The following is a 422,432-nucleotide window of genomic DNA, read 5'->3' on the forward strand; positions in this document are numbered from 1 at the left end:
AACCAATCAATAAACTCTTATTGCCATTTTTTTTTAACAAAAATATGTAGAAGAATACATATTGGCCTAAACTGAGGAAAAAAATGTTTTTTTTATATATTTTTTAGGGATATTTATTATAGCAAAAAGTAAAAATTATTGGATTTTTGTTTATAGCGCAAAAAATAAAAACCGCAGAGGTGATCAAATACCACCAAAAGAAAGCTCTATTTGTGGGAAAAAAAGGACACCAATTTTGTTGCACGACCACGCAATTGTCAGTTAAAGCGACGCAGTGCCGAATCGCAAAAAGGGGCCTGGTCCTTTAGCTGCAAAATTGTCTGGGGCTTAAGTGGTTAAAATGTCCTGCAAATTGGGTGCGGTGTAATTTGTTACAAGCAATGTTCCTCTTTAACCACTCCGCTACTACTGAATTGTGAAATACCAGTGGAGTGGTGGACATCTATTTCTGATGCACCATTTATAAATGTCCCTCCAGACAATTGTGGTCAGTAATGTCTGCGAATTGAGCTGTCAGCTGGCATCTTTATGTACAGCCACTGTGTGCAGAGCCGATCTGAGCGGCTCTGCACCTTACTCTGAATGTTCATAGAGAGATTGGTGTGCATAGAGCAGTGCACATGATCACAACTAATGTCCACTCTTCATTCCAAACAAATGGAAGTGAGGGGGCAAAGGAGAGGCTAGATCATGGAGAGTGTTACAAGGAAGCACAAGAACACAGAAACAATTTCATGAAAAATTAATTACAGGGACATTAAGTAGTAGATGTGCATGCATCATTTCTGGAGAATAAGATAGTGTCACTTTAAGGGAACCTGTTGAATTTCCCTGCTTGGGCAATTCACCTTGTAAATCTAACTGCCTTCAAACTAATGATTCTTCAGAGTGCTCTGTAAATATATATGCTTACTTCTGCTGTACATTAATAGAGAAGTAAAGGTTTTTTTTTTTCTTTCCCTAATCAGACTTACCTCAGTGGATGCAGCCTCTGTCCGATGCTGCATCTGTCCCCCGCTGCACTGAGAACCAAGCGATCGAACATCACTAATGTTGCGGTTCTCTCAGCTCCCTGAGCAGAGTGCCGCTGCCTGTCAGTCAGCAGCTCTCCTCTCTGCTCCCGCTGAGCTCATTGGAGCGCTGAGCTGTAGAGGGGCAGGGAGCGGTCTCAGGCTCTCAGCGGCTCACTGAGAGGCTGAACTGGGTGTCAGTCCAGGCACCTGGTGGGTCCAGACATTGTCACGATGTGGTGCCTGGACTGAACTTGGTGACGTCAGCAGAGAGCGGACTTCAGACCACTCTCTGCTGAAAACAGGTCACAGGAGAAAACAAATTGCACTCCTGTGACCCATAGGAGAAGCTTGGCCAAACGAGCTCAGGCTGGACTTCTCCTTTAAAGCTTATCTGAATGAAGAGGAGAGAGCGGAGTAGAATGGAGGATACTGCCAGCTCTGGATTATTAGGGGATGAACAGCTACTGGAAGAGGTTTTTAAATCTGATTAAATAATAGTTCCCCTGTCAATGGCTGTTCAGAGACATCACACAGACATCATCTGGGCAACTGTCTCCTTGCCTCTATGAACATATTCTTAATTTAAGAGCTAAATTTTTTAAGACATTTTGGCACCATTTTATCAGTGCTTTCTTGGCGTTTTTTTATTTTTTTATTTTTTACCAGTGATGTACCTTTAGAACACTGGAGTTCTTAGTTTGTCTCCCACTGAGGACCTTAAAGCAGTTGTAAACCAATAAACATTTTTTTTCTTTCTGCCAGGCAAGAAAATGTCATAATGTGCTAGTATGAATCGCATACTAGCACATTATGTTAAACGTACCTTAAAACAAAGCTCTTCCAGCACCGAGATGTCAGAGCTGCAGGCGCTCCCATCTTCACCTGTTTTGCGTCCTGGTTTTCAGGTTCCAGCTCTGTGACCGGCCGGAGTCGCTATGGCATCACTCCCATGCACGCGCGCGGGAGCCGCTGTTTATGGGACAGGGCTCTGAAGGAATGGCCCGGGTGGCCAATCCTTCAGAGCGCATGTGCTAGTGCTGTCACTGGCTGCATGTACAGTAAATATCTCCTAAACGGTGCATGTTTAGGAGATATTTACACTATCCATAGGTAGGCCTTATTATACGCTTACCTATAGGTGTAAGTCAGAGATGGATGTTTACTTCCACTTTAAGTAAAAGGTTTGCTTGTTTGCTGTTTTGCTTTCCACTGGATGCCATGTTATTTCCTACACTACAGTCTAGAAACATAATGGCAAATCGAGTATCTATAATTGACAAAGGGACACATTACAATGTGACTGTACAATTTTCTTTAAATTTACTATTACCATAAAATGCGAGGACCTACCTAATTAGGTTCAATTTAATAAGCTTTTAATTAAGTAGGACCATACCTTTTTATAGTTTTTGGTAAAACTTAAAGGATATTGTAATCAGATTGTCAAATGTATGGTCAGCTAAGCTCCACAGAGACAAGAACTGATGTATATGATTCTGCAAAGTGGCATAAAATATATCAGCACATTGAATAAATGAATAAAAAAAAAAACTCTTAAAAGAACCACTGACAATTATGTTCAGGCCATATATACAAAGATTTGTAACATATTGGCGGAGAAATGACCACCAGATAATTTATGTACAATTGAATGGATTGCTCAAACTCTGAAATCAACATATCAGGATGATAGTGTTCCACAGTGTTGCCAACCCACCAGATTGAAATTTACCGACATGACACCCAACATTTACTGCCAGAGCCAAGTTTTTACTGACTGATTTCCAAAAGTCACAAAATTACAGTTTTAACTGCAAATTTCAGGCTACAAGCAAGTACAATGTGCAATTAGCAATGTGACTTAAAGCGGGGTTCCACCCTAAAGTGGAACTTCCGCTCATCGGAACCCCCCCCTCCGTTGTCACATTTGACACTTTTCAGGGGGGAGGGGGGTGCAGATACCTATCTAAGACAGGTATTTGCACCCACTTCCAGGCATAGACTCCCACAGGAGTCTATGCTGTTTCCTGTCCCGCTGCACTGTCTGCTGGGACACACACGGGTCCCAGAGACAGCGCGGACCATTCCCATTGTGCTGCGCGACTCGCGCATGCGCAGTAAGGAACCAGGAAGTGAAGCCGCAACGCTTCACTTGCTGATTACCTCACCGAGAATGGTGGCAATACCACATATTGATTCTTATACATTCTAATTTCTTGCCCTCCTCTCTCTAGTACGGATTGACCAATCCCGTGTTTGCTGCAACTAGTGTTCCATTATTTATTATTTTCCAGGTAGCGCAGGAAAATTCTCTTTATTTAAGAAATTAGAATGTGTGGCACACACACATGAAATTGACTCTCTGAAAGTGACACTGAGAGCAGTGTGCAGCACCTCACCGATAGCGACACGTCCCCTTCTGAGTCACAGTGACAAGCTCTCTCCATGCCAGGTAATCCCTTCAGCCCACTCCATTGAAAACAGCACTGACAATGCTGCTCTCTGGCCACTCCACTTGGCTCCATTGCACCATGACACGACACACTCATCACCACCTCCGGCAGACGACTCATGATCATACTGTAGCAGGCACTCAGATGGTCTAGACCGGCTCCAGACCGGAGCTGAGTGTCACAGCTGTATTTTTTACTGGTAACCTTATCACTGGCATTTACTGGCAGGAGAAAAGTGCTCTGTTTTTTTACTGACGGTTGGCAACACTAGTATTCCAATCAATTTCAATCAAATATCCATAGAAAACAATTAATACTGTTAACCATCTGCTGTCATATGTTTGAATGGAAGTGGAGCGGAAGTTCTTGCGCAGTTCTTGCGCAGTTAACACTATATTTTTGGCTATTCGGAATGATAGATCATTAGTCATAACTAAACTTTTAAGCTACCTGTATATATTGATGAAATGATTCGTGGAATTTATGGCTACTCACTTGGATAAACTTTTTATTTTGATAACTGTGCAGAATAATTGATCTGGTTATTTGCTGCATTTAGCAATTAACATTTCTTTACTCAATTCTGTTATGTCATTGAAACTGATGTCATTGGTTAATTAGCTCTGCATGTGTATGAGCACTATAGGAGTTCACCTAATCATAAAGCCTTTACTAATGATTGCAAATTTGAAACTTACAATTATTAGGTCCACTACTACCACTACTACTACTACTTCCCTGGCACTTGCATACCAGCTAATTTTGCCATATTATGACATTAAAGGGTTCTTTCATTTTTATCAGTAAAGCTGCACAGCCTCTCAACATTCTTATTTGCCAGCCTTGGACCTCCTCTGATGAAATGTTTCATATTTTTAAAAACAGCTGCATGTTTAGTGAAGCGCTTAGAAGTGTTCAGCCTATTGTAATATGAAGCAGAACCAGCTCTAGGAGAGAATGGCAATTGTGCAACAGTCCAGGGCTAATCAGAGGCCAATTTTTTGGAGGTCATATTCCCAGAGTTAAATCTCTGAAATCTGTGACCGTATGTGGAAATTATGCACTCTCGGAAAATATCTTTATGGTAAAAAGAATATAAACAAGACCGATTTACACATTCTAAGATATATTTATGTGCTACTTATTAGAAAAGCAAAAAAACTTTTTTCAGCATGTTGGTATGGAGATTTTTCACTTTGCAAAGTGTGTGTTCTCTTTGTTTAGTTAATAAAATAAATTACTGTTCACTTCAATCATCCAATTATGCGTAAGTAAAATACTGTTTGTTATTTCTTTTATAATTTAGCTTGCACACCATTGGCTAGTTAGAGTGAGCATAGCTTCACTTTATTCACTAAGCTAATATTCTATACTCCTTTATTATTATTATTATACAATATTTATATAGCGCCAACAGTTTGTGCAGCGCTTTACAACATGAGGGCTGATAGTACAGTTACAATATAATTCAATACAGGAGGAATCAGAGGGCCCCGCTCATTAGAGCTTACAATCTAGAAGGGAGGGTCAAGTGAAACAAAAGGTAATAACTGTGGGGGGATGAGCTGATGGAGAAATTAGACATACAATTTTTAGGTGTGGGTAGGATAGGCTTCTCTGGAGAGAAGGGTTTTCAGGGATCGTCTAAAAGCTAATAGAGTAGGAGATAATTGGACAGATTGGGGTAACAAGTTCTTCCATAGGATTGGAGAGGCTCTGGAAAAGTCTTAAAAATAAAAAAACAACAAAAGCGCTGAAGTCCAGAAAATCAGTGAAGGCAATAAGCTGATGGCAAGATGGATATAAAAGCCAAAACAGTTCTACAAGAATCCTTCAATAAAGTATTTTTATGAAAAGGAACCATTGAGATCCTAATAATAGAGGTTAAATCAGTAGGGTGTAACATAGGTTTAGCCGTGCTGCTCCATCAACCAACAGGAATACTGACAGCTGAAAAGACAAGAGTAAAAGAGAGAGCTCACCGACCCTTGTGTGATATGTTTATTTAAAAAAGATATAGACAAATTAATGTAGTAAACTCACATTGTGTTGATAAAAACAAGCGCATCGATAGAGGCTGTGGATTTGAAGCGAAATGACAGCCTCTGTCTGAATACTCCACGAGCAGCCGCCGACAAACTGCACGAGAGCCGCCCACTCTCAGCAAGGATCCTGGAAAGCAGAGACTCCACACAAGGACACGTGCACGTAATTCTCACAAGCCAGGTGACAAATGACGCTTGATGGTTGCTATAGCCATGCGTTTCACAGGGCATGGCCTCCTTCTTCAGGTCTACAATGTGGTCTCATAGGAGCACTTCTATGAGACCACATTGTAGACCTGAAAAAGGATCTGAGAAGACATTGTAGACCCAAAGAAGAGCTGAGTCCAGAGATCCAGCTTGGATTTCTGGACTCAGGAGAGCAACCACAGCCTCTATGGATGCACTTGTTTTTATAAACACAATGTGAGTGTACTATATTAATTTGTCTATATCTTTTTTAATAAAAGGTGTCACACTAGGGCTGGTGCCCTCTCTCTTTTACTCTTGTCTGGAAAAGTCCTGGAGGTGAGGATGGGAGGAGGTGATGAGGGAGCTAGAGGGCAGGAGGTTTTCAGAGGAACAAAGAGAACAATTAGGTTGTTATTTTGAGACTAGGCTAGTGATGTAGCTGTGGGGTAAATTGTGGATGGCTTTGTAGGTAGTTGTCAGTATTTTGAATTGAATTTGTTGGGTGAGCAGAAGCCAGTGGAGGGATTGACAGAGAGGTGTAGTAAATACTGAGTGGTTGGTAAGGTGAATGAGTCTGGCAGTAGCATTCATGATGGATTGAAGGAGTAAATGAAGACATGACTAGAAGACCAAGGTTTCCAATATACCTGTTGAGTTTACCTACAATGTATACTGCAAGAGTCACTCAGTATGTAAAGTAGCAACAGTACAACTCCTTTAAATAGGTTATATTTACATGCTTGTAAAGATAGCATTCTAAGTGTATGTTTATCGGTGTGTTAAAGTGCACGCTTTTGTTAACAACTTTCTGCTTTCATTTCTGATGCCGGTAACAATCACATGACACTTTTTATAGGAGGTATGGTAATTAGAGGCTATGATCAGCGGCCTTACATTGCATAGAAGTCATTTCACACACCTCAGCTATGGCTCTGCAGGTTTAGCAACTCCTCCCTGTACAATCCAGTCCTCCCCACCCCCTCCCCTCTGGCCTTGCTTGTTCCTAAGTCAGAAACAAATTCTCAGCCAGTCTACTAATCCAGTGTCTCTCCTCCCCACCCATACACACAATCTGCTGTGGTGTTTTTCATGTTTGCGAGGAGTCAGGATAAACCTGCGAGAAGCTTAATTGTCGAGTCTCTTACTGACAATCTCCCAGCATCTCCCAGCATTATGTCGTAAGACCGTCTTCCTTTTTTTCCAGAGGGCTTACCTGGCCGTCTCACCTCTCCGTAGGAGTGGATGAGAACAGCCTACCGGCCTTCTGTGCCTGTCGCAGTCCTGTGGATTGGAAAACTTTACTTGCTGTAGCTGACTGCATAATTCACCATCGTCGTCTTCAACGTCTGCTTATCCCAGGCTCATTTCCACAGGTATAGGATGTTTTGTTTCTTGTGATGGTGTCTAATGCAATTTTCAGCTACTGATTCTGGTGTGCTCTCGTCGCTGCTAATGACTGTGCTGACAAATAGAGTCTCTTAAGGGTTCTTTTAGCTTTTGTACAAGATGAGATTAAAACTAGAAAGCCTTCCTACTCGGGGAGTTATAAAAAATACACCAAAAATGTTATCAGCTTGTGAAGCCCTCTGGTACCACTACTAGTGATGAAAGCAATCATTTGCGTAGTACAGATGCTGGGTGAAAAGGTGAATTTGATCAGCGTTTTTTTCATTTGACTTTTTATATTTCTTCAGTCAGTCAGTCTCTGTGTATAATGTGTTTTTTTTTATTGTTTGACTTTCATGATACCGTATCAGATAAGCTAGGGGAAATAAATATTATCACTCGACTATTAAATAATATTGAATAAAAGTTTTACGCAAGTACATTTTTGACCTCTAATGACAAGTGTTTCACTGACTTGTATCTGACATCCAACAAAACGTTAAAGTGTAACTATAGTAGTTATTGAAAGAACAATGTATCAAATATTTATTGTTATTACTATACAGGATGTATATTGCGTTAACAGTTTGCACAGATCTTTATAAAATAAAGGGAAACAGTACAGTTGCAATACAATTCAAGTTAAGAGGATTAGGAGGTCCCTGCTCCTGAGAGCTTACAATCTAAAAATCTGCCAGTGCTGTATGTATAAGTTATTAAAGCGGAGCTCCGGCTTTTTTTTTTTTTTTTTTTTTATCTCCCCACATAATAGTTGCAGCTTATGCAATCTAAATCGACCTATGAAAATGTTTTCTTTTTTTTCTTTTTTTTTTGTACTCACTGTACCCTCCAGATCCAATGAGCTTCCATTCTTAGTCCCAAATAGCAAGCAATTGTGCTGCAAGTTTGAAATTACTTGCTAAGCTATTGCTAGACTTGCCAGGCTTCATAAGTTTGTTGCACAATTGCAGCAAGTCAGTATTGCATAACTCCAGATCAACTTTCTTTGTAAACATTCTGCAATTCTGCTGCAAGTTCTGGTTCAGTTATGTTGTGCAACAGTCATCCCACCACAGGGGTCACTGTGGCTGAATTTTTATGCTGTAGACTTACAGGGCTCTTGCTGTAGACTCACCACTGCAACTTTGTTCTTGCTAGAAACTTGTCACGCAAATGAGCTCCAAATTGGAAAAGTGTCAACTAGAACTTGTGCTTCAACTGCTCTGCAAGTGTACAACTTGTCAGTGAAAATGTGCTGCAAGTTAACAGACTTACAATTCAACACTGCCACAAATTTGTGACAAGTTATCCTTACTATTTGGGGTGTGGGTATCTGAAGCTTGCTCTGAAGTTTCTTCAGGGAAGCGTCGCAGCTGGCTACCCAGCGTGCACCTCCCGATCTTGCACCTGCTCAGTGTAAACAAAATGCAGCATACTCGTCTATTGCAGGTTGCCCATTGACTCCAGGGATTGACAAAATATATTCCAGGAGCCAATGATATGACATACCTCATGGCGACGAGGTACTGCAGAAGTCTATCTTTTTAGTGACCCAAAAAAGGTAAACTGCTTTAGAAAAAAATAAACATTCTGAACATTTAAGGCACTGTGATCAGCAATGTCAGGGGTAAAACTTCAAATACAGGGTGGAACTCCCCTTTAATGTATCTCAAGAAATATTAGGATGTTCTAAAATGTTATCTCAGTCCTCTGGAGTATGTATATTGTGCAAAGCCAAAGTACTCTCTTTAAAAAATCTTTCTGCCAGTAATGCCGCGTACACACGATCGGAAATTCGGCCAGCAAAAGACCAATGAGAGTTTTCATCAGAAAATGCGACCGTGTGTATGCTCCATCGGAATTTTGCTGGCCGAATTTCCGCCAGGAAAAGTTTGAGAGCATGGTCTAAATTTTTCAGACGGAAAAAAATTTCTATGGGAAATTCCGATCGTCTGTAGCAATTCCGACGCGCAAAATTCCTACGCATGCTCGGAAACAATTCGACACATGCTCAGAAGCATTGAACTTAATTTTCTCGGCTTGTCATAGTGTTGTATGTCACCGCGTTCTTGACAGTTGAAAGTTCAGCAAATTTTTGTGTGACCGTGTGTATGCAAGCCAAGCTTGAGCGGAATTCTGCCGTAAAAACCATCCAAAATTTTTCCAACTGAAAATTCGCTTGTGTGTTTAAGTGGCATTAGTCTGGTCCCAGCAACCTTTTCTGCCCTACCCTTCAAGGATAGCAGGTCATCTAATGTCATCAAGTCTATAATAGAGCCCAAATCCCTGCAAGGACTCTGGGGGACAGTCTACTGCCAGAGTAAGGGAGAAGAGAGGGCCATTTGGCTGGGTAGTGGAGAATCAGGTAAGTAAAATTGCTTTTGGCCTAGACCGAAACAAGCATTTTACCCTTGCAGCCTTGAAGCACTTGGAGGAGGGGGGGGGGGGGAGAAGCACTACATTGAAGAATTTTTCCTCTTAAAAGTGGGTTGAACTCCACTTTAATGATAACTTATTAACTTATGCTCTGAATTAGTGTTAACAGAAATTACGGAACCTACAGTATTTTAGTTGCTATTTTATGTTGATTGTGACTTTAGTGTATATTCCAGCAAGATTCATGTAAACCTCTCAGTTTTTTTCTACATTGTCAATGTAATTAAATATGTATGCACAACTGGAAATTGCAAGCACTGGGGAGGGACAGGTTACCTTGAGCTTCACCAAGCAGTGTCAGGGAATGTTTGAATTAGCATTTAAGAGTTTCACAGGTTTTGGTGATCCCAGCACTGCCACAGATATGTGATCGGCACAGGGCCAATCAGCACTGTCCAGACAGAAGTTCAGGGGTCCAGCAGCCTCATAGGACAGTCAGAGTAGAATTAAAACTCCTCCTACAAGCTTTAACCAGACACTCGAAGTCATAAGGCTGCTATATATTGCGGATGAGAAAGGGTATTTAACAGTTTATATTTACTAATATAACTTAATTTCCATGTTCTGTTTACTGTGTGAGACCTGTGTAAAAAATAAGACAACAGTAAAGTTAGTTATATTGTGAAAGATAATGTTATGCTGAGTAAATTGATACCCAACATGTCACGCTTCAAAATTGTGCCCGCTCGTGGAATGGCAACAAACTTTTACCCTTAAAAATCTCCATAGGCGACGTTTAAAAAAAATTCTATAGGTTGCATGTTTTGAGTTACAGAGGAGGTCTAGGGCTAGAATTATTGCTTTCACTCTACCGATCATGACGATACCTCACATGTGTGGTTTGAACACAGTTTTCATATGCGGCGCTACTCACGTATGCGTTCGCTTCTGCACGCAAGCTCTTCGGGATAGGGCGCATTTAAAAAAAATTATTTTCTTATTTATTTTTTATTTTTACAGTTTTTTTTACATTTTTATTATTTTGTCGCTTTTATTCCTATTAAAAGGAATGTAAACATCCTTTGTAATAGAAAAAAAAGCATGACAGGACCTCTTAAATATGAGATCTGGGGTCAAAAAGACCTCAGATCTCATATTTACACTAAAATGCAATAATAAAAAAAAATGTCATTTAAAAATATTATTTAAAAAATGGCCCTTTAAGAGCTGTGGGCAGAGGGACGTTTTGACGTTACTTCCGCCCTGCATTGTTATGGAGACGGATGGGGGCCATCTTCCCCTCACTCGTCTCCATACCTAACAGGAGACAGGATGTGATCGAGTCCGCTTCTGCTGACAGCTCCCATAAGCGGAGGGTACCGGGGCATGATGGGAGGGGGGCCACTCCCACCACCAATAAAAGTGATGTCACGCGAACTAGCCGCAGAGACCACTTTTATCTTGTAGCATACTTCCCGCTGAAGAAGAGGATTCTGGGGTTATGGCAGCTAGCTGCGGCTATAACAACGATATCCTCCTTCAAAAAGCCGATGTAAAACTGTGGTGGGCGGTCCGTAAGTGGTTAAAGTCGAACTTCAGTAATTTTTTTTATCTTTCCATCTATTAAATCCTCTGCCATTTTTTTCTGCCAGTAAATACCTTATCTGGTTCCCGACCAGCGCACGCTGATGTACGTCAGCAGAATGGCACGGCTGGGCAAATTGGCATACCTGTACGTCCCTTTAAATTTGCCACCGTGCCATTGCGTGCGCCGCCCGGGACCTCAGTGAGTCGGGTCGCGGGTCCCGCGGACTCAATCGCCGTGGGGATACCCACGATCGTCTCACTGGGAGGAAGAACAGGGAGATGCTAATGTAAACAAGCATCTCCCCGTTCTGCCTAGTGACAGTGTCACTGATCTCTGCTCCCTGTGATCGGGAGCGCACAGTTATCACGCCCCCCACAGTTATAAACACGCCCCAGGACACACTTAACCCTTACCCTGCCCCCTAGTCATTTACACAGGAATCGGTGCATTTGCAAAAAAGACATCAATTTTGTTTAGGTGCCACATCGCACGACCGCTCAATAGTCGGTGCAGTGCCGAATCGCAAAAAAGTGCTCTGGTCAGGAAGGGGGTAAAATCTTCCGGGGCTGAAGTGGTTATACAGCCAACTTTCTGTTTCTTGTCTGGTAAAAAGCCTAGGCTTATGACATCATGCACAGCTCTCTCTCTAACTGTCATGAGCGTTTGCCAGGAAGGGAGGGGGAAGAGTCATAAGAGGGCCAATGAGAGCTGCAGAGCTGGAGGTGTGCCTCTGTGTGTCTGAACAGGCAGCAGCTTCAGCTGCCCACAGTTAAAATGGTTGCAGCCAGAGATTTCTTCAGCATATTTGGGAAGTACAGAATCACAGTATATATAAAATAATAAGTGGTTGAAGGGAATCTTCAGAATGGCAAAGATGTTTTTATTACAAATTATGTATGCAGACTGCAGTTCTTCTTTAAGGAATGTTTTCCTTCAGTTCGTCTGGAGAGCCTGGTTAAGGTCTGTCAGACACTTACTGTAACAATTTTTAGGACATTTAAAATGAACACATTTATAGATCCAATGGCAGCAATTTGTATTCAGCGGAAGGGGGTGGGGCCTCATTAAAATCTATCATTTATTTGAAATGATGGGTTAACTTGCCCATTAAAAATTACTTTCTTTTTACAGAACACCTACCTATTAATATGGAGGTCAGAACAGGGAGATGTGTTCTTTAGTTTAGCAGGGGAGAACTCAGGCAGGGTTGACAACATACCTCCCAACTTTTTGAGATGGGAACGAGGGACACCTATTAGAAAAAGAATGTAGTCATAGGACACACCCACTGCCACGCCCCCTTAAAGGAGAATTCTATAAACAAAAATAATTAGTTAAACCCGCTAATGCTTTTTTTTAACCACTACTATTCCTTTATATTGGCTTTGGAAATTTACAAATGCAGCAGTTTAGAAATTGGATGAAAGGTTTAGCACTGGGAAGCACTTTTTGAAAGATAAAAAGTGCATTTTATATACAACTATATAGATCAGATCAAAATGAGGGACAAATGAGAAGGAAAGAGGGACAGAGGGACATTGTTCCAAATGGGGGACAGTCCCTCGAAATCAGGGACAGTTTGGAGCTATGTTAACACTACTTGGGATTTCAGTGCGACAAAAGCAGCTTTGTCAGCCAACTACAGAAAGTTAGGAGCCCACTGGATTTCTGTAAGGATCTGTATGTATTTTTCTGTACTTGTAGTGTTTTTAGGGATCAAGCGCACTGGGCCTAAAAACACCTCTTTTACAAGTATTTAGCTGGCTTGTAAAAGCACCTTTTGTGTTAGCCTATATTCTTATGCACATAAATGTGTTTACAGGCATATTAGGCATACAGGTATATTAAAAGAGGATCTTCTAAATGGATGAATAGCTAAATCGATAAATATGTGGAGTATGTTTGTAGGAATTTATGTACTGTATATTAGTGAAGTGACTCGTATAGTTTATACGAGATCATCATATAATCTTGCACATAAATTAGTATGGATCATGAGTCAGAGCAAATTTTTAATCTCAGCCTCCCATCGGACCTTGATGTGTAAAGTGAATCATGGTCTCACTACATCTCTTCATAACTATTTACGCCTATCATATAGAACTTATAGTTATGATTATGGAGGCTCAATAACAGCATGCATATTCAGTACATAATTAGTGACCTACCTACCTAAATAATTATAAATATTATCATTATTAGTAACAAGGAACTAAGATTGTATTGGTGTAGATCAGGGATATGCAATTAGCGGACCTCCAGCTGTTGCAGAACTACAAATCCCATGAGGCATAGCAAGACTCTGACAGCCACAAGCATGACACCCAGAGGCAGAGGCATGATGGGACTTGTAGTTTTGCAACAGCTGGAGGTCCGCTAATTGCATATTCCTGGTGTAGATAATATATATAAGAAGGCCAGTATGGTGGCCTGAAATTATGGGAGGAGTGAGGGGGGTAGTTAAGCAGCCCACTCACCTGTGGTCTTTGTCAGTTCCTATGCACGATTCGTTACTTCACTAGGCCCACTCTTCCCAACTTACTCGATGTTCGCGAGTTACGTGTCTGAACTTCCAGAGGCTTTCGGTTCCCCGTTTGTAATTTTTTGTAGATTGGGTCTTGCTCCACTTTCGCAGGTAGGATTCGTATATGATTTCTTCATTTCAGGGTATCATTGTTTAGGCACCCTGTATCATCGAGGCCCTACAACGGAACTTAGTCCCAGTGCGCAGTCTTATGTGCAAACCACAAACTCATGGCTCAGTCTGTCAAGCACAAACCCCAAGCCATTTCATTTGTACATTCTAACTCTTCGTTGTCACATGCTATGAAGTCGGCCCTTTTTCACTTAAACATTTCAGTTATTTTAGTTTGCATACCCCCCCAGGCTGTTCTGAGTCAAGTCGCATCAGCGACTCACCGATCCGCATCCACTTATTTGCAGTCATTCCATCTCATTCCATGCTCCACAGCCTGGTTCACTGTCAGGCGCAATCGGGGCACACCGATTCGGATTTCTGTCATGGCAAATCATTTCATGTCATGACATTTCGCATACCCTTCACTCCAATTCGAATCCAGTTGCATCTGTGACACACCGATTCATGTTGGCTCGTTTTAGTAATTTTGTTTCTTCCCATTCCAAGTTCATAGTCCGGTTCGCTGTCAGTGGCAATGGCGGCACACCGATTCGTAGCACTGTCATGGCAATCATCCCGTTCATACCACATACCCTACACTACGATTCTAATCCAGTTGTGTCAGCAACGTAATGATTTCTGTCAACTTGTGTTAGTAATTTCACCTCATATTAATTCCATGCTCTCATTTCATCCCACGCTCCAAAGTTCGGTTCGCTGTCAGCCGCAATTTCGGGAAACGCGATTTGTGCCTCTGTCATGGCAATAATTTTGGTCATTACATTTCATATACCCCACACACTGATCCGGATCCAGTCACTTAGCAGCACTCCGATTCATGACGGCTTCATTCGGTCATTTCATTTAGTCTCCACTTCATCCCATATTCCACAGTTAGGTTCATTGTCAGTCACAATTACGGCACCCTGAATTCATGTCACTGTCACTTCAATCACATATTGTCTGTCATGTTCTCCTTAAATACAGCACTCGCTTCGTGTCGCTTCATTTGTGCATTTTTCGTTTCTTTTTATTCCATCTCATATTCTCTACAGTTCGGTTCGATGTTGGTCGCTTCATTGACACAAGAATTCACTTTAGATCGATGTATGTTATGTCTCACCATTGACGGCACCCCACAGTACGGCTCACCCAACGGTCCAGTTCGAATCCAGTCGCAACCACAGCAAATCGACCAACAGCTTTCAGGCCAACTGCTCTCAAAGTCCTTTTTTTCTTCAAATTCCATTCATGGTCCCAATTCGTTCCATTTAACCATTATTCACCTTCTCAATAAAGTTTTCCCTTACAGTCATCACAAGCGCATCTCAAAGCTGCACAAATTGGCCACTCATTCATCTCTTAATGGCATATAATTGAGCCACTCACCCTTGTCCATCTGTCATTTATCCTCTAGGTCAGTTGATTTCAGGTAGTTCCATCATGCATCAGGTTGGACGTTATTCCCCCAGGTAAAAAACCCCCCAAAAAACTGGACTTCTATGTCACCCCCACTATAGGATCCGGTCAACTGAGTATTCAACCTAAAACCAGGACTTCACAACTAGGGCACAAATCAGCTAGAGCCATGTCACAGGCCGACAGCGATGACCTCACACCTGCCCCTCTGTCATCCTCTCCAGTTTCAGAGAGCAGCAGCGTGCAGTCCCTCAGGGGATGGACCATCCCCAAGTTAACTGCGGAACTAAAGCTCAGGGTAGTGCCCTACCCCGCTCCAGTCAGGGAAGTCTAAAGCCTCAAACACACTATCAGATTATCTGCTGAGTTTTTCCTTCAGATTTTCCAAAACCATGTAGTAGAAGGGCCTGCCTGATTGCATACACATTGAAACTCCTAAGGTTTGTCCTCATATTATATGGTTTTGGTAAATCTGAAGGAAAAACTCAGCAGATAATCTGATGTGCGTATGGAGCTTCACTCTTCAGGCTCCTCTTCCCTTTCGCCAGTGACAGCCATACCCAGCACCCAGCACCCAGCAGGCGTCTCTTTAGTCCATATCCTCAGCCATTTCTCAGCTTCACGCCATAGTATCATCATTGTTTACTGCAGTCACTGACGTCCAAGCCAGAATGACAGTCTAGGAAGGATGCCCAGCCATCCCGACCCAATCGCGGTCCCGGTCCCGGCTCCCTCTCCGGCAGGTACATCAGGGAGGAGTTCCACTATCTTCCTCATGCACCTGGTCCCAGCCAGCATCAGGAAGGACATTTTGGATGGCAAGGACATCAACCTAACTCCCCTCCTTATTTCTGTCCACGACCTGGCAGAGAATAAATCATACGCCTGGGGGACGTCTCAGTGGTCCTTAAGGCCAAAGACCCCAGGCTCAGCTGCAAACTAACTATTACAGAGTTTGCGTTGACCTTTGGGATGTTAAGAGATGTCTTGTGCTCAGCCAGCCCCAGCAGGAGGGAAGAGCTGGACTTATATTTTGTCAGGGCTGGCTTAGCCCTTCCTTCTCTGGGCTGGCCGCTCAGCTGTTGGCTAATTGCCAGCTCTCTTCTCTCTCCACAGTTACTAGCTTTTCCTGATGATGCTCGTCTGACCTGCCTATTTAAAGCCTTCCAGCTCACTTCACCTCTGCCTTCGCCTTGGTCACATCACTAGAAACCATCTCCTGTGGTTTGTTTAAAGACTGGCTTGCTGACATTCCTTCTGGCTCCTTATCCTGCTTGCGGTTGCTCTACTTGGATCCCTGACTTCTGGCCTGGCTGACTAGCCGATCTGGTTTCTGGACTCTGGCTATGCTTGACTACGCTTTTTCTATTTACCTTTTTATTTTTTTTAATAAACAAGTGTGATTTAATTGTACTTCTGTCTCAGTCTGATTCATGGTTTCTGACATATTTCCACGTGGTGGTGGACCTGGGCTATAAATACGGGGGGTTTCTCATTTTATGATTAGCACAGTTTATTTTCGGCCAAAGTGACAGCCAGGCTCTCACAGTTCCAAGCAAATTTAATTTTAGGTCATGCAACTACTGCCAATGCCGGTTGCTCTAGATCTGTGCCATATGCCATATGGCACATCCTAAAACCAGTCAGATCAAGCAGTATAAAACGTCCTGACTAGGCCGAGTAGATGTCCTATAGATGGGGTTTTACCTCACCTCACACCCCACTCCCTCACTGCCCGTCTTCCTTATCCAAGAATTTACAGCAAGATTCCATACCGTCCTCATCACACTACCCCACACGACTCATGAGTGCAGGAATCTCCGGTCAACGGCCATCGACAAACAAGCCATAGACCATCTGTTACAGGCTGAACTTGACCGAGGCTTTAATATTGGCCCCTTCTCAGAGCCCCCTTTCACCATCTAGAGAGTTAGCCCTATTGGGCTTGCCAAGGGCAAGCTCTCGAATAAACTTTGTTGGGTGTACAACCCATCTGCACCTCATTCTTCCCACATCCCAAGTTTGAATTCCTTAATTCCTTCAGTGGAATTCTCCCTGAAATATACCTCAGTCTACATGGCGATTTAGGCCATTATCAATATAGGCACAGGCGTCTGGGTCTCTAAAGCTGACATATCAGATGCATTTAAGCTTCTGCCCATCAAGCCATCCCTGTGGTGTTGGCACGGCATTAAATGGAAAGAGTCATATTACTTTGCCACTAAACTGACCTTCGGCTCCAAAAGCAGCCCGTGGTTCTTTGACACCTTCGCACAGTCCCTCACTTGGATTCTGTTGCACCAAGCCCAGTTCCAGATGGTCATTCATTATCTGGATGACTTTCTACTAATCGAACATACACAACCAGGCTGCGGTCGATATCATTAACAAGGGAAGGTCAAAGTCGCTCCCCATTATGTCCTTCCTATGCAGGCTGGTACAATTATCCCTGCAGCATCAATTCTATGTTCACTGCACATACATTCCGGGGAAGTGCAAAAGTTTCAGCAGACGCACTGTCCCGTTTTAACTTCATTTAATTTTTTCAGCAGAAACCCAGAGCCGACTGTGTACAGTATATTTGTGTGTATGTGTGCGTGTGTATATATATATATATATATATATATATATATATATATATATATATATATATATATATATATATATATTATACAGTACTGTGCAAAAGGCGGTTGTGAAAAAGTGCTGTAATTTAAGAATGCTTTCAGAAATAGAAGTGTTTAAAGTTTTATCAATTAACAAAATGGAACAGAAGGGAAATCCAAATCAAATCAATATTTGGTATGGCTACTATTTGCCTTCAAAACGGCATCAATTCTTCTAGATACATTTGCATGCAGTTTTTGAAGGAACTTGGTGGGTAGGTTGCTCCCAACATCTTGGAGAACTAACCACAGATCTTCTGTGGCTGTAGTCTGCCACAAATCCTTCTATCTCTTCATATAATCCCAGACAAATTCGAAGATGTTAGGATCAGGGCTCTGAGGGTACCAAGCCATCACTTCCAGGTCTTATTTACACTGAAAATAGTTGGCTGTATGCTTAGGGTCATTGTTCTGCTGCAGAATACATTTGGGGCCAATCACAAACCTCCTTGATGGTATGGCATAATGGATAAGTATTTACCTGTATTTCTTAGCATTGAGTTTTGCCAACTGCATTTGTTTCTGCACATGTACATCTGTTCCAGCTATCATAACCACCTCTTTCACTTCAACAATGCAGCAGCTCCTCTGCTCCACAAACATCCCATTTGTTGCCTGTGCCCCCATCACCTGCAAACTACATTCAGCTCCACCTAACAAACGTTCCTATTCTGGAATAACGCTTGGATACAAGTCACCTTACGATCATTAAAGCCTGGATAAAACAATTTGGAAGCTTTATAATATGTTTATATTTGTATTTTAAACACTTCCCTAAAACGAACCTCTCGGACAATGAATAGTGGTTTACATACTGAACAAAGTCTTTGTTATACTGTTGATTAGTATAAAGAATAAGCCTATTATAAGAGGCACAGCTAAAAAAAGGAACACTTTTTATAACTCTGGCTGTGGTAATTATGTGACAAAAGGATTTTCAGCACTAAAATAGAGGAAACTTATTATGTTAGAGGTTTTTGGATGAAAGTCAATATGTATTTGTTATGACACCAAAATTAGTGGAAAAGGACAAGAGCTTTATTGAGTTAAAAAAAAATATCTCTGGGCCAACAATAAACAAATTATTTTGGCAAAATATTCCGTCTTGTAGATATACCATACAACATGCTGACTATAGTTTGACATGTATGAAGCTCTGTGTTTCGCTCAGGTAGAAGTCATGTGCCCATTAACAGGAGAATAAGGATTTTTTTTTCTTAGAACCCAAAAACTGTTGCTATGGTTGCAAGAAAAAAAAATGTCCATTATAAATAACATACAGTAGATGGTTGTAGATCTAAAAATTAAAAGTGTTTTAATATCATTAAATTAGCTAGCGTGTGGCTATTATACAATATATAATTTTCATGTGCTAAGAGGAATATGAAAGGTGCAATTTCTGACTTCTATATGAAAATGCTGGTAGTCATGTAAATCTTGTGACATCATTTGATCAGCAAGACAGCTAAACAATTAGAAATTATTGCTAGAAAATGTCAGCAATGGCAACTTCTGCATTTATCTTAGCATAGATTTAATTTAAAGAAGTCTAATTTCTTTTTTTATTACAGTTTTCTGTTTCCAAGGGGACAAATGGCATATAGTGCATTGTCCTATCTTCCTACATGCTGTGAAAGGCTAGCTATGTGGTTGGACAGGACACCCTCCTGCCTCCAAAGCCTTCCCACGGTGCAGCCAGCAGGATATGGCTGCTTTAATTGCTGGTGCTTAAAGCAGGGAATGCACATTTCGAAATTTGGACAGTTTAGCAGGAATCAGCCAAATTTCAATATGAGTGTATTCCTTTCTGTTCAACAAAGAGACGTTCTGTAAACTGGCTTCTGTCAAACAGTCCTGCTGGAAAAACAACATTCGATCAGCGCCTGCAGCCCATTGCTGATCAGTGTATTATGACTGGGGGGTGGGGAGTCCCCATTCTCAATATACAATAGTGCAGCAGGGGAAATTCCTTCACTCCACAACACATGGTGGCTGCAGGAATCTGAGTTTTTTTTCTCCAACCCACTGGTTGAATGAAAAAAAAAGAAAAAAACTACCCGTGTATACCCAACTTATCTTTGGTTCCAAGCACTTGCAAACAAAGTATGAAACAAAGTACCACATGTACGCTGTAATGAAACAATAAATTAGACTTTTTTCAAGCTGGCCATACATGGATCCATTGATCTACTGTGGCACAACTAGCCTTTCTCAAAATTAGATTGCTGCCGGCGGCTATATCATTGTGCTCTGCCAGCATGCACCCCCCCCCCCCCCCCCCGATTGGCAGAACACAATAGCACTGTGGGATGCATTCACCCCCCATGACTGTGTTGATAGGGTAATTGAGCAATTTTCCTTCCTTCAACCTGTGATGGAAGGAAATAAACTTGAGCAATCTATGGGCTGCCTAAGGGTGTATTGTATTGTATTCAGCTCATTATGTACCGTAAACAGATATTCTGCTTGGCCCATTGGCTACGGCTGGTTCAATCATATTAGTGTTCCATCTAACAGCAACTAGTCAAACAACAATCACATTAATAGAGACCAAGACAATATTAAAGTGGAGGGCCACCCTAAAATAAAAACGTTGCATTAATATTCTTAAAAAAATAAAAAATAAAAATTAGAATTTTTTTTTTTGTTTAACTTACCTGAAATATGACTTGGCAGTCTTCCTAATCTGCCTCTTCCTATTCTGCGATGCTTCTTCCTCTTCGGCAAGTGGCCCCGTTGCCTTCTGGGACATGTGTGTGTCCCAGAAAACAACGGGGCCATTCACAAAGCGCCGCGCGACTCGCGCATGCGCAGTAGGAAACAGGCAGTGAAGCCGCAAGGTTCCTCTGCCTGTTCCCTTTCTTAAGATGGAGCCGCCGGCAGCCGAAACGATGGACGGATCAGCCTCGGGGGGGGCGAGATCGCGAGCTCGCTGGACAGGTAAGTGTCCTTATTAAAAGTCAGCAGCTACAGTGTTTGTAGCTGCTGACTTTAAAAAAAAAAAATATTGCGGCCGGAACACCCCTTTAATGTGAAAAGCATTCTACTTATGATTATGATTAACAATATGATTATGTGCCTAACAGACCAATTTTTTTTATGTACCAACACAGAGATAACTTATCATTTATACTGCCTTAATTGTCAAGCTTGGGATTTTTTTTAAATAATGTGCAAAACCTTGCTTTGTCTGCAGTGCTTCTGACCATATATCGTACCACCTAAGATGTTTAGGAGTCTATATGAAAAATAAACTAAAAATCTAAAAGGGGAAAAAAAATAATACATGAGTCAGTGACCAGCTATTAAAAGCATACTAACGCATGACATTGTCTGGACAAATAGACAATTAACGTGCAAGCAGCGGTGGGGAAGACATTGACTGACAACGTTTATCAGAGACAAGCCTAGCATCTAGTATCCTATTTTGGGTCTTGCCCCTGCCTCTACATATTGATCTTCAAGATTATAATGTTCCTCTTAAGAGCTGACCATCATGTCCAGTAGTTTTCCAAGGCTTGCGAAGTCATTGGGTCTGAAATGATTTGAGTTACATCAGGTAAGAAGCTAATGACAGCTCTCAATATTGCTAATTGCTGCTTTCTCATAAAAGTAATCATATCAAATTTAAATGTATTCAAAACAGTGATGAGATCATTGGTGACAGAGACAGCAGTTATAAATAATCATCTCAGTTCTTGATTTATGTTAAAGTGTAACCCCGCTTTCGTGGGGGAATAAAAATGTCAAATTAAGAAAAAATGAAAATAGCGTATACAATTGCAACACAAGTCATATAGAATTGAATGTTATTAAAAATGACCTTTCCTTTTCAATCTGCAGCCACTGTAATTTTGGCATAATGCAATGCAATATAGCTACCTGGAGGTGTTCTGTACACAGAATGTGTACAGAACAGCCAAACAAATGTAATTTGCTGCTTGTGTGATTGGCTCACTGATTTTCCCAGAGGTCTGCACTAAGATACAAGTGATATTTCAGGCATCCCCTGCAACAAAAACGTCACTTTTGGTGAGATATTCCCAATAGGAACATGTCTAAAGGGATGCAGGCCCAGCAGCTTTCATCATTAGTGTCCTGCAGGTGCCACAGCTGATTGATAATTATGAAACCACTCCCATTAGACTCACTTTCCTACATGGACACAGAGAAATGCACAATGATTTCTTCAGAATAACAAAAGGTAGAAATCTGCAACAAAATTTGTTAAAATCCTTGCAATGTACATAGATCTACCAGGGAGGAATATTTTTTATCAACAAAAGTGGAGTTATACTTTAATCATTGTCCAAAGAGGCTGAATAAGTTCTTGTTCTTATTTTGCATTATTGAGGCCAATGCTACTGCCAGAGAAAAACTGAAGTTTGATACATAACCAGGGCTGGATTTATACTTCCTGGCCACTCTCTTACCTCAAGTGACTCTCTGGTCTTGGTTCTTGGCTAACAAGATCAAAACTACAAAAGGCATGCCATGGCTGGGGGTTGAGAGCTTGGAGTAGACAGTTTATTCACTCAGTATACCTAGAACTAAGCTCAAAAAGAGTAGGAAAACCATTAGACCCCTTTCACACTGGAGCGTTCTGCAGGTGCTATAGCAGTAAAAATAATCCCTGCAAACTGCCCCAAAACAGCTGCTCCATTCACTTCAGTTTGAAAGCCCGAGGGCTTTCACACTGGAGCGGTGCACTGGCAGGGCGTCAGAAAAAGTCCTGCCAACAGCTTCTTTGGAGCGGTGAACTCATCACTCCTCCACCACTGCTCCCCATTGAAATCAATGGGGCAGCGCTGCGATACCGCTAGCTCCAGCGAAGTTTTGCGGCGGATTTAAGTCCCTTTTGCCCGCTAGCAGGGGGTTAAGACCACCCGGCTAGCGGCCGAACAGCGCAAAACTAAAAATAGTGCCTCTTTAATGCCCGGGGCGGCTCGGTATGAAAGAGGTCTTAGGGTCTAAGTGTGTTGGACCCAGGATGGGTGAATTGGTAACAGAAGAAAGGTGCACAAACTGGTAGGTATAACACCGCAGGTCCATTATGTTGGTATGCAGAAGATGAGACTCTGCTCAAACCGACCTGAAGTTATCACGGTGTAAGGCCACAGTGCTAGCTGAGGCCACACACCGTAATAACATTGGGTCGGTTTGGGTGGCATCTCATCTTTGGCATGTTTACACTTCTGGTTGGTGCATTTAGACGCTCGTTCCCATTTTCTGAGCACCGGGAGGGAGATCCTGAAGCCTCTAGCTTTGAGCAGGGTTGCAAGCTTCTCATATCCATTGTGCTGGTAGGCATTATAGGAATCCAGAACCTGTGTGCCACTCCTGTCAGCCCTTTTGGAATACTGTTACTGGCCGTCAGCAACAAAATGCATGGGTTGCTGAGTGCCATCCCTGGATGCCCTATGACCTTAGGTCTGTGCTTTGCAGAAATACAGATCTACTCATCACAATATACTAGAACAGTGATGGTGAAGCTTGGTACCCCAGATGTTTTGGAACTACATTTCCCATGATGCTCAAATATACTGCCGAGTGCATGAGCATCATGGGAAATGTAGTTCCATAACATCTGGGATGCCAAGGTTCACCATCACTGTACTAGAAGGTAGGAAAAACTGGAGGAAAGGAAAAATGCCTGTGTTGTGCACAGAAGCCGATTAAGTATAAAAGTGTCTGTTCTTGTCTCTGATTCACTGCTGTGGGTTACACAGACCCTCTCTGTTGATTCAATTTTTTTTACTTATAACAATCAATGTTCCTATACTGTATGTCCACATTTTGTCTTTTTTCATTTATCTGACTGAACGTTAGAGAACTGATACAAATATTGTTTTCCATTATTAAATTTTAATAAAGCTTCTTACAAGAGCATCGGGCAGTATTAACCTGATTTATAGTGACCTTGCACTAATTACAATAATTGTTATTAATACATTCTAATGTACCTAAAATTAGAAGTGGAAATGTGCTAGCTATTGACTGAACTGTCTAAATGCTGATTAAATTAAAATAAAACCAAGCAATGCAGTGATGATTACTGGATTCTTCCATTCAGTATTATAAGCCTGCTCATTACCTTGATAGCCTCATCCCATAGCATGTACAGTATATTTATTATAGCTTCTTAACCACTTCAGTACCGGGCCTATTCTGGCACTTCTCTCCTACATGTAAAAGTCATCATTTTTTTGCTAGAAAATTACTCAGCACCCCCAAACAATATATATATATATATATATATATATATATATATATATATATATATATATATATATATATATATTTTTTTTTAGCAGACACCCTAGGGAATAAAATGGCGGTCATTGCAACAAATTATTTATTTTTTACATTTTACATTTTTTTTTACACTTATTTTTTATATTAAATAGTTTTTGATCGCTTTTTTTCCTATTACAGGGAATGTAAACATCCCTTGTAATGGGAATCTATCGTGACAAGTCCTCTTTATGGAGAGATGCGAGGTCAATAAGATCCCACATCTCTCCTCCAGGCTGTAAAGCATAAGATCGGAAAAACAATTTCTCCGATCTCATGCTGACAGCCGCGATCGTGCTTTGTTTACAATGCGGGGTCTGGATGTGACGCCATAACGTCGCGCCTGGGCTTCCGGCGGTCATAGAGATGACTGGAAATCTCTATGCTCATCATTCAAGCAGAACTACCGCTATGATCATTCTTATCGTGCACAGAATCGCCGGCCGGAAAGATTGATATCTGAATGATGCCTGTAGCTATAGGTATCATTCAGATATCACCGCACAAACTAGAGGATGTCATTTTACTATGGCCGGATAGGGAAGTGTGTGTGTATGTGTTTTTTATATGTATATTAGGGCTGGGAAAATAAAAGATTAATTCCTTGATTAATCATTCATTTTTTTGATCGATCAAAATTCTTTTGATCGGTACTCACCTCTCCGCCGGCTTCCGGATCTTCAGGGAGTTCCGTCAGAGATCCAGTGACATCACGGACATCGATGTCACCGGACTCCTCCCCCCTTTCCCAAGTGCTCTGTCTGCTAATGAAGGGAAGGGGGGAGGAGTCCGGTGACGTCATCAGACAGCCTGGACAGTGATGGTAAATATGGATTTGGTTAACTGGGATCATTCAGTGAGCTAAGTGTAGGCAAATTTGATAACCTCTGTTTTTAACATTGTTGTAAAAAAAAAAACAACAAAATGTAAACACTCTGGTATGTCTGCCTGACTGGCTAAAGTGATGCCTACTTGCCTACGATAAAGTGACTGACAGTCAATATACTAGATAAGTTTTAGAATTAAAGTTAAACTAACTTTCTACGTTTTTCTTAAAGTTTAATAAAAAAAATTACTTACGTCAGTGCTACAGTTTGAATTTAAAACGTATTTGTGTGAACTGTGAAGTTAAGTCATGGATTGTGGAAACTAGTGTCGGGTGATTGTATATAGTGTATACCACATTTACCACTGACTAATGCAGAGTTGCAATGCAAGGAGATTAGCTAAAAGTAGTTGGATCTGTATGTGCGTTATAATTAATTGAAATTAGTCGATTTAATTGATTTAAAAAAAAAACGATTACTCAAACATGAAAATTTTAATCAGTAGCAGCCCTAATATATATATATATATATATATATATATATATATATATATATATATATATATATATATATATATACACATATACACATACACACGTCTTACAGTCCCAAGGGAGAGCGGCTCTCCAACAGGGCACTCGAGAAGAGGAAAGGCCAGGAGCGCCAATGAGGGACCCAAGAAGAGGAGGATCGGGGCCACACTGTGCAAAACCAACTGTACAGAGGAGGTAAGTATAACATGTGTTTTTTTGTTTTGTTTTTTTTGTTTTTTTTAAACGGAACCTTTAGATATCCTTTAACCAGTTCAGCCCCGGAAGATTTTACCCCCTTCCTTACCAGAGCACTTTTTGCGATTCGGCACTGCAACGCTTTAACTGACAATTGCACAGTCGTGCGACGTTGCACCCAAACAAAATTGACGGAATTTTTTTCCCACAAATAGAGCTTTCTTTTGGTGGTATTTGATCACCTCTCTGGTGTTTATTTTTTTTGAGCTATAAACAAAAGAAGAGCAACAATTTTGAAAAAAAAACACATTATTTTTTACTTTTTGCTATAATAAATATCCAATTTTTTTTAAAAAAAGGAATTTTTTTCCTCAGTTTAGGCCGATACGTGTTCTTCTACATATTTTTGGTAAAAAAAAACGCAATAAGCATATATTAATTGGTTTGCGCAAAAGTTATAGCGTCTACAAAATAGGGGATAGATTTATGTCAGTTTTTTTTTTTTACTAGTAATGGCGGCGATCTGCGATTTTTTCGTGACTGCGACATTGTAATTGAAATATCAGACACTTTTGACACATTTTTGGGACCATTCACATTTACACAGCGATCGGTGCTATAAAATTGCACTGATTACTGTGTAAATGTGACTGGCAGGGAAGGGGTTAACACTAGGGGGCGCTGCAGGGGTTAATTATGTTACCTGGGAGTGATTCTAACTGTGGGGGGAGGGGAATTGCAAGGGGAGGAGACGGATCAGTGTTCCTCTCTACTGGGAACACACCATCGATCTCCTCTCCTTTGACAGGATGTGGATCTGTGTGTTTACACACACAGATCCACGCTCCTGCTGTGTTCCCAGGCAATTGCGGGTGTCCGGCGGACATCACAGCCACCAGGCACAAGCATCGGGTCCCGAGCGATGCCACCAGGAATGGGAGGACGTCATATGATGCCCCACCCAGGATGGGAGATCCCTTCTGCGGGCGTCATATTACTATGGGCGGGTAGGGAAGTGGTTAAGAGAGGATTAGCAAGTGTGCTTACGCAAACAGTCAATAAGACAATGAGAGAAAATGTTTTGCACCTGCAGTATTCTGACTGCTGTAAGACAGTTCTAAATTGCTACAACAGTCCTCATTTTATCCCACTAGCCAGTGATTGATAAAAAAAAAACATTGGCTGGCAAGGTTGGGGCCCTTGAAGGAAGTACAATAATTCCCAGCAAACAAAGATACAAAGATCAATTTGTGCAATGTTAGTCTCTTATCAGACTCTGGGCTTTTCTGGGTCTCTGGACAAGTGCTCTGGTTTAAGTTCTCAGACAGGGATAGGAGTTGCTGTGATGTTTTCCTTTAAATCCTGCTGAGATGGTCCCTCTTTGCCTTCTTTACAAATAGTGGGGGTGCTCTGTAGTACAGCTTGATCATAAAAGGCATTCCGATCACACCTGACACCTTCACAGGGTCATAGTTTCCATCTCTGAGGCAAGGTCAGGTGTAATGAGCAGCCTCTCCCAATTGTAGTCAGCTGTAAGTTAGGTTTCCATTCAAGCAGCAGCAACCCAGTCTTTTCTAAAGTTCCTGCTATCTACTGTCCTTCCCTTTCCTCTCAGCGACCTGCCCGTAACCTCTTGGGACACATCACAGATCCCAGGAGGCTGTGGAACCATTCACACAGTGTAGCATGGCTCGCGCATGAGCAGTGAGATGCTGGCTGTGAAGCCACAAGGAGTCACAGCTGGTTTCCCATACTAAAAATGTCGGGTGAGGATGGCGCTGGATCCCTGGACAGGTAAGTGTCAGTTTAACCCTTTTCACACTGCAGAAGGAAGAAGTTTCACAGCAGTTAGACATGTAAGCTTTTTTTGGTAATTTTAAATTTTGCATTGCTCAGTAAAAGCTGAATGTTGAATAGTTTGTGCTACATTGCTGATTTATTTTAAATACCAACACTATTAGGAATATTAGGAATACACCTAGTTCTTTGGGAAGAGCTAGATGTATGGGGTATTGCTAACAATTTTCATAATTGGAAAAAAAAAAAAACAGCACCTTGGCACAGTCCTTTCAACATTCATATTTTATTGGGCCTTGTTAAATTAGAACGGTCTTAGGCATTTCAGATATTATATCCTTATTAGATGCCGTGCTTAAAAGGTGGATACTGTGTAGCTGATGATGGTGAATCATATTGTATGGAAAGTTCAGTCCCAAATTCTTCTAATTGGAACTTTCTACTTGTTTTCCTGTTCCATCTCTTTTCTATGGACCAGTGATTATCAGAGATATTTCATGTGGAGTAGTCACAAAAGACAGCAATGTTGTTAAGTATGAGGTTGAAATAAGCTTTACTTATTCAGAGGAATGTTCCTTTTGATAGTGACATGGCTGTTATCTCACCTCTTCCAACAACTTTGTCTATTGACTGCACAATTCATGATGCATATAATGTCAGCACAAGCTGGTTTTTATTTATTTATTTATTTTTAAACTTTTTTTCTATCATTCTAGTTTAAAACCTCAGTATTTATTTCCATAATACAGTTATGCCTTTTACACACGGTCACACATTCCAACATCAAAATCCTTTGGATTTTTTCCCGATGGATTTTGTGCCAAGCTTGTCTTGCATACACACGGCCGGACAAAGTTGTCAGAAAATGCGATCGTTCGGAACGAGGTGACGTTCGTTTGTGTACGACGGGACTACGTAGAGGCTAGTAGCCAATAGCTTTGGTCTAGTAATTTAATTTGAGCATGCGTGACACTTTGTCCATCGGAATTCTCTACAAACGATCGGAAAAAGTCAGATCGGATTTTGTTGGAAAATTTTAGATCCAGCTCTCAAACTTTTTCCGTCAGGATTTCCGATGGAAAAAGTCCGATAGAGCCCACACACGATCGGATTGGACCTTTTCTGTTGGAAAATCCGACCATGTGTACAGGGCATTAGGCTGCATATACAGTAATACATAGGCTCTGTTTTTTTAATTGCTAAGTGCTGTGGCAAGGGCTAAAATTCCCTAGGCTGGTAGCACCTCTGGAGGCCTGGATTACCACTTTCACACATAACGCAGTAACTTCGATCTTCAGCTGTCTATCAGACCCCCTGCACGGTACTTCAATCAACAGTGCCGCTTAGGAAGCATGTTAATTGGAATGCTTTAAAAAATTCATGTGTCCCTTGTTACCTCCTTTCTCTTCTTGGTCTGAGGTGTAGACTTTTATTAAAATAATGGTCTGTTTGACTAGCAAATTGTTTTACTGCACTAAACTTTTCATCCAACCTCTAAATGATTGGCTTTTTTACGTTGGAAAGCCAGCTAGAGTTGCCACCTCATCCCTTTAAAACCGAACACATATGCAATTACACGGGTTCTGTGGCTGATTACGGTGGTAATAAAACTCATTTAGTGCTTTATCTGCATTAAATTATCCTCAGAACCTGTGTAATTCATATAAGTTCAGTTTTAAAGGGAAGAGATGGCAACCCTAAAGCCAGCATAAGGGAATAGTAGGACAAAAATGTGAGGGTTTAACCAATCCTTTATCAATATAATGTATTAATTCTTCATGAGTAACTTGGGGAGTAACAGGGAGTGTTGAACCAAGTGAATGCTCAAGTCACGCATCAGGCAGTTTTCCTGCCCAAGCGTTCCTCGCTTGAATGCTCAAGTGATTTTTTCTGCCTTTAAACGCTCCTGCCTCTAAATGCCTATGAGTGCAAGAACACACAGGATAACACATAGAGGCATTTAGAGGCAGAAAAAAAAAAGTCAAACGCCTCTAATAGCTGTACTTTAAACTCCAAGTATGCACGAGACCTTGTGAGAAATAATTGTTAAGAAAATCGGTATCCCAAAGACTCAACCTGCAAGCCTGCTTTTAACCAGGGGAATTTTCTGAATGCAATGGGCCTGTGTGCAAGAATTAATGTTAGGCCTGAATGTGTGCATTAAGGGAGAGCCATGCCACACTGCAGCCACCATCACATGTACATTTTTTTTAACAACCTCCATACCAAAAAAACTATTCAAACCAAATGTTGGGTGTGACCAGATGTTGCTGATAGTGGGAGGATCTCAGAGGAAAATAGTTACATAAAATCTGTGTCTTATGCCCTGTACACACGAGCGGAATTTCCTTCGGAATTTCCGACGGAATTCTGCTCAAGCTTGGCTTGCATACACACAGTCACACACAAGTTCTCTGAACTTTCAGCCATCAAGAACGCAGTGACATACAACGCTACGACGAGAAAATTAAGTTCAATGCTTCAGAGAATGCATCTAATTGTTTCCGAGCATGCGTAGAAATTTTGCACGTCGGAATTTGTACAGACGATCAGAATTTTCGATTGGAACTTTTTCCGACCGAAAAACTGAGAACCTGCTCTCAATCTTTTGCTGGTGGGAATTCCGCCAGCAAAAGTCCGATGGAGCATACACATGGTCGGAATTTCCGACCAAAAGCTTACATTGGACTTTTGCTGGCGGAATTTCTGATCGTGTGTACGGGGCATAAGAGGCACATACAGCACTCAGCAAAATCATTAAAATAAATAAATTAAGCCTTTCCATTAAATGTGCTTTTCTGCCTACCTTACAGTAGAACTTCATAAAATAGTCAGCGGCTACTGAGCAACCAGGCAGCAAGGCAATGACAAGTTAGCAACCTTTACCCTTCTTACATTACAGTATCCCTTTATATCAGAGTCTCCCCAGATCAAAGTCCCCATCCTCCAATACATCAGAGTCTCCCCTTACAGTGGAGTCCTGCCTTACATGGGAGTCTCCCCCACCCAAGACAAAGTCCCCTCCTCCCTTACATCAGAGTCCACCCTTTCATTTGGAGTTGCCCCTTACATAAGTGTCCTCTTCTATACAGAACATGGACCCTGTAAGCAGAAGAAGGAGAAAAACAAATGGAGAATGGGATCAATAAGAGCAGGGAGACAGTAAATGCAGGTTGTCTGCTTTTAATACCAATAGGGTAATTATTATTATTATCAAAGTGTACTGGACGCATGCCAGATCATTAGAATTATAATAATAGTTTTGTTTGAATAGAAAAACAAACAATAGGAAGTGCTGATATTTCCTGGAGAAACAGCTATAAAGCACCCTCCTTGTAGGAATTTGTTCACGTGGTCCCTTCTAAAGAGAAGGATCACAGTCTGGAGTATCAATTACTTAAGGAAAGTTAGGTATTCAGCCTTTCTTTTACTCTTGTGTATATCTCTGTAATATTGTTATATACCTTCTGTTAACATTTGAGTATCTGCATTCATTTAATGAAAACATGTAAATTAGTTTGTCATCAGTAACCCGTGTTGGTATAAATATTGTCACTACGGATTTCATTAAAACTAAAAAGCAGGTTCTCAGGTCAGAATAAAATAGCCCTCCTTCTGTCACTTCAGTTTGAAGATGAGCTTCAAGTTCAGGTTGAATATTCGTTTGACCCAGAATAAAGTAATTCACCGCTCCAGAAAACATCTGTCTAATGCAGTTCGCTGCTTTAGTGACCAATTACCAATCATGCACTTCCTGACCTTTGAACTGTGGTTGAGTGGCTTAAATTGGTCTATAATAAGGGTTCTTTTATGTGTCAGGATTCTCAGAAGCCTTTTATCAGTGTGTGTGAACATTTGAAGTAGAAGAACAGTTTAATTTTTATCATTTTTATGTCTGCTTTTTGGCAGTGGGTATGCTATACAGACAGAGAACATAGAGGAGGTCATGGAGTGGCTAACCAAGCCTTCCTCATTGTCCACCTCCCAGGTGAAGAACAGTGCCTTTTGCAGGCCATACACGGTCGAATTTCAAACAAATTTTCTTTTCAAAATCAGAAAATTAGTTTTTTTTGTGATCCGATGATGCCACCATTGATTTTCGAAATTCGGCCGACCAAGCCTTCAATTTCATCTCATGTTGCTACAGTCTCTCCGTAAATTTTCTTTTATCTCCGTACATTTTCTTTTCTTATTACGTTTCTCGCACGATTCTCCCATCATTGATTAGAAAATCGTTCGTATTTCTAAAAATTTCCAACATGTCCGATTCCTCCAATTTTATTTCCGAACGAAAATTGGCTGTTGCTGCAGCCCACTAATGGTGCGAAATTTATACGAAAATTCTTAGATACGATTTTCGAAAGAAAATTCTTTCGAAATTCGAACCGTGTATGGCCGGCATTTCCCCCGGGGCCTGAAAATGTGCCCTCTTCCTCCTTCTCCAATCCCTCTGTTGCCCTACAAATTGGCATGGATGTGTCATCACAATATTTTAGTACAGCATGAGTAACAATGATGTAGGAACTTTGTTAGAAATTCTTGTTATCTGATGTTGAGGAGGAAGAGAGCACCAGGAGCATAAAGCGAGGGGACAAAAAGCAGGGAGCAGCAATTGCCATTAATGTTCCTGCATTTGCAGCTTACTGCCAAGTGGGCTTGAACGATGAGGATGGTGGGCATGATGGGATAGCAGACTGTACCTGGGTAACAGAGATTGTAGATAAAAACGATAATAAAAACTATGGTCACTAAGGCTCCATGCACACTGTGCTTAAAAAATGTTTGTTCTCTTGGGAATAAAAGATGCGCATATAGAGCATTTTTTGTAAAAAATTTGATCGAGTTTAGGAGAGTTTTACGTTTTTTCTGCCAGTAAGCTCCAATCAGAAACGCAAACCAGAAGAATTTTTTCCTACCTCTAAACGTTGAGCTCAAAATATGCCTGTAATTGTCCTAATGTGTATGGACACATAGGATAACATTGAGCTGCTTCTACAAGCCTAACACACATATTTATAAAGCTGAAAATGTGATATTTACTGCAGGGGAATCGATTTACTTTAATTTAAAACACATTCACCAGGAAGATTCACTTGCTGTAAATGTTTGGTGAATGACACATTCAATCTATATAAATACACCCTATGAAATAAGACCTAAGTTATCTTGACATAGTGATTATACTGTCTACCAAGCGGTGTCTGAACCTATCTTCTGTAAGTTCATTTATGCTCAAATTATTCTAACCCATACCAATACATTGGGTTAATTTACCACTAAATAGTCTTGTGTCTATTCCTGTTACTAGTCAAGTTAAAAGTATCCACACTTCTATTCCTAAAAGTGCTTGCAGTAACATTCACTTAAGCCATAGATGCTGTTAAAGTCAAGGTGCAAAACAGAGATCCCAAATTACTAAGCAGCTCCTTTAGGAGGTAGTGCTACATTCTTTTAACAGCCCAAGCTGTCCTGACAAAGTAGCAGTTAGAGTTGAGACAAAACATTTACCACTAACCGGGGTGCTTACAGATGTATTTCTTTATGTAAAACCTTTCGCCCAAAAGGAAAAGAAAATGTTGATGTAATTGTGTAACAACTTGCTGACCAATGCAAAGTACAGCCATGGCCAAAAGTTTTGAGAATGACACAAATATTCATTTTCACAAAATTTTTATGATGGCAATTTGCATATACTCTAGAATGTTATGAAGAGTGATCAGATGAATTGCAATTAATTGCAAAGTCCCTCTTTACCATGACATAGAACGTAATCCTATAAAAAAACATTTGTGAATAAGGCTTCAGTGCACCCAAGAAAGTCTAACAAGTGCCAGGAGCGTCTCCCAGAGGTGATTCAGCTGTGGGATCGGGGAACCAACAGTGCAGAACTTGCTCGGGAATGGCAGCAGGCAGGTGTGAGGGCATTTGCACCCACAGGGAGGTAAAGAGTTTTGGAGGATGGCCTGGTGTCAAGTAAGGCAGGAAAGATGGCACTTCTCTCCAGGGAAAATATCAGGGACAGACTGTTATTCTGCAAAAGGTACAGGGATTGGACTGCTCAGGACTGGGGTAAAGTCATTTTCTCTAATGAATCCCCTTTCCTATTGTTTGGGGCATCCGATAAACCTTGTCCGTAGAAGAAAAGGTGAGTCCTATTCATGACAACTGTAAAGCATCCTGAGACCATTCATGTGTGGGGTTTCTTCTAAGCCAATGGAGTGGGCTCACTCACAAGTTGAGACACACAAGTTGGCTGTGTTCTTTTGCCTAAGAACACAGCCATGAATAAAGAATGGTACAAAAACATTCTCCGAGAGCAACTTCTCCCAACCATCCAAGAATAGTTTGGTGAGGAAAAATGCCCTTTCCAGCATGATGGAGCACCTTGCCATAAGACAAAAGTCATAACTAAATGGTTTGGGGAACAAAACATGGAAATTTTGGTCCATGACTAGGAAACTCCAAAGACCTTATTCCATTGACAACTTGTGGTCTATCCTCAAGAGCACAACAACAAAAAAACCCCCCACAGATTCTGACAAAACCCAAGCATTGATTATACAAGAATGGGCTGCCATCAGTCAGGATGTTGTCCAGAAGTTGATTGACAGCATGCCAGGGTGAATTGCAGAGGTCTTGAGAAGGAAGGGTCCACACTGCAAATATTGGCTCTTTGCATAAACTTTGTGTCATTGTCTATAAAAGCCCTTGACACTTATAAATTGCTTGTAATTATACTTCAGTATACAATTGTAACATCTGACAAAAACATCTAAAAACACTGAGACAGCAGACTTTGTGAAAATGTATATTTGTGACATTCTCAAAACTTTTGGACATGGCTGTACATATAAATATATTTATATATACATCCTGTCAGCAAGTGGTATTACAAGATCATGGCTGCAGCCAAGGTCATGTTTAGGGATTCCAAGTAATATTTTGGCAAAAATGCATATTTTAACATTGCCTTGGACAGCAAATTTGGATTTATATACTCTGATGCTTGCAGTGCTTCAGCCTCCTGCTTTGACTATGAAAGCAACAACCAGCCTGTGTTCCTATGTTTATCTTTTTTTATGATATTATATATTCACTTAGGCCGCGTACACACGGGCGGATTGTCTGCCCAACTAAGTTCGTCAGACAATCCGACAGACAGTCCGTCCAACTTTTGAATGAACGGACTTGACCACACACGATGAACAGACAGTCCGCTGAAAGCTTGCGCAATGACGTGTACAGCACGTACGACGGGACTAGAAATACGACGTCCAATACACTGCAATGCAACCTTCGGCGTGTAAATCCTTTCTGAGCATGCGCCATACTTAGTCCGTCCAACTTGCCTACACACGAGCGGACTGTCCGCTGAAACCAAGTTTGAACGGACAAAATTACGGAAATTCCGAAAGACTTAGTCCGCCAGACTGTCCGCTGAAAAAGTCCGCTGAAGCCCACACACGAGCGGATTGTCCGCTGAAACACGTTTCAGCGGACTAAGTTGGACGGACAATCCTCTCGTGTGTACGCGGCCTTAGTAATGACTTGCTATCGGTATCAGTTGCAGCACATCCTTTACTATATTCAATTCAATTAAAACAAAAAGAGGACACATGGTACTTTCCAGGTGCTACTTAAGAATACAACTTTTATAAATCACTGTTTGATAAAGCATAGCCTCTATTGATATAAGCATTTTGATTTAAAATCAAAAACCAGAAAATGTAGATTTTCACACAAGTTGTTTTTCTAACTTAAATGTATGTATGTGTATAGTAACACTTCTATTTTTCAATATCGCTTCTACAAAGAAGTACCCAATAATACCCCAAAGATGAAACACACACTTATTTTGTGTATTAGAATGGACAATAATCATGATGGCTAGTCCACTCCATGGGGTTGGGATACAATTCCTCAACGTGTTTCTCAGGCTTTCCAGGACAGTTGTGGAGCTGTCAAGCTCCAAGATGTGGAGCTTGATTACACCAAATGTATATATTAAAATTAGAGTTATACACAGATGACATTTATATCATAATCCTTGAATACATTACAAAAGTTGTAAACTTACATATACCAACTCACACTACAAGATGGATAAAACAGGGGAAATATGTCCACTTGCTGTCCCACTGATGGAAGAAAGGATACTGGGATAGACCCATGGATGGACAGTCTAAAAATAAAGATATTACAGTTCAGTTGAGCCCATTTGATTAGCCTGAAAGCCCTCTCATACTATATATAAAAAAATGCCAAGAATTACAGGTTTACATTTTACTACCTGTATAAGGGTGTAACCAACCTATGTAGGTCATAAATCAGCTGTTAAATAGGAATAGGCCCTTACAATAAAAAATAAAAATTACAATGGAGACACCTTTTAGAATTGTTTAGTAATGGCAAGCTACAAACAGATACTTATAGATAATTGCATGCTTTTACTTTTTTGTATACCGTATTTTTCTTTTCTGTCCCATTATTCTCACTGTGGCCATTTTTACTAAGGGCAGATTAACCCATTTCCATTTACTTCCTGGGACATGTGACAGGATGCAGCTGTAAGAAAAAACAGTAAAAGCAAAAAATGTTTAACTAATGAATGTAATATGATTTCATATCAGAATGCAGAGCTGTATGCTAATGTGTTTCTTAGTGAAAAAGGGGAAAGGTCCACTTTACAACCGAGTGGAAGGTGGCTGAAAATACACACATCTTGTGTTATAAAACTCAGTTTTATTGTGGGCCGCATCAGCATTATGGTTGCCCCTAAAGAGGCTGGTTGTATCTGTAAGACTAGGTGTTCAGAGCACCCCGCTTTCCCTTACATCAGATGTCAAGATCCCCCCCACTCCCCACCTTCTCTTACATCACAGTGCACCCCCCTTATCTTGTGATGCTGCCAGGAAGAAGCTAGGGGCAGAGACAGGAAGCAGAAAGTGCAGGGGCTGGAGGAGAACCAGAAAAGGGAGGGCTGGAGCCTGCAGAATGCTGAGGCCAGCGAAGGCTACACAGAATCTGTAGGAGTTCTGTCCTCCTCACAGCTGCCAATTGCTGGGATGGGGAAGGGGATGAGAGGAGAGATGAGCGCCTCTCTGTGGCTGCCAAAAGAAGCGCAAGATCTGGCAGAGAATTCTGTCCTCTCTGCTGTTGACTGCTGAGACAAGGTGGTGCAGAGACGTGGGGGTTGCTGCTGCTGCGGGAGAAGTGCGAGGGCCACATGAAATGACTGGAAGGCCAGATTCGGTCCACGGCCCTGTGTTTGACACATGTGCTTTAGACTATAAAGACATGGATCTTCTATCTCATTTGATGTATTGACATATAAGCAAGACACATCCTTGTGGAACACAGGCCTTGGTCTTGTAATGGCATATTGTTCCCTAAAAAAATTCAGCTATTCAACATGTCCTGTTATAGTCCACTTAAAGCAGAACTTTACCCATAACAGTTTGATAACAATTAATGTTCTTGAGCAAAAGAATATGCATTCCACATTAATAATAATGCTACCAAAATTAGTTTGTGCTGTAAATTGTCTCCAGCATTGCTCCTGTTTCTTCTTGCTGAAGGTGCCATTTTGTTGAAGCAGAGCAGTCACCTCCTTATTATAAACTCTCTTTTCTAAAATATGCACATTTCCAGCCATGATTGTATATCTTGGCTCAGTGTTAGAGAGGAAGGCAGACAGAAGCTTTACATTGCTGAAGTTAAAAGGCTGCTAATGAGGGAGAAAGGCAAGAATAGCAGGAAGATAAGATAAGACACTATCCTTGTAAGTTAACTCTTTTGTGTTTCCCTGGCAGCAGAGTTTGCCCTGTCACCTCTCATGCTTTTCTCTTCTCTCTCCGTAATCTGTGTTCTCTCCACAGTCTGTGTCATTCCTGTTGCATTCTCACCCCTTCAACAACAGTTTATCTTAAAGCTTTCAGCTCATCTGCCTCGAGTGACTCACTGATTTTAGGCACAGTGCCAAGAATAGAGAGCAACTGAGCATGTGCAGAAGAGTGAAACAATGTATTACTGGATTTTAAACAGTAGAGACACTTATTTTTAATGTTTTACATAGATATACCTGCAAAAGGGGCCAGTTTGAAGTGATCTATAAGGACTTCATTTTCTTACTGAAGTTCCACTTAAAGGTTACCTACAGATATATAGTAGAAATGTCACATTTGGTGTGCACGTGTCACCAGAGCATGCGCAATGAGACTGCATATGTTGTCTGCTGCATCCAGAAGATGGAACGCAATCTACATGCCCCACCCCTGCTCTCAAGAATCCAAAACCTTTGGAGCCACTCACCAACCATCACCCACCTAATTGAGTGTGGTAGGGTGGAAGTTGTAGAGTGGGAAAGTAATCCCCCCAATGAGTCTATGTTGCACCCCTTATCCATAAGCCAGGGAAGAACAGCTATGGAAAACACACCTAGAATACTTAAAAATGAAATGGTTTAAATACAGTTTTATATATATATATATATATAATTTGCTTTTGAAGGTCTTGTTTTGGAAGAACAAAAACTCTAACTACTGATTATTCAGCATTTGGTTTAGGATTCTGTAGTTGCCTATTTTATTAGGAGAAGGCTGAGAATTAAAGTATTCTAAAAGGCTTTTTTTAATATATACTCTGACACATGGGTATTAATCAACTTTATCTAAAACTTCCTCTACATACTATACTCTCCCTTGTTAAATGGAAATGGGCTCCATTTTTCTATCAAGTAATTTTTTGTGGCCACAGAGGACAGGGCCCTGTTGTATAATTAATATCTGCTATTGTCTGTTTAAATATTGGACATATCCATTCCCACTGAGAATGGTGAGCATGCAACAAGACTAGAATACTTATTTGTGCATTAAAATAAAGTTCAAGTTCATCTCAAGATCAAGATCTTAAGTCCTAGAGAACAATGTTTTATGTAACTCCAGTCTTTGCAGCCCTGATCCTCGGGACTACTAATAGCTTGCCTTTAAGGGTCTTCATTCCCACTAACACTGGGGGCCTAATTTGCTAAAATGTGATCTGAACCAGTGTTCTCTTACATTATCTGGTCACCAGCAAGAAAAATAGTGAAAAATAAATCCTCTTCTTCACATGATTCCTACACAGGTTTGGTTTCACCTCACTTGACAATGTAATAAATAGTGTACTGAAAAGTACATTAAATATATTTTTAAACACAACTAGTAAAAATAACAGATTTAAGCTGGTCATACACTAGCATAATTTTGTTTGAAAATGTTTGTTTATGGTTGTACCCATTCGATTTTCTAATTGTTAGTGGGGCCAAACTGATGATCGTTTTCAGCTGAAGTGGCAAAATGTTTTTTTCTTGAATTAATTTTTAACACTGTATGTGTTTTTTTTTGTTTGGGGAATTCCATTCATTCCAAAATCAAATATTAAAGCAGAGTTCCACCTATATTTTTACTTTCAATAAATTTTTATTGAGTATACATAGAAGCAAACAGAATACCAAGAACATTGCCAAGATTAACAGACAGTGGTACAATGTTATCCACAAACATTTGCTGTCCCAGAGACCAAAAGTAGTAGTCAAGGAAAACAGAGGACCAAGAGAAAAAAATAACAAGTAATGATATCCCCCCCCCCCCCTCTCTCAATTGTGGGCTGCTGGGTCTAGGCATCTAATAAACAGTAGTTCCACCTATATTTTAATCTTGATCTGAGTCCCTTGCTGCAAGTATAACAACATTTGGCATGACTTTTCTTATTACTTACTGTGTGTGCCTTGTTGCTAGGGTGTCCCTTGTAATCTGCCTCTTCTCGGCCACGGTGCTGTGCGCCATACGCCTTTTTCATCATTCCCAGGAGTCAGTGGGCATTGCCACAGGATTGCATTGCGTTAGGCAAGATCAGGAGGTGCATGCAATCCTAGTGGGCTTCACATGCCCACAGTGAAGATGGAAGTGCTCAGCAATGTAGAAAACATACGTGAGTGAATAAAATAAAAAGAAATTGAACAATGATTTTATTAGTCCCATTCATTAAAGTATTTAATGCAGTGCAGCAGAACAGGTGAACAAAAAAGAAAAAAATCTAAGTGGAACTCCACTTTAAAAGCAAACAAAATTTTGAAGCACTTTTGAATAACATTTGTCAAGTATCTGTTGACATTATTGAATGTACTGACAGGCTCTTTTGTATGAACAATTATTTGAAAGTCTACCAGTGTATGGCCAGTATTAGATTGATTTTGGTCTCATGAAACAAATTCAAGCTGGCAGAGGGAAGGGCAGCACTAGCCAATCAAGCTTCGCTACATGAGCATGTACGGACAAAGAAAAATGCTGACTGGAGGATGGAGAGAGAAGACCTTATGAGTCTGCTGCTGCACATTCCCTGTTTAATCACAGGCTGGGGGCAGGGAGTTGATCTAATTGTCTTAATTTAGGTGTTTGTATAGCCCAAGCTTTTCATTTTAGCTTTGGAAAAGGTGGGGAAGGGTTAGACTTTCTGTGAAGTTTTTATCATTATGTGTGACCTAGTGGGGAGATTCACCTCTCTATTTGTACTGAGGACCATTGCCGTTGAAACAGAAAATTATGCTATTTTTGTCAGCCAATAGAATGATTTCCCAAGCTTGGAGGAAACCATTTGTTCCCTTCCAGGGGGTAAGAGATCGCATGACCGCATTGATGCTTAATGAAGAGATGTCTAGCATCAGCAACAACACACATGCAAAGTTCCTGAGAGTTTGGTAACCATGGCTGTCTTATTCCTTTCCTACTCTCCCTCCAGCCAGCTTGGGTCGCCTATGACAGATGGCCTGAATGTTCCCGGGCTCTGGCCTCTTCCCCCTCTCTAGGCCTCTAAACCAGGCCCCTTTCCTTACTAGCTTTTCTCACCCTCTCCCTGGTCCCCTACCTATCAGGTGCGCCTTTTTGATGAGCCTCACACATACTCTGCTGTAGGGAACCTCCCCAGGATCCCTTGGCCCTCTTGGCATTATGAAAAGGCCTATCTCCTGTTGTTACATCAGTTCTCTTTTTCACACTGCTGCACTTTGTCTATTTTTATATGCTAACTTTTGTTAGCACTGTCAATGCTAGCACCTGCATGGACGGAACAATAGCATGTTAACTACTTTTTAACCTGAATAAATATTATTAAAACAGAAACAAAAAATGATGTAGAATCCGAAATTTTAAGATTGACCCAAGAACAAGCAGTGAGAGTAAATTTTCCACTGGAGACATATGTTCTGTGAACTTCCTGTTGCGCCTCTGGGACACGTGAATCAATATCTCCCTAATGGTACACAAATAGTAAAAGATAACCTGAGAAAGCTTTTAACCCCTCCCCCCCCATTCTATTTATTAAAAAATATATAATTTTTTTTTGATATATACATACACTTTAACTGCAGAAGAGAAAATGGTTATACAAACTAAAGATAGGGATGATGCTTAAGTCAGGCCATACATGGTTCGAATTTTGGCTGGCTGAGCAGGAACCGGCCGAGATTCGAACCATGTTTGGGTGAGGCTGAATGTGCCAATTTGATTGATCAATCAACTTGGGTATAACCAACATGTCAGGTTTTACCTGTGATTACCACTAGTGACTGCTATAGCCACTAGCAATAATCACAGTTTTCTCCTGAAAAGGATGGCTTCCCCCTGCCCTCCTGCCAGGAGAAGACAATGGCTCAGCAGGAGGGATTCCCGCATCAACACTATCTGTGTTGCTGAGGGAATTGAGCACATTTGTTGCAGGAAAGAAATTTGCTCCGTGTATGGCCGGCTTGTGTCTCAGAGCATTAAATTCCAATAATCAAAGTATCAGAATGAAAAACAATTGTTTCAAAAAATATTTTTTAGACGCTTAGAAATGTAGTCCCAGGGTTCTAGCGCACTCCACTTGAGAGGAAATGAACAACCAATGCTAAAACTAAAATAACAGCATTATCTGGCTATATTGGGGCAAATAAATCATGTCTTTTACGATATTTCAGATACTTCTATGAGTTACACTAATGTAAGTATCAAATAGAGTAATTGTATTTTAATTACAAGTGCACATTGATTGTGTGCTCTTTTGAGATATCCTTGTTGGTTCTTCTCTTGATAGTTTTTGACCTCACTGTTTGATTACTTTAAGGGATGGATAAATATGTTTATCATAGATACAGACAAAAATATGTGCTTCTCAAAATTAATTATAGTTATTATTGAGTTAATCAATGTGCTTTGATATGATAGTATAGATGAGTCCTTCTTTTTTATGAGTCCTTCTTTTACGAAACGGGTCAAAAAGAAAACTGCTCTCTACGGGTTGTCGAACATTTACCTTTTATAAAAATATTTGTTTTTAAACAATACAGTGGCTATAAAGTTGAAGGTGGCAGATATATTGAGAAAGATTCTTGTTAACATATTCAAAATGCATTTAAAGATAATGTTAATACGTGTGCATTTCTTAAATCAAATTTAACATTATTAATAAAAATAACTATATATATAAGAATAATACATATTTTAGTACCTCAATATCCTGTTTTGAAACAATTGTTTCTCTTTTTGATGCATCAGAAAAAGTCAGATTGCCAGACTAGCTATGCTGTCTGGCAGGACTGTTTTCCTATTAGGACTGGATGGACAGAAATGTAAATTCTTTGGCTGGTAATGCAATTTCCACAGATTTATTTTAATGGTGTTTTTAGCAGTTTTCCTGACGATTAGCATTAGGTAAACTAGCCCAAAACCAATTTAAATTTAGTCACCAAACCACATTTTCAAATACAGATCTATATTATCTATGGATTTTACATGTAGAGTGAATTTTCATAAATTATGTCATGCAGCTGTATTGGTACCACTGAGAAAAAATATATATTGGATCAGTGAAAATGGCACACCTTACCCCTTTAACAGCTAAAATAATATTGCTTAAATCTTCTCTTATATAACTTACAGTATTACTGTTTACATTCCTCCTGCATTTTTACATCAAGTTGGTTGCTAAAAGAAAATTGTTAGTGCATTGCCATAAATCACTGAAAGTATACTAAATTAAATTTTGCTTTCAAGTTACCTTATCGTAATCGTCTTTTCCTTAGCTAGAACAGAGAAGGAAACAGGTGAAAATTGAACTATATAATTATGTTTTAAAGGTGCTGTGATTCATTCTGTACTCAGTGAACCTGGGTATAAGATTTATATGGAATTCTGGTTTATTTATTGTTCTTTCTTCTTTTTGTCACAGCTATATACCACTCTATTGATTTTTAGTTTTATTTTGCTTTGTTTTTTGTATGCCAGATATCATGTTTGAAAAACTGGCTGTTAATGTCAGTTGGGCAACAGAGTTTCATTGTGAATATGAGATTAAAATGTATTTCCTCCTCTGTACTAGAAGAAGATACACAGAACCCTGGGATTGGTCCCAGTGTTCTGTTCTGTGCTGGTACCAATCCCATTTAATTTGTTCATAAACGACCTTGAAGATGGGGTAAACAGCTCAGTCTCTGTATTTGTGGATGACACTAAGCTAAGCAGGGCAATAACTTCTCCGCAGGATGCGGAAACCTTGTAAGAAGATCTGAACAAATTAATGGGGTGGGCAACTACATGGCAAATGAGGTTTAATGTAGAAAAATTCAAAATAATGCATTTGGATGGCAAAAATATGAATGCAATCTACTCACTAGGGGGTGAACCTCTGGGGGAATCTAGAATGGAAAAGGTCTGGGGGTCCCAGTAGATGATAGGCTCAGCAATGGCTAACAAAGCAAATAGATTATTGACATGCATTAAAAAAGGGGATTAACTCGAGAGATAAAATAATTCTCCCATTATACAAGACTTTGGTCCTGCCTTACCTGGAGTATGCTGTCCAGTTCTGGGCACCGGTCCTCAGGAAGGATGTGCTGGAAACGGAGCAAGTACAAAGAAGGACAACAAAGCTAATAAAGGGTCTGGAGAATATTAGTTATGAAGAAAGGTTGCTAGCACTGAATTTATTCTCTCTGGAGAAGAGACAACTGAAAGTGGATATGATTTCAATTTACAAATACCATACTGGTGACCCCACAATAGGGAAAAAACTTTTTTGTGTAATTTAAAGCATATTCCTAGAAACTTTCATTGGTATATTTAGCAGACCAAAACAGATCAATTAAGAGTTCATTGTAAGGGGTTTGTAATACACTTTAACTATCAGTGTTATACTACATTAAACCTCTAGTCTAGCCCCTAAATTATTAAATGTGACATAAATGACAAGTATAACAGAAAATGGTGGGTTCATCCATCAGTCTTTGTGTATTCATTTGTGTGGTCTGTGCAACTAGGGGTGTGGTAAAGGGTTTGTCCTTTGTAAACATTCATTGTCACAGATGCAGAAAAGTGTCCTTTTTTCTCTCTGCAGAAAACTGGCAGATATGTCTTTGTGTCCTATACTCCAGGCTTTCTTAACAAAAGTTCTGCAGAACCTTAAGGTTCCTCCAGATATTGCTTAGGGTTAGATGAGCAATGAGCTATTTCTGTCTCTCAGATAAGTAATCATTAACACCAATGATTTTTTTTAGGTATCTGTAAGGAGGTCATTCTTCTAAATGGCTTCAAGTGAAAGGAGCATTGTTCCCAATGATAATCACTCCAATATATCTTGAGCTGTAGAAGTAGTAAGTATTAGCAGGAGTTCCCCAAGACTGTACAGTTATTTTGACAGTTCCTTCCTGTTAAAAACGTTGAGAAAGGCTGCCCTAGACAAAGATCCCATGGTGCCTGTCTACTAGTAGCAATGTGGATGCTTAACGTCATTGGAGACAATTGTGTTCTCTTTTTTTTATTTTTTTATATGAGATTGAAGGTATAATGTAAAATGCATTGTAAATAAGTGAAAATTGGAACACACCAGGGAACTAAGAAAATGTACATGAAGGTTGTACAATCTTATATACCGACAAATCTCAGTTTTGGTGGAGAGCACATTGATCAACACTGAAGGGTGAGTTTGTTCCATTCCCTTAGACATGTTAGGCTAAATGAACAGGGATCAATGAAAATGCTTGGTATAGAAGGTAAAGTTACAAGTTACAAAAACACTTAAAGCAAAAACATTATTCAGACTAAGCTGATCTTTTCTTACGTATATATCTAACATTTAGAAAGCATATAGTCTCTCTTTTAGTATTACATTTTGAGTTTAGTTATAGATAAAAGTGATATTTGAATTATATACATGTGACACTCCTATGTTGTAGACATCATTGACATCATTCCCCAGCTGTAGATTACTTTCAAATGGGCTTTGGTCATATAGCTTTTACGTTCAAGTCTTCTTGGCATGCCCTCTTCCTGCTCTCCTTGTCGTTCACTTTCCTTTTTGTCTCACGACATGGACAAGGCTGTGTTGTGTGAGAGCTTGCCATTGTGACTTTAGGATTTTAGTTTACAGAATAGCGCTTTTGGCTGGTATGCACAGTCAGACAAACAAGCACTTCTGGTGGTAGATGATACTCAGCTGCTTTCTGTGCTCTAACATCTAGTTGGCATACTATACCTGATCCAGCTGTCTGAGGCCTGATCAGATGTGGTGATAACTTGCCAATTCAGCAGAAAACAGCACCTTGTTATTCAGCCATGCTTGCCTTGTAGCTGCAGCCTGCTGCTTCTCTAATCAGTTTATAACATTCCTATTACACACACATTTCAACATCTATCAATCATCTCCTGTTCCAAAATATGTGCATGGCTTTAAAAAGGTTTTGTGATTTATTAGCAGACCTGGAGAAATTTGATTGGGTGCTGCTGTCTATATTTTCATTAATATCTAACCTGTTGTAGCCAGATTTCAGATTTTGTAAAAAAATAAAAAATAAAAGATTCATGTAAAAAATTTCCACTGACTTTAATTGAGCAAGACGTGACAGTTCAGATGCTCATATTAATGTACATTTGAACTGCAGGCATTGCAGATGAAATGCAACCTTTTCTTACAGAATTCTGCTGTAACGTTAACCAAATTGCCTGTAATTAAAGCTAACTCCATGGAAAGCAAAAATACTTCCTTGCAGTGGGTCTGCCCCCACATGTGTAAGCGCTATATGCTTATTTAGATCTAGGATAGATCTAGGATAAATAAAAAGTATTACTTAATCTGATCCTTCTCCCCCATATACCCCCTCCAGGCTGTAAGACTCTTCCTCACAGTCTCTTCTTCCCAATGCTCTAGGTAGGAGTTGCAGGTCCTCTAACATCATCAAGTCCAATGCAGAGTCTATAGCACTGCAATGGACATTAGGATGCCAAGGGGCAGTTCACCACTTGAGTGTACGGGAGAAAAGGCTTTTTTAGCCTTCTAGATTTAAACAATGATTTAAACCTTTTAGTACAGGGACAGATCCATTGCAAGGGAGCATATTTTCTTTCCCTGGAAATGGGCCTTAGGTGCTTCCAGCCATAAAGCTGCACTGATACTCAGTGCTGGGACAAGGTCATCCAGTGCCCAGGGCAAAGATGGAAAACTGCCCCCCCCCCCCATGGAAACAGCTTCTCTGTCTTCCCCTATCTGATTATGTGATATGTCACATCACAAGGAGAGACAAGAAGAGGGGCAGTCTGTCTTCCACTCTGAGACTGAGGTCTGACTGAGGTGCGCAGCTCATACTTCAAGTTGTACAGGCAGGTAAGGAAAACACATAGTATGCCTTTTCTGCATTCAAAATCCTGACTGTTTGCCAATTTTTCACCTAAAGTTTTGCTTTAATTTTGCAAACAGAGGCAAGTTAATATAAATAAATAAAAAACTTTAAAAAGACTGTGCTCCTTCTTTTAAAACTATTCCTAGCTGCTATATAAAAAGGACACATGAAGAGAAGGAGAGTACACAGCTGCCCTAGTATAATACAGTTTTATTGATTAAAATCATAGGTAAAAAGTTTTTCTCTCACAAATAGAGATATATTCTTACATAGACACCAACAAGTAGCCTCCTCTCCTGGACTGTATGGCTGGATGGGCTCCAGGACCCAATGAGAGTTGTGGGATGTTTTTCCAATCCTAGCTGCAGCGTCCTGCTATACAGTACAAGGAGCTGCGCATGTGCCCGGACCAGCCGGTACTGCATGACGTTACTCACGGCCCAGAAAGGGGGTGGTGGGAGTGAATCGTCTCCTCAGATGGGTGGGAGATTGCTATGACTACATGTTTCGGAGGCTCGGCCTCCTTCTTCAGGTAATGGCCTACCTGTCTCTACCCTAACTATTATATGGAACCCTAAGCCCCTCCCTGGGACAATTGATGTCATGAACCAGGCCGGGAGTATGGAGTTCAAAAATGGGAGGTATAGTGGTGGAGGGCAGGTGATTAGCAAATGGCCCTGGGTTAAATTATTAATCAATTGATTATACATTAGTTTACAATTTGTAAGAATGATCACATACTCTACCAAAAAGTTTAAAATGTGAAATATAAAATCACGTTTCCATAATTAGTGGGTTAATTAGTTGATATAGGTACCCCAAAGGAAATTAACTATTAATTAATAATCAATTTAATGAATTATTATTAAATCAGGGTACCTATCTCTAGTTCCTCGTTAAGCCCCTCAGGTGTCATACTATTAAATATCCAGAAGGACTCCCATTTTCACAAAAGGGTAAATCTTTCACCTTCTGGAATTGTCATAGATATAAACTCTATGCCAAAAAGTTCTAAGGCCCCTGTACTGCCCCCATGTTTATAATGGCGTGGAACGCTGTGTTGCTCAGTTTTTTTCTCTATAAATCTACAATGCTCGCCAAAGCGTGTACGTATGGCTCATAACTGTCCTACCTACATTGAGAAGACCACAAGGGCACCTCAACCCCTATATGACGAATTGGGTGCTACACCAAATGAACTGTTTGATATGGAAAATACGTCCATCTCTAAGTTCATATCCCATGGCCAAAAATCCTTTAGTAACAGAGATGGACGTTTTTTTCCATATCAAACAGTTCATTTGCTGTAGCACCCAATTTGTCATGTACGGGTTGAGTGCCCTTGTGGGTTTCTCTTTGTAGGTAGGACAGTACAAGCAAGGTGGATGCAGGAATCCTTCCTACTGTGTTGTATTCTGAACAACTGCTGAACCAGTTGATTTTTAATTTGGCACATCTGAAGATGGTAGGTGGTGGTAAAAGAGTCATACAAATATGAAATAATAAACATGCACTGTGTGAAAGTTAACATAAAAACACTTTCAGGTAAGCAATACAATAACTCAGAATGTGTACCCAGTGATACCGCAATATGGTTTTTCTTTAACAGTGTGCATTGCAAAATAATTTCCCATGTGCGTATGCTAAACACATTTATTGTGGATATAGCAAAGAGGGAAAACAGAATTGCAAGATGAATTTGGTTTGATATGTGTCATTTTTCTTGTCTGTTGCAACCCTGAGGTTTGCTTGCAGTGTAATAATTTGAATACATTATTTATATTATTTATAATAAATAATTCAGGACATACAACACTCATCTACTACATATCCACTGGCAAGTGGCATAAATGATAAATTGCTACACCAATGCAGAAGTTTCAGTGTGTTAACCTGTTATTTATGGTATCTTAGTTAAGGAATTCAGATTCAGCGTAGTAGTATGAAGTATTTACTTGCACTCAGAGAGCATGCAAAGTCACCCGAAGCCATCAGTCATATTTGAACTCTGCAGATGTACGTGTTCTAAAGAGCAGTTATTTATGGGCCCCAAGTGTTATGTAAAATCACATTCAACCCTGGCTCTGCATTTAGCTCACTGCTGTGAAAAACACAGAACTGAACCAAAGTTTATCTAAAGCTCAAACTTTTTCATTGTATTTTGGATAGGGTAGTCCTTTCTCAATCGTTTTACCCTGGAAGAACCCTTCAACAAAAATTTTAGATCCCAAGAAACCCCTGAAATAAGATATACAGGGCAGCATTAAGAGTCCATTCACACCAGTGGGTACTTGTTCTCTGTATATCATTAAACGCTCTGCCATACATCTGTATAATGTGCGCCCACTGGTGTACACTGTGCAATGTGTGTTGATAGAACGCATCATGCTGTATACCTTTTTTTTCTATTTTTAACTGTACTGACATGTAACAAAATTACATTTTATTCACCTATATGCACTGCTGCATTTTGCAATGTAGATTGTTGCAACAATGCGCTTTGTAAAAATGAAGCATGTCCTACTTTTTTTGTGCACAGTAATGCAGAGCATTGTTGTGAACTGTAACAATAGGACATAAGCAAATTGTCTATATTTTGGGACTAGGTTGGGCAAGGTTGCCCAGCACAGCCCAATGCATATGGTGTAAAATGGACCTTGGTGATATTGCACTGTGGTTCTAGGTTGCCTATGGTAAGCAAAAAAGAATTTGCATGTAGAGTTGTTCAGCCAGTCAAACACAGACAAGCTGAAAGTGTCAGAAAAACAGACACACAAAAATGCAGCATATACTGTACATATAAATAGGATTTGCGATAGTGTGACAGGTCCACATTATGTGTGTTGGTACATGAAAACCTAACCTGAGAAGTCTCTTGCACAGAAGCCTCGGCTTTAGGTGTAACCTGGCCTAAAGATTGGGGGTTAGCCAGAGGGCTTCATAAAAATAGATGAGCAGCAAGACATTTTCTTATTAGTGACGGGACAACTGTTTCTCATGCGACTTGACCCTCAGCAGCTCATATACAGAGATTGCTCCCTCCCATTTCTTATTAAAGACTAGGCAGAGATTTCCCACTGAGTAATTACCTAAAAAACATCAGCAGTTCTTCCTTCCCACACAGCTGGCACTGCATAAAATTCTCCTCTCATCCTTCACTTGGAAGATGACGTCAGCAGCTGGAACTTAAAAATATGCTGCCCGCTGCCCGGTGATACTATGCAATAAAGTCAAGTCAGGCACTGAAGCCACCAATGAGTTCCAGGGGACCGTTATAGACACAACGAGAAGTGAAAGGAAATCTCCCCAAACAATAAAACATTTTTTAACCTGAGTTTCATAGTTTGGAGATGCCTTCAACCACTCAGAATACATACAATTTCTAAAGATATAACAAAACAGAGGCAGAATTAGGATAAATACAGTTAATTATGTAACATTTTTTATTTTAGTCACCAGAAAGTTAAGGCTCCATGCACGCTGGCTTAAAAAATGTTGCTTCTACAGTAATTTTGTGTTCTACCTGTAAAAGCAACGCAATGTTGTTCTATGTGTCCATGCACGTTAGGACGTTTACAGGCATATTTTGATCTCAACGTTTAGAGGCAAGAAAAAAACTCATTCTGGTTTCTGATTGTAGCTCACTGGCAGAAAAAACGTAAAACTCTCCTAAACTCGTCTAGACTTTGTACAAAAAAATTCTCTATATGTAAACGTTTTTTACTCCCTGTATGCATGGAGCATAATAACGTGCAGTTGTGTACAGTCTTTAGAAATCTAAGCTCTTGGAAAGTCCATTAGATCAAAAAATGCCCATTCAGGTGTTACAGGTACAGTTCCTTGAAAAAGTATTGGTACCCCTTGAAATTTTCCACATTTTGTCATGTTACAACCAAGATTGTAAATGTATTTTATTAGGATTTTATGTGATAGACCAACACAAAGTGGCACATAATTGTGAAGTGGAAGGAAAATGATAAATGGTTTTCATTTTTTTTTACAAATAAATATGTGAAAAAAGTGGCATGCATTTATATTCAGCCCCTTTACTCTGATACCCCTAATTAAAATCTAGTGGAACCAATTGCTTTTAGAAGTCAAATAATTAGTAAATAGAGTCCACCTGTGTGTATTAAATCTCAGTATAAATACAGCTGTTCTGTGAAGCCCTCAGAGGTTTGTTGAGCACCTTAGTGAATAAACAGCACCGCGAAGGCCATGGAACACACCAGACAGGTCAGGAATAAAGTTGTGGAGAAGTCTAAAGCAGGATTAGGTTATAAAAAAATCTCCAAAGCTTTGAACATCTCATTGAGCACTGTTCAATCTATCATGTGAAAATGGAAAGAGTATGACACAACTGCAAACCTACCAAGACATGGCCGTCCACCTAAACTGACAGGTCAAACAAGGAGAGCATTAAATAGAGAAGCAGCCAAGAAGCCCATGGTAACTCTGGAGGAGCTGCAGAGATCCACAGCTCAGGTAGGAGAATCTGTCCACAGGACAACTATTAGTCGTGCACTCCACAAATCTGGCCTTTATGAAAGAGTGGCAAGAAGAAAGACATTGCTGAAAGAAAGCCATAAGAAGTCAGTTTGCAGTTTGCTAAAAGCCATGTGGCAGACACAGCAAACATGTGGAAGAAGGTACTCTGGGCAGATGAGACCAAAATGAAACTTTTTGGCCTAAAAGCAAAAGGCTATGTGTGACAGAAAACTAACACTGGACATAGCTGTGAACACACCATCCCCACCATGAAACATAGTGGTGGCAACATCATGTTGTGGGGGTACCTTTCTTTAGTAGGGACAGGGAAGTTGGTTAGAGTTGATGGGAAGTTGGATGGAGCCAAATACAGGACAATTTTAGAATAAAACCTGTTAGAGTCTGCAAAAGACTTGAGACTGGGCAGTAGGTTCACATTCCAGTAGGACAACGACCCTAAACATACAGCCAGCGTTACAATGGAATCAATTAGATCAAAGCATATTCATATGCTGGAATGGCCCGGTCAAATTCCAGACCTAAATCCAATTTTGGATCTGTGGCAAAATTTGAAAACTGCTGTTCACAGAGGCTCTCCATCCAATCTGACAGAGCTTGAGCTATTTTGCAAAGAATGGGCAAAAATGTCACTCTCTAGATGTGCAAAGCTGGTAGAGACATCCCCAAAAAGACTTGCAGCTGTAATTGTAGCTACAATGTATTGACCCAGGGGGGTTGAATACAAATATACAGTATGCCACACTTTTCAGCTATTTATTTATTTATCATTTTCCTTCCACTTCACAATTATGTGCCACTTTGTGTTGGTCTATCACATAAAATTCCAATAAAATACATGGTTGTAACAAGACAAAATGTGGAAAATTTCAAGGGGTATGAATACTTTCTCAAGGCACCGTAAATAGTTTATTTAGGTGCAAGGTAGCACAGCTCATCATTCAAATGTTTAGATCAGTGCTTTTTAATCCCCTTTATCACAGTGCTGATAATGTTCAACGCAGACACCCCTGTTCCTAACCCAAGACAAGGTGAGTAAGCCTCAGATGAGTTTAGTTAAGGGAAAACATTAGATTACTGGTTTAGGTCAAAGGTTGGATCATTGTTGGTTTAGAGTCAGAAAATAGCTGAGGAAGTAGATAAAGTTCATGTTAGGGTCAGGAGTTAGTGGGTTTGGTTTAAAGGGTCAGTCTGTTCAAAACTGATATTTCAGATTTTGGTAGATGCAGGAGAGTTAAAACACCTGACAGTGTTGTATCTCACACCGGCGTTTCGGGTGCATTTTCTGTGTTTGAGTTCCTGAGTCTGCACACCTTGTGCAGCCATTAGGAGGGGTTCATATGTTACATGTTACCTGTTACATTGTAATTTATTTTATATTATGCGGAATGTAACAAGATATGCTTGAAGATAAAACATCAAAAAAGTTGAGAATTATGGCAGGGCTATCCAAGACATATAGGTAAAAACAACCCATTAACCTTAACTGATAGCTAAAATAATATTTTTGTTGGGGTAGACAAGCCCTTTAGCTGTTAGAAATAAGGTTAGGATTAGTGTTATGGACATGTTAAGGGTTAAAACAGAACTACACTGCATCTGAGCACAACAAGCCAAAAACGTTATTTCATTTATTTTTAATATTCAAAGCAAACTCACCCATCCATCCATATATCCATGTTTTATTTTGCTGAGAAATCACTTTAAAAAAAAACACACCCTAGCATTTCTAGCTGGTCAGATGATTTATATAGACTTTACTTCCTGAAATCCATCTGCACTTAGCTCAGGCATGAAGGCAGAAGGGTGTGCTTAGCTGAGAAAACCCCTCATCCCCTCCTGAAGATTCCTGGGATGTATGACATAATTTGCCTAGGTTTGGAAACCAGAAAGTAAATGAAGAAATGTGAAAAAGGTTTATGGCTCAGTTAACACCTATGCAGTTGTTGGTGCTTTTTGCAGAAACGCACTACAGTTCATTTAACATGGTTTACCATGGGACACATTCACATCTATGTTTTTTTCAGCCGCTACATTTTTGGAAAAGGTCAGAGAATTTTATAAACGCAAGTGTTGCTTTTTTAGTTCCGTAGACTTCAATGGAGAAGCTGCAGAAAAGCATGTAGTCCGTATGTTTTCCTGCCGCAATTTTGCAGTGATTTGCTTTTTTAATCTGCCCAACAACAAATTTGCCAAAAAATGCAAATTGCTGCAAAATCACAGAAAAATTGCTGTAAAATCACATGTGCAAAAATGCACAGCAAAATGCACTGCGGAACACACCAATTGCAAACTGCATGTGAATCGAGCCTAAAACAAGTAAATACAATATACTTTTCTATCTATTTACTAATGCTACCAGCATAAGGATTAACCACTTCCCGTCCAAGGGCGTCATATGACATCCTGGACTTTCAGTTGAAATATCTGAATGATGCCAGCAGCTACAGGCATCATTCAGATATTCTTGTTTTCAGCCGGCTATTCTGTGCACCATAAGAATGAACATAGCGGCAGTTCCACTGCTTGATCATTCTTACAGAAGACAGGAGGGGACACCCCCCCTCTCGCCACCATCCGGTGCTTCTCCGGGTCTCCCGTGCCATCGGGGACCCAGAGAAAGATGATCACCAGTCATCTCTATGACCGTCGGAGGCGCTTAAGACGTCACGCCTGGGTCTCCGGAAGTAAACAAAGCCATGATCGTGGCTGTCGGCATGAGATTGGTGAATTTTCTTTCTTGATCTTCTTATTGACCCCACATCTGTTCATAAAGCGGACCTGTCACGAATGATTCCTATTACAAGGGATGTTTACATTCCTTGTAATAGGAATAAAAGTGATTAAAAAAAAATGTTGTAAAAAAATAAAGTAAAATAATAAAAAAAACGTTAAAACTCCCCTGCCCCCCCCCCCCCCTTTTGCTTTTAATTCACCTGTTTGCTTTTAATTCACCTGTTCTTTCCCTTCTCATTGTTCTTTTCTGTCTCACTGCTTTGACCTCGCATCATTATCTTGTGTAATCTTTTTGTATTAGAAGAGAATCAACATTGTAAACATCAGTCTCCATGTATGCTATTTAGCATTTAGCAAACCTCTAATCAATAGGGGTTATTTACCAAAGTAAAATCCACTTTGCACTACAAGTGCTCTTGGAAGTAAAGTCACTGTAGATCCGAGGGGGACATGCAAGGAAAATAAAAAACAGCATTTTAGCTTGCACATGATCGGATGATAAAATCAGCAGAGCTTCCACTCTTTTCAGATCTACCCCTTAGATTTACAGCGACTGCACTTTCAAGTGCACTTTCAGTGCAAAGTGGATTTGCCTTTTGTAAATAACCCCCTATGTCTTCACTGACACTAGAGGCCAAACAGCACAGATGAGACTGCTACGTGGAAGATCCATCACAAGACTTTTTATTTATCTTGTCTCTACTAATCACACAAGCTCCTTGCTCTTATTTAGTGAAATAAAGATGCGCAATAGAATTGGTAATGGTCAAAATTTGATGAGGCCTCAGAGTGCCCTCAAAAGTTGACTTCCAACTCCAACTCTATATAGGCTAAACATACCTTCAGCTTGAGGTGAAAATCTCAGTTGCAGCAATACAGTGGGTTTATATATGTTAAAATAATACATTATTTAACAGAAACTCAGTAGCATCAGCTGATGTAATCTATATTTGTGTACTTAATCTCAAATGTAAATATAGAACCAAAAATGTGCAGTCATTGCAGAGAATTTCTACTGCAATCAATGTGTCACACGTACAGTACGCAGGCTCTTAGAAAGCTTTTCCCCAACCTCAGGTCCATATGAAGGTACCTGGCTGGCCAGCCAGTCAGCCATACTAATAAAAAAGGATATAGCCTGGCATGGGCTGGTGGTTTTGACCATGTTTACATCCTAGATATGGTATAAGCATGGTATAAACATGAACTTAACTTTTAAACTCAACCTAATCCATAATGCTAACCCTAAATGGGGTCCCAAAAAGGCAGAAGGCAAACACTATTTACCTGTATTGTCGCTGGTCCCCCTGCAGCTGACCTTTCTCCTATTACTGACCTACCATGCCTTGTTCTGTTTTGTGTCTCTGTGTGGAGGTGACCATCTTGGTAGAGGCAGGGCATAGCTTCCTCAAGTCAGAGTTTACAACAAGAAGACCAGTGAGATATTACCAAATATCCCTTAAAACCTCCTAAGACTAGCAATCAGAGGCAACAGCGTCTTAGATTTCACACTGCAGATATACATCTATGAGACTGTAGACACAGCTGTGCTTAGGCACACTCACATACCAGGAAGCGCAATGTTATTTTCCAGGAGGCATTCCAACCACAAAGTAGATTTTTCAGGGTACTGCTTATTCACAATGAATATTTCTAAATGTGCCCTATATTGTAGAAAATTGTCATTTTAATTTAAGTCTACTTTAAGGTGGAACTAAAGGGAGGAATACTCTCCTTTGCTGAAAAGTGGTTGTATAGTCAATTTTGGGACTTTTACCTACAGGAAAGCCTATAATAAGGCTTACCTGTAGGTAAAAAAATATCTCCTAAACCTGTATGGTTTAGGAGATATTCCCCTCGCAATGCGCCGCTGACTGCAGTCAGCGGCGCATGCGCACAGGGAATTCTCAGCTGAAAGTCCGGCAGACGCCAGACCCTGTCGGGAAGAAATCTCCCGCGCGCATGCGCGGGAGTGACGATATCGCGGCTCCGGCCACTCACAGCGCCAGAGCCGCGATACCCAGAAGAAACGCAGAGGGAACATGTCAGCTCCCTCGGGATGGATCGGGCCAGATGTCGGGGCCTCATTCTAAGGTAAGTATTTCATAATGAGCTCGTATGCGGTGCATACTAGCTCATTATGCCTTTTTCCTTTGCAGGTGAGTAAAAGAAAAAAAAACGTCAGCGTGTATACAACCGCTTTAATGGTCCCTGTTGCGCTTCACCAGCTGTGAAGCTGCAAGGCTTCACTGCCAGTTTACCTTACAAGGAATGTCGGCAGGCAGTACCCAGGAGCCTATTGAAAAATCTGCTGAGGTGCCGAGATCGCGGGATACTTAACCAGGTAAGTGTCCTATTATTAATAGTCAGCAGCTACAGTATTTGTAGCTGCTGACTTTTAATTTTTTGGTGGTGGGGGGCTGGAGCTCCGCTTTAACCACTTGCCGCCCGCCCTATAACAAAAGCATGCCGGCAAAGTGGTTTCAAAATCCTGACCGGACGTCATATGTCGTGATCAGGATTTTGAGCCGCTGCGTGCCCCCGGGGGCGTGCATCGCGCCGATCGTTGTTGCGGGGTGTCAGTCTGACACCCCGCAACTACGATCTCAGTAAAGAGTCTCCGACGGAGACTCTTTACCATGTGATCAGCCGTGTCCAATCATGGCTGATCACAGTGTAAATAGGAAGAGCCGGTGATCGGCTTTTCCTCACTCGCGTCTGTCAGACGTGAGTAGAGGAGAGCCGATCGGCTGCTCCTCTGACAGGGGGGTCTATGCTGATCGATTATCAGCGCAGCCCCCCCGAGGATGCCCACACTGGACCACCAGGGATGCCACCAGACCACCAGAGATTCCCAGCACAAGGTATACCACCCTAGACCACCACGGATGCCACTCAGTGCCCACAATGGATGCCAATCAGTGCCTACAATGGATGCCAATCAGTGCCCACAATGGGCATCACTGATTGGCATGCATTATTGTTTGGCATTGATTGGCATCCATTAGTACAGTATAAAACAATACAATGCCGCCTATCAGTGCCCATCCGTGCCACCTATCAGTGCCCATCCGTGCCCATCTGTGCCGCCTCTCCATGCCCATCTGTGCCGTCTATCCATGCCCATCTGTACCGCCTATCCATGCCCATCCATGCCAGCTATCAGTGCCAATTTGTGCTACCTATCAGTGCCCATCTGTGTCACCCATCACTGCCGCCTATCAGTGCCCATCAGTGCCGCCTATAAGTGCCACATATCAGTGTACATCAATGCCACCTCATCAGTGCCACTTCATTGGTGCCACCTCATCCGTGCCCACCAGTGCCGCCTTATCAGTGCCCATCAGTGTAGCCCCATCAGTGCCCATCAGTGAAGGAGAAAACTTACTTATTTACAAAGTTTTGAAACTGAAACAAAAAAAATCATATTTTTTTCAAAATTTTCTGTATTTTTTTATTTGTTTAGCAAAAAATAAAAACCGTAGAGGTGATCGAATACCACCAAAAGAAAGCTCTATTTGTGGGAAGAAAATTATAAAAATGTCATTTGGGTACAGTGTAGCATGACCGCGCAATTGTCATTCAAAGTGCGACAGCGCTGAAAGCTGAAAATTGGTCTGGGCAGGAAGGTGTTTAAGTGCCCGGTATTGAAGTGGTTAAGCTCCATAGGAAATGTATAATTTTTATTATTTACACAAGCACATGAAAATGAATACAACTAAAGATTTAGCACTTTTTATCTGTATCTTAAAAAAAACGGTACTAAATATGCAACAAACAGTATGTCACAATAGACAGCAGAGCTTCAGACTTGCTTCTTAGTGGCCACTTGTCCTATTATTTTCTTTCAGCTTTCCAAACCTTTAAAATGAAAGCATCACTTGTCACAGCAAACCTTACCATAATGTTCTATATTTAACTGCCGAGTAGTTCAGAAGAAACGTTCTTGCAACACAGGAAGAACCACTGCAGATCTGGTAATTTTCTTCCCTTATTTTCTTGCTATATATATATGACTACCACCTAATACATTCGTGAAAATCATATTAAATATTAGCTTCCTTTCAATCTTTTTAAATGGGCTGCCTCTTGGATCTTGCTTTCTGTGGCACTTTCACATACATAGATGCTTCATGAGGATGTCAGCTCTGTGCTCTAGCCATGAGAAGAGAAACACTGTGTTTTAGATGATGTCTGACGATATGGTGAGTGTCTGCTTATTTTCTTTTTCTTTTATTATTTGCAATGACTCTTTAGCCATAGCAGTGCGCTTCCTGACATCTGACTATACCTAGTCACTTCTGTTCTCTGTCCTCATAGCTGAATATCTCCTGTGTGCGCTCAGCTGCGGCACTGATGCCTCTGATTGCTAGTCTCATGAGATTTTGAGTGAGATTTGCTGAGGTTACTACTATGATGCTCATTGTTCTCCTTGCTGACTAGGAAGTTGTGCCTAGGGGCCTGCAGTGCAAGAAACTAGTTGTTATGGCTTATTTTGTTTTGTGTATTAGTGCTTCATCTACCTCTCTTGCTGTTTTTTCATCATTACCCACCAGTCATCAGATGGGCACCTCTGAAATAAGGGTTGAATGTCCTGTTCCTCTTCTGCGATTCTGCTTTATCCTGGTTCTCCCCCTACCTATCTCAGCATACTTTCAGTGTCACTTACAGCTCCATCTCCTCCACTCCCCTTCCTCTTTCTGTTGGGGTACCCCAAGGCTCTGTCCTTGGGCCCCTCCTATTCTCACTCTATAACTCTTCCATGGGCCAGCTGATAACCTCCCATGGCTTCCAATACCACCTCTATGCCGATGACACCCAGATCTATCTTTCCACTCCTCAACTCACCCCCTCGATCTCCTCACGGATCTCAAACTTACCGAATGACATCTCGATATGGATGTCACACCACATCCTCAAATTCAATCTTTCTAAAAGTGAACTTTCCTCCTTCACGGTCCCCCACTGTGACTTCACCATTAATATCAACAATATAACCATTGGTCCCTCTACACATGCCAGGGTCCAGGGTGTAATCCTTGACTCTAACCTCTCCTTCAGCCCCCATATTCAATCACTGACTAAATCCTGCCGCCTTAACCTCCGCAACATCTCCAGAATTCGACCCTTCCTGACTTATGACACCACAAAGCAACTTATTCACTCCTTGATTATTTCCCACCTTGACTACTGCAACTCTCTCCTTAATGGCCTACCCTTAAGCAGGCTATCCCCCTTCAGTCTATTATGAATTCTGCTGCTAGACTAATACATCTCACTCACCGATCCACGACTGCTGCTCCTCTCTGCCAATCCCTTCACTGGCAAACTTACCCCGCCGTGTAAAATTCTAAATGCTAACCATAACATACAAGGCCATTCACAACATTGCCCCCATCTACATCACCAACCTCATCTGCAGATATCGCCCAAATCATCCCCTCCGCTCCTCCCAGGACCTCCTTCTCTCTACCTCCCTTGTTACCTTCTCCCATGCTTGCCTTCAAGACTTCTCCAGAGCTTCTCCCATCCTCTGGAACTCCCTGCCCCAATATATCTGATCAGCCCCTACCCTGTCCACCTTTAGGAGATCCATGAAAACTCATTTATTCAGGGAAGCCTATCCCACACCCACCTAACTGTGCCCGAGCCATCCCCAGCAAATCATTCTCTGCAGCTATTATTTTGTACCACCCCCTCCCTTTAGAATGTAAGTTCTATGAGCAGGGCCCTCCCATACCTTTTGTATTGAACTGTACTGTAATTGTGTTGTCCCCCCTATACATTGTAAAGCGCTGCGTAAACTGTTGGTGCTATATAAATCGATAATGATAATAATAATGACAGCTGCCTCTACACAGGGACATTGAGTGGAAGAAGATATGGCAAGTCAGTAATAGGCAAAAATCAGTTGCAGAGGGATGACATATAATATTGGTGGCCACCAGTCCTTTGCTCTCTGTTTGTCTTTTTATATACACAGGTTCCACAGTTCAAGTGTTTAAATCTTTTTATAAAACTATGGTTTTATGGAAAATGATACTAGTAATGCAAAACTTTTTCACCTGTCTATATTATCTAAAGCATGAGCTGGGCAGTACTGTATGCATACTAAATCAAATTCTATCAGATATAGGAAGCAATTGGCCATCTATCTAGTTTTAATTAATATTAAATTAATAATGCATTGTATTATAATGACACTTATGCCGCATACACGCGACCCGACTTTTACAGCAGACTAGGTCCGACGGTCTTCCCGACGGACTTTCGGTGGAGTTCCGACAGACTTTCCCGAAAGAACGGACTTGGCCATATGCGAACGGACTAAGTGCATTCGAAAGTCTGTATCGTTTTGAACATGATGACGTAAGAAGGGACTAAAAAAGGAAGTTCAATAGCCAGTAGCCAATAGCTTCCCTTGCGTCATATTTGGTCTGTCGGACCAGCATACAGACGAACGATTTTCCCGATAGGAATTGAGTCCGTCGGAACGGTTTTGAAACATGTTCTATTTCTAGGTCTGTCTGATTTTTTTTAAACGAAAAACAATCAGATTAGCCCACACACGATTGGATTGTCCGATGGACTAATTCCATCGGACCTAGTCTGTCGGAAAGTCTGGTCATGTGCACGCAGCATTAGGGGTTGATTTATGCTGTCCAATCAGCTTCTAACTTTAGCTTGTTCAATTAAGATTTGACAATAAAACCTGGAAGCTGATTGGTTTCTATGCAGAGCTGCACCAGATTTTGCACTCTCCAGTTTTAGTAAATAAATCCTGATATGTCCAGTTGTACCCAAGTTCTGTACCATTTCATTGCCCTGCAGTCATGGCAAAATAAGTTATTACGTACAGTATTTTTTCTGGTGTTTAAACTGATTGCAAAGACTCCTTTATTTTTTCTATAAAAATAACAAGTATGTTATACTTACTTGCTCTGTGCAGTGGTTTTGTACAGGGCAGCTTGGATCCTTCTCTTCTTGGGTCCCCTGCCATCGCTTCTGGCTCCTCCCTCCTGTTGAGTGCCCTCACAGCAAGCAGCTTGCTATGAGGGCAGCCAAGCTGAGCCGCAGCTCCATGTATCCATTCAGACACGGAGCCGTGGTTTGGCCCCACCCCCTCTCTTTCCTCACTGGCTAACTGACTTTGACAACAGCGGGAGCCAATGGCGCCAATGCTGTGTCTCAGCCAATCAGGAGGGAGAGTTCCAAATCTCTAGTGCAACATCACTGGATCAAGAGGGGGCTCAGGGAAGTATTAGGGGGGCTGCTGCATACATAAGTCTATTTATCTTAATGCATAGAGTGCATTAAATCGCATGTTAACCCCCCCCCCCCCCCCCCCAAAAAGTGAATTTTCCATACCAAGTACGGTAACCTTGTATCGCAGTATCCAGGGAAAGTTACTTACCTTGTCTCCAGAATCCTGCGATGTCTCCCCGCTGTGTGCGGCGACTGTGTCTTCTGCCCCAATGCTCTTTATGCCGGTCTCCATTCCCTGCGAGCGGCAAAACGCACGGGGATGGAGCCCAGCGGGAAATTCAAAAAGTGCAATCTTACAGATTACATTATTGTATCAAATAACTTCACCTCCCTTTTGTCCCTAGTGCTTTGTCCAGTGCCTTGCATGTAGTTTTATATTATATATACTGTTCTTTCTGCCTGTAAACCTGAGAATGCCCATAGAAACCAAAAAGTGTCCCTTTTACTTCAAAAGCGGTTTTAGACCAGCTAGAAAACAGTGATAGTAAATTACAACACTTGCAGAATTGAGCGATAGTGACTAGTGGGGAAATTCGTCATCAGACACTGAAAGTGACGACAGCGACAATTCTGCAAATGAGCACATTTCAGTGTTTTTGAGTTGATTACATTATTGAATACATTTTATTATTATTATATTATTGTTATTTTTGATAATTATTTATAGTTATTTATTATAATTTATGATTTTGTGTTTTAAGCTTTATCATACCCGGGATGTCTACTATACTCTTGTTTGGACAGATTTAAGTGAGTTATTCCTAAGAATTACAGGCCTACAATATAAAACACCAAATTTCCTTGCTATTTCAGCATCATAAATCAAACATAATTATACCGCCAGTGAGGTTAAAGCATGTTATATGACCTAGTGCTTGTGCTGTGTCATTTGGACCCCTGTAACGCCTAAAAAACCTGGCTGATTCTGCCAATTTCTCCTATGCCCTCTGTAAACTGACCACGGTAATCATGGCTACTGAGCCCTGACACTGTGGTCAGTTTACGTGCCTCCGTCATCCGCAGCGCTGCTGTCTCTCCTCTCTGCTCCTATGTCCTCTTCCCCCTCCCTCCCTGCCTGTCGGCTCCTGTGTCAGGGCTTTGTGCAGTACGAAAGACAAAGGAAACGCCAAAATTCTCCGAAAATGAACAGCTGTTCATGAGCTGTACACGGCACCTGCACAACTAACACTACATTGTGCCACACGCTCCAGCATGCTCCTGATGCCCGTGCAAATCTGCAAGGGGCAGGTGTAGGGGCAGATGTATACAGAAGAGGCCGCATGATGGCCAGAGCGCAGTTTTACAATGATGGGCAGAGCTGATAAGGATGGGTAGTTCAATGTTGATGGGCGGGGTACAGTCATAAAACAAGCAATTTCAATACGTTACTTCAGTTTCCTTCCGCCCGTACACCCGTCCCTTGTAGAGTTGCACGAGCATCGGGAGCATGCAGGAGTGTGTGGCAAAATGTAGTGTTAATTGCGCAGGCGCCGTGTACAGCTCACAAACAGCTGTTCATGTTCGGAAACTTTTCGCGTCTCCTTTGTCCTCCATACTGTGCAGTACAGAGCAGACATTGTCCGACGGGGGACCTTTGTTGGCAGAACATTGGCTCTCTCCGGCTCTCTCCTTCTCTCCTCCTCCCTTCCTCCTCCCCTCTAGACTGACATCAGCAGGGGAATCTCGGCCCCTCCCGCTGCATCTATCAGACGGGGAGAGGAGAGATGCAGTGCATCAGGTGACTGCTGATCAGCGCTCACAAATAAGGTATATACAGCTTCTTTTTTTATACAGTACGCACACAGGGGGACATATCCTTAGAAGACCGAACAGATTATATAAAGTAAGACTTTATAGTGGGTTAACAAACCCTTTAAGATAAAAAAAACCTTCTGCTTTTACAACTACTTTAAGTCTAAACACACCAGGGCTCTGTCTCTGCTCAAACATTACCCTACTGCTTTAAAGACATCTGTTGCAACACTGCATTTGTGTACTGTGCATTAGAATAAAGTCTTGCTTGCTGACATCTTTTATCCATTTTTCTTTTGTTTTTCATGCATGCATATATATGTATTGAATACTTGAAAGCTCTTCACTGAAGAATAGCAATGATTTTCTCACAAAGCATCCTTTACACTGTATACAAATCACTCACTTATGTTGGAAAGAAAAATCCTTGTAGTGCTAGATACTTGGTGATGATTCATAGCTAAAGGTTGCAGGTGTTTGGTTTTTCTTACTGAGTTACTGTTCTTTACTTATCTAAAATCAGCTGTGATTTAATAAAGACCGGGACCAACATTAACTTCCAGAACAAACTTTTTCAACCTTGAAATCATTTTTAAGTCTCAGGGAACGGTTGCTAAAAATGATTATACCCTCAGCTCATGGTACATTAGTGTGATCAATAAGTTGTGGATAGGTTTAACCGCTTGCCAGCTGCCTCACACCCATATACGTCGGCAGAAAGGCTCGTAAAAGCAGAATCACGTACCTATACGTTGCCCTTTAAGAGGCTGCCAGCGCGGCAATCTCTGTGAGTCGGGGCGCCGGATACCCGCGATCGCCTCATGGGGAGGAAGAATGGGGAGATGCTAATGTAAACAAGCATCTCCCCGTTCTGCCTAGTGACACTGTCACTGATCTCTGCTACCTGTCATCAGGAGCAGAGATCAGTGATGTGTCATATGTAGCCACACACCCCCACAGTTAGAAACACGCCCCAGGACACACTTAACCCCTACACTGCCCCCTAGGGGTTAACCCCTTCACTGCCAGTGTCATTTACACAGGAATCAGTGCATTTGTATAGCACTGAATGCTGTATAAATGACAATGGTCCTAAAAATGTGTTAAAAATGTCCGATGTGCCCTCCATAATGTTGCAGTCACAATAAAAATCGCTGATCGCCGCCATTACCAGTAAAAAAAAATGAATTAATAAAATGAATAAAAATGCCATAAAACTATCCTCTATTTTGTAAACGCTATAACTTTTGCGTAAACTAATCAATAAATGCTTATTGCGAAACATTTTTTACCAAGAATATTTTTTAGACAAGAAGTGATGAGACAAAAACATCAGCAAAAAAAAAAAACAGTTTTATTTTACCATAGTGGAGACCCTTGATGACTTTTATTTTTTGACCTGGTGTCATTGGATAAAGGTAAGGGAAAGCAGTTACAGACAACATTAAACATTTTAAAGACGTTTTAATTCTTTGCTTTTCGAGTAAAAGAAATGAGGGTTTTAACAAGCCAAATAATACATTATGCATCTTTAGATGTTTTGTTGTGATCTGTCAAAATGAAAACGATAAAGTATTTCCAGAGTAATGGTTACCACAGGGAAAAACGTTACTTGAGAATACCATATCTTTGCTAGTGAATTATCTCCAAGGATACCGATTTGTGAGAGTACCAGAGGGACCACATTAGATGAGACAAGACTGTTTACCAGTTCAGATATACTTGTCACTGGTAGATGCAGGTGACGTGCGACCTGTGTCTTTGTTCCTGTAGACAGATTGGTTTCTTCATGTCCCAGAGGTGGAAACACCTGATTGACTTGTTGATTCGCAGGACTACGCCTATTTTAAGCCTACTAAACAGCACATATATTAAAGATATATGGAAAACGATGTGTGGTACATTGTGCAATGTTTAACCTGCACACTACATTAACGTGTAATGTTGAATTTATGTAATTGGGGGGCAGAAAGGAGAATAGGATGTTTTTGCATATTTATGTAAAATATTCATTAGGATTAGAATGTCAAGTGATTATGCAATGATGATAGTGCTGAATCTAGTTAGGCTGGAAGAAAAACGGATAGATGTTTCCTTTGTGAGAAAGGAACACGCACACAATATTGCAATAGATGATGAAACCTGGCTGTCTTGACAATTTTATTTCACGTTGTCCAAGTAGCTGAGATGCTGAGATAAGTTCTTCTTACTAAAATAGCTGCCAAGAGAATAATTATTTCATTTATAGCACTATTGTGCTGTCATAAGACAATTCCGTTTCTGAAAGCGTCAGCATAACCCATAAAGATGCATAGGGTATTGAATATCATTCACGAAACATATATATATTGACAGTATAAAATGACTATAATGGGAAAAATTCAAATACAATAGTTTTAGTCATGTACTATATAGGTAGTTAACAATATGTGCAAAATGTTCATACTGAAACAGAAATAAAGGGGAAAACTTCCCTTTATTTCAAAACGTCCTTACTTTGGAGAAATCACTCCTTACTTTTTGTTATGTCTTGAGACTGGATATAAAGAACAACCTCCCCAAAGGGACAGGGATTGCAAAATGATAAAAGAAAAATACTTGACAGGCTTTTACCCATTATATGGGGATGCTAGAAGTATAGCGGCATAAACAGCTTGAAGAAATGGTTCTAAAGCCTTCAATTTTTTTTTTTTTTTTTACTTAATGCATTTTACTGCCTTAAGTTGAAAAACCTTTTGTGGCCAAGAACCCCCCTCAGCCCCCCCCCCCCCCCCATATACTTACCTGAACCTGATTTAGATCCAGCACTGTGTACAAGAGCAGCAGCTCTCTCTGTGTTCTCCCTCCTCACAGGGCAGATTGGTAGCAGAGGGAGCCATTGGCTCCTGCTGCTGTCAATCAAATCCTGTGACAAAGGAGTGGGGAGTGGACAAAGCCCTGCTGTTTGTATCTATGGATGCAGCCGGTGGGGCTCGGGAACGAACCCCAACGAGTACCCCAAGCAGTTTGTTAGGGGGGTTACTTGGAAGGCAGCAGGATCCAGGACCCCGGAAGAGGAGGATTGGGGCTACTCTGTGAAAAACGATTGCAGGTAAGTATAACATGTTTGCTATTAAAAATAAAATAAAAAATTAAGGTTTAAAATCACTTTCATTATGCTACCCATAATATGCATGGCTTCACCCACACAGATACATCATCCATCCTTAAATATCTGTGAATGGAACACTATAAGTCCCATATGCCACCATTGTTGAGGGACTAATCGATATAAATGAAAAACAAGTGCAGAGACTTGTAGTCCAATGTTTACATCATTCATAATTGTAGGTCCATATCTCTGGTCTGATCTGGACCTAGGGGAAGAGTCTGCAGGAACCTGTGTATTGCACTCCACGGCCCACTGGTCGTGATTGCAATTCTCTGCAGGCTGCAAATCCAAAAAAATATATATATATATTTTTTTTTTACCAATGTGGATGCATTTATATATTTTTTTCCAAGAGATGGACTATGCCTTTAAGCATCTGTTAGAACTGTGAATGGCAGAAACACAGCAAGAAGATGGATTTTTGCCATCAATTGCATGTAATGCGATTAGTGAATTGCTATTTAATAACAAGATTTGGAAATTTTCTTTAGTCTGATAAAAAAAACAAGATTTTCTGCTATACTTGTGTCTGAAGAATATGCCAGCTCGCACACATTTTTACAATTAATATTTACAAATTCAGCAATAGTTCCTAAGCAAATGACTGTTCTCTATTTAAGCATGCATATTAGGAATAAACCATTGCAGCTCAGATATACTGAATATTATTCAATGCCTCTGGCAGGCATAACCACTGATATACTAATATAATTTTACTACTTTGCTTATTAATAAAGGCAATACTTGTCAGCCTAAAAAAAACCTGTTTGATGAACATAAGCTCACATCTTTTCTGCATGTTGGTTCATGAGCTGTTGGCGTTGCATGTTTTGTTGATAGGAGTGTGCTTACATATGTTAGATAAGTACAGTATTTATTTGTACTGCGGTACAAAGTCCTTGCAGAAATACTGTACTTGTTCATCAGACATTTAAGTTGAAAGATATTGAAGACTAACTTATAGATTAACTGAACACAGGTATCATACCTCCTATTCTGCCCTCACTATGTGAATTACTTTACAAATGCATTGAAGCTAAACTCTAGGCAGATTTAAAAGTATACCATTTAATCCAGTTATATAGTCATTACAAAAATTTATAGCAAAGTAGTATATTCTGTATATTCACGAAAAAAAAAAAATCAATATTACAGTGGTATTCATACTGAGAGAGAGAAATACAGCACTGTCAGCCAATTCTAGACGAATGTACGGAGCACAGGAAGCATGTTAAGGTGCAGAGAGAGTAGAGTGATGACCTCATCAGTTTGGTGATGTTCATTGCCGGACACACTGTATTGCTTAAACCCCAACTCTGTGTGCCTCTTCAACCCCCATCTCCCCTTGTGGTCCCTCTTAATGTATATTATACTTTTTATTGACATGCCTTCCTTTTCTAAAGTCTTTAGACCAATTACACGGTGCCACAAGGTCCTTTTCCTCTTAACCTCTTCTTCAGGCTGGACATTCCTAAGGCCGCGTACACACGGGCGGAGTGTTCGCCCAACTTTGTCCGCTGAACAGTGTTTGGGCGGACAGTCCGCTCGTGTGTGGGCTTTCAGCGGACAGTTTCAGCGGACAGTTTGACGAACAAGGTTTTTCGGAAATTCCGTAAAACTGTCCGCTGAAACCTTGTTTGAGCGAACAGTCCGCCCGTGTGTAGGCTTGTTCGTCAAACTAAGTTCCGCGCATGCTCAGAAAGGATTTACACGCCGAAAGTTATAATGTAGTGTATAGGACGTCGTATTTTTCGTCCCGTCGTACGTGCCGTTCACGTCATCGCGCACGGTTTCAGCAAACTGTTCGTTCGTCGTGTGTGGGCATGTCCGTCCATGCTAATTTTGAGCGGACTGTTTGCCGAAACTGTTGGACGGACAAAGTTGGGCGAACAGTCCGCGCATGTGTACGCGGCCTTAGGGATACAGAGAACAGAATGGAGGTAATGACATCAGCACCCCCTCTTAGCACCAGTACACTGTGAATAAAGGGAGATGTAGTGATGCCCCCTCAAGGGAACAAAGCATTTGCACCCTACATTTACAGTATAGTCTTCAGTCTTCTGGGTTAAGTGACAATGGGCTTCATTCAACTTGAGGACATCACATGGTCAACTGCTGGGAAGCACCTAGGGGGCATTTATATTAATTTATATTTATTATTATTATTATTATATTATTATACACGATTTATATAGCGCCAACGGTTTACGCAGCGCTTTACAATGTATAAGGGGGACAACACAATTACAGTACAATACAAAAGGTACAGGAGGGCCCTGCTCGTAGAGCTTACATTCTAAAGGAGGGGGTGGTGGTACAAAAGGTAATAGCTGCAGAGAATGATTTGATGGGGGTGGTATATATATATATATATATGTATATATGTATATATATATATATATATATATATGTATGTGTATATATATATATATATATATATATATATATATATATATATATATATCCAGAGAGTTGAGCTTTAAATGCTGTTGGAAAAATAAATGAAGGTCGGGTACCTGGTTTTGCTTTTTGGTAGTGATGCCTGGATCAGAAGATTGGCTGAACAAAATTATGCATTTTTGGCAGGTATTGTGATTTGTGTTTCAACTGTGTATTTAACTGTATGCATGGAGTACCAGTTTAATTCTTAGTGGATAATGTTGTTATAAAAAAGTTGTGTTTTATTCTAGCTGTACATGAAAAAAAGTTATAATGAGGATTGAATTACCCAGTAGAATTCCTGTAAGAATATTTTAACAACATACAAAGATCAGCGATGTTCTGTAATCTGGTCAACATCAAACATCAGCTTTCGTCTTATATTAATGTGTTGAGAATTGCCAATGTGACTGGTTGAATCAAGAACGTTTATGTGCTTAGATTATGTATTAAAAAAAAGCTATATTTTATTCTGAAATCCTTTTTTGCAATACAGTGGTGTGAAAAAGTGTTTGCCCCCTTCCTCATTTCCTGTTCCTTTGCATGTTTGTCACACTTAAGTGTTTCGGAACATCAAACCAATTTAAACAATAGTCAAGGACAACACAAGTAAACACAAAATGCAATTTGTAAATGAAGGTGTTTATTATTAAAGGTCAAAAAAAATCCAAACCATCATGGCCCTGTGTGAAAAAGTGATTGCCCCCCTTGTTAAAACATACTATAACTGTGGTTGTCCACACCTGAGTTCAATTTCTCTAGCCACACCCAGGCCTGATTATTGCCACACCTGTTCACGATCAAGGCATCACTTAAATAGGAGCTGCTTGACACAGTAAGGTCCACCAGAAGATCCTTAAAAGCTACACATCATGCCGAGACCCAAAGAAATTCAGGAACAATTGAGAAAGAAAGTAATTGAGATCTATCAGTCTGGAAAGGGTTATAAAGCCATTTCCAAAGCTTTGGGAATCCAGCGAACCACAGTGAGAGCCATTATCCACAAATGGCGAAGACATGGAACAGTGGTGAACCTTCACAGGAGTGGCCGGCCGCCCAAAATTACCCCAAGAGCGCAGCGACGACTCATGCAAGAGGTCACAAAAGACCCCACAACAACGTCCAAGGAACTGCAGGCCTCACTTGCCTCAGTTAAGGTCAGCGTTCATGCCTCCACCATCAGGAAAAGACTGGGCAAAAATGGCCTGCATGGCAGAGTTCCAAGGAGAAAACCACTGCTGAGCAAAAAGAACATCAAAGCTCATCTCAATTTCTCCACAACACATCTTGATGATCCCCAAGACTTTTGGGACAACATTCTGTGGACCGATAAGACAAAAGTGGAACTCTTTGGAAGGTGTGTGTCCAAGTATATCTGGCGTAGAAGGAACACTGCATTTCAGAAAAAGAACATTATACCAACAGTAAAATACGGTGGTGGTAGTGTGATGGTCTGGGGCTGTTTTGCTGCTTCAGGACCTGGAAGACTTGCCGTGATAAAAGGAACTATGAATTCTGCTGTCTACCAAGAGATCCTGAAGGAGAATGTCCGACCATCTGTTCGTGTACTCAAGCTGAAACGAACTTGGGTTCTGCAGCAGGACAATGATCCTAAACACACCAGCAAGTCCACCACCGAATGGCTGAAGAAAAACAAAATGAAGACTTTGGAGTGGCCTAGCCAAAGTCCTGACCTGAATCCTATTGAGATGTTGTGGTATGACCTTAAAAAGGCCGTTCATGCTCGAAAACCCTCTAATGTAACTGAATTAGGACAATTCTGCAAAGATGAGTGGGCCAAAATTCCTCCAGGACGCTGTAAAAGCCTCATTGCACGTTATCGCAAACGCTTGGTTGCAGTTGTTGCTGCTAAGGGTGGCCCAACCAGTTATTAGGTTTAGGGGGCAATCACTTTTTCACACAGGGCCATGATGGTTTGGATTTTTTTTCACCTTTAATAATAAACACCTTCATTTACAAATTGCATTTTGTGTTTACTTGTGTTGTCCTTGACTATTGTTTAAATTGGTTTGATGTTCCGAAACACTTAAGTGTGACAAACATGCAAAGGAACAGGAAATGAGGAAGGGGGCAAACACTTTTTCACACCACTGTACTTCTTGGCCTTGTTAATTTGCAGACAATAGTACCAATTATTAATTAGTCATGCTACAATAACCTTCAGAATGTTGAGTGAAAAACAGAATCAGCCCAGGCAGAAATAGAACATTAGCCTCTTAATATTCCCGGATAACTGAAACCTCAGTGACCAGACCATATTTCTTGCTGCAAGTTTACTTAGCAATCCTTTGCTCTAACAGTGTTCCATACCAAAATTATTTAAAGAGACATGGTAACTGGGGGGAAGGGAGACAAAGTGCGGGTGATATGATGTGCAGGTGCCTAGAAACCCTTGCACATACCTGCAGGAGCCTCCCAAACTTTACTTGCTGACCAATGAATGCGCAGGAAGGAGGCATGTTACTTGTTTACATTCATTCCCTATATGTCTTTTTAAAATGTCTGATGTAAGGATAAAACCAAAACTCTATGCGCCCTTGCACACCTACACAGGTGTGCTAGTATGCATCCCCTGCATGCACATGGAACAGTCTATATCTAGTCTAGTGTTACTTGATGTTTATCTTTTTTGTAACATACCATTTAAAATATCTTCTAAAATATATTTTTTCCAATTTATCTTGAATTATTACAATGTTAAAAACTGCAGTACCTTATAAAGTGCACACAAAATATATATAAAATAAATATAATAAAATAATATTAAAATGAAATAGATTAGATAGTGTAAGTAAAACAAAGTGCTACAGTGCAACATATTGATTGGGCCCCCCCTCCCCCATGCAATTTCGCTCTCCACCTGCCTGCACACCATGGACTGGGGTGGTGAGGGGAACCATCGATAGACAGAAAACTCCTAGGGATCCTAGAACTCCTGGGATCAGTGGTAGTGCTGGGGAGGGGGGTGATCAATGGCAATGCTGATTTTTTTACCGACTACCAATATGAAGGGGAGTTTCAACACTGGCCACCGATATAATAGGGGTTTACACCAATGTAAGGAGGGGGACCTTCACACTGGCCACTAGAAAAAAAAGTGTTTTCGACTACTAAACCTTTCATCTAATTTCTAAATTGCTGCATTTGTAAATTCAAAAAGCCAATATAAAGGAATAGTAATGGTAAAAAAAGCACTTGTGAGTTTCACAAATCTTGTTTTTTTGTACAATTCCCTTTAAAGAGGGCATGGCAGGGGGTGTGTCCTATGCCTGCATACTTTTGCTGACAGGTGTCCCTCATCCCATCACAAAAAATTGGGTGGTATGCATTCACAGTAACCAACAATGTAAGGAGGGATTTACACTGACCACTAATGTAAGGGGGACCTTCACACTGGTCACTAGTGTGAATGAAATGATTGTACACCAAGCACCAATGTAATCAGAATATTTACACTGACCACCAAAGTAATTGAGACATTTAGTCTGCATTCACATTTGTGTGTGTCGGGAACACATGCAAAATCACTTTCCTGACACCACGGAAACATGCTGCCCTTTAGCAGATATACAGCAGTGCCATTAATAGTTAATGACAGCCTTACGCATCTGCTGACATGCTGTGCAACCGTGTGACCTTGAAAAAGTGTTAGGGACTTTCTACCTGCATTTCTAGCGCACAGATCAGACCATTGATATAATTGGGCTGCCCTACACACGATCTAAATCTTTGTCTACCCTGTCAGTACAACTTTGTATCCTAAAACCCCTGCTAACTTCTGCACCCCAAACCTCCCCCATCCTCTCCACTCCATCCCTCCACCCCTTTAAAGCGGAGGGCCACCCTAAAAAAAAAAATTACATCAAAAGGTTTGTTATACATGAACAGGGATAATAAACATGGTGTGATCCTTCTTTTTGCATAAAGTGAAATCATGCATACTCACATATATTGTGCACATAGTGGATGGTACACAATATCAAGGCATGAAACAGATAAGCTCTCTTTGAAACTTGTGTGCATGTAAGCATGTGCTTAAATTGTAAGGATAGGATCTGATTACTTAAAGCAGTTCTTCAGCCATTTGAAAAGAAATTAATAGTCAGCAGCTACAAATTCAATAACTACTCATATTTAATAATAGGACACCTGCCTGGGGTCCAGCGCCATGCTTAGCCAAACCTCTTCTTTGCTGATCTTCAGATCCCCGGCGCTAGCATGTTTACTATGGGCAGCTTGCTGTGATTCCTTGTGGATTCACAGATGGCTGCCTATGCACAAGCCACGCTGCACTTTGTTAATGGTCCCACAGCCTTCTGGGACCAGTGTCCCAGAAGATTGCAGGTGGGTGGGGGGAGGGGGGGGAATCTCTGTTGGATCGCCACAATGATTCGACCAGAGGTGGAAGTGAGTACCTTTCAAAACCAGGTACCCACTCCCCCAAAAAAGTGCCAAAAATGAAAGAGGAGGGTTATAAAGTGGAACTTTCTCTTTAGCATGAAGTTCTTCTTGAAGCGCACATGTAGAGCAGGAAGGATTCTGTCTAGATAAGATCATCAGTAGGAATGAACCAAAGGAATTTGGGTTTAGTGAAAAGTACTAAAATTTGGGTGCCAAATCCAAACTCAATGGAAGTCAATGGGAGCTGAAATTTAAGTCCATTAAACATTTTTTTGGTGAGCAGCACCTGTCTAATAATGTACTTGTAATGAAGTGCATCCCAGGTCCCGCTAGCTGCTGGTTAATATAACAATCCTTTCCTCTGTGATGCTGTATACTCCTTACAACGATGATATTTCTTCTCTTTTGTCCCCACACATTTTGCCATTCACATAATTCCTAGTAATTTTCCAGAATGCACGGTGTTCTATGAATGTAGGAGAGTGGTCCTGTAATTCATCCTCGCTTTGCAACCTGGAAAAATAATACTAGACGTTTTGTGAATGACCAAGTGGATAGAAATCAAGCCCTTCACAGTTGCAGTCTCTCATGATCATCCATGCAGCACCGAAAGAACACAGCCGTGGGGAGTATGTGGCGTTACTTAGTGGAGGATTATTACACTAACCAGCGGCCAGCAGGATCTGGGATACACTTCATTAAAGTCAGATTATTAGAATGGTGCTGTATGCATTTTTACTAGGCTACAGCTTTAACTACTTTTGTACCGTTGTACATTTTAAAGCAGCAAAGTGGTCCCATTTATAAATGATACTGAAGAAAGCAACATCAGGCGGCAGTACCCACTAATGCCTGTGTATATTAAACCACTACCTACCTTCTTCTGCAACATCTGTGCATTAACCCGTTCATCTCAACTTACCCTGTATGTAACCTGTACAATTACCTCTTCATCTTCATTTTCTCTCTGTGCATGACCTGTATGTGCTGTATCTAGGAAACCATTACCAAGCTCCATGTTTTAATCCCCTCAAATGAGATCTACTTTCCAAAAAGGGCCCCTTTTGGGTGTTTTCACACTGCTGGCAATTTTAACAGAAAGGAAGGGAAACTTTTTTTTTCTTTCAAAATTGTTGGTCTTTTTCACTTATATAATAAAAAAATACAGTGGTTATTACATATAACACAAAACATCTAAAAAAAAGTATTCATTTGGGTACATTGTTGCACGATTGAATAGTTGTCAGTCAAGGTATCACAGAACTGAAGGAAAAATATAGGAGCCAATAGGTTCCAAATCTGTGCAAAGCAATGACCAAATAACAAATAAACTACAATTAAGGGCTGCGTGTTGTAAAGTGTAAAAAAACACCTAAAACGTGAAAAGATACAAAGAAACTGCACTCTTATATCATAAATGACATATCATATATCGCCATAGTGAATAAACAAATACATCTTTATTTGAATGTAGCACTACCCCGAAGGAGCTGCTGGTTAGATTTAGACTTACCGTTATCTTCTGTTCTCCTCGTTTCACGTCTAGGGGTGTCCCGTGGTAAATGGCCCAGTAACTCGAGAGACTGACAACAGATCCACTTGAATGAATTTTATTTGCAAAACATAGCTAATGAACAGTCTCTTAAATTGGGATCAGAGGGTTGGAAAGTAAGTTCAGGTACTCTTAGTGTCAAAGTAACAATGTTGAAGAACTTGCTTACTTTGACTGCATCCAGAAAATAGCCATTCGCAACTGAATGTTCACTCAGGTTGGACAGTCCTGCTCTCACAAGGCCTAGCAGCCAACAAGCTTACTCAGGAACAAGTCTCTGCCACAGACATTGTTGTAGAACGTACAAGATAATGTCTCTGCCACAGACGTTGTTGTAGAACACGTAGGGAAACTAAACTTGAAGAACACTCGTAAGATACCTGGATCTTTCAGCCAACTTGGTGATATCCACGAGACCGGATTCTCTTGGGTACTTCAGCCCTTCCAGGCTCTTACTAAGAAACCAACTCATATGTGGTCTTCTTCTGAAGAGTCCTCCCCTGGAATGCTTGAAGTCACTGGGTCTCTCCCAAACCGGAGACGGCACCCTACCACCTCAGAATCCTCCTTTAGTTTCCTTGCCTTGGGCTAGCCAGCCCGAGACATCAAGATCGGGTGAATTCGCACCCCAGATCATAGCCTTCTTGGGGGCTGGTCAGGAGGACCAGGGTCATGAAGTCAGTACATCATTCTGGACCGGAACCCCGAACCACGTGATGTCCCCATCTTAAATACCCTCTCCCAGAAAGCACAGCGAGAGCACCACTCCCACTGAGAGAGAGTAACTTAAGCACCTAACCAGACCCTAGTTCCATGCCTGCCAGAAGAGACAGTGCCCCCTGTGGCCAGGCTGAACATCTCACAGTCCAGTTAGACTGATACTGAAGTCTAAATTTGACAATTGTACCCAAACCAAACTGCTGTTCAGGCATAACTTTAACTTTGAAAAACGCTTAGTGCGTGCTCTTCAGGAGCTGCCGGTACATGAATTATAAAAAAATACATAAAATTGTGAAGTACATGTATAAATCCCACACGTGAATAATGTCCTCATTGAGTATAGGAAAGGTTCCTCCCCACCCGCATGCAGACACACCATGCACTCACCAGACTTAATTGACCCCTATTACACTGGAGTCAAATTAGGCATATGGGAAAATCCAAGATGTCATACATGAGGTCACAGGAATGAATACAAACCACTGCTGTAATCCTTTAAATATATATATATATAAATAGCGTATTCAAAACTCCAGTTTTTCCATATAGAGAGGGAGAGGAAAGAACGTGGTGCAGTAATTCAAATAATTTATTTAAAAATAAGATTGTATTGCACTTACATCAAAGAAGACAAGGTTCAGCATATGTTATATAGGAATCGCCAGTTAGCGTTCTACCTGCATTCTAGCTGACCGAAAATAACGTATCTCAAACACGACCTAACGTTGTCTCGTCAGCCTACATCTGACATCTTCAGGGGTATATGCTGATCCTTGTCTTCTTTGATGTAATTGCAATACAACCTTATTTTTAAATAAATTATTTGAATTACTGCACCATGAGAGGTTTTTTTTCCTCTCCCTCTATATATAGCAGAACTCGAGCTTTGAATATGCTATCTATATAAATGATCCATTATTGAATGGATGACAGCAGCGATTTGGATTCATTCCTATGACCTCATTATGACATTTTGGATTGTCCATTATGTCTAATTTGACTCCCTGTGTTGGGGGTCAATTAAATCTGGTGAGTGTATTATGTGTCTGCATGCGGTTGAGGAGGAACCTTTTCTGTACTCAGGAAATTATTCACGTGTGGGATTTATACATGGACTTCACAATTTTTATGTATTTTTTATAATTCAAATTATTTATTTGTTTATTCACTATGGTGATTTATGATATGTAGTTTATGATATAAGAGCTTGGTTTTTTTGTTTCTTATCAAAGAATTGAACACTGAAAAGTGGCCTGGTAATGAAGGGGTATTGCAGTCTGGTACTCAAGTAGTTTAAATATATCTAACTCCCCAAATTATTTTGTAGTTTTGAATAAGTAGGAAAGGATGAAAACTTGTAGGGTTCATATTGCCTTCCTGTGACCTCGCTAGAAAGTGATGTAAAATCTAAAATGTTAAGTTGCCACCGCAACAGGACCTTGGGAAAAGTTCCCATAGGGACATGTGTTACTGAGAACTAATTTCCCTCACCTTGGAGAGATTTCCTTTCACTTCCTATTATTGCTACAAGGCAGGAAGTCAAGTGAAATCTCCCCAATGGAACATAGATGGCAAAACACCTGATGTGGGTTTTAACTATTTCCTGTTTTATACAAAATGAGAAAAAACATTTTTGGATGTAGATATACTTTAAACTTACATTTAATTTAGACTTACCTTGTCTTTTCACGATGATTCCTACTCTGGTTGTTGGAATAGTGTCTTATCCCTTCCTGAGGTCTGAATGGAGCAGGGACAATCACTGCAGTTTTCATCAGATGGCTGAACTCACCAAAACAATCAGCGTTAGTGAAAATCTTTGTTTTGTGAAACAATTTCATACAATATGGTGTGGAAGATAATGACATTTGGAAGAAAAAAAGAATTTCCTTGATCACCTCAAGTTTATGTATATCAGGAAGGAGAACAGGAACTCACAATAAGGAGGAAATTGCATCATACAAGGGGAGGATTCACAGAAAGTAATTGCAATAAATACACTGACTAGCAGCATAACAATAACTAAATAAAAAAGTACAAAAATCAATTGCATTGCCACGGTAGGTGAATAAGCTCTAATACTTACCTTATACCTAAATCTGACAGGCTCCCTCCATCTGTGCAACTGGTTCTCTGCAGTCTCTTCTCTAAGGGTGACCTGGTTTCACTTACCTCATCACATACACTTTATCACCAAAAGTATTGGGACACCTGCCTCTACACGCACATGAACTTTAATGGCATCCCAGTCTTAGTCTGTAGGGTTCAATATTGCGTTGGCCCATCCTTTGCAGCTATAACAGCTTAAACTATTCTGGTAAGGCTGTCCACATGGTTTAGGAGTGTGTCTATGGGAATGTTTCACCATTCTTTTAGAAGCGCATTTATGAGGTCAGGCACTGATGTGGACAAGAAGGCCTGGCTCGCAGTCTCCTCTCTAATTCCTCCCGAAGGAGTTCTATCGGGTTGAAATCAGGACACTGCTGGCCAGTCAAGTTCCTCCTTTATGGACCTTGCTTTGTGCACTGGTCCAAATCATTTGGTGGAGGGGGGATTATGGCGTTGGGCTGTTTTTCAGGGGTTGGGTTTGGCCCCTTAGTTTCAGTGAAGGGATCAGCATACCAAGACATTTTCATGCTCACAACTTTGTGGGGAAAGTTTTGGGATGGTCCCTTCCTGTTACGACATGAGTGCACATCAGTGCACAAAGCAAGGTACATAAAGACATGGATGAGCGAGTTTGGGGTGGAGGAACTTGACTGGCCTGCACAGAGACCTGACCTTTACCCGATAGATCACCTTTGGGATGAATTAGAATAGAGACAGGCCTTCTCATCCACATCAGGCATCCCAATATTTTTGGTAATATAGTGTATGATGCAGGACTAATAGCCCTGCATTGTATGTGACAATGCCAAGGAGTTAATAAGCATTTTATGTTGAAAGGTTTCCATTTGGCAATTTTACATTCTTTTTAAAGCACCATTCTGAGATAAAAAAATAAAAAAAAACATTCTCATTGGTAGTAATAAGTAAAAAAAAAAACACCCCTCCTCATTGGTAGTTTCTTTAAATTTTTATCTAAGCCCTTGTACACACAGTCGGATATTCCGACAACAAAATCCATCGGATTTTGTCTGAAACTTGTGTTGCATGCACACGGTCAGACAAATTTGTTGGAAAATCCGATCTTTCAGAACGTGATGACGTTATTTTCGTTACGAAGGGACTACGTTCAGGCTAGTAGCCAATAGCTTTGGTCTAGGAATTTGATCTGAGCATGCGTGGCACTTTGTCCGATCGGAATTCTCTACACACAATCGGACAAAGTCCGATCAGATCATGTTGTCGGAAAGTTTTATAGCCCAGCTCTAAAACTTTGTCCGTCGGATATTCCGATGGAAACAGTCCGATGGAGCCCACACACAGTCGGATTATCCGACAACACGGTCCGATCGGACATTTTACGTTGGAATGTCCGACCGTGTGTACAAGGGCTAAGAGTGGGGGTTTAAAAGAAAATGTCAAATGAAAAACCCATTGACATACAGACAGATATGGTGCAAACACTGGGTCTTTATTAAACTAGCATTTCTGTATTATTTTCATGGCTGTAATGAATATTTCTGAGAATAAGCTAAGTGAAAACTGTAAAATACCATTTTACAGAACTGTATTCAAACAGACTGAAAACAAAAGAGAAGAATAGAAATAACACAACATTTGTGGTCAGATAACTATTTTCCTGCTATGTTTGTCATGACAGTGCATCTATATAGTAGGGTGTGTGTGCCTTGAGCATGGGAGTTGTACAGGGTGAGACTTCTAAGTCAGCACAATACACACAAAGGTGACTATTTCAATATCTGTTTTCATATGGCAACAATGTCACCGCTTTAAAGTTAACCTCTTAGAAGGTATAAAAACAACATTAAACGCAGCTGCATTTTCAATAAAAAAAATAAAAAATACTGATAGTAAGTAACTGAACTTGTTATTGTATTTATATCATCATCCTACTAATACCCAATAATACCCAATAACTAATACTTTGTAAATGCAATCAGAGCTCTAACTCACAGGAACTGTTGCACACATGGGCTGTTAGTAGTGAAAACTGCATGTGATTTTTTTTATGCAAATCTTTGTAATTCACATTTAGGAACTGGCTATTATTGGTCAATGAGATGAGGAAGTCTGGGATAGACTCAGTTCTCAGCTTTGAGGCACCATGCTGATCTGAGATCCAAAGGGAGATCTGAAGGATAGTTTAAAGGGTGGACCTGATATGAGGTATGATGGGTATTTTAAAGGTGGGATTGATCTGGGGTCTAATGGGGAGTTTAAATAGGGGCATTACCCCCCCCCCCACTGACCAATGACACCAGAGTCGCATTTCCTCCCACTAGCATCAAGGATTTTTTCCCTCCCAATGACCAATAACGCCAGGCATGTTTCTCCCATTGGCCAATGATGCTGGGAATTTTTCTCGCATTGATCAAACGACTATGAAGCAGTTTTCTCCTACTGAGCACTGATGCCAGGCATTTTTCTACCACTGACCAACAGTGGGGGATTTTATTTTTTTGCCATGTTTTCTGATCTTTTTTCTATGCCAAACAACCCAAAATGACTTAATTATTGCTCAACAACTAGCACTATAATTGTATTTACCTTCATAGCAGCTTAGGAATGCTGCCCACCATTATCTTATAAATCACGCAATGGCACTCATGCTTAACTAGGTTTTTCCAACTTTATCAAAAACTACAACAGCAATGAGTTAGTAAAAATGTAAAGTAAGAAACCCAACCTAGGGATACGGCTGACTGGAGATAATGTGAGAAGCAACTCAACATAGAAGGAGTCAGCCTAGCAGTACAAGCTGATTTAAATTGTAACTATACTTTAAAATAAGAAATTCCTTACTTCCCCACTTCCCAGGCTAGTTGTAGTTCTTTGTACTTATGTTGAATCAGTGAAAGAGCTGGTCCAGGATCTGTGGCCCCTGTGGGATAGTCCTCTTCTCAGCAAGTGGGGCCTCACAATACTATACATGCACAGCCTATGTTTAGTGGGGCCTAACAGAAAAGCTGGCCATCTGTAGGCTTTTGAGGAATGAATCACTGCTTTGGCATTTTTGAGTTGTGTTCATAGTAGTGTTTGAGTTATTGAGCTCTGTAAACAACAGGCCTCTGACTGAAACCTCAAAATACAATAATATGTCATACTTATTTGACTCCAAAAAATATTCACACGTGTTGCACAGTTGAAAGGTTTTGTACGAGTAAACGTCCATATCACAGTTATGAGCCAATACAGAAGGACAGAGCAATAGTACTTCAAGCTGATTCAAGCAACTCCCTGTTTACTTCTCCCATCCATCACACATATCAAAGAGCAGCAATACACTTTCGGAACTCCAAAGCTCCCCCTTCTCCCTAATCTGTGTAATGCAACAACAAATGTTGCATTTAACTGTACCTACCATTTAGGAAATCAAATGACCTCCTTTTGAGAGTACAAGGTTACTGTGTCTAGATATTAAATGTCTCAACCATAGACCCAGCACAAGTGTGAGAAAAGTCAGAACTCTTGATTTGCATACTTTTTTGGGTCAGTGACACAGAAAGTTCTGAAGCTACTGGACTGACATTATGATCAGGTAACTCATTTTTAGGAGGGGTCTGCAGTGAAAGCCTATGGCTCCTTTCACACTACCGATCCGTTCAGATCCGCCTGTCAGTTTTTCAGGCGGACCTGAACGGATGCTCCATAGAGGTCTATGGAGCGTCGGATGTCAGCGGTGACATGTCCGCTGACATCCGACCCGCTCCGATCCGAAAAAGTGTGACGGAGGGAAAAGCTATTTTTCCATCCGTCATCGGATCGGAACGGGTGACGACGGACCTGGCGGTCCGTCGTCACCCGATCTCCCATAGGGGAGAGCGGCGCTGTGACAGGTCCCTCCCTGCGCAGTGTGCAGAGACGGACCTGTCCTCTTCCTGCTCAGCGGGGATTGCTCCGGCGATCCCCGCTGAGCAAGCAGATATCCACGGGGCGGATCAGCACTGATCCGCCCCGTGTGAAAGGACCCTTAACATTTTCACAGTGCAGGTTTCCCTTCAGGAAGACAAGTATCTTCATCGGTGTGCGCAGCCTATTGCATTAGGGTGTGCACCACAAAGCTCAAGCACACATGCCTTTCTCTGCAGCCTCAGCTACCCGGGGTAGCAAATTATTGGAAAGTGCTCTGTGCTGTGTGGATTCCCATTCATTCACAAACTGAAACATGGTAAACCCAGTTTACAATTCTTCAGTTATAAATGGACACAGTTTGCGAGTGTGTTCACTGTGTTCATTTAGAAAAGGAAGGGGACGGTGAATTACATATTTACTAGCCCCTTTCCCTGCTCTCCATCCTGAAACCTCCCCCACAGCAACCAGGGGGAGAGGAGAGGAGGAAAGCCAGCAGCACTGCAGGGCGAGCAACGAGAAGTAGAGGGAATCGGCGCCCCACATAGTGATTAGCATGCGCCCAGGCACACCTGGCACACCCCATGCACACGCCTATGAGTATCCTTATGTAGCAGCCAAAAACTAAAAATGAGAAGTGTTGTTCATTTGATAATCACTGGGCAAGTCTCCTTAGAAATCAGGCTCCTGGCATACATGGACAAAATATATGTTTTTCACTGACGTTGACACAGTCTAATAATACTGTGTTGTAGTACAAACATCAGATCATCTAAAATTGTTCTATAATCAGCCACTAATTGCATTACACTTCATTTTTCATAATCCAATTTGCAATTTAATTTGTTCAGTGGCCCTTTAAATGATCTTCCAAGACATTGTTATGTTACTCAGACACCCCCTACCTCCAGGCTAGTCACTATTTTCTGTATTTAGCTTGTATAATTTGACACTGTTTTGACTGTGGCTCATAGAGAAGTGTTGTTTGTATGTTAATAAAATAAAATATCCTCTAACTGTACTGTATATACTTGTCTTCTGTAAACCATTTCACACATTTTACAATACCATATAAATTTACAAATGATTTAAAGACAAGCATACCAAATGTAGAACAAACCCGTTCTCCCATGATGACCTATTAAATTAGAAGCTTACCCTGCAATGCACTTGTTGACTGACTGAAGTGACAGTGCCTCAGAAAAGACAGCATGTGGTCATGTGCTCTCATGCGCTTATTTTCTGCCATCTGTTTATGAGCGGAGCTCAGCTTGGCTTCAGCCCCCATTGAAGGATTTGCTGTGTTCAGCTAGCAGAGGTTAAAATAAATTTTACTTGATTATTGTAAGAGGTATTTCAGCAAAAGTGTAGACAATAAAGCATGTGCCCGTTTTCTGTACGAGTATCCTACACTATAATTTTAGACCGTGTAATGACATTTTTAAACACTTATGCCACGTACACACGACCAGACTTTTCGACAGACTAGGTCTGACGGAATGAATCCGTCGGATATTATGATCGTGTATGGGCTCCTAGAAATTAAACATGTTTGTAATCTTTCCGATGGACTTAAGTCCGGTCAAAAAATCCATTCGTCTGTATGCTAGTCTGATGGACGAAAACCGACGCTAGGGCAGCTATTGGCTACTGGCTATGAACTTCCTTATTCTAGTCCGGTCATACGTCATCACGGTCGAATCCGTCGGACTTTGGTGTGCTTGTGTGTGTGCAAGTCCGTTCTTTCTGAAAGTCTGTCGAAACTCTGCCGAAAGTCCGTCGGACCTAGTCCATCGAAAAGTCTGGTCGTGTGTACGCGGCATTAGAGCCACTAGCATACAGGATATATATCATCAGTATTAATAAAAAATAACAGTTCACTAATTCAGCATTTACAGACCTCAAGGTTATCTATTTTTGGTGGAAAAGACCTATTTTTATTTTTTAACCAAGATATGGGCAAGATTTAAGGAAATGGATGTATTCTCCAAAAATACAAAGTCTGTGTACACTTGACAATCACAACTATATGGGATTTTAGCGCCCTCCTAGTTAGACGCTAGGATTAGTGTATCATAGTTTTGGTTGCTCTGCTTAACAGAGAGACAGCTAAGTAAAGTTAATTGCTGTCAGTTTAACAGAGAGTGGAGATCTGCTAGGGTAGTTTGCTCAGTGTGCTATGGTGCTACCCTTGCTGTCTTGAAATTTCACACTGTCCTAGCAGCTATGGGAAGTGCTGGATAGTAGGTGGAAACCATGCAGATGGGAGCATGAATATTCATACAGCCCTCGCCTATTACAAGGGGAGGTACCCCTAGGCATGCTGGGTGCCTGTATTTATATTCTAGAAGCACATGGGCTCTAGGGTCTTTCCTAGCAGAGGATTGTAGCAGGCTAGGGGAGAGGCGCTGGCTCTGCTGGCACTTGCTGTTATGTGGCCTCAGGTAGGCGACCTGAGAGCCTGAAGTCTGTGTGGCTGACCCTGGTCCTACCATAGCTGACAGAGGGTACAGTGCATCTGGTCTGGTATCACAGAGAGAGAAGGCTGCTGGTGGTGCTTCTGGAGCCTTGTACAGACACCTTAATGAACCTTAGACAGTTAACCCCCCCTTGTGCTTTAAGTCAGCTGAGGGACCACACAAAGAGAACAGTGGCTAAGAGACATTGCTCAGTCAGTACTGCAATCAGATTGCTGCTGTTGTGAAGAAGTCTTTATCTGCCTTCTCCAAGGACTTCAGAAAAGTTTCATTGGGAAAGGAAGTTAGAGTCCTCGATGGGAATAGTTCAACTTGGAAGTATCCCACTATAACCCTTCCCTATCCAAGTTCTCCAATAAAACAACAAAAACAAAATCCCTAGACCAGTTATTGGAGTAATGAGTGGAAGCGAGTGTGCACCTGGCTGTGGGAAATACTTTGTGCCTGGCTGCAGGACTAGAAGTGGGGAAGACCTGAACAAACATACCAGCGACTCCTGCAGCAGTAGCACTACAGGAAGGATAAACATCCCATTCCAAAACCATGGAAATTAATATGGAATTGCCTCCCACACCCTTTGTGGCTATAACAGCCTCTAATCTTCCGAAAAAGCTTTCCACAAGATTTTGGAATGTGTCCGTGGAAATCCATTTCTATTGAGCCAAAGAGAACATTTGTTTAGGCACTGATTTTGTACAAAAAAACTTGGTCTGTAATTGGCATTTCATATCATCCCTAATATAATTGATGCCCGGGCTTTGGGCTTTGCACAGAAGCAAAGTTATGCTGGAAATGTAAAGGGCCTTCCACAAACTGTTGCCACAAAGTTGGAAGCCTCAATCAGCATACGGGCCATTCACAGATCTCTTTGTAATTTCTGATTAAATGCAAAGCACTTTCTGATTGAACAAGGTGGTGAGGTCCATACCTGAAATTCTTTTTTCTGAACATTCCCTACCCTCTTAGTGTTTGTGTTGCATTAAAATTTACAGTAATCCTAAAACTGTTTTGTTAGTTTTGAAGAGTGTGGAAAGCTTAGAACTCCTGCTATCTTGGGCTCTTTTAGAGAGATTTTTACCTTACTTCCCGTCCTGCTATACTTTGACCAGACAGAAAGTGATGGGAAATCTGCAGTAGGAACGCAGACAGAAACAAGAATCTGACACTTGTTCTTTCACTACTCTATTGTCAGTATTGTTGTTAGAAAGCGTCCCTCGATCTTTGTCTAGACATACCTTTTAACAGCACTGAAAAAACTGAGCTCATTGTTGACCATATATTTAATATATACTAACGGACTGCCTGCCGCAGTTTTACACTGGCTGTTTGAAGGAGGATATCGTTGTTATGGCAACAGCTAGCTGCCATAACCCTGGTATCCCCTTCTTCAGCGGCGGTTCTCTACAAGATAAAAGTGGTCTCTGTGGCGGATTCGCCACGAGATCAATTTTATCGGTGGTGGGAGAAAGGCCCCCCTCCCACCGCGATCTGGTGCCCTCCGCCGCTTGCCATCAGGGCAGAGGCGGAGGTAATCCCGTCCTGTCGTTAGCTGTGCATGGAGACGAGTGAGGGTAAGATGGCCCCTACCCGTCTCCATACAATTTCTGGGCAGAAGCGACGTCAAAACATGACTTCCGCCCACCGCTCTTAAAAGGACATTTTTTTTAATAATTTTTTTAAATGACAACTTTAAAAAAAAAAAAATGTTATTGCATTTTAGTCTAAATATGAGATCTGAGGTCTTTGACCCCAGATCTCATATTTAAGAGGTCCTGTCATGCTTTTTTCTATTACAATGGATGTTTCCATTCCTTGTAATAGGAATAAAAGTGACAGTTAAAAAAAAAAAAAAAGTGTAAAAATAAAAGATAAAATAAATAATATATATATATTTTTTAAAAGCGCCCCGTCCCGACGACATATGAAAATGGTGTTCAAACCACACATGTGAGTTATCACCACGATCGGTAGAGCTAGAGCAATAATTCTCAGTAACTTAAAACTTGCAACCTGTAGAATTTTTTAAAACGTCGCCTATGGAGATTTTTAAAGGGTACGTTTGTCGCCAATCCACGAGCGGCCGCAATTTTGAAGCGTGACATATTGAGTTTCATTTTACTCAGCGTAACATTATCTTTCATAATATAAAAAAATTGGGCAAACTTTACTGTTGTCTTTTTTTGTAATTCAAAAAAAGTGTATTTTTTCCAAAAAAAGTGTGCTTGTAAGACTGCGCAAATACGGTGTGACAGAAAGTATTGCAACGGCCGTCATTTTATTCTCTAGGGTGTTAGAACCTAAAATTACTTAGAAAATATTATACATTTTTCTCCTAAGTCCATGGATGCCCATTACTGTTGGGAAGCCTCTGCATAAAGTTTTATATATATATATATATATATATATATATATACAGAGGCTGATGCTAACCTCTGCTGGTCAGATATGCATTCTATAGCTAGCAGGGGGAGGGGATCAATAAAAATAATTGGCTGCTGGAATAAAATTGTAGATTTGTACTAAGGTATTCCGGAGGTTAGGCATGCTCCGTAAAATGTACCCATACCTTAGCTTTTTACATTTCTCAGTATGTTTTAAAGAGAGTCTTCTTGTCAACAATTATTTTATTCCATGGTCATGGTCATAGCCAGAAAATAGTAGGACCGGTCAGAACATTACAAAATGTTGTTTGCAAAAATCAGATTTTTTTACTACATATAAATACTGACTGTTGGAATGTTAATGCATTTCAAAAACAAGAGTGAAATTCCATAAGAAGGCAAAGTCTACTTGAATTAAATAAACATACAATTTTGTCAAAAACAGTATTAATAGTGTTACCACAGAAAACTACAATTAAAAGGTATATAAGAGCTCTTTCACACTGTGTCCCGCCTAGGGCGTGAGTGGTAAAGCGGCGCTGTCGTTAACGGCAGCACTTCAAGAAGAAGTAACCCTCCCTATGTCACGGTCCTTGTTATGTGGCTGGTCCCTTCTGCTGTAAGGGGATAGTTGGTATATTAATGTTATATATAGTTTGAGCTTTAATGGATGAGCTATTGGTATGCTAATGGTTTAAATATAGTTCAAGCTTTGATGGCTGAACTAGTGATATGTTGGCGTAATTTTAGTAATATGGTTATAAATAAAATATTATTGGTATAATGGTATTTGTTATGCCGATAATAAAGGGCCTGTGGCCATTTTTATCTATGTGTACAGTTCATTTGTATTTATTTATTATTAAAGTTTAATATGAGTTTTCAGCCTCTGGTTCCATGTAACTGTCACATTGGTTGTGCTCTGAGTCAAATGGTAAAACCATCCAATGGCTGGTGTCATAACTGATCAAATGTACAGCACCATGGCAGTTGAAGATTAAACAGAGGCCAAGATGGGTTTACTTCCACTTTAAGGTGAAGTTATCTGATAGCACTGTATCCCATCGTACATACATCACTGTATGCCATCATGAAAGTACATTGTACTTTTTACTTTCCTTTGGAATATAATAAAAAATGAAAAATGGTCTTTTTGTGCCTGAAGACACAGCCTATAGTAGCTGAAGTTAATGTAAAATTCTCTAATATATTTAGTACTCAATGGTTTTTACAATTTTTATGCAGAGAAATACAAAAAAATAATAGGGGACTGCTAGGAGAAATCTAATACTGATTCTGATTCTGCAAATTACAATCCAATTTGTACAATGCCTCCGAACTTCAAACTGAAACAAAACAGCACCCTGTAACATGAGGCTTCATTGCTGCCAAGATGCACTGTAGAGAGCTTGATGCAGTATACCATACAACACACTAAAAACATTAAAGAGACCTTGACACAAACTTAAAAAAAACTGCACATAAGGGTAAAGAAAAATCATGTATTTTTCATGCTTTCTGGGTTCTTCCTTTTCCATAAATTCATGTTTTATTCACTTGCAATGTGCCTTTAAACTTGCTAGAAAATCTTATTAGTCAATTCTCTAGCACATGTATCTACCAGGGGAGGAGTGAAGAGGAATACTGTAAAGTGTCACTTGAGTGACAGCTCTGATTATGCTGGAGCTGCTGACATTTAAGATGGTGGCTCCCAGAAGCAGTCTCAGGGCTTTAGGATGTTTAAACAAGAGAGGCATTTATATGCATAAAATATGTAAAAATTAGTAATCTTAGAGCATCTATGCTGACAAACAGCAAACCCTTGGCCTTGGCCTCTGCCCAACACTCTGTCCTCACAGAATTTGACTGAAAGCCTAAGCTCTTGTACACACGGTCAGAGATTCCGACAACCAAATCCGTCGGATTTTGTCCGTCGGATTTTGTCCGAAACTGTTGTATACACACGGTCCGACAAAGTTGTCGGAAAATCCGACGTGGTGACGTTATTTCGTTACGACAGGACTACGTTCACGCTAGTAGCCAATAGCTTTGGTGTAGGAATTTGATCTGAGCATGCATGGCACTTTGTCCGATCGAAATTCTCTACACATGATCGGAGTATGTCCGATCGGAGCATTTTGTCGGAAAATTTTACCGACATGTTGGAAAACTTGGTCTGTCGGATTTTCCCATGGAAAGAGTCCGATGTAGACCACACACAGTCGGAATATCCGACAAAACGGTCCAATCAGACACATTCCGTCGGAATCTCCAACCGCGTGTACAAGGGCTATGACTCCCATCGCTCTTAAAGTTTCTTGTGAGACCAGGAAGAGCAAGCAGTGCTGCTGCAGATGGCACAGTTCTGGATTGTGGGAGGACTCAAGTAAGTGAGTTGGGGGGGGGGGCACAATAAGTGGTAGGATTTTTTTAACCTTAATGCATTAAGGTAAAGACATTTAGACTTTGGAACCACGTTAAGTCTGGAAGTATAACAAAAGTGCTTGGATTTGATTGGTTAAATAAGGTTTATGTTGCAGTTGCATGAAATTCAATGGTCTACCAAGGGTGAAACACATTAGAGGGAGGAAGTCAGGCAGGTGGATGATGTAACTTAAATTTTTTAATAAATTTATATATGGAGAATTGGGAGTGGTAAAATGCCAAACTTCTCAGAAAAAAGAATATAAGTTATTACTTGTTACATTGTAGGTCTGCGTGTGTAAGTGTTCATGTGTATTGGGATACACATCTTGGTGGCATTGATCAAGTGTATTACCAGGGATTTACGGTACGAGAGAACCAGTACAGTGGAGTGGTGAAGAAAGAACTGGGCTGGGGTATGCTCCAGGGAAAATGTAGAGCTTTGCGCTGTTAAATCATTAAATTATGTCCAGAATTGTTGCAAAAGTGGACATGACCACCAAATATGCAGTAGGGTACTAGGTTCACTGGAGCATCTCCAGCATTTATTGGGTATGTTTGGATCATATTTCATAGTTCCGGGGTATGGTACCTACGTGTCAAGGGCTTATGTTCAGTAAGGGAATGAGTAAGGGAACGAGTTGTTGGTTGTGTAAGCTTCTAGCATCTTTAGAGAATTGATGTGCCAATATTGCGGGATTGGGCCAGGCATCTGCTAGGACTTGTGCAGACATACCGGTTAAAAAGGCTGGGTTAAACCTAATGGGTGTAAGGGGTCCAGAGTTGGAAGATAGATACTTTTTTTTTGTTGACCTCTCTGAAGCTACTAAGAGCTGGGTTAATGAGTGGATGCCCTTTCAGGGCTGGGGGGATATGGTGCGGTAGGAGCCACGAAACTGATTTAATTGGCAGGGAGGAAAAGGAGTTTTCAAGGTTTACCCAGTCCTTACATTTCTGATGTATCAACCAGTTTACGATTCTGTCTAGATCTCAGGCCCAGTAATAGTTTTTAAGATCTGGAAGGCTGATTCCACCTTCCAATTTGGGTTTTGTTAGTTGGGCATATTGTATTGTGCTTCCATAGGAATTTTATACAGCATTGTTTATAGGATTGGAAAAAGGCATGGGGGAGTTTTATAGGGATTGTTTGTAATATGTATAGAATGCAGGAAATGATGTTCATCTTCAAAATAGCTTCTCTAGTAACTTCAATAAATATCTGTGTTAACATACTTCACGATTTGGGTCACCCTTTCCTCTCTACTCTATGTTCACGGATCTGGGAGGCTGTCCACTGTCACTGAGGCATATAGAGATAACCTATCATATATCAAGCTACCAAGGCACATTAGGATATCGAGTCCATTGACACTTCCCAGCGGTATGGTAAGGAGCGACTGTACACCTGAGGTGTTTATACACCAAAGAGGAGTCACATCACTTATGCACTGAAAGACTGTTTTTGCACTGATTATCACTTGGCGCACAGCACTTTATTGCACTTTATTTTCCCATTTCCTTTGGATATATATGTGAACTGTTGGACTTTACCTTTTATATTGTGTCAACATTAGTGCCTTTATTTATTTCATGCAACTTGAAGTATATGCGATTATGTAGCAATTGTATGCGTTTTCATGCAATTTTGCACACGCAGTGTCACTTTATATAGCACTTTATTTAATTTAGCACTTTAATTATGGTAGTGTGTCACTTTTCATTAGAGCGCAACACCACATATTGATTTTTATATGTAGTTGGATACTGACGTGACATCTTTTCCTCCTTTCGGAATTACTGTAATATGCGCTTCCAGTAGCCTGCGGAAATGGAGTTAAAAGTTTTAAGAAATGTGGCAGTTAGCGTATCTATGAATGTTTTAAAGTATGTCGCTTTGAAGCTGTCAGGTACAGGGCTTTTACCCATTTTTAGTTGTTTAACTGCTTTTTGAAGTTCATCTATTGTGATGGGCTGTTAAAAGACTGCTCTTTAATCAACAACCCACTCAATGGATAATCAATATTTACCCATAGTGAACTACAATAAAAATTGAAATTATAAAGTGCTGCCAGTATATATAATTACACCCAGAATATGGGGATCAAACAACCCCTATGTATATTTATATGTTAAGAATCCCCAAAAAACTTTTAGTACTGGGAACAAATAATCATTCAAATAAATAAATAGTGAATATGCAGTGAAATGCCCACTAATTAATAAATGGGATCAGTCCTACAAGAAAGAGTGTCCACTCCTGTGCCTTTAACCACTTGCCGACCGCTGTCGGCATATACACGTCAACAGAATGGCACGGCTGGGCAAAGTAACGTACCCGTACCGTGACCGTGCCCGCGGGACCCGCAGACTCGATCGCCGCTGGGATACCCGCGATCATGTCACAGAGCTCAAGAACGGGAACATGTAAACAGCATCTCCCCGTTCTGCCTAATGACAGGACACTGATCATCTGCTCCCTGTCATCGGGAGCAGCGATCAGTGTCACATCACACACAGACCATCTCCCAGACAGTTAGAAGCACTCCCCTAGGACACACTTAACCCCTCTCCGCCCCCTAGTGATTAACCCCTTCACTGCCAGTGAAATTTTTACAGTAATCAATGCAATTTTATAGCATTGATCGCTGTATTAATGTCAATGGTCCCAAAAATGTGTCAAAGTTGTCCGATCTGTCCACCATAATGTTGCAGTCATTATAAAAATCGCTGATCACCACCATTACTAGTAAAAAAAATATTAAAGATGCCATAAAGCTATCACCTATTTTGTAGACGCTATAACTTTTGCACAAACCAATCAATAAACACTTATTGCAATTTATTTTTATTTTTTACCAAAAATATGTAGAAGACTATGTATCGGCCTAAACTGACAGAAATATTTTTTAGATATATTTTTGGGGGATATTTATTATAGCAAAAAATAAAAAATAATGTGTTTTTTTCAAAATTGTCACTCCTTTTTCGTTTATAGCACAAAAAATAAAAACTGCAGGGGTGATAAAATACCACGAAAAGAACGCTCTGTTTGTGGGAAAAAAAGGACGTCAATTGTCAGTTAAAGCAACGCAGTCCCGAATCGCAAAAAGTGCTCTAGTTAGGAAGGGTGTAAATCATTCTGGGGCTGAAGTGGTTAAACTTGCTTGCTGCTCCACTCCCATTCACTGTTTTAAATGATGATTGATTCACATGGAAAAAAAAATTAAAATGCATCATTGCGCAATGATACAAGTTGCATAAGTCAATAAGATGTATTAAATCCTCTTACATTTACCGTATATACTCGAGTATAAGCCGAGATTTTCAGCCTCTTTTTTGAGGCTGAAAGTGCCCCCCTCGGCTTATACTCGAGTCATCGCTGTCTGCCCGCTCGATCAGCGTGTCGAGCAGACAGACAGCGGCCATTCTGATTCAAAAGCCGCGCCTCCGGCTCCCCCTTCGCCTGTGATAGGCGGAACACTGAATTTCCCAGCAGCCTGTGTTCCGCCTATCACGGACTTCGTATCATCCTCGTACTACGGACGAGGATGATACGACGTCTGTGATAGGCGGAACACAGGCTGCTGGGAAATTCAGTGTTCCGCCTATCACAGGCGAAGGCGGCGGCGCAGCTTTTGAATTTTACAATGGCCGCCGACGAACGAAGAGGGCACGGGACGGAGGCAAGGCACAGGACGGCACGGCACGGGACGGGACGGGACGGGACCGGAGGCAAGGCACGGCGGCGAGGCACGGCGGCGAGGCACGGCGGCGAGGCACGGAGGCAAGGAGGCTCGGCACGGGACGGAGGCTCGGGACAAAGGCTCAGGACACAGGTAGGCTGGACACACACACACACACACACACACACACACACACACACACACACACACACACACACACGGATACACACACACACACAGGGATGGATGGATGGATGGAGACACACACACACAGGGATGGACGGACACACAGGGATGGACGGACACACAGGGATGGACGGACACACAGGGATGGACGGACACACACACAGGGATGGACAGGCATGTCTTACCCTCGGCTTATACACGAGTCAATAAGTTTGCCAGTTTTTTTGGGGGTAAATTGGGGGCCTCGGCTTATATTCGGGTCGGCCTATACTCGAGTATATACGGTATGTAGTATCTAAGCACTTTTGTTAAAATGGTCAGAAATGTTGACACCGCTCTCCACACAGCATCTGCTGTGCTGACAGTCACATTAGATGCCGTCACTGGCTCCATATATATACATCAGCTCTGTTAGTTTTATCTATTAGTTGCGCCGCATATGAGTTCAGTTGCCACTAGTTTATGGTCTTCTCTTGTAGCAGAGAGCTTATCTAGGGGTTATCTGATGTGGCTGTGGCAATTCTGTTTAGTCTATACATGTATGTCTTTAGTTATCGGGGGTATGATCCCACATGGGTGGGAGCAGTAAATAACATATCGTTTGCGAGTGTCCCTGGGGTAGTTTGTTTGTTCACTTCTCCTGTAGTGGAGGAGGTGTATTCTCAGGCGTACATCTAAAATAATGAGTAGGGGTGTAGACCCCCATCCTATATTGGTTTGTTTTGGATATAGGAGGCTTTGTGACCTACATAATTTAGAAATGGAGACATCACTAGAATTTGTAGCCCCCATGTGGAATCGTGTTTCACAGCATTATTAACATGACTATAGAGTTATGAGTTATAGTTATGAGCTTATTCTGGTATGACGATAGGTAGGCTAGTCAGAGCCTTCCTGGCGAGGCCATCTATGTACTGGAGAGGCCGCCGGCTTTTACATCTGGCACTACTGGTATTTGTTGGTCTGAGTGGTCTTGGCGAGTGGGATCTGCGTGGCCTGATGTGAAAGTCGTCTCGGACTGGAATGGCATCCATAGAAGTGGTTTGTTGTGGATGGGGAATGCAGAAGGCATTATACCAGTCCGGTACATCTATTTGTGGCAAATTCAATGTTTCGCAGAAAGCATTTAAGTCCTCTGGAATTCTCAGGTTAATCGTGCTGCCTTGTGATGATGCTGAAAGTCAGAAGGGGAATTTCCACCTATATTGTATCCCCTTGGTGCAAAGTAGATCAAGAAGAGGTCAGAGGTTGTGTGTATTCTGGAGGGTGATGGGCGAAAGATCATGGAATATTTTGATGTGTGTGCCCTGATACAGCAGAGTGCGGCAGTCCCTTGTCCTTCTAAGAATCTCTTCTATATTTTTAAATTTTCCAGGCAATATATCACATCTCTAGGTCAGTATCTTTGCCCCTGGATTTCAGTGCTCTATGCTGGTGCTCATATTCAATGGGGGATTCGGGGGGTCTGCCAAGGAGATCATTGAATGTGGCTATTGTGGCCTGGACTAGGTGGTTGTGTTCCACAGTTTCAGAGAGGCCTCTTACCTGCAGGATCTGATGGCAACCACGGTTGTCCAGGTCTTCCATATGTCTTTGTAGTTCCCTGAGCTGGACATCATATGTGTGGAAGGATGAATGGAGCTGCTGGATCTCGTGTCATGGTGGGATGCTGTTTCCTCAAGGCCATCCATCTGCATGGCTACGAAAAGGATGCCTCTCCTGAGGTCTTTAATGGCAGCTGCCAGGGTGGCTTTTATGTCTTCCGCTACTAGGCGCAGGTCCTGTAGGTTAAGTGGCTGGGTGACAGGGGGTCATTATTCCCGAGCTGTGTGAGGCTTCTGTCTGAGGGGCTAAGGCTCGAGGAACGTGCGGTAGTTGCAGAGGCCTAAACTGAAGCCGGGTCTGGAAGATTTCCGGGAAGTTGCGGTCCAGTTGTGTGTCAGGGTTTCTAGGCAAGCGAGAGCGGGATTGCAGTGGGCTCCGATCCGATTTCCCCATGGTTGCAGTTTTTGGCTCTGTTAGGTGTGTAGCTCTACCTCTCTGTCCCGGAGCAGGAGGATTATGTGGCCATCACAGTCTGGCTCCAAACCATGCTCCCATGTGTGCAAAATGTAACTGCTCTGCTGATGGTAAGGGTTCATTGTCAGCACGTCACCATTTAGGGATGGCTTAAGTGTCTGATTGCTTGACTTGGTCCAAGGGCAAACCCTGCGTTTCCACCATAAAGTCTGAGCAGCCATCCTGTTTTGATGCTTTACTTTTGTCTACTGCATAATGTGTTACACAATGATGCCTAATTTGGCAATCTGTGCCATCATTTTACGGGCCCCAAAACCACGCTGCCAGTTTTACAATAAAAACAATACAAACACTAAATTAAAACTGATATTTTCAGGCCCAGATTTAAAATGGCCTTTAGTTTATTGTATACAGCTTCCACTACCTGATATTCCAGTTTTTTCACTTATGTTAGTACAGTTATCTTTTACTTTCTGTCTAGAATTTTATTTCCCTTCCAGTGAACAAAATATAATAAAGTACAAAATACAGCTTAGAGATTTTAGCTCGAAAAAAAAGCGTGGCTTTCCTTTTTCAAGCTTCATATATATTTTTTCATTGTAATTGTACCAATGTTAATTATTGCAAGAACTGACTTGGCTAAGCATCCCAAAAGACATGATCATACTTCTAAGCTATAGTTAGGCCGCGTACACACGGGCGGACTGTTCGCTCAACTTTGTCCGCTGAACAGTGTTTCAGCGGACAGTCCGCTCGTGTGTGGGGCTTCAGCGGACAGTTTCAGCGGACAGTTTGACGAACAAAGTTTTTCGGAAATTCCGAAAAACTGTCCGCTGAAACTTGGTTTGAGCGGACAGTCCGCCCGTGTGTAGGCCACTTTCGAAATGAGCAAACTGTTCCCGCTCGGAGGAAAGTCTGCTCATTTCGAGCGCGTCTCCAGGTAGGCGGGGCCCGCGAAGGAGACGTCGCGGGCCCCGCCGCCTGGTATGGACTTAAAGGGGAACCCCAACGCCGAAAAAAATCGGCGTGGGGGTCCCCCCAAAGTCCACAACAGACCCTTGTCCGAGCACGCTACCCGGCCGGCCAGGAAAGGGGGGCGAGCGAGCGCGCCCCCCCTCCCGAGCCGTACCAGGCCGCGTGCCCTCAACATGGGGGGTGCCTTGGGGAAGGGGGGGCCGCGCGGCCCCCCCACCCCAAAGCACCTTGTCCCCATGTTGATGAGGACAAGGGCCTCTTCCCGACAACCCTGGCCGTTGGTTGTCGGGGTCTGCGGGCGGGGGGCTTATCGGAATCTGGGAGCCCCCTTTAATAAGGGGGCCCCCGGATACCGGCCCCCCACCCTATGTGAATGAGTATGGGGTATAATGTACCCCTACCCATTCACCTGTAAAATAAAAGTACCCAAAAAAAAACACAACACACGAGATAAAATATTTTATTGCACAGCTCCGGGGGTCTTCCGTCTTCGGGGGTCTTCTCGCCGGACTCCTCCGCTATCTTCTTGTAGCTCTTTTGCTAGCGGAGGAGTCCGGCTTTCTTCCTCCCCGCCGCCGGCCTCTTCTCCCGACTTCGGGGGTCTTGTCCCCCTCTTCGGTTCTTCTGCCGGGCCACCGCGCCTTCTTATAGCTCTTTTGCAGGCGGTGGCCCGGTCTTCTGTCGCCGCTGTCGCCTTCCGGTCGCCTTCCGTTCTTCTTCTTCTTCTTCTTCTTCTCCAGGAGATGTTGACACGTCGCTCTCTCCGGCCGGAATGCCAGAGCCGCGCTGTGCGGCCACTTATATAGTGACAATGGGGCGGTGTCACATGGTATATGTCACATGGGTTGGTCACATGGTGACCCCGCCCCCTTACGATGTCATAGTCCCCATGTGACATCAACCCATGTGACCAACCCATGTGACATATACGATTTTTTTCGGCGTTGGGGTTCCCCTTTAAGTACCTTCCAGGCGGCGGAGCCCGCAACGTCTCCGTCGCGGGCCCCGCCTACCTGCACACGCGCTCGAAATGAGCGGACTGTTGCCTCGTGTGTGGGCGAGTCCGTTCATTTCAAAAGTTGCGCGGGCTTAGTACGACGAACAAAGTTTGCCGTATTTGTCCGCTCAAAAAGTGCCGTGTGTGGGCGTGTTCGTTCATTCAAAAGTTTGAGCGGACTGTTTGACGAACTTAGTTTCGGCAGACAGTCCCCGGTCTTCTGTCGCCGCTGTCGCCTTCCGGTCGCCTTCCGGTCGCCTTCCGTTCTTCTTCTTCTTCTTCTTCTTCTCCAGGAGATGTTGACACGTCGCTCTCTCCGGCCGGAATGCCAGAGCCGCGCTGTGCGGCCACTTATATAGTGACAATGGGGCGGTGTCACATGGTATATGTCACATGGGTTGGTCACATGGTGACCCCGCCCCCTTACGATGTCATAGTCCCCATGTGACATCAACCCATGTGACCAACCCATGTGACATATACGATTTTTTTCGGCGTTGGGGTTCCCCTTTAAGTACATTCCAGGCGGCGGAGCCCGCAACGTCTCCGTCGCGGGCCCCGCCTACCTGCACACGCGCTCGAAATGAGCGGACTGTTGCCTCGTGTGTGGGCGAGTCCGTTCATTTCAAAAGTTGCGCGGACTTAGTACGACGAACAAAGTTTGCCGTATTTGTCCGCTCAAAAAGTGCCGTGTGTGGGCGTGTTCGTTCATTCAAAAGTTTGAGCGGACTGTTTGACGAACTTAGTTTCGGCAGACAGTCCCCGCGTGTGTACGCGGCCTTAGAACAACTAGAGCATATGAAGCTTATAATGTATTTCCCTCTTTAAAAAATAGCTATTACATGCTAGATATAGTTACTGGCAAGACTAGAAAACAGAAATGTTCATGTTACGTGTAGCAGTGTGAGGAGCATCTACTGCAAAGCAATGATGCTTAGTGCTGAATGCTATCTAAACACATTGTTTCCTATATAATATTTGTTTGGCATGAAAATTAAAGGATAACTAAATAAATATTTTTCTTTATTAGGCATTTATTTTATTTTATATGAAGATGTAGCTTTTAGTAGCCAGCCACATTCAATTGGACTTGTTTTGTAATGGTGAAGAAGTTTCAGCACTCATGTGTGTTGAAACTTCTAAAACATTCTGAATGCCTGCTATACCATGTACTTGTATGAGAAAATGTCCTGTTCTCTCTGTATTGCTTCCTTTATGTGAAATTCCTGGTTTTCCTGGCAACCCCCCCCCCCCCCCCCCATGTCTTTCTATTAAAAACTGACCACACTAAGCAGGAGAGCACATGGTGGCCAGTTCTCTAGTTATGCTGGGAGATCAGCCTGCTCTCCAATGATCAGACTTGTCCTGACACAACCCTTCTGCACAGCCATTCACTGGCCAGCTCAGTGTGACTGCTGCTTCTCCTCCCTCAGCTCCTATACAGCTGAGAACAGAGGGAATGTGATCATTTATAAAAAAAGGGAAAAAAGGTATTTATAATGTTTTTTTTATATCTATACTAATTGTATAGATATTCATTTTGTGAAAGTGTTAGTAAGTCAACATCCAAAGTTCATCACTATGTAGCAAACAGTGATTTTCAGGATTATAGGTTGAATTTATTTTTCGTTAAGGAGTCCTGTAGTCTATCTTCATGAAACGCAGTAATTCCCACATTATAAGAGTACAGGGACATGATGTAGTAGCAAAGTACTAGAGGGACTCATTGAAGTGGGGTTTAACATCAAAGCCACTTAAAACCACTGGTGTTAGAAAATGGGAAGGGGGGGCGGCATTTTAAGAGGTATTTAGCAAGTGACAATCCGCAATGTGTGGCAGGTGACATGATAAGTGACAATCCGTAAAGGTGTGGCATGTGACGTGGCAAGTGACAATCCGTAAAGGTGTGGCATGTGACTTGGCAAGCGGCAATCCACATCTTGTGGCAGGTGACATGGAAAGTGACAATCCACAACATGTGGCAGGGGACAATCTGCATCTGTTGGCAGGCAAGTGACAATCCGCTAAGTGTGTCAGGCGACGGTGGCAAGTGACACGCTCAGGGCTCCCACTGATTCTGATTCTGCATTATGGTGAGTTGAACCATTTAATTTTATATTACAGTGTATTAATAGAAATAATGCTCTTCAATCATCATGACATCATAACAACCATGGTGCCGGGATGATTAAAGCACCAACACCAGCCATTTCCCCGATAAATTGCCTGCAAAAAAATGTATTTTATGGCAGTGCCCCTTCCGTGACTAGGCTCTGGATCCGCCCATGCCTAATACTAGGCAGATGTAAAAGGAAATACTGATAAAAAAAGGAAGAAAAAATGTGTCTTGTTTGACGCCACTTATAATGTTTTTAGTTCAGGTTAGAAAAGGAAAGCTAAGTGGATGCTAAGAGAGCTTATGTATGTTGTTTATTATGGCTTATATGCATTAGCTCTGATTGTCGTTCAAAAAGAAAAAAAAACTGATATCTTTCAGGGACAGATCTATTCTTATTGAATAGCCCTCATTTTAAATCTAAAAATCTGATACTGAAGAAGTGACATGTTTCCCGTGCATCCTAGTAATAACATGGTTGTATTTATTTGTGAAAACAGAGATCAATTTTTTCCCATTTTTGAAGGACACATTTAGCTCTAAACTGAATGGATAAAACCAAATATGAAGCACTCTATATGGATGGCTGCTTTTATTTCTTCTATCTTAGAGTAGCCAACAGATTCCCACTGGCATTATTTTTTATATTAAATAATGAAATATGATTTAGAATGTTTTTAAATAATTCACACTAATTTTGCTCCTGAATAACTCTTTGAAGGATGACACTTTGCACATTAGGATTGCTTGCCTTTGTTGGAATTAAACATGTGTGTTATAGAAGATAAGGGCTAAAATCAGACTAGTATAAATTACAGATATAAAACAATAGTACAGCTTCATTGAAAATGGCTTTAATCTGTAGCTCAGAAATGCAGTATTGGAGTACATTATGAGAAGTGAGAAAAGTTGTGCATTCATACACCGTTATTTGGAAGTGATTACAATAAAAACAATACTGTGATGGAAAGTGTCAGACCCAGGCTGCCTTCACCAACTTGTAACAAACGGCTGGTCAAATTCACACCACGTTGTCACTGATACACAACAATGGCACAATACAACAGCCTTACCCTGCTGTTCTGCCATATAGTGTCCGGCCATCATATAGGCTCCTCGCCATACTGCGCATGCGCAGTACGGAGCAGACGAAGCTTCAGAAAATCTCCGAAGCTGAACGGCGCCTGCGCCTTGAGTGAAGGTGGTAGCCCCACCATCCAAGCTGACATAGGGTTGTGAATATTAGAGGGCCCCTCGCAGGCGAGCTTCGCTGGCCACGCTTCGGGCTCGGCCTCGCTGCGCTCGGCTCTTTTATATTCTTACTCTATGTCCACTTGGATAGTGGGGATAGAACCTGGACTCACGGCGCAGGCGCCGTTCATCCTCGGCAATTTTCGGAATCTGTGTTGCTGTGTACTGCGCATGCGCAGTACGCAGCGGACACTATCGGATGGGGGACCTTATATGATAGGAACCCTGCACAAAGATTTTCCAGCTCACGGAACCACAATCTAAGTGCCACCCGACCAAAAGCAGTCATCACTGGGTTTTAACTACACATTTACCTCTTTATTCTGCAACCATATATTTTGCTTTGATCATGCATGTTTAAACTATACTGTATGTATTTTTCTTTTTTTTTTTTCCTTTCTTGAATTGCTGCATTAGGAAATTAGTGAAGTTGTCCTTGAGGCTAAAACCCAAATGTATTTTTTCTAAATGCTGCTCAAAGCCTGCTGGATCAACCCACTGTTTTATCAGGAAGAGAAGTGCCCTATCTATGTAGTTAGTCCCTTTTAGGTTTAGCTTTTATCTCTGTCCCCATCCCTTTAATCCTTACAGGATAATATCATCTTGAGACTCCAAAGACGAATAATGTGTTTGCCTTGTCAATGGCTTCTTGTATATGTGGGCGTTTCAAGTTTGTCCCCTAGGTGCAGCATGCAGGCACTTGAGACAGTCCAGCCTTACAGGTTTCCATAAATCTGGGAAATCTTTATTATGCAAAGCTTGACTTGCCAAGAAAATCAGAGAATGCATTAGGGTAAAAAAAACCTTCAGTCTTTACAACCACTTAAGAGCTCCAATGGAAATTTCTGAGGTTTATGGATACACCTATCTGGACGTATTCTTGTACCAAAAAAATGGTGCATATTTTTTTTACAAAAAGAAAATAACACGGTTGAAAAAAATGTAAATATAAAATGCAAAGAGACAAATAATAACAAATTCACAATATAAAGAAAACACTAAAATGCTAACACTAGTAGAGTCCTGCAATGTTGAAAAATTACTCCACCCTGGTGGACCCTCCGGTTGCTGGTAGTGAAATAAATCCCCAGTACTTCCAAGTAAGGTGGAGCATCTGACACAATTCCCTTCATTGCATGTGACATGTTGGAAGTGGAAAGTATCCTCTTCAAAGAAAAGCATAGGTTCACTTTAATGGCTCATTTACACTTGCTTCGGCTTCAAAACGCATTAACGGCTAGTTTACACTTGCTTCAAAAAAAGCTTCGGACAGGCTTTGTTAAAGCTCTCTGAAGTCAAGTCAAGGCTCCAGGTACTAAATAAAATGTTAAGCTTACAATCCTGTTTACACCTTGCTTTTGCTTTGCTTTGCTTCGGCTTTCCTTATATTATATTCCTTTCCGTATATAAATTTATACCCCATGTAGCTTTAGTGGTGCTTCAAAGCCTCCATAAAAGTCTATGGCAAAGCTCACTTGAAGCCTCACCAAAGCCCTACCGAAACTCCACGGAAGACTCATCGAAGCCCCACGAAACCTCACCAAATCCCCATCAAAGCTCCATCGAAGCTCCATCCCATCAAATCCTCATCAAAGCCCCAATGAAGCCTCATCGAAGCACCAAGCAAAAGCAAGGTGTAAACAGAACTGTAAGCTAACCATTTTATTTAGTGAAAGGAGCTTTGACTAGCGTTCAGAGAGCTTTAAAAAAAGCCTGTCTGAAGTCTTGTTTTGAAGCAAGTGTAAACTAGCCCTAAACATCATCAATACTGCTATATATACTTTTTTTTTAAGTTTGGACATCCAAGGCATTAAACATTGAAACTAAAATATAGAATAATAATATTTAAACATCTATTCTTAGGTTAGTGGATGTGAATAGGTTTAAAAATGAACAATCAAATCTTCCTTACAGCTTTTTTATTGCAGTTAGGTAACATGACTTGTAATGCATTGTAGTGCACGGTCAGTTGTAATGAATACAGTTATTTCCACCACGGCTGTGTACTGTAGTTACAAAGGCTGTTTAAAAATTTAACAGTTACTGTCATGTAATCCTGTATTTTCCTATTGTATTAATTCTCTGTTGCTATGAAACATGTTTCGTTGATTCAAATGTTCATGATAAAGGCCTTTCATTCATACAATGACACATCATCATCATCATCATTATTATTATTAGAGTTCTATTTACAGTATGGTGTCTGTATTTTGTATATGACTTGTCTGCAGTTTCTGTTTGATTCTTCGCAGTGCCATTACTCGATCATGAACTCAGATTTTGAAACATCCAGTATAAAGTATGAGAAGGAGAGGGCCATACATACCGCAAAACATTAGAATAAAAGCTCTTATAACTTCAGTGGCTGAAGAAAGAGACTGGTTTGTTTCTAAAGTATCCTGTGCAATCATTTGGGCCAAATACAGTAGTCATTGTTCTTAAAGATCTTCCATTGTCTCTACTTGTTTGTATATTTTGGTGACTATATTCTTTTAATCTCACAGTACTGATGCTAATAATCCCTATCAGTCACAGCACTAGAAGATCCTTATCACATATATGCAGTTTTGGCTGATGCACACAATTGGCATGTCTGTGATGACCACCTTTAGATCTGAGTGGATACCCTTGTCAGTTTCTTATCAGAGAAAGAGGCAATTGTAAGGGTTGATTTTCCTGGCATACAGCAAGCAGAGCATGTATATGTAATGGGTAACTAGGAAAATGGAAATAGCTTTGCCTGTTATATACAAATCTCCATATCATTGTAACTCCACAACTATAGTGAGCTGCAAAATACTTGTAAAACCAATGAAACATCCAACAGGAAGAGAATAAAACCCCATAATAATGGTATTTTAGGCAAATACACGTGGGATTTCATTTATAGAAACAAGCTAGTGGTTGAAGCATTCAGCTAGGATTTGCCCAAAAGAAAAATGTCTAACCCAGCCTTTCTCAAGCTTTTCACCACAGGGGAACCCTTGAAATAACTTTCCAGTCCCAGGGAACCCCTTTTAAAAATGACTTTAACTACAACTCATGGTATGTTAGTGAGATGGTCAGTAGGAATAGTGGTCCATATGCTTATGGTCACTGGTAAGAATTAGCCCTATACAGATAGCTATAAAGATCAATTGTGTCAGTGGGAACTTCTCTGGATGCAGAAATTGCTCATTGCTTAAAGCGGGGTTCCACCCTAAAGTGGAACTTCCGCTGATCGGAACCCTCCCCCCCTCCGGTGTCACAATTGGCACCTTACAGGGGGGAGGGGGGTGGAGATACCTGTCAAAGACAGGTATTTACACCCACTTCCGGACATAGACTCCGTGGGAGTCTATGTCATTTCCTGTCCTGCCGCGCTGTCTGCTGGGACACACACGGGTCCCAGTGACAGCGCGGACAATTCCTATTGCGCTGCGCGACTCGCGCATGCGCAGTAGGGAACCGGGAAGTGAAGCCGATTCGCTTCACTTCCTGATTCCCTCACCTAGAATGGTGACGGCAGCAGCCGAGAGCCAAGAGATCGATCGGCCTCGGCTGCCGGCATCGCTGGAACCCGGGACAGGTGAGTGTCCATTTATTAAAAGTCAGCAGCTGTAGTATTTATAGCTGCTGGCTTTTAATATTTTTTTTTTAGGTGGAATCCCTCTTTAAGGAACCCCTAGCAACTTCTGGAGGAAACCTAGGGATCCATGTAATCCTGGTTGAGAAACCTTGATCTAACCTATGAACAGACACCACAAGCCGAGATAGGCCTTTCCTATGTTCCTCCTTCATCTTAAAGGCTTTTTTAAACTATGTGCGGTGCCTGGCATTTTTTCTACACTGGACAAAAGTGTGATGTGTGGAGTGTTACAATCTGGAAAAATGCAGACATGCTGGCTAATAATTCCTGATAGAGGTTCTAATAATTTCCCACATTATCCAAAACAAGGACGTTTTGGGTGGACATAAGCTTTGAGGTGTTTTTACTGGACATTAGGTTGCAAAGTGGCAGAATAGAGCATAGTTTCCAAATTTAAGAGAGGTTAACCCCTGATGAAACCTGAATGAGAGGGGTACACAGAGTGCTTTTTTTTTGGGAAACAAAAGGCAATAGCAATGGCTGTGTTGTTTTACAGGGCTTTGCTTTTAAATGTTGAAATTGCTGATGGGTCTACTATATATACAATGAAGGGTTTAGTGTGACTTCAAAGATGTGTTTTTGTGTTATGGTGACCTATAGGTAGTGCCAGGTGGAGAAACACTTCCCTGGACACTTTTCCACATATTTAAAATGAATGTAGAGCATTGTGCTATAGTATAGTTACTGTTTCTGTACTGCTCAGTTAAAATATTATGCATACTAATAGTGCTAGTATTAGTAGCGCTAATCTAGAGGAAATCAAATGAATGAACATAGTAAGAGGATTTAATGTTGAATTAAAGAAACATTTTTTTTCATTTTGGATAATGTAATGGGGGGTTATAACCCATGACAGTTTTTTGCCATCTGTATCCAATTGGGGAGATTTTCCTTCACTTCCTGCTAGTCAAAAGAGGAAGTGAGACGAAATCCCTCCCAAATGAGGGAATCCCTGGTTCTCACCTGAACTAGTGTCGCCATTGGAAGATTCCGCTCTTTTCTTGTTCTGGTGGCAACCCAAAATTTGCTATTTTCTTTCACTCTTCCTTCCAGAGATAATGTTAAGCAGGACAAATAGGGATGGTGAATTTCCCCAACGGGGGCATAGATAGAAATCCAAATCTCCCTTGCCATGTGTTCTGGCCCCTCTCCATGCTATCCAACAAAAAAAAACATTTTTGTTTTTAGATATACTTTAAAGATGGGAAAGAACAAACCAGCACCATGATGTGATATGGTGATATGGTAACAACTAAAAGGGAACTTAAACTGAGTCCTGAGTGGTACTGACCTGAGTCAGTAAACAATATACTGTAAAGACCTCAGGCAACAGTTCATGACCACACGTCCCCTACATGTGGCCCAGACAGGGACTGTGCTTGCAGCCACTTTCTCATCAGGTGGAGAAGGTGGTGGCATCTCCACTTGGAAGGACCAGCTGCTGACCTGATGTGCTTGCACCATCAAACTAACACCTAGGCATGCCAAGATATCCTGCTTGACACTTTCATAATCCAGAGTATCCATGGACTCCAAATCGTAATAAGACTTCTGTGATTCACTGGTTAGTAATGGAGCGACTAGTCCTAATCATTGTGTTTTAGGCTAGTTTTCCCTCTTAGCGGTTCTTTCAAATGTAACCAGGACACTTCTGTGCAAGAGTCTGCACTACCTCTGTTAACACCTTTATGTTAGTTTCCACAACACTTGACAACTTTTCAGTATTTTTAGTATATAATTTTGCTTTTGTACAGCTTTGATCTGATGTTGATTCTACTGAATGAGCACCTGTGTTTGTTCCTGCAGAGCACTGACTTGCTGTTGATTCTGTTTGAACAGAATCTGCACAACAGCGAATCTGCACAACAGCAAACTTGCTGTTGTGCACCTCCTGCATGTTCAGTCACTCCAAGAAACTGGTCCTTTTAATAACAGTTTCTTGCTAAAGGTGTCCACATGCTCCACCATATGAAAGCTGCGCATAGGTAGCAGGTATTATGCAGGTATAAGGACCCTTTCAGGCACAAATACCAGTCCAGTGATACAGTGACAAACAGTGGTGTGTTTATTTGTGCTATACAAAATCCTAGCAGTGTCCCGGCGCTAAGTACAAAATCAAAATAAAGAATCTGGCTGTCCAAGCCTGTAGTTGTCAGCCTCCACATACAGTTTTCAAGCTCTCAGAAATCTGTCATCTCTCAGGCCCCTTTCACACTAGCAGAACGATTGGGTCCGCCTGTAATTTTTTTAGGTGGACCCGATCTGACATCTAGTCTCCTCTATGGAGCAGCGGGTGTAAATGGACATGTGTCTGTTTACACGTGCCGACCTCCAATCCACTAAAAATAGACAGATGGTGATCCATTCCCGATCCATTTGGTGGATTGGATCAGTTGACAGTCGGGTGTAAATGGACAGGCGGTCTGTATCCAACCATCCATAGAGGAGAACGGGCTGTGTCTGTGTCCGCTCTGCATCCACTGTGTCTGCGTCTGTCTCTGCTTTGCATAAGAGTGGACACAGACCAGCCATCCGTCTGCTCAGTGGGGATCAGCAGACAGATTCCCCACTGTGCGGGCGGACTCCAACGTAGCCAGCCCCATGTGGAAGGGGCCTTACAGACAAGATCTGTAAGTTTCCCCAGGCTCTTGTGCACTGACTGTGTGCCCCAGGTGAGTCTAAATTACAAAGGGAGAGGTGCAAACCCTGAAATGGATAGAGGAACAGAGGTCTCTAAAAGTGTATGAGAGGAGGCTCGGAGATGTGTAAATTCCAAATAGGAGTTTTCTTTATGAGACCGTGTGCCACGATACATGTATGCAGAAACCTAAAAAGAGACACGCAATATAAAAATATATGTGCTGGATGCAAGAAGTAATGACCCACCATATGCCCTACAAAACCAAACCCCAAAAACCCACTAATAACACATTTGACCAGTGGTGGCTGGTGTTTTTTTTTTTTGGGGGGGGTGGCAAACAGCCCCCCCTCGTGCTGTCGGTGGAGCAGCCCTACCCCCCTCACGGCACTAACACACACTCCCCCACCCTGGGAGCGGGCGGTGAGAGCGTGGCAGGCCCGGGGAAAGCTGCTCCTGTGTCCTCTTTTGGAGCAGCTTCCGTGGTGTCTCCTCTCTCCTCCTACTGGCGCTAGGCGTCCAATAGGATCACCAGACTTTTTGACCAATCAGGAAACCCTAATTGGCCGGGAGGAGGATCAGTGTTGCAACAGCAAATGTTCAATCACTGTTGCAACACACCTGGGTGGGCTCCAGACGCAATGCTCTGCGTCCTCAGTCCACCCTATTTTGAAGCCTATTAGAGCCTATGGCTCCAATCAATGCTTCAAAAAACAAAAACCCTGGGCTCAGTAATTCTTATGCCTGGTGACCCGAAAGGGGCTGAACACATGAATAGAAGCGGCCGCGGCGGCAGTGGATAGATTCATGCTATGCATGAATCTTTCCATTATGCATATAGGGGGTGGCGAGGGCAGGGGGGGGGGGGGCGCCCCTTCATATGACCAATAGACAATGAAAATATGGAAAACTTGCTAAACATTTGGGAATAAAAGAGGTGATATGCCCCAAATCAGTACAGAATAACAAGATGTGACATAGACACTGTTGATTGAAAGCAAAGTACTAGAGTCATATGCTCTGGCAGCTCTAGTCTACAGGAAATCAAATCTATGGACATGTGAGAGGATTAGCAGCAAGAAATGGCAACTCGGTGTTACAAGAAATTCATTACAAGGTTTGCCAGGAGAGAATATGCAATTTCATTCTCATCTATGTTCTAATTAGTTAGCTAAATGAAAAAAAAGGTCTGATAATAAAACTTATTATGAAGAACAGATGAGGCTGCAAGGATTCAGATGACGCATATTACGTATGTTTATGGGTTCAGTGCCACAAAGTCCTAAATTTAACCTGCTAATATCAAGTGTTTTAATGCAATTATTATCAACTGTGTTTTGTAAACTGAGAAGTTTTAATTAAGAAATCAAGAGTTACACTTTATGGCTATGAAATTCATTTAAGAATTAAGTTACTGCGAGATATCGCTGTCATAAAAGAAAACTATATAGAGCGCCTCTAATTTAGAATAACACATGCTGAGCTATTTAGCCTCTCTAGAAAGACGAGGATTTTTGTAGTGTTTACAATTGTTTTTTTTTGTTTTGTTAGGCTAGAGCAGGTCCTGCTGATTAACTATTCTCTCCTACTTCTATATTCCTTAAAGAAGTACTTCACTCTCTATGTCAACATTGACTATTTTTAATCCTTATGCTGCTACCATTAGTAAATGGATAGGAAAGCAGTGTATATCATATTGGCTTGTTTTATTTTATTTTTTTACATTTCTTCAGTTACTTACTGGTTTCAGGGTTTAGGCAAATGATGTCATACATCCCAGGAGTCGTCAGGGGGGGCGGAGGCTCACTCAGCTAAGCACACCCTCTCCTGGCTGCATGCCCGAGCTAAAGGAAGGTGGATTCCAGGAAGTAAATGTACATGAATCATCTGCCTTTCCTCAAGATGGCCACAGCCAGAATTGCTAGGGGGTGTTTTTCAAAGTGATTTCTTAACAACGTAAAAAATAAAGCATGGAGACATGGATGGATAGCCATGTTTGCTTTGAATAATAAAAAAGAATTAAAATGCATTTTTAAAGCAAAGTTTGTTGAAATCCCTGCAATGTACAAGGATCACCCAGAGTGGCATGTTTTTTCTCAACAAAAGTGGAGTTACGCTTTAACCACTTGCTTACTGGGCACTTAAACCCCCCTCCTGCCCAGACCAATTTTCGGCTTTCGGCGCTGTAGCATTTTGAATGACAATTGCGCGGTCATGCAACAGTGTATCCAAATGAAATGTTTATCATTTTTTTCCCACAAATAGAGCTTTCTTTTGATGGTATGTAATCACAGCTGGGTTTTTATTTTTTTGCTAAACAAACAAAAAAAATGTTGAAAAAAAAAATCATGTTTAATAGTTTGTTATAAAATTTTGCAAACAGGTAATTTTTCTGCTATATTTATATGTGCTGATGAGGCTGCACTGGTGGGCACTGATAGGCTGCACTGGTGGGCACTGATAGGCTGCACTGATGGGCACTAATAGGCACAGTTAAGGTGGCACTGATAGGCACAGATAAGGTGGCACTGATGGGGACAGATAAGTCGGTACTGATGGGCACAGATAAGGCGTCACTGATGGCCACTGATAAGATGGCACGGATGGGTGGCATGGATGGGCACTGATAGGTACCACTGATAGATGGCACTGATGAGCACTACCAGATGGCACTGATAGGTGGCACTGATAGGTGGCACTGATGGGCACTGATAGGTGGCACTGATGGGCACTGGTAGGTGACACTGATGGGCACTGATAGATGGCACTGATGTGCAGCAGCACTGTCCAGGCACTGATTGTGGCCACTGATAGGTGGTACTGTGGGCACTGACAGATGGTACTGTGGGCACTGACAGGTGGCAATGTGGGCACTGACAGGTGGCGCTGGTGGGCACTGGTAGGGGGCACAGGTGGGCACTGAGGAGCTGGGGAACATCGCAGTGATTGGGACTGATGTCCAGCTCACTGCCGCCGGTGATCACCTTTTTTTTTCTCCTTGCGCTGTCAGCGCAAGGAGAACAAATAGCCGATTACCGGCTGAGTTGACATCACGTGATCAGCTGTCATTGGCTGACAGCTGATCACATGGTAAGGGGTCAGGATCGACTCCTTACTCCGATCTGTGATCCAGCTAGTCTCATAGACTCGCTGATCACAGAGCGCGCCGCATGCACCCTTAGCCCTTGTACACACAACCAAATCCGTCGGAGTAATTCCAACGGATTAATTCCGGAAGAGGTCCGGAAGTGATGTTGCATACACACGGTCGGACTAAGTTGTCAGAAAATCCGATTGTACATAACGTGATGACGTTATTTCGTTACGACGGGACTACGTTCAGGCTGGTAGCCAATAGCTTTGGTCTAGGAATTTGATCTGAGCATGCATGGCACTTTGTCCGTCGGAGTAGGCTACACATGATCGGAGTATGTCCGATAGGAGCATTTTGTCATAAAATTTTACCGGCAAGTTGGAAAAATTGGTCCGTCGGATATTCCAACGGACACAGTCCGATGCAGACCACACACAGTCGGAATATCCGACAAAACGGTCCGATAGGAAACATTCAGACGGAATCTCCGACCGTGTGTACAAGGGCTTAAGGGGGCACACAGGCCACTCGTGCACGGGACGACATCAATAGACGTCGTTCCAGTAATGCGGGACCCCTTCACTGCCAGTGTCATTTACACAGGAATCAGTGCATTTGTATAGCACTGATTGCTGTATAAATGACAATGGTCCCACAAATGTCTCAAAAATGTCCGATGTATCTGCCATAATGTTGCAGTCTCAATAAAAATCGCTGATCGCTGCCATTGCTAGTAAAAAAAAAAAATATTAATAAAAATACCATAAAACTATCCCCTGTTTGGAAATGCTATAAATTTTGCGCAAACCAATCAATAATCGCTTATTGCGATTTTTTTTACCAAACATATGTAGAAGAATACGTATCAGCCTAAACTGAGGAAAAACATTTTTTTTAAATATATTTTTGGGTGATATTTATTATAGCAAAAAGTAAAAAATAATGCGTTTTCTCAAAATTATCGCTCTTTTTTTGTTTATAGCGCAAAAAATAAAAACCACAGAGGTGACCAAAAGAAAGCTCTATTTGTGGGAAAAAAAGAATGTCAATTTTGTTTGGGACCCACGTTGCACGACCGCGGAATTGTGAGTTAAAGCGACGCAGTGCCAAATCGCAAAAAGTGGTCTGGTCTTAAGCCAGCAAAATGGTCTGGAGCTTAAGTGGTTAACCACTTCCATACAGGGCATTTTGACCCCCTTCCTGCCCGGCCAATTTTCAGCTTTCAGCGCTGTCACATTTTGAATGAGAATTGTGTGGTCATGTGATGTTGTACCCAAATAAATTTTGATCATTTTTCCCCCCCACAAATAGAGCTTTCTTTTGGTGGTCTTTGATCACCTCTGCGGTTTTTATTTTTTGCACTATAAACAAAAAAAGAGCAACAATTTTGAAAAAAACAACACAATATTTATTACTTTTTGCTATAATAAATATCCCATTTTTTTTAAAAACGTTTTTTTTCCTCAGTTTAGGCCAATAAGTATTCTTCTACATATTTTTGGTAAAAAAAAATTGCAATAAGCATATATTGATTAGATTGCACAAAATTTATAGCGTCTACAAAATAGGCAATAGAATTATCACATTTTTATTATTATTATTATTTTTTTTACTAGTAATGGTGGCGATCTGCGATTTTTATTGTGACTGCGATATTGCGGCAGACATATCAGACACTTTTGACACTATTTCGGGACCAGTGACATTTATACAGCGATCTGCGCTATAAAATCCATTGATTACTGTATAATTGTCACTGGCAGGGAAGGTGTTAACACAAGGGGGTGATCAAAGGGTTAACTGTGTGTCCTAGGAGTGATTCTAACTGTAGGGGGAGGGGACTCACAAGGGGAGGAGAGCAATCAGTGTTCCTCTGTAATGGGAACACAGGGATCAGTCTCCTCACCTGACAGGACGTGGATCTGTGCGTTTACACACACAGATCCACGGTCCTGCTCGGTTAACTGGAAATCGCGGGTGCCCGGTGGACATCATGGCCGCCGGGCACGCGCATCGGGTCCTGGCGTGCGCATGCTCTCCATAATTCAGGGAATCCCAGGACGTTATATGACGCTCGCCCAGAGGGACGAAGGGTTCCTGCGGGCGTCATATGACAATAGAGCGGTGGGAACTAGTTAAGACAACAATGTAATGTGTGTATCATTTTTATTTTTTATTTTTTTTGTACAAACAAGGCTGTCTAATGGCAGTATTGGCTTGCAAAAAATATTTACATTTTTTTTTCATCTATAGCAAAAGGTGTAACAAAACCTTTTTTGACTAGTGTTAATTTAAACACAGCTGGTGTTATTGTAGATAACAAGTTACATTTATCGGAAAGTAAGGGTTGACGTGGACATTTTATAGATAGGCAACTCCTATCCTTATATTGATTAGTGATTCCAAATTAATAACTACTGCAGTAGGAAACAAACACAAAAGGATATACTCCATATCTTTCCAAATAACTGTTCTGCTTTATTATGCCACAATTGAAGGTTTTTTATACACATGATTACGTAGGTATCACATTAATATTACAATTGTACTTGTATGGTAACAAGGGGCCTAACATAGGCAGGCTAATTCTAATCAGGACTCGAAAGAATGTAAATATGTAATGAAAACATTATTAGTGCCATGTGCACAGCAAGGGCAGTGTGCAATACATACAAAATAGAATACAATTATATACAGAACTTACACATTTCCATTACAGGTTCTTTTTCAGTATTTTTTCCTTTGTTTAGTAACAACGAAAAATTCTATGATTATTAAATACCATCAAAAGAAGGCTGCATCTGTCTAAAAACATGATATAGAATTAAATTGGTTACAGTATTGCATGACCCAGTAATTGTCAGTCATACTATCACAGCCCTGAAAACTGAAAAATGGCATGGTAATGAAAGGTTATTACAAACTGTTACTCAAGTGGTTATGCTTCAAAATAAGCCAGAAATAAGCTAGTTCAAGCAGATGGATCAGTCTGTAATCAATGTGTGAAAATGTGTGCACTTCTCACCTTCCGAGCCAACATATTTACAACTCCTTATCAGATATTAGGTTTACATTTTTAAAGCTAACATGCCAGGAGTTCAATGAGAATTAAAATATACTATCACATGGCTAAGGCAGGCCATACATGGGTCGAATTTCGATAGAAATTTCTTTCGAAAATCTATCTAAGAATTTTCGTTCGTATTTCACATCATTAGTAGGCTGCAGCAACAGTTTTTGTGCAGCAATCAAATTTGAGTAATCGAACATGTTGGATTTTTTTTTAAAACAAACGGTTTTCTAATCAATGATGGGAGAATTATGCGAGAAATGTAATCGAAAAAAGAATGTGCATGTGCAAGAAAAGAAAATTCCCGGAAAGAAATGAAAATTCCCAGCCACGAAAATTCTTTTCTGTAGCAACATGAGGTGAAATTGAAGGCTTGGTTGGCCGAATTTCGAAATTCATGATGACACCATTGGATCACAAAACGCACAAATTTTCTGATTTTCAAAAGAAAATTCTTTTGGAAATTGGACCATGTATGGCCAGCCTAAGGCTAGGTTCTCACTGTAGCAGGACCTGTGTGCCACGTTTGTACCTGCAGGAAGCTCAGGGGGAAAATTCCCTGACCCTTTTATAAAAATGTGTTGTATCGCCTCCCCACCGATTTATTTAACCCTATAAACCCTGAAGTACTAAGCCACAACTGTGTTAAATGGGTTTCAGAGGGAGGTAAAAAACATTATGGCCGCAGCTTATGTATTTCCCCCCTCCATTGCCTTTGCAGCATAAGAAAGAGTGGTTGGGAGATGGTAAGCCTTCCCAAACACCAATGTAAATGAGGCCTTACTGCTTTGGTAATTGAGCCTATTGACTGGCCCTGGAGCCCCATACTCATCATATAAGCTACAATGGCCAAAAAGATGCCCTTGGTATCTACTACAGTTAAGGATGTAGAAAATCTTCACACGCTCACGTAGATTTTCTATATGGATTTAAATTGCTCTTTGACTCTCAGTGTCAATACTGAGGCAAACATATTATCTAGAACTGGTTTTGTCTAAGGCCGGCCATATGAGATTCTAATCTCAGCTGGTTCCCGATTTGAACCGTTAATGGGCAGGTGGAATGTACCAAGCTGATAGCAGCTGCTTTAGCCTGTAGTGATAATCACTGTCTTCTCCCGGCAGGGACGGCTTCCCCTGCTCGCCCCCCCCCCCCCCCCCCTCCGCCAGGAGAAGACAATTGCTAATGCTAATTGCAGGAAAGAAATTTGCACCGTGTATGGCTGGTCTAAATTAAATACCCCTAATCTGAACTAATTTCTGGAGAAAGGTTTATTAAACGTGTTATCTGCAAGGTGAATAATGTGACAGCATATGGAACTAATGTAGCCAATGGTGTGGTGGCCGTACTAGTCCATGGCACATGAGAAATGTGCTGATTTCTCCAGCACCCATAATTAGTGCCAAACTCAGCTTTAAATAACACAGCTTTGAATTTGAAATAATAGTCACACGGAAGGTAAAAAGGCCAATAGATTTAAGACATCCTGAAAGCATTTCTCTCAACATATGGCTAAGGCTGGGTTCACACCTATGCAAATTAGATGCCCTGCATCCAATTCGCATAGCAGGAGAATGTGACTGGCTCTCTATGGAGAACTGCACAGAAATGCGATCAACAGCTGGTTCCAGTGTGAACCCAGCCTAAGGCCGCGTACACACGCACGGACTGTTTGCCCAACCTTGTTCGTCAAACAGTTTCGGCAAACAGTCCGCTCAAAATTTGCATGAGCGGACTTGCCCACACACGAGCGGACTGTTTGACGAACAAGGTTGGGCAAACAGTTCGCTCAACTTTTGAAATGAACGGACTCGCCCACGTAAGGAGGAGGCAAATCCGCCCATTTCGAGCGCGTGTACAGGTAGGCGGGGCCCGCGAAGGAGACGTCGCGGGCTCCGCCGCCTGGAATGGGCTTAAAGGGGAAACCCAACGCCGAAAAAAATCGGCGTGGGGGTTCCCCCCAAGTCCAGACCAGACCCTTGTCCGAGCACGCTACCCGGCCGGCCAGGAAAGGGGGGCGAGCGAGCGCGCCCCCCCTCCTGAGCCGTACCAGGCCGCGTGCCCTCAACATGGGGGGTGCCTTGGGGAAGGGGGGGCCGCGCGGCCCCCCCACCCCAAAGCACCTTGTCCCCATGTTGATGAGGACAAGGGCCTCTTCCCGACAACCCTGGCCGTTGGTTGTCGGAGTCTGCGGGCGGGGGGCTTATCGGAATCCGGGAGCTCCCTTTAAGAAGGGGGCCCCCGGATACCGGCCCCCCACCCTATGTGAATGAGTATGGGGTACAATGTACCCCTACCCATTCACCTGTGAAATAAAGTACAAAAAAAAACACAACACATGGAAAAAGTATTTTATTGCACAGCTCCGGGGGTCTTCCGTCTTCGGGGGTCTTCTCGCCGGACTCCTCCGCTATGTGTGTGTAGCTCTTTTACTAGCGGAGGAGTCCGGCTTTCTTCCTCCCCGCCGCCGGCCTCTTCTCCCGACTTCGGGGGTCTTGTCCCCCTCTTCGGTTCTTCTGCCGGGCCACCGCGCCTGGTCTGGTGGCCCGGTCTTCTGTCGCCGTCTTCCGTTCTTCTGTCGCCGCCTTCGGTTCTTCTGCCGGGCCACCGCGCCTTCTTGTAGCTCTTTTACAGGCGGTGGCCCGGTCTTCTGTCGCCGCCGCTGTCGTCATCGTCGCCGCCGCCGCCGCCTTCCGTTCTTGTTCTTCTTCTTGTTGTTCTTCTTCTTCTCCTGGAGATGTTGACTCGACGAGCTCTCCGGCCGGAATGCCAGGGACACGCTCCGCTGCCACTTATATAGTGACAATGGGGCGGTGTCACATGGTATATGTCACATGGGTTGGTCACATGGGTTGATGTCACATGGGGACTATGACATCGTAAGGGGGCGGGGTCACCATGTGACCAACCCATGTGACATATACCATGTGACACCGCCCCATTGTCACTATATAAGTGACCGCACAGCGCGGCTCTGGCATTCCGGCCGGAGAGATCGTCGAGTCAACATCTCCAGGAGAAGAACAAGAAGAAGAACAAGAAGAAGAACAAGAACGGAAGGCGGCGGCGGCGGCGGCGGCGACGACGACAGCGGCGACAGAAGACCGGGCCACCGCCTGTAAAAGAGCTACAAGAAGGCGCGGTGGCCCGGCAGAAGAACCGAAGGCGGCGACAGAAGAACGGAAGACGGCGACAGAAGACCGGGCCACCGGACCAGGCGCGGTGGCCCGGCAGAAGAACCGAAGAGGGGGACAAGACCCCCGAAGTCGGTAGAAGAGGCCGGCGGCGGGGAGGAAGAAAGCCGGACTCCTCCGCTAGTAAAAGAGCTACACACACATAGCGGAGGAGTCCGGCGAGAAGACCCCCGAAGACGGAAGACCCCCGGAGCTGTGCAATAAAATATTTTTTCCCTGTGTTGTGTTTTTTTTTGTACTTTATTTCACAGGTGAATGGGTAGGGGTACATTGTACCCCATACTCATTCACATAGGGTGGGGGGCCGGTATCCGGGGGCCCCCTTCTTAAAGGGGGCTCCCGGATTCCGATAAGCCCCCCGCCCGCAGACCCCGACAACCAACGGCCAGGGTTGTCGGGAAGAGGCCCTTGTCCTCATCAACATGGGGACAAGGTGCTTTGGGGTGGGGGGGCCGCGCGGCCCCCCCTTCCCCAAGGCACCCCCCATGTTGAGGGCACGCGGCCTGGTACGGCTCAGGAGGGGGGGGCGCGCTCGCTCGCCCCCCTTTCCTGGCCGGCCGGGTAGCGTGCTCGGACAAGGGTCTGGTGTGGACTTTGGGGGAACCCCCACGCCGATTTTTTTCGGCGTTGGGGTTCCCCTTTAAGCCCATTCCAGGCGGCGGAGCCCGCGAAGTATCCTTCGCGGGCCCCGCCTACCTGTACACGCGCTCGAAATGGGCGGATTTGCCTCCTCCTTACGTGGGCGAGTCCGTTCATTTCAAAAGTTGAGCGAACTGTTTGCCCAACCTTGTTCGTCAAACAATCCGCTCGTGTGTGGGCAAGTCCGCTCATGCAAATTTTGAGCGGACTGTTTGCCGAAACTGTTTGACGAACAAGGTTGGGCAAACAGTCCGCGCGTGTGTACGCGGCCTAAATGAGAAGTAATATAGTTGAACACAATAGGTTTTTTCCATCGCACTTTAAATTATTAAATATTATCAGCTCACAATGGTAATAAAGCAGATAAAAAATAGCTGGCATATGTTAAATACAACTGTATATAGATACCTGTATTACCACATCAGAGTATTCAGAATACTCAATCAGAATATTCAATGACTGCTAACCTGGTGTAAAGGGTTATTGCTTTGTGAGATGCTACAATTCCTTTTCATCTACATATAAAACTACCTTTTCAAATGCAGCTTTTAAAATGTAAAGTGAATCCGTCACATATAAAGCAAGATCACAGTGTGCAAATCAGCTTAAGCTAGACATCAATTTAATTTTTTTTACACTCGTGATGCAGTTGCTTGACTGCCATGCAGATCAAATGAAAGCATATCTAAACTCAACAACATTAAATGTATAAAATTGCAGCTTCTGGTAAGAGAAACCAGTATTTTCTGTACTTGCAAGAAATATACTCAGCCTGAATAAAGAAAACAAATGCAGCCACTTCATTTAAGGACTGGTAAGCTGCAACATATTTGGGTTTAGTTACATTTCACTTTCACTACTTTTGGATGTGGAGATTAGGAGCTCTGACTCTCATGTTACTGTCCAAGGATGTTGAAACCAAAGAAAACAGAAAACAGCCAACTAGCATTTCCACAATCTGGCCAGCAATGTGAATATCCACATTTTAGTACCAGTTTAATTTAATAAATATCTTCTATTACAGCAACTAAGTACACATTTTCCCTAGTCATATGACTCAGTTCAATCATGCAAATAACAGTATACAGAATCTAGTAGCCAGAGACCAATTGGAAATATTTTCTTTCTGATCTGAAATGTTGATCGGCATAATGGAATATTGAATATGAATTCAATTCTATATAACAGATTTTCCTTACATTATTTTGAGCGGTTTCCTCCTCTTCCCTGATGACATCATCATGGGATCTCTGTGCTTTTGAATGCAATGCAATGACCGATAAACTAAAAAACTCAATTGAAAAACAAACTAAAATCTTTGGGGGGGGGGGGGTAAAAATAAAAAATAAAATAATCTGGTTGCATAAGTGTGCACGCCCCCCTTATAACTGGGGATGTGGCTGTGTTCAGAATTAAGCAATCACATTCCAACTCATGTTAAATAGGAATCAGTACAAATCTGCTATCATTTAAAGTGCCCCTAATTAACCCCAAATAAAGTTCAGCTGTTCTAGTAGGTCTTTCCTGACTTTTTTTCTTAGTCACATCCTACAACAAATGCCATGGTCTGCAGAGAGCTTGCAAAGCATCAGAGGGATCTCATTGTTAAAAGGTATCAGTCAGGAGAAGGGTACAAAAGAAGGTATTAGATATAACATGGAACACAGTGAAGATAGTCCTCGTCAAGTGGGGAAAATATGGCACAACAGTGACATTACCAAGAACTGGACGTCCCTCCAAAATTAATGAAAAGACCAGAAGAAAACTGGTCAGGAAGGCTGGCAAGAGGCCTACAGCAACATTAAAGAAGCTGCAGGAATATCTGGCAAATACTGGCTGTTTGGTACATGTGACAAAAATGTCTGAGCAATGGTGTAGAGTGGTAAGATGGAAGCCTTTTCTTATGAAGAAAAACATCCAAGCCTGGCTAAATTTAAAACATATGAAGTCTCCCAAAAGCATGTGGGGAAATGTGTTTTGGTGAGATGAAACCAAGGTTGAACTTTTTGGCCGTAATTCCAAAAGATATGTTTGCAAAAACAACACTGCACATCACCAAAAGAACATCGTACCCACTATGAAGCATGGTGGAGGCAGCGTCATGCTTTGGGGCTGTTTTTCTTCAGCCAGAACAGGGGCCTTAGTCAAGGTAGAGGGAATTATGAAGAGTTTCAAATACCAGTCAATATTGGCACAGAACCTTCAGGCTTCTGCTAGAAAGCTGAACATGAAGAGGAAACTTCATCTTTCAGCATGAAAATGACCCAAAGCATACGTCCAAATCAACAAAGGAATGGCTTCACCTGAAATGCCCAGTACCTGAATCTGATTGAAAATCTGTTGGGTTGATATGAAGAAGGTTGTACACAGGAGATACCACCACAATCTGACAGATTTGGAGTGTTTTTGCAAAGAAGAGTGAGCAAATATTGTCAAGTCAAGTTGCGCCATGCTAATAGACTGAGTGTTGTAATAAAATAAAAAGGTGATTCAACAAAGTATTAGTGTAAGGGTGTGCACACTTATGCAACCATATTATTTTATTTTTTTATTTTTACTCCCCTCCACCCAAAAAAAATGTTGTACAGTTTATAGGTCACATTAAAGGTGGAAAAAGTTCTGAAATGATTTATCTTTATCTAATTTTTTTACATCACAGAAACCTGACATTTTAACAGGGGTGTGTAGACTTTTTATATGCACTGTATTTTTCACGAGATCCACCATAAAATTAAAATGGGAGAACCCACATAGTATAAATCCATATAAAACGTTTAATGTAATGCAAAGTGCATAAAACTACTCACATGTGAGTCGTTTATGATGAGACTATAATTTACAGGCTGATTTGACTCTGTAATAGGGTCTCTGTAATAGGGTCTATCTGTTCCGGTAAGAGTCTATTTCTTATATTCAACACAATATTTATAACACCACAGCGATGATTTGGCATTCATTTGGAATTGTCACTATTTTTTGAACATATGCAAATTGGACTTTATGACTTTTTTTGGATTTCACATTAATGCAGTGATTATTTTGTTTGCACATTATCACAGTTAGTGCGGCAAGTTATTTCTTTCTTTTGCTAAACAGTTTATTTCAAATCAGTGCAATAATTTTCAAAAAAACAAAAAATTATGTGACACGTGGCGCTCAATGGGTGAATATTTAACCTCACCCTAACTAAAAATAAAAACAGAATAACAGTAGCATTCACATGTATACCCGTAAATACATATAATCAGTGCTAAACATGCAAAAATATATATAAATAAATAACCCAAAAATTATATATATAACCCAAAGTATCCCAGTGCAATTAAATCACATAAATATTACAAGTACTCAAAATTAATTGAAGTACATAAGAAATCGTGAATCAAAGCAAATATAAATATAAATAAAAATAAAAATATATATATCGATCCGAATAAATAAATCCAATTGGTGAATTCCACGTGAAAAGTGATAATCAGTGTCCGCCAAAATTAATTTGCTCCTTCACCACACCAGCTGTAATCGTGAAGACCCTCCGTTGTGGGTGCACTCACCGGCTCATAAGCACGTGTTTGGCAAGAAAAGCTTTATATCCTCTAAATAGATGCCCTCTGTATACCACCAGACTTGCGAAGCTCATGTGTCTTGATCCCTTCTCATCAAGTCATATATGCATATACCTTGCGAAAGAATGACAGTGGAAGCCTCCAATAGTGTAATACAGTTAAGCACTTTAATTCAAATAAACCAAAATTCAATGCACTCACATGAAAAAATAAATGATCAAGCCACACTATAAATCTACTCCATACTTGAACACTTGAGGTATCTCAATATCCTGGGGCATTGGTGGTCACGGCGGACCTTTAACTAGAAAAACAAATTGCTTCCTTCTCACCCCTCCTCACACTCGGTCTCGCACAGCTGATTAGAAGCCAGTGTGGGTGTTTCCAGCAATCTCCTTTGTTTTCCTCCGTCCAGCACCTCCGCACGTCACCCAGAGCTCAAGTTAATCAACAACTACATTCACCAGATAGCCACACCCCGACATGTTTCGTCATCCAATAGACTTATTCATGGGTTTTCAGTGGGGACAATTGAGCGATCCCCGCTGAGCGAGCGGATCATCACGGATCATCATTACTGATCCGTCCCGTGTGAAAGGGGCCTTTGACTTCTGTGGACACTTTCATAAACTTTTTAGGAGCTTATAATCACATATTATTGGAACACATATATTTGTGATACTTTTGGGTGGAGTGCCTGATATTTCAAAATTATAGAATGTGGATCTCCCTGTGTAGTTATCGGAGCTTCATGATAGCCAAATGCTGCTGGTTGCGCAGGGAGAGTTGCAATATCCAAGTGTGGTCTGCGGGTCCTAGCTGTCAGCTTCTCTGAAATTCTTCTTTAATATAATGGTTAAATGTGTTTTTTTAATGCAAGCAGTATAAGTACGTGACTCATCTAAATTTAGTAAGTTGTGCTGCAGTGCTCTTGTGATAACAAGGGTTTTGGGGAGGTGAGAAGAAAATAGATTGACAGAAAGACAAGTTTATCAGACTGCTGCTTCTCCTTTCACTGTCCAGTCACAGACAGAGGGAGGAGCAAAACATGTAAGTGTTACTTAACTTCAGCCAAAGATCCAGCCAGGCGTCTGCTCTGCCAAACAGTGCTTTAGCTGTGTGGTAGAGCTGTTCAGGGCTGGGACAAGGGGTGGGCAGGAGGGGAGGCTGCCCCTGGTGCAATGGTTTATTGCAGGGGTAGGGGGCACCCTGACCCTAACCCTAAGGGAAAGGGGGGCGCAGTTTGGCATCTTTGCCCTGGGCGCTGGATGACCTTGTCCCGGCACTGGAGCTGTTTAAATCTCCATCAACAAGCTAAACAGCTCCAATATACATACAGTATCTATTTTGTCTGTGTATTTATCTGATTGCCTAGAGTTAAGCTTTTTATTTAATACCATGCACAGTGTACTCTCTATTGCGCATAAAATATGCTTGGCAGCTTGATGATATTTATAAGGCATCTAGGTGACCTGTGTATGTGCAGACATGTGCATGTCATACAGATGTACAATACTTGCAACATTGAAGATCATCTGAGAGTATTTATTAAAACCGTTTTATGGGTAATGTGTAGCAAAGGGGTGTTGGCTCTAGCTGCCTATAAAGATGGTTTAAATTGAAAACCAAACTGCTGACATGTAGTGTTTACATTTTCTTTAACATCTCACATAATTGGCCCCATAGGGTTTGTAAAAAAACAGCTTTTCTTATATTTTCTCTAATTTGTCTTCCATAGGAAATTATCTGTTTTCTACTACTCTGCTTGATCTTCACTGAAGCTAGCTACAGAATGGATCTTATCTATAGAGTGTTTGGTGAGTACCACATCACAGGCAAAAATGGAAGACTGCTTAAAGAAAAATACTGTCATCATTTAACGCTGAAGTTTAGCCATAAAAACATTCTCTATGGCTTTAGTGAACTAATTCTAATTAAGTATGTCCCATGTTGTGTAAGCAGCTGGATCCTGTAGAAATCTTCAATGCAGGGATGCCCTGTCCTCTTCCTGTCTCTGAACTTCTGGCCCTGTGGGGATTAAAGGAGAAGTCCAGCCTGAGTTTGTTAGACTGGGCTTCTTCTATGGGTCATAGGGATGCAATTAGTTTTGCACTCCTGTGACCCATTTTCAGCAGAGAGCGGTCTGAAGTTCGCTCTCTGCTGACGTCACCAAGATCAGTCCAGGCACTGCATTATCCCGACTCTGGAAGTCTGGATCCACCAGGTGCCTGGACTGATGCCTGTCTCAGCCTCTCAGCAAGCCACTGAGATGGCCGCTCCTTGCTCCTCCACAGCTCAGTGCCCCAGTTAGCTTGGAGGAGCAAAGCAAGAGAGCTGCTGATTGACAGTCAGCAGCTCTCCGCTCAGGGATCTGTGAGAACTGAGCCATAGACAGTGTTTGGTGGCTCAGTTCTCAGTGAAGAGGCACCGGAGGACAGATGCAGCATCGGTCTGATGCTGCATCTACTTCGGTAAGTATTAGAGCACTTTCACACCACACCGCCCATAGCGTCAGCGGTAAAACGCTGCTATTTTTACAGCGTTATTAGAGTGTTTTTACAGCGTTTTTACAGCGTTTTTGGGGCGCTAGCGTTAAAATTACTGCAACGCTGTGGGTGTTTTTACAGCGTTTTACAAGCGTTTTACAAGCGTTTTACAAGCGTTGGGCGTCAAAGAGCCACCTCACCTCCCTACATCACTTCCTGTTTACTTCCTGGGATCTTGTGAGGTGACAGAGGATACAGAAAGAAGATGGAGTTCATGGAGCTGTTCTTGATGTTTGTGCTACTGTATTGGGAAAATATCCACCAACAGAGGCAGCAACGTCGGTATTGGGTTCATCCCATCCTACAAACACACAGCTCTATCGGGCAATTTGTGTTGCTATATGAGCACCTAAGAGTGCACCCAGACAAATTCCGAAACTATACTCGAATGAGCATTGGAACGTAAGTATCTATATCCTAATCCCGCTCCCACTGCTCCCAAATCTCCAACCGTAATCCCACTCCCACTGGTCCCAAATCCCAAATCTAGAACCATAATCCCGCTCCCACTGGTCCCAAAACCCAAATCTAGAACCATAATCCCACTCCCACTGGTCCCAAAACCCAAATCTAGAACCATAATCCCACTCCCACTGGTCCCAGAACCCTAATCTCCAACCCTAATCCCACTCCCACTGGTCCCAAATCCCTGGTCTCTTTCAACCTCCATCTTCTCTTAGCTCCTATCCACCTCTACAAACAGGATTTCCTGATTTACCAGCATCCTACGCTTCAGTGAGATCATGTTACCTCCCCACAGCTAGTCCTGTTGCTGTGGATGCTATCTTTTTGTTTGCATGTTTATCTTTTGTTTGTGAGATCATGTAAAAACAAGCAGTTTATATAAAGTAAATGCAGTGTCTTGTTTTACTTCAAATCTACATTTTTCTACGATTTCTTTGGCACTTTGATGGCTTGGAAATCATTGTGACCTTTCCACAATTTCAGTCCTGTTGTTGTAGATGCTCTCTTTCTACTTGCATGTTTACTTTTTTTGAGATCATGTGACTTTTTCTACAGCTCAGGGCGGATTATAGGCGTTTTTAGGGCGTTTTTACAGCGCTTTCAATTCATTCCAATGGAGAGGAGCGTTTTTGAAGCGCTTTTTTTAACGCCCAAAAGCTGCTCCAAAGATGCTGCTTGCAGGACTTTTCTCAACGCTCAGCCAGCGCAACGCCTTGGTGTGAAAGGGTCCATTGAGATGCATGGAGAGCGTTTTATGAGCGTTTTAATAGCGTTATTTTTAACGCTAAAACGCTGCAAAAACGCCCTGGTGTGAAAGGGGTCTTAATCTGCAAAAAACAGGATTCTCATACTTCTCCTTTAATATCTTTGGGTCTTCTGTGAAGCTGCTTTGAAAAAGTTCCCAATGAGGACCCACCCCCTCCTCTTTCATTGTTTTCACTGTCTATAACACAATCTTTAAATGGGAGAAAGAAATCTGTGACTCCTCAGACTCTCCCACATTTGCCGACCATGTTACAGGCAGTGAAAGCAATTAAAGAATCTTCTGCAATGGTGGAAGAAGGGTTGGGTCCTTGTTGGGAACATTTTAACAGCAGCATCAAAGACGACCTGGAGCTATTATTCCCCGCAGCGCTAGAGGCAGGAAGAGGATGAGGCATCCCTGCACAGAAGATTTCTCCAGTATCTAGCTGTCTGCACAACGCAGGACATCCATAATTACAGATAAGTTGCCTCACTAAACCTCCTTTTATGTTTTTTTTTTGTGGGGGGGGGGGGGGGGGGTTAGCTGCACTTCAGCTCTAAAGCCAAAGCTTTAGCCACCTTCAGCTTCATATTTGTTACATGTTCTCATTCACATAGCATAATTTTAAAAAACACAGCTTACCTTTTTAGATGATCTATTCTGGATCCTTCAGTGATATAAATCCTTTTTAGTTGTCTGTTTTTGAGGAGACTGGGCAGCAGTGTGTGATCTAAAAAGCATTCCTCCTACCAAAGACCTTACATGTCGGAGGATGAATGCCTTGTACATTGGTGGTAAGTGGGATTATTCTTGTTACTTAAATTCATGGTCAGTGAGGCCGCGTACACACGCGGGGACTGTTCGCTCAACTTTGTCCGCTGAACAGTGTTTCGGCGGACAGTCCGCTCGTGTGTGGGCTTCAGCGGACAGTTTCAGCGGACAGTCTGCTGAACAAAGTTTTTCGGAAATTCCGAAAAACTGTCCGCTGAAACTTTGTTTCAGCGAACAGTCCCCTCGTGTGTAGGCTTGTTCGTCAAACTAAGTTCCGCGCATGCTCAGAAAGGATTTACACGCCGAAGTTTGCATTGCAGTGTATAGGACGTCGTTTTCTAGTCCCGTCGTACATGCCGTTCACGTCATCGCGCACGGTTTCAGCGGACTGTTCGTTCGTCGTGTGTGGCCAAGTCCGTCCATGCTAATTTTGAGCGGACTGTCCGCTGAAACTGTTTGACGGACAAAGTTGAGCGAACAGTCCCCGCGTGTGTACGCGGCCTGAGACTGACATTGGCTGACAATGATAAGAATAAATAAAACCAAAGGGTTCAAAGTTTCATCCAACCACACTGTAGATCCCACCATAGTGCCATATAAGTAAAACACTAAGGTAATGTCTCTGCTAAAAATGGAATGATAAAAGAATCACTCAGTGACAAGTGATAAGGAAACAAAATAAAAACAAAAGTCAATTGACTGAACATGTCCTTGTGACGGTGATTAATCAATAAAGATTGATAATGCATTGACAGCAGATTCAATATTGTTTATCCACCACACCATGTGCAAACGTTGATTTCACTCCCCTCTGGGTATCCACTCACCAAATGAAGTTGCTGTACACTCTCATGTTTGGAAAATAAGAATCAACCCATGTAGGGTTAAATCATCCATCGATCTCCCATCCATGTGATTGATCCCATGGAAAGATCCATATATAAACAAAGTAATAGTGCAGTAACGTTTGATCAAAAATGTATTAAAAAAAGATTTCAAACATTGCACTTACACAGGTTAAATTTAAATTATGCATGTGATACATTCACTACAGCAGTGTGAGACTGGTAAAGCATGGTCTCAATGAACTCAGCGTGTAGTAGTATCTCACCCACACCAGAATCATCACCGCTGGAATATCACTTCCGGTATAGAGTCTGATATCACTAATGGTTGCTGTAGAGCTACCTCCTGACATGTTTCGTCATCATGATTTGCTCAAGAATGCCCATAATACCGGTTGTCAACAAAAAATACATTTGTCCCACCGACCATAAATATAGGGGCATTTTTTCTGCTGTACGCCAGTGTTAGGGGAATTTTTACTCACACTGACCACCAATGTAAGAGATATTCTTTTTCCGATTGACCATTGATGGCCAGCAAAAAAAAAAAGAAAATAAAAGTTGGTTGCCAATGGGTGCCGTTGTCATACTATAGTTCCTGTAAAAGGAAATAACCCACTAAAAAGACCCACTTGTTTCTATAGCATAACTCCCTCCCTCGCAGTTCAGCAGCTTCCCAATTTTTTTATATAGATAGGTTCCTTTTAAAGGAAACCAGTACTGAGAGAAATATGAAGACTCTGATTAATGAAAATGCTCCCTGGTTATCATGCTTCTGTACTTTCTGAGTCATCAGCATAGAGCTAGTGTGCTTAGGTGTGACTTTACTGATTTGCTTGACTCATATGCTTCTACATGATAGTGTCAAGGAAAATATATAAAGCCAAAGACAGTGAAACGAGCCATAGACAGCTACATTTTTTGTCCAATTCCTGCTAAATCAGCGAAATTCAAGCCTAGCTCAAGAAAAACTCATTTAAAAATTTACTGAGCCAGGTAAAAAAATGAGTGGCCCTACAGTAACAGCATCCTATCATATATAGTCACTGTTCAGGTACTGATACAAGTGCTGCAACTGCCTTAATATAATGGAGATTCCTCTATCCATGTTTAGTGTGGTTTGGGGAATCAGTTGATTTATTTTGTTCAGTCCACTGGCCATACAACAGTAACTTTTTCTCCAAACAAAATGTATTTTTGGAAAAGTCTGTTTGATTTTCCAGTAGTTAATTGGTTGAAATTGCGATTGCTTCTGACCATAATGATAAGGAAAATCTAAGGAGAACGGAAACATTTTCTCAAACAAACTAAATTCTAACTGTGAAAGTTGTTCTCATTCAGACAAAATTGTACTTTTGACAATGTATATGTGCATCCGGAAATTGAGCATAGAATTAAAAAAACATCGCATGGCAATTGAATACATTTTTTCAATGTTTTCATACCCAACCCATAATGGTGCTATCAACAGTTTTTCTGCATTCTTGTACATACGTTTAAATGAACTTCTACTGGTGTAATTCCAGCTTTAGGCATACAGTATTTCCAAACATAAATCTACAGAGCTGTTTTCTCTCAGTACAGGATTTTTATTGGGTATTTCCACTTTTGTAGCCAACGCCTACTTTATATTTAATGCATGTTACTATTCATATAGCATACTCTTGCCGAATGCCTAACTGTAAATGTACCTCAATATTTTACAGTTAAATACCAGGGTTATGGCTGCAGCTAGATGCCATAACCCCCCCCCCCCCCGTATCTTTTTTTTTTTTCTCAGGCGTTTGACTTTATGATAAAAGAAATGTCAGCAGCGGATTTGCCACGGGATCACTTTTATAGGGAGATGGAGATGTGCTCCCCTATCGCTGCTTAAACTGTACATTCTGAGCTTGTTGGAGCCGTCGGTAAGCCCAAAACCAATCCAATGGCTAGGCAGGAAGTTGAGTGAAGGCAAGATAGACATCTGATCATCGGTGGCTAGTGCTTAATTTTCTTGGGGGTATGGACCGTGGCCTCCCCCAGCCAACCAGCCAACATCCCCAGCCAGCCAACCTTTCCCCCTGCGTCTCCTCCCGAGTCTCGGCGGTCGCTTCTCCTCCTGGCCAATCAGGACTTAGGACTCGCGGCCATTCGGGTCTTAGGACTCTTGGCCAATCGGTCTCAGGACCAGCTTCCTGATTGGCTGAAAGGAGAAACAGTAAGGCATTAGTGAATAATAATTTGCTAATGTCACACAACTGGGTGGGCTCGGGGAGCAGTTCTCAGCACCCCGAGCCCACCCTTTTTGAAGCCAATTAGAGCCTCAGGCTCTATTCATGTGCTTCTGGAAAAGAAAAAAGAAAAACCCATTGGAATACCTGATTCTGGCATCCTGCATGTAGATTAGGGGCCGGGCGCATGGATTAGCTGGGTGGTGCCCCTGAACACTGCATGAGCGGCTGCCACTGCATCTGACATCACTTCCTGTTCTCGTGCACCATGTCATTTTTTTTTTGCTTTTAAAAGCAAATGAGAGATTTGACATCTTTTTGACCTCAAATCTCTCAATAAAGAGAACCTGACATGCTTATTTCTATTACAAGGGATGTTTACATTCCTTGTAATAGGTATAAAAGTGATCAAAAAATAAATTGAAAATTAAAGGGACAGTGTAAAAGAAAAAAGAAGTAAAAATATATATATAAATAAATAAATTTAAAGGGCCCCATCCCTGCAAGTTTAAGAAGCGAATGCATATGTAAGTTGCACCTGCATATGTAAACAGTGTTCAAACCACACATGTGGCGTATCTCTGTGATCGTTAGAGAGAGAGCAATAATTCTAGTGCTAGATCTCCTCTGCTAAATAGGTAAACTGTAAAACAGCGTTGCCTATGTCAATTTTTAGGTACTGACATTTGTTGTCATTCCAGGAGCGTGCATAATTTAAAGCAAGGCATGTTAGATATCTATTTACATCATCTTTCACAATTTACAAAAAAATTTGCCTAACTTTACAGTTTTTTCGTTTTAATTCATAAAGTGTATTTTATTTTTAAATTGAGTTTGAAAGACCGCTGCGCAAATACAGTATGACATAAAATATTGTAATGGCGGCCATTTTATCCTCTAGGGTCTCTGCAAAAAAAAAAAAGTTTGGGGGGTTCTAAGTAAATTTCTAGCAAAAAAATCTGATTTTTTTACTTGTAAACCACAAATGTCAGAAAAAGGCCTGGTCAGCAAGTGGTTAAAAAAAAGATTTAAAAGTTACAGCTTTTTTTGCCAGGAAACTCCAGAACTGAAAAACCCTGCTAGTTCTCTTTGTTTATGAGAGACTTGAGAAGCAGTTTTTGCCATAATTAAGCCTGTCTGTACTGTGTCGGCTTCATTGTTAGTTGTAAACTGATTTAAAAACACGGTCTGTTCTAACAAAGAGTTAAATATTTAGAAGCTTGCCTTCTTCATTGTATGTTAATGAAAGGGAGCTGAGCCTGTCATAAGCCTTTCTATGGGACAGATCACACTGAACTTGTTTAGAAATGGTTGTAGTCAGCCATGGCACCATCTCCCAGAAACATCTAAAAGGTAAGACATTTCAAAAAATATTTATGCTGTATGAATGATAACACATAAAAAAATATAGTGAAGTTTCTCAAATTTGACTGCAAAAGTGGAACTATGCTTTAAAATATCATTAAACCCAGACTATAAAAAAACTATCATTGCATGCTATATAACAGTGCACTAAAGCAGGGGTCTCAAACTGGTGTCTCTCCATCTGTTGCGAAACTACCAGTCCCAAGATGTAGTGCAAGGCTGACAGTTACAAGCATGACCCCCACACGCAGAGGCATGATGGGACTTATAGTTTCGCAACAGCTGGAGGGCCGCCACTTTGGGACCCCTGCACTAAAGCATTCAATATGTGTAGAGTGAAATATACCTGGTTGACCCTTAGCTGCCCCTCCCATCTTCTCTGTGTCCCCACTGCAGGCTGAGATTGTGTAGACCAGCTGGTGTCCTCTTTGGAGCATGCTCATATTTCAGTTCCCTTCTAAGCCCTTCATGTCCTCCTTTTTCTTATCTGTGTAGCCTACTTAACTATAGAGTCACACATGTGGGCATGTGCGCAATAATAAATGGCACGTCCTTCATGTCCTCCTATTGCTTAACACAAGGGGAGGGGGTATAATATGCTAAATGATTACATTCACTAAGAAAATCACAATAAACTTTGTTTTTTTATATAAATTAGCATTAAATATATCAAATGTAATTGCTAATACATGTAAAGTAAAAAAAGGGCCTTGTATGCAGAACAAAATACAAAAGCTAGTATCAGCCATCTTTGTCTCTGCCGACACTATATTACTAAACAAAAAAAACACACTTGATGGTCAGTGACGTTTTATACTGTAATTTCATTTGAATTGCTGTTCTGAATTTTTTTCCCCAGTCATGTGATTGGTACAGCACCAATCAGGGCTGTGCAAACTCATACTACAGTAATAGAAGGCCCTTCTAAAGATCTTTCCTTGCAGATGCCAAATATTCGGGAAAGATTATGTGGTCACAGAATAGCACTGTATCAATAAGGTACTTAGAGGATTAAAAAGAACCCCCCCCCCCTAAAAAAGCAAAATACAGTGGCATGATATACATAATTTATGTGAATTAATTATGCAATTAAAGGGGTTGTAAAGAGAATTTTTTTTTATTTTAAATAACAAACATGTTATACTTACCTCCACTGTGCAGCTCGTTTTGCACAGAGTGGCCCCGAACCTGTTCTTCTGGGGTCCCTCGGCAGCTATCTCTGCTTCCCGCCGCAAGTACTTCTCACTTTCATGCGAGCTCCCTCGCACGGTGAGAAGCACTTGCGGGCGCGCTCCCGTGATACAGCCGGTGGCTATAGCCGCTCGCTGTATCACTCGGCCCACCCCCCCTGGCGCACCGCGTCATTGTATGTGATTGACAGCAGGGCGAGCCAATGGCTGCGCTGCTTTCAATCCATCCACTCCAGCCAATCAACGGCTGGGCTGAGCAGCGAAGAGGATGACAGAGGGGAGCGCGAGACTTTTGAGGGGTCAGGTAAGTAAAACAGGGGGGCTAGGGGGGCCGGCACTGTCAGATGTTTTTTCACCTTAAAGCGGGAGTCCGCCGGGAGTCCGCCGGGACTCCGCGTTTTTTTTTTTTTTAAAAGCCAGCAGCTACAAATACTGCAGCTGCTGACTTTTAAAATAGTGGCACTTACCTGTCCAGCGCGCCCGCGATGTCGGCACCCGAAGCCGATCTCTCGATCGTCTCTCGGGTGCTGCCGCCGCCATCTTGGGTATGGGAATCAGGAAGTGGAGCCTTTCGGCTTAATTTCCCGGTTCCCTACTGCGCATGTGCGAGTCGCGCTGCGCAATAAGGATGGATCCGCTGCCTCTGGGATCTGTGTTTCCCAGCAGGCAGCGGGGGACTTTCGGAAAGGGGCGTAATCTACGCCCCTTTCCGCAGAGAGCTATCCCGGAAGTGGGTGCAGACACCTGTACTGTACAGGTACCTGCACCCCCCTCCCCCCTGAAAGGTGCCAATTATGGCGCCGGAGGGGGGGAGGGTTCCGATGAGCGGAAGGTCCACTTTAGGGTTTACTTTTACAACCCTTTTAACACTTCAATGTATAGTATCGCTTTAATGATTATAGAGATAATCTTATCTAACCTTATAGAGAGTCTATTGTTTTCAATTAGGTTAGACCTGACTCATACTTGCACAGAAAAGGAGGGGCAGTGAAGCACATTCATCATGCATTCTTTAGAGACCTTTAAATAAACCTGAAACATTTTCTAAGTGAATACTTGCTTACCGATTTATCTTTGTTTGTTTTTCGATCTTTCTATAAACTACAATCTAGAAAAAAATATGACTTGGCTTGCTGCAAAATTCCACTCTCTTTTGGTTTGGCTAGTAAAGAAGCATTCCTGGTGTTAAAGTGGAACTCAACCCTCCTATCCTTTACAGTCAAGGAAGCTGCCATCTTATCCTCTATTTAATCTGCAGTTACCATAATACCACGCATATTATCAGTTATGACACCAGCCATTTGATGGCCTGACATTTCGATTGAGAGCTCAAGCAACTGTGAAACAGTTAAATGAATAGGTTTCATTTCAATTTAAGAGCTGTGTGTTGTTAAATTGAATCCACGTTTCTCTTGATAATAATGCTGTACTCCTAGACAACAATGCTGGAACTCTCATTGTTGCTCTTTATGCTGTGATAATTAATAAAAATTGTATTTTCACGTTATGGCATCCTTCAGTTTCTGAGCGCAGGTGTTCTTATATTTGCACACACACACAGCTGTAGCCTTCAGTGTGAAGAATGGCAGTCTATTGAGGTGAAATGAAAGTTCGGGAACATCAAGTTCCACACTTTTATTTGACAATCAATAAGAAATTAAACAAGTTTTCAGAACATTCAACAAAGTTCAGATCTTATGATGATTTTGAGCTCTCATAGTAAATGGTTAATATTATACAGCCAAATATCTACACTGAAACAAAAGCATTCTTATTTTATCTCTACAAAGTTTACTAGTTTAGTTATCCATTTGTCGGCACAAAGACCTGATCATTAAAAGAGAAGTGCGGGGTTTGAAAAAAATAAAATAAACAGTGATACTCATCTAGGTGGATACAGCATGAATCCGATGCGGCCACTGTACTCCCGCCACCTCTACACTAAGAACTGAGCAATCGAAGACCACTGATCGCTCTGTTCTGGGGTCCACTCTGAGCACAGAGCGACGACTGTCAGTCACTGCTCAGTCCTCTGCCCTTCCAGTGCTCACTGGGGAGGAGGTGGGAGCGGCTGGATCAGGCTCTCAGTAGGGTGCTGAGAGGCCAAGCCAGCTACCGGTCAGGCATCTCAGTGGATCTCAACATTAATGTCAGGATCCCTGCAGAGCCTAGACCAGCTAAAGGTCACAGTTACAGAGGATTAAAAGGGGACAATTTTTCATGCGTTTTTGCTGCACTTGAAATGTGTGGTTTAGCGTGGCAAAAGTGCACCACTCTGAACAGGTGCTTAGTGTTTAGGAAAAAAAATATTGATCTTTTTAACTTAGAAGTAAGGTGTTTTAATATCCTACAATCTGCACATTTTCTAACAATAAATTCACTTAGGAATCTTTTTTTTTTCCAAAATGTCTTGCTGTTCTAATTAACAATTTAGAAATTTCATTAGTTGTCCATTTTTAAAGGATAAGGCATTACAATTATTTCTGTGAAGTTCCCTCTTGGACTCAGTTTTCTTCTTCAAGGCCCCAAGAAAGCTTATAAAAAGAAATTTGCTAGGCAATAATGTATTATCCATAACATTTAAATCATTTTAAAGCAATTTTTTTCTTCATCTTTGTTAAAGCCAATTGACTGTTCGGTATTTTTAAGTAGGGATTGGATAATTGAAGTCTGTATTCTCCTCTGAAGCCCTTAATGGCTCCTTTCATGTTTTAATTTTTGTGAGAGCAGGGAGGCGTGTGGAGATTTCTATATTACATGGGTGGTTTGAAACGTTCTAAAGACTTTAAACACAATCTTGATTTGGATTCACTCTGTGCATTCGTTCTTTTTATGTGCTGGTTTATATTGAGCATTATAGTTATCACAGTTTAGAATTTTTGGTGTATTTTGAATTGTTGTTCACAAATAGTATTTTCCTAAAGTGCATTTCCACTTTTGCAGCCAAATTTGGATATTATCTACTTTATATTTGTTACATGTTTCCATTAACATAGCATAACCTATTAAAAAATAATTTACAAATTGTTGGTTACCTTTTTAAGGCTTCATTTAAATGTGCAGTTGGGGGGGGGATAAAAACTTAAATAGTTGAGCTGCCAACCACCCCCCTTAATTTGAAATAGGCATGAAGGTGTTTACAATCTCCAGTAAAAGTTGGGAAGCTGTGTAAAATCTACAAAAAAAAAACAGAATACATATGATTTGCAAATCCAGTTGCAATAGAAAACATCAAATGTTTAAACTGTGAAAATGTGCCACCTGAAAAAAAAAAAAAATTTAAAGTCAGCAGCTACAAATATTGCAGCTGCTGACTTTTAATAAATGGACACTCACCTGTTCCAGGGTCCAGCGATGTCGGCAGCAGATGACGAGTAATCGCTCGTCTCTCAGCTGCCCCCGCTGCCATCCTCTATCAGGGAAATGGGAAGTGAAGCGTTGCAGCTTCACTGCCCAGTTCCCTACTGTGCATGCGCGAGTCGCGCTGCGCGTCTTCACTGGTCCCCGTTGTGTCCTGGGAACTGTGTGTTTCCCAGAACACAACGAGGGGCAGCTCATCTGCAGCTAGCTATTCCCAGAAGTGGGTGCAGATACCTGGATTATACAGGTATCTGCACCCCACTCCCCTCTGAAAGGTACCAGTTGTGGCCCCCGGAGGGGAGTAGGGTTTCGATCAGCGGAACTTCCACTTGAGGGTGGAGGTCCACTTTAACCTCTTTGCGCCTAAAGGCAAAATAAATGTAAATGCAGAATTTTTCCCAACTTTGACATGCATTAGTAAAACTGTTCATTACTTTGTGTAGCCAAGTGGATTATTCATTGTTTCTTTCAGGACAAATTGGACTTTCATTTGGTGGTAAATGTACTAGGATATCTCCTGATTTTTTTTTGTTTATTATCAAAGGAAATCTGACCCAAAATAGTAAAAACAAATCATCTTTCAAATTTAGCTGCATATTTATTTCTATAATCATAATTTACCAACAAAGAACAACCCACAATACATTCTCTTGCTCCTGATGATTGCAGCGATGCCACATATGTGTATGTTGGTTGTTGTTTGTACCCATTGTGCAACCCAGAAACAATGGTGCGCTTTTTGCTTTTTCTTTTTTTTTTATCCTGCCTAAAACACTGACACTGATACTAATTAAAACTTTGTTTTAAATTCTACCCAAAATATGCTGCATGTGACCTTTGACCTTGACCTTTGACCCTGAGCTTGACCCTAATACTAACCCTGGCAATCCTTGATCTTGTTTTTTTTTTTTTTCAATCAAGTTTTTATTGGGAATAACATTTTTGGAACATAAAATCTAAAGATAAACTAACAAGCAGTTATACAGTGTTACAATTAGTATGTTGTACAAAGAAAATCTCAAGAATATTCTTACAGTAAGGTTGCATTGTTCATCAAACAGCTAGTGCTGTGCTAGTGTTGTACGGAGGCAAAAAAAACAAAAGAAAATAAGGTTAACGTATGTCGATCATCAGACTATGGGCAACTAAAAATAGCACCACTTTACCGCTGATGGCCAGGGCGGCTCGGTGTGAAAGGGGTCTTAGTGTGTTTGTCTGTGCCTCTGGGCTGAGTTGGTCTAATGGGAGTGTTTTCATAATTATCTATCAGCTGTGGCAGCTGAAGAGCACTAATGAGGAAAGCTGCTGTGTCTGCATCCCTTTAGACGTGTTCCTATTGGAAATATCTCTCCAAAAATGACATTTTTGTTGCAGGGGATGCCTGAAATCTGACTTGTAGCTTAGGCAGACTTCTTGGAAAATTGGTGAGCCAATCACACAAGCAGGAAATTATATTTCTTGGGAGTGGTCATTACAGAACAACTTCATGTAGCCATTTTGCAATGCATTTATAGAAAATGTTTTTATATCTTTATATATATATATATATATATATATATATATATATATATATATATATATATATATATATATATATATATATATATATATTGTAACTATTATTTTTTCTTTATTTGCTATTTTTTTCCCCCACGAAAGTGGAGATACCCTGTAACCACTTCCGGACTAGCCACCGTAGTTTTACTGCAGCAGGTTGGCTGGGCTGGGCAAATTGACGTTACCTCATGTCCCTTTCCTCTTTGGCGCACCTGCAGTGTATGCCCGGAGCCGAGGCGAGTGCCCGGTGGGCATGATGACTGCTGGGCACCCACAATCGCTCATGACAGAGGGAAAATGCCATAAATTTATACCCTTTTTTGTAGACGCTATAACTTTTGCATAAACCAATCAATATACGCTTATTGCGTTTTTTTTTTTATTACTAAAAATATGCAGAAGAATACATATCAGCCTAAACTGAGGAAAACATATTTTTTTTAAATGTGGGATATTTATTATAGCAAAAAGTAAAAGATATTGTTTTTTTCAAAATTGTCACTCTTCTTTTATTTATAGAGCAAAAAATAAAAACCGCAAAGGTGATCAAATACCACCAAAAAAGCTCTATTTGTGGGAAAAAAGGGATGCAAATTTTGTTTGAGTACAGTGTCGAACGACCACGCAATTGTCAGTTAAATAGACGCAGTGCCGTATCGCAAAAAATGGCCTGGTCATTGAGCAGCCAAATCTAGGCTGAAGTGGTTAAAGTGGTTGTAAACCTCAGAAAAAAAATTCCAAAAAAACAAACAAAAACCTTGCTTACCTTGGAACTAGGGATGAGCCGAACACCCCCCGGTTCGGTTCGCACCAGAACTTTCGAACGGACCCCACGTTCGTTACGAACGTTAGAACCCCATTGTAGTCTATGGGACTCGAACGTTCGAAATGAAAAGTGCTAATTTTAATGGCTAATATGCAAGATACTGTCCTAAAAAGGGTTTGGGGACCTGGCTCCTGCCCCAGGGGACATGGGTCAATGCCTAAAATGTTTTTAAAAATGGCCGTTTTGGCGGGAGCACTGATTTTAATGACAATTAAAGTGGAAAAAAAAGTGAAATATTCCTTTAAATATGGTGCCTGGGGGGTGTCTGTAGTATGCCTGTGAAGTGCCACGTGTTTCCCGTGTTTAGAACAGTCCCTGCACAAAATGACATTAAACGGAAATAACACCATTTAAAACTGCTTGCGGTTTTAATGTTATATCTGGTTCCTGCAATATGGTTGAAAATCATTCAGAAAAATGGCATGGGTAGCCCTCCCTGCCCATTACCAGCCTATTTGGGTCTTGTACGCATATTAAGGGGAACCCTGTACCCATATTAAAAAAAGGAAATGCGTGTGGCCCCCAGGCCCTATATACTCAGAACAGCAGTATACAGGCGGTGCAAACAAGACAGGGACTGTGTAGGTTTGTTGTGTTAAGTTGAATCTGTTTGTAATTTTCAACTGGTACATTTTTAAAGTGTAGCTCCAGTCAAAAAAACTATTTTTAAGCTTTTTGGAAAACATAGGGAAGGGCTATCACCCCTGTATAATTTGTTTTGTCGTCCATCTTTTTTCATCTCACTTGCTGTTGTCTCCTTGCGTTTGCAAGTAGGAGATGTTTGTAAGTTGGATGTTTGAAAGTAGGGGCCTGCCCTATATGCTCTGCAGAAATGGCTGAACAAGGTGTTGGTTTTGCCACAACATTGTAAGCCCTCAAAGTGACTCTTGGTGGGCGCTGGAGCGCCCTGCTGTGAACGATTATATCAAGAATTGTAATTACATGCCATTGTTGAACAGTGGTAGAAAAATTGACCTTTGGTGGTTGTGGTGCTGGTGCCACACCACTATAAGTCCTCACCGTTACTCTGGGTGGGCACAGGAAGGGGCCCTCCTGTGAAATATTATATCAAGAATTGTAATTACATGTCCCTGTTAAACAGGGGCAGAAAAATTTGGCCTTAGGCACTGCTGCTGGTGCCACCACACTGCAACCTCTTCCATATACTCTAGTTTTTTTGCTGGAATTAGCCCTGCTGCAAAGCATTGCATCAAAAATTGTACTTAAATGCCCCTGTTAAACAGGGGCAGAAAAATTGGGCCTTAGGCACTGGTGCTGGTGCCACCACACTGCAACCTCTGCCATATACTCTAGTTTTATTGCTGGAATTAGCCCTGCTGCAAAGCATTGCATCAAAAATTGTACTTAAACGCCCCTGTTAAACAGGGGCAGAAAAATTGGGCCTTAGGCACTGGTGCTGGTGCCACCACACTGCAACCTCTGCCATATACTCTAGTTTTATTGCAGGAATTAGCCCTGCTGCAAAGCATTGCATCAAAAATTGTACTTAAACGCCCCTGTTAAACAGGGGCAGAAAAATTGGGCCTTAGGCACTGGTGCTGGTGCCACCACACTGCAACCTCTGCCATATACTCTAGTTTTATTGCAGGAATTAGCCCTGCTGCAAAGCATTGCATCAAAAATTGTACTTAAACGCCCCTGTTAAACAGGGGCAGAAAAATTGGGCTGATGGCATCAACCAGAACCAGAAATGTTCTTCCAACATATCAGCGGAGGAGGAAGAGGATAGACAATCAACATAACAGGACAGTCACTCAGCATCAGCATAGGCAGTCTTGAAGGGATGTGGTATTTGAAAAAAAATTATTCGGTTACATCAGCTTCAGGTGCTTGGTAGCTGTGGGTGATCCAAGACTGATTCATCTTGATGAAGGTCAGTCGATCAACTGATTCGGTGGACAGGCGCACCCTGTGATCGGTAACAAAGCCACCAGCAGCACTGAAGGTGCGTTCCGAAAGAACGCTGGATGCAGGACAGGCCAGTAGCTCAATTGCATACTGTGCAAGCTCTGGCCAGTGATCCATCCTCAAGACCCAGTAAGCCAGAGGATTTTCGGTGGGAAAGGTGTCCAAGTCTGACCTTGCCCCTAGGTATTCCTGCACCATGTAAACCAGACGCTGGCGATGGGTGCTGGAACCGATCATACCTTGGGGCTGCGGACTAAAAAATTGTCTGAAAGCATCAGTCAGGCGGCCACCTTCTCCACCGCTCCTTCTGACCGATGCCTCAGCAACACGTTGTCCAGGACCAGGAGTTTGTAACCTCCCAGTCTCTGGGAACGCGTTGCACAGACCTTTCTGCAAGGCCTCCCGGAGATGTCTCATCCTCTGCTCCCTCTGCGATGGCAAGATAAGGTCGGCAACCTTACCCTTGTACCGTGGATCAAGGAGAGTGGCCAGCCAGTAATGGTCCCTCTCCTTGATCCGAAGAATACGAGGATCCTTCCGCAGGCTTTGCAGGATCAGGGAGGCCATGCAGCGTAGGTTAGCTGAGGCATTCGGTCCGGAGTCCTCTGGGTCACTAAGGGCAACATGATCCACAGCTACCTCCTCCCAGCCACGTACAAGTCCACATGTTTCTTGGGACTGTAAATCATCCCTACAAGACTGCTGCTGCTGCTGCTGATGCTGAGTGCCAGCCTCCACCTCCATGCTGACACAATCATCCTCCTCCTCCTCTTCCTCCTCCTCATCCTCTTCCTGTGTGATGGGTGGCACAGCAGGAACACTGTCTGGATAAAGGGGGCCTTGAGAGGCAATGAAGTCCTCCTCTTCCTGCCTCTGTTCTGCCTCAAGTGCCCTGTCCATTATTCCACGCAGCGTATGCTCCAAGAGGTGGACAAGAGGTACAGTGTCACTGATGCATGCACTGTCACTGCTCACCATCCTTGTGGCCTCCTCAAACGGTGATAGGACAGTGCATGCATCCCTGATCATGCCCCACTGGCGTGGTGATAAAAAACAGAGCTCCCCTGACCCTGTCCTGGTGCCGTAGTCGCACAGGTACTCATTGATGGCCCTCTGCTGCGTGTGCAGCCGCTGCAGCATGGCCAATGTTGAGTTCCATCTGGTGGGCATGTCACATATAAGGCGGTTCTTGGGCAGGTTCAACTCCTTTTGGAGCTCAGCCAGCCGAGCACAGGCATTAAATGATCGGCGGAAATGCACACAGACTTTCCTGGCCTGCTTCAGGACATCCTGTGAGCTGGGGTACCTGCCCAAGAACCGCTGCACCACCAGGTTAAGGACGTGAGCTACACAGGGCACATGGGTCAGTTGTCCCTGTCGGAGGGCGGAGAGGAGGTTGGTGCCATTGTCGCAAACCACCATTCCTGGCTTAAGCTGGCGTGGCGTCAACCACCTCTCGGCCTGCCCCTGCAGAGCTGACAAAACATCCGCCCCAGTGTGGCTCCTGTCCCCCAAACAAACCAGCGCAAGCACGGCATGGCATCGTTTTGCCTGCGTACTTGCGTAGCCCCTGGAACGCCTACGGAGCACTGGAAGAGGCCATGGAGGAAGAAGAAGAGGAGGGGGTGGAGGAGAGAGGTGTGTCACAACCAATAGTAGCATTTTGGAGGCGTGGTGGCGGAACAACCTCCAACACTACTGCACCTTGTCCTGCATCCTTCCCAGCAGCCAGAAGAGTGACCCAATGGGCCGTGAAAGACAGGTAACGTCCCTGTCCATGCCTGCTGGACCATGAGTCAGCGGTAATATGCACCTTACCGCTGACCGCCCTGTCCAGCGAGGCACGGACATTGCCTTCCACATGCCGGTAGAGAGCCGGAACCGCCTTCCGTGAGAAAAAGTGGCGTTTGGGGACCTGCCACTGAGGAACCGCACATTGTACAAACTCACGGAAGGGGGCCGAGTCTACCAAGGCAGCAGTTGAAGTGCTAGCAATTTAGCCAAGCTAGCATTCAACCGCTGGGCATGTGGATGGCTGGGAGTAAACTTCTTCCGCCGGTCCAGCAGCTGGGGCAGGGACATTTGCCTGCTATAATCGGACGTGGGTGTACCGCTAGCAGAGTTCCCAGAAGCACTTGGCTGTGACACACCTAATTCTACACCTTCATTCCTCTCAGAGCAGGTTTCAGAGAGGACTGAAGGTCTAGTGGGGTTGGAGATGCCAGCTGATGAGGAGCAAGGAGAGGTCCGCTTTGTTCTTTGGTGTGGGTCTTTGAGGTACGCTTGCCAACGAGCTGCATGGCAGGTCAACATATGTCTGGTCAAGCATGTGGTGCCCAAGCGGCTGATGTTTTTGCCACGTGAGACACGCTTGAGACATATGTTGCAAATAGCAGCGGTGCGATCTGATGCACTCGTCTCAAAAAAGGCCCACACCAAAGAACTTTTAGAATAACGCGCAGAGGCAGCGCTCTGCACAGGCGGAGCTCTGCGGTGTGATTCAGTCGGTGTGCTGCCCCTAAGCTGGCCCCCGGAGGGCATCCTGCCTCATTGGACATGTGCCTCCTCCTCCTCCTCCTCCTCCTCCTCCTCCCTCCTTCCAGGCACCCACGTGGAGTCAGTGCCCTCATCATCCCCTCCCTCTTCATCGCTGTAGCAAACCTGGCAGTATGCTGCAGCTTGTGGAACATGACTGCCAGATTGCTGTCCTTCTTGAGCATCCCCTCTCTCTGCGCTCATGCTACTGCCTTCCTCTAGCTGAGTGTCATCATCAGAGCCCACAAAACACTGGGCATCCTCCTGGAGCATGTACCCAACACTGTGCTCAAAGAGTTCAGGAGACTCCTCAGGAGGACAAGGTGGGTCTAGGGAAGGAGTCACTGATGATGACATTGAGAGGAGGGAAGACGATGCGTTGGCAGCTGCTTTGCTACTACCCTGAGACTGGGTGAGAGAGGATGAGGAGGATGAAGAGGGCTTGGTCATCCACTCTACCAAGTCGTTGGCATGTTGCGGTTCAACATGTCCAGCTGCCGAAAAGAAGGACAAGCATGTCCCATGGCCACGTGCTAATGACATTGCACCGCGTCCACGACCAGCACTATTGTCTCTAGACACAGAGCCTGCTTGCCCTCTTTTATCGGCTCGCGCCTGTCTGCCTCTCCTTGCTGGCCTTCCAGACATGGTAATGGCCTGAAGGGAGTTGGGTAAAACAGCAGTTGGGTAGTTTATATTGTGCTGGAGGCACACAACACCCACTAACTCCTGCAGATGCCTTTTTTATAGAACACCAGAGATAAAGGGGTATATACAGATGTATACTGTGCTGTGCTGGAGGCACACACAACTTCCAATAACTCCTACAGATGGCAAGTGGGCTCAAATAGAGAACAGCTATGTAGGTGGATATAGCGGTATGTACTGGGTACAGAGCACGCAGACAGCACGCACTATCTCCTAACACTACTGACTGCAAGCTCTATTATTAAAGATAGATCACTAGCTATATAGGTGAGGTAAATATAGCGGTGTATACTGCGGTCAGGGCACGCAGACAATAACCAGAGAACACCAGAGATAAAGGGGTATATACAGATGTATACTGTGCTGTGCTGGAGGCACACACAACTTCCAATAACTCCTGCAGATGGCAAGTGGGCTCAAATAGAGAACAGCTATGTAGGTGGATATAGCGGTATGTACTGGGTACAGAGCACGCAGACAGCACGCACTATCTCCTAACACTACTGACTGCAAGCTCTATTATTAAAGATAGATCACTAGCTATATAGGTGAGGTGAATATAGGGGTGTATACTGCGGTCAGGGCATGCAGACAATAACCAGAGAACACCAGAGATAAAGGGGTATATACAGATGTATACTGTGCTGTGCTGGAGGCACACACAACTTCCAATAACTCCTGCAGATGGCAAGTGGGCTCAAATAGAGAACAGCTATGTAGGTGGATATAGCGGTATGTACTGGGTACAGAGCATGCAGACAGCACTCACTATCTCCTAACACTACTGACTGCAGGCTCTATTATTAAAGATAGATCACTAGCTATATAGGTGAGGTGAATATAGTGGTGTATACTGCGGTCAGGGCACGCAGACAATAACCACTACACAACAGCAAGATAGAAAATCGGCCGAAAACGATCGGTGTGTACTGTGTTGAAGGTACACAGAACACCCACTGCTTCAGACGCCAACACACTACACGAGGCCGCCGCAATGGCGGCCTTATATAGTGTGGGGCGTGCACTACACAGCCTGAGCTATGATTGGCCACAGGCATCCTGCCTGTGGCCAATCATGGCTCTCCTCGCTGCTGGCGCTGCCATTGGCCAAGCATGCGGGGTCACAGTGCATGCTTGGCCAATCATGAGCCAGCAATGCACTGCGCCATCGCAGTGCATTGTGGGCCGTGAGCGCCACGCGAATTTGACGCGAACGGACCAAAGTGTTCGGATTTCGCCGAACGGACGAACAGCCAATGTTCGAGTCGAACGTACGTTCGACTCGAACACGAAGCTCATCCCTACTTGGAACGATGCCCTGCAGTGCCACCAGCATGCCACTCTCACAACCAACATCTTTCCCAGGGTTACTTAGGGGTTTGCGGGCTTCGGCGCATGCACTGGCTGAACAAAAATAAAACCCATGTATGGCCAGCTTAGGACTATCCAGAAATTCTTAGAATCAGCCTTGACACTTTCATACTTACAATTAGGGCTATACAGTGAAATCCGGTGCATGTCCAGTGATTAGCTGTGGCTAGGAATTGATGTTCCTCCATGGATGCAGTCGGTCTGCAGCTACGGACAACTGCCTTCGCTGTCATCCTAGGCTGAGAAGCTGCAACTGTTCACAAACACCTGTCATTTTGGCCACAGGAAGCCTCTTGATTCTTGCTACTGGAATTGGCCCTGAATTCCTAATCACAAGTGTGAGTGGGTCTCCACAGTACACCTATATCCAGACTATGCCACCACCACAAGCCACGCTTGTAATATGAAATTAGAAAATAAATTTTTCTACAATGCGTATAGATACAAAGATGAATGAGGGCTTTAAAGTGCCTTTGCTGCTTGTACAGAATATGAATATACCTTAGTATGCATATTTTGGGCACTGGTTATTTTTAACATAGCAACATAGTCAGATTAAAAATACATACAGTATTTCACATTTTTGTAAATATTTTATTATATCTTTTCATGTGACAACACTGAAGAAATGACTTTGCTACACTGTAAAGTGAGTGTACAGCTTGTATAACAGTGTAAATTTGCTGTCCCCTCAAAATAACTCAACACACAGCCATTAATGTTTAAACCGTTGGCAACAAAAGTGAGTACACCACTAAGTAAAAATGTCCAAATTGGGACCAATTACCCATTTTCCCTCCCCGGTGTCATGTGACTTGTTAGTGTTACAAGGTCTCAGGTGTGAATGGGGATAAGGTGTGTTAAATTTGGTGTTGTCACTCTCATTCTCTCTTATTGGTCACACCAAGTTCAAAATGGTATCTCATGACAAAATACTCTCTGAGGATCTGAAAAAAAGAATTGTTGCTAGATATAAGATGGCCTAGGCTATAAGAAGATTGTCAAGACCCTGAAACTGAGCTCGACCAAAGAAGTTAAGTACACGTGCTGAGCATCATATCCGCAGGTTGTCTTTGGGAAATAGACATATGAGTGCTGCCAGCATTTCTGCAGAGGTTGAAGGGGTGGGGGGGGGGGTCAGCCTGCCAGTGCTCAGACCATACGCCGAACACTGAATCAAATTGGTCTGCATGGCTGTCATGCCAGAAGGAAGCCTCTTCTAAAGATGATGCACAAGAAAACCCGCAAACAGTTTGCTGAATACAAACAGACTAAGGACATGGATTACTGGAACCTTGTCCTGTGCTCTGAGAAGATAAACGTATTTGGTGCAGATGGTGTCAAATGTGTGTGACGGCAATCAGGTGAGGAGTACAAAGACAAGTGTGTGTTGCCTACAGTCATGCATGGTGGTGGGAGTGTCATGGTCTGGGGCTGCATGATTGCTGCCGGCACTGGGGGGGGGGGGGGCTACAGTTCATTGAGGGAACCATGAATGCTAACATATACAGTGACATACTGAAGCATAAAATGCCCCCCACCCTTCGGAGACTGGGCCACAGGGCAGTATTCCAACATAATAATGACCCAAAACACACCTCCAAGATGACCACTGCCTTGCTTAAGGAGCAGAGGGTAAAGGTGATGGACTAGCCAAGCATGTCTCCAGACCTAAACCCTATTGAGCATATGTGGGGCATCCTCAAACGGAAGGTGGAGGAGTGCAAAGTATCTCACATCCACCAGCTCCGTGATGTCGTCATGGAAGAGTGGAAGAGGATTCCAGTGGCAACCTGTGAATCTCTGGTGAACTCCATGCCCATGGGGGCTAAGGCAGTGCTGGAAAATGGTGGCCAAACAAAATATTAACACTTTGGGCCCAATTTGGACATATTCACTTAGGAGTGTACTTACTTTTGATGCAGGCGGTTTAGACATTTATGGGTGTGTTTTGGGTTATTTTGAGGGAACAGCAAATTTACACTGTTATACAAGCTGTACACTCACTACTTTACATTGTAGCAAAGTGTCATTTCTTCAGTGTTGTCACATGAAAAGATATAATAAAATATTTATAAAAATGTGAGGTGTGTACTCACTTTTGTGAGGTTCTGTACGTCCATCGAGTTCAGTCAATAGAAAAAGAAAAAGAAATACCCAGAAAGTCTCAATATATAGAACCCTGCTGTACATACAGTACCCTCAGTTGATCCTGAGGAAGTCAGTACGCACACAATTTCACTTACGAAGCATGGTCTAAATTTGCTCCAACAGGGGAAAATAGTAGATACCCTATGGTAATTCCCTGGATCTGCAATATCTGGTGTTATTACTTATAAATTTTAATAGCCAGATATATTCTGTGCATTCAGGTATGCATCCACCTTTTATTAAACAATGAACTGAGCTGGCTAGAACTAGTTCCTAAATGAAGCTATGTCACATAGTCACATATCTTACTGTGAAAAAGCCTTCATGTGAACTTCTTTTTCCACCAGGGCAAAAAGTGTCCCATTCACCATTGCACCGACCTTACAGTGAATTACTTTGCATAAAATTCACTATATGAACTGTTTATTTAAGTGGTGATCATGTCCCTTTTTAAATGCCTCAAGGGAGAATAAATTTAGTTCAGCTAATCTTTCCCTGTAGCTAAAGTCTTCCATGCCAGTGTGGTTGCCTCTCTGAACTCTTTAGTTCTGGAATCCCCAGTATCCTTTTTGTGTGTATTCCAGATGAGGTTTTACTAATGTTTTGTACAGGGACAAGATTGTTTGTCTCCCTCTGGAGTTTATACCTTTTTTAATCCAAGAAATGCAAAAAAAATAAATAAATTTTGCTTGCTTTAAAACCTGCAATTTGGCAATGCATGTTATTACAAAGTCTATGATCTACACCCAGATCCTTCTCGACCATTGACTCCCCCATTTGTACTCCTCCTAGAATGTATGATATTTTCACGTGTTTTAGCCCCCAAGTGCATAACTTTACATTTGTCAACAATAAACCTTATTGGATCTATTAGACCAGACAGAAAACCTATATACAGTTGTGCTCATAAGTTTACATACCCTGGCAGAATTTATGATTTCTTGGCCATTTTTCAGAGAATATGAATGATAACACAAAAACATTTCTTTCACTCATGGTTAGTGTCTGGCTGAAGCCATTTATTATCAGTAAACTGTGCTTACTCTTTTTAAATTATAGAGACAACAGAAACTACCCAAATGACCCTGATGGAAAGTTTACATACACTGGAATGTTTGGCCTTGGTACAGACACAGAAGGTGGCACACACAGGTTAAAATGGCAATTAAAGATTCATTTCCCATTTCTTAATAAGTGATTGAACAGTACTGACTGGAATCTTCAAGGCTTTGGATATCTTTTTATATCCATTTCCATCTTTGTAAAGTTTCATTACTTTGTTACGCAGGTCTTTTGATTGTTCTTTACTACCTCTTCATGACTCAGTGTCTAGCCTGCTTAGTGGATCCACGTGAGAGCTAACAAACTCATTGATTATTTATGCACAGACACTAATTGTGATTTTAAAAGCCACAAATGTGGGAAATTAACCTTTAATTGCCATTTTAACCTGTGTGTACCACCCTCTGTGTCTGTACCAAGGCCAAACACTCCAGGGTATGTAAACTTTTGATCAGGGTCATTTGGTTAGTTTCTGTTTTCATTATGATTTAAAAAGAGTAAACACAGTTGATTGATAATACATGGCTTCAGCCAAACACTAACCATGAGTGAAAGAAATGTTTTTGTGTTATCATTCATATTCTCAGAAAAATGGCCAAACAATCATACATTCTGCCAGGGTATGCAAACTTATGAGCACAATTGTATATGGGTTTTCTGTCTGGTCAAATGACATATTAGATCCTTAGGGGACAGTCCTTGCTGCACTGAACAGTACTCACATAATGCTATCTGAGCAATGTTCAGTGCAGCAGCACTAACACTGTCTCAAAAAAGGAGGGAGGGGGGCCCATGACAACCTGAGCTTGAAGAAAGTTAGCTAAATTATGTTGTTAATTATTCAACCTGGAAAATGAGGACATCTAGTGGTGGAAATTAATTACGGTGGGGGCAGCTCCAGACTTAAGATGTGTATTGCAGCAGAAGTATCTTTTTTATTTTATCTTATAATGGGCTATCCTTTGGTTGGAGACCTGTTTTAGATTGGCAAATGCTGCCCTAGGGCTTAAACCAAATGAAGGGACTGGAGGATGGACTTGCCTGGGCTACAAGATTGAACACTGTATTCTGCTAATGGTGGTTCAGTGTCCAAGTGTGATGGAAGGAGTAATTGTTGGGAATTGTTGCCATATCTCCTAATTTTCTGAGAACATCCTGCATCAATTCAGCTGTGCACTCACAGCAGAAATTCTGCCTCTGAAAGGCTCTGCAAATATGAAGTCTAGTTTACATATTTATTTCGTTTTGATTGACACAATTGTAATCATTAATCATAATGCATAATTCAACTTAATTTTCTAAGGTTTCAAAATTAATACATAAACTAATCATTTCTTCAATTATCCATATTCATTAAAGTGATTTTGCATTTATTTGTTCACTTGATTAAGTGCCTTGATTAATAGTATTTCAGGTGTAGATATGTTAGGCTGTAACATTTAAAATAATGATTAATTTCTTCCTGTCACTATATTATTTGAGCCAGATATTATAATTCTGACAAAGCCAACAAAATAATTTGCATTATTTGCTTGAACGTCTAGGCGTGACTTGATGTATTGCTTTGCATTCACAAATTCCCCTCCTGCCACCTTAGAATAACTTCCTAAATCCGTAGAATCAATGTATAATTGCTACGGTGCTATAAAGGTAAGCTGTGGAGTTCCCAATATGAATTTAAACTACAACTAAAGGCTCCTGCATGACAGTCTAAACCAGTAACACATCTAATTACTATGGGATGCACAAGTCTCAAAAAGTAAACAAAAAACTTTCTTAACCTTCCATGACCGAGCACAATCCTCCTTTATTTGTGTCTCCAGTGCATGTCTCTCAGGCACCGCAGCTCACAGTGGGAGAGTTTTTAGAATGTGGGCAGTGCCGCCAATCTAGAAAGCAATCGGTGGGAAAGACTAGGTGTAGCCAAGTGCTAACTGACAAGCTACAGGCTTGTAATTCTACAATGACAATGCTGATAGCCACTTTCTCTACAGCATTTTTTCATACAACTGTAGTGTAAGCAGGCACAGAGAATGGCAACAAGGGATGAGCCGAACACCCCCCCCCCCCCCCGGTTCGGTTTACAGCAGAACATGCGAACAGGCAAAAAAATGTGTCTGAACAACGATAAAGTCTATAGGTCAAAAGTGCTAATTTTAAAGGCTTATATGCATGCTATTGCCATAAAAAGTGTTTGGGGATCCGGGTCCTGCCCCAGGGGACATGTAGCAATGCGAAAAAATGTTTTAATAATGGCAGTTTTTTCGGGAGCAATGATTTTAATAATGCTTATAGTGAAACAAAAATGAAATAGTCTTTTAAATATCATGCCTGGAGGGTCTCCTTAGTCTGCCTGTAAAGTAGCGCATCTTTCCCATGTTTATAATAGTACCAGTACCACAGCAAAATGACATTACTAAAGTAAAACATGTAATTAAGGCCTGGTTCACACATGTACGATGTGAATTGAAGCTCAGGTTTCCCTGCGAAGAGAAAAATCAGTTATTCAACGCTTCACGTCAGTTTTTGATCAGGATCAGGTCAGGTTTATATCAGGATAAGGTCAGTATTTTATCCTGTTCACAACGAAATGCATTTGCGAATCAAATGCGTTCCCATATAAGTTAATGTGTTTGCAATTCGCAACGCAATGCCCAGAAAACTATTTTTCTGCAATGCGGAGTGCGAATGCAACGCACATATGTGAACCAGGCTCATTCAAATGAACGTGTTTTAAAATGTCATGCGAATTGGGTGCGGTTTAAGCCAATTAATCCAATTCGCATAGGTGTGAACCGGGCCTTAAACTGCTCGTGGCTGTAATGTATTGTCCGATCCCGGCAATATAGATAAAAATGGCGTGGGTTCCCCCCTCCCAGTCCATTACCAGGCCTTTTGGGTCTGGTATGAATATTAAGGGGAACCCATGCCAAGAATACCAAAATAAAATAGCGTGGGTGTCCCCCCCAAAATCCATACCAGACCCTTGAGGTTTGTTAGGGATATTAAGGGGAACCCTGCACCAAAATGTAAAATAAATGGTGTGGGGGGCCCCCAGGCACTATGTACTCTGAACAGCAGTATATATACTATACAGCCTGCCCTATATAATCTTCAGAAAAATTAAGCCTTAGGTGTTGGTGGTGCCAGAACACGGTAACCCCTCGCAGTTACTCTTGTTGGGCACAGGAATGGGCCCTGCTGTGAAATATTATATCAAACATTGTAATTACATGGCCCTGTTAAACAGGGGCAGAAAAATTGGGCCTTTGGTTTTGCAGGTGCCAGAACACTGTAATCCGTCACAGTTACTCTTGTTGGGTGCAGGAATGGGCCCTGCTGTTAAATATTATATCAAAAATTGTGATTAAATGATGCTGTTAAACAGGGGCAGAAAAATTGGGGCTTGGGTGGCGGTGTCACAACACTGTAACCCCTCACAGATACTCTTGTTAGGCGCAGGAATGGGCTCTGCTGTGAAATATTATATCAAAAATTTTAGTTACATGCCCCTGTTAAACAGAAAAATTGGGCCTTGGGTGGTGGTGCCCTAAACCAAAAATATTGTTGGAAACTAGCATCATCAAGATTGAGGAGGACTAGAATAGTCAGCATAGGCAGCCTTCAAGGGATCCCAGAGCCATAGCAAGTTCAATCAATTACATCAGCATCAGGTGCTTGATAGCTGCTGATCCAAGACTGATTCATTTTTTATGAATGTGAGCCTATCAACCGAGTCTGTGGACAGGCGCACTCTTTGATCTGTTACAAACCCTCCAGCAGCACTGAATGTGCGTTCAGAAAGCACTCTGGATGCAGGAGTAGACTGTAGCTCGATTGCATATTTAGCAAGTTCTGGCCAGTGGTCCACCCTCAAGACCCAGTAACCCAGTGGATGCTCTGTTGGAAAGATCTCCAAGTCTGCTCTTGCCCCTAGATATTCCTGTGCCATATAATGCAGACACTGCCGATGGTTGCTTGAACTGATCAGACCTTGGTGCTGAGGACTGAAAAATAATTTAAAGGCATCAGTCAGCCGGCCACCTTCCCCAGCGCTTCCTCTGACTGAATGAAGCCTCATCAACACGTTGTCCAGCACCAGAAAATGGTAACCTCCCAGGGTCTGGAAATGTGTTACACAAACCTTTCTTCAAGGCCTCCTGAAGATGTTTCATCCTCTGCTCCCTCTGCGAAGGCAGGATGAGCTCTGAAACTTTACCCTTGTAACGTGGATGAAGAAGGATTGCCAGCCAGTAATGATCCCTCTCCATGATACCAAGTAACCTGGGGGCCTTTCACAGGCTTTGCACAATCAGGGAGGCCATGCAGCGTAAGTTTACAGAGGCATTCAATTCTGAGTCCTCTGGGTCACTAAGGATCACATTATCCGTAACTATCTCTGGGGACTGAAAACCATCCCTTGAAGACTGCTGCTGAGTGTTATCCTCTACATCCATGCTGACACAATCCTCCTCCTCCACCTCTTCTTCCTGTGTGTTTGGTGGGCCCGCAGGAATGCTATATGGATGAAGGGGGCCTTGAGAGGAAATTAAGTCCTCCTCTTCCTCCCGCTGTACTGCCTCAAGTGCCCTGTCCATGATTCTACAAAGTGTGTGCTCCAGCCGGAAGACTAGAGGGACAGTGTCACTGATGCATGCATTGTCGCTGCTCAACATCCTTGTGGCCTTCCCAAATGGTGACAGGACAGTGCATGCATCCTTGATCAGTAGCCACTGGCATGACGAAAAGAAGTCCACCTTTTTCTATGATGTAGGTCTTACAATGTTGTTGCCAACAGATTGCATGGCAGGTTGTCATATGTCTGGTCAACCATGTGGTGCCCAAGTGGCTGCTGTCCTGGCCACGCTTGATCCACATAGGTTGCAAACAGCAACGGTGCGATCACATGCTCACGTTACTCCATTCCTCAACTTGTGAACCAACATCGGAGCCTTCAAATTGCTGCGCATCCTCCAGCAGCATATAACCGATACCGTGGTTGAATAATTCTGGGGACTCCTCCGCACATGATGGTGGGGCTATGGAAGGAGTAACTGTGGACAAGGAGCCGGTGAAATAGGTCATTTTGACAGCTGTGTTGGAAGGCAAACTACTCTGAGCCTGGGTGACGGAGGATGAGGACGGCTTTGTTATCCACTCCACCTACTCTTCTGCATGTTGTGGCTCAATAACACGGCCAGCAGCAGAACAAAAGGACAAGCGTGCCCCACGGCCACCTGAAGAGGATGCACCTTGCACATGACCACCACTGTTGACTGTAGTAACAGAGGCTGCTGGCCCTCTTTTAGTGGCCTGTGAGTGTCTGCCTCTCCTTGGTGGCCTTCCGGATATTATGTATTTTTTTGTTTTGCAACACCACACTACACTGTATTATATACTCTGTACACCGCCTGAAGTTTTAGTTTCATAGTAGAAACTATACACCACCGAATGCACAGTATATATAGGCTACACTGAATATATACTAATATATATATATATATATATATATATATATATATATATATATATATCAATACACCACCTGAAGTGTATTAGAAACAGTACACCATCGAATGCACTTAAGATATAGGCTACACTGAATGCAAAGTGTGTGTGTGTATATATATATATATATATATATATATATATATATATATATATATATATATACATACACATATCAAATACACAGCCACTAACTGAATAATCTGCCTGGTTATTCTAGCTTAAACTATCTCTCTGTCCATGCCAATAACACTACACATGGCTGCTATGTAAGCAGCCTTATATAGTGTGGATCTTGCCGTGCATTATGGGGCGTTCCAGGGCACTTGAATTTTCCGTGAACGCCCCATATGTTCAGTTAGTTTTAGAACAAACAACCGATGTTCGAGTTGAACTTGCGCTTGACTTAAAACGTGGGCTCATCTCTAATGGCAACCGTGCTCTGAATTCAGGAACAGTGCAGCATCGTTGCCACACCATTACAGGAGGTTGCATTAGGTGGACTTCACTGGCAGGCTCAACAGTTGTTTGTGGGACTCTACAAGGGACTAAGAGAACTGTAAATGTTTAAAATTAACATATTTAACTGTTGCAGTATACATTTGTTGATGGGAGGCCATAGTTCTATTGTAATTTCTCAAGACTAGTTTAAATAAATCAGCCCCCTATTAGAGTGCATAAAAATGGCTACTGAGGGGGTGCAGGTGTTGGGCAGTAGAAGATACACTGGGAACAAAAAGAGCAAGTAGCACTTTAAATACCCCTCCAAAGTACACACAAGTACAAAAGTATATATAAAAATACTAAATATTAGTTATTATGACAATAAAAGTGTATTAAAAAATATGAAAAATGAGCTTGCATATTGATTCTACCACATAAAGCCACCATGGAGTTACATGGTAAATGATCAAGATATGGCTATATCTGTGTATATGCGTTTTGTGGAAGTACTGCTTCTTCTGGACCACCTAGCTCTCGAGGGACCACAGAGATTGTTTCTAAAGGTAGAAGAGCATATCAGTGTGATTCATAAAATAATGTGATTATATTTATTCACAAAAAATCATCATGAAAACTTCACTGAAAAGACAGAACGTACACACAAATACAAATGTATACATATAAATACAAAATATTTTATTAGTTATTTGAATATAAAAGTGTATTAAAGTATATTAAAACATACAACATATGAAAAAATTTCATATTGATTCTACCATACATACCCACCATGGAGTTGCATGGTATATGATCAAGATGATCACTTACAGCTGTAACTCTTCCTTGCAGAGAGATAAGGTTATGCCTCCCATTTTATTTTTCGCTCATTTTGACTCTGGACACTACATGGTATTGTTTGTCTTTGATGATCTTCTAGACAGCAGGTACATTTTCCAGCTGTATTTAATTAGCTCAGCAACCTAGGCTGACATATATTTTCCTTTTTGAACCCTTTAAATCCCTTGTACCAGGTGTCTTAAGCTATCTTGTTAAATTTGACATTGCCCAGTTTTTTAGCATATGAATTGTATGCATTTTTTCATTTTATTTTTAGTATACTCCCTGTAGTGCCCTCTCTGGGGCTGGTCACTCTCCCACGGGATGGTAAGACTCGGCCACATATGTGCGTTTGCCCTCGCACTTTCACAAACAGGTCAAGATAACCTCTGAAAAGGTATAAATATATATATATATATATATATATATATATATATATATATATATATACAGTGGTGTGAAAAAGTGTTTGCCCCCTTCCTCATTTCCTGTTCCTTTGCATGTTTGTCACACTTAAGTGTTTCGGAACATCAAACCAATTTAAACAATAGTCAAGGACAACACAAGTAAACACAAAATGCAATTTGTAAATGAAGGTGTTTATTATTAAAGGTGAAAAAAAATCCAAACCATCATGGCCCTGTGTGAAAAAGTGATTGCCCCCTAAACCTAATAACTGGTTGGGCCACCCTTAGCAGCAACAACTGCAACCAAGCGTTTGCGATAACGTGCAATGAGGCTTTTACAGCGTCCTGGAGGAATTTTGGCCCACTCATCTTTGCAGAATTGTCCTAATTCAGTTACATTAGAGGGTTTTCGAGCATGAACGGCCTTTTTAAGGTCATACCACAACATCTCAATAGGATTCAGGTCAGTACTTTGGCTAGGCCACTCCAAAGTCTTCATTTTGTTTTTCTTCAGCCATTCGGTGGTGGACTTGCTGGTGTGTTTAGGATCATTGTCCTGCTGCAGAACCCAAGTTCGTTTCAGCTTGAGTACACGAACAGATGGTCGGACATTCTCCTTCAGGATCTCTTGGTAGACAGCAGAATTCATAGTTCCTTTTATCACGGCAAGTCTTCCAGGTCCTGAAGCAGCAAAACAGCCCCAGACCATCACACTACCACCACCATATTTTACTGTTGGTATAATGTTCTTTTTATGAAATGCAGTGTTCCTTCTACGCCAGATATACTTGGACACACACCTTCCAAAGAGTTCCACTTTTCTCTCATCGGTCCACAGAATGTTGTCCCAAAAGTCTTGGGGATCATCAAGATGTGTTGTGGAGAAATTGAGACGAGCTTTGATGTTCTTTTTGCTCAGCAGTGGTTTTCTCCTTGGAACTCTGCCATGCAGGCCATTTTTGCCCAGCCTTTTCCTGATGGTGGAGGCATGAACGCTGACCTTAACTGAGGCAAGTGAGGCCTGCAGTTCCTTGGACGTTGTTGTGGGGTCTTTTGTGACCTCTTGGATGAGTCGTCGCTGCGCTCTTGGGGTAATTTTGGGCGGCCGGCCACTCCTGGGAAGGTTCACCACTGTTCCATGTCTTCACCATTTGTGGATAATGGCTCTCACTGTGGTTCGCTGGATTCCCAAAGCTTTGGAAATGGCTTTATAACCCTTTCCAGACTGATAGATCTCAATTACTTTATTTCTCAATTGTTCCTAAATTTCTTTGGGTCTCGGCATGATGTGTAGCTTTTAAGGATCTTCTGGTGGACCTTACTGTGTCAAGCAGCTCCTATTTAAGTGATGCCTTGATTGTGAACAGGTGTGGCAATAATCAGGCCTGGGTGTGGCTAGAGAAATTGAACTCAGGTGTGGACAACCACAGTTATAGTATGTTTTAACAAGGGGGGCAATCACTTTTTCACACAGGGCCATGATGGTTTGGATTTTTTTTCACCTTTAATAATAAACACCTTCATTTACAAATTGCATTTTGTGTTTACTTGTGTTGTCCTTGACTATTGTTTAAATTGGTTTGATGTTCCGAAACACTTAAGTGTGACAAACATGCAAAGGAACAGGAAATGAGGAAGGGGGCAAACACTTTTTCACACCACTGTATATATATATATATATATATATATATATATATATATATATGTGTGTGTGTGTAAACATGTGTGTGCTTTTTCTTCTCTTCTCTTTCCTTCTGAATCTCGATCTCTGAGGGATAGTATTGTTGTATTGATATATAAAGTATTCCGTTTTATCTTTTCAGTGAGGTTTTCATAATGATTTTTTGTGAATAAATATGATTACATTATGTTATGAATCACACTGATATGCTCTTCTACCTCTAGAAACAATCTCGATCATTTACCATGCAACTCCATGGTGGCTATATTTGGTTGAATCAATATGCAAGCTCATTTTTCATATGTATTTTCATACACATTTATTTTCAAATAACTAATAAAATATTTTGTATTTTTATATATACCTTTGTACTTGTGTGTACTTTGGAGGGGTATTTAAAGTCCTACTTGCTCTTTTTATTCCCAATATATTTGAAACAAGGATGATACCTTCCAACTGTACACGACATTGATCTATACCTTCCCCTACACACATTCAATTATTCTTTGCTGGCAGTAGAAGATACAACTGCTCCGGGGCCGTAGAGTATGTGGTCTCAGCCATGACTAATACTTCAACTTAATTACAAGTTGTCTTGCTCACAAAACCCATTCTGTACAGTATAAAGCAGCATGTGTTATAGCTACTTTTTTAGCTGTTTCCTTCTTCACTAGACTAAAAATATAGAGAAGGAGAAAGTTTACCTTAATCACTTTAGTACCAGCCTGTAATACCCTTTAATTGCCAGGCCTTTTTTCAGTTTTCAGTGCTGAAATAGTTTGCCTGACAAACTATGCCTAAATTAATTTTATATCATTTTTTTTTTTTTTTTTTGAGAAATAGAGCTTTCTTTTGGTGGTATTTAATATGCATTGAGTATTTTTTATTTTATTTTACTACATGAAGGAAAAATGTAATAAAATTAAATAATAAAAAAAAAAAGTTTCCTTAATTTTTTTCATGAATTGTGGCAAATTCCAGGACAGTGTGAAAACCCCCAAAATGATTCCTTAATGGAAATGAAGAAACTTGCTGGTGTTGAAGTGGAAACCTGGAGCTAGGTAATAGTGCATGAAATGTACAGGTCATACACAAAAGGGAGGAGAGGGTGAAAGGGTTAATATACAGACCAAATACAGTGAGGGGATGGAGTTGAAGGGGTTAATGTTCAAATATGCAGGATAAGGGAGGTGAAGGGTTTAATATATAGGTCACTGCAGAGTCATGAATCTGAGATATACAGGAGGGGGTAAAAGGGTTAAAAAAAATCTACAATCTCAAATATCTGCTGTAGTCGCTTATCTGGAACTGTTGAATGAATGAGTAGTTTATTCACAAGTTCCTCCTTTTTCCCTTTCCTCCATTGTAAGAGGAAAGGGCGGGCTCACCATTGTAAACACTACAGTATTTACATTCGTGATCACAACTTAAGGACTATATGAAATGATTAATTTTTTTTAAGTTCAGCCAGTTGTTTGAATGAAAAAAAAAATGAGTCGATTCACCCATCCACACATTCAATGTGCATTCTCCATCCACACATTCAATGTGCATTCTCCATCCACACATTCCCACTGTGCTATTGTATTCTGATGGCAGGGAGCCTTCCCTGCCATCAGAATGCAATGATCAGTGTTGCCGGCTATAGCCGGTGGCGGCACTGATCATTCGGCACAAACCCAACAGGCTGGTTGTACACAATGGATAGATAGATTTCAGTACTACCAGCTCCTCCATACATGGATCGTAATTTGTCCATTCCCTGCTGGACTGGCTGATATTTGATCCATGTATGGCCGGCTTTAATGCACTCCAGAATCTTGTGAGTTTCATCTATGAACTGCTCCCATGGTCTCATTCTGAGCTTATCCAATGCGACACACACCATATCCTTATTTCAGTTCACATAGACTCTATTGCTGCTTAAATCCTTTGTATGTAAGAGCCCTGTCACACTGAGCTGTCGCAGGCATCTGCAGTAAAACACGGCTATTTTTAGTGGTGCTTTACCGTAGTTTTTGTGTCGCTATTCGGCCGCTAGCGGGGTGAAAAAGGGACAAAACAGCCTGCAAAGCACTGCTACAGCGGCGCTTTGCCGGCTGTTCAATGGCGCTGCCCATTGATTTCATTGGGCAGGGGCGCTTTAGGAGCGGTGAGTTCCCCGCTCCTAATGCGCTTCAAAGAAGCTGCTAGCAGGACTTTTTCTGATGCCCTGCCAGCACACCGCTCCAATCTGAAAGCACACTGAATAGAGCCGCTGTTTCAAGACGCTTTGCAGACACTATTTTTAGCGCTATAGCGCCTGCAAAGCACCTCAGTGTGAAAGGGGTCTAAAAGAAAGGATGGAAGCCTTCAGCTCCAAAAAAACTTTTTTTATTTTAGGATAGGATTGGAATAAGGGTTGAAGACCCCCTTATGTCCATACCAGATTCAATTAGAGAGAGAGAAGATTATGATTTTTCTCAAAAAAAGCAGTAATCAACCTCACAGAGTTAAGATTTAGCCCTCTTTTTCTCTCTAAATAATAAATCATGTATGTTGTTAGGCCTGTTATAGGCTTTCTCAAGTGTAGTCTTAGCCCTTGTACACACGGTCGGATATTCCCATGGACAATTACTGATAGGACCGTGTTGTCGGATAATCTGACCGCGTGTGGGCTCCATCGGACTGTTTCCGTTGGAGTATCCGACGGACCAAGTTTTCCAGCTGGGCTATAAAATTTTCTGACAACATGATCCGATCGCACTTTGTCCGATTGTGTGTAGAGAATTCCGATCGGACAAAGTGCCAGGCATGCTCAGATCAAATTCCTAGACCAAAGCTATTGGCTACTAGCCTGAACGTAGTCCGATCGTAACGAAATTACGTCATCACGTTCTGAACGATCAGATTTTCCGACAACTTTGTCTGTTGGACAAAATCCGTTGGACAAAATCCAACGGATTTGGTTGTCAGAATGTCCGACCGTGTGTACAAGGGCTTAGAGCATCCTCTCTGTAATAATTAATAGATTGTAAACTCTTATGAGCAGGACCTTCTTAACCCTCTTGTATTTTATTGTATTGTAACTGTACTGTCTCCCTTTATATTGTAAAGCACTGTGCAAACTGTTGCCACTATATAAATGCTGTATACAGTACCTTGAAAAAGTATTCATACCCCTTGACATTTCCACATTTTGTCATGTTACAACCAAAAACGTAAATGCTTTTTATTGGGATTTATGTGATAAACCAACAAAAAAGTGGCACATAATTGTGAAGTGGAAGGAAAATGATAAATGGTTTTAATTTTTTTTTTACAAATAAATATGTGAAAAGTGTGGCGTGCCTTTGTATTCAGCCCCCTTTACTCTGATACCCCTAACTAAAATCTAGTGCAACCAATTAACTTCAGAAGTTGCCTAATTAGTAAATAGAGTCCACCTGTGTGTAATTTAATCTCAGTATAAATGCAGCTGTCCTGTGAAGCCCTCAGAGGGTTGTTAGAGAACCTTAGTGAACAAAAAGAAGGCCAAAGAAGAAGGCCAAAGAACACACCAGACAGGTCAGGAATAATGTTGTGGAGAAGTTTAAAGCAGGGTTCAGTTATAAAAAATATCTCAAGCTTTGAACATCTCTGAACAGCGCTGTTCAATCCATCATCTGAAAATAGAAAGCGTATGGTACAACTGCAAACCTACCAAGACATGGCCGTCCACCTAAACTGACAGGTTGGGCAAGTAGAACATTAATCAGAGAAGCAGCCAAGAGGCCCATGGTAACTCTGGAGGAGCTGCAGAGATCCACAGTTCAGGTGGAAGGATCTGTCCATGGGACAACTATGATGCTGCGTACACACAATCGGAATTTTGGATGGAAAAAGCTCTGATGGTTTTCCAGACGGAATTACGATGGGATTTCGCTCAAGCTGTCTTGCGTACACACGGTCACACCAAATTCCGACCGGCAAGAGCATGGTGACGTACAACACATACGACGGGACTAGAAGAAGGAAGTTCAATAGCCAGTAGCCAATAGCTTCCGTCTTGTAGTTGAATCTGAGCATGGGTGAGTTTATGCACGTCGGAATTGCATACACACGAACGGATTTTCGGATAGGAACTTTTTCTGACCGAACAATTGAGAACATGCTCTCAATCTTTTGTTGGCCGAAATTCAGCCAGCAAAAGTCAGATGGAACATACACACGATCACATTTTCCGACCAAAAGCTCTCATCTGTCTTTTGCTGTCCGAATTTCTGATCGTGTGTACGCGGCATTAGTCGTGCACTCCACAAATCTGGCCTTTATGCAAATTTGCAGTTTGTGAGAATCCATGTGAGAATCCATGTGTGGAACACAGAAAATATGTGGAAAAAGGTGCTCTGGTCAGATGAGATCAAAATTGAACTTTTTGGCCTAAAAGCAAAATGCTACGTGTGGTGGAAAACAGCACAACACCATGAACACATCATCCCCACTGTGAAACATGGTGGTGGCAGCATCATATTATGGAGATGCTTTTCTTCAGCAGGGACAGGGAAGCTGGTCAGAGTTAATGGAAAGATGGATGGAACCAAATACAGGGCAATTTTAGAAGAAAACCTGTTATGCCGCGGACTTAGTTCGGCGGACAATCCGCCGATATTTCCAGCGGAGGTCTACCGGACTTTTCAAATGAACGGACTTGCCCACACATGGAGTAAAGTCCGTTCATTTTGAACGTGACTCCAGGTAGACGGGACTAGCGAAGGAAGTCAATGTCGCTGCCTCCATCGCGGAGATTGACACCTTGCTAGCCCCATCGCCTGGTATGGATTGAAAGGGGAACACCTACGGTAGAAAAAAACACATGGGTCCCCCCAAAGTCCATACCAGACCCTTATCCGAGCACACAGCCTGGCCGGTCAGGAAAGGGGGTGGGGACAAGCGCACGCCCCCTCACCCCAAAGTCTTCTTTCTTCTTCCTTCTTTCTTCTTTCTTCCCTTTAAATCCATACCAGGCGACGGGGCTAGCAAGGTGTCAATCTCGCCGATAGAGGTGGTAACATTCCTTCGCTAATCCCATCTATCTGGAGTCACGATAAAAATTAACGGACTTTACTCTGTGTGTGTGCAAGTCCGGACTAGCACAAAGACGGGTCGGCGGACAATTTTGAGTCAAGACTTCTTTCTAAGTCCGCCGGACTTTTGGGAAGAAAAAGTCTGCCGGAGCCCACATACGGGCAAATTGTAGTCAGCCGGATAGTCTGATCGTGTGTACGCGATTTTATGTTATCTTCAGACCTAAAATGATTTTTTAAACGTGTGCAAAAATTGCAAAAATGGGGGGGGGGGGGGCAGCAAAAAGGTTAATTTGTTAGCCAAATAGTCCATCTAAATGTACTAATCCATATAACACGAGCATCTCCAGACAGAGCTACTGTCCAAGGAGGACCCTTTGCTCTTCCATAGAGGAGCCATCCTACGACAGGAAGTGTGTTACTGGCCAGATCACCAGGTGAAATAAAAGACAAAATGCCTAAAAAAAAGGACAATACATTGAAAGATTGGTAAGCTGTAATATATTCAATTTTTGTTTTCAGGTTTTTATACTAATTTAACACAAGAGAGAACCCCATAACTCATACCTCCCAAATTTTTGAGATGGGAACAGGGGACACCAATTAGCAAAAGTAAGTAGGTATAGGACCCACACCCTACCACGCCCCCTTAACCGGTTCCCGACCAGCGCACGCCAATGTACGTCGGCAGAATGGCACGGGCAGGCATATTGGCGTACAGGTACGTCCAATCTTCAATTCCGCCCTGCCATCGCGAGCGTACCACCGCCGGCGTGCTCGCGTGCCGGTCGGGACCCCGGTGAGTCCGGTCGCGGGTCCCGCAGACTCGATCGCTGCGGGCATACCCGCGATCGTCTCACGGGACGGCTGAATGGAGAAATGCCGTTGTAAACAGCATTTCTCCATTCTGCCTAGCAACTAGTGACGCTGATCTCTGCTCCATGTGATTGGAGCAGAGATCAGTGTTCACAAAATGAAAGCCCAGCCCCCCACAGTTAGTAACACACCCCTAGGAACACTTAACCCCTACACTGCCACCCACTGGTTAACCCCTTCACAACCAGTGTCATTTAAACAGGAATCACTGCATTTATATAGCAGTGATTGCTGTATAAATGACAATGGTCCCAAAAATGTGTCAAAAATGTCCGATGTGTCCGCCATAATGTCGCAGTCACAATAAAAATCACTGATCGCCGCCATTACTAGTAAAAAAAAATAATAAAAAAATATTAATAAAAATGCCATAAAACTATCCCTATTTTGTAAACGCTATAACTTTTGCGCAAACCAATTAATAATCGCTTATTGCGATTTTTTTTACCAAAAATATGTAGAAGAATATATATCGGCCTAAACTGAGGGAAAAAAATGTTTTTTTTAAATATATTTTTGGGGAATATTTATTGTAACAAAAAGTAAAAAATGCGTTTTTTTCAAAATCGTCGCTCTATTTTTGTTTATAGCGCAAAAAATAAAAACCGCAGGGGTGATCAAATACCACCAAAAGAAAGCTCTATTTATGGGGAAAAAAAGGACATCAATTTTGTTTGTGAGCCACGTTGCACGACCGTGCAATTGTCAGTTAAAGCGACGCAGTGCCGAATCGCAAAAAGTGGTCTGGTCTTTGACCAGCAAAATGGTCCTGTCTGTAAGTGGTTAAAGGAGAATTTTAAGAAAAAAATGTTGCGTTAAACCCACAAGTGCTTTTTTTTACCGATAATATTACTTTATACTGGCTTTGGAAATTTACACATGCAGCAATTTAGAAATTGGATGGAAGGTTTAGCACTGGGAAATACTGGGAGATAAAATGTGCATTTTTATATAGAACAGTGATGGCGAACCTTGGCACCCCTGATGTTTTGGAACTACATTTCCCATGATGCTCATGCACTCTGCAGTGTAGTTGAGCATCATGGGAAATGTAGTTCCAAAACATCTGGAGTGCCAAGGTTCGCTATCACTGATATAGAACTACATAGATCAGACCAAAATGAGGCACAAATGAGGAGGAAAGAGGGACTTTGTTCCTAATCAGGGACAGACCCTCGAAATCAGGGACAGTTGGCTTTTTTAGTTTATTCCAATTATTTGAATAGCGCTTATTTAAAAAGCATATCAAGGTATTTTTGGGGGTTTTGAGCAGCATTATGAACACTAAACAACTATCATTCTGATTTATAACAGAGGCTCTGTGTGTTCTGTACACAGTTTTTATTTCTTTCGTTGGACTACACACTGAGGAATAAAAAAAAAAAGTTCATATATTTGATGGTTTACAAAATATAACATTGTCGGGGTATGTATTTTTTTTACCTAGTTCCTCGGTAAACTATGCTGTGCTGGAGATAGCCAGGAATCACGCTCTGTATATCATATTGGTGTAAAATGTTTCCTGAGATAATTCAGCAAAGCACTGATCTTATCAGATAATTGTTTCCGCTTTTCTATGATTTGTAATGATGGTATCACAATCAAAGCCTTTTATAAAAATAAACAAAGATCAAGATGAACAAAATGAGTTATCTTTCTGTAAGCCACTTCATTATTATTTGTGCTTTTGCCATTTTCTAAGACTCACTCCTTTGTAAAACCTTGAAGGTCTTCAAGGTCACATTGTAATTCTTATACATGAACATTTTGATAAAGGGTAAGTGCCCTATGCCCTTCATCCCAGCTGACCTACTTGCAGACCTCCTTGTATTATTACTGCATTTGAGAGGTTGTATATTTGTCTTTTGCAAATCGATTTTATTATATTTTGAGAGGCTGTATATTCAACTGTGAAAATAACAGACTAACATTTAAACCTAACACAAAAGTTCAGGCACTAATCTGCAGTAGGGATGAGCTTCGTGTTCAAGTCGAACATACGTTCGACTCGAACATCGGCTGTTCGCCCGTTCGGCGAATTCCGAATGTTATGGACCGTTCGCGCCAAATTCGTGTGGCGCTCACGGCCCACAATGCACTGCATCATCGCAGTGCATTGCTGGCTCATGATTGGCCAAGCATGCACTGTGACCCCGCATGCTTGGCCAATCACAGCGCCAGCAGCGAGGAGAGACATGATTGGCCACAGGCAGGATGCCTGTGGCCAATCATAGCTCAGGCTGTGTAGTACACGCCCAACACTATATAAGGCCGCCAGCGCGGCGGCCTAGTGTAGTGTGTTGGTGTCTGAAGCAGTTAGTGGGTGTACTGTGTACCTTCAACACAGTACACACCGATCGTTATCGGCCGATTTTCGATCTTGCTCTTCTGTAGTGGTTGTTGTCTGTGTGCCCTGACCGCAGTATACACCGCTATATTCACCTCACCTATATAGCTAGTGATCTATCTTTTATAATAGAGCTTGCAGTCAGTAGTGTTAGGAGCTTGTGCGTGCTGTCTGCGTGCTCTGTACCCAGTACATACCGCTATATCCACCTACATAGCTCTTCTCTATTTGAGCCCACTTGCCATCTGCAGGAGTTATTGGAAGTTGTGTGTGCCTCCAGCACAGCACAGTATACATCTTTATATACCCCTTTAACTCTGGTGTTCTATAATAAAGGCATCTGCAGGAGTTAGTGGGTTTTTTGTGCCTCCAGCACAATATACACCTGTATCTACCCTTTATTGCTGTTCTCTAATAGAGCAATCTGCAGGGCCTAGTGGGTGTTGTGTGACTCAATTACAGTATACCCCTTTATCTCTGGTGTTCTATAATAAAGGCATCTGCAGGAGTTAGTGGGTGTTGTGTGACTCCAGCACAATATACACCTGTATCTACCGTTTATTGCTGTTCTCTAATAGAGCCATCTGCAGGGCTTAGTGGGTGTTGTGTGACTCCATTACACTGCTGTTTTACCCAACTCCCTTCAGGCCATTACCATGTCTGGAAGGCCAGCAAGGAGAGGCAGACAGGCGCGAGCCGATAAAAGAGGGCAAGCAGGCTCTGTTTCTAGAGACAACAGTGCTGGTCGTGGACGCGGTGCATTGTCATCAGCACGTGGCCATGGGACACGCTTGTCCTTCTTTTCGGCAGCTGGACATGTTGAACCGCAACATGCCAACGACTTGGTAGAGTGGATGACCAAGCCCTCTTCATCCTCCTCATCCTCTCTCACCCAGTCTCAGGGTACTAGCAAAGCAGCTGCCAACGCATCGTCTTCCCTTATCTCAATGTCATCATCAGTGACTCCTTCCCTAGACCCACCACGTCCTCCTGAGGAGTCTCCTGAACTCTTTGAGCACAGTGTTGGGTACATGCTCCAGGAGGATGCCCAGTGTTTTGTAGGCTCTGATGATGACACTCAGCTAGAGGAAGGCAGTAGCGTGAGCGCAGAGAGAGGGGATGCTCAAGGACAGCAATCTGGCAGTCATGTTCCACAAGCTGCAGCATACTGCCAGGTTTGCTACAGCGATGAAGAGGGAGGGGATGATGAGGGCACTGACTCCACGTGGGTGCCTGGTAGGAGAGAGGAGGAGGAGGAGGAGGAGGAGGCACATGTCCAACGAGGAAGGATGCCCTCCGGGGGCCAGCTTAGGGGCAGCACACCGACTGAATCACACCGCAGAGCTCCGCCTGTGCAGGGCGCTGCCTCTGCGCGTTATTCTAAAAGTTCTTTGGTGTAGGCCTTTTTTGAGACGAGTGCATCAGATCGCACCGCTGCTATTTGCAACATATGTCTCAAGGGTATCTCGCGTGGCCAAAACATCAGCTGCTTGGGCACCACATGCTTGACCAGACATATGTTGACCTGCCATGCAGCTCGTTGGCAAGCGTACCTCAAAGACCCACACCAAAGAACAAAGCGGACCTCTCCTTGCTCCTCATCAGCTGGCATCTCCAACCCCACTAGACCTTCAGTCCTCTCTGAAACCTGCTCTGAGAGGAATGAAGGTGTACAATTAGGTGTGTCACAGCCAAGTGCTTCCGGGCACTCTGCTAGCAGTACACCCACGTCCGATTATAGCAGGCAAATGTCCCTGCACCAGCTGCTGGACCGGCGAAAGAAGTTCACTCCCAGCCATCCACATGCCCAGCGGTTGAATGCTAGCTTGGCTAAATTGCTAGCACTTCAACTGCTGCCTTTTCAGTTGGTAGACTCGGCCCCCTTCCGTGAGTTTGTACAATGTGCGGTTCCTCAGTGGCAGGTCCCCAAACGCCACTTTTTCTCACGGAAGGCGATTCCGGCTCTCTACCGGCATGTGGAAGGCAATGTCCTTGCCTCGCTGGACAGGGCGGTCAGCGGTAAGGTGCATTTTACCGCTGACTCATGGTCCAGCAGGCATGGACAGGGATGTTACCTGTCTTTCACGGCCCATTGGGTCACTCTTCTGGCAGCTGGGAAGGATGCAGGACAAGGTGCAGTAGTGTTGGAGGTTGTTCCGCCACCACGCCTCCAAAATGCTACTATTGGTTGTGACACACCTCTCTCCTCCACCCCCTCCTCTTCTTCTTCCTCCATGGCCTCTTCCAGTGCTCTGTACTCAGAACCAGCGGTGCTCCGTAGGCGTTCCAGGGGCTACGCAAGTACACAGGCAAAACGATGCCATGCCGTGCTTGCGCTGGTTTGTTTGGGGGACAGGAGCCACACTGGGGCAGATGTTTTGTCAGCTCTGCAGGGGCAGGCCGAGAGGTGGTTGATGCCACGCCAGCTTAAGCAAGGAATGGTGGTTTGTGACAATGGCACCAACCTCCTCTCCGCCCTCCGACAGGGACAACTGACCCATGTGCCCTGTGTAGCTCACATCCTTAACATGGTGGTGCAGCGGTTCTTGGGCAGGTACCCCGGCTTACAGGATGTCCTGAAGCAGGCCAGGAAAGTCTGTGTGCATTTCCGCCGATCATTTAATGCCTGTGCTCGGCTGGCTGAGCTCCAAAAGGAGTTAAACCTGCCCAAGAACCGCCTTATATGTGACATGCCCACCAGGTGGAACTCAACGTTGGCCATGCTGCAGCGGCTGCACACGCAGCAGAGGGCCATCAATGAGTACCTGTGCGACTACGGCACCAGCACAGGGTCAGGGGAGCTCGGTTTTTTCTCACCACGCCAGTGGGACATGATCAGGGATGCATGCACTGTCCTGTCATCATTTGAGGAGGCCACAAGGATGGTGAGCAGTGACAGTGCATGCATCAGTGACACTGTACCTCTTGTCCACCTCTTGGAGCATACGCTGCGTGGAAAAATGGACAGGGCACTTGAGGCAGAACAGAGGCAGGAAGAGGAGGACTTCCTTGCCTCTCAAGGCCCCCTTTATCCAGACAGTGTTCCTGCTGTGCCACCCATCACACAGGAAGAGGATGAGGAGGAGGAAGAGGAGGAGGAGGATGATTGTGTCAGCATGGAGGTGGAGGCTGGCACTCAGCATCAGCAGCAGCAGTCTTGTAGGGATGATTTACAGTCCCAAGAAACACGTGGACTTGTACGTGGCTGGGAGGAGGTAGCTGCGGATCATGTTGCCCTTAGTGACCCAGAGGACTCCGGACCGAATGCCTCAGCTAACCTACGCTGCATGGCCTCCCTGATCCTGCAAAGCCTGCGGAAGGATCCTCGTATTCTTCGGATCAAGGAGAGGGACCATTACTGGCTGGCCACTCTCCTTGATCCACGGTACAAGGGTAAGGTTGCCGACCTTATCTTGCCATCGCAGAGGGAGCAGAGGATGAGACATCTCCGAGAGGCCTTGCAAAAAGGTCTGTGCAACGCGTTCCCAGAGACTGGGAGGTTACAAACTCCTGGTCCTGGACAACGTGTTGCTGAGGCATCGGTCAGAAGGAGCGGTGGAGAAGGTGGCCGTCTGACTGAGTGTTTCAGACAATTTTTTAGTCCGCAGCCCCAAGGTATGATCGGTTCCAGCAACCATCGCCAGCGTCTGATTTACATGGTGCAGGAATACCTAGGGGCAAGGTCAGACTTGGACACCTTTCCCACCGAAAATCCTCTGGCTTACTGGGTCTTGAGGATGGATCACTGGCCAGAGCTTGCACAGTATGCAATTGAGCTACTGGCCTGTCCTGTATCCAGCGTTCTTTCGGAACGCACCTTCAGTGCTGCTGGTGGCTTTGTTACCGATCACAGGGTGCGCCTGTCCACCGAATCAGTTGATTGACTGACCTTCATCAAGATGAATCAGTCTTGGATCACCCACAGCTACCAAGCACCTGAAGCTGATGTAACCGAATAATTTTTTTTTTTAAATATCACATCCCTTCAAGACTGCCTATGCTGAGTGACTGTCCTGTTATGTTGATTGTCTATCCTTTTCCTCCTCCGCTGATATGTTGGAAGAACATTTTTGGTTCTGGGTGATGCCACCAGCCCAATTTTTCTGCCCCTGTTTAACAGGGGCATTTAATTACAATTTTTGATGCAATGCTTTGCAGCAGGGCTAATTCCTGCAATAAAACTAGAGTATATGGAAGAGGTTTCAGTGTGGTGGCACCAGCACCAGTGCCTAAGGCCCATTTTTTCTGCCCCTGTTTAACAGGGGCGTTTAATTATAATTTTTGATGCAATGCTTTGCAGCAGGGCTAATTCCTGCAATAAAAGTAGAGTATATGGAAGAGGTTGCAGTGTGGTGGCACCAGCACCAATGCCTAAGGCCCAATTTTTCTGCCCCTGTTTAACAGGGACTAGTAATTACAATTCTTGATATAATATTTCACAGGAGGGCCCGTTCCTGTGCCCACCCAGAGTAACTGTGAGGACTTTTAGTGTTGTGGCACCAGCAGCACAACCACCAAAGGTCAATTTTTCTACCACTGTTCAACAATGGCATGTAATTACAATTATTGATATAATCGTTCACAGCAGGGCGCTCCAGCGCCCACCAAGAGTCACTTTGAGGGCTTACAATGTTGTAGCAAAACCAACACCTTGTTCCGCCATTTCTGCAGAGCATATAGGGCAGGCCCCTACTTTCAAACATCCAACTTACAAACATCTCCTACTTGCAAATGGAAGGAGACAACAGCAAGTGAGATGAAAAAAGATGGACGACAAAACTAATTATACAGGGGTGATAACCCTTCCCTATGTTTTCCAAAAAGCTTAAAAATAGTTTTTTTGACTGGAGCTACACTTTAAAAATGTACCAGTTGAAAATTACAAACAGATTCAACTTAACACAACAAACCTACACAGTCCCTGTCTTGTTTGCACCGCCTGTATACTGCTGTTCTGAGTATATAGGGCCTGGGGGCCACACGCATTTCCTTTTTTTATTATGGGTACAGGGTTCCCCTTAATATTTGTACAAGACCCAAATAGGCTGGTAATGGGCAGGGAGGGCTACCCATGCCATTTTTCTCAATGATTTTCAACCATATTGCAGGAACCAGATATAACATTAAAACCGCAAGCAGTTTTAAATGGAGTTATTTCCGTTTAATGTCATTTTGTGCAGGGACTGTTCTAAACACGGGAAACACGTGGCACTTCACAGGCATACTACAGACACCCCCCAGGCACCATATTTAAAGGAACATTTCACTTTTTTTTTCACTTTAATCGTCATTAAAATTAGTGCTCCCGCCAAAACGGCCATTTTTAAAAACATTTTAGGCATTGACCCATGTCCCCTGGGGCAGGAACCAGGTCCCCAAACCCTTTTTAGGACAGTATCTTGCATATTAGCCGTTAAAATTAGCACTTTTAATTTCGAACGTTCGAGTCCCATAGACTTCAATGGGGTTCTAACGTTCGTACGAATTTGGGGTCCGTTCGAAAGTTCTGGTGCGAACCGAACCGGGGGGTGTTCGGCTCATCCCTAATCTGCACCATCACAATTTATTTTTCACAGTGACCATTTGACAAAGAAAACGCCCAAAAATGACATTTTTGCCACATACCTAATTCAGAATTTTAGAGAAAGTTTTCACATTTCTATTTTCCTACTGTCTATGATTATTAATTAATTTAAAAGCCCAATTAAAGCCTAACACCTTTTAACCACTTGCCTACTGGGCACTTTCACCCCCTTCTCGCCCAGGCCAATTTTGAGCTATCAGTACTTTCACACTTTGAATGACAACATTTTTCTAAAAAAAAAATTGAGACAGATAGAACTTTCGTTTTTATCTTTTGCTAAACAAACAAAAAAGGACAGAATATTTTGAAAAAAAAGCTGTAATAAATTTAGCAAATAAGAAACTTTTCTTCTTCACAGATGTGCACTGCTGAGGCTGAATTGATATGAACTTCTGAGGCTGCACTGATAGACACTGATGAGGCTACACTGATAGACACTGATGAGGCTACACTGATAGACACTGATGAGGCTGCACTGATGAACACTGATGAGGCTGCACTAATAGACACTTATGAGGCTACACTGATAGACACTGATGAGGCTGCACCGATAAACTCTGATGAGGCTGCACTGATAGACACTGATGAGGCTGCACTGAAGGGCATTGATGATGCAGCACTGATGGGCACAGATAGGCGGCACTGATATGCTGCACTGATGGACACTAAGAAGCTGCACTGATGGTAACTGATTGGCACTGATGGGGCTGCACTGATGATTAGGGCACTGATGATCAGTGCCCTGATTATCAGTGTAAACGTGTGCTGTCACGGGATTGCTGGTTATTGGCTTTCCTTTCCTCAAACAGTGACAGCACTGAGGAAAGGAAATGCCAATAACCGGCATTTGTTTACATGTTATCAGATGATCGCATGGTAAAGTGAATATCGGGGTTCGGGGAGGACATCTATAGATGCCCTCCCAGATGCCCTCCCAGTACTGGACAACTGTTTTTCGGCTACAGCGCGGTTGGCAAGTGGTTAAAATAATATATACAGTAAATAACAATTACTACAGTATGTAACAATACCTTAGCAGGAGTGGACAAACTAATATGGTAGTCAGGTCACGTCATTATTGCTCAAACATTAGAAATACAGAAATGAGTATCAAATTAAAACCAAATAGAAGAGTCCAAGATAATTTAATTGGTAAAAAAGTCATATAAAACAGCTGACCCATTTCAGGAGCAATACAACTGCCCCTTTATCAGGGCTCAACACAAGAAAAGACTTGGATGGACAACTTGGAGTGACAACTTGACAGCAGTTTCTGAGCAGCAATGGGCCATATGCTGTCAAGTTATTTCTCTACGTGGCGAGTTCAGTACGTATTTCTAATATAGATCTTTGAAGTCACTGTTTTCTCTACATACAAGTCTATGCAAGTTTTATCCTGCGTTGAGCCCTGATTAAAGTGGTTATGTTTCCCGCTTGGTGATTTTTACCTTCCCGTAAGCCTATAATAAGACTTACCTGAAGGCAAAAAAGAATGCAGGTTTAGGAGATATTGACCCTGCATGCAGCCGTTGACATCAGCAGCATATGCTCTCTGCAGGTCCGGCGTATCCTGCCGGAACAAAGGGCTCCCACATGCATGTGCTTGAGTGACATCATTGCGGCTCCAAATGGGAGTGGTGTTGCCTCTGAAATGCATTAGCTGTTTTTATGAGACTTTCTTTATCAACAATTTTGGGACTTTTTTATCTGGGTTTTGTCTTGTGCTCTATTCTGTATTTCTACGATCTGTTGATTGCCCATGGAGGGAAGCTTTGCTGTGTGTGAGCTGCCTCACCAGAGCTATTGAACTTGTTTGAAGTTGCCTTGTTCTTATTACACTCGCAAATCTAAATGTCCCCAGCTCCTCTGTGAGTATGTTGTTCTGAGGTCTTTTACCAGGTATTAGTGATGTTGAATCCAAAATGTTGTGTTACCACTGGAACAGGAATGGATCAAATTATTATAACTTCCTATCCCTACCCACACAACCAAAACATTTTGGCTTTAGCTATATACTCACCCAAGCTCTACTGCTATATAGTATAGTTGGTGTGTAGAGTAGTCGGTGCTCTGGCTAATTAAGCACACAAAAGATCCATAGAAAGTACAGGCCGGCAACTCTACAGCTTCTCCATAGAAAATATTTATTTGAGCATTACAGCAATAACATCATCCATCAAATGGACGCGTTTCGACCTTAGGCATTCATCAAAAGCATACACATGTTACTTTAAAAACAAGTATATATATGGGAAGCTGCCCTTGTGAGGTATGAAGGGCATAAATCACTTAATTAAAAATATCAGCCCATTAATTGGTTACAGTTGGAGATGACCAGACCTGGGCCAAACAAACATAATGTAGCACTAACCCCGAAGGAGCTGCCGGTTATTTTTGGGCTTACCATTACCTTCCGCTTCTTCTTGTTGCACGTTTAGGGGATGTCCTGTGGTAGGTGACCCAGTAACTTGAAACTGACAATAGATCCAGTTGAATGGATTTTATTTGCAAACTTCAACCATTGAACAGTCTTTTAACTTGGGATCAGAGGGTTGGAAAGGAGGGTTCAGGTACTCTCAATGTCAAAGTCAAAAACATTAAAGAACTTGCATACTTTGACTGCATCCAGAGAATAGCCATTCGCAGCTGGATGAACACTCAGGTTGGACAGTCCCTCTCTCACAAGGCCTAGCAGCCAACCAGGTGTTTACTCAGGAACAAAGTCTTTGTCACAGACGTTGTTGCAGAACATGTAGGGAAACTAAGATGTAGAACACTTGTAGGATACCTGGATCTTTCAACCAGTGTGGCGATGTTCACAAGACTGGATTCTCTCGGTTACTTCAGCCCTTCCAGGCTCTTGTTAAGAAAACCAAACTCACACATGGTAATCTTCTAAAGAGCCCTCCCCTGGAATGCTTGAAGTTCAGTGGGTCTCTCCCGAACCAGAGACGGCACCCAACCACATCAGAATCCTCCTTTAGTTTCCCTGCCTTAGGATAGCCAGCCCTAAGGCATTAATAGCCTTTCTGGGGGCTGGTCCGGAGGACCAGGACCATGTACGCAACACTTCATACTGGACCAGAACCCCCGAAACTTATGCCTTCCGCATCTTAAATACCCTCTCCCAGAGGGCACAGCAAGAGGGCCACTCCCACTGACCTGACTCCGAGAGAGAGTAAATTAAATGCCCAACCAGACCATAGTTCCACGCCTGCCACCAGAGACAACGCCCCCCTGTGGCCAGGCTGAACATCTCACAGCCCAGTCAGACTGACACAGAAGTCTAATTTAGGCAAATAGACCCAAACCAAACTGTAGTTTGGGTAAAGTTTTAACTTTGTAAAACACATAGTGCGCACTCTTCAGGAGCCCGCCGCTACAATAACAAAAATGATTACTGTCTTCTTCATCTTGCTTACTGCTTGAATGTCACATGCATTGTATGTCATCACTCCAGACATTAATACAGGACACTGTCAGGGTTCAGTAATGATGATTGCTGTTTTAAGCAGTTTATTTTTTAGGAATATTCTTGATCTGTTGTATTGCTTCTCCAGAATTCTCAAGGCAATACTCACTCATATTCTCTCCAATTGCCGGAATCCCTTATAAAACATTTATTATTATCATTTTTATAAAACAAAATTTGATATACATTCTTTACAAGGACAATGGTTTTAGGCTACTACATGTGGGTACATTAAACTATGCTTAGTGATAATAGAAAATGACAGTGATGTGCAGTAAAAGAAAGAGTGTCACATTTTTGTTGGCTGCTAGAGACAGGCCTATATATGTGAGAAAAGCAACTGTTCCATTATTTAGCTGTTCACCCTGATACTGCAGAGCAATATTCTAAGATAGTTCTACATTCCAAAGAATATTTTATTTTTTAGGAACTGAATATAGCTACAGGCAAAACTTAAATTTATATATATGTATTTTGATAGAATGGTGAGGAGTTAGAACCCTTGTTAGGTCTTTATTGTTGTCTGTGTCAGCTTCACCAATGTCACTAGGAATTGAGGTTAGAGGGAATTGCCACTGGAACAGGAGTAGAAGGTAAATCTTCCAATAAAGAAACTTGTTCCCATAACAACTATTTAAAGGGGTTGTAAACCCTCAAGGTTTTTCACCTTAATGCATTCTATGCATTAAGGTGAAAAATCTTCTAAAGTTCAGCAGCTTCCCAGAGCTCCCCTTTTACTTACCTGAACCCAATCGTTCCAGCAACGGGGATGAGCACAGCAGCTCCAGCCGCTGTCTCAGGTCCTCATTGGATAGATTGATAGCAGCGGGAGCCATTGGCTCCCGCTGCTGTCAATCAAATCCAGTGACAAAGGGGGCGGGGCAGAGTCCTGCTGTCTGTGTCAATGTACCGAGCAGCAGTACTTGGAAGCACGGTCGCATGGGTGCCCCATGGAATGCGGCTCTCTGTGGGGGCACTTGAGAAGAGGAGGAGCCAGGAGCGCTGCAGGGGGATCCCAGAAGAGGAGGATCCGGGCCACTCTGTGCAAAACCCTTACACAGAGGAGGTAAGTATGACATGTTTGTTATTTAAAAAAAAATAATGTTCTAGATCTGTTATATATTGACTAGCCTGGTATAGAAGGCATCACTCAAGCTTTCTCTCATGTTTTCTAAATGATTCTCTCTGGAATCCTTTATACAAAATGCAGTTTTATTATTAATATAAAAGAAAATTTAATACACAGTACATTGTTTACAAGAACAATGGTTTTAGGCTAATGCATGCGAGTACATTAACCACTTGCTTACTGGGCACTTAAGCCCCCTTCCTGCCCAGACGAATTTTCCGTTTTCAGCGCTGTTACTCTTTGAATGACAATTGCACGGTCATGCTATAGTTTACCCAAATTAAATTTTTATCATTTTTTTCGCACAGATAGAGCTTTCTTTCGGGGGTATTTAATTGCTGCTGGGTTTTTTATTTTTAGCGAAATAAAACAAAAAAGGACCGAAAATGTAGAAAAAAAAACAACACTGTTTAATAATTTGTTATAAAATTTTGAAAACAGATCATTTTTCTCCTTCACTGATGTGTGTTGATGAGGCTGCACTGATGGGCACTGATAGGTGACACTGATAGGGTGGCACTGATAAAAACTGATGAGGCAGCACTGATGGATGGCACTGATGGTTGTCTCTGAAGGGCACTGATGGTTGGCACTGATAGGTGTCACTGAAGGGCACTAAAAGGTGGCACTGATAGGTGACACTGATGATCACTGATGGGTGGCACTGATGGGCACTGGTAGGCACTGGTAGGTGACACTAATAGCCAGCACTGATCTGTGGCACTGATTATAAGACACTGATGGGCACTGATTGGCAGCACTAGTGGGCATTGATGGGTGGCACTGTGGGCACCAGTAGGTGGCACTGGTGGGTTCTGATAGGTGGCTTCGGTAGATGGCACAGTGGGTAATGGCAGCTGACACTGGTGGGCACAGAAAATGTAGCCGCGGCTTTCTGTATGAGGGACCGATTTCCCTCTGACAGAAACCGGTGATCAGCTTTCTATTCCCCTCACGCTGACAGCGCGAGGAAAAAAAACAGATTACCGAGCTTCTGTTTACATCATGTGATCAGCCGTCATTGGCTGACAACTGATCACGTGGTATGGGGCAGGGATCGACCCCTCACTCGGATTTGCGATCAGCCGCTTGCGACCCGCAGGGTTGCGCAGACAGTGCTTGCTTGGCAGGACATCCATGGACGCCCTGCCGACAGTTAACGCCTGCGCTGCAGCCGTCTTTTGGCTATAATGTGGGTGGCAAGTAGTTAAAATATGCTTATTGACAATAGAAAGATGGCACTGATGTGCATAAACAAAACAAAAAAAATGTTTATGACATGCACTCAAAGCTGGTCTTTAGGCAAACAGCTAAATGCACAGAAGAGAGCTATTTTACCAACAAAAGGATTTGTATTTCTGCCTATCCTGTTCTGAGATTTACAAAATCTTTCTCTGCCGCCGTCTCACTTTTATTATTACATTTCATTTTTGGTGTAATGGGCACCACATCCCCAAATTGATACATAGAACACATTCCTTTCATTGTGAATTCAGGACTTATACACCTCTTTCAAATGGGCCCTTACATGCGTACGCCAGATTTCAGCTGCAAGAATCAAGAAGGGTTTCCTGTGGTTAGAATGTACGCTATAATGACAGGCTGACAGCAGTTATGGCTGCTTACATTTATTCACACATTAAGTGGTTACCTACAGTAAGGAATGGATGGAACTGTAAAAGTCCTGGTGCAGCTGGCTCACTTTGTAGGGCTTTTTGTTCACTACAGTCTGAATTGCAGAGCTCGTTCTTTCAGTACTGTAGCATAGAGCGTATAGAGCATTCACTAGCATTCCATGCTACTACGGTGGTCTAACAAATGGCAGGCAGAAACAGAAGCCACCTTCCAAATCACCGCCACAAAAAATATATATACGGGCAGTTGCTACATTGGGACCTGGGCACCCACATGCCCTGGGTGCCTGGCATTAGCGCACAGAACCTGGTAGAGGAAGTGAGCGAGAAATCTTCCTCTACTGGCTGATGTGTTAAGTGACAGATTGGAGAGCACAGGGCTGCTGAAAGACTACACTGGCCTAGCTGCTGCTAAATGGATGAAGGCTCTGGGGAGGGGGGGGGGGGGTGTTTGAACTCCCCTGACCCCCACTCCCATACAGACAGAAATAAAAAAACTGATAAAGGTTCTATTTTTTTTCGAAAACTGAATAAAAAGTCTCTTGGCTTTAGATACAATTTAATGAGGAACAAAACTAGTCTAGTTTAGTAATGCAATTTTACAAGGTCAACTACTATTCATTTTGAAGTAGCTTTTTGTGTCAGCTATTCTTTTGGAAAAGTGATCGTATGAATAAGCCCGTTCCACAGAATTGTGCTTTAGCTATTAGCATGCTTTACATGGCAATACCTGGTTGCTAGGTGATGTACTGACTGCATGCCGAGGCTTCGAGAGGTGTGTGAGTAAGCAAAAATTGATACTATGTGCGAACCAGCTGAAACCAAACACCTTTTCTGAAATACATGTTCTGTCCTTTGTTTCTGCCCACAGGGGTGCAGCATGTGTAATGTTATACAGAAGCAACATTCAGAAGACAATGGCCTAAAGAAGAAACAGATCAAGCCTTCCATTAATGAGCTGAGCATGGATTAGTGTGAGAAACCCGACAAGACACACCATGGCACAGATCGTCAGTATCAGCAAGAATCGGCCTAGTATCAGCCTGCAGGGGGTCGACTCAGAGACATGTACTATAGTATTCAAGAACCACTGGATCCAGGTAATAATAAATCAGACGTATACACATAGTTTTAAAGTTCAAATGGTTGGTTTACAGCTCCAGCAGCTAAAGCCTGTTTATTTCTAAACACCTTTCAAAGAAGGAAGAACAAGTGATTATCTATTACCTAGATTGAAAAATTAGATACCAGTTGTTTTTCATTTTTAAATAGAACATTCATCTGCATTGAAACACTAATTTCAATAACTTTTCCATGCCTGTATTTAATTTATTACAGAGTATTTCACCTTGTGCTTCTTGTTGGCAATCTTTGCATGCCTCGTCTGTATCCCCCTGATATGGTACTTCATTTTTTAAATTCCATCCTCTTTTTCTCTTTGAGGATTTACTGGTCCTCCTGTACTTCACTTGTTAAATCAAACCCTTCGGGCTAACTTGCTAAAAGCACACTCAGCGTTAGAAAAATGAAGGAAAGGCATAAGAATCAATCCTGACAGTCATTTGACTGTGGTTCTCAATGCAGTGGTTCTCAATCCTGTCCTCAAGTACCCCCCATGGCCATCCACCTAAACTGACAGGTCGGGCAAGGAGAACATTAATCAGAGAAGCAGCCAAGAGGCCCATGGTAACTCTGGAGGAGCTGCAGAGATCCACAGTTCAGGTGGAAGAATCTGTCCACAGGACAACTACGATGCCGTGTACACACGATCGGGATTTTGGTTGGAAAAAGCTTTGATGGTTTTCCCTACGGAATTATGATGGGATTTCGCTCAAGCTGTCTTGCGTACACACGGTCACACCAAATTCGGACCGCCAAGAATGATGGTGACATACAATGGGACTAGAAAAAGGAAGTTTGATACCCAGTAGCCAATAGCTTCCGTCTCCTAGTTGAATCTGAGCATGCGTGAGTTTTTGCACGTTGGAATTGCATACACACGAATGCATTTTCGGATAGGAACTTTTTCAGACCGGAAAATTGAGAACATGCTCTCAATCTTTTGCTGGCCAAAATTTGGCCAGCAAAAGTCTGATGGAGCGTACACACGATCGCATTTTCTGACCAAAAGCTCTCATCAGTTTTTTTGCTGGACGAAAATCCGATCGTGTGTACGGGGCATTAGATAAAATAGCTGTCCAAAATACCAAGCCATGGAAACTGATTTAAAGCACATATGCAAGATAAAGGAAAACCTGCAAACATGGCCTGTTGGGGGTACTTGAGGACAGGGTTGAGAACCACTGGACTGATGGAACCTCAAGGAGATGGAGGAATGGAGTATGTCAGATATGCAGGGGTGGCTGAAGGGTTCCATAACAGAAGTTCAAGTTAAAACAGTTTGGGATGAACCAGTTACCAGCACTACGCAGAGGAAGAGACAGGTGATGACCTATAATAACAAGAGAACATATATGAAGCTGCTCCAAATATTAATCAAACACTAAATAGAAATACAACATAAAAAAGAGTCCTTCACGAAAAAATGTGTATAAATAAGTCCACACTGGTTACTCTTGAATCACGGTGACTCCACACATATATAATAGAAAGTGCCCGACCATTGAGATAAGGTTGGATGGTATCATACATGCAGTTTGGAGAGGGGTGACCGGCTGTGTGAATGATATACAATTCAACAATGCTGAACCATTCTATGGTGACATACAGGCCATGTGCTATAGTCAAGATTTTCCTTCCCACTACTCTATTTGATGTCTCTTTTCTCTTTGCGCCTGTGCACTGCCATTTAAAGCACGATACTATCCTGTGAAATCCTGCAGAACATCAAGTGGCTTCCTGGGTATGAGGTCTTGTTCCTGTGAGATATAAGGCCCCCTGGTATAAGCTAAAGGCTGCAGCAGGGTCATATCCATGTGTTCCTTATGCTTTGCCATCTGGTAAGCGCAACCTTATCTCGTGGACGGGCACTTTCTATTATATATGTGTGGAGTCACCGTGGTGTTAACACAAGAGTAACCAGTGTGGACTTATGGTAGTTATACACATTTTTTCGTGAAGGACTCTTTTTTATGTTATATTTCTTTTTAGTGTTTGATTAATATTTGGCACAGCTTTATATATGTTCTCTTGTTATCATGTGTGTATCCCACCTTTGAGCTACGGCCTCGGTTTGTGTTTTTTCACTTTTCTTTCTTTTTTAATTTTTGGTATAGTGCAGTATTTTTCTTTAGTTTAGGTGATGACCTATGCTTCTCTATACAGAGTGAAAAAGTACAGAGAAAAAATTGCAAAAGTCATCTTTCAATGTATATATATATATATATATATATATATATATATATATATATATATATATATATATTATACACTATATATATAATATCATGATAATGTATGGTATGGATGTGAAGTGTTTACAATTTTTGCTTTATAGAGGGTTTTTTTACGAATTAGAATCTTGAATATATCCACAAAGAAATACTGAGTGGTTCCAATCACTCAGGAAATCAGGAGCCCCTATCGCAGTTTCTAGACGTAGCACCAGTTTTTGCCATGGCATCTAAGATTAGTTCAGTTATAGTGACACAATAAACTCGTCTCATCTGGCTCAATTTATTAATGGAATTTTCTTTCAGCTTTTACCAACAAAAAAAAAAAACCCCAACCCCTTTCATATATATATATGTGGCATTTATAAAGCAGCATTGATATGTTCCTTTTTCTGTGCTGCCACTTTTAAATTTTTTTTTAGCTGTGAGCAGCCCCCTGCACTGTGACCATGCTGTCGCTGACAGCTCCTGGTCACATAGCAACAACCATGTTATTATCATGTCATTACTGTGACAGTGTAGTGCTGAGGCTTATAATAGCCATAAAGAAATAAATAAAGATCACAAAGTGAACAGTACAGTGCAATGTGCCAATTAAAGTCCAATGACTAATATAAAACTGAAAAATATAAGTCAATTGTGAAGAATTAAATCCAGATGTGAATCAACCGTGGTGTCTCAGAAGTGATGACTGCACAAGGGAGTGGTGCTTGTCAATAATATGGATACTCATTGAGGTACTCTTACCAGCAGAGGTGGACACACATACCATCTGGCAGTGGGTCAAATGCGCATAAATGGTGGTCTTTTGGATGTGATACCAAGGTGCCAGATAGTTGTATTTAAGTAAGATGACACGGTCCCGATCCCAGGGATACATTCACAGCCACCGATGGTCTCTACACACGTCCAAAGCTTCAGAATCCAACCCGTCAGTGCTCACCAGTACCGAAAATATCATGAAAAAGGAGGAAAAAAGTGCTCAATATAGTGCAGATCAGCCAATAATGTTTTATTGGAAAATATCTCGCAGTCAAGGAGACATAAAAAAGGACACAAAAGTATAATAAAAATAGCATAAAATCGTTTAAAAAAAAGCAGCTTGGTATCACATCCAAAAGACCACCATTTATGCACATTTGACCCACTGCCAGATGGTATGAATGAATGAATGAATGAAATACTTGTATAGCGCACAATGCGAACTGAATCGCCTCTAGGCGCTGTAGGCGGTATGTGTGTCCACCCCTGCTGGTAAGAGTACCTCATTGAGTATCCATATTATTGATGTTCTCCGTGTCACAAGCACCACTCCCTTGTGCAGTCATCACTTCTGAGACACCACGGTTGATTCACATCTGGATTTAATTCCTCACATTGACTTATATTTTCCAGTTTTATATTAGTCATTGGACTTTAACTGGCACATTGCACTGTACTGTTCACTTTGTGATCTTTATTTATTTCTTTATGGCTATTATAAGCCTCAGTGCTACACATTTTTTGTTTATATTTGTATAACTTTGTTTGTTTGAGTGTTAGCAGCTACAGAAATGTATTTTTATTTTCATGGTTACCACCCCCTTTATACTAGGTTTAGCACGGTGTTATCCCCCTTTTCTGATTATTACTGTGACAGTGAATTACAAGGATCACATGATCAGAAAGCCCAAGAAACACCTCCGTTCTTAATATCTGGGGTTAAACCTGACCTCCAAGGTTTAGTAAAGTTTAAATAGTTAATTTGGACCAAGCTGATCCAAAGAATTTGGTTCTGGCAGCAGGACAGGAACTTCCCATGGCTCTCCTGGAACAAAATCAAGTCAGGTTGAGAGCTGCTCAGCCATTCACCGCTAGCTTTGTATTCTATGAACGAATAAAATGCTTCCCCTGATTAGCTCAGTCGGATATCCACCCGCCTCTCTGCCTAAGCCAATCAGAGTAAGATTTGTATTCATTCATAGAAGATAAATGTCCCTATGAATGGCTGAGTGGTGCTCAGTCTGATTCCAATTTGTCTTAGAAGCAGGATGGGAAGTTCTTGTCTTGCTGCTACAACATAGGGCTGTATACAGTATGTAACTTAGGCTACATACAGTTCTTATAGCACACACAGATCAGCTTTAGGTGTATATGCAGTGCCTTGGAAAGGATTCATACCACTTGAAATTTTCCACATTTTGTCATGTTACAATTAAAAAGGTAAATGTATTTTATTGGGATTTTATGTGATAGATCAACACAAAGTGGCAAATAAATGTGAAGTCAAAGGAACATGATAAATGGTTTTCAAAATGTTTTACAAATAAATCTGTGAAAAGTGTGTTGTGCATTTGTATTCAGCCCCCCTGAGTCAATACTTTGTAGAACCACCTTTCACTGCAATTACAGCTGCAAGTCTTTTTGGGGATGTCTCTACCAGCTTTCCACATCTAGAGGGTGCCATTTTTGCCCATTCTTCTTTGAAAAATAGCTCAAGCTCTGTCAGATTAGATGGAGAGCATATGTGAACAGTCATTTTCAAGTCTTGCCACAGATTCTCAATTGGATTTAGGTCTGGACTTTGACTGGGCTATGCTAACACATTATTATGATTTGATCTAAACCATTCCATTGTAGCTCTTGTTGTATGTTTAGGATTGTTGCCCTGCTGGAAGGTGAACCTCCACCTGCAGTCTCAAGTTTTTTCAGATTCTAACAGGTTTTCTTCTAACATTGCCCTGTATTTGGCTCCATCCATCTTCCTACAAATTCTGATGAGCTTCCCTGTCCCTGCTAAAAAAAAAATCCCCACAACATGATGCTGCCACCACCATGTTTCACGGTGGGGATGGTGTGTTCAGAGTGATGTGCATTGTTAGTTTTCTGCCACACAGTTACATTTTGGTCTCATCCGACCAGAGTACCTTCTTCCACATGTTTGCTGTGTCCCCCACATGGATTTTCGCAAACTGCAAATGGGTCTTCTTATGGCTTTCTTTCAACACTGGTTTTCTTCTTGCCAATCTTCCATAAAGGCCAGATTTGTGCAGTGCACGGCTAATAGTTGTGTGCACAGATTCTCCCACCTGAGCTGTGGATCTCAGCAGCTCCTCCAGAGTTACCATGAGCCTCTTGGCTGTTTCTCTGATTAATGCTCTCCTTGCCCGACCTTTCAGTTTAGGTGGATGGCCATGTCTTGGTAAGTTTGCAGTTGCGCCATACTCTTTCAATTTTTGGATGATGAATTGAACAATGCTCTGTGAGATGTTCAAAGCTTGGGATTTTTTTCATAACCTAACCTTGCTTTAAACATCTCCACAACTTTATCATTGACCTGTCTGGTGTGTTCCTTGGCCTTCATGATGCTGCTTGTTCACTAAAGTTCTCTAACAAACCTCTGAGGGCTTCACAGAACAGCTGTATTTATACTGAGATTAAATTACACAGGTGGACTCTATTTACTAATTATGCAACTTCTGAAGGCAATTTTTCCATTAGATTTTTCCATTAGATTTCCATTAGAATGTTGAAAACCATTTATCATTTTCCTTCCACTCTACAATTATGTGCCACTTTGTGTTTGTCTATGACATAGAATCCCAATAAAATACATTTACGTATTTGGTTGTAACATGACAAAATGTGGAAAATTTGAAGGGGTATGAATACTTTTTAAGGCACTGTGTATATACAGTGTATATATATATATATATATATATATATATATACATATATATATATATATATATATATATATATATATATATAGCGCCGGCTCCTGAACAGCACACGCTATGTGTTTTTGGCTTTTAATATTCCTGGAACCGCAGTTTGGTTTTGGGTTTAATTACTCTAAATTTTGGCCTCAGTACCAGTCTGGCTGGATTACATTGTGTTGTGCTTGAACATAAGTGGCGCTGTCATCTATGTCAGGTGCTAGAATGCAGTCCAGTTGGGTGCATGAAGTGCCAATTCTCTCTCAGGACCAGCACAGTGGGAGTGTCACTCTTGTTGTACATTCTGGGAGAGGTTACTTAAGGTATGGACATCACATGCTTCGGGGTTCCGGTCCAGAAGTTCTTTCTGGCTGTTTGGTTCTGGTCCTCCCGACCAGCCCCCAGGGCTCTTATGGCCTGGGGTGTGGATCCACCCTACTCCAAGTCTCGGGGCAGGCTAGCCCGAGGCAAAGAACCTGAAAGAAGGATTCAAAGGTGGTCCGGTGCCCTCTCAGTTTGTGGAGAGGCTGAGCAACTGTAGAGGCATCCAGGGGAGGACTCTTCGGGAGAAGGCCACGCAAAGGTTGGCTTCTCAGCAGGAGCCTGGAGGCTAAGTTGAAAGACCCCAAGCGAATCTGATCTTATATGGTATCGCCGAGCCGGCTGCAAGATACTGGTACCGTACGAGGGTTCTCTAAGTTGTCTACATCTTTCAGTTTATTCATGTGTTCTACAACAAGTCTGTGGCAGAGACTTTGATTTAAGCACCCTGTTGGCTGCTAGGCCTGGTGAGAGAAGGACTATCCGATAAGGGTGAAGATCCAGCTGTGAATGGCTATTCTCTGGATTTCCTAATGTGAGGGACTAATTTTTGTCTATTTGACTTAGTCACAATAGTACCTGGACTTTCCTACCTAAACCCTCTAACCATACTTTGAGAGACTGTGTTCGTTTACTCTTTTTGCAAATAAAAATCCCTTAAGCAGATCTGGCGTCAGTCTCTGCGGTTCTTGGGCCATCTACCTCTGGGAAACCCCTAGACATACACGAGGTCAAGAAGGTAACGGTAAGCCCAATTAAATCAGCCGCTCCTTTGGAGGTCAGTGCTACATATATATATATATATATATATATATATATATATATATATATATATAGTTTTGTCTGGATATACACTTTAAATTCATGTGAGTTTCATAATTAAATTCTTAATACTACAGAATACACTGAATACATTCAGAACTGGGCCCAAAATTCAATAGGCTTGTCTTTACTGTACTTAAACATTTGTGTTTGGAAATTATCTTTAAGTTCCACATTTTGAATGCAGAAAGATAAGACTAAACTGACCTACGTTAGCAAATTGGTCAACTAACTTGATCTTCATAATATAGATCAATATTCTTTTACATTATGTTCTTTTTTTTGATGAAATGGGAAAAGTTATTTCCTGATCTTTTGTTGGCAGCCTGAGAACTCAGCTGACCTACATGTTGTTGTGTGCTTAGGTGCCAGTTAGATTTCCTTTTCCATGGCAGCCAAGAAATAATTACAAAAGCATTACTGAAACAACTAGCTATCATGATCAATTGGCAGCGTTTACTGAATTGCTGAATAAAAAATGCCCAAAGATACTGGAACAAACTTCACTATTCAGTCTCTCAGGACGTGCCTAAGAAAAAATGTACAATAAAATGAACATAAACAGGGAACAATGTTGTGTCTGTGGTGGTTAATTTCAATTAACCACTTCAGCCCCTCGGAAGGATTTAGTCCCTTCCTGACCAAGCCGTTTTGTGCAATACGGCCATGTGACGCTTTAACTGACAATTGCACGGTCATGCAACATTGTACCCAAACAAAATTGAAGTCCTTTTTTCCCACAAATAGAGCTTTCTTTTGGTGGTATTTGATCACCTCTGTGGGTTTTATTTTTTTTTTCGCTATAAACAAAAAAACAGCAACAATTTTGAAAAAAAAGCAATATTTTCTACTTTTTGCTATAATACATATCCCCCCCCCCCCCCCAAAAAAAAATTCTTCTTCAGTTTAGACCAATATGCACTCTTCTACATATTTTTGGTAAAAAAAAAAACACAATAAGCGTATATTTATTAGTTTGTGCAAAAGTTATTGTGTCTAAAAATTAGGGAATATATTTATGGCATTTTTTTTCTTAATTTTTTTTATTACTAATGGTGGCGAGCTGCGATTTTTTTTATCATGACTGCAACATTGCGGCAGACAGATCGGACACTTTTGACACTATTTTGGGACCAGTGGCATTTATACAGTGATCAGTGCTATAAAAATGCACTGAGTACTGTGTAAATGTCACTGGCAGGGAAGGGGTTAAACACTAGGAGGCGATCAAGGGGTTAGGTGTGTTCCCTGGGTGTGTTCTAACTGTAGGGGGGATGGGCTCACTAGAACATGACAGAGATCACTGCTCCCGATGATAGGGAGCAGTAGATCTCTGTCATGTTGCTAGGCAGAACAGGGAAATACCTTGGTTACATAGGCATCTCCCCGTTCTGCCTCTCTGTATCACAATCGCGGGACACCAGCGGACATAGAGTCTGCGGGACCCGTGCGCGCCCACAAGCCGCCATTGATGGAGTGATGTACGGGTACCTCGTTTTGTGCACCCGTGCCACTTTGCCAACATAGATCAGCGTGAGCCAGTCGGCAAGTGGTTAAATAATCTTGTAGTGGCAAACTTTCATTTAGCAACTGCAACTTTTTTTCAAATTTAACAATAGACTAGCAATTTCTGCATATGCACAGCCAAACACTACCTGATTGGGGACACTTGTTTTGGTGACTTTCTAGTGTGAATTTAGCTTCCATTGGACATGGACAGATAGCCCCTCAGTTCCTGTTAAGTCCACAGAACAGTAAGTGAAGGTAAATCTCCATAATGAGAAATGGGAAAAAAACAATTAGCAGATTACTCTTCCCCTACTCTATACAAAAAGAAAAAAAAAGTAATGTCTTTAGATATGTTAATTGTCACCTGTCAGGAACAAAATTTGGTGTAAATACTGCATGATCATAATAAATGTAGAGAGGTATCTCATTTGTAGTGAGAGACACGTCCATTTATGGCAGCCTTTGTTATTTTAAATCAAGTCTGACTTTTTACTTTGACTGGTGCGACAAGCGCTCCGTTACACTGGTTACACTGGTCGACATTGGGAGCTCATGTCTCATCACGTGTGAAAATTAATGTTGAGCCGTCTTAACTGGTCTGATACAAGTTGGTCCGACTTTGAAAATGTACTATTTGTCCGACTTTGTTCCTACTTCAGCCCACTGAATATCATTGAAGTCGGATCGTCACCTTGCTTTATCTGACTTTGTTGTGCTCTGATGATCTTGAGGGGGAACTCCACGCCATATTTTAAACAAAAAACTGGCATGGGTTCCCCTTCCAAGACATACCAGGCCCTTCGGTCTGAAATGGATTTTAAGAGGTACCCCTATGCCATAAAAAAAGGTGCGGAGTCCCCCCAAAATCCATGCCAGACCCTTATCCGAGCACACAGCCCGGCTGGTCAGGAAAGGGGGTGGGGACGAGCGAGCCCCCTCCCTCTTGAACCGTACCAGGCTGCATGCCCTTAACATGGGAGCGTGGGTGCTTAGGGGTAGGAGACGTACTTTGGCAGATCCCCGTTCATTGAAGTCAGATGTGTCTCTGACTTCAAGTCCCAGGGCAAAGTCGGAGCCAAAGTAGGATGAGTGTCGTGTCGCACCAGTGTAACCCCGGCCTCAATTGATATACCTCAGCCAGCATATTTTGTTTTTTTGTAGGAACAAAGGTTGTAGTTGACCAACACTTCCTTACAGTTTACCACACACTCACACAGTTTAATTTATGTCTAGTAAAACTGTTTATTGCCTAGGGCCATTATTCTTAAACCTCGTCTCATCTTGAACTCGCAAGTTTGCACAACCATGCATTTTACAGGTTCATGAGTTGGTGATGTGTTTCTTCTGCAGTTTTTCGGCATTTTATTGTCCAAGACCAATATGAGTTTTTACTACAAATGCAGAGACAAAGCTTTAAAGCGGGAGTAAACCCAGTTTCAAAAAACACTTAGCATTTCCGGCATGCCGGGAATGTAACTTTCACATTGGTTGTGCTCTCAACCAAACTTTCAAACCATCCAATGGCTGGTGTCATAACTGATCACATGTGCAGCATCATGGCGGTTGAAGAATCATTAGAGGCCAAGATGGCAGCTTCTTTTACTGAAAATTATAGAAGGGTTTACTTCCACTTTAAAGAGTGTCTGTACTTCACACAATTCCCTCTGGGTAATTAATGTACATTGCATGGATATTAACATACTTTGTAATAGATTCATACATTTTGATGCTCCAAAGAAATAGAAGTTTGTTTTACCAGATTGATTGCAGGCTGACTCTAAAATGGGAGGGGCTGGCTCATTATAATCAGCTGGTGCACATGTTGTAATGAGAAAAGCAGCTAGATCTGTGGGTGGGGCAAGTTTATTGGTACCCATGTGGAGTAATGGCACAAAGAGACCAAGTAAAGTGGCACTGGTATTATTATATTTCTGGGGCTTGGTGTACAGAATGCCTCCAGGCTGCCATATTGCATTGCATTTTACAGCAAATTACAGCAGCGACACATTGAAAAGGAAAGGTATTGGTTCACCTACCACAGGGGTGGTTTTGTATTACTCTGTATGCAAATTCTACCCTCTCCCCTAAGATTTTTTCTTCTCTGGGTATTTTTTTTTCTAGTACACCATTGAACACATTTCTGAAGATCTTAATACAGATTATATTTTGCTTAATTTATCTTTGTCTTTTTAAGTGTCCTTTTTTTTTTTTTTATCAAGAAAAGAAGTTTTTTGTTATGTCAAAAATAAAAGGAACTTTCAGTACAAACATTCAGTCCATACAAAGAGTATAGATGATTATACAGCTACAGGGAAAATGCATACTAGCTTTATAATGTAACTTATACAAATGCAAGTACAACTTCCATATTGCCTTTTGTAGAAACTTCAATAAAGTAAGGGGGACAAAAAAAATAAAGAAAATAAAAATAATAAAAACAAGAACCAATGAAAAGAAACAAAAAAACAAGTGAAAAACATTTCAGCCTGACAAAACCATTATACCTTTCTCCCAGTATATGACCCGATAACTGTATGCCTTCTACCACCAAGGTCACTTATATACTGTGTCCCTCCACAATGTGTGTAAATTTTGGCATGCATCTTTAAAATGTACACACCTCAACTCTGGGTTGTCAGCATTGTGGTAGCCTATGAAGGACCAGTTGTGGAGGAGCTACTTCTGGGGCGCCCAGCCAACTTTAAGTGTACTTTAGTGTTGATAAACCCTTTGCACATTGTGTAAAAAATCCTACTGTTATATTTTGTAAAATCTTAATGTAGTACTAACCCCCGAAGGAGCTGCTGGTTTGATTTGGGCTTACCGTTACCATGGTATAGTCTCTGCCACTGACTTGTGAGATACACTTGAGCGTTACTGAGGGATGTGGATAAATGTAAAGAACTGGCATACGGTACCAGTTTCTCTCAGTCGATCCGGTGATACCGTATGAGTGTTGATCCAGGTTGCGTCCTTCAACTAAGCCTCCAGGCTCCTTCAGAGAAACCAGCCTTGCGCATGGTCTTCTCCTGAAAGAGTCCTCCCCTGGGGTTCTTCAGTTGCTGGGCCTCTCCCTTCTGATGAGACAGCACCGAACCATCCCTGGATCAGTAGGCCCCGAAATTCGCTCGGGCCTATCCCTTCAGTTGCATCGCCTCGGGCCAGCCGAGAAACACAGGATGCATGGTTCCACACCCCAGGCCAGGAGGGCTATGGGGCTGGGTCAGGAGGACCACCAGAATAAAAAAAGACAGAAAGTAAAAGACCCCGCCAACATGGCGTCAGTACCTTAAATACCACCCCCCAGAATGCACAGCAGGAAAACACTCCCACTGGGCTGGTTCCAAGAGATAAGTTGCATTCAATGCATCCAGCTAGACTGCGTTTCTACTCTTTCCGGCGGTGACAGCGACACCTGCTGTCAAAGAGACCAGCTGGACTGGTACTGAAACCAGAAATTTTGAAAACTGTGGCTTCAGGCAATTTAACTTTACAAAAACAATAGCGCCTGCTCGTCAGGAGCCAGCACTACATTAATAAGAATATTAAAAGAGAAAGGGAAAAATCATTTTTAACAACAGCAAATTACAACGTGGCTTGTGTAGCAATTGCATATGCTATATTATATTTTTATTTGCTAGAGTTTTTTGCCACAAAAGTGGGATTCACCTTTAAGACATAAAAAGGGTAAAAAAAAACATTGGGAGATGTGATTTGTAAGGAACTGATGGAAGGAGTGGACCTGAGATCTCTGAAAATTTAGAGGCAATAAAGGAGAGATTTGAGGTGCCACACATTTTTTTTTTGTGTGATTTTTAACACGATTTGGAAACGCGTTTCAAATCGTGCAATTCCAAATCATGATGTGTGAATGAGGCCTGAATGATAGTCTCTTGTCAATGCATCCTGCCAACAGTGTATATTGACAGCTTCGGAGAATCTCTCCAACACTTTCAAAATACATAGATGACGGGAAGTGGCAATTAAACAAATATTCATCTATTGCCAGAGCCCTTCCTGTACATGAGAGAGAAGTACTTTATGACAGCAGTGTAGTTGTTTTCTATGTAAACCAGTTAGATAAGATATACCACCCATATGTCACTAAAAATATCCACTCTTTATTATTGTGAACGTAGCTTAACAGTTTATTGCTGATACTGTTAAATGTAGAACTTTAATTATTTCCCAGCAGACTCATAATTTTCATTATATGATGTGCATTGCAATGACTGTATGAAAGTGTAATCTTCCAAACACACAAGAGTATGTTAGGTAAACAAATAATAAATACTTGTACTGGAAAGGATAGATGTCGGCTTATGGGTAGTGGAGGAAATAATTCAGCAGTAGCACAGCAGATGTTGTTGTGCTTGTTAATCGTGCTGCCTCACACAAAGTCAAGCTCATTTTTATGTCGTTATATAACAAGAGAGTTTTTACTGTGAATCCAGGGTGATTTAATACTATATTATCCAGAGCAAAGCATGAAATCATTAGCCAAGAGTATAATAAAAGTAATGTTCTGTACATTTGCCCTCCAACATACATCCATATTAAAAGATGGAATAAAACTGGCTTAGTTGAAAGCTGCTGTGATAGCAATATAATGGCTGCCATTGCTTGACCCCTCCTTCTAAAAATGCTTGTTTCAGGTCATTAAAACGCTATTTTTGGTGTCAATGAACTGGAGCAAGTATGACTTTTATACTTACTTTACTAGCTGCATGCTTTTTTCCAGGAATTCAATTCAGGAAGTACTAAACCTAGAGTTTGCTATGCTTTCTCCAGGAATTCAATTCATTAAGTACTAAACATAGAGTTTGCTATGCTTTCTCCAGGAATTCAATTCATTAAGTACTAATTATAGAGTTTGCTATGCTTTCTCCAGGAATTCAACTCAGGAAGTGCTAAACCTAGAGTTTGCTATGCTTTCTCCAGGAATTAAATTCAGGAAGCACTAAACCTAGAGTTTGTTATGCTTTCTCTAGGAATTCAATTCAGGAAGTACTAAACCTAGAGTTTGCTATGCTTTCTCCAGGAATTCAATTCATTAAGTACTAAACATAGTTTGCTATGCTTTTTACAGGAATTCAATTCAGGAAGTACTAAATCTAGAGTTTGCTATGCTTTCTCCAGGAATTCAATTCAGGACACTAAACCTAGAGTTTGCTATGGTTTGTCCAGGAATTCAATTCAGGAAGTACTAAATCTAGAGTTTGCTATGGTTTGTCCAGGAATTCAATTCAGGAAGTACTAAATCTAGAGTTTGCTATGGTTTGTCCAGGAATTCAATTCAGGAAGTACTAAACCTAAAGTTTGCTATGCTCTCTCCAGGAATTAAATTCATTAAGTAATAAACCTAGAGTTTGCTATGCTTTCTCCAGGAATTCAATTCAGGACACTAAACCTAGAGTTTGTTATGCTTTCTCCATGAATTCATTTCAGGAAGTACTAAACCTAGAGTTTGCTATGCTTTCTTCAGGAATTCAATTCATTAAGTACTAAACATAGTTTGCTATGCTTTTTCCAGGAATTAAATTCAGGAAGTACTAAATCTAGAGTTTGCTATGGTTTGTCCAGGAATTCAATTCAGGAAGTACTAAATCTAGAGCTTGCTATGCTTTTTCTAGGAATTCAATTCAGGAAGTACTAAATCTAGAGTTTGCTATGGTTTGTCCAGGAATTCAATTCAGGAAGTACTAAACCTAGAGTTTGCTATGCTTTCTCCAGGAATTCAATTCATTAAGTACTAAACATAAAGTTTGCTATGCTTTCTCCAGGAATTCAACTCAGGAAGTGCTAAACCTAGAGTTTGCTATGCTTTCTCCAGGAATTCAATTCAGGAAGCACTAAACCTAGAGTTTGTTATGCTTTCTCCATGAATTCATTTCAGGAAGTACTAAACCTAGAGTTTGCTATGGTTTGTCCAGGAATTCAATTCAGGAAGTACTAAACCTAGAGTTTGCTATGCTTTCTCCAGGAATTCAATTCAGGAAGTACTAAATCTAGAGTTTGCTATGCTTTCTCCAGGAATTTAATTCAGGAAGTACTAAACCTAGAGTTTGCTATGGTTTGTCCAGGAATTTAATTCAGGAAGTACTAAACCTAGAGTTTGCTATGGTTTGTCCAGGAATTCAATTCAGGAAGTACTAAATCTAGAGTTTGCTATGCTTTCTCCAGGAATTAAATTCAGGAAGTACTAAACCTAGAGTTTGTTATGCTTTCTCCATGAATTCATTTCAGGAAGTACTAAACCTTGAGTTTGCTATGCTTTCTCCAGGAATTCAATTCAGGAAGTACTAAATCTAGAGTTTGCTATGGTTTGTCCAGGAATTCAATTCAGGAAGTACTAAATCTAGAGTTTGCTATGCTTTTTCCAGGAATTCAATTCAGGAAGTACTAAATCTAGAGTTTGCTATGCTCTCTCCAGGAATTCAATTCATTAAGTACTAAACATAGAGTTTGTTACGCTTTCTCCAGGAATTCAATTCAGGAAGTACTAAATCTAGAGTTTGCTATGCTTTCTCCAGGAATTCAATTCAGGAAGTACTAAACCTAGAGTTTGTTATGCTTTCTCCATGAATTCATTTCAGGAAGTACTAAACCTTGAGTTTGCTATGCTTTCTCCAGGAATTCAATTCAGGAAGTACTAAATCTAGAGTTTGCTATGGTTTGTCCAGGAATTCAATTCAGGAAGTACTAAATCTAGAGTTTGCTATGCTTTTTCCAGGAATTCAATTCAGGAAGTACTAAATCTAGAGTTTGCTATGCTCTCTCCAGGAATTCAATTCATTAAGTACTAAACATAGAGTTTGTTACGCTTTCTCCAGGAATTCAATTCAGGAAGTACTAAACCTAGAGTTTGCAATACTTTCTCCAGGAATTCAATTCAAGAAGTACCGTACTAAACCTAGAGTTTGCTATACTTTCTCCATAAATTCAATTCAGGAAGTATTAAACCAAGAGTTTGCTAGAAATGATCAGTGTCAGATCAGAAATGGCAGTTTATTTTTATTTTTTGCAGTGAGCACAATTTTCCTTTAAATAATGGATAGGCAGCCTCCCCAGCCTGTCAGCAGCTGTTCCCTGCTTTGATGAATAAGGTGAAGCTGGTAGAAAGGTTGATAGAGCAGGTCTCAGCTTTCTTATTTTCTTATTTGGAAGATCAAAAACCAATTCAGACCAGGTTTATTGTCCTGTTGAGCTCAGGATCAGCTGCTTTGCTGCTGCTTAGAGGCCCCGGCAGAGGTTGCCCTGTTGAAGATCAGAACACCTTCTAATTTGGGCAATTATTGAGGATCCTAAAGTTGGACATACAGTATATGGCCCTGTGGTGATTGAGAATCAGGCTGTGTGGAGCTTGCCAATGAGTGATTATAAAGTGCATCCAGCTCAGTGTTTCTCAACCTTCTTTAATTCAAGGTGCCCTATAAAGTGATGCACAACCTTGACACACACAATTGTAAAATGTCAAAAACTAAACTTATAGTTTTACATAATGCAGTGCCATCTAGGAAACCCAACATTAGAGGTGATTTATTTTTACAAAGCAAATATACCTTTTCACATTGGTACTGACTAGTATTCCAATGTCTCTCTTCTCCCTCAGTTTCCCTCCTTCAGCCAACGTGACCCCAATGCTAATGGGAAGGGGCAAACAAGACTTCCTCAGGTGCCTGATCCTCCTTATCAATCTATGATCAATTTGTTATTTTGTCATCGGTTGTGAGGACTCCAGAAGCTAGCCTACATTGTGCCCAAGGTTGTAATGCTGCACAATAAAAACCTATGACTTTGTGTAATTAAAAAGGCAGGTTTGATTCTCCTGCCAGCTTGTTGACAATCTTTGGACAATTTGGGGTAATTTCTAAGCATTTAGCCAAGGCACTCCTCAGTGTAGTCCATTTACTGACTATTACCACTGATTAAACAAGCTGAATAGACTCTTAAAAAAAAAAACTATTCTGCAAACAGCAAGAAACTTGAAAATGAATGTTTAACAATTTCAAGTTTAGCGTAGTTCTTTGATCGTTCACAGGCAAGTCTAACAGTCATTTTTTAGATATATGAGCAGACGTATAATTTAAAAAAACGTGATAGGAGGGTTTAAATTGCCACATGTGGTAGGACCTTACTACATGGCTGCATTTTCACTTCTCTGAAAAGTGATCCTATAAAGATTAATTCATCACTTTGGCAAACCATGTAATATTCTTAAAAAAAATGTATGTACTAAAAAATCATATGCTTCATACATTGCTTTATTTATTGCTGTATTTTGTATAATTGTGGTATATGGGCATGTAAGTATTCCCCAACTATGGGGTGGGAAGTTAGCAGGGAATGCTTTGTCAAAATGAGTTATTTGCAATTTTTTTGCAATTGTTATTTCTTTCATAGAACCCCCCCCCCCCATTAAAATTGCAATTATCACCCATACATGGGTTCAGCTCTGATTCCAGTCATGACTAAAATATATACAATTTTTATTACTCACTGCATACAAAGTAAGACTTCAGATTTACCTTAGGAGTTCATTCATTGACTACTTAGAGTTAAGTGGAGAATAGGAATGAAAATATTCTTATATGCAGTTTGTATATTATAGGAACACTGTAAAATGATTTATACTAGGCATGCCATTGCTGACCTCCTTTTTAAAGTAAGAGTTGCCTGGCTGTTTATGGCTTTGGTTCCTAAGTCAGCGTCCAGGAATGCAGATAAGAAAGTCAATATGAAGTTAATGAAACTCCTGATCTGCATACTTCTTCCAGGCTTGTGCGTCAGAAAATGTTAAAGCGTATCTAAATCCACAGACAAAAATTTAATATATTGCAGCTTATTAGTCCATAGATGTAGTGGCTGCATTCGTTTTCTTTTATCAGGCTATTTTCCATTCATTTTCACCTGGCAATCCTGCAAATCAGCGGTCATTAACCCTGTCCTCATGGCCCACTAAAGCCCCATACACACTATCAGATTATCTGCTGAGTTTTTCCTTCAGATTTACAAAAACCATGTAGTAGAAGGGCCTGCCTGATTGCATACACATTGAAACTCCTAAGGTTTGTCCTCATATTATATGGTTTTGGTAAATCTGAAGGAAAAACTCAGCAGATAATCTGATAGTGTGTATGGGGCTTAACAGGCCAGGTTTGCAAGATAAGTGAAATACATCACAAGTGATATAATTTGCTTCTCAGTGATTGCAGTATTCTAGTCTGCATCTGCCCAAGGTAATACATAAAACCTGGCCTGTTAGTGGGCCTTGAGGTCAGGGTTGATGACGACTGCTGCAAATGACACACTTTCTGTGGTGCACTGATGAAACTAGTATCTTACACAAGATAGATAAAGATGTTTGTGATTTCTTTTCAGCTCACAGGAAGTGACAATAACACTGCATTTCTGGCAAGATCAACAGATATTTTCTGTACTTGCTGAAAATGCTTTTGGACTAAATAATGAAAACTAATACAGCTATCACATCTAAGGATTGGCAAGCTATATCATATTAAGTTTTTGATTTTGAGTTAAGCTTCGCTTTTGGCTTAATTTATATGGGGGCTGACTGTATTGCATGAATGAACTGTTTTGTACATGTTTGGCGCAACCTGGACTGCTTGCAGGCAGCCAACGTGAGTGAATGGACCCAAAGCGACTAAATAGACATGGCAAATGTAACAGGTGTACAGACCTCAATGCACATGAAATGGCTCATTCACACTGTTTAGGCCTTAGTGCCCATGTGAAATAATGCTTAACCGCTTAAGGACCACCTCACGCCGATATACATCGGCAGAATGAGAGGGCTGGGCACAATCATGTACCTCGACGTGGCTCTTTAAGTGCCCAGCTGTGGGTCGCTCGTGCTCCGCCGGCGGAACGCGAGGGCCCACGGCTGGGCACTTAAAGAGCCACGTACAGGTACGTGATTGTGCCCAGCCGTGCCATTCTATAGCACTGATTGCTGTATAAATGACAATGGTCCCAAAAATGTGTCAAAAATGTCAGATGTGTCCGCCATAATGTAGCAGTTGCAATTAAAATTGCTGATCGCCGCCATTACTAGTAAAAAAAAAAAATATTAATAAAAATGATATAAAACTATCCCCTATTTTGTAAACTTTTGCGCAAACCAATCAATAATCGCTAATTGCTATTTTATTTACCAAAAATATGTAGAAGAATACGTATCGGCCTAAACTGAAGAAAAAAACTTTTTTTATATATTTTTTGGGGATATTTATCATAGCAAAAAGTAAAAAATATTGAATTTTTTTCAAAATTGTCGCTCTATTTTTGTTTATAGCTCAGAAAATAAAAAACGCAGAGGTAATGAAATACCACCAAAAGAAAGCTCTATTTGTGTGAAAAAAAGACGCCAATTTTGTTTGGGAGCCACGTCACACGACCGCGCAATTGTCAGTTAAAGCGACGCAGTGCCGAATAACAAAAAGGGGCCCGGTCCTTTGGCTGCAAATTGGTCCGGGGCTTAAGTGGTTAAAGTTATTGCATCAGCATCACAGCCAGGAAACTAAAATTTTCAGAAGGCAAAGGTCAGCATTGGCAGTACTTTACTGGTATTCCTGGCAATCCTATTCATTGTAAACCAAAAATAATATTGAAAGGGTTTAGTAAAAGCAACTTCCTTCTTTTCTGATTCATTCAGATAGACCCACCTCTTCTCCTGGTAAAGATCAGCCCATTTTGATAAGTTTACACAGGCTGCCAACGAGCAGGCATGAAAAAAACAGAAAACTTTTCAAACCAAATGTCATAAAATTACCCTGCCATAAATTATAAAAGGTAACAACTTTATATACACTGCTCAAAAAAAAAATTAAAAAAATGAAAGGAACACTTTGAAAACACATCAGATCTCAATGGGGAAAAAAATCATGCTGGATATTTATACAGATATAGACTATTAGTTTGTTAGGATTGAAAGGATGCCACATTTTTTGATGGAAATTAAAATTATCAACACACAGAAGGCTGAATTCAAAGACACCCCAAAAATCAAAGTGAAAAATGATGCAGAAGGCTAGTCCATTTTGCTGAAATTTCACTGTAGCGCCTCAAAATGGTACTCAGCAATTTGTATGGCCACCACGTGCTTGTATGCATGCCTGACAAAGTCGGGGCATGCTCCTAATGAGCCGATGTATAGTGTCCTGGGGTATTTCCTCCAGGATCTAGACCAGGGCATCACTGAGTTCCTGAACAGACTGAGGTGCAACCTGGCGGTGTCAGATGGATCGAAACAAAATGTTCCAGAGGTGTTCTATTGGATTTAGGTCAGGCGAGCATGGGGGCCATTTAATAGTATCAATTCCTTCATCCTCCAGGAACTGGCTGCATACTCTCACTACATGAGACCGGTCATTGTCATGCACCAGGAGGAACCCAGGACCTATTGCACCAGTGTAGGGTCTGACTATGGGTCCAAGGATTTGATCCGATATCTAATGGCAGTCAGGGTGCCATTGCCTAGCCTGGAGAGGTCTGTGCATCCCTCCATGGATGTGTCTCCCCAGACCATCACTGACCTACCACCAAACCGGTCCAGCTGAACAATGTTACAGGCACCATAACATTCTCCATGGCTTCTCCAGACCCTTTAACATCTGTCACATGTGCTCAGGGTGAACCTGTTCTAATCTGTGAAAAGCACAGGGCGTCAGTGATGGACCTGCCAATTCTGGTGCTCAATGGCAAGTGTTAATTGAGGGCCGTGGTCAGTGAGTACAAGGCTCACTAGAGGATGACGAGCCCTCAGGCCACCCTCATGAAGTCTGTTTCTGATTGTTTGGTCAGAGACATTCACACCAGTGGCCTGCTGGAGGTCATTTTGTAGGACTCTAGCAGTGCTCATCCTGTTCCTCCTTGCACAAAGGAGCAGATACCGGTCCTGCTGATGGGTTAAGGACCTTCTAGGGCCATGTCCAGCTCTCCTAGAGTAACTACCTGTTTCCTGGAATCTCCTCTATGCTCTTGAGACTGTGCTGGGAGACACAGCAAACCTTCTGGCAATGACAGGTATTGATGTGCCATCCTGGAGGAGTTGGACTGCCTGTGCAACCTCTATAGGGTCCAGGTACCGCCTCATGCTGCCAGTAGTGACACTTACCCTAGCCAAATACAAAACTAGCAAAAAATAGTCAGAAAAGATGAATAGGGAAAAAAATGTCAGTGGCCTCCACCTGTAAAACCAGTCCTGTTTTGGTGGTCGTCTCATTGTTGCCCATCTAGTTCACCTGTTGTTACTTTCATTAACACCAGCTTCAGCTGAAAATAATTAATAACCCTCTTGGCTACTTAACTGACCAGATCAATATCCCAGGAGTTTAATTGACCCGATGCTATACTCGGATTAAAAAGTGTTCCTTTAATTTTTTTTGGCGTATTTGAGTGTATATAAAAAGATAAAAATACCAGTTTATAAAAAGTAGACTGGAAATTTTAAATAAAATTGAGTAATAGCATTTTAATTTCTTTTAGGCCTTATACACACGGCAGCCAAAAATGCTGCTTTTAGAGGCATTTTTAATTTTTCATTTCTTTTCATGCTTCTGAATGCAGCTCTATTGCAGTCAATGGGGGACAGTTACTAAAACTGGTGCACACAGGATCTGGTGCAGCTGTGCATAGTAACCAATCAGCTTCTAACTTAAGCCCCGTACACAGGGGCTGGCTTCTGTTGGACGATTATGCAGGAAAACCAGCAGCTGACCGACTCCCGATCAGTGATCTCCGGCAATGGCAGATAGCTCTGCTTGGAGTGTTCTGGCAGGAGGTCCATCCCCCTGTCAGAACACAATAGCTCAGTGGGGGATATCGCTATACTAACTTAGCATAGTTAGTACAGCGGCTGTGACCGGATTGTGTACCAGGCTTTGAGCTTGTTCAATTAAGCTTTGACAATAAAACCTAGAAGCTGATTGGTTACTATACACAGCTGCACCTGATTTTGTGTGCACCAATTTTAGTAAATCCCCCCCCCCCCCCCACGTGTCCATCCATAAACATTGTGGCATTTAGGTTCATGTTTTAGAGCAGCATTCAGGGGTATAAAGAATGTCCTAAAACTGCATTTTAGAGAGGAGCATAGTGGTATAATTTACTTCCATATGCAACAAATGCATGTAAATTATTTCCAGTTTTCAGAATTAATACGTCTGTGTGCCTTACAATTCCCTCTACACTTCCTGAGACTCCATAGCAAGTACCAGATGGAAATGTTAGGGAAGTTACATATTCACTTGTATAAAGGTTTGTACATTCTGAAGACATATACCTAGTATTTTATAACTGTCACATTCTATTTTTATAGAAAGTGGAATGACTTCTTTAGCCTAAGAAACTGTGTCACATAAAGGACGTGACATATGGCACCCAGATCACGAATGAAGAGAGCGCAAGCTTACAATGTCCTACTTTTCCATGACATCGGATTATCATCCCAAGTATCAAATCCCTCACACCTCTCATACTGCCCTTTATACAGGATCAACATATTATATGGGTTAATGTTAAATAGGTTTGTCAGTAGATTAAAATATACCCCTACAATGTAAACTGTGTCTGTAAGTTAATATGAATATCTGTAGATAGTTCATTAAAAAGGGCACCATAGTCTGTTCCACTTAGAGTGGCACTAAACTTGGTTTAAAAAAATTCAATTCAAGTATTTCCAATTCAGAAAAAGGCCCTTCTATTGCTTTCAGCTTCCTCTAAATCTCTTCTTTTTTTCTGTTGTAATCTGCCTCCTTGTTGGAGGGAGCTAAGTTCATTAGCTATGGTCCCACTGTATCTAGGAATGTAGCCACCTTCTCTTGCTCCCTCGCGAGATGACCTGTGGCAGTGATGGCGAACTTTGGCACCCCAGATGTTTTGGAACTGCATTTCCCATGATACTTAAGCACTATGCATTGTAGTTGAGCATCATGGGAAATGTAGTTCCTAGAAATCTGGGGTGCCAAGGTTTGCCATCACTGCCCTAGGTCATCTCGGGAGGAACCTATGGAATATGCGGTTTGTAGTGTGCATAGAGCAGTGTACATAACCAAAACTAATGTGCAATACTTGTTCCAAAGAAATGGAAGTGATGGAGAAAGAAGAGGTTCGGGAATTCACAAAGAATGTTACAAGGACAGGGCTCGAGTCCTGCGGGAACACGTGGGAACGGCGTCCCTGCGCTTTTTTCACAGCAGGAACGCTATTCCCTTTTCAGTACTAGAGCCACCCGAGCCGATCCTTCACTAAGTGCCGATGCCCAGCATAACGAAATAGTGAAGGACAGCTCCCTCCCCTCCCTCGGTCCTCCTCCTCCAGCAGCCGCGGCTATACTATACAGGAGCGCACCTACCAATCTGCAGATCCCCGATGCATTGGCTGCTAGAACCGCCATTGTCCTAACAACCAATGACATCACCTGTGTTCCCCACCCTCATCAGCAAGTTACTCCGCCCAGCTTTTGCCCCCCTGCAGCATGCTCCTTCATCAAGGACTTATCCAGGTACACATTTTTCTACTTTGTGATGGCTCAGTCACAACTCTGATGGGGAACTCTGGGGACACTCTAATGGGGGGGGGGGGGCTCTCTGATGGGGATACCTGCTCTCTGATGGGGATACCTGCTCTCTGATGGGAACACCTGCTCTCTGGTGGAAGGAATAGTCCCCCATCATTGGTGTCAGTGGGAGGAATCAAACGAAGGGAAAGATCATCACCCATTGTGGTGATTATTCTGTTAGTTTGACAAGTTAACTTATTTTGTTTTTTGTAAACTGGCACTTTACAATAAATGTTGCACTGCATTTTCTGTGAAATATATGTGCATATGAGCGTATCTTTTTTTTTTTGGTGGGGGAGTGGATCACTTTTTTCCCCAGGACTTAACCCCTGTACAAGGATACAGAAATAATGAAAAATATATTACAGGGCCAGTAAGTAGTGAATGTGTATGGATTCTTTTTAGAAAATAAGATTATTGTTTAGTGTCACTTTAAACTAATACACAGAATGGCAGGTACTGCATAACACTCAGATGACTGGTGTTTGTTCTCTTTGTGGGTTGACCTTATTTGAAAGTTAAATAAGAGCTACAGTGTTAGGATTGTGTATGCACACCTTAAATTGTTATATAGGTATAACACACAGGACGTGACAAAGACACCTAATAAAAGAACGGCAGTATAATAACACATACATTAGTTGGTTGTTTCAAATGTAATAACCATTAGTTACTTAATAAATAGCTCAGATACACAACGGGCTTATTCCAGATACCTTGTCAACTGTTTGTAATGTGTCACCTTGGAGTTTTGTATGCTATCTAACATAATAAGTAACAGCTGTCAGGTGAGTTTACCTGTAGGAGCTGTGTGCATGGATCTCTCATTGTTAACTGAAAGCCATGCAGCAGGTGCAATGCTCCCATTGGGTGTAGTGTATGAAAGGTTGCAGAAAAAGGAGCCGTGTCACATACAGAAACCATTACATTACATAATGCTGCTTATTGGGAAACAAAAGATGGCTTCTGTGAATACAGACAGTTCTTCTTTCATTTTCATGCACGTGTTGGCATAATATACGGGGTCTGTTAATCAATGTTTTACCCAGGATTTATACAAGTTTAATGCAATATTCAAATAGTATTCAAGCGTCAAAATTTGTGAAAGGTATTTGAATCTCAGGCGAAAACATAACTAAACCCTTTTATGTTGCTCCCATTGAACCAGTCAGCTTCTCAGTATAATGTTTCTAGGACATGTAACAGAAATTAACTAGTTCAATACCAGGCACTTATTTTCAGCTTTAAGCGCTGTGGCTGTTTAAATGACAATTGCGTGGCCATGCTCCACTGTACCCCCAAACAGAATGTTTATCATTTTGTTCCCACAAATAGAGCTTTCTTTTGGTAGTATTTGATCACCTCTGCATTTTTTTTTTGCTAAACAACAGACCTAACATTTTAGAAAAAAAAGTTTTTCTTTTGTTTCTGTTATAAAATTTTGGAAAAATTTGGAAAAAGTTTTCTCCTTCACTGATGGGTACTGGTAAGGCAGCACTGATGGGCACTGATAAGTCTGCACTGATGAGGTGGCACTGATGGGCACTGATAGGTGGCACTGATGGCACTGGTAGGCAGCATTGGTAGGTGGCACTGGTGGGCACTCATGGGTGGCACTGGTGGGCACTGATAGGTGACACTGAAGGGCACGGAAAGGCAGCACTGATGGGTACTTATGGGGGCACTGATAGGCAGCACTGATGGGCACTGATAGGTAGCACTTCTGGGTACTGATACATGGCACTGATGGGCACTGATATGCTGCACTGATAGATGGCATTGATAAGCATCACTGATGGCACTGGCAGGCATTGGGAATGGGCACTGATTGGCATTTCCTTGGTGGTCTAGGGTGGGCATTCGAGGGGGGCTGCACTGATAAACAATCAGCACAGACCCCACCAGTCAGGAGAGCAGCCGATCGGCTCTCCTCTACTCGCTTCTGTCAGACACGAGTGAGGAAAAGCCGATCAACGGTTCCTCCTGTTTACATCGTAAAACCTTTATACATACACTTAAGCTGGATACACACTATACAATTTGTATGCAATCAGACAGGGCTTTGCACTACATGGGTTTGGTAAATCTAAAGGAAATCAGAAAACAAAAGTTGTATAGTGTGTACGGGGTCTTATGCCCTGTACACACGGTCGGAAATTCAGACGACAAAATCCGTTGGATTTTTTCCGACGGATTTTGGCCCAAACTTATCTTGCATACACATGGTCGCACAAAGTTGTCGGAAAATCAGATCGTTCAGAACGCGGTGACGTACAACACGTATGACGGGACTATAAAGAGGGCAGTAGCCAATAGCTTTTGTCTCGTAATTTATTCTCAGCATGCGTGGCACTTTGTCCTTCGGAATTGCCTACACACGATTGGAATTTAAACGTTCGGATTTTGTTGTTGGAAAATTTTAGATCCTGCTCTCAAACTTTGTGTGTCGGAAATTTCGATGGAAAAAGTCTGATGGAGCCCACACACGATTGGATTTTCTGACAACAATATCCGATCACACATTTTCCGTGTGTGTACAGGGCATTAGCTTTAAGTGATACAGATTGATGAAACAAATCCTATAACATAAGCTTTATATAAGGAAAAATTGGGCCCAGGGCTCCTTGGGCCCTATTTTTTCCATATGTAAAACTTGTATATCCACAGTCTCTTTGGGGACTGTAGATATTGAGGGCGGCAGCAACCAATTTTAAACCAAAGCACAGCCATTTATATAAATTTTTCTACTCTTTTCTCTAGAGCCATTTAAAGTCCAGAAATTACACAGCTTTTCTGAACTTCTAGAGGCAGGGGGTGGGGATCTGATGTCACAAACTGCACAGCTCAGAGAGGAGAGCTGAGTATAATCTGAGACCTGAGTGAAGGGAAAGGACACACTCCCCTCTACACAATCTCATAGGGAAACATGCACAGCTGAGGTTTTCAATTACAGGCTCTATGCTAGAGTTCCCCTCCCCTGTTCCTCTCCATACATATATTATAGCAGGATATGCTTTGTTCATTTCTAATGTCAGAAGTTTACAACCAATTTAAGTTTAAGGTCAGAGAAAACTAGAGCTTCAATGGTGGTGGCTGAAAAGGTGAGTGTTAAATGACATACTTGACACCTAGTGTTGCAAAAAAAAAAAAAAAATTAGATGATCATACTTTATCCAAATGTTTCTTAAGCTGGCCATACACTGTGTGAATTTCGGTGAGCTTCTGATGAACCAGTTGAAATTCACTCAGTGGGTGTCCATGCCGGCCGCCTCCCACCCAACATCCCTCAATTTTAAAATCAAAGGGCCTGAGTGGAAAATTGTAATCTAAAAAAGAAGCTGCATGTGATCAGATGCAGCCACTGTATGGGTATTTTGATAGTTGGCTGACTGTATAACATGGCTGGAATATCTAAAACTAAAAAAAGTTAGTGGTTCAACTTTAGCCTCATCCACCCACAAGCTAAGATATGGAGATTGCATAGCACACAATCATGTGAAACGAGGCTACAGTTCTACTTCAATGGGGTGAGAAAGGTTATCTAAACCTAGCACAGTGAATTTAACCCAACACAAATTGAAAGTTGCCTGGATTTAGGATTTTAGCACAGTGCACATTTTCAGTATAGGATTTGCAGTTCAGCAATTCACATTAATTATTGCCTAGATACTCTTTAAAATGAGCCATACTTTTGTTTTCTGCACTTTTGTATCTCTTTCTTATTCCTAATGTCATTTTTCATCTTATACAGAAAATGGATACATCCAGCATTGTAAAGAAATGTTCCAGAGCTCTGGGACTGTTTGGCTCCTGTTCACCAATTGTAAAAATATTGCAAATGAACATTTACAGTGTCTTGATTACACTGTGGTGATATTATGTGATAACTGAGAGTGGTTCAAATTAAGCTTCATTAAGATTATTGCTCATTCTGAAACATGCATTTTTGTCTCTGCGCTGATCTTGAAATTGGTTTCTTCTGTATAAATATTTAAATCTACTATTCATTTACAGCATTAATATGTAAACACTTGTGATGTTTAAAGGAACTGCGCTATTTGTAATACTGTCACATTTTGCATTTATATAAATGTTATGTTTTCACAGGTTCAACGCATTTTGGAAAAGCATGACCCATTTAAAAACTCTCATGCTAGATATGGCTCCATTTCTGCAGATGAGGTTAGCGCCGTACAGAATTATGTGGAACACATGATCTTGCTTTTAATTGAAGAGCAGGTGAAGGATGCTGCCATGGGGCCTATTCTGGAGTTTGTGGTGTCAGAGAATATTATGGAAAAACTATTTCTATGGAGCCTCAGGAGAGAATTTTCTGATGAGACCAAATTTGAGCAGTTAAAGATGTATGATTTGCTGATTACGCAGTCACACCAGCCTTTGCTACATCACAAGCCTATATTGAAACCGCTGATGATGTTGTTAAGTACTTGTTCAGGGACATCAACTCCGAATGTGGAGACTGAACTGGTGGTTCTACTCAACCAGTTATGTTCCATCCTTGCCAAAGATCCATCCATCCTAGAATTGTTTTTTCACACCAGTGAAGACCAAGGAGCTGCCAACTTTCTTATCTTCTCCTTGCTGATACCCTTTATCCATCGAGAGGGCACAGTGGGACAACAGGCACGGGATGCCTTGCTCTTCATCATGTCTTTGTCCGCTGAGAATAACATGGTTGCTAAACATATAGTTGAAAGCACTTACTTCTGTCCGGTAAGTTCCATTTTTTGCTGTATTGATTAACTATAATCTTGACTGTAACAAAGTGATATGGAATAAAGTATGGGGGATGTTACTACTTCCTACTTTTTACCTTGCTGGAAAAGAAGTTGTACCTGAAAACCTGCAATGCAAGGATCCCACTGCTTCTGTCTCACTTATTCTGTGGATCTGCGCTTTCTGAATTTCGACTGCTGTTTCTTGAATATGCCCAAACGATTCATTAAATCACCAGTCACTTGAGGGGTAACTATAACACACAGAAGCAAAACCCTTCCTCTATCAATATGGCCTTCTCCTAAGATATAGACTGTGCGAAACTAGGCAGGTTAAGTTAGCAAAGGGGAAAATATCAGCTACAGAGAGACCGTATGCAATAAAAGTCCTTTGTCCTCTGCTTGCCTTTTTGGGTACAACTTCAAAAAATCTTGTCCTCTTTAAAGATGTATAAGCTTCCAGGTGTGCACAGCCTCAATCATACATAATTAAACAAGGGCATTGACCTTTAGCAATAGCATAAACATGACATGATGCATAAAATGTAGTATAGTCCACTCATAGAAGCGTGTACAGAGAAATTAAAATGTGAAAAGATCAATAATCATGAGGGACCAATCCAAGAAATCATAGGAGGAACCAGTGGTGGCCCGTCCATAGGGGTGTTCTCGGGCGCCGGCCCCCAAAAAAGCTCACTTTAAGAGTGACCAGAGGCTGGACATGCAACAGTCTATGGGATGCCAATTTGCCCGTGTTTTGGTTGTGGTCGTGGCGCAAGCGATGCGCCCGAACACTCCCCACTCTACTGTCATTTGTCTGGCCAGTCCTTTCCTATCTTTTTATTAGCTGGGACTGGAGGATGGTGGGTGGTGCTTTTTGTGGCAACACTTCCGGTTTCCTGGCTCACTGCTCTGTGCTCTGGGTAGCGGAGGTCCATGTCGGTACCGGGGGAAAGGCAGGACAGTCAGGCAGTGGCTGCATTTTATGGGCACAGTGGCTGCATTTGATGGCACAGTGGGGCACAGTGGCTGCATTTGATGGCACAGTGGCGGCATTTGATGGCACAGTGGCGGCATTTTATGGTCACAGTGGCGGCATTTGATGGTCACAGTGGCTGCATTTGATGGCACAGTGGGGCATGGTGGCTGCATTTGTTGGCACAGTGGCTGCAATTGATGGGCACAGTGGCTGTGTTTGATGGCACAGTGGCTGCAATTGATGGACACAGTAAGGCTGCAATTGATGTTTTTTTTCATAAATTTTCAGTTTGTTTGTGCCCCCCCAAATATTTTGAGCACCAGCCGCCACTGGGATGAACCAATCAATGTACAACTATTTTAAAAAATATTTTTTTTTGATATTTCAGAGCAGTTGATACCTTTATTTAGTAACTAGATTAATTTTTTCACAAACTTTTATATACATTTTTTTATTCACGTTTACATGCAGACCAAGTTGACCAGCAAAGTAATGAGGTGTTTATCAAACAGTCATCTTTTATTCACATGGTTTTATGTGAATAAAATGTTTTATCTTTTTTTTTGTTTACACTGTTTCTGTTATTGCCCCTGGCAGTAATATTTTGGCAAATGCTGAACTTGTGAATTAATACAACAATTTAGTGTTGTGATTTTGCCTCTATTTCAGATGGTGCTTCTTGTAAGGATAAGGGAGTCAAAAATGCTCATAAGCCAACAGGCAGACAACCAGCTTTAATTAATACCCCTTGATAAACAATAGGATTTCCACTTTATTAGTTTAGTTTTGCTAGACTAGTTAAAGATGATTTCTGTCTGGCTCATGCCCTTTGTTTATGATGTTTTTTATTGCATTGGAAACTATGCTGATGATGTACACAAATGTAGATGACTTGTTAGTAATCTCTGTGAACCATTGTCAATTAGGAACAATTGTGCAGTACTATTATTACTGTTGATTTCGCAGCTAAGTCACCCATATAGCAGGTCACTTTAGCAGAAACGTTTGCAGGTAGTCAGTGAGAGTAGCAGTAATTTCCTACCACTTTGTACTTTGGTTAATATTCAGCTATCCAGTATAGCCTTTAAATAGTAGTCAAGGAACCAGAATGAAGATCTACTCTAGTAGTCAAACCCAGTAATGGCAAAAAAATACAAAAAATTGTAAACCTACCTTTAAGTATTTTTCTAAAATCAGGTTAGATGATCCTGCTGTTCTGCTTCCAATTTCAAAGGGTATAGCCTGGAAGAGGGAACAACAGTATCACGTTAGTAATATGAGATAGTGTCCAATGATGCTGGGATCAGTTTTGAAAAACATATATAGGTGTAGCCAAGGAACTACTATGCAGGCAAAAAACTTAGAGAGGGGTGGCATGGTGTAGATTTTTCTGGAGGAATCCCCAGACATTGCATGCTTCAACATGTAGTGACAGAACTTCCACCATTTTATTTTGGTGCCAGCGCTACAGTTAAGAAAAAACTGTTAGACAGATTAAGACTAATGTAGCGGCTGCTCCTGAAGAGCACACGCTATGCGTTTTTTCTAAAGTTGCCTAAACTGCAGTTTTGTTTGGGTATAATTATCTAAATTGGGCCTCGGCATCAGTCTGACTGTATTGTGAGATGTTCAGCCTGGCCACTTGGGGCACTGTCTCTTCTGGCAGGCATGGAACTATGGTCTGGTCAGGTGCTTAAGTTACTCTCTCTCTGAGCCGCCCATTGAGAGTGGCACTCTTGCTGTGCTTTCTGGGAGAGGGTACTTAAGATGTGGACGTCACGTGGTTCGGGGTTCCGGTCCAGTATTATGTGCTGACTACATGGTCCTGGTCCTCCTGACCAGCCCCCAGGAAGGCTATGGCCTGGGGTGCGGATCCTCCTGACTTTAATGTCTCGAGGCTGGCTAGCCCGAGGCAGGGAAACTAAAGGAGGATTATGAGGTGGTTGGGTGCCGTCTCTGGTTCGGGAGAGACCCAGTGTACTTCAAGCATCCCAGGGGAAGACTCTTCAGAAGAACACCACGTACGGGTTGTTTTTCTTAGCAAGAGCCTGGAAGGGCTTAAGTAACTGAGAGAATCCGGTCTTGTGGATATCACCAAGCAGGTTGAAAGATTCAGGTATCCTACAAGTGTTCTAAAGCTTAGTTTTCCTACGTGTTCTACAACAACGTCTGTGGCAGACACTTGTTCCTGAGTAAGCACCAAGTTGGCTGCTAGGCCTTGTGAGAGAGGGACTGTCCAACCTGAGTGATCATCCAGCTGCGGATGGCTATTCTCTGGATGCAGTCAAAGTAAGCAAGTTTTTCAATTTTTTTTTTACTTTGACACTAATGCCGCGTACACACGGTCAGAGAATTCGTCGGAATGCGTCTTATCGGACCGTGTCGTCAGATAATCCGACTGTGTGTGGTATGCATCGGACTGATTCCGTCCGAATCTCCGTCTGACCCAATTTTCCAACATGTTGGAAATATTTCCTGACCAACTAGGCCAGTCGGACGTAATCCGATCATGTGTAGAGAATTTTGATCGGACCAGGTGCCACGCATGCTCAGATCAAATTTCTACATCAAAGCTATTGGCTACTAGCCTGAATGTAGTCCCATCGTAACAAAATTACGTCATCGTGTTCTGAAAGATCGGATTTTTCAACAACTTAGTGCGACCGTGTGTATGCAACAGTTTCGGACACAATCCGTCAGACTAAATCTGACGGACAAAATCCGACGGATTTGATTTTGGAATCCCCGACCGTGTGTACAGGGGCTAAGAGTACCTGAACTTCCTTTCCAACCCTCTGATACCAAGTTGAAAGACTGTTCAATTGTCTGAGTTTTGAAAATAAAATCCATGCAAGTAGATCTATTGTCAATCTCAAGTTACTGGGCCTATTACCACGGGACATCCCCTAGACGTACAACAAGGAGAACGGAAGGTAACAGTAAGACCAAAAATAACCAGCAGCTCCTTCGGGGGTTAGTGCTACACTAAGATTTAGTGCCAGATACAGCAAATACTGACTTAAGAGTAATATAAAAGATAAAGCATGATTGCTACAAATGGAAATGAAGGGCACCTATGAGAGTAGAAGTATAGGAACTGCCATTGCTGGAGTTGAAGGGCTCCTTTGAGGGTAGGAATATGGGAACTTTTAATGTGTTTGGGTGGATACTTCGCTGGGTGTATACTTGTTCCAGGTTATGGATCCATTAGATATCAAGCAGGATCAGGATCCCAGCCACATAATGTGTAGCTTTGCAAACAAGTCAGTAATGGCAGTTCCTCTGGTTTTATCTTCACAGGTTCTCTTTAAGGTTCAGCAGGACTCTGCTGAGGTACTAAAATGATGTCCAGGTGACATTTCCAAACATAGGTTTAATTACCAGTTCTTCTGGCGTTCTGACATCATTAACAAAGGTGACCAGCAGAGATCTGTGATATTTTAGTTACAGGGAACCTGCTGAAAAGAGGAAATTATATTGGTATATGTGAGACAGTGCTGATTAAAGACAGGGGGAACCGGGAGCTTAAATCATTGTGAAGCCTAACAGAGATTGAAATGTTCCTCTTTACCTTTGTTAAAATGTGTCAATGCCAGAGCTAAATACTCTCCATCAGTTTGGCATGACCTCCTTGTGTTTGTGTGCTTTGACTCCAGTCTTCCCTATAACCTGTGAGCAAACTGGTACCCAATTGTCTTCCAACCAAATGAACCTTATAACAGGCTTATAGTGATGACTCTGGAAAGCACATTGAATGAAATATGGCGAACCGTTGCTTGTTCTTTGCAAACTGCAAAATTTAGCAGTCCAATTTAAATAAGTACGATAAAATAAAAGATAAAAAAGGCACTAGGTATTTTCGGTAGACAAAAACAGGGCTCCCTAAACCATGATCTATGGCTCGTAGGGTGCTTTTGGCCCTCTACGAGATTTTATCCAGCCGGGTCGTGTCGGTGGTGTGTCCTTAATATGCACAGATCGTGGATTAAGGTTAGCAGAGCTGCCTATTGTCTGTGTTTCTATTGTAAGGGTTGACTCTGATGGGACCCTGATGAGGGCCCTGATGTAAGGGGAGACTCTGATGAGGCCCTCATGTAACAGGGACTCTGATGGGAACTCTGGTGTAAGGGAGACCCTGATGAGGATTTTAAATTACACATTATGGCCATTGTACTGAAAAGTATGGCGAGCCCCAGTCTAAAAAATTGATTGGAACAACCTACCTAGGGTATTGCACAGACTTAAATCTCAGATCAAGTTTTGTTTCACAGTGTCTTGTCTGGTAATGGACCAGTGGTTAAATGAATATGCAGCTAGATCACACAATTGTCTAAAAACAGAATTTGAAATTGTACATCCTACATACAGCATCTCACAAAAGTGAGTGCACCCCTCAAATTTTTGTAAATATTTAATTATATTTTTTCATGTGACAACACTGAGTAAATTACACTTTGCTACAATGTAAAGTAGTGAGTGTACAGCTTGTATAACAGTGTCAATTTACTGTCCCCTCAAAATAAATCAACACAACCATTAATGTCTAAACCGCTTGCAACAAAAGTACACCCCTAAGTGAAAATGTCCAAATTGGGCCAATTAGCCATTTTCCCTCCCCCAGTGCCATGTGACTCATTAGTGTTACAAGGTCTCAGGTGTGAATGGGGAGAAGGTGTGTTAAATTTAGTGTTATTGCTCTCACTCTCTCATACTGGTCACTGGAAGTTCAACATGGCACCTCATGGCAAAGAACTCTCTGAAGATCTGAAAAAAGAATTGTTGATCTACATAAAGATGGCCTAGGCTATAAGAAGATTGCCAAGACCCTGAAACTGCAGTACGGTGGCCAAGACCATACAGCGGTTTAATAGGAAGGTTTCACTCAGAACAGGCCTCACCATGTTCAACCAAAGAAGTTGAGTGCATGTGCTCAGCGTCATATCCAGAGGTTGTCTTTGGGAAATAGACGTATGAGTGCTGCCAGCATTGCTGCAGAGGATGATGGGGTGGGGGGTCAGCCTGTCAGTGCTCAGATCATATGCCACACAGTGCATCAAATTGGTTTGCATGGCTGTCGTCCCAGAAGGAAGCCTCTTCTAAAGATGATGCACAAGAATGCCTGCAATTAGTTTGCTGAAGACAAGCAGACTTAGGACATGGATTACTGGAACCATGTCCTGTGGTCTGATGAGACCAATATAAACGTATTTGGTTCAAGTGGTGTCAAGCGTGTATGGGGGCAGCCAGGTAAGGAGTACAAAGACAAGTGTGTTTTGCGTACAGTCAAGCATGGTGGTCAGAGTGTCATGGTCTGGGGCTGCATGAGTGCTGCTGGCACTGGGGAGCGACAGTTCATCGAGGGAACCATGAATGCCAACATGTACTGTGACATACTGAAGCAGAGCATGATCCCCTCCCTTCGGAGACTGGGCCGCAGGGCAGTATTCCAACATAATGACCCCAAACACACCTCAAAGGGTTCAGGGTAACGTTGATGGACAGGCCAAACATGTCTCCAGACCTAAACCCTATTGAGCATCTGTGGGACATCCTCAAATGGAAGGTGGGGGAGCGCAAGTTCTCTAACATCCACCATCTCTGTGATACTGTCATGGAGGAGTGGAAGACGACTCCAGTGGTAACCTGTGAAGCTCTGGTGAACTCCATGCCCAAGAGGGTTAAGGCAGTGCTGGAAAATAATGGTGGCCACACAAAATATTGACACTATAGGCCCAACTTGGACATTTTCCCTTAGGAGTGTACTCACTTTTGTTGCAAGCGGTTTAGATATTAATGGCTGTGTTGAGTTATTTTGAGGGGACAGCAAATTTACACTACAGTTATACAAACTGTACACTCACTACTTTACATTGTAGCAAAATGTAATTTCTTCAGTGTTGTCACATGAAAAGATATAATAAAATATTTTCAAAAATGTGAGATACTGTAGCTCCTATTTACCTCTACTCTACGTTTTACCATCTTTTGTGCCCATGTCCCACAATACAAGAATATTGGGTGCAAATAGTTAAATTTTTACATGATAAAATGGGCTCACTGGTATCCCTGGATCCTAAGCAATGTCTGCTGGATCTATTTGACAGCTTGGTTCTGGATACATTTACTAATAGTTTCCTTCATGAAACTCTCTTCACAGTTCAGAAACTAATAGCAAGATTATGGATCCAAGCTGCTTCTCTCACCTTTACTAAATGGTTGACTGAAACCAATGCCACTCTCCCACTTAAAAAAGTGATATATGACTATAGAGATTGTCTAAACAAATACCAAAAAAATCTCAAAACGTGTTTTCCCTGAGCAACTTTCCTATTAAACATCCTGGAGCACTGTTATATCTGATTGTATTGTCTCTGAACTGTCCATGGGGGGTTAAACTATTTTTTCCTGTAGCGCCGGCTCCTGAAGAGCACACGCTATGTGTTTTCTCATTTAACCTTTCCTGGAACCGCAGTTTAGTTTTGGGTTTAATTATTCTAAATTTTGATCTCAGTACCAATCTGGCTGGACTGCATGGTGTTCTGCCTGACCATGGGTGGCGCTGTCGTCCCTGGCAGGGTCCAGAACTTAGTCTAGTTGGGTGCATTAAGGGTTTATTCTCTCTCGGAACCAGCCCAGTGGGCGTGTCACTCTTGCTGTGCATTCTGGGAGAGGGTACTTAAGGTGCTGACTTCATGTTTTTCAGGGTTCCGTTCCAGAAGTGCTTTCTGGCTGATGGACCTGGTCCTCCTGACCAGCCCCCAGGACTCTCATGGCCTGGGGTGCGGATCCACCCGACTACAGGTCTTGGGGCTGGCTAGCCCGAGGCAAAGAAACTGAAAGAAGGATTCAAAGGTGGTCTGGTGCCCTCTCGGTTTGTGGAGAGGCCCAGCAACTGTGAAGGTATCCAGGGGAGGACTCTTCGGGAGAAGACCACGCAAAGGTTGGCTTCTCTATAAGAGCCAAGACAAGCTGAAAGACCCCAAGTGAATCTGGTCTCGTGTGGTATCGCTGGACCGGCTGCAAGATACTGGTGCCATACGAGGGTTGTCCAAGTGTTCTACAAACTTTCAGTTTTACTCAAGTGTTCTATAGCAACTCTGTGGCAGAGACTGTATCTGATTGAAGCACCCTGTTGTTTGCTAGGCCTGGTCAGAGAAGGACTATCCAATAAGGGTGAGAATCCAGCTGTAATTGGCTGTTCTCTGGATTTCCTACTGGTGCATTAGCACAAAGAGTACCTGGACTTTCCTACCTAAACCCTCTAACCCCATGTTGACAGATTGTGTTCGTTAATTACTTTCTGCAAATAAAAATCCCTTTAAGTGGATCTGGCGTCAGTCACTGCAGTTCTTGGACCATCTACCTCGGGAAACCCCTAGGCGCACACGAGGTGAAAAAGGTAACGGTAAGCCCAATTAAATCAGCCGCTCCTTCGGGGGTCAGTGCTACATTCCTCTTCTGGCCCACAACTGCAACGTATTGAAATAAGAGATCTGGAGCACCACAACTGTCTGTAGTGTAATATTTTATTGTAGCTGTATTTAGTATGGAACCTTTGTAATGTCTCTGGATTATTTCATATGAGCACTTTTCCATGCCTTTTAAATGTTATTCCCTTTGAAACATGAAAAAAAGGAAATTTGAAGGGTGCCTTTGGTGAGTTCTAAGTAGCATGTGGAAAAAAGAGAACATACTCTAAATCAGAAATTAAATGAAAAGTACTGAAATGGATTCAAACAAAATAGGGACTTACCGTAAGTGAGATATTAGCTTTGCCTCCTATTCCTTCAATTGATTTTAATAAGTATTGCAATAGGCACAGAAAAGCCACCCTATTCAAATTGTCTGTACTGCTATGACCACTGCCCATCAGATACCAAGGGCCTACAAGTAAATTTTCCCTTGTCAAGTGGCAAGACTGGCACACAGCTTTGACCAGTGGATCTATCTTCCTGGTTTACAGCAGGAGCTGAAATGTTGAAGCCAGGCCCATGGCCCTCCTGCCAAGGTGGCCTTGTGGTTGATCCAGCTCTGCTCTGATGTGTTGGCAGCTCCCACATTCATTTGATTTGTTTGTTTTGTCCTATTTTTATTGCTTGCTGGAAGAAGGGATGCCTGCCATTTCTTATTGTACATTCTTTTCATGGAAATCTCTGTGATTAAGATGAAAGGGCACAGAATATTTTTTTGTGTTGATATGACGTAGAACACAAGAAAATGTCAGCAGTATTTAAGTGTCCTTTAGGGCAAATGTAGCCTATGCAATTATGCATAGTTTCCTTCCTTTATTTTTCACTTCTGTAAATGTGTTACCCAGTGACATAGGTGGAGACTGCTGGAGACTCTGTATGATTCTGAAAGTTCCAATTTGCATATGTTTTCACAGAACCACGTGTTGCTATGGAATCTTTGCAGAGCTATGTAATTACGTGAGGTCTGTGTGCTCCTACCCCACAAATAAGCTTATAGGATTTGTTATTGCAGCCATCTAGTTATGTGCTTCTGGAGCATGGAGAAAGCAGGACAGACTTTTGTTTTATGTCTCAGACTGCTGACAACCCACAAATAAAATACAATGAACCTAGACTTAGAATACATCTAACTTGTTGGGACATATTAAAGGGAAAACTATATAATAAAGCCATACAAAACAAGCCAAAGTGGCACTGCTGCGCCGCATCACGTATCACTTCTGGGTTGGGGGCATGCACGCATGCCACCAGCAATCCCGCTCCTGCAGTGACTATACACAAAGGGAGCTTATCTGCGGGTACTGCAGACTTGATGTCTGCTGGCACCTGCCGATCATCCAGCACAGAGGCAGAACGCCAGTAAACAAGGCAGATTGCCGTTTTGTCAGTAGGGCAGGCATGGATCCTGTGTTCCTGCAAAGCACCACAAACACTGTAAAAAAACACTGGCTAGGAACACAGTTAATCCATTGAACATGATGTTAACCCCTTTCCAGCCAGTGTCATTAGTACAGTGAATATTTTTAGCACTGATCACTGTCCCTAAAAAGTATCAATTAGTGTCAGAATGTCCATCGCAATATTGCAGTCCCACTATAAGTTGCTGACTGCTGCCATTACTAGTAAAAAATAAAAGTAAAAAATAAAAATACAAATATCCCACAGTTTGTAGACGCTATAACGTTTGCACAAAAACGCTTATTGGGATTTTTTGTTACCAAAAATACGTAGCAGAATACATATTGGCCTAAAATTGGCCTTAAAAAAATAAAAAATGCTGAGGTGATCAAATGCCACTAAGAGAAAGCTCTATTTGGGGGGGAAAAGGGACATAAATTGTCAGTTAAAGGAACGCAGTGTCCTATCACAAAAAATGGCCTTGTCAGGAAGGGGTGTGGGTAAATCTTCTGGAGGTCAAGTGGTTAAATGTACCTATTGCTAATTTTTGTTTTGTTTTTTGTTTTGAGTAGAATTTGAAGTCCTGTCAGGTTTTATAGCATTTAAGGGCCCACTTGGAGAGATTTCTGAAGTCTCATTTTTTATAAAAAAAATAAAAAATAGATGTTATACTTTCCTGATCTGTGCAAGGGTAGTGCACAGAGCAGCCCTGAAACTCCTCCCCCACTGGCACTGTCATCTCTGCCTCTTCTTCATGTGCCACTATAGTAAACCATTTCCTATGGTGGCACATGTTTTGGGCCAGGCTGTGTGCATCCATAGATACACACAGCCCTACCCCCTGCTAACTTCTCACCGGATTTGATTGACAACAGTGGGAGCCAATGGCTCCCACAGCGCTCAGCTATGCATGTGAGAGAGGAGAGAGAGGACCTTTAGAAGAGCACAGAGGTGGACTGATACAGGACTAAGTATTTATAGGGGGGGGGGGGGGTGGAGGAACAGCTACTGAATGTTTTTTTTACATTAATGCATACAGCTAAAAAAACCTTCTGACTTTATAACCAATTTAAAATGGTATTAAACCCCAAAACAAAAAATGATAGGTTACAATTTACCAATCCTTAAATGTGATGGATGCATTCGTTTTCTTTTTTAGGCTTTTTTTTCACCTGGTGATCTGAGCAGTAACACACCTAACACAACTGTCTTAGGATAACTTCTGGACATCAGCATTGTCAATTTACACAGAGGGGTAGTGTTAGACTAGAAGATATAGATATACTTAAAACTGAACTCCGGATAACACTTTTTAGCAGTTACAGTACTAGTTTGTCTTACATTAATGAATAAAATATGACCTCTAATGCCTTGTACACACACGGTCGGACATTCCGACCACAAAATCCATCTGATTTTTTTCCGACGGATTTTGTCCGAAACTTGTGTTGCATACACATGGTCGGACAAAGTTGTCGGAAAATCCGATCGTTCGGAACGTGGTGACATTCATTGCGTACGACGAGACTACGTAGAGGCTAGTAGCCAATAGCTTTGTTCTCATAATGTGATCTGAGCATGTGTGGCATTTTGTCCGTCGGAATTCTCTACAAACAATCGGAAAAAGTCAGATGGGATTTTTTTGTCGGAAAATTTTAAATACTGCTCTCAAATTTTTTCTGTCTGAATTTCTGATGGAAAAAGTCCGATAGAGCCCACACACGATCGGGTTTTCCGACAATATAATCCGATTGGGCCTTTTCTGTCGGAATTTCCGACCGTGTGTACAGGGCATAACTGTCAGATAGTTACATAGTATTACATTGTATGTTTTAATCGTTCACCATCGCCTCTGGAAGGGAAAGCTGCACAGGTTTACTAAAAATAACGGAATTACTGGCTAGATCGCCAGGTGAAAATAAAGAATAAAAATAAAAAGTTGGTTAGCTGCAAAAAAAACATTTTTATTTTTGGGTTTAATACTGCTTTAAGTAGGGAAATGCTAACACCTCTGTCAGCTTTTTATTATGATCTATTTCCCTGTTGTCCATATCGGGCTCAGTCACACCATTCCAGTGATCTATGTTGATCTTCAAAGATCAATTCAAGCTTAGGGCTGAGGCTCAGATGTCTTGTTTCCATCATAATACTGCTTTGAGGTAGGTTGCATTTTTATGTAGTGCGCCCCACCTTACCACATACCACCGCAGAGCTTTCTAAGCGTTCTGGTGCTTAGAGGTGAAGGAAGTGTAGTTTCGTAACATTTCAATAAAGTAAAAAAAATAGAAAAACTAAACATAGTTATGTGTAATAACAGCGCAACACATGACTCCTCTATGCCCATACCCAACATACAGCAGCATGTACAAGTGTTAGCATGTAGGCTGGTGTAAATGAGCCTTTCCTGTCTGGTAAAAGGCTGTCCCCAGAGAAGAAAGCAAGGATAAATCTCTCTAACAAAGCTCCAGATAGCTGTAAAACAGGGGTTCTAACCTTTCCACATTCTATTGAAAACTAAAATTAATATGTTTTGGGTATAGATACAGTGCAAATACTGATCTTAATGAGTTGACTCTGATCTTTGTGTACAAGTCTATGTCAGAAACCATGAAATCAGACCGAGACAGAAGTACAGTTAAATCACACCTAATAATAAACGTAAAAAGAACAAACGTAATCAAAACATAGCCAAAGTTCAGTAACCGGAACGGATAGTCAGCCAAGCCAGAAGTCAGGGATCAAAGCAGTGGAACAGCAAGCAGGATCTGGAGCTAGAAGGAATGTCAGCAAAGCCAGTCTTTAAACAGGAATGCAGGCGATGTTTCTTGTGATGTTGACCAAGGCGAAGGCAGAGATCCTCTGCACTGGGCAGCTTAAGTAGGCAGGACTAAGGAGCAGGATCATCAACAGCTGAGTAACTGTGGAGAGAGATGGGAGTTGGCAATTAGCCGACAGCTGAGCATCCAGATCAGAGAAGGAAGGGCTGAGCCCAGCCCTGACAATCTAACTTTGATCATTAGGCCAGAAAACAACTTCACAAACATAAAATTAGCTAAGATGATATGTTGCATATGTCAGTAATTCACTTTTATAGTAGGTTTACATTTACATATTATTTGAAACATTTCAGCAATATCCACTTAGGATTTAATAATGATTTCTGGGTGTCAGAAAATTGCCAAACGACTCACAAAATATCACAATATGTATTCTTGCCTTTTATTTAAGAGGGCTAGAGCTGTACCCATTTTGTGCACAAGAGCAGCTGAGAACGCTTTTGTCTGTTTAACAGAAGGATATAATTTCTCTGTCATCTAAATTCCATTTTTGTGTAATGGCTAGTGTGTTAAAGCCCCCCCAAAAAAGAAAAATCAACAGCTACAAATACTGTAGCTGCTGACTTTTAATAAACATTTACCAATCCTTACCCGGGCTGATTCTTCAGTGGTCTTCAGGCCCCCGGTGCCACCATCTTGACTTCCTGTGCCTCCACAGCTGGCTTCCCACTTCTTATGCACAACCCAAACCATCCTGAGAACTGTTATATGTCCCATGAGATTGCAGGCAGGAAAGGAGCCTAGTCTAATCAAGTGGAAGTGGGAGCACGTACCTGTCAAAATTAGATACCTGCTCCCAGGAAAAAAAAAGCTGCCAAAAGGGATGGTGGTGGGGTGGCGGGTTGAAATATGGAACTTCCCTTAAGTTCAGTTCTGATTGCTTGTTTTGTCTAGGGGAGGGGAGAAACACTATTACAATCTCCGGCAGTGAACTGTCCCTCGGTGTCAACACATCCAATGCAAGACTATGGACACTACCTTGATCTTGATAACCTCAGGATCCTAGACCGCTAGAGGGTGGGGGAGAAAAGACTGCGGGGACCAGTATGACAGTGGGAGAAGATGAAGACCAGCCAAATAAATAAATTTTTTGTACCTCTAGACTTTAGCAAATAATTAATCCCTGCAGTGCAGGCACAGCCCCGCTGCAAGGGATCATTTTTAGTTGCCTGGTGTTGATCTTTATACAGAATGTCAGCTAAAAAAGGCCTTGTTTTCTGCTACAATATTTCTTCTAAATTTTGTACCTGAAACATAAAGAAGATAGCAGTAAATAGTATTTATATTTTACAGTAGATGGGCTACAGCAGTGGTTCTCAACCCTATCCTCAAGTACCCCCAACAGGCCATGTTTTGGGAATTTCTCTTAAATAAAATAGTGGCCCAAAATACCAAGCCATTGACTCTAATTTAAAGCACAGATGCAAGATAAAGGAAAACCTGAAAACATGGCCTGTTGGGGGTAGTTCAGGACATAGTTGAGAACCACTGATCTTCAGCACTCCTTTAACAAGAATTCATGTGCAGTGTTAAATGTAAACTGTTTTAAACCTCTTGCTTTTCCCACCACTTTTAAAACAGCCCTACATACATACTTGCCTACTTACTTACTCACCTAGGGATTCACAAAGAAGAAATATAGTGGTGCAGCAAGCAGGAGGATCTATATGTATAGGACCTTTTTATGTTTTTTTTCCCCATTACCAGATTTTCCAGAATCTTTACTTCCCCAGAACTTTTATTTTACATCTTACTATTCTGCAATATCTGCAGAAGGAAGATACTGCAATGCACTTTGCAAGGTCTTTCTTTCGAGAAGTTACAATTGAGTGTTTAGCGTTACTTATTTTATTATGTAAAAAGATACATATCACATTCGTTGTAGTGCGCTCATGCAGTGTGGCTGGGAGGGATCCATGTCAAACTGCTGCGCCCCTTGAGATGATTTATTTGTAGAACAAGTCAATCGTCTAACCTTTATTCCGTTGAGTGAGTTTGATGCTTTGTATCTCTTCATCATAGTAATGATTTTTTCCCGTCTGCTGTTTGCTGACTTATAGTTGCCTGGGGATTTGTGTGTCTCTAGAACTATATCAAGCAAACATATATAAAAAGCTATTGTCCTTTCTCAATGCAGTGACTTGTGTTAGGAGAGCTGCATAGAGGAACCTTATATTTGTCAAAGGCATTATGCTTTGCTCAGCAAGTTGAGCAATACAAATGACAATCTAATTCTGCACTCTGATATAGTTATGGCATATAGAAATGTATCATGCCAGTCTTAAGCTAAGTTTACACTCTCTGCAAACCTTGATGCACCTCTAAAAAGTTATCCCTGGTGAATTGCTCTTCGTGGGCATTTGACAGGCAGTGGGCAGGTGATATCTCACCTCCTCACTGCCTGTATTAAAGCCCACACCACCATGCCAAAACTGCATGCACTGACCCCAGTTGCAGAGCGTCCCATTCACTACTGCTCATCAAAAGCGACAGGGGATATGATTTTTGCTGTGCCCGCATCATTATTATTATTATTATATTATACAGGTTTTATATAGCACCAACAGTTTGCGCAGCTCTTAACAAAATAAACGCAGACATTACAGTTACATTGCAATTTGGTACAAGAGGAATCAGAGGGCCCCGCTCATTAGAGCTTACAATCTGAAAAGGAAGGGTCAATTGATACAAAAGGTAATAGCTGTGGAGGATGAGCTGATGGAGGAAGTAAAACAGTGTTGGTTAGAAGCAGGATAGGGTTCTTTAAAGAGAAGGGTTTTCAGAGATCGACTAAAGATGGATAGATTAGGGGACTGTCGGGCAGATTGGGGTAGGGAGTTCCAAAGAATGGGAGAAGCTCTGGAGAAATCCTGGAGGCGAGCATGGGAGGAGGTGATAAAGGGAGCTAGAGAGCAGGAGGTCTTGGGAGGACCGAAGAGAGCGGCTTGCTTGGTATTTTGGGACTGGGTTAGTAATGTAGCTGGGGGCATCATGTGTACAACCCTGTGAGGCTGCCTTTGCCCCAGGGGGAAAGGTTAAAACTGAGTCAGGTGTTTATTGCTGTTCGTCTCCGTCCTTGTCTCTCTTTTTTCTGGTGGAACTTTTGTTTGGCTGTCACCAGGACAGAACATATCTTTCAATGAGGATACTTTTCTGGCGTTGTGTCTAAAGGACAGAAAGTGAAGGAAAATCTTTCCAATGGTACACAGATGGTAAAATAAACCTGTTTTAGCCATTTCCTACTTTATCCAAAATAAAAAAATGGCTTTAGCTATACTAGAGTTTAGACATAAAAAGTAAATGACCCAAGCAACATTACATACAGCTAATTGTTATATAAACCTCATTATTGGGATTTTAAGGCAATTCAAACAAAATGTATTATTCTTAAAATAAGTGTATTTAATTATTCATTTAAAAGAAATTTAATAAGATATTGCAAAATATTAAAAACAGTAAACCATCTTAACAGAATATTTCATTGCATAATATATATTAATATTCATGGTATGAGAAAATCAGAACATGTTGAAGTGGTATTTCCCAGCTACTTGCTGTTCCACCATCAATTGTGTAATAAAGATGGTTTTCAGTAGGTGGGGTGGCCCAACGCATTTCAAAATATAGACATAAGTAATTTCTTCTTCAGGGAATAATACAATTTATTTCAACCTTGGCCAGAGTGCTCTCCAACATGAAAGAAAACTCCCACATCTTAAATTTAACTTGTTCTTCGTGTTATACAAGGACTGCTGGATAATATCCAAAGTTTGTGGCACCAAAAAGATTTATGGTAGTGAGTCACCTTTGCACAACCAGAGTCCAAAAAAAAAAAAAATTCCACGCTCCTCTTTAGTCTTGGGCTGTCTCCCAACCAATCCAGGTAGGCAACTTCAATGGAATTTTTCATCCACATCTAGAGCGAGTTTTCTTTGATGTTGGAAAGCACTCTAGCCAAGGTTGGAATAAGTGGTATCAATCCCTGAAGAAGAAATGACTTATGTCTACATTACTTACAGCTAATACAGTGTGTCCCTTGTGCTGCTGGATCCTCATTTAGTTGTTCTCTAATACCCCCTCTGTGTGAGTTAATGGAGCCTGCGACAGGCACTCCTCATAAATGTCTGACTATGACCATCTTTATTGCCACTTCCTCTATTCATAGTAGCATTCTATAAATATAACACAATCTATGTATGGAAGAAAGATAGATGAATGAAAGATCCACCTTCTGTATTCATAGATCATGTTTCAGAAGAGGTGGTGGTGGTGGTGGTGGTGGTGGTGGTAGGTCGCAGGAAGATTTCAAGTAATCCCACACCCAGCAGCAAAAGGAACATATCACAATGACTTTAATGTATAACTAGAGTCAAATTATTTTTTTTTAAGTTTGAATAGATTGGAAATGGATGAGAACACCTATTAGGTTTTTTATTCTTCTCTATACCCCCATTAGAGCGATTCACCGTCTCTATTTTTCCTATTTACCATTATCAATGAAAGTGAACGTAAAAGAAAATCCAAAACAGTGGGCTGTCCCCAGAAAAGTAATAGTGAGGAAGTCTTCCATGGCGACACTAGTTCTGGAAGGCCCCATGGGATTTTCTTAATTTGCAGGGATTTTCTCTCGCTTTCTGTTTTGGCTATGGGACAAGAAGTGAAGATAAATCTCACCATTGGGACACAGATTGCAAGAATAAACCTTACGGTAGTTATAATTCTCCCTTACTCCAAAATTAAAAATATGTTTTGTCTAGCGTTCTAATTTGAGTATGTTTTTTTTTTTTTTCGTTTTTGGCTAAACTTAGGCTTTAAGAAATGGTGCATTCATACAAAGTATCCCTGCAGTTTTAATGGGAAATTGTAATTGAGAGGAATATGAAGGAATCTTTTGCATTTGGAAATACTTGGTTTTTGGCTAAACTTAGGCTTTAAGAAATTGTACATTCATACAAAGTATTCCTGCAGTTTTAATGGGAAATTGTAATTGAGAGGAATGTGGAGGAATCGTTTGCATTTGGAAATACTTGGTTTTAAGACGTTCAGAGATATTGACCTGGAATCAGCATACAAATCATGAAAACCAGAGCTTCTTATCTAGTTCCAGCTCATTGACTTAGAAAGTACAGAAGTAATTTGCAATGGAGGCTCTGCATGACAACCAGGGAACTAGTATTTTCAGAAAGGGCCTCAGCAATGGCAGCCTCCATACTTTCTCAGAGTTTCCCTTAAACAGTACAGGCATTACTGTAAAAAAATTTTTTTCCTGTTTCCTCAAGGTGGCACTGTTGGTAGTTGAAAATGTTGTGAACTGAATATAGTTGATTTTAAGGAGTCTGGCCTTTTTCTAATATAGACATATAATGATCTGTATAAACACAAATCTGTAGGTTAGGTACAGCATTTTACTTGAATAAAAGATAGTTAGCTGCTTTTATTGTCCATTTAACTGAATATATGTACAACATGTATATTTTACGAGCTTAAACTGTTTAAAATGTATCTACATTGACAGTATGGTTTCTGTTGATGTTTGACATAGTTAGCAGAAAATGTATAGGCATGCTTTGATGCTGAGCTGGTAAAAGTCAGAACTACACACCGTGCACACAGCCACATTACTGTCTGAGAAAATCAGTAAACTATATATGGCCATGCAGAAATGTTTGTTAAAGTGGAATATCTTGTACTTCTTTTCATTTAATGTTGCCCAATAGATAATAATATCGTAAATGTCCACAATATCTTAAATGGATTTGAGTTCAACAGGGTAGAAAAAATATTTTCTTTTTTTTCTTTATTACTGTTGCTATTTGCTAAAAAGCACAGACAATTTCAAGACATTTTTCTTTTTAGGGAGAAATCTTTAAAAATAGGAACCTGATTTTGAGGGACTGTCCCAGATTTGAAGCAAAGTCCATCTGTCCCTCTTCATTTGTCCTTCGAGAACAGTCATTTTCTTGTTATCTATTATTCTATTGGCACCACATCCTGCAAAATTTAACAATAAGGCAATAGAAGGTATGGGGTTTTTAGGGTGCAAAACATAACACAATGAGATGTATCAAAAATATTTATTTAGGATAAAAACATGATAGAATAAAAAAATCCATCAACAAGAGATACAGTTACAGTTTACAGAAGGCGCCAATTGACAAGTTCTCAAAGAATTTGTCAATTGGCACCTTCTGTAAACTGTAATTGTAACTCTTGTTAATGGATTTTTTATTCTATCATGTTTTTATCCTAAATAAATATTTTTTATATATTTTTGTATTTATTTAGGATAAAAACATGATAGAATCATGGCTCCATTCCAATTGGAATAAACGAAAAAAAGCCAACTGTCCCTAATTTCGAGGGTCTGTCCCTGATTAGGAACAAAGTCCCTCTTTCCTTCTCATTTGTGCCTAATCTTGGTCTGATCTACATAGTTCTATATCAGTGATGGCAAACCTTGGCACTCCAGATGTTTTGGAACTACATTTCCCACGATGCTCAACTATACTGCAAAGTGTATGAGCATCATGAGAAATGTAGTTCCAAAACATCAGGGGTGCCAAGGTTTGCCATCACTGTTCTATATAAAAATGCACATTTTATCTCCCAGTATTTCCCAGTGCTAAACCTTTCATCCAATTTCTAAATTGCTGCATGTGTAAATTTTCAAAGCCAGTATAAAGTAATATTAGCGGTAAAAAAAAGCACTTGTGTGTGCAACATTTTTTTCTTATAATTCTCCTTTAAGGGGGCGTGGTAGGGTGTGGGTCCTATACCTACTTACTTTTGCTAATTGGTGTCCCTTGTTCCCATCTCAAAAATTTGGGAGGTATGAGTTATGGGGTTCTCTCTTGTGTTAAATTAGTATAAAAACCTTATCCTAAATAAATATTTTTGATACATCTCATTGTGTTATGTTTTGCACCCTAAAAATCCCATTCCTTCTCTTACCTTATTGTCCTTCATTTTGGTCTGATATATAGTTGTGTAGAAAATGCACAAGTACAAAAAAGTGTTTTACAGCGCTAAACTTTCATCCAATTTCTAAATTGCTGCATTTGTAAATTCCAAAAGTTAATTTAACGGATCAGTAGTGGTTAAAAAAAAAAACACTTGTGGGATTAACCAATCATTTTTTTTACAATGCGCCTTTAAAGGGGGCATGGCAGGGGGTGTGTCCTATGCCTACATACTTTTGCTAATAGGTGTCTCACATTCCCATCTCCAAAGGTTGGGAGGTATGAAAATATCCTTGTACACTAGGCAGCAATTGGAAAGTATGAGTCTGTCTTTGACAGTATGACAGCAGAATGCACCTAAAGATTTTTTTCAATTTTTTTTTAAAAGCCTTTACATTCATACTTTGTCCATCTTAGTCAAACTTGAAATGACACTCCACACTAATGCACATTATCAGTGGTGCTCTAGTACATTGCTTCTCATCTATTGAAAGCCCTGCTCAGAATAACTTTGATTGTGCCTCAGGCCGACCCTACATGGTTCAAATTTCAGTCGGTTCAGCAGGAACTGGCGAGATTTGAACCATTAATGAGCAGACAAAATTTACCAAGTTGATCGATTGATTTTCCCCCTCTCTTTCCCCCCTCCCCCTCCTCACTACACCTCCCCCCTCTCCCTGCACAGCTGATCCGCAGCTACAATGGAAAGGAATTGCTGAACAGCTGCTTTTTCTCTTCGCAGAGAGATCTAGAATTCGCACCGCACATGTGTGAATGCAACCTAATGCCTAGTACACAGGATCCGACTTTCCGACAACAAAACCGTGGAATTTTGTTCAAAGGATGTTGGCTCCAACTTGTCTTGCATACACACGGTCACAGAAATGTTGGCCAACAATTACGAATGTGGGAGCGTGGTGACGTACAAGAACTACAATGAGCTGAGAAAAAGGAAGTTCAATAGCCAGTGCGGCTCCTTCTGCTTGATTCTGAGCATGCGTGAACTTTTGTGCGACGGACTTGTGTACACACGGTCGGAAATTCCGACAACAAAGTTTTGTTGGGGGAAAATGTGAGAACCTGCTAGGCAACATTTGTTAGCGGAAAGTCCGACAACAAATGTTCGATGAAGCATACACACGGTCAGCCAACATGCTCACATCCAACATTTATTGTCGGAAAATCCAATCGTGTGTACAGGGCATAAGGAAGGGGATGTCCATTCCCCATTATTCAGGCTCATAACCATGATAACTTTTTCCTGCCATCTTGCATCATCATAGATGGTTAGCAGGTGTGAGTATTTATCAATATGTTGAATGTAGCTGAGATGTTCCTGCATTTAGGATTTAAATACTTTTTTTATGGATCAACTGCATACATTAAAACAGTCATAAGTTTATAGTACTTAGGACCATGGAAATCTTTGTAGGGAAAAGCAACAAATTCACTTTAATACAGCCCTCCCCATCAACATATACAGACCTTTTTTGCTGCCCAGTCATGCTTAGGAAAATCCCATGTAAGCTACAAGTCACTGAAGTCATATCTTACAAGGTGGGGGTTACATGGAGTGATCCGCATGCTCCTCTATACCCAAAACTATGGGGTATTTCCTTTGGCTCTCATCACTGAACAGAATGGCAGGTGAGCAAAGGAAAGTATATAATGCTAGGGCTGGGGGTGAGGGGTTTGAAGCTAATCTGTGACTTTGTCCAGAAAGGGCAAATGATAAGGTAGCTTGAATAATGCATTTTGTATCTTTTTATTTTTATCTTTAAATACACTCGTTTGATTGGTATATCTATTGTGTAGCAAGGTCCCAAGCCTCCTTTGATCTAATGAGAACCTCCAGGGCCAGGGATAGCTGACATCCTTCTGTATGTAGTGAGTTGTGAGGCATGGTGGGTGTATAGTTGTTAACGTTATTGGGCGCCAAACATTTATTGGATGCAAAAGAAAGTTTATTTCTCTTAACAAACCTTTTTTGGGGGAGAGAGGGTTAGGGCCAGGACACCCTTAGTTAGTTGCAAAATTAATTGGCAGACTCCGAGACTTCAATAGGAGGACAGCCATGTAGGCAAAGGCATCCAGCAAGACGCTACATTTGCATGTGTAGAAATGCTGTCTCCTATGGCAACAGTCTTTAATGCTGCGTACCCACGATCGGACTTTCCAGGAAGACTTGGTCCGTCTGACAATTTGATCGTGTGTGGGCTCCAACGGACTTTTTTTTCCCAAAAGTCAGACGGACCTAGAAATAAAACATGTTTCAAATCTATCCGATGGACTCAAGTCCAACGGACTAAAAATCGGGAAAACCATTCGTCTTTGTGCTAGTCCGACAGACCAAATACGATGCAAGGGCAGCTATTGGCTACTGAACTTCCTTGTTTAGTCCTGTTTATGTCAATACATTCAAAACGAACGGACTTTCGAACGGACTTAGTCCGGTCGTGTGTCGCCTCGTAGTTTCGTTCAGAAAGTCCATCGGACCTCCACCGAAAGTCCGTCGGGAAGACCATCAGACCTAGTCAGTCGAAAAGTCCTGTTGTGTGTACGCGCATAACAGTTCCAAACACAAGACTTAACAGTTCCTTCACTTTCACTAGAATCACTCCTTGTAGTTCTTCAATACACTGAGCTCCAGGTCTCTCACTAGACCCTCTGATTCACTGACACTGAATGCCTAATCTTCCAATTTCACGTGGTATCTTCCTCAAGCGTCCCCCCCACATCTCTGCTTGGTCCTTAGCTCGGCACTCTAGATACCTCTCAAGCTTCACCCCCCGCTGGCCTGCTGGGTCCCTGGCTTGATTCCCACTGAAGTTTCCCGATTCTTCACCTTCCCAGGTTGGTGAGAATACTGCTCTAGTACTTTCTTCAGTTACTCACTGTGGTCCCTGGATAGTCCCTTACTGGCGACAGTTTCCCCTCTACCTCCAACCATGACAGGTTCTCCGGCTGGCAGAACCGTCACTTTCAGTTGGACTGCAACCCGCAGTCCCAACTCTGCACTGCTCTCTTGCTTCTGGATAGACCCTCCGACAGCCTAGCAGCCAGATGCACCTGTGATAGGCCCCATCTCTGGCCTAGCAACCCAGGCAATACATCACACATCCACCCAGACAGCCGTCTAGGTGGCACAGAACATAGATCCAAACAAAAGAAATCAACCAGTGCTAAAAAACAACAATTCCCTAACACACTCTGCAGCTAAAATACTGAGGGTCAAATTACCAAATCCCAAAATAGTACATCATAAAAAAGCAGTACAGCGCAGATACTTAAACTCAAATAAAAATACACTAAGAAAATAAAAATTGCAAACAGTCCATTAACTATAGATGAGAGAAAAAAAGTGATGAGCTCAGCAGAAAAGCTTCAAGGACTCCAGTGAATCAAGTGATCTATACATCAAATATGGTGACTTGAGTGACACCCTCCGCCACCGACAGAATTGGCCGCTCACCTCAGGAAATGGACCTCTGAATGAATCAAACAGCTCAAATGCAACATTTCCCTTCAAGGGTTAATAGGCAGGTCCAAATACTGGTATCGCTTGTAAGGCTTGCCGTATCTCTTAGTATAGCATCGTCATTTTTCTCCAGATATCACACATAAAACAAAAATGGCATAATCTAGTGTTCTCTGATTATAAAACCATATTTATTTTAAAAGATAAAGAAGTGCACTCACATACATCACACTGCGCCCCAGTACTAGGTAACATGCGGTTAATAAGCGTAATTCCAGTAAAGAGTATCACACCAGGATTAGCGTGTGAGGACGCGCGGGACGTCACAAACACAGTCACGTGGTTTCCGTACGCGTTACGTCCCTAAGGGGAGGGACTTCATCCGCGTCCCGCCCCTTAGGGCACTATATTATGCCATTTTTGTTTTATGTGTGATATCTGGAGAAAAATGACGATGCTATACTAAGAGATACGGCAAGCCTTACAAGCGATACCAGGATTTGGACCTGCCTATTAACCCTTGAAGGGGAATGTTGCATTTGACCTGTCTGATTCATTCAGAGGTCCATTTCCTGAGGTGAGTGGCCAATTCTGTCGGTGGTGGAGGGTGTCACTCAAGACACCATATTTGATGTATAGATCACCTGATTCACTGGAGTCCTTGAAGCTTTTCTGCTGAGCTCATCACTTTTTTTCTCTCATCTATAGTTGATGGACTGTTTGCAATTTTTATTTTCTTAGTGTATTTTTATTTGAGTTTAAGTATCTGCGATGACAGAACATACATCAGCTGACCTCACACGAATATATAGGCTCTCCCAGCAAGCCAAGGGATTCAACAAAACCCCTGCCCATTGGCTGAGATACCCCATATACCCATAACCTGACCTTGCATTGCCCTTCTTGTATCTAGTACCACCCAGTACCCAGGCACCTAGTGGTAGAAGAGAAAAGTGCATCAAGGCCTAAATCAATAGATCTATAGCAATCAACCAGGATAACTACTCCTAGCAAGTACATTTGTGAGGAGCAACCCTGCCTAAACTCCAGGGTGCTAGAATTGAAAAAAAATGTCTTGATGGGTTTGTAATTTTATAGGGGGCAGCCAAATATGCCTATTAAAGCCAAATCCTATGCTCCATGCCCCCCCCCCCCCAACATATCTTATTGCTTGTGACCTACCTTTACCGAATTGCCCTCTTCAGTAACAATCTTAACAAAGAAGAGTGCACCAGGTAGAGAGGAGCTGTATGAACAAAATCCCAGATGGCAATACTACTAGAAAGCTTATGATATGTAGGATAAGTGACCCTTTCCGTGCATACTTTGTGGTTGCAAATGTGGCATCACAAATCAGATCACATGATTAGATGCACAGGACACATTTAGATGCCCCCTCCCCAGTACTCTGGGCTCACCATTAGAAGCTCTCTGATGACTATTCTTGTTACAACACCCCTGCTTTATTCTGAATGATACTAAGGTGATAATAAAGGACATGGGGCGTGAACGCCTGCATCCCGCGGCTGCTGTAAATCCTGTTCATACATCTCTGACCTTATATAAAAGAAATAAAAAGAAGAAGTGAAGAATGCAGTCTGAAATCCAGCGATTGCCTGTCTCATTAGGCATTTTCCATATCTGTAGCAAACTGTCATATTGTCAGACCTATGGCTGAGAACACTATGTCACCCAATTAGCTTTGACATGGACTTGATGTGATATGAAACACTGAGCAGATGTTTGCTTTTATTACCAACTGCTTGATATTTTTACCAATAAGTTTTGTTTTCATGTTCCATTGCCTGAACGGGACGCATATTAAAAGAAAAGTTACTTTTATCTTTTATGCCGCTATGGGAAAAAAAATATATAATTAATGTGCTATGTCTCAGGCAAGCTATTAAATACTTTTCAAATGGCTCAGTAGATATTTAATATTACAGAATTTGAATATGATTTACTCTCTCAATCCCACCCCCAAAATAAAACCCCCTTTTTTTTGACAGCCGATGGAGCCCCTTGATTAATACCTGAAGCATTTTTAAAGCTGGACTAGGTTGGTCTAACTATATTAATTAATAAACATGCCAGAATGCTTGTTATACTTTATTCACTTAGCTACATGATGAGACAGCGCCAGATATAGATAATCAGTGTATGCAGGAAACACTTTGCTTATTTTTCTCAGTCTGGTATCCTTGGATTGCTACCAAATTTCCTTGCTGAGTTTATGCTGACCTGTCACGTTGAATGTCACACCTTACACCCTCTATTAAGTAACTAGGACCTTTCCACATAATTAGCGCTCTGTAAATTGACCCAAGTCTATTAATCTTGAACAAATGGGGTTGAGTTGATTGGATGGATTGTTTTCTTTCTGATCACTTGTACACACTTCCTTTTTTTTCTAAGCCTACACACCATTGTTTCTCTGTTCCATAAAATCCCTGGAAAACAATCAAAGCAAATAAACTGGTTAATACTTAATAAACAATGTATTTTATACATTATACACTGAGATTTCTATAGCACTAAACAGTACTAAATGTATATGCCTATAACATATCTTACGACAATGGTTGATTATTTATTTTATACCTTACTACTTTTGGTTTCTTGTGTTATTTTTAGCTGTAATGAAAGAGTAAAAAAAAAAAAAAGGATTATTCATGTTTACAGTGATGAGATTAAAGAACTTGTAAGAGGGATTGCCGCTCTTTTGGGTCAGTGACACCCATTCGGCAAGTACAGCTGGTCCCTTGCCTACACATGGGGAGGAAGGAGTTTTTTGTGGGCTCTGTGGGCACAAGTGAAAACCAAAATGTAGGGTTTGGATTTGCATCAGAGATACCCATGTGGTAGGGGCTGAGGCCCTGGGAGCATTGCAACAGCCATGGCGTGGAAGTGACAAGCAGCACCAACTATTAATATCCCTTCCTGGGATACAAAGTTTGTACAGTGAATTACCATCTTAAAGGATAAGTTCACCTTTAAATTTTTTTTATAAATGCACAACTTTTTGCAGGTAAAAAAATTTGCATTTATAATTTTTATATAAAGAGCCTGTAAAGCATGGAGTCTTGCTGACTATCTGTGTAAGCTGTCTGCTCGTACCATGAGCAAGCAGTTATACACCGACAGAAAGCATCAATGAACTATCTAGAATGCTCAACAGCACCCTGGTAGTTAATTGAGAACTACAAGCCGACAGCCACAAAAGATGTTGTTGGTACTTGTAATTCTCCAATTTACAGAACTCTGTGAATGAATGCTGCGTCCAGGTGGGCGGAACCCTGCATAACCACTTTCTTTTTTACAATTGTGACAGTGAGTTCAGGAGAAGACCCCCGGCTCGCTGTCACTACAGGCGGTGGATCAGGGAGATGCTGCAGCAATGGGAACATCTTGCATGTTCCACCCAAAAAACAGGTGTAACATGTTCCCAAAGGTAAACTTATCCTTTAAGTTTGAATTATCAACCTATGAGGAAAGACTATCGTACCACCTGGCTGGAATGTACCAAAACTCTATGGGGTCGAGTTATTAAAGGCAAATAGACTGTGCACTTTGCAAAGTGTAGTTGTACTCTGCATGAGCAGTTGCTCCGGAGCTTAGTAAATGAGCAGAAGCTCTGCTGACTTCAATCATCCAATCACAAGCAATCAAAACTGCAGTTTTTGTGATTGGGTATTCTTTGCTAAATGAAGATTTACCTTATTTACTAAGCTATGGAGCAACTGCATTTAACAAATTGGAAAGTCTATGTGCCTTTAGTAAATCAACTCCACATATTGATTGTTTGTTGTACTTAGTTTTGCTGTTAGTTTGTATGAAAATGATGGTGTTAAAATCTATTCAATAAAAAAAAAGAACCCTTGTCTTCCTTTGATACTGTGTAGAAAGCAGTAGCATGTACGGTGGGTGTATTTGTTAAATGGCAGTTGGTGTATAGCAGTGAGACTTATAAGATGCTAACATGAAATGAGAAGACTTTGGAAGAATTTAAAAGTTTGCTCAGCCAATACCTGGGGAAAATAGCTAATAGCAGTTCAAGATAGGGGTGGTGGTGGCCAGTTGTAGCAGGTTGGCTGGCCAGCAGTGACCTGAATGCCAGCCTTGATGTCTGGGTATTTGGGTTACACTTGCCACAGATATGGGCAGTGACTGCATGGGAACGCCACCTGTAACTATGTTATCAAAAAGGCCTCTACAGTGAAAGGAATTCAGTACTTCTAACAAGGCCTGAAAGTGGAATCTGTTCAGTGACTGTGCTGAGGAGCTGGTCAGATTTCATGGGGCCTTGGTCTGCTGTCCCTGAAATGCTGTTAAGACGTGGGGCCCCTTTTAGGGTCAGGAAATGGTTTAACAACTCATAGGCTAGGGTTCCCTCTAAAATACATGTGAAATTTAACACCAATCCAACACATTTTGTTTTTTTACATCTAGACAGAAAGGGGAAAACTTAGGTCCTCTATCAGTTTTTTTGTGTTGTTAGTGACAATGTGGGTTCTGGTGTTCTGGCTTTCCTCCATCTCATTAAAAAAAGTGACCGCTGTGTTTCTGTGTTTTTTTTTTATCACTTCCTATTGTGACAACATAACATTGTTATGCTGAGACCCTTACATCAATATGTTTAAGTCACCGGCCTGCAACAAGCATGTAGGTGATGACTTCTGACACTTAACCAGTTTTTCCTGATTTGCATGCCTGTTTCAGGTCAGCGATCAAAGTATTGATGCTAGAGGTCAGACAGTCGGTCAGCATTTTCAGAAGAACAGCAATAACAGCCTGGATTTCACTCATGACAGGTTTTTTCTTTTAGGCCAAGATTGGTATGATGTATCATTTAGGCTGGATTCTCGCCTATGCAGTTTTACTGCTTTTTGCATTTTGCAGATTTGCCCTAGAGTCCATTTAACATGGTTTCCTATGGAACACGATCTGTAGTGCAAATCTGCGAAATGTAAAAAGCACAAAAAATGCATAGGTGTGAACCCAGCCTTAAAGCAAATTTTTCAATAGCAGCCTCCATATTTTTCTCAACACAGGTTTCCAATAAATTGTTCTGAAATGTTAGCATTTATGTTCATAAGTTTAAATCGACCATTCCTTTTCAATTTAGAATAGATAAAAAAATCTACCAATCTCTAAAATGTTCAGGATGTTTAAATGTGTAGTAAAATATTAATTGTGACCTTGATTGAGATTAAATACACCTATAACATCCACTATATGAAAACTGCAAATCAGCAGAGAAACTTTATCGTTTCAATTTAATATTAAATATGCTAATACTTCAATCGGATATCTACAATTTCACTGCCTGTCTGTGCAATTACTCACTTTGAGCTCAACTGTCCCAACATTTTATTATAGTGCCTGCAATTTTCTTGAATAAGTGAGAGAGAAATTTTGTCCTTTACAATGGATCATTGCCTATTTAAGCAGAAAATGCCTCTTCTTCGACAGTGAAGAATGAATATGTTATGTTAAAACAATTACAGAAAATAGCTATACCTTTTTATACTCGAAGGAGACTTCCAGTAAAGAAAAAAAACGTACATAATAAAGGTTGCATGTGTTGGGAATGCATTTTTCTAAGCTACAAACTGCAAAGGTACCTGTCCTGAAAGTTAAAACTCAGCATCCTGCATGTGTATATGAGGAGAGACCAGTTTTTTTCTCTGCTAATGGGCCGGTATTTTTGTAAAGCTTTTATTTTTTCTACAGAGAGTGTCTCTAGGAGAAATACATTTATGTGTAAAAATATACTGTATGTTTTGTGTATATTTCATCAGCTTTCTTGAGTAATGTGTGCTTTGTTTAAATCATACTTCCAGGGTTTTGGTACCTGATAAGATCTTTCCCAGTATAACCACTAGATATTGTTATAGCCTTGGGGATGCCTTGGAGTGAGTAGGCAGTATAGTAGTATAGTAGTAGGGGTATGACCACAGATAGTGAGGTAGTGCCAGCCCTGCCCATGTCAGTGTGGGGCATTTTGGGAAATTGGGCCCTATTATAATTAGTCTGGCGGAAATCCATCTGGTGTCATCATAGGGAGTGTCTGTAGAACCAAGCTACAGTAAGAATGTAGTCTGTGATGCTCTATCTCCTGAAGCTTCACCTTAGGGGGAAGCGGAAAAGGAAAGATGTGGGATGTTTGGACTATTTGCATCCTCTTTTTCATGGGATTCAGGACTCTGGCAAAACCCTCTAAAAGGCGTGGGATCCTTGAATCTGCTCTATTGTTAATGCCCTTGTTATTTTTTGCAACCTCAAGGAAGTGCTGTTACAATAAAGCCTGATACACATTGTGCTTTTATTTTTCGTTCAACCCAGCGGGCTGAACAAAAAAAACCAAAGAGATTAGGAGAAGCAGCTGTACTAACAGTCTGATGTTAGTACGACAATCTCCCTCACTGAGCTTTTGTGTTCTGACAGGGGGACTGCCCCACCACCAGAGCACACGGTCATCGCTCTCAGCCATTGGCTGAGAGTGCTGATCAAGTGCCAATCAGCAGACCTTTTTCGGTCATACCCATTCGACAGAAGCTGGCTGAACGGCTGGCTTCTGTTGAATTGGCTTCTGCACACACAGGCCAAATGCCGTTCGGTTTCTATTAAACAGGCCGATGCCGCCCAATATGCGGCCCATGTGTACTGACCTTTAGGATGACTGGAGTATGTAAATATGTAATCAACTGGTTCAGTAAACAGTTGTTAGGACATTTCTTTGTCCTATCCTCACAATCAGGACGTCCTCTGGAAACAGATGGTTCTGGGTGAAGCTACTACTGGAGTCCATTGCTGCAGAGCCTTAGAAAGAAATGGGATGGACTATTGGTGGGTGCTGGTTAGGTCCCGCTGGGAGTCTTCCAGGGTCTGCTCAGGTATTGACTGATTCCATGGGGTGCCCAGATGAGAATCCCATGCCAATAGTGCCCTGGTATGTCTAGGGAATCATGTTATGTCCAGACAGGAATAGAGTTTAAAAATGCACATGCTCTCCCACCACATGATTGATTGTACATATTGTGGTCATGCAGCCTAGCACATGGCTTCTGTTACAAAACAGAACTTCCCGTTAAAGGCTTACAACATGTTTCCCAATTGTACTCCTGTGTTGTCACCTTGTCACACAAGCTTCTAAAGGAGACTAAATGTGTGTTTTTTAACACATTTGACACATTACACAGGCATGGCCCACTGTTGTCACCATCCAGAAGATCCCCCTAAAAATGTCCGAAGGCTGAAGGACGTCAGTAGCAATGAGATGCAATAAATTAAAATAAATTCTGAAATAAAGGTGAAAAAAAGCAATTGCTTACTATACACAAATGTCATTCATTAAAGTGGTTGTAAACCCCATTCATGAAATTTGATCTAAGTACATAAATCTGTCTGTAGTGTTTACTTACAGTATCTCTCTCCCTTTCCTTCAATCAGCTCTCACACAGTACAAATTTAAACAGTAACTGAAGCGATGGAACGATTATAATAACAATAATTATAAAAAAATGAAGGATCACAGTGCTCGATATATCAAAATATGGATAAATGAATCCAATATCAGTGGATAATTTAAATCAGTGCAAACAATGGATAGTCCATGCAAAAAACTGTATAAATAATAAAAGTGAACTAATGATGAAAAAAAGAAGATGCAATATCCCACAGAGTGTATCCCAACTAGTGCTCAGACAGCTCAGACGAGTGTTCCAATTCTCATTAGTGCTTAAAGATCACTCAACAGATCAACTCAAAGTGCTCCCCCCTCCAGGAATAATCTCACCTATGGGAGTGTGATCTCTTAATTAAGTGAGAAACAATTGGCACATTTAGGAGAGTGTGAACAGTACCAGCAGCATAGTCAGCTTACCTTTTGGTTATCATTTAGTAGCTCGCAGGATTTTCACAATATATATAGCTCTGAGTATATCGGAGTCTGGGCACAGTGTATGCCCAGACTCCCCAGCCACTGCTGAACGAGGAAGAAAGATTTCTAACACGATCTGCACTTTCCAAAGAGTGTAGAAAGGAAAAGACAGCAGGTATACAAGTAAAACGTATGTAGGGAGATTTGTTTAATCTCTGCGTATTATCGGAGGCCGTTCCTTTTGTTCACATCAGAAGTTCATAAACTGCAGGACAAGTGTACCTGTCATTTAGTTCTTAAAGTTCTTAGAAGCCTCTCAAACCATTGTCAAATTTATGTCATCTACACAAGTGGAAAGCCTGTCAGTAAAGGCCCTTATGGTCACCTGTCTTTAATCTGATGAGATATCAGCTCATTGGCCTTCTCAGTGCCCAACAGCTGCCTCTCAGAAAATTCACCATTAAGCTCACATTTATGCACTGTATTCCCTATTCAATCCAAAGGAGAGTGTGCACTACTTTGGACCCGGCCTCATTGAAAACACACTATAATTGGGACGGGTGAGTATTAAGCCTCATACACACGATTGGATTTTCCGCACACAAAACCTTGGACTTTTGTCTGAAGGCGTGTGCCTGGATTTTGTCTTACATACAAACGGCAAGGAATTGTCAGCCAACAAACACGAACGAAGTGACGTACTATGTGTTTTTTCAACTATTTAGTGCCACCCTTTGGGCTCCTTCTGCTGGTTTTGTTATAGTAGAGGTTTGGTGAGTGTTGATTCATGCTTTTCATTTTGAGCTTTTCAGTTCATTTCTGAGCGGCTCTTCATCAACCAGACATGCTGCGGAATCGGAGGAGATAACGTGCTATTTATTATTGGCCTTGGAGTTATTGCTTTGACCCAGTTCTTGGACCAAAAATTTGTGGCTTTATTAATCGTGACCAATTATGTCATATGCCTTTGCTGAGGGAGCTCCAGGAGAATAATCTAGATGTTTGTCTGAATTATCTCTGGATGGTGGACCTCTGCTTTCACCAACTCTTGGCATTGTTGACCCCCTATATTAAAAATCAGGACACATGCATGAGGCTTTTATTTATTTTTTGTTGAATCATGATTTGATTTGTTATATTTTCTATATTTTTGGATGCATAGAATGCACTTTTTGGTTAAGTTCTATTGGCAGATAGCATGTCTAATTTTATTTGTTTTCTTTTTTTAATGAACAATAAAAAAATTGTGGAGAATAATACTTGGCTATCTGTTTTACTTCAAATTACAGTTTGGGAGTAGGCAGTTATAGTTCATTTAAAAAAATACAATATAAAATTAACAAGGGACACCAACATAGTTGTATCTTTGATCGTAAAATCTATGGGATAATGGTGTTGTGGTAACTAATATTCTTAATATCACTAGAAAAAAAGCCTTTGAAAATTTGTTTGCAATAACTCCATCAGTATCACCAGCAAAGCAGCTTCATTGTTATCCGATTAAAGAAGAAGAGAATTGTGCGCTGCATTTTTCGAGATTTCATAATTTGCCACGTCATGAATGTTAATTTTTACAAGACTTACCGCTTCTGGCTCGTCCTTGCTTCCGAGCCTGCGTGTTTGTACTTTGGACTTTTGTCCGACGGACTTGTGTTCACACGCTTGGAAAATCTGATAGCAGGCATTTGTCCGTGGAAAATTTTAAAACCTGCTATCCAACATTTGTCTGCGGAAAATCCGACAATTGTCCGATGTCATCACACAAATGGAAAATCCAATCGTGTGTACGAGGCTTAAGACTGACAGGGGAGGGAGCTTCCAGAATAAATGTAACTGCAAAGAAAACTTGAAGTTAAAGTGGAGTTGCCCCCCAAAAAATAAAACTACTTAAAATTCTTAAAAAAAATAAAAAAAAAATAATTGGCAAAAAAATAAATTTTTACTCACCTCTAAATACCGGTTGCTAGGGGGTCCCTCGTAGTCTGCCTTCTTCATTGCCCGGGCTGGTGACATCACTTCCCCTCGCGCCGCACATTGACCTGGGACCTGTCACGTGTCCCAGGTGACTGTACGGCGTATCACGGCGCCCTGCGCCGCTCGCGCACGCGCAGTGGGTGCCCGGCTGTGAAGCCACAGCCGGGTGCCCACAGTATGCATGACGGCGCCGCGAGCGGAGCGGGGAGCGAGGGGGGGGCTTCGTTCCCCCGCATCGCTGGAACTCGGGACAGGTAAGTGTCCGATTATTAAAAGCCAGCAGCTGCAGTATTTGTAGCTGCTGACTTTTAATTTTTTTTTTTTAGGGGGTACCCCACTTTAACCTTTTAATCTGCCACAGAGCTTTTATAATTCATAAAGTCACCAGTTATATATAGGAGCAAGTTCCATTCCCCACACCTTATCAAAAATGAATGCTTATATTGAAACTTTCTTGAACATAGCTGACTTCCTGACGAATAAATGTGTTGAAGGACACTGCAAAAGTCTTCTCCATTCTTTTCCTAAAAGATGAAAATAGAGTTTAACTGCTCAGTAAAAATAAGTATAATACAAATTACCTTAAATTCTGGGCTATTTTATAGACATTTTTTGAAAATTGCCTAAATATCCTAGTAGCTCATTTTAATGGAGTAAACTTGATGTTGATTGTTTGCGGTCTCCCCGATATATTCTGTTGACAAAAGTACACCAGAATCTGTTTATTACAGTATTGTTCACTCTGCTTATCATTCCAGTGTCGGTGCAATGCCAGCATTGGCATGTGTGCCTAGCTGGTGGTGCGGGGAAGAAGCAGTGTGTGTTTCTATTCGGAGCTGGCTGCATAGCAGGAGCTGTAAATTCTCTTCTGGGAGGAAGACCTTAGATGAGTCATTTGCTGGACGAACCCATGGCACAGGCTGTAAGTACGGGACTCCTGTAGTGTAGACATCACAGCCTGCTGACTTACACCAGAGGTGTTCCCAGTCTTTAGCTCCAGACAGCTTATATGTAGTCACTAACTATAAAATCAGTCTTCTATTAGAGGGCGAATGAAAAAAATATTACTTCTGTGTAAAGTTATTTATCGCTGTTTATTTTGTTTGACATTTGTTAGCTTTCTGCAAGTTGATTTGAACCCCTAATTTCATATCTAGGCAATATAAAGACATGCTTCCTAAATCTATATGAGGAATTCATTTACAAAGAATTAATATGCATTTTGTCGAGTACATGTTGATTAAGACATTTTTCAGAAATATACTGAGGGAGATTATTAACCGTTCCCAGAATGTGGATTATTGCAGATGAAGTAGGATTTTTTTTATCATGTGACATGGCTCACAAGTTGGATAAATTGCAGCCACTTGCTCTTTTCCGAAATGCGTTGGTTGTAGGTTCTATTTCAAAAGTATGTATTTTAATGTATTTTCTACTTGCTGCCCTTATTTTATTTAAAGAGTCTGTGTAGCTAGCTCGGAAAGATACAACTAATGCTACCCAGTAAAAATAAGGTTAAAGTGTTACTAAACCCAGGGCCCTGCATTCGCTATATTTGGTCTCCCACAATACACAAAAGATGGAAATGCAATAGGTTTAGTGAATATACACTGCTAAATACCCTTTCTCATCAGCAGTTAGAGCAGTCTTGTGACTTCTATCAGTGCCTGGCAGAGCACTGGTTAAAGCTTGTAGGCGGAGTTTTCATTCTCCTCTAATTTTCCTATGATGCTGCAGGACCCCAGACCCTCTGTCTGGACAGTGTTGATTGGCCCTGTGCTGATCATATGCACTCTCCCAATATTTTAATATTTTTTTTTAAATACACTCCAAACTGAGCATGTGCAGCTTGCCCCAAGGCTCTGTTGTATCAGGAGATGGTTTGGAGACTGTGGAAGAAGGGGAGGATCAGAGAAGACAGGATCAAACAGCCTTTTTACACAGTGCAGAGAATTAACCCCTTAGTTTCCACTGTGAATATAACAAGCATGCTTTACTGCAGACTGATTTTACTGTTGTGGGTTAGGTAACACTTTAATACTTACAAAAAGCTGAAGCTGCGCTCCAGGAATTCAGCCACTTTCTAAAAATGTACCATGGAATGGGTCCAAGGTACATTCCTTTAATGTACAAGTTACGTTTCTTACCAAGCGCTGGGAGCATAGATTTCACTATACTTATGCACTGAGATGCTGGACCTTCTTTTCTTATCTCTAACAGCTGCAGAGTCACATGTACCCACTCTGCCTGCCCTTCACCACCTCCTGCCTAATCACAGAGTGCTTTGCATTATGTGAACCCATTCACAAAATGCAAAGCCTTCTGTGAACATACAGCAGAGGGCAGAGCTGAGGCTGTGTGAGAAAATAGCATCTTGTTAGAGCTTTGACAGCTGTCAGTAAAAGTATCAGATGCAAATAAGAGAGATAAGTCCATAGTAAGCCAGCAGATTTTAGAAAGTGGTTGATTTCCTGGAGTTCAGCTTTAAATATTCTCTCAATTGAAGAGCTGAAAGTGCTACTGCTGTCAGATGGGTGTGTCAGAAAGCATGTCCCTCCTTGGGCGCTTTGGTTTTCTTGCTAGCCCCTAAATCTCCCTCCCTACTGCCTTCCAGAAAAGTGAGTATAAACATTCTTGTGTGGCTTTAGTTCTATCTTTTGGAATTAGTGGCATGGTCACTAATTTCATGTTTTGTGTTCCCACTGTAGTCCACTGACTCTGGGGGAAATCTGGCCAAGTCGTGATGGATAGAGTGGCCTACACATTCCGATCCTATCCTCCTCACTCTTAATAAATTAATACTATCTTTTTTTTTTCAATTATTTTATTTATTCAAGGAACACGGTCAAAGACAGACATCTGGGCAATCACATTATGTTATCTTATGTGACATTACATGTAGAGAAGACAGAGAGAGGGGGGAGATTGGGTGGGGGGGGGGGGGTCTGGAGGGCAAGCCCGCCAAGTGCAGTGGAAGTCTGGCAAGGCTCCTGGGTGCTGTGTGAGCAGTGGGGTCAGCATTTAATTAGTCAGTTAGTAGGGTGACATTTAGTCATTCGGGTCGCTGTCAAGGAGGGTTCTTCCTTCATCTGAGAAGATAAAGACGTGCCATGGTGACCAAGTCTTGGAGTATCGCTCCGTTGGTGTCATGCAGTTAGTACCAGGTCTTCTAGTCTACTTATTTCCTTAACTTTTCAGATCCACATCCTTTTTGGGTGTTGCGGACATTTCCACTTAAGAGGGATACAGGCTTTAGCAGCGTCCAGAAGGTGCCGGATAATAGATTTGTGAGAAAAGTGAGTATAAACATTCTTGTGTGGCTTTAGTTTTATCTTTTGGAGTTAGTGGCATGGTCACTAATGTCATGTTTTGTGTTCCCACTGGAGTCCACTGACTCTGGGGGAAATCTGGCCAAGTCGTGATGGGTAGAGTGGCCTACACATTCCAATCTTATCCTCCTCACTCTTAATAAACGAATACTATCTTTTTTTTAAAAACTTAAAATGATGCCACTGGTGTCTCTTACTCCTCTACTACAGAAGTGCATCTTTTTAGACAAGTGAAGTTATCAGACTTCCTGACCACGGGGTAATCAATGCTGCTTTATTCAGTCCATGAAAGACTGTCTGTACATGATAACAAATCCTACACCTCCACGCAATTCTTTACTTGCACCACACATTTTGACTTGTTAGGTAATTTAATCCTCCAAATTGAATAGAAAGGCTGTTTGATCCTGTCTTCTCTGATCCTTCCCTCCTTTCACAGTCCTCAATCCATCTCCTGATAGAATAGAGCCCTGGGGGCACTCTGCACAGTTTTATTTTTCCTTGGGAGGGTGCATGTGATTGACACAGGGCCAATCGGCACTGTCCAGACAGAGGTTCAGAGGTCTTGCAGCCTCATAGGACAGTTAGAGTAGAATGAAAACTCCTCCTACAACCTTTAACCAGACACTGATAGAAGTCATAAGACTGCTATATATAGCTGATGAAAAAGGGTATTTAGCAGGTTATTTTTATGATTGCATTTGCATGTTCTGTTTACTGTGAGAGACCAGATATAGTGAATGCAGTGTCCTGGGTTTAGTAACACTTTACAGCTGAATGGTCTAGGACAGGGGTAGGCAACCTCGTCACCCCAGCTGTGGTGAAACTACAAATCCCATCATGCCTCTGCCTCTAGGAGTCATGCCTGTGATTGTCGGGGTCTTACAATATCTCGTGGGACTTGTAGTTTCACCACAGCTGGAGGGCCGAGGTTGCCTACCCCTGGTCTGTGAGGTCCGACTTCTTTCATGGGGAACATGCTTGCATTAAAGCATGTTAAAAGTGCTTTCTGTTACAGCCATCCTTTCATTTAAATGAGCTGCCAACGTACAAGAATGGACAAAAAAAACAAAACACACCTACAATTTTTTTCCCCTGCGTAGCCCACCACACAGGTTGTCATGCCTTGTGGGGTGCACATTACTGCAACACAATAGCATGAAGCCAGCCTTAAATATTTAATTTTGTTACAGAAAGGAAGGTGCTAATTTTACCCTGCAACTGGATTCAGCATTGAAACTATTCCAAAATGATGTTAAAAGGTTTCCTATTTTTATTTGAAAGATTATATACTTTTACTGTTTCTCTGAGAGCTGCAGCAGATTGCTCTAAATTCATTGTCCACAAATGGTAGCTATTTGAAAATATAAAAATAGCACTAATTCAGTATTTTTCAATCATTCCTCTATCAGAAGGACTTGCACTAACATAATCATTCATATTATGTGTTCGGCACCTTTCACATAATAAAAAAAGTTCTACACAGATAGATAGAAAGTTAGATATCACTATGGTAAGCTGCTTCTTTGTGTTACTTATCATTGCATTAAGTTGGCCCATTCATTTTTTATGGGCTGCCAATGTACACGAACAAACAAAACAATGGACATGCAGCATTTTTGCCAATGCAGTGCACCACAACACACCGTTACTATGCGTTGTGGTGCGATGCAAGGTATGTGTGTAAGAGCTGCATTGACTTGCCGCTGCAATGTGTGAATGCATGTAACATGCATTAGCAAGCACCTTGTTTCAATACCGCAAGTCATTGCAGCACAGTTGATTGTTTCAGCCCTACATCCTGGTGGCAGAGCTAATCACAAGAAACTAGCATAACGTCGGATTCCAGCTACATAAGTATCTCATAGATGATTCAATTTTTTTCGTCCCACCAGTGGGTTGAAGTAAAAAAAAACCTGACCTGATTCCCCTATGCACACATCCCCCCCATTCACACATCAGTCCCACTGTGCTTTTGTGTTCTGACAGCGGGGAGTCTTCCCTGCTGTCGAAATACATTGATCAGCACCGCTGACTATAGCCTTGAGAGGCATTTATCTGACAGACTGGTTGTATAAAAGTCAATTGATAGGTCGACTTCTGTAAACCACTGCCCCCATACATGGTTCGGAGTTTGACCGATCCCTACTGAATCGGCTGATTTTTGATCCATGTATGGATGACTTTAGACTAGATGTATTTCAAATTACATTTAATGATGGAGAGGAAAAAACTTCAGCAATAGGCAGGGCCGGCGCTACCACTAGGCGGACTAGGCAGCCGCCTAGGGCGCACTGCCGCCTAGGGCGCAGCCATGGCCTGTCACCTACTCATCCCCGCTGGATGTAACCTATGGATCCGCTGTCCCCGTGTGGCGGGTCTGCAGGAGTGTGTCCAGAGGAGGAGAGGGAATGTCTGTTGCCAGGGATGGTGCAGGGGCGCAGAGAGGGAACTATCACATGTATTACACTGACAGATCCCTCCCCCGGCTCCCCCAGCTGCAGAGCTGTTCGGCGGCTCAGGGCTCTGATTGATACCGAGGAGTTGGCCCACCTCCTTCATTGTCACTGGTCGGGACTTGTGAGGGGGTGTGGCCAGCAAAGGGATGATCCCACATGTCACTGGGGGACAGGGGACAGGGGGCGGAGCAGCCAGCCTCAGGGATGATCGCAGGTCCTTCTGGGCAGAGCATCATGGAGGTAAAAAAAGGCTCTAAAAAATCTGTTTTGTTTGTTTATGCAACCACTGGACTGGGAGAAATTGGGTTGAAATCTGTTCTGCCCAATATCTCAGTCAAGACACTGCTACAGGAAAGACCAGATATCATCTTGGTCTTTGTCAACTTTATTATTTCTATCTTTAGACTTTTAAACATAAGTAAAAAAGTGACAAAGATCAAGATGATATCTGGTCTTTCCTGTAGCAGTGTCTTGACTGAGATACTAGGCAGAGCAGTTTTCAACCCAATTTCACCCAGTCCTCTGCCCTGCTGTCACCCAGCCCCCTGCAGACACCCAGCCCCCTGCTGTCACCCAGTCCTCTGCCCTGCTGTCACCCAGCCCCCTGCAGACGCCCAGCCCCCTGCTGTCACCCAGTCCTCTGCCCTGCTGTCACCCAGCCCTTCTGTCACCCAGTCCTCTGCCCTGCTGTCACCCATCCCTGCTGTCACCCACTCCTCTGCCCTGCTGTCACCCACTCCTCTGCCCTGCTGTCACCCAGCCCTCTGCCCTGCCGTCACCCAGCCCTGCTGTCACCCAGTCCTCTGCCCTGCTGTCACCCAGCCCCCTGTTGTCACCCAGCCCTCTGCCCTGCTGTCACCCAGCCCCCTGCAGACACCCAGTCCCCTGTTGTCACCCAGTCCTCTGCCATGCTGTCACCCAGCCCTGCTGTCACCCAGTCCTCTGCCCTGCTGTCACCCAGTCCTCTGCCCTGCTGTCACCCAGTCCTCTGCCCTGCTGTCACCAAGCCCTGCTGTCACCCAGACCTCTGCCCTGCTTTCACCCAGCCCTCTGCCCTGCTGTCACCCAGCCCTGCTGTCACCCAGTCCTCTGCCCTGCTGTCACCCAGTCCTCTGCCCTGCTGTCACCCAGCCCCCTGTTGTCACCCAGCCCTCTGCCCTGCTGTCACCCAGCCCTCTGCCCTTCTGTCACCCAGTCCTCTGTCCTGCGTTCACCCAGTCCTCTGCTGTCACCCAGTTCCCTGTTGTCGCTCAGTCCTCTGCACTGCGTTCACCCAGTCCTCTGCTGTCACCCAGTTCCCTGTTGTCGCTCAGTCCTCTGCCCTGCATTCACCCTGTCCTCTGAACTGCTGTCACCTAGCCCTCTGCTGTCACCCAGTCCCCTGTTGTCTCCCATTCGTCTGCCTATCACCCAGTCCCCTGATCTGCGTTCACCCAGTCCTCTGCCTGCTGTCACCCAGTCCTTGGCCCTGCTGTCACCCAGCCCCCTGTTGTCACCCAGCCCTCTGCCCTGCTGTCACCCAGCCCTCTGCCCTGCTGTCACCCAGCCCTCTGCCCTGCTGTCACCCAGCCCTCTGCCCTGCTGTCACCCAGCCCTCTGCCCTGCTGTGACCCAGTCCTCTGCCCTGCTGTCACCCAGCCCTCTGCTGTCATTCAGTGGCCTTTTGTTGCTCAGTCCTCTGCCCTGCTGTCACCCAGCCCTCTGCTGTCGCCCATTTCTCTAAAAAAAAGAATTTTAAATGTTGTCAACTATGCTCGCTGTGTACAACAGTTCAATGGGGGGGGGCAACAAACATCACAGGGGGGTATAGATAGGGCCGGTGCTAGACTATTTTGCGCCCATTTTATACCGTATAGAGGTATATAAATTATATTTTTAGCGGTTCAGAAGTTTTTTTTTGGGGGGGGGGGGGGCGCAAGTAGCTGGTCTCGCCTAGGGCGCAAAATAGTCTAGCACCAGCCCTGGCAATAGGTATATGGGCAGCAATAAACTCTATCATTGTGGTATTGCTCTTTTGTAGTTGTATTCCTTTACGTTTATTTTATACACATTTTGAGAAAAACGTTATTAGGAGATTTGAAATGTTATTGTTGATGCCTTTCCGGTAAAGTAACTGGAAAGCATAAAAGAAACCAGCTTGTAAATCAGTTCAGGGTGAAGTTAGCCAGAAAATCACTTTATATGAGATTTAATAATTTTATATATATATATATATATATATATACATATATATATATATATATATATATATATATATATATATATATATATATATATATATATATATATATATATATATATATATATATATATATATATATATATATATATATATATATATATATATATATTTATATATATGCGGTGTTATAGTAAACTAGTAAAATGTTGTCTAAAGAAACTTTTACATGTTCACTGCTAAAATTTGCATAATGTGCGATGGCTCTACTCTACCAAAGCTCAAACTGTAAGGGAGTGTGGGCTTCCTGTCCCTGGGTGACCCCCATTTGTTTGCCCACCTCTAGAAGAATATAATGGTACTGTAAGGGGTCATTCCCTTCTGATATTATTGCATTACTTCCATAATTATGAAGTATACTCAGAGCTTTTTTTCAGCTGGAACACAGGAGAATGCAGTTTCGGCACCTCCACCAATGAATGTATGTAATGGCAAGAGGTGCTGGGCTGTTCTGGAGGGCCTATTCATGCTGGCCACTGAGAGATCTATTGTCACTTCTGTGTTTTATTGTTGCAGGGGGGTCTATTGTTGCCGGGGAGGTCTATTGTTACTGGCAGGGAATCTATTATTGCTGGGGGTAAGTCTTATGTTGCTGGGGGGGAGGGGTGGCTGGGACTGATATGCTGTTGAGGGAGGGGTCTATTATTGCTGGCTTCTGGAGGGTCAATTGATGCTGGCTGTGGGGAGAATTGTTGTTGCTGCCGGGGGAGGGGTTATTTTGTTGCAAGGGGTTCATTGATTGGGGGGATCTGTAGTTGCTGGAGGTCTATTATTTCTGGCTGCAGGGGATCTATTTTAGTGCTTTTCTTGTTGTTAAGAAATTCCATACAGATGTTACCTGGTCCTGTATTCTCCAAAAAGGACAATACTGGGAGGTAGGTAGGGATGTAACCAATGTACGGTGCTCAGAGGTGGGTAGGGATGGAACCAAAGAATGGTGCTGGGAGGTGGGTAGGGTTGGAACCAAGGAACGGTGCTCGGAGGTGGGTAGGGATGGAACCAAGGTATGGTGCCCGGAGGTAGGTAGGGATGGAACCAAGGTACGGTGCTCGGAGGTGGGTATGGATGGAACCAAGGAATGGTGCTCGGAGGTGGGTAGGGATGGAACCAAGGTACGGGGCTCGGAGGTGGGTATGGATGGAACCAAGGAACGGTGCTCGGAGGAGGGTAGGGGCTCAGATCATATAGGGGGAGTACCTGCACCTATTCTCTGAGAAAAAAAGCCCTGAGTATAGTCAGAGATACAGAGATACAGTATTTTCCACAAATAAAAGTTGGGCATCCGGAGATTATGTTGGGTGTGTATGTGTGGAGAAAACACTGATACAAAGAAGCATTGGCACTTACAAGAGTACGACCACATACAGCCTTTTACTTATATGGCAGGCTGTACATTGCAGATGAGGCTGCCCGTGTAGGAAAACACTTGGCAATTACCCCAAATACCTCTTAAGGTCCCATGTGCATGAACCCCAGCAGAAAACAAGGTGCTCTGTAAATTGAAAAGCGGAGGGGATTTGACAGAATCACTTCTCTGTATGAGAGCCGCAGTTGTCAGTAAACACGACTGCTCTGAACATTTAACACAAATGACAAGTGGTAATTTTCTTCTCTTCAAAAAATTATACAGATCTTTGTAGCTGGAGTTCCATTTTAAATTCTGGTTATCTTTTGCATAAATCTTAAGTCAGATTTATATTGATGTGCCTGGGCAGCTTCTGAGATGAGCAAGAAGGAAATGTGCTAAAAACACTTACCTAGTCTTGGTTTTTTATATAGGCACCATCTCACTCTGACAGTCTTTAATTGCATTGACAGAGGAAGGGGGGTAATTGAGACAAGCAGATTTCAAACTTAATTCAAGAATCGTATTAAATAGTGTAATTTCTTCAGGATGAGTTTATGTATTTAGACACGGTATATAATAAAATATAAGTTCATTTCTTTACACTTGTCACTGCAGCTGTTCAGCAGCAATGCTGGGTGCATTGGTTGGCATGAAAATAGAAGGCCTTCCCATGATTACAAAGCTTTAAAATTAAATATTACAGTGAAAAATATGACAATACAAGCAGGTGAAATGTGAAAATGATGTCCATAGTTAAAGTTAGAAAACATGCCTTTAACATGCTATCATTCCATTTACAGGTGCTAGCGACAGGACTCAGTGGCCTCTACTCATCATTACCTACTAAGCTGGACGACAAAGGGGAAGAGTGGCATTGTCTAGTTAAAGAGGACTGGCTTCAAGTTCCAACACTCATACAGTTCATGAATTCTCTTGAGTTCTGCAATGCAGTAATACAGGTTAGAGAACGTGTTTTGTCACTCCATACCACAGAACTAATACACAAATAATTTTTACAATGGTTATTATTTTCATTACTACGTCATTTTGTCGACATGTATACAAATAAGCAGCATGTTATACAATTAGAATTATGCATATGCAAAGAAGTCCCTACTGGTCACATTTCTGTTTATCACTGCAAGTTGCTAATTGTGTTTTTGATCTTTTTTTTTATTTGGATTGTATAAAAATATAATTGCGTTCAAACCCAGTTCCTGTATAAGATAATTAAGGATAAGTGTTTTCTGCATGAGAAATGTTTTGTTTAAAATGCTAAGCCTATTATTTTTATTGCCAGGCACCCTCAGATGCTAAAGAACATTTGAAGGTCGCTGTGATATTATTACTTTGGGTCTGAAATTATATTTCCAGAAAGAGTGCATGTAGTTTATTATGCCTTACTTGTGTAATACTTAACCCCCTTGCATTGTGTTGCACAGGTCGGGCTGCCTGCTCTCACATGTTGTAAGCATTGTGTTCCTTTTGACCTTATTAATTTCTGTTTACCATTGATGTGAAAACCTCATAGAATTATTACTATGTTGCTCACAACCTCTAGCATTACAAGCTCTAGCATGTATCTTCAGACATAACATGGTTAAATCCAATCCAAGTTTAAAGGGAACATGTAGTTGCTTACTCCATAAAGTGAGAGATATTTACAAGTCAGGTGTTGGAAGTTCATGCGTTACTTGCCGTAAGCCATCAATTAAAATGAAAATCACTATCAAGGTTTCTTTGTCCTGTCTAGTGGTCAGAAATAGGTCTATGTGTCTCCTACCTGGTTTAGAAGAAATGCTTGTTGGCAGAGATATGTTACAGTTTGCCATTCAGTTATGGGTACCTGTCCTCAGGAAGGATGTGCTGGAACTGGAGAGAGTCCAGAGAAGGGCAACAAAGCTAAATAAGGGAATGGAGGACGTCAGCTATGGGGAAAGACTACTAACACTGAACTTATTCTCTCTGGAGAGGAGATGCTTGAGAGGGGATATGATGTCAATGTACAGATACCGTACTGATGACCCTAGCATAGGGAAAAAAAATATTCAGTAAAAGGGAATCTAAAAAGACACACGGCCATTCACTAAAACTGCAGAAGTGGTTTAACCTTAACCTGTGTAGAGGGTTCATTACTATTAGAGCGGTAAGGATGTTGAATTCTCTTCCACAAGCAGTGGTATCAGCAGGGAGCATCAATAATTTGAAAAAAGTATTAGGTGAGCACCTTAACGACCACAACATATAAGGGTATTCGTTGTACTATTGACATAAACACATACACACATACACACGCATCAAAGTTTGGACTGGATGGACTGGTGTCTTTTTTCAACCTCACCAATTATGTAGCTTTGTAACAAACTGAACAATACATTTTTTGCAAAACTATGCAAAAATGTCACATATAGGTTTCCAAGTATACAAATATAAGAGTTTACAAAAATATAGAGTCAACTGCACAATTCTTCTAAGGGATAACTAAAACCCCAAACAAATGCAATATAACAACGTAATTGATGTCATGGCTGCATTATACTTTTTCAGGCTTAAAACATTTTCAGCAAAATACAGAAAATAAAGCAAAAATCTCGTTACAAATGCATGGGGTTTTATAAGTTCCTCTTAGCTTAAATTGGTTGTTAAGTCAATTTTTCAAATCCCTGCCAGCCCCTTTGCAATAACAAGATGTACTACACATTGGGGGTTATTTACGAAAGGAAAATCCACTTTGCACCGCAAGTGCACTTGGAAGTGCAGTCGCTCTAAATCTAAGGGGTAGATCTGAAATGAGTGTAAGCTCTGCTGATTTTATCATCCAATCATGTGCAAGCTAAAATGCTGTTTTTTTTTTCCCTTGCATGTCCCTCTCGGACCTACAGCGACTTTACTTCCAAGTGCACTTGCAGTGCAAAGTGGATTTTCCTTTAGTAAATAACCCCCATTGCGTGTGTTTTTAAAAAAAAATTGGCAGCTAAATACCTTTTTTCATCTCGCTGATGTGCGGTCACATGATTGCCCACCGCTCTCCTTCCCCTATCTAAAGACTACAGTGGGCGTTGCTAAGTTTCCCCTCTGATGTCAGCCGGGCGGTCACATGACTACACATTAGTGATGTGAACAAAGGCATTTAGCTGCAGAATTAAATAACAAAAAACACACACACACTGTGTAGTGCATCTTGTTATTGCAGAGGGACTGGCAGGAATTCGAATCACTAACTTTTCCTAGATGAAATAGCGGCAGAAGGGGAGGGGCAGCGGAGGACATGGCTCACTACACAGACTCCCAAGCTGACAAGGAGAGAGAGAGGAGAGAGGGAGGAGAGAGGGGGAGAGAGGAGAGCAGCGGGATGACAGAGGCACGTAAAGTGACCAAGGTATCATGGATCAGCAGCCATAATTACCGTGGTCAGCACACTAAGGGGGACACAGAACCAGGCAGGATCAACCAGGTATATTACAACATAAAAAGGGACAAATTACACCACTTTTTACAAGAGTTACAAGCCTTTTATTTCTTTTGTAAACTTCTAGTTCCATCAGCCCTAATGTGTTAAAAAGAAGCTATGGTTGTTAAAGAGAAACAACCATATCTACCCAGGAATAGGAAGTGTGTTATTAATAAAATTACCAGATGACAAAAAAGAAAATAAAATGATTAAAAAAAATGAATGCAGGTACCACATCCAAGTGCTGGTAAGCTGCAATCTTACATTTTTGTTTTTGGTGTTAGATATGTTTTAACAATAATTCACTATCTGACTTGCACTGGATACGTTGCTGTGTTTCAGGCTTGGCAAATTCTATACAGGGTTCCATTACTCTTGTAACTTGTAGCAGTGTGTAGAAGAAATACTTGGCATCACAGCCAAAGAAATGACTGATTGCTACAGACTTGGACATAACGAACAGATAACAGTATAGCTAACAAGAAATGGCATTCCGAGGCCGCAGAGTTCTCTTGTGCAGAAGCAGTGTTTTGGCCTTTGTCCAGAATGCATTCTTACATTATACGGAGCTTTAGATGTAAACTACACAGGGGCTGCCAGTCCGAATGATGACGTGGGATTGGCTAAAAAGTTGCTAGTTTTAGCGTGCTTTCACACGGCTCCATTAAAAATTGCATGAAAATCGTGTTTTTTATTTGTCTCTGATGCGTTTTCTGGGTGCCTGACTCCCAGCACGCACCTGCAAAACATGAACACGTGACTCAACAAAATACACCAAAAACACAACCACAGTTTATGGTGCATTTTTAATGAATGCATTTTCCATTTATTTGAATGGGGAGCTGTGTTTTTGTTGTGGTTCTAAATAGGTGCACCAAAGATGAACCAGGCCACATTTAAAAAAAAAACATTTTCTGCACCTGCACCTTTTTTAGCAAGGTAAAAACACAGCAAAAACGCACCAGTGTGATAACAGCCATAAGTGGGGTAGATGGATATACAGTCAGCAATTCTAAGTCAAAAATACAAGTTTTTGGTATTAAAGCATCATGCATGCTGCACTTAAAAATTGTCTGTTTTTTGTTTGTTTTTTCCTGCCCCTCAATTTAGCCATGTTCACATAGAGTACTATATTTCTCACCGCCTCTAGCATATATGCAATTAGTGGACCTCCAGCTGTTGCAGAACTACAAGTCCCATGAGGCATTTCAAGACTCTGACAGCCACAAGCATGACACCCAGAGGCAGAGGCATGATGGGACTTGTAGTTTTGCAACAGCTGGAGGTCCACTAATTGCATATCCCTCTAGCATGTATCCTCAGACATAACATGGTCATTGCCGTAAGCCTTCAGCTGAAATGAAAATCACTATCAAGTTGAGGTTTCTTTGTTAATTGTCCCCTCTAGTGGTCAGAAATAGGGCTATAAACTTTTAAAATGTGTCTCCTACCTGGTTTAGAATACTGTAAATACTTGTTTGCAGAAATATGTTACACGTGCAATAATATATTTTTTTTTTTGGTAAATCTAAATAAGTTCCCAAGTATACAAATATAATGGCTTACAAACATATAGACTATACTGCAAATTCTTCTAGGATAACTAAAACCCAAAACAAATGCAATGTAACAATGTCATTTATATGATGGCTGCATTATTCTTTATTCAGGCTTAAAACATTTTCAGCAAGTACAGAAATCAAAGTAAAAATCTTGCTAGAAATGCATGGTTTGGTAGCTTACGTTTGCAGGGAGGAGCATTTAGAGGCAGAAAAAAAAGCATCACTTGCGTGTTTAGAGAGGAGCATTTGGGCAGAAAAAAATGCACATATACATGCATGCTTATGCACATTTGCCCGTTAATGTATTCTACTGGCCAAAATAAATTAATATTCTGTCCAATGGAATTCCTGAAGGCACATACAAGCATGCAAACCGGTATAAAAATTGTGAAAAATTTGTTTTTTACTGGATTTTCTAAGCTACTCCTGTAAGGAGGAAAGGCAACCAAAGGAACACAATTTGCATGAAGCCTAAATATTATGAGGAGCTGGATTATGATACATTTAGAAGGTAATTGTTTTAAATGTATATTTGAATAGTAGACCCAACTCTGCAATATATGCAGAATTTTTTAGTAATGAAAACATATAGTATATGTTTGAGTATTTTTGTCTGGTGCCCTTTAAATATTGGATACCAAACCTTGTGCACAATACAATAGAAGACTGAAAACTTTTTTCACATTTTGACAGTCATCATTTCCCAGGAGTCAATGGGCAGGACTGTGTGACAAAAAAGCCATTATTTCTCGACAGGAACTCACGCGATTTAAGGCAGATCTATCTATCTATGTTGCCATAACAATGGGGCAGGACCTTCTTCCATTGCCGCCCATTGTTATGGCAACTTGATAAACAATCGGCTCTACGGCCGCCGGAGCACCGTGCATGCGAGAGAACGAGAGGTGCATGTTGATTACCCAGCATGCACCTTTCGATCGGTTATCCAGGAAGAGGTTGCGATTGGGCTTCATATGCCCACACGCATCATGGCAATGGCCAAAAGAGGAATAGCTAAATCGTAAGATTAAAAAAAATATATGATTACTATCCACTAGCATATACATATATAGTTTATGTTCGTAATTAATGCAGTGTGAGTGGATGCCTGGAAAAAAAATAAAACATTTCGGTGGCCGGAATTCCGCTTTAACATCCTAATTGTGACCTGTCAGTCATCTGACAGCTTTGCAAACCAGACCGGAATGTTCTTGTAATCACTCTATTAATTGTTTTGTGGTCACAGGGCTGGGGTAATCAACCACAGTTGCGGTGAAACTACAGATCCCATGAGGTTATTTAAGACCAACAGCTTCAGGCATGACTCCCAAATGCCTCATAGGATTTGTAGTTTCACCACAGCTGGAGTGTAGAGGTTGTCTACCTCTGGTTCAGAGTATTAAATACTGCAGAAAGAACTTGGAGAATAAAGGTGGGACACTCACCATTGTGTCTTGCAATTAATGTTATTGATTACATAGAGAAGTGCCATTTTGGTAGTGGATCATTCCCAAATGCTGACTTATGCCGCGTACACACGACCGGTTTTCCTATCGGAATAAACTCCCTAGGTTTTTCCGACGGAGTTCCGACAGAGTCCCACTGAAACTGTCATGGGTACACACGATCACACCACACACAAGTCCAATCGTTAAGAAAGCAGTGACGTACAGCGTGTATGATGGGACTAGAAAAAAGAAGTTCAATAGCCAGTAGCCAATAGCCTCCATCTCATACTTGCTTCAGAGCCTGCGTTGTTTTTGGTCCATCAAAACAGCATACAGATGAACGGTTTTCCCGATAGGAATTGGTTTCCTATGTTCTATTTCTAGGTCCGTCAGAATTTTCATTAAAAAAAAGTCAGGTGAGGCATACACACGATCGGAATATACGATTAAAAGATTCTGTCTGACTTTTTCTGTCGGACATTCCGCTCATGTGTTGTTTGCTGGATAGCAGATGTACTTTTAAATTAGTTTCAATAAGAAGAGTAAGTTAGAAAATGTCTTTAGTTAGTTAGGGCTCATTTACACTTGCTTTATCTTCAATGCACACTAAAGCTCCTACAGCTTCAACAAGCTTTTATAATGTGTTTTTGATGCTTCGGTGGTGCTTCGGTGAGGCTTCGTGGTGCTTCAATGAGGTTTCGGTGATGCTCTTTTGAAGCTTTGTTAAAGCTTGGCAGATGCCCTGTGTGTGTTGATATCTCACACTTGAGCTGAATTAAAGCCTCTCAAAAGCCGCAGGTGCTTCAAGCAAGCTTCAAATGAGCTTTGCCATAGAGTTCTATGGAGCCTATGAAGACACTTTGAAGCACCACTAAAGCTACATGGGGTATAATTTTTGAAGGGAAGCCAAGGCAAAGCAAACACAAGGTGTAAACAGGACTGTAAGCCATTTTGTTTAGTGACAGGAGCTTTGACTGGCGTTAAGAGAGCTATAACAAAGTGTGTCCCAAGCCTTATTTTGTAGCAAGTGTAAACTAGCCCTTACTGCTTCAGAACATAGTGTAGAATGGGTTTGATTGTTACCTCTATCAGTGTTTCTGCAAATAGCTCTAACTGCAGTGAGCCCTGTTATGTTGTAGAAAACGCGAGAAATCATCTCAGTGCACTGCACTAAGGGCCGGTGTACAACAGATGCAGTCCATGCTTTAAAAATGCATGGACAGGAGGTTATATTTGTTCCAATGGCATAGTTCACACCAGTGCAGTGCATTCCAGTGCAGTTAAAAAAATTCGAACATGCTGGATTTTTTCTGCACTGAACTGTACTGGAATATAGCAAAATGAATAAAAAAAGCATCGGATGCATTACAGAAAGAAACTTTGGGGGAAAAAAAGGGAAAAAAACATACTGAAACGCACTGAAAACGCATCAAAAATGCTTGTGCAGAAACACGTCCTAACTGAGTTTCTGTGGTGTGAACTGTAAGCAAAAACGCATCTGAAACGCATCCAGAGTGCGTGTTTGTGGAGTGAACCAACCCTTAAGGCAAACCTCCAAACTTTCTGAGATGAGAAAGAGAGTAAACTTTCAGCACAAAGTATATAGGTAAAAGACACACAGCTACGTGAACCAGGAACAATTAATATACTAAAAATGATTGGTTAGGTGCCTTTTTTGCCTGCCCCCACTCTTCTTTTATGCTGGGTTTCCAAAATATAACAAATGCTAAGTATTTTGAGGTTAGATGAAAGGTTTATTGTTATACAACCATTTTGGTAGTTAAAGGGGTTGTAAACCCTCCTTTAAAAAAACAAAAAAAAACAAACATGCCATACTTTGTCATACTTACCTCCACTGTACAGTTAGTTTAGCACAGAGTGGCCCCGATCCTCGACTTCTGGGGTCCCCCGGCCGTGCTGGTAGCTCCTCCCCCCATTGAGTGGCCACATTGGAGAAGGCTCTCCTAAGGTGGACACCCGTGCGGGCGCGTTCCCAAGTCCTGCATCTGTGTACATTCACATAGAATGCAGGACTGGGCCTTGCCCCCCGTCACCCATGTTATTGGATTTCATTGACAGCAGCGGGAGCCAATGGCTACGCTGCTATCAATCTATCCAATCAAGAGCCGGGACAATGGGCAGAGAGGCAGATTGTGTCTCTGCCGACGGAACGAACGGGCTCAGGTGAGTAAAACGGGGGGCTGGGAGGCCGGTGAGTGTCAAAAGTTTTTCACCTTAATGCATCGTATGCATAAACGCGACGGTTTACAACCCCTTTAAGTGCATTTTCTTTAGAGAGGTCTACACATAAACCCAAATAGCATGATAACTGAGGAGGAAAGAGGGATTGTGTTCTAAAAAGGACAATCACTTCAAATGAGGGACAGTTGGGAACTATGCAAAAGGACCTGCTGAACAAGGACCCTCATCACATGATGAGGTTGAGGCCTCCAATTATTTTTATTCTATCTGCTTTACTGATACTGTCAGAGTTTACATAGACCTTCTATATTCCTTTCATGAGTGCTGGGTCTTATGATGTAACTGTTACAAAGGTGACCACAAAGGTACATCTAACCTAAGGATTAGGAGGGCGGTATACAACGAAGGGGATAAAATAAGGCAAGAACTGAAACTAGATGTGCACAATAAAAATCTAATTGTGAGGCAAGCAGGTAAATAATCAAGATTTAGATAAAATGGAAAATGGTATATATTAATGACTGTGGTGGTTCAGGGCTTCTTGCTATAGAAGTCATATTTTACATTACATTTTACATTACTGTGCCATTTGTTTTGTATATAAAACCTTTGTATAACTGCTACTATTTACTACCCCAACATAGGTATTTGAGGTATGAGGTATTTGAGTAGATTTGAAAAAACTTCACAGAGGTTTAAAACTTGAGCCTACTGTGTGTACAGAGTGCAAGAGTCAGAAGTATGTAATGTGCAGAGTGTACGTTTGCTGGAATATGTAACTTAGAGTGCAGGGGTCAGAAGTGAGTAAAGCACAAACAGTTGAGGTGTATTTAATGTCAACAATCCAGATAAAACAGATGTGTGCTACGTGTAAGTAAGTGGTCCAGTACAGTAATAAAAAAAATAAAACAGTCCAGGGCACTCACAAATTGTCACCCTTCTTTATTTAATCATAGATTCCAAAGGCGAAATTAAAACATGTCCAACCAACAAATGTTTCTAGGGCGAAGTATGCTTTTCAAGGCAGCATAAATACAGTATATAAAAACATGTGCTTTGCATGAGAAAATCTCATTGACTGGATGTATTTTAGCCTTTAACAGGTATGATTAAATAAAGAAAAGTGATTTGTTGTGAGTGCTCTGGACTCAGCAGGGGTCAGAAATGTATATAGCCCAATACACAGCACCCCCCCCCCCCTATTTCAGAACCATTCTTATACGCATAGTACAGACAATATGCACACATGCTGTATACACATGTACAAGTAGACATGCACACACATGTATATACAATTTGATGTGTAGGAGGAGCCAGTTGATTAATACCCAAGAAGGAAGAACGGCACACGACCGTTGAAAATGTTAGAGTTATTATTCGACTCAGTGGAAATAATTTTCTTTGGAAATAATAATTAACACTTGAAGAACAGTGGCAAAGTTCTAGATTCAAAATCTCAAAGCAATGCAATGTTAGAGTCTCTATAAGTGTTAGGCAGGCCAGAGATATATGTGGCACTTAGAAGTCTGATAAACAGATATATAGATCTATTTCACAGCTCTAGGGCCCCAGCGGTATTATAGCCTGCAGCAATATCCCTGTTCTTGCCCCCCCTCATCAGTAACCTTTCCCTAATGTTAATTACACTGTCCCTATCCAGTGTGACTCCTGTCCCTACACAAATGCAGTGGAGTAGTGCTATTAATGAATATTTCCTTCACTAAATTTGGCTGCTGAGGTCATCCAGTGTTGCAACTTCAAATTGGACTGCTGCTCCCCTGTTGACACCTAGGTAGGCTTCAGAAGAAGTCTCATTCTCCATTCCCTCTTTACAGTGACCAGCAACACAGCACCACCCACAGAGGGGAAGGCAAACTATATCTCCCTATAGACACACACCCTGTATACAAACATGTTATACACACACACACACACACACACACACACACACACACACTTACCCCTCTGGTGACATGGCTGGCTGTCCTTTCAGCAGTTCTTTTGTGATTTTCATGGATAAGTGATAGCCACAAATCTAACCTTATGCAAGTATAAAGAAGGGACAGTAAGCTCTGCACTCTCTGCAGATATTGTAAAAAAAAAAAAAAAAAAAAATTCTAATGCCCCGTACACATGATCGGACTTTCCACCAACAAAACCGTGGATTTTTGTTCGAAGGATGTTGGTTCAAACTTGTCTTGCATACACACGGTCACACAAATGTTGGTCAACAATTCCGAATGTGGGAACGTGGTGACGTACGTATAACAAGCTGAAGCTCAATAGCCAGTGCGGCTCCTTCTGCTTGATTCTGAGCATGCGTGAACTTTTGTGCTTCGGACTTGTGTACACACGATCAAAAATTCTGACAACAGAGTTTTGTTGGCGGAAAATTTGAGAATCTGCTATCAAACATTTGTTGGCAGAAAGTCCGACAGCAAATGTTCGATGGAGCATACACACGGTCAGACTTTCCGACAACACACAGCCAATATTTCCCATCGGAAAATCCAACCATGAGTACGCAGCATAAGGCCGCGTACACACGGGCGGACTGTTCGCCCAACCTTGTCCGCTGAACAGTGTTTGGGCGGACAGTCCGCTCGTGTGTGGGCTTTCAGCGGACAGTCTCAGCGGACAGTTGGACGGACAAAGTCTTTCGGAAATTCCGAAAAACTGTCCGCTGAAACTGTGTTTGAGCGAACAGTCCGCCCGTGTGTGGGCTTGTCCGCTGTACTTTCGAAATGAGCGGACTGTTCCCGCTCGGAAAGTCCGCCCATTTCAAGCGCGTGTACAGGTAGGCGGGGCCCGCGAAGGAGACGTCGCGGGCTCCGCCGCCTGGAATGGGCTTAAAGGGGAACCCCAACGCCGAAAAAAATCGGCGTGGGGGTTCCCCCCAAGTCCACACCAGACCCTTGTCCGAGCACGCTACCCGGCCGGCCAGGAAAGGGGGGCGAGCGAGCGCGCCCCCCCTCCTGAGCCGTACCAGGCCGCGTGCCCTCAACATGGGGGGTGCCTTGGGGAAGGGGGGGCCGCGCGGCCCCCCCACCCCAAAGCACCTTGTCCCCATGTTGATGAGGACAAGGGCCTCTTCCCGACAACCCTGGCCGTTGGTTGTCGGGGTCTGCGGGCGGGGGGCTTATCGGAATCCGGGAGCCCCCTTTAAGAAGGGGGCCCCGGATACCGGCCTCCCACCCTATGTGAATGAGTATGGGGCACAATGTACCCCTACCCATTCACCTGTGAACTAAAGTACAATAAAAAACACAACACAGAGAAAAAATATTTTATTGCACAGCTCCGGGGGTCTTCCGTCTTCGGGGGTCTTCTCGCCGGACTCCTCCGCTATGTGTGTGTAGCTCTTTTGCTAGCGGAGGAGTCCGGCTTTCTTCCTCCCCGCCGCCGGCCTCTTCTCCCGACTTCGGGGGTCTTGTCCCCCTCTTCGGTTCTTCTGCCGGGCCACCGCGCCTGGTCCGGTGGCCCGGTCTTCTGTCGCCGTCTTCCGTTCTTCTGTCGCCGCCTTCGGTTCTTCTGCCGGGCCACCGCGCCTTCTTGTAGCTCTTTTACCGGCGGTGGCCCGGTCTTCTGTCGCCGCTGTCGTCGCCGCCGCCGCCGCCGCCGCCTTCCGTTCTTGTTCTTCTTCTTGTTCTTCTTCTTCTCCTGGAGATGTTGACTCGACGAGCTCTCCGGCCGGAATGCCAGGGACACGCTCCGCTGCCACTTATATAGTGACAATGGGGCAGTGTCACATGGTATATGTCACATGGGTTGGTCACATGGGTTGATGTCACATGGGGACTATGACATCGTAAGGGGGCGGGGTCACCATGTGACCAACCCATGTGACATATACCATGTGACACCGCCCCATTGTCACTATATAAGTGACCGCACAGCGCGGCTCTGGCATTCCGGCCGGAGAGCTCGTCGAGTCAACATCTCCAGGAGAAGAAGAAGAACAAGAAGAACAAGAACGGAAGGCGGCGGCGGCGGCGACGACAGCGGCGACAGAAGACCGGGCCACCGCCTGTAAAAGAGCTACAAGAAGGCGAGGTGGCCCGGCAGAAGAACCGAAGGCGGCGACGGAAGACGGCGACAGAAGACCGGGCCACCGGACCAGGCGCGGTGGCCCGGCAGAAGAACCGAAGAGGGGGACAAGACCCCCGAAGTCGGGAGAAGAGGCCGGCGGTGGGGAGGAAGAAAGCCGGACTCCTCCGCTAGCAAAAGAGCTACACACACATAGCGGAGGAGTCCGGCGAGAAGACCCCCGAAGACCCCCGGAGCTGTGCAATAAAATATTTTTTTTGTGTTGTGTTTTTTATTGTACTTTAGTTCACAGGTGAATGGGTAGGGGTACATTGTACCCCATACTCATTCACATAGGGTGGGAGGCCGGTATCCGGGGCCCCCTTCTTAAAGGGGGCTCCCGGATTCCGATAAGCCCCCCGCCCGCAGACCCCGACAACCAACGGCCAGGGTTGTCGGGAAGAGGCCCTTGTCCTCATCAACATGGGGACAAGGTGCTTTGGGGTGGGGGGCCGCGCGCCCCCCCCCTTCCCCAAGGCACCCCCCCATGTTGAGGGCACGCGGCCTGGTACGGCTCAGGAGGGGGGGCGCGCTCGCTCGCCCCCCTTTCCTGGCCGGCCGGGTAGCGTGCTCGGACAAGGGTCTGGTGTGGACTTGGGGGGAACCCCCACGCCGATTTTTTTCGGCGTTGGGGTTCCCCTTTAAGCCCATTCCAGGCGGCGGAGCCCGCGACGTCTCCTTCGCGGGCCCCGCCTACCTGTACACGCGCTCGAAATGGGCGGACTTGCCTCCGCCTTACGTGGGCGAGTCCGTTCATTTCAAAAGTTGAGCGAACTGTTTGCCCAACCTTGTTCGTCAAACAGTCCGCTCGTGTGTGGGCAAGTCCGCTCATGCAAATTTTGAGCGGACTGTTTGATGAAACTGTTTGCCGAACAAGGTTGGGCGAACAGTCCGCCCGTGTGTACGCGGCCTTAGAGTTTCAGTTTAATGACTGAAGGTCACTTTGTTTTATTATAGCTACATTGTTTTATCTTTTCAGGTGGCACATCCACTTATACGGGCTCAACTAGTGGACTATATTTACAATGGTTTCCTTTTGCCAGTGATGGCTCCTGCATTACACAAGGTTAGTGAATTTGCGTAAAATATTTATCTTAATGTGAAGATCTCAATCTGCAATAATGAACACTTCTGAAGGTTATTGGTGCAGAGAAGACCTGCAATGTCTGATCCTTGTCTGAATGTCACAAGTAGTTCACTATGTACAGATCCACTAAACTATCGGGGATCAATAAACATGAGAAAAGGGGTTGTATATTCTCATGAAAGATTTTTTCATAAACATGCAAGCTTGGACTGTTCTAGTGTGTGTGGCCATAGCTACAGATGAAGCAGGAGAAACAACAGGAAGGTATCTCCTTTGACTGAATAATCCAAGATGGGCACTTCCTATTTCACCAAGATCAGCAAATTGGGAATATCAGTGGAAACCTGTTGGTGGTGCTCATAGACATGGGTATAATTTCATGTATATTGGTGCCTTGGCTCATGACTCTTGGCAGGCTCTCTTCATCAGCTGTAACATACAGACAGATTTAAATGTTTTGAATACAAGATAAGCGAGCAATTCGAGAATTTAAATGCTGAAATGTGCTGTAATCCACTAGGGCTCCTTCTTAAATGACAGAAAGTGAAGTACCTTTGTTCTCCTAGAGACTCCAGAAGTGCGATCAAGCGATTAATTTAGTGACTATTAAGAGTGTTCTCTATGATGCAGAAATAATTGACCTCGTCAGCAGCAATAATGCTAATACTATGGCTCAGAGGACTGTGTTGCCTAATGCAGTTAACCCATGGCCTGTTTTTGAAATAGAGATCTATTGTTGCTTTTGCCTTTTTGCACAAATTCTAAATCTTTAAAGATGGATTCTTTCTTGACACACATTTTCACAAAATGTCTGACGTTTTCTTGCCATGTGTAGCAGGTCTTTTACTGAACAGAAACTGATAGTTGCAATTTTTCAAATGATCTATAAGTAATTCTGTAAGATGCCAGTGATATATGATTTATCCTAAAAGTGCAGACATTTGCTTGCTTTCTGGATAAATTACTAATAAATGCTACAGTTTGTTACTTAATACCAACCAATGACATACCGATACATTGCTGGATTGGAAGAATGATATCTCAGTAATCGCTGCAGCTGCATCAATGATCGAGTTATAATTTTTTAGGTCTGGTGATTCCCTTCTATGTAAAAGTAATCCTAGTGGCTAAGAAGCTGCTGGATTACTTTTACAGGCAGTGGAAGGGGGTCGCACCCCCTCCTGCCGCCACCACCTTTACCAGGCTCTCCCATGCGATTAGGGAGTCCGGTAAGTAAATGAACAGTGGCATCCGGTTCCTGGGACACTGAGAGGAATTGATGTTGTTCCTACCACTGTGTGACCTTAGAAACTGGAAGCGACAATGATTTAATTATTTCTGGTTTTGATGTAACTAAGCCCTTACCAGCTTGAACAAGCATCTGATCTGAAAAAAGGTGAATAAGGCACCTGGACTGGATAGCATACACCGACAGGTCCTAAAGAAACTGAGCTCTGTCATTTTAAAGGCATTGTTTCTAATTTTTAGCGACTTTTTAATGACTGACATAGTAACACTGAATTGGCATAAGGCCAATGTGGTGCCTATATTTAAATAAAGGAAAAAGTAATTATAGACCTTGTTAGTTTAACTTCTATAGTCAGGAAGATACTGGAGAGATTTTAATAAAAGATCACATAGATGAGTTTTTGCTAGAAAGATAATAATATTTTAAGCAATAGCCTGCATGGGTTCATGAAAGACAGAAGTTGTTAAACAAATCTGATTTCTTTTTATGAGGATTACCTCCTCCTTAGGCCGCGTACACACGGGCGGACTGTCTGCCCAACTTAGTCCGCCGAAACACATTTGAGCGGACAGTCCGCTCGTGTGTGGGCTTCAGCGGACTTTTTCAGCGGACAGTCTGGCGGACTAAGTCTTTCGGAATTTCCGTAAGATTGTCCGTCCAAACTTGGTTTGAGCGGACAGTCCGCCCGTGTGTGTGCCAGTCCGCTGTACTTTCGAAATGAGCGGACTTTTCCCGCCCGGAGAAAAGTCTGCTCATTTCGAGCGGGTATCCAGGTAGGCGGGGCACGCGACGGAGACGTCGCGGGCCCCGCCGCCTGGTATGGACTTAAAGGGGAACCCCAATGCCGAAAAAAATTGGCGTGGGGGTGCCCCCCAAGTCCACAACAGACCCTTGTCCGAGCACGCTACCCGGCCGGCCAGGAAAGGGGGGCGAGCGAGCGCCCCCCCTGAGCCGTACCAGGCCGCGTGCCCTCAACATGGGGGGTGCCTTGGGGAAGGGGGGCCGCGCGGCCTCCCCACCCCAAAGCACCTTGTCCCCATGTTGATGAGGACAAGGGCCTCTTCCCGACAACCCTGGCCGTTGGTTGTCGGGGTCTGCGGGCGGGGGGCTTATCGGAATCCGGGAGCCCCCTTTAATAAGGGGGCCCCGGATACCGGCCCCCCCACCCTATGTGAATGAGTATGGGGTACAATGTACCCCTACCCATTCACCTGTGAAAAAAAGTACAAAAAAAAACACAACACAGGGTTAAAATATTTTATTGCACAGCTCCGGGGGTCTTCCGTCTTCGGGGGTCTTCTCGCGGGACTCCTCCGCTATCTTCTTGTAGCTCTTTTGCTAGCGGAGGAGTCCGGCTTTCTTCCTCCCCGCCGCCGGCCTCTTCTCCCGACTTCGGGGGTCTTGTCCCCCTCTTCCGGTCTTCTGTCGCCGCTGTCACTGTCGCCGCCTTCCGTTCTTCTTCTTCTTCTTCTTCTTCTTCTTCTTCTCCAGGAGATGTTGCCTCGAAGATCTCTCCGGCCGGAATGCCAGAGCCGCGCTGCGCGGCCACTTATATAGTGACAATGGGGCGGTGTCACATGGTATATGTCACATGGGTTGGTCACATGGGTTGATGTCACATCGTAAGGGGGCGGGGTCACCATGTGACACCAACCCATGTGACATATACCATGTGACACCGCCCCATTGTCACTATATAAGTGACCACGCAGCGCGGCTCTGGCATTCCGGCCGGAGAGATCGTCAAGGCAACATCTCCTGGAGAAGAAGAAGAAGAAGAAGAAGAAGAAGAACGGAAGGCGGCGGCGACAGCGACAGCGGCGACAGAAGACCGGGCCACCGCCTGTAAAAGAGCTATAAGAAGGTGCGGTGGCCCGGCAGAAGAACCGAAGAGGGGGACAAGACCCCCGAAGTCGGGAGAAGAGGCCGGCGGCGGGGAGGAAGAAAGCTGGACTCCTCCGCTAGCAAAAGAGCTACAAGAAGATAGCGGAGGAGTCCGGCGAGAAGACCCCCGAAGACGGAAGACCCCTGGAGCTGTGCAATAAAATATTTTAACCCTGTGTTGTGTTTTTTTTTGTACTTTTTTTCACAGGTGAATGGGTAGGGGTACATTGTACCCCATACTCATTCACATAGGGTGGGGGACCGTTATCGGGGGCCCCCTTATTAAAGGGGGCTCCCGGATTCCGATAAGCCCCCCACCCGCAGACCCCGACAACCAACGGCCAGGGTTGTCGGGAAGAGGCCCTTGTCCTCATCAACATGGGGACAAGGTGCTTTGGGGTGGGGGGGGCACGCGGCCCCCCCTTCCCCAAGGCACCCCCCATGTTGAGGGCACGCGGCCTGGTACGGCTCAGGAGGGGGGGGGGGGCGCTCACTCGCCCCCCTTTCCTGGCCGGCCGGGTAGCGTGCTCGGACAAGGGTCTGTTGTGGACTTGGGGGGCACCCCACGCCGTTTTTTTTCGGCGTTGGGGTTCCCCTTTAAATCCATTCCAGGCGGCGGGGCCAGCGACGTCTCCTTCGTGGGCCCCGCCTACCTGGAGACGCGCTCGAAATGAGCGGACTTTCCTCCGCGTGTGTGGGCGAGTCCGTTCATTTCAAAAGTAGAGCGGATTGTATGGCGTACTTAGTCCGCCGTATTAGTCCGCTCAAAAAGTGCCGTGTGTGGGCAAGTCCGTTCATTCAAAAGTTTGGACGGACTGTCTGTCGGATTGTCTGACGAACTTAGTTGGGCAGACAATCCGCCCGTGTGTACGCGGCCTTAGGCAAAGGAGAGGCTGTGAATATAGCATATTTGTATTTTGCAAAAGCGTTTGACACAGCTTCCCACACACAGCTAATGTGTAAGGTAAAATCTATAGGCTTGGAAAAATCAGTTAGTAAATGGATAGAAAACTGGCAAAAAGACCCCATTCAGAGTAGTGGTTAATTAATGAATTGAATGGTCTAAGGTTATTAGTGGTGTACCCTAAGGTTCAGTGTTGGGACCTTTACTTTTTAATATATTTATAAAAGATATAAGGTCTGGGATTAAAAAGTAGCATTTCGGTCTTTGCCTATGACACCAAGCTATGCAGTGGAATAACATCCTTAAACAGTTCCTGACTGGCTCACATAGATTTACTACGGCACAATGGCAAGGCTGCGCGAAACCCCGTATGGGTACAAGGTCTCCTTTAAGAGCTGCCAGAGGGTGCGTGCACACTGCATGGCGGGAGACCCGATGCGCCGCCAGCCATGAGTGATCGCGTGCACGACAGCCAGCATTTACACACACAAATCCTTATTCTGTCAGGGAAGAGACGACATATAGTTTGTTCCTAAGTAGGAATAACGATAAGTCTCCTCCCCCAGTCAATCACATCCCCATACAGTTAGAAACACTAACTAGGGAACACATTTAACCCCTTGATCGCCCCTAGTGATAACCCCTTCCCTACCAGTGACATTTACACAGTAATTAGTGCATATTTATAGCACTGATAGCTGTATCAATTTGTCAAAAGTCCCAAAAATGTGTCAAAATGTGTCAAAAGTATCCAATCTGTCTGTCAAAAATGTTGCAGTACCGCTAAAAATCGCGGATTTCTGCCATTACTAGTAAAAAAAAAATGACATGAAAATACCATAAATCTTTCCCATAGTTTGTAGACTCAATATATGCTTATTGTGTGTTTTTTTTTACCAAAAATATGTAGAAGAATATATTTTGGCCTAAACTGATGAAGAAATCAGTTTTTTAACATTTTGGGGATATTTATTATAGCAAAAAGTAAAAAATATTGTTTTTTTTCAAAAATTTTCGCTTTTTTTTTGTTTATAGCGTAAAAAATAAAAACCGCAGAGGTTATCAAATACCACCAAAAGAAAGCTCTATTTGTGGGGAAAAAAAGCACCCACATTTCGTTTGGGTACAGTATTGGGGTAAAATTTTCCGAGGCTGACGTGGTTAAAGGATTTCTCCAATTTACAAGCCAACCTCAATGAACTGTTTAATTGAACTGTTTAATTGGGCAACTGTGTGGCAAATGAGGTTTAATGTTGATAAATGTAAAGTTATGCACTTGGGGGCTAAAAATATGCATGCCTACAACTGGGGGAATCAATGGTGGAGAAGAATCTGGGTGTTCTGGTAGATCATAAGCTTAATAATAGCATGCAATGCCAAACTGCAATTTCCAAAATGAGCAAAGTCCTTTCTTGTATTTAAAGAGGTATGGACTCCAGAGACTGAGAGAGAGAGAGATGATTTTGCCCCTGTAGAAATCATTAGTAAGGGGGGCGTGGCCTGAGGTGCAATGGAGTAGGACGTCTGCGGTGTGAGCTCCGCTCATCCACACTCCTGATTCTACTATCCTGCACCATCCTTCCTCCACATAACATCTGGATGACCCTGCCTCACCCCTCGCTCTAGCCCTGAAGCCGTCTGTCCGTTTTGAATGCCGCACGGACCCGCGCCGGTAAGCTCTGCATGCCTGGGGACTGCCTGTAGGAAAGACCGCGGCTTCGGCCTAGTCGCCGGTCCGGCGGCCATCTTGCTTCACCCGGCGGCAGCTTTCTTGGGCCTTTTCTGTCCTCCGATCCACCCCGGAATCGCTGCAACATACCCCCGGCTACCGGACTGCCCTCGGCCGCGAGTGTAGTGCCGCTCTGCCGATAGCGGCCGGTGGGATTGTCGGCGCCGCCGGCCTGATTCCCGGCCGGCGGCCATCTTGCTCCACCCGCGGTGGCCCCTATAGACCTCATTCCCACTCTATACTGCTGTAACCCCCTGCCTGTAGCTGCCAATTCGCCCCTTGCCACCCAGGAAGTGCCCCTCTACCCTGCAGCAGCTGGTTGGGTGGCCTGTGGGACCGGCCTGGGCCCTGGAACAGTGGCCATTTTGCTACACCCTCTGCAGCCCCTTTGCTATGTACTTTGTGGCCTCCTGCTCGCCCTGTGCCCGTTTCTCCCCTGCTGCAGCCGCTGATTCCTGCGGGCCCTCAGCCCCCGTCTACTAGCCTTGCCTGCGGCTTTTTGTGACTGTCACGAGAGGGGGGGGTGAACGGCTGGCCTAATACATAGCGGCTATTTTGGAACACCCCGGGCTATACTGGACCATGTCCCCACCTAAATAGTCCAACGAGGCCGCTGACAAACTTGCCAGGTACCGCCGCCATGAAGAGGAGCACCGGGCCAAGGATGGCGCTGGTGCTCCCCCTGACTCAGACCACTCTACATCGGCCACTAATCAAGTTTTGGACGCTATAGCCCTATGTCAGAGCACGCTCACCTCCAAAATTGAGGAGGTCAAAATTGATGTGTCCCTCATCCGGCAAGACCTCTCTACCCTTCGGGATCGCGTGGCGGAGACAGAGACCCGCATCAGTAGAGCTGAAGACATCATACACCCCCTACAACACACTACTGATGAGGTACGCCGTCAGCTGCAACAGCTTAGCGCGAAACAAGACGACATGGAAAATCGTCTCCGAAGATGTAATCTCCGCTTTATCGGCCTCCCTGAGACAGCTGAAGGTAACGATCCAGCGGGCTTCCTCGAAAATCTCCTGACCTCCACCTTCGGCAGAGAGGCATTTTCGGTGATGTTCGCAGTGGAGAGAGCTCATCGAATTCCGGCCCGTCCCCCTCCCCAGGGGGCCCCACCGCGTACTCTGATTGCGAAATTCCTTAACTTCAGGGACCGTGACAAGATCCTACGCCTGACTAGAGAGAGGGGTAATATTCCCCATACCAATACCCATGTGGCAGTATTCCCGGACTTTTCCAGTGAAGTGCAACGGCAGAGATCCAAGTTCCAGGATGTTAAGCGACGCCTCCGGGTTCTACACCTTAAATATGCCATGCTGTATCCTGCGAAGCTTCGCGTGGAACACGAGGGCCAAACCCACTTTTTTGATGACCCTGAATTGGCATCCACCTGGATTGACCAGAGAGAACGCCGAGCCTGAACATGTTGCCCTACCTGCAAGCTGTGAATGTTTTTTCTTCCCTTCTTCCGCTCCCATGGGTGCCCGCGATCTCTCCTGCTGCTATTTTGGCGATTAAGCCATCGCTCTGTGCACCTTGTCAATAGCTGCCCGTGCAGGGCCAGCGGATAAACTCGGAAAGATTTTCTTTTCACCTCGTATTAGCTCTTACAGCACGACTATTTTTTCCCGGCATTCTTGCTGTCCTGAGATCCCTGCCTTCCCTGTACCTCAGGGGCACCTGGGGTGGATTGAGGATTACCCGTCATCCAGGACTGTTCTGCTGTACATTCTTCATCATCCATATGGCGGGCGGAGCTCCCCTCTGCTCAGCCGCGATGGTATCACGCTTTTGTGGCCCCTACTCCCCGTGCACCCTCCAGAGGAGAAGTCGCCCCCCTAGGACTTTTAGGATTTCTGTGCACTTTTCCCTCCCCCATTTGTCTAATTTTTTTTTCTCCCCCTTCATTTTTCTCTTTGTTACATTGGGTATCTATGCTCCTCTGCAATTAAGTTTCATGCCTCCAATGGGTTTTAACCTGTGGATGTCCCCTGTTGGTACCCAGTTGTGGGATATGATGTCCAAGCCGTGTTGGGGTGGCGCTGGACTGGGTGGGGGGCGGGATGTTGTGATTTTTGTTTTTATTTTTCTTACACCACTATGTTTGTTAATGTTTGTTTATGCTGAAGGTACTATGTTAAAGTCATACATGCATTATTGGAATTGGCTGCTTTTGTGCGCACTGCATTGGCCATGACTGCTCTGCTGATTCTAGCCCACCTATGGTTTATTGTTTACACCCTGCACCCACCATGAGCTCTCTAAAGTTCCTTACGTGGAATGTCAGAGGCTTGCGGAATAAGATAAAACGCACTGCCGCCCTAACATTCCTTAAGTCCCAGCGAGCTGACATTATTGCGCTTGTTGAGACCCATGTTACTGGCCATCTCCAGTCCTCTCTTAAAAAACCGTGGATAGGTTGGGCGTACCATGCTACCCACACCTCGTACTCCAGGGGGGTTTCGGTTCTAATTGCAAAAAGGGTGCCGTTTGACCTAGTGCTACTCCAGACGGACCAGCAGGGCAGGTATGTATTCCTACATGCCACCATTAGTGGAGCCCCTATTTTGATAATAGCCTGCTATGTCCCCCCCCCTTATAACTCAGCTGTACTCAAGGAGGGCCTTGCATTCATGGCACACTACCCCTCGGTGCCGGCAGTGTGGATGGGGGACTTTAATATGACCCTGATTCCCGCTCTGGACCGAATGGGTACACCGGACTCCCCTGGTGACCCACCTGCCCATACCAGACTACATCGTATATTGATGGACTTTGCTCTTGTAGATACGTGGCGCCACAAGTATCCGCATGCTAAAGCATACTCGTGCTTTTCAGCTAGCCATAACGCAATGTCCCGAATTGACTTTGTTCTCATCTCACAGACTCTGACACCCAGACTGGAAGATGTGGGCTTTGCTCCGAGAATTCTCTCGGATCACTCCCCCTACTGGATTACGATGCGGCTCCTGAAGGCCTCTCCCTCTCCTACTTGGCGGCTGAACCCATTTTGGCTGGCCGCTCTGCAGGAGCAGGAAGACATCCCTACGGAATTGCAACACTATTTTACAGTCAACGGGGATTCCGCTGCCTACGATATAGTGTGGGACACATTTAAGCTCTACGCCCGCTCCCTGCTCACCACGCGTATTAACAGACTTAAGCGGTCGTCAAAACTTGTTATCCAACAGGCTACGGATCATCTACAAAGACTGGAGGAGGAGTTTCGTGGAGACCCCTCGCCTGCCGCGGCTACTAACCTTAAGCTCCAGCTGCGACAGGTCTCCCAACTGCACACGGAGCAGGCCAAGCAGCGCATTTTTTTCTGTAGGCAGAGGATATTCGAATATGGAGAAAGATCGGGCAAACTACTTGCTTACCTCGCCCACTTAGATTCCCATCCCCCAGTCGTGGTCTCACTGATCGACGCCCAGGGGAATGGTATTACGGACCCACAACGGGTGGCGGAGGAATTTGCGAGATTTTATCGAGCGCTTTACGCCACTCGGGTCACTCATACTCCCCAAGACACCAGAGACTACCTAGCGAGAGTTACATTTCCCAAACTGACAGACGCCCAACGTGACCTTTTAGAGGCCCCTATTACTGAGGAGGATATTTCTGAGGCTATCTCCTCTCTGGCCACTTCTAAAGCACCAGGGCTGGACGGTCTACCGCTTGAATTTTATGCCACCTACTCTGAAATTTTGACCCCTAAACTTCACAACTTATATAAATCCATATTTGACACGGGAATTCTACCCCCCTCCATGAGAGAAGCACAAATAGTAGTGATTCCCAAGCCAGGGAAGGACCCAAACTACCCGGAATCGTATAGACCCATCTCCCTACTACAGGTCGACATTAAAATACTGGCCAAGATTCTTGCCTCCCGCCTTAATCAGGTCATCCTCTCACTGATCCACCCTGACCAGACTGGCTTTATGCCAGGGAAAAACACCGCCATGAATATCCGCCGCTTACTCATGAACATCCAGGGATCCCATGATGAAGTTGGCTCGCGGGTGGTGGTGGCCTTGGATGCTGCCAAGGCCTTCGACTCCGTGGAATGGAACTACTTGTGGGAATGCCTCTCGGGATTCGGACTTGGCCCCAACTTTATTCGATGGGTCCAACTCCTGTATCAATCCCCGAGGGCCAAGGTGCTTGTGAACGGCTGGCTCTCTGATCAGTTCCCGCTGGAGAGAGGGACTCGACAAGGTTGTCCCCTTTCTCCCATGCTGTATGCGTTGGCTGTGGAACCACTAGCTATTATGGTTCGCGCAGACACCAGAATTTGTGGCCTTAGGATAGGAGATCTGGAGGAAAAGATCGGGATGTATGCTGACGATACACTCCTATACTTAGCCGACTCGGGTCCCTCTCTCCTTGCAGCCCTTCACACCATAGACTGTATTGGTAGTCATTCGGGTCTGAGCATCAACTGGTCTAAATCCCAGATCCTTCCGCTTGATCATTTCCCCCCTGTGCCCACGTCCCCTCCTCTGAATCTCCCTAGGGTTTCCGTGATCAAGTATTTAGGAGTGCAGGTCACTAGATCGCTGACAGACTATATACCCCTGAACATTGAACCCCTTTTCACCCTGATCAAGAACAAGACTCAAACTTGGGCCAGACTACCTCTGGGTGTTATGGGACGCATCAATCTGGTCAAAATGATACTCCTGCCCAAGATATTGTATTTGGTGTGGCATGCACCCCTGTATATACCACAAAATTTTTTCAAGACGATTGAATCAATTCTTAATTCATTTATATGGGGCCACAGCAGACACAAATTGTCTTGGAGACTTCTGAAGAACCCAGTGACAATGGGAGGGGCTGCTCTTCCAGATTTCCAGGATTATTATCTTGCCTCCCAGTTGTCCCACTTCTATCACTTTGACAAGAGCGAGCTACCAAGATACCAGACATTACTTTGTAAACGCCCTGACGACCCAGCCCACACCCCACTTCAGTCAGTCCTTAGAGCCCCACTGTCCAGACGTCCCCCTCATCACAAGGTAGACATGCTGACGCACCACCGGAGGATATGGCGGGCGGCCCTTAACAAACTTGGGACCCCACAGGTTCATTCTTACACGCCTCTCTGGTTCAACACCCATTTGCCCGAATTGCTGTCCGTTCCGGACCCCGCGGCCTGGACACGCTATGGGATCCTGTATGTGCACCAAATTATGACTAACACTGGGATTAAATCCTTTCAGTCACTAAAGGAAGAATTCACACTCCCTAACCATCTTTTCTTCAGATATTTACAGCTCCGACATGCGCTACAGACTCAGTTTGCCAGCTCCAGCCCCACTCTGACAGTCCCTCCCATAGTGGATATAGTCACAGGTGCTGAGCCAACCAAGTTGATCTCTGCCCTCTACTCCGCCATCCGTCTCCCAGGCACCGTGGCATTGGCTTATGCTGCCAAGGCCAGATGGGAGCTGGATGTGGGTGTGATTGAGGATGAGGAGTGGGACGAAGTCTTGGGGGATGTGAAGAGAGTCTCCCCCAGGCTCTCGGACCACCTCACACAGCTATACATTCTACATAGGACGTACCTGACCCCCCAGAAGATAGCACGGTTTAAACCCACGTATAATCCAGGATGCCGTTTATGCGACCACACTTCAGGCTCCTTCTATCACCTTATATGGTCCTGTCCGGTTATCCAAACATACTGGATACAAGTGATTCGCTTTCTCCATGACCAGATGGGCTCTCCAGCTAGCCTTGACCCGAAGATGTGTCTGCTTGGTCTCTTACCAGAATTAGAAGCTGACAAGTCCCTTCGCACCTTCCTACATGAAACACTGTTCCTGGCGCGAAAAGTGATTGCTCGTGGCTGGATGCAGGCCCTCCCCCCCACGGTCCAGTGCTGGAAAAAAGAGGTTAACGATACCCTCCCTTATAAGAAATTGGTTTATACACATAGAGGATGTCCACTTAAATATGAACGGATCTGGGGTAGGTGGTTGGGAGATGGGGAGACGTGTACTTGATATGCTGTTATATTGATCCCTTGCCCCTCTCCCCCCTCTGCTTATCCCCTTCGGTGTTTCCTCCACCTCAAGGACCTACTTTTATTCTGTCCCCCTCCCCCTTTTATTTCTCCTTTTGCCCGCTCCCCTCCCCCGGTTGACACAAATTAGCTCTAATGGTGCATCTACCCATGATGGGTGTCGGACCCATATACAGTGCAGTTAACCCAATGCTCTCATGTATGCAACGCTGCCTTGGCCAGATTGGCCCACGTTATTTGATGTATCGTATGTATGCCTGCTATGTATGTCATCTTCTGTTTCCTTCTTTTTTTTTTTTTTTTTTAATAAAGTTTGTTTTTCGATTTAAAGAAATCATTAGTAAGACCTCATCTGGAATATGCAGTTTAGTTTTAGGCACCAGTTCTCAAAAAGTATATGGGGGGAATGGAGAGTGCAGAGAAGGGCAACCAAACTGATAAGAGGCATGGAGGAGCTCAGCTATGAGGAAAGATTAGCTGAACTGAGTTTATTCACTCTCTTGAGAAGGAGATTAAGGGGATATTTATATTATCAATGTGTATAAATACATAAGTGGTCCATATAGTAAACTTGGTGTTGAGTTATTCATCACAGAGGACAGGGGGCACTCTTTACTTCTGGAGGAAAAGAGATTTAATCTCCAAATACATAAAGGCTTCTTCACAGTAAGAGCTGTGAAAATGTGGAATATACTCCTTCAATAGCTGGTTCTGGTCAGCTCAGTAGATTGTTTTAAAAAAAGGCCTGGATTATTTCCTAAATGCACATAAAATAACTGAATGCTAATATTTATAGGTATAGTTGATCCAGGGAATATTGCCTTTTGGGGGGGTCAATATAATTTTTTTCCCCCACTGAAGCTAATTGGATTTTATTTGTATATGGAGGTTTTCTATTGCATGTTGGTTTTCTTACTCTTTTCTCTGTTGGATGAACTGGATGGACTGGTGTCTTTTGTCAACCAGATTAAATATAACAATGAAATAATAACTATGAAATTATGAAATCAATTTCGGCTTCATCAGATCTTTAGAGGGCAGAGATGAGATCTGGGGTTTAATAGATCCCAGATGTCTCAGTAAAGAGTAGCTGCTCATGCTCATGCTATCACAAGGGATGCTGTTCATCCCTTGTGATCGCAATAATGTTGATAAAAAAATAAATAAATAAAAAGACAGTTACTTTTTTTTAAAATAAGAAAAATAATATATATATATATATATATATATATATATATATATATATATATATTTTAAAAGCGCCCCTGTCCCCATGTGCTTGCTCGCAAAGGCAATTGCATATGTAGACTGCACACGCATATGTAAATGGCGTTCGCATCACACATGTGAGGTTTCACAACAAATGTTATAGTGAGAGCAAAAATGGTAACCTGTAAAGACTTTTAAGGAGTCACCTTTGGAGATTTTTTTAGGTACCACAGTTTGGCGCCATTCCATGAGCATGCACAGTTTTAAAGCGTGACATGTTGGGTACCTTTTTACTCAGCATAACATCATCTTTTATATTTTACCAAATAATTGGGTATTGTATTGCATTTTTTGCATTACGATTTATCAAAATTTCCCCAAAAATTGTGTTTAAAAAAAAATGCTTAAAAAACATATAATGTTTTGGGTTGTAAGTAATTTTCTAGCAAAAAAAAAAAAAAAGCTGATTTTTACACTTTTGTGTCAAGATAGGCCTGGCCTATTTTAATGTTCAGTTTTGGCCAAAACTGTTCATTTTGTTTTAGATAGAACAAGTTTTTATTCTCTCTGTTGGGCAGAGTTCCCCTTAAATCCAGTCAGTACAGGAAGTGATGGGGAATCACTCAAATGGGGACAAAGGTAAAAGCCAAAAATGGAAAATTGTTATCAAATACTTACTGTAATTTTCCTTTCCTGATGTATCTCTATGACTACATACACATGCATAAGCCAGACCCCCATAGAACCCCATACCGTTTTCCACTTCATGGCAGCATACACATGGGGAATATCTAGTCAAACAAAACTGGGTTGGTCTCTAGAAAGAAATATTTACCACCTTCATAGTTTTCAACACTCTCTTGCCAAACTCCACTGGCTCAATACAATAATACGACAATGATCAGAAATGATCATGTTGCTGCTTTACTGATTGTCTCGGGCAAAATTTTTGTAAAATATGCTCAGGAAGTGGCAACACTGCTTGTAGAGTGTGCTGCCAGCTCAGGTAGCCAAATAGAAATTTCTCAGCTTGGTATTAAGAAGAGAAATAAACAGATTCACCTTCAGATGAAACCACATTTTACTATCCAATGAAAGCCTCCGAATCGAAAGCCTGGTACACACAGTAAGTTTTTTTTTCATACAGCTCAGCAGGAGGTCTCTGTACTAACTATTTGATGTAAGTACAGTGATCTCCCCGCTGACTAACCGCCCCCCCCCCCCCGCGCCCAGAACACACGGGTCAGCACTCGCAGCCATTGGCTGAGAAAGCTGATCAGATGCTGATCGGGTACTGGTCTTTCAGCATGCATGTTTGACAGAAAGCGGTCATGAGATTGGCTTCCGTCAAACAAGGACCTGTACACACAAGCTGGGATCTACTGTACTGACTGATTTCGGCCCATGTGTACTGGACTTATTATTCATTGTTGAATCACTGGCCTGGAAAGGTGTTCTGCCTATGTCCAAATTACTATAACACCATACACCACTACTAGGTGTGATGCACTGCTAGGTTTAATTCATAATCTACTTGCTGACATACTGACCGACATTGGCAATTGACATTGGCAGTACAGTTGGGCATACTTACTAGTGTTCATACAGGTGAAAACTGCCATGGATTTACCTATGGCACAGGTAAGGGGGTTTCTTCATCCCGACTCTATGGTGCTTTATAGTGATGACAAAAAGAGAATGGAGCTAGCTGGGTGGAATGTCATTTTATGGGTATGTGGTCCTATGGGAGTTCAGGGTGGAATCTCACCAAAGTGAATTCTGCTACGAGATAGCCAGGAAACATATTTTTAGGAGATGCTATGTTCCGTGCTGCATGTGATGGTTCCACCTGATGGCATCTTCTGCCCATTTGTTTCCTGATTTACAAATCTCTATATTTAATATAAAAAAAAAAACATTTTCAGAAGGATTACATTAACCTCCATATGGGCATCTTTAATCTGGTGATCCCTCTTTTATATTTAAAAGAAACGAGGGGGGGGGGGCGCCTCTAAGTGTAGTATTATTTATTGCACAAGATTAAAAACAATTACAGGATATAAGTGGGAGTAATACTCGTCATAAGTAAGTAGTCCTGGCAGTTCTACAGCGTTCCACAAGCTCCTAGCGCGATCCGGGTAGCTGGGAGACTCGTGCGAGGAGCCTATGGGATGCAGTAGAACTGCCAGGACTACATACTTATGATGAGCATTACTCCCACTTATATCTTATATGGCCCCTTTCACACTGAAGCTCTTCTAAACTGCCAGTAAAACATTTGAGCGCTTTTGAAGAGCTTTTCAGGCGCTTTTGAAGAGCTTTCCATTAATTTCAATAGAGAGGGGAAATAGGTTTTCATGGACTTTTCAGGCACTTTTTTTTAGCATGAAAGCGCCTGAAAAGCGCCTCAGTGTGAAAGGGGTCTTAGCCCTTGTACACACGGTCTGAGAATCTGTTGGAATGAGTCTTATCGGACCTCGTCGTCAGATAATCCGACTGTGTGTGGTATGCATCGGACTGATTCCATCCGAATCTCCGTCCGATCCAAATTTCCAACATGTTGGAAATATTTCCCGACCAACTGGGACGGACGGACCTAATCCGATCATGTGTAGAGCATTTTGATCAGACCAAGTGCCACGCATGCTCAGATCAAATTCCTACATCAAAGCTATTGGCTACTAGCCTGAATGTAGTCCCATCGTAACGAAATTACGTCATCACGTTCTGAAAGATCAGATTTTTCGCCAACTTGGCCCGACTGTGTGTATGCAACAGTTTCGGACACAATCCGTCGGACTAAATCCGAGGGGCAAAATCCGACGGATTTGGTTGGCAAAATCTCCGACCGTGTGTACGTGGGCTCAGTGTTTTTACTCTTGTGCAATAAATAATACTGTTTTAGACCCCTTTCACACTGGGGCGCTACAGCGCTAAAAATAAAAAAAGAGCCCTGAAAGAGCCGCTGCTGTGTCTCCAATGTGAGAGCCCCAGGGGCTTTCACACTGGAGCAGTGTATTGGCAGGATGGTAAAAAAAGTCCTGCTAGCCGCATCTTTGGATTGGTGTATACACCACTCCTCCACCACTCCTGCCCATTGAAATCAGTGGGGCACTGCGGCTATACCGCTGGCAAAGCGCCTCTGCAGAGGCAATTTGCAGTGGTTTTTAACCCTTTCTCGGCTGCTAGTGGGGGGTCAAACCACCCCACTAGCTGCCCAATAGCGCTGCAAATCCGACGGTAAAGCACCACTAAAAATAGCGGCACTTTACCACCGACACACCTCCTGCCCCAGTGTGAAAGGGGCCTTAATACTACACTTAGGCCCCTTTCATACTCAGGTGCTTGTAAACTGCCAGTAACACTGAACACTTTTGAAGAGCTTTTCATTCATTTCAATGGAGAGGGATGTTTTTTCACCACCCTGCCAGCGCACTGCTCTAGTGTGAAAGCACTCATTGATTTTAATGAAAATAGGTTTTCGTGAGCTTTTCATGCACTTTTTTTTAGCGTGAAAGTGCCTGAAAAGTGCCTCAGTGTGAAAGGAGTCTTAGAGGCGCCCCCCCCCCCCTGTTTCTTTTATATGTTTTGCAAAGTTGCTGGACACACTCTGAGGATGGCTGCCTCATTATAAGGCCCCTTTCACACTGGGGTAAAACGGCACTAGCTTTACCATCATTTTAGCAGGGTTTTCGGTTGCTAGCGGGGCGGTTTTAACCCCCGCTATCAGCTGAAAAAGGGTTAAAAACGCCTGCAAATCACTGCTGCAGCGGCACTTTGCCGGCGGTATAGCTGCGCTGCCCCATTGATTTCAATGGGCAGGAGCAGTGAAGGAGCGGTATATACACTGCTCCTTTACTACTCCAAAGATGCGGCTTGCAAGAATTTTTTTTCCGTCCTGCCAGCGCACCGCTCCAATGTGAAAGCCTGAGGGCTTTCACACTGGAGAAATAGCAGTGGCTGTTTCAGGGCGCTTTGCAGGCGCTCTTTTAAGCGCTGTAACGCCTGCAAAGCGCCCCAGTGTGAAAGGGGCCTTAATCACCCCCTTACCGTGGTTCAACTTTGTTTTTACCTAAAGACTGCCTAATCAAATGTACATTATTACAAATAAAGGGCATTGCCTCCTGGAGCGCCAGATACCCAATTTACCTGCTCTTTTATACCGATATCCATATCCTGGGCTATATATGCTCAAAGATTTTATATACACAAAATACCAACATAATGAAATGTTTAAAATGGTCTAGAGCAGAACATTTTAATCGTAGAGTCAAACTTGTGAACAATAAACTTAGTAACAGCCTCGGAAACAGCCTTAATTGGCAACTTTGACCCATGATGATAAATGAATATTTAATTTCTCATTAAGACATGCTAAGGATTGTGGATTTTTTTACAGAATGCTGTATAGTCTTGCCTCTTCATCCTCTTTTCATTGCTGTTATTTGTCTCTGGTCAGCAGCCATGATGTGCCGTGTTGATGCCATTCCTGATTCCAGTGGGGCACATTGTGGTGTCTTATTGAGCTGTCGCTGTGATAAAATGTGAAGTCACTATTCTAAATGTATACCTCAGTGGTGTTGTTTATGTTTTACTAATCAGATTGCCAGTACAGTGGATGTTACTTGCACACAGTCAATAATATGCTTGTTTGGCAGGAATTACAAAGGCATAATAAAGGATATTCTATTAAAATTCTGCACAAAACTAAAATAGTTTGGCAATTAAATATTTTCATATTCCTGTTTATGCTTCCGAAGAACTTTCTTCATAAAATGATATTGGTTTTTGATTTGTTAGAGCTTAACTACATGATGCTCAAATATTAATGTGTTCTCATAAGTGTTTACAGTTTACCTTCATATTACTCACAAATGTTCTCTGAAATCTGACATTTAGATTGTTCTGTCCTCCAGGAATGATAGTCAGTTTTTGGAACACTGGATGTGCTTATTCAGAGTGTCAAAGGGTATAGTGATTTGTAATCCATAACTACCAATCAGATTTCAGATTACTGTAGCCAGACCAGTGAGATATGATGTGATTTGTTGTCATGGGTTGTTGTACATCAGTATTACAATTTGCATAGGATCTTTACACCTATCAATACCACAACAGTGTTGTGGTAATTAACCACTTCAGCCCCGGACCAATTGTCAGCCTAAGGACCAGAGGTCTTTTTACAATTTTGCACTGCACTGCTTTAACTGGTAATTGCGTGGTCATGCAATGTTGTACCCAAACGAAATTTGCGTCCTTTTCTTCCCACAAATAGAGCTTTATTTTGATGGTATTTGATTGCCTCTGTGATTTTTATTTTTTACGATGTAAAAGGAAAAAGACTGAACATTTTGAAAAAAAAAGATATTTTCTACTTTTTGTTATAAGAAAAATCGAATAAACTAAATTTTAGTCATACATTTAGGCCAAAATGTATTCAGCCACATGTCTTTAGTAAAAAAAATGTCAATAAGCCTATATTTATTGGTTTTCGCAAAAGTTATAGCGTCTACAAACTAGAGTACATTTTCTGGAATTTACACAGCTTTTAATTTATGACTGCTCTCATTTCTTGAGGTGCTAAAATGGCAGGGCAGTACAAACCCCCCCAAATGACCCCATTTTGGAAAGTAGATACCCCAAGAAAATTGCTGAGTAGCATGTTGAGCCCATTGAATATTTTTTTTTGTCCCAAGTGATTGAATAATGACACAAAAAAAAAAAGTTTACAAAAAGTTGTCACCAAATAATATATTGCTCACACATGCCATAGTTTTATGTGGAATTGCACCCCAAAATATATTCTGCTGCTTCTCCTGAGTACGGGGATACCACATATGTGGGACTTTTTGGGAGCCTAGCCGCATATGGGACCCCGAAAACCAATCACTGCCTTCAGGATTTCTAAGGGTGCAAATTTTTGATTTCACTCCTCACTACCTATCACAGTTTCGAAGGCCATAAAATGCCAAAATAGCACAAACCCCCCAAATGACCCCATTTTGGAATGTAGACACCCCAAGCTATTTACTGAGAGGCATGTTGAGTCCATTAAATATTTTATATTTTGCCACAAGTTGCGGGAATATTACAAACTTTTTTTTTTTGCACAAAGTTGTCACTAAATGATATACTGTATTGCTCACACATGCTATGGGCATAAGTGAAATTACACCCCAAAATAAATTCTGCTGGTTCTCCTGAGTACAGGGATACCACATGTGGGGGACTTTTTGGGAGCCTAGCTGCGTACGGGACCCCGAAATCCAAGCAACGCCTTCAGGATTTAAATATATAAAACGCTACCAAAAAAAACTGTTAGCGATCACAGGGATCAGGCCTGACTCTGCGAACGCTGCAGTTATGTGTTTAGTGTTTTGTAAGTGACAGTGATCGATCGATACTGCACTTGGGTGGGCTGGGCGGAGGGGCAAAACGCAGGTGCTAGCAGGTATCTGGGCTGAACCCACTAACAATGCCTTTTTGGAACCCTAAACTGCTGGGGACACTAGTATAGATCTGATCAGATCAGATATTGATCTGTTCAGATACTATACCACTACGGGAGGTGTATGCTTTGTGCGTGGGTGTTAGCGGTACTGGCACTAGACTAGCGCTGCCTGGGGCGACGCAGACCCTATCTGACCCTAAAACCTAATTGATATCACCGCCAGGTGATCAGGGGGTTAAACCTTTATTGGGTAATAAATGGTGGGTGCCCTGATGCTATAAAAAGCAAACTAACTAACCAGAGTCACCCGTAACACTTATACAGAGATCACTGGTGAAAGGGTTAACTAGGGGCAATCAGGGGGTTAAAATCTTTATTAGGTAGTATATGGGGTTTCCTGACGCTATATAAAAACCTGACGGGGAACCTAAATAACTAACTGGCTAACCAGCGTCACCAGTGACACTTATACGGTGATCGCTGGTGAAAGGGTTAACTCTAGGGGCAATCAGGGGGTTAAAACCTTTATTGGGTAGTATATGGGGGTACCTGATGCTATAAAAACCTGGTGGTGAACCTAAAAAAATAACTAGCTACCTAGCGGCACCAGTGACACTAATGCAGCGATCAGAAAAACAATCGCTTAGTGACACTGGCAAAAGGGGGTGAAAGGGTTAACTCTAGGGGCAATCAGGGGGTTAAACCTTTATTGGGGTGTAGGGGGCTACCCTGGAACTAACACTAACTGCCCTGACACTTTTTACTGTCACAACTGACACTAAATGCAGTGATCAGTAAATTAATGATCACTGCAATCAGTGACACTGTGACTGGGAGGGGAGGGGGGCTGGAAGGGATCGGGGGGGGGGGGTGATCGGGGGGTGATTTGTGTGCCTATGTGTACCTACATGTCAGTGTAGTGTTGGTGCACTTACTATCTTTGCTCTCCTCGCAGTCCGGTCAAAAAGACCTCCCCGAGGAGAGTGACATCACTTCCTCCCTGTCTGTGTTTACACTACACAGGCAAGGGAAGCTTCTCATTCGCCAGGAGCGATCGAGAGGCTATGGCCAGAAACCAACCGCCATCCCCTCATCCCGGATCGCTCCTGAAGCAAAACGGACTGCCGCAACCAGCGGGAGGGGATCCGATCGGACCCCCCACCCGCTGGAAGGCAAGCACCGGTACATGCTTGTGCCTGTCGGTGCCATTGTGCCGACGTATATTTACATGCGGCGGTCCTTAAGTGGTTAAACAATGTACACTATATTACCACAAGCATTGGGACAAGTGCCTTTGCACACACATGAACTTTAATGGCACCCCAGTCTTGGTTCGTACAGTTCAATATTGAGTTGGCACACCCTTTGCAGCTATAACAGCTTCAACTCATCTGGGAAGGCTGTCCACAAGGTTTAGGAGTGTGTCTATGGGAACGTTTGACCATTCTTCCAGAAGCGCATTTGTGAGGTCAGGCACTGATGTAGACGAGAAGGCCTGACTCACAGTTTCTGCTCTAATTCATCCTAAAAGGTGTTTTATCGGTTGAGGTCAGGTCAAGTTCTTCCACCCCAAACTTGCTCATCCATGTTTTTATGGACCTTGTTTTTTTCCCTGTGCACAGTCATGTTATAACAGGAAGGGGCCATCCCCAAAATGTGAAAAAAAAGATAAAAATAAAAATCCCCCAAAAATGTGTGTGTTGTCACAAGTTACATAATTACATAGTAGGTGAGGTTGAAAAAAAAAAAGACACAAGTCCATCAAGTCCAACCTATGTGCGTGATTATATGTAGGTATTACATTGTATATCCCTGTATGTTGTGGTCGTTGAAGGTGCTTATCTAATAGTTTCTTGAAACTATCAATGCCCCATCACTGAGACCACCGCCTGTGGAAGGGAATTCCACATCCTTGCTGCTCTTACAGTAAAGAACCCTCTATGTAGTTTAAGGTTAAACCTCTTTTCTTCTAAAAGTTTTTGCTGCAGTGTAATGAACAGTCTACATAACCATCTCCTGAGTTCACTTCATGTGTACATTCCACAATGTTGTGCAGATTCATATCACAATCTTCATTAATGAATCTGCATTAAATCTTTACCACTTCAAGCTTAAAACTGCATGCAACAGTGCACACCCTCCACCAGATGGACTCTCACCTTATTAGTATGACCACCCACCTACAATCTGGTTTCTCTTCAGACCGAATATAACTTTTGCCTTTTACTAAAGATTTCCGTGGAGAGGAACAACCATGAGTTTCAGAGAATTTTTTGATGCCTGGATAATGCTTGGCTTGGTTAAAAAAAAAAAAAAAAGTATGACCACCCACCTAAGTTTGGTCACAAAGCACTTTTGTCCCACCTCTGGGGACTAGACTAGCTCAGGGTTTGCTGCTAGGGACACGATGTAACCACCCACATTCTCCTATATTACTCTCAATGTTTATTCCATTCATCCCTATGTATGAAAAATAGAAAAACCACTGCACATAGTGCCTTATTATTTAAAGTGGTTGTAAATTCTCCCCCACAACTTTGTCCCATGTAAATCAACATAAAAAACCCGAATGAACACTGCTTGTAGATATCTCCTTACTTGCTTAGTATTGTTGCAGTCCTTTTTGTTCTTTAGAATGACGTCACTGAGCATGTCCAGGTCTCCCATGAGTTACGGCACACTCTGTGTATTTGTCTACCTATTATCAGGAATTCCTACAGCACATAACACTGAAATCCCAGGAGACTTCATAATCACTCAGAGCTTCCTCCTACACCCCATGTGACCATGTGACAGCACATGGAGTGTAAACCTGGCCATCAGACAGCATTACTGCAGTGTTATCAGCTGAAGCTGATAAGACTCACACAGGCAAACACTAGATAATCGGCATAAGTAAATACTATGAAATAAAACAAGTCAGCTATGAGCAGGAAAGCAGGGTTGCTATAGAAACGTTGGATTGAGAAGGAGGCTTGGTTAACAGTACAGGACGTGCTCAATGTAAGGGCGGAAATACACTCCACTGTGGACTCAGAAAACAATACTTAAGATGGCGCTGCCTAACCCCTGGAAACAAGTTTTTTAAAGTTTCTTTAAGCAGTAAGTAATATGCGATTTGGGCTGGATTACAGTGGCTATAATTTGATAATTACTTATTATAATGGACTAAATGAAAAGAAGCATCAGAGTGGGGGAGTTTACTTCCTCTTTAAAACCACATTAAATTATTAAAACTGTATAAGAATTACACTCACGTGCAAAGGGTGCTGTATAGCTCACCAGACTGGAACTCGCTTATGCAATATACACTTCTCCAACCTCAATGTATATACATCCCTTTGTATGAATATTCTGCGGTAACTTGATTCTCTAGTGTTTTGACGTCATATGGCCCCTCCTCTATGTCGTACGCCACAGGATCATGTGACTTCATCAGGGGGATGTAGTAGGCACTAATAGAATATGCTATAGTGTTATGGTACTGACAGCAATGCCAACACTTGCAGGTGCTGTTGAGTGCTGGCCAGCCCTGTCCTGTATCCTAAAAGTTCCCATTATGATGAGCCAATGGGCATATGTGGTAGTGGGAGGAGACAGGCCAACACTTGGGAAGTATTAAAACATGCTTGTTCTAGTACTCCAGGAGTACTGTTTGTATACAGATACACATGTGATGGTCAACATTGGTCTATATAACTCAACAGAGAGTAGCCAATCAGATGCAGTTACTGTTTGGATATTCTGACAGCTGCAGGTGCTGGCTGTCAGAATACAATAATCGGCAGCAAGAGATACGCCCATTCACGCTGCTTATAATAAGTGGGGAGGGGATTGACCAAGCAAGCTGTTTATCTTTTTCGGCCCATGTGCTGAACAAGAGAAAACTACATGTGTATGACCAGCTTTAGCTGTCAACATCACAGTGCAAAGCAATGAGGCACTTATATACGGAAAACATTCTGCTGAGGAGTTTAATTCTATCGTTGATTTGGACAGGTTCTTGTTATCAGCACAATTCTGTCGTACCATAGCAGAAATAAGGCTATTGCCATCCTGCAGCAGATACAAGCAATTAATGAGGCTAATTAACTCTATATTTACTATTCTGCTTTTAAGCAGCAGTCCCCTGTTCTATTTCTAATTAGTTTAACACACTGCAAAGGCAGCATCACTTCTTTTATCACCTCTCTTACTAATGAATGTTATTAGCATATATGTACACAAATGCTATCGGCACCTGAAAAATATTGTACCAGTGTGTCTTTTGTCTGTGAATTACATCTATCTAGTGTTACAATTTACAGCTTGAAAACTTGATGGTTATAGCTGTTTTTTTTTTTTAACATCTACATTTGCTAGGCTTTGCATTGCTGTATTGTATATTTACAAGAGCTTTCTGTAAAAATGGGGAACTCAGTTTGCATCATCCATCAATCTCAATCCAGCAATGTGCTTGGGAGCAGAGCTCTCCCTCCTCATTAGCTCAGGCACAGCAGCCAAAGTTGTTGGCTCCCGCTGATGTCAGTGTCAACCATAGCCAGTAAGGAGGAAGCAGGGGGCTGGGCCAAGCCGTGCTCTGTGTCTATGGACACACAAAGCCGTCTCAGGAGTGAGCATTGCTATGGGGGGATTTGGTAGGGGGGAGGAGCCAGAAGCACCAGTGGCGGACCCGAGAAGAGGAGGATTGGGGTTGCTCTGTATAAAACTATTGCACAGAGCATGTAAGTATAACATTTTTGTTATTAAAAAAAAAAATGTTGCTTTAAAATCACTGTAATATTTTAGTTGAATATTTTATAAGATGTACCGTATATACTCGAGTATAAGCCGAGATTTTCAGCCTCTTTTTTGAGGCTGAAAGTGCCCCCTCGGCTTATACTCGAGTCACCGCTGTCTGACTGCTCGATCAGCGTATCGAGCAGACAGACGGCGGACATTAAAATTCAAAAGCCGCGCCTCCTTCTCCGCCTCCGCCTGTGATAGGCGGAACACTGAATTTCCCAGCAGTCAGTGTTCCGCCTATCACGGACATCTGCTCATTCTCATACTACGGACGAGTATGAGAGGATGTCCGTGATAGGCGGAACACAGGCTGCTGGGAAATTGAGTGTTCCGCCTATCACAGGCGGAGGCGGAATTTTGAATTGTAGAATGGCCGCCGAGAAGAGCGGCGATCCATCGGCACGGCACGGGACGGAGGAGGCACGGGACGGAGGAGGCACGGCACGGGACGGAGGAGGCACGGGACGGAGGAGGCACGGGACGGAGGAGGCACGGGACGGAGGAGGCACGGCACGGGACGGAGGAGGCTCGGGACGACGGCGGCTCGGGACGGAGGCTTGGGACACAGGTAGGCTGGACACACACACAAGGCTGCACGGACACACACACACACACACACACACACACACACACACACACACACACACACACACACACACAGGGATGGATGGATGGATGGATACACACACACACACACACACACACACACAGGGATGGATGGATACACACACACACACACACACACACACACAGGGATGGATGGATGGATGAATACACACACACACACACACACACACACAGGGATGGATGGATGGATGGATACACACACAGGGATGGATGGACGGACACACACACAGGGATGGATGGATGGATGGACACACACACAGGGATGGATGGACGGACACACACACAGGGATGGACGGACACACAGGGATGGACAGCCATGTCTCACCCTCGGCTTATACACGAGTCAATAAGTTTTCCAGTTTTTTGGGGGTAAATTGGGGGCCTCGGCTTATATTCGGGTCGGCCTATACTCGAGTATATACGGTATATAAATATGTATGCTTGTATATACTGTATATAAATATGTGTTGAGGCGCTAGCTTGAACCTATGATAACTAGTGAATAAATAAATTAAATTATAAACACAATCATATAATCATAAAAAGCAATTGCATGCAACATAGAAATCTGTATAAAGTAAAAGTCCCATTACAGTGACTTGAAAAAGTATTCACACCCCTTGAAATTTTCCACATTTTGTCATGTTACAACCAAAAATGTAAATGTATCTATTGGGATTTTATTTGATAGACCAACACAAAGTGGCACATAATTGTGGAGTAAAAGGAAAATGATAAATGGTTTTCAATTTTTTTTTTTTACAAACAAATATCTGAAAAGTGTGTCGTGCATTTGTATTCAGCCCCCCTGAGTCAATACTTTGTAGAACCACCTTTCGCTGCAATTCCAGCTGCAAGTCTTTTTGGGTATGTCTCTACCAGCTTTCCACATCTAGAGAGTGACATTTTTGCCCATTCTTCTTTGCAAAATATCTCAATCTGTCAGATTGGATGGAGAGCGTCTGTGAACAGCAATTTTCAAGTCTTGCCACAGATTCTCAATTGGATTTGGGTCTGGACTTTGACTGGGCCATTCTAACACATGAATATGCTTTGATCTAAACCATTCCATTGTAGCGCTGCCTGTATGTTTAGGGTCGTTGTCCTGCTGGGAGGTGAACCTCCACCCCAGTCTCAGGTCTTTTGCAGATTCTAACAGTTTTTTTTCTAAGATTGCCCTGTATTTGGCCTCATCTATTTCCCCATCAACTCTGACAAGCTTCCCTGTCCCTGCTGAAGAAAAGCATTCCCGCAACATGATGCTGCCACCACCATGTTTCCCGTGGGCATGGTGTGTTCAGGGTGATGTGCAGTGTTAGTTTTCCACCACACATAGCGTTTTGCCTTTTCGGCCAAAAAGTTCAATTTTGGTCTCCCCTGACCAGAGCACCTTCTTCCACATGTTTGATGTGTCCCCCACATGGCTTCTCGCAAACTGAAAACAGGTCTTTTTATGGCTTTCTTTCAACAATGGCTTTCTTCTTGCCACTCTTCCATAAAGGCCAGATTTGTAGAGTGTGCGACTAATAGTTGTCCTGTGGACAGATTCTCCCACCTGAGGTGTGGATCTCTGCAGCTCCTTCAGAGTTATCATGGGCCTCTTGGCTGCTTCTCTGATTGTTTCTCTCCTTGGTTGTAACAGGACAAAATGTTGAAAATTTCAAGGGGTATGAATACTTTTTTCGAGGCACTGTATAATGTATTTCTGAATAAACAATAGAAGATTGTTTATTCAGAAATATATTGTAACAGACCTTTTACTTTATACAGATTTCTTTGTTGGACTGAATTGCTTTTTATGATTCTATGGTTGTGTTCATAATTGCATTTATCTATTCACTAGTTATCATAGGTTAAAGCTAGCACCTCAACACACAGTATATATATACATACACATACACATTCTCTTATAAATAAAAGTAAAAACATTTTAAAATGTATTAAAACTTGGATGGTGTCAGTAGGGTAGTGGACGGTGTCAGTAGTTTTTCATGTTTATTATTTTATTTTTGTATTATGTTTTTACAATTGTATTTAAAAAAAAAAATTAGGAGCCATATTGGGGGGCTTTAGTAAAATATCAGCAGGGGGAATCAGCGCCACACTGGGTGATTAGGGTGCGCCTAGGCACACCCGCCACACCCCCTGCACATGTCTATGCTGGTCTATGAGTCCTTGGTTCAAGTCCCAGCAAGGAGTTTGTATGTTCTCCTTGGGTTTCCTCTGGGTACTCATTTTTTTTCCCACACTCTAGAGGCATGCTGGTAGGTTAGATGTCTCCTGTCTACGTTGGCCTTAGTATTTGTGTGTGCATATAGGGTGAGATCGGGATTTTAAAGTGGTATTGAAGTCAACTCTCAAAAAAACCTCTGACAAACAGGGTTTTTTAACAGAAAGGTTTGATGTGACTTCTGTGTGCATGCCATGATAAGGCCACGATGAGTGATGTCATCGTGGCCTGGTCATGCAAGTAGCTGAAGAGACAGAAGAAGACCAGGTGAAGAAACAAGTGGCTGGGACTAGCGGGAGCAGTGACAACACAGTGCTGGAGGGCTCTGTTTGACAGGTAGGTCTGCATTAATGTGCTAGTATGCGATGTGCGGTGCATAAAAACACATTATGACAGGAGTTTACTACTGCTTTAAGGGGCAGACACTGTTGTGAATGTACAGTATGCAAAGTGCTGCATAAATTGTTGGTACTGTAATAAAAAATGGACTATGTTAATTACCAAAGTAATGAATTAGCGTAAATAAACCTTGCAATTTGTTTTCTTTGGTTTTAGGCTTCACGTTTGTGTAGCGTAATGCATGGTAAAGCGTTAATTTTATATATATCTCAAAATTCCATATATCAAAATTCCTTAAAGCACAGAGGGTCTTAATTCATTACCCTGTAGATTTTAAACTAACGATCAAAGTATGAGCTTATTTCAGATACATGTCTATCAACGATTATAACTGTACATCAGATATAATAATATCTTAATAGATATTTTTGACCCCTTGAAATTGTTTTCCCACAATTTGGCCCACTGTTTCCTTTCAGTTTGTATGCCTGTTAACACTATATACCAGGGATATGCAATTAGCGAGCCTCCAACTGTTGCAGAACTACAAGTCCCATGAGGCATAGAAAGACTCTGACAGCCACAAGCATGACACCCAGAGGCAGAGGCATGATGGGAGTTTTGCAACAGCTGGAGGTCCGCTAATTGCATATCCCTGCTATATACTATTGTTTAAAAAAAAAAAAAACATTACCCAGACTTTTTGGGGCACTGCATTTTGGTTTAATGTACTACAGAAATGTTAAAATATACCTTTGTCCATGCAAACTAAGTAGATCTCACCCTCAAATAATAATAACATAACAGTAAATACTGGAGAGGGTTAAGGTACAATGTTAAGGAGATCTCTAGTATTAGTTTGTGATCACAGGATATTGAACCAGCACAGACTTTCCTTTAACAAATATTTAGCACATTACAAATATTCTTGCAATTTACACTTCCCACAGTTCTCTATTCTATTTTATTAAGCAAACTTTCTTTTCAGTACAAGTTCTCTAAATAATGCTGCCCTCAGTAGTCCTTTATAGACATGTATAGATATATATTCGTAATACTGCCCCAGACTGACCCCTTCCCTGTTCTGTGCTATGCTGGGAATGTAGAATGTGTACATCTCAACTATTTCACAAGTAACTTGAGAGACCTACAGAAAGATTGTCAACCCCTTCTGCAAGCTCTAAGTTTGCTTCCCAGCTCAATGACAAATGAAGAGACATTATGGTGCTATATATGTAACATTAAATTGGCAATCACAGGACTTTCACAGTTGCCAAGCATGTTGGTATTATTGGCTTATAAAAAGCTGCATGATGTGCAGGGTTTTACCAACATCAACACTATTATTTACTCATATTTTTTGTGCTGTTCAACAGCGCAAGCGAAACCTGCGATGAGTAAAATATGCAGGCTACCATTACTGACCTTCTCAGGAAAGTGCTGGTTGTCTGTTTTTTTCTTGAGTCACTGACCTAGAATGAGTATGTAGCAAAGGATTTCAGAGAGAAGTTAAAATTCCTTATCTGCAAATGTATTTACTGTACCAGGAAATATTGAAGCTATTGTATCAGCAGGACAGGCAGATAAGTAGCAAATAGGCAGATAATTAACACGTTTGGAAGCCGAGCACAGCAATGACAGACTACATATCTGTGCTTGGGAGAGTGATCTGTTAGAGGGTCATCTGGAGGCCATCTTTCCAGAGGAAAAGGTACCCGTGATGTTTGTGCCTGGGAGAGTGACCCGTTAGAGGGTCATGTGGAGGACATCTTTCCAGAGGAACGGGTGCCCCTGATGTTTGTGCCTGGGAGAGTGACCCGTTGGAGGGTCATGTAAAGGCCATCTTTCCAGAGGAACAGGTACCCCTGATGTTTGTGCCTGGAAGAGTGACCCATTGGAGCAGTGGTCATCAACCCTGTCCTCAGGGCCCACTAACAGGCCAGGTTTTATGTTTTACCTTGGAGAGATGCAGACTAGAATACTGCAATCACTGAGCAGCAAATTATATCACCTGGCATATATTTCAGTTATCTTGCAAACCTGGCCTCTTGGTGGGCCCTGAGGACAGGGTTGATGACCACTGCATTAGAGGGTCATGTGGAGGCCATGTTTGCAGAGGAACAGGTACCCCTAATGTTTGTGCCTGGGAGAGTGACCCATTAGAGGGTCATGTGGAGGCCATCTTTCAAGAGGAACAGGTGCCCCTCATGTTTTGCCGGTGAATGGAGATCTGCACACTTTTTTTCTACATACAATTTTACGTGGCCATGCTTTAATGAAATGACTTTCATGATGATATTGAACTTACTGTACACATGCTGACACTAGGATGAATTGTATGAAATAATTTGTTCTATTTGGGCTTCCCCTGTCCTGAAGAAGCGGCAAGACCCAAGATACGTGTAGATGTATGGGACACCCTGTAATGATCATGTATACTATATATGGTCTTAATTTTTGATCCATGTAATATCTTGTTGATTATCATATATTTGATTACAGTTATAATTATTGATAGGCATGTATTTAAAATACAGTGGCCATCATCTATATATAAAAAGGCTCCTTCCCTCCGGGATCGGTTGGCCCCTAGTGTTGTTGATCCCCCTACACAGTCAGATAATCATCTGTTTTCTTTCCTTTCTGGGTTCTATGCTTGCGGTAAGTGTACCGCGTGTAAGCATTCGAAGTGTAATATTAAAAAAACGAAAAAACGTTGTATCTTCAGCAACAAATAAAGAATATAAAATCCAGCAATTGATCACATGTGCCATGATTTGTGTTGTTTACATGCTTGAGTGCGAGTGTGGCCTACAATATATTGGTAGGACATCTAGGCCCCTCCATTTTAGATTAGACGAGCATGTGAACAACATCAAGAAGGGACTTAAAACTCACAATGTCTCCAGGCACTTTAAACTAGTCCATAACCAAAACTTTAGGGATTTGAAGTATTGGGGGATTGAAAAAGTTGTTAAACATTGGAGAGGCGGTCATTTTATATGCCAGCTCAGTCGTAGAGAGTCTCATTGAACACATGAAACAAAAGTTCTTGTGCCAACAGATTTGAATGTCGAATTTGACGTTAATTGCTTTATCTCAGATCGTTAAAATATTGTATTTGATTATATTTTTGCGTTTATGTTGATTATGTATATGTATGTAAATTAATGTGTATTTTCATTATTTTGGAAGTAAGATTCGGGTGGTCACATATGATTTTTAACATATGGACATTTTTGTTTTTTTATTATATTTTATTATTTTGAAATAATGAGGCAAGCTGTCCCTTTATAATAAATCTTGTGAGTACTTCTTAGTATTTTTTAATATTGAGTCATATTGTAATGGCCACTTATAAACGCCGGTATGTCTGCTGGCTTATGAGTCATAAAAAGCTATACCTTTGTGGACACCAATGACAGTATTGAAAGCAGTGGTGTTACTGTTTGTTTACTGTTGTCATGGTGTCACACAGGGCATCATTGCTTCGTGGTTTTAGAGCGGCTTAGCAGCGAGCCGGAAGTTCCGGCTGACTTGTTTACTGAGTTGCTACTGTTTTAAGCCGTCCTTAATAGACGGCGTCCTGGCAGAGTACAAATAGCGGGTGGTTGACGTCATCCCGTCACCGCTGATGAAGTCCCGCTCCCTGGGACGCAACGCGTACGGAACCACATGACTACGTGACGTCACCCACGTCCTCCGTTCACCTTCGTGGCTATTATGATTATTTTATCATTTCTGATCCTTAGCACTGGAGAACAGTGCAGATTAATGTAAGTGCAATATATTTTTAATAAATTCGTATTTACTTTACCATACGGAGAGCACTATTTGTACTATTATTACCATTGCATGTTCGCATGTTGGAATTCTGTGGAGCCTATTTTTGGATGTATGAGATCTACACTGCTCAGAAGTATATTCCTAGTGTTGCAGAAGTTAAAGTGGAACATTGCATTTACCCTTAGTTAAGGGGCTTCTTGTTTGATCCTATTGACACTCAGGGGTCCATCTTATGAGGTGAGCTGCTAGCACTCTTAATTGATGGAGGAGATCACTTGGTTGGAGAAAATGTCTCACACTGTGCTTGCTTACTGATAGGATCACCCTGTATGGACACTCGTTGGTGCTTTTATGGACTTTCCTTTTATGTTTATATATAATATAATATTTTTACATGTTTAATTGTCTTACACTGCACTGCTTTTTATTTATTTGACTGTAAGGATTTGATAAGTTGGTCCTCAGTGTTCAGCTGCTGTTTCGTGATATATTTATTGCTCTGATTGATTTTCTATTTTATGTATTTAAAATAAGCCCAAACTTTGATCACTAATTTTAACCTACATGGCAATGGCTTGAGACTCCCTGTGATTTAAGGAATTTTAATATATGGTTAAAAAAAAGTTAGAGCTATACTACGCATTACCACGACACACAAATGTGAAGCCTAAACCAAAAGAAACCCAAGATTTATTTATGCTAATTTGTATTTTTAATCCTTGTTCAAGTTCTGTCTGTATAAATGGCCTGTGCAGATATTATAGGGATACTTGATCCTTTGCTATACATAAGACTGAGTTTCAGCTAGTCCAGTAGCACAGTGAGTTATTAGGTGCAGGCTGTATCCTCGGAGCCCTATTTTGATGTAAATGTGATAGACACAAGCACAACTAGTTCAACCATGTAATGTCTTCTTGCCATGAAGAATAAAGGCAGTTTAGACAAAATAAGATGAAAAAGATCTTCTGTCTACCTATTTCCATTTCACAGGCCATTGCAATCTGCTGCTTACTAAATATTGCTTTTTATAGCCTATTCACTTCAATGAGCTATAAGGAGTCTTGCAGAGTAGTGCTTATTAATAAATATGTCCTTTTATCTTCAGATGAAGTCCTTTAATTTCTCTCTCGGAGCTTTAAACACTGGAGTGGTCTTGCTGTGGATACTGCTGATATTTTATGGCCATAGATCCAATGTAAAAGACTGCAGAAGCAAAAATTATAGGCCTTGAATCCATACAATATTAATGCTCTTTCTCACTGGGAAATTTCTTTGCGAGCAATAACGGCAAACATTCAGACAAATTATAAAGCAGCAGTGTGAAAAACTCTTGCAATATGCTATGTACTGGAATAAAAGCAAACCGAAATCTGTGCTGGTTCACACCAGTGAGTGGTGCGCGATTGCATGTGATTCGAACCGCACTGCAGTGCAAATCACATGCAATGTGCGATCGATCGAATTTCAGCCATACAGATAGTATGGCTGATATTGTATCGTATTCGGACCAAACTCGCACAGGACCCTTTTTTTGGTCCGTACCACAATCGGATCGCATGGGTGTTCACACCCATGTGATCCAATTCATGTCCAAACTGTCAGTTTGCAGTATGATATGTGAGCTGAAATCGGGATGTCATTAACAATGTATTGACACTCCCGGCAGTTTACATATGGCAGTGTGAACTGCTGTGCAAGTCAGGTGCGATGTGGGAACCCGCAGTGGATTCGCAGGGTTCCCACACAAGTGTGAACCGAGCCTGAGACATGGGCATATCTTAAAAAGAAACAGCTAACCTTTGAAATACTGTTTATATGTAACAAAAACACGCACATATCTATTTATTGCATGCATATCCTTTGTTACAAATGTTGACTATAGTCTTGGAGTCTATATATTAGAAAAGTTTTGCAAGTTCCCTAATCTTAAAGCTGTTTTTCAGTCAGTTCTGCAACAAATTAAAAGTCAGCAGCTACAAAAACTGTACCTGCCGACTTTTAACCACTTCAGCCCCAGAAGGATTTGCCCCCTTAATGACCAGGCCATTTTTTGCGATATGGCACTGCATTGATTTAACTGACAATCATGTGATGCTGTACCCAAACACAATTGACATCTTTTCCCCACAAAAAGAGCTTTCTTTTGGTGGTATTTGATCACCTTTGCGTTTTTTTTTTTTGCACTATAAACAAAAAAGCGAAAATTTTGAAAAAAAAAGAAAACATTTTATACTTTTTGCTATACTAAACATCCAAAGAAATGTAAAAAAATTAATTTCTTCATCAGTTTAGGCCGATATGTATTCTTCTACCTATTTTTGGTGAAAAAAATCGCAATAAGCGTATATTGATTGGTTTTTGTGCTAAAGCGTCTAGAAAATGGGGGATAGAGTTATGGCATTTTTATTATTATTATTTTTTTACTAGTAATAACGTGATCAGTGATTTTTAGGGGTACTGTGACATTATGTAGGACAGATCAGACACTTCCGACGCATTTTTGGGACCATTGACATATATACAGCGATCAGTGTTATAAAAATGCACTGATTACTGTGTAAATGTCATTGGTAGGGAAGGAGTTAACACTACGGGGTGATCAAGGGGTTAGATGTGTTCCCTAGGTGTATTTCTTACTGTGGAGGGATGGTAGTGACTAGAGGAGGAGACATATCACTGTTCCTACTTATGATCCTCCTGACAGAACAGGGATTTGTATGTTTACACATACAAATCTCCATTCTGGCTCTCGTGCCCACGATCGTGCATGGCTGGCGGTCGCATTGGGCCCCCCACTATGCAGCAGGCGTGCGCACACCTGCTGTAGCTGTTTAAAGGGCCAAAGTACAACTACGGTGATTTACGGGAGAGAGCCGACCGGCCACCGTATGACGGTGGCTGGTTGGCTAGTGGTAAATAAACATTTTACTCTCTTTGAGTCCCTGCCACCAGCATTTTAACTGTGGGCAGCTGGCTGTGACTCCTTGTGGCTTCACAGCCAGCTGCCCATTGTGCATGTGCAAGCCATGCTGCCCTTTGTAAACAGTCAAACTGCCTTCTGGGACCTGTGACATATCCCATATGGGAGTTGCAGGGAGGGAAGTGGGTAAGAACTTCTGCCCAGATCGCCTAGGTCAGTGATGGTGAACCTTGGCACTCCAGATGTTTTGGAACTACATTTCTCATGATGCTCAACTACACTGCAGAGTGCATGAGCATCATAGGAAATGTAGTTCCAAAACATCAGGGGTGCCAAGGTTCGCCATCACTGGCCTAGGTGATGTGAGCAGAAGTGGAAGCGGGTACTTAATGTTAACATTAAGTACCCGCTATTCCCCCCAAAATATGTTTCAAATATGGCGGGGGGAGGAGGAAGAGTGGGACCTCCCCTTTTGGGTGGAGTTCCACTTTAAGCCCTTTAACCTGATCAGGTAAAACAAAAGTTAATGCCAAAGCACAATTTTGCAACTTTGACATGTGTTAGTTAAACCGTATATCATCACAGCTACTTTGTGCATCCAGGTGGATTATATTACTTTAAAAAAAAAAAATGTACACACTTTTTTCTCTCTTTGCAAGGACAGCGAGATATACAATACAAAACACAGGGGCGGGCTTCACAGTGACTGATCATTGTGATAGCCAATCAGAGGTTAGCACAGTGATCATGTGACCTAAAATTCTGGGTCCTGATCATTAGTACAGGCCCGGGGCTCTCAGTGATACCCCAGGTTCTGTGCTGGGAGCGAGCCGTGCAGTACTCTCCCAGCACAAAGGGAGATACGCAAATATGCAGCGAAAAAAACTGAAAAAACCCAGTCCAGTGGAGAAGTATATTAGCGTATGCTCTGCACCAAGGGGTTAAATTTGGCATACTGGTTTTATGTTCACATAGCTCAAACAATTGTATGTAGTTTCTTGAAGCCCAATCACACACATTTTTTTAAATGCCCCCCCCCCCTCCCCCTTACCCAATACCTTTTCTCAGTTCCAAGATGTCCTCACTCTTTTGTGTTAAATGGTGCCCAGCATCACTAAACATTGAAAACTGAGGAAAGACTGGGAGTGCAGGGTGTAATTGCCCCACCATTATAGCACAATGCTTTGCATTCAGTACATTGATATAGAGGGTGGGGCTGATGTGATTATGTCAGTGCCACACTGTGCATCATCTAGGTTTGCCTACTGCTGGAGGAAGAGGAAGAGGACCAAGCATGTCATGTGGCTGACCAGAAGATATTTCAATAAAGTACAGGGTGGTGGAAGTACAGAGTCTGAAGTTGGGCTTTAAAGAGAAAAGGATGATAATATGGGGTCTGATTTATTTATTTATTTTTGTAGGTTTTTAAGCACTTAATCTCTTGTACCTGTATACACCTTATGGACCTGAGCAATTTTTATATTTCTGCTATGAGCCTGTTTATTCAGAAATAGCGTTGTCATTACATAAGATAACAAAGTAATACATGCTTTTTTTGGAACCAGCTAGACTTTCTGTTGGCAATATTGTCTTGCCTAAATAATTTTATTTTCTGTATTTTTTTTCTATTACCATAATTGGTTTTAAAAGGAATAGTTTTATGGTAGTCGTTGTAGTGTGAATTTTTTGCACAATTTGCCCTATTTAAAAACTTCAGCTCCGGAAGGTTTTACCCACTTCCCCACCAGGCCATGCTTTGCGATAGAGCACTGCATTGCTTTAACTGACAATTCCGTGGTCGCGTGACGCTGTACCCAAATAAAATTGGTGTCCTTTTCCCCACAAATAGAGATTTCTTTTTATTTTAATTGATCACCTCTGGGGGGTTTTTTCCGCTATAAACAAAAAAAGACCGACTATTCTGAAAAAAACATTTTTTTTTACATTATGCTATAAAACATTCTCAATAAAAATTTTTTAAAAAAATCAAAATTCTCCACCAATTTAGGCCAATTTTTATTCTGCTACACATTTTTGGTAAAAAAAAAAAAAATCCCAAAAAGTGTATATTGATTGGATTGCACAAAAGTTATAGCGTCCACAAACTATGGGATAGATTTAGGAACTTTTTGTCTTTTTTTATGTTTTTATTAGTAATGGCGGCGATCAGCGATTGTTAGCAGGACTGCGATATTGCAGTGGACAAATCTGATACTTGGTGACAGTTTTTGTGGACCAGTGACACCAATACCGTGATCAGTGCTAAAAAAAATGAACTGATGTATAAATTACACTAAAATGGTAATAATGGGCTGATGGCGCTACCTCAAACCTATTGTTTTGTGTTTATATCCAACTAATTCTTTCTATTATTCCAAATTCAACCATGTGCCACTACAAATCAGTTATATTCCTTACCCTAAAAAAGGTGAGCACGCACAGTTCTTCACTAACGTGATCGAACACTCAGTCAAAATCCCTAAAAAGCACCCACACTACATGTAAAATCCAAGGATCCCAAACAATATTCAAAATAATTTTGTGATAGTAATTTTTGTGATCCCAAAAAATATTAGTATACTACACAGCCGACTACCACACACAGTGTGCAAGACCCCTATTCGGGGGAGAGTTTACACTTATAATCGCACTGCGTTTGTGCAGTTCCTGTGCAATTGCTATCACTGTGCACAATTTATATTACCACTATAATACCCCGTGGATGGAAAAAATATATATTACAATGAAAGAACAAAAACCACCGAGACCATGAAAAATACAAAAAATAAGACAATAAAAAATATAAAAATAGAAAAGTCAAAGGCAGAAAAATAAAAAAATAGTAAATGTGCGGGGTGATTCCTAACCCCCTTGCGAATGTGAAAAATACAAAAACCTGAAAAAAGTGTAAATAAAATCCAAAAAATATCAATAGATTTATGTATCTATATATATAAGGTCCACAAGAAGTCTCTTATCATGTGCTTTCAACCATGCGATTATTCTTTTTCAAATAACAGGAAGGTGACTTTTGTGATTAAGCCTGCTTATTGGTGACTTCCGTGCTCGTTCCCCCTCAAGGGTCCCCACTCACCGAATCCACGCACCCCCTAGGGGGTATGTTGCCTGTAATCTGTGCTCCACTAGGTTGAGGATTCTTCTAATTAGCTCTGTCTTCAGCTGGTCTTCCCCAGGGTTTATTGGAAATGATGAGAGAAGGAGGCTTTGTTATCCGCCAGTGGGTCCTCAAGAAAGAAAAAATCTGCTCATGGTGTAGTATTCTCAATAACTGACCACTTGAGAGAAAGGGAAACGGGCTACAAAAAAGGTTCTTCAAAAATAGGCTTTCCCAAAATAATAGCTTCTGCAATGATTTATATACCTTATTAATATGTATATAGCAGAGGACTAATGATCACTCAAAATATGCTTTATTACAAAAATGTTATATAATTACAAAAAAGAGAGAGACAGATTTCGCATATGCTAAAAAATTAGTTTACAGTGCTTAGTGCAAAGAAACGCTTTTTTACAAAAATGTCCCTTTAAACCAGAAATGCGATCTACAGCAATTGCACTATAAGCCTGTAAATTTAGTATATATATATATACCAATAATGCATCTCAGAAAAGTTTAACAAAAAATGGCAAAAACAAAAATAAAATAAAATAAAAACCCGAACAGCAGAAAAATATTAAAAAATAAATAAAATAAAAAGTAAAAAATAAATACGTACATTACGTACACCACGTCACTTCCGGTGCGCCTGACCCGGTGGAGCGCAGTTGGAGCGCACGCCGTTCGAATAGGGGATTACCCTTGCGGATGGGCGAACCGGGCTGGTGCTAAAATTTCTTTCAAACCTCCGTCCATAGGAGGAATACTGCTTTATTAAGATAAGTAGTTTTGCATCCAGTGTATGGGAAGCCTGTAGTGCCTAAACAAACGGGACCCCCCAGAGAATTGGGTACTTAGGCTCCATACAACTGTGTATAGCGCTGGTTTGCACTAAAAAGGACTGTTGTTCTTAAGATATATTTTATTTTTTACTTTTTATTTTTTAATATTTTTCTGCTGTTCGGGTTTTTATTTTATTTTTGTTTTTGCCATTTTTTGTTAAACTTTTCTGAGATGCATTATTGGTATATATATATATACTAAATTTACAGGCTTATAGTGCAATTGCTGTAGATCGCATTTCTGGTTTAAAGGGACATTTTTGTAAAAAAGCGTTTCTTTGCACTAAGCACTGTAAACTAATTTTTTAGCATATGCGAAATCTGTCTCTCTCTTTTTTGTAATTATATAACATTTTTGTAATAAAGCATATTTTGAGTGATCATTAGTCCTCTGCTATATACATATTAATAAGGTATATAAATCATTGCAGAAGCTATTATTTTGGGAAAGCCTATTTTTGAAGAACCTTTTTTGTAGCCCGTTTCCCTTTCTCTCAAGTGGTCAGTTATTGAGAATACTACACCATGAGCAGATTTTTTCTTTCTTGAGGACCCACTGGCGGATAACAAAGCCTCCTTCTCTCATCATTTCCAATAAACCCTGGGGAAGACCAGCTGAAGACAGAGCTAATTAGAAGAATCCTCAACCTAGTGGAGCACAGATTACAGGCAACATATCCCCTAGGGGGTGCGTGGATTCGGTGAGTGGGGACCCTTGAGGGGGAACGAGCACAGAAGTCACCAATAAGCAGGCTTAATCACAAAAGTCACCTTCCTGTTATTTGAAAAAGAATAATCGCATGGTTGAAAGCACATGATAAGAGACTTCTTGTGGACCTTATATATATAGATACATAAATCTATTGATATTTTTTGGATTTTATTTACACTTTTTTCAGGTTTTTGTATTTTTCACATTCGCAAGGGGGTTAGGAATCACCCCGCACATTTACTATTTTTTTATTTTTCTGCCTTTGACTTTTCTATTTTTCTATTTTTTATTGTCTTATTTTTTGTATTTTTCATGGTCTCGGTGGTTTTTGTTCTTTCATTGTAATATATATTTTTTCCATCCACGGGGTATTATAGTGGTAATATAAATTGTGCACAGTGATAGCAATTGCACAGGAACTGCACAAACGCAGTGCGATTATAAGTGTAAACTCTCCCCCGAATAGGGGTCTTGCACACTGTGTGTGGTAGTCGGCTGTGTAGTATACTAATATTTTTTGGGATCACAAAAATTACTATCACAAAATTATTTTGAATATTGTTTGGGATCCTTGGATTTTACATGTAGTGTGGGTGCTTTTTAGGGATTTTGACTGAGTGTTCGATCACGTTAGTGAAGAACTGTGCGTGCTCACCTTTTTTAGGGTAAGGAGTATAACTGATTTGTAGTGGCACATGGTTGAATTTGGAATAATAGAAAGAATTAGTTGGATATAAACACAAAACAATAGGTTTGAGGTAGCGCCATCAGCCCATTATTACCATTTTACTTTTAAACATAACCTGGGTTTCAGATTGTGTTCTTAGGGAGGCAGCAACCTCATAGTGACTAATATAAATAGGTCCAACTTTTATATATGTATTTTCTACACTGCTATACCTCATAAAATACTGCAATTAGTAACACATTATCAATAGAGTCAGGGGGAGATACAGGCATTCACATATATCCCTGTGTGACTGTGACCTGTTCCATAAGCGCGGCCTTTCGTGTACAGTATAAATTACACTGACTGTGAAGGGGTTAACATCAGGGGCAATCAAAAGGTTAACTGTATTCCCTCTAACTTTTTTCACTGTGTGGGGGGTGGATGCACTGTTCCTGATTAGCAGGAATCACAGATATCTCTCTTCCTGTCCCGATAGGAGGATGATCTGCCTTGAGCCCTGCCACAGTAAATGTACGTGGGGCGGTCCTTAAGCACTGCTACTGTATGTCTGTATCCTTTCAGGCACTGTAAAACCACCTGCTAGTGATCTCTAAAGGATAGAAACCAGGTTTTGCCACAATATTCACCTTCATTCTGGAGCTGTCCTGTGACTGGACAGTGATGAGCTGATCTCTTTGTCACTCTAAAAAATTAATTTCATGATAATCTGTTTTTATCTGCTTAGAGTATTTAATCTTGAACTATTGAGCTATGTAAACAACAGGAATACAATAAATGGGTTAAAAGGTAAATGAGAAGCTTGTGAAAGGGGGCCCAGAGTTCTATCTTCTAGCTGTAAAAGAATGTAAATATCTTATATTAACATGACTTAAAAAAAAAAAAAATTAAATGTGAATTTTTAATCTTCCAAAAATAAATCAAGAAATTATATACAAAAGTACTATGCATTCCCTTTAAGGATAGATTAATTTTAGCTTTTCCATCATGTTGGTGAGCTTTACCCTTCCAATACATTGTAAATCCTCTTATTTTAAAATAAGCTTTGAATAAAAATGACTTGATGCATTTTCATTTCAGTGTGCTGTGGCTTAAAAATAACTTCCATGGCTATTTAATGGGTTTAAAAGAAAAGCGTTTTCACAAACTATTTTACTTCTTTATTTGCTTTTTTTTTTTTTTCAGGTAACTAAAAGGATTTTAGACTTTGTTTAAAATGGTAAAGAATTTATTGTGCTCTAAATGTAATGCATTTGTTTTAAATCATGCAACTATACTAGTAAAGTAAAGCATTTTTCTGAAATCTACTTCACATAATTTTTTTGCTAGGATGATGAAAGCTGAATAGGTATTATACTAGAATGATAGTTATATTATCCTGGATTTGGTGATAGGATGACGAAATTATTAATGAAGCATTACTATAATTACCTGCCCCACCAGCGATAACAGATCAAAACTGTCGCTCATGATTCTGTTCACATTGTTATCTTCTCTCACGGTCTTCTATTAGGCAGATGCTCCTGTTTCCTCCATTTTATTATTTTGTTTTTCTTAGTTTATGCAACTCATATACAGTGCATTTATTATTATTATTATTATTTTATATACACAGTTGTGCTCATAAGTTTCCATACCCTGGCAGAATTTATGATTTCTTGCCCATTTTTCTGAGAATACGAATGATAACACAAAAACTTTTATTTCACTCATGGTTAGTGTTTGGCTGAAGCCATTTATTATCAATCAACTGTGTTTACTCTTTTTAAATCATAATCACAACAGAAACTACCCAAATAACCCTGATCAAAAGTTTACATACCCCAGTTTTTAACCACTTACAATACAGAGCATTTTCACCCTGCCCAGGCCAATTTTAAGCTTTTAGTGCTTTAACATTTTAAATGACAATTGAGCGGTCATGCAACACTGTACCCAAATGAGCTTTCTTTTGGTGGTATTTCATCACCCCTCTGTTTTTATTTATTGCGCTATAAACAAAAAAAGAGAGACAATTTTGGAAAAAAACAAAACAATATTTTGTACTTTTTGCTATAATAAATATCCCAAATAATAAAACAAAACAAAAACTAATTCTTTCCTCAGTTTAGGCCGATATGTATTCGTCTACATATTTTTGGTAAAAAAAAATTGCAATAAGCGTATATTTATTGGTTTGCGCAAACATTATAACGCCTACAAAATAGGGGATAGATTTATGGCATTTTTATTTTTTTACTACCCTGTTTCCCCAAAAATAAGACCTAGTGTGATTGTCGGTGATGGCTGCAATTTAAGCCCTACCACCCAAAAAGGTCCTACCCTGTTTCCCCGAAAATAAGCCCTACCCTGAAAATAATACCTACAAGGACTTTAACTGGGGCTTATTTGGGGGTTAGGGCTTATATTGCAGCCATCACTGACAATCACGCTAGGTCTTATTTTCAGGGAAACAGGGTAGTAATAGTGGCGATCTGTGATTTTTATCATGACTGTGACATTGCGGCGGAGAGATTGGACACTTTTGACACTATTTTGGGATCACTGACATTTATACAGCAATCAGTGCTATAAATATGCACTGATTACTATGTAAATGTCACTGGCAGGGGAGGGGTTAACACTAGGGGGCGATGAAGGGGTTAAATGTGTTACCTAGGGAGTGATTCTAACTGTGGGGGGATGGGACTGACTAGGGGGGAGACCAATCGATGTTCCTATATACTAGGAACACACAATCTGTCTCCTCTCCCCTGACAGGACGTGGAGCTATGTGTTTACACACAGATCCACTTCCTTGCTCTGTCCCCAGCAATCGTGGGTGCCCGGTAGACATTGTGGCAGACATTGCGGAAGCCGGGCACTCACATTGGCTCCTGAGTGGCATGGTGGGCGCACGCGTGCTCCCCCTATATCATCAGGAAGCCGAGGACATCATATGATGCCACCCCGGATGGGAGATCCCACCTGCGGACATCATATTACAATATGTGGGCATTGAAGTGGTTAATACCATGTATTGCCCCATTTAACATCAATGACAGCTTGAAGTCCTTTGTGGTATTTGTGGATGAGGCTCTTTATCTTGTCAGATGGTAAAGCTGCCCTTCCCTCTTGGCAAAAAGCCTCCAGTTCCTGTAAATTTTTGGGCTGTCTTGCGTGAACTGCACGTTTGAGATATCCCCAGAGTGGCTCAATGATATTGAGGTCAGGAGACTGAGATGGCCACTCCAGAACCTTCACTTTATTCTGCTGTAGCCAATGACAGGTCGACTAGGCCTTGTGTTTTGGATCATTGTCATATTGGAATGTCAAAGTATGTCCCATTCACAGCTTCCTGGCTGATGAATGCAAATGCTCCTCCAGTATTTTTTGATAACATACTGCATTCATCTTACCATCAATTTTGACCAAATTTCCTGTACCTTTTATAGCTCACACATCCCCAAAACATCAGCGATCCACCTCCATGTTCCACAGTAGGAATGGTGTACCTTTTATCATAGGACTTGTTGACTCCTCTCCAAATGTATTGTAGTGTTTATGGTTGTGGCCAATAAGCTAAATGTTGGTCTCATCACTCCAAATGCCTTTGTGCCAGAAGGTTTGAGGCTTGTTTCTGTGCTGTTTGGCGTATTGTAAGGGAGATACTTTCTGGCATTTGCATAGTACTAGCTTTCTTCTGGCGACTCGACCATGCAGCCCATCTTTCTTCAGGTGCCTCCTTATTTTTCATCTTGAAACAGCTACACCACATGCTTTGAGAGAGTCCTGTATTTCACCTGTTATTTGTGGGGTTTTCTTTGCATCTCGAATAATTTTCCTGGCAGTTGGGGCTAAAATTTTAGTTGGTCTACCTGACCGTGGATTGGTTTCAACAGAACCCCTCATTTTCCACTTCTTAATTAGAGTTTGAATACTGCTGATTGGCATTCTCAATTCCTTGGATATCTTTTTATATCCCTTTCCTGTTTTATACAGTACAACTGCCTTTTCCCGCAGATCCTTTGACAATTCTTTTGCTTTCCCCATGACTCAGAATCCAGAAATGTCAGTGCAGCACTGTATGAAAGATGCAAGGGTCTGTCAGGAGTCCAGAAACGTATTGACCTTTTATGCACACACACTAATTACAAGCAAACAGATCACAGATGGGGATGATTACCTTTAATAGCCATTCAAAAACCTTTCTGTCAACTTGTGTGCATGTTATCAGGCCAAAATCACCAGGGTCTGTAAACTCTCTATTCTCAGAAAAATGGCCAAGAAATCATAAATTCTGCCAGGGTATGTAAACTTATGAGCACAACTGTGTGTGTGTGTGTGTGTATATATATATATATATATATATATATATATATATATATATATATATATATATATATATATATATATATATATAGTATCTCACAAAAGTGAGTACACTCCTCACATTTTTGTAAATATTTTATTATATCTTTTCATGTGACAATACTGAAGAAATGACACTTTGCTACAATGTAAAGTAGTGAGTGTACAGCTTGTATAAAAGTGTAAATTGTCTGTCCCCTCAAAATAACATAACACACAGCCATTAATGTCTAAACCGCGGACAACAACAGTGAGTACACCACTAAGTGAAAATGTCCGAAGTGGACCCAATTAGCAATTTTCCCTCCCCAGTGTCATGTGACTCATTAGTGTTACAAGGTGTGAATGGGGAGCAGGCATGTTAAATTTGGTGTTATCGCTCTCACTCTCGCCATACTGGTCACTGGAAGTTCAACATGGTACCTAATGGCAAAGAACTTTCTGAGGATCTGAAAAAAATAATTGTTGCTCTACATAAAGATGGCCTAGGCTATAAGAAGATTGCCAAGATCCTGAAACTGAGCTGCAGCACGGTGGCCAAGACCACACAGGGGTTTAACAGGACAGGTTCCACTCAGAACAGGCCTCGCCATGGTCGACCAAAGGAGTTGGGTGCACGTGCGCAGCATCATAACCAGAGGTTGTCTTTGGGAAATAGACATATGAATGCTGTCAGCATTGCTGCAGAGGTTGAAGCCTGTCAGTGCTCAGACCATACGCCGCACACTGCATCAAATTGATCTGCATAGCTGTCACCCCAGAAGGAAGCCTCTACTAAAGATGATGCACAAGAAATCCCGAAAACAGTTTGCTAAAGACAAGCAGACTAAGACATGGATTTCTGGAACCATGTCCTGGGGTCTGATGAAACCAAGATAAACTTATTTGGTTCAGATGGTGTCAAGCGTGTGTGGCGGCAACCTGGTGAGGAGTACAAAGACAAGTGTATCTTGCCTACAGTCAAGCATGGTGGTGGGAGTGTCATGGTCTGGGGCTGCATGAGTGCTTCCTGCACTGGGGAACTACAGTTCATTGAGGGAACCATGAATGCCAACACGTACTGTGACATACTGAAGAAGAGCATGATCCACTCCCTTTGGAGACTGGGCCACAGGGCAGTATTCCAACATAACAACCCCAAACACAACTCCAAGACAACTACTGCCTTGCTAAAGAAGCTGAGGGTAAAGGCGATGGACTGGCCAAGCATTTCTCCAGACCTAAACCCTATTGAGCATCTGTGGGGCATCCTCAAACCAAAGGTGGAGGAGTGCAAGGTCTATAACATCCACCAGGTCCAAGATGTCATCATGGAGGAATGGAAGAGGACTCCAGTGATAACCTGTGAAGATCTGGTGAACTCCATGCCTAAGAGAGTTAAGGCAGTGCTGGAAAATAATGGTGGCCACACAAAATATTCAAACTTTGGGCCCAATTTGGACATTTCCACTTAGAGGTGTACTCACTTTTGTTGCCAGTGGTTTAGATATTAATGGCTGTGTGTTGAGTTATTTTGAGGGGACAGCAAATGTACACTGTTATACAACCTGTACACTCACTACTTTACATTGTAGCAAAATGTAATTTCTTCAGTATTGGCACATGAAATACATAATGAAAAAATTACAAAAATGTGAGGGGTGTACTCACTTTTGTCAGATAGTGTGTGTGTATATATATATATATATATATATATATGCTATATAGTTAGTTGGAAAAAATTATATAGTTAATAAATCATGTCTGTAGTAATCGGTAAATTGTTTATTGCATTAAGTTACAATGTTCCCTCTCAGCTTTATGCACAAGTAGAGAAGAATTCTTTTTCTGTCCCTTCTGGCCACTATAACCTGTTCAGAACATTTATCTACATTTTTAATAAGTTAATCTATTACATCACTGTATTAGTAGGAATCACCCTCCTGGTGGCAGCCATCTGCTTCTAGCTCTGTGGAGAGACGCCACGTTATTAGCAACATTTATCACTTGCCTTGCAACTCTCAATCAAAGACGATTCATATAATTCTCCTTTGTGTGTTACCTGACAACCAGGCAAAGCCTATTAATATATTTATTAATGTAATACAAGTGATCACTTTTTAGACTCTTTAAAATTCCAAACTGGTAATAGATTATGGAAAAGCATGTGGAAACTTGGGCTAAAAATTGAAATGTGAGATTCCCATCCTTTTAATCATTTCCATGTACTTATATTATCCTGAATGTACGTAGATGTTGTACACACAGTCAGACATTCCGACGGAAAATGTCCGATCGGACCGTGTTGTCGGATAATACGACCGTGTGTGCGTTCCATCGGACTGTTTCCGTCGGAATATCCGACTGAAAACGTTTTAGAGCTGGACTATAAAATTTTCCGACAACATGATCCGATCGGACTTTGTCCGATCGTTTGTAGAGAATTCCGATCGGACAAAGTGCCACACATGCTCAGATCAAATTCCTAGACCAAAGCTATTGGCTACTAGCCTGAATGTAGTCCCGTCATAACAAAATAATGTCATCACGTTACGAACGATCGGATTTTCTGACAACTTTGTCCGACCGTGTGTCTGCAACACCAGTTTCGGACAAAATCCGTCAGACAAAATACGACGGATTTTGTTGTCGGAATGTCCGACCGTGTGTACAAGGGCTTAGACTGCTGAGAACCCTGTTTGGAAATAGGGCAGCAAAAAGTAAGGCACCTAGAGCAATGCCTAAATGGAAATAAGACTTGCTGCATTAAAGAACACCTGCCACTAAGTAGTCCAGACTGAGCATATGAAGCAAAAAAGCAAGTAGGGATTACTTTCCATGAAAACAACATGATATGGCCATAAGTGTGCGAGGGGGTGTGCCAGGTGCCAGATCCCCCACACAGCCCATCAAGGCACAGCCTATCTCCCTGCATACCCCCTGTGAGTTGAACATGTCACAATGTTTTATATGTACAACTAAAATAACCGTTTTACACTATTGGTGACTTTTCTCCTTCCCCTCGTCTTTTCCAGTGTGGGTTCCCTGATCCCTGAGAAGGCTGCCTGTTTCCAATGGATACCACAGACATTTCCCATTGACTTTTTGTCTTGCAGTCTTATTCAGACAGAGTATTTAGAGATAGAGATAGATATAGAGATATATATATATATATATATATATATGACACTACAAAGAGATGCTGGTAGATTAATTGGCTTCTGATTAAATTGGCCCTAGTATATGAATGTGAGTTAGGGACCTTAGATTGGAAGCTCCTTGAGGGTAGGGACCGATATGAATGTACAATGTATATGTAAAGTGATGTGTAAATTGACGGCGCTATATAAGTACCTTAAATAATAATATTATATAATTTTCTTTATATATAGGTGCTCAATTGTGTTACTTATTTTTATTTTTTACATTTATTCTCACTTTTATCTTTTTTCTCATTTAAACCAGTTAGGCTAGGGCAGTGCTGAGAATTTCTGTATGTTTGTTCTCTGGTGTGCCAGGTGTGCCTGGGCACAACCTAATCACTATGTTGGGTGCTGATTCCCCCTACTGCCGCCCCCACTTGTTAGCCACCATGCCCCAAAGGTGCTCCTGGCTTCCCTCCTCTCCCCCCTCAGAGAGCAGGGGAAAGGGCTACTAAATATGTAATTTACCGACCCCTTCCTTTTCTAAATGAACACTTGCTCACTGTGTCCATGTATAACGGAAGCATAGTAAACTGTGTTTACTATGCTTCAGTTTGTGAATGAACAGGAAGCCGCTCAGCACAGAGCACTTCCCATTCATTCACTGTCCAGTGCAGCTGAAGCTGCATATGTGTGTTTGAGCTTTGGGGTGCACACCCTAATACAATACGCTGTGCAAACCTATGGATATAGCAATTGGTAGATCCAGATATAAGGACAGCTGAAATGATATGCAAACCTCGATTTTTCCTTTAAAGTTGTTATTCGTCCTGCCCCCTCCAACCTCCTAAGTCTTTGTATTGGTTCTTTAATATGATGGGCAGACTCAATGATCAGTAGGGGACCTCGAAAGGTAGAAGGGTACAGGCTTTCAAATTATTTCTCAATAAAACCTTCAGAAAAAAAAAAAAAAACCTTTAGGTAAACTATTTCACAGAAAAAGCCAAAATTTCCTTATGAATCAATAGACTGGTTTAGCTGATCAATTTGACCCATGGTTTTTACTGAGGGTAACCCCTAAATATGTATTTTTATCATACACTCAGAGTTCATTGCCCAAGTGTTACAGGTTTACCTAAAGGTTTTTAAAAAATATATATATTTCTAAAGGTTTTATTGAGAAATAATTTGAAATTAAACTATGTCTTACTAAACATGCTTAACATTTAAAACTGAAATTTTATGTAATTTGTGGGGATGCATCACCATACACATTTATTATGTGTGATGCTGTGTATCCCACTACCTGCAGGTGATGGGATACATTCCATTATATAAAACTAATATGTATAGTGCTGCGTCCCAGAAAATAAAATATACTAAACTTCAACTTTAACAAATTTATTTGGAATACAGAGATTTGTACCAGTACTACTGGAAGGGTTTGCTGCCTTCCATGGGCTCTGCTTGCTGGTGGTTTGATCATCAAACAAATCTTACAGTAGCAATTCTTAGTCGAGAATTTTAGAAGTTTTTTCAAATAAGAAATCCCCGTAGCTTTGAGCTGCTTTAAGCCAAGGATCAAGCCGCCTGCATGGAGCGGTCCTGACAGTTTATTCCCATTGTGCTTTCTTTAATAAAACAGCTAGCTGTACAATGCTTTGAGATTGCGTCTCAGGGAAATCCTAGTGCTAACACCTTAAAATGAAGTAATCATGTACTTCATATGGGTCATGGAGAGATCAGCTGGTTAAGTAGCATTCTTTTTACAAAGTCAAACCCAAACCGTTTGACTTGATTGATAGTATTGCAACACCAATAAGTGCTCAAATACTCAGGGATCAAACATATCGAAAACAGCATATAAAGAGCTACATGCTAGTCAGCATTGTAAGACTAAAAGATCCAACCCATATGCCATCAAAAAATGGATCTGTCATACTCAGAAATATAACGTGCTTCACTTAAAGTGAACCTGTTTATAGTTTATAGACATTAAAAGTGTTTTTTTTTTTTTTTTTACATTTTCTTAACAAGCACAAAATAACTTTTAAACAAGCCATCCTTGACTTCTCTAGTTGAATTTAGCATGAAGTAGTCTATCCTTAAAGATGACAACAGTGACTGGAGTTGGGTTTCAGTTGGTTTCTAGCAGTTTACAGCACCATATGTTTGCATTAGAGGTCTGCCAGGATGCCAAGATTCTGCCTTACCCTGAAAAAAATGATGACAGAAGTTGTGATTCCAGTGCCTCTGCTGTAAATTTCGAAGAAAGACAATATATGTGTGTGATGATATTGGAAAGTTTAACCACTTGCCGATCAGGCCATAGCCGAATGAAGGCTACACAATGATGTCCTCCCAGAATCGTGCCTCCCGTGCGCCCCTGGAGTACGCAACTGAGAATGTCTGTGACTGTCGGGTCCTCTGGACCCGGCACATCACGGAAACGGGCTAAAGGGCCAATGACAGCAGCATCCAATGGCTGAGCGATCACTTGTCAACAAACCAAAGCATGTCCGGTTCAGCTCCTCCCTTCTCCTCACATCGATCAGTGTGTGCGGATTGGAGGGAGCCAGTGCAGCAGTGCTTGTGGGCTGGATTTGCCCACAGCACTGATCTGTGCCCATCCGTGCCTCATATATGCCCATACATGGCTCATCCATGCACATCCATGTCCATTCATGGCTCATTCATGTCCATTCATGGCTCAATAATGCTCATCAATGCCTCATCCATGCCCATCCATGGCTAGTCCATTTTCATGTGGCTAGGCTGTGTAAAAGTCTCATGCATGTGGCATACTCAGGAGGAGTAGTAGAATGTGTTTTGGGGTGTAGTTGCAAGTATGCATATGCTGTGTGTGAGAAATAATCTGTAATGACAATTTTGCAAAATATATATATATCTTTTAAATCTTAATTTTGCAAATAATTGTGCGAAAAAAATTACAACTTCAACAAACTTGCCATGTTTCTTACTCAATACCTTGGAATGTCTACTTTCCAAAAAGGGGTAATATGGGGGATATTTGTACTTTTCTGGCTTGTTAGTGTCTCGTGAAATGAGATAGGCTGTCAGTACATCAGGTGTGATCAGGTATGATATATTTTCAGTGATTGCTACTATAGCATCTAGGCTCTATAACTTTCACACAGACCCAATAAAATATACTTATTTTGGTTATTTTATAGATATGCAGCAGTATAACATTTGGCCAAACTTTATGAAGAAATTTTTTTTTTTTACAAAATGTTCTGTCTTTTTTCATTTATAGCGCAAAAAAACAACAACCCAGTGGTGATTAAACACCCCCAAAAGAAAGCTCTATTTTTGTGAAAAATTACAGCAATTTCATATGGGTACAATGCTGCATGACTGAGTAATTGTCATTCAAAATGTGAGAGCATTGAAAGCTAAAAATTGGTCTGGTTAGGAAGGGGGTTTAAGAGCCCAGTGGACAAGTGGTTAAATATGATAAAATTCCCAATATAAAGAAGTTACTCAAAAATTAAACTTGCTCAAAAATGTTACTTATCAGTAAAGATAGCCTTTTGTGGACAATGGCTGTCATGTGAACTTCATGAGACCCAGTTGTGCTACAGTCTTGTGGCAAATGAGGTCAGAAGACTGGAGTTGGCGAGAACCACAGAGTTTGACATTTCTTACCATTTCTATTGCACTTAAGTAGGGAGAGATAACACAAATGTAGTCACACAGTATATTTTTATGGACCAAGGTCTAGGTTTTTTTTAGAGTACCCCCCCTTGCATCAGGTTCCCCGGTCATCCCTTTTGCTTCAGGATACCAAGAGTCACTCCTTTTGCATCAGGGTTCCCATAGCCTTCTTAAAATCAGGGTTCCTACAGTCAATCCCCTTTACATCAGGGTCTCCGGAATCCCCCTCCTTACATCAGGATCCCCAGAGCCCCCCTCCTTACATCAAGGTTCCCAGAGCTCCCTCCTTACATAAGGGCCCCCAGAGTCACCCCCTTACATCAAGGTCCACTGGACTACACCCCATGCATCAGGGTCCCCATAGCCACCCTTATTTATATCAGAAATCCCTGACTCCCCCATCACCATAGTCTCTCCTTTTAAATCAGGGTCCCCAGAGACCCCCTTTCTTACATCAGGGTCTCCAAAGTCACCCCCTTTTACATCAGTGTTACCAGACCCACCTTACATCAGGGTCCCAGAGCCACCCCTTTCTTATATAGGGGTTCTCAGACCCCCCACCTTACATCAGAGTCCCCAGGAGCCACCCCTTTCTTATATAGGGGTTCCCAGACCTCCCCCCACCTTACATCAGGGTCCCCAGAGTAACTCCCTTTACATCAGGGTGTCCAGAGTCCCCTCCCTTGCATCAGGGTCCCCAGAGCTACTCTCCCTTACATCAGGGTCCCAAAAGTCACCCTTCTTGTATCAGGGTTCCCTTTGCCCCCCCAACATCAGAGTCCCCAGAGTTACCCCCTTTACATCAGAGTCCCCAGAGTCACTCCCCTGGACATCAGGGTCACTGAAAATCCCCCTCCTTATATCGGGGTCTCCAGAGCTTCCCTCATTACATTAGGATTTCCAGAGTCCCCCTCCTTACATCAGGGTCCCCAGAGTCACCCCCCAGCAACCAATCACAGTTGTTTATTGTGTACACATATCGATGCAGCTGACAGAGTGGAAATACAGGATGTACCTTGGCTTGGGGGGGGGGCAGAGCGCATTCAGTCCACAACCCCAGTACCCCCTAGATCCGGCCATGATTGTGCCTTACATATGCTATGTATATATTGATCTGAGTGGTTGCCTTTTTATTTTGCTATTTCTCACAATGTTATGCTGGCCATACATTATACCAAGGGTTGAAGGAAAGAAAATCACTCAGTTACCCCATTAACACTGTCAGTGTCAACATCAATGATCACTGCTACCAGCTATAGCTGGTGGCTGTAATCATATGAAAAAGACACAACAGGCTGGTTGTAGATGGTTATAGATCGACTTCAAAATAACCAGCCTGCCTGTAGATGGATTGAAATCTGGATCTGTCTATGGACAGCTTTAGTGGCTTAGCTGTTACGCTGACTTACGGTGACTTACGGATCAAATATGTTTTGAGTCATTAATCTGGATAAAGTATGTCAATCAGGGAAGACAGAAAAAAACTATTCTCATTGCCATACATTTTTTTCTGGTCAGAGGCTCAAAGATTCAAAGATTAAAGTATCGGCATTACAGCCGGGCAACTGTGTATTTAAAGGGAAGGTCAGCATGGGCATGTCTCTCTCATGACAGGTTTTCTTAAAGGATGCAGGTAATGGTATGTTGTTTTCTTTATGAGCAAACAACTTTTTTTCTGGTGATCTCTTTTAGATTAAAGAGGAAGTAAAGGGAAAAAAAATAAAAATAAAAAACACACCCTGCAAGGCAAAGGCATAATGAGCTAGAATGCATAGCATACTAGCTCATTATGAATAACTTACCTGAGAATGAAGCCCCCGAAGCGGTCCTCCGTCTTCCTCTTCGCCGCTGCCATGGATCCCAGAGCGACTTCTGGGTCTCGCGGCTCCGGCGCTGTGATTCGCCGAAGCCGCGATGATGTCACTCCCGCGCATGCGCACGGGAGCCGACACATCGCGGCATATCGCTGCGATCTGCGGCCTGCCCAGTGCGCCTGCGCGCCGCTGTCTACGGTGCATGCGCCGTAGACAGCAGTGGCTGTCTTCGGGTAAATATCTCCTAAACCGTATAGGTTTAGGAGATATTTCTGGGGGAATGACTGGAAGGATTTGACTTCACTTTATTTTCAGCTTACTGCTTTGGCTTCAGTTTAATACAGTATGTGTCACTTAGTCTATGGTTAGAGATAAATGACAGCTCTCAAAACTGCGTTCTATTCTTGATTCTTGGGGATCCGTTGTCTAGAATTCCTATAATCTCTGTGCACATTGCAGCATATATACAGTTAACTGTCTGTGTTTCAAATTTGGCATTTACTTTAGTAGAAATACTTTTGACAATTGACACTGCACGTATTTTATCACGCTTGGCCCATAGATAAAAATAACACATGCTAATGATGCACTACAGCTAGTGCAGGCTGTATTCATATAAAAGTAGATATGTTACCTGTCATGATTAACACATGGCTCACATAAAGTGTTGCAGGTTATTGACGTGAGCATGCCGCTCTAAGGACATTCAGCTGTGACATGCGCTAGCTATTCGCATATCTTTATTTAATGATAACACAACTATTTCTAGCATTCAGAATTCTAGAATAAGTATCATAGATCATGGATAAACAGCTTTCATGATGGCACAAAGGATAGTGACTATGACCATGTGCAGCTGGTTCATACAAAAACATAGCATATACAGTATATACTACACAATATACTGTGCATGTCATACAAATATTTCTACATAAAAATTAAACATATACCACGTACCCAACACATTTTTGCACAGATCACTAATGCCCTGTAAACTTCATGTTGAACTTAAAAAAACTCAGTCAAGTGCATTCCACTTTAAAAAATATTGCAATACTATGCCCTGATATACAATGTATTTTTTTTACATGTATTTACCACACAGGTGCCATCCAAAACAATTTACAAAACCACAGTACGGCTGTTTAAGAGTCTTACTTTATTCATTTAACAGTGTGCTTGTAAGTGTAAGTGCATGAAATGACACTAGGAAATAGAATCATTGTGTCATCTTGGGAAATAATTATACAGGCTTTGCTTGTATTTCCATAGCCAATCAGCTAGTACTCTGGGAGCTGTCATTCTCTGCTTTTCTAATGAAAAAGTGCCCTTGACTTTGTCTGGTGCATGTCTTTTATGTTATAAGTCACAAATACAATGATAAATTTGTTCCATCCAATACAATTTGGTACAATTACCAATGTATGTAAATGTTTCAAAAAGGCTTTCACAGTTCTAGATCACATGAAGGTGAAATTCTAAATAAAAATATTAAAAGTTAGAGTTTAATTTCCCAATGTAACTCCCTCTATGGCATTGTTTTCAAAATCTCATTCCTCAGGTAACCCGAACAGGCCATGTTTTGATCATTTCTCTTGGATCAGTAAGGCCGCGTACACACGCGGGGACTGTTCGCCCAACTTTGTTCGTCAAACAGTTTGAGCGGACAGTCCGCTCAAAATTAGCATGGACGGACTTGGCCACACACGACGAACGAACAGTCCGCTGAAACTTGCGCGATGACGTGAACGGCACGTACGACGGGACTAGAAATACGACGTCCTATACACTGCAATGCAACCTTCGCCGTGTAAATCCTTTCTGAGCGCGGAACTTAGTTTGACGAACAAGCCTACACACGGGCGGACTGTCCGCTCAAACCAAGTTTCAGCGGAGAGGTTTACGGAATTTCCGAAAAACTTTGTTCGTCAGACTGTCCGCTGAAACTGTCCGCTGAAGCCCACACACGAGCGGACTGTCCGCCGAAACACTGTTCAGCGGACAAAGTTGAGCGAACAGTCCCCGCGTGTGTACGCGGCCTAATGGTCAACTTTCTTGATATGGATGGCATCAAGTGCGGCCCACCAAAGGGCTGCACATGCAATTCAGTACGTTTTCAGTGTCAGACAGCAGACACACAATAGGATATAGTCAGAGACATGATACAAGAAGTGGTCAGAGACTGTGGACAGGATACAAGAGATGGTCAGAGAGTGCAGACATATGATAGAAGAGATTGTCAGGACTGAGGACATGCTGCAGGAGATGGACAGAGACTAAATATGCTATAATGGTATGTACACACGGTCGGAACTTTCAGACGGAATCTTTTCATAGGATATTCCGATCATGTGTAAGCCTCATCTGACTTATTTTCCCGAAAATTCTGATGGACCTAGAAATAGAACATGTTTTAAATCTTTCCAACTGAATCAATTCCTATCGGAAAACCGTTAATGTGTGTGTTGTTCCGACGGCAGCTATTGACTACTGGTTATTGAACTTCCTTTTTCTAGTCCCGTCGTACGTGTTGTACATCACCGCGTTCTAGGCGATCAGACTTTGGTGTGATCGTGTGTAAGCAAGACTGTTTCAGCGGAACTCCGTCGGAAAAAGTTTATTCTGATGGAAAAAACGGTCGTGTGTAAGAGTTTTTGAAGACTGGAGACATGCTTCAGAAGACATTTATAGACTGAAGACATATTATGTGAGACTGCTAGAAATTATTGTCATCACGGGGAAATAGGGAAGCACAGATCTGTTTCTGCAAGGACTGCACAGAAAGTGCCAAAGGGCTGCATGTGGCCCCTGGGCTGCACGCTGGGCACCAGGGCCTTACATACCATAAAATAGCTGTCATAAATATCAAGCCATTGATTTAAAGCACGAGTACTATGTGCCAAAGAACAGGCACAGACAAGGGGCTATAAAATGTACCTCAGATCAGGGCCGGATTAACATAGGGGCTATTGGAGCTGCAGCTCCAGGCCCCTTTCTCAAGATAGGCCCATTTGCCCAAAAAAAAAAAAATCCCCCCAAAAAAAAGATCGACTTCGAGGATTGTAGCTCGGCGATCAGGAGTCACAGAGACCCCATATTTGGGGGGTAGGTAGCTAAAGACCCACTCCAGCACTGGTTAAATGGGGCTGCTATCATCTATGGTTCCGGAGATACAGGGCTGCTTGCACAGCCTGTCAGAAGCTACATACAGAGCGGCAGTATAAATACAAGCTGGAACACTCTGCAGCAGACTGAGAGGATGAACTCACAGTGCTTATAATAATTATTTGTACATTACTTATGATAATTAACCCCTTGGCAACCAGGCCCATTCTGAGACTTCTTTCCTACATGTAAAAATCATCATTTTTTTATGCTAGAAAATTACATTTTTTTTACAGGTTACATGTTTAGAGTTACAGAGGAGGTCTAGTGCTAGAATTATTGCTCTCGCTCTAACGATCGTGGCGTATGTAACCTGTGTGTATCTGGCTCTGATACTAATCAGTGCCTACCCAGAGACTGACTAGTATCTCTCCCCAGCCTGTCCCCACACACCCTCTCACCTGCTGACCTGTGAATGGGGCAATCACTCCCGCAGTGTTATTGTGTTCTGCCAGTGAATACAATGATTAGTGTTGCTAACTATTGCTGGAAGCACTGATTGTTTTGGGGAAAACCTGATAGGCTGGCTGTACTCAAGTTGGTTAATAGGTTGACTTGTGTAAAACCAGCTAGCCCATACATAGATCGACTATGGGTGGTCTCTGCTTAATTGGTGTAATTTCAATCCATGTCTGGTACAAAAATGTAACTATATCAAGCACGGCGCTGTCCCATCCTATCCAGTTCCTCCAGAATACTTCTAAACAATATATATTTGTTACATCCACTCCGGGCGTTGCTGCTCTTACTGGGGTCCACTGGGTGGCAGACAATCCTAAAAAGTACAAGAGCGAGAAAGAGCGCACACCAGCCCTAGTGCATTAACGTTTATTAGACTTAGTAAAAGAATAAAAAAGCCAAGTATTTCACTCACAAACTGCCGATTTGGTTGTTGCATTAACAATTGAAGCCTCCACGGCTACCTCCTTCCCGATTTCAAGCTCCCTGCAGCGGCTAACAGCAGAGGTGACCAGGCACTCACTTCGCCTGCTTGCTGCAGGTACGCTATCCCTCTCTCCACGCCTAACACGCACGGACCTGCCGGCTGTGGATGACATCACTCGCGGCGGGGGGGCGGATCTATCGGCGTGTGTGCTGGCTCTAACCTCTGCTGTTAGCCGCTGCAGGGAGCTTGAAATCGGGGAAGGGGGTAGCCGTGGAGGCTTCAATTGTTAATGCAACAACCAAATCGGCGGTTTGTGAGTGAAATACTTGGCTTTTTTATTCTTTTACTAAGTCTAATAAACGTTAATGCACTAGGGCTGGTGTGCGCTCTTTCTCACTCTTGCAATCCATGTCTGGCCCGCTTATCCACTACGCAGTCCCTAAACATCCTTCCGCAAACCTTTACATTTTTCCTTCCCAGATTACTTCATCCTCCTCTCCTATACATAGTGCCCACTGTCATACTCTCCACACTTCTCTCCTGTACATACTGCTCACTGTCATACCCTCCACACTTCTCTCCTATACATAACGCCCGCTGTCATATCCTACACACTCCTCACCTGTACATAGTGCCCTCTGTCACTTCTCTCCTGTACATAGTGTCCACTGTCGTACCCTCCACACTCCTCTCCTATACATAGTGCCCACCGCCATACCCTCCATACTCCTCTCCTGTACATACTACTCACTGTCATACCCTCCAACACTTCTCTCCTATACATAGTGCCCACTGTCATACCCTCCACACTCCTCTCCTGTACATACTACTCACTGTCATACCTTCCACACTCCTCTCCTATACATAGTACCCACTGTCATACCTCCAACACTTCTCTCCTATACATAGTGCCCACTGTCATACCCTCCACACTCCTCTCCTGTACATACTACTCACTGTCATATCCTCCATACTCCTCTCCTATACATAGTGCCCACTGTCATACCTCCAACACTTCTCTCCTATACCTAGTGCCCAATGTCATACCCTCTACACTCCTCTGCTGTGCATACTGCCCACTGTCTTACCCTTCACACTCCTCTCCTGTACATAGTGCCTTCTGCCATACCCTCTGCACTCCTCTCATGTACATAGTGCCCACTGTTAGACCCTCCATATTCCTCTCCCTCACCTGCACATACTTCCCACTTTTATACCATCCATACTCCTCCCCTATGCCTCTTACCCACAAAAACTGTTCTTTAAAATTATACTGAATATCCTCAATGTTACCAGCTCTAGAATGGGCACTTTTGTAAGTTCAACTAAAGGAAATCTCATATTTGTTCTGCCCCATTATTAGTACTTATTTAATTTTGTAATTACTATTGTGATATATAGAGGAACACAGGGGATGTCAGCTACTCTAAATATAGCACTTGTAAAAAAAAGCGTCCCTGAAAATATTTTTGAAATGTTGACAACCATGTACTTAGGCACTGCCCAAAGGCCACAGGGTCAGCAGGGGCCCCATGAGAGGCTCCGGTGATAGTAAAGTGGTAGTAAACTTTTCTAACAGTACTACTTTTTAGAGGCCCTGGGGTAGGTTATGCCATAATGTACAAGTATGCCCAGCATATTAGCACATTAGGGTACACTTAAATTGTCAGACTGAGCCCTCCAGTGCTGTGCTGTGATCAGTCCGGCGGGGCCCGGGCACTTCCATCTTCACCTGGTCTTCCTTCTGGGTTCTGTGCCTTCCGTCATTTGCCTTGGCCAGGCTGCGTTGATGTCATTCCCACACATGCTCTTGTGCATCCTCTTTCTCTCATCCCCCCCTTTCTCTCTCATCCTCCCTCCCTTACCCCTCACACCTCTTTCATCCCCTTTCTCTCTCTCTCTCATCCTCCCTCTCTCTCTTAGCCTGTTAGCATTTTTATTTATTTATTGTTTATAAAAGGCCCCACCAAAATCCTCAGCACCAGGCCCATGATGTTCTTAATCTGGCCCTGCCTCAGATCGAAAACAATATCTCAAAACCATAACAAATCTTATATATAATTTCTATTCTTTTAATACATCAAAATATGATCGTACAATTTACAGAATAGTAAAAAAAAAAAAAATTGAAGAAATCACAAACAGTTGTTTATACTAATATAGATTCAACAACGATGCATATATCAAAGCCCATAATTCAATGCTTTTGATGGTCAAACTGTCTCTACTAGATCAAGTGGCCAGATTGTGTCATTGATATGTATAATTTTCATAGAATTAGAAATGAAATGTCAACAAATATATAACCATTCTTCCGCCGATCTGTCCCTTACAAATCAAGAAAGGAAACAGACAGGTGAGCCACCTGTTGAAATGGGCCAAATGGCCTATGGCGGGGTGCCTTGGGATTCCAGCAGATGTAAGTCCTGGGTGCCAAAACAATTAGAAATGACCAGTGGGTCAAATAACTCTGTAATATGTACACCATAGCTACCTCAAAGACAAGCAAACACATCCAGCCTGCAGTTCCCAAATCAAATAATTGATTCAAAGTGTCTGTACAAGGTGAAGTAAATGCTGAAAATGTGACCTGTTGGGGGTACTTGAGGACTGAGGATATGAACCACTGTTCAATGGGCCTGGGAGTGACCAAAAGGACAAGGCATTACAGTTTACCATGACATATCTGCTTTATATTACAGTGCCTTGAAAAAGTATTCATACCCCTTGACATTTTCCACATTTTGTCATGTTACAACCAAAAACATAAATGTTTTTTTTTGGGATTTTATGTGATAGACCAACACAAAGTGGCACATAATTGTCAAGTGGAAGGAAAATGATAAATGGTTTTCAACATTTTCTACAAATAAATATCTGAAAAGTGTGGCGTGCATTTGTATTGAGCCCCTTTTACTCTGATACCCCTAACTAAAATCTAGTGAAACCAATTGCCTTCAGAAGTCACCTAATTAGTAAATAGAGTTCACCTGTGTGTAATTTAATCTCTGTATAAATACAGCTGTTCTGTGAAGCCCTCAGATGTTTGTTAGAGACCCTTAGTGAACAAACAGCATCCTGAAGGCCAAGGAACACACCAAACAGGTCAGAGATAAAGTTGTGGAGAAGTTTAAAGCAGGGTTAGGTTATAAAAAAAATATCCCAAGCTTTGAACATCTCATAGAACACTGTTCAATCCATCATCCAAAAATGGAAAGGGTATGGCACAACTGCAAACCTACCAAGACTTGGCAGTTCACCTAAACTGACAGGCGGGGCAAGGAGCGCATTAATTAGAGAAGCAGCCAAGAGGCCCATGGTAACTCTGGAGGAGCTGCAGAGATCCACACCTCAGGTGCGAGAATCTGTCCACAAGACAACTATTATTCGTGTACTCCCCAAATCTGACCTTTATGGAAGAGTGGCAAGAAGAAAGACATTGTTGAAAGAAAGCCATAAGAAGTCCTGTTTACAGTTTGCGAGAAGCCATGTGGGGGACACAGCAAACATGTGGAAGAAGGTGCTCTGGTCAGATGACACCAAAATTTAACTTTTTGGCCTAAAAGCAAAACACTATGTGTGGCAGAAAACTAACACTGCACATCATCCTGAACACACCATCTCCACCATGAAACATGATGGTGGCAGCATCATGTTGTGGGGATGCTTTTCTTCAGCAGGGACAGGGAAGCTGGTCAGAGTTGATGGAAAGATGGATGGAGCCAAATACAGGGCAATCTTATGCCGCGTACACACGATCAAACAATCCGGTGGAAAAGTCCGGCGGACAATCCCCCCGTGTGTAGCCTCCGGCGGACTTTTTTTACCCAAAAGTACGGCTGACTTAGAAAGTAGTTTTGCACTCCAATCTTTCCATCAGACTCGCATTTCGGCGGACAATCCGGCCGTGTGTGTGCCAGTCCGCCGTACTTTTGAAATGAATGGACTTTTCCCGCCTGGAGAAAAGTCCGCTCATTTTGAGCGCGTCTCCAGGTAGCCGGGGCCAGCGAAGGAGGCGTCGCTGGCCCCGTCACCTGGTATGGACTTAAAGGGGAACCCCAACGCCGAAAAAATCAGCGTGGGGGTCCCCCCCAGGTCCACATCAGACCCTTGTCCGAGCACGCTACCCAGACGGCTAGCGGAGGAGCCTGGCTTTCTTCTTCGCCGCCGCCCTCTTCTTCTGACTTCGGGGGTCTTGTCCCCCTCTTTGGTTCTTCTTGCCAGGCTTCTTCTAGCTCTTTTACAAGCGGTGGCCCAGTCTTCTGTCGCTGCTGTCGCCGTCTTCTGTTCTTCTCTTCTTCTCTTCAGATGTTGCCCCCTTCCCCAAGGCACCCCGCCATGTTGAGGGCACGTGGCCTGGTAAGGCTCAGGAGGGGGCGCTTGCTCATCCTGACCTTTCCTGGCCGGCTGGGTAGCATGCTCGGACAAGGGTCTGATATGGACCTGGGGGGGGACTCCACGCTGTTTTTTTTGGCGTTTGGGTTCCCCTTTAAGTCCATACCAGGTGACGGGGCCAGCGACGCCTCATTCGCTGGCCCTGGCTACCTGGAGACGCGCTCAAAATGAGCGGACTTTCCTCCGTGTATGTGGGCGAGTCCGTTCATTTCAAAAGTACGGCGGATAGTTCGGCGGACTTAGTACGCCATATTAGTCCGCTGAAAAAGTGCCGTGTGTGGGCAAGTAGCTCGTTCGGAAAGTCCTTGAAATTTTCCACATTTTGTCATGTTACAACCAAAAGTGTAAATTTATTTTATTGGGATTTTATGTAATAGACCAATTACATAAAATCCCAATAACATACATTTTACAGTTTTGGTTGTAACATGACAAAATGTGGAACATTTCAAGGAGTATGAATACTTTTTTCAAGTCACTGTATATTCTACAGCAATCTTTTTCCTAAATTACTTGTATAAATCATAATGGTCTGCTGTCTTCTCATGTTCATATATGTACATATCAGATATTGTGAGGAGATAGGTAAGGGCAAAGAAATACAAGTAGTGCAATGCAAATACTAAAATGAGATTTCCTTGAGAATTTGCAGCATACACCCTGCCTTGGCTATTCTTGTTGCTATCTCATGCCATGGATAGGGAAAATGTATAGCATTCTGGGATTCTTAGCACCAACATACAGTATTGCTTCATTTTTTTATTTGCTATAATGTAATTGTGCTGTGATCATTTTGTATTAAGCGTGATGAATACTTTTATATTTAAGGTGACTGTGGAGGAAGTAATGACAACAACTGCTTACTTGGACCTTTTTCTACGAAGTGTCTCAGAACCAACTTTACTGAAGATTTTTCTCCGTTTTGTTCTCATCTACCAACATGAAAACGTTCAAATCCTGGACACACTGGTCAGCCGTATCAATACACCATTTCGGGTAAATTGGTTAAATTTTTTACCCTCCACTTCTCAAACAAAATCGGAAATGTTATCATTACTTAGAGGGGTTGTAAAAGTTTTTTTTTACAGAACAGTTGTATTTATACTGAGGTTAAATTACACACAGGTGGACAGGTGGACTACTTTAAATAACAAACATGTTGTATTTATATCCTTTGTGCGCAGAGTGACCCTGATCCCCCTCTTATGAGGTCCCCCAGCGGTGCTCCTGGCTCCTCCTCTTCTTGAGTGCCCCCGTGGAGAAACGCTTTCCATGGGGACATTCGTGCAGGCACGCTCCCAAGTCCTGCTGCTGTGTCCATTGACACCGACAGCAGGACTTGGCCCCGCCCCCAGCTCCCGTGTCACTATATTTAATTGACAGCTCCTGCTGCTACCAATCTATCCAATGAGGACCCAAGACAGCGGCCGGAGCTGCTGTGCTCGTTCTCGTCACTGGAAAGATTTGGTTCAGATAAGTAAAACTCTGGGGGGCAGCTGCACTACAGAACGTTTTTCACCTTAATGCATAGAATGCTTTAAGGTGAAAAAGCTTGAGGGTTTATAAACTTTTTAAATGGTATAGTCCCTTAAACACTGCTCTGAATCCAGGAAATATGATTTTTTTTTTTTTTTTTTAGCAATCAATGTAATCTGATCAATTGTAACTCTGGCCCAAATTCATGTCAGGTATTTTATGACCATCTATGTTACCATTTCCAAAGCCAGTAAGACTTTGTGAGAAGAGACCTCAATTGACTCTGCTGCCACCCCCCCCCCCCCCCCCCCCTCCCAAAGAAGCTGTCTTGTAAACCCCAGCTGCAGGTACTATGCCTGCACTGGGTCCTGTCACTTCCCATGTGTAGATCCAATGCGAAAAAATGTCAGCTTATCCGTACTGTTCCACAGTACCTTTATTGAAACAAGTGGATGTGACACAGGCTGATGCATTCTAATTAGCATAACTGAAGACTTTTAATTGAAGAGTCTTCATGCCCGCAGGGGGCAAAATGCATTCTACCATTTGAAAGAAATGTAAGGCACAATAGATCTGGATTAGTCTAATTTGAAAGTGTGTATGTAGCAAAATCACAATATCTGAAATGGTCCGCTATAAGTTGCTGAAGGGTAACGTGAAACTCCCTCTTTGTTAAAAAAAAAAAAAACACTCCAAGCTTTATACAAATATTTTCTAGGGGATCAGTGGGTCTACCTATGGGTTAATTTAAAGAATACGTTTAGAGGTAGAAAAATAAATGTTTTCTCCTGGCCCCCTCAATTCTTTTTGGACTAAAACTACTCACTTTCCAGTTTGGAAAATGTTGGGTGCTACCTAGGAATCAGCGTTCAGAAAGTTGATAGGAGAACCATAAATAAATGACAGCCTAAGGGGTTGCAGGAACCATATTTTGACATGTTTCTATGTAAACCCAATGGCTAACTTGCTGGGTAGTGCACAGCATCTTAGCGAGGACCTTGGAGGAAACATTTATCTTTATGTCTAATTATGTTCTTTTACTTTACATTAGCCCAGCTATGCACCCATTTACCCCCTACAAAATATTTCCTACTGTTGAGGTATAGTTTTTTACTCAAGAATATATTCATAATATAATTTGTACAATAAATCAATAGTTACTTTAAATTCTGCTTTGACAGTTTCATTAAAGGAACTGATAAGGAAAGACTTTTGAATTATACTACAAATGTACAAGCTACAAATGTACTTTTCTATAGAAAATCCAGATTATTTCTACCTGTGCAGGTAGAACATCTGCATGACAATGTGCCTTTTGTGTAATATATTTCATAGGGTTAAAGACCTTACTGCAGTCGGTGCATTAACTTCTATCATTTAGCAGTGCTAGAATGTTATGACAATTTGTCCTTTGAGCAACTTACTGCCAAGTTTCTTCATGAATTAAAGCAGAAGTTCTAAATGCCATGTATACAATGGCATGCATTCTTATTTAGTTCTTAAACTAAAATACTTTATGGCTTACTTTTTCTGCTTGTAAGGCAAAGCACGAACATTGTTCTGTGTATCTAGTTTAATCATAATATCTAAATGATTTCTTGCCTTTGCTCAGAAGTTGCAATATAAATGTACTAGGAAAAAAAAGTCAAATGGATTATGGAAAAGGACTACTATTGTTAATTAAGAGCTTGCTGAGTGCTGTACGTGCCTTTAATCCATAGCCTGGTATGGCCCATGCTACTGCCTATGCCTATTGTATTACAGATGGTTTTGTTATTGGGAGATGCTACAGTGTAATAGAGCTCTGGCTTAGAATTGGGAAGTTCTCTACATAAAAATCAAATCATCATAAATCCTACAAATCACACGGCCATATAAACGAAATCAATGAACTGTAAAAACTAAACAAGCAGTGCAGAATATTAAAAGAAGGTTAAGCTAGTGCATCTGATTTTACAGCACATTATCAAACTCAGAAACCTAGGCCGAAGCAATTTTCTTAACTGTGCCATTAAAAATATAGCATACACAATGCCATGCATTTTCATGAAACTATGGTCAGTAGATGTCACAGTTTTATAGGCTTTTATTGGTAATTGCATAATAAAAAGTGACAAGATGCCTAAATGAACCAAAGGAAAAAAGTCAACGTTAAACTTTTAATAATGTCATTTTTTTTTTGGTGTGAAAGGACTGGAATGTCTATCAATTTTATATCTGTCTGGGCCTCATTTGGGAGCTTTTCACTGACTTAATTTCATATTTTCAGTGACTAACAATGGTATGACCATGGCAGAAAGTGAGGGGAAGAGCTTAATAATTAAAAAACTGGCAGGGGTTTTTAGCTTTCCCCCAATATGCTTAAAATACATTGTATTGCTTTTGGAGATTTACCCTTACTTCTGGTCTTGTGACAATGTTATTGCAGAGAGGAAGAAAGGGAAATAAACTTGAAGAGTTTCAAACCCTTATCCTTTTTTTTTTTTCCCAAAACAACATTTGAACAACATTTGAAGAAATTGATTAAGTATTCAATAAAGGCAGAGCAGGAAAACATTTGATGTTTAATAGGTAACCACTGATGAGCTGTGGCTTACAATACAGAAAGAACTAAAGGTAGGTAGTCAGAAAAAATGTATATAATTCAGATAAGCGAGTCAATGTGAAAATAAATTTTACACATTGAATTTTCTTCTAAACATATAATATACAATACATATATATATATATATATATATATATATATATATATATATATATATATATATATATATATATATATATATATATATATATATATATATATATATATAACTTTATATCTTTATGTTTGAAACCTGAAATGTGGCAAAAGGTTGAAAAGTTCAAGGGGGCCGAATACTTTCGCAAGGCACTGTAGGTATAGCTATGGTGGAGCTACCAATCATAACAATAGGCGAGTTCACTTAATTCCATTTAGTTTTTCCAGAGCATACTCCTTTGCCTAATGCCTATGAAGCCACTTTGGGCATTCACATTCAATTTTATTTTATTTTAAAAATGAAGGTTTTCCTTATTGAGTCCAGCCATGGAGTTGTACAATACAAAAATATTCCAATACAAAAAGTTGTAGGCAGACAAAATCACCGCTCCAATCATACAGAAAAGTATGGAGTCATATACACAAAAAGCATTGATGAATAGAGAGGTAGTGAAAATCCTTAAAACCTGTATCAAACAGACCTTAAGTATAGCCGTACAATGCAGTGAAAAGCTAAATTCAACAAAAGTCTCTAACAAAGCAAATACCGCGAGGGACCAAAAATATTTTTCATTTTAAAAGGGGGGTGTGTGGGTGGGCCAACCCCACACCCACACATAAAGTATATGTTACAAAATACAAGAAAACTATACACTACTAAAGATGTAAAGAGCAGACGATGGGGGGGGGACCGTAAAATAAAAGAGGAAAAACAACGTGCATTGTCCCCCATAAGATGTCTGAGCCTGCGGCACCCTGTCTGGCCCAGGAGTTACTGCCCCAGATAAGTGCGATATTCCAATGAGAAGGCGTTCCAATAAAACCAAGCTTTCCACGGTTTCTCCTTCCCCTTAAGAGCAGCAGTGAGTTCTCCATCCTCTGAGTCTCCTCACTAACTGACAACCAGTGTCTGAGCAGGGATGGGGGTAGGCAGGGCACCATACACTTCCACTTCTGAGTTATGCAGTAGCGTTTAGGTACCGGGGTCAAATGTAACAAAAACGCCTCAGGGTGATTTCCCAACTGGATGTCCATAAGCTCAAACACCATCTTCCAGAATGAACATATTAACGGCATTGCCAAAATATATGAAGGAGGGTCCCATGTTCCCACAGACATCTAAAGCACATTGGCGATACAGAGGGGAACAGTAGAGGGTGGGCAACCTATACCACCTGCTCAACAACTTATATATGTTGCTATAGTCGATTTGTGTGCAAAAAAAACAAAATATGATCGCTCTGTCCATTTGACAAAGTAAGGCCAAGATCAGACTCCCACTTGCTCAAAAAAGACAGAATAAAGTCTGCACTGGGACTCAGAAGAAGCCTATAGAACTCTGATAGGACATGTTGGAGAGGGGACACATCTGAGCAGAGGTTATCAAAAGATGAGTACGGCCCACCCTCAACAGCAGATCGCTTAATGAAAGAGAGAAAAGTTGTATTGCCTGCCAGAACGGCGGCAAAGGATTTAGATTGGATTGAATGTCTGCAATGGATTTCCATTGAGGTCTGTCCAGAAAATTCCAGACAATGGAAAAGCAAAGTGCAGCTCCAGGTGAATAATAGAACCAGGTGAGCTGGGGAATGGACTCCTCCCAGGGGTGCTAGCTTCAGCTTGCCAGCCATGTAATTAGGATAAGAAGGAACGGATGGCTGCACACCGAGGTAATTATAATCTCTTTATTGTGAAATCAGTAACATGAATAACACCACAGGACAAGAAAGGTACAGGTAGATGCGTTTTACACAGCGACTCTGCGCTTATTCATTACCAAATGAATAAGCGCAGTGTCGCTGTGTGCAATGTGTCTACCTGTACCTGCTTTCTTGTCCTGTGGTGTTATTTATGTTATGGATGAAAGTGTAACCAGGTGGTAGATTGAGTGGGGTTAAAGCTAAACAAACAATGTGACAAAACATTTCCCACCGTAGGATCTAGGGATGCACCAATACCATTTTTCTTATGAGTGCGAGTACCGGTATTTTTTTTTTTAGTACTCGCCGATATCATTTACCAATACCTAATGCAACTGTTTTGTTTTCACTTCAGTTGTCAGCAATGGTACAAAGCATTGAAAAGTTATTTACAAATGAAATAAATAGATTTTTGTTTTTAACTTTGCACTTTTTCAATGTGAAATGTGTAAATATATGTAAATATATATGTACAAAAATATTCACTAACAAAGCAAACAAAAAAAAGTTTTAATTGTTTATCATTTATAAAATAGACGTGAACAAAAAAAAAAGCAGGCAAATAATAATTAAATGAAGGAGAGTAGGGAGTTCATTAATCATTAAGGATGATTAGAGTAAATTAAGGGTTAATAAGGGGTTAAACAGAGGAACATGTATTCATCCCTTTGATCTGCAGATGAAGAAACAGAAAGATACAAAAAGAAACAATGTTTCTTTTTATTTTAGTGTTTCAGGTGCTGAGCAATGTTGTTAATAAACATTGCCAGCTGCTTTTTTTTCACAGCTCCAATTACCTGACTTCTTTAACACTTTAGCTGTCAATAGGGCTATCGGTTTCAGGTATAGGTGCATTTGCATGAGTACCGATACTTGTGCAAATACTTGGTATCGGCACAGATACCGATACTAGTATCGGTGCAACCCTAGTAGGAGCTCTTCTCGATACAAAATCTTAATCTCTCTTTAAGATTTCAGAATAAATATTGCCATTGAACTAGACAGGCATTGTCTATTGATGATCTTTCTAACATGGATAAACTCAAGGCTAAAGGAGTAGAAAATGCTGGTTTCCTCCAATGGGATCTGGTATTACCACTGGCACTTAAACATTCCTCCCTAGTTTTATTTTTGACTATACTGTAAATGCAATTCAACATCAACCTTGGAAAACCTTCATCAATAAAGTGTTGATACATGAGTGCAGACTCCATTTTAAAACTACCTTCCTCATTACAACTGCAATAATAGATCTCGCATCCAAGGACTGGTAAGATGCAATATATTACATTTTTGTTCTTGGGTTTAGAGGTCCTTTCAGTAGTCTGTTTCCAAAGACGGACCAACTTGTCTCCTGTCAGCTATAGACCACTTCCTGTATAAATTGTCAGGAAGAAAAAATTTTAAAATCTCTACACTAAAAAAACCGAGAAGAGTTGTTCCCCACCAAGGTGGATCGATGGCCATGCCTGCTTTACATGTCAATGATAATGCTACAAATGATTTTGTTAATATTCTAACTCTCATGAAAAGATGTAATCACAAAAACTACCCAACACGTTCTACTCTTTTATTGTAAGAGTGTTATCTGGGAGCCAAGTACAAAACATGATAAGCATACCAACACTTGCTGGGGTTGCATCTCACAGTTATACCATAGCTAAAGAACCAGAGGTTGTTAATCCTGGTCCTGGACAAAACAACTACACAATGGTGTTGTTCAGGGCTCAAGTCCTGGGAATGGCGTCCCTGCACTTTTTTCACAGCAGAAACTCTGTTCCCTTTGCAGGACTAGAGCCACTCGAGCCGAATGAGATGGATGCAGAGTAGCGCAGGAAGCGTCTGTCTGTGTAGTAAGTTCTCCCTCATGTCACTCAGCGCTGCTCATTCCCTGGTGGCCCCTCCTCTCTTCTCGTCTATCCCCATTGGCTTGTGACATCACCTGGGATAGACAAGAAGAGAGGAGGGGCCGCCGGGGAGCGAGCAGCGCTGAGGGACATGAGAGAGAACTTACTACAGACAGACGCTTCCTGCACTACTCTGCACTACTCTGCATGCTGGCTAGTAGGATCCCCAGATGTGCCCTGTAATGTGCCCCCTGATGTGCCCTGTGCCCTAATGTGCCCATGCCCTGATGTGCTATGTGCCCCATAATGTGCCCTGATGTGCCCCATAATGTGCCATAATGTGCCCTGATGTGCTATGTGCCCCATAATGTGCCCTGATGTGCTATGTGCCCCAATGTACCCCATAATGTGCCCTGATGTACCCCATAATGTGCCATAATGTGCCCTGATGTGCCCTGAGCCCTGAGGTGCCCTGATGTGCTATGTGCCCTGCTGTGCCATGTGCCCTGATGTGCCATGTGCCCTGTGCCCTGATGTGCCATGTGGCCTGATGTGCCATGTGCCCTAATGTGCCATGAGGCCTGATGTGCCCCATGCCCTTATGTGCCATGTGCCCTGATGTGCTATGTGCCCCATAATGTGCCCTGATGTGCCCCATGCCCTGAGGTGCCATGTGCCCCGATGTCCTATATTTTTTTTTTGGTGGGGGAGTGGATCTTGGTTGGAAGTTTCCACACTTTTTTCCCCAGGATGTGACCCCTGGTGTTGTTTCTAGAAACTCTGATTCTGTTGTTAGCAATTGTTTAACCATATTGTTTTCTTTATTCTAGCTCTGTGTGGTTTCCTTAGCATTATTCCGAACTCTTATTGGTTTGCATTGTGAAGATGTCATGCTACAACTCATTTTAAGGTATGAGCACCTGTATACTTATTACAACACCCCAAAAATAGCCTTTATATATATATATATATATATATATATATATATACAGTGGTGTGAAAAAGTGTTTGCCCCCTTCCTCATTTCCTGTTCCTTTGCATGTTTGTCACACTTAAATGTTTCGGAACATCAAACCAATTTAAACGATAGTCAAGGACAACACAAGTAAACACAAAATGCAATTTGTAAATGAAGGTGTTTATTATTAAAGGTGAAAAAAAATCCAAACCATCATGGCCCTGTGTGAAAAAGTGATTGCCCCCCTTGTTAAAACATACTATAACTGTGGTTGTCCACACCTGAGTTCAATTTCTCTAGCCACACCCAGGCCTGATTATTGCCACACCTGTTCACAATCAAGGCATCACTTAAATATGAGCTGCTTGACACAGTAAGGTCCACCAGAAGATCCTTAAAAGCTACACATCATGCCGAGACCCAAAGAAATTCAGGAACAATTGAGAAAGAAAGTAATTGAGATCTATCAGTCTGGAAAGGGTTATAAAGCCATTTCCAAAGCTTTGGGAATCCACAGTGAGAGCCATTATCCACAAATGGCGAAGACATGGAACAGTGGTGAACCTTCCCAGGAGTGGCCGGCCGCCCAAAATTACCCCAAGAGCGCAGCGACGACTCATCCAAGAGGTCACAAAAGACCCCACAACAACGTCCAAGGAACTGCAGGCCTCACTTGCCTCAGTTAAGGTCAGCGTTCATGCCTCCACCATCAGGAAAAGACTGGGCAAAAATGGCCTGCATGGCAGAGTTCCAAGGAGAAAACCACTGCTGAGCAAAAAGAACATCAAAGCTCGTCTCAATTTCTCCACAACACATCTTGATGATCCCCAAGACTTTTGGGACAACATTCTGTGGACCGATGAGACAAAAGTGGAACTCTTTGGAAGGTGTGTGTCCAAGTATATCTGGCGTAGAAGGAACACTGCATTTCATAAAAAGAACATTATACCAACAGTAAAATATGGTGGTGGTAGTGTGATGGTCTGGGGCTGTTTTGCTGCTTCAGGACCTGGAAGACTTGCCGTGATAAAAGGAACTATGAATTCTGCTGTCTACCAAGAGATCCTGAAGGAGAATGTCCGACCATCTGTTCGTGTACTCAAGCTGAAACGAACTTGGGTTCTGCAGCAGGACAATGATCCTAAACACACCAGCAAGTCCACCACCGAATGGCTGAAGGAAAACAAAATGAAGACTTTGGAGTGGCCTAGCCAAAGTCCTGACCTGAATCCTATTGAGATGTTGTGGTATGACCTTAAAAAGGCCGTTCATGCTCGAAAACCCTCTAATGTAACTGAATTAGGACAATTCTGCAAAGATGAGTGGGCCAAAATTCCTCCAGGACGCTGTAAAAGCCTCATTGCACGTTATCGCAAACGCTTGGTTGCAGTTGTTGCTGCTAAGGGTGGCCCAACCAGTTATTAGGTTTAGGGGGCAATCACTTTTTCACACAGGGCCATGATGGTTTGGATTTTTTTTTCACCTTTAATAATAAACACCTTCATTTACAAATTGCATTTTGTGTTTACTTGTGTTGTCCTTGACTATTGTTTAAATTGGTTTGATGTTCCGAAACACTTAAGTGTGACAAACATGCAAAGGAACAGGAAATGAGGAAGGGGGCAAACACTTTTTCACACCACTGTATATATATATATATATATATATATATATATATATATATATATATATACAGTGTATATATTAGAGATACACAATTCTGGATAAAATGAGAATCACAATTTTTTTTTGCTTCGAATAAAGACCATGATTCTCTACGTAACATCATCTTTCACATTATACAAAAAAATTGGGCTAACTTTACCGTTTAGTTTTTTAAATTCATTGAAGTATATTTGTTCCTAATAAATTGCATTTGAAAGACCAAGGCGCAAATACAGTGTGACATAAAATATTGCAACAATCTCAATTTTATTCTCTAGGGTCTCTGCTAAACAAAATATAATGTTTGGGGGTTCTAAGTAATTTTCTAGCAAAAAATACATATTTTAATTTGTAAGCTCATTCCTTTGATCCTTTGATCTAAAAGAACCTAGAGATGCATTGTGTCTCTTTATTGCTGTTGATAAACATTTGCGGGCTGAGTCTTTTATCTTCTTTTGACAGCTCTGAGCAGAGGATGGCTCTGCACTTATTTAACATGAATCAGGGATGTTGGATTAAGATTGTGAGGGAGGTTGAATCGCAATCACGATTTTTTAACAAATAAACGCGCAGCTCCAATATATATATATATATATATATATATATATATATATATATATATATATATATATATATATATATATATATATATATATACACATTCATTGATATAATGCTTTAAACCTGCCTGTTGTTAAGATTTATACTGACCATGCCAAAGAAAACGTATTATTATAACCTATGTTACCTGTAAAAGGAAGCAAAAATACTTAATGCCACTATTGTATCCTACTGGGTAGAACCATTAAGAGAAATATTTTGCCAGAATCACCCTGTCACCCGATTCCCTCTAAGAGATACATACACACTAGGGTTGGCTTACTAAAAAAGTAGAGCATGCTCTCCTTGCAAAGGAATTTAACTTACCTAAATGAATTTTGTAAAAATCCAATTTGCCAAGAATACTAAAACACATGCAAGGAAAACTAAACCAGCCATTTTGATTGCAAATAATTGCATCATTAAAGTCAGCATAACATTATCTTATTTGCTAAGTGAATATGTTAGGAAATCATGCCCACTGCATACAGCTTTGCAACACTTTGGTGTCAAAATAAGAGTATAGTAAGGAAATTTTCCAGCATGATAAGCCTATGATTGCCAAAATTCCTGGCTTCTAACTCTTTCTATACAATCCAAACTAATAAAAATGATTTGGCTGAAGATAGAGTTTAGCACGGATTTAGCAAGGGTTTAGCAAGGATTTACCCCCTTCCTGACCAGGCCCTTTTTTGCGATACGCCACTGTGTTGCTTTAACTGACAATTGCGCAGTCATGCAACGTTGTACCCAAACAAAATTGAAGTCCTTTTTTCCCACAAATAGAGTTTTCTTTTGGTGGTATTTGATCACTGCTGCATTTTTTGGGGGGGGGGGGGGGGGTTGCGCTATAAACAAAAAAGGAGCGACAATTTTGAAAAAAAGCAGTATTTTTTACTTTTTGCTATAATAAATATCCCCCCAAAAATATATATAAAAAATTTCTTCCTCGATTTAGGTCAATATGTATTCTTCTACATATGTAAAAAAAAAATCACAATAAGTGTATATTGATTGGTTTGCGTAAAAGTTATCACGTCTACAAAATAGATTTATGGCAATGGGGCGGAGTGACGTACGGGTATGTGGTTTTGTACACCCATGCTATTCTGCCAACGTATATCGGCGTGAGCCAGTCAGCAAGTAGTTAATGAACAGGCAAAGCTAGAAAGTAATATTCACTGGTGTATCAGTGTATACATTGTGTAGCAGCAGCTTTACATACCTTTCCTACCAAAACAATAGACTATACACAGCATTTCATTGCAAAACATGATTTCATCTACTAAATCATGCACAGCAGATATGACATCCAAAAGCAATGCAGTATTGTTTGAATTCTTTAAGGTCTTCTTCACATATTTGCATTAAAAAATGCCTGTGATAGTAACATTTTTTTTTTTGTAAATTTGTTTTTATTAACAGTTTTTCAACACAAACAACACATACAAACACATGACCCAGAACCCCCCCCCCCTCCCTCCCATACCCCTGTGCAGCCCCCCAGTCGATAACAAATCACAGAGCATGTTCATCAGCCGTATCCCACAGATAACAACTAGCTCCCCAAAAAGTAATGATGTACCCTGACTCCGAAGGCACAACAGAAAGACCCATGGAGCTCATAGCATCAACCTGCCCCGTGCACCTATTGGCTATCCAGGAATCCTCTCCCCACTCAGCAAACTAATTCAAAGTATCTTTGGCGTCCAGCCAGCCCTGCCACACTTTCTCAAATTTCTTGGAGCATCCCCTACTTAGGTACGTGGCCTTGTAAAGTGGAAGTGCTTTGTTAATCAGGCTTTTCCAATATGACACAGTAGGTGGTTCAGGTTTTTTCCAATATAACAGGATGGCTTTACGCGCATAGAACAAAGACAGAGATATCATAGTCCTTTGTGCCCTTCTAGGAGCCAACTCCTCCACCAGCCCCAGCAAACAAACCACAACCGTAAGAGGAATCGGCACCAAGAGGACTGTTTGTATGGTGTCCGTCACTCCCCTCCAAAAGTCTCTAATCTGTGGGCACTGCCAAAATATATGATCAAAGCCAGCTCGGTCCTCCGTACACCGCCAGCACCCCGCCGCACCCGTGCCATACATTCCAGCTAGCCTTGCAGGTGTATAGTGTACCCTGTATAGAATTTTAAATTGAATAAGTCTATCTCTGGCTGATACCAGAGTCTGAAAAGGATAGGCCCACATGTCGTCCCAGTCCTCCCCCCCAAAGTCCGTCACCAAAGCACTCCATGTGTCCCTACATTTTTGTACCACACTTGGTCTGTCAACGAACAGCTCTTTGTAGACCGCGGACAAGGGCTTCAACAGGTCCCCCGTCCGCAGCACACTCTCCAGGGGAGACACACCCAGCTCCAAAGCATCAGAACCGAACTGAGTGAGGAAGGCGTGTCTCAACTGGAGGTAGCGAAACAAATACCAGTTCGGTAGATTGTATTTCGTTTTCAGTTGGTCAAAGGTGTATAGCCTTGCCCCCCCCCCACTATGTGCATGAGTTGTTTGATGCCAACCCTGGCCCATATCACTGGGTCAGGAATCGCACCAAAATGCGGCAGTCTGGGATTAAACCAGAGAGGAGTGTCTGGCGACCAGCACCCCCCTCTGTTCTTCATCAAGACCTGCGCCCTGTCCCAAGCTCTCACCGTTGCTCGCATGGAGACCGTCAGGGAAGGAGAGGCCCCTGGACCCCTATACACCAGGTAGGATAAACTCTCATACGAACCCATAAGGGCTGCCTCTAGCACCGTGGCGGAGTCCCCATCATCCCTTGTCAACCATCGCCTGACGACCACCATCTGTCCAGCTATAAAATACTTAAAAAGATCCGGTAATGCCAAGCCACCTTGACCCCAGGGCTCCTGTAAAACACGGAGACTTATCCTGGGATGTGCAGCGGCCCACAAAAACTAACTGAACAGACCGTTCATCCTTCTGAAAAAGGAGCAGGGAATCCAAACTGGCGTGTTTCGCAAAAAGTATAAGAACACTGGTAAAACTTTCATTTTCAGTAGGTTAACCCTACCAATCAGGGACAGCGGCAAATGTTTCCATGCATCCAGTTGTACCTTCACCTTGGCCAGCAATGGAAGAAGATTGAGAGACATATAGTCACCTACTCTTGGGGACACCCTCACACCCAAGTACCTGAACTCCTGCACCCATGCAATGGGAACCTTAGCGGTCGCCAAAGCACGGGCCCCCCCAGTCAATAGCCATAACGTTTGACTTCTCCCAATTAACCCGAAGCCCGGAGTATGTGGCAAAGTTGTCAAGCACCTTAAACACAGCCTCCAAGGAAGGCCCTGCGTCCTGCAAAACTAAAAGCATGTCATCCGCATATAACGCTAAGCATTCCTTGATACCCCCTACCTCCAAAGCTCCAACCTCAGGGGACCTCCGCAGAGCTATAGCCAGGGGCACTATCGCTAACGCAAATAAGGATGGAGACAGCGGGCACCCTTGACGCGTGCCCCTGCCCACTTTAAACTGAGAGGAGATCAAGGCACCTATTTTAATAACCGCCTGAGGATTGCTATAAAGTAGAGATATCCAAGTCACAAAAACCTCCCCAAAACCCATATGCCGCAGAACTGCTAGCATATACTGCCAGTCTACAGAATCGAAGGCCTTAGCCATGTCGAGGGAGACCACTACTCTCGCGCCCGTCCTGTCATGTTCGACCTGCAGATGAGTAAACAGCCTGTGCAGGTTGGTGTCCGTAGACTTCTGCGGAATGAAACCCATCTGATCTATGTCCACCAAGGTAGTGATGACTTGGGAAAGTCTGGTAGCCAAAATTTTGGTTAAGATTTTCAAATCTTGATTCAGCAGTGCTATTGGCCTGTAAGATGAACATGACAGGGGATCCTTGCCCGGCTTTGGCAGCAGAATAACCTGCGCCTCTAATAAGGAGTCAGGAAGACACTTGTGTTCAATACAATAGTGAAAGAGACACTTTAGTCTAGGTACCAAGTCCTCCAAATGTGCTCTATACCATTCAACACAGAAACCATCAGGACCCGGAGACTTATGTGGAGGGAAGGACTTAATGGCCCTCTCAATGTCCTCTTCAGTTATATCAGCGTCCAAAATGTCCCTGTCCCCCACAGACAGGACCGGGACATCCAGGGACGCCAATAACCCATCTAATTCTAGTGAACTGTAAGCCGGGAGGGGAGCATACAAGGTTCTGTAGTATTCCACAAAAGTGTCCAAGATATCCACAGGATCTGTGAGAATGCCCCCCCGATTGTTTTTAATGCAAGGTATGTTAGTCTGAACTCTCTGTTCTGCTACCAACATAGCAAGCAACTTGCCATTTTTGTCCCCTTGCTCAAAAAGGGATTCAGCCAGCTTTGTCCTAGACGTGTGAACTAATTCGGTATAGTGGAGTGCCAAAACGCGCCTCGCCTCCAGAAGTTCACCATACGTGACATCCGAATGGCTATTAGCATGTGCCAGAGCACACACCCTCTCCCTGTCCTGCAATTCCTGCTCTTTCTGATTATGAGACCTGCGTGCCTGCTTAATAGCCGAGATATAGTGACCACGCATACAAGCTTTAAACGCATCCCACACCACGGTTGGGTCGGCAGTCCCTACATTATCTTCCCAAAAATTACTAAAGTGTGGCGCAACCTGAGTGGACACCTCTTCCACCTCCAGCCATCCAGGGTTGAGCCTCCAGCCCCCCCCCCTAGAGCCTGAGTTGAGACCAATATGTATTGACATTGGTGTATGATCAGACAAACCACCCGCTAAATATGTAGCTCCACCCACCAGCTGCAACATTGATGCATTTGCGAACGCCAAGTCAATCCTCGAGGAGGATCTATGCGTTTTGGAAAGATGCGAGTAACCTCTAGTAGTAGGGTTCTTCCACCGCCACAATTCTGTCAGGGAAGCCGTAGCCGCCCAGGCAGAAAGGTCAGCCGATGCCACTCTAGACGCATTAGAGGAGTCCAGAGCGGTAGAGAGTATGGCATTAAAATCCCCAGCAATAAGGAGAGGGAGGTGCATGTAGGGCGCCAATTTACCCAAAAGATCATACAAAATCTGAATCTGGAAAGGGGGCGGAATATAAACATTAACCAGAAAAGAAAATGGTGTCCCCGGAGCGGGGCTTTTTGCCAGCAAAGTTTAACCTGTGTAATATAAATAACATTGACATGTAGAAAAGTAAACTAATATTGTAAATATTTATTAATAATAAAAAAAGAGGATAAAATAGGTCACGCAGTAGTCAAAGACTGAGCTCCACTAAATAGGTAAAAATGTATGGTATTACATGTATGAACAGAAATACACATATACATAGAATTGTGATGCTTGAAACATAGTATCAATACAGTAAGAGATATATGCGTGTAGATAGTAAAAACCCTTTACGCGTTTCAACCCTCCCAGGGGTCTTCTTCAGAAGGTTACTATCTATTTGTGAAAGAATAGAAAAAAGACAAGCATAAATATATATCACAATACATGATGCACTGTGTTGTACTAAAAATAATCTGTTGTAGACAGAGTATATATCAAAACATTGTAAGATTACACAGTTAACAATCAAGTGATACATATTGTAACAATAAATACCTATATTGATCACAAGGGAAATCCTCTTTTAAAAGACCGGACAGGATTCCGTACATTCTCCCATAATCTTCATAGATGTGCCGACCTTATGTAGATGGAAAAAATGGCTAGCTCTACCCGGACAGAGGGGGGAAGAGCAAGGAAAATGGATCCAAAGGGTAAAAAGCTTGCAAGGGATCACATCCCTATTACCACCTCCAAAACACAATAATGGAGGAAGGTATGGGTATGGGTAAGCGGGATTAGGAGAGAAGGCAACCTACAGGAAAAGAAAGGATATAAGACATATGTATATATATATATATGTATATATAAAGAAGGGCCCTATTTGGAAACCTATCACCTCTGTATAGAGAGATAGAACATGCCCGCATGCAGTGTCAATAGTATACACACGTCGAGGATACACATATGTCAAGTGAATCCTGCCATTTCAAAGTGGAATATTTCACTCGGTTAGAGTGTGAGCAGATGCCCAAAAGAAAAATCCCCAAAGAAAAGACCAACGCCAGACCAAGACACCATATGCAACAAAGGTGGGAAAGGGGGGAAGGATAAAGAATAAAAAGGGAAAAGAAACAGAAAGGGAAAAGGAGGTGAAGTGACTGCGAACTAGTGCCAAACAAAACTACAAAAATGAACAAACAGTGAACATGGCTAAAGAAACAAGTGAATGGGGAAAGAAAGTGAAGTGGTGTAGCAGCTTCAGAATATCACAGCGTGACCACAGTGGTGCAAAAATAAAATAATGTATATATACCTATAGCCAATTTCCAATGGGTCCACATTGGACAACAGAGCCAGAAAGAAAACACTCAAATAATAAGTGGTAAAGTGGCTTAAGAGTGGTGACCTTTACAATACAGCCCTTCACATTAATATGTTTCCATGGGGCAAGAGAGGTCTTAAGTCTGCAAATAGACAAGAGATAGTCTTATACTCCTGCCAACAGAACTATATATAGTGCAATAGAATGAGTGGAACAGCATAGGGTAAAAGAACCCAAGGACTTACCCAGTTGCGTGAAAACGATGTGCGTGTGCTCCTGTGGATGAGGAAGTGATGTGCAGTGTGAAGGGGTGGGATATAAGTAGCCCAGGTTGGGTTGATAGGTCAATCAGAAGTCTCCACCCGTTAACCCATGACCACTATTGGTCGCCTAAAAAACGACCGGATGTGGTCCCCTCGGCGTTCCGGAAATGACTCTCCTGATAGGACGGGAGAGTGCACGATAGTGTCGCACCAGCGTGACATGGGTGCATCATTAAACATTAATCATTAAACATTAACCAAGACCACCTTGTATGTGCTAATATCAGCAACTACAATCAGATACCTTCCTCCTGGGTCCGAGATCACACGATGTATGGTGCAGGGTACCGCCTTACTGATTAAAATTGACACCCCCCTGGAGTAAGTAGAGTATGTTGCATGTATCGCCCGTTGTATCCAGGCTCTGTGTAAGGCCAGCACCCTGCTCCCATCCAGATGCGTCTCCTGCAGGAACACTACATGAGGACTAAGCGGTTTTAAGAATTGAAACATTAAAGCTCTACGGAATTTGTCATTTAGTCCTCAGACATTCCAGGAGACCACATTAAACATTTGTCCCGCCATCATCCCCCATTAAACCTGTCCGGCAGGAGACACAATACATAAATTAACAGAAAGAAATACAGTTGACCATGTGTGACATACGTGTAACCAAGCGTATGAAAAATAAAAAAACTGACTTGGAGGGCTGCACTTACTAAAAACCCCACCCCCTGACCCCCATAAACTCCCTGCTGCGGTGTAGCAAACCAAAAAAACAGGTACACGCAGCTTGTCCCCAAACCGTGTCCTAAAACAGTCCTTGAGGGCATGACCATCATGAGGCCAAAAGGACCAGAAGACACAAAAAGAAAAAAGTTGACACCCCCCTAAAAAACAAAAAAGAGGGTATCAAAGTGTCACCAAAATGAACTGTCATAAACACGGTGTCCGGTTTCCCGGAGCTCCCAACTCCGCTTCAGGACCCTCCCGCCTTTGCTGCTCCATCCGAACCTCATATGCCCCCCTCAGTTCCCAGGGTTCGATGTGTCCAACAGGAGAGCCAAACAGATACTGAGAGGAAGGGGCACTGCTCTTAACAATGTGTTCATAGAAATGTACTTGTGAGGAGGGGGCAGCAACCTTCGAATTATCCCCCCCCCACCCCAAGCCTGAGGGAGCAAACTTCCATGGCAGGTAAACCCTATGGTAGCACAACGGGTAACTCAACCCCCAAGGAGCAGACCGGCCAAACTCTTGAAGGGGGCCATAGCAAAAGGCAAAAAGGCAAAAAGGAAAAAAAGAAGAACCAATCCCGCTGTGTAGTAATTAAAACATGCCCGGCCTCGCCTATCTCAGCGACTGGAGCCAGGCATCTGCTTCAGCAGGGGTATCAAAAAACTTCACCGAACCTCCGTGTTGTATCCGCAGCCGACTAGGAGAGAGCATGGAGTATTTCAAATCTTTTTCTCGCAGCCTTCTTCTGATGTCCGTAAAGGTCTTGCGCCGTCTCTGCAAGTCAGCCGAAAAATCAGGATACAGATGCACCACCGTGTTCTCAAAAGGCAGGGTCTGGTGTTTGCGCGCCTCGCGCAGTATACAGTCCCGGTCCCTAAAATTGAGGAATCGTACCAGGAATGGCCTAGGCTGAGCCCCAGGTGGACCTCGGCCAGTGGGTACCCTGTGAGCCCTTTCCACCACATATGTTGGGGAGACCTCGGTTAAATGAAGGAGAGATTTAAAGAAGCCCTCCGCAAACTCAGCAGGGCGCTCCCCCTCAGCTCCCTCTGGGAGGCCCAGAACCCTAACATTGTTCCTTCGCATGCGATTTTCTGCGTCGTCGGCTTTCGCCACCAAATTCTGAACAGTGCACTGCAAAGCATGAATGGCTTCATCATGGCGATATGTGGCGTCTTCCGTTGCCGAGATTCGTGATTCGGTTTCAGAAAGTCTGCCCCTAAATTTGTCCAAATCAGCTTTTATGAGATTGCATTCTTCCGCCAAATGGTCTATGCGGACCAGCAATGATGTTCTGCTTTGCTCAATTGCCGCAAGAATAACAGTGGTATCATTGGCTTGAGGGGTAGCAGGCACGGGCGGAGCGGCCGCCTGCGGTGCCGCCTGTTCCATATCTGCCATCAGTGCCTTGAATTGGTTCAAAAAATCACTAGGGCACTGTGCAGGCTGCGGCGGTGCCTTCTTAGCAGCAGACTTGCCTTTGGAGGGCATGGAGGAGTAGGCAGACACACTGAGAGTATGTAGGGTGGTATACAGGCAGTGAGGTGCGCCCCTTTAAAAATAGTGCAGCCACAGAGCGATCAAACAAACAGCCAGGATGAGGTACAGTGCAGCGCTATAATTTTCCTAGTGTCCAAATTCTGGAGGAGGATTCAGCAGAAACAGACACAGTCCAGCAGGGTGCATAGAGAACAGGATATGTCCCTTTAAGAAAGTCCAGCCAAAGACCAGCATGTGAGAGCAAACAGTGCTGATAAGAGCTGACACAGACCACCACCTCACTCCCTCAGTCCTAGTCCTGGGACACCCTGCAGCTGACCCCAAACTCCAAGGCTCACCTCCCTTCCTGCCTGGATTTCGGCCTCCACACACTCCAGGAGAGCTGCAGCCCCCGCCGCCACGCGGCCGGCCGCCTCGGCGCGATCCGGACGCGGCTGCGTCAATTGTGGTGAGGGGTCCCGGCCACAGCCCCCAGTGCTCGTCCGCGTGGATTCACTCCCTCTCGGCCCGCTCGTAAATGCATTCCGCGAGCGCGACACTCCACCGCGGCCGTCCCGGAGGCTTCACAGGCCTCAAAGATGGTGGCCGGTCTCCACCAGGGAGCTAGGCCGCAGCCGACCGGAGCTCCAAAACACCGCCAAGCTCCAAAATAACCAGCCCAGCCGGTTCCGAGGATGGTCTGTGGTGTGAGGGGGAGTCCAGCAGCGTCCCCGGGTCCGTTAGCAGAGAGGATGGAGCAGGATTTAGGAAGGATTACTGGAGCTCATACATCGTGCGTCCTCCCTGGTTCACATCCGGCCACGCCCCCGATAGTAACATTTTTTAAGCTAATTTTCATGTTTTGGAATGTAGTGACATTAATTTTAAAAAACAGCATGCATGTGTGCTTCAAGTCTGAGAAATTACTGCGTACCATATTTTGCACTGTATGAAATGGCATATTGGTGAATAGTAATGAGCCAAACAACCCATTTTCCTTGTAGAAGTGAACCTTGTGTTTCTGAACTTTCACACATGCAGCTTCATTGACTTACTGCTATGAACAAAGACTTTTTTAAATGATTGAAATACCTCTTTTTTCTGTACAACACAAATTGGAGATAAATTATTCCCTGTTATACATACAAAGTTTAATCCTCTGCTTATTACAGAAGCTTTTAGAAACTGTGGGATTAAAAAGAGAAACCAGCACGGGGAGAGGAGGACTAAAACAAGTTTTGTAGTGTGATTTTAGGAGATCTGCATTTCATATAGTTTTAACAAGTTTGTAAAGCATAATGGGCTGATGTGTTTAATACTCAGCTATAAGCAATGCTGTCCTCTCATTGCCCCCTTCCCACTCTATAGTATAGGCTGTACAATGTGGGTTTTTCATTCATTTGTTCCTGATGTTGAATTAAAGTGTATGTTATGGCAAAATAAGAAAAAACTATGTAGTACAAATCTGCAACACATCCATTTTTATCCATTTATAGATCCTGCAAGTACAGAAAAATACTTCTAAAATACTTCTTCAAAAGAAACCGACCGATATTCCACTTGTGTGTACATCAACTTGTCCAACAGGAGTCAGGCGAACGGCCAGCTTCTGTCAAATAGGCATGCTGGAAAACCAGCAGCCAATTGGCATCTGATGAGCACTGGTAGCCAATGGCTTTGATCGCTGACCGGTGTGTTCTGGCGGGGGGACAGTCCCCCTGTTAGAAAATAATAGCTCAATGGAGTGATCGCTGTACTAACATCACATAGTATGGGGAGGTCCTCCCGAGGTCCTCAGTTTTTTCGTTTAACCCGCTGGGGTGTACCAGGCTTAAGTCTTATGCCGCGTACACACGACCGGACTTTTCAACATCAAAAGTCAGACGGAATGATTCCGGCAGACCATTCGATCGTGTGTGGGCTGCAGCGGACTTTTGATTTGCAAAAGTCTGACAGACTTTAGAAATGGAACATGTTTCAAATTTTTCCGACAGAACTCCGCCGGACCCAGTTCCTACTGAGAAATCCGCTCATGTGTATGCTAGTCCGACGGACAAAAACCGACGCGAGGGCAGCTATTGGCTACTGGCTATGAACTTCCTTATTCTAGTCCAGTCGTACGTCATCACATTCGAATCCGTTGGACTTTGGCGTGATTGTTTGTGGCCAAGTCTGTTCATTCGGAAAGTCCGTCAGAACTCTGTCAGAACTCCGTCAGAACTCCGTCGAAAGTCTGTCGGACCTAGTCCCTCGAAAAGTTTGGTCGTGTGTACGCGGCATAAGTGTGGGCTAACAACACATATCATTTTTTGTGGACTTAGTAGTATCAGCCCTGCCCAGTTGTCTTTGGCTAATTTATTCGGCCCACTTGTCTTTAGCTGATCCATCCCTTATCCCCATATACACAAATACTAATTGGCCCCCTAATTGTTATTTTAGACCACATAATTATTAGATCCCTTCAGTTAAGTGTGCACAGGAAAGCTCCTAATTTCAGATTTTGTGCACTTTTGAAACTGATATACCAGAACCCTTTTAGTGTTATATTTAACAGATCAAAAGATAGAAACAAAAATAAGTGCATTGTTAGGGTGTACATATACTTTTTGCCCTGGATAAAAGCAGATTATCGGTTAGTTTGAGACCTTTGAACATGCCAGCTCATAGTTTGGTTTGTTAACCTTGTGTTATAAATTACTTAAATAATTAGGGTTTCAAAAAGTTTATTCATTATTCAGCTAGGTATTTTTATTGATCCATTGACTGCTAAATAGTATTTTTTCCTGTGTAGCTAAGTACTCATAGCAACCCAAGTGTTAGGATGGCCACCCAAGTATGGCAACAACATTTTAGTTGGGCATTAGACTAAGTATTTTTAATTTTGTTTTTTTAACCTTTTTTTCTCTTTGTGGAAATATGTAATAACGTTTTGATAGAACTTTTTTTTACATAGTTGGATTTGTAACAGTCGTTATTGGGGTTGTACTACAAGTCAGCTTAAGAATCTATAACTGAAATCTGGGCGCATAGCCACCTCAAATGCCAGAGGCTATTTCAAGTATTGTTTAGATTTCTGTTGTCTGGAAAGTTTGTCCTCATAATCAGACTCAAAGGCCTTAAAGTGTGTTTGAAGATCACTGTACAACCTTCACAACAAAATAGCATTTCAGAAGAGATTTGCTTGGTCTGCTGATGGCAGTAAGAATTAGACATGTGCGATTCGTTTCGTACGAATCTCAAATTCGTACGAATTTCTCTAAATTCGTACGTTCGGGAGGATCCGAAATACGAATTGCCACGCGTCCGAATTTTGTACGAAATACGAACTTTTGCTTACGAATCCCCAGGAGGAAGTCAGCACAGGGATGGTGGGAGCACCTCATCTAACGAAAATTCGTATTTCGGATAAAAACCAAACTTCCATCAGCATCGACTGTCATATTGAAGTATATTTTTGCCTTTAAATTCATCTTAACGAACGTTCGTACAAGTTAACGAACCTAACGACAATTCGTATTTCGCACAAATTGAAATTGAATTTCGGGCACGAAGTACGAAGTACTAATTAATTTTAATACGAACCGTAATGGAACAGAACGAAACTAATTTATTGACGGCGCCCATGTCTAGTAAGAATAGGCGGATAAAAGATATGACACTGTATGAATGACGTAGGAACAATACACTTTAATTCATACTACCGTATATACTCGAGTATAAGCCGAGATTTTCAGCCTCTTTTTTGAGGCTGAAAGTGCCCCCTCGGCTTATACTCGAGTCACCGCTGTCTGACTGCTCGATTAGCGTATCGAGCAGACAGACGGCGGACATTAAAATTCAAAAGCCGCGCCTCCTTCTCCGCCTCCGCCTGTGATAGGCGGAACACTGAATTTCCCAGCAGTCAGTGTTCCGCCTATCACGGACATCCGCTCATTCTCATACTACGGACGAGTATGAGAGGATGTCCGTGATAGGCGGAACACAGGCTGCTGGGAAATTGAGTGTTCCGCCTATCACAGGCGGAGGCGGAGGCGCGGCTTTTGAATTGTAGAATGGCCGAGAGCGGTGTGGCCGTAGGATTTTTCTAACCATTGGAATAAGCGGTGTGGCCGTAGGATTCTTCTAACCATTTGAACCAAGCGCTTAAAGAGGATACACCCTCCATGCAGTCCTGACTCAGAGGAAGCGTTTTTGATTTGGCGATATCTGGTCTCTGAGATGGGATCAGTGTAGCTGGTAAGCGGCAGTAGTGTTGGTGGTGGAAGTCCTCTTTTTTCCTGCAAACTCTGATGACACTTTTCCTATATCGGTGTGGTGTGTTTAAAACACGTTGGAGATTACAAGCAAAACATTTTTTGTTGATGGGATGATGGACTAATATTTGAACATTAGTATATGCATTTCCCTGTCTGCACTTTGTTAATATTTTTTGATTTCATGCTTTATTTATTCACTCATTTGCTTCACATAGCATTTATCGGATCAGTATAGCGCAGCTTATTTGGGAATAATTATTTGAATTGTGGGTATCTCACGGTTAAAGCTGCTGCTGCGTTTATAATTCACAATTTATTTTTATTTTTTATTTTATTTTTATTTTTTTTATTTTTTTTTTGTTTCATTACTTCACATTAAGTTTACATAGGAACAGCGCTGTATTTTTTAGGTTTTTATTATACAGTATAAACTCCTGGGTCTTTCAAGCTCTCATCAAGCTAATTTCCAAACCGAGATTTCCCTGTTTTTCTATTGGCCTGAGTAAAAAATTTTTTTTTTATTATTTGTCTTTGCCAGGTATTTATTGCCATGTAACCACATGATGGTTAGTCAGAGATGGGCAGTGAAAGAAGAAGATTGCTATTCTGCATCTGCTGCTAAGTTTTTGGCCTTAACCCCAGACTGCTGTACAAACAATACTACTGATAATGCCGGGAGTTTGGAAAAAAATGTCATAATGTTGTCAAAATTTCGACAAAAAGGTAACAGGCAGCTCTTATATGCTTTAAATTGAAATGATATGAACTGGCATGCAAGGGTTTCTAGTTCCTTGTAAAATAATAATCTTTCAGCTTTCCTATGCTAATGATTTAATTTTTATGGCAACTTTATAAATGCTGGAGCAAAGAAATGACAAGCAACTGACCATAGCTAATGGTCAGATTCATCCTTTCCCAGAGAAGATTTATTAATAAATGGAACACTAGGGTTGCTATGTACAATGCCCTCATTTTCCTTTGCTTTGTTTTTATTAATGGCTGTTCTGGATTCAACCAAATTTGTGGTGAAAAAAAACCCAAAACATTTTATAAACAATTTGAAATATTATTATTATTAAAAATACACTTTTCATTTGCAGCCAGCTATTCTACAAATATACCAAAAATAAAAGCATATCTAAATGCAAGAACAAAATATATAATGTATTGCAGCCTACCAACCCTTAGATGTGGTGAATGCATTGATTTTCTTTTTTCAGACTAGAAACATTTTCAGCAAATACAGAAAACACCTGTTGATCTTGCAAGAAATGCAGTGTCCACAAAATGTTATCTTCCTACTGTAAACTTTTAATCCACCTCACCCCCATATAAGGTAGATGAAGGGAAAAGAACATGTTTAAACTTCAACCAGGATGGCAACTATGGTTGCCTCCATAAATACAGTGGAGTGAGAATAGCCACTGCAGGACAGGAAATGTGTTATTGGCAAGGTTACCAGGTAAAAATAAAGGGAAAAAAGCCAGAGTAAAGAAACCTAAAGCAACTATCTCATCTATGAACTGGTAAGCTGCAAAATATTACAATTTAGTTTTTGGGTTAAATGTGCTTTGAGCTTAGTAAAGCAAACATCCATTTCTACAGAAGAACAGAAAGTAACATCCCGAGTAAAATCCATGTAATCTTCTTTCTTCTTTACATCATTACCCTATTGTATGTACATAATACTATGTAATATAAATAGTTGTTTTAAAAAGAAATTGTTCTATTAATACGAACAGCAACTTTGTACAGTGTTATAAACTGAATGGCTTACTTGGTTCATGCTCAACATTACTTAACTTGACAGCAGAGCTACGGATTTGCAAATTTTACAATGTAGCTTAAAACGGTTTCACCTGTACTTATTCAGCAGGTGTGTGCAATGAAGAGGGAACCAGGTTCTTTCATCTGATGTTTCTTTTAATAAAATACATGAAGACAATCTGGCCCTGTGATATATTTTTCCCTTTCAATAGCGTAGATTAAACTGTTGGCCTATTTGTCATCTGAGTATGTGCACACTCCAGTATAACTTTCCCAAGGTTAAGAGGATCAGGATGCAGCACAATTGCAATAATAACTTTTCAGTTTACAATCAGCTTTGTGTCAGAAGAGCATTTACCTTAGAGGAAGATATTCAGAGCAAAAAGAGACGCTTTCATGCTTTTTGTTATTTTGGGAGACAAATGAACAAAAAACTCAATAAGTAATTTTACAAGGCTATAACTTCTGGGACACTGTACTCTACAACCCTGTTCAACTGACTAATACATAAATCAGTATATTACTAATCATGGTTAAAGAGGTTGGAATCCTTCCCGGTTTATGATACTGTATAAATAGCCGTTATGTCAATGCCTTCACAATTTCTGCTGGAAACAAAGGAAAGCTAAATTTTAGCACTTTGACCCCCTATAGGACTAAAGGAAATGTGATGATAATATACACAATAATGCAGAAAAAGTATGGGCGTACATGGTCTATTTTAGTTAATCTGATAATGCTGACAATTGCCCTGCAAATAATCACTCTACAAATGTTGTTTGTTATAGAGATTAATACCTACATTTGAAGCATTGTGCTACTAACAGCAATTGATAGCTACTACATGCTATGTTCTATTATTCCAGTGGTGTGATTAGTAGTGGGGTGTTCATGGGCAAAATTTCCCCCTGGTCACTGGTGTGGCAGTCATTCAGTATTTTTATATATATATATATTGATTACAGGGGATGTTTTATTTAATGTACAGTGGAAACATAGCTGGGGGCTGCCTTAATGCTTTTTTCTGAGCAAAAAACATAAAACATACAGCCTTTTTGTATACTAATAGACTTACGTATCAAATATGCATGCTTGCTTTCATAGATTCCAGTGATCCCAAAGTATCATCACCTTCATCCAAAGTCGAGTCAACCTGTAATGAAGAAATCATTCAAATGGTGGATGCCAGTTATCTAGAGTATCTTTGGGAAGCTCACGAAGATATAATTAAATGTGTTCAAGACTGTAAGGTATGGTCAGCCCCATATGATGGGGAAAATCCAGATCCAGAGACTTCTTTTCAAGCTCTGCTGGAAAGCAGTTTTAGAAGAGGTGAGTTTCCAACTTTCAGAGGTACAAACAGACATAATTTAGGGTCTTTCTCTTCTGACCATCCCTCTCTTGGAGGCAAACTTCAGATCGATCTTGAGTGGGATGACAGCTATGACACTGGAATATCTCCAGACTCTGGTAACTGTTCACCACAGCCAACTCCTGATCCCACATTACCTCCAGAGCCCCCACAACATATTCAAGAAATGAAAAAGAATGCAATAATGTTTGTTAAAGGGTCATATATTGAAGAATCTGATTTTCAGGATGATGTCATGGTTTACAGGTTGTGTGCAGAAAAAGATTCCACTGATACAGTAGAGGAAGAAAATAAAGACATGTCAACAAATAAACTGACATCAGATCAGCTGCATAAACTTAATGATGAGAATTCTCAGGGTCAAAAAGGAAGTAAAATTGTAAAAAACAATAAAAAAAATGCAACTGTGAACAGAGATACTGTAAAAAGGCACAGTAAAGAAATACCAAAACTGGATCTTGATTTTACAACTGAGGCGGACTGGAATTCCAATAACAAAACATTAAGTCCAGAGAGTGAGGATTTCATAGCGCGTTGTGATGAGATCATAAATGGACTGAACACCACCTCAATAGAAGTGCCCAACTCACCAGCTCATGAAAGCGTTTCTCTAGTTGATGAAGATGATGATGACTTTGAAAAGTATTCTCTGGGGACACCATCAACAGAAAGTGTCCCATCACCGTTTGGGCCAAAGGAACCTGGAAAATACACTAATAACTCTCCGCGGTCCCAAGCAGCACCTTTCACAGGTATTTATGTTTATCACTTTCCATTTAAATTAGCTAAGCAAAATTAGCTAAGAGCTCTAAATCTGATTCAGCAGGAGGCCTGTCAGACCTATGCAGAGAAACCCCTGTTTCCCCAAAAAAAGCAAGGGTCCTTCTCTGCCATATGCTTGTTGGGAAAGGCTTTACTACTACAGACTGTGATTGCTTACTAAAAAAAACAGTAATGCCCTGTACACACAATAGGATTTTCCGACAGTCAATGTTGGAAGTGAGCTTGTTGTCGGAAAGTCCGACCATGTGTATGCTCCATAGAACATTTGTTATTGGAATTTCCACCAACAAATGTTTGAGGACAGGTTCTCAAATTTTCCAACAAGACTTGTTGTCGGAAATTCCAAGCGTGTGTACACAATTCCGACGCACAAAAGTCCACACATGCTCAGAATCAAGCAGAAGGGCTGCACTGGCTATTGAACTTAATTTTTCTCGGCTGGTCGTACGTGCTGTACGTCACCGCGTTCTTGACATTTGGAATTTCTGACAACCTTTGCGTGACCGTGTGTATGCAAGACAAGTTTGAGACAACATCCTTCGGAAAAAAATCCACGGTTTTGTTGTTCGAAAATCCTTGTAACTTGTAACATACAGTATTTTGTTTTGAAGACTTTAAAATATAGTTAGCTAATTTAAACTGAAAGTTCAATTATGATTTAAATGGTGTTGTGACAGTTGTGAAAAAATAACTGGGTCCATTGATTTCATTCTTTCAATATAACACAATATTACACTTAAAAACCATGTTTTAGTTAAGCCTATCTCTAGCCAAACTTTTATTTTAGTATTGGTTTCAGTCTTGAAGAATTCAAATATATGTTGAAATATTTAGTTATAATTGTGCACCTGAAAGGAAGATTTTACTTTACTTCCAACATTGTTGGATATTCTAACCCTTCTTCACTCTACTAAAAAAGTTTGCTTTTATCACTGTTTGAGCGATTTACCACCACTTTTTGTTTTGAAAGAAATTAGCCAAACCAGAACACAGAAAGCAATAAAAACCTGATAGCATTTTCTGCTCTATCTGAGACTGAATAAAAAGTTTTGGCTGGACCTGGGCTTTCATTTATTAATAGAGATGTAATCTTATTTCTACTGGGATTGGGTACAGAAAACCCTCCTTCAACCTGGTATTTATTTTCCACCTATACCCATGATTAGTTTATTTGGCTTTAGATATCATTTCTATGCAGGTGATACTTAAAGTGAAATTCAAGGCTAATTCTAACTATGCTTAAAATTGCTCTCACCCCCTTTTAACTCCTATTTTAACTATTTTAACTATCCTGTGGAAAAAATATTCATATAGTTACCTATTCTCAGGATGCTATGGTCCAGTCACATGCTCTCCCCAGTGGCCAACTTCAGGGGAGAGGTGAGAGTGCCAACAACGAATGGAATGCCTGGGCAGTAACATCACTTATATGCTTACTATGGGGCATACATTGTCAGAGCTCCCTCCTCACCCCTGAAACCAGCAACTGTAAGCTGATCACGTAACTGGACCGGAGTGCCTTGAGAATAGGTAGGAAAAAGCATCTTCCTTCTATAGGGTAGTCAGAATAGGAGTTAGGAGGGGATTGGAGCTGTTTTCAGCTTAGTTAGAGCTAGCCTGGACTTCCACTTTAAATATATATTTTAGCTCCTGATCATGTTCTCCTACTGTTATGGTTTCCTGCCTTTCTATATATGCTGTCACTACTTTAATGCCTCTGTACTTCCCTAAAAAACTGCCAGCTTGCTCTACTAACTTACAGTACATAAGATAATCTTTATGGTTGACATGGGTACTTGATTCTTTTTATATAAACCTTACTTTTATGCATTAACCATCTTATTTTCAATCCTTATCTAAAAGCATATTCTGTGACTACTCCTTCCTCATACATGCCACAAAACAAAAAAACAAAAAAATGCTAGTGCTATCATATCTGGCTTGATTAGCCTAATAATTTACTATATGGTCTACCAACAAACAGATCGATTTTGGTCGAGTTCATCCTTAACTTTACTGCTCAACTTATCGACCTCCCTCTCATTGCACATATGCTGCTTCTCTCTGTAAGTTCCTCCACTGGCTGCCATTTTCAGCTCCCCTACACATTGGCATTCAGGACTTTTTATGCTTTTTATACTTCATGCCATGCCTACTTTTCCCCATCATGCCATGCCTACTTTCCAGTCCCTTATAACCTCAAGCACTGCCTTAAAACACATCTCTTCAGTCAAGCATACAACCTGGATAAAGTTATTCTCTTCAATCACTGCTATCTCATCTAACAAGGCACTTGCTATCACATGTCATCTGTATCTGACTTGTTGAGTAGAAATGTAAAAAATGGTTGGACTTTTAAAGCTTTAGACTTGAAGAGTTTCCAGAAAAATCGAAAGTGACCTAATCAATATTGTTAGATGCACTATAATTGAAGACTTTTGTCTACACTCAATGGATTGGGCATAATTAGTTAAACGGTTGTTTCAACAATGCATCAGGGTAGATTTACTAAAACAAGAGAGTGTAAAATCTGGTGCATTTCTGCATAGAAACAATCAGCTTTCAGGTTTTATTGTCAAAGCTTAATTGAGCAAGCAGAAGTTAGTTTTAGTAAATCAACCTCATTGATTTTATTACAATACTTTTATATGTACAGTATACTTGTACAAATAAAGAATGATAGAGTTTTAATGATAAAACTTTTGTGAGTGAAGTGCCTCACTCAAAAGTCCAACCTTTTTTCTAGATTCTACTCAATATATTTATTATAAGGATGTGGCACATACTGTATAACCAGGCCAATCTACTTGTTCTCTATATTGGGGTTATTTCTCTCAACCTTTAATGGTACCCCTTACCTTTATGGACTGTTGGGCCCTGTTTTTTATTTTCTTTCTTATTATTTTTGCTTCATTTTGCTTCGGTATTGTTTTTTATTACCTGTACTACCCACTTTTGTTCATAGCTTTGTACCACAGGAGATAAGGGTACTATATAAAAAGAATAATGTAAATGTCACATGACAAAAAAAAAAAAAAAAATGGGAACTGAATGTTATGTGCAAACTGTATTAGAGGTCTATTTGTAAAATAATAATGTTCTTTACTTAGGTCCATTCATCAGTGTTGTTTTATCAAAGTTAGAGAATATGCTTGAGAATTCTCTACATGTGAACTTGTTGCTGATTGGGATTGTTACACAGCTTGCAACTTACCCCCAACCTCTTATCCGATCCTTCCTCCTTAACACGAACATGGTCTTGCAACCCAGCGTGCGATCACTATACCAGGTACAGTAAAACCTTAGATCCAATTGGTATTTCTCTTAGTGTATCGATACCTGACATTATTCTCATTCACTTTGATTTTGCTACACACTATAAGGGCTCATGCACACTGCAGCTTTTTACAGGCATGTGAGCTTTTATTTCAGCTTGAAGAAGCTTGTACTTTTTTATGCTCTTTTGCACATTTTTATTGAGCTTCTTTGAACTTTTTTGAGCATAAACATTTTTTTTTCCACAAACCCTTCCCTCGGCTCATTTTATCAATTTGTTTGTGTCTTTTCAAACTTCTTTGAGCTTTTTTATCCTATTTCATGCTCTTTTGCGTGTTTTCAAGCACTTAGGCATCTTTTTTGCTAAAATGCTGCTCTCAAAAATGTGAGTTTGCTGGGTTTTTGTTTTCTGCCTGTAAGCGCATATGCCTGTAAACTCCTGAACAAACAATAGTGTGCATGGACATATTCATATTGGCTAAGATGGAGGGGAGTTTCCAGGCAGAAAAAAAAAGAGAGCTCAAAAGCCTGTAGGAGCCTTTTCTTTAAGCTTCTTTGAGCTGCGGTGTCCATGAGCCCAAAGTGTCTCACCATATTCATTAGAAGCTGAAACAAGTCAAATGAAGCTCACCTTATTTCTTGGATTAAAGATGTCAAGCATCATCTAGTCCTTTTCTTCTCAGCCTTACTGTGCCTCGTTATTGGATTTTAGTCCTGTCAATCATGGAGACTTGGCATCCCATGTGGGCATTACCTTTGGCAGTCTGTATGCAAATGCAAACTGCTTTTCTGGGCCGACACCTACTCCTCAAGGCAATTTAATATTTACATAACTCCTCCCAAGAGACAGTCCACCACTTGTATCAGGGCTATGGGCTCTTGAGAGGAGTACTGAGGCAGGGTGCAGCAATGTTTTCAGTAAGTCATAGTAAGCTTGCTAGCTACTCCCTCCAGCCACAATGTGCCAGAATTGCATAGAGAAGAACTAACTCAAGCTTTGTAATGAAATTGGAATTAAACTTAATCTTTAAGCATAATTTCCAAACTTTTGCCTTCTTTCCCAGCACTGGTAGGGAGGCTAATATGCAGTAGACTGAGAGCATACAATGCAGGGAAACAAAAGCTCCTACTGTATCATGGGAGCTGTTTTTTTTCATTGTTTAAGCTCAGTGTGCTAAGCATAATGAGTAGAAGGAATGGCCACAATCAAGACCTAAAATTGAAATTGAAATCTCTGCATTTGCAAAAGTGGTGATAGGGTTGCATTATATAGCACTTATAGAAACAGACAGTGTAGAGGAAGACTTTAAAGGAAATCTAAAAAACAAAATAATTAATATATATATATATATATATATATATATATATATATATATATATAAGAAAGAAGGGTGATATCTGTTACAAATAGTTTGGGTTTAAATGTTAACCTGTTGCAGCAGATGCACATAAATGGATGTTCTCTTGCTGAGAATAATGACAAGCATGATCCTGACAGCAGGAGGAATTTGAAGACTGTGAAGAAATGTCACATCAATGAAAGACACTTTCCTTTTTTGTTGCTAAAATGTCTTCTTTCTTTTCACTTGATAGATACCTAGTACACAGATACAACAAAATGCTTCTCTTTATTCTGTAATGGATGCCGCAGGATTGAAGGACAAAATGACTAAACTTTAGTGGCACACCGTACACTGTCTGCTGATAACTACTTCAAATGACAGTCTTTATTAAGAGTATTCCATGGATCTCAGGCCCCTGAGCGTAGTCCAACATACCGACTTTCTCTTTTCTGTTTTTAATCTGTGTCTTCCTCTGTAGAAGTATAAGTGTGTTTATAAATTCATTCATTTTTGTCGTTTATATAGAACCAACAAATTGTATAGCTCAATAACAATTATATAGATTATACACATCAATCTCTCTCCTTAAAAGAACTTTCAAAGTTTTGTCTCTGGCACAGTCATATAGACCAGTGTTTCTCAATTCCAATCCTCAATGCACACCCAACAGGTCATGTTTTTAGTATTTAGGATACTTATATCTACTTATATAGCGCTGTCAATTTACGCATCGCTTTACATAAAGATTGTACATTCACATCGGTCCCTACCCTCAATGAGCTTACAATCTAACGTCCCTAATACACATTCATATACTAGGGCCAATTTAGACAGAAGCCAATTAACCTACCAGCATGTCTTTGGAGTGTGGGAGGAAACTAGACTACCCAGAGGAAACCCACGCAGGCACAGGGAGAACATGCAAACTCCAGGCAGGTAGTGATGTAGTTGGGATTTGAACCAGGGACCCTTTTTATTGCTAAACGAGAGAGCTACCCACGACTGTGCCGTCCATGTTTTTGGGCCTTTCATTATTTTACACAGGTGATTTTATCAGTTTCACTGCCTTAGTAATTACCACAGCCGTTTCATCTGAGGAAAATCCTGAAAACATAACCTGTTGGGGCGCCTTGAGTACTGGAGTTGAGAAACACTGATATACACAAACATATACAATGTAGGTCCAACCTGCATAGCAGGCAATTGACCATAATATTTTTGAGTTGGGGGGGAAAAGGTAGAACACCCAGAATAAATCAGTGCAGTCATGTAGATTCCAGACAGACAAAAGCCCGTACACATAATCAGAATACTGTACAAAAAATAACGCTATCTAAGTGATCACACGATAATCGGAGTGTTAGTACACAGTTTTCTTCTGGAATTTTCCAAAGGGACAAACACGAAAAGTTCTCGTACAATGCCAGATCGTACAATTTTCATTTAACTGGTACAGTTTTCATCCGAAAATACAATACAAATACATTACATCACTTCCAAATTTTTATTCTGTCATACGAGAATTTGTGTACTTTAGTAACCTATTAATTTTTGATATGGAGACTAGCATGCAAAAAACAGACAATCATTCATCCCGATAATCTCATCCTGTGTACTGAGCTAAGACTCCATGCACACTGGGCTTAAGAAATCGCTCATAGAGAGTATTTTTGTATACATGTTTAGGCGAGTTGTTTAGCGTTTTTTTCTGCCAGAAAGCTTCAATCAAAAATGCAAACCAGAAGGTGTTTTTTTTTCCTGCCTCTAAAAGCTGAGCTTAAAATATGCCTCTAATCATCTAAGCAGCAATTTTTAAGCCAGTGTACATGGACCCTTAATACAGATATTGTATCTAGTGAGGAATGACCCAAGACCCCTTCCTTATTTATTTGCTGTCTGGCCTTCTCCTCTACTTACTTACATGAGGCTTCATTTACCTTTGACTCTCTGGGGCTACACTTCCCCCAAGAAATTAAGAATCAGAACTATGCTTTAATTGTGAGTTATAACTTTGCATTGCTGAGGTTCACATTCAGAACTCTTATTGACTTTTTTCATGGCAGAGTCAAATGGTGGAATACTGTGAATCTATATTCAAATTTATTGTGGTATACTATGAGACAGGAAAAGAGAATGGTTATGGAAACTGGAGAGTACAGGGGGCTTCTTCTAAAAAAGACTGACAGACCACTAGAATGTGCAACATAGCTGCATAGTTGTTAATTTTGTATTAAAATATTATTAAGTCTGTTGTCATATTCTGATCTGTTAAGACTATAAATAAATCAAACGCCTCTTCTTCTGGTCTCCACCAATTGTAACAGTCTGTTTCATTTTTTCAAAACACTTGGAAGTCTATTTGTTGAATGTTCTATTTCAATGAAGGAAGCTTGTCTTTTTCTCTGGGTGGGGGAGTCTTGAATGCGATATGAATTATCCAGTGTGTGTCTACAGGTATAGTGTATTGTAAATGCAGAGAGGCATATTTATAGATGTACAGTACAGTCTAGTTGTAGTATATATAATGGTTCAGGTTTAAAAGGCAATATTTACATACAGTAGGTTCATTGCAGTACCAATATGTACTGTATAGTGGTATAGTGCATTGAGCTGTAATTTGATCATTTTATAAATTACAATGGCCTACTATGGAAAAAACACTTCTGTCCATTGTTTTTATGCATGATGTCCACTGTGACTAGGTGATGTTGCTAAGTGTCCCCATTTTCCCAAGTGTCCTAATATGTATATATTTAAAGCGCATGTAGCCACATACCATGAGATGGCTATATCTTGATCATACAATGTGACAAAGAAATGCTGAATTGATAGGCAAAATATTGGGTAGTATCACGGAATGGCTGCTCCCATTAAATATGGGTAAAGGCCATCTTTTCCACTACCATTACCAATAGCTGAACATAGTCAGGCTTATTCCCCCATAATATTCTGAACCGCAGTGACAGTGTAGAGCACTGTCTTTTACTGTCAAGAAAAAAGGTTTTCTGTTGGTTACTGCAACCTATAACTGAAGGCTCTCAATACGTTGAGCATTGTCTTACATTACTGAAAATGTTTTCAGTATTATTATTAAGTATCTGCACTAACAAATTGTACACAAGTAATGTTGTGTCACCAATAAATGTTGGACACTAATGTATATTGCACAAATTATATTTTTGTGCAGCAAGAAGACCTAAAAGTAAGTAATGACCCTGTTACTTAACCTTCAAGTATAAGTTCTAGCTTTAGAACTAATGTTCTTTTCAGGCACCCTCCTCCAACATTTTGTCACCTGTCATACGTACCTGAAGCACAGTTCATCTACTCAGTGCCAAACAGCCTGGCTCCTCCTGTATATGTGGCCCAATGAGAAGCCTGAATGGATCCAATGTACCCCCGGATTAGGACTTTAAATATCAGTTTATCCATTTAAATAGACCTACACTGAAATGTTAACCTAAAGTGTAACTAAAGGCATTTTTTTTCATTTTTTATAGAGTAAGGGAGGATTATAATCAGACTAGGTTCTTTTTTTTGTTGTTTTTTTGCCCATTGAGGGCCTTTCCCTTGACTTCCTGTCCCATAGCCAAAACAGGATGTGGGAGGAAATCTCTCCAGTGTGAAGGAATCCCAGTGTGTCACCAGGGTCACCTGAACTAGTGTCCCCATTGGAAGATTTCCCATCTATTAGTGTTCTGATGTCAACTCAAAATGTGTGATTTTCTTTTACTTTCAATGATAATAGTAAGCAGGAAAATAAGCGGGACACAGACAGCAATAAAAATTTACAGCTATTTGAATCCCTCACCACTCCAAAATTTAAAAAAAATAGTTTTGCCTTTAGTTACACTTTTGTTTTGTTGAGAATGGATTAATAAAGTCTAAAAGCCTAAGGTTTTGATCAGGTGAACTTTGCTGAAGGAGAGGAACACAGTTCAGATTTGTTGAACGCCCCTATTTATGGCCACATTCCCTGAAATCTTCTGGACCACAAAAGGGGCCATCATCACGCAAGCTGCCTTCAGTTTCTAATAGCACTGGGGATGGCCAATGGCCCGTCTACGTAAATTCTGCATACTGTTCTACTTGTCTGAGAGGCCACCACTAGACAGCTAGGAATCTAAAGTTCACAAGACGGGTTCTTTGAATAAGATTTAGAGGTAGGTATAGTTGACTAGTTAAAAAAAATATTGCACCACATTGTGTAGGGAATAGAAGGGGTTGGTATTTTTATTTGGTTCTAAAACTGGACTTGGAATCTAAAATCCCAAACCATTTTATCTTGCCTCAACTCTCATGCTCAGCTCTCAATCCCTAATTGTAATACATTGGTGCTCCATTTAGTACATTTTCTGTAAAACTAATTCTGATATAATTTTGACTCTGATTTTGTTTTATTTTTTGCCAAAACAAATCTTTGCCTTAAGTTATTATTGTTAACAAAACTGTTTTTTGCCAATATATAATATGCCAAAAAAGCAGTACCATAAAGAGCTATTCCTTAATGTCTACATCAAATACAACCAATCTGTTGTAAGTGGCTAAAGGAATGATGGGCTTTGAAGTGTGTTTATTTTTGTTTGGTCATCATTAATTACCGTACTTGATTTCAGCAGCACTTAAATAAGTAATCACTTCTGTCAGTCATGCTATAAATAAGTAAATTGAGTTGTTGACATATACCTTCATTTGATTTCAACTCCAGCCTCTGCCATTTGTGTCATTGTTATTTTGACTGACACCAAATAATGAACATATAGGTGGTATACACATCAAGTAATGCCGTTTTTCATGCAGCTTTCCACCTTTTTCATAAGAGCTGAAAAGATGCAGTGAGAAATAAATCTTCTATTGTATTACTGTAAATGGCCAAATCCCCCAGTGTATCCTGGCAATGTGCCCTAAACTTGTATTTGGAGCAGCTTTAGCGGAGAATAGAGAGCAGAATTCAAATGATCATTTAGCTGTAGCTCTCAGGATGTCAAGTGAGCTGCCAGTTATATTAGAGACTTCATCATGGCACAGACATACGCTTCCTGAGCTGCTGTGGGTTCACTCTTTTCTGGGACTTTAAGGCTATTTGCTGCAAAATTGCTCATTCATCACCTCATGAAATCAACTCAACCCCATTTTTTAACATCTGAAGAGAAAAGTAATTTTGGAGAGAAAAACCATAAATGACATATATTTCTCCCTCTTCGTTTCCAGGTACTCGCCTCTGTCAGACATAAAATTGAACAATTTGCAGCGGCAGAGCAAAGTTTTCCCTTGTTACTTGCAGAAGCTCAACAATACTTGCTGGCTCGCATGGGCTCGCCAAGCCGCGAACTCCCAGGTGTGTTAACCAAAGGTAATAAACAGGTTACATCTAAGCAGATTAGGTCACTGAATGACTGAATTAAAATACAAGAAGAGACATTTGTATATATGAAATATTATTTCACCATGTTTTTGCATTAACTAGAATGTAGAATGTATGTTTCTTCTCTCATTTATCTAATAGAAATATAATTTTTTACTCTTAAAGCTGAACTCCAGGAATTATATTTTTACTTACAACCCCTTATGTTCAATGTTCACTTGCATTGGTCCAGCTTGGTTAGATCTGTATACAGAAGGCAAGTCATTTGTGGGCTGCACAGTGGTGTAGTGGGTAGTACTCTCACACTCCAAAGACATTCTGGTAGGTTAATTGGCTTCTGTCTAAATTGGCCCTAGTATATGAATGTGAGTTAGGGACCTTAGATTGTAAGCTCCTTGAGGGTAGGGACCAATATGAATGTACAATGTATATGTAAAGTGCTGCGTAAATTGACAACACTATATAAGTACCTTAAATAATAATAATTCACGCACCCCCTGCAAGAGACCAGTGCTCACTTATGTAGCATGGATTACTGTACCGCATCCCCAGAGCCCCTTGCATGTCAGCTATGATGGACTAGGTATAACCAAGCTAGACCAATGTGATTTTTTGAAAAAAGATTATTTATAGAGTTCAGCTTTATTGCTTCATTTTAGGGAATTTTCAATGAAAGAGGAATATAATTAGTAGGCTACATTCACACCTATGTGTCACATTTTCATGCATTTTTTGGAGCAGAATTGCAAGTTTTTTCAGGCATTTTTCAACTAAAAGGTTGAGGTAAAAGTGCTGCTGATAAAGGGGCGGAGAACTGCTATTTGAGCAAAAATTGTGTGACAAAACATTTGAAAAAAAGCTCATGATCCTCTTGTTTGTTCACATAAAGCAAAGCAATAGGTTTACCTTATTGCCATGCCGGCCTTTCCTGTACTGACCAAACTCGTCCACACACAAAATGACGTGATTATATGCATTTATAAAACATTTCCAAATGCATAAAAATGCATGTAATGACTTTAAATGGTATAAAGCACACTGTACGTTTAGTTTACTTAGAAAAATAGAAATCTGTACATCCAGGGGCAGAATACTCTTTAAAAACATGTAAATTCATTTAAGCGTTAGATGTAAATGCATGTACAGTTGCATCTTTCATCAATGCAAAACAAACACTAAACTGTCCAGAGCAATTTCTCCTGCATTTAAATCAAACAAATACAAAGGGCCCACGGAATGAGGCCTAACCTGAGCAGTCATTAAGTCCTGTAGCTGTAACAAGTGGGTGGGAAGAACCCTGTGTTAGCTCAAACCAGATCAGCTGGGAACTAATACAGAACTTCTTCTCTTCGCTCCAGTGGGTAAATGGAGTACAAGCAGGGCAGAACTTACTATTGGGCTTGACTGGGCTCAAGCCCATGGGCCCCGCCCATCAGGGGGCCCCACGGGCCCCGCCAAGATACAAAGCCGAGTGTACTCGGCTTGACTCCGTTTACAGTCACGCCCAGTCCCGCCCTATGATGGACATAACACAGGGACTGGAAGTGACTGTGAGCCGAGCCAAGTACACTCGGCTACTCTTGGCTCCGCTCGGGACTGCAAGAGGACCCGAGAACCACTATAAAGACATATTCGGCGACCCATCGCAGTTTTCTACGGAAGTGACATTCCTTCTCCGCCATCTTTCTACACCCCACACTCGTCCACAGTAAGGATACACTAAGAAGGGGTAAAGCGCACATGTTGTTACACCCACCGGAGTTTTTAGACGTATATTTATAACATTAAAGTTAGTATATAGTGAAATACAGGACTTACAACTTCCGTCTGACTACTTAGATGTTGAATTTTAAAAGCAGAAAACTTCTGTCAGATTAGCAAACCTGTGAGATGGGCAGGGTTTCCGCTGCTTTTAAAATTCAAGATCTAAGTAGTCAGACGGAGTTATAAGTCCTGTATTTCACTATATAAATTGACTTTACTGTTATAAATACATGTAAAATGCAAAACTCCAGTGGGTGTAACAACATGTCCACTTTACCCCTTCTTAGTGTATCCTTACTGTGGACGAGTGTGGGGTGTACCAAGATGGCGGCAACGGAACGCCACTTCCGTAGCAAACTGTGATGGGTCACCGAATATGTCATTACACCGTCAAGAGGACCCGAGAGCCGCCGAGATACACAGGACTCTGTATCTTGGCGGCGCCATTATTAAACTTCAAGAATGCAATGACAAGGCTGCAAATGACACTGGACAAGGCTGCAGATGGATGGGCAAGGCTGCAGATGGACACTGATAAGGATGCATTAATGGGCATTTAAATGTTTTTTCCTTAAACTTCCCTCCTAAAAGGTTTTTTTCCTTAAAACTCCCTCCTAAACTTGTGGTACGTGTTATACCCCGATAAATATGGTAATGTATGGAAGGTAGGGCCCGAAAGTGACTCAAGCCCAGGGGCCCCCACCGCCCTAAGTCCTGCTATGAGTACAAGGGTAGTAAAATGACAGCTATTTAAAGTAGGTTTATTTTCTAACCTAATTGTAGGCAGATACAGTATTTAATGACCACCATTTAATTCAGTAATATAGTAATTGGAAACGTATTAATGTACTGTATTTCAAAATAGTATTAGAAATACATAAATGTATTTTTAAAAAGTATATCATTCTGTATTTAAACAAACCTACTCCCTAACATTAAGACTAGGAGAAAAAGGGACAGCACTGAAAGCTGATCAGGCTTCCCTGAATTGTACAGTACTTTGAGCCTAATAAATGCAGTTCACTGATTAGAGAGGAGTGCATGGTATTGACCACATGAGTAAACCGTTACTCCTTCACTATCCAGTCACAGTTTCCATCAAACTGCACTGCTTTGATTGCAATGGCCAGTATCATATTCTATGTCTGCCAGGTATATGTGGATTAGAACGCTGACTAAACAAAACTACAATTTGTGTGGCCCAAAATACAATTCACAATACATAATACAGTTCACATGCATTTAGCTGTTTGCCTACCCTTATATTTACACTTCCATTTTAAGGCTTTATAAATTCAGAATAGCCAAAAAAGACCACGCCATCACAGCACAGTGCACACAACTGCATATGCATTTTAACCTTTTCTATCATGGCATACCACTGTACTCGTGGTTTACACATATCAAGAGGATAAGTTAGGGTGCATTACAGTAATGTATGTTGCCTCTGAAGCAGTTGGAGTCACCTGCGAAAACGGTAAGGCATATCTTTCCAGCTGCCTCCACCTATTGACACACCGGATAAGATCTACCTTTGTATATATGATAAGTACTTTTTATTCACATGCTTGGTATGGAGAGAGAGCCATGCTTGGATGCATCTATTGACTTTCATTTGAGATGTTTATGCTTGCCATGTCCGAATATATTGGGATTCTGAATTAGAGCAGGGCCCCTTTGGGGTATTTTTAAATACCACGCTGAGTCATCCCAGATGTCTTTTGAATGGGGATTACCAGACCCTTAATTAATGACCTTGGGACATTAAGTGGATATATACTATACATCTGCATTGGCCGTTTGGATACTCATGTGAGGGAGAGATTGTATACCTGTGGAAGAGATCTGTTCTAAGAATTCATACACCTGCCTAACCTCCTCTGAACTGGGAGTATCCTAAATACATGTGTTGAAATATCTTGCCATATATACCTGTGAGAGGGAAGTAACACAGGCATATCAACATGAACATGCTTTAATATCCTTGAATAAATTCTCACCTGTGTTGCCTCCTCTAGAACAGTGGTTCTCAACCCTGTCCTCAAGTACCCCCAACAGGCCATGTTTGCAAGTTTTCCTTTATCTTATCGAGTCAATAGCCTGGTATTCTGGACAGCTATTTTATCTAAGAGAAATTCCCAAAACATGGCCTGTTGGGGGTACTTGAGGACAGGGTTGAGTACCACTGCTCTAGACCATTGGTTTTTGGGCTCACCTATTTCATCTATGAGTCCAGTGTGGCACTCCTGAATGAGAATATTACGTTAAAACTCTTTATGCATGCTTCAATACAATTCAGCCAAGGATCTATGAATAATGCACAAACTGCCAACAGGAATGTACCTACAGGATTAATACAATTCTGTCCAGTCCAATTGTTGAATAGCTGGGGGTTTGAGACTACATATCTTCTTACAGATTAATGTACATAATGGGATGGCATGTCTAAGGCACTGAATATAAAGCATGTATGAAATAATACTAAGACAGTTCAACCAATTCTTACATTTGTTGCTCTGCATTAACTAAAAGATAACTATAATGCTTTAATATACTATCAAAACCAGAACAACTAACTTCACAGAGATGCTTGCAGTCCTATGATAGCATGAAGACAGGCAGAGGTTTATGGGGTTGTAAACTTTTCATTATCTATTATCTAAAGACGACCTTGTTGTAGCTGTTGGTATTGTTGTTATCATATGTGTATTACAGTGTAGTGATTACTTTCTGCACTTTCTCACTTTAGCAGGCTAGCTCTAACCAATGTTGGGTTTCCAGGTTATAGATGACTTAACACCAATACACAAGTTCTTGATTACATGACACCTTGTGCTTCAAGAGAATAAGGAAAATGCAAAGACATCTCAGTCATACTGTGTAAATTAGTCTTGTCAAGTATAAGATGAAGATTCTGCTTTGTGACATGCTGTAGACCTTTATTCTATGTACTAAAAGAGACCACATTATCTATGTAAAAACGCTACTCTATATTTATCCCCAAATGCTGGCATAGCCACATGTCCATTCCACAGAAGCCTAGTTATGTCCCAAGCTGACACCCAGCATGTTTTATATATAGTATTCTCCAGGCAAGTAGCCAAGCTCCGGGCTGGACTAAGTAAAATCAGGAATAAATGTGTTGTATTATTGCAACCAACTAATCTTGTCATGCAACATCATCAAGGACTCCGTGTAAGAGAATTGTAACACTTGCCACACAATTCATGTGCTTGCACTGGCCTCTGATATGCCCTTATTTACATGGAAGCTTTAAAATAAGTCACATGTGGCAGTATAAAAACAAACCGGAAAAAAACTAGAAGGACATTATTTCCTTTGCCTCCACACACCCTTTGGGCTGTTCCCACATTTTATTTAACGCAATATTATAAATACCTGCTTTCATTTTCAGGACTCCTCCATTTAACAACTTGTACCCCCTACTGCAAAATCATCTATCCTATTATCTAGCCTAAATTTTAGGGGTCTGTTTCTCAGGAAACCCTTTACCAAAAAACTTCTTCCTCCACCATGTACCCGCATTTGCCTGCATTGAACCAACGTGTAACCATCCTGCTGAACTTGACTGCCTCCCAAGTCTGTGCATTTTACCGGAGTCTGCAGGAAAAACGGTTTGCAGCAGAATCATCCCATTAAAGTTATTACCTGTTATTTATCACACCATACATTCAGACCAAAATAATTACATACATCTGAACTATGATTATACCTTACTCTACTAGGTCAGGCTCAGATGTATCATTTCAAAGTAGTTGAGTAGTATAGATCACTACGGCATGTTGTCATTTGGCATACAGCTTATGGTATTTGCCTTTAGTTTATTCTCCTTTTTTTAAGTGGCAACTAAGAGCACTGTATATTAAACAATACATTATACAAGGGTGCAAATTTAGAGTGAAGACAAATCAAGGATAGAGACGTGACATATGATGAGAAAAAGGCCTTGTTCGTACTATTTAACAATCTAAAAGCTTACTATTAAATCAATTTTTTTAATTTAAATATTATTAAATGGTGTTATTGCTTCTCCCCTTGTCATGTCATTCTTGTGAATAGCAGATTGACAGGACGTGTAATCTAGTTTTCTGTTGTGATTGGCTACACAGTGAGAATGCTTTCCTAAACTTTGTGTAATTTTTCTGACTGGTGGTTAAAAGTCAAGGTTCAGAATCTCAGCAACAGCCAATTGTCAATCAAAGTTCTGGAAACGAAGAGACAGTTATCAGCAAGACACATAAGTCAGAGGACTTTCACTTCTCAATTTGCTAATCTTTTAACTGGGAATAACAAAAATTCAGATAAGCTGTTGCTCAGCCATATTTAACTTTGTGTAGCACCTTCCTAGGTAGGTGCTAGGATGAGTGTATTATAGTTTTTAGTTTCTTTGCGTAACAGGGGGGACACCTCAGGTGGGTGACCTTAGGGCCTGAATTTATGACATGTGGCTTCAGATGGTCCTACCATAGCTGACAGAGGGAGAGTCTACAGTGCATCTGGTCTGGTATTACAGAGAGAAAAGGCTGCCAGTGGTGCGGCAGGAGCCTTGTGAGTACAGACACCCTAAGGATCCTTAGACAGTTATCCCCACTTGTGCTCTAAGTCAGCTAAGGGGCCACACAAATAAGAATGCTGGCTAGTGTTCTTTGAGCTTTGTCCAGGACCAGTGGCGTAACTAAAACCTTCAGGGCCTGATGCAAGAAGCCATGAAGGGCCCCCCTGACAGGGCCCTTTCTTCCGAGCTCGGTGGCGGAACAACTGGGCCCAGTTGCAAGTGGGTGGCTGCATGTAAAGGAACCAATTTCTCAATTTCCCCGCCGCTTCTCCACCTCTCCCTCCCACAGGTGTTCAGCAGCTGCAGGATGAAAATGAAGAGATGGGTTCCTCTATGCCAGTGTTTCTCAATCTTTTTCCAGTCAGGGCACCCTTTAAGTACATCGCTAGGTGAATGGAGCTGCACTGCAACCACCCTGCTACTGTGTGCATTGCATGCAGTTGCAGCATAGTGATGATGCATTTAAAGGGGTTGTAAACCCTTGTGTTTTTTCACCTTAATGCATCCTATGTATTAAGGTGAAAAAACACCTGGCAGTGAGCACAGATCGCTTTTCAGAGGAACAGCATTATTTTGCTGGTACTTTGAACAAGCAAGAAAAAAAAAAAAAGTTCTGATTGTACACATATGGGGTAGGGCTGGGGAAAAAATCTATTTGAATCTTGAATCGAGTTGAGAGGTCAAATCGATTCAAATTTTCAGCAAATCGATTTATAAAAAAAAAATTTTCACCAGGATCGGCGCTGACACTGCACCTGTCCTGAGGAGCTGAGGGCAGGAGTTGTTAGGTGAGGCCGCGGCTTCGGCCTAGCCTGCGAGGCCGTACCCACGGACTAGGACGAAGCTGCGGCCTCGCCTAAAAACTCCTGCCCGCAGCTCCTCAGGACTGGCACGGTGTCCATCAAAAAAAAAAAAGAACTTGATTCGAATTGTGAATCAAGTTTTTTTTTTAAATTACAGATTTTTTTTCAGCTCTAATGTGGGGAGGGGGGGGGGGGGGGGCAAGATTAAACGCGCATACATAAAATGTGCATACATACATCTAAATAGCGGCAGGTGGTGCTCACAATTTTTGGGGGGCACAAAAAAATGTAGAAAAAAAATCATCAAATGCAGCCACTGTGCCCAAAAGCTGCTACTGTGCCCAACAAACGCTGCCACTGTGCCATCAAACGCTGCCACTGTGCCATCAAGCACTGCCACTGTGCCATCAAATGCTGCCACTGTGCCATCAATTGCAGCCACTGTGCCCATTTAACGCTGTCACTGTGCCCTCAAATGCTGCCACTGTGCCCTCAAATGCTATAACTGTGCCATCAATTGCAGCCACTGTGCCATCAAACGCTGCCACTGTGCCAAACACTGCCACTGTGCCATAATTTGCAGCCACTGTGCCAAACGCTGCCAGTGTGCCATTAAATGCTGCTAGTGTGCCCTTGAATGCCCCCAGTGTGCCCCCCCCGCCCAATCGACATCTACACACATACACACACACACACACACACACACATACATGCGCATACAAGTGCACACACATACATACAGAAAGTCTTTTCAAAAACGGCAGTGCTTTGTTTATCTTACCGCTTCTTGCCAGGTACTGCACTGTAGGGGGAGACAAAGAGCACACACTGGGCTTTCAATTTAGTTGTAATCAGTGTGATGACTCCGAGCTCCCCGCACAGTGCCGATTACAGTTCGGCTGAAGATCGGGGAGCTTGGTCTCAGCCACCTGCTCCTTGAGATATACAGGGGGCCCTCAAGGACCCCCTGCAGCATGGGGCCTGGTCGCCTTGGTGATCTCAGTGACCCCTATAATTCTGCCACTGTCCAGGACTGTCCACTACTTTACTAAGGAACATTGCTCTGTTCTGCTATGAAGAAGTCTATATCTGCCTTTGCAATGACTTCAGTCAAGTTTCACTAGGAAAAGGTCCTCAGTGTGAATAGTTCAATTTAGATTATCTTGCTATATCCCTTACCCTATCTAATTTCTCCAATAAAACAACAAAACCAAAACCATTAGACTGGTTATTGGAGTAATGAGTGAAAGTGTACGTGCACTTGGCTGTGGAAAATACCTTGCATCTGGCTGAAGAGCAAAGAGTGGGTAAGACCCGGGCAACATGCCCACGGTCCCTGCAGGGGTAGTGCTACATTTGTATTCTGAAACACATAGAATATTATTGTATGTAGAAAAATACTCCATAGTGTATTCATTTATGTAGAAAGACACTCCATGGTGTATTGTTCTATGCAGAAATATACTCCATATTGTAATAGGCTATGTGGAAAGATACTCCAAAAGGTGTATTATTTATACTAAAAAGAAGCTCCATAGTGTATTACTCAATGTAGAAAGATATCTTATATTGTATTATGTGAATACTAACAGTTATGTTCCTGGCAGATACTGCACTGAATATTGGAGAGCAAGAAACTAGCACTGGAGAGAATTCTCATCTGGTGATGCAGAAGAATAAAGAACAAAGAGTAAAGATGTCACCTCCACTTTCTACAGCCTCGACCCGTACCAGAAATGCCGTGCTTGCAGCTGCCATATTCCCAGAATTCCTAAAAGAACTTGCCGCGTTTACCCAGGAACACTCTGTGTTAGATTATATAATAGGGAACTCATTTTAGAAGTTTTTATAGCTGGTGATAGGATGTTATATTCTTTTTATGTTAACGTTAATTTTCTATAACATGGAGAAAAAATATTTTGTCCAGCTGGGAATATTGCAATATAGTGATCAATACCTTAATTGCAAAAAAGCTACTTCCTGTAATACTTGATAGATGCTGGGCTTTTTGGTCCATCTGAATATGGTGGTTTGTCTTTCCTGTTCTGTGTTGGTTTATGTGTTCATAACTTTTACATACTGTATGTAATTGTTCTCTGTTTGCCTTTGTTTTCTTTTTGCTTTGCTACCTGTTTGCATTGGGCACTTTTTAGAGATGAATTCACCTAAAAACTGTTATTTTTGTCTAGGGTGAATGTTAATAATATGTACAGGTACATTTTTGTAAAGACAATTCATGAGTATGATTTTCTGATAATTAATCGACTCTTCAAGCAATGCTGCAGCCTCTGTCATGGCTTCACTGACTGTGTTGAACTTGACCTATTTGCAAAAAACAATTTGCTATTTTTAGTGCAGTTTGCAAAGAAAAAGGCCAGGAACTAGCATTTTCAGAAGAAGGTCAACAATGGTTGCTGACATATTTTTTCACCACAGGTCTCCTTTAATCTCTTGCCACCCACATCATGCATATGTGCTTTAATCATCATGATCAGGAGTCGGTGGGAATGGCTCCCAACCATGTGACAGCCAATCATAGTGGTCACGTGATTATGAAGTCTGTCCCACTCCCTTACACATAAAAACCCATTTAAATGAATTGGTGGAAAAAAGTTCAAACTTTACTCTGGGCATGACTGTTTTATAATTGCTGTGTGCCACTAGTGTCATCATTTAATTGAATTATATTTTTTATTTAAAGAAGTATCTGCAAAAAAGATATTACTTAAAAAAATTGGTGTCATCACATGCCTGCCCAAAGCTTTTCAATAGTTCTGCAGGTGGGAATCATATTGGGCACCATGACATTTCCTGTGACTATGGGTGCAATGGGGAGAATACATATCCCATAATTATGCTGTTAGATGTGCAGCAGTAGTGAATCATTTTTAGCTGGAGCTTAGGTACGGCTTGGGTGGTGATTGGGTAGATATGTGGGCAACATGTTCCTCTTTCTTATTTCCAATTCATGCCCGTGATGTGTCTGGGCCAGTAAAGCTGACCAAGATCATATTGACTGGATTTTAAGATTAAAATATAATTTAAAGAACATTAAAATGTAAGTGTGCTTGTATAGTGTATATATATATATATATATATATATATATATATATATATATATATAGGCAAACGTTGAGTTTTCTATTATAGGGGAACAATGGAAATAGTTAGATCTTTAGAATGGAGTCGTGCTTTTGGACTGTCCTTCTAATGGTTCTCATTGTACAAGCAGCATTCTGTAGACACAGGTGAGTTTAACCTGGCTTGATAAAGAGTTGCAGATTTTTTCTAATTTAAAGAGATCTACCTATGGCCCATTGTTTTATATATGTCCTGTTCACACTATACATGTTAAGTGGCGTGACAAAAAAACAACAACACTGTTTAACCAACATTGTGCGAACAAGCCCCCATGGTGATTACTGAGGCTTCAAGCAAATGTTGCTGTAGAATTGGTTCAAGGTTAATTTGATGGTTTATATGTTATACGCTTTAGTTGTAGTTATTTATATGTAAGAATGTCACTGTATGTGTTCATTTACTGTACCTTAAAGTGTACCTGCTCTGCCTGCATAGAATTAAAATTAAGGATAGTGCTGAAAACAATGACACTAGTAGGTCTATCAGCATAACTTTAATTTTCCATCCTGCCCACAGAAATTACCACCAGAGGTCCCAATAAATCCAATGCAAACACAAACTTCATGATACTTGTGTAGCCCCCTTAGAATGTCACTCCCATCATCCTCTCCATGCTCCAATGGGGCAGTGTTGTGGCCTGACCATTTGGTTTTGATGGAGCCATTGTGCCCATACTTCAAAGTTCAGGTTTTTACAGGAGCAACCAGAACTTTGTGTGACATGTGGAAAATAATATTTATGCTGAGGCCCTGTATAGCACCTTCTATTCATCACTAATCTTATTTTTCATGTGTGCCAGGAGTACAGGCTTTCTTTGTGTAGCTGGAAAGCTACTCAAATTATCCTATATATGCAGCTTATATTTAAAAGATTTGTAAACATGAACCGTTGCTGCTATGAACTAATCAGCAACCATATGAAAATACTGGAGGAGTATCACTAAATAAAGTGCCTTTGTATTTATACTGTAACTCTAATGCATTAATGTCTCCATATTTGTACATATAATGGCGATTGAAGTATATTGCAGGCTATATTTTTTTTAAATGCCTGTGATGATGTTTAGTATTTCCAGGTGAGTCAATAAGGATTAATAAAAAAAGGATGGCAACTGCATTGTATTTTTCCTCTTTAACAGCAAATGAAGAGTTTATTAAGGGGAAGTAAAATTACATTCCAAGTTGGTTTATGTCAAAGATCCACATAACAATCACATACAATTTTCATGTCCTTATCAAGATAATGTCCCCCCATAACATGTACATGCTGAACTCTAGCCTTACCTTCAGTGCTGTACAGATGTACAGGCTTCTTTTCCATACTTAAATTGCTTAATCTGATTTCACTGCACAAAGTCAGCTTCTCACATGGGTTCATTTCACAAAGAGTTAATTTGCTCTTTAGAAATCTCAGATAAAATAGCTCATAGCGTCTTTCAAAACATTTTTTTCCAATAAAATAATGTGTGTGTGTATATATATATATATAGTGCATTACTCCCTTGGGAGCTGCAAAGTGTGTTCTTTACCTTTGTGTTAACTTATTCCATTCCTCCCATGCAAGAATTCACAAGCAGCAAACAGTCTTTTGCAAAACATTATGAAACTTTATTGCCCAAACTTTAGTGATGATCCAATGAAATAGAGGATATGAGTTGCTTCTAATAATCTGGTTCCTAGTTCTGATGCTCTGTACTTTCCTTTGATGAACCAACCAGCACCCCTCTAAAAGATGCTGTGGGTTATGGATATTAAAAGTCCCAGGCCTCACCGCCTACCTTGACTCCTGCAATCCGCCCAGTGTCAGTTCTGGAAAGTGTCCTTGATGGATAAGCACCGCTGGGTTGCACTCCCTTGCTCTCTCCCATCGATAGTCCATGATTGCCACAGAAGGTCGATCCCAGTTTCCTCCATCCGTCTTTCATCTACTTCCTCCCACGCATGGTTCGGTACATCCCAGGCTGGGACGCCCGGTTTTCTCCTACAGATTACAAAGTGACTGTGTGGGTTATCCAGCACTGAGGTCTCTGAACCATCAGGCCTCAAACCCGCTCCTGCTATCTAGCACTGGGGTCTCTGAACCCCCAGGCCTTCAAGCCTGCTCCTAATGCACGCTACATCTCTCCTGCTTCAGCTCCTCTCCTCCCAGGAACTTTCCAGGAAGCATGTGACCTCCAGATTATATGCGAGTCCTGCCCCTGCCAACACAAGTTAATGATTGGTCCAGAGCTCTCCATAAAAGCTGCTTGCCACTCCAGTCCCAAGTCCAGCATCCCTTCCAGAACATTTCCACTGGAAGGTAAAGGGGATCTCTCTGAGCCAGAGTGTAGGTGGCCACACCCACCTCTATTCTATCACTCCTACCTCCCAAAACAAACAACCAGGCCTAAAAAGCATAAGGCCCTGGCCAAATTTACCTACCTCTATGTACAGAAAACCTATTTAGCACCCACCAAAATGGGTGGGCGCTATATATATATATATATATATATATATATATATATATATATATATATATATATATATATATATATATATATATATATATATATACATATATGTGCACATGTGTGTGTGTGTATGTGTATATATATATATATATATATATATATATATATATATATATGCACACACACACACACACACATACACATGTTTTTTTCTCAAACATTAGGTGCTGGAACTCAAACACCCCCCAAAACCCCTCTCCCCAACCACACACACCATCCAAATCACATCAAATATTGGGTGTGGTCATATTTCACAAACAGTAGAAGGGTCTTAAAGGGGCATTACATATCAGGATTGCATTACATACAGAGTTCAGAGTTCATGGGGGTTGCACACAGAGTGCAGAGCTGTCACTTGTAAACACAGAAACCAGACTTCTCTGTTTACAAGTGATTGTGGTAAGCAGGCACTAAAGGGTTTGAGCCAGATGTGGTGGAACTGAGTTCCACCAAGTTCCCCCTGAAAAAAAAAATGTATATACATAAACATACAGTACCTCACAAAAATGAGTATTTCCCTCACATTTTTTTAAATATTTTATTGTATTTTTTCCTGTGACAACACTGAAGAAATTACACTTTGATATAATGTAATGAGTGTACAGCTTGTATAACAGTGTAAAATAACTCAACAGGCAGCAATTAATGTCTAAACTGTTGGCAAAATAAGTGAGTACACCCCTAAGTGAAAATGTCCATATTGGGCCCAAAGTGTCAATATTTTGTGTGGCCACCATTATTTTCCAGCACTGCCTTAACCCTCTTGGGCATAAAGTTCACCAGAGCTTCAGAGGTTGCCACTAGAGTCCTCTTCCACTCCTCCAAGATGACATCACAGAGCTGGTGGATGATAGAGACCTTGCACTCTTCCATCTTCCATTTGAGGATGCCCCACAGATGCTCAATAGGATTTAGGTCTGGAGACATGCTTGGCCGATCCATCACCTTTACCCTCAGATTCTTTAGCAAGGCAGTGGTCATCTTGAAGGTTTGTTTGGGGTCGTTATGTTGGAATACTGCCCTGCAGCCCAGTCTCCAAAGGGAGGGGATCATGCTCTGCTTCAGCACTCTGCAGCAATGCTGGCAGCACTCATATATCTATTTCCCAAAGACAACCTCTGGATATGACGCAGAGCATGTGCACTCAACGTCTTTGTTCGACCATGGCAGGCCTGTTCTGATTGGAACCTGTCCTGTTAAACCGCTGTATGGTCTTGGCCACCATGCTGCAGTTCAGTTTCAGGGTCTTGGCAATCTTCTTATAGCCTATCCTTATGTAGAGCAACAATTCTTTTTTTTTTTTGTTTTCAGAACCTCAGAGAATTCTTTACCATGGGGGGCCATGTTGAACTTCCAGTGACCAGTATGAGAGAATGAGAGTGATAACACCAAATTTAACACACCTGCTCCCCATTTACACCTGAGACCTTGTAACACTAATGAGTCACATGACCCCGGGGAGGAAAAATGGCTAATTGGGCCCAATCTGAACATTTTCACGTAGGGGTGTACTCACTTTTGTTGCCAGCGGTTTAAACATTGATGGCTGTGTCTGAGTTATTTTGAGGGAACAGCAAATGTATACTGTTATGCAAGCTGTACACTCACTACTTTACATTGTAGCAAAGTGTAATTTCTTCGGTGTTGTCACTTGAAAATATATAATAAAATATTTACAAAAATGTGAGGGGTATACTCACTTTCTGGAGATACTGTATATAAACACAACAAGGATAATAGGCACCAAGAGGTAACCAGACCCTGTGTAAGGGGGACAGTCTCTGTATTAATAGTTCATAAAAAGTCCATATAAGTTCATAAGACAGGAAGAAGTAATCCAACAATAATGGGGGATCCTAGGACATGGTGTCCAAGCACTAGGGCAGGCTTATTCACAGGAGCAGAAGCAGGCTCTAAAGGACAGGCAGGAGAGAGAAGAAAAAGCGCCTCTAAATGCAGACAGATTACAGGTTTATCAAGTACAATATAATACAAGGGGCAACTCACATGGAGTGAAATATAACAAGCTAATCAGGAATAGGAGTCCACGATGTGGACCGCCAAGGTCTGCTGCCATGTGAAGGAGGCCAGGCGGAAGTCCTCAGGTGGAAAGATGAGCAGAGTGGATGAAGCTGGACCGCCGAATGTGCGAAATGACGTCACCGGAGGGGGAAGGTCACAACACTTTATCTGAGTCTGCGCACTCCTTCATCATGATCAGCCTGATGAAGTGCTGCAGACCAGCTTCAGTCCCTCTGTTTGGCTTTCCACCTGAGGACTTTTGCCTGGCCTCCTCCATGTGGCAGCAGACCCCGGCGGTCCACATCGTTGACATCCAGCGCTGACATTGTGGACTCCTGTTCCTGGTAAGCTTGTTACACTTCACTCCATGTGAGCTGCCCCTTGTATTTTATTGTACTTAATAAACCTGTAAACTGTCTGCACTTAGAGCCGCTTTTTCTTCACTCTCCTACTAAAATAAAGCATGAGGTATTTCATGGAAATGTGAGGTATTAATCTCATTAAACTATTTTGTATTTTATCTCATGATATCCGTGGGATGGATACAGTGGAGAAAGATTAGAACTCTTGTCAGTTTTTAGTGCTAATAAAGTGGTTAAATGGTTTAAACCGTAGAAATACAGTGGTGTGAAAAAGTGTTTGCCCCCTTCCTCATTTCCTGTTCCTTTGCATGTTTGTCACACTTAAGTGTTTCGGAACATCAAACCAATTTAAACAATAGTCAAGGACAACACAAGTAAACACAAAATGCAATTTGTAAATGAAGGTGTTTATTATTAAAGGTGAAAAAAAATCCAAACCATCATGGCCCTGTGTGAAAAAGTGATTGCCCCCCTTGTTAAAACATACTATAACTGTGGTTGTCCACACCTGAGTTCAATTTCTCTAGCCACACCCAGGCCTGATTATTGCCACACCTGTTCACAATCAAGGCATCACTTAAATAGGAGCTGCTTGACACAGTAAGGTCCACCAGAAGATCCTTAAAAGCTACACATCATGCCGAGACCCAAAGAAATTCAGGAACAATTGAGAAAGAAAGTAATTGAGATCTATCAGTCTGGAAAGGGTTATAAAGCCATTTCCAAAGCTTTGGGAATCCAGCGAACCACAGTGAGAGCCATTATCCACAAATGGCGAAGACATGGAACAGTGGTGAACCTTCCCAGGAGTGGCCGGCCGCCCAAAATTACCCCAAGAGCACAGCGACGACTCATCCAAGAGGTCACAAAAGACCCCACAACAACGTCCAAGGAACTGCAGGCCTCACTTGCCTCAGTTAAGGTCAGCGTTCATGCCTCCACCATCAGGAAAAGACTGGGCAAAAATGGCCTGCATGGCAGAGTTCCAAGGAGAAAACCACTGCTGAGCAAAAAGAACATCAAAGCTCGTCTCAATTTCTCCACAACACATCTTGATGATCCCCAAGACTTTTGGGACAACATTCTGTGGACCGATGAGACAAAAGTGGAACTCTTTGGAAGGTGTGTGTCCAAGTATATCTGGCGTAGAAGGAACACTGCATTTCATAAAAAGAACATTATACCAACAGTAAAATATGGTGGTGGTAGTGTGATGGTCTGGGGCTGTTTTGCTGCTTCAGGACCTGGAAGACTTGCCGTGATAAAAGGAACTATGAATTCTGCTGTCTACCAAGAGATCCTGAAGGAGAATGTCCGACCATCTGTTCGTGTACTCAAGCTGAAACGAACTTGGGTTCTGCAGCAGGACAATGATCCTAAACACACCAGCAAGTCCACCACCGAATGGCTGAAGAAAAACAAAATGAAGACTTTGGAGTGGCCTAGCCAAAGTCCTGACCTGAATCCTATTGAGATGTTGTGGTATGACCTTAAAAAGGCCGTTCATGCCCGAAAACCCTCTAATGTAACTGAATTAGGACAATTCTGCAAAGATGAGTGGGCCAAAATTCCTCCAGGACGCTGTAAAAGCCTCATTGCACGTTATCGCAAACGCTTGGTTGCAGTTGTTGCTGCTAAGGGTGGCCCAACCAGTTATTAGGTTTAGGGGGCAATCACTTTTTCACACAGGGCCATGATGGTTTGGATTTTTTTTCACCTTTAATAATAAACACCTTCATTTACAAATTGCATTTTGTGTTTACTTGTGTTGTCCTTGACTATTGTTTAAATTGGTTTGATGTTCCGAAACACTTAAGTGTGACAAACATGCAAAGGAACAGGAAATGAGGAAGGGGGCAAACACTTTTTCACACCACTGTATGCCAACTCACAAAGTCAGTGTGGTCCCTGCAGTATATGTGCTCTGGTTTACCCACACCAGGGTTGCAGTGCAGTGTACCTGCAGCTTTCTTGTGGGTTTGCTGTGCTTAGTCATAGACTTCTATTATATCCTGCGGGTTTGGTGCACGTTCGGAAAGCACACCAAAATGCCTAAATGCAGGAGTATTAGTGCTCTTTCAGAAAGTGCACCACACCTGCAGAGTATAATAGAAGGCTATGGCAAAGCACAGCTAACCCAAGAGAGTTGCAGATGCACTGCACTGCACCCGCGGTTCCCGCAAACTGCACCACATCAGTGTGCAAGCAACATTATAGGGGGCTCAGAGCAGTAAAGGTTCATTTACATTTGCAATTTGGGGTGGGGGTGGTTTAATCACCCCTGCAACAACCGCACCCCTTCAGATTCAATAAGAGTATTCACATGCCCCAGCCAGAGTTATATGCTTTGTCATGGTTGATGGGTGTAGCACCTGCCAAGCATGACCCATTCAAGTGAATGAGGCCACTCTGCAAGTGCCCTGCAATGCTGTGCAGTACAAAAAATAAGGGCTTAAAACAGGCAGCATTGTGTTGCTTTCTCACCACCTGCTTTAACCCCTTGGATTCCATAGAAGTGTGCATTTGTGGGGCAATGGCAGAGTGGTCCCATTTACTTGAACGGGTCGTGATTGGCAGGCAGTAGCACCCACCAAAAGCCACAGGGGCCTTCTTGCTGCAACATGTTTACACCTTTGGTATCTGCTTCAGCAACTAAAGGGGGTAGGGATTGGGGATGGCAAAGCCACGACTCAATCACAGGGTTTTACCAGCCCCCCAACTTTACATGTGAATGAGCCCTAAGCATGCCGCTGTGTTTGATGGGCGGTGAGGAGGTGCTATGTTGCCACCTCACCACCTGATTTAAACCCATGATTGCCGTGCAATGCATACCATTGTAACACAGTAGTACGGCAATTAGAGGTTTAAATCAGGTGTGAGGAGGTGGCACTGAATCGGTGTACAAGGATGCACTGGACCTCCTGCCTCAGTGTGAACCCAGCTTAAGGTTGCATATCCCTGGTCTAGGGGCTGCCAAAAGCACTTTTCCTTGCCTCCTAGACCACCTAAATGAGTAATTAACCCTTGCGGTGCAAGCGCAGCCCCACTGCTAGGAAGATATTTCAAGTTTGCCAAAGCTTGGCTTTAGCTGTTTGCCTGAATCTTTTAATGGCTTTTAATGGTAATCTTTTAATGGCTGCTGAAAAGTTACAAAATGTAATCTTTTTAAAAGCGTGCCAGTTTTTAGCATTTTGTCTATTTTTAGAACTTCTGCTAACACATTTTATGATGACCCGACCTTGATAACCTCCAGGACATAAACAACAAAGTTGTCCTCATTACTGATCAGCTGTCTGCACTCCAAATCTTATGCATTATTCAGAGTTGTTACCACCAACGTAGATCAGATATAAATAGTTACTCCTACATACATTACTCATCTAGGATTCTGCATTATATGTGCAACAAGTTGTAATTAGAGAAGTCTGAAATAATCCCCTGCATATTTCCCACAGGAGGCTGAAGCAGTGATATTCAGCAAACAATCCGGCAGGCTGAATGAATAATATTTCAGTGACTCTGGTCACTTAAACTCTCATTAATTCTGTTGAGTATTATCTGGTAAAGCATGGTGTTTCTTTAAAAAAAGGAACCAGGGGGGCTCCTGACATTGACATATCAGCCATACCCAGGAGGACTTTCAAATAACTATCTTTGGAGTGAAATGAAGCATCAAGTCCCAGGGCTTCCATCTTCACCTGTCTTCCTTCTGAATTTGCGGGCTCCGTCTGTTTTAATGGATGACCTTCTAAGATGTAACTCTGGCGCATGCGCACAAGAGTCATGTCACGGCACTGTGCTCTGGATGCACAGCACATTCACTGTGCACTCAATTCACAGTGCAGTATCCATGTACCAGTGACGTCACTGGCTGCGAAACAAGCAGATATTTCCTAAACGCTGCATGTTTAGGAGATATTCATTTTACCTACAGGTAAGCTTAATTATAAGCTTACCCGTGGGTAAAAGTGACAAAGCGGACATTACTACCTCTTTAATTCAAAAGAATAGAAGCACAGGCTCCAAAGGAAAGTATTACTATGCTATGAGCAAGTGAAAAACGTTTTTTAAGGTTCTTAATGTGTGTATCTGTGTTTAGTACAAAAGTATGGTGTTGACCATAAATCCTATTGCAGCATAAAAAGAGATTCCTTTGTGTTCTTTTTCTCTATCGGGTTCCTCAGTGTTTTATAAGATGCCTTGTAAATCTAACGTTCACAAAAATTAAATGACTACAGAGTCAAGTCAACTTTACAACATCTATGAAACAATTTGATGATCCTCATGCTATACCTGTTCCAGTCTTCAGCTAAACTAAACTAAAAAAACAAAAACAAAACTGTGACAACAATTAGAGCTACTTATGAGATATTTTAGCTTGTTTTGTAACTTACATTTACAAAATCCCTGTGTCCACATCACCCTGGTTATCCAAACTTAGTCCTACAGACTCTGTTCATACACGCATTTATGCATATTACCTTCTGTCCTCTTTTGCCACCTTCTGCCCAAACCTTTTGGCTTGTCTGTCCTACTGACAAGGAAAACCTGTGTAAACATAATTTATCCAATAATTTTGCATTCATCATTTGCACATCACAGTTTGGTAACTCATACGTTCATCAGGAAAATCTATCTATGAGTATAGGTCCACTTTAATCACTACTGCCACCATGTACATTGCACTGCTGACTATTACATCAACATAGAAGTAAACATTTCTAAAATTGACAAGACCAGACCATAAACAAAATATTCAGTCATGGGTGTATAGGTTTTGCATGCACTTTATAAGCTAAGAAAAAATAATATTTAATGTTTTAAACATGCATCTTTAATTATGTTAATACTTGATCATCCTGCCATGAAGGTCCTTGTTCAAGCAATTCATTGTATATGGTGACAACACTCTGTCTCTGTTTTCCAACTGTGCTCCTGTATTGTCAACCTGTCACACAAGTTTCTGATGAAGACTACCAGTAGTTGTGTAATCACACATTAGGCAGGCATGGTCCGCTTTTACAATAAAAACACACACAATTACCTATGCCACCTTTAATACAATTTAATATTATTATTATTTATTATTATACAGGATTTATATAGCGCCAACAGTTTACGCAGTGCTTTACAATATAAAAAGGAGACAATACAGTTAAGCCCCATACACACTATCAGATTTTCCGCTGATTTTTTCCCTCAGATTTACCAAAACCATGTAGTGTAAGGGCCTGCCTGATTGCATATGAATTTAAACTCCTAAGGTTTGACCTCATATTATATATTTTTGGTAAATCTGAAGGAAAAAATCAGCAGAAAATCTGATAGTGTGTATGGGGCTTTACAATACAATAAAATACAAGAGGATTAAGAGGGCCCTGTTTAGAAGAGCTTACAATCTAATAGGGTGGGGCAGGTGGTACAAAATGTTGTAACTATGGGGAATGAGCTGATGGAAGTGGTAGAAGTTTAGTTGGAGATATGATAGAGTTTCCTGAAGAGATGAGTTTTCAGGGATATAAAAGCAGCCAGCAATGAATTTGTTGATTACAAATAAAAAATTGAAAATACTGATATGCAGCGCTAAACAGAGATTACATATAACAAATAAAGTTCATATACTTGATTATGGAGAGACAGATGAAAGCCCAGCACCAGCTTCAGTGAGGTGAATAGTACACACAACACCACAGTGTTTCCAGCAAGTCTCCTTACCAGAGGAGTTGGACACTCAAGTTATAGAGTGGTTATATAAGCATGTTACACAGATCTAACACAAACCCAAAACTGGACATCTAGTGAAGACGGCTTACATTAGAGATCTACGGGCTGTTATGCAGGCGTCAAAATCAAGGAAGCCTCAAACAACCGGCATCACGACTATATACACAATCAGCTCCCGGAACAAATGAGACTCAGCAGAATGATAAACATAAAAGATCCTGTAGTGAAGCACATTAAAACCATGATAGATTTATTGAAAAACATACTTACAAACATCGGATAAAATCAGGCATCAAAAACAGATTAATCAAGATGGCCATGGCTAGTAGCATTCTTGAATCATACTTCAGGTCCCGGCTAATGCGTTTCGTCATCAGTAGACATCACCAGATCAGTAAGCCAGTACTAAGTGTCATTTTTAAATGCAAGCAGTGTATGCACCTGAATATGACCTTGTCATAGAGTTTTTTTTCGGACCTTTTTTAGGCATTTTTGAGTGTTTTTGTACAGCGTTTTTAAAGCGTTTTTGACCTTTGGTGTTTTTTTATTAGCCAATAGAGAAAAATATTATCTGTTTTATCATTTGTTGCTATGATTTTCATCTACTTTTATTTATAATTGTTTTTACTTTTTTGTAAGGGGTTAAAGGTTATGGTCAGGGGTTCATGTATTTCATGTAACGCACTAAAACATTCAACGCACAAATCAAGTGTTTCCAAGTATTTCTATAGAACAAAAAATGCTTCAAAACCATACCACTCTGCCCGATTCGAGGTACAAAAAAGATCCAGAACTTTTTTGAGCTTCAGATGGCTTGTAGTGGAGATGTAAACCCTCTCCATAGAGAGTAAATGATTTTTTTCCTCCTCCAGCGTTTTGGAGCTTCAAAACGCTGAGGTGTGACTGGGGCCTGATCGCAGAGTGACAAAGACGATCTTATTTCTGTGTTGTTTCTTCTTTCACTATCCAGTCAGAGACTGGGGCAGGTCCGGGATGACTTGGGCTTGGAGGAATTTGGTTTAGTGATGTTAGTTATTAGAATGAATACACCTAGTGGTACAAAAGTATAATCACTGGATTAAAGCCAAATATTGCAGCAAGTGCTGGTTTTGTAATTTTGGATTTAATTTGGCTATTTATTTTCATTTTTTTAATATGTGGCTGGAACTCAAGAACAACTTGTATATTGGATAAACATTATTCACTGTAAAAATAAATACAGCCGGAAGCAGGTGATGCAGGAAAATTTTTGCAGCTTCTTTTTTTTCCCATGACTACTCTTACAAGCAGTGTGACATCCTGAAAGCTGCATCCCTTTGGCAGAGTGGTTAATGCAGATAACATAGATCAATGTGCTGGCACTGCCCTTACTCAGCTATTTACAAGCTCTTGCAAAGAGCATTAAATTTCAAATGTTCTGGGCATAATGTGCTGCAGGTGATTTGATGTTACAATTCTGGAGAGTTGTGTGAAAGATTTATACAAACCTGAATAACTTTTATGAGACAGATTAAAATTAAAACTGGTATCTTGTATCTGGAAGGCTGAAGGCTTTCCTTTTGATGCAAACCTCGCTACGAAGGAAAGGCACAGTAGCATCTGCTTGACGTAAGACATTTTTCAATTTACTACAGAAGATGGCCGGTGACACCAGGGAAATACATTTTCAGCTTTCTCAGGGATCCGAGACTTCTGCCCAAATGACTATAGCAAACAAATGCAATTTATGTAAAAGATATGATGTGCTCACATCTCGGAAAGCTGCAGGTGTAATCTTTCCTTGCATCCATCAGGACCGAAACACCACAGTTTTCTAATTGAGAGTAGTCTTCCCGTTCAAAGCAGCTGATTGGTATTCCAGCCAGTTACCATACTTCACGTTCTTTGCTTTCATCTGTAACCATCTAGCCCTAACCTCGTTTTTGAATAATGTTTCTAAGCATTAGTATTCACGAGCCCTGATCTAGTAGAAAAGTATAGAGTCGTAATTTTTTAAGGTTAAGTTTATGTACAGAATATAAGCCTGTTCACCACAATAATAAACACCCAATCCAACTGCCCAGTTCCAAACTATATACTTTACATTTATACAATACTATGTTTTCCAAGGTATAAGAATAGGAAAGTAATGCACCCCCTTAAAACCTAATATAACCATAATTTATTATAGTCTTGGAAAGAGAAGGAAAGAGTCAAAATGATTTGCCATATTTTTGTCAGTGATCCCATTGGGGAGATTTTCTAATTTCCTGTCCCCATTAGGCTGATATAAGAACTAGGGGTGCAGTTAGCACCAGGACAGAAAGGTGCAAATGGTAATAAAACATTCAAAATAATATATGAGATGGATTGACGGATACATATAGACAACATATCCCTTATAATTTCAATGGACACATTTTACTAAAGGAAATAGCAGGATAATGCAGATATGAATAGGATGTAAATATGGATCAAAGTTTAAAGTGGTTGTAACCCTTAAAAAAATCTCCTGTCCATTTATTTAATGCCCTTTCCATGTTGTACAATACTTGATTGATCCTGCCTGTTCCTGTGTTTACTGCCCACGGTAATCATGGCTGCTGATTCATAAAAGCATGGTCAGTTTACATGCCACCATCATCCAGCTCTCTCTTCAGTGTCTCTGCATTCCCCCTCTCTCACGCGCTGTACCCAATCCTTCTCCCTTCTTTCCCCCCTCCCCCCTTTTTTCTTTTCCACCTGTTTATCGCTCCTCTTTATCCAGGCTAATAAATAATGCTATTACAGCAGTTGATGACAGATACTTATAACAGAATAAAGTTATCAATGTTCCATTGTTTAGATCCATAGCTATTGTTGATCTATTGTTGGTCAAAGTGACTTCTTTCCCCCTATATTTGATGCCCGATGACCAGCCTAGGCAGTGTCCAACCTCTTTATAAACCTTGTACTAGAATGTACCTTTCCGGTTACTATATATCTTAATAGGCTACATTGATAAAAACTGTGCAGTTGCATCTGCAATTTATGATGTTTGCATTGTACTGTCTTTAATCTCTCATCAATAAAATCTTGAATGTTAAAAAAAGAAAATATTATTTTACAATAACAATCATAAAATGAAAGAGAGTTGTAGCTCACTCACATTAAAAGAGAAATTCCACGTCCATAAAAACACTTAAAGTTTGTTAACCCCCCCCCCCCCCCAAAAAAATTCAGATCCTGGTCCCTTAAAAAAGATTAAACAGCACAGTGCTTGTGCTGTGTAATCTGCCCCTCTCTAAGCTGTAAAAAAAAAAAACTCCTGATCCTGCCACTTCCTGTATCTCCCTCTCTGTACTAACCACGTTGGTCAGGGCTGCTGAGCCCTGACCACCGTGGTCAGTTTGAGTACCTCCATCATACGCAGCCTTTTCTGAGCTCTCCTCTGTCCCCCTCACACCCTCCTCTCTGCCTGTCAGCAACTTGTTGTGCGTCTACTTTACATTGTAGCAAAGTCTCATGTCTTCAGTGTTGTCACATGAAAAGATATAATAAAATATTTACAAAAATGTGAGGGGTGTACTCACTTTTGTTAGATACTGTATATCTCTCCCCTTGTGTCCCCCCACTGGAGGGTGCTGTCCCTTATTGTACAGCAGCCTTTTTGAAATGCCTAAAAATTGCCCAAATATAGTATACCAGCCAGCGGGTGGATGAAGCTTGCTTTTTAGTTACAAAAAGCCACAGATTTTCATTGTGCACCATTACTACCTTCCAGCCACCAGTGTCCTAACAACCACTGATGTCATCAGTTCATAAGGAGGAGGCACCTGCACAGCATCCTTTTTTGTCCCTCTCCGTCAGCACTGGGGTCACATTAGTGGAGTGAGGAAGAGAAACTGAGGGAGAAGAGAAACACTGGAATACCAGTCAGTACCAGAGAGCAAAGGTGTATTTGCTTTGGAAGAATAAATCACCACTAACGTTGGGTGTTCTACATTTGTGGATGTTGCTGCATTATGTAAAACTATGAGTTTCGTTTTTAACATTTTAGAATGGGGTGCCTTAGGATTATGCAGAATTTTACTGGGTGCCTTGACTTAAAAAAAAGTTGAGAAACTCTGTTGTACAGCATGTATGCACACTATTTTAAGCACTTCAGCCCAGGAAGATTTTACCCCCTTCCTGACCAAAGCACTTTTTACAATTTGGCACTGCATCACTTTAACGGACAATTGCGTGGTCGTGCGACGCTGTGCCCAAACAAAATTTGCGTCCTTTTTTCCCACAAATAGAGCTTTCTTTTGGTGGCGTTTGATCACCTCTGCGGTTTGTATTTTTTGCGCTATAAACAAAAAAAGAGCAACAATTTTGAAAAAAAACAATATTTTTTACTTTTTGCTATAATAAATATCCCTAAAAATGTTTTTAACCACTTCAGCCCTGGAAGATTTTACCCCCTTCCTGACCAGAGCACTTTTTGTGATTCGGGACTGCGTTGCTTTAACTGACAATTGCGCAGTCGTTCGATGTGGCTCCCAAACAAAATTGACATCCTTTTTTTGTCCCACAAAATTTTATTTTTCCCTCAGTTTAGGCCGATACATATTCTTCTACATATTTTTTGTAAAAAAATAAATAAATTCAATAAGCATTTATTGATTGGTTTGCGCAAAATTCATAGCGTTTAAAAAATAGATAGAGATAGATTTATAGCATCTGACGCTTAATTGAGAAACGCGTAGGAGCTGTGGGAGACATACTATTCTTGAATATCAGCCAGCAACAGGTCGGTCTAGTGGAGGGAGAAGATTACCACCTGTGGAACATTGTTGGCTTGCCCTATCATATACGGTTTTCTCATTGCTGGAAAAGCTTGGTGTCGTCTAATAGACACATTGAAATGTGAGTGCAATATCTTTTTATTGATTTTCTATTAAAGATGAAACGGTTTTACACTATATTGATTCTATTTAATTTTGTATGAATATATGGACATTGAGGAATTGCTAACGGGAGAAGTGCATTGAGGATTGGTTATCCGTTGAATGAACCAAAGGCTTACTGATTGGTGACGTCTGGTGAGTGGCCATTTTGCTTGGTGACGGTGGCACAGATTTGGCTTTTCTTTGTTGACACATGCAGACTTTTCATTAGAAGGTGAATGGGGATTAAGATGACACAGTTGGAGTTGTCGAGTAAATCCATTGCACATGAACGATGATATTTTTGCAAACATATACGTTGTTATAAATACATTGTTTTGTGTACATTTTGGGGGAATTTTTATGATAATAAGGTGGCACAGTGATCACTTAGCAAATATAGGCACTAGTTTATTCAAAGTCATTTAGATTGGTTGGGGGAAGTAGTGAGTGGGAGGCGCAATCCCACAATATGTATTGTACATTTAGAATGGGGGAGATGCTTGTTTACATTAGCATCTCCCCGTTCTTCCGCTCTGTGAAGCGATCACGGGTATCCCCACGGCGATCAAGTCCGTGGGACCCGCGACCCGACTATTGGAGGTCCTGGCCGGCGCTCACACGATGGCATGGTGGTAAATTTAAAGGGACGTACAGGTAATCTCATTTGCCCAGCCATGCCATTCTGCCGGCGTACATCGGCGTGCGTGGGTCGGGAACTGGTTAAAAAAAATTTCTTCATCAGTTTAGGCCAATATATATTCTTCTACATATTTTTGGGAAAAAAAATCGCAATAAGTGTATATTGATTGGTCTGCACAAAAGTTAGAGCGTCTACAAACTATGGGAAAGATTTATAGAATTTTTATTTTATTATTATTATTTATTTATTTATTATTATTATTTTTTTTACTAGTAATCATGGTGATCTGTGATTTTAAGCGGTACTGCAACATTCATATCACTTTTGACACATTTTTGGGACGATTGAAACTTATACAGCGATCAGTGCTATAAATATGCACTGATTACTGTGTAAATGTCACTGGCAAAGAAGGGGTTAACACTAGGAGCCAATCAAGGAGTTAACTGTGTGTTCCCTGGGTATGTTCTAAATGTGAGGGGATTGCACTGACTAGGGGAGGAGACAAATCGTTGTTACTACTTAGTAGGAACACACAATATGTCTCCTCTCCTCTGACAGGACAGGGATGTGTGTGTTTACACACACACACAAATCCCTGTGTGGCTCTCGTGCACACGATCGCGACCGCCGGCTAATTGCGAACCAAGTCAATTGAGCCACCTCTCCTGTTTTGTACCACATGAGCCTGTATCCATATGGGAGTAAACAGGTCTACATTGCTAACAGTCATTACCACAAACTAGTTTTTTTTTTTTATAAATTCTTTTTATTGATTTGTACATAAAACATAAAACAACTTACAGCCTATTGGGCATACCCAGGCTGATTACTACTACTCGCCCTGAGTCAACAGTCAGGGAACAAACAAACAAACCCCCCCCCCCTCCCCCCCAACATAACAACCAAGAATCCACCGTACCCTCTAGCACCACCGCTCATTTCTCAGGACAATTTGCAAGCTTACTCATGCTCCACTGCAGACTACAGACAACCACAGGCTGAACTATGCAAGCGATCCCCCCCACCTACCAGCCCCTCACCACCCCCCTAAGGAAAGACCCAGGGCTACATGAATGTCAGTACCTTAGACACTTCCACTTACTCCCAATGGAACCCTGTCAGTCAGCATTCGAGTCAGCGTTGGTGTCGCGCGACTCCGTCCATATGTCCCATATTTTATGGAACTTGGCCCCGCAGCCGCGAGAAAGATAGGTGGCCTTGTATAGTGGAAGAGCCGTGTTCACTAAACTCTTCCAGAAATTAACAGAGGGAGCTATCGGAGCCTTCCATTTAAGAACAATAGATTTACGGGCATAATATAGCAATAAGCCCAGGAGTGTGCGGAGCGCTCGGCGTGGCGCCAGCGATCCGACCAAACCCAATAGGCATATCTCTACGGACAGCGGTATATTTACGGTGGTCACAGTCAGAATGAAATTAGTCACCTCCGCCCAAAAACTAACTATCTGAGGACAGCTCCAGAACATGTGGATAAAATCCGCTGAGAGTGAGTTGCATCTCCAACAGGAGGCAGAGACAGAAGGGTAGATTCTGTGAAGACGTTGTGGAGTGTAATATACCCTATGCACTATTTTGAATTGCACCAATCTATCCCTGGCTGACACTAATTGTAAGAATGGATATTCCCAGACATCTTCCCAGTCCTCAGTGTCCAATGAGGAAGAGTCCACCTCCCACCTTGCCCTCAGGACTTCCAGACCCGTATGAACATTTGGGAGTAACACCTTATATATAGCAGACAGAGGTTTAGATAGATCCCCGTCCCTGAGCAGAGTCTCCAGCCTCGAGGTATAGAATGCCACTGGGGCATTTCCAAACTGTGTTCGAAAGGCATGATTAAGTTGTAGGAATCGGAATAAATGTGAGTTAGGCAAGTCATACTGTTGCTTCAGCCCGTCAAAGGTCCGTATTTTGCCCTCAAAACAGAGATGCTCAATATACTTGATACCTCTGCTGGCCCATACACTAGGATCAGGAATAGAGCCAAATTCCGGAAGATTCGGGTTAAATCAAAGAGGACTATATGGAGAGATGTGTCCCGAAGGTAAAGGGCGCATCGAATTAGCTATGTTCCATGCCCTTACAACCGCCCTCATTGCTGCAGTAAGAGGGAAAGGGGCCCGAAGACCACGATACAGTAAGTTCCTTAGTGCCTCATACGACCCCAACCACGCCGCCTCCAGAACCACCGCCGCGTTGGACTCATCAGAAACCAGCCAATTGTGAGACCACAAACTAGTTTAACCACTTTCCAACCACCCACCACAGTTATACTGGCTTGGCTGTGCAAATTACAGTAGGTTTGCGTCGGCTTGTGAAATTGCTTTTGTGGGTGCGCGTGCTCCCATTGGCCAGCGGGAGAGCCATACAGTGGGTCCCAGTGGACTGAATGTCCGCCGGCTACCAGTAATCGTTCTCTTGCGTGACAGAATGGGGATCTGCCTGCGTAAACAAGGCAAATCACCATTCTGGCAGGGGAGATCACAGAGATCCTGTCTTTCTGCTATGCAGGAAGACGGATCTGTGTGTTGTCCCAGTGAGCCCTTCCCCCATACAGTTAGAACACACAGCGAGGGAACACAGTTAACCCCTTGATCGCCCCTGGTGTTAACCCCTTCCCTGCCAATGTCATTAGTACAATACCAGTGCAAATTTTTAGCACTGTAGTGATGTCACTGGTTCCCAAAAAAGTGGCAAAAATGTCCATTAGGTGTCCGATCTGTCCGCCACAATGTCGCAATCCTGCTAAAAATCACTGATCGCTGCCATTACAAACACTTGTTTAATAATAAAAGTAAAAAGAACAAAGGTAGTCAAAACATAGCCAAAGTTCAATAACCAGAACGGGTAGTCAGCCAAGCCAGAAGTCAGGGATTAATGTAATGGAAAAGCAAGCAGGATCTGGATTCAGAAGGGATGTCAGCAAAGCCAGTCTTTAAACAGGAATGCAGGAGATAGTTTCTTGTAATGTGACCAGGGTGAAGGCAGAGCTCCTTTGGACTGGACGGCTTAAGTAGGCAGGACTGAAGAGCAGGATCATCAACAGCTGAGTAACTGTGGAGAGAGATGGGAGCTGGCAATTAGACAACAGCTGAGCGGCCAGCTCAGAGAAGGAAGGTCTGAGCCCAGCCCTGACATAAAGAAATATGTTTTTTTTTGTTTTTTTTGGAAATGTTTTACAGCAGAAAGTGAAAATTTTTGTTTTTATTCAAAATTGGTGCTTTTTTTGTTTATAGCGCAAAAAATAAAAACCACAGAACTGATAAAATACCACCAAAAGAAAGCTCTATTTGTGGGGAAAAAAGGACGCAAATTTTGTTGGGTACAGAGTCGCATGGCCGCGTAATTCGCAGTTAAAATAACGCAGTGCCGTATCGCAAAAAATGACCTGGTCAGGAAGTGAGTAAATCCTTCCGGGCTGAACTGGTTAAGATGTACTGAATATTAAATCTTGTAAAGCCTGACTGGAATGATAGAAGCCAAGCCTTTTTAGGCCCTATAATTTTTTCGTGATTCTGTCCATTTCATACAATGCGACTTTTTTTTATGTTTATCCTTATACACCCTAACCCTAAAAGTCCCATTGACCATGTCAAAATCAATAAAACCTTGTCAGAAATGTTAACTCTTCTCCATAGTTTTGACAGGAAGGAAGGGGAAATCTAACCAGCAGGGACACGGGTGCCAATTGCACTCTGACAAAGGACCCCAAGCAAAATGAGATAAAAAGGTTAGGCTGTAGTTGGGTTGTAAATAAGTGTAGTTTCTTTATTTAATACAGCGTTCTGTTCTTGTAGGAAAAAGTACACTAAGTACATTGTACCATCTTCCTACATGATGTAGAAGGCTAGTTACATGGTCAGACAGGAATCCCCCTTCCCTCCATGGTCATGACCATCTCCATCTCTAGTTTTCCCAAGATAAGTGCTTGCCTTGGGAAAGTTCTTCGAGTCAGAGACAAGCACAGGCTATCATTGCAGCTGTCTCCCTACTAGATGCATTGTAGGATGGCAGTAGGGAAAGGGAGATGTCCTGTCCAACCACATAGCTAGCTTTCCACACAACGTAGCAAGATGAGACAAAGTGCTACATGTACTTTACCCATGGGGGACAGAACACTGTAATAAACAAGAAATTAGACTTTTGTTTTTAATTCTCCACAAATTAAAATCGTTCAACTGATAAAATATGTTTTCTGTATAAACTTGGTATTAAAAGGATGAAACTGTATTTTTGAATATCAACAACTCACAGCAGTTGTTTGATCATTGGTTTGGAAAAAATAATCTTCAAAATTCCCTGCATTCTCCGTTTTTTTGGTGCAGAATACTATCGCTCTCTATCACTGTCACCTCATTGAGGTTTATGCTTGTAAGAGCCAGTGTTTAGAGACTTTTTTTTCACTTCAAAACAGCTTCTCTCCTCATACATGTCCATGAGAATGCAAAAGCAGTGGAAGGTGGTCAAATGCACCTGCAATAAATTCTAAAGAATCTCAAAAGCGCCTCACACTGATGTCAAAAGCACACTTGCATTTGGTCATCAAAGCTAGTTGACACAGGCTCTGTCACTTTCTTCTACAGACAATTCAAATTTCTCACATGAGCAACTGCTATTTTTCTCCAGCATGTAAATTCCATGCCGAGTAAGGAACACATATGCTGCCTCTGAACAGCAATGGCAGTTGCTAGAAATTGTGCATGCTATTGCTATTAATAGCCTTCCCACTGAATTGTCTATATAACTTGCTTATTAGTGTATGACACAAAATTTAGGAAACCCACTGCATCAGTGCAGGCCTGCAGCATATCTAAGGCTCCATTCACACGTGTGTGACTCCAAAGTTGTGCAATTTCCATTGGGACTTTACATTGCAACATTGATGCAACTTTGGATAGGTGTGACTTGGATGTGACTTTGGATTTAACTGTTGCACAACTGTCACATTGATAACATTTCATGAGATTTTTTGAGTATACATTGCAGTCTATGGCACTCATGTCACAAAGTAGTGCAGGAACCTACTTTAAGTCACATAGATTTTAATGGTTTCCATTGAAATACATGGGCTGCGGCTTTGTGTCTAAAGATTCCCAATGTATACTACACATTCCTGTAGATATGGCTGTGCATGCAAGTGGGTGCTACAGCGACCACCGGTTGGAACTATATATAGTCAGAGCAAGAGAATGTCACTAGTGTGTGTACAGGAACTAAGGCTTCATTTACACTTGTGTGGCTTGTCATGCGACTTTGGACACAGAGAAAGAGAGAGAACATCACCAGCACATGATGGATCTCCAGAATGGGTCCAAAACTTTGTTCAGCGATCACATTGTTACAGCAAAAGCAATGTTTCAGAGCCTCGCAGGACCCCTTCATCAGGTATTTGACATGATGCAGGCGTCATGAGGCTCCAAAACATTGCTTTTTCTGTAACAATGTGATCGTCAAATAACGTTTTGGAGCCATTTTGGAGATCCATGGTGTGCAGGTGACGTTCTCTCGCTCTCTCTATATGTGTCCAAAGTCCCATGACAAGCTGCAAAAGTGTGAATGGAGCCTAAATTCCTGCACACATGCAAATCATACACTACAACACATTCAGAGTATCACAAGAAAATGCAAACATCTAAACCAATCAATGTCTTCAGGCTCTAGTTAATGGAATTTTCCTTTGGGACCTAACTCATTGTATTCTTTTAATCTCTAAATTATATTACTTTTTATAGTGATTAGTGATGGGCGAACTTCCGACGGGACGCTTCGCGAATGCGGCCAAAAGTTTGCGAACCGCAAAGTTCGCAGCGGACCCCATTGACTTTAATGGCAGGCGAACCTTAAAAACCTCCAGGTCATATTTTCAGCCACAAAATACTTACTATCTGTGCACACATAGTCCCACAACATGGACACTTGACATAACAAAAGTATTAAGTGAATCTGGGATCGACAACGAAAAGCATTCTTTTTTTATCTGTGAAATTTTGACAATTCAGGAGCGCATGAAGGCCATGGAGGAGAGGCAAGGTCAGGGCAGGCTATGAAGGGGGTGCAGGAGATGATCAGTGCCACAGTCAGGGCAGCGCAGTCCTGTGCCAGTGTCCCCTTACCCCCACCTATTCAGGGCTCCACTGCGGTGGTCCGGAGGTGCCAGTCCAGTGCTGATCCTCAGCCATGGTGCTGGCACTGCCTGCTGATTGACTTCTCCGCTGCTATCTCCCTCACTGACACCAGCACCGCAATAGAGACTGAGCACTGACACCAGCACCGAGATAGAGAGCACTGACACCAGCACCGAGATAGAGAGCACTAACACACCAGCACCGTGATAGAGAGCACTGACACACCAGCACCGTGATAAGAGAGCACTGACACACCAGCACGTGATAGAGAGCACTGACACACCAGCACGTGATAGAGAGCACTGACACCAGCACCGTGATAGAGAGCACTGACATCAGCGCCATAATAGAGAGCACTGAGACAACACCAGCACCAAGATAGAGAGCACTGACACGACACCAGCACCGAGATAGAGAGCACTGACACCACACCAGCACAGAGATAGAGAGCACTAACACCAGCACCATGATAGAGAGCACTGAGACCACATCAGCACCGAGATAGAGAGCACTGAGACCCCACCAGCACCGTGATAGAGAGCACTGGCACCACACCAGCACCGAGATAGAGAGCACTGACACCAGCACCGTGATAGATAGAGAGCACTGAGACCACACCAGCACCGGGATAGAGAGCACTGAGACCACACCAGCACCGAGATAGAGAGCACTGAGACCACACCAGCACCGAGATAGAGAGCACTGACACCAGCACCATGATAGAGAGCACTGAGACCACACCAGCACCGAGATAGAGGGCACTGACACCACACCAGCACCGTGATAGAGAGCACTGACACCACACCAGCCCTGAGATAGAGAGCACTGACACCACACCAGCCCCAAGATAGAGAGCACTGACACCACACCAGCCCCAAGATAGAGAGCACTGACACCACACCAGCACCGTGATAGAGAGCACTGACACCAGCACCATGATAGAGAGAGAGCACTGACACCAGCACCGAGATAGAGAGCACTGACAGCAGCACTGATACCAGCAACTCGCTGCGGGACCCAAAAATATGACACTGCTCAACCTCTTCAAACAGGAGAGTATGGGCATATAGTACGGTGTGCTTTTTTTGTACAAGGAAGTGAGCCAAAGGTAGAAAAAAGGTCTGTGTGCTTGATTAAATAAATCGTTTATAGAGTTAAGCATATACATGGTCTACTGGTCACATGTGTTGAATTCCTCCGAGATCCATGCCTCATTCATTTTTATAAATGTGAGGTAGTCAACACTGTCGTGAGCTAGGCAAGTGCGCTTATCGGTCACGATCCCCCCTGCTGTGCTTTCGGACAGGACACTGGACGAGGGGCAAGCCAACAGTTCCATTGCAAATTGGGCAAGCTCTGGCCAGAGGTCAAGCCTGCCCACCCAGTAGACCAGGGGTTCATCACTCCTCAGAGTGTCCACATCGGCCATTAACCCGATGTAGTTGGACACCTGTCGGTCTAGGCATTCCCTAATGCTGGATCCGGATGACACCTGTCGATGGGTCGGCTGAAAGAATGACGTCATATCAGAAGTCACCAACACATCTTCTTGCAGGCGCTGTTGGATTGGTACCCCCAACTCTTTCTCTGGGAGTGGGAATTGCTCCTCTGCCAGCGCACACAAAAGCAGAATGCAGCAGTTGTCGAAGCAAGGTCTGTAAGTGCTCCATTCTGACAGTCAGCCCTCTGTGATGGTGTTAACATTTCCGCCATTTTGTGTTTGTATCGGGGGTCTACGTAAGTTGGTCCCTGTTAAAACACTGGAGCATGCAGGCCCCCATTTGCACTAAACTGAAAGTGGTGTGGTGGCCTGGCTCCTGCTCATCATCCAGGATAATGTCGTGCTCCTCGTTCTCCTCTCCCCATCCACGCACAACAGGGATCCCAGAAAGGTTTAAAGCATGCTCTTCTTGCTCCTCCTCATCCGCCCCGACACCATCCTCCTCTGACTCCTCTTCAGACTGTCTCAGATAGAGTAGCCGCCCTGGGAATTCATCCAGCATTGCGACTTCCTCATCTTCCTGCTCCTCCATGGCTTGATCAATGACACAACGCAATGCACGCTCCATAAAGAAGGCATAAGGTAAGATGTCACTGATGGCGCCATGGCTGCAACTGACCAGTTTGGTGATCTCATCAAATGGCCACAGAAGTCTGCATGCGTCGCGCGTGAGCAGCCACTGGCATGGTGAAAAAAAAAAAAACAAGCTCCCCAGAACCTGTTCTGCCGCAGAGTTCGTACAGGTAGTCGTTAACTGCATGTTTCTGCTAGAGCAGCCTATCAAGCATATAGAAGGTTGAGTTCCATCGCGTCGGGAAATCGCAAATAAGACGTCTGACCGGCAGATTGTGTCGCTGCTGAATGTCAGCAAGACAAGCCATGGCCGTGTAAGATCTTCTGAAATGGGCCGAGATTTTCCTTGCCTGCCGCAAGATGTCCTGGACCCCAGGGTATTTGACAACGAATCGCTGCACGACCAAGTTTAAGACATGTGCCATGCATGGCACGTGTGTAATTTTGCCCCATTTCAATGCGCTAAGCAGATTGGCACCGTTGTCACACACCACTTTACCAACTGTCAAATTGAGCGGTGTTAGCCACTGATCTGCCTGTGAACGCAAAGCTGAAAGGAGTGCAGGGCCAGTGTGACTCTTGGCTTTCAGGCACAACAGACGCAGCACAGCATGGCAACATCTCACCTGGCATGTCGAATAGGTTCTGGGGAGCTTGGGCGGCGCAGCGGAAGAGACACTAGCAGCGGAAAAAGGAGGAGTCAGCCGAGGAGGAGAGAGAGGAGGATGGAGTAGGAGGAGGAGAAGAAGAGGCGGGTCTGCATGCAATCCGTGATGGTAAAACCAAATCTACATGGGTACCACAGGTTACATGCTTGAAGGCCGTCAGAAGGCTCACCCAGTGGGCAGTAAAAGTTATATACCTTCCCTGCCCGTGTTTGCTAGACCACGTGTCTGTGGTCAAATGTATCTTGGCACCGAAACTGTGTGCCAGAGATACATTCACTTGCCGCTAAACATGGCCATATAGCTCTGGGATGCCCTTCTGTGAAAAATACTTCCTTCCTGGGACCTTCCATTGTGGTGTTCCAATGGCCACAAATTTTCGAAAGGCCTCCAAGTCCACCAGTTTATATGGCAGTAGTTGGCGGGCTATCAGTTCTGACAAGCCAGCTGTCAACCATTGGGCAAGAGGGTTATCTGGCATCGTCATTTTTTTACGCTCGAACATTTGGCCCACGGAAGCCTGCCTTTTTCCAGAAAAACGTGAGGATGGCGTGATGGAAGGTGGAGTGGAGGACAATTGTGAGGAGAGAGGAGAAGGAGAAGACGGGGCTGGACGGTGAGAGCCTGGAATGTGGCTTTGTGGGTTCCGTTGCTCCCACTGGGCTCGGTGATGGCAGCTCATGTGTCTTTTTAAGGCGGTCGTCCCTAGGTGAGTGTTGGACTTACCGTGACTTATGCGTTGACTGCAAAGGCTGCAGATGGCAACACTATTGTCAACAGGGGACACGTTAAAAAAAGCCCACACTGTGGAGCCATGTACCGGCGTCCTGGGAGCGCCAGATGTGACCGTACATGGTTGATGCCTCGCTCCTGATACATTAGCAGTCTGCTTTGTCCCTCCTGTGCAATCTAAGTTCTGCCTGCTTCTCCTCCCTATCTGCTGGTCCATATCTCCCTCTGAACTCCCCTCCTCTTCCTCTCTTGTGGGCACCCACATGACATCACTAGAAACGTCATCATCGTCACCTTCCCCACCGATATAATTAGGGATCTCCGAGTAGGCAGCAACACCGGGGACCAACCTCCTCCTTGGGCTGATCTGGGTACTGTCATCAGACTGCTGAGTACCTCCTCTGCCATCCAATGTCAAGAGTGGCTACGCATCGGCAATGTCTTGTGATGGATCGGAAAATAATTCCTGTAACTCAAGCAGAAGGTATATGGTGGTGGTGGAGTTGGTTGTAGTGTCTTTGGGGGTGCACACAGCAGAGTGTGAAGAAGAGCGTGCAGATTGAGAGGATGAGGAGGGTGCAGAAGAGTAAGGCTGAGTGAGCCAATCAACCAAGTCTGGTGCGTCCTTTGACGTAATCGCACGCACCTTCTGCAATTTGCCGATTTGGCTCAAGTCTGTTGCTCCTGCCCTACCACCCCTGCGGAAGGGCCTGCCTCTTCCTCTGCCTTTGTGGACCTAATAGTAGCTAGCTAGTAGCTAGTCAATTGCAGGCTGTCCCGGCTCCAAAAACCAAACTGTCTCTCCCTACACTGTGAAACGACAGCTGCAGAATCGGTCAGCAGCACTGCATGCAGTGCACTATAATATGCTTTCTATATTTGAAAGAAAGTATATTATACGTGTACAACCCTATATACTGTACACCTATAAAAGGACCTTTGTTTTACCTAGTAGCAAGTGATTTGCAGACTGTCCCTGCTCAGAACACCAAACTGTCCCTCAGTCCTTACACTGATAAAAGACAGCTGCAGAATTGGGCAGCAATCAGCAGCACAGCAGTCAGCAGTGCACCATAATATACTTTGTATATTTGAAAGAAAGTATATTATATGTGTACAACCCTATATACTGTACACCTATACCAGTCCTTAAAGTGGTTGTAAACCCTTACCAACCACTTTGACCTACAGGTAAGCCTAGATTAAGGCTTACCTGTAGGTCCAAGAAATACCTCCTAAACCTACACGGTTTAGGAGATATTTGCCAAAACACAGGCACCGCTGTCTATGGCGTATGTGCCGTAGACAGCGGCGCGCAGGCGCACTGAGCGCGCCGCTGTCAACGGTGATATGCCGTGAGTGGCGGCTCCCGTTGCGCATGCGCAGGAGTGACATCATCGCGGCTTCGTCGAATGACAGCGGCGGAGCAGCGAGACCCACGAGAAGATGGATGCTCCGGACTACAGGGGACAGCGGTGACTTTGCTGGCTCCTGTGTCAGGTAAGTGACACATAATGGACTACTATGTGATGCATAGTAGTCCATTATGCTTTACCTTTGCAGGGAATCAAAGAGGAAGTAAACTCATCAGGACCTTTGTGGACCTAATAGTAATAGCTAGTGATTAAACTGACTGTCCCTGCTCCACATAGCGTGCTGTCCCTACACTGACAAAAGACAGCTGAAGAATCGGTCAGCAGTGCACTCAGCAATCAGCAGCACAGCTGTCAGCAGCAGTGCACCAGAACCCTATATAGTGTACACCTATACAAGTCCTTAAAGGGACCTTTGTGGACCTAATAGTAATAGCTAGTGATTAAACTGACTGTCCCTGCTCCACACAGCGTCCTGTCCCTGCTCCACACAGTGTCCTGTCCCTACACTGACAAAAGACAGCTGCAGAAATCGGTCAGCAGTGTCACTGATTCATGCACTGTCACTGCTTACCATCCTCGTGGCCTCCTCAAATGGTGGCAGGACAGTGCATGCATCCCTGATCATGGCCCACTGGCGTGGGGTCCCGTAGTCACACAGGTACTCACCAACATACCCACTCACCCCTCATACCCACCTGGTGGGCATGTCACAGATTAGGCGGTTCTTGGGCAGGTTCAATTCCTTTTGGAGCTCTGCCAGCCGAGCACTGGCATTATATGACCGACGGAAATGCACACAGACTTTCCTGGCCTGCTTCAGGACATCCTGTAAAGCCGGGTACCTGCCCAAGAACCGCTGCATCGCTGGCGTGGCGTCAACCACCTCTCAGCCTGCCTCTGCAGAGCTGACAGAATATCTGCCCCAGTGTGGCTCCTGTCCCCCAAGCACACCAGTGCAAGCACGGCATGGCATATTTTTGCCTGCGTACTTGCGTAGCCCCTTGAATGCCTACAGAGCAGCGCTGGTTCCGAGGACAAAGCATAGGAAGAGGCCATTGAGGAAGAAGAAGAGGAGGGGTGGAGGAGAGAGGTGTGTCACAACCAGTAGTAGCATTTTGGAGGCGTAGTGGTGGAACAACCTCCAACACTACTGTACCTTGTCCTGCATCCTTCCCAGCTGCCAGAAGAGTCACCCAATTCGCCGTGAAAGATAGGTAAAGTCCCTGTCCATGCTGCTGGACCATGAGTCAGTGGTAATATGCACCTTACCACTGACCGCCCTGTCCAGCGAGGCATGGACATTGCCTTCCACATGCCGGTACAGAGCCGGAATCAACTTCCGTGAGAAAAAGTGGCATTTGGGAACCTGCCACTGAAGGAACCGCACATTACACAAACTCACGGAAGGGGGCAGAGTCTACCAACTGAAAAGGCAGCAGTTGAAGTGCTAGCAATTTAGCCAAGCTAGAATTCAACCGCTGGGCATGTGGATGGCTGGGAGTGAACTTCTTTAGACGGTCCAGCAGCTGGGGAAGGGAAATTTGCCTGGTACAATCGGACGTCAGTGTACTGCTAGCAGAGTGCCAGCAAGTACTTGGCTGTGACACACCTAATTCTACACCTTAATTCCTCTCAGTGCAGGTTTCAGAGAGGACTGAAGGTATAGTGGGGTTGGAGATCCCAGCTGATGATGAGCAAGGAGAGGTCCCCTTTGTTCTTTGGTGTGGGTCTTTTAGGTACGCTTGCCACAAACTGCATGGCAGGTCGATATATGTCTGGTCAAGCATGTGGTGCCCAAGCGGCTGATGTTTTGGCCATGCGAGATACGCTTGAGACATATGTTGCAAATAGCAGCAGTGCGATCTGATGCACTCGTCTCAAAAAAAGCCCACACCAAAGAACTTTTGGAATAACGTGCAGAGGCAGTGCCCTGCACAGGCGGAGCTCTGTGGTGTGATTCAGTCGGTGTGCTGCCCTTAAGCTGGCCCCTGGAGGGCATCCTGCCTTTTTGGAGATGTGCCTCCTCGTCCCTCCTATCAGGCACCCACGTGGAGTCAGTGACCTCATCATCCCCTCCCTCCTCATCACTGGAGCAAACCTGGCAGAATGCTGCAGCTGGTGGAACATGACTGGCAGATTGCTGTCCTTCTTGGGCATCCCCTCTCTCTGGGCTAACGCTACTGCCTTCCTCTAGCTGATCTACTGCCTTCCTCTAGCTCATCATCAGAGCCTTCAAAACGCTGGGCATCCTCCTGGAGCATGTACCCAACACTGTGCTCAAACAGTTCGGGGGACTCCTCAGGACATGGTGGGTCTAGGGAAGGAGTGACTGATGTCATTGAGAGGAGGGAGGAGACCTCGTTGGCAGCTGCTTTGCCATTACCCTGAGCCTGGGTGAAAGAGGATGAGGGCTTGGTCATCCACTCTACCAAGACTTCGGCATGTTGCGGCTCCACGCGTCCAGCTGCCGCAAATAAGGACAAGCGTGTCCCATGGCCACGTGCTTATGAGGATGCAACGCATCCACGACCAGCACTGTTGCCTCTAGACACAGAGCCTGCTTGCCCTCTTTTATTGGCTCGTGGCTGTCTGCCTCTCCTTGTTGGCCTTCCAGACATACTAATGGCCTGCAGGGAGATGAGAACACCAGCAATTGGGGTAGCTTTAGGTGCACACTGAGCAGATGACACAGTACACTGACTGTAATTACTGCAGCTGCCTGCGGTATAGGATCAGAACACCACCAGCAATTGAGGTAGCTTTAGGTGCACACTGTGCAGATGATACAGTACACCAACTGTAATTACTGCAGCTGCCTGCAGTATAGGATATGAAGAACACCAGCAATTGGGGTAGCTTTAGGTGCACACTGTGCAGATGACACAATACACCAACTGTAATTACTGGAGCTGACTGAGGTATAGGATCAGCAGAACACCAGCAACTGGGGTAGCTTTAGGTGCACACTTTGCAGATGACACAGTACACCAACTGTAATTACTGCAGCTGCCTGCGGTATAGGATCTGAAGAACACCAGCAATTGGGATAGCTTTAGGTGCACACTGTGCAGGTGGCACAATACACCGACTGTAACTGCTACAGCTGCCTGTGGTATAGGACCAGAAAAACACCAGCAATTGGGGTAGCTTCATGTGTACACTGTGCAGGTGGCACAATACACTGATTGTAATTACTGCAGCTGCCTGTGGTATAGGACCAGAAGAACACAAGCAATTAGGGTAGCTTCAGGTTTACACTGTGCAGGTGGCACAATACACTGACTGTAACTGCTGCAGCTGCCTGTGGCATAGGACCAGAACAACAACAGCAATTGGGGTAGCTTCAGGTGTAAACTGTGCAGGTGGCACAATACACTGACTGTAATTACTGCAGCTGCCTGTGATATAGGACCAGAACAACACCAGCAATTGGGGTAGCTTCTGGTGTACACTGTGAAGGTGGCACAATATACCGACTGTAACTGCTGCAGCTGCCTGTGGTGTAGGACCAGAACAACACCAGCAATTGGGATAGCTTCAGGTGTACACTGTGCAGGTGGCACAATACACCGACTGTAACTGCTGCAGCTGCCTGTGGTATAGGACCAGAACAACACCAGCAATTGGGGTGGCTTCAGATATACACTGTGCAGGTGGCACAATACACCGACTGTAATTGCAATAGCTTCAAGGGAAATTAAGACACTATCTCGCCATCTATCTCTCTCTATGAGCTGCAACACACTACGCAAGGCTGCCACATAGGCGGCCTTATATAGTGTGGGGCGTGTACTAAACCCCCTGAGCCATAATTGGCCAATTATGGCTCTCTTCGTTGGCGGCGCTGTGATTGGCCAAGCATGCGAGTCATAGTGCATGCTTGGCCAATCATCAGCCAGCAATGCACTGCGATGCCACAGTGAATTATGGGCCATGACACGCCACTCGGATTTGGCGTGAATGGCCCATAACGTTCGGATTTTTGCCGAACGGTGAACAAACGGTGTTCGAATCGAACATGGGTTCAACTCGAATACTCAGCTCATCCCTATTGGTTAGTAGAGGGATCAAATGCTTTTTTTACTCACTGAGCTGCTACTATTTTCGATATTCTCTAGCATTTAAAATACACCTATGATAAAAATTATAGACCCTTAATTTCTTTAAGTGGGCAAATTTACAACATCTGCAGGGGATCAAATTAATATTTTTCCCCACTGTATAAAAATGTGACTCGACTCTTGCACAGGTTGTCTTTGAATTGTTAATAACATTATAAAGTCTACAATTCAGCTGCATTGTCATAATGTCCTACAAAACATCAGAAAATAAACAAAGTGAGATGGCATCCTGCCAAGACTAAACACTCTTCTTTGTTGTACTTCAGTTTACTAGTCGCTGTTGTTTCTAGTTACAAAAACAAAGCGTATGGTGCCGCATTATAGCAAAGGTGTAAAAAGGTGATCATTTAATTAGAGGCACATGTTTACATCTCAATACACCAATACAACAATCTGTAAGTGCTGTTGCTTATCACAGCATGCACTGATGAAAATCAAAGGAATACATTATTTGATGCTCTGCAGCATCTATAAATAAAAAAGAAATAAAAAGAATTACAATAAAAGGTTTGCCTTTGTATGGCCTGAAGCAGAATAGCGTAGCGAATTTAAACACTTGAGCGTCTATTTGCCCAGAGCTTCTAATGTGTCAATACCAGCTGTCGTATTAATAGTTAGCTTAGGAGTACACAAAGAATAGGGGCTGAACACGTTGTCAGGTCCAAACACTTAATACTTTTTGATGTACCTATGCATAGGCATGTATGTTCAGTGACTTTCATGCATGCATTCTTAGGCAGTGAACAGACAGCCTTTAATATAAACTCACAAAAGCTTAAGATATGTTATATTTTTATTCTTGTGTATTCATTCCTAACTGGTCACTCTTTTTTCAATGCATTTAGGCTGGATTCACACTGCTGTGGTGTGTTAATGCTCGTTAGGGCAGCCCATTTATTGTAACAGCAAAAATATTGGCACCCCTGCATTTCTTTCAGATAATGCACCACTTCACCCAGAAAATTGTCGCAATTACAAATGTTTAGGCATTCTCATGTTTATTTCTTTTGTTTTTATTGGTATGACACAAAAAAGTAGAGAAACAACAAAGCCAAATCTGACACGTTCCACACAAAACTCCAAAAATGGACTGGACAAAATTATTGGCACCTTCTCAAAATTGTAAGAAATAATCACATCCCAAGTTTGCGATGCTCCTATAATTTGTAATTGAATTCACCTGTGTCAATTAACAGGTGCTGACAATCTAGAAACTGTAAACCAGTTAAAATGGTGAACAATTGACTCAACTTTTCTGGTGTGTGTCTCATGGGGAAAAGAAAGAGCAGCAAATAATTGTCTGAGTTTTTGATAGCAAAAATAGTGGAAAAGCATGAGCAATCTCAAGGTTACAAGTCCATCTCCAGAGACCTTAATGTTCCTGTGTCCACTGTGCACAACATTGTCAAGAAATTTATAGCCCATGGCACTGTAGCCAATCTCCCTGGACATGGACAAAAGCAAAACATTGTTTGCCAAAACTTACCTGAGGAAGCCAAAAAATTGGATTTTGTACTCACCGTAAAATCCTTTTATCTGAATTTCATTGACGGACACAGCTCCTTTAAATCTTGACCTTAGGGTTATCACGCCACCTTCAGGAGAGGACTAGGCAGAACATGTAAAAACAGCAAGACTACACAGCACCGCCCAGGGGGCAGTCCCACTGACTATAACCCCTCACCCTGCTTCCTGCAGCTAAGTTTGTCAAAAAGCAGTACAAACAAAACTAGAAGGGGTTGGTGCTGTGTCCGCCAATGAACTTCAGAGAAAAGGATTTTTTACGGTGAGTACAAAAATCCCATTTTCTCTTTCGTTCGTTGACAGACACAGCTCCTTTAAATCTTGACCTTAGGGACGTCCTCAAGCAGTGTCAAAAAACGAGGGGTGGAAACAGCAAGAAATAACTTCACCCACAAGAGGAACTCCTCAAACAGAGAAGTTGCCACCTTAAATGGCAGCCATCAAAACCTGTGGCCAACTTATGCATCTAAAGATGCATTCACAACAAACTTGTAACTTAATGAAAGTGTGTATTGCAACCTTACACCACCGTCTGCAAAACCTTGCGGCCTAAGCAAGCATCCAAAGATGCGATTACGTCAACTTTGTAGAATTTAGTGAAAGTGTGAACAGACGACCAAGTCGGCGCCTTACACACCTGGGAAACAGACGCTTGATGTCGGAAAGCCCAGGAGGTTCCAAAGGCACCCGCCCCTTTAAGACATAGGCCTGAACCACGATCTGTCTGATCCACCGAGAGATGGTGGTCAACAAAACCGCCAGACCTTTCTTCGGATCAGCCACCGAGACAAACAGAGTCTGACCTCTGGAAAGGAGCCGTAGCAGATATATACACCCGTAAAGCCTGTACCATGTACATGGAATGTAAAGCAACTTCTTTCGGATGTGTCGGCTTAGGACATAGGGATGGTAGCACAATGTCCTCATTTAGATGAAAGGACGAAACCACCTTTGGAAGAAAAGAGGGCTGTGGACGTAGCACTGCCTTATCCTTGTGGAGGACCAAGTAGGGAGACTTGCATGACAAGGCCACCAACTCAGAAACCCTCCTGGCAGATGTAATAGTCACTAGAAAGACTACTTTCTGAGAAAGAGTCAACATGGGAATCTCCCTAATATTTTCAAATGGCGGTTTCTGAAGAACCGATAGCACCAGATTCAGATCCCCTGAAGGTAGCGGTGGTCGAACAGGAGGGGCTACGTGTCAAACCCCTTGCACAAATGTACTCACCAATGAGTGAGACACCAAAGGACATTGGAAAAAGACAGCCAAGGCTGATATCTTCCCCTTGATGGTGCTTAAGACAAGTTTATGATCTACTCCTCATTGTAAAAACAGCAGAATCCTGGAAACCGAGTATGTGCGCGAACGCCACCCTATCTCCTCACACATGGAGATGTAAGCCTTCCATGTACGATGATAAATCTTCCAATAAGATGACTTCCATGCCCTCAGCATAGTGGAAATGACTGCGTCTGACAGACCTTGGTCCCTTAGTACCTGGCATTCAACAGCCTTGCCGTTAAAACCAGCGACGGTAAAGCAAGATGAAGTAATGAACCTTGCAACAGAAGGTCCTCTCGCATCAGCAGCCACCAAGGAACATCCACCACCAGTCGTACTAGGTCGGCCTACCAAGGACACCAAGGCCAATCTGGGGCAATCAGAATTACTGGAATCCCCTCGGCCTCCACTCTGCGTAGCAGACGTGGCAGGAGCTTTAGTGGAGGGAAGGCATTAAATTCTTTATTTCTTTGCAAGAACAAAACAATATATAGGTTATTAACAACCATTATACATAAGAAACACTTTCTCATAACTGTATCTTGCCAATTTTATAAACAAAACAAAACAGTATCCGTACAATCTCCATACCGTATCACTTCCCCTCAACGATTCCCGACCTTCTCCTTAGGAGAGAAAAAAAAAAAAAAGGGGGGGGGGGGGGGGGGAGTCCAACATCACCCTTCCAATAGGTAGGGTTTACATCACTCAGCCCTTTCATTTAGTCCTCAGTTTCCTCTCCAATCAACCTCTTCCCTTCCTCTGACTGCAAAAATATTTCCCATGGAGCCCAGACTTGCGCTATAGCCTCCCTTTCCTCGGGGGGCATCGGGATCAGACTCTCCAAGATCCTAATTTTCCTAACTTTATTTAACCATTGCGAGATTCGTGGAGAACCCGTTTCTTTCCACCATGTGGTGATGCAGCTTTTAGCTGCATTCACCAAGTGACATACCATTGAATTCTTATATCTCTCTAATGGGATGTGTATACTTTATAATAGAAAAAAGGCCGGATCTTCCTCAAGATGGTGTTCAGTGAACAATTGAGAAATTTTCCAAACCTCTTCCTAAAACTGTCTAATCACTGGGCATTGCCAAAAAATATGGACAATAGTGCCTCTCTCCTTACCGCACCTCCAGCACCTATCCGATGACTCTGAGAAAAACGTATGCGTTCGTGATGGGGTATAATACCAACGCATTAATACTTTATAATTTAATTCCTGTATCTTAACACATCTGGATGATTTAAAAGTCAAATGTATTATTTTCTTACGTTGGGCAGAAGTAAAGGTTTGTCCAAGATCTCTTTCCCATTTATCCAAACTCCTTATATCGATATCCTCCAAAGGAGAGACTAGTAAAACATATATTTTAGAAATAATATGAGAGAGGGGCTCCTTCCTCTCGCAATACTCCTCAAACCTAGTAAGGGGTCGATCGAAATCCTCAGATGAGCCCAGAGTGTCCAAAAAATGCTTAAAGTGGGGTACCCCCTAAAAAAAAAAAATTAAAAGTCAGCAGCTACAAATACTGCAGCTGCTGGCTTTTAATAATCGGACACTTACCTGTCCCGGGTTCCAGCGATGCGGGGGAACGAAGCCCCCCCCTCGCTCCCCGCTCCGCTCGCGGCGCCGTCATGCATACTGTGGGCACCCGGCTGTGTCTTCACAGCCGGGCACCCACTGCGCATGCGCGAGCGGCGCAGGGCGCCGTGATACGCCGTACAGTCACCTGGGACACGTGACAGGTCCCAGGTGAATGTGCGGCGCGAGGGGAAGTGATGTCACCAGCCCGGGCAATGAAGAAGGCAGACTACGAGGCACCCCCTAGCAACCGGTATTTAGAGGTGAGTGAAAAATTTTTTTTTTGCCAATTATTTTTTTTTGATTTTTTTAAAGAATTTTAAGTAGTTTTATTTTTTGGGGGGCAACTCCACTTTAACCTGTAACGCCTGCCATAGGGGTAATTCATATTGTCCTCCTACTTCCATTAACATTTCAATTGATAGCCATTTTTTAGACTTCAAGAAATGTGATGCCTGAAAGCATCCCCTCTCTCTTAATTTCCCAAATATTCCTGATTCCAGACCGGGTAAGAAATGTGGATTCCCAAGAATGGGAAATAAGGGAGATTTTGCTGTTGAAATTCTGGGGATGCATACGGCTTTAGCTCCCATCTGGAGCGTAGGTCCTATTAAAGGATGGGCTCTTAATAACGGAGGTATAGCTATACCACACCACATGGCTCTATCTAAAGGAATAGGGCTTACTTGTTGTTCCATGACAACCTACCTTTTACTGTCTCTATGTCGGCACCAGTCCAAAATTCTACCAAGCTGAGTAGCCAGGTAGTATTTGTATAAATCTGGTGCTGCGATTCCACCCGCCTCTTTAGGCATTGTTAGTAACTTCCTATTAATCCTAGGGCGCTTACTTGCCCATATGAACTTTGTAAAAATTGTTCGGGTTTTACTAAAGAAGGCTTGTGGAATCCGGATTGGTAGTGCCTGAAACAGATAAGGAAACTTGGGGACTATATTCATTTTCAAAATATTAGTTCTCCCGAACCAGGAATGTGAGGATTTGCTCCATTCAGTCAACGTTGTACTAATTTCCCTTAGTAAAGGTGGGAAGTTCAATGCATATGCCTCTATTAAATTAGGTGGAATCTGTATCCCTAAATAGTTCAGCGCTGTAACTGTCCATTTAAACTTAAAGTTATCCTCTAGATTTTTTTGAATGGAACCCTCCAGTGATATCCCCATCACCTCCGACTTGCTATAGTTTATTTTAAAGCTAGACAGAGCTCCGTAGCGCTCTATTTCCTCCAATAGATTAGGTAGTGATATTTGTGGATTAGAGAGTGAAAATAATAAATCATCAGCATATGCTGAGAGTTTATATTCCTGGTCCCCTAAAGGAATACCTTTAATATCAGGATTCTGTCTACCGTATTTGCCGGGGTATAAGACGACCCGGCATATAAGACGACCCCCTAAAAACCTGCACAGTTAAAATGTTTTGCCCGTACTCACCGTTTAAGACGACCCCCGATTCCGAGGCTTCCGACGCTTCATATCCCTCTTCTTCTTCGTTCTTGCTGGAGCCATTTCCTTCTTCCTTCTGGTGCTGGAGCCAATCACGGCGAGCAATGTATTCTATTAATGAATACAAAGCCTGCTGGGATTGGCGGAGGCTGTTACATCATCAGCCCGCGCCTCACTCTCAAAGCCAATCGGAGCAGGCTACTGTGTGTAGCCTGCTCGGATTGGCCGAGATTGCTGCTCCAATCCGAGCAGGCTCTGTATTCATTTGAATACATCGCTCACTGGGATTGGTTCAGTGGTATATACTGTATGTAGCCGAAGCTACATACAGTATTACCGGACAGCCAGAAGGCATCCCAGCAGCGGACCCGGCGTATAAGACGACCCCTCCTTTTTGCTCAGTTTTTTTAAGTGTAAAAGGTCGTCTTATACGCCGGCAAATACGGTAATTCTATTTAACAAAGGTTCTAATGACAATGCAAATAAAAGAGGCGACAGGGGACATCCCTGACGGGTCCCATCGGATATTGAAAAATTTTCAGTTTATCCCATTGACCTTCACCAATGCTTGTGGCCTTGAATATAATCCTGCTATCCAATCCAACATTCGATCACCAAAGCCCATTTGTTTTAATACTCCTAGCATAAAGGGCCAATTGACCCTATCAAAGGCCTTTTCTGCATCTGTATTGACAAAGATACTCGGCAGCTTCCTATGATTTGCATATTGAATTAAATTCAAGACCTTAATTGTACTATCCCTAGCTTCCCGTGTGGGGACAAACCCCACTTGGTCCAGGTGGATCAATTGCGTCATAAAAGACTGTAGGCGAGATGCGAGTATCTTTGTAAATATTTTATAATCGGTGTTTAGTAATGATATTGGACAATAGTTACTACATATTGATTGATCCTTTCCTTCTTTTGGAATAAGTACAATATGTGCCTTTAATGCTTCTACAGGTGGAGGCTCGGTCTTTCCTTGTATGTTAAATGTTTTCACCATATAGGGGACTAATTGTGGTTGAAAGCTTTTAAAATATTGCAGAGTAAATCCATCCAGACCGGGAGCCTTTCCTTGCTTTAACATCTTTATTGCCCAAGTTACTTCTTCTACGGTTATTGGTAACTCAAGCTTATTTCGCGCTGGAGATGACAGTCTTATTAAATTTGAGGATTCAAGATATTCTTCTAATAATAAAGAAGGATAGGAGGGGGCTGAGAGATTATACAGTGATGTATAATATTGTCTAAATTCCTCTGCAATATCTTTCGGGAGTGAGCATTTGAGATTTCCTTTTGTTCTAATATAGGGTATATATGAACGGAGTCGTTGCTTTTTTAATTTCCTTGCTAACAGTTTACCACATTTATCTCCACATTCATATGTTATTCTCCTCTCTTGTTGTAAAATAGCCCTTGCCTTATAACGTAAGATATCAGATACCTGTCTTCTTAAATATGCTAGTTCAATCCCTGTATCCCTATCCATTAACCTCTTATGTTGTATCTCTATCTCCTTTATCTTCTCCAATAATCTACCTGTTTCCTCTTCTCTGGCTCTCTTTATTCGGGACCCATGTTTTATCAGAATTCCTCTAATTACTACTTTATGCGCTTCCCACACTTATCCCCATTTTAGTCTCTCCATTATCGTTCGTTTCAAAATACGAATCGATTTCCTTTGCCACCTCTTCTCTAATTTCAGGACGTTGCAAAAGACTTTCATTCAATTTCCAGTTCCAATCTATCTTATGTTTAGCTTCCTTCAGAAAGATATTAATCGTAACTGGCGCATGGTCAGACCATGTTATATTTCCATTACTTATGTCCTGTACTAATGATAGTAATCGTTGAGGTAGCAAAAAGAAATCGATGCGTGAGTACCGTTGATGGGGGTTTGAAATGAATGTATAGTCCCTTTCATCTGCATGAAAAGCCCTCCATACATCAACCAATTGAAATTCATTTAGTTTACGTAGGATATTTTTCCTAATTTTTTCAGAGACAGACAATGTCCCATTTGAAGTGTCTAGTTTTGAATCTATAGGGACGTTAAAGTCCCCGCCGATAATAAGAATCCCTTCCTTAAATTCCACTAATTTTGATAGGGCTTTATTCAAGAACTGATCTTGATGTATGTTTGGGGCATAAATTGTAGCGAGAGTTACTTTAACCTTACCTATCAGTCCTTTAAGAAATAAATATCTTCCCCCTGGTTCTTGACATTTATCCAACAGGGACCATGTTATTCGATTAGAAATTAAAATAGCCACTCCCTTGGTTTTAGCTTCATGATTTATGGCATGGTAAACATTTGGAAAGTTTCTATTTTGAAGGTAGGGAAATTTTCCCTCCTTTAAATGTGTTTCTTGTACCATGCCAATGTCAGTTTTGGAGCGTTTTAAATCATTTAATAACATTTTACGTTTTTCGGGAACATTAAGTCCTCTAGTATTAAGTGATGTTACTCGTAATCCCACCATCGTGCCTGGGCTAGAATGGGGGGGGGGGGAAGGAGAAGGCCGAACCCCCGTGGGGAATATCAAGTTACCCCCACACCTACCTATGGGTTCTTAGTTTCCCGTAGGTGTAAGGTATGGGAGGGTGACTGGCGGATACAGAGCATGTGCAGTGCTACTCCCCCTCCAAATAGTCCCTTTATATTCACATCCATTCCCACAGCTTCAGTAATTTCAACCCGTTTTTTTTCTCATCATTTCCTTCTCCCTTTACTCAATACTATACCACCGGCCATATATATGATTTTCCCCTACCCTTATCATAACTATTTAAGGGCAGAACCCAATTCATGTCCCCTACCCCTACCCCCCTACCCCTTTTATTTTATTAAATTTGTTTTATTTATATTAAGTTTTCATAATCCTTATCCCCTTAACCAAACATTGAGTGTATATTTTTAGTGTGTATTTTTTAGTGTATATTATAATTATAATCTTTATATCCTCCCCCATCCCCCCACTTACCCTTCTTACTCCCCGCCCTAACCATCCCTACCCTTTTACCCCTAAATCCTCTATTAGGCCAAATACCTGTGAGTTCTAAATCAGTGATATCAATCCCCATATTTTATTGTGTAAAAAAAAAAAAAACCCAAGTTTTGTTTTATTAACTACTGTTTTGTGTCTTATCCCAAAAAAAAAAAATTATATAGGGGGGGGGTATCATGACATTCATATGCATATTATTTTATATCGTCCTATATATAATTAATGTAAAGTATATTATCCAAAGACATATTATGCCTTGATCCTTAATAATAAGGAGCATATCATCCCATATATATGCCTAGGCCTTATTCCCTTATAGCACTTTTACCAAGAAATTTAGGGCAAAGAGCCCGCATCAGCTATTTGCTTTGCAGGTGCTTCCTTACTCCCCATCGTGACTTTTTCCCCATCAATCCTTGAAACCCCCACTTTTACACGTCTTTTCATAATTGGCTGGAGCCAGTCCTGCACCTCGCACCCATCAGTTTCCAAAAAGGAAAATAAATCCGGTAGGTCCTGTAGAGATGAAAGCACAAAAGAAGCCCCTTCCCTTTTTACTGTCAAGGAGATTGGGTATCCCCTTCGATAAGTGCCTCCCGAAGATTTTATTTTCTCTAATATTGGCCGTAGTTGAGCCCTCCGCTGTAAGGTAGCTTTTGATAAGTCTGGTAGAATACTAATCTTGGCACCTTCATAAACTATCGGGCCTACTTCCCATGCTTTCCGACTGATTGTCTCCCTATGAGTGTATCTGTGTAGACATTCGATTACATCTCTCGGTCTGGATAAGTCTGTAGAGCGTGGACCTAGGGCTCTATGAAGTCTGTCAAATTCAATTTCCCCTGATGTCATATTAACCCCCAGGTTGTGGCAGATAGAGATCACAGTCCTGTGTAGATGTTCCTCCCCAATACTTTCTGGGATGCCTCTAAATCTGAGATTATTTCTCCTGCTTCAGCCGCTTCAAATTTTAATTGTGTGATACATGTCTGGGCTGTCTGCTCTCTTTCTAATTTAGACACCCTTTCCTCTATACTCTTAAAGGCTGATGCTTCCACATTTACTTTTTCTGTTAAAGCCTGAACCTCTGTACGTATTGCCTGCATTTCCCTTCTGTGTCCCTCCTCCAAACGGGACACCAGTGCTTCCATTTCTTGGCGCGTTGGGAGGGCCTGCATAATAGTTCTCAGGGCCTCTATTTCTTGGTGAGTTGGAAGGGCTTGCATCACTGATCTTAGATCCATACCACCTAGGGGTTCCTCCGTTGTACCCCAATATCCTGCCTCTGACCCCATGTCAGATCTTACACGGCCTGATTGGTGTCCAATACTACTTCTGGTGATAACGGGAGACTCATCCGGGGTGCTGCCATTGGGATCTCAACTTCGGTTGTTTCCCTTGTCTCTAATGTGGACGCACGGGCTGTTGCTGCTCGGGTATTCGGAAAAAAAACCTCTAATCTCCTGTTGAGATAACTCTTTTTGCGCGTTTTTTTCCTCTCTTTTTCTCCTTATATTGTGCATCCCCAGTAAGGGAACAAAGTCCAGGCTTAGAGGAAGAAAGGAGGCAATTTCCTGTATATGTACTGTAATCTCAATCAGTATCAATCAGTATCAATATCAGCCCTATAATAGGGTAATAGGGTAGATAGTATAGATATAGCACTCTACAGCTATTATTTAGTACAGGCTTCACTGTGGATTTATTTAACAGTTTTTAATAGTCTTAGCTCAATCTATGTGATAATGTAAATTCAGCACATCACCAACATTTATACATATTCCTCCAGTTGTATAACTCCAGACTAGCAGATTTGCTCCAACCGTACTAACTGTTGCTGTTGTTTCTATGGTCTGGTTTCTCACAACAATATTCACAGCAATATTCAAATCCGTCTTTACCTCCACTTTCTCTTCTCAAGTCTATTCCTCCATTTCCTCCGCTCCCACTTCTATCATGTATACTGCTGCACCATTCATCCACTCACCGCGCTGTGTTGCTCGTCCACTTATCCGCTCACCCCACTCACCGCACGGCCAGGATGGCTCCTCAGCAAGGGAGAAGGAGACAGCACAGCGTAGCACAGCACAGCACGGCTCAGCGTGGGTCCGGTGGTGGTATCGCTGCACAGTAACAGGAGAACTCAGCAAGGACAGAGCTTCAGCGGGGACACGGCAGGGAGACACGGGATTCGCCGCTATTACAAGCCGCTATCTATCTCTAACGGGACACTGGAGGGGGGAGGTCAGCGCACACACACTACGCCGCCATCCGCTAAGCCACGCCTCCCGGAAGACGCGGCCCTTTTGAGTGGAGGGAAGGCATAAATCAGCCGATAATGCCCCCATGGAGCCACCAACACGTCCAACGCGCCCACCCAGGGGTCTCTTGTCCTGGACACAAACCTCTGCACCTTCCAGGGGGAATCCCTGACTAGCTGGCTCACCTGAATTTGATAATCCAGGGATAACGGAGATTTGTCCCATTTTGACAAAATCTCCTTTTGCAAGACTCGAATGTGAAATATAGCATATGGTACAGCTTCGAAAGTGGCTACCATGAGGCCCAGGACTCTCATGCAGAAACTCAGCAACGACCACCTGCGGTTCACCAACAACTTCACCGCAGCTTGAAGAGTCTGCAGCTTGTCTGAAGGGAGAAAAACTCTCGCTTCCAAGGAGTCAAGCAGTAAGCCCAGGTACTTCAGGTGTTGAGTCGGCACTAACACTGACTTTTTTAGGTTCAGTACCCAACCAAACTCTTGGAGAGTCTGTATGGTGATCGCTACATCCTCCCTTAATTCTGAGTCGGAATCTGCCCTCAGAAGGAGGTTGTCTATGTAACGCACGATTGCGATCCCACGTTGCCTTAACAATGCCAGAATTGGGGCTAACACCTTGGTGAAGACTCGGGGGTGCTGATACCAGGCCAAAAGGGAGAGCCACAAATTGGTAGTGCTCTTTCCTGACTGCAAATCGCAGAAACCTCCAATGCCTGAGGCATATGGGTACATGTAAGTATGCATCCTTGATATCCAAGGAGGCCAGGAAGTCCACCTTATGGAGTGTCGTGACCACAGAGTGAACTGATTTTATCCTGAACCTTTGCACTTTCTCAAAGCTGTTGAGGGCCTTGAAGTCCAGGATTGGACATACCCCTTCCTTCTTTGGGACTACAAACAGATTGGAGTAGAATCCCTGAAACCTTTCCAGCGTGGGTACAGGTACTATCACCCCGTGCAGCAGCAGGTCCTGTACTGACCCGAACAGGGTTTCCCGACGAGCTGGAAGCAGATGAAGGTTGGAGGGAAAGAATCTGTTTGGTGGATAAGAAAGAAACTATCTTGTATCCCAATGAAACTAGTTTGTAGACCCATTGGTTGGACAGTAGGGAGGTCCTCCAAGCTGAAAACTCCTGAAGACGATAACATTTTTGCTCACAGACTTGTTTGGCTTGCGAAACCAGGGATGCTTTTGTCCTTCAGCCGGCGCCTTGTCGGACTGGGACCGCTTACCTGCCGACCCGGGCGGGCGAAAAAGCAGTTTCCGAGTGGAAAAAGAGGGCCCTTGTCTACGGTGTGGCTCCTTACCCTTTCTGGACTGTGGGAGCAATGTGCTCTTCCCACTGGTAACATTTTTAATAATGTCGTCCAGTGAGGCTCCAAATAGCCTCTCACCTTCGAAGGGCAAATCCGCCAGCGCTTTTTTAGATGCCTGGTCTGCAGACCAGCATTTCAGCTAAATCAGGCGCCGTAGCACCACTGCTGATACTGATGCTCTAGAGAGCAGGGGGACCGTATCATGGGCCACATCACAGACATACTTAAGGCCATGCACCAACTGATCTGCCAGTTCTATGCAGATTGGGGAAGTCTGTTGCTTCTCCAGCTCACGGTGCAACAACTTTGCACATTCATTAAGTGTCTGCAACAGCAAGGCCATGGCCAGCACAGGTCGCAAAGCTGACCCTACCACTGTAAACATGGACCGGGCCACTGCCTCTGCCACAGGGTCCTTGAAGGCAGGAGTCCCTTCTACTGGAATCGCGGTCACTTTATTCAACCTGGTTACCGGGGGGTCAACGACCGGAGGAGACGTCCATTTTTTCAGGAGGCTCTCCACAAAGGGGTAACGCACCTCCATTCTTCTCGGGACTGAAAAGGCCCGTTGCGGGCTCCCCCATTGCTGGTAGATGAACTTATCAAAATAAGTCAAATATGGAAACACCTTAGGCGTGCGGGCCGGTTTGCGGGACCCAGAAGGGACCGCCACCGCTGCAGATGTTCCTGCTGCATCATGTATCTTCAGGGTATCCCGCACTGCTGTGATAAGTGCTCCTAATAGTGCTTTTTCCTGCACTAACCCGGACACAGAGTCATTCTCACTGTCTGAACGGTCCTGGTCCGCATCCTCTGACATGTCACAACAGGGGCCGCCTGTCACCGCATGGCCCGAGTCTGAATCAGAGCTTTAGCCCAGAAGACGGGGGGCAGGGGGTGTTTTTTCCCCCTTGCACCCACACACCGTAACAAAGGTCTCCAGGAACACCGACAAAGCGCCCATAGGCACCACATTTTGAGCAGGTGAGCCGGTTGCAATAGTAGGGATGTCTGGGGAAGAAGCGCCGGCTTCTGATGCCATGCTGACCCTCACTCGCCTGCCACAACTCAGGGACTTAAGGCAAGCTACACAAAATCCCACCCTCCTAGCTGCTCGCAGACTGAGGGACCCCCGCAGGACTCACCACCCTGACCGAGTACTGCGCTGTGCTGCCGCCATCCGCTCTGCCCTGTGTCAGCCGTAAAGTGCTCAGAGTAAAAAACGCACTGTTCTGAAGTATACAGAAACCAACACTAGAGGTAAACTGTGCTGAGAATACAAGAAAACGGCCGCCGGCCATTCTAGCAAAAAAACCCCCAAGAAAATGGCCGCCAAACCTAGAAATTGGCTAACAGCATATACACTGCATAAGGCTACAGGAAAAAGACTGCGGCCCGAGCGGAGGCCTCCCCTCGTGGTAAACAGCCTGAATACCCCACTGTGACAGGAAAAAAGCAGGAAAGAAAGAGCAGACCCTGACAGCCAGCACAGCCCGCCCGCCAAGGCCCGGAACCCCCCCGGCAAGGTACATAGACCGCACCTCATGCCCAGTTACACAGCGGCCCCAGCAGTGGGAGGAGGGAATGAGGGATAGGGCGAGGGGAAAGGGGGAGTCAGAGACCCCCTAGTTGATCTCCCAGGGAATGCCCAGCTGCTCCATTCTGCCGAGGCAGGGGCAGTCGTACTTACCCCTCCTGTTGGGACTGCTGGACGCATTCCACCACAGACCCATCACCCGAGCAGTACGGGGTGGCTGTTGGCCATGGCACACTGTGACACAGACAGCAGTAAGCCGGTCATATGTGTGCCCTGGGGCATATAGCCCACCGGTCGGCCCTGGAGCAGAAGGGCGTGTCGTGCCCGACCCAGCACGTATCTAGGGTCTGCTCACGTTCGATGGCCAGGCTAGGGAGACTACAAGGATCTATATTATCCAGCCTTTCACCCAGCCCGACTGTTGATTGTAGATCACAGGATCAAAATTGCAGAAAAAATTCCCAGGACCAATGGTCCGCTCAGGGAGCCAGGTCCTTCTCCTACACTCCTGGGCGGCGCTGTGCAGTCTTGTTGTTTTTACATGTTTTACATGTTCTGTCTAGTCCTCTCCTGAAGGTGGCGTGGCTGTTGGTCAATGGACGAAAGAGAAATAGGATTTTTACATCATACTTACCTGTAAAATCCCTTTCTTTGAGTACATCATGGGACACAGAGTCAGGCTAATATTCATTACCTGCTGGGTTATACTCCATCATTAGGTGAATGGACACTGGTAGACCAATGGTCTTCAGGCAGGAAGTAATCCCCTATATAACTCTTCACATACAGGAAGTACAGTAGCTTTGTAGCAAGCACTAAATCTCTGTGTCCCATGATGTACTCAAAGAAAAGCATTTTACAGGTAAGTATGACCTAAAAATCCTATTTTCTTTTTCATACACCATGGGACACAGAGTCAGGCTACTATTCATTACCTGCTGGGACGTCCCAGAGCAATAGCCTTGAGGGGAGGGAGACACCCTGCCAAACAATAGCCATCAGAACTTATATGGTAGCCTGCAGTACACTGCGGCTGAAAGCTGAATCCTCGGCTGCTCAAACATCCACTTGATAAAATTTTGTGAACGTTTGCACTGAAGACCAGGTAGCAGCCTTACAAATCTGAGCCACAGATACCTGATGTCAAAAAGCCCAGGAGGTTCCTACACCCCTGGTAGAATGAGCTCTCACCCTAAAGGGAGGAGCTTTACATTTCAGACCACTGGCCTGAATGACCAATTGACAGACCCAATTGGCAATGGAAGCTTTGGAAGCTGCCTGCCCCTTCTTGGGTCCTTTTGGTAAAACAAAAAAAGAGTCTGATCCTCGGATCTCCTCAGATCTAGACAAATAAACCTTGACTGCCAAGACAACGTCCAAAGAATGCAGTCGCCTCTCTTCTGCCGAATGAGGCTGAGGGAAAAAAGGCAAAATAATGTCCTGATTTAAATGAAAGGCCGATACCACTTTTGGCACAAAGGATGGAACAGGTCTTAACGCGACTCTGTCATGGTGAAGGATCAAGTACGGTTCCCTGCATGAAAGGGCCGCCAACTCTGACACCCTTCTAGCCAAGGTGATAGCCACCAGGAAGACTAGCTTGCAAGTGTAATGGAATTTTCTTGATAGGCTCAAATGGCTGTTTCTGTAACACAGACAGCACCAGTTTTAAGTCCCAAGGACACATAGGTGACCTAATGGGGAGAAGCAAATGAGTTGCCCCCTGCATAAAGGTTTGGGCCAGCGAATGGAAGGCTAAAGGCCTTTAAAAGAATACCGACAAGGTTGAAATCTGACCCCTTATTGTACAATCCGATTTCCACAGCCGAGAGAGAAATCTCCCAATCATGTATTTCCGAGAACGCCATTTTCTGGCTTCACACCAAGCAATACAAGTCTTCCAGACCTTATAATAGATCTTCCTAGTTTCCTGGTATTCACTAGGGTAGACACCACTGGTCCTGAGATGCCATGATCCTTCAGCATCCTGGCTTCAACAGCCATGTTGTTAAATTTAAAGACTGTAAATTGGGGTGGAATATAGGACCTTGAGACAGTAGATCGGGGCAGAGCAGAAGCACCCAATCTCACGATCTCTGAACCAGGACCTTCTGGGCCAGGCTGGTACCACCAGGATGATTGGAACCCCCTCTTCCTGAATCCTAAGGAGAGGGAATCAGGGGAAAGCATAAACTAAGGTGGCAGTCTTGCAAACCTGTGATATTGATGCTTGATGACGGAAGGCCCAAGAAGTACTAAGCATTTGAGTAGAATGTGCCGTGACAGGGAAAGGAGGAACCTGACCTTTAATAGAATAGGCCTGAGCCAGCGTCTGTCTGATCCATCTGGAGATGGTAACCAAAGAAGCGGCCAGCCCTTTCTTTGGTCCTTGTGTAACCACAAAAAGCGAGTCTCACCTCCGAAAGGACTCTGTGGCTGCCAAATACACTCGAATCGCACAAACCACATCAAAGGTATGCAAAAGAATTTCTTTGGGATGGGCCTGCTTGGGACACAAGGACGACAACACAACGTCCTCATTCAAATGGAAGTCAGAGACAACCTTGGGCAGAAATGACAAACAGGGATGAAGAACCACTTTATCCCTATGGAGTACTAAAGAGACCACGACAAGATAATAGCGCCAACTACGAAACCCTGCGGGCAGAGGTAATAGCAGCCAAGAATGCCAACTTCTGGGACAACGTAGGTAAGGGAATCTCCTGAATATTTTCAAATGGAGGTTTCTGGAGAATCGATAGTACCAAGTTTAAACCCCATGGTGGCAAAAGAGACCGTACAAGTGGAACCACATGGTGGACTCCTTGAATGAAGGTACGAACTAAAGAGTGAGTGGCTAGGGGTCACTGAAAGAAGATTGCTGAGGGAGACATCTGGTCATTGATGTTACTCAAATCCAACCTCTGCTCAATGTCCCATTGCAGGAAGGCCAAGATCCAACCTATAGAAAAGGAGCGAAGATGAGTGCCAATCGACTCACACCAAGAAATGTACGCTTTCCACGTACAATGGTATATCCTACTAGAAGTCGACTACCTCGCCTTGAATATAGAGGTTTGTCATTAGCAGTGATCCCTACTATCTCTCAGTACCTGGCTTTCAATAGCTAGGCCATTAAAATCAGCAACTGTAAAGCAGGATGGTAAATCAACCCTTGGAACTGGTCCTCTCTGAGAGGTAGCTCCCAAGCGACTTTTATGGCCAAAAGAATAACCAGAAGACTTTCGCCCTTGGTCCTTCGCAGGCACTGCAGAAGAGGAAGGTGTTGGCCCCCTAGTGGCACTAGGATGACTGCGGCATCTACCAGAGGAACCCACAAGTTTGCCACGAGTCTCGGTAACTTCCTGTTGAACTAAACCTGCTGAAGGAGCAGAAGTTTAAGTAGGAAAAAAGACTACACTGGGTCAGTATTGGATCAGTCCATCCCAGGTAATTAAATTTCCTGGACAGGGATAGGGGAGACTTTGGATATTTTGAATGCTACTTGAACCTTTGCATGAACCATATCCACACAAGGAGATTTAGGGCCCCCTAAAGCAGACAGACTCTGGCCCTCTTGTTTGGTACCCCCAAAAGGATCAATTTGAAGGAGGTCCACCAAGCTGGAAACCAGCGAAGATGTCTCCCCACCCCAATTATGGGTGAGGGCAGACCTTCATGCTGAAGGGGTCTTGTCTGCGGGTCTGGAGAAGCCAGCTTTAGGCTTACCAGACCAAGATTGCTTGGAACCTCCCAGGAAAGACTTGAAAGATCTGTTTCCCTTGTCTGCAGCGGGAGCCCAAAAAAATTGTTATGGACTGAGAAAGAAGACCAATGTTTGCGATGCCTTCCCTTTCTTAGACTGTGGCAGGAAGGGGTACTCTTCCCCCGTGACACCCTTAATGATGACATCCAGGGTAGCCCCAAACAGGCGAGTGCCTTGAAAGGGCAGATTGATGAGAGCTTTCTTAGAGGCTTGGTCTGCAGACCAATTTCTAAGTCACAGCACGCGTGTAATCATCCCTGCTGAAACGGAAAGTTTGGACAGCAGGGGAGTTGCATCCAAAGATGCATCACCTATGAACTGCAGCCCTTGAACCAAATGGTCCGCCATATCAACATAAGCAGTAGGAACCTGCTCATTCCCCAAAGCTTGGCGTAAAAGCTTGGCCTATTCGGTTAAAGTCTGAGACACCAGGGCCGAGGCCAGGACCGGTCACATTCCCGAACCTGCCATAGTGAACATGCTGTGCGCCCATCGGCAGAGTCTTTAAAGGACAGGGAATCCTCTACTGGAATCATGGTTGCTTTATTCAACTCGGAAACTGGAGGGTCCCGCACTGGTGGACTGGTACAAAAGGTTGCTTTGGTTGCCTCCACTTCTTATAGACAAATTTGTCAAAATATGGCAGATAAGGAAACACCTTAGCTGCATGAGGTGCCTTGTGTGTACCAAAAAGGAAAGCCATGACAGTGGCCACATTAGCAACATCCTCCATTTTTAAAGTTTCATGCACAGCAGTAACAAGCGTGTCCACCAGCGTTTTTTCATTGTCAATATCGGATAAATCAGGGAGCGTGGTAGCAAGTCCCACTAGACGGACCACGTCCATGGCAGCATCAGACTCAAAGTCATATGAGACAGGCGGAGCCGGAGAAGGCAGGTGACGCTTCCTACCTGGCCTTTGCCGCACGCCACTTCCACCCATGATACTAGGGACTCGTCAGTGCATTAACAGGGAGCTGGGGTTCAGAGGGACCAGGCTCCTCCAAAAGGGGATCAGTGGGGGATATGCAACCCTGAGGCTCCATGGAATAAAGGAGATCCTGCAGGAAACAAGGGGAGTTTTAGCACTACTATGGACCCCACATACTAAAGGTGCTTGCTGGTAAACAGAAGGGACCCCCAGGGACTCACCATTACCAGATTGGAGAACTTTGGATTGGAACACTCAGCATGCCACGTGTCTCTCCCAAGTATGTATCCTGGGAGGAAGAAGAGGGGCCCGGAAGCTCTGTAGATCACATGACCCGCTCGGCCTGTCTCTGCACAGCTCTGTTTGTCTCTAGCATCGTGCTAGACTAAGGAAAAATGGCCACGGTCTGTGAGGTCACAGACTACACCAAAATGGCCGCTGGCTCAACACCAAGCCAGACTAAGGGAAAATGGCTGCCAAATGCTAGCAGATCATTCCCAAAGTCCACAGAAGCCTCCGCTGCACCCTCTGCGTTGGGACCCCCCTTCATCTACTGTACCCACAGAGGGGGGATGGAGGGGAGATAGGGGGAAACACAGCTTAACTGAGGGATGGGAGGAGGGATCCTGCAGGCAGGTCCAACCATCCCTGAAGAGTACCCACGTCCACCCCATATACAGGAGGGGAGGGGGGACTGCACTTACCCTTTCAGGCTGCGGGTATCGCTCCAGACAGGAGCCTCACCACCGCAGAGGGGGGCTGTCAGCCAGAGGGATGCTGCAACTTTGTCCAGAGCCCGGTCGTATGCAACCCTGCAAGACTTTTAACTTGCGGGCCAGCCTCTGTCCGTTGAGGCTGTGTCGCGGCCGACCTACTGCGTAGCTGTGGTCTGCACGCACTCATTGGCTGGACTGGGGAGACCTCTGGATCTAGATTATCCAACCCCTCAACTAGCCCGGCAGCTGATTGTAGATCTCCCAGGAGAAAAGATGCATGGAAGGATAAAAAATCCCTAGATCCCAGCAAGGACCTAGGTCCTTACGCCTGACTAGACAGAAAAAAAACTGAATACTTAGACTAGGGAGGGGGTTATATGCTGACTGAGGATGGCCTATGGGGAGTAGCCAAGTTTTATGTTCTGCCTAGTCCTACTCCTGCAGAGGCAATATAACCCAATGGTCAAGGTTAGGGAGGTGCTGTGTCCACTGATGAATTAAGGAGAAGTTAGAGTTCAATAAACAATACCAGTGAACATTTGTCCTTTTGGCAAAAAATAACGATGTACACTTATAAGATTTAAAAAAAAATAAGCAACATAAGAATGCCGTGTTTCCTGTTGGACTCAGAGAAAAGTATCTTATAAGTACAAAAATCTTAAAAAAAAGTAGCACAGCTTAATGGTAATAAGTAATGCAGGGAAGTCCAAAAGAAGTCAAAGGGGCAGGTACACCCAAAACAACACAAGCAAACCAGCCTAATAACAAAAAAAGAGATTTTCGTCCCAAAATAGCATCCGCAAAATAGACCCCCTGGAATAACGAACAAGCATTCCATTTGTTTAAAAGGTGCAGTGATTAAAAGGTATACCATGACAACCCTTGCAACATGCAAAAATGGGGAGAAATCTTTCTGGGATAAACCAGATCTGGGCACCAAGAAAGTAACACAATATTCTCAATAGAATAAAAGACAAAGACCACCTTGGGCAAAAAGGTCCTCCATCTGAAAATAACCTTGTCTTGTAAAAGTAAATGGGGCTCCTTACAGGATAATGCTGATAGCTTGAAGAAACCCTTCTAGCTGAAATGATGGTCACAAGAAACCCAACCTCACAGGATAATAATTTTAAAGAAATGTCTCAAATGGGTTCAAATGGGAGTTTTCTGTGACACTGAGAAAACCAGGTTTAAATCCCACAGCTGGAGTTATGGTTTGAAATGGGAGGAACAATTTTGACTAACCCCAAAAGAAGAGCAAATTCTTTGTGTGACCACACACTGTGACTCAACTACTCCACGCACTTTATCTCCATTGGATGCTACTACTGGTTACCCTTTTTCCAATTGCACCAATTGGATCAATATATAATTTTTAGAGATGTTATCTGAGTCTCAGGGGATGTTTGAACAACATTTGTTTAAAAAGAAAAATGTGTAAACCATGTTTATAACTCTATCCAATTAAAAAACATCAATTATTTTTACTTATTCTAAGCACGTGCCTACAAAGTTCATTTTTTCCATTTTCCTAAATTTCTCTCAATAACCCTAAAAAAGTACAAATTAATAAATTAGTAGCAGGAGGATGCTGAGAAAAAAAACAGACAAAGCAGATAGAGTATCTGAACTTTGACAGTGCTAAGAGCTAAACATTCTAACCCAGCTGAAGAAAGGAATGAACATGGCCCATCAAAAGGGCATGGGGAAAGCCCCAAAGCCTCACACCAGCAATGAATAAACCTTCCATTTATTATGAAAAATCTTGTGGGCTGTAGATTTACAATTTATAAACAAGGCTAGGATAACAGAATCTGCAGTGACTCTGCCTCTCAGGACCTGGGTTTTGACAGCCAAGTCAAAATCGGCAGCTGAGGAGCAGGGTGTACAAACTGTCCCTGAGAGAACAGATCTGGTTGAGGCAACATATCACCAGCTAACAGACAAAAGTGGTTTGTGCATCACAATCTATGAGACCAATCTGAAAATATAAGAATCACTGTAATGCCCTCACTTTCTAGACAAGGTAGCAGCTTCAATGGAAGAAAGGCATGGATTGTGGCTTACTGATTGCGTGTTCATTGTTGGATACCCCATGAAAACAGATCTACATTCGGCATCTGGCATCCCCCATCGCAGAATGGTGTAAAAAAAAAAACTCCTGATGGAAAGACCAGGTCTCGACGTAGTCTTCTGAAGAAATCCACTTGCTAATTCTCCACTCCAGCAATGTGCACCACAGAAATCACTTGAACATGAAGCTACACCCAGGACAGGTTAAACTCTTATTCTGTCACTGCAGCAACACTCATGGTACCCCCTTGATGATTGATGTAAGCCACTGTTATGGCATTGTCCAGCTGAACCTGAACCACGACTAGTCAGAAGTGAGATCCAATAAAACAACAGGTGAATTGCTCCCAATTCCAGGATGTTGATTGCTCTGTGGGCCAACAACGCTGCCTCAATCGAGAAGGCTGATGTTAATTTGTGATAATCTTCCATTGTAAGAGCAGAAATAACCTGCCCTTAGACAAGGCAGGCATAAAGCACCATGACAGAGACATTTTGCTTCAAACAGTTACTCTGACCATTTTGTCCAGAGAAAGGGTGGACTTTACCCATGCTCTGAGAGTGTTTCAATGTAAAGTCCTGGAATAGATCTGAGCAAAACAAAAGAAAAAGCCTTGAAGATGGATACAATCAATACCAGCAATTGCATACAGCTTCACAGGAAAGACAGTGGAAGTTATGTAATCAAACCTGACCCTGCAGTTTTGTCAGCTATACCTTGAAGGAAGACTTTGGCTTGAAAGGTATCCATGACTAGGCCCAAGTATTCCAAGAGATGCAATGGAATCAGAGATGATTTCATGATGTTTTGGGTCCATCCAAGATCCATGACACGACTGACACAATGTACAATGGATTCCAAGGTCAAAGAGGTCTGTTCGCAAAGTGGCAGGTTGTCCAAGTATCTGACAATTGGAAAACCTTTCAGGTGGAGAAGTTCCAGAACTGGAGTGAGGACCTTTGTGAAAACTTTCAGAGCCGAGGCAAGGCAGAAGGGAAGAGCCACAAATTTATAGCAGTGTTTGTTCAAGGCAAAACAAAAAACATTGATGACTTGGATTAATAAGAATGAGTAAAAATTCATCCCTTGTGTCAATGGTCAGTCTCTGCGCTGAAGAGAGGCAATAACTGAACAAATATATTCCATTCAAAATGTTTGAGGATGTACAAAAGTGTTGTGTACCTTTAATCCTTTCGCTGCAAGGTCTGTTGTATGGACCTGACAGCGGGGGGGTTTTACACACATTCTCTGTGGCAGCAGCCACTGGGATTGTGTGTAAATCTGACTGCCTGATTGCTTCCATACACCCTCAATAATGTGAAACACACCCTGCCATGTATACCAGGCTCCGCTTGCCCATCTGCAGGCCCATGACCACCAGCATAGCGGGTGCCGCCGGGTAGGTGTGAGGAAGCTTAGTGGACTCATGCCTGCTCTCCTCCCCTCCTTGTTGCTGATCCAGACAGCAAAAGAATGTAATGCAATGCGATGCGATCCTGCATTACATTCAATGAACCACAGGGGAGACATCCAGGGTCTTTTAGGCTCTAGATGTCTCATTAAAGAGAACCTGTCACAAAAAAATTATCAAATAGGGGACTTTTTGTCCCCTATGTAATGAAAAAAAGTTATATAAAAAAAAAAGTTTTTAAATTGTAAAAATGTAAGTTACATCCA

At 42.2% G+C, this 422,432-nt stretch overlaps 1 protein-coding gene and 1 non-coding gene across 5 annotated transcripts; both read left to right on the top strand.

Moving 5' to 3' along the window:
• Positions 1-6,614: 6,614 nt before the first annotated feature.
• FHIP1A (FHF complex subunit HOOK interacting protein 1A) lies at positions 6,615-368,967 on the top strand. 4 transcript variants are annotated; one of them, XM_077477031.1, is made up of 14 exons: positions 6,616-7,073; positions 57,198-57,323; positions 120,701-120,779; positions 174,437-174,665; positions 201,957-202,583; positions 245,740-245,898; positions 258,668-258,754; positions 320,534-320,701; positions 328,299-328,378; positions 344,345-344,529; positions 346,678-347,697; positions 350,839-351,017; positions 357,559-357,700; positions 366,463-368,967. In XM_077477031.1, the coding sequence occupies exons 4-14, from the start codon at positions 174,564-174,566 to the stop codon at positions 366,693-366,695; spliced, it is 2,982 nt and encodes a 993-aa protein (XP_077333157.1). In that variant the 5' UTR covers positions 6,616-7,073; positions 57,198-57,323; positions 120,701-120,779; positions 174,437-174,563; the 3' UTR covers positions 366,696-368,967. The 4 variants fall into 4 exon arrangements, with proteins under 4 accessions (XP_077333159.1, XP_077333157.1, XP_077333156.1 ...); XM_077477033.1 differs by lacking the exon at positions 57,198-57,323 and having other exon boundaries at positions 6,615-7,073; positions 357,559-357,685; XM_077477030.1 differs by lacking the exon at positions 57,198-57,323.
• Positions 280,431-280,545, top strand: LOC143980004 (U5 spliceosomal RNA). The gene has a single exon (XR_013274157.1). It is a non-coding gene; the product is annotated as a U5 spliceosomal RNA (small nuclear RNA).
• Positions 368,968-422,432: the final 53,465 nt, after the last annotated feature.

This window comes from Lithobates pipiens, unplaced genomic scaffold (assembly GCF_037356315.1).
Source record: "Lithobates pipiens isolate NorthernLeopardFrog02 unplaced genomic scaffold, aLitPip1_a1.2 Scaffold_13, whole genome shotgun sequence".
In the NCBI taxonomy this organism is placed as follows: Eukaryota; Metazoa; Chordata; class Amphibia; order Anura; family Ranidae; genus Lithobates; species Lithobates pipiens.

Excerpts from the sequence above, each read along its gene's own strand:
- FHIP1A (XM_077477031.1), top strand. The coding sequence starts at position 174,564 with ATGGCACAGATCGTCAGTATCAGCAAGAATCGGCCTAGTATCAGCCTG. Across the intron at positions 245,899-258,667 it reads TCTGCAATGCAGTAATACAG|GTGGCACATCCACTTATACG; the intron begins GTTAGAGAACGT and ends TTATCTTTTCAG. Across the intron at positions 320,702-328,298 it reads GTATCAATACACCATTTCGG|CTCTGTGTGGTTTCCTTAGC; the intron begins GTAAATTGGTTA and ends TCTTTATTCTAG.